General features: G+C 42.2%; 31 protein-coding genes, 1 long non-coding RNA gene and 3 pseudogenes across 82 annotated transcripts; 19 read left to right on the top strand and 16 right to left on the bottom strand.

The window, feature by feature from the left end:
• Nucleotides 1-771: 771 nt before the first annotated feature.
• Nucleotides 772-82,973, bottom strand: znf618 (zinc finger protein 618). 5 transcript variants are annotated; one of them, XM_061801302.1, is made up of 14 exons: nt 82,571-82,973; nt 59,111-59,459; nt 48,104-48,181; nt 44,026-44,067; nt 33,184-33,273; nt 30,031-30,111; nt 29,355-29,444; nt 25,426-25,515; nt 17,931-18,008; nt 17,681-17,725; nt 15,093-15,170; nt 14,337-14,498; nt 11,476-12,569; nt 772-6,253 (listed from the first exon to the last, which is right to left on the bottom strand). In XM_061801302.1, the coding sequence occupies exons 2-14, from the start codon at nt 59,430-59,432 to the stop codon at nt 5,720-5,722; spliced, it is 2,784 nt and encodes a 927-aa protein (XP_061657286.1). In that variant the 5' UTR covers nt 59,433-59,459; nt 82,571-82,973; the 3' UTR covers nt 772-5,719. The 5 variants fall into 5 exon arrangements, with proteins under 5 accessions (XP_061657286.1, XP_061657288.1, XP_061657289.1 ...); XM_061801304.1 differs by having other exon boundaries at nt 59,165-59,459; XM_061801305.1 differs by lacking the exon at nt 15,093-15,170.
• Nucleotides 82,974-115,170: 32,197 nt separating this feature from the next.
• rgs3a (regulator of G protein signaling 3a) lies at nt 115,171-262,841 on the bottom strand. Of its 19 annotated transcripts, XM_061847519.1 has the most exons (26): nt 262,192-262,281; nt 261,584-261,625; nt 254,203-254,289; nt 253,517-253,567; nt 251,801-251,859; nt 251,010-251,064; nt 250,831-250,899; nt 248,860-248,920; nt 246,575-246,665; nt 236,123-236,190; nt 228,581-228,820; nt 223,083-223,164; nt 220,798-220,903; nt 219,081-219,519; nt 218,140-218,179; nt 217,464-217,783; nt 217,306-217,383; nt 216,200-216,311; nt 212,605-212,648; nt 199,171-199,305; nt 159,026-159,976; nt 136,917-136,987; nt 120,507-120,608; nt 119,119-119,180; nt 117,052-117,218; nt 115,171-116,971 (listed from the first exon to the last, which is right to left on the bottom strand). In XM_061847519.1, the coding sequence occupies exons 8-26, from the start codon at nt 248,917-248,919 to the stop codon at nt 116,771-116,773; spliced, it is 3,369 nt and encodes a 1,122-aa protein (XP_061703503.1). In that variant the 5' UTR covers nt 248,920; nt 250,831-250,899; nt 251,010-251,064; nt 251,801-251,859; nt 253,517-253,567; nt 254,203-254,289; nt 261,584-261,625; nt 262,192-262,281; the 3' UTR covers nt 115,171-116,770. The 19 variants fall into 19 exon arrangements, with proteins under 19 accessions (XP_061703503.1, XP_061703507.1, XP_061703500.1 ...); XM_061847523.1 differs by lacking the exons at nt 254,203-254,289; nt 261,584-261,625 and adding an exon at nt 261,713-261,761 and having other exon boundaries at nt 250,970-251,064; nt 262,192-262,307; XM_061847516.1 differs by lacking the exons at nt 254,203-254,289; nt 261,584-261,625 and adding an exon at nt 261,713-261,761 and having other exon boundaries at nt 262,192-262,294.
• On the top strand, nt 228,863-253,139 carry LOC133515231 (uncharacterized). The gene is made up of 3 exons (XR_009798984.1): nt 228,863-229,491; nt 236,714-236,834; nt 252,527-253,139. It is a non-coding gene; the product is annotated as an uncharacterized LOC133515231 (long non-coding RNA).
• On the top strand, nt 232,173-232,281 carry LOC133491283 (5S ribosomal RNA; annotated as a pseudogene).
• LOC133491292 (5S ribosomal RNA) lies at nt 237,280-237,398 on the top strand (annotated as a pseudogene).
• On the top strand, nt 261,716-266,666 carry rabepk (Rab9 effector protein with kelch motifs). Of its 13 annotated transcripts, none has more exons than XM_061847546.1 (8): nt 261,716-261,776; nt 262,725-262,779; nt 262,875-263,026; nt 264,215-264,370; nt 264,441-264,605; nt 264,673-264,822; nt 266,182-266,331; nt 266,408-266,666. In XM_061847546.1, the coding sequence occupies exons 2-8, from the start codon at nt 262,727-262,729 to the stop codon at nt 266,629-266,631; spliced, it is 1,050 nt and encodes a 349-aa protein (XP_061703530.1). In that variant the 5' UTR covers nt 261,716-261,776; nt 262,725-262,726; the 3' UTR covers nt 266,632-266,666. The 13 variants fall into 13 exon arrangements, 12 of the variants coding, with proteins under 12 accessions (XP_061703530.1, XP_061703523.1, XP_061703533.1 ...); XM_061847539.1 differs by having other exon boundaries at nt 261,724-261,776; nt 262,703-262,779; XM_061847549.1 differs by lacking the exon at nt 261,716-261,776 and adding an exon at nt 261,839-261,903.
• Nucleotides 266,667-268,465: 1,799 nt separating this feature from the next.
• Nucleotides 268,466-272,145, bottom strand: hspa5 (heat shock protein 5). Of its 2 annotated transcripts, none has more exons than XM_061800554.1 (9): nt 271,987-272,145; nt 271,360-271,519; nt 271,048-271,279; nt 270,714-270,851; nt 270,522-270,634; nt 270,056-270,446; nt 269,747-269,984; nt 269,487-269,654; nt 268,466-269,368 (listed from the first exon to the last, which is right to left on the bottom strand). In XM_061800554.1, the coding sequence occupies exons 2-9, from the start codon at nt 271,473-271,475 to the stop codon at nt 268,800-268,802; spliced, it is 1,965 nt and encodes a 654-aa protein (XP_061656538.1). In that variant the 5' UTR covers nt 271,476-271,519; nt 271,987-272,145; the 3' UTR covers nt 268,466-268,799. The 2 variants fall into 2 exon arrangements, with proteins under 2 accessions (XP_061656538.1, XP_061656539.1); XM_061800555.1 differs by lacking the exon at nt 271,987-272,145 and adding an exon at nt 271,614-271,631.
• Nucleotides 272,146-277,116: 4,971 nt separating this feature from the next.
• Nucleotides 277,117-303,242, top strand: golga2 (golgin A2). 6 transcript variants are annotated; one of them, XM_061801331.1, is made up of 28 exons: nt 277,117-277,264; nt 280,681-280,827; nt 282,467-282,535; nt 282,945-283,088; nt 283,606-283,652; nt 283,870-283,933; nt 284,022-284,081; nt 284,304-284,384; nt 284,769-284,807; nt 284,884-284,946; nt 287,256-287,349; nt 287,430-287,536; nt 287,653-287,711; nt 287,828-287,969; nt 291,277-291,366; nt 291,477-291,584; nt 292,371-292,458; nt 292,836-292,978; nt 293,054-293,272; nt 294,185-294,298; nt 296,369-296,593; nt 296,670-296,769; nt 296,883-296,974; nt 297,864-298,092; nt 298,374-298,535; nt 298,621-298,727; nt 298,790-298,994; nt 301,538-303,242. In XM_061801331.1, the coding sequence occupies exons 1-28, from the start codon at nt 277,166-277,168 to the stop codon at nt 301,801-301,803; spliced, it is 3,363 nt and encodes a 1,120-aa protein (XP_061657315.1). In that variant the 5' UTR covers nt 277,117-277,165; the 3' UTR covers nt 301,804-303,242. The 6 variants fall into 6 exon arrangements, with proteins under 6 accessions (XP_061657315.1, XP_061657316.1, XP_061657313.1 ...); XM_061801332.1 differs by having other exon boundaries at nt 298,371-298,535; nt 298,790-298,979; XM_061801329.1 differs by having other exon boundaries at nt 298,371-298,535.
• Nucleotides 303,243-305,385: 2,143 nt separating this feature from the next.
• dnm1a (dynamin 1a) lies at nt 305,386-363,647 on the bottom strand. Its single transcript, XM_061801197.1, has 23 exons — nt 363,559-363,647; nt 362,971-363,449; nt 356,816-356,889; nt 355,215-355,364; nt 354,929-355,132; nt 351,196-351,294; nt 350,274-350,434; nt 350,061-350,203; nt 348,732-348,867; nt 348,588-348,655; nt 345,571-345,709; nt 341,804-341,890; nt 340,115-340,185; nt 339,983-340,034; nt 339,231-339,242; nt 336,081-336,194; nt 313,695-313,804; nt 311,070-311,181; nt 310,857-310,871; nt 310,032-310,202; nt 309,718-309,959; nt 309,317-309,508; nt 305,386-307,119 (listed from the first exon to the last, which is right to left on the bottom strand). Exons 2-23 carry the CDS (start codon nt 363,129-363,131, stop codon nt 307,089-307,091), a joined length of 2,544 nt encoding a protein of 847 aa, XP_061657181.1. The 5' UTR covers nt 363,132-363,449; nt 363,559-363,647; the 3' UTR covers nt 305,386-307,088.
• On the bottom strand, nt 313,213-313,332 carry LOC133491302 (5S ribosomal RNA; annotated as a pseudogene).
• A 2,239-nt stretch (nt 363,648-365,886) lies between the features above and the next one.
• ciz1a (cdkn1a interacting zinc finger protein 1a) lies at nt 365,887-377,851 on the top strand. Of its 3 annotated transcripts, none has more exons than XM_061800848.1 (16): nt 365,887-366,046; nt 366,425-366,653; nt 367,642-367,772; nt 368,713-368,951; nt 369,023-369,128; nt 369,330-369,417; nt 370,042-370,139; nt 370,250-370,434; nt 370,538-370,668; nt 371,635-371,728; nt 373,188-373,301; nt 374,638-374,745; nt 374,823-374,901; nt 375,545-375,666; nt 375,921-375,967; nt 376,027-377,851. In XM_061800848.1, the coding sequence occupies exons 2-16, from the start codon at nt 366,478-366,480 to the stop codon at nt 376,136-376,138; spliced, it is 1,830 nt and encodes a 609-aa protein (XP_061656832.1). In that variant the 5' UTR covers nt 365,887-366,046; nt 366,425-366,477; the 3' UTR covers nt 376,139-377,851. The 3 variants fall into 3 exon arrangements, with proteins under 3 accessions (XP_061656832.1, XP_061656831.1, XP_061656830.1); XM_061800847.1 differs by having other exon boundaries at nt 365,888-366,046; nt 376,049-377,851; XM_061800846.1 differs by having other exon boundaries at nt 365,888-366,046; nt 376,046-377,851.
• On the bottom strand, nt 376,665-379,462 carry bbln (bublin coiled coil protein). The gene is made up of 2 exons (XM_061800879.1): nt 379,181-379,462; nt 376,665-378,273 (listed from the first exon to the last, which is right to left on the bottom strand). Exons 1-2 carry the CDS (start codon nt 379,257-379,259, stop codon nt 378,044-378,046), a joined length of 309 nt encoding a protein of 102 aa, XP_061656863.1. The 5' UTR covers nt 379,260-379,462; the 3' UTR covers nt 376,665-378,043.
• A 300-nt stretch (nt 379,463-379,762) lies between these two features.
• On the top strand, nt 379,763-386,516 carry surf2 (surfeit 2). The gene is made up of 6 exons (XM_061800863.1): nt 379,763-380,209; nt 380,343-380,494; nt 380,598-380,701; nt 384,322-384,510; nt 384,580-384,713; nt 386,105-386,516. The coding sequence occupies exons 1-6, from the start codon at nt 380,135-380,137 to the stop codon at nt 386,195-386,197; spliced, it is 747 nt and encodes a 248-aa protein (XP_061656847.1). The 5' UTR covers nt 379,763-380,134; the 3' UTR covers nt 386,198-386,516.
• Nucleotides 386,517-386,563: 47 nt separating this feature from the next.
• On the bottom strand, nt 386,564-388,587 carry LOC133490601 (histone H2A-like). The gene has a single exon (XM_061800872.1). It carries the CDS (start codon nt 387,734-387,736, stop codon nt 387,350-387,352), a length of 387 nt encoding a protein of 128 aa, XP_061656856.1. The 5' UTR covers nt 387,737-388,587; the 3' UTR covers nt 386,564-387,349.
• Nucleotides 388,588-388,714: 127 nt separating this feature from the next.
• On the bottom strand, nt 388,715-389,621 carry LOC133490604 (histone H2B). The gene has a single exon (XM_061800876.1). It carries the CDS (start codon nt 389,452-389,454, stop codon nt 389,080-389,082), a length of 375 nt encoding a protein of 124 aa, XP_061656860.1. The 5' UTR covers nt 389,455-389,621; the 3' UTR covers nt 388,715-389,079.
• A 167-nt stretch (nt 389,622-389,788) lies between these two features.
• LOC133490606 (histone H4) lies at nt 389,789-390,961 on the bottom strand. Its single transcript, XM_061800878.1, has one exon. It carries the CDS (start codon nt 390,889-390,891, stop codon nt 390,580-390,582), a length of 312 nt encoding a protein of 103 aa, XP_061656862.1. The 5' UTR covers nt 390,892-390,961; the 3' UTR covers nt 389,789-390,579.
• Nucleotides 390,962-391,897: 936 nt separating this feature from the next.
• LOC133490597 (histone H3) lies at nt 391,898-392,426 on the bottom strand. Its single transcript, XM_061800867.1, has one exon. It carries the CDS (start codon nt 392,422-392,424, stop codon nt 392,014-392,016), a length of 411 nt encoding a protein of 136 aa, XP_061656851.1. The 5' UTR covers nt 392,425-392,426; the 3' UTR covers nt 391,898-392,013.
• A 342-nt stretch (nt 392,427-392,768) lies between these two features.
• LOC133490600 (histone H2A) lies at nt 392,769-394,047 on the top strand. Its single transcript, XM_061800871.1, has one exon. It carries the CDS (start codon nt 392,782-392,784, stop codon nt 393,166-393,168), a length of 387 nt encoding a protein of 128 aa, XP_061656855.1. The 5' UTR covers nt 392,769-392,781; the 3' UTR covers nt 393,169-394,047.
• A 1,955-nt stretch (nt 394,048-396,002) lies between these two features.
• LOC133490605 (histone H4) lies at nt 396,003-397,556 on the top strand. Its single transcript, XM_061800877.1, has one exon. It carries the CDS (start codon nt 396,404-396,406, stop codon nt 396,713-396,715), a length of 312 nt encoding a protein of 103 aa, XP_061656861.1. The 5' UTR covers nt 396,003-396,403; the 3' UTR covers nt 396,716-397,556.
• Nucleotides 397,557-397,693: 137 nt separating this feature from the next.
• LOC133490602 (histone H2B-like) lies at nt 397,694-398,639 on the bottom strand. Its single transcript, XM_061800873.1, has one exon. It carries the CDS (start codon nt 398,490-398,492, stop codon nt 398,118-398,120), a length of 375 nt encoding a protein of 124 aa, XP_061656857.1. The 5' UTR covers nt 398,493-398,639; the 3' UTR covers nt 397,694-398,117.
• A 2,107-nt stretch (nt 398,640-400,746) lies between these two features.
• Nucleotides 400,747-401,804, top strand: LOC133490783 (histone H1-like). The gene has a single exon (XM_061801260.1). It carries the CDS (start codon nt 400,895-400,897, stop codon nt 401,528-401,530), a length of 636 nt encoding a protein of 211 aa, XP_061657244.1. The 5' UTR covers nt 400,747-400,894; the 3' UTR covers nt 401,531-401,804.
• A 1,045-nt stretch (nt 401,805-402,849) lies between these two features.
• LOC133490598 (histone H2A-like) lies at nt 402,850-403,485 on the bottom strand. Its single transcript, XM_061800869.1, has one exon. The coding sequence runs from the start codon at nt 403,343-403,345 to the stop codon at nt 402,959-402,961; it is 387 nt and encodes a 128-aa protein (XP_061656853.1). The 5' UTR covers nt 403,346-403,485; the 3' UTR covers nt 402,850-402,958.
• Nucleotides 403,486-403,570: 85 nt separating this feature from the next.
• LOC133490596 (histone H3) lies at nt 403,571-404,399 on the top strand. Its single transcript, XM_061800866.1, has one exon. The coding sequence runs from the start codon at nt 403,708-403,710 to the stop codon at nt 404,116-404,118; it is 411 nt and encodes a 136-aa protein (XP_061656850.1). The 5' UTR covers nt 403,571-403,707; the 3' UTR covers nt 404,119-404,399.
• A 1,487-nt stretch (nt 404,400-405,886) lies between these two features.
• LOC133490590 (gastrula zinc finger protein XlCGF17.1-like) lies at nt 405,887-417,403 on the top strand. 4 transcript variants are annotated; one of them, XM_061800859.1, is made up of 2 exons: nt 405,887-406,000; nt 415,145-417,402. In XM_061800859.1, the coding sequence occupies exons 1-2, from the start codon at nt 405,994-405,996 to the stop codon at nt 416,311-416,313; spliced, it is 1,176 nt and encodes a 391-aa protein (XP_061656843.1). In that variant the 5' UTR covers nt 405,887-405,993; the 3' UTR covers nt 416,314-417,402. The 4 variants fall into 4 exon arrangements, with proteins under 4 accessions (XP_061656843.1, XP_061656845.1, XP_061656842.1 ...); XM_061800861.1 differs by having other exon boundaries at nt 405,981-406,004; XM_061800858.1 differs by lacking the exon at nt 405,887-406,000 and adding an exon at nt 408,211-408,628 and having other exon boundaries at nt 415,145-417,401.
• Nucleotides 417,404-445,628: 28,225 nt separating this feature from the next.
• Nucleotides 445,629-457,113, bottom strand: LOC133490589 (gastrula zinc finger protein XlCGF57.1-like). 2 transcript variants are annotated; one of them, XM_061800856.1, is made up of 3 exons: nt 456,319-457,113; nt 455,706-455,883; nt 445,629-450,248 (listed from the first exon to the last, which is right to left on the bottom strand). In XM_061800856.1, exon 3 carries the CDS (start codon nt 450,244-450,246, stop codon nt 448,729-448,731), a length of 1,518 nt encoding a protein of 505 aa, XP_061656840.1. In that variant the 5' UTR covers nt 450,247-450,248; nt 455,706-455,883; nt 456,319-457,113; the 3' UTR covers nt 445,629-448,728. The 2 variants fall into 2 exon arrangements, with proteins under 2 accessions (XP_061656840.1, XP_061656839.1); XM_061800855.1 differs by lacking the exon at nt 455,706-455,883.
• A 12,823-nt stretch (nt 457,114-469,936) lies between these two features.
• Nucleotides 469,937-480,886, top strand: LOC133490587 (zinc finger protein 260-like). Of its 2 annotated transcripts, none has more exons than XM_061800849.1 (4): nt 469,937-470,445; nt 471,966-472,048; nt 472,302-472,410; nt 478,854-480,886. In XM_061800849.1, exons 1-4 carry the CDS (start codon nt 470,319-470,321, stop codon nt 480,338-480,340), a joined length of 1,806 nt encoding a protein of 601 aa, XP_061656833.1. In that variant the 5' UTR covers nt 469,937-470,318; the 3' UTR covers nt 480,341-480,886. The 2 variants fall into 2 exon arrangements, 1 of the variants encoding a protein (XP_061656833.1); XR_009792250.1 differs by lacking the exon at nt 478,854-480,886 and adding an exon at nt 472,516-473,025 and having other exon boundaries at nt 469,948-470,445.
• Nucleotides 480,887-485,441: 4,555 nt separating this feature from the next.
• Nucleotides 485,442-497,347, top strand: LOC133490588 (gastrula zinc finger protein XlCGF57.1-like). 4 transcript variants are annotated; one of them, XM_061800852.1, is made up of 3 exons: nt 485,442-485,511; nt 486,021-486,137; nt 495,299-497,347. In XM_061800852.1, the coding sequence occupies exons 1-3, from the start codon at nt 485,505-485,507 to the stop codon at nt 496,735-496,737; spliced, it is 1,563 nt and encodes a 520-aa protein (XP_061656836.1). In that variant the 5' UTR covers nt 485,442-485,504; the 3' UTR covers nt 496,738-497,347. The 4 variants fall into 4 exon arrangements, with proteins under 4 accessions (XP_061656836.1, XP_061656835.1, XP_061656838.1 ...); XM_061800851.1 differs by lacking the exon at nt 485,442-485,511 and having other exon boundaries at nt 485,696-486,137; XM_061800854.1 differs by lacking the exons at nt 485,442-485,511; nt 486,021-486,137 and adding an exon at nt 491,220-492,355.
• A 3,611-nt stretch (nt 497,348-500,958) lies between these two features.
• On the top strand, nt 500,959-511,996 carry LOC133490592 (oocyte zinc finger protein XlCOF6.1-like). The gene is made up of 2 exons (XM_061800862.1): nt 500,959-501,475; nt 510,332-511,996. Exons 1-2 carry the CDS (start codon nt 501,358-501,360, stop codon nt 511,513-511,515), a joined length of 1,302 nt encoding a protein of 433 aa, XP_061656846.1. The 5' UTR covers nt 500,959-501,357; the 3' UTR covers nt 511,516-511,996.
• Nucleotides 511,997-514,291: 2,295 nt separating this feature from the next.
• Nucleotides 514,292-516,767, bottom strand: LOC133490608 (histone H4-like). The gene is given in 2 exon segments (XM_061800880.1): nt 514,292-516,724; nt 516,726-516,767. Coding segments are annotated over 2 exon segments (312 nt in total). The 5' UTR covers nt 516,759-516,767; the 3' UTR covers nt 514,292-516,445.
• A 153-nt stretch (nt 516,768-516,920) lies between these two features.
• LOC133490594 (histone H1-like) lies at nt 516,921-519,210 on the top strand. The gene is made up of 2 exons (XM_061800864.1): nt 516,921-516,993; nt 518,285-519,210. Exon 2 carries the CDS (start codon nt 518,290-518,292, stop codon nt 518,926-518,928), a length of 639 nt encoding a protein of 212 aa, XP_061656848.1. The 5' UTR covers nt 516,921-516,993; nt 518,285-518,289; the 3' UTR covers nt 518,929-519,210.
• Nucleotides 519,211-519,806: 596 nt separating this feature from the next.
• LOC133490599 (histone H2A) lies at nt 519,807-520,530 on the bottom strand. Its single transcript, XM_061800870.1, has one exon. The coding sequence runs from the start codon at nt 520,388-520,390 to the stop codon at nt 520,004-520,006; it is 387 nt and encodes a 128-aa protein (XP_061656854.1). The 5' UTR covers nt 520,391-520,530; the 3' UTR covers nt 519,807-520,003.
• A 63-nt stretch (nt 520,531-520,593) lies between these two features.
• Nucleotides 520,594-522,269, top strand: LOC133490595 (histone H3). Its single transcript, XM_061800865.1, has one exon. The coding sequence runs from the start codon at nt 520,748-520,750 to the stop codon at nt 521,156-521,158; it is 411 nt and encodes a 136-aa protein (XP_061656849.1). The 5' UTR covers nt 520,594-520,747; the 3' UTR covers nt 521,159-522,269.
• LOC133491128 (histone H2A-like) lies at nt 522,267-522,722 on the top strand (the record flags this gene model as incomplete). Its single annotated transcript, XM_061802029.1, has 1 exon — nt 522,267-522,722. A coding segment is annotated over one exon (405 nt), but the record flags the coding sequence as incomplete, so codon positions are not given.
• Nucleotides 522,723-522,900: 178 nt separating this feature from the next.
• Nucleotides 522,901-523,883, bottom strand: LOC133490603 (histone H2B-like). The gene has a single exon (XM_061800874.1). It carries the CDS (start codon nt 523,831-523,833, stop codon nt 523,459-523,461), a length of 375 nt encoding a protein of 124 aa, XP_061656858.1. The 5' UTR covers nt 523,834-523,883; the 3' UTR covers nt 522,901-523,458.
• Nucleotides 523,884-542,712: 18,829 nt separating this feature from the next.
• zgc:92275 (cholesterol 7-desaturase nvd) lies at nt 542,713-552,226 on the top strand. The gene is made up of 7 exons (XM_061802028.1): nt 542,713-543,133; nt 545,406-545,594; nt 545,796-545,974; nt 547,583-547,708; nt 547,984-548,103; nt 548,870-549,046; nt 552,065-552,226. Exons 1-7 carry the CDS (start codon nt 542,713-542,715, stop codon nt 552,224-552,226), a joined length of 1,374 nt encoding a protein of 457 aa, XP_061658012.1.
• The last annotated feature ends 3,202 nt before the right edge of the window (nt 552,227-555,428 follow it).

Below are 555,428 nucleotides of genomic sequence, written 5' to 3'. Positions count from 1 at the left end.
AAATCAAAAGGTGGCATTGCCATCTAGTGGCCGTGTGCAATTGTACAAAAGACCTCTGCTCACTTTCTCGATCAACCAGTATTGAGCAAACACTCGTACATAGTGGATATTAAATAAGAATAATCTCAAGGCAACCACAGAATAATTTAGTGTGGAATCTGTGCCCGTTTAATTGAACAGGAAGCAATTATTGTTGTATGAATGACAACAGGTGGATAGACACCTTCATGTTCCTTCTCTCATCTCAAGGAAGATTTTCTTTTTCCCTGTACACGTCGCTGCCATCGATTGAAGATGATTAATCTGACTAAGATGACATGTCGATTATGAAATCAACTTATTAATATTCAAGTAATTTTATCGGAGAGCCAGCAATGCATATAGCATTGTGCCAAGATGGAGAAAATAACTTCCATGAAAAAAAAAAAAAACGCAGTCATTGTCTGTAATTCAATTGAAATAGTTGCAATGAAAAATGTTGAGAAAAAAATATAGTCAAAAAATATGCAATGTAATTGTAATTGAGAGTAAAAAGAATAAAAAAAACACTCTGCAGAAGAATTACAAGCGACACAATATCATTATTTACATTTTACAATATCTGCTGACTTTTTCCATGCTCAAAATCTTGCAAAATTGCGAGATGCCATCTCTTATGCACAGGCCCCTTTCAGGTCAACCCAGAGGTGTGATTCAGGCCAAACAAAAGGTTGGAGTTGAATTTTTATCTCAACAAACAAGTCTGGTCATGGACAGAAAGAAGACTTTAGACACAGATTTGGAGTTTATTCAAACATCACATACTACAGTGGGTTATGTAGTCCAGAAACAGTTTCGAACAGCGCTGCCATTAAATGACATAAAACAACAACAACAACAACAACAAAAAAAGACACTGAACCCTTACTTTGCCATTATATAAAAATAGTGTTGCTACAAAAGTATAAATTAGGCTTACTAAATAAGACAACTCATGTGGGATTCTACTCAGAAAACGAAAAAAGACAGAAGGATCAACCTTATGTTGTATAACAGTAGAAAAAGAAAAACATCTGTAAAATAGGATTAAAAGCAACATACTGTTATTAACCTGATTTGATAATGCAGACTAGAATCCAAAGAACACACCTTATTGTTAGCATATTTTACAATTGACGTCTGAATAAGTTAAAATTAAACTTAGAGCAGCTGGGCTAACAGTATCTAAGTTGAGTTCTTCGATCATATCAAAAGATTTTTTTTCTCCTTGAAATGCTACTGTAGAAAAAAGAGGTATGTTATCGGCGCTATCTACTTTGTCTCTGAATTGACGGCGCCCCCTCGTGGCATAAAAACAGCAGTTCTCTCGTATTTACATAATACATCCTCGGAAAACGGATGACGTCAACCACGCATTCGCACCAGCCCTATGATCAGCAGTACCTCGGCCACCTGACTTCCACACCCTAGAGGTTCAAATTCAGTCCAACACGGAAAGACGCCCCCTCCCGCCCCCATCTCCCTCAAAAATAAAAAAACTGGCTTCAAACTGTATCATAAAATCTTATTCAAAAGCATGCATAATTAGCTTAGGATAGAATTCTCATTTAAGCAAAACATAACGCGAGTTCTCAGGTTCAATTACGCCAACGCGATCATCGTGACGTCAAATGATGGCATTTTGTCCCAGAGCGTATCCTATTTAAAATACATACTTTAAAAACGCTAATATAAATCCCTTCATTTATTCACGGCGCAGAGAAAAACCACAAACTTCAAACCATGTTTGTTTCTTTGACGGTGAGCAGCAACACTACCTTTTAAATACTGAGGTAAACCATTGAATTGGTCAATTTCAAATCAGTACATTTTTTTCCCCTGTCCTCATTTAATATATATTTGAAATGGCAATCATATAGGGCTCAAGTGATGGATAAGAACTCGGATTGCTGGGCATTCTTTATTGAGGAAAAATGGAACGCACGGTTTGACTGGAACCAGCAGAGACGCCGGTGATGTACTCAACTACGCAAGACCATTGAAGTCAGCTGTGCTGTTTGTTGATGCAAAACATGAAAAATTGTCCTTTTTTTAAATTAGTTGTATGCAAATGTGTCTCTGGTGTTCCTGCTGAGCCATCAAGTGGGAAATTAAACAACTAAGTAAAGCTTGAGCAATTTGCCAATTTCTGGAAATGTTAGCGACCTGTGCTGCTACACAAGAGTGAAACTAATTTGCATAACAACCAACCCGTGACACGAGAGCAAGGCAGGCCAAAGATCCAGAGCCACTTTCAAGCAACGGCCAGAAAATGTTTATGCACTACGCAGTGTACCATCTGAACTGCCCCGATGAGTTAAAAGGATGTTTTTTTTTTTTGTCTATGAGTGCTGGCTTTCTCTCTCTCCCCCCTCCCCCTTCTCCACATTCTTGCCTCAGTTTCCAACAGGACTAGATACCAAATGCTGGCGGCAATGCGCACACTCGCTCGTGAATGAGACAAGTCGTACCATTTACCGCCAAACAGGCTAATTTCAGGAAGACAAGAAATAGAGTTGTAGAATGTTCTGCAATTCTTGGTCCTTGGGATATTGTAACATTAGCATGCCATAAATGCTAATAAGATGGCTTGGGAAATGTTTAAAATTCTGAAAATGTTTTTCCTTTAATGTTTACAACCATTATTAAAAAGCTTATACACAAACTTGAACTTTATTATCCATAAATATTACATTGTGAAGGTAAACGAGTAATTGCCCATTAGTTAAAAGTTGATCAAGAAAATCTTGTTAAATGCCCATCCATAATCCACAGATCTTGGTCGCACAAAATTAGGTTACACTTCCAATGTCTTGCAAAAACAGACATACTGATAAAAGAATATCTCATATCAAATGATCAAAATCAGTGTACACTTTCAATGAACTAAGCTATTGTTTTGTGAAAAAGTCAACAAGAACAGTTTAAAAAAAAAAACAAAATGTGGCATCTATGACAGTTTGTGTGAGTCAAGATAGGGGTTTATATTTTCAGATTGCTCCATTGTTTAAATACTCTAGAATGTACTAATATTTGAAGACACATCCATGCCTTTATCTTAAATAATAAATGTAGAGCACAAAGCCATGGACCTAAACGATCATATTGAGAAGCAAAAAAAACAAAATAAATGTGCTATTTCAGAAGAGGCAATGAATTCGCAACATCAAGGCATTTTTGTTGAAAAAAAAAAGTAAGCAATAAGCCCCAAATGCAGGGTGGAAATAACCCAATAGCAGAGACCATAGACAAAACAACTTCCAATCATCTAAGGCATTTAGGAAAGTCTTAGCACGCACAACAAAAAAAAAAAAGGAAAGAAAAATAGAGTGGAATCTGTGGGCGTTAAGGATGGGAAATAATTAAAATTTAGGGATTCCGATTCCATTATGAACTGCTTATTAATCTCTCTCAATTTAGAGTTCTCATTGGGAAAGGGAATGAAATACAAATGATATCAATGTCAGAATCAAAGATGTTCCTAGTATTCCAAGTATTCCCCCCCCCCCTTGACAAAATGAAAGCTTTGCATGTGTTGCAAGCTCCCAAATATCATCTTTATTTTGTGAACTATAGCTGAACTTTAGAGTGCTTCTGCCTCGATGCCATGTTGCAAAGTTTTGAACCAAGATGCACTTTTTACGTGTGACTTCATGACGCATTTGCAGCGTGAGAGGAATTAATAAGCGGGATCACCAGGACAGTAAACAAATGATTCCTAAGAATTGGTTTTGAATTGCATCCCAAGTGGCTGTGCAACTGCATCTGTCTCATGACACAATGAATTTCTTTCAAATGACACTACAAGCTGTATTTTGGAGGGTGTACGCATGTACCTCAAAAAGGGCAAAGCAAGGCAAAGGAAATGGTAGGCTCATTGTTTCTGTGAGAGAATTTTGGTTTGATTTCCATAAAAAGAGAGTGATTGACAGTGGGAGCAGTGTGTTGGCCAACAGTCTGTTTTAGTAGATAATCATCATGTAGCTTATTGCTCTAAGAAATCAACACATAAGGCCTCACTTAAGGAAAACAACAAAACCTTCCTACAAGCAATGTGTTTACCAGAACGAAGGCTGCTCAAATTACTGCGGTTTGCTTGTAAATAACAGTGGAAAAACAATTATATATTAAAAAAAAAAAAATAAATCAATAGCAGGTCAGCATGTTTCTTGCTCTTCAGCAATTTAGCTAAAACAGCCTTGTGATTTAAATATATTAGTTACAAGCTAGGCTGTACCCAAACTATGATGCTAATTGTTACCGCAATAATCACGAAACTCACAAGAGTCTGATCAGCGTAGTCAAACGTGCCTTCAAGCCTAGCACTGGGGCTAACACATGTAGCAGCATGAGATGAAGGCTGGATTTACACTGCATGATTTAAGTGATATGATTCAATTTTTTTTGTTATGTTTTGTTTTGCTGTCCAGTGCTTCAATGTGGATCTGTGTCATGGAAGTGTAAATGGATTTAAAACAAATAATGCAAGGAATTTAACAACTTAAGATCAAAATCAAGCCTCTTTTGAAATGGGGGTAAAAATCTCAAGATTCGTAAAGGACAATCTATTCTGTGTTCAGTCAAGATACGTTTTAAACCCCCATTGATGTGAGCCTTATGTGACATGTACACCCACAGGTGTCCCAAACAATTTTTGAAATAAAGAAAAATTCCTGTGAATGTAAATTAAAGTGAAAGCCTTGGCCAATAAAATTCGACAAGTATACAACGGTAAAGTGATCCATCATTAATAAGAAAAATTATTGCGGAAGGCTGCCGGTTAAGTTACACTACTTTAATTGTAATATTTAAAAAAATTGTTATTTATACATTGCTTTCTTTCAGGTTGTCACTGCCTGATGTTGATGATGCTAGTTTTGTTATTTACGAGGAATTTGGTCTGTGCAAGAGGGTTGTTTCATGTGTTCCATCACTGTAAACGCAACTATAAAAGCTTTGTGTCACTTGAGATAGAGATGTAATGTAAATGGACATTCAGGGAAAAAAAAAAAGATTTAAGTACTGTATAAGTATTGAATCAGAACTGGCCACTTAAACTTGCCACGTAAATCCAACCAAAGAAAAGAACCATTGTACAGGGTTAGCGTATTGGGAAAGCATAAGACTAATAAATGTTTAATACATTTGACCTTGTTTAAAAGGTGATTGGTTTAACAGCTTTTGGGGAGGGTGAGGTGGTGCTATAATAACAAAAGACACACACACACACACACACACACACACACACACACACACACACACACAATCTCAATCTCTGTGCCATTGCCACAAATTTGGTAGTGAAACTCAAGAGGTGCAAAAGGCAGTGAAAATTCTGAACAGTTTGTGAGAAAATGATCCGCCATCAACTGCCTGAGCTACAGTATTTATGCCACCAATCTCGCTCATACTGACCTCACCTGCCATCCCCTAAGACTAACAGCATGTAGCCACTCAAGAAGTTGAGTTTTCAGGCTAGACTAAAGAAGCTAACCCAAAACTCAAACAGCTATCGTTCCAATCTCAAAGCATTGAACATCTCCATATCATTGTGTCCCCAACAAAGTATGTGATAAACCTTATCGTTCCAAGTGGTTGGAACATAAAAACATCTTTTTTCATCTGTCCATACACATTTAAGGTTTACAGTCGGTCTAACCCTATGTAGTAAGTCTCTGATGAGAGGAGAAAGTTTGGGCTGTTAGCCCATGTTGGAGCGAAGGAAAATGAGTTTGTTCATTTCTTCAGCGGTTACCTGCTGCCTCCTCTTCATGGCCAGGCTCTGCTCGCACACCGTTACGCATTCGCTTCTTATGCCCACCGCGGGAACGGCCAGGAGCCACAGAGCAAGGCGTGCCAGTCTGGGGAACTTCTCGCCCAGAGTCGAGCTCCAATAGTGGAAGAGATCGGTGGTACCTTGGAGAAGAGGCTCCGCCAGGTACTGGAAGATCTCTTGCCTGACATGGCTTTGACTCCCGTCGTTAGCAGACATTGTCACCCTCGAAAGGCCACCGTTGTTTCCGGCCCCCTCAACTCGGGTTATTTTGGGCATGGGTGGGCCGTCATTGTCCCGCTCCTCTCCGCACGATGCCCCTGCACCAGTTATGCCAGCCTCCTTGGTTTCGGCTGCAAGTTCGCACGCTCGGGAGATTATATCCTCGTGCTGGTAAGCCGGTACGGAACGTAGCTTGAGTTGAGGGTCCAATACCATCGCCACCTGGTGGGCTCGCTCAACCTGGGGACAAGAGGGATGTTTATGGTATTATTACCATGGTTTAGCCATCCATCCATCTTCTTTAGCTATGAATCCCAAATATGGTTCCTTGGTACACAAGTGTGCAATGAGAGACAATCAGGAAATCCAGTTTCACTTAGTACTGGGCGATACGGCCTCAGTTTCATACCATGATATTTTTTTCCCTTATGTCGATATTTGATATGAGTCATTATGTGTATTAAAGTTTATAAATGGATCAAATCGGACTATTCCAAATTGATCTAGATTATAAAGTTGTAGGTTTATTCAACAATTATAAACATCGCAAATAAATTCATTTTCCTGGTAGGTATTTCAAAATATAATGAGCTAAAAATAAGAAAAAAAATAAGAGAACTCACTGCAGCTATTTGACCTGACTCTAATCCAGCTTCCTACAATTTAAGGGATTTTAACGTCCTTGTCCAACTGCCTTGCCAGTACGAGGTTCTTGTGCAAACCTGTTCTGCAAACAGGTACTTTTTAGCTCCCAGACTTCAAGGTTTAAGTACGTTGCACTGGGTGTCGTAGGAGGAAAAAAAAAAGATTTTCAGCCGACACACTTGCCATGATGTTCTGACTGTCCTGACTTAGGCAATGCTTCCTGTGCGAAGTATTTTCTACTGGGCAATTTATACCTTGGGATGCAGTGTTTTTATTAGATTGGTGAATCAATGTTTTCCCCACTGTATTATTACGATTCTTGTCCTTGTCTACAGTATATAGCAGTGATTCCCAAACAGTGTGCCGGGGTACATTAGTGTGCCATGATCGCTCTTCAGGTGTACCGTGGGAACTTATCCAATTTCATGTAATTGCAAAAAAAAAAAAAAAAAAAAAAAAAAAAAAAACCCATTTCCAAGAAATAATGTATCTTTATTCATCTATTTATGCCAGTAAGGCACAATGACAGACAGAACAAAAAAAATCCTATTCTATTAGATGGCAGGAAGTACATACAGTAGTTAATCTATCCATTTTTGGTGACATTTACTTTTGTGGGTATGCCGTGGGATTTTTCAATTGTAAAATATGTGCCTTGGCTCTATAAAGGTTGAAAATCACTGGTATATAGAATAGGATTGTTGATGTTATCTCCACACAAGAAGAGCTCCTGCAGAAGACTCACAGATTGGTAGAAAGTACAGCAACACAGAGTATTAATAATATACTGATTCAACTGAGCTTCACCACATATTGGTTGGCACTGCCAATTAATAAAAATTCGCTCGAACAATTTTGTCCAATTTTTTTCTGAATTTCCATATAATTCAAAATTTGGGAAAGAACATTTTTGTGCGACAGTCATTTATAATCAGTAATAAATTATGACTTCAATATTTGTCAATTACATCAACTTTGTTGTGAGAGAAGTCTCAGCAGCCCAATCAGTACATGAGATATTTCATCAAAAATCTGTCTATAGATTAATCCGCCTTTGCCAATTCTGTCTTCTACCCAGGTCACACACACACAAAAAATAGTCTATTCAAGCAGATTAATCGAATCTTAAACATCAAAATTTAAACCGAGCACTCTATTTCACAAACCTAAAAACTGGATTGCAAATAGATTATAGTGGATAGTTTGTGAGACAATAAATTTGAATTCTGTTTTGTGCAATGTACTCCTTTTATGCGTAAAGTACATGTTAGAAGAAGAAACTGAATTACTGTAGGTCTTTTCTATGCTATTTGTATTATTTACAGCAAATTATATTTTCCATCTCTACAATTCCTACATTGTGGGACTACTAATGGCTATCTTATATTACATATATTAATTAATAAGAAAACCACACTTTTAACCTGCAAGTGACACGTGCAGCGGCCCAAAACTTTATTACCGGGTGAGATGAGTCATCCTGTGTGGATGTGCATAATTTTATATTTATATCTCTAAACGCCTTTTAATGGGCCTGTTATTTTGCTGTTCAAAGTGTGTTACTCTCTGCAAAAACGCTGTTCCAGTCAGACCTATGTGACAAGTTGTTTCAATAAATCCCTCATTTCAAAGTTTTGTGACTCCATGACACGATAGCTTATCAATTAGCATGGCTTTCGTCTTCATCTATCCACTTTACATCTTCCCTTTATGACAACTTTGGAAAGAAGCCTGTTAAAAGCTTGGCAGCTGGGGGCAAGGGGAGGGTAGTGATAAAATAGAAAGCACAGTGGCTTGTGTTCCAACTGAATGTGCCTAGAACACTCGATTTTTTTTTTTTGTTGCAATGTCTGGAACAATCAGTGTTTGGGCCCGCAACGAGTCAATGTTCAATGATTTCTGATGACAAAATACAGATGTTCCATAACATTTGGCAGCTCTGTATCACCCACCACTAATTTCACTTAACTGTATGAAGATAATCATTTATTTATTCATCACAAATCTTTATTCATTACATCTTTCATCGTGTTTCAATGCCAGCAACATTTAGTATAGTCCGAGATAGCATTTGAATGCTATTCAATTAGATGTTAGAAGGTACAAGAAATCCTGTGTATCCCCTTTTTGTCATTCATGCAACAGAATAAATCATAGATTTCTTGGAGTATAACAACATTGTATTCCATTAAAAAGGGTCAGATTAACTAGCTCAAAAAATGTTTTGGAGGTTGAACAAACTGGACTGTGAACACTTGACAAGAATAAATTATGTTCAAACTCCCGACGTCCCACTGTAATTTGAGATCTGATCATCATAAATTCAGGATTAATATTTTTGAGAAATTTTAGTTTGGTGATATTTTCTCCAATTGAGAATTGGTGCCATAGTTCAATAAAGATAGGGAAAGACTGAGCTACAGCCCTTGTCCTCATTAGGGTCACAGGTGAGCAGCAAGACAACCAACCAAAATGACCTTGGGCAAGAGACAGACACACCCTGGCCTGGTTTCACTGCACATATAGACAAAAAAGGGTGACACCTATGGATAGTTTAGTCATGGTGATATCCATGTTTTTGTATCGTTGGTACCTGGAGAAGACCAAAGCAAGCAGAGAGAACATGCAAACTCTACATAGGAGGCCTGAGTAAAAGCTGATTTTTTACACTACCATGCTGCCCCCATGGAATTATAGTGCAAATATAGAGTGGTACCTCTACTTACAAACGTCTCTACTCATGAAAAATTTAGGTTAAGAAAAGCCTCCCCAGAAAAATGTTGTCTCGAGTTACGAAGGAAATGGAGGATATGAAAGGTAAAAAAATAGCAAAGGATTCCACCGAACATATATATCCATAAAGTAGTATGATAGAGCTGCTCTGCCATTGGCTACTGACATAGCATATTCATGGCATTACATTGGTTAGGAGCGATGACAACCTTTAGCCATGGTGGACTACCTGTCTCTTGGTTTGTGTGGTGCAATGGAGCTGCTCTACTATTGGCTAGCATGTAGCATTTTCCTGGCATCACAGCCCTCCATTTAGTAGGAGGGACATCAATCTTTACCCATGATCCACATTCTATATCTTGGTTTGTGTGGCGTAATAGAGGTACTCTACCATTGGCTAGCACGTAGCATCTTGTGGGCATCACATCCATCCATGGGCTCGGAGAGACGTCACTCTTTACCCGTGACGCACATCCTTTATCTCCGTCACAAATCCATTGTCATTGGCTTGCGCACACTCGTACTGTACAACTTCTTCAGGGATTTATTGATCTTTTTTCACCATGGTTCACAAGAAATTGATGGCCAGTGCCACTGAGAAGAAGACAAGAGCTGTTTTGGCCATCACAACAAAACAAGAAATCGTAGGGAAATATAAAAAAGGCATGTGTGCGTGTGGCCTAACGCTGCTGCTCCACGGGATTTTGAGCAGATCGAAGGTTGAACCAGAAGTTGAGGAAATTGTTTCACTGGGAAAAGTTGAGGACATCGAGGAGTTGGTTAAGGAGCACTAGAAGATCTTTCAATGTTCAGGAGCACAATGAGGATCATTTGACGGAGGAGCAAAAGGACCTGGAGGCGATGTAAGAGCAGTCTAGTGATGATGGCGAGGAGGGAGCAAGAATTCCGTCAGCCAAAATAAAAGAAGTGTTGATGAAATTCCACGACATTTTTTAATTCATTCAAAATAATCATCCGGAAAACGTGTTAACTAATCGGGCTATGCTCACTTCGACGTTTTCCTTGCATATTTCCGAAAGATAATTTAAAAAAAACGTCAAAGGCAAACGTCCTTTGTTTGGTACTTTACAAAACATTGAAAAATAATGTTACTGTTTGTTTTGAATGCATAGTTCATTGGAAATTATTAATTTTAGTGGAATTAAATTGTATGCATCCCGCCTCCTCCTCCCCCCACGATGCCTTTTTCTTTGTCACGCACCTTTCACTTCACATGGTTGCGCAACGCCAAAGGTAAATTAATATAATTTTTTATTATTCTTTACATTATGTACATTTTGAAGCCTTATTTTTGACAGGGGTGGGGGTCCGAAACAGATTAGAGTCTTTACATGTAAAATGTGTTTCTTTTCTATTCAAGTTACAAAACGACTTCCAGAAGGGATATATGTAGAGGTGCCACCGTGTGTGTGTGTGTGTGTGTGTGTGTGCGTGCATGTGTGTGTATATTATCCATCCATTTTTTGAGCCACTTATCCCCAGGAGGGTCACAGAGTGCTGTAGCCAATTCCAGCTGTCATCGGGCAGAAGGCAGGGTACACCTTGAACTGGTTGCCAACCAATCGCAGGGCACATGGAGACAGACAACCTTAAACCTAACCACTCACACTCATACCTAGCAGCAACTTAGAGTGTCCAATCAATGCATGTATTTGGGATGTGGGAGCAAGCCGGAATGCCCAGAGAAAATCCAAACAAGCAAACTACACGCAGGTCCTCAGAAATGAAGTTAGCTCTATTATTTTTGTTTCTCCTGGGAAACTTCAGTAGGGATTAAATACATTTTAGTCCTAACATTTGCAATGAAAGAGTCACTGATGGTGTAGGGATACACATGCTGGACTTTGGTGCGGGCAGCATGGGATCGATTCCCGCTCAGTGATTAAGTCAATATCTGCCCTGCGACTGACTGGCGACCAGTTCAGGGTGTAGTCCGCCTTTCGCCCGAAGCTTGTTGGGATAAGCTCCAGCTCTCCCGTGACCCTTGTGAGGATAACCAGCTTGGATAATAGATGTATGGATGCAATGATTTAGGAAACATAGCAACTTGTAAGAAGAAATACCTTGAAGTTCTCTTTGAGTGCTTCTAGGAAGTAGTGGCAGAGTTTGCTGGCCATGCCGGTGCCCGCCTCTCCAGCTTTGGAAGTGAAGAACTTCTCCAGGCGCAGGTAGACGGGAAGCACCTGCTGCAGGGTGGGCCTCCTCTGGCTGCTCAGCTCCAGTGCTGCCAAGCGAAGAGGGGCCAGCAGACAAGTCAGCGTGCCTAGCAAATGCTTGTTAAGGCCCTGGAGCAATGGTGCTGTGGACTTGCTGCGTCCATATGTCTCACAAATGCGCTCAAAGTGAGTGTGGACTTGCAGAAGGGCCTCAGCTGTACGGTCCCAGCAGGGTGGTGTGGGGCACTGTGCAGCGCTGCTCTGTGCGCCTTCTTCGGTCGTGCTCAGGGAAGTGTTGGTGTACTGCTCCTCCCTCAGTGCCAGTGTGGTGGAGGCAGAGATGTCTTTGCACGTGGCAAGAAGTTCGGCCAGCTCGTGAAGGCCTCGAGCTTGCAAGCTACGCTTCCCCAGGACGGCCTGGACCACGGCACCAAGCGAACACCCCGCACAGCGCAAGCATATCCTGCCCTTACCGCTGAGTGGGGATGCCCCAAATCCGGCCCCCGACACCCGAGGTTCTGCCAGGTACACAGTGCGAATGTCTGACATAACAAACTCAGACAGCACATTTTGGACCCAGTGGTGAATCTGCTCCGGCCCCTCCCTCAGTTCTGCCTCCCGCACTCCAAGCACATATCGTTTCAGTCTTGAGCCCTCCACTTGGTACGCCGTCAGAACATAGCAAGCATCCGGGCCTGATGTCTGGGAGTGGCACGTAACAGCAATGCCCAAAGAGGCATTAGAGCCAAGGGCACACGTCACCTTGACCTTGACCTGGTTGTACATACGGGGAAGCTGACGCAGAGCCAAGGCACTCATGTTGCCGAGGGCATCGCGGGTGGAGTAGGCCCCGTGACGTGCCCCCGTATCCACAAGCGTTTGCGCAAGCTTGAGAAAGTCCTTACTGTTGAGCACGTTGAGCATGTTCAGATCAGAACACATTACCCGTAAGAGACGCTCAGCCACCTGTAGCCGCTCCTTCTCAGGCAGCCCATTATTCTCTGGACAGAAAGAAATAACATTTAGAAGGAAGAAAATAATGTATAAAATAGATCAGAATGGACCATGATTGAGTTGAATGGGTTCAAAATGTATATTTGGCCACATAAGTCACAGTAACCTCTAAGGTAGAATACCATTTGTTCTCAGATGGTAGTCAAGAGCTCTGACTTTGGATTTTCATGGAAATGTAATGTTGTTGAGGGTTTAGCCCCTGGTGATACATGTTTACAAACCCAATTCCAATGAAGTTGGGACATTATGCAAAAAACATAATTGAATGATTTGAAAATTATGTTAAACCAGTAATCAATTGTATACATTACAAAGACAAAATATTTATTGTTCAAACTGATAAAGTTTATTGTTTTGAGCAAATAATCATTGACTAGGTATTTTATGGCGACAACATGTTCCCAAAAAATACATTTGGGAACTGAGAACAGTAATTCTTGAATCTTAGTAGATGGAATATATTCCCATTCTTGGTTGATGTACAGCTTCAGCTGTTTAACAGTCTCGGGTCTCCATTGTCGTATTTTACACTTCATGATACACCACACATTTTTTTAGGTACAGGTCTGAACTCCAGGCAGGTGAGTCTAGTACCGTCACTATTATACTGTGAAGCCACTCTGTTGCAACGTGCAGAATGTGGTTTGGCATTGTCTTGCTGAAATAAGAACAGGCATCCAAGAAAAAGATGTTGCTTGGATGGCAGCATGTTTCTCCAAAACCTGTATGTACCTTGCAGCAGGAATGCTGCCTTCACAGATGTGTAAGTTACAGATGTGTAAGTTACCATTGACGCTAACACAGCCCCATATATGCACAGATGCTGGCTTTTGAACTTTGCGTCCACAACAGACCGGATGGTTCTTTTCCTCTTTGGCCCGAAAGACATGATGTCCCAACTATTTGGAAATGGGTTGCAGCAATAAAACGGGGCTCAAACTCTGTTTGTTAGCAACAGCCCAGTAACTTGGCTGATCTAGAGAAGTGTGTACAAACCTGGTGAAAAACCTCATGAAATGTTTGACTTCAGTAATTGCAAACAAAGGTTACTGTACTCACCATTAACATTGATTTGTTCAAATACTCATTTGCAGTAGTAACATAGAAATAATTAAAAAAAAAAAAAAAAAAAATCATACATTGTGAATTCTGTGGGTTTTTTTTTTTTTAGATGTCCCTCACAATGGACATGCACCTAAGGCGAATATTTCAAAACCCTCCATAGTTTAAAAGTGGGAGGACATCATTTCCTCACTGTAAGTCAGTTAAATCGGGTTTCCACTTTATAAATATATTTATGACCTTACTAGTGAGTTGGTGTAACAACGGTGCACTGAGACTTGCACAAAAATACATATCACCCCTGTAGGAACGGATTGCACTCATAAACCGAGGACCCTCTGTGCAAAATTGGTTTCAAAGCAGGTGTTCAGAACATTCCACGATTTCCCACAATTACTTATAATGGCAAGTGTGTCAGTGATGTGTCATGTCATATCTTTAGCAATAAAATGCTGCACCATAGATAAAAGTGACAGCATAGCTTCTAGCCAGAGGTCAGGCAGCAAGGTACAAGTGAAAGCAGATAATGTTAATGACTCCTGTGCTGAATTGCTGTAGTCCTGCGTGCAAAATAAATGATGACAGTAAAGACTTTTTACTTTTGAGGCAAATTCATTCAGAAAATGTTGGTCAGTTGAAAGAAATTTGGAGGTACCAACTGTACTGTATGCATGTAATAATTTAAAACATACGGATAAGATTGTGGTTCCTCTGGACGAGACTTTGAGGTTGTATCTGTAGTTTGACTGAGGGGTGGGAGGCCTGAGCTGGAGACATTCTCCACAGTGGCTCCTGAGGACCCGAGGCTGAGGAGGCTTTTGGAGAGTCCCCTTTGGTATGGTTCTCGTTGTCAGCTGAAGGAATGCAGAGATAAAACATCAGATATGATATCTTAGTCTTACAGCAAAGAAAAATTTGGAAATGTATGATCGTGAAGGGACAAAAAAAGAATAAAGCTGAAGGTATAGGCAGAGCATAAGCTAAACAAAGTAACTGGGAGAATGTAAGTTTTTTGAAAATGGTCCAGATTTGAAGGAAAATGTCTCATGAATAATTCAATCAACCAGTTCTCACATGCAGATCTGAAAAATGTCAAATTAATTTGATGAATGAACTTCATGTCAAAACAAAATAGCAGAAAATAAAAATAAAATGGAAGATAATTATAAATGAAAAGTTATTGTAAAGCCCAGATAAGACCTTTGAACACACTTTTCATCCAGACGAAATACTATAATCAAGCCATTGAACAGCTACCTCAAAATACTACTGAAAAAAAAAAAAAATATTTGGAACCAGGTGTCCCAGAACCAGGTCTTCAACAACCGCATGGGAGAAGTTGATGCTTAAAACATGTTTGTATGGACCTCCACATGAACTGCAGCAGTTTAAATTCAGTGTTTGCTTCACTGCTGAGCTTCAACATGCATTTGTGGGAGTTGACTCACCAGCGTGGGACTGCATGTGCTCCAGCAGGTTGTTGTAGAACTGGAACTGGATGCCACAGGCACCACAAGTGTAGGGTTCTAAAAAATCACAAGGCCCAGAAGAGAGTTGACTCTCTCATCGGTGACAATAATGCAAATGTTAATGCATCTGTCCATTCAGCTGCCTCCATTCTAGATCTATGCCACAAGTAGGCCTAGAACATCACCGTCTAAATTACTTTCATCAATTTCCTTCCTGCATCCAAAAGCATTTATGTTGAAGATGCAGCTTGCATGATTTTAAACACATTGGAGAGAAGGTGTGGTTACTGCATGTTGGAGCCAGTTACTATGTAACTTCAGGGCACCTCTATCCAAGCTCAGAACCAGCATATTGGTATAGGAGCATACCAAGTATAAGAAAAATAATTACACACGATAAACGTCTGAGGAGTTTGGAAAAAAAAAAAAAAAAACACTGGCAGAGGTAAATTCAGCTACAAATTAAAAGACTCAATAGAGTTTTTGTTCTTAAGAGTGAGAGATGAGATAGTGGGAAAGCTGAAAATACTAACACCATTTACCAAAATCAGTGAAAGTAATAAATGCAGTAGTAATGAAATCTCTTGGTGTCAGAAATCATTGTGATCCATTCTTTAAGTATAACTTGAAATTCCGGCAGCACTTTGCAATGGGTTTATCTTCTTCTTTTCCTTTCGGCTTGTCCTGTTAGGGGTCACCACAGCATGTTTCCATCATAGCATATCTCCTGCATCTTCCTCTCTAACCCCAACTGCCCTCATGTCCCATGTTTATAACGGATTAAAAATTAGGTTGAGATTATTTGCGGCATGTATTTTACTGAACAGGATTACCCTGTTAATTTTATATTGTATTTTCTCTGTGGGGAGGCTCATTGTGACATACAACTGAAGCCAGAAGTTTACATACATTGTACAAAAACACATTTCATTTTTTGTCTCACTGTCTGAAGTCAAATCAGACTAAACCTCTCTTGTTTCAGGTCAGTCAGGATCACCAAAATTATTTAATTTTGTTAAATCCCACAATAATGAGAGAAATTTACATTATTTTCTTTGAGGTAAAAAGTTTTGGGTAACCTTCCACAAGCTTCTGACAGTACTCTGTTGGAATGTTGGCCTATTCCTGCTGACAACTGGTGCAACTGAGTCAGGTTTTTCGGTTGCCTTGCTCACACAGTTTTTCAGATTTGCCCACAGATTTTCAATGGGATTCAGATCCGGGTTTTGTGATGGCTACTCCAAGACAATGACTTCATTATTCTCAAGCCACTTTTTAATGATTTTGGCAGTGTGCTTCATGTCATTCTCCACCTGGAAGACCCATTTGTGTCCTGGTTTTAGCTCCCTGGCTGATCTCTTGAGATGTTGCCTTATTATCGCCATGTAATGTTCTATCTTCATGAGGCACTCTATTTTATGAAGAGCTCCAGCTCCTTCTGCAGAAAAATAGGCCCACAACATGATGCTGCCACCTCCATGCTTCAGAGTTTGCATGGTATTCTCAGGTTTACAAGCGACCCCCTTTTTCTCCAAGATTTAACGTTGGTTATTATTGCCAAACAGCTCCACTGTCGTTTCATCATACCACATGACATGTTTCCAGAAGTTAAGTTTTTTGTCTTGGTGTCTTTTTGCAAACTGTAATCTGACTTTTTTTGTTTCTTTAGGAGTAATGGCTTCATTTTCAGGAGTGGCCTTTCAGCCAATTTCAATGGAGGACTTGTTTCACTGTAGATTATTACACTTTCTTACCAGCTTCATTCAGCATCTTCACAAGGTTTCTCGCTTTTTTCCTGGGGTTGATTCGCACATTTAGGACCAAAACACATTCACACCAAGCTCATCTACTTCTTGAGCGGTGTGATGACTGGACATTCCGATGTTTATACTTGTGTATAATTCTTTGAATACACAAACATGTCACCTTCAAGCATCTGGAAATTGCATCCCAAGGATGAGCCAGAATTGTGGAGCGCCACAATTTTTTTTTCTGATTTCCTGGCTGATTTCTTTTAATTTTCCCATGATTTCATCCAAGGAAGCAGTGCTTGAGGTATGGCTTCAAATATATCTCCAGGTGTGACGTCAATTAAGTCACATGGTCAGTTAACCCATCAGAAGGTTCCAAAGCCATGACCTCATCATTTGGGCTTCCTCATGTTCTTTAAAGACATATTACTTTTTTTGTATGTAAACTTTTAACTTTGAAGAAAAAGTTCTCAATTTTTTTCTCATTATTGTACCATTTAACAAAATTAAATTATTTTGGTGGTCATGACTGACCTGAAACAGGAGAGGTTTAGTGTGATTTGATTTCAGACACAAAAACACAACATATGCAAATTTCTGTCTTCAACTGTACATCAAAAAGCCTGGCTCTACGCCACCTACAAATGAACAATAAACGTAATATTCATCTCATTGAGCATTGTTTCCTGAGTGATGATGAATGTAGCAAATGTGTAGAGTGGATGCACAATGGCTTGCAGAGAACTAAAAGTGATATGAAATGGAGAACTGCGTGTGCGTAGTATACATTTGCATGGGGGTGGGGCTGGCACTTACTCTGAGGTGTAGGGAAGGAAGTGGCCACAAGAGGGCTCGGAGTTCCTGTTAAGAAGAGGATGAAGGAAGTTGATATGAATCCAGTGTGCGTTTTTTTATTTCGGCATTTTGATTAACTATTAATTAATAGGTGTTTATAATAAACTAGTGACTGTCAATTTAAATGAGTTATAGTGCAAGCACACCTTTAGTATCACTAATATTCAGGGGGAAAAGCCTAAATTTGCAAAAATATGAAAAAATGACTCACCACTTGAATTCTGTGAACTGTTTGTGTCAATCAGACTAGACTGTAATGCATTCTCCAGTTTCCGCCTAAATTGACTGCCTGTGTAAAAACAGAAAATGCAGACACTAATTGGAATGCAGTGAATTGTAAATGTTTCAAAGACTTGATGAACACCACCATTCAAAATGAAGATGAAATTTTAAGTTTAGAGCACAATTATGAATAGAGGTTGTGAATTCAATCAGGCTGAGCATCTCATCAAAAGGTTTGAAATGCTTACCGTTTTTTCCAGATGACAGCGCCAGTTCATAGGTCGCACTCTGTGTAGTGTTTTTTATGTTTTTTTTTCCCAATACAAGAGCACCAACGGATCATGCCATGTGTCAGGAGACCAGGTGGAAAGCCACTAAGACTATAAATTTAGGGAAAGGGTCCAAATTATTTTACCATGGTGCAGATGGGAAGAGAAATTGAGTAGGGGTTGTTTTTAAAAGAAGAGTTGGCTAAGAATGTCTTGGAGGTGAAAGGTATATCATATTGAGTGATGAGGCTGTAGCTTGAAATTGAGTCTGTTACATATGTACAGTCCTATCCAAAAATATTGGAACGGCGAAGCTAATTCCTCTTTGAATTTTCATTTTCATCTTTTTCCATTAATGAAGACATTTGTGTTTCAGATCAAAAGATGAATGTAAAGATATGAAAACAGAGAGCATTCCTTGGCCAGTGCTGGAACTGAGAGTGAGATTCGCCCAATGTGCCTTTCCATCCTCATTGATGAGGCGAGCTTGTGCAATGTTTGAGTGAGTGTTAAATTCCACTAAACCCGGGGCTAGGTCTTTATGTAAGGTTATTTTCAAGCCAGGTTAACAAGTCGTGACTGTCATAATGACTGGGACTTTTTATAAGTTCTGTCATAGTTGTGTTTGCTATGTAGTCCGCAAGTGAATGTTCACTAAGTTAAGATTCATGAATGAAAACAAACTATACCTTATCAAGGTCACATCTACTTCAGAATAATTAGCTTAACTGAATGACAACCAGCTTCTGCTGGCCAATTATACGGCCCTGTGCCAAGCTTTGTCCCAAGAATTTGACGATCCAGAGGACGGAACCGGCTTCCTGCTGGCTCACACTGTTAGGGGAGCGTGGAAATGCCAAAAGCTTATTACTGTTTGCACAAAGCATATTTTGGGTTTCTGAACGAAACAAATATGGAAGAAGACATACATTTCAAAATGCTTTTTGTTAAAAACATGCATCCAAGTAAAACAACATTTGGGTGTGGCAATGTTTCTTTGTACGCTGTCTAGCTCACAGCTGCGGGACCTAGCTGCTTAAGGCTTTGCAAAGCATACAAAGACCAACACAAAGCTAGCAGATCAAAAAAAATCATACTGGAGTTACCAAAATAATGACGCTCACCAAAACTTTGATCACTTTATGGAAAACACTGATCCCTGGTCTTGCTCACTGGAACAAGACAGCCCCAAAGGGCACGTATACACCTCCTCAACCCCACAAGGGGTCACTAGCAAAGAACAGAGTACTGCCGCAAATTATATTCTTGAGATCATCCACAGTTTGGCGAACAAGGTGAAGAAAGACCCACTAAAGCCTGAACCCCTGGTTGGAGGTGACGCCCCTGTGTCCCGCCAGCCTGCTGTGATAGTCTGTTCTGAACCAGACCCACATTCGCTTGACTTTCCAATGGGCAATGCCAAGCACCCTGTCCAACATACAGGGGCAAACACATAACCAATGAGATGATCAGGTACCACTTGTTATGAAAATCAAAATTCACAGGCCAAAACCCAGTTTAACAAATAGACTTCAACAGTCTTTGACCATGACCCGTGACTTGCTGACACTTCAGCCACCTGTGAAACAAAAAGATAAGCAGCCATTTCGGAGTCTTCTCGGTTGGTTCACAGTTAATGACAAACCGGGGAAATTTTCCTAGGCAACCACACTTGAAGATATGTTCCAATATGTTGGACTCATTAAAACTAACAGTGCAGTAATCACGCTCTACTTCGTGCTTCACTTATTGCGGCTTCGGTGCATGTTTTTTTTCACCGCACTTAAACAAAGCCATACGGCATACATTACAGTAATACAGGTAGACGCATAGATACAAGATGGCGTGACATCGACCAATGAAAGAATGTGTAGATTTATCTTATAAGCTGATTGGCTGCGCATCACCCTGTCCCTTGTCCTTCCATTTGCCATTTTCTACGATGTTGACTGTGTGTGCAATAACCTCTCAAGTTCACAATGCCGCCAAACTGCTGTGCGGAAGTTAAAGCTTCCGCCGAAGCACCCAAGTGTAAGAGGAAGATGATTATGATGATTGGTGAAAAAGTACAACTTTTTGATATGATCATAGATGGCGCCATCATGGCTTGAATGAATCAGTGGTGCGCTACATAAAGAAGGATGTGGTTAACATCTGTAAAACTTCTTCGATAACTTTTAATAAGGAATCAAAAAGCAGTGCGTAGAGATCACAGAGTCTCTTTCTTTCACTCTCCTTACAAACCCTTTGGCGCGTCCAACCGTAGCTGCCGCCCCATCAGTGCAGACAGCTGTGCAGTTTTCCCATTTAAGTCCACTTTGTTTAAGATATTCAGAGAAGACCTGAAAAATTTCTTCTCCTGTCATTTTTTGTTGGAATGCCTGGCAATTTTTTTTCCTCAATCCACAAACCAAACATTGGCCAGGAGTTGGCCATGCCCACAATTATCAGCGGACTCATTAAATTGCAAGCTTAAATGGACTTACTTGGACTGTTGGATAGCTTTTCACCACACACCAAGCACAACAGTCATAATCGCAGGATCCCCAGGGAGATATATTCGCTATAGTGCCTCACACCAAGAACTTCCCACAAGCAAACAGTCTTTGGTTTCTTTTGACCTCCACTCAAACATGGGTGTTTATCTGAGTCAGAATTGTGTCCAGAGTTAAATTCTGAGTTAGCATGCTTCTTTTTCAAAAACCTCTCCGTCACTGTCACCATATAGCTTTATCACAATGATTGCTTTTTTCACCATTTGTGTGATACAGCTGTAAAGTAAGTATTTGAACACCTGAGAAAACCAATGTTAAAATTTGGTACAGTAGCCTTTGTTTGCAATTACAGAGGTCAAACGTTTCCTGTAGTTGTTCACCAGGTTCTCACACACTGTAGTAGGGATTTTGGCCCACTCCTCCACACAGATCTTTTCTAGATCAGACAGGTTTCTGGGCTGTCCTGAGAAACACAGAGTTTCAGCTCCCTCCAAAGATTTTCTATTGGGTTTAGGTCTGGAGACTGGCTAGACTTTGACATGCTTCTTACGGAGGCACTCCTTGGTTTTCCTGGCTCTGTGCTTCGGGTCATTGTCATGTTGAAAGACCCAGAAACGACCCATCTTCAATGCTCTGACTGAGGGAAAGAGGTTGTTCTCCAAAATCTCACATTACATGGCCGCGGTCATCCTCTCCTTAATACAGTGCAGTCGTCAAGTCCCATGTGCAGAAAAACACCCACAAAGCAAGATGCTACCACCTCCATGCTTTACAGTAGGGGTGGTGTTCTTGGGATGGAACTCATCATTTGTCTTCCTCCAAACACAGTTTGTGGAATTATGACCATGAAGTTCCATTTTGGTCTCATTTGAACACAAAACTTTCTCCCATGACTGCTCTGTATCATCCAAATGGGAAGATAGGCCGTGACATGTGCTGGTTTAACCTTCAGTGCCATGCATGATTTCAAACCATGATGTCTTAGTGTATTACCAACAGTCACCTTTGAAACGGTGGTCCCAGCTCTTTTCAGGTCATTGACGAAGTCCTGTCGTGTAGTCCTGGGCTGATTCCTCACCTTTCTAAGGATCATCGAGACCCCACGAGGTACGAGGAGATCTTGCATGGGGCTCCACTCTGATTGAGATTGACAGTCATGTTTGGCTTCTTCCATTTACTAATGATTGCTCCAACAGTAGACCTTTTCTCACCAAGCTGCTTGGAAATTTCTCCCTAGCCCATTGCAGCAGTGTGGAGTTGTATAATTTTGTCTCTGGTGTCTTGGGACAGCTCTTTGGTCTTGGCCGTGTTACAAGTTTGAGTCTTACTGATTGTATCGGGTGGACATGTGTCTTTATGCAGCTAACGACCTCACACAGGTGCATCTGATTCAGGATAATACATGGAGTGGAGGATGACCTTTAAAGGCAGACGAACAGGTCTTTGAGGAGCAAAATTCTAGTTCATGGACAGGTGCTCAAATACTTATTTGCAGCTGCAGCACAATTAAATCGTTAAAATAAATCTTATTATCTCTCTCACAGTGGACATCCATCCATGATGAAAATGTCAGACCCATGATTTCTTAGTGGGAGAACTTGCAATATAGCAGGGTGTTCAAGTACTTGTTTCTTAACTGTATATATTTCCTTTACTCCACTTTTTATTAACGCTACATCAGCACATGCACAAAGATTACTATTAATGATTGTTGTACAGACAATTTTTTGAAAAACATTTCAAGTACAAACAATAAAAGTACAAACCTAGCAAAATAGAAATACACATAATTCCCAATATTTTGAGCATATGGGTAGCAGCAAATTGGTGGTGCGCATTGTACATTGGTAGAAGGGTTTTCCCGATTTTATGGGTCAACTTATGAGGTGCGCATTATACTTCAGGACGCATTATAATCAAGAAATTACGGTAATTGTCTTGGGCCTTATTTCTTTCAGGGTTGCTTTTATCATATGAAGCCTCACACAGGGTTCATACTCAGTCTGACCAAAAAAATTTAAGGGCTTTTTAGGGGCATTCTTAGGGGCTGACACGAAAAATTTAGGGCCATCGTGGGAAATCAAGAGTAAGAAAAAAAGACTCACCCAATGGTGCCATCAACCGTTCTTGGTTAATCAAATGTTCCAGTATCTCAGTACCTGTGACAGTGATCACCTGTCGCCCCTTGAGGTAGTTTTCATTGATATGACCATTGTCAACGTCTTCACATAACAGTCTACAGAAAAACAGATTCTAACTACAATTGCAACTATATACACAAATGTCTTCTACTGATGTCTGTCTCAGCACCCCAACTCTAGCTCCTTGAGCCTACCCAGTGCCTCCTCTAATTGTTGCTGCAGAGGTGCCAAAGTGGCTCTCTTGTCCTCTGCTCCGCCTCTGAGTGCATTGGCCTCGGTGATAAACCTCTGGTTCCTCTTTTCTTCTGCCTCCTCACACAGCTTGTCAGCCTTCTCAATAAGCCTTGATATGTCAGTCTCTATTCTGGCTTTGAGGCAGTAGAGATGAAAAGTGGGCAACGATGCAAAATGTAGCCAGGTACGAAGTCTTCCTTTCCCCACAGTGGTAGTTTTTAGCAATGTCACTGTCTGGGAACATGATTGCAAACACTTTTGAATTATTTTCACAAGATTTTTAACTGTAATGGTTGCAGATCACTTTTAAAGTCCACACGATCTCTGCCTTTAACGAGTCCGTCTTCGTGTATTGAACTACGTTCATAAAGCCTGACTTCCGGCTGGTTGAAGTCGATGACTGGACAACTGTAGGTGTGCATGCACTGCTAGTACCACTGCCTGAAGTTGATGCTTCACTAGCTTGATATTTTAGAAACAGATTCATACCAACGGAAGATGAGAGAGTCTTCGCCAAATCAGCATGTCTCCTGTTTTTCCGGTGCGACTCCAGCGCTTTGACGCCCATCTTTTCAAGCTGGTAACTCTGCTTGCACAGATGGCAGTAAAACATGTGCCGATCTTTTGGATCTCGATGAACCCAGCTCCTGAACTCCTTACTTTCAACCCAAGCTTCTTGAAAAATGCACTTCCCCGTGATACGAGTTGGATCGATAAAAGAACTATGCTACGTCGTAACGAACACGTAGTGAAATGCCTACTCACGGAAATAAACAATGGAATATCGACAAGATGGTGACTAGCTGTCAACACGGTCACTTCTGTTGACAATTTCTGGCTGATTTGGATGCCAGACGGATCGCTATTTTTTTTAAATAAAAGATTAATTTGTTTTTTAGGGAGAATTTTGGCGGTAGAGGTCCTCCCTTTGATATTTTTTTAATTTAAGGCCTTTTTAGGGGCTTGACCGGCTTTTGTGGATTTTAAGGACTTTTAGGAGGCCCTAAATGCGTCTTCGAAAATTTAGGGGGTTTTAGGGACTTTTAGGGCCGCGTGCGAACCCTGTCATAAGGCCCAGAGGTCCTTGGGGTAAGAGATTTTAGTCATTCCTAAAGTCAGAACACACACGAGTCAGAAATAGTTTTATGGCCCCTTTGTGGAACAGCCTGCTGGTGCACCTATGCACTGCAGAGAATGTTCATGACAAACACGTTCACTGACATTGACGGCTTTAGATGCCAAAAATCCATGTTAACTGGGAGAGCTAGCAGTGTTTAAGAGTACCTCAGGCTTTAACTTTCATTTTATTGTCTTTGTTTGATCTTGTTTTTATAGTCTTGAGTTTATTTTAAATTTAAATTTAATACTGCATTATTAGGCATTATTATTCCTCTATATTTATGTATTTTCCTTAGAGGGAGCATTTTACATTTGGAGCTGAAATGGGAAGTGGTCATGATCCAGCAACATGGGTTCCTCGATTGCCGTAGGCTCTCCACTCTATCACTGCAGTAGGGCCTCTGTGTCAGTAGCCTGTGATCTGGTCCTGGTATAGATGCCCCCCTGAGATGGTGTTTCTTCAACTCAATCCTCTGTACCCAGGTATACACCATAGGTAAAGTCATGATTTTTTGGTATTGGAAGGCTTTACATTGTTGGCAACTGGTGAAAAATTCCTTTGAGATGGTGGTTCGTCACCTTGATACTGGCATTCACAGAGCAGCTAAATGTTATGGATTGTATTTTGTTATGGAAATTACTCAAAATCAACTCCTTAAATCTGCAATTCTGGTTTCAGATATTGGAAAAAAAATCCAATACCTGACTTTACTGGTGCGTGCACATAGAATAGCTGCTGAGTGCATGCTGTTTTATTACACACCCCCACAACCACCACCTCAGTAAAACTCATCTTTGCATCCAGTGTCAACATATTTTAAGTCACTGATCATCACCTCATTGTTGTGGAACTGAATTATTCTAGTTTAGTTTCTCTTCTTCAAAGGTCAAAGGTGTATTTTTATCTTGTGGGAATGTCTATGCCCATGCAAGTGTGAGTGGTAGGAGATTATTTTAACAATGTGAAGTTCTTTGAGTTGGATTCTCAATGAAATAATGCATCATAAACGGTAAAGTTTATTTAACAGACCGTTCTCCATCTTTCATTTGCATCTTTTTTTTGGACCTTTCTTTTCAACAACAACGTGACAAATTTCATGCAAACAGCTTCAGTTAATTACACTGAGGATGAATATTAAGTATATGACCTACTACTGTACTTGCCTTTGTCCTTTCTACAAATATAAATAAAAATGCAAAACGGGAAAAAAAAATCATATGCTTACTTTTCATCTTATCAGTTTGGCTGTGCCCAAATTTGCTCATGTCCAAGCTCCCACACTCCTGCACACGAGACGCCTTCAAATCAAAGGAGCCTGATGGAACAGCAAGCACAATACATTTTAATTGGTATGAAATAGACATGTTCTTTGAGGAATTAAAATAAACATGATCTTGATCTCGACAGTTTATGCCAATGCCAAGAAGCAATATTTTGGACCATTAATAATGTATATTAAGTTATACAGTATATTGTGCATGTCATATATTTTACAAAGCATATAAAGCAAGATTCTAAATATGAACATTGTTCAGTCCCTCCAGGAATTTGAAATGTAACGATTGACACAAATCAAGCGGATTCAACCAATTCCCCTGAATGATTATTGCAACTTTTTCACAAATTGGACGAATCATTTCAGCCTTCTGTGTGTCAAACGTAACACACTACGCCCGCCTAATTCACTTCTTTGTTTTTAGTATGAAGATACAGCAGAAGCAACGGCTCTCTTTTTCAGCTGAACACCATGCAAAACATTTTCCTCACATATTACAGGAGAGTGACTGTTAACTGTTTGTGGTTGAGCAGAAATGAAATTGTCATGACGAACATTTCTCTGCCAATAAAAATTGATAAAAGAAGATCTTAGAACAAAAAAAAAATCACTTTGACTGAAGCCTTTGAAGTCTAAAATCTTTTGCAAGCACTAAAAGACTGAAGGAGAGTTGAATCAAACAAGCATGGTTTCTAATAACTTTTAATCACCAAGTCGTATGTTCACCTGATCTTGTATATGAGAAAGTGATTTCAATGAGAAATTAACTTTCTAAAATACACAGGCCAGGCACTTATACACAGTGCCTGCTTATTCAAAGGTGCCATTCATTTTGTGAGCAAATGCTTCACTAAATAATATTGTCTGAGATGTACGAGGTACCTTCATACTGTATGCTACCAACATTTACTGCTATTTGTGGGTTTGTTAATATTTTGAAATAACGAGTAAACCCTCACTATATCATGGTTCACCTACTGCGGATTCAGTGCATCACAGATTTTTGTTTTAGTCAAATTCATAGTGTTGATATTATGCCATATGGGTTTTCTTTACATATTCTTTTCACCGTTGTGGTTGAAAAAAGCATTTTCTAGACCCTAATTTGAAAAAAAATTACAGAGGCCGAGAAGTGCAAAACAAATTGTGAAACATATTTCAGAAAATGAATTAATAAAAGACAAAACATTTTTACTACATTTCAGAAAACAAGTATAGCCAAGATTGGGCATGAAGATGACACTCAATAGTTCATCGATCTTTGTCCAGGTTCTCACAGGATCGGAAAGACAAGAAAACCAGACATTTATTGTGGTACTCTGACACAAAATGGATTATGACCAGAACCTCAGAGGAAAGACTGAACAGCAGTGGTGGCATGGTGGCGCTAAATTAATCACGCCCCTCTAAGCATTTCATAATGAGAGGTGTGAGGGCAATAGGGCAATTGTCATTGAGGCTAGTTATATTTCTTTTGGGAGATGGAAATGATGGTCATGGATTTCCAAAAAGTCTGAATGACGGTTTGGGACAGTGAAAGATTGATATCCTGCAGAAGATGCTAGACAGCTGTTGGGCACATGCTCTGACACCTTTCCTAGTACTCTGTCCCGGCCAGAAGGCTTCCTAAGGTTCACGGCCAGAAGGACGAGGAGGACATGATCCTGTACTACTACTAAGTGGAGAGTTACTGAAGCCTGGTGGGGGCGGGGGGAGCACTGGAGTAGCTGAGATTGTTCAAAGTGAGCAAAGAAGCTGTTGAGCTCCTATGCCAATGACTTGCTTGTGCTTCCTGGTGTCACATCACAGACTCTGAAGTTGTGAGGCTCTGTAGACCCTGCCACAACTCCCGAGGTCTTTTGCTAGCGAGAAGGGACTCTGTCATTCTCTTGTACTCCTTTTCCTCACAAACACAGTTTCCATACAGAATTTCATGTAGTCCAGTACAGGCCTCACCTTTGTTGGCGATGCATCAGGCGTTGGTGAGGTACAGGCTGTGAAGAGGTTGTCTGAAAGGTGGTCAGACAGTGTCTTTTTCTTTCACCATAGCCTCTTGGAACCCCTCCCTTGCCTGAGTTTTTGCTTCAGGAACTACCAAAACTGAATTCTGCTTGGCCAACTGTTACCCATCAGCCCAAAAAAGGCCAAAAATATCTGAGAGGACTCCTTCTTCAGCTTGACTGCATCCCTCACTGTTGGGATCTACAAACGAGTTAGGGGATTGGCGCCACAACACGCACAGACCACCTTACGACCACAGCGCCGGTCATTGATAAGACTACAAAGTGGTTAATGAACTGCGACATACGGTGTCCTGATGTAAACTGCATCTGTGGACAACGTGGTGTTTGTTATGGACAATCCATGATGAGCATAGACGAACACTGCTCAGGTTCTGATCAGTGGTGGTTGCTCCGAATCACGCCCTTTCAGCTCTAACTGTCAGTGCCCATGTGACCATTGAAGGCCCCCCAGTCGAACGATGGAGTCTCTATCCGAAGTGCTCTCTAGCACCCCATTAAGGACTTCAAAAAGGGTGGGTCCGCTGAAATGCTGTTTGGTCCATGGGCACAAAACAGCACAGGACAGTTTGGAACCTCTCGTCCTTCAGGGTGGACCCGAACATACTGGCGCCAATCCGGGGGGCAATAAGTATACCCACACTTGCTTGGCGCTTCTTACCATGGCGCAATTTTGGAAATTAGTCCAACATCTCTCAAGAGGACTGGTACCAGGGCCCAAGCGGTGTATGCAGGAGACTCAAAGAATATCTAATGAGTTTTTCTTGACCTCACACACGAGCTCGGGCTTCTTTCCTGCCAGAGAGGTGAAGTTGCACATCTCTAGAGCCACCTTCTGTAGCCAGTGATTGGATCCCCAAGGTCCCTTGCCTTCAGCCACCGCCCAACTTGCACTGCATTCGACCCCTATGACTCTTGCCACAGGTGGTGAGCCCATGGGAAGGGGGATCCACGTTACCCTCTCGGGCTGTGCCCGACGACCAGGCACTCACCTTCGAGTTCCACCTCCAGGGGGGTGCCCAGTGACCCATGTCTGGGCAAGGGAAACTTCATTATAATTAGTCAGCATAGGGGTCCTTACTGCCGTGCTTTGTCTGGTCCCTAGGTGACCCTAGCAGGGGTGTGAAGCGTCCGACAACTTGGGACCTAGGATCACTGGGACACACAAACCCCTCCACCATGATAAGGCGATGGCTTATAGGAGGGGACTGCACTTTTATTCCTTGTGATATGTGGCTAATTTTTTTCAATTGTTTTACACCAGAAATGGCTAATCTTACCACAATTAAAAGAAATCTTGATTACAGGACACTGAAATTATGTATTAATGCAAACTGTTCCTTCCTCTGCTCCTAATATTGCCCTACGGGTATAAATAAAATTTTATGTAACATATTGTGTGACTAAAATCAATAAATAAGGTAGAAGACGGAAAAAACATTTGAAAATATTTCACAACTACAAAAAGCCCCAAAAACTACATCCATCACATTTTTCTGTAATGCTACTGCCAAATCAGGCATTTTAGGTGGCAGCAATCACAAAAAAAAAGAGATCAAAACTCTGGAAGGAGTGGTTGTCTGGTAAAGGGTGTTCTTTTTTTTTTTTTCTTAGATGTGCAGGTTACTCATTGCAGAATACATTTTGTTCATCATTTTCTAAAAATGTAAAGGTGCGAAATACTGGGTTCGTGTGTTTAATTATTGACTACACCATGTTGGTCCACAGGAGAAGATCAATTTCATAAGCCAATCAATGGCATTAAAAGATAAATATTCAAGTTGTTTGATACGTCATTTTAAAAAAAGAACAGAAAATAGTTCCTCATAAGAGCATTAAAAACAAAAAAGGGCTCACTCATGGGTGTGTGAAGGGCAACGTGCTCCTGGTATGGGTTGAAATATTTGTATTGCTTTCCGCAGAACTCACAAACAAAGCTGCCTGTTTCTGCAGAAGAGGAGAAATGCACGCACAGGAAAATGTCAAAAAAGACGGAAAAAGTAAAAGAAAAACATGTACAGTATCACAATCAAACTTGTGTTCATATAATGTCGTTTCTGCAGAAGAAGAGAAATGCACACACAGGAAAAATGTAAAAAAAAAAGACGGGAATGACCATTAAGTAATACTTACAGGCAAGACTGTAGTCTTTATAACGAGAACGTTTGCACAGATAACCTCCCATGTGGGGTCAATAATGTCGTTTAGCATTGTTCCCTATTTCTGTTTGACCATCACTTTCCATTATAAAAATATCCAGGAAACCAGACTTGTGTGTTCAGATCCTTACAGTATAACAATATTAAATTTATTCAAATAGTGGCCATGTCTGTTCAGTGCAAGCACTTTAATAGTGTTAAGGCATTCATTCGAAGACAGACCTTTCTATGTCAAGGAATAACAACATTCAATTACTATTCATAATTGGATTATCAATGAGGTATATTGTGATTATGTATCAAAAAATTGGTCATGGGTCTATCTGTTTTCATTTTGTAAAGATGTACAGGAAATATAACTGTAAAACTCTTACTTGGTCCAATTTTATGATAGGATTCAATCGGCTCCTCCTCTTTAAGGCCATCAATGGGTATCATGACCTGCTCATATGGATCTAAAAAGGAAGAGGCAGAGGACGGATGTTAAATGTTGATCCTTAATAATTCAGTGTCATCATAAATTTCATCTTCATTTGTCAGGGTTGATCTACTGTAATTTCCGCCCAATAAGCCACGGGTTTTTTCACACGCTTTCAACCCTGCGGTTTATGTGGTGATGCGGCTAATTTGTGCATTTTTTCTAACGGCCATAAGGGGGCACTTGAGCGGAAAAGGTAAGAGTGAAACTGGCGAAATATATGTGCCGAGGAAGTGACTTTTACCGGTCTGGACCTGTTAGTACTACGCTAGTGTGTTACTGCCATGTCTCTGTGATTTTTACCAGTATTTTTTTTAACAAGCCCTGTTAGTGCAGCGCTAGCGTTAGAGCAACCATTAGACTCTCAGTGTACTGTCTTTATTTGTAAATATCTATATGCTTCAATGTCAGTTTCAATGTGGGCTTTTGCAGCTTTTACACGGCTGTGGCGTATGTATGTACCAAATGGTATTTCTGTCATGAGCAAGGCTTGGTCACTGTCAAGAGGGGCGTGGCCACACCACTGCTCTGAGCAGTGACACCTGTAACCGCTCACAGCTGTTTCACATTGGGACTGTAATTAGACAGGTATTTAAGTTGGAGTTTTTGTCACTGGCATTTGCCAGTTTGTTGCCTTGCATTAGTGAGTTGCATTCACTGCCTGTGGGATTCCGCTTCTACGCGTAAGTTAGAGTAGCCCTAGTCACAGCGATTCTGTGCCCTTTAGTCTGATCCTGTCCTGTTGAGTTTGTTAGTTTGCCCCAGAGTCATCAGAGCTTGCTGTATCTCTTTTGGATCCCACCTAGCCTAGTGTTTCTGTGGTTCTGCCTTGTCGCACTGCTACACCATGTATGGCCCAGTTTCCGGAATAAACTACATTGAACTTAATGCCTTTACCTTGAAGTCCTGCATTTGGGTCTGCCCCCGTACCGGAGGTTCGGACAATTTCCTTTACAAATGTACTGGGTGAGGCTTACAACCAGGTGCGCTCTGGAGGCTGGGAATTATGGTAATCAACCAAAATTCTTAAAAGCTGGGGGGAAATGATGGATGTTTAATGTTGATCCTAAATAATTCATCGTCATCATGAAATGCAACTTTGTTTCTCAGGGTTGATTGAAGCAACCATTTTTGAAAACTGCAAATACAACTAGACGTGATGGCAATTTGATCGTTGAGATCGGAATCGGCTGATCATGAACATTTAATGCTGGTAGTTTGATTGGCTTTATTCTCATATTTTGCCAATCCAATCAATGACATCGTTGATTTGGCTCCCAAAAGTCATTTACGCCATGTCACCATCGTGTCCAGTATATTTCAATGGAAAAGCAAGTTTTAGTTATTTTTAGCATTCTGTCTTTCAACATAGAACTGGAAATATCTGACAGCCAGTAAAATTAAATCCATCAATACATTTTCTGACCCACTTATCCTCACGAGGGTAGCAGGAGTGCTGGAGCCAATCCCAGCTGTCATCGGGCAGGAGGCAGAGTACACCCTGAAGTGGTTGCCAGCCAATCGCAGGGCACATGGAAACAGACAACAGTCGCACTCAAAACCACACCTAGGGCAATTGAGAGTCTCTAATTAATGCATGTTTTTGGAATGTGAGAAGAAACCGGAGTGTCCAGAAAAAACCCACGCAGGCCCTAAATTCTGAGGCCTGTGCTCTACAGCTGCGGCACTTTGTCGGCCCAATAAAGTTATTTAAAAAAAAACTTCAGCTGCATGGTAGAGATGAGATAGCTGAGAGAAAACACGCAATGCATGGATCAGACTAGAAGACAAAATTGCTCTTTCACGATTGCACTATATACTCCACGAAAATCTTGTATTCCAACACAATAATGTCACAAGATCCCATTTTTTATGATCATTGCGACTGGATACACTCGTTATGGTAGCGACAACAAGTGGATCGCACCAACTATTATAGGAAAATGAGGGAAAAAAATGTGTGTTGGTGGTCACAGTTGCTCAGCAAAGGAGGGGACGTTCAGGTAAGGTTGCTTGAGGTACATTCCCATACATTTAATACAATATGGCTCGCAAGCAGGTAACAGAAACTTAAGTAGCCGAGTAAGTGAGTGCTTGCGCTCGTAGTTGTGCATAAACATGCTACCATTCTGTGGAACACATGATCTGACCAGAATAGAAAATTTCAACTTTTTGGAAACTAGGAACATAATTTCTACAGTTAAAAAAAATCTCACGGCACACCCATCCATCCATTTTATTTGCCGCTTATCCTCATAAGGGTCACGGAGAGTGCTGGAGCCTATCCCAGCTGTAAACGGGCAGGAGGCAGGGTACACACTGAACTGGTTGCAAGCCAATCACAGGGCACATGGAGACAAACAGCCGCACTCACAATCACACCTAAGGGCAATTTAGAGTGTCCAGTGTTAATGTTTTTGGGATGTGGGAGGAAACCGGAGTGCCTGGAGAAAACCCACGCAGGCATGGTGAGAACATGCAAACTCCACACAGGCGGGGCCGGGATCAAAACCGGGTCATCAGAACTGTGAGGCCAAAACTTTACCAGCTGAGTCACGGCACACCAACAAACAAAAATGTCACAAAAAGTAGCTGCATAAATTGCTGTCTGTACTTACTGCCATTTAATAGAATACCATTACTTTGTTCTACCACTCTGCCTCACTGGTATAAATAGATGAACAAACATTCAGTTATTGTAAATGTATATATTTAGGAGAAATTAAGTACTCATGTAAATACAGTAAATGAACAAGTCATTTAAATGCTTATTCCTCAATCTTATCGGTTGTAGTTTTTTTTTAAACTTGCTGATCGGCCCCAAAAATCTTGATCATGTAAAACTTAAATAAAACCATGTGTAACAATAGACCATAGTCGAGATCAACATACTTTTCGACAGTGTGTTGAGTTTACTTCCACTCAAGCGATTGTTAGTAATAATAATCTTTACCCATTAATAGTTTCCTTCAGGATTGTTGTTACGCCCTATTTATTTTTTATTTTAGTTTATTCCAATTTTTCAGCCCAATGCAATTTTCCCTGTTACCATCCACTGCGTGCAGGTCACGGTGTTCCTGGAAGCAGCTGTAATATTTATACTTCTTGCCGCAGATGTCACAGGAGTAACGGAACCCACCTACAGATGAGCAGATACGAGAGAAATTGTTGGTTTCAAGAATTTGTTTATTCAAGGACAGACAAAAACGTACCTGCCTTGGCAGGAACTATTTCGTGGAAGAGTAACTTCAAACTGGTATTAAAAAGTGGTTGGACTCAATCTAGTGTTTTTGTAGTTTTTATTCATTCATTCATTCGTTTCCACTAAGAGGCTCGGCGCGGAGGCTGTTGCTTTAGCAATTTAAATCAATTTTGGTCTCAATTGATAAAACTTCTGAACTTACATTTTGTGAAAAACAAAACTTCAAGGAAGGCTTTATTACACTGGTACTTTTTTTTCTTTTTTGCTTACAAAATCCAATAACAAGGTTATAACTGGGTAAATTCAACCTTTTTTTAAGATGGACATCATCTAGTCTAAAGTCTAGCACTTTCAAGTACATTCCAGAACAGAGGAGACCCGAAACATTTAAAGCTGTCAATAAAATAGCTTCAGCCAAAAGTAAACAAACACTTGACATTACTTTGAAATTTTCTTTATGAACCTTATATCCACATAGCCTAAGCAAAAATCTGTGTTGATATACTAGATTCCTACATATTTGAGTGGATCTCTTCTCTTTTACTCAGTTACTGAGACAAAATAGTATGTTGACATTTTTATCACTCATGGCTGCTCTTTTTTTTCTTTGTTTCTTTAAAGCAAGAATAGCCTCTCAGAAAGTCCACACCTCTATGTGATTGCACCATCACTGCAGCGGGCAGTCTGTCTCACTGATGTTGTGCTCAGCTCAGGAGAGGTTCAGAGGTTACGAAATGTCTCTTCGAAAAAATATTTTCTCTAGGTATGAAGGAAATTCAGGATTCGAAAGAAAAAAATAGGCGCTGGTATTCCAGCCCCCAAATTCCACCCAACATTAAAAATCTGTATCTTGGTTTGTGTGGCGCGATAGAGTAGCTCTTCCATTGCCTATCGCTGTAGCATCTTCCTGGCATCCCATTGGCTTGGACGGACGTCCATCTTTACCCATGATGCACATTCTATATCTTGATTTGTGTGGGCCGATAGAACTCCTCTACCACTGGCTATCCCTGTAGCATCTTTCTGCCATCCCACTGGCGAGGAGGGATGTCAATCTGGTGTGCGTGCGTACATATGTACATTTGTTTTCTCTGAGCTGTCAAACATTTGCCTCCTCCTCCTCCGTCCTCCACCGGCCATGACGTATGGATTAGAGAAGGTGGCACTGAAGAAACAACAAGAAGCAGAATTGGCCAAAGTTGGATGTTTTGGACACAAGGTTAGAGAGAGCAGACTTTTATGGTTTGGACATGTTCAGAGACGAGAGAGTGAGTATATTGGTAGAAGAGTGCAGAGGATGGAGCTGCCAGGCAAAAGACCGAGAGGAAGACCAAAGAAAAGGTTGATGGATGTTGTGAGGGAGGACATGAGGACAGTGGGTGTTAGAGAAGAAGATGCACGAGATAGGCTTAGATGTAAAAAGATGACATCCTGTGGCAACCCCTTACGGGACAAGCCAAAAGGAAAAGAAGAAGGAGGAATGTTTGTTCTTTGTATAGGCTGATTCCTCACCAGAGACCACTGTGGTATGGTCTGGGTGGAGAAAAGCAGGTAACACCGCAGAACACGAGACTTAATCCTTAGTTCCAAGAAACTCAGTCACATCATGAATATGATCTTAGATCACCAGCAAATCAAGAGAAATAATTTTTGTACAAATTAACATTTACTGCTGTATATACAGGTGGCGCAGCTGTAGAATCTTGGCCTCACAGGTCTGAGGACCAGGGTTAAAATCCCAGGTCTGCCCGGGCACTCAAGTTTCCTCCAACATCCCAAAACATGCATTAATTGGAGACTGAAGTGCCTCTAGATGTGATTGTGAGTGCAACTGTTGTCTGTCTCCATGTGCTCTGGAATTGGCTGCCAACCAGCTCAGGGTGTACCCCACCTCCTGCCTAATGATAGCTGGGATAGGCTCAGCATTTCCGCAACCCTTGTGAGGATAAGCGGATCATAAAATGTATATATATATATATAATATATATATATATATATATATATATATATATATATATATATATATATATATATAGACAAATGGTTCAATCCTTGTCGAAATGCCCAGCATTTGTATTTACTTGTCCATGTGCCATTTGCATCTCATATAGCGCTTCAGTAATGGTACCTTACAACACTTTGCCAACACATTACTAACCTCACCCTCACCATGGCAAACTGATTGTTGTTGTGCTGCAATGCAAGTCATCTGACTGATAAGGCCACAATTTTTTTCCGATTGCGGAGAGACCACTCTGTGTCATAGTGTTGCTTGGTGTTTTTAACTGCCATGGTTAAGGTAAAGACTGAAGTTCCAAGTCAGGTCCAAGTTCCCCAGTCTCTAAAAGTAAATACATTACACCAAGAAATCCAAGCAAGAGTGTTCCATCTCCCAACAGACCGTAAGCTGATATTACTATATCTATTTTGTTGAGCATAACTGTTATTGCCAGGAATCAAGACAGTGAGAAAAGTTCTATATCCTTAGACTGCAGAATTTAGATTTGATTATATGTACATTTTTCTGTTTATTTGGTATATAATAAGTAAAATTTAATGGGAATGAAAGAAGGGGATGTTTGATAAGGCACAGTACATTTTTCGTGTACCAAAAACAGACACTAGAAAGGTTAAACATCCTTAAGGCTAAATTGCAAAAGATTGCATTTGAGAGGACATTAAAACTATTCTAAGATATTAAAAAGTGGAAATTTTTCAATGATAGGATTTCTCGATATTTATGCTACGAACTATTTAGGCATGTCGTCATGTGTCTCAGCTAAAAGTATATCAATTTAGTATGCTAATTGAAGAAGGCAATTTAGCCAGGGTGGTAGGTTAAAACAAAAAACTCAAAATCATCTCTGTGGGCCATCTGTTGCATAAACATGACAAACGCAGTTCACTGAAAATCTTATTTGCACAGCTTGGTCTGAGGAAGTTTCACAGCACGAATCCATATGACCATGTGGATTGTGATAACAGAGAAATAATACAAATAATCATATATTATACATTGAAAAGGTGATTTTGAGTGTGTGTGTGCGTGTGTACATGTGTATGCGAGATGGGAATGTCCACACTAACACTATATCAAAATATTTTGTGGTAATCATGTCTTTCTATAAATTACAGATGACGTAACCACGAGCACAGATGACGCAATTCGTCACAGCAGATGCAGCAACATGCGGAAGAAGAAACACTCATAAAGTCAGGCACCTTACTAAAGTGAACCACCAAGTTGACTTGGTGGGACACTAAACAGAGATACAGTGACTTGTGAAAGTATTCAGCCCCGTTGAACTTTTCAACTTTTCGCTGCATTTCAGGCTTCAAACATAAAGATATAAAATTTTATTTTTTTGTCAAGAATCAACAAGTGGGACACAATCGTGAAGTGGACCGAAATTTATTGGATATTTTCAACTTTTTTAACAAATAAAAACCTGAAAAATGGGGTGTGCAATATATTTCTGCCCCCGTGCATTAATACTTTGTAGCACCACCTTTTGCAGCAATTATAGCTGCAAGTCACTTGGGGTGTGTCTCTATGAGTTTTGCACATAGAGAGACTGAAATTCCTGCCCATTCTTCCTTGCAAAACAGCTCCAGCTCAGTGAGGTTGGATGGAGAGCGTTTGTGAACAGCAGTCTTCAGCTCTGGTCACAGATTCTCGATTAGATTCAGGTCTGGACTTGGACTCGGCCATTCTAACACCTGGATACATTTATTTGTGAACCATTCCATTGTAGATGTGGCTTTATGTTTTGAATCATTGTCCTGTTGGAAGATAAATCTCCGTCCCAGTCTCGGGTCTTTTGCAGACTCCAACAGGTTTCTTCCAGAATGGTCCTGTATTTGGCTCCATTCATCTTCCTATCAATTTTAACCATCTTCGCTGTCCTGCTGAAGAAAAGCAGACCCAAACCATGAGGCTGCCACCACGATGTTTGACAGTGAGGATGGTGTGTTCAGGGTGATGAGCTGTGTCGCTTTTACGCCAAACATATCCTTTTGCATTGTGGCCAAAAAGTTTGATTTGGGTTTTATCTGACCAGAGCACATTCTTCCACATGTTTGGTGTGTCTCCCAGGTGGCTTGTGGCGAACTTTAAATGAGACTTTTTATGGATATCTTTGAGAAATGGCTTTTTTCTTGCGACTCTTTCATAAAGGCCAGATATGTGCAATGTACGACTGATTGTTGCCCTATGGACAGACTCTCCCACCTCACCTCAGAGTGATCATGGGCCTCTTGACTGCATCTCTGATCAGTCTTCTCCTTGTTCAAGGTGAAGGTTTAGAGGGATGGCTAGGTCTTGTTAGATTTGCAGTGGTCTGATACTGCTTCCATTTCAGTATGATTGCTTGCACAGTGCTTCTTGAGATGTTTAAAGCTTGGGAACTCTTTTTGTATCCAAATCCGGCTTTAAACCTCTCTACAACAGTATCTCAGACCCTGCCTGGTGTGTTCCTTGGTCTTCATGATGCTCTCTGCAACTGAAACGGAACACTGAGACTATCACAGAGCAGGTTCATTTATACGGAGACTTGATTACACACAGAGGGATTCTATTTATCATCATTAGTCAACATTGGATCATTCAGAGAGCCTCACTGATCTTCTGGAGTGAGTTTGCTCCACTGAAAGTAAAGGGGCCAAATAATATTGCACGCCCCACCTTTCAGTTTTTTATTTGTTAAAAAAGTATAAAATATCCAATAAATTTCATTACACTTCACGATTGTGTCCCACTTGTTGATTCTTGACAAAAAAGGAAACTTTTATCTTTATGTTTGAAGCCTGAAATGAGGCAAAAGGTTGAAAAGTTCAAGGGGGCCGAATACTTTCACAAGGCACTGTATTTGAAACCCACTAACAAAAAGTTGAGGCCACAGAGGCAAATGTAGTGGAGAAACCAACTTTTTGTAGTGTATGTTGTGTGGTCTTGCAAAAATGCACCTGTTTTATTGCATACCATATGGAAAAAATATGCAATGTAGACACACACACACACACGCAAAGTTCCAAAGCACATCGAGTAATGTTTGAAATAATAGGAGTCCAATGTGAGTAAGTAGATTAATCCATGTTTTCAGTGAATTTTTATTATTATATATATTATTATTATTATTATATTATTTTACAAACAAGTTACCAGTAGGTGCAGTAAATCCTCAGCAAACCAACAAGACCAACCATTCTTGACATACACTCTTAAGGCTGTGCAATTGGGCAATTTGTTGAAAGGGGTGAGTTAGAAAAATAGCAGTTGTCCGTTGACCCTGCAAACTCAAAATTATTTTGTGCAAACTTTTGTTTCGAGGATATACGAATCCTTTGAATCGTATAACTAATGTGTAGTTGTTTCACCACATCCATCCATCCATTTTCTGAGACGCTTATCCTCACGATGGTCGCAGAAGTGCCGGAACCAATTGCAGCTGTCATCGGAAGGAGGCGGAGTACAGCCTGAATTGGTTGACAGACAACAACAACAACAGTTGCACTCACATTCAAACCTAGGGGCAATTTTGAGTCTCCAACTAATGCATGTTTTTGGGATGTGGGAGGAAATTGGACGGCCTGGAGAAAACCCATGCAGGCACGGGGAGAACATACAAACTCCACACAGGTGGGTCGGTATTTGAAGACCAGTCCTCAGAACTGTAAGCCTGATGCATTACAGCTGCGTCACCATGCCCCCTTCCTACAGTTTTTATCAATAATTCACATATGTGTGGCAGGAAGTCAACCAACTTGTGGAACCTTTCAGCTGTTCTTCCAATCCAAGATTCCTTAACGACATTCCACAATTCATTTACATTTCTTGGTTTTTCTTCAGAGACAGGGAATTTTTTACATCACCCCACAAGTTCTCGATTGGATTAAGGTCTGGGAATGGAGCTTTCTGACCTGTCAATCATTCGTACAATAATAGCTAATCAGATAGCCGCATTGGGCTTGAAACGCCCCTGCCGCCATGTTGTTCTAAAGCAATACTGGTTGTCAGTAGCGTGCGCTTGGAAAAGTTAATGTTAAGAAGAAAATGGTAATCAGATACGCTTGGGGAACAAGCACTTCTGATGAAAGATATCCTGCTAGATTACAAGCGGTCCTGTTGATTCATTTCCCAAAGCCTAAAACATAGTTGACGGAGTGTCCAAGATGGATTAAGGCTTGCAAAAGACTGCAGGTACAACTCAATGTGAACAATATCAACAAACACAAGGCTATATGTTCGAAGATACAAAACAATTTCAAGGGCATGTCCTCTTCAGCATGAGGCAACATGACCTCTACCCTCAAGTATTTTGACATGCAAACCTATCTATGATTCCTGGTATGCGATAAATAGGCCCAACACCATAGTAGGAGAAACATGCCCCAACGCCATAATAGGACAAATATGCCCATATCATGATGCTTGCACTACCCTGCTTCACTGTGTACGGTGGCCTGAAGCTGGGGGGGTAATCTCACAAACTGTCTACGGTCCCTGGATGTTCCACCATTTCTCTTTAGGCCAGCTGATTTGTTCTTTGGTAAATTCTAGCCTGTTCTGCACACGCCTTTTTTTTTTTTTTTTAAACTTTGCGGAAAATAGATTAGCTTCACACAGACATCTCCTCATGGTCACAGTACTTACAGGTAACTCCAGACTCTTTTTGATGATCCTGGAGCTGATCATTGGCTGAGCCTTTGCCATTCTGGTTATTCTGCGATCCATTTTGATGGTTGTCTTCCGTTTTCTGCCACATCCCTGGTTTCTCTCTCCATTTTAAGGCATTTGAGATTGCTTTAGCTGAATAGCCTAGAATTTTTTGTACCTCTTTATAAACGTTCCCCTCTCCAATCAAACTTTGAATCAAAGTACACTGTTTCTTTGAACAATGTGTTGAACAACCGATTTTCCTCAGGCTTTGAAGGAGAAATGTATGATCAACAGGTGCTGGCTTCATCCTTAAATAGGACCCGCCTGATTCATACCAGTTTATCACAAAATTGATGGCCTCTGGTTGAATGCCACAATGCTATTTTTTTAACACACCCCTTTCAACATACTGCCCAATTGCACAACCTTAAGACAGTTTATATCATAAATGCCGGGTCTTATTGGTTTTCTGAGAATCTACTGCACTGACTGGTAACTTGTTTGACATGAAGCAATAAAAAATATATTGAAAACATGTATTAATCTAGTTAGTAACTTGGGACTGCTATTATTTTGGACACTACTCGAGTTCAGTCCCCATTGCAGAGTTCAGTTCCAAATGTGAAAAAATTGTAAATAGTTCAGTGTTTTATTTGTAAATAAATGTTCATCTAAAAAACTGTGTGTAGTTCATGTTGTGGTAAAGTTAAAACATTTGAGATGTCACAAAAACAAATATTATTGTCAACGTTCTACTTGAAAGGCATCTTTTTGGAAAAAAACAAAAAACAAAACTCATTTTCTCAGTTTTCTTGTCACCAGAGAGGAGTTTTGGTAAAACCTACTTATCTTCTACCCCAACAAAAAAGAGTAGAAACAAACATTTTTTGTTGTTGTTTGAAAGATGAATGTTTAATCTTTCATCTGGTGGGTGCCATGTCTATACAGCCATTGAACACAATATTCCTTGTGCCTTGAAAGATTGGTCAAAATTGCCAAAAGTGACTGGGAGTGAGGGGGATTCTCTTGTGAAAATGGCAGGAATTGAATGTGGACACTTTCATTCTAATATGCCAGCACCACCAAGAGGTTCTGCAAAATGTACACTTTTCGTTCCAATATGAAGGGTGCATGTGACCAGATATACTCTATGTAGAGTTGTGCTGACAATGGTTATCTGAAATACTTAGTTTAATTTGAATTCCATTCAAATATTTTTCTTTTCCTGAGCCCTTTGTGTTTTCTTTCCAGAATTGTATCCATCATACAAATTCTCCAGTATGTTTGTTTTAACCGGCCCTATTAGCACCGTGCTAGTGTGTTGCTATTGTGTTACTGCCACGTCTCAGTGACTTTTTCCCGGTATGTTTGTTTTAACCAGCCCTGTTAGCGCTGTGTTAGTGTGTTGCTGTTGTGTTACTGCCACGTCTCAGTGAATTTTACAGGTATGTTTGTTTTAACCGGCCCTATGGTTTGTTTTCATGTGAAGTCACCCGTTGGGCTGCCTCAAACGGTGGCCATTTTTTATTCCTGAGCTCTGTTACTCATACATACGCAAGGTGGATGACATTATGTTTCTAACTGCATTTATTGAAGATGCGACCAACAGTACATCAAGCCCAGACTGACTACTATGCTACCTGGCATAAACACATCATGGGACTTTTACTCTATGTGACAGAATTCAAGGAGGAGCAGTGGGATCTGAAACTTGTCTGCTCAAGACACTTCGTAAAACGTTCGTTCAGTCTTATTTTTTATAGCTAGGTTGTTGTAGCTAACTAAAATTGCTGCAGTGTGTACTGAGCTTCCGCATTGATATAGCATACAGGTAAGTGCCAATATAAAAAAATGTATATGGAAGTTACCTGTATGCTAACATGGAAAACGAAAGGCGGTGGAATATATATATATATATATATATATATATATATATATATATATAAAATTTTTTTTTTAATATCGAGGCAAACTCCATTTATTCCATTTTTTTTTTTCAAAAAGTAAACCCTCTATATTAGTTCGCCACAAAGAAAGCAAAATGTTTATTATTTGTTTAAAATTTGATGACAATGGCAAAAAGACAAAAGAATAAAATCCAGTATTTCACAAAATTTTCGAAACTTTCAAGTGACTAACAAAAAAGGATCTTAACTGTAATGTTGGCTTTCTGAAAAGAGTATCGATTAAGCTTGTTAGCTCAGCGACACAATCAGCGCGAATGAGGTTGAAGCTGGGCAGCGTTATAGCAGTGTCGGGCAATCGTCCACAAAGCCAAGTCTCCATGAAGCAAAGAGCCGCAGAACGTCGAAAGTCTTTCGTCGGAAGCGTTAGACGATGTCAACGCTTTCGCAGCTGGACTTCTGTCACGAGCCTTTGAAGAGGCTTTGAAGAGCGCACCGACTCGCAACTCTGGAAAAAGTTTCAGCGAATTGGCGAGAGTTGTCAAAAAATAGTCAGAAGAAAAGTCAGAAGGTGGCTCTCTGATGGTTAGCAAGTCATCTCTTCCGTATTTGAGTCCCGAGACACCAGTGAAACACTAAACACAAACAGTAACGGAGAGCATTCCGCAGGTTACAGGGAGATTAAATGGCGGCGCGCAGTGGTATATGGGTAATTCAGCAAAAAATGTGACATCAGTGAAAACAACCCATTAGTGCTGTGTTGCTATTGTGTTATTGCCGGGTCTCAGTGACTTGTCCCGGTATGTTTGGTTCAACCGGCCCTGTTCAGTGGAATTTTACCGGTATGTTTGTTTTAACCAACCATGTTAGCGCTGTGCTAGCGTATTGCTTTTGTGTGACTGACGCATTTCTCTGAATTTCACTGGTATGTTTTTTTAACCAGTGCTGTGAGTGCTGTGTTATTACCGAAATGCTGCTGTGTTACTGTCACGTCACAGGCATTGTTTGGAAAGAAAAGCTAAGGTATATGATTATAACTTTGAAAACTCTTTCAGTCTTTCCTTGTAAATATCTTGTGTTTCAATGTGGGCACATGTGACTTGTATATATGTACAAAAAATTTTTTCTTTAAAAATGTACTCGGTGAACCTTATAAATCAGGTGCACTGTATAGTCCGGAAATTACAGTACTAAATAAAAGTAGGGCTGTGATGTCACAGTGGACCTTGGCCTGCAAAATTGGTCAGAATATCTCCCACCACCTTTGATTTTAATCACAAATTTATGTCTGATCAGACGACAAGAAATTTTTGTCTTTCCCCATGTCAGACGACTGGTATCAAAGTCTTAATGTATATATCTCACGTAAACAGAGGCAAGACTACGCAATATGTATTCCAATACCACCGCATCGCATCTTTTATGATCACTGGCCTTTTTCTTGTCAAATCAAACACTGTCGAGTAGGCAGAACCAGAGAATGTGTCCCCTGTCAATGTGAATGGATACACTAGTTACAATGGCATTATCAACAGGCTTCCATGGCAGTGTATTGTGTGTGGAGGGGAAAAAAAGTGTGGTGGTCATCACTGGTGATCAGGAGAGAAAGTTCATTCAAGGATTGCTTGAGGTATGTTCACGGACTTTTAATATGATAAAGTTCATAAGCAAGCTACTAATCGTTATGTAGCCTAGCAAGCTAGTGCTAGCAGTCACGGTTGGACGTAAAACATGTCGCCGTTCTGTCTAATCATATACCAAAGCTTCAGTAAACATTGGTTTGTGCATCACAATACGCAATCCTGTTGGTCGAGATCTTGGTGAGCCTTTGGAGAGTTGTCATTGATATGTCAAACTACACAGAAAATTTAAAAAAAAAAAAAATCAAACATGCTAGACTTTTTTCATTTTGGTATAATAGTGCTATTGTAGGGCCAAATAATTGGTCATGGATTATGTCAGACAGCAAGAAGTTTTGTTGTTTCTGCCAAAATATTTCAGGCCCAATCGAGGAAATTGGCCGTGACAGCTAAATGGGCCAATATTGGGGTTAAAATCCTGTAGTTTAATCGAGCCCTTAAAAGAAAAAAATGTAAACAAAATATTCAGTGTTTAAGGTATACTCACTGTTGGGTGTTGGTTGTAGATCTGCAACCATGCTCTCAGACTCTGGAATGCAGGGGAAATGAGCCTTAAGCCATTATTCAAATAACCACATTTTTAAAACAATATTTTTAATATACGGTCGGTCATTACAAAATCACATTTCTACACACAGCATATAGATAGCTAGATAGCTTGATAGATAGATAGACTCACTCACTCACTCACAGTGGTGTGTTTAGGTATGTAGAGTGTATAGTAAAAGAAAAATTTAAAAATGGAAATATGAATGAAAAAGAGTTTTTAACCCGTATTTAAAAATATTCATACTTTGGGCTGACATCACTTCTTTTGGCAGCTTATTATATTTGTATGCATCATAATAGCTAAATGCTGCGTGACCATGTTTGCTTTGGACTCTGGAGTCTGTCGATCTAAGACTCCTACTGAGTTTATATTTATATCAATATTTATTACATGTATTCAAGACCTAATCCATTTAGTGATTTACTAACCAGCAGCAGAACTTTAAAATCTATTCTAAAGCTGACTGGGAGCCAATGTAAAGACTTTAGAATTGGATTTATATGCTCTGCCTCAATAATCTCGGTTTTGTTGTGGTTAAAGGTCTAGTGTCACCCCTATAAACATTCTAAAATAGATATTGAAATGAAAAATACATATGAGATTATTCATTTCAATGTATACACGAAAAAATAAATATGAGCGGAGAGCGCGTCTTCCATGCGCACGTCATCGTACCTGTCATTTGGACCCATGAAGCTCTGGTCCTTTGCACCTGCGCAATCCATTTTTCATGACGAACTGGGTCTTTTACAAACTTATGAAGGGTAAATCCATCCTCCCAGGTGATCAAGCAATGTCCAGCAATGGAACAAGCCGGCATTTTGGCTAACAAGAAAGAAGAACGAGCGACCTTCCCAGAAGTAAAACTAATAGAAACAAACGAGTCCACTTGAGGGCGGTCCTGCCATGTACGTCATTTCCTGCTTCTTTTTTTCAGGATTTTCATGGCGGTAGTTACAAAAAGCTGTATACGTCAAAATCATGTTTTGTGGTGAAAAAACGCATGGGTCCATGTCGGCTGCTGTTTTTTCATTAATAACATACTAAAAATCATGCATTTCATGACAGTGGCACGTTAAAGTGGGCCTGTCATGAAATGGATGATTTTTGGCACGTTATTAATGAAAAACCCACAGCCAATATGGTCTAATGTGTTTTTTCACCACAAAACATGATTTTGATGTATACAGCTTTTTGTAACTGCCGCCATGAAAATCCTCTCAGGGATTTGTTTTTGAGAAGAAGCAGGAAGTGACGTAAAGGACAGCACCGCCCCCAAGTGGACTTGTTTGTTTCCATTTTTTTCCAGTTTCCATCCACTTTTACCTCCGGGAAGGTAGCTCGTTGTTCCTTCGTGTTAGCCAAAATGCCGGCCCATTGCATTGCTGGACATTGGTTGAACACTCGGGAGAATGGAATTACCCTTCATAAAGTTGAAAGAGACCCTGTTCGTTGTGGAAAATGGATTGCACGGGTGCAGAGGACGAGAGGTTCGTGGGTTCCAAATAACAGGTAGGTGTGTATACAGCTACTAAAAAAAAATAATAGTTTGGGGCAGACCACGTAATCGGTCTCTCTCATAACCTAACAAAAGATCCGCGTATAAAATGTGTCAATTTGCACGTCGCAAGCCAACGTTTCACTCAGCCTCGACTCGATATTGTTCATCGCGTACTGCGGCGGCTTTGAACATACCCCTAAAAGCAGCATGGCTAGGCTCCACCTCCTCCTTATATGCCAACGGCGCAGAAAATCAGCCACACCGGCATAAAGCGCCCCGGCTTGACTGTGTTGCTCAGTACTGCGGCGTCTGTGAGAAACCCCCTAAAGCAGCACCGCTCGGCTATGTCATAAGTCACACCGGCCGGCTGCGATGAGCCGCGATGGCTCATCTCCGCCGCGGAAGTGGATCGGAGGGGATGCGGTTTGGCCGTGATCGCATATTATCTGAATAAGGCTCTAAACAATAGTGTAATATTGCCCTGAGGGCTCGATACAATAGTGTAATATTGCCCTGGTAACTTCACTCGGTTGTGTGGTGTTGTCCTTTTCAAAAAGAGCTTCGGTGTCAGAAGAGGCGTCGGAAAAATTCAAATATCTCTGTTGTTCAGGTTCCATAATAGCAGGCACTGCGCGTTTTCAATGGCGGAAGTGACGATGACGTCAAGGACAGAGGACACGACTAATATGGCGACCACTTGGATGTCGAGGGACACTCAATTGGGCAACTTTTCGCATGCATGACGGACCATCCGCTCACATATATTTTTTCGTATAGACATTGAAGTGAATACTGTTATATGAATTTTTCATTACAATATCTATTTTAGAATGTTAATAAGGATGACAGTCCCACTTTAAGTTGAAGAAAATTTTGACTCGTCCAGCTATTTATCTGATTGAGAGAGTGACACAATACCTCAAGTGAACTGTATTCATCCGGACACACTGCTTAATATAACTGTTTCATTTGCATAGCTTTGATCGTCAAAATTAAAGTTTGAAAATATTTGACCCAAGGATAGCACATACAGGCTGAACAGGAGGGGTGCAAGAATAGACCCTTGAGGGCCCCCATAGGTCATTTCCATTTGTTGAGCTTGAGCACTTCAAATGGTTACAAGATAGCACATTCCCTCCAGGTAGGACCTGAATCTTTTAAGGACCTTTCCATTTAGTCTACCTACATTTCCAACCTGTTTTGGCAGTTTATTATGATTAACTGTATCAAAAGCCACACTGAGATCCAACAAGACCAAAATTGACATTTTGCACATTGATAAAAGCAGATTCTGTACTGTGAGCTTTTTGAGTTTTTTTCTCAATGCTATTTTCCAATTTTTGTTCTTGTTTGTTTTTATACGAGCAATATATTATTCAACCTCTCAAAACAGTTTTACCGCTTTCCCACAATAGAGATGGGGTCATGGTTCGAGAGTCACTGAATTTCAGAAACTCATTCCTTTCCTTTCTCACTAAAGAATCAAAATTTGAGGCCTTCAATAGCGACGCATTGAAGCTCCATGTTGATGAGGGTCCCAGATTTGATTCAACTTTTAGATTGAGAAAAAATGGTGCATGGTCACTGAAGATGATTGTATTTATTTTAGGAGTAATCCTTTGAGGTACCAAGTTGCTTGAAAGAAAGATATCTATTCTCGAGAAAGATCGGTGGACTGGCAGGGAAAAAATCCATTATCTTTTTGTACTATTTTTTAGCCTCTATATCAATGTGGCCAAAGTCATCCATATACTGATCTAGTAAGTTGGAACATTGTGGCTGATAGCCATTTTTCAGATTTGAGCGCTTTATTAGAGGATTTAGCAGAAGGATAAAATCATCTCTCCAAGTAATTATCGAATCAGTTGATAAGTTTAACAAGTGTAAAACGCTGGATCGTCTGTATTTAAAGCATATAAATTGTGTAAAGGTTGCTAAATACTGTGGCTTTCTGAATGTGTTACTGTTATTTGACTTCATGCCGACTTGATGAGCCTGATCTGATGGGTCGATAATTGGCATTTTTGGGTGATCAGCTGATCATTTTTGAGCTCATTATTCGCCAATCAATGAAATCATTGGTTGGCTCGGAGAAAGATATTTACTCCGCGTCACTGTCGTGCAGAGTATATCTGATTCTTAAAGATAATTTTTTATATAGAAGCATTTATAGATTTTTTTCATTTTTTGTCATAGTTACCATACATATCTGACGACCAATAAAGTTAAAAAAAACTGGCGAAATGGGAGAGACGAGGCAGGTGAGAAACAGCACCGTGTGGATCAGAATACAAGACAAATTTGGTCTCTCACCACCATCATATTCCAATACAACAGCATCCGTTTTTTAACAATCAGTGGGCTATTATCATTACTGCAGCGAGTGAGTGAGAAGATGCAGGAAATAGGCTTAGATGGAAAAAGATGACACGCTGTGGCGACCCTTAATGGGACAAGCCAAAAGGAAACGATGAAAAAGAAGAAATAAAACTAATAAATATTTTGATCGCTTACCTCTGTGTGCCCTGACATGCGTCTGAAAACAGTTGTAATACTTGTACTTCTTCCCACAGACTCCACATACATAGGAACCTACATAAAGAAAGAGATTTTGTCAGTGCATTGAACTGAATTAAGTACAATTACAACTAAACCGTATTTTAGTTTGTATAATTTATTTTACAATTGTATTTCTTTCTTTCTTTCCCATTAGGAGTCGCCACAGCGTGTGATCTCACGATCTTGTTTGGCACACTTTTTACGCCGGAATCCCTTCCTGACACAACCCCTCTGCATTTATCCAGGGAGAGAGCTGGAGCCTATCCCAGCTAACTTTGGGCGAAAGCAGACTACACCCCGAACTGGTCGCCAGGCAGTCGCAGGCCAGATATCGACACCATCACTGAGCAGGAATCAATCCCACCCTGCCTGAAACAAAGGCAGGCATGTGTACCACTACACCATCAGTGACGCCAATATTTCATTGTACAATGTCAAGATGAATTTGAAATAAAATTGATTGCACCAGAATTTCACAGGCATTTGTGATTGCTTCAGCCTAATTGTGATGTTCTTGGGAGGTTTCTGTCTTCCGCTGCCTGCCTGACTCCGTGCCACCACGATGCACCCCATCTCTGATCACTGAGGAACAATTTCGAAAAAAAAAAACATAATACGAGTTACATTTTGTGACTAAATCTAAAATTGGCATGCTAATTCTAATACTGCAATCAGGTTTTTTTTCTAGCACAAGTATTTTTCTCCACAGCTTACTCTCCAGATAAGCAAAATTCCACTGATTAGCTGTAGAAAGACTTGCCAGCTGATAATGATTACACTCATCTAGAGCTATGTGACAACTTGTTTGTGCAGTTACAATTGAGACACTGCAGTGAGAAGTTTTTGAAGCTTCCAATACGTCAGTAGTATCAACATCTGCAAACAGAATGTAGGAATTAGGATTTGTGCTTTTCTCTTAACTTTGTACCCATGGTCAAAACGTAGGTTCTACTGTATTTTGTTTTATGTTTTTTTAAGTTTTCAAAGCTTGTAATGATTCCATCCTAGTGTTTCACATGTGTAGTTACAGTGAAGAAAATAAGTATTTAAACATCTTGGTATAGAGCAAGTTCTCCCACTTAGAAATCATTGAGGGATCTGAAATTTTCATCGTAGGTGCATGTCCACTGTGAGAGAGATGATCTAAAAAGAAAAATCCAGAAATCACAGTGTATGACTTTTTAATGTTTTTTTGTATGATATAGCTGCATATAAGTATTTGAACACCGGAGAAAAAGAATGTTAATATTTGGTACAGTAGCCTTTGTTTGCGATTAGAGGTTAAATGTTTCCTGTAGTTGTTCACCAGGTTTGCACACAATGCAGGAGGGAAAAAACCCTCCTCCACACAGATCTTTTCTAGATCAGACAGTGTGTTATTCAACAGTCACCTTCGAAACAGTGGTCCCACCTCTTTTCACGTCATTGACCAAGTCCTTAAGTGCATTCCTGGGCTGATTCCTCACCTTTCAAAGGATCATTGATACCCCACGAGATGATATCTTGCATGGGGCCCCACTTCGATTGAGATTGACCATTGTGTTTAGCTTCTTCCATTTTCTAATCATTGCTCCAACTGTGGATCTTTTTTCACCAAGCTGCTTAGCAATTTCTCCCTTACCCTTTCCAGCTGTGTGGAGTTGTACAATTTTGCCTCTATTGTCTTTGGACAGCTATTTGGTCTTGGCCATGTTACAAGTTTGACTCTTACTGATTGTATGGGGTGGACAGGTGTCTTTATGCAGCTAACAACCTCACACAGGTGCATCTGATTCAGGATAATACATGGAGTGGAGGTGGACTTTTAAAGGCAGACTAACAGGTCTTTGAGGTTAAGAATTCTAGCTGATAGACAGGTGTTCAAATACTTGTTTGCAGCTGTATCACACAAATCGTTAAAAAAAAAAAAAAGATCATACATTGCGATTTCTGGATTGTTCTTTTCAGATGATCTCTCTCACAGTGGACATCCACCTACAATGAAAATTCCAGACCACTCCATGATTTATAAGTTGGAGAACATGCAATATAGCAGGGTGTGCAAGTACTTATTTCTTAATTGTATATATTCCTTTACTCCACTTTTTTCAAGAACTTAACAGGATCGACAAAAACAGATCAGATTTTGATTCCGTACCCAAAAATTAGTCAAATACAGCTGTGCGATCAAACACAACAAAGTGTTCCCAAATATTGTACATTCAACTTGTGACTACATTTTAGACACACAATACGAACATTCACACAGAAAATTTTAAATTAATGTAACATATAGGTGGGGAAAACATCGACACAAAATACATCAGTAAAACACTATTTACTAATGAATGACTGGCAAACCTGAATATACTGTATAACACTGGCACAAAATCTTTTCAAGTCAATTTCTCATCAGAAGCATACATGCGTAGTTACAACAGCTCATTGGTTAGAGCATTGGTTTGGTAAACCAGGCGTCGTGAGTTCGTTTCTCACTGGGGCCTCCACCCCCCAAGAGGGGTTGCGTCAGCAAGGGCATCCGGCGTAAAAACTGTGCCAAGCAAATATGAGCGTTCATCTGAGATAACACGCTGTGGCGACCCGTAATGGGACAAGCCGAAAGAAAGTCGATATAAAGTTGAGTGTAAACGGGAAATGGCACAGGGGAAAAATATTGAACATATTAAGAAACAGAGGTTTACAAAGGCTTGGACACCCAAGACAACTCTTAAAATCTATCAAACAAGCAATCCAGGCCCTTGTCATTGCAAATGAGTAACAGCTAGTTCAGTCCTAATGGCCTACAAAAAGGTCTCACTGTGAAGTGTGAGTCAAGACAAATCTAATGATGGGTGAGAGGAGAGAGCTGTCTCAAGAGCAGTGCAAACTAATTGTTACAAAACATAACGATGGCATTTGTTAGCTTCTGAACGTTCCACTAAGCATGGTGGGGGCCATAAGGCATAAGTGGAAAAGCAATATGATCATAAATTTGGTTTGATCAGTTGCTCCTGTGAAAATTTCTTAAGAAAGAATAATCAGATTTGTTCAAAAACACCTGGAATTTGCAGGTACAATGCACAAAGGAATGGACACCCAAGACAACTCCTAAAATCTATCAAAGTAACAGAAATCCAGCCCCTTGTCATTGCAAATGAGTAACAGCTGGTTCATTCCTAATTGATGGCCTACAAAAAGGTCTCATTGCCAAGTGTGAGTCAAGACAAATCTAATGATGGATAAGAGTAGAGTTGTCTCAAGACCATTGCATACTAATTGGTACAAAATTACGATTGCATTTGTTACATACGTTTATCTAATTTTCTGAACGTTCCACTGAGAATTGTGGAGGCCATCAAACATAAGTGGAAAAGCAATCATCCAACCATAAATTTGCCTTGATCATGTGCTCCTCTGAAGATTTCTGACAGAGGAGTGGAAAGAACAATCAGAGGATTTGTCCAAGAGCCAAGAACAACCTGTGGAGAGCTTCAAAAACACCTGGAATTAGTAGGTAGGAAAACAGTGATTAATATATTCTGCTGCCATGGCATGCTCACAATGCAAGACCATACTCCACTGCCAAAAAAAAAGCAGGTCAAAACTTATTTGAAGTTTTCTGAACAACATTTGGCGAAGCAAGTTAAATACCGGAAGAAGAGTCTGGTCGGTTGAGAACAAAATTGAACAGTTTGTATGGCATCATGCACACCACGTTTGGAGGAGGAACAGCACTGCATAATGCCATAAAAACACTGTTCCAAGAGTGAGGTTTTTAGCTGGGGACTTGATAGTGTGAGGATGCTTTTCAGTAAAATGGTACTGATAAACTTAACATTATTAAAGAATGAATGTTCAAATGGAACGACATTCTAGACAAAAAATCTGCTGCCATCTACAAGATGATGAAAATGACAAGTGTGGACATTTCTTCAGGGTAATGATCAATAAACTCTATTGGTAGCAAAAGAAAAAATAAATAAATAAATACATAAGCAAGCTGCTAGAATGGCCCAGACAATCATCTAACTTGAAATCAATCGAAAATCTATGGAAGAACAGAAACCCAAGGTCCATAAAAGAAGCCCCAGAGCCTTCAAAGTTAGAGGAATGGGCCAAAATCATCCCAGAGCTTTGCTTGCAAATAGATGGTCAGAGGAGAAAACATTCTTCAGTGCAATGGCTTACAGTCTTTCTTAATCCATATACATCTACAGAAAGGTATATAACAGAGAAAGCTATTCACATCTTTGCTGCCCCATGTTGGTTAAAGTATAAACAAACTGGCCATAATATCGGTGGTAATCTTATGAGCATGTCCAAATAGGTCTCTCTGCTGGTCACTTTTTGATAATACAATTGTGGAACCTCAATATAACGGAACAATAAGGGCAAGGGAGTCGTCTAATCCAGCCAATTGTCAGTTACATTGAAGCACTTTTTTTTGTTTGTTTGAGGCCATATTCACCCATATTACTGGACAGTGCAGAACTGTTTTGCAGGGTTTTATTGAGGCCTAAAACACCAAGTATAGTACAAAGTTATTGCCAATAAATATTTTTAAAAAGCTTAATGTTTTTAAATTTCATAATTTATCCAAACTTCCCTCCCCTTGTGTGTATTCACAGCGACATTGTTGATGTACAATACTCCATTCAGGGAGTCACTTTCATGAGCCGAGTGGAATTAGTGTGCTTCCTAGATCCAAATTTGTTTCCAAAGGCAAACAGCTGTTCCAAAAATTTACTGTACCAGAATCTTGGAAACACCAGAGACTTGTGTTTTTATATTGCTGAGACGTAACACTGCAGCGATGACACACTCTCCCAGTGGTCTCTGCCCAATAGACAGATATAACCATCATCACATGGCTGTCATGTCAAGCAAACCAGAGGCACGGGAGGCACATCTTTTGGAATTGGATCTAGTCATATTGTATATAGGGGGCCCGGAAATACATTACTCCCATTCAGAATCATAAAAAGAAACAGAATCAGCTTTATTGGCCAAGTGTGTAACAACACACAAGGAATTTGTCTCCAGCAGTCGGTGCCGCCCAGGTACGACATTCAGAACAAAGAACAAGCAAAAACAAAGAACAAGAGACATTCAGTTAATTGGAACGATTCCTTACAAGAGTAACAGATTTGCAAGATGAAGAGTCTTATTAATTTAGAACAGTTAAGAGTGAGTCAACAACCCACATTATGTTTAGCTTGTACAGAGGGCCCTTTCCCATTTGTGGTTCCCGTTATAGACCACTCCAATGACAATTCTGCAAAGGATTCTTCGCCAGCATTGTCCCACAGCGTTAGAAAACAACAGTGGGCGATACTGGAACTAACAGACTTTGTCAACGCCATTTTAAGTTGAAAATGTAGACTATTTTTGGACCGTCTTCATGTTCTGTTTTATTTGATATCCATTATATTGGGGTCTGTTTTATCGAGGTTCCAAGGTATAGTAATACAATATACCAACATCGCAGTGAACCCGACGATTTGACTACTGTGCACATGTACATCGCGATTGCTCAAACAATTTATCATGCAGACCTAGTTTGGAGGGTGCTGCACATCATTTGATTACCCGTTATGGCGAATCTGGGAAATAATCACTTCATTATATCCTGCTTCAATTAGCCATTGGCGAGGTGGCAAACAGGCAGCAGGAACACATAAAATGAATAAAATTACAACTAAGACATTAATAAATATAGATACACATGTATGAAATTGTGATGTGTTTCACAATTTCTTTATGACAATCATATATATTTTATGACTATAACGTCGTAACCAAAAGAACAAGATCCCGGATACAAACAGCCGAAATAAGTTTCATACGCTGGGTGTCCGGGCTCTCCCTTAGAGATAGGGTGAAAAGCTCGGTCATGCAGGAAGAGCTCAGACTAAAGTCACTGTTCCTCCACATTGAGAGGAGCCAGATGAAGTGGCTGGGGTATCTGATTCAGATGCCTCTAGATAGATTCCGAGCACGTCCACCTGGAGAAGACCCCAGGGAGAACCCAGGACATGCTGGAGAGACTTGGTCTCTCAACTGACCTGGGAAAGCTTTGGTATCGCCCCGAGATTTATGTTAAGTGGCTGGGGAGAGGGAAGTCTGGGTGTCCCTGTTAAAGCTACTGCCCCCACGACACTATCTCATATAAGCGGTAGAAATTGGATGGATGGATATTGTCAGTGTAGACTCGGGGTCGGGAACCTTTTAGCCTGAGAGACAGAAATGCCAAATATTTTAAAACATAATTACAAAAGAGCCAATATTTTGAAAACCAAATACAAGTGCATTTCCACATTTTATGTGAGACCAACACTCTTGGATTACAATGAGTCTCTGAATTATTTTCAATAACATTATGCTGTTCCTAACCAATGATGACAAAACTTACCATTAATGCGGCTTCTGGTGCTGCATGTTTTTCTTAATGGCTTTGTAGTCTGCTTCAAACATCATTAAACTTCATGTAGCCATTCAGACTTCCATCTTTTATTCGTGAACGTAGGTGGGTTTTTCAAATGTGAGAAAGACTTCTCACATGCATACATAGAACCAAACACTGTCAGTACAGCAATACTCACCTGCCGCAGTATGTGGTATGTGACGGGAAGTGCGTTCTAAGTTTTCATAATCAGCTGGTCTGCAAGTTTTTTTCCCCCCCATTTCTCCTCACTTATATTGGCTCGCCAACAATGATTGGCGACATAGGCATCTGTTTTATTCATTTGATTATCTTGTCTTTATGTGAAAAGTTGTCAAAAGTTTATTGGCAAAATCAAGCATGACCGTTTTAGGAAACTCCCCATCTGTGAATGGTTTCCCGTTTCTCACAATGACCAAAGCACCAGCAAAACTATCTGAATTAAAGTCACTTTGTTGTGTCCAGACATGGAGTCGCTGCTGACTAGCTTGGACTCTGGACAGTGGCTCTTGATATGCTTTCTTCCTGCTGTCCCCCGCACAATATTTTGATGCAAATGCAGTATGCTGTGTGTCAAAATGGCACTTCACATGTCAGCATTTCATCATTGCAATTTTGTCATTACATATCAGACACAAAGGAAACTTCTTTCTGCACAAAGGTGAATTCCTATGTCCATTCTTGCTGAAAACTGCAGTACTCATCGTCGCTTTCTTTTAGACATCTTTGTCAAAAGTGTTTCCACAATTAATTTCTACCCTATCTGCATTCATCCCTTTTGCACCTGTCCACATCCATTTCCATATTGGACAGCAAACTACGGCAACCCCACTAGGACACACTGTCTCTGCCTATTTTGCATTGCCTACACGACAGAAATTAGATGTAAAGTACGTCGTTATGAGGGCTATATGCAATCATCAAAAGAGCCACATATGGCTTGCGAGCCACAGGTTCCCGACCCCTGTTGTAAGCTGTGCCTGTTTTTTTTCCTGTGTCCCACTAAAATTATTTTCATTATGGTGTCTTTAAAAGTCCATTAACATGTTGGATATGTTTTGTGATGCAAAATGAAGAAAGAATATCAAATAACTCAGCTAAGTTGACATAAAAAAAATATAGGTCGATGCAAAATTTCTGCCAAAAAAAAAAAAAAAAAAGGCTCCGCCCAGAACCATGTTTGCACCTGCAATGCCAATGTTTCACAGAGACGTTTACTGCCGACGGACGCAATGTTGGGCCACTGATAAACTTCACCCAAAATGAGAGAGAAGCGTCTGTACACGATTTTTTTAAAACACCGTTAGATGTGCGAAGTACATAGTTTAAAATGATTGAGGACCAGGTGAATGGGAGTTAGTGTTTTTTAACTTCTAATGGTAATCACTAGTGAATTAATGCAACCATTTAACTGTCTCAAATTTTTTACACCATATCTATACCATACACTCAGTACCAACATAAGTGGTTTAAGGGTCGAAGTTAATCACACATAAATGAGAATAGAATGCATGTAAGCAGTACAAAATAAAGAAATACTTACATAATTAATCCTGGGGATAAGGGGTAATTATTTGACCAATGATCAATCAATCGATTCTGAAAATATTTGATTGTGACAGCCCGAGATGTGTTGTTCGTGACTTGGAAGATCTTGTTTTTTCAGCATTTAAGGCACAAATAGTTTGAAGAAATATCTTCAATCCCAGTTAATAATTTTAAAATTAAATTGATCCACCCATTTTCTGAGCCACCAATCCTCATGAGCGTCGCAGGAGTTGTTTTTGAGATGTGGGAGGAAAGCAGAGGGCCTGAAGAAAACCCACGCAAGCACGGGGAGAAAAGGCAAACTCCAAACAGACGGGCCCAGAATTTGAACCCCGGTCCTCAGAACTGTGAGGCAAACTCTCAACAGCTGCGTCACTGTACCGCCAAAATTATTATTACATTAAGTTAAGTACACCCGTAAGCTACTGTATGTTTGGATCTAGAATGGAAGCACAATTTGTAGCAGTTTAAAGGGGTGAGACCTGGTTCTGCCACTTCAGAGGCCACACAGATTTTTAGTATGGATACTATTCGTAACTGCTTCATGTATCACAATTCTTGCAAAAGTCTTGGAGGAAAGAAGGCCTTTTAGGCCACAACAAAAAGAAAAAACTGCAACTGACCATATAGTGGGCACTACTTTTAGTGAAACACAATCTAATGAGCAGTGGTGATTGGTGACCTTTTCTAAGGTGTTACACTCTGCATGGTCCAAACACAATTGACCCCTCCGTAGAAATTGCGTCATCCGCGTCGCTGACCAATCAGCCAGAGGCCAGAGATCTGCATAAACAACGCCCCTTTTTTGCACCAGCCGTTCCCTCAGACAACGTTGCATGGTCCAGTATAGCTTTTGTTAGCATTTTATCGCGTTTTTGGGTTCTTCAACAATAGATATGGTTAAGAGGTGTAGTCACAGACTTTGTAATAGTGACGACAGGTATCCTGAAAGGCTAGTTGGTGGAATTCAATTCGTACCCTTTCCAAAACCGAAGACCCAGTACGAAAAATGTCTGATCTGAGTGCAGAAACGTGTCCCATTGTTCGCGGCTAATTAGCTAAACAAAACCGGACTAGCAGTCCTAAAAGCCTTCCACGTGCACCGAGACACCAAGACTGAAGGAAGGATGTTTGAGGACACTAAAGTAGTTATTGTCGTACCCTTTCCAAAACCGAAGACCCAGTACGAAAAATGTCTTCGATGGATCAAACTTTGTGGAAGACCCCATCATCAACTGAATCCATCTAATATCAACCAGAACAGAAGACAGAGTACGAAAAATGTCTTCGAAGGATCAAACTTTGTGCAAGATCGTATGATCAACTGAATCCATCTAAAATCTACCGGAACAGATATGTTTGCACGAAGGTAAGCCCTAAATTTGATTTTCAATACATGTCTCATATAAATGAATTAGCACTTCTTCGCTTGCATAACATAGCTACGTGTGAATGATTGACACACTTGATCTGTGTTGAGCGATATTTTGCGATGATCTGACTGCACAAACGTGTCTCTTTGTTGCCGGCTACCAAGCTACGGTAAACCGGACTATGTTTGCACGAAGGTATGCCCTATATTTGATTTTCAATACATGTCTCATATAAATGAATTAGCAGTTCTTCGCTTGCATAACATAGCTATGTGTGAATGATTGAAACACTTTATCTGTGTTGAGCGATATTTTGCGATGATCTGACTGCACAAACGTGTCTCCGTTCAACGGCTCCCGAGCTAAGCTAAACCGGACTAGCAAGTCCTAAAAGCCTTCGACGTGCACCGAGACACCAAGACTGATGGAAGGATGTTTGAGGACACTATAAAGTAGTGATTGTCGTACTCAGTCGGGACTTACGTAGGTTCGGCACTAATTCAAGAATAATTATTGAGGGAAGCGCATGACGTTACACAAAGAAAACGAGAGAAACAACTCGGAAATGAAGCCTCGCCTTCTTTTCCTTCATAAGGCGGTTCACAAAGGGCTATACAGATACATATACAGATTCTGCACACAAGTGTGATATGTAACACGAAAATAGGAAACTGTCAATGACGAATTCGTCTTTGGGTTATAATATATAATATTATGTGGCTTCTCGGCGTTCCTCTGACTCCAGAAAGATCTTGCGCTAATATCAATGGTTTCTCCGTCGATATGCATGTAAATACCATTGAAATACCCCTCGCTGAAATACTTGAAGCCCTCCTGTCTGCTTTTCAACGATATTTCACTATTTGCTAAGTTTGCGAGTGAGAAATCAGCTGGTAAATCGGACAATTTTGCTCTAGTCTTTTCTTCCTGCACCGACATTTTTGCTAATTGTTTGTCTGAGGTTAGCACACGTGGGGTGACGTAACTTCAGGAGGCGTGGTTAAATGCCCTGTATGGAGGGGTCAATTACAGGTCTACCTTAGAAAGCCTTCACACCCTTTTAGTTGATGTATGATTTGACATGGTTTGTGCCACACCAAAGACTAATCAAGGGAGTTCCTCACGTAGCAGACAAAACACAAGGGTTGACGAGATATATTGAGAAATAAATAGTTATACTGTTTTATACAATAATCCTTTTTTGCGCAAATTTGCTGTAGGCGGCAGCAAACAAAAAGCCCCCACCCCCCACGGCACAAAAAACTCTCCACAACCCAAGAGCTGATTTGTTTTTTGTTTTTTTGAGGGGAGAGGAAGATCTTATTTTACTGTTATCGATTTTGATGAAAAGTATTAAAAAATGAAGGGTATATTGACCTTCACTTGAATTTTCAACAAAATAGACCAGCCCTCTTTTCATTTAACCTGAAAGCTTCACAGACAAAAATATACCACGATACAAAAAAACAGTCCATTAAAGAACAGAACAGACATGTCACGGAACCAATAATAAATAACCCGTCACCCATTTTAGGTCCTGCCCTGAAGTTTGGAAAACATTGATCTTAATTGAAGGGGATTTTTAATGTGTGTACAATATGGATCCACGTGGTCACACACCTATGCATGAGTCTGTGCTCTTGGTTGGAGGAGGAGTACCAAGGGCGAACATACCCTCGGTCTGGCCTCTGCGAGATCCACCTCCGGTCGTTTTGCCGTCGTTTCCTCCAATGACGACGCAGATCTCCGCCGGATTGGTGTCACCAAATGTGCCATTGCTCGTCTCTGTGGTGCCTGGTTCCTTCTTTATCGTAAGAGGAGACGAGCTAGCGTCCTGGCTGACAGCGGTGTCCTGGCTGACTCCTGCAGAAGTGGAAGGGGGACCGTTGCTCCCACCGCTCACCAGCTCCGTGCTGGGATTGGGTGACTCTTGTGCACTCATGACTCTGCCTTCTCTGACCCTGAACTTCTGTAATATTAATGACAGTGAAGCAGACAAAGTCATATATTAATAAAATGAGGGAAGTATGGAATAACTTAGGTGAGACTAGGAAAGGGCATTGGCAACAAGACACATTAGAATAAATTGTTGAATGAAAAAAAAAATGTTCAGCTTCTGTGCAGATCCAGATACCATTCCTGCCCCTCTTTTGTTAATGAGATATACATTTGAAAAAAAAAATGCCTTTTTCCTCAATATGTCAGTGAATAATTCACGACTCTTTATGGGGAAAATGCACGCACAGACAGGATGTGGTTATCTATAAAGGTACCACTCCAAAATAGAATTGTTTGGCCTTGGTTGATGTTTGCGTTCTACCGAGTGATCCTTTGGTTTCAAGCACGGCTTTTAAAAGCGGCATAATGTAGATTAGTGATTCCCAACCAAGATATAGTATGCAGTGAAAGATCATCAGAGGCGTTACAGGAAATTATTCATTAATTAAAAATGTTTCTTCAACCATTTATCTAAGCCAGTGTCATCTTGTTAAAGGCAGAATAATGAAATGCTTTTCTTTCAGATGGCAAAAAGTAAAACTTGTCTTATCACTAGGGATGTAACAATATCGATACCCCATGGTTTGTTTTTTTCCCCCATGGTACAATAATTATGGTGATATGGAAAATGTTCACGGTACAGGTGAAGCAAAGAGACAAAAATCTGTTTTTGGAGGACAGAGTTGCAGCCTAAATCAAAGTAGGTTTTTGATGTTTCCATCCATCCATCCATCCAATCCATTTTCTATCGCTTTTCCGGGTAGGGTCGTGGGGGAAGTAGCTTCAGCAGGGATACCCAGACTTCCCTTTCCCCAGCTACTTCTTCCAGTTCTTCCGGAGGGATCCCGAGGTGTTCCCAAGCTAGCCGAAAGACAGTCTCTCCAGCGTGTCCTGGGTCGTCCCTGGGGTTTCTTTCCAGTGGGACATGCCCGGAACACCCCACCAGGGAGGAATCCGGGAGGCATCCGAATCTGTCTTTTCTCAATGTGGAGGCGCAGCGGCTCGACCACCTCCCAGATGACCGAGCTTCTCACCCTATCTCTAAGGAAGAGCTCAGACACCCTGCAGAGGAAACTCATTTCGGCCGCTTGTATCCGGGATCTTCTTCTTTCAGTCACGACCCACAGCTCATACTCATTCGTGAGGGTAGGAACGTAGATCGACTGGTAAATTGAGAGCTTCACTTTCGACTTAGCTCCCTCTTTACCACAACGGAGCGATACAAACACCGCATCACTGCAGAAGCTGCATCGATCCGTCTGTTGACCTCCTGCTGCATTCTTCCCTCACTGGTGAACAAGACCCCAAGATACTTGAACTCCTCCAATTGGGGGAGGATCTGATCCCCGACCCGGAGAGGGCACACCAGCCTTTTCTGAGTGATAACCATGGTCTCAGATTTGGAGGTGCTAATTCCCATCCCAGCAGCTTCACACTCTTCTGCAAATCGCTCCAGTGAGAGATGGTGATCACGGCTTGATGAAGCCAACAGAACCACATCATCTGCAAAGAGCAGAGCTGCGATGCTGAGGCCACCAAACTGGACACCCTCTACGCCTCGGCTGCACCGAGAAATTCTGTCCATAAAAACTATGAACAAAATCGGTGACAAAGGGCAGCCTTGGCGGAGTCCAACTCTCACCGGAAAAGGGTCTAACACCTTCTCCAAGTCCACAAAACACATGTAGACTAGTTGGGCGAACTCCCATGCACCCTCGAGGATCCTGCTGAGGATGTAGAGCTGGTCCATTGTTTAATGGCCAGGGCGAAAACCACATTGCTCCTCCTGAATCTGAGATTCGAATTCCAGACAGGCGCTCCTCTCCAGTACCCCTGAATAGACTGTACCAGGGAGGCTGAGTGTGATCCCCTATAGTTGGAACACACCCTCCGGTCATCTTTCTTAAAAAAGGGGACCACCGCCCAAGTCTGCCAATCCAGAGGCACTGTCCCCGATTTCCATGCAATGTTGCAGAGGGGTGTCAACAAGGACTTCCCCACAACATCCAGAACTTTTAGCAATTCCGGGCGAATCTCATCCATCCCCGGGGCCCTGCCACCAAGGACCTCGGTGACCTCAACCCCAGAGATAGAAGAGCTCGCCTCAGAATACCCAGACTCACCTTCTTCATGGGAAGGCGTATTGGTGGAATTGAGGAGATATTCTGACCACAGACTCACAACATCCCGAGTTGAGGTCAGCAGTGCCCCATCCCCACTCTCCACGGGGATGACGGTGCACTGCTTCCCCCTCCTGAGATGGCTAGAATTTTTTTGACGCAGTCCTGAAGTCCTTCTCCATGGCCTCACCGAACTCCTCCCATGCCCAGGTTTTTGCCTCAGTGACCACCAAAGCGGCATTCCGGTTGGCCAGCTGGTACCTATCAGCTGCCTCAGGAGTCCCACAAGCCAAAATTCCCAGATAGGATTCCTTCTTCAGCTTGACAGCATCACTCACTGTTGGTGTCCACCAATGTGTTCACGGGTTTCTGCCATGACAAGCCCGACCACCTTATGGCCACAGCTCTGTTCGGACACAATGTCGCCCGCCTCCTCTGGGACATTAGCAAAGTTCTTCGGGAGGTGGGAATTGAAATTCCTCCTGACAGGGGAATCTGCCAGCCGTTCTCAGCAGACCCTCACAATACGTTTGGGCCTACCACATCAGAACGGCATGTTCCCCCACCATCGGAGCCAACTCACCACCAGGTGGTGATCAGTTGGCAGCTATGCCCCTCTCTTCACCCATGTGTCCAAGACATGCGGTCGCAAGTCCGATGTCATGACCACAAAGTCGATCATCAAACTGCGACCTATTGTGTCCTGGTGCCAGGTGGACATGTGGACAACCTTATGCCTGAATATGGTGATCGTTATGGAAAAAACATAATGAGCACTGAAGTCCAGTAACAGAACATCACTTGGATTCTGATAAGGGTTCTTCCCAATCACACCCTTCCAGGTATCATTGTCATTGCCCATGTGGGGATTTAAGTCCCCCAGCAGAATGATGGAGTCCCCATAGGCAGCGCTCTCAAGCACACCCTCTCAGGACTCCATAGAGAGTGGGTACTCTGAACTGCTATATGTTGAATGAGCACAAACAACAGTCAGAACCCGTCCCCCTACCTGAAGGCGGAGGGAGGCTACCCACTCATCCACCGGGGTAAACCCCAATGTACAGGCCCCGAGCCGGAGGACAATAAGTATACCCACACCTGCTCGACGTCTCTCACTGTGGGCAACTCCAGAGTGGAACAGAATCAAACCTCTCACAAGAGGAGTGGTGCCAGAGCCCAAGTGGTGCGTAGCGGCGCGTCCGACTAAATCTCATTGGAATGTCTCGACCTCACGCTCAGACTCAGGCTCCTTCCCTGCCAAAGATTTGACATTCAATGTCCCTTGAGCTAGTTTCTGTCACCGGGGATCGACTCGCCAATGTCCCCGCCTACGGGCACCGGCCGGCTCACATCGCACCCGAACCCTTTGGCCCCTCTCATAGGTGGTACGGGGGAAGAGGGACCCATGTTACCCTTTCTGTCATGATCCTGCCGCTCCAGCCCGGGCTGTGCAGGTGCCAGTGCGGTTGCGCTGATTGGTAGGCGCACACCTGCGCCTCATGCAGCCTGATTATGCTGTGTATTTATATGACCCCGATGACGAGTGGCCGGCGCCAGTTCGTTGAGCTTCATGTCCCGTTCCAGCACTCTCGAATCCCTGATCGACAACCCGCGTGTACCGACCTTCGCCTGTTCTCCGACCAACCTTGTAAGCCTGACTCCTTTGATACTTCTGCCTGATTTGATCGTTCCCCTGTGTACCGACTCCTGCCTGCCCGCTCACCTGCTCTCTTCGCCCGACGTCCCAACTACCGCTGCTGCACCGGACTGCCTGCTCGATCCCCTACCTCTGCATATAATAAACGTTTCTCCTTGAACTACCTTGCATCTTCCGAGTCCTGCATTTGGCTCCTACTCTCGTTCCGATGGGACGTGACAGAACAAACTGGCCAACACAGGACCCAGCAGGAAAGACCCGGCGTCGCCGGGACTGACGCAAGGTAGACTGTCTGCCGGAGGACCAAGCCTGTCCGATCCCGGTAGGCTCCTTGACGTCCTCCGCTTCAGTGTCTTACGCTCTGCCAGCGAGGTATGAATACGTCCTGAACACGGCCCGTCCGGCTCCTCATATTCTTCTGGACTCTGACTTTTCGGAATATGAGGAGGACCGTGATTTGTATGACCGGCTGCCTGAGTACGACTCCGATGACTTTGATTTTGACTCTCTTTGCCCGGCTTTTCATCCCAGTCAGTTTGCTCCACCTCCCCGGGTTCCCAGCGAACGTCTTCGCCCGGTGGATACAAATACACCAATCCGTTTGAGGGAACCCGCTTGGCCATCTACCCGGGACCCCCGCGTGGCGGCCAGAGGAGACGCCCCGGCCGGGCGCTCCCTGGTGTCTCCCGCTGCGCGGCAAAGAAGACACCGTCCTCCCACTCCTCGCCGGCAACGGTGAGACCAGCAGACCCGCAGGTGGTGGCAAAGCTTCCAGCCCAGAGGGAGGAGGAGCCGCCAAATCGCGATGCGTTCTACCGTGAAATGCGGGTGGAGATAGAGCGGCAGAGCGCCGAATTGGCGGCTCTCACGTCCCAGGTCCGGCATGGATTGGCGAACCAGCCGAGCTATGCAGACGTCGCAACGGCGACGGACTCGCTGCTGACCCAGGTTCACGTGGCAGTTGGAACTGACCCGCTCCCGAGACATGCCCACGTGTCAGTTTCGACTGACTCTCCGCCTACTCAAGTTCACGTTGTCGTGGAAACAGGCCCACCACCTCTACACGTCCACGTCGCAGTTTCAACGGACTTGTTGCGGACTCAGGCTCACACGGCAATTGGAACTGACCCGCTCCCGAGACACGCCCATGTGTCAGTTTCAACGGACTCCCTGCCGTGGAAACCGACCCGCCCCCTCGCCAAGCGCACGCTGCAGTGGGAACGGACTCGCCACCTTGCCAAGTGCACGTCCCAGTGGGAACGGACTCGCCACCTCGCCAAGCGCACGTAGCTGTGGAAACTGACCCGCCTCCTCGCCATTCCCATGTCGAGGTTTTGGCTGTTCCAAGCAGAGCTCACGCGGCAGTTGGAACTGACCCACTCCCGAGACACGCCCATGTGTCAGTTTCGACTGACTCTCTGCCGACTCTCGTTCACGTTGCCCTGGAAACGGATTCGTCACCGCGCCACACCCACGTTGCTGTTTCAACGGATGCACTGCAAGCTCACGTGGCAGTGGGGACCGACCCGATGCCGCCTCACGTTGCTGTCCAGGAGGTGGCGACGTCTCCACAGCCGCTTCTCGTCCGTGCCCTGGAGTACCAGTGGCGACCGGTCCGCAGTCGCTCCCCATTCTTGATCTGTCGGCGACCGGTCCGCGGTTGTCCCCTGTTCCTGCTCAGACGGCGACGGGCACCTCCATATGTTCCCGCCCAGGAGGTGGCGATGGTGCCACCACCTTCTCACGTTGCTGTCCAGGAGGAGGTGGCGAGGGCGATGGTGTCGCCGCCTTCTCCCGTTGCTGTCCAGGAGGTGGTGATGGCGATGGTGTCGCCGCCTTCTCCCGTTGCTGTCCAGTAGGTGGTGGGTGATGGCGATGGTGTCGCCGCCTTCTCCCGTTGCTGTCCAGGAGGAGGAGGAGCTGGGGAGTTCTGTGGAGCCACCCCGGAGCTGGAGAGACTTCGGGATGGCTGTGATGGTAATGGTGGCGGTCATGGCTCTGGTCCTTCTCTCCATCATCCTATTCGCTCCTGATGGCTCCCAGCCGCTTCATGACCTGGTCTCGTTGGTGACCAATCCACGGCTGCCTACTGACCAAGCCTCGGTGGCGAGTCCTGCATTTGGGTCCTACTCTCGTTCCGATGGGACGTGACACTTTCGGGCTGCGTCTGGCCGAGCCCCATGGGTGCAGACCTGTCCACCACATGCTGGGCCCCAAACCCCGCCTCCAGGCCTGGCTCCAGAGGGGGGCCCCTGTGACCTGCGTCCGGGTAAAGAAAACCAAGATCCGATTTTTGTACTCGTCATTGTGGTTTTGTAGTCATACTTTGTCTGGTCCCTCACCTCGGACCTTTTTGCCACGGATGAGCCTACCAGGGGCATGAAGTCCCAGATAACTTAGCTCCTAGGTTTATGCTGTGTTAACGCCATTGAAAATGCAAAGCTGGGTCAAGGCGTGTACTATTGCGGTGCTGCACCTTCACTTGCACCAGATGAAACTTGCGGGGTTCGCCACATCTAACAAGGTTGAAAACGAGTGCTCTAAAGTATTGATGTGTGTGAAGTAATTTAATTAAGAAAAGGTAATTTACCCTTCCTGGAAGCCATCACCTTATTGTGGAGGGGTCTCCATGATCCTAGGAGCTTAATTGTGGACAATGGACAGCTCAAAAGGATAACCTGACTCCCTCTTCCTATGGGCTCACCACCTGTGGCAGTTACCATAGGGGTTAAGTGCAGTGGAGCCGCGTGGTGGCCGAAGGCAGGGACCTCACAATTTGATCCCCGGCTACAGAAGTTGACTCTATGAATGTAATTTCCCCATTCAGCCAATGAAGAGCCCCGAGCTGGTGTGTGAGGTCAAGAAGTTCAGAAAAGATATAGTCGGTCTCACCTCCACACACTGCTTGGGCTCTGGTACCAGTCCCCTTGAGGGTTGGACCAGTCCCCTTGAGGGTTGGACTGGTACCACTGTGGAGTGGCCCATGAGGAGAGGTGCCAATCAGTTGTGGTTATACCTATTGCCCCCCAGAGCAGCGCCTGTACGTTGTGGTTGTACAGCAGTTCAGAGTTTAGAAAGGATGCTGGAGAGCACTCCTGCTGGAAACTCCATAGTTCCACTGGGGGACTTCAAAGCTCATGGGGGTAATGATAGTGAGACCTGGAACAACGTGATTGGGAGGAACAGCCTCCTCAATCAGAACCCGAGCGGTGTTCTGTCATTGGACTTCGTGCTCATCATGGATATTCCATAACGAACACCATGTTCAAGAGTGTCCACACGTACACTTGGCACCAGGACACACTATGTCGCAGTTTGATACTTGACTTTGAGGTTGTGTGACTTGCGGCTGGATATCTTGGACACCCGGGTGAAAAGATGGGCAGAACTGTCAACTCATCACCTGGTGGTGAGCTGGCTCCGATCGTAGGGTAAGATGCTGGTCCGACCTGTTAGGCCCAAACATATTGTGAAAGTCTGCTTGGAGCATCTGGCCGAAACCCCTGTCAGAAGGAGTTTCAACTCCCACCTCCGACAGAACTTTGCTCGTTTTCTGGGAGACACAGGGGACATCGAGTCTAGGAGTCAGATAAGTCTCTCATTTCCATAGCTGAGGTGGGTGACCAGAGCTGTGGACACAATGTGCCTGTTGTGGTGGATTTCGCCAAACACGTTGGTGGACACCAATGGTGAAGGATGCCGTCAAGCCGAAGAAGGAGTTCTAATCGGGCCTTTTTGGGCTGTGGGACTCCTGAGGCAGCTGATGGTTAACGGCTGACCAAACAAGGAACCCTTATCGATAATTGAAGCAAAAATTTGAGCATGGGACAAGTTCGGCGAGGCCATTAAGATTTCCAGACGACTTTGAGGAAATTCTTGTCCACCATCTGGCGTCTCAGGAGGGAGTAACAGTGAACTATTAACACTGTGTGCAGTGAGGATGGGGCACTTCTGACCTCGACTCAGGACATTGTGAGTAGGTGGGAAGAGTACTTAAAAGACCGACTCAATTCCACCGCCTTCCCATGATCAAGCAGAGTCTGGGTTCTTTGAGATGAGGTCGCTTATCTGTGGGGTTGAGGTCACAGAGATGGATAAAAAGCTCCTTGGTGTTCAGGCTCTGGGGTGGATGACTTTCGCCTTAAGTTCCTAAAGGCTCTGGATGATGAGGGTCTGTCCTGGTTGACATGCTTCTGCAACATCGTGTGGACATCGGGAACAGTAATTCTGTATTATCAGACTTGGGTGTCAGTCACTATTTTTAAGAAGAGGGACCAGACGGGTCTGTTCCAATTACAGGGGATCACACACCTCAGCCTCCCCGGTAAGGTGTATTCAGAGTGCTTGAGAGCAGAGTCTGTCGAGAAGTCAAATCTCAGATTCCGGAGGATCGGTTTGGTTTTCGTCATGGCTGTGGAACAGTGGACCAATGTTATACCATCGGCTGGGTTCCGGGGAGTGAATGGGGTTCGCCCATCCGGTCTACATATGTTTTGTGGACTTAAGAGAAAACCTTTGACCGTGTCCCTCAATGAGTCCTGTGGAGAGTGTTTCAGGAGTAAGGGATACTGAATCCCGATACGGGGTTTTCGGTGCCCGTACAACCAGTGTCAGAGTTTGGTCCGCATTAAGTCCGACTCGTTTCCAATTAGGTTTGGACTCCGCCGTCTTTTGTCAGTGATTCGGTTCATAACTTTAATGGACAGAAATACCAGACATAGCAGAGGTACAGAGGATGTCCGTTTTGGTGGCCTCAGGATTCCAGCTCTGCTTTTTGCAGATAATGTGGTTCTGTGGGCTTCATCAAGATGTGATCTCCAACTCTCACTGGAGCAGTTCAGAGCCGAGTATGGAGCAGCTGGGATGAGAATCAGCACTTCCAAATCTGTGACTATGGTCTTCAATCAGAAAAGGGTGGGGTGCCTTCTCCAGGTTTGGGATGAGATCCAGCACCAAGTATTTTGGGGTCTCTTTCATGAGGTAAGAATGGAACAGGAGCACGATAGATGTGTTGGTGCAGCATCTGCAGTGATGCAGACTTTCTATCTGTCTGTTGTGGTAAATGACGACCTAAGCCAAAAGTTGAAGCTCTCAATTTACCAGTCGATCTACATTCCTACCCTCACCAATGGGTTAGGTTTAGGGTTAGGTTAACCTAACCCTAACCCGGTCTCAGAAGGGGCATCAGAAAACTCTGAAAATCTCTGTTGTTCCTCTCCCATAGCAGGTGCCACTACGTGTTTTCAATGGCGAATGTCGCAGTGTGACATCTGCTGATGAAGTAGCAGGCAATATGGCTACCACTTCGATGTCGAGTGAGACTTCTGCAACTTTGCGCATGGATGACACGCTCACCGCTCATATTTTTTTTTCGTCTAGACACTGAAGTGAATCATGTTGTATGTATTTATTTTAGAATGTTTATAGGCATGTCACGGGATTTAATGAATATTTGTTAATTATCTTATGTTAAAAATTATTAAAATTATAATAAACATCAAGTTTACAATTATTTAAAATGTTCATACATTTTTGGGACACCCTGTGTAAATATATTTAAGCAATTAAGTGCACAAGTATCCAGTAATCCTTCTCTACTTCGCAGATCACCTAATGCAGATTCAGTACATTGCAGATTTGACCCCCCCCCCAAAAAAGGCTGGATTGCTACATTCTAATGCGCCATCCCCAGCGTGACGACATGGACTAATGAAGAAAATAAATAAATAAATAAATGGAAATAAAAAAAAAAAAAAAACTCCAGCACACAGTACAGTACTGTAGCGGAAAGCCGCATTGATAGGGTATAATGCGGCATCCGCAGCAAGAAGACATGGACCAATGAAGCAAAAAATAAATAAATAAAATAAAATTTAAAAACATTTTTTAAAATACCAGCATACATTAGTACAGTACTGTAGCAGAAAGTCGCATTGATAGGGTATAATGCGGCATCCCCAGCAAGACAACAAGGACACATGAAGCGAAAAAAAAAGCCCATTCACCCCTACTTCGCGGTTTTACATGTTTCGCAAGTGGGTCTAGTACCAATTAACCACAAAAAAACGAGGGATTAGTGTATATGGTAAATGAACAAGTCATTTGAAATAAGTGTAGTGTTAATGTACAAATAGTGCATAATTTTACAGTTCCTAATCAGAAGAAGAAGCTCCATATAATATGGCTAAGTGAATTCATCCATCCATCATCTAAGCCACTTCTCCTCACAATGGTCACCGAAGTGCTAGAGCCTATCCCAGCTGTGTGGAGTTTGCATGTTCTCCCCGGTCCCTGCATCGTTTTTCTCCGGACATTACAGTTTCCTCCCTTATCCTACAAACAAGCATTAATTGGAGACTTTAAAGTCCCACTGTCATGAAATGCATGATTTTTAATATGTTATTAATGGAAAAAAAGGCAGGCGGAATGGATCCACACGACATGATTTTGACATATATGGCTTTTTGTCACTCCCATTATTAAAATCCTCTCGAGGGATTTGTTTTCAAGAAGAAGCAGGAAGTGACGTATAGGGCAGTAACACACTCAAGTGGTCTCATCTGTTTATAATAGTTTTACCTGCTGGAAGGTAGCCCGTTGTTCCTTCATGTTAGCCAAAATGCCGGCTTGTTGTATTGCTGGATATTGCTCAAACACTTGGGAGGTTCCTTCCCCCCAGCAAATAATAGTTTTTAATCCTCTCAGAATGTAACAAAAGATCCACGCACCTAAGTCAGGGGTGCTAAATGTGCCGATGTACCCATCGTCCGCCGCGATCACGGCTTTGGGAGGGGTGGCTCATTGCGGCGCCGAGCTGGGGTGGCTCACTGTGGCGCCGAGCTAGGGTGGCTCGTTGCGGCGCCAGGCGCGGTGATTTATCTACGCCGCGCTCGTGGGCATCGTTGTTTTTATCACCACCGCGCAGAGGTGAATCGGACGGGGAGGTGGTTTGGCCGCTTGCCCCGGTCACTTCACTTGGTTGGGAGATGTTCTCTTCTTCAAAAAGACCTTCCATGTCAGAATGGGCGTGTTTGTCTCCCAAAGTAGGTGGCACAGCGTGTTTTCAATGGCGAATGTCCCAGTGTGACATCTCCGGACAGAAGATGCAGCCAATATGGCGACCACTTGGATGTCAAATGAACAACTTTCCACATGGATGACCCGCTCTCCACTCCTATTTATTTGTTCGTATAGACATTGAAGTGAATAATCTTCTATATTTTTTTTCAATAAATATCTATTTTAGAATGTTTATAGGGATGACAATTGGGCTTTAAATTGCTCTTAGGTGTTACTGTGAGTGTAACTGTTGTTTGTCTCCATGTGGCCTGCGATAGTCTTGCAATCAGTTCAGGGTGTACCCCGCCTCCTGCCCGATGAGAGCTGGGATTGGCTCCACCTCTCCCGCAACCCTTGTGAGGATAAGCGACTCAGAAAATGGATACAGACACACACACACAAAATGGAAAGTCATGCTCTCCTTGCTGCCCACGAGTTGCTGAGCTCCTCCTTCCAGCCATTTTGAGCTGCCATCTCATAGTTACACGAGACTCGAGGGAAAATGGAAACATGACATTTATATGTCAAATGTAAAAAGATACTACTTTAAATGCCAAATAATTAAGGTTGAATACAAAGGAAAAATAATTGTTACATCATTTTTATACAAGCATACTAACATAAGCATAACTAATTTAAGATCATCTCTCAGTTCTCTTATTTCCATTGCTAGTTCAAAATTTCTCTTTGTAGATTGTGTTTTTTTTCCCAATTCATCAAAAGGGCGTATTCCCTCTTAAATTCATGATAAACTCAGAATGATCACAGTCAAGAGTTCCCAAATTGAGATTTTACTTAGAGTCAGAATGTGGCTGATAGTAAATTAAACTACAAACAAACCAACTAAAAATCCACGATGATACAGCAATAACATGTGTGTTGATTAAAGTGCTGATTTGCATTTCTACAATACTCCTTTTTACAATAATACACTTTCATCTGTTTTTTTTTTCAGGCAGCATGGTGGACAAATGTTTAGAGCACCTGCCTCAAGAGTTCTGTGGACTGGGTTACAAATCCCACCACAGTCTCTGTGGAGTTTATATGTTCTCCCCTTGTTTGCGTGGGAATTCTCCAGGCACTCCGGTTTCCTCCCACAGCCCAAAAACATGCATGGTAGGTTAATTGACAACTCTGAATTGTCCTAGGCGGAAATGTGAGTGTAACCCCTCTTTATGTGTACTCTGAGAATGGCTCGCAACTAGTTCAGGGTGTACCCAGTCTCCTGACCGAAGATAGCTGGGATGGGCTCCAGCACTCCTGCTGAGGATATGCAGCTCAGAAAATTGATGGATGATGGAGATTCGGCAAGTGATGCTATGATGTAGCACTCAAAATGGTAGGATATATAGTTTGTTTTAGATATATTTTAGGATGTCATTGTTAACAGACATGCAAACACCAAAGCCATTAAAAAGGTGACAAAAAATAAGGAAGGTTTTTCTGCATGAAGACAATTTCTTTATTTTGCCTTATTTTACTCATCAGTCTTCCAGATTGTTTAATCTTTGTTAAAATCTAAAAAAAGAAAATTCTCTGCGGGAGGGGAATCCGTCAGACTGCGCTACCATGTTTTTTGGGGGGGTGGGGTCACCATTGTCAAACCTTTGTTGTTTCCATGTTTGAACTTAATGGAGGGTCCAGCCAAATGATGTAGCAGCTTTTTTTCCCTTTTGCTTCCAACAATTTTAATTGCCAGTAAATTTCATGCCATCAAACCAACTATTTATGATGGTGGTATTTTTATTATGTTCACTTTTTACTTCATCCACTATGTATACTCTGAATTGTAGTGAAAATACGGTATTGTTATTTCCAAATAGCTGTACCCAAAATTGCTTTGGAGGAAATGTTTGAAAGAGACGTAAATCCTAATGTCTATTGTCCGCTTACTTATTACACTCAGTCTGATCTTAGCTTCATCTTTGATATGCAAATTTAATTTAACTGAAAACCACAGGGGTTCATCACTTTCACTTAGATTTTTTTGCCTTTCCTTTTTGAGTTAGGTTTGTACATTTAGTTTCTGCCTTGTTTCTATTTTGAGCAAACGTTTTATAGTTTTAAAGAACTGATGGTCAGAGGACAAAGGGTCACCAGTGGTATTATATTGATGATTAAGAAAGTTTAAGAAACTTGAACCGGTAGACTAGGGATTGGAAACCTTTTCAACTGAGAGAGCCATAAATGCCAAATATTCCATCCATGCAATTTCTTTGCCGCTTATCCTCATGAAGGTCGCGGGAAGTGTTGGAGCCTATCCAAGCTGTCAACAGGCAAGAGACAGGGTACACCCTGAACTGGTTGCCAGCAGGGCACACGGAGACAGACAACAGTCACGCTCACAATCACACTTAGGGGAAATTTAGAGTGTCCAATTAATGTAGCATGTTTTTTTTTTTTTTTTTTTTTTTTTTGGGGGGGGGGACCAGAGTACCCAGAGAAAACCCACGTAAGCACGGGGAGAACATGCAAACTCCACACAGGAAGGGCCAGAATTGAACCCGGGTCCTCAGAACTGTGCCCCCATGCCAAATATTTTAAAATGTACTTTCAAAAGAGCCATACAGTTTATTAAATAACTAAATACAGGTGTATTTGCGCATTTATTTAAGACCAACACTTTTAGAGTACAATAAATCTCTGATTTATTTTAAAAAACTTGTTACGCTGTTGCTAACTAATGATGACAAAAGTACTTCTTACGATTAACGTGACTTTTGGTACTGCATAGTTTTTCTGAGTGCTTTATTGTCTGTTTCATACATCGTTAGATGAAGCTTCATGCAGGCGCTGGTTCATCATGAACGTAATTTAATTTGATTTGTCATCATGCTGGTACAATGGTGATCAGTTCTTGCCAACAAAAGCATGTATTTTATTCGTTTAATTATCTTGTCTTTCTACGAAGTTGTCAAAATGTTTATTGGCCACATCAAGTACAAATACTTTGGCACACTCCCCATCTATGAACTTAGACACACAGCAGAAGCCTCTCTCTCTCCACAAAGGCTGTGCATTCTTGTTGAAAACTTTGGTACTCATCTTTTTTTTCTTTGAGCGATCATTGTCAAAAGTGTTTCCATAATTAGCTCTTCCGACTCAATCTGCGTTCAACCCTTCTGCGCCTGTGCACATCAACTCCCACAGCAAACTACAGTAACCCCACTAGGACAAACTGTCTCTGCGTCATTTGCGTTGCCTGCACGCCAGAAATCACATGCACCGTATGTCGTTATGCGGGTTCTGCGAGCCATATGCAACCATGAAATGAGCCAGCTATGGCTTACGAGGCGCAGGTTCCCGACCTCTGAGGTAGACTTAGTTTTTCAATGGCCTGTCTCTCGTTAATTATGAGGCTGTCAGACTGCAGCGGATGCTTGTGTGCAGACCTGTTATCTGGTTTGGGAGACACCAGTCAGGTGAACACAGACTGTTGTTATGTTATTATCTAGTGACGCACCAAAATTTTTATTTTATTTTATTTTATTTTTTTACCGCTGGCAGCTAAAGCCATTCCACACACCTACCATCCATATAGATGTAAATTCTGAATGCTACTCCGCGGCGGACTCATATGCAAGTGCATTCATTGACTGCCCATCTGCTCGGGACCTCCTTTGGATACGTCACAGGACTCCAAGAGACCAGAAAAAAACTTCACTGCTTCTGCTGCTAAGAAGTAATAGTACTTTTACTTTGTTACAATAATCTAAATTTCGCTCTAAACTTTTATTTATCAATGATTGCTTATTTGTCAACTAGTTTGTGCGCAAAACCATAATTTTGTTTTCCACATTGGCACTGTTTGCGCCAATCCGATATAAGCACTAGTGACATTTACAGTAGGTCTAGGTCACTTATCAAATGAGATGGGAAAGTGACATGACCTAATGCAAATTTTTCTATTGGGCTTTCCAGGTTTAGGTATTAACACAAGATAAGACAGACCAGCTGATGGTCATGCCTCTGTGGCGACTATGTTGGGAAGGTCGTCATTAACATGAAGGCTTACTTGAGTACTATATGTGACTACTCTACTGTCCTGTCCTTACGACACATTACTATGTGACAGCCAGCGAACTTATAAAGAAACTAAATACACAAGGCTTTTCTTGCTTTTATGGAGATCTTTTGTGGTAAATGAATTAATAAATGTAACTGATAGATACAGAAAAATGTACATTACACCGTGCAGTGTGTGCCATTGTGCAAAGTACAGGTAGCAAGCTTATTTATATACGATCACTCGTTTAAATCGAGCTTTCAAATAAAATATATTTGTGACCTCAACCTAATGTCTGTAAACATACAATAGATACAAGGACGAAAGTTTCCCAATGTTCAAACGTTTAGAACACATTCAGCGTAGTTATGAGTTGTTCTCAGACTTAACGTTCACTATGCTCATAGCTTCACATTATGTCAAAAATCCTCTATTGAGTACAGAGCACTCACTCCGCATAGAAACTGAATGATCCTCACAAGTCAAGAGGTGTCACTCTGACGCTTTTTCTTTTAAAACATTTTAACACATCACATCATGAAATAAACATATTTTTAACTTTTTAGCTAACTTTTTAACTAACATATTTATCTATCTCATAACTAAATACACTACATCTACTAATTTCTGGAGTGGACGTCTTCTATTTCTACATATATGTTGAACCAACATTTTTGCTCATCCACTGTCATATTTGTTGCGCTAGTCTTTTCGAGTTGAGATGCTGCGGGTCATAGCCCTGGTTGTGGTCCCAGCTGAAGCATATGTAACATCGGTGACTAGAGCTGATCTGATAGTACAGCTTGTATTAATTACCAAACGCCCCTACAAGTATTTAGTTTACAGATGTTAATGTTAAATGTAATAAAGGCCCACTGTCATGAAATGCATGATTTTTAGTATGTTATTAATGAAAAAACGGCAGCCGACATGGACCCATGCGTTTTTTCACCACAAAACATGATTTTGAGGTATATGGCTTTTGTAACTCCCGCCATGAAAATCCTCTCGAAGGATTTGTTTTCGAGAAGAAGCAGGAAGTGACGTACATGGCAGGGCCGCCCTCAAGTGGACTTGTTTGTTTCTATTAGTTTTACCTCCAGGAAGGTAGCTCGTTGTTCCTTCGTATGAGCCAAAATGCCGACTTGTTGCAACGCTGGACATTGCTTGAACACTCAGGAGGATGGATTTACCCTTCATAAGTTTGCAAGAGACCTGGTTCTCGTAAAAATGGATTGCACGGGTGCAAAGGACAAGAGCTTCGTGGGTTCCAAATGACAAGTAGGTGTGTATGCAGCTACTAAAAAAAAAAAAATAGTAGTTTGGGGCGGACCACGTAATCCGTCTCTCATAAAGTAACAAAACATTCACGTACTTATGACAGGGTTTCTAAATGTGTTGATGTGCGTGTTGGACGGCTTCCACGTCAGCTTGCCCGCAAAGGCTGCTACCGCCGGTCACGGCTTCGGCTGGGGTGGCTTATCTTCGGCGCTGAGGTGGCTTATCACGGTGCCAAGCCGGGCCACTTTACAGTGTTATCTTCGCACGTGGCTGAGTGGGCCATTGCCGACAGGGTTGTTCATAGCTGCTGGTGCCGTCCACAATTAACAACACCCCCAATGGCGGCAGTGTTAAACAATTATTTATGGCACACTCAGCCGTGAGCGACGACAACGCCGTAAAGCGGCCCAGCTCGGCGCCATGATAGACCACCTCGGTGGTGAAAATGAGCCACCCCGGTCGACAAGACCAGCGGAACTAGACTTTTAAACGTCAATACCGCAAACAACAACCAACGCAGAAGCCAAAGTCCAAGCAGTCTCAGGCATAAAAAAGTTGAAAAATTAGCAATAATTGATAAATAAAAGTAGCATCGGACATTTAGAATCACTGTAACAGAGTAAAATTGTCGTTACAACTAGTTGCCAGATTTCAAGGAGTACATAAGTAACAGCCCATGACAATGGCAACCCCACTCCATGGAAAAACTCATCGGATCTGTACAAGTCATATAAATGGTGTATTTTGAAAAAACGGTGAATTTCGCAGAAAGGTGACTGATTTCCATGCACGTTACAGCGGCTGTGCGAAGTTGAGGAAAATCTATTATATGGCAACCTTCCGGTGAGTGACATCATTCTACACAATATAACACTGGTCTGTTAAAAGGAGGTTAGGACATTCAGAGTTATACTTATATCTGATTAAAAAAAAAAAAAAAACGTTTTTCTTTCAAAACATGAATCCTTCCTTTTTTCAATAGTCAATCCCAAAAAGTTAGTGAAAGTCCCATCCACAGATCATAACCTACTGTACTCTATATGCACTGTAGCTTTACTGAAAGGAGCTCAGGCATACCAACAACATATTTTCGCATACATTAAGAATCTCGTACTACCACTGCTCTGCTATCTAAAATAATTGTCCTATATTTCGTCAAAGTGCTGCTACATGACTGTAGACAGTAATGAAGGAAATCAATCACTCCTCGGTGCAACAAATTTAAACTAGCAGTAACCAAGGTTGCTGTTCTTCTTTGCCGCCACCCCACCTGCCCCCCCCCCAAAAAAAAAAATCTCTCTTCTTTGCGAGTCAAATAACTGGAAAGGAAAATCCAAATGTGAAATACAAATTTGCTTAAGGGCTCAGGAAAATGTTTGCACTCTCAGGAGGGGGAGCAAAAATAGGAGCGAGTTAAAAATGGAGGATGGATGGGTCACTTCAATCACTGCTTTCACTGCATTGGTTTGTAATATCTCAAGCTGAGACAGGAAAAATAGTCTTTTAGTCTTTCCTTAATCGAATGTACATTTTCGTGTCCTCTAACATGGTGCCTGACCATCATTTAAAGAAAGCAATAAAGCAAAGAAATGCATAAATCCCCCACCTGGAATCTCATCCCAACGTATACACACACACACACACACACACGTGTCTGCAACAAACTGGCGAATAGTAAAATTCAAACAATTTCAGTCCACAACACCCCATAAAAACATTTTCAATCTATATGTTAATGCTTTGAATTAAATTTTAATAACAGGAGATATTGAAAAGGAGACTTGAATCATGCAGAAATAAATCCAGAAAGATCAGAGCCCTAAAATTAGAAATTTAAGACCGCACCCGATCTGCAGCTAAAACCCTTGTAGACTGGTAGATTAAATTTTTGATGGAAATCAAAATTACGCTGCAAACATACAGGGGCGCAGCAAATCTGGCACCATTGTGATTTATGGATTGATTAAACCTGCACCAGTTTCAGCCCTTCCCATTTTTTAACCACTTGCAGAAATTACATTTGCTTTGCTGAATTATTATTTGTATTATCATTTATTCATTTTAGAGAAAAGCAACCCAGATTCTCCCTTCCCAAAATGGTCAGGTGGGGAAAAAAGCATGATTTTGTGTATATAGCCACTGAACGTAAACAAGCCTAATTTTCACTGCTTCAGCAAATGAATGTCCTGATGCATTATTCATCAAACCAATAAGGTTCATTTTTACAAGGGAAGGGAGAGGAAGAAATATGAGCGGAAAGCACACGATTTTATGCGGCGGCCCTAACCCCTGAAAAGCAATTTCCCAGAGACTAATATAAATTAGGCAATTTTCAGACATTTTCAGCACAGCCACTAAGAACACAAGAGAACAGCAGATGCCTGCTATGCTCAAAATGGAATCGAAAGGGCTCATTTTAACCCACATCACTTATCCAGAATAGTACTTAAAAGGACTGGTGAGGAATCAAAGAAAGCAAATATTTCTTCTTTAGAAAATAGAAACTCTGGTACCGAGTTGATATTGACTAAAACAGAAACCCCCTCCCTGTGACTCAATAGACCACTGTCGTTCTTACCCTGACTGGAAATTTCCCACCATCTGTTCTCCAAATATAAACCTACTGGTTTTCTTCTCAATTTTCAGTCTCAAAAGAACTCAAGATGGCAGCAACTCAAAGTAAAATGTCTAAAAAAAAAAAATATTTGATTAGACCTACATTTTCAGGATGGCTCAGCCTATATTGTATAGTTGAAAGATCCGAGCATATTAGTTCAACAAGCACCAAGACCTAACACTGGCAATGAGTTTGTTTACTTTCGATTTTGTACTACAAATGTTCCAAAGTAAGACCAACATTCTCTCATTGCTGTAGTTAAACGTTTGAAGAAAATTGTTGGTAAACCACTCATTCACTTGATTCAGATGAGACCATGTAACTGCATGTCCTACGTTTAAAGCTTCAAGTGATATCACAGCATATTTTACAATTCAGAGGAGATGAAGAGGATTGACGACATGTTTTGCTTTGATTTATGTGCAACACTTATTTCGAAAGAACTACATCGAATAAGATGAATGTGAGAAAAATTATATACCGTATCATTAGTACTGTCAACTGTCCTCAGATGTACAGTTTTGTTTTAACAGTAGATAAAAGTTTGGGCTTTTTGTTTTTACCGATTAATATGTACCCGCATTAATTTCGTTTTATACTTGTTAGCGATGCACAGAAATTAAAATTCTTGCCCAAAACAAAAACAACAAAAAAAAGAAAGAAAACTGACTAACCCGTAAATGTATTGATTGCTGACCCATTTGCAGCCAAATGTTTTCTCCTGCATGCTCTTTTTGTAAGTCCTGCATCCACTGTTGCTGCTCAGATTATGCACATTTCGCCATAGTTGGACTAATCAAGAATAGCTTGTACTAGAAATATTTACTACTTCAATGAACATTTTAAATTACAGGCCTATTTTCTTTAGTGACATAATGTCAGTGATGGAGTAATTCATTTCTGGTTTCCGTTCTCTGGTGTGATTGTCTAGCCAGTATTTTTCTCTATAAACACAATTTGCCTGGTTGACTAATCACCACTATAACGCCTTCCAGACAGTTCCATGTGACAAGTGAACTGTACCACACAATAATAATAGTTGGGGTGTTTTACGACATCAGCTAACGATACCTTAGCAACTAGCAAGGCAACCCGTCTCTGCCAATCTTTCTCCTGACATTCATGATGAGAATGAAACTTTGTCTAAAAATGTTGCTTATTAACACTAATAGTACATTATCCATTGAGGCAATGATTAGCGACGACACTGCACTGACAACAGACACAGGGCAACGGTGAATTTGTATTTACTTCTGCGGCTTGGCAATGTCTTTAGCTGCTTTAGCCATAGCTTGAAGATAGCTGGGGGCAGCACAAAATAGCAAGCAACAAGCATTCTGCCCCTAAACAGTGGAAAGCAATGAAAACACTCCAGTTTAGGTTCGTAGTCACTAGCATGGAGATGACAAAACCTCTCAGTTCCAACAATTCATTGCAACATGCAAATCTGAAATATTGCAGTGGTAAATACTTAAATCGTAAATGTTTATGTGTGTTTATGTTACCACTAGCTCATTGAATTTGTGTGTTGCATGACGGCGCTCTATGTCATTATCAAACAGTGACTATAAGTTGTAAGATGGGCTGTGAAGAAAAAAAAAATATGTCTCAGCTAGGTTTACCACTAAAATAGCGTGATGCAAAAATTTCTGCCTCGAAAAAAATTAGACTAGACATATATTTGCGCCTCCTGGAACCAATTTATTTCACCCAGAACCATTTGACTACTGTCCATATTTACAGCAAAAAATTTGTTGCCGACGGATACACTGTTGCCACAGTGAAAAACATTTCGAAAAATGACAGAGGAGTGTCTGTCAGTGATTTTTAAGACACTATATACATATAACATTCTGTATGAGGGAGCTGAATGGTAATTTTTTTCTACCAAAAATGGTCATCATTAGCATGCTAATAATGATAGAGAATAGAACCATTTAGCAAAGAATATATTTCTTGTCTCAAAGTTTGTAGCGTTTATACCATACACTTAGTAGCAACATGTGCAGTTCAAGGACAGAATGCCAGCATTCATAAATGATGATAAAACATATGGTGGTAGTTAAAGAAAGGGTGGGGGTTCAGCAATTACGATTAAAAGTTTTTGACAAAATATTTATAGAATAATCGGGTAAAAAAAAAATTCAATAGTGACAGCCTGAGTTGTAGGTATTTTAGTTATCGACGAGTCATTTCAACTGGCTAGTCAGTAAATCTCTATGGAGCATGGCTTGTTTATAGTATTTTTTTCTTAAATACTGAATCTACAGCCCATGACAACACTAAAGAGCTAGCGGCAATAAACAAAATGTCATTTTGTCAGTATGATTTTGGTGAAAAGAGTGTGTTTTGGCCAAAAACAAAAATGCACTTTTGGAACCAAATTTTGGTCAGTCACTAATAGTTACCAGTATTAATGCTGAGAATCATCAATCTTGTTTTTTGTTTTAACTTTTTCTTAATGTGATATGCATTTTTTGACTGAATGAAGAAATTTGGCGAATATGCAGGGTCAGAAACTGTAACATGACACCAGGTTTCATCTGGATCCAGTCCACTGTGCGCACTTGGAAGCAATTTAAATTTAACATGAAAGGACCCTTTTCAAACACTTTTTGGAAATCGTACGTGGTTTGAGCACATTTTGTTGTATCCGGGAGAGGATTAGGGGCCGTAACATTAAACCAAGATTTATCTGGATTTGATCCAGACTCCACATGTGGAAGCAATCAAAATTTTACATGGAAAATCTCATTGAACCTGTTTAGACGCTTGGAGCTTAGTCAAATTTCATTACAGTTACTTTTAATTTGTTTGAATCTCATCATATTTTCTTCCTTTCCTCTGAGAAGAAAACCATTTCATTTGAATCAAACTGGAACTATTGTTTATTTCAGATAGTAATATCCTAGATTGGGGTTGCTCAATCATGAGTTATGTACATGGCACATGTTTAAGCTTCAGTGGTTCTATGAAAAAAATAGCATCAATTTCCTTATTTGAGATTAAATTTCAACTCAATAAACAGAGACAGAATTGTCCTGCCAGTTTTATTATAATTTTGCAGCAGCCCTCTGAATTTATTATGAGGACTTGACAAGAAGGTCAGCATTCAAATTACCCCTAGCAAAATGGCAACCAGACTCAAAAAAATAAAAAAGAAAAAGCATGCCAAGCAAAACAGGAATAGCGTCCATAGGATTATTAAAATAGACCGCAGGAGCACTGGTTGTGATTGTTTTTCCTGCCCTCCATTTTTTTTGCTGACATGCTCTTTCTTCTTCCACTGCTTTTCTGTTCATTTCAGACTTCTTTTTTTTGCAGGAAAAATTCCCAATCTCTAAGAATTCCAATTTTATTTAGAAATCATTAATCATGGACCAAGAAGAAGGAAAAGAATATGACATAAAATACAAAATTTATGAACGCAGCAGCAAAATCAAGTGGTAGATAAAGTAGATTATTTTTTGTTAATTGTCTGTGACTTTACAGGCTTTTGTCAATCTTAAACAAAACCATTCAAGGCCAGAGGCTCCTGCAGGGGAAATAACAGGGGAGGAAAAGAGCTGACTTGCACCCTACAGATGGATGCAGATTGTTTTTCTAAAAGGTCATTGTGAAGTTGTAATGTTGAAAATCAACCAAATTTTTCTCATTAAAAAAATATTGTAATTTGAATGTTTTTCAAATTGTATCAAAAAACTAATCAAATTACATTGGCTGTTTAATTTCTCCCAATGTTACCTACAGGTGGCGCCACTCAGTCGCAGATTTAAATTCTTGAAAAAAAAAAAACATCAAGCTTTACTTGTAAATAAGATGCAATTTAAGATGGTTTTTAAGTGAGGACACTAAAGTGGCGATCGTATCCGCCTGCAAAGCGTGTTAAGCGGTCAAAGAAACACCATGAGGCGATCTAAGTCTGGCCTGAGAACCGGAGAGAGAAAGGGGTAACTCCAGAGCCCTGCTCAAATTTGATGGAAAATTCACCAAAAAAAAAAAAAAAAACATGGCTGCAGGAGCTTTTTGTGTGTGATGAGATTGTTCCTCCCCTTCCTCGTCGCCCTTCATTTCGCCACCACAGCTCGCTTCTAGCTTCGATTAGCTGCGTTTCCCTCGCCACACGATTCAAAAGTTACAATTCCTAAATAAAATTCCGCGACAAACGAGCAAAATTGCTTCTCAATGATGGCTGCACCTGGTTTGGAAGGCGAGCTCTGGCTGATTGTAGCTGGCGTTTCCATTAGTCAAGTGGAACAGCCATAAACTTGATGTTAGCTCGCTACTGGAAATTTGCAATTTTATTTTTTTCCCCCACGAAAAAATAAACGATTTGACATACCTCCAAAAGCGTCGTAGCTCATGCGAAAACACTCCTGACGAAAAAGCCTGCCTTCCCCGGCCAGGATTTACTGCAACAACGGGTTCCTCCTCCGGGGAAGGAAAAATGTGAATTAGTTATGAGGAAATTCAAAAATGTGAAAAATTTTCCTTCAAGTCTTGTGTTTTCCCCCCCTCGCCGTCTCGACACGCTACGTTACATTTTTTTTTTCAGAGCAAATAACGTAACGACTCGACAATTACACGACAGTACGGACTGTGCGGGGCTGTCCGCTCAACAGCCCTCGCTCTGGGGGGGAGGTTGAGCCGCTGTTCCTGGGGAGGAATTTTTTCGTCCGCCATTCACAAGGGCAGATTCCAAAATTACAGCGCCGGCCCGCTATAGCCTACGTTAAAAAAGGAAAAAAAATGGTGGGGGGGGGGAGTCTGGGAAGAGGAATGGGGAGAAATAGGTTGGCCGACCATGAAGGTTCAAGGTGCAAGGAACTTATTCTACAAGGGAACTGGCTGAATACTTCCGTTGTTCTGTGTTATAGGACTGATATTTGTTGTATCGGGATCAAATTCAAGTATGTTTATCATTTTTGTCATTATCAAATACCTGAATACACATTTAGATGACACATTCTCAGCGTCTTGGTCGAATATGTCGACAACGATAACGGAACTCGGTATTCGTAGGACTACTAATCACTGTAAAATTTTGGTAGGCCAACATTTTATTTACAAATAATTCTAACTTTTTTTTACTTTCATGAATACTTAAATTCTCGTTTTCTGTGATTGTGTGATTAGCAATGTAATACCATAACTAAATAATCACTTGTGATTCTTTACAAAATGAAAAGAATAGGATTTGTAAGTATTATGTGAATGGGGGGGGGCAGAAAAAAATCTCACAAAAATAAATAACAAATTCGGGTACAACATAATGAGTGCATTAAAAGGTAAGATGAATATAATGCTACTCCTCCATGTTTCATAATTTCTATATCATATTAAGATATTGATCAAAATGGAAAAAGAAAGAAAGGGGATATGGGAGACTGGTGTTTTTATGTTGCATTAATTTATTAAAACCAGCAGAGAGCAGCAACACACTTATGAATAGTCACTTGTTCCAGAACTGTGAGCTAGTGAGCAAAACATTTGCAGTATCTCGTTGCTTCCTTCGGAGAACAAATTCTAAAAATAATAAAATAAGATCAGAGAATCTGGACAAAATCCAATAAAAAAACACTAAAGAAAACAACTAGACATAACTTCATTAATTAATTCATTTCGTTATACTTATTATGCTCTCTCAAAAGGAATTTAAATTTACACTTTACTGTATATTTTGTGTTGACACTGCACAGAGAACCAGATCATAAATATGAAGGTATAGGAAGAGAGGCTCGGAGTGATTTAATCATACTAATTATAAAGAAAAACTTAATACTGTGTTTGGATGGGTTTGGTGTGAAAAAAAAGTAAAATTTGTCACTCATCATACTGGTACTTCGCACCTTACTCCAATACATTGAACGAATCACTCTTCAGTTCCTGAGTTCCTCAGTGCCACAGTTCATTGAACAAATCACCAGTTCACTGAACGAATCGCTCAGTTAACTTAAGTTCATCCGCTGCCTGATGCTGGCTGCTCATTGGTTATTTGCCGAATATTTAGAAGTGAGTGACAGAACGCTCCAACGGTTTTGTTTCCGCTCCCGGGCAACTCACTCACCTCACAGCAGCAAGTGGTGGCCAAGCCAAAAACGAACTGATTCAGTGCAGTTCGTTCACTAAAAAGGTTCGTTGTTAAAGGTCCAGTTACAGCCATACATACATTTTAAAATAAACATTTTTATGAAAACTACATATAATAAACACTTCAATGTCTATACAGAAAAAGAGAGAGCGTGTCATTAATGTGCAAAGTCAACATCCCAGTGGCAGCCATATTGCCTGGAACGTCATTTGCAGATGTCACAATGGGACAGTCGCCATTGAGTAGATGCTTTGCCACTTGCCATGGGAGATGAACAATAGAGATGTTTGGATTTTTCTGACGCCCCTTCTGAGACTGAAACTCATTTCAAAGAAGAGAGCATTTCAGAATCAAGTGACGTGACCGGGGCAATATTACCCCATTGTTTCGAGACATATTTAGATGAAACGTGGATCACTTCTAACTAACAACAGACTCCCCAGCAGATGGACAAAGAACCCGAGGAAATATTAAAAATGACAGGCCTATAATTTTTCGATTTCCCAACACTTTTACAAGTCTTGTGTATGTAGCGTACTCAGGAGGACCCATGCCAGGAGAAGTAACAACTTCAAGGGTGCCCAGACACCGGTGGACAGTGAAGGGGAGAGTTAATTTCTCCTCCCCACACGCGGCCAAACCACCTCCCCGCCCGATCCACCTCCACGTCAGGGCTAACGATAATAGAGCTGGGCCACCGGCGAGTGACAAAAACTCCGAACCGCCGGCGAGTGACAACAACGCCAGGCCACCAGCGAGCATCAACAACACCGGGCCGCCCACATTGACACATTTAGCACCCCTGACTTACGTACTTTATGAAGTTATTATGACGCAAATCTTTTGTTACGTTCTGAGAGAAGGATTATGTCGTCGGACGTGGACGGAGCTTTTTATTATTGCTGCTTTCGGAGAAGTTTTTTGAGTTTGGTAACTATACGTCTAGTTAGCTAGTTAGCTCGTGTTACACACTACTAAACTGTCTTTGGTCTTCAATTTTGTTATTGTTTTGTGTTATATTGTTTGTTGTTGTATTGTATTGTGTGTGATTAAATTGTCTTCAACGCAATGCAAGTGCTCTGTTATATGTTGCCGGTTTGACCAAGGGGATTTATTCTAAATTCACACGTAACATATGCTATAAACTGTGAGACCAATTAGTCCCCCCACAACAATTATTTTTTTAATAGCTCTATACACACCTGCCTGTCATTTAGAATTCACAAAGCTCTTGTCCTTTGCACCTGTGTATCCATTTTTAATGACAAACCGGGTGTTGTGGAAAAGTGTGAAGAGTGAATCCATCCTCCCGAGTGTTTGAACAAAATCCAGCAATACAACGAGCCGGCACTTTGGCTAACACGCAGAAAAAACAGCTACTTTCCTGCCGGTAAAACAGGTATAAACACACAAACTCGGCAGTGTGGGCGTCTGCAAAATCATCACTTCCCGGTTCTTCTCCAACACAAATGCCTCGAGAGGATTTTCATGGCGGGAGATGCAAAAATCCATATACTGTATGACAACATCATGATGTGCTGACTTTTTTATTAAAAATATACTAAAAATTATATTTTACGTGTCAGTGGACCTTTAAGAACCAATTGTTTGGGAACAAAACAACACTACTGGGAGTTTGTGGCTCGGTAGGTCGAGACACTAACCAAAGGGTTGTTGGTTCACCTCCTGGCAACAACTATCTGCATATTCCCTGTTGTTTTATTTTGAAAATAGTTTATTTTCCAAAAGGGGGGCGCTCCCAAAAAAACTTTTGTGAACCAGTGAGTAAGGACGTGGTCTTGGGATGATCTGCTTAGGGAGTACGGGTTATGATAGGATTGAGGGTTTGAGAAAGTTTGGGTGTTATGGTTATGGTAGTGTTTAAGGTTGTGTTAGAGAAAGGTAGGAAATAGGATAATGTGACATATTAGACTATGGATTGGGGATTTAGGAAAGGGCAGGGTGGTTAAAAGGGTATTTGTCTGTGTTAAAACAGGATGAGGGTTCTGGGCTCAAGTAGGTATGGCAAGATTTTGCTTGGCATCGTGCATGAGAATTGTTCAAAGACAAAGATTTGTGCAAATTCAGAGACACACCTTTTCTATTTTTATGGCCCTGAATTCCAAATTGTACAATGTCAGGGCCTAAGCAAGGAGATATTATGTTCTGTTCTGAACAAGCAAGGCACATTCGGGACTGTCTCATGACAAAGTGTGGTGCTCAGTATCAGCAAGACACAATTTTTAGCTGTCATGTTCAGTTCCATCACCTATCTCGCTTTCTGTTTTCAGGAATTTTTGCCTCCCTCCCCTGCTGTCCAAATCGTTCTTTGGTCATTTGGGCGAGAGGTGACTCATCTCGACAGGACTTTTTCTCACCTCCCCAAAAGCTATAAATAGAGTGTTAACCTTTGTAGATAAAAAAAAAAACAGTGAAGTCTCAGTTTGCACAGTTGTGATCATGATGTGTTATTAAAACAGGCACTAAATAAATTGAATGAAATGTTTGTGTAGCTATAACACCAAAGGTTGAGTCTATTTGGGGTTAAATTGAGACAGTATACTGATAAATCTACTCAATTAGGTTACACTTGACCGACAACTACCTTACTGTCATTATTTATCAAAACAAAGCTTGGAAATTCAAGACGGACCACAAAGCATCCCAAGTATGAAGGAAAAACAAAAAAACATCTTTGGCAGATTTTGCAGATAGTCAAGTGAGGCAGAAAACTGAACACTGATGGCTTCGTATCCTGTTAATGATGACTCCAACCCTACAGCTAACAATTCTCTCTTTGGAATGGTAAAGTCATCATATGCAAAATTAACATGTCCTCCAGTTTCTAATTGTAAAAGAGTCTCGCTAACCGTCTAATGGAAGAAATTCAATATGAATAAACATGGTTGTACATAATGTGATGTACAGACAGACCAGCAGGTTTCTAACGGCGAAGAAATTATTGGCTGAAACACTGGTATGCTCGATATGTCAGAAAAGACAAACACATGGGAAATAGTTGTGAATGATTTAGGTTCTTCTATCCTTCAACACATACCTGGCCAAATCGCTGAAAGACACCCGGAGGAACTCAAATGGAAGGATATTATTGCGAGGAATCTTCCATGGAAATCAGAAGATGTTGAGTTCCAGTTCATCTGATCAGGTTAGGGCTAGGCCTATGGTTAGCGTTAAACCTACTGTACAATTAGCCTAAAGTAGTCCATCTTCACCTTGTGACATTTAATCTGGGCTTCAAGTTGTGCTGGTTAGTGAACCGGCATCTTGATTTCCAAAAATAAATCACGTCAGTTATGTAATGCCAGGAATCCAGGACAAGAGGAATCCCTGACATCAATTATCAGATGAATGAATTAGGAGTCTTCTCAATGTGTTTATAACTTTCATTTACCCATTAGCAGTAAGGAAAAAGAGGCTCATCTGCATATTCACGTGGGTTTGCTCGACCTAAACTTTGGCCTCGTATAAATGAACAGTCTATAATGGGCAGCTCATTAAGCAGGCGGATATATAATAAAAAGAGGTGAACGCATGTCAAGGGCAAATTGTGCTGGTGATGTAATGCCCAGTGATGTTTTTTCAACCATCCTCTGAAGACTTCATAGTCTAATTTCATTTTATAAACCTAAACCTAAACCCCTGAAGTTAACTGGTCAAGGCAGATGGCTGCCTAATATCTGGTTCAGCTTATTATTTTCAGTCAGGGAGTTTCCCTCATCATCACGACCAAGTGCTTCCTCATTTATGATTGGTTGTTCGCTTTTAAAACATATTCACAGGCTACTTCATTAGGAACACTTATACATTCATACAAAATACTAATAATTAATTACATCATTGGGCATTTGAAATCCTGACCCAGGAGCCATCCACCATATCAATCCATCCATGAATTTTCTTAGCCACTTATCCTCACAAGGATCACGGCCCGTGCTGGAGCCTATCCCAGTTGTCAACGGACAGGAGGCAGGGTACACCCTGAACAGGTTGTCAGCCAATTGCAGGGCACATCGAGATAAACAGCCGCACTCACAATCACACCTAGGGCCAATTTACTGTGTCCAATCAATGTTGCATGTTTTTGGGATTGGGAGGAAACCGGAATGCCTGGAGAAAACCCAGGCAGGCAGAGGGAAAACATGCAAAATCCACACAGCCGGGGCCAGGATCGAACCCTGGATCTCAGAACTGTGAGGCCTACACTTTACAGCTGCTCCAAAGTGACACCCCCATTTAGCATTGTTTAAATAGTTTTGAACTTAGTATAAAAAAAGTGAAAGTTGTTGGAAAAAATAATTTTTAAAAAAGCTTCTGATGTCAGCAGATTTTATTTTTAGTGCTGTTTTCCACTGTTTGGGGACAGCCGACTGACAGATGCTGTTTAGTTTGCATTATGCAAAATGAAATATGCAACACAAGTGGTACCAAAGTCTTTCCATCCTGGCCTTTGGCATTACTTGTCTTTAAAATGGTCTGATGACTTTTGCATGATTGTCTCATTATTTGACCTGCTATTTTCAGCCTTTCTTTCCTGTTTATGTATTACATTCTTCCGCTGTCTTTGTTCCCCCTCCTTCCTCAATTGAGAATGAAAATGGCAAAGGCTCCGAAGTCGGAGGCCTTCACGCCGCTGGTGTTACCCAATGCTGCAGCATTTGTTATTCACAGCAATGCCCTATTTTAGAAGCACTGATACATGCATAACACTGAGTGGATTGCTTCATTCTATCCATTCATCCATCCATTTTCTGTGTTACTTATCCTAACGAGGGTCACGGGAGTGCTCCAGCCAATCTCCCCTGCTCAGAGGAAGAGAAGCGGAAAACCATTGAGTGTGTCAGCGGAGTGTGAGGTTCAAAATTAGAGAGTCATCCCTGACAGCGACCCGCATTAAATTACTGTATGTGAATGCACACTATCTGAATGAGCACTGTGGACGCTGGTGAGTTTCGAACCTAGAACCTCACGAGTGTAAATTCCTTTAATCTGTGGGACACGCAGTCTCCACCAAGGCGAATGTAAGACAGTTAATTGTACCGCTAGTTTGAGCGAACCCGATTTTCACATGAGCCACTTGGATCCGGGACAAATAATTCTGGTGTTTGCTCTCCTGCTAGAACTTGATCCTTCACACCCGTTCGGTAGTCCAGAGCACAACAACCCAGATATGGTAATATCTTGGGTTGCCTATGCTAAAATGTTAAAAATCCCGTTTTCTCCTTAAAATGTACTAACTCACAATATAAAGTGTGTTTGGAAAAAAAGGTCAAAACATCAGGATATGACTCTGACCACAGATACCTCATTGTGTACATACAGTAAGAAACCAAAGTCAAGAGCATTTTTGCTTGCTTTTACAAAGGGACATAATTTAAGGCAGTAAGTGGCACAATAGGCCTCAATCATAAGACCAGTTTAGAAAATTAGAAACATTAACAACTGCCCAATGCATAGTTTGGGTTTGGACAACTCATCAGCTAACTTCAATTTTAGACATACTGTAGAAGACGGGTCAGCAACCTTTTTGATGCTGAGGGCTACTACGTGAGCACCGATCATTTGAAGGGCTACGTGACCTATTTGCGGGAAATTTCAGACTCACTTCATTACATGTACATAAAATATTTTTGTTTTAATTTATCGTAGAAAATTACATTACAGGTATTTTAAATTTTTAATTCACGTAAGCAAGTCAGATTCAGAATTTAAAGCATAAATATTAGGGCTAGCAATCGGCCTGTGACATTGCCTGAGAGTTCTAGAAGCCCAGACTTCTTTGTTTTTGGGTCTGGTGACCCTCATTTTCCTCTTGATAATAGCCTCAAAGATTTTCAATGGTATTGAGTGAGTTGGGTGTTCAGGTAAGCACTGTGATGGCATGGGGATCAAATTAGATTTTGGTACTTCTGTTAGTATGGGCAGGGACCAGATTCTGGTGGAAGATGAAATCTGCATCGCCATACATGATGATGATGATGTCCTCTTAAACAGTCTGGTGGACTCTTGCGGTGACCTTGGTTATAAGAAAGCAGAGTTCATAAACACTTTCACTAGACATTGCACCCCAAATCATGACTGACTGTGGCTATTTTACACCGGACTTCAAGCAGTTTGGGTTCTGTTCTTCACCGGTATTCCTCCAGAACCTTGGAACTTGATTCACGAATAAAAGGCACACTTTACATTTATTTCAAAAAAGCACTTTGGACCACTGGCTGACAGTCCAGTCCTTTTCCTTAGCCCAGTTGAGATGCTTCATACGTTGGTTTCGGTCAGGTGTTTCCAAACTGTGGGATGCGGCATAATGACAAGTGCAGCGTGGATTTTTTTCAGTCCCCCCCATTCCAAATTTTTTTAACTCCTGATTTTGTGGGTTTTATGAGAAGAGTCCACATTATGTAAAAATGAACAAATGAATACTTGAAATTATTTAAATTGTGGACCCTGAATCTACAATTTACGAAAGTTTAACTCTTTGAATGGTATTTATGAAACAAACATTACCAAGATATTGATTTTTTTTGGAAAAGGTCTGTATATAAATGGGATTATTGATCTGAATTTTAACAACAACCTGGTAAAGCAAACAAGTTTTTCTCACCTTACTTTTCATTCATCATTAGAACAAAAGTTTAAAAAAAGAAATATCGCTATAAGACCGAAAATTTGGACTAAATGTGGGACAAAAAAACTACAAAGGACACAAAGTCACATCATTACATCACAGCATTCTGATAAATAAGACAGAGGAATGTGTTCCAATCTAAAATGACCAAGTACTGTATTTTCTAAATTTACCCAAGGAATTCAAACGGATATGAAAAAAAGGCATGTGCAAGTCTTGTGACATTGCGGCTGACTTGATCAGTTCACAGTTTTGTAGTCTACGCTTCCTTTTCAACGCCCCCCCACACATTCACGTCATTGTATGGAACAGGAAAGAGCTACTCATGTACATGCTCTGTTGGAATATTATACAACTGACCTGCGGGTACAATGGGCTTGGTGACAAGAAGAAAGAGGCTTCTCATTACTACGACGGTTTCCTGTCCTTAAAAGCTTCTTGTATTTCTCATGAAAGGAGCAACGTGTGACTTGTCGCCTCTATGGCTACCTCATTGAAACAAGGGAGTATCAGGGACTCGTGGAATTTGCAGTATTTAAAGGAATGGTTACAATACATAAATACTGCATATATTCAGAGTATTAAGTACTATATTATGGAGGTTACTTTCGGCTTGTCCCTTTCAGGGTCACCACAGCGTGTCATCTCAGATGAACGCACATATGTTTGGCACAATTTTTACGCCGGATGCCCTTCCTGACACAATCCTTCTCAGGGAGTGGAGGCCTTAGTGGCACGCCAACCCACAACCCCTGGTTTACAAAATCAGTGCTCTAACCACTGAGCTACGGGGCCTCCATTAAGTACTATATTGTATGTTGGGGAAAAAATGAAGTTTAAAGATTCAGGGAAAAAAGTTGGGTGAAACACATCCTAATACAAAAACAAGATTGTTTTAGGAATGAAAATTACAAATACTATAATTGTATTCTTATGAAATAGTGAATATTTTCTCCTATCGGTGTTATTTATACTTTATCCCACCATTTATTATCCATCCATTTTCTGTGCCACTTATGCCTACAAGGGCTGCGGGAGTGATGGACCCAATTCCAGCAGGCATCGGGCAGGAGGCAGGGTACACCCTGAACTTATTGCCAGCCAATCGCAGGGCACATCGAGACAGACAACAAACTGCACTCACATTCACACCTATGGGAAATTTAGAGTCTTAAATTAACCTACAATGCATGTTTTGGGATGTTGGAGGAAACTGGAATGCCCGGAGAAAACCCACTCAGGCACAGGGAGAACATGTAAACTCCACAAAGAATTTGAACTCCGGTCAAACAGGTTTTGAACCCTGGTCCTCAGAACTGTGAGGCCGACGCTCTCACCAGTCGTTAACCATGCCGCCATGTGAATTTCTAATTAGTTTTAATTTATTTCCTGCAAATCCTACATTATGGACCTTTCCGACCTGTCCATCACTCATACAATAATAGCCAATCAGATAGCCGCATTGTCTTAACCCCTGTCATGTCCCACAAGCAATGATGGTTATCGGTCGCATGCAATTTGAAAAGTTAATGTTACGAACAAAATGGTTCTCAGATGCGCATGGGGAATGTGCAATTCTGATGAAAGATATTCGGCTACATTACAAGGGGCCCAGTTGATTCATTTTCCAAAGCCTAAAACACAGTTGACGAAGTGACTTTGGTGGATTAAGGCTCACGGAAGATCGCACGTACAACTGTGGACAATATCTACAAACACAAGGCTGTATGCTCGAAGGTAAGTGAGGGAGAAGTAACATCTCTGAGTTTGATCCAATTACTATCAGTGCTTTATACATTGCAGGAGAACAACTTTCACTTTGTTAGTGTATCACTGACCTGCTGAATAAGTAAGTTTCTTTCGGCTTGTCCCTTTCGGGGTCGCCACAGCGTGTCATCTCAGATGAACGCACATATGTTTGGCACAATTTTTACGCCGGATGCCCTTCCTGACGCAACCCTTCTCAGGGAGTGAATGAAGTTTACAAAGTTTTATGCCCAAGAGTCGGGTTAGTGATACATAAATATGCAACGTCATGCAAGAAAAATGTCTATTTGCCTATTTGTTTCACATTGGACTTTTAAGACAGAGCACTGGGTTCCATTACGAGCCAAGTCAAATGAATACACCCACTCACTTCTAAAGACTACAATGACATTACTCGTGATCTTTCCAAGTAAAAAGTACTCACCCTGTTTTTCATACGCAGTATGATTCCACTATTTTATCCTGTTGTATTTTAATATGAAGTTTGTGAGGCGGCAAACGTTTTTGCATCGTTCGCCAACTATTCACAGTAACTCTGACATTGCGTCCTGCTCCGTTCAAAATCTTAATTCCGTGTACATATCCTTGCGTGAAATAGTTGAGACCTCTCTATAGAACCCTATTAGACAAGTCTGGCGCATTTGGCAAAAAACATACAGCAACTTTACCATGAATACGCGATAGAGAATCCACTTCAAACCTGTTCTGTTCAGTCGCCATTCTGCAAGATTGTGGATGGCAACTGTCGCTAAGGGGGCGCATCTGAAGATTGCCAGTCGGAAAGGCCCATTGCAGCTGTGGCCCAATGGCAATTGTCTGCCCCTGTGGGGATCCAATGTTCAAGACCCTGACTGGACCATCCAACAACATCTTATGGCTGTGGTGTCTTTGAGCCCAACACCCATACCACCAAGGGTGCCTCCTGTGTAGCTTCAGCTGCCCCTGCTCCAGTGTGTTCCACAAACAAGTGTGTTCACTATCATCAGTGAAATGCAGAGAATTTTGTGTCCATCCACGTTCATGACAATAAAAGTAACTTTTCCTATACCCTCATATTTCTGTGACTATCTTCTAATGTATTGTCTTTATCCTTTTATTTCTCTTTTATCAATTCTCTCATGTACATTGCCAAATACTACAGACCCAAAAGGAAAAGAACTCTCTGGATCATTGTGATGTAATTCATCCTGTTGTTTTGATACCTTCAGCTAAAAATAGCCATCAAATAACTTTAATGGATTGCTCCCTACGTGACGCTGGCAGTTTACGAATGCAGTATAACACGGATGTGAATGTGCATCATCTGCACTCATAATTCCTTGCTGACATTCCCTGCTTTGAGGATTATGGTAAATCAAACGTGAGCGTTAATCTGGGACCAAGCACCTTTTAACAAATGTTTTTAGTAACAATGTGAATGAGTGGTGACCTAGATATTTCCACCAGCTTCCGGTAATGTTTTAAATAGGCGAATGAAGAGGTAAAACAGATCAGCTTCAATGTTTGGAATGACTGACTACTCCAATTCTAGTATCTGCTCAAATGAATGAATGAATTCAGGTTCTTGTCGGCATGAAGATCTAGACTTCACCCACTCAGTCAGGAGTTACATAACACACATATTTCCCAAAAGATTTGGATTGACTCATTTTCAGGAGATACACATAAGTGCTGATCACTTGACTTTATATGGAATTGGTCAGGGTACGTTTACAAGTTGCTGAATGCTGCTGCTTTCTGGAGGGTTAAAATACTGCATATATCATCTAAAGTAGGGCAAAGTATTTTAACTGACTTTAAAAATGCAAGAAATGCTACAAATGATAAGGGATGAGGGAAAGATTGGAAAGTGGATCCAGCACCAGTCAAAACAAAAGTGACGTCAGAGGAATCGTAGCAAACTGCCTGCTACCGCGGCATGTCACTGAATTGTGTCGCAGAGAAACTACGGATATTGATGGATTTATTCATATATGCCGAGAATTAGGTGCAAAACATGCAGTGATCATCAGAGGAAGTTTAAGTGAGGTGTAAAAGTGTTGTGAATCACATCTTGATGTGAAAGAGATCCACAAAAACGGATCTAGATCAGGTCACAACTCAGTACATGGTACACGTATATGGTGATGTTTATCATCATGGTTTGTTTTGTGCTTTTTTTACATGCAATGAAATGAAATATATAGCTTGTCGTTGCTGCCTATTTACAAACTGTCTTCTTCTTTTCCTTTGGGCTCGTCCCGTTAGGGGTCGCCACAGCGCATCATCTTTTTCCATCTGAGCCTATCTCTTGCATCTTCCTCTCTAACACCCACTGCTCTCATGTCTTCGCTCATTACATCCACCAACCTTCTCTTTGGTCTTCCTCTCGCTCTTTTGCCTGGCAGCTCCATCCTCATGACCAATCTACAAATACCTGGTTACAAATTGTATGGTTAGTAAATATATCCCACTTCAGCGGTTTGGATATTAATTTTTTTAACTTTTATTTCAGTGGATTGTGTCACATTGGGAATAACTATTTAGTGAGGTGCAAATATATGGTAATTAGGGCTTATGCTTATAAAAAGTTTAGTATGGAGACAATATATTGCTGAAACACATTGGGCCACATGAATGCATTTTCCACCCTATGCATCCAGGATTACCAATTAGAGAATGCAATCTACTCTCTCCAAAGAAATTTCCTCCTTTGTGGGTGATGCTTATTCACAATTAAAAACAAGATCATATGATGACATGGGATGTGCAGCATTTTAATTTAGGCACTGGGACGTGATACACTTAATGACTTTGCCGCCTCCAGCAGTGTTTCCGCATCTCTTTCCACACTCCAGTTTAATATTCAGTGTGAGGTCATCCCTGTTGTAGGAGAGGCAGTGAGTGTAATGGATTATTAAAATTACTCAAGTGTAAAAATGGTTACATTTTTATGCTCTGACACAGTTATATATGAGTGATGTGTTACACATCGTTTACGCCACCCATTCAGTATTTGCAAGTGGGAGTGGATTGGAGTAGAAAGAAATGTGGGGGGGGAATAAAAAGTCATCAGATTTCATAATACATCACAAGCAGGATAACGCAAAAAGCGACTAAAAGATTAGCCACTTCCTGATGATGCCTGGGGCAGCTTCTTATGACTTTTTCCCCGCATGTATTAAAAGGACTAACTTCAATGTTAAATTGACATTAAGCCAAATGCTGATTATTAAGATACAAAGGGAGCATGTACAGTCCAGTCCAAAAATAGCAATCCTCCTGATTCCCTGGAAGGGCAGGAGGTGGAAATAAGAACAATTCCAGGCGAATAATCTACTCAACATCCGTAATGGCAGTAACAAAATAACTCCAGCCTCCTGAACACTCAGGGAATCCAGGAAGACTGGCATCTGTGCCAGTGGTTGGGTTGAGTCCAGTCGCTACAGCCCCTCATCCATGGACATGGCTAAATGGTATTTCGTATTTTATTATAATATTTTTTTAACCTTTTTTCAAGGTAGTGCTCAGCAAAGGAGAAGTGAATAAAAAAAAAGTCATTTCACGTAATGTTTCTTTTTTCTATCACACTACACCTTTAAAGGGGAAATCCAGTGCTTTGCATGAATAATGTATCCCACAGGTCATGTTATACGTACTCTATTTTGACAATGTGATGTTAACTCTTCTCTCATTTAATAGTGTTTTGATAAGATTTTTATTGACAATTATGAATTTTCAGGGGCGCAGCCATGTTCGTGAGTCACATGACTTATATGCGCGGATGTGACATGTAAGCACTGGATTTCCCCATTAAGGAAATGAAACAATCGCCATAACCTCAACATTATATTGTATTTAGATGGTGTTTCGAGTGTCCCAACATACTACTGTATATAATTTCAAAGTACCATATGGTGAACAGAGGACCTAATTTGGGTGGTGGCACCTCTGAGCCATGTACCTAAAACAAATATTTATTGTAATTTCTGATTTTTTACAATCATATCTACAGACAATTTAAAGTCTCCAATTAATGCATGTTTTTGGGATGTGGGAGGAAACCCACGCAGGCACAGGTACTACTGCCTTAGAGTAGGTTAGTAATAGATTACAGCACATGTTGGTCAGGTCACTGGCACTGGGGGAAAACTGGCATCTCTGAAATAATCCCTAGACACAAAACGGCATGTTTGTTGAGCCATTACCTTTGCATGGTCAAAGACAGCAACCCATTTTCAAGACTTTATATTGGTCAATCATTTAAAAAAAAATTACATAGATTTGTGGTGACTGACCGAAAGCATCAATGTGAAAAATATAAACCCAAATTTGTACATGCTGGAGAAGTTTTTGGTCCCACACCAGTGAAATTTTGCTGCCAACGAAATTTCATCGTAATCAGAGAAACCTAATTTACGCTTTTCCCTTGTTTTGCCTGAATTACAAGTGTATATATTTTTTTTAATTTCCATTCTGCAATGTTATGTTAAATAATTTTTCCAAACACTGACGTAAACTCCATGGCTCTATTTAGTAATGGGGGGGGGGGTTCCTAGACTGCCTCCAAAGTGATAGAAACCTGGTTGCTAGGAGACTAATGGAAAGTCATGGGCCAAGAGGAAAGGCAGCAGTGAGTCACTGACCATGAGGGAAACTTTGTGAAGTCAAGAGCCCAAATTAAAAAGGGGAAACGATACAAAATCTCAAACGAGACGGTGGAAAATAGCTTCTCGTTTTTGTGGCTGTTCATACATTCTAACATAAGCCTGAATCTATCTTAGATGAGGCCCGTGCAACAATCCTATCAATTGCAGATGCGCAATGAAAACAAAGAAAAAAAATGTGAATAGTTAAAATTCTGGAGACATCTCATTAGGATGAATAAAATATTCCTCCCATTAGAAAAGAATGACACGCTTTTTGTCTTCATCAGTTAAGATAAATTACATTTACTATTCACTTACCAGAGCACTCTTCTCTAGCTTGACTGAACTGCTCCATTTTCCTGTAGGTACACATTGACATTAAGCAGTGTAGTATTAGGTAACACAGCTGTGGGTGAGAGTCGGATGTCTGCTCCTGTGAGGTTTAGCACCATGAGGTGATTCTGCTTTTGACATTTGCATTGAAAGGGATAGGCTGTTTGTGTTCCAAGTGTTTTGCTCTCAAAGCATTGGAGTCACACTTTACTAGTCTAATGATGACGACAATCACTTTTTTTTTTTTTTTTTTTTTGCCCTGCAGTTGAAAGGATGATTATGGAGCATAATTCTAGGACACGGATGTACTGGAAGCGGCAGTGATCTCATGTACCCTGTTCTTATGAAAATTTAGGAGGATTTTACACAAATGTAGATGTTTACTAATTAAACCTATTTTGAGTCTTTGGGTTCAGACTGTGACATCACAAAAGGTGTCATCTTATCAAAGAGACAAAATGTGATGTGGACTATGGAACTGCAAAAAGGTACTAAAGATGACAACTTTTTTTTTTCACTTTTTAAAAGCTGAAGGACAACACACATGATGAGGGAATATTGGCATGTGTGGGCTGACTGCTCAAATTCTAAGAGGGGTATTGGAGAAAACCAACAGAGTAAACCACACACATAATGTCCCCACTGACAATCTTTGCATCTCATATGTAGTGGTACAAAGACTGACCTGTGAGTAGCATAGTGCCACAGGTCAGACATCTGTAAAATGGAAAAAAAGATGAACGTTGTAGTCAAAAAACAAATGGAACTATGCCAATAGTTAAATATTTGGTAACTCCTTGTCTTTTTTACTGTCGTGAATGACTTTTAAGACATAAGACAAAAACTCACAACCATTTGGTCCTCTTTTATGTCTGTCAAAAGCACAAATTTAAGATAATAATCAGAATTTCCATGGCTTGGCCAAACTCAAATTGGGACAAATCATGTGCAACACTTTACACCTCAGAATGATCAGTAATGGTAATCTTTTAGAAACATTTGATCTTTTCATTTTGGATTGTCCTGTTAGAAGTGGCCACAGCATCTGATCCTTTTCCATCTAAGCGTATCTGCTGCATCCTCCTCTCTAACACCTCCTGCCCTCATGTCTTCCTTACCACGTCTATCGTTCTCCTCTTTGGTCTTCTTTTTAATCTTTCGCCTGGCAGCTTGATCCTCAGCTATCAATATACTCACTCTCTCACGTCTGGATGTGTCCAAACTATCAAAGTCTGCTCTCTCTCTTTGTCTCTAAAACATCTGACTTTGGCTGTCCCTCTGATGAGTTAATTTCCAATCCCATCCAACCTGCTCCCTTCTAGCGAGAACTTTAATATCTTTATTTCCAGCACCTCCAGCTCTGCTATCGGTTGTTTCTTCAATGCCACTGTCTCTATTCTGCAAATTATAGCCAGCCTCACCATTGTCTCATAAACCTTGTCCTTCATCTTTGTAGAGACTCTGTTACATAACACACCGGACACCTTCCTGCACCATTTCCAACCTGCTTGAACCAGTTTCTTCACTTCCTTACCACACTCACGATTTCTCGGGACTGCTGACCCCAAGTATTTTCTTTCCTCCCTTGCTATTACTTCTACCTGTTGCCTCATTCTTCCCTCTCCACCTCTCTCATTCATGCGCAAATACTCTATTTTAGTACAGATAATCTTGACTCCTCTCATTTCCATTGAGTGCCACCACCTGCCTAACAGTTCTTCCACCTGCTCCCTGCTTTCACAATGTCTTCTGTAAACATCATGGTCTGAAAGGATTCAGGTCTAACCTCATCTGTCAACCTTTCCATCAGTGATAATCAGGCCTTATCCTTTCCTAACATTGATCGAATTGGGTAAAATGCTCATATTTGGCCTGATTATTGGAATGTCCGTACCCAGCTTTAGTCGAGAATAATGAAAAGTATTGAAATTACACTATGTGTCCACTTATATAATTAAAAAAGAAAAATTCACACATTACAGTTGTCTGTGAATGTCCACACAAACATTCACCTTTTAATAGTATGGAATCATGTTGCAGTAAAAAAGCAGCTGCAGTAAATCCCATGAATTAAGCAGGCAAAATAAAATAATCATTGAAGGAAAGATTTTCCAAGTACTTCTTGTCACCATCTACAAGTATTTAGATTAAGCTGATGTAACCAAAGAGAGTACCGTCCATCAATTTCAGTGCAAAAGGAGCAGCAATCAACCAATGACGCACAATAGGAAGGTAACAAACAACTTTGAAGTGTTGCACACTAATCTTTCTCCAGAGAATCAAAGTTTTTTTGTGGAAAAAAATTCAGGACAAAACGTAACTGAAAACATATGTACAAATACTGTAATAAGCTACACTAAAGATGGAGCTAAGATAGACGGCAAGCCTGCACACCTTGTTATTAGGAGTCAGCAGAGGACCCAATGCACTCTTGTTTTGGGTAACCAAGATTTTCCACATTAGTCTTAAAAATAGTCTGTGAGTTCCAACCTGTACAATCCAAGTAATTTAATTTGATGAATTAAATCAGGCAAGCACTAGCTCATTTGTAAACGTATGTTCTACTGCAACGTTCAAAGAAATATTTCCAAAATAAATGTTCCTAATTCATTTTGGTAAAACAAATTAATGGATCATGGACAGTATTGTACACAGTGTGTCTATTCATGTACAGTACAACTTGATCAAGTTTGTGTCTTATTCTACTCAATTACGTAAGCATACACGATGTCGGAAAATAAATAAACATTAGAATTTAATTGATGCTGATCTGGATATTTCATTCAGGTGTTCTGCTTCATATTTCACAGTGTTTCTTTTGCACACACCCCATTTTTTACATCAAGTTTAACATTTATTTCTACCCTGCTGAACATAAATGTACCATTAAGGAATTAGCTGTGCAGCTGCAATCACAGCTTGTGACCTGATGACAATGGTGAACAGCTGTTGGCATGTCAGCTCCTGATGCTCTACGTTGACCAGTATCCACCCACCCTGTCTGAATGATATGACAAATAGCAAGGCAGGCAACGACTCATTCATATGTTCGACAGTATGCAAATTCATCAATTCCACTGAGGGTGTCTTTGAACAGTTGTGACTGTCTTTTAACTGTAAGGATTTTATACAGAATGATTCATTTTCTATGGATTAAGATCTATTTATGTAGTTTTACTTTTTTTTTTTTTTATCTTGGACACTCCTTCTTAAATTATATAACAGGGGCTAAGAACCAAGAGTGTAAAAGTGTATTTTTCCAAAGTACTGGTGGTCTGATATGTGAATACTCAACCCTGTCCTTTGTCAGTAAAGGGTTGTCAACGAATCCTTCAAAGAAAGAGTTTTCTCAGAAAAGTAGGAGGTTTTAAATTTGAAATGCAAGGTCATTTGCTCACGATCCGCCACCGGAGCTCGCTTGCGGCCCTCTGCTGGAGCTCGTTCATCAGACTTTGCGTCATTCCCATCCGAAGAACCATCCAAATAGTCAACATTATTTACAGCCACAGGTTCAAATCTGTATGGAAGTATTCCTCCGTCTTCCCGATCAACCGATACTGCTATTTCTTCATCAGATGAGGATAAATCTAAGAAATCAGCGCTGGCCATAATTGTGTCCCATCCGTAATAGAGCCTTTGTTTGGACGCCTATTACATCACATCCGCGCACTTGGGTCATGTGACTCGCCAAAATGGCGGCGCCTATAAAACTTCGTACGTGCCAATAAAGATCTTCTCAAAATACCATTTAATGAGAGAGGATCAACATCACCTTTTTGAAGATACAGTCCATATGACATGACCTATTGGATGCATTGTTAATCCAAACAACCAGAATTCCCCTAAGTCTTGTGAGATTTGTAGACTTCTTGAAAAGATTTTTATGACACTAATCAAAGTTTTGTTTTGTTTTTTGCAACTTCTGAACCATTTTTTCCTTTCAAATTCCCCTTACTCTACTATCTATAATACTGTATGTAAGTCCAATTAGATGTGCAAGAAGCCACGTACAGTGGGTGTAAATCACTTCCTCTGTTTTGACGCTCGTACACGGGCAGACATTCTCACATACTCACACAGACTCGCATGATTCACAAATCCTGGAGGAACCCCTGCCACATGTGTTACTCACCGCTATTCAGCACCATCCTTGTGATTAGAAGATCATTTTAACACTGAAGAGGCCGCCGGCCATTATTTTCCGTTTTCTTCACATTGGCAGCTGTACCTCATATAAATTGATTTTGCAAGTTTTGTATATTGGAAATAATAATTTGATTTCCACTCATTGATTGAGAAAGATTTGGAGGTACAAAAATAACCCTGATCACGAGCATCGGCTTTTTATATTGCTGCTCTCGTGACGTCTTAATCTCTGCATCTCTTTTGTTCAGACTTAAGATCCTGTACTTCATACACTCAATAAGGTATGTTATACTGGGCAGTGGAATGATTTGTGACTGACTGTAAAACAAGAGAAATGCCAAGACTGTCTGGTTAGAGTTAAAACGGTTGCATAACGGTAAGACTTTGACAGGGAAACGGAAAAAGATAATCCGTCTAAGGGCAGTGGCGAACACCTACAGATGAAGCCCAGAACACCTAATCCGTCTGTATTGATTAGGGCCAGGGCCTATGTAAAGCTGTGACATGATATGAGTATGCACGCTGTATATATAGGACCCTTAATAACGTGATTCTTATCTGTTCTGCCTCAAAATAATGTACCATTTAAACGAGAATAGCTGAGAAGGGAAATCATTTGCTGCAATATGCCAGGCAGGGCAAGCAAACCTTTTCCAATCAGGGTCTGTTATAAGTTTTTAGTCTGTCCTCTGACAACTATACTCAATCTATGATCTTTTTTTTTGATGAACTTACAAATGTGTATCGTATTCTTATATGTTCTGACTGTGTCGATTAAATATTTTGGGACTTTTTTTTATAAGAGTTCCTCTCCAGGCTTATTAAGGGTTGAGTAAGTGTGAAGGTCCTCTTCTTCCAACGAATGAGAAGACTTTTGGGAGACCCAACATTCTGGTAAAAAAAAAAACAACATTCAGTTGTCCCCTCGTGGATTTGTCTATCATCACAGAACACTTTAAAACATCTCAAGGAATCATGCAATCAATTTGGTTTGATTTCAGTAAATTCCAGGGCTTGTGCCTCAGAGCAACTACCAGGAAATTTATCAGAATATTAAGCCAGGAGACCGATGGACGAAAATAAATGGAATGGGAGTGCAGCATGTCGTTAAAGTTTGATGATCAGCTCGAGGAATTATCATGGAAAAGAGGTTTCAAAGGCCCCTTCATCGCAGATGCAACTTTAATTTGTTTCTAGGATTGCATTTAAGGTCAGATCAAATGCTCCAACTTGACTTCACAATCCCATTCCTAAAAATTACATTATTTTTTTTCTCTCCTCCCACCCGTCTCCTAAATGTAATGTATTCTCAATGTTCATTGAAAATATCAATACATTTTAAAAGACTGTCCTTATTAGGGTAGGAAATAAATTACAGCCTATCCCAAATGACTTAGGGCAAGAGGCGGGGGGCTGCACGCTGGACCTGTGGCCTCATCAAATTCACACCGATGGGCAAATTAGTTTTCAATAAATCTAATATGCATGCTTTCTTAAGGGGAGAGCGTGGGAGCAAGCTGTGATAAAACTCATGCAAGCACAGAGAGAACATGGAAATTCCACACAAGAAGGCTGCAGTTGGGAATTAAACACAGAAACTCAGAACTGTGGTGCAAATGAGCTCTAAACTACATCCCTGCACAGTTTTTAGATACATTTTTACTGGATTGAGGAGATGTTGGGCAGGACGGTGGAGCAATTTGTGAGAGCATTGGCCTCATAGTGATGAGGGCCTGGGTTCAAATCCCAGGCCCGCCTGTGTGGAGTTTGCATGCTCTCCCCTTGCCTGCTTGGGTTTCATCTCACATCCCAAAAACATACAACATTAACATTAATTGGACACTCTAAATTGCCCCTAGGTGTAATTGTGAGTGTGACTGTTTGTCTCGATGTGCCCTGTGATTGGCTGGCAACCAGTTCAGGGTGTACCCCGCCTCCTGCCCGTTAACAGCTGGAATTGGCTCCAGCACTCCTGCAACCCTTGGGAGGATATGTGGCTCAGAAAATGGATAGATAGATGGATGGATGGACATGATCAATGTCTTCACATAAACAAATTGCATTGATTATTAATAAATTTGTTATTTCAGTATTGTGTACCCAACTGGTAGCCCTTCACAAAGGAACTAGGAACCCAAAAGAATGTCTCTGTTTCAAAAAGGTTAATGACCCTTTGTTTTGGGCTATCTGCTGCACCTTCATAAATCTATGCTATGCAATAAAATCTAATCAACCAAAGGTTGAAATATTATTTCACTCAGTCACTCTGTTCCTATTTTTTCTTGACTTGTTTGGTTGGTTTCTTGACTGTTCCTTCTCCACTATATTGCATACTAATATGTGGAAAATGATAAAATAATAAAGTAATCCTATGCCAGTATCCAAAACCTCTTTATAGGAGACGACCCCCAAATGATCTTTTCTTGTGAGTTCAAAGCTTGGCCTGAGCAAAATCCAGGGCTGAATGACCAATTTGACCTCATCAATGTGAGGTGAAGGAACTGCTGCCCATGTTTTTGCTTTGTTTTGCTTTGCCTTCCGGGTCAAATGACAGATGCTGAGTTTCTCTTGAACCACAGGAGAAAGGCCATGTTCTGAGTTACCTGTTTTGTTTGGGGTCAATCCAACAGTAGGAGTGTTTATCCACAGCATGAGGAAGTCCAATTGTACTCTGTCTGAATGTACCTGACAACGGAACCACAGCCAAGACGGACAAGATCGAGCACGTCAGTTTAAGGTGTACAAAGTGAAATATTTAGAAAAAAAAATTTTTCAAAGAAAAAGCATTCGAAAATTAGTTGAGTACAACAGGAGAGCTGAAAAAATGTAGTAAAGTAGGGGTCCTCACTTTATATTCAAAGAGGTGAGGGTGCGAAATGTATAGCATGTGTATGATTCTGAATATTTTCTCTTTAATGACCTAGACTGTTATTTGTGTAATCACACCCTAGGTTAATACTTTATAATTTGTTTCTGAAACTGCTTGACGTTTGTTGCATGCAGTCTACACTTTAGAGTTCCTCTATCTATCTTGGTTCCAACTTAGAAACATTTTTGACCTCACACCACTACAAGTTCTTTATTGATGAAGGTCTGAGGATTTGGCAACAACATATAACTGGAACAAAATCTGGAGCAAACCACAAGCTATTTGAGGAGAATAGGCTAGCAACCAGTTCAGGGTGTAGCCCGTCTACTGTCTGATGATAGCTGGAATGGATGCCAGCACTACCACAACCCTTCTGAGGATAAGCGGCTTAGAAAATGAATGAATGAAGGATCACCTGGTGGTATTTATAGCTGATTGATCAATGAAAATACATGGACACGAAGAAAAATCTCAAGAGCATCATGGCAAGAGCCTATCAGGGCCAAATAAAAAAAGAGTTGCATAGTTGCTGATGTACTTAGCTAGTCAGCGTGGATGTTGCGCAAAATATTGTGTCTTCACAGTCACGAACATGACTGAACTCGCCTGGAGAAAATTGCAAATGTACGGAAGCGTATTACTGCCACACCAAAAAAAAGGTCACTTTTCACATAATTATGTGAATCGTTACACATAATTCTGTGAAACGATTCACATAGTTCTGGGATAAGTTTCATAGAATTATGTGAAACGTTACACATAATTAGGTCTACTGGAATTATTTAAAAAAACAAAAAGGGAAAATCCTCAGGATTCATACGTTCCTGGAAGTTTAATCATTTAGATGGCTGTTGGAAATACAGGGTATTTGTAGTTAGTACCATCAAGGACTTGGCTCAAGCACTCAGTGGAGTGCAGGCTTTTGCCAAGCCTAAACAAACATGCGTGTCCTGTAGATACCTGAGATAACGTGGCCCGGAATTGCAAAACAATATAACAAATTGTAAAACATTTAGATTTCAGGAATACCAATTCATAAAAGCCAAAGCACTTCCATCCATCCATTTTCGGAGCTGCTTATCCTGACAAGGGCTCCAGGAGTGTTGGAGCCAACCCAGCTATCATTGGGGATACCCTGAACATGATTGTTTGATGCCAACAGCTGTCTGTTTACAAGTGTTTTCATATTAATAATGTATCTTTTTTAAATATCAGATTTGCAATTTAGATATTCAGCAGAATTATCCAGAAAGTTCACAAAGTTCCCAGGAAATTAAAGACAAAGTGGAGAAAGACATCACTTCCTTCCATGTCTTGTCCTTTGTCGATATTGAGACGAAATTGGCAAAGTTACAAACAAAACTGGACCTTTTTCATATTTTTTTACATGTTAATAGATGAGACCAGAATAATGAATGCAGACGTTTTTTTGTTTTTTTTAGGTCCACCAATCCAAACTTTTATGGTTTACATATTCCTTGTTCCAGGAAAGTGTTTGGTGGTGGTTTACAAAAGAAAACCTGGATCACATACCTAATATATTACTGGAATTTTGTCATTAATATTCTGCAAAGTTTGTGAAAAACATGGACTTGTGTATTCCTGTTAAACTGATTTGGATGCTTATGCGTGGAAGATGACACATTTATAGCGTTTTGCTTGGAGACTAAGAGGGTATAGAGCTGTAAGCAAGCTTCCACTCACATAAAACAACGTGTGAGCTGCATTTTTTCCATCCCTCCCTGTGCTAAGCTCCACAAAAAAAGATTGTTAAAGGGAAGCTGTGGCTCTTAAAAGTGTCCAGTTTATACGTATCGTGTCAGCACAGCCAAAAAAACAGAAATATCTTGTGTTTTAGCATTGCGCATGCATTAACTCTTGTTTTGCAAACCTTTTTTGTTAAACAGCTGTGCATTCATCTCCACTGGCAATGTAAGAAGAAAAATACTATTATCTGCCACGAGGCAGCCCATGAGTCAAACGTTGTTGTTGTATACATGGAAGGACATCATGCTCTGATATCAAGTGCTTGATTCAATTCCGCTGAAGCCCTCCCCCCCTTGAGATGACACATTATGCCAGTTGATCACACAATCTGATAACGACTCACTGGCGGGAATCCAAGCACGAGACGGAGGAAATAATTAGCCGGTAAAGAAGAAAACCCATGTTAACCCTGTTATACAGTATTTTAATGACTGGAACAAAAAACCTTCACTACTACAGGCCCTGTAGCTCAGTGGTTTAGAGCACTGGTTTGGTAAACCAGGGGTTGTGGGTTCGTATCCCACTGGGGCCTCCATTCCCTGAGAAGGGTTGCGTCAGGAAGGGCATCCGGCGTAAAAATTGTGCCAAACATATATATGCGTTCATCTGAGATGACACGCTGTGGCGACCCCGAAAGGGACAAGCCGAAAGAAACTTGCTTGCTTGCTTACTACAGTGTTATTCATGAAAGAACAGAACTTTTGATAGTATGCATACTATACCGCGTCACAGTTCTGAGGACCCTGGCTCAAATCCAGCCTCGCCTGTGCGGGATTTGCATATTCTCCCCGTGCCTGTGTGGGTTTTCTCCGGGGTCTCCAGTTTCCTACCACATTCCAGAAAAATGGATGGTAGGTTAATTGAAGACTCTTAACTGGCCTTCGGTGCAAATGCTTGCTCTTTTTCTATGTGCCTTGCAATAGCTGGTGACCAGTTCAGGGTGTAACCTGCCTCTTGCCCAGAGTGAGTTGGCCAGCACGTCCACAGACCGAGTGAGGATAAGCGGTATGGAAGAGGAGTGAATGAATGAATTAACTAATTCACCATAAAAGTCTTAATAACATTGTTCACAAAGGGAACCAAGAACTGCTTTTTAGGACAGCAAGTGACAGCATGTATTCTATCACAGAATGTTTTGAGTATCTACTTACACAGATAGCGATTTAAGAGGCAGCAAATGTGTCATGAGCAAGCGGCAAGGGGCTGGACCCAAATGCAGGACTCCGAGGCAGTGACATGATGTCGAAGGTGGTTTTATTCCAGGGTGAGGTCATACACAGGTTGGCTGTCCAACAAATACAAAGTCCAAAAACCTAAAAATAAGGTCGGATAACTACTAGGTAAAAACAGGACTTGAGTTATACTTGGCAAAGGGGGCAATGAGGCAAATACATTACAAAAAGCTCATATACTCTTGGAGACTAATGCAGTCTCAAACAACTAGCCACTAGCAATACAATGCACAAGGCTTAAAGGGCCACTGACACATTAAACATAATTTTTAGTATGTTGTTAATAAAAAATAATTTTAAAAAATCAGCTGGAATGGACCCATCTGTTTGTTCACAGCATGTCAAAATGTTGCCGTGTATGGATTTTTTTTGCATCTCTCGCCATGAAAATCCTCTCGAGGCATTTGTGTTTGATAAGAACCAGGAAATGACGTTTTTGCAGACGCCCACATTGGCAGGTTTGTCTGTTTATACCTGCTTTACCGGCAAGAAATGTATTGTTTTTTTCTGCTTGTTAGTCAAAATGCCAGCTTGTTGTATTGCTGGATTTTCCTCGAACACTCGGGAGGATGAATTCACTCTTCACACATTTCCAAAAGACATGGTTCATCATGAAAAATGGATTGCACGGGTGTAAAGGACGAGAGCGTTGTGTGTTCCAAATGACAGGTAGGTGTGTATATACATCCATCCATTTTCTTTTGACGCTTATCCTTACAAGGGTCGCAGGGAGTGCCGGAGCCTATCCCAGCTGTCAACAGGAAGGAGGCGGGGTACATCCTGAACTGGTTGCCAGCCAATCGCAGGGCACATGGAGACAGACAACAGTCACAGTCACAATCACAGCTAAGGGCAATTGAGAGTGTCTAATTAATGTTGCATGCTTTTGGGATGTGCCCGAAGAAAACCCATGGAGGCACTGGGAGAACATGCAAACTTCACACAGGCGGCGCCGGGATTGAAACCGGGACTTCCGAACTGTGAGGCCAACGCTTTACCAACTGATTCACCCTGCCGCCACTTTACAATCTTATTAACACAAAATAAATGTCTTCACATTAGTTTAGGGCGGCACGGTGGAGCAGCTGTAAAGGGTTGGCCTCACCGTTCTGAGGACCTCAGTTCAATCCCAGCCCCGCCTGTGTGGAATCTGCATGTTCTCCCTGTGCTTGAGTGCCTTTTCTCCAGGCACTCCGGTTTCCTCCCACATCCCAAAGCTATGCATTAATTGCAGACTCAATATTGCCCTTAAGTGTGTGATTGGGAGTGCGACTGTTGTCTGTCTCCCTGTGCCCTGCAATTGGGTGGGAACTAGTTCAGTGTACACCCAGACTACTGTGCCATAACACCTGAGATTGGCTTCAGTATTCCTGTGACCCTTGTAAGGATAAGCAGCTCAGAAAACGGATGGATGGGTCAACAACAGAAAACATTTCTGTAAATGGGGGGCATTGCATCAGTAATGGAACAAAATCCCTAAATATTAATGGACACACTGATTGCAGGGTTGTTTTTTTCCCATTATTGTCAAAAGTCAGATCCTCGTAAAATGGCTTCTTGATTGTGAGGAATTTGGATTATCTGGGGGTGGGGCTTATCAAAATATTAATTTTTTTCAATACTTCTTACTAAAGGCTCCGTCACACCATGACGTTCTGGTCAACGTCCTCTGAACATTTCAATCGATCTATTTTTCAGCGTTCTCAAACGCGAATGAATGTGATTAACGTGTGTCTAACGTGTGTCTAACGCATGACTTAATGTGTGTCTAACACACGAAAAGCGTGTAACAGCGACCAAATAAGACACCACTAAAAACCATTAGCGTGTGCAAACGCGTCATTGGAGCACTCAAGCGATTTGTCAACGTAAGACGAGTGTGTTGAGCGTATGACCAATGGGTGAATAAAGACAGAAAAGCGATTTTTGCTGGCGTGGAATTTTTACAGTGGAACCGGCACTAAAACGTTGGAAAGTTCATAGTCACTTCAGCTGTTGTCGTGAGTTAGAACAGTGAGCATCATGCCGCCGAGAAGAAAAAAAGTTAGGGCGCGGACTTCAGCAACTAGCGCTGCTAGTAAGAAAGCTAAGCCTCTTTCATTACAAGCAATGTGTTTGGAGGAAAAACAACAGCAGGAGGAAGACCACGTCCGCGAAGTCATGCACCATGTGACACCCCCTGGGGACCTTAAACACCTTGCAAACCCCAATGAGGACGGTCCGACAAAGAGACAAAAGAAGCAGAGAAATGATTGCAGGATCCTGGACCGGGCTGTTGAGGATAGTCTGGTGGAGTTTTTCCGCAAAAACAAGCTGCTGCTTTCTGGATCTTCCATAGTAGGTGGTCTCTACTGTAGCTTAATATTAAATGGACCTTGCTTTTACAAAGCATTGGTTTAAATACTCAAATGTATGGAAGTTTGTGAAACGCACGAATGACGCTCAATGGACACCAAACGACGTTCGTTTCACTTTGGTTACATGCTGTGTGCGCTAGGGGATTGTTCAGTGGGCGTTGACAGGTGTCCAGTGAGTCATTCACTGCAAAGCAAACGATTAAGTAACAACCAAGTAAAGCTAGCGTTATGACTGACTAAGAGTAGCCAAACGCGTGCAACGCTCGGTGAACCTTAGTAAAACGTTCCACGAACGTTTTGAACATTCTGAACGTTGTGCAGCGTTTAAAATTAAACATCGATGAACGCTGGTCTTGGTGAGAACTTTTGTGCATGTTCAAAACTTTTTTTCCGGACCAGCCTTCTCCGCCAATTCCCAGCGATCATTGATGTTCACTAGCGTTCAAACAACGCTCTTCTGGAGCTATCCCGGCGACCATGGGTGACTACCAACGTTTCCTCAAACGCTATAGAACGCTGACCAGAACGTCATGGTGTGACGGGGCCATACAACCAAACAACCTTTCTGCTTTTTACTCATAGCTTCAGTAGAATTCAGTAGTGTTCTTAAAGGATTTATCTGCCACACCCAAAATACATCAGTTCACATAATTAGTGTGTAAAAGCAATTAATTATATCAGTTAAACATCAGGATTCCTGACCAAAATGTTTCTTTAGCTCGTTCGGGGCCACAAAAGTAAGCTGATGAAGTCAGTTGATTGCAATCCTATTGGGGGAGTGCGTTATTGAAGCTTAGCACCTACAACATTCATCATTTAAATTGATTAGTTGGGCAGAAAAGTAATCTGGCCTCTTCCCGCTTCTCCCTCTCTATGTCTTTCTGTCTGCGCTAAAAATAGACAGGGTGATTGTAAAAACAGGACGAAGGCCTCTTGTGGACCATTTCCATGTCTCTAGGTTAAATGTTAAAATGCAACATGTTTTTATCTCAAATCCTGCGACCCGGAGCAATGTCAAAGTCAAAGGCTCCCCTTGACACACTCTAACATCCGCACAAGTCTCAGAAGAGCTCCACGCCAGCCATGGAAACTAGTGGATAAATGTTGGCGCTACTTTCTGAGTCGAGTGTGCCAAGTTGAAAATATTCCACAATAAATCTGAGGTCAGTGTTGCTACAGCCCCCTTGGCTCAGTAAAGCCGGGATGAAGTTTTCTCCAATATGCCTGACTGAGGAAATGTGGCAGCATTTTATTCACGAGTTGACAGATGGACGCCTTTACAAGGGTGCGAGAATTAGAAATCTATGTTACCTAAGGCACAGCCTCAAGGGGTTCTGAGATTTACACATCCTTTTGCCAGAATTAGCTGGGTTAGGCTCCAGCATTCCCGCGACCCTTGTGAGGATCAGTGGCATGGAAAATGGATGGTTGGATCATAGATTAGTTTTTGTCATTGTCCTAAAGTGACCAATAATAAATGAATCTGAACAGGCCATTGTCTTCCCTTTCTTATGGTGAGGCCTCAATTTTTGCCGCTGTGCTGTGCCCACATTAGCGGGGATGTTGGGGGGGAGGGGTAGGTTGCCGTCTACAAAGATTACCCCAAGAGAACAATGATTCATCCAGGAGGTCAAAAAGGAACTCAGGACAACTTTTAAAGACAGGTGGACAATATGTGTGTACATGAAACAAAAATAAGGAAATACTGTACAAAAAAGGATCCATGGCAGAGTTCCAAGCTGAATACCACTTGTGTCCAAAAAGATAGAGGCTTTTCTTATTTAAAAAAAAAATAAAAAGAATAATTCCCAAGTCTTTTCAGACAAGATCATATGGAATGATGAGATATAACGCAGCATTCCAGATAAAGAACATCATGCCAACTTTCAAACATGGTGGAGGTAGTGTGATGGTCTTAGGCTGCTTAGTACATTCAGAGCCTGGACAACTTGCCGTAATTGATGCAACAATGAATTCTGCTCTTCAACAGAAAATCCAGAAGGAGAATGTATAGCAATCAGTTTGTGAACTCAAGCCGAAGCACACTTAAAGAATGGGGCCAAATACCACCACAGCGATCTGAATTTCCAGTTATAGAAAAACCTTCATTTCTGTTGATGCTGCTGAGGATGGTGCAACAGTTAATCGGTTTAGGGGGCCATTATTTTTTTCCACACAGGGCCAGGTAACTTTGATTATTTTTTCTCCCTTAATTAATCACACTCCTTGTATTGTTCGGCTTTGGTGGAGATCGATGTCACATTCTTTTATTCTTTTTCACTATTCAAGTCCCTCATGTTTTAATACAACAAAGCATCACACAGATTTAAAAAAAAAAAAATAACTCCAAGGTTCTGTTCAGGGTTGTGGGGAATACAAAGCAGGAAAAAAGAGGATTTCCTCACCGGGTAAACACAGTAACACGTTATGCAATGTTGAAAGCAGCTGTACATAAAGATAGTAAAAGTCAAAGTCATGGCATATAGCAATTGCCATTTTCAGATAAGAGATGGCGGAGGAATCTTGATGCAGCCATATTTGGGAAAAAGACCAAGACAAAAGGAAAAACTCATGACAGCTTTTCCAAAACACTGACAGATACTGTGATAGAGTTTGCACAGACAACGGCAGGAAGGAAATGTGGACAAAGGAATTCTGTCAGAGAATCTTGACACAGGGACTGCCCACGCTCATAAGAGTTACAATTATAAGAAAACTAAAACACAGAGCTGAGAGAGGGTGAGAAGGAAACAAAACAAAAAAGAAACTGTGTCAAAACAGATGGCAACCGCAAAAGGAGATTAGGACCAGCACCAGCACTTCAGACAGATCAACCCCCCATTTTAAGACAAACACACCAACAAACTTGCAATGGAAGCACACAACTCCAACTGTTTCCAGTAATCCCACCCTGACAACACCCCAGCCGCCCTCCTTGGATGGCACATAAAGCGAAATAACATTCAAGAACACATGATACACCTGTTCCAAAACATTTTAAGCCCTGCATCCCTTCATCGTTCCAAAATTGAATTACAGAAATGTTCATGTTCAAAATGTTAAAAAAAGAATTCACACTTTAAAAACAATATCAATGTGTGATTGTTACACTCAGTGGAACTAGTCAGAGTGGGAAAATGGGCTAAACATCCATACGTTTGTGTATTGTACTGTACATGTTGGGGTGAGCTGGATTCCATCACAGCTGGACTTGTTGCCAAAGCAAAAAAAAGACAAAAAAAAAAAACACAACAACCATTCCCAGATAGTCATGTAAGAGTCTTCAATGAACTTAATGTGCATGCTTTTGGAATGTGGGAGAGAGCTGGAACACCTGGAGAAAAGCTATACAACAACAGGTAGAACGTAGGAAAGCCAGAGCAGTGTTAGATGTGTAAATCCACTGCTTTATGAACAATCCATCAACTTTTTATACCATTCATGCTGTTCAGTGTCACAAGTGAGCTGGATCCTATTCAAGCAGACTGGACTACATTCCAGATTGCTTGGACAAAAGTCAATTGATTGTTCCACTAAACCATCACCAATCACCATCTTATAATTGAGACATTTGGTCCAATCCTTTGACACATTTGTTGGTTATGCTTATTTTTTCCCATGGAAATTATTAGATCAAAATTTAGATAATATACAGTACAAAGGTCCATTCATTCTTTTTCCGTACCGCTTATACTCACTTGGGTTGCGGGCGTGCTGGAGACTATCCCAGCTACCTTCTGGCGAGAGGTGGGGTAGCGGTAGCCCTTGAACTGGTCGCCAGCAATCACCACATATTTTCAATGGGAGACAGGCCTTGACTGGCGGCAGGCCAGCCTAGTACCCGCACTCTTTTAATACAACGCCACGCTGTTGTGACACATGCAGAATGTGGTCTGGTATTGTCTTGCTGAAATAAGCAGGGGCATCCATGAAAAAGACATTGCTTGGATGGCAGGATATGTTTCCCCAAAACCGGTATGTACTTTTCAGGATTCACAGATGTATAAATTACCCATGCCATTGACACTAACACAGCCCCGTACCATGACAGATGGTGGCTTTTGAACTTCAACAGTCTGGATGGGTCTTTTCCTCTTTGGCCAGGAGGGACACAACGTCCACAGTTTCTATAAACAATATGAAATGTGGACTTGTCGGATGACAACACTTTTCCACATTTCATCAGACCATCCTAGATTAACTCGGGCCCAGATAAACCAGCGGCGTTCCTGTGTCTTGTTGAGAGATGCCTTTGGCTTTGCATAGTAAGAGTTTTAAGTTGCATTTATGGATGTAGCCAGAACTGTATTTACTGACATTGGTCTTCTGAAGTGCTCCTGATCACATGTGGTGATATTGTTTACACATTGATGTCAGTTTTTGATGCAGTACTGCCTAGGGATTGAAGGTCACAGGCCTTCAATGTTAGGTTTTTGGCCTTGCCCGCGTACATGCAGCGATTTCTCCAAATTCGCTGAACGTTTTGATGATATTATGGACCACAGATGATGGAATCCATGAATTCCTTGCAATCGTACATTGAGGAACAGTCATTTTTCTTCCCGACCTGTCCCAGCTTTTATGGAACATGTTGCAGCCATAAAAGTGAGGCCCTGTAGCTCAGTGGTTAGAGCACTGGTATAGCACTATATAGCTGTGGCAACCCCAAAAGGGATATGCCGAAAGTAACCTCCTTGTTGCAGCCATAAAATTCAAAATTCAAATGTAGAACCTCAAGAATGATCAGAAGAAATGGACAGCTATGAGTCACCCCAAAGGTTCTAAGTAATTATGGCTGTGTGATATTTCACTTTTTCTTTTTTAATAAATCTGCAAAAATGACAATTCAGCTTTTTTTTCTTCAATATGGGATCCTGTCTCTACATGAATGAGGAAAATTTTAACTGAAATTATTTTTAACAAATGGCTGCAATATAAAGAGGATATCCACTTTATATTTTGGTTCTTCATCTTTATACTAACCCGACTTTGGAAGTTACTACTGTTGTTACTACTATTACTGTTGTTTTTGTTGTTGCATGTTTGTGATGTTAGAGGACACTCATCATATTAAGAAAAAAAATAGTCCAGCAAAAACACAGATAATCTTGTTCAGATGATCGTTTTATTTATCATTAGCATTGACACCAGACGCAATGTACTGTTTTCACTTGCTATCACAGGAGATGCATTTTGACTTGTAAACAGTGAAAATGATCAAATGCATTCAGAAAACGCCTAACAAACAGTTATTATGTTTGACCATGAGAGAGACAGAGAGAGAGAGAGAGAGAGAGAGAGGAGAGAGAGAGAGAGAGAGAGAGAGAGAGAGAAGAGATGGAGAAAAGAGCCACAATTGTGCCCTGTTCTTGCTCGTCACCTATTTTGTTATTTGTCAACATTGTCATCTTAATAGTTTTGGAGTCTCTTATATGTACATAAATACAGCTGAATCCCACCTTCACAGCGAGTCGGAACATCCTGTCGCTTCATTTTTTTTTTTCTCATTGTCACATAGTTTTCTTAAAAGAATTATATGCACAACCATAATGTTCCGGCGGCCCGCTGCCGGGGGGCAAACACACAATTAAAACCATTTACCACTTAAAGTCCATGAAACTACTTATAGGTTTGTCGAAAGTTTCACTGTTAAGACAAACTTAGAGCTCTAATTTTCCTTTCCTAACAAAGTTAATTGAGAGCAAAAGACGCTTGTCCGCCCCCTAAAAAAAAAACTAAATAAATGAACAAATCAATAATAATAATAATAATAATAATAATAATACATGAAAATAAAAATATTGCACTTAGATTCAGGACAGCATTGGACCTGTTTGGTGGTTAAGAGGAAAGCTTTGAGCCGAGTGCTTCTAGAGGTGTCCAGCATGTAATCCTTACTCTGAATAAATAGGCAAATGAAGTTTTCCAAGCGACATGTTGTGTATTGCTCAGTATAAGTAAGAGAGTGCATGTTGGGAAGCCTGGAAACAAAAATGGCGGTCGGAAAAACTGAAACCATGTCCTGAGAGATGCTTCCTTGTTTATCAGCTACGTTTATGTATTTGCAGGAAAATGTTGGACTTCTCTCATTGTGAGTCCTTTTGTTCTTGCCGTCAGTACTACTTTTCAAGCCTTAACTAAGTCCATCCAAGTGTATTCTTCGGCCATCTTTGTCACAGTCTTTCAGAAACGGCGCAGATGATCGTGAAACAGAGCGACATTTCTCTTCTACACATCGAAAACTGGCCGCTTTTGTGGCGCCGACAGTTCGGAAGTGGTTTCATCGTGGACGTTGTTGAGGAAACAAGAAGTACATGAAAATAAAAAGAGTGACAAACAGTACCGGACTGTCTTTGTGTCTGAGCTTTTTTTCTTTCTTTTAACGCTGTCCTAATTTTTCAGTTCAACTGGAACAAAGCATTTCTTACAAAGACAGTGATTTGACAAGCACCCAACATCTGCCTTCAATTAGAGGCGTTCTCATTTTATATTTTCAGCAAGCAGTCCATCTGCTCCATGAGTAAACTACATTCCTTTTGCAGTGCTATTAGCTTTCCCATGACCACCCAAAAAAATGAGAAGTTAGAGCAAACAGGACGACGGGCAAAACATAAAAAAAAAAAAAAAAAAAAAAAAAAGGCAAGACCGAAGAAGGAACTTGGCATCCCAAACATGCGCTCTCCTTCGGGGAGAATCATTTAGCCTCTTATGATGAAGAGGACGTCGAAGTGGAGCTGGCCTTTTTTTGGTTGATCAAGTCCAAGTAGAGTTCTGAGCGCAGGAAGCGAGGGTATGAGTCTTTCTCCATTAGCCCGTATATCCGCCTTTGCGCCAGCTCAAAGCAGGAGCGCGTCACATTCTGGAGGTTGTCCTTTGTGTGATCCCGAGTGTACGAGTCCAGGTTCACCTAGATCAGAAGAATCGGGGCGTTAATATAAAGACGATAAAAAACTGAAGGTGGATACAGACTTGATTCTTCTTCCTCACCTCTTTACAAGACTGGATGGCGATGTATTCTGCAAAGATCTTCTTGGCTTTTGAGGCCATCTTGGACTGCGACTTAATCTTTTTGAACTCCTCGCACGCCAGCCAAAATTCCAGATTCTCCTCGCTGAACTCGGTGCGCAAGAATGCTCTGAAGGCTGCCAGACCATCTGAAGGAGAACAGCAGAGGGAGAGACGGACAATGATGATGAGGATAAACAAAGGGGAGCATTGACCGGGCACCATGGCAACGTTCCTTAGAATTGCTGAACCCAAAAATAGATCTCTGCCATTTTGAGTCATGCGGCTGTATTAAAGTGAGAGAGCCAAAGGAAACAAAAAAAGCAGTCTTCCAAACTGCTGACCTATTACTTGGAGGATAGTAAATTTTTTTTTTTTTACACAAAATCCCTAAAACCTGTATATTCTTTAACAGTGTTAGGAAAATATAGTGGGTCTCGCACAACGGTAGAACAACAACTTGATAATTTTGCATTTTTTGGCAAACCCAAAACTGACGTAGCATACATAGGATGCTTGAGCTTATAGACCTGGTACTAGAAAGTTACTACCAATTTGTAATTTTAGAGGTTATTTTGTACGGCAAGAGATGCGCTTCAAAATTATTTGCACATGGCGACCCCTAACGGGACAAGCCGAAAGAAGAAGATCCGCGACGTACACGTTTTTCAGACCCACAAATACATCCGTGATTTATGTGTTTTCCAGATCCACAAATGTATTTGCGATTTCCACAGTTTTCAAATCCACAAACATATGCGTCATTTGAACATTTTTCAACCATTTGTGTGCATTTATCAAAACTCATCATTTGTAAATATTTAATTCTGCTTGTGATTTGCTGAAGGTGGGTTTGTTGATCAGCGGGCATGCGTTTATTTTTGAGACGGAGTCACACAGTTTTCAAGATATTCACACACCCAAACGTTGATATTATTCACATGTTGTTGTCGCTGTTGGTTACGTGACTGCAAGCCAGTTTTATGTAAATGCGGCTGTCTATGGTCCAAGGTGGCTATAATCCCCAGTGAACAAGGTGGGCAAATGACAGCCCAGTCATTAGTAAAAGTAAAATAAAAATAAACTGTCTTCCTCATCTGTAAGCAAGATTTTAAAAAAACATCTTGTGAATACAGTGTTTAAATAATAACTAGCTGGCTCTCATCTATTTTATAGTCAATACTCGCAACAGAGACAGCAACACTGCCACCTCACGGAAGGAGGAAGGCTGTTCCCACATGTGTGAATATTCTCAAATTGTGTGTGTCTTGAAAACTGCTTTACGATACATAAAGTATACCTAAAGAGAGAAAATACGCTGTTCGGACCTGGTACGGGTCTTGCACAGCAATAACTAAAATTCTAACACTTGATGTTTTTGTATTAAAACATCTTACCCGCAAAACAAGCACTGAACTCAACTCTTGTAGACCTTACAGATCTGGCAATAGGTCTTGCAGGACAGTACGCTTGATTTGTGAGTTTTGGACTAATCCCCCTCCCCCCAGCAGTGAGCTATTTGGGTAAAAATCCTGGGTGTTCTTGACCAATGGGACTGGAACCTAAGCAGCTGGTGAATTTTTTGCGGCTCAGTTAATAATTTGAGGAAAACGGCATCTCCAAGAGAGAATGGCAGGAAGCCGAATCTGTCCACACCTCCCTGTCTGCACCTTTCCGTTCCCATGGTTTGAGCGGCAAAGCTGATAAGCGGGATTCACGGCAGCCTGGATTCTCACCTCATTCCGTGGAAGAGCGGAATCTACATGCGGAATGGGGAACAGATGTCGCTTTGGCTTTACGTCAGCTACTCTACTTTGACCGGCAGTGAAGGATGTGGTGGCAGGGGAATATGAATAATTGTCATCGTGTGTTTCTTTGTGATACATCCGGGATTAATTTGCAGGCCAATGACTGTGTCCATGTGTTTGTGTTGATGATGCATGCCCCCCCCAACCCACCCAAGAATGCACTGTATGTCCTCCCACTTGTAACCAATCAAATGCTCGATGAGACAGCAGAGTACAAGAAAAACGAATTCAAGTCACTTACATTTGTGTGCGAGCAGCTTGTCAAGGGAGTCCCCCCACTTGAGCGCATCCTCCGGGGTGGGCCTGCAGATAAAAGCAGAGCGGTTCTTGAGTAAGCCCATCTCTGTCAGGTTTCTCATGGTGTGACCCATTCGCCAGAAGCACTGTGCGACACAACTGAGCCAAAACACTGCTTCCTTCCTTCCTTCCTTCCTTCCTTCTTCCCTTCCTTCCTTGTCCCCCTAGTCTGTGGGTTAATGCTACCGCTCGCTGATTTCAGGCGAAAACAGCTCGAGCCATGTGTCCGTCTGGTCGACTCAGCCAGGGGGAGGCTTTTATAAACCCAGTGAATGTAAGTCTCTGGCGGGATAGGAGGGGCTTCAACAAGCCAATGGATGAATGTTTTGGTTTGTGTAGCCTCCTCCCTCTTGAGAGTCTGACTGCAGCCACCACCACTACACACCACCTTTCTCTTCACTGCGTAAGGAGGCATGCATCTTATCACTGAACTCGGCAGACAGCCCGTCTTATAAAGACGAGTTATTTACACGCTACTTGTGTCTGCAGCAATGTCATAGGTCGCTTCAACTTGAACAACCTTCCTGACAAATTAATGCCTTACTAAAACAGACGGGATTTTGGAACGTTGATGTACAATAAATATGCAAACGAAAATCCTATGGGACATTTTGAAGACTTCTGAACACCAGATTGAAGATAAATGGTTATTTTTAAAGAAAATTAAGACGATTATGAAAAATATACTATGTGACCCTTTTTGTTTGACAGACAGGTTTTTAGACCCCAAGTTCATTGCGCAATATGTAATATGAGGGGACTAAAAGTTCTGATTTGGGATCACATCTATTAAATCACTTATTGAAATTGAAATTGTTAAAATGTTTCTTTTCAGTTGAATATTTCTTGATTTATTAATTTTACTTTTTTTAAGCTACCCATGCAGGACTTCTACATTCATTTTGTTATCAGTCGTGGTCAGCTAATTAATAATATAGACTGACTCAATTGTGCCAATGAACCATTTAAGGTACATTAATTTATTGAGGTTTATTCCTTATAGCAATACAATGAATGGAATCTATTAATCATCTCAAGAGAGGGGATTTATGCAACCAAAATGAAGGAAGTGCATGTTGGGAATTGAACCTGCAACCCTCCAAGTCAAAAAGTACAAACAAGTCAAATGTTTTTTGTTATCCATAAAAATGTGTTCATGAGTTAGTTAAAGTTGAGTTCAACATTAAAACAAAGCCAGAAAGTTAAAAATGGCGTCCATTCAACTCAGCAATTCTGCCTTTCCGAGATGGCCGTCAGGTCATCAGGAGTCAAGTCTAGACCCGGAAAGGTGGTTCACACGCTCACATACATAATCAGGAAGTGGCCACTTACTTGACTGACTTCATGGTTTTGTCCAACTTTCCGGCTGGGTTGCTTCCCGGAGATTCGTTCCTCCGCCGTAGGAAAGCCAAGCGGTTCTTCATGTCTTTGGCCCTGCGAGGGGAAGAAAAGAAAAATCAGAAGATTCCCAAAAACCTTATTCGTAGTATAATCCAATATTCAGGGTTGTAACTCCAGTCCGTGTGAAATGTAAAAGACGCACAGTGGAAAACAATAAAGAAAATCAGGGCATGTATACATTTTAAGTCTTCAGGCAGTTGTGCAGGAATGATAAAACAGGATATTCCGAAAAGGCGTGTTCCCACTTGCTGTTAGTCTCTCATGTCGGTGGTTTATCTAACAAAAAAAAAAAAAAAAAACTCTCTCCTGTAGATGTGCCACTGGCAGGTTCCTCGGCAGGGACTAAGCCAAAGTGTTGAAGTAGGAGGAGAGAGATTCAATCCTCACTCCTCTGGTTTGATCATGCCATTCTTCTGTGTGCCCGGTGGGGATGCTGAGAGGGAGCTGACCACTGGGGCCAAGGCCGAGGTGACCCCACAACCACTCCCCACCTCCTCCCCACTATCTGCTGTATCTCAAAAATTCTTCTTACCACCCACCATACCTGCTCAGGACCCCTTTCGGCTCCCTTTAACGCACACCCATTCCACAGAGAGAGAGACAGAGAGAGAGAGAAAGAGGGAGAGACATGCTCATCACACTCCCAGAGGTCTCTGACGGAAATGTGCACATTCTCCTAATCCCAAGGTGCATGTCCTGGCTTTTCCCAACCTGAAGCACATGCGCTGTAATTGGGATGTGACCTCACTCAACACCCATTTCCTGAGTCCCTGCTTTTGATTTCCACTGTGAGTTGGCAGGCCTGCTAATAGTCCATCCCGGACGCATGGCTGCCAACTGTCCCTCTACCACTGACCGTTCTGAACCCACAGCCACCTCCCTAAGGATGGGGGGGGGGGGGGGGTTACCGACACTGAATTAAAGAACACAATTTCCACTAGTGGATGTTTGCCATTCAGAAATACACGTCTACCTGTACATTGTTATGACAATGAGCCTGAATAATAATCCGGCGTGATAGCATCTTGCATTATCAGCACCGTGTAGGATACATGGAAAATGCAACTGTTTTCCAGCGTGGGCAGGACAAGAAACAGGCCTGTGAACAAGTTACAGATTACAGTTTCTACTTTAGTATACAGGTTCTTTGGTCTACCGTAAATCTTGAGTGTGGTTTCAGTTACAGCGACAAAACGCAAATTTCTACGGCATTTGTAACAATGCTGTCGATCACTTACCTTTGCTAACGCAGTAATGAAGTCAGAATTATCGTAAACATATATCAACATTCATACAGGAGTGCAGGAAAACAAACGCAATTATGCATCCTATGCCAGTAGTTGGCACAATCGCTTTGCATCTTTTCCTAACCCCAACCCTTTTCCTCGATTTCCTTTCCTACAAATATAACGTACACTAATCCAGGAATAAAGTCGTAATTAAAGCAAATATTTTTGAGTAAAACTGTAGGCCATAAATATAAAACAATCAAATGAAAACCAAGAAGCATGGTGGAAACTGAGTATGCCATCTTGAGTCATGTGCCAATGTATTCTTACACCGCACGCTGTTCATAATCTCCAAATGTGATCTGTTGGGAACGACGCTAACCAAAGCCTCACATTCCCATTATGGTCTTATGCGTTTCTTTATATTACATTCATGTAACTTTATTTTTAATTCTGCTGGACAAAAAAAAAGAGAGAGATGCATCAACCTTGTCTGAAATCCAATTTCACAATCAATTCTCTTTCTTGTTCTTCCTATTTCAAAGCGACACCTCAATGTCGATAGGGCAGCAGTGGCACACACACACACAGAGCGATGACTCATCGGTTGATTGAAAAGATTGTCATGGCGCTGAATGAATCAGCCTTAAAGCAGATGTGGAATGCAGGCTGGGGCTCTTTCCTTCATGAGGAAACAATGGGCCACTCTGATTTGAAAAACTCGTACTTGTCAGCCTGAGGCATACACTGTTACCCCAACAATAATTATTAAAAATAACCTCTTGCTGTTAAACCGACTCATAACACAAGAGCTCTATTTTTGGGGTGGGAGGTTTCACTAAAATTACTTAACTCTACCTTGCCTGGAAAATATTGTGCTGGCCTGACAGAAGAGGATTTCTTCTGTGACAAGGGGCCAATGTGGTACTAATATGAGGATGATGTCATGACGTTTGAGGGAAGCAGAGCGGTACCATTGTCCTGCCATCGTGTGGCTGTCAACAGATATTGCACAGTTTAAATTTTATTTCCCACCTCTATTTAACATCTTTGGCAAATCGCTGCTTCACAGATGTAAGAGTAAAGCCTGCCTTTATTCTCTGGCCCCTTCAGTCAGAATCCTAAATGGGAAATTGCTGTGTTTGAAGTGCGCATTGTGGCTTTGGGAATCCACATAATTAGAGGTGTTACCACGTCAATTCTGGAGCATCGTCAACTACTTTTAACACAGAGCACTGTGTCCAAAGGTTCTAAAGTGTTCAACTTCAAATTCACATTCTCTTTGGGAGCCTTACACACCGGTACATATCGGAACTTGGTGTTGACCAATGACCACACACACATGTAATGATTTGTTATTGTAAACATTGAACATGTTTACAGAAAAATTCACTTTTAAAACTTGTCACACTGCAAGTTAATTCATCGCTTGGGATAATCTTTTGCTGACGTCAGAGAATTGGGTGACTGTTATTTGGATCGGAAGGGGGTGAAAAATACTCAGATTAGACGCGATTTATTGACCCTACCTTGAATACGAGTATAAAAGAGGTTCCTTTTCCAAAATAGGCCATTTGCCACAAAGCTGCTGTGCTTCCTTCAATTTTTGTGGACACGGAAGAATTTTAGACAACTGAATGTGATCATTACTAAACTCACGCCTGCAAACATTCTCATTCCTCGTGGCCATTTCATTTTCACGGCCACAACAGTCCAGTTGCGATCTATTCAATGCCAAACTAACAAAAGCGTCAGCGTCAATCAATGAGTACAAAAGCCTTACCCTTTGAACCCGAATGTTGGAAGCAGAATAGAATCAGCAACCTTACATTTTCTTAATAGTTCTGTTAGGAAACAGTTGACCATGATGACACTAAAGTTCTGGAAACTACATTTCAGGGCATACTTGTAATCATTCCTCTCTTGTAAAGCCTTTCCTTAGTTGGACTGCAACTTGCAATGACGCATCCCATAATTAAAAATCACACAGCACAGCTATTGAGTAGTCGTTCAAAAGCTTTTACTGTCTACTCACAATACACAAAGGGCTCTTCCTCTCCCTAGCTTCCCTTAACCTTGCATTCAAGCATTTCAATTTTTCGTCATCTCTCCAGCTGGGTCACCTAAAATAGCTTCATCATCATCTGATTTCAAACTATACCCTTGCAATTAACTTAATCTGCTTTACGAATGGACCATGATCTGATAGCGCTGATCACATTAGCACATCCCGATTCTTCAACCCCCGCTGGCCACCCTGATTGTATTTTCCAAATTCATGTCCGTGTCGTGACACTGGAATGTGGGGTTTAGGATCTGAGCGTGCTTCTGCAATTATCTGACGGCTGGGGCCCTCGGTATTCCCTACTTGCACGACTCACATTAATTGCACTAATGGCAGTGTGCAAAGTAGGCCGCTTTCCCTGGGACAGGCTGCAGGCGTGCTGCAGATGACGGTGTTACACCGGGGTGAGGTCTAAAAAGAGGAATGTCAGCGTGCCTTTGTTGACATGACACTCTTTTGAACTGCAACCAGATTTAAACTTTCCGTCGTTTTGTCCATTTGTTGACATGACAACAGCACCTTTGAAGGAAAGTCTCAAAGAGGAGGTTTTTCAAAGCCACAATGTTGTAGTTTGTGTGTAAATCCTCAGAAACTGAGGACAATAGCCGTGTTCAATGTAGGTATAAATTACAATGAATCTACACAACTGTAGCAGCTTTTTTCTGGTATAGATCACATGTTTGTTTAGGATTTCATGGCAACTTGTAAATGATATGTATTGTCGCAGGAAATGCTTTTCAAAGCTGAGTGGAATGTCCTAAAGTCACATCACTTAGAGGTTAGCAACTTCTTTTGGTAAAATATGCCTCAAAGTCGCAAAAAAAAAAAAAAATCAGGGGTATCAAGGTATTACAGGTTTGGTGACACCAATAAGCATGTTTTGGGCTTAGTTTGGCTTCTTTAGTGATCCTTTCAAAATGTCTGCTAAGAACAGAAGAAAAAAAAAGTCATGCATAGTGACCGACATTGGCAACATAAAAAAACTCCACTATCACATTTACATGTTACCAATTGTGAGAGACTGTATTGTTGTTCTACAGCAGTTCAATTATTTTTAGACTTGTGCGGGGTTTTTAGGTTTCATGACTGAGACATTTGAGTATTTTCAATGTGAACAATTGTTTCAAAAGCAGCAAATTAATTATATTATATTTGACCTTTGAAGTTGCACTTTACGCTTTTGGATAAAGCGGAGTACACGCATTTTGATTTTTAACGTGATTACGAGGAAGAATTAATTGCGTTGTGCTTAGTTTTGTGATGGTGTGTTGTGTACTTGAGAAGACCAACGCAGACGTCACACACAAAGATATCACCACTGACAATTTTGATACGCCTCCCCCAAACTAGATGTCTATCGTAAAACCAAAGGTGACCCTGTGCATGGCAGCATGGTGCCACATGTGCCCAGGTACTGGGAAATATCAAACGTTTAACATTTATGATTGTCATACCACAAATGTTCACTGAGCTGATCATGAAAAAAAATCCACAAATCCTGCTCGATTATCGAAACGTGTGGTACACACCAACTACTGGCCTGGAATTTGTACTACATCATGAACCTGTTTGCACATGGAACTTTCCAAAAACACCAAAGCCAAAACTTTCCAGTTGTTACTAGTTTGTTGTCATGTAAACATGGCCTTTATTTACAGAAGTCTGACACCATGACACCGTAATCGAATCATGTCCATGTTTGTATCTATTCCAGTGTCGTGGCTCAGTGACGCTTTTAATGATCGGAGTTTGCGGTCTGCATCCAAAAGGAGTAGAAAACCACTGCGGAAAGTGTAAATGGAGGCATAGAAATCTAATTATAGTGGAAAGAAGGTCACTGCAATATTCCTAGAAGAATGGTAAAAAGGGGAATTGTCCTTAATTGTATCCATAAATATACCAGCACAGCCACGTGCTGCATGCTTTTCCCTCGATTGACACCTAAAAGGAGAAGTTCTATTTCCTTAGCCTCCTCGACACACACCATGTGCATGCTCTATTCTTAAAATCCAGGATGGTATGGTGATAATAAAAAAAAAAGGTCTCCAGTTAGAAGTCAAAGTGGCTTCCTGCACGGAATAGCTGGGAAGGCACTTGGGCCTCATTGGGGAAGTCTCCCTCTCCCAGGCTGAGATGGTTAAATGAGATCCACAGCAGGGTCACATATCTTCTCACCAAGCTTCGAATTCCTGCAGGATGCCAATGCACACGCACACACACACACACACACACACACACACACACAACACACACACACACACACATAATCCTCATTCTTACCTTTCCAGGTACTTCTCAGAGAAATCGACCATCATGTGAAACATGGGCGCAAATTTGTTTGCCAAGACGGCATATAAGTCTTTGTCTTAAGTGTGTGGTTTTATTTGGCAATGACATTCCTCTCAGCCCCTGGAGGCTCCGACGGGTGCCTTTATAGCACCCGGGGTCTGGAGGAGGCGGACTCTCCCACCACCCAATCGCCTCTGTGTGTTTACAGTCGATGGATTCCTTCCACTGAGCCGGAGTGGCTTTGGTCAGTGGATGTTACTACACTGACAACACATTAGATTTTTTTTTCTTGTAAACAAATCACTACTACTGTCGTAGTCTGCTCGGCAAGTGCACAACAAGGATAAATTATCCTTTGCACTTAAAAGTGATTGACTTGAAAGATAATTTGCCTGAGAGGAGTTTTAAACACCTCTTGATCAGCACTCAGAATATCCTCTGAGGAATGATGTGAGTTGGGGTAATAACAGCGTATTTTTCCAAAGTTTCAATAACAGATGGTAATATTGTCAAAACAGTAAATGGTCTTACAGACTGCAAAAACACCGTAATATGCATGACAGGCTAGTAGTTAGCGGTGTAACTTTGCTAAGAATTTTCTTTGGGAATAAATTTGAACCGTGTACAAAAAGTTGTTGCTTTACAGTGAAGAAAATGAGTATTTGAACACCCTGCTATATTGCAAGTTCTCTCACTTAGAAATCATGGAGGGGTCTGAAATTGTCATCGTAGGTGCATGCCTACTGTGAGAGAGATCATCTAAAAAGAAAAATCCAGAAATCACAATGTATGATTTTTTAACGATTTATTTGTGTGATACAGCTGCAAACAAGTATTTGAACACCTGTGTATCAGCTAGAATTCTGACCCTCAAAGACCTGTTAGTCTGCCTTTAAAGGTCCACCTCCACTCCATGTATTATCCTGAATCAGATGCACCTGTGTGAGGTCGTTAGCTGCATAAAGACACCTGTCCACTCCATACAATCAGTAAGACTCAAACTTGTAACATGGCCAAGACCGAAGAGCTGACCAAAGACACCAGAGACAAAATTGTACAACTCCACACAGCTGGAAAGGGCTACGGAAAAAATTGCCAAGCAGCTGGGTGAAAAAATGTCCACTGTTGGAGCAATCATTAGAAAATGGAAGAAGCTAAACATGACGGTCGGAGTGGAGCCCCATACAAGATATCACCTCGTGGGGTATCAATGATCCTTAGAAAGGTGAGGAATCAGCCCAGGACTACACGACAGGACTTGGTCAATGACCTGAAAAGAGCTGGGACCACCGCTTCCAAGGTGATTCATGGGAAAACGTTTTGTGGTCAGATGAGACCAAAATGGAACTTTTTGGTCATAATTCCACTAACTGTTTGGAGAAAGACAAATGATGAGTTCCATCCCAAGAACACCATCCCTACTGTGAAGCATGGGAATGGTAGCATAATGCTTTGGGGGTGTTTTTCTGCACGTGGCACAGGACAACTGCACTGTATTAAAGAGGATGACTGCAGGCAAGTATTGTGAGATTTTGGGGAACAACCTCTTTCCCTCAGTCAGAGCATTGAAAATGGGTCGTGGCTGGGTCTTTCAACATGACAATGACCCGAATCACACAGCCAGGAAAACCAAGGAGTGGTTCCGTAAGAAGCATATCAAGGTTCCAGCGTGGTCTAGCCAGTCTCCCTAAACCCAATAGAAAATCTTTGGAGGGAGCTGAAACTCTGTGTTTCTCAGCGACAGCCCAGAAACCAGTCTGGTCAAGAAAAGATCTGTGTGGAGGAGTGGGCCAAAATCCCTGCTGCAGTGTGTGTAAACCTGGTGAACAACTACAGGAAACGTTTGACCTCTGTAATTGAAAACAAAGGCTACTGGACCAAATATTAACATTGGTTTTCTCAGGTGTTCAAATATTTATTTGCCGCTGTGTCACACAAATAAATAATTAAAACTCATACATTGTGATTCCTGGATTTTTCTTTTTAGATTATCTCTCTCCCAATGGACATGCACCTACGATGAAAATTTCAGACCCCTCCATGATTTCCAAGTGGGAGAACTTGCATTATAGCAGGGTGTTCAAATACTTATTTTCTTCACTGTATAATGGAAGTCCATTTCTACAGCAGTGCTATGAACCCAAACTAAACAAAGTAGACATACAGTACATGTATTAAGCAATTCTTGTTTTCAAACTATGCACTAGTCTTGTAAATGAATGATCAAACCAACGCTGCTTCTATATGAACAACTCCCAAGTATTTCTAGTTCTTTGCACTTCCAGTTTATTATTGTACTTTGTTGCTACTTACTACAGAAAATAGTTAAAAAAAATAGTTACTACAGAAAATTTTGTGTGCTTGGCTAGCACTGCTCAGGGGTGAACAACACCTGGCCTGAATCAACACAAAAGAAGAGGGAAGGTGGGCTGGGTTATAGCAGAAATATTGGCGATGTTTTTAGGAAAACAGCTGCATTCGGATGCCAAAAAATGAGACAAAACAATTAGATCAATAAGGGCAGGAAATGAGACAGAGGAAGCTGATCGGATTGGCCTTCATAAAATATTACTGTATTTCCATAAATGAGTTGTATCTCACTCAAATTACAACATGAATAATCAAAACTCAAACCACTTAAAACTTTAAAATCACAGAACTTCTTTCTGTTCAACTTTGGGGAGGGCCAGCCATATAGTTGCCAAGCAATTTTGTGGAAATTCTAACTGAAAATGTTTACAGGGGGTTTAAACTGAGTTCAGTTTCTATGGGGGCAACATAACCTGAATTTTTGTATAAGTCAAGTTAGGTCAGTTACTAAAACTACGCTAAAGCAGTAGTAAACAAGAGGCCATATACAGTCTTTAAAACAAACTAATGTAAAGCATCAAGTGTGTTACCAACTGAGCGTGCCTTCTTGTGCCAGATATTCTTATGGCACTACGCAAACTAGTTCATTGCGTGCTTTTCATAAGCTCTAAATGTATGTCGGTACCACTGTATACCGAGTAGTGTGGTGCTCAAAAACCTCACTAATATGATGCACAAGACTTGCCTGAGAGCAGAACTCACCAAGAACAAGATAAGATCAAGGCTTTTGTGAGTAGAGATGGTGATAACACAGAGACCATAAAAATAAATACATAAAAAACCAAACAAGGTTGAACAAGTGAAGGTGATAAAATTTTTACTTTGGCGTTTCATTCCTATACATTTTAAGCAAAGTTTCTGCAACTCTTTTAAAGCACAGCAGGCAATAATCTCAAATCTTTACAATTTCTTTTGCACAGTTGGGACTCACAATAATGGCAATTTAAGGTGGAATTAAAACCTCTTTCTCGAAATAGTCACCTGAGAAAAATAAAATTAGATGCGCTGGTGTCACAGTACTTTTCCTCAAGGCTCCTTTATAATCTCGCACTCACACGGTCAACAACGTCCGCCTTGCATCATATGACCCATCATTGTGCTGCGCGCAGAATGCCACGGAAGTCATCTCTCAGGATTGGTCCGTTAGACGTACTCGGCTTTTTCCTTGGTTCCACATACAGCCATTCCGCCTTCTTGATCGATATTATCTGGTTTTCTAGGTCCAATTGTTCCAGCAGACTCTGTTCCATTCACCAGTTATTTCTTTCTTCCTTGTTACGGAAAGTAAAAACAGCTACCGGAAATGGCCATAAAATGCAGAGGAAACCCCAGCTTGTGTCATCGTAGCTAATAATGGCTGTAGCGGCACCCCGACTCTAGAACTGCAATACATTTACAAAACGGCACATGTGGGTTGCGTTAGAGCAGGGGTGCTCAGACATTTTTTACCCCAAGATCTACTTCCCAAGCTTCCAGTCTCTAACAATTGAGAGGGGGGGGGAACTGTATTTTTTTTTTTTTAAATGACCAGGTCACAAAGATACATGAAACAATATTACACAAAATAATTAACTAAACATTTTTTGTAACTATCTGAGTTCTCGTTGATGATGACTAAACCCCACATGAATGAAAATGCAAACCTGAGCTGTGTCACTCACATCAGAGGATTCGTCCAACTGCGGAACTGAACCCGGAAACAATGCTTCTGTGGGCCCTTTCGCTGTTGAACTTTATTGTGTGAAAACTGACTGCTGTGCGGCCATTTGGGATTTTAGTTTGTTCACTTTTCTTATTCTCAGCTTGCTTTTCGGCGGAATGACACTGTCGTATTTTCCATAAACAGTTTGAAAATGCCGCGACACATTTCACTCCATTGGCAGATGAGGCAAACGCGTTTCGAAAATGACATCGTTAAAACATTGTCCGCCTCCCATTCCATAAGAAAGTGATATGTTTTTGTCTTGTTCTTTGCTCCAGCATCCTTACTCATGTTTGATAAGGTTTCTTTAGCGAGAGCTTAAAATATGGAGGAACGCATTGACAGCGTGTTTTCCTGTACTGTCGTTGTTTGCACATGGGGGGTCAGCTAAAGTTAAATATTTTTTTTTTCTCGGTACGCCGTCGCGATCAACCGAAACTGCTGTTCGATCGCGATCAACGCATTGAACACCCCTGCGTTAGCAAAAGTTAAACTGCGTGCGGGATAGCTGCAGTGATGTCAGAAGCCCGTGGTCGCAACACCGTGAATGTTGGTTATTTGTCTTTATTTTCACGCTAAATAAGTTGAAGAATACCAAATCAGTACTGGCCCGTCAGTCAAAGCCAGAGATAAGACCAAGATGTTCAAAATGTGATCTTGAGAAGGCCAGTCTAGAGTGTTACATCACTCATATAGAGGACCAGCACGCTTCTTACTACAGAATGCAAATGGTACAGTTTTATATATGGCCACAGTATGCACAATATATATGACATAATGTAATGCAGTACTGTAGATTAATGCAACTTCATTAAATTTACTGCCATCTTCTGACTGTATAGTGGCACTGGCTTGATAGCTTGACAATAACATTTCGGAAACTATCCTGACTATTGTTCAGTCTCATGTCACAGTCATGGATTCTGTGGCTGAGACCAACTGTGTTCCTAGCACACAAAGGCATTTGCGATTATAAAAACTGAACAGATTTTGCAATTGTAAATATTGAACTGTTTTGTGATTGTAAATACTGAAAAGATTTTGCAATTGAAAATATTGAACAGGTTTTGTTTTTGTAAATATTGAACAGGCTTTGTGTTTGTAAATATTGAATGGGTTTTGCAATTGTAAATATAGAATACATTTTAATATTGAAATGCAGACCCTTCTCTGGGAGGTTTGGGGGAAAAGATCAATGTTAGCATAAATCACACCATAGAATCATGACTTGGGATAATTTTTTAGAGAGAGACGATAATCGGGCCTCCTCTGATGGAACAAAGGAAAAATTAAATTGGGTACAATTATTGGTATGTGTGTACCACACTTTAAACCCTTCAACGAGCGTCTGGTGCAATGTGCAAAATATCTGTCCGACAGTGCTGATTGTTTTTAAAACAACAGAGTAGGAGAAGTGAACAAAGGGTGTTAAACCTCACACCCCCGTCCCAGTATTGCAGAAGGCCCATGGGCTGGATTCACATTGCCTCCCTTGCCTAGATTCAACTGAGACTGACTTAGATGGGTTCAAGTGACACGATTACATTTTGTTTGCTGCCTAGTAGCACAATTTGGATATGTGTAACGGCAACGTGAATAGAAAAAAACACAGATGAAAGCAGATATCAAAAGATTAGAATCAGACCTCTTCCGAATCTGGATAACAATTTCTCGATGTGTAAACATGCAGATGGGACATATCCTGTCAATGTGAGCTGGACATCATTAAAATTATGTACAGTGATTGGTGACACAAACACACACCCAATCAACAACAACAACAAAAAACTTTAAACCTAGACCACAGCGAAAGCATTGACAAAGAACTATAACCTAAATATGACACATTGGAGCGTTTTCCATCATTAAATAAGCAGAAAAAATGGCCAGGTTGACTTTTGCAGACAGTGATTACATTTTCAGTCAGGCACTCACTCCAAATTATTTAATTGACATTTCTAGTTCACATCGCGCAGACAAACAAAATGTGTTTCATGCAGTCTTCTTCCACCAGCAATGATAACGTTATCAGGATCATTAGCTTTGCCTTTATTAGCAGATGAGAAGCACGTGATAGCCTAACCACATCAACAAAGTCTGTTAAATTGGAACAAATGGAGACAAGTGTCATCCAAACATGTTTGTCTTAAAATACATTGGATCAAAGCCCTTTACAATAGAAGGCTTCTCATTGAAATTAAAGCAAGCGTGTTGGATGACATACACAAGCACCCACCGGGGGGTGTCCAGGTTATAATTACCATCACTATGTCACATATAATTGGCCCCTCAAAGCCACAAACGACGCAGACAAGCACCCATCCAAGTACACGTGCCTCAGCACCAATCCACTTCCTGCTTCTATTTCTGCACATGATGTGTATTCCACACATCTGGAGGATTTAATTTCCTCTGGGCTTTGGGTTTGTGAGATATGTCTATATATAGCTGCAACATACAGTGCTTCTAGCCAAACATTTATTGCTTACCTCAAGCTTGGGTTTGTAGAAAAAAGATGAAAAGGGCACAAAAAGCATAAAGATGGGGATTCAGATGGAAACAAGCAAAGCACTGTGCAGCATAAAACGTAATTTATTTTAGAATTAATGACACGAGATGGTTCTGCTCAATGACGCAAATTCTCTTAATAATATTAGGTAGCATGCCAAAGTGGTGCAAGGAAATGGTCAACTGTGGCAAGGAATTGTTTTACACATTTAGAAACCAAAAATGCTATTTGCAATAGTACAAAACATTGGAGTGTGACTTGAAGGGTGGGCAAACCTTTGTGCTGAAGTGCCACATTAGATTCTTAAGATTGATTTTTTTGGGGGGGCCTAGATATTCGTAGATGAGACAAAATTAAAAAAATATATAAAAACATGAGAATGTCTTAGTTTTACATATAATTAACGCAGCACAGTGGTGCACCTGTAGAGCGTTGGCCTCACAGTTCTGAGGACCAGGGTTCAAATCCCGGCTCCACTTGTATGGAGTTTGCATGTTCTCCCCATGCCTGTGTGGGTTTTCCCCGACCACTCTGGTAACCTCCCACATACCAAAAATGTGCAACATTAATTGGACACTCTAAATTGCCCCTAGGTGTGATTGTGAGTGTGGCTGTTTGTCTCAATGTGCCCTGCGATTGGCTGGCAACTTGTTCAGGGTGTAACCCGCTTCCTACCCGATGATAGGTGGGATAGGCTCCAGCACTCCCGCGAACCTTGTGAGGATTAGCAGCTCAGAAAATGGATGGATGGACGTTTGAAGTGGTGAAACGTGGAAAAACTGAGAACTATACAGTAGGGAATTGTTGAAAATGAGATAGCTTAAAACGCTTAGGCAGGGCTATAAACTAGCCCTGTGAAGAAAGCAGGCTTGGGTCCAAACTTTCTGGAATGAGTTCCCTCCCCCACTATATAAACACCAGGCCTCCTGATTCCATACAATGGGCGTTCAAAGGAAATGCCACTTCCTTATTCATAATAATTTGCCCCACTTCTAACTGTAAAGTATACAGCTAGTATTTAAACTATGCTCACAAAAATGAAAAAAAAAATCCACCCTCCCTGAATAGTAAAGGTTTCTTTATACTTGCGTAGCCAGTGACTGCGCTAGCCTCACTGTGGCTATCTCTCGCATGCTTTGCCTTTATACTGAAGCGCAACAAATACCTGCTGTTTTGTACCGCAGTTCACCTTCAAGTCGAGAGTGTCGCTATGGCTGGTATTAGCTGAGACACCACAAGGTGGAGTTTCTACTGTATTTTATGGCTTTTTCTGGTAGCTTTTTACTTTCCTTTCCATATCAATGACCAAAGCAACAAGAGAGGTGATGGTCTGGTAGAACAGATGAACAATGATGACCAGATGATCTGTTTAGTTATAGCGCAAAATCAATCAAAAAGGAAGGGGTGAAGGTGGTTCGTGGAACTAGAGGGAAAGCTGAATACGTCATCATGCATGTGACTAAAACGGACCAATCACAAGAGATAATCTCCCCGGCATTCTGCGCACAGAAACCATTTGTGATATGTGCAAGTGAAGTGATGCATAGGGGCTGCGTATGACTATATGTCGATCACATGACGCAATGCAGGGGCTGTCTGCTGCACGAGTGCGGGAGAATAATGAGGCCTTTTGGTGTCTACATGGGCCAGTTTAGGAGCCAGGAAAGAAGGCACGTATTTGTTTGACAGGTGAAAGTTCCGGTGAGTCGGAATTTTAGAAGCATTCAGCGACATGCTCACAGCGTCTGGAAGCTGGACGACGCTCAAAAAAGGGAGGATACTAGAGTACATGAGGAAATAAAAACAAAACAAAACGTGCAAGCACCACAAAAACGTGCAAGCATGCATGGGAAATTTGAGGTGGGGAATATTTGCTAACCACTAGCCTATTGTCTTGTGGTTTTCATAGGAATTAAGTTTTACTATTGGGTTAAGTTTTGTCTATACAGTTCAGGTGTGTGTCCTGTGAGTGGCTGGGGACTAGTCCAGGGTTTAACTAGCCTCTTACCATTTTACACAAAACCCTAATGAGCGCTACAGAAAATTGAATTGAATTGTGTGGCTGAAGTTTTATTATTATTAAAAGTTAGTTGTATAACTCATTCTTGCATTTTTTTGACACAGGTACGTTTGCTTGACTTTTGTTCCGGCAGGACTGGTTGAGTCCCTGCTCAGTCCCACTTGGTTATAATATCCTGAACTCATAAATACGGTAGAAATATAAACCACATGGCCCACAGGAAACTTTTGCTACCTGCAACAAAATGAGTTTTCAAATGATACAATTAGAAAACGTAAATAGATAATTATTAATAAATACAACATTCAAAAGACAAAAACTGAAAGGAAGTTGTGGAACCTTAATCACTTAATCTTCTTGGTTAACTAAACAAAGCTTGTGGACAAGAAGGAGAGAGCACGGAGCTGCAAAGCTGCCACTGAGTGGCTTTTATTGTCCTGCCAGAGCGTAAATGTGCTTTGGTCTTGATGAAGTGGGGTGTGAAAAGGCTCATTCAACAGCTGATGAATCACTGAGACACACACACGCACACACAATTTCTCACAGGATTGAAAATGTGAGAGGCACGTATATGGCAACACGCAGTCGTCTCACACCATTTACTTCTTAATTAAGTCCATGATGAGATTGTCCTTGTCCTAAAATGTGCTTTGCTTCCTTTATTTTGAGCAAAAGTAGAAATACACGTATCTGAAGAATGACCAAATTAGTCAAAATGGAGCCATCCAAGCATCTAAGTGTTCATCCTGTCACCCAGTTGCAATATGAGGAATTGCACAATCCCACAGAGCTTGAAATTAAACTAAAAACATTGTCATATGCATACCAGGCCAATAGCTGGCATTGTCATGTTTGTCACTATCACTGTGACATACTTAAGCATACTCCGACAAAACACTAAACCCACAAACTCGACGTTTTCAAGTGTTTCATTGTCAGACTTGGAAAAAAAAAAAAACAAAACACAAATGTCACGAAAACGTAAATTACATCATTTCCTATGTAAATTTTCTCTGATTGAGTCGCCAATGGCTGCCATGCAGTAGGCCATTCATGTACAGTGCATGTGTAGAGTTGAACACAAAAATGTCAACTATTTTGATCATAATACTACAGAGTATGCTTAAGTATGTCACAGTGATAGTGATAGTGATACTACTGTCATTACAATTACCTCCAACAAAGGTGTTTGCATTGTAATATTTTATCTAGTAGGGACTATCATTCTAATACAGTATCTGTTGGGAAATGGAGTAAACTATTGAATTTCGTTTCATATCCTGATGAAGGTGTCTGAGCCACTGGCGATGTAGTGGTTCAGACTTCGTAATATTCATTATGAAGAGGCAGGAGATTAAAGAAACGATTCAGTTTGGCTTCAGCTCTTGATAAAATGATCCATAATTTCTTATTATATACTTACTATAGTATTATTATAATTGATAATGCTTCATAAACTATGCAGTGGTTCACATTACTGACCAACTAAATTTGTGAAGAGGTGGGGCATAGACGAAACAAGAGTCCAACTTCAGTGTGGTTGTTGAGAACAGTCAGAATATAGGATTTCTTTGACATTAGCCATTGGTAGAATAGTGGTTCACATAGCTGTCTTTCTTATCTCATTTGAAGTAGTGGAGCGTGGAAAAACTGTTCAATTCAGTATTCTGATAAAGGTGTACATCCAGGATTTATTTTTCACTTGAGTTGCTATGGACTGCAGTGGTTCACTTAACTGACATGAATAGCTCTGTAGTGTTGTGGGACAAGGAATAAACTTTAATTCTTCATCAATTTCTATTGCAGATCTTACTATATGTGTGGAGTAGTTGATTTAGGCCCTTGGTAGTGTTATGGTCCATGTAGCTGACAATTACCGCTATGTCCCATTAACAATTGCTGCGCAATTGATGCAGATCAATTCAAGTTGTAGTCTGCCAAATTCCCTGATCCCAGCATAAATGGTCCAATCCCCCCGACACTGACCCCTAATGAGGAAATTCAGGCGTTAGTTGTAGTTGGATATCTATAAAGGTGTTGAACAAAGTTACTATTTCTGGGTCTTTGAGGGGTTTGGCACGCTTGCAAACGATGAATTAAATGTCAGCAAAAGACAGAACTGTAAATGCAACAACACGAAGCCACGGGATTACTTACAGGTTCTTGGACTTTTTCTTCTTGATGCCGTCGGGGCCAACCTCGCAGCTGCAGGAGGATCCGGAGCTGAGCTGGGGGGAGAGGAAGGAGAGCACACACTGCATCATCCGAGAACCTCCGCACAGGAAGAAAGAGGGCCCTGGTTAAGGTGGACTCAGTGCGCCTGGACCAGTAACACGCTGTTGAAATAAACGTTCATTTCGTCCATGCAATCCCTTGGTGAATATCCCACAGTGAGAAAAGCGTTTGTAAGGTCTGCATGTGGCAGCTGGTGTTTGCAAACAGTACAAGTCAAGACTGCGACAATTTGTGTGTGAGAGTGGGCTGTTGATTCTGTTGCACCCCTCCCCTACTGTGCCCAAGGTTTGAATTGCTGAGCCAAGAACCCCCCAAAATGGCAAAATCTCCTGGTTTCACGTTACACTCCATGCCTGGTCTCTGTTTCGATTGGTTTGGAAGGGAAGGGGAAGTTGCTTCAGGGTGGGGAAGGGGTCAGTCCCTGCTAATCTGGTGGTCTGAAACTGCCCCATTGTATGTGAGTGTGGGGTGGCCTTGACATAATGAGCCATTGTATTACAGGAACCTGAATGTGAGCCACTGGACACAGCTGGTGGAACGTATTGTGTGCACTATTGTGCCTCTACTTTTGCACTGTTTCGGGAATCTCCCCTCTTTGTATATTTTAGGAAATAGTCCAAAATTATGTTTGAAAGCGGACCCTCCTGCATGCTCACGTATTGAGTCACTTGAGTTCAATGGAAGATGACAGGATTGAGACCCAAAAAGCGCTCATCTTGGGAACTCTATATGTATTGAAGAATTTGACTGATTCCCATTGGTGGTATGGTGGTTCACGTGAGTTTATTGTAAAGTAGTGTGAGAAGTTGTGGGGCTTGGAATAAAGTTTCCAATTAGGTAATTTCAGATCCTGGTAAAGGTTTGGATTCCGGATTTCTTTTTCACTTTTGTTGAAAAAAAACCCCCAATTGTAGTACATGACTGAATTCCTCATATTATTTGTGATGTGATGGCCACCGATGACCAAATATCATCATCAATTATGTTTCAAATCCTGATCAAGGTGTGGATGCAAGATATCTTCTTTATGATAGTTAATTTGGGCTATTGGAAGAAAAGCTGTTGACAATACTGTATCTGACTTTCTAATAGTTTTTGTGAAGTGGTAGAAAAAGATTATGAGAGCTAATAAGGCATAACTTTAAACATCCCTTTTATTTGGTCCCCCAGTGTTTGGACATTTCCCAGGACTCCCCACTAAACACATGGCTGTGCGTGCTTCACAGCTGCAGCTCGACTCCATGCTGACAACAGCTGTTGTTCTCCATTAGCAGGGAAGCTACTAACTTTTTACAGTTGCCTTTCAAGTCTACATGCCAACTGATGGCCCAGCCAGATCAAGACCCTCACAAAGAATTCAAATGTAAGTCTTTGTTTCTATGTGCCCTACGATTGGCTGGCGATCAATTCAGGGTGTACCCCGCCTCACGCACGAAGATAGCTGGGATCGACGCCAGCGCGCACGCAACCCAAGTGCAGATAAGCGATACAGAAAATCAATGGTTGGTGTAATGTTATATAAGTGTATTGTATTTACATTAGTGTTGTCTTTGAGGCCCCTGTAATTCAATAATGACATTTTCACGCTCTGAAACACCACAATGCAATCCAATGCCCAATATAACGTTCTGATATGGTTATCAATGGAAAACATTACAGTGAAAATAGTTGATTCGTGAGGTTAAGTAACGGATGCATGGCTAGACAGTGTGTCGGGGCAAACGAGGGAGGGTGTCTTGACTGAAACGAAAAACATTTTCAGACTCAAGTCACAGTTGACTGTGAGAATGGAAGTTGAGGAATCCGCCTAAAAATAAGGGCAAATATTGACGCAGCATAATTTTAGCTTGCTACAACTGACTACTGAGCATTTTTCTCCTTTATATGGTGAAAATAAATCAAATACAAATTAATTTTAACAACATTGCATCGAATGCTGCAGCCTATCCCAGCTGTCAACGGGCAGGAGGCGGGGAACACCCTGAACTGGTTGCCAGCCAATCGTAGGGCACATTGAGACAAACAGACGCACTCACAATCACACCTATGGGCAATTTAGAGTGTCCAATTAATGTTGCATGTTTTTGGAATGTGGGAGGAAACCAGAGTGCCAGAGGAAACCCCAGCAGGCACGGGGAGAACATGCAAACACCACACAGGTGGGTCCGGGATTGAACCCGGGACCTCAGAACTGTGAGACCAATGCTTTACCAGCTGACCCACTGTGCCACCCAGTATAATACAGTGATATAGGTGTGTGTGTTTCTTTCGGCTTGTCCCTTTCGGGGTCACCACAGCGTGTCATCTCAGATGAACGCATATCCATGTTTGGCACAATTTTTACGCCGGATGCCCTTCCTGACGCAACCCTTCTCAGGGAGTGGAGGCCCCAGTGGGATACAAACCCACAACCCCTGGTTTACCAAACCAGTGCTCTAACCACTGAGCAACAGGGCCTCTAATACAGTGATATAGGTATATGGTCAAAATTCATCAAGAAGTTGAAGTAATATTAATTGTTCTTTGCAGAGGACAAATATCTCCCTGTGAGGATTGTTATACTATCTGTCTACATGTGTTGTTCCACCATTTGTACAACCTGTATATGTTGTTTTCCATTTTGTGTTAGCATTAACCTAGGAGACATCTAGCCAAAGTTATGCGGGTGTTTTAAATACACAATGCCACTTGTGAAATAAATTGGGCTGAGCTCAATGCCATGAAGTAGTATTCATATGTCAAATTTCCGCTTGCAAGTCAAAGCAAAAAACAAAAAACAAGCAAACCCCCACGCACTCAAAAAACAAAAAAAAAAATTGCGGGTTGTATAAAAAAAAAAAAACAAACAACAATTGTTACTCAAATGACTCATATTATATCATCTAGGCACCACTGTACAAGTGGCATCCCCTCACCATTCCAGTCCTACAAGGTCGCTGTTTATTACATTATTCCTATGCACGCCCGAGGAGAAGAAGTAGCTCATCCATTTAATACCGAGACAGCTTCGAATGGGTATCAGGAGAGCAAAGTATGGGCTACACAACAAGAGAGGAAGGGGGTCCAGTCCAGTCAGTTCAGGGTGTGTTCCACTGGCTCCCTGCAAGTAAGGACGGAAAGCTCTTTTGACACCGTACCGCAATGTTCCAGCTGGATGAGATCCAATGTGGATAAAAGCACACAAGGTATGTCTCAGCAGTGATGACCTTATTCTCTCCCTCTCTTTCATATGTAATAACACACAACATTGTGTTTTGATATTGTCCCGCTTTGCAACTTCACGATGAGTCTATCTACAAGTCAGGCGGCTGACCTCCACCAAGGGAACTACTATTTTTCATCACTGCCTGGTGACAAACAGACATGCCCAATTATGAAACCAGAGGCAATAATTGAAATAAGAGATATTGCTGGCTGGGTTCAACCTGTCACAATCATTAACACTGTAGTACATTTAATTTACTACCTGAAAGCAGCATCTTGTCTAACCCAAAAGCTAACCAAAGTGTTATCAGTGTTAGCTTTTGATAAGAAATATATACTCCAAAGTTCGGTGAAGTTAGGGATATTCGGGCAGTATATGTGCAAATTGCCATATGCAGACCCACTGCATGAATTGCTCAAGTTTGATTTTGAAGTTTGGTGGTGAGTGAAAATACACTTTGATCATCTTTACCAGCACACCATTTCCTCTCCGGGCTCTGGTGTTCTTGAGCACAAGTACCTACGGTACTTGCATCATCACAAACCCAACAAGAGCCAAACTTAGTGTTGGCCCTGGAGTAGAGGGGATGGGATGAGTGTTTTTTTTTTTTTCTTTCTGCCATCAATTATCAGCAAATGTTCACAATTTACTGTCCCAGTCCCTATCCCTCACAAATAGTGGGGATCAGCTCCATATCTATAAATACAGTAAAACTTAAATATGCATAACCCATACCCTGAAAGCTAATTTAGCCAACCACTGGACAACTAATCAGACTCAGTTCTGTGAACATAGGGCCCTGGTTAATCATCCAACGGTTGTGCCACTGTGGTCATTTACCTGCGCCGAACTGACAGTCCATTTACTGTATTTAATTCTCAAAACAACCACAAAGTTTACAGTGATTTGCTAATTTCATGATGACAATCGTAACAATACTTGTTGACCAAGCAAAAACGTCCTACTATCTTATTCCTATTAGCAACTGCGATAGAATGGTAATGTGACAAGTACCACCTTAACAGATGCGTCCATTTAACCTTTAAACACCAATGGCTTTCTTTGGGCTCACAGTTTAACAGCAAAAAAAAAAAAAAAAAAACATTATCATGTTTTTCTTTGCATCTACAACGAACAAGCACAGTTTGGTCAGTGTTCAGCGAAACAACTGGTGCCATCACCTTTATGTTTACTTAACACCACAAAATCCAAACACTCAGCCGCAGACTGAAGCCGTGAAAGGGCGACACACAACAGACTTTACTCCCCCCGTGCAATCTGAACATGTGTCCTCATGCTTAATGTTCTCGAACGTCTAAGTTATAATTATACACACTACTGGCCTCTTCATTAAGTACACCTACAAAAGCTCCAATACAAGAAGATGTGGTTTTGATGTCCCAGCCTATTTAACTATGTACTCAGTAGATGTTTGTTATTGTTAGATTGCGCAAAGAGCTACTACAGCATTGGTGCAGCTGAGACAACTCCTGTATTGCGACATACAGAAATCTTGAATAAGCCAGAGTTAAACATTGCCCTATGAAGCGCATGTAAATAAAAGTTAAAACAAATACAAGCAGGTTATAAGAATAAAAAATACTGTATATTTAAAAAAAAACAATTAATTGTTAAAGCAAATTCTACAATTAATTTCAGTCCCAATACATGCATGTGTTGCCCTAACAAGTGCAGCATATACTGTGCGGTGATGCCCCGTATATCTGAGTTTTACTAGGGACAAATTCACCTTTTGTTTTGTTCTACGGAACCGATCCCCAGCTATTTGCTGCAAAACTCACCCATTCACATTGAACTCATGGAGACACACAACAGTCGTACTCATAATCACACTCAAGGACAATTTAGAGTCTCCAATTAATGCATGTTTTTGGGACGCGGGAGGAATCCGGAGTTCCCGGAGAAACCCCACAAAACAACGGGGGGAGATCTGCAAACTCCATACTGGCAGGGCCTGGATTGAACCCTGGACCTCAGAACTGTGAGGCCAACACTTTACAAATGTCGTCAATACACTCCAAAGACAAGATGTTTAATGTTCAAAATCATTTACATTCTTGTATTAAGCAAAAATCATGAACATGGAGCTTTATGGGTGCAACATGTTACAAAAAAATCTGGGACAGGTGGTAAAAAAAAGACTGAGAAAGTTGAGTAGTGCCCATCAAACACTTGTTTGGAACATCCCACAGGTGAAAAGGCTAATTGGGAACAAGTGGGTGCCATGACTGGGTATAAAAGGGCCTTCCCTGAATTGCTCAGTCATTCACAAGCAAAGCCGGGCCGAGGTGTAAACTATTAATATAGGCAATTCTAAACATTTTTCAGGGCTACCAACTAATTTTTACAATTTGTGACAGTGCCCATTAATGCCATAAAACATAATTTAAAGGAATAAATAAGCAAACTATTTTTTTCAATTTATTCTTATTTTTTTTCATTTTTTTTTTTACATCCCACTCGGCGCCCAGTGCAAAACAGACCTATTGCACAAACACTTGATACAGATACAACACTTGGACTCTTGGCAATGACCAGTGAAGCATATTTAAGTGTAAGTCTTTCCTTAAAATAGCCAGCGTGTGTTTGTGTGCATACATGCTGATTTGTACAGTCCCTTTCACACGCTTTTTTTGGAGAGCGTCACAAAAGTCAGAACCTGCCAAAGCTCACGTGGCAGCTCAAAGCCCCCACCACCACCCGCAAGGCGCTCTGTGCAGATGTTGACACGACGTGAGGTGTTGCGGAATAGCGCTGCAGATAATACCTTGAACACATGCGTACGCACACCTGGCTGTGAAAAGAGTCCGAAACGTGTCCATGCAGCCCGACACTTGTTTGGACAAACGCAGAACGCCGCACGTGTGAAGGCAAGCACGTTTTGTCAATTTGGGTTGGCTCGTCACTGAAAGCAATTGTGCAGTTAAATTAAATCACACTCTGTAATTAAATAAGGGCAGTTCATCACGTTTTTGTTGAATAGCAATGTTGACATCACTATTTATCATTCCAAACAGCATTTGGTCGATGAGTGAACGGGTTTTACGCTACAAACACAAAAACATTACTGCCATTATTATTATTATTTTTTTTTTTATCCCACCCATCTGTGGGCGAGAGGTGGGGCACACTCTGAACTGGTCACCAGCCAATTGAAGAGGACATAAACGAACAACCATTTGTACTCACTTTCACACCTATGGGCAATTTAAAGTCTTTAACCAAACTATCGTGCATGTTTTTGGAATGTGGGAGGAAACCAGAGTACTGGTACTTGGGAAAATCCAACATAGGCATGGAGAGAACATGCAAACTCCACACAGGCAAGGCCCGGTTTGAACTCTGGTCCTCAGAACTGTTAGGCAGATGCGCTAACCGGTCGGATACCGTGACGCCTGGAGAGATTCAATAACAAAATATCTCAAGGTACATTTCTTCTGTTCTGGTCAGTTACACTATATAACACTAGTTTGAAGTCCTGAATATTTTTGGAGGTACAAGAGGCAAAATAAACAAACTGCCCCATTGGGGGTAATGAAGATATATTGAATAGTAAACATTATTATTCTCCAGTTATGATGCTACATATGCCGTTATTGCTACTTTCAAAAGTGCAAAAGTGTACCTTTGATGACAATACAGATGAACTTTTACAGAACATCTAAATAATGCTGATACGACCGATTGTTGTTGCTAGTGGCCACACCGCTGGCAGTGCCTAAGTGCTAATGCTACTTATATTGGCAACAGAGGCTGTACTGACTGATTGCATTATTTTGTTGTTGTTGTTGTTGCTCATATAATCACTTGCGTGGAACTTCTTCAAATGAATAAAGTCAGTGTTGTCCATTTTTGAGGGCGCTGACATTGGCTCGCATTGGCTAGTTATGATAGCATTGCCCCACATCACTTTGGAGACCCCTCCACACAAATGTCCCGCCCCTGGCGACCGAAGCGAGAATGATCTGAGAATTACTCAGTTGGTGTCTTGATCTCAATACAGGTAGATCCAGCCAAGGAGGCAGAGCTTCTTTTTACTCCCGCTACTTGCAAACAGAAGTAAAGCAAGAAAAGGACCTCTCTGATTGGCTGCTGTCACACACATTCCTGTCATGTTAGACTGAACAAATACGCACAAATACTGTTATTAGGAATCCCACGCACCTTCCTACCATGACACACCCTGCTCCAGTATTACGGGCTCCAGGGCACATGCCGTTCCACTATGATCGGCACGTGTACTTTTGTCTAAGTGGATACAAACATTCACTTCCCATGTGGCAAGTAACACTTTGAGATTCACTTGCCAAACACATAATTAAGTCACATTTACCGCCTGCCGTATGATAATTTCAAACCCTGCTTGCAGTGCTTCAATGACAAGCTAAAGCCTCTTTCACACTGGTTATCAAAGTTGGAATTTCCCAGTTTTTTTCCTGGTTCCCTGTCCTGTGTGTAAAGTACCGATGTGTAAGCAGGTTGTTTAAGTTGGAACGGGAACCTATCAATTATCAATTATATTTAACGCCGCAATTGCGCTTCAGCGTAAAAACTGACAGACCCATCTGCACCAAGTTGGGCGTGTCGGCAAGACGACGATGTGCCCTTGGAGATGCGCTTGGCTGAGTGAGATTTGGATTGCATGGATCGCTGCATCCTCTTTCGCATATAAAGACGTCTCCAAGACTATTGACAGACTTTTAAAGGGAATGAGAGAAGCTGCTTTGATTGGACTGGATTGAAGTCGACTGTAATGACATCCACACCAACGTAGACGTCCCACCTTGAAATGAGCTGGGGGTACACCAGTCCACGAAACTACCATGACCAGGTTGAGCATGTCTCGTCACAGTGTTACAACAGTTATCCAGACTACGCAAAATCAGCACGTGGCCTGAATAACAATAAAAGTGTTTTCCCTCAAGGAGGCAGTAATTCAATTGCTACATTACTGCGTATATATGGCGTAAACACAATTCTCAATAATATGTCCCTTTTAAGTCTTTGATGTACAATTTGCAGACAACCTTGCCCATAAACCCTCGGTCCCGTGAGCTTAACAGTGTGAGATATAAGATATAAGTTAAAATTAAGGGTCCGTGAGGTTTGCCTAACAAAACTCACCCAAATTATATCTGGCACACCAAAATGTCAGCATTCTTCCTTTGTTACCTGGAATAACAAAGCCAATCAAAGAACAATATTTTAAATGCCGTTAAGGAAAACATTCTTGACCCAGTTGAGCCAAAACAACCCAAAAGAGTCAAGATGTGAAGGAATGGTTGTCAGTCTTCCCAACTACCATGTCATCACACTTCCTCTTCCTTCCTCTGCATTCAGTCTTCTAACGTCTGACTAAAAAAAGTTGGCGATAAACAATCCAAACAAATCATCTTGCTCCATATATTTTGGACACTGTGTGGCGTTATGACCGAGACTGGCGCAACACAACATAGTGCATACCATGTTCATTCACCAAGGCTCAGTGAATATTTGTGACAATCAAATGATAAACAATTTCCAAAGGGATTTACAAAAAAACAAACAAAAAAATGCTGCACTTGTTTTCCAACAGCTCATTCCACAGACGCTTACTGCGTAGTAAAAAGATAAAATAAAAATAAAATAAATGAAAAAAATGAAGCAGAGTTAAAGCAGTCATTGACTAAAAAAAGGTGTATGTAAGGTATATAAAATGTAGATATAAAAACTGCAGTTTAGTACTGATTATAGTTGATCTGTTTTCACTTATTTTTTAATAAAAGCCTACAAAATTCTACACACACTCCAACAGATGCTGTACTGTATCATTACAGTGCATTCCAAAATGTAAATTAAGCTGAATCCTAAAAAATTATAAACATGCTCCCCACTGTATTTTTAAATACAAAGAAAAAAACCCAATAGTAGTTTCCTATGACTTAAAAGTAGTTTTAGCATACAGCGTTATCCTTAGTAAAAATATTACAGCATGTTACCACACCAACATTTTCCCATAATTTCAAAGCATTCTATTGATTTTAAAACTTTCATTAATAGTGTTTTTAAAATATTATAATTATTTTCTTTTATATTTTTACAGTTTTCTAAAAATACAAAGCTTTTGTTTTGTTTGAAATTCTACAAAATCATTGATTCTCTCTATTTTTTTTCTTTTCCAGGCCAGAAGTGGCACAAATGTTGTTGTTGATGTTGCCTCAAAGAAAGTGCTGTAATATTAGTACCTGCCGGAGAGTAGAGACAATTATTCTATGATTAGCTCTTTATAATTACACTCTAATTGGTGGTAGTCATATGCAACATTTACTACAGAACACCAAAATTCATGTTAGCGCGTGTTCACCCAAAAGAATGAAACTGTGCATTTATTTAATATGTTTATAAGTTGGACTATTTCAGTCTGTTAATGTGGTCAACAGACCGTCCTGGGAAAAAGGTATTTTTAAAATAAACACATCGATAATGGAAACTACACAAATATTATTTTCCTCATATGCTCTGAGGTTTTGAAACTCTATAGTGTCCCTGTTGAATAACGGGCACACAGATCACAAATCTAAACAAATGAACGCAGCTAGCGTATTTGGATGATCATGGCGGCCTTGAAAAGCTCTTCCTGGTGGATCTTGGCTTGAGGTAGGGAAAAAGTATCTCTCTGTGAGGCCTTTTCTTTTCTTCTTTTTTTTTAACAAGACTCAGAAAATACAAACTAAAAGTCATTATGTAAACAAGAAGACACACCAGGGCCCATCATCCAAAAATACCGACCTCCACCTTGAATGCTTTCAGCCTTGAGAGAGCACTCCTGGTGTGTTTGATTGCATAATCGCCTTTCATTTTCTTTGCCGCGGGAAATGTTTGCACAACTATTCCAGATAAAGGGGAAATTGGATGTAGAATAAACTGTTGAAGCCCAGCACGTCTATGGACGCGCAAATACACACACACATGCACTATCAGAGGCAATATCAAAACATTCATTTATAACTAAGAATAAACCTCATGACCCATAGACAGGATACTGACTCACAGCATCCCCCAGTCACATAATGAACCCACAAACTAAAGGTGCATTGTCTGCAAATTTGAGTACAGTTAGCGTGTGTGTTTGTGTTGCGTGTGTCTCCTGTTATTTAGGCCTGCTCAGGAGATGGCTGCTTCCTGCGTGTCACAAGATGTAAAATGCCTGTGCGTCACTTCTCTGAGGAACTCAAACAAGTGATCAAGTTACCCGGCCCAGTCCCGGAACTGACTCTTGCCATCCACGGGAAATATTGCAGGCCATTTTCAGGACTTACAGTGACCTTTTGTGGGAATTTGAAGATATGTTAATGGCGTCGTGGTGTCATTCCATTCATCCATCCATCCATCCATCCAACTACTCACCCAAACATTTTATCCACTTGTCCTCATTACGTTTGCGCAAGAGCTGGAGCCTACCGTAGCTCTCTTTGGACGAGATGCCCAATCCACCCTGGTGGACTGGTCACCAGACAGTCGCGAAGGACATATACTGTAGATAAAAACCCAATCATTCACACTAACACCTATGAACAGTTTAGAGTCTTCAACGAACCCAATAAGTGAATGGGAATGCTTGTTTGTCTATGTCTAGGTGTGCCCTAGTGATCAGTCCAGCATTTACCTCACCTCTTACCAAAAGTCTCCTGAGATAGGCAATGGATGGCTAGTGACTCCAATAAAACACTATACATTGAATCTTATTTCAAAATAGAGGTACTACGTGCACAGTTACGTCATCTGTGGCATTAATAAAGCGTCAAGAAGGCTGTGAGGATGTGTTTGGTGACTTCCGAATAAACACTCGACACAAATAAGATGCTGGAGTCTTGGAAAAAGCAACACTCTTCTGGGAAAGCCAGCCGGGATCAGACGTAAGGCATTAAACGGGGAATTTTGAGAACTCCAGTCGTGCTGGTGATGCACCTGCTCGCGTAAACATTGAGGTTCGACTGGATATAAAGAACACATAGAGGTCAGTGAACATCAAACTGTTTTGGTGTAGGTTCAGAGTTGAAGTCTCGCAAAATCTATCATGTAATTTAAACCGGTGGAAGGTTGCACAAGTGTTTAGCACAACTGCCTCACAGTTCTGAGGTTACGGGTTGGAATCTGGGCTCTGGCCTTCTTTATGGAGTTTACATGTACTCCGTGTGCTTGCACAGGTTGGTCTTGATAGTCCGCCTTCATTCTTTCTAAAAACATGCTAAAAGATGAACCGAAGACTCTAAATTGTTCCTAGGTGGAAATGTGCCTGAATATTTTAAGACAAAAATCTTGTGTTCGGACAATTTTCCACAAACTCTTGCATTGTACAATTCCAGACAAAATTCTTGTGCACGTTTGATTTCTAATGAATTATTGTGTTGTAGAATTTCAGATTGAATTCTTGGGTTTCTATGAATTCAGAAGGCAGCGTTCCAACGCCAGTGAATCAGAGTGTCACGGAATATTTCAGCAAATTCTGACATACGATTTTACATGGAGTTATCTCCAATCTGAATAATGAACCACACTCAAACTGCGGCTAAACGGCGAGAAAGCACCCCATGGGTCCGATCACACGTCAAGCGGTAATGTATGACATGATCTTTTGTGTACCTTTGGGACTAACTGATCCCTTGACCACGCAGGTTCCTGTGAGGACGCCATGTGACGCCAGCTGAAAAGTCCTGTAGCGGTAAAGTACGGTAATGACTAGAAGCTTCATTGCGCAGTGTAGTTTGATTTAACGGCAGTCGTGACAAAATGTATTCTTTCACTTATGTATCCAAGTTTAATGACGCCATAAGTGCTTTACTGTCAGCAACAAGACCGATTAAACCATATTACAGTGATGCCATGGCAACCGGCGATGTAATCACAACCACTCAAAGGCACGTGACGCAGCAGTGAAGCATGACACCGTCTGGATTGTCTCCTCCCGAAGGTAAACATCGTCAAGAGAAGTCTTCGTTATACCAGCGACTACATAAACTTGATGAAACTTAGTTTCTTGGACAATGTCCAGCGAATAAACAGCAACACATCAAGCCTTGAGGCCTTCCAAAAAAAAGAGAATTAATTGTAACCGGATCTTGAACATAAGTCTGATGCAATGTCAAATCTTGCAAAAACATGACATTGCAGTCAACATCAACTTAGTGACAGGGATCTTTACTAGATTGTTGATCTACTGTGGTATACAATTAAAAAAACATACACATTTACATTAATATTTTAAAAATATTGTAGTTGGTCAGAACAAGCACATACACCCTCAATGACTTGACACCAGCATTTTTTCCACCCAATCAAGAGAAATCTCAAATATAGTGAATTAAGAATGTAAATACAATTCAAAACAGTTCCAGAGTTTCTTAACAGAGGTCTTTACATGCTTTGGTCAAGATGACAAAAGAATAAAATGATTGTAGCATGCTTAACATCCACTTCCTGGTTGCAATCTCTTTGTTTTTCTGTTTTTTTTTTTTTGGGGGGGGGGGGGGCAGGGGGGGGTATGAATTTGAAGGGGTCAGTTCTGTATCATGCAAATGAGCCAATGGTCACCCCGACCCCTCAACTCCAACTACGATCAGCGCTTGCTACTGTCAGTTCCAAGTGTAAAAACCTTTTAACTTCTCTTTGGATTGCCTCATTTTACCAGTTCCCTCCAAAATAAAAGGCAAAAAAAACCACCATGTGGAATATTAACTGCAGTTGTCCAGTTTTAGCTTCCAGTCCCATAAAGTAAAAATGGGGAAGCTCCAATACCAGAGTGAGAGAGAAGACTTACGGTGTTTATTAGAAAAGACAGTTGGTGGTTCAATTTATTGCTGTCCGCGCAGTCAAACACCATAAATGGCAAAGCACTGCAATTGAGTTTGCTCCAGTTTTTACCAATAGACTCGGCTCACGGGACATCATGTTGACTGTCCGTGCAGTTACTTGGTGTCTGTAAATATTTACCCGTGCGCATTTAGTATTTTTGTGCTGTCCCACATTGATTTGAACTTTTGTCCCATGCTGGGCTTCTATAAGTAAACAAAAGGCGATGCTTGTGATTCAAACAATCGACTGTCCCAGAACGTGCCGTCACTGAAAATTCACCTTCTAGACCACACAACATCCTCACCATCAGATATTTCCTCATTATTTTTCCATAATCTCTATTTTTAGCTATGCTCACGCGCAACAGCGTGACGTGCGGGGGTAAACGGTGGGCTGCGTTAGTTGCTTAACCCCCAAAAGTGCACTTGTTTGGTGATAATTGTGTTCACGAGCCCTAAAATGTTTCTGGTAATTGCTAATCGCATGGCAGAAGAAGAAGCTATTACTGTATGCAGTTTTGGGAAATTGGGGAAGAAACTACAGCTATAAATGGGTTCAAAGTTCTGGACCCCTTTGCAACATGTGTGTGCGTGAAGAATTTTACTGTGAAAATGTCTTCATTTAAGGAAATGTATACTTCTGATTGCTATTTAAGGGTACACATTATTGTATTGTATAAGGAGTAATAACACTCATTATAACATCTTAGAAGTACTTGTGCGGTCTGCATTTGAGTGATGAAATACTTCTCTCCACTGTGTGTTTCATACATTGTTATTATTAATAGTTTTGACTGAAAGCTTTTGAAAAATATCATCAAATGTACTGCATCAGCAGGAAGTATTCTTACTATATTCATATCTGCTTAGTACCACACTCATCCTGTGTCAAACCCACACTATACGTAACAGCAAATGTTAACTTACAGTATGCCCACTTTTGTTCCGCCCACTTGCGTGGACCCGTGACGCGACAGACGGGAATGTCAGTCGCCTTGACAACCTCACCGCTAAAAACGCAGTAACTGTTTCCACCGCACGTCTGACAAGACGGACGGTATTTACATGCGTTTCAAACAAACATTTTACGAGCCATAAACAAAATGCTTACAGGCCGCATTAAGATGTGTTCATCCCAACGTCTGAGTGGCTGCAGCGTCTTCATAAACAGGACGGAAAATGGTAGTGTTGGGTCGAATTGTGGTTGGTGATTTGGTGGTTTTTGCCCTCATGACGCCTGGTGAAAATTTGCAATACTGCTACAAATTTCAGGTTTGTTGCTGTACGAGGAAAACACATTTTCTTTTTTAGAACGCTCCCCAAGGGAGCAGTCAAGCATCAGAGTTATTCACTGATGTCATTTTGACATGGAAGATTTTTTCCAAACAGCAACGGAATGATCTCATCTGCAACAGATCTAAAATGATCTCCTGTGGAAATCAAAGCAACACTTTTCCCGCTGACCTGTTCTATGTCAGCCTCTGCTTCTGCTGGCAAAAATGTCAAAAGAAGCGAGAAGAAGATTACGGCACATTATTTTACATTACTATACGATTTATAACTATGATATCACATGATTGCATGTGCAGTCATAAAATTGCTTGTAACTGGTAAACTATATCAATAAAATTACTGGAATTACTGTCAATTTTGATTTCAATATCTATTTTAGAATGTTTATAGAGATGATCCTTGACCTTTAATAACTACCTTAATTAATATTACTTTAAGAATTCTTCACTTTCATTATTGATTTATCAATTGATTGAATGTCAGTTTAACTGTTATTACATTGCTATTCTTTTATTTTCTTTATTACTTTAACTGTGACAATTATAAAGTTCATTATGAATTTAACACTTCAATTATTTCTTTACCCATTTATTATATTCCCATTATCTGAATTATTATTTTAACTACTACTTTGATATGATTTGAATTATTATTTTTTATCAATTGTGTTATTTTAATTTTCACAAATCCATTCAATTATTGCAATTACTGTAATCAATTCATTTACATTGATCATTTTGACTATAACTTCAATAATTACTCAAACTGGCAACACGGTGACCGGCGGTTTCCCACATCTGCCTCACACTTCTGAGAACCTGTGTTCAAATCCTACTTTGAACCCCATCTTATTTCCACCATAAGACCAAGAACAACAACAACTACCACCATAACTTAGAAAAGAATATCCTTGAACGTTTAGCATAGTGATGTCATTTGTGGCTACCCATATACTGTACATGCGTCTGTACATGGGGACTGCTGCTGTTATTCTTCAAACCGAAGGCAACTAGCTCGAGTACTTGGATTACATGGATACACATAAATATTGTGCACACATATTTCCTCTGTGTCACAAGATGAATGCATGCGAGAGTGGCAGGCGACATGAAATAGTGGAAACAGAACTCCTCAAAGGGGCTGTGGCCATGACGCCAATAGGGGTGGTCCAGCCGGCCTCGACCCAGCCAAGACCAAATTGACCCCTCCGTGGATGTTGCGCAATCCGCATCACTGACCAATCAGAGGCCAGAGATCTGCAGATTCTCTGACCCAAATCTCAGACAACGCTGGCTGGATGGTCCAGTATAGCTTCTGTTGGCGTTTTATCGCGTATTTGGGTACCTTAACAATAGATATGGTTAAGAGGTGTAGTCACGGACTTTATAATAGTGACGACAGGTATCCTGAAAGGCTAGTTGGTGGAGTTCAATTCGTACCCTTTCCAAAACCGAAGACCCAGTACGAAAAATGTCTGATCTGACTGCAGAAACGTGTCCCATTGTTCGCGGCTAATTAGCTAAACAAAACCGAACTAGCAGCCCTAAAAGCCTTCGACGTGCACCGAGACACCAAGACTGAAGGAAGGATGTTTGAGGACACTAAAGTAGTGATTGTCGTACTCGGTCGGGACTTGCGTAGGTTCGGCACTAATTCATGAATAATTATTGAAGGGAGCGCGTGACGTTACACAAAGAAAACGAGAGAAACAACTTGTAAATCAAGCCTCGCCTTCTTTTCCTTCATGCGGCGGTTCACAAACGGCTATACAGATACATATACAGATTCTGCACACAAGTGTGATATGTAACACGAAAATAGGAAACTGTCAATGACGAATTCGTCTTTGGGTTATAATATATTATATTATGTGGCTTCTCGGTCTTCCTCTGACTCTGGAAAGATCTCGCGCTAATATCAATGGTTTCTCCGTCGATATGCATGTAAATACCATTGAAATACTCCTCGCTGAAATACTTGAAGCCCTGCTGTCTGCTTTTCAACGATATTTCACTGTTAGCTAAGAATGCGAGTGAGAAATCAGCCGGTAAATCGGACAGTTTCGCTCTATTCTTTTCTTGCTGCGCCGATATTTTTCCCAATTGTTTGTCTGACCTCAGCGCACGTGGCGTGACGTCACTTCAGGAGGCGTGGTTAAGTGCCCTGTACGGAGGGGTCAATTGTCTTGGGCCGTGTGGGAGACACCGCTGTTTGCTCCCTCTGTCTTTCTCGCCCTGCCACCCCTCGCACACACACACACACACACACACACACACACACACACACACACACCACACACACACACACACACTCTCAATGCCATTTAAGGCTGCCGAATGTGCTGACAAGCCAACTGCAGGAGTGGTTAGATGAGGAGGAGTCCAAAAGTGATAGAGGGGCCTTCACATGACCAACAGCACTTGCATGCGCGACTGACACGTTTAAATTAATACAGACACACACACACACACACACACACACAAAACAATAGTAAAGACAGAATTAAAACACAGATACAAGCTCACGTCTCAAACGTGTTGCTGATTTAAAATTCAGGGACGACTCAATATGCATAATAAAAAGTGTTTTTTATGTTTTTTTTTTAGCTAAACTATGGGTGAAAGCTTGCTGGAAGTTATCTGCATGTAAATTATAATATGTAAACCATGTAAACATTTTAACTGACCCCGGAAAAGCTTTGTCATCTGACCTTGAATAGAATGTGACGAATGCTGGCCTCTGGTGGACAAATGGTGAAACTGCTCTCGTACTGCAGTACTTGTGGGAAAGAAACCACCTCAGAAGTACAGTACTCAATGCAGACGAAAGGTAGTCCTCTGTTTACGACTGGGCCTTATTCCTATGGTGCTGACGAAACCATTCATAATTCCAGAAAACATCTATATGAAAATCACTTTAGAAATCAATTGAAAGAAATAGCAGTCAGTACTAGAGTAACTGAGGATACATTTTTTCTTGCCACGTGACGACGTATTCGTATGCCACTGTGGAAACAAGTTTAAAAAGAAAAACTACAAGTGTGGACGGTTGTAAATACATAAAGTAAATTTCAATTTCCGCAAGTTTCCACGTACAGACAACTGAACCCAAATTCTGACTTAAACTAGATTTTTAATTGTCATGAATATCTATAAATGCCGAGAACATGTTGTCATACAGTGAAATAAATACAATGAAATAAATTCCCATTCGGTCTTTCCCATAACGTGCACTTGCTCCTACTTAGCACTAGATGTCACTATTTTCATACAATCTAGAGAAGTCCAACGTAGCGCAGATTCTGTACACAGCGTCAAGTACAACTGATTGGGAAATTATTAACCTCTTTGACATTTTCAGTCAAAACTGAGCATCGAATGTTGGATAGCATCAGCGTACCTAATTAAGTGCTAATCCAGTATTGAATACTTAGCAGTGTGTTTTAAGTGATTCTGTCCATTTAGATTGTGATTCACATTTAAGGTTAGTTTGAGGTCAGCGTGACTATGCGCCTGTGCTTTGGCTTGGGAAGGCATTATGTCAAAGAGTGCAGGAGCACCAGCATATGTGTGTAAATTTGTGTGTGAGAGAGAGATAGTGAATGAGAGACAAAGGGAGCTAAAGAGAGAATTAAACTCAAGACTCCTTGGTGCTTCAGATATGAAAGGCTCAGGAATGTGTTTGGTAGGAAAACAGCTATAGGAAGATAAATGGTTTATTTCTGTGTCTGTGAGAGATAGATAGATAGATAGAGAGAGAGAGAGAGAGAGAGAGAGAGAGAGAGAAAGAGAGAGTGAGAGAGAGAGACGTGTGTATGTGTGTCTCCATTAGATAAGGTGTGTGTGGACCTCTGATTAAACTCCTGACTGTTTGGTACTCCATTGTTAAGGGCTCAGAAATGTGTTTTGTCAATGACACATCCCCACACCCATCAGAAAAAAAAAAAAAAAAAATATATATATATATATATATATATATATATATTATACACACACACACACTTTTTTTCACTCAAAATGTCATGATCCATGGCCCCATTCATTCTTTTCGTCCTGGTCATGTTGCAGAAAAACAGCCCTAAAGCATGATGTTTCCACCCGTATGCTTCACAGCAGGTACAGTGTTCTTTGGATGCAACTCTTGTCCTCCAAACATGCTAAATTGAGTTTTCACCACAAAGTCCTATTTCATCTTCTCCCATTCCTCTTTTCGATCATCCAAATGCCCTCTAGGAAACTTCAAACAAGCCAAGACATGTACTGGCTTGGAGGGGGGGGGGGGGGGGGTGGACGTCTAGCAATGCAGAATATGAGTCCCTGGAGGTCCCAACTCTTTGCAGGTCATTCACTAGGTCCCCCCACACCCATGTGGTTCTGGGCTACAAGCTTAACATTATGTGAGGCGTTGACACACTCAACTGTTCTAAATGAAGAAGACTTGCACATCTTGCACTGAATGTCTCTTGTTTTTTGTTCTTATTAGTTTGTTTGTTCTTTGTTCTGAATGTTGTACCAGGGTGGAACCGACTGCCGGAGACAAATTCTGTGTGTGTTGTTACACACTTGGTCAATAAAGATGATTCTTATTCTGATGACTAAATAATCTTTTGCACCCCTGTATGTATGTGTGTGTCTGAAGAAAAAACCCAAACAAATTACAGTGCAAAGTATTAATGCACGGGGCCAAATAATATTACACACCCCACTTTTCAGGTTTTTATTTGTGAAAAAAGTTTAAAATATCCAATAAATTTCATTCACTTCACGATTGTGTCCCACTTGTTGATTCTTGACAAAAAAATAAAATTGTATATCTTTATGTTTGATCCCTGAAATGTGGCGAAAGGTTAAAAAGGGGGGGCGTATACTTTCACAAGGCACTGTATATATGTGTATATATATATATATATATATATATATATATATATATGGTAGCCTGTGCCTGCAAAGCACGTTCTAAAATTACGACAGGCCACAACTTATTTGTGCTTTAAATTTTGAATCTGACTTGTTTACTTTAATTAAACTTTTAAAATACATGTAAAAAGTAAGTTTCTTTCGGCGTCGCCACAGCGTGTCATCTCAGATGCACATGTATGTTTGGCACAATTTTTTTTTTTTACACTGGATGCCCTTCCTGACGCAACCCTTCTCAGGGAGTGGAGGCCCCAGTGGGATACAAACCCGGTTTACCAAACCAGTGCTCTAACCACTGAGCTACGGGGCCTCTAAACTTTTAAAATACATGTAATGTCATATAATTAAAAAAAAAAAATAGTTTATGTACGTATAATGAACTCTGAAGTTTATGTGTGCGTACACATTTTGCGTGTTTATGATATTAGACTTGGATTTAAAATTAATCTTAGATTAAAGTCAAGAGCATACTTGATTCTACAGATGCCAAGGACTAAGGAATGTCTTTTGTCAACAAGGGGTGTGTCACAAGAGTTCCAGGACTGGTGTTAGGAAAAGATACATTTCAAACCCAAACTAGAGACTACAAGTTATTCCGTCTGAAGTAATCCATCTGGAGTCTATCGCATGTTTCCAGCCTTCTTCGCCAGGCCTTCAAGCCCTTCTGGGATCTGGCCGGGTCAGTAGGGAGGCTGCTCTGGCAGGGAATTGTCAGGTGATGAAGACATTGCGTTTAAAGGGGAAATCCACTGGTTTGCATTAACAATGTATCCAATAAGTCATGTAATATGTACTCTATTTTGACAACGTGATGTTAAATCCTCTCTCATTTAATAGTGTTTTGAGAAGATTTTTATCGACAATTGGGAATTTTCAGGGCACTGCCATTTTTGCAAGTCACAAGACCTATGTACGCGGATGTGACGTGTATCATGCTGCAACAAAGGCTCGATTACATGGAACACTATTTATGCCCAGTGCTGATTTCTTGGATTTATCCTCATGTGATGAATAGCAGTATCAGTTGATCGGGATGACGGCTCCACGGTGAGTGAGCTCCAGGGCTCAGGGAAGGAACTCACGGCTCGGCCGCAGGGTTGATCGGGAAGATGGAGGAATACAGTGCTCACGGTTGTGTATGGAAGTATTCCTCCGTCTTCCTGATCAACCGATACTACTATTTCTTCATCAGATGAGGATAAAACTGAGAAATCAGCACTGAGCATAAATGGTGTCCCATGAAATCGAGCCTTTGTTGCGGCTCGGTACATGTCACATCTGCCCATGTAGGTCATGTGACTCGCGAAAATGGCAACCCCCCTGAAAATTCGTAATTGTCGATAAAAATCTTCTCAAAACCCTATTAAATGAGAGCGGATTTAACATCACATTGTCAAAATAGAGTACATATTACATGACCTATTGGATACGTTGTTAATGCAAACCAGTGGATTTCCCCTTTAAGCACATTACGATGGTTCACCAAGACAGCCACAAGTTGTCCCGCCACAACTTTTGCCACTTCTTGTGGACTGAACCAAGCAAATATCGTAAGAGCGACATAAATGTGTTGGTTGGTCATCTGGGTGTGAAGCAAGAACTCACAACGAAGAATGGGAACAATACAACTTTGAACTTCAACTGTCTCGCTTGCTTTGGAATTGGCGACGATGGACTCTCCACTGTAGGCTCTGGAGTTTGGTCTCTGAGTCATATGGGAAGATTCATGACTTGTCAAACAAAAAGTGAGTGTCCAGGATCAAAGACAAAGTCAAGTATCTGCTTTGCGTGCCTTCCGTGAAAGGCAAAGGGGGGTTGTGAAGTCATCACTTTCTTTGGCTGGACAACCATAACCCATCCCCAATACTCGCCCGATCTGGCACCATCAGATTATCACCTTTTTGGACCTTTAAAAGAAGGAGTTAGGGGTCAGCACTTCTCTGATGACAAATAAGTGAAGCAAGTTGTAAAAAAAAAAAAAAAAAAGAAAAGAAAAAAAACCACAGCCTACTGAATATGACAAGGCTCTTATGCTTGCCCCTATTAATGGAAAATGGGCTTTTACGTATACAGAATTTTTCTACCATCACAGTACTTAAAACGCTGACCTGATCCCCACATGGTGTCTGGTCTTGGAAGCTAAGTAGGGTTCATTCCTGGTTAGTACTTGGATGGGAGACCTCCTAGGAATACCAGGTGCTGGAGTTGGGCAGTGGGGCAACCACCTGCTCCCAAAAAAGAACTACAGATTGCTGAAACCGCACTCGTGGCCTAATGTGCCTCATGACATTGAGAGATCTAGCTAACTGAACTAATTCACTAAGGTACTCAAAGCACTCAAAGACTGTCTCTCTCCGTCTACTGACTACACAGCGTAAGGTGCAACTTGGTGTTCAGTATCTTGCTCAAAGACAACTGACGTGGTCACTGCGGGTCAAACCCACAACCTTGGGGTAGGCAGATGACCACTCTAACATCTGTGCCATGCCATCCTATTAATGTTCATCAATGGACACTTGGTGTTGAGGGGGAAAAAAAGATTATATTGCAAAGTAACAATGACATCCCTAATTATTGAGCTTTTCAGAGGAAAACAGGGCTTATTACTTTTTGACTGCCCCTTGTCAAATTTTGTATTTTGTGACACGAGTCCTGGAACCTATGCCACCATTTTTATGCATCCCCAAAACTATAGAAAAACAAGGATATGTGAGTGTGTGTGCAGCAATGTATAAACTCGTTAGAGTAAAGTGTGGATATGCTTACCTTTCTCCCAGAAAAGAGCATGCAGAGCTGGTGCACGGAGCCCCCATTCTTGGTCAGCTCTTTCTTCAGGGTCTTGGGCGAGGGCAGCGTCCAGCCACTCTTGTGGCGCGTGCCGCCTGGCTCTAGGCAGTTGATGGCATTGTCTGAGGTGAAGCAGGGCGTGCGCGGGTCCTGCAGCAGGCTGCCCTCGCTGTGGGTGCGCCGGCGCAGGGAGTTCTGCACACTGAGGCCGCCCCCGCCGTGCTTCTCGCAGGTGGCGCCCTCCACCATAGAGCGTCGCTTGCTGTCACTTCGCTGCAGGTAGGCATCGTCGCTGTCGTCCTCTTCGGAATCTTCGTCCTCGTCCTCCTCCTCCTCTTCCTCGTCATATTCTTCTTCATCGGTGTTGGGCGAAGACAGGGCGTCCGCGCTGAATGAGCGGTCCAGGCGCAGCTCAGGGATGACGAATGAGGAGGAGGAGGACGAAGGGGGGGCGTTGGTGTCGGGCGGCTCGGAGGCATTGTCCTCGTCTGCGTTAGATACCAGCAGGTGGAGGTGAACTTCCTCTTCCTCTCGCTCTACTCCCTCCTCCAATTCGCTCTTTCTGCTCGCCCCATCCTCTTCCTCATACACTTCCTCTCTCTGGTTGCCCTCTCTCCAGATCTCCATCTCGTGTCCATCCATGCTCCTCCAGTCCTCGCCCTCGGTGGAAGGCGGAGGGGTGGGGGGCACCTTGTGGCGCTCCTCAGACCCGCCCAGGCTACCGAGGGGAAGGTAGACCTCATTCAGAGGGCTGAGGGGCTCAGAGGGGTGAGGGCTGCTCAGGGTCAAAGGTTCAGAGGGGCTGGATGGATACAGACTGCTCTCCTCCCCTTCAGAACTGCGAGGTGGTAGGTGGAGGCACACGCCACCTCGATCCCCCCCGACTACGCCCAGCTCGCAAGAGGGCACGTCCAACTTTGGCTCCAACATCTGTACAGACACAGAACACGAAATGACTTTGAAATTGCAAATCAAAATTTGTGTTTGGTGATGTGTCCGCTGCATGCGTCATAGTAAAATGACCAGCAGTTTGGTAATCAAGTGCTGCCTGAATAATTAAACATACTGTAGAATGGATGATGCCCATTTTTCTACTTGGTACCACAACATGCTTTGGTTTATCTTTCTTTATTTCATTCATTCACTAAAAGTAATATCTGAGTCAAGACAGTATGGTGTGATGTACATGTAGTTGTACACAACTGCACACGATGACCAGAATACTAAGCACTGTTCATCACATTTGCATTTTAAATACCTTAGAAAGTGCATTTTTATGTTGTTTCAAGGATGAATCATATGCAATATTCAGCATTATGAACTAAAAAAAAAAAAAGCAAACAACTCACAGTCTTCCCGAGCATCACAATGTTATCAATAAAAGACAAGCCTCTTGCAAAGTTATGACAGCAATATATGGTCAAAGTCAGACACCATCCATCTTTTGTCTGTGTTTGAGTGGCTGGAGTATCGCAGTCCCTCAACACAAACGCAGCCAACAGTGCAACACAAACCCACAATAATCCATCCTTCTAGCTTTACTCACTATATGTGCCTTTAACCTCTCCCGCGGCCCACAGAGCCATGAGCGGTTGCATCTTTGAGTGGGCCAACAATGGGCCAAACCCACATAGCGAGCCAACATGACTTCCAAGATGATACATTTCTAATGAAGATGAATACTTAATGTTCAACACTGTTGTGGTAGGGAAAAAAAAACAACTGCTGATGCAATGACACCACGTGGTGATTTTAAGTACCTCGAGTCATTATCGTTCCAGGAAATGAGATACCAAACAGGGCATTTTTGTTTTTTAACATTAAGGCATTATTGCTTACTTGCTCATAATGTGCATGGTGATTAAACTTAAGCTGTGGAAGACGATTAAAACACTGAGGAGTCCTTTCAATCTTATGTATGGCCATTAAAACAAGTACAAAATCCTGAGGCGCTCGACATCAATAATCACAAAGCTTCCATATTAGTTTGAACATTATTTGATTTGGTTTTATGAGTATGAATATCAAAAGTGAGTTGACAGCAGGTTGGCCACTGTTCAGAAAGCAGCTGCAACTCCTACAAAGTGAGCAGAACTTTAAAGGCATTAAAATACAGTACATAAAAAAGTGATGTGCAGCGTGGGCTGAGAATGTTTGCTTGCAAATCAAAAAACGAAGGAGTAAGACTTTGTGGGCTGCTTTAAAGTGGAAATACTTCAAAAATGTAACTTTCAGTGGCTCACAAACAAACAGGTGTGATAAAAGTGAATTTTAACAACCAATTTAATATTTCGTTATTTGTCAGGTCTGTGAGTGAACTGTTCTGGACTCTTGCCGCACTTCTGCAAAATTGGGATTAAATAATCACATCAGGTTTTTGAACAGGAAATATATACCTTTGTAAATAAAACTCAAAGATGGAATAATTACATGATTTGAAAAAAAAAAGTGGACAGCCAAGCACAAATCTTACTCCTCACTATTCCTGATAGAAACAGTAAGGAGTCAATTTTTAGTTAGGTGTTATTGCATTTTTATAGCATATTTTATATATAATGTAAAGGTGTGCATTGTACATTGTTATAACATTAAGCAGCCTTTGAACATACCGTTTGTGCACGACTTTAAAAAGCCAACAGAGGCAAATACAGTCAAAGAGAAATATGGCCGTGAGCTGCACCAGCATCCATTAAGACACACTTGTTATTTACTGGACTCATGAGTGGATGTATGAATTAATAAGTCTTCCACTGGGTAGAGCAAATCAATTCTGTCTTCTCAGAGCCTCGTGAAGGGGGCTCATTGTGTCAGTCAGGCCGACCCGTGATGACGTGGCGCAGTCACAAGATGCTCGGCTCAAATTGCCAAGAAGGATCTCCTCTCATGAGACTACACGGGCTGTTTAAAGTGGTTCAGATGAGTTGCCCTCAAATTGCCGTCTCGGACACGCTGCCATTTAAGCCTTTTACCTTTACCCTTCATGCGGTGATTAACTATATGACATTACGTTAAAGTATGCTTGAGAACAACTACTATGTTTTAAAAGACTTTCAATACATTTCAAGGGTTGACAATTTAGCCACTTTAGGCTAATTCTCCAGTTAGAGTTCATCAAAGTAAATGTTCTGGAATTGATCCAAAATGGACATGAGTCCATGAGACTCTTTTGTGACTCCTGATAATGAGCAACAAGGAAAAAAAAAAAAATAGAATCACCGTTAAACCTTAGCAAAATGTTCCACGTTAAATAGCATGAGGAAAGAATACCATGGGGGTGGGGGCGGAAGCTTTGTAGTTTACCATTGCTCATATGTCTAGGACACCAGCTCTAGGATAATTAGATTAATTTGGTCAAATTCACTACTAGGAGATCAATGTGTGAGAATATACTGAGTTTTCAGATGTCGGCACAGAAAAGTGCGAGTCATTTTTCAGAAAAATATTTATTTTAGCGACGATTTCGTATCCCTGTTGTCCAGGCAGTTTAAAAATATAATTCAAAAAATATACAATATTATAAAATAATAAATATTTTAGATAGTAAAATACATTATTTAAAAAATATACATATAATTAAAAAATAGATACAAAAATAAAATAGATGTTCAAAAGTACTGAAATGTACTACAATAATTTTCTGTAGATTAAATGTTGAATTTGACTAATTCACTGAGCTCACTTCAAGGCAAGGGTGGGCAACCTATGGTCAGTGGGCTATCTATTGTGATTGACAACAACCAAAATATTTTGAAGAACACAAAAATGAAAACTCTGAATTATTCCAAAGCGGTTCCATTTTTATCATGGACAATTATTGGATACGCTGATTTTGTTTTTATTCCTCTACATCCCCTTTTCGGGAGCCTCAATATGCCTGAAAACTCACCAATTCTAAAAACTGACTGTATCCTGGTAAGAAAACAAACAGAAAAAGTGTTCATTCAGGGGACCTAAACACAAACCCCCAAAACTCACACAGCAGCGCCTCTTGGAAAATTTGAAAGAATTATCTCACCCCATACCACAGTTTCATCTTGACACAAACTGTGGAGAACACATCTATTATAAAAAGTGCACATTCCTGAAAAGGAACTTGCCCATTTTTATTGTGAGTAGTCATTTCAGGCATTTTCCAGGGCTCTTAATTTGGTGAAAACGAGGGATTTGGTCTAAATCAGAAGTGTGTAACATAGACAGATGGGAGAAGCTAAATTAATAAGTTTTTTCACTAATGTGAATGGAGCACTGTGCCAAATTTTAATGATAGGAAAAGTTAGTTTTCATTTCTGCTCAAAACTTTAAGATTACTTTTATTCTTTTGTTGCACAATAAAAATGCAAAACAAAAAAATGTTATTTTGAAAAGGCACCCTAGACATGTACATGTTGCTCACTAAGATTATTCATGGAGTGTATTATTAGGTAGTATGCTAACATTTCCAGTACTACATTATAGTTTTTGGCTGTTTTTCCTTGTTACATTTAATCTTTTTAATGTTCCAACATCATAAGTTTACACGAACTCTTTATTTATTACAAGTTCGGACTGGTTCTCAGTCTGATGTTTGCACAGCACTGCGGTCGACTCACGTTGTTTTAATACACGCTCGTGTAAATCAATTTGATGCTGCGTCCTGCCAGCACACCTCATAAATAACACAACACCCAGTCGCCACGATCATGCCCTAAAATGTTCATTTGTTCTCACGACAATGGCTGTGATTTTCCAGATAGGAAGGAGTGCTTGGATTTCGAAGCAAGTGGAAATGCGGAGTAAAATGGGTTTGTTTCAAGGGGGGAAGCCTTAACAAGTCTGAGCGTTTGTCTGCTTGTGAGGTCATGCAATGAATTTATGTAATAAAAACCAAATGATGATTGTACGCATTGCTGACATGCCTCCCAATATTACTAAAATAAAGAAATAAATACAAGCACAAGCAGACCTTTGTTCCTGCTTCCTGTCTTGCCAAAAGGTAATCCAGATCTTTCTTACTCCTGTCTTCAATTCCCCCGCCCGACCGCCTGCAACATGAACGCTCTTAAAGGCTCCATAGTGATGCATGGAGACGTATATTAACAATGAAGTGCACTTGCTGAGAAGAACAAGCGGTTCCTCTGGGGGGAAATCGAGCACGCCAAACGTTCCATTCCGCTCTCTCGTCCTTCTTATGACTTTTTCTTCCGGGAGTTGAGATATGGTTGTTGGAGACAGTCACAATGTATCCCTTGCTCTTTTTTTTTTTCATACTGTATACAAAACATAAAAGCTGTCCAAAAATGTTTTTTTGTCACACTATTTGAAAATAACTGACCTAGTGTGCTAAAACAGTGACAAACTGATGACTAGGAAGCAACACAATAAATTGATCTTTCACTGACGTGCTATTTACATTTTCCGCTTCCACCTCACTAACCTTCACCTTTTGTCATGTCTTCATTAAAGAGGCTGTTACTGTTAAAGTTATGACACAATGGAGCCACCTGTCAGGAACACTAGTACCCTCTCGCGCACTCTCAACGTTGGAGTCACACGAAACACACAACAAAGTCACGTACGCAATGGGAACAGCTCCTTTTTAAAAGACATGTACATTTCACATTTTGTTGAAAATCAATGGAACCCCCAATGAGCAGTGTTATATCAGTCAGCGAAAGTGACACACACAGGGGATGAGATTGGATAATTTAACCTTTACTGACTTTGATCAGAACGGCGGGGACTTGAGAAAGCTAATAGACACAATTGCGTATTCTACTAGGTACTAGTGATTAAAGTGAAGAAAAACTGTGCTTGGAGAGCCAAAAGAGGAGTGGCATACTCAACAGTGAGGTCAATGAGAAGGTTAGAAAACTTCAAAGGGTTGCACTTTTATGTTGATGGACTATTAAGAGGATGAAGGTCTTCCTATAAACTCAAACACTCAGCCCTTAGGTGAGACCATCTGGAATCTCGGGACAGGATGAGTCCATTAGGAAATGATGACGTTTATCATCATTAATCTTTCACAGTGCTCAATGAGCTAGGGCGGTGGTATTCAAACTTTTCGGGCAGTGCCCCCTTTTATGGAGATTGACTTTTTCTGCACCTCCCTCCCCGAACAAGAAAAGAAAAATGAAAGTGTGGTGTGGGTGATAGTGCTGAAAATTGTAAACAGATATTGAGAAAAAGTTGTAAATCTGCTATTGAAAAATTGTCAAGTGGATGGGGGTGAGGGTGGGTGGAGTGGGGGTCAGTAACAATCCGTACCCCCACCTGACATGATGCCTGTGGGTTTTTTCCCCACACGGTTAACAGCTATTATTTGGCCCTAGTAAAGTACAGTAAATAGTGACAATATACCACTGCATAAAGGTGTAGTGTAAGAAAATTTCTGGTAAGTACTTTAGCCTTTTGGGGATTGTATTATGATCAAGAAGCTAATAAACTATACAAGACAGATATGAGACAAATATTTTAATACTACGCAAAATAGTTTTTACTATTGTTCTTCAGACAAATGATTCACCTTTATTGCGGCCTGAAAATGCAAATAACTCATTTCAATGTATTCATCTATTGCTAGTGTGTGTCTCCCGGTGAAAATGTATGAATTTGAATGGTTCCAAACATGACCAACTGAGACTCACTCTAGTCACTAGTTTCACTGATTAACACAAACATTGGTGGACATATTTATCATAGCAGGGTCCTGGGAACCACGCTCACAAATTGAATAGATTGTTTGGTTTGATGGAGCCATTTTAGGCTAATTCCAAAGCTCATACTCATATATTACAGCTCTTCAAGTAACGAATTCACGCAAATGATGATCACTCAGAACCAGGTATTTTAGTCAGATAGTCGACAATACATTGTGAGATTTTTGGCCAATGTGTGCAGAGAATGGGATCAAAGTTTGATGATTATCTAGACGATTGTCCCGCATGAAAAACAGTGTGCAGCTTCCATCATAGCTTGAAACATTCCAACTAAACTCATCTTCAGTCATCCACCCATTTTCTGTACTGCTTATCCTCACTAGGGAGCCTATCCCAGCTGACTCTAGGCGAGAGGCGAGGTACACCCTGAACTGGCCGCCAGCCAATTGCAGTGCACATACAGTATAAACAACCATTTACAACTCACATTCACACCTATGGGCAATTTAGTCTTCAATCAAACTACCAGGCATGCTTTTGGAACGTGGAAGGAAACCGGAGTATGTGAATAAAATACCCACACAGGCACAGGTAGAACATCCATACTCCACACGGACAGGGCCAGATTTGAACAGAACTATGAGGCAGATGTGCTAACCAGTGGTCCACCCCATCTCCTAAACTATTATTATTATAGTCAATGTTAACATGGTAACCCTATTAGTGTACAATGGCAATATGCAAGCAGTATTCCTTGTGATTTTTTGAAGGTCAAACACTTGTTACAAAAATAGAACTGTAGGGTGGACACACAAACACACACACACACACACACACACACACACACACACAAACTCACAGAGAGAGTCACGGACAGTCACCCAGGGACAATTGTGTGACCTCTGTCCTAGTTACCATGACAATGAGAGACCTATCCCAGGGGAGCAGCTGTGCTCCAATGCGGCGCCTCCAAATGTTCCAGCTCCACCTCTGAACTTGTCATCCCACTTCTTTCCCCTCACTTTATCATGAGGCACCTCCAGTGCTGCCATTAATTTCCTGCGGTTGTTTTTGAGTAAAGTACAACATAAAGGTGCATCAGCATCAGTTCTCCTCCTTTCACTTTCGCTAGAGCAACGTTCAAGCTTTAATGTATCCCCATGCCAAATCTGCACACGGTCTCAATAAATCCGAACCAATTCAATTAGCAAAGCAGTCAGAAATACAGTCAGATGCCAACCATGCATTCTCTTTCCGCTTTCTCTTCGCCATCGCAGCCACCTCCGAGCAGTTCTTCCCTCTCACCCTCCCCTTCCACCCCCGCGATTCGCAGCTGGATTTGCACAACACCGAGTTGCCTGTCAAGATGTTTACATCCAGTTCCAACAACACAATCTGCATGTAAAGTCGTTTGTCAAAAGAGCATGGAAGGTCAGCAATATCTTTTTCGACATTCCAGTGGACAGACAAGGTAAACAGGACAAAATTTGTGTTTCTTTCAGCGGGCTCAAACTCATTTTTGTCACGGGCCACCTTGTAGACATTGCTTCCCTCGGAGTGTCGTTATTGACTGTGAACCCATATAAATTCTTGTCTTATAACACGACCCATACACAATAAATTGATGGATAACTACTTTTGAAATCAGAAGCCAATAAAAAAATGTTTGTTCAACTATTATCACATGTACAGTGAAGAAAATAAGGATTTGAACACCCTGCTAAATCATGGAGGGGTCTAAAATTTCCATCGCAGGTGCACGTCCACTGTGAGAGAGATAATCTAAAAATAAAAATCCAGAAATCACGATGAATGATTTTTTTTTAACAATTTATTTGTGTGATACAGCTGCAAATAAGTATTTCAACACCTGAGAAAACCAATTTTAATATTTGGTCCAGTAGCCTTTGTTTGCAATTACAGAGGTCAAACATTTCCTGTAGTTGTCCACCAGGTTTGGACACACTGCATGAGGGATTTTGGCCCACTCCTGCACACAGATCTTCTCTAGATCAGAGAAGTTTCTGGGCTGTCGCTGAGAAACATGGAGTTTCAGCTCCCTCCAAAGATTTTCTATTGTGTTTATGTCTGGAGACTGGCTAGGCCACGCCAGAACCTTGATATGCTTCTTACTGAGCCACTCCTTGGGTTTCCTGGCCGTGTGCTTCGGGTCATTGTCATGTTGATTGACCCAGCCACGACCCATCTTCAATGCTCTGACTGAGGGAAAGAGGTTGTTCCCCAAAATCTCACAATACATGGCCGCAGTCATTCTCTCCTTTATACAGTAAAGTCGTCCAGTCCCATGGCTAGAAAAACACCCCCAAAGCATGATGCTACCACCGCCATGCTTCACAGTAGGAATGGTGTTCTTGGGATGGAACTCATCATTTGTCTTCCTCCAAACCTGGTTAGTGGAATCCTGACCAAAAAGTTCAATTTTGGTCTCATCTGACCACAAAACCTTCTCCCATGACTCCTCTGCATCATCCAAATGGTCATTGGAAAACTTAAGATTGGCCTTGACATGTGCTGGTTGAAGCAGGGGAACCTTCCGTGCCATGCATGATTTCAAAGCACGACGTCTTAGTGTATTACGTCTTAGTGTATTACTAACAGTCACCTTGGAAACGGTGGTCCCAGCTCTGTTCAGGTCATTGACCAAGTCCTGCCATGTCCTCCTGGGCAGATTCCTCACCTTTCTAAGGATCATTGAGAGCGGTGATATCTCTGATTGAGATTGACCGTCATGTTTAGCTTCTTCCATTTTCTAATGATTGCTCCAACAGTGGACATTTTGTCACCAAGCTGCTTGGCAATTTCTTCATAGCCCTTTCCAGCCATGTGGAGTTGTACAATTTTGTCTCTGGTGCCTTTGGACACCTCTTTGGTCTTGGCCATGTTACAAGTTTGAGCATACTGATTGTATGGAGGAACAAGTGTCTTTATGCAGCTCACGACTTCACACACGTGCATGGAGTGGAGTTGGACTTTAAAAGGCGGACTAACGGTTCTTTGAGGGTCAGAATTGTAGCTGATAGACATGTGTTCAAATACTTATTTGCAGCTCTATGACACAAATAAATCATTATAAAAGCATACACTGCGATTTCTGGATTTTTCCTTTTAGATTATCTCTCTCAAAGTGGACATGCACCTACGATGAAAATTTCAGACCTCTCCATGATTTCTAACTGGGAGAACTTGCAATAAGGCACGGTGTTCAAATACTTATTTTCTTAACTGTATTTCAAAAGAAGGATCGTAACATAAGATGCTCAACATTACACAAGTAGAGACAGCAATTTGGATTATTTTCTCAAGAAACAGGAACTGGACACACATGGTTTGATTTCACGGACCACATAAGATGATGTTGCAAGACTGATCTGGCCTCCAGGCCACCATTTTGACACCTAGAGTTAAGATAAATGCTGTCAGAATTGGAATGGCTGGGACAGGTGACCCTGTAGCGGGTTGGGGTGTGTGTGTGTGTGAAGCACTCTGGTATTTGGAATGATGCACCTTCATATGCAATCTGGCGTTCATGTCAAAGAGTCTGTTTTTCTGGTCTGTGTGCAGGTTTTTCGACCCAACAGACATTGGTTAAAATCCTGAATGATCGGTCCACTTGTGAGAACGTTTTAGGGTCAGAAGTGCAACTGTTGGCCCAATAGGCAAGGGTTGAAGGCGTTACCTTGAAGTCTGACAAATAGTAGGATCGCAAAGCAGGAGACGGTACGTGATATGCCCAGGTGGAAGGACCCTTACCCCGGTATTGACCATTTTCAAGGTCTCAACGCAACAGAGAAGGCTTCAAATTCAGCCTTCAAGTGCTCCTTCATTTAGTTCTGAAAAATGGTGTCAGAAGGAGGATCTCTACCAGTGAGTCCATCTAATGATATACCTAAATCAATTACCCACACAACAGTGGAACCCAGTCAGACCCTAAAGATGGGTGAGGCACTTGTATAATTTGACCAGAGAACTGACAGTAGGCAAAGATGATTCATCTCAATATACCTTGGTCGTAAACCAGGTTGAGAATGATACTTCAAGTGTTCTGTGCAAAATGTTGTCAAAAGTAGGATGAGTAACTCTGAAAGCATCAGCGTTCTAATGTGAGTGAGAGAAGGGACCCACTGAAGAGGCGACACCCCAGCAATGGGTTAGAGTGAGTGTACAGACACAATTCAATTGACGCTGGCTGAGGATTTTCTTCGGCAGTGTTTTGTGACAAATGGCATTAGAAGTGGGATCTCTCAGCTCGAGACATACAAGTATACTTAGATCAAGTGGCAACAGACAAGGCACAAGGATGGGTGAGACACCCGAATAATTGGAATAAAACCCCTGTGTACGACAGCTGGTCGAGGGTGCTACTTCTCAAGAGTTCCATGGCAAACTGCAGTGTGCCCAAACAAGTATAGCATAACCTACAATACGGGTCAAAAGGATTCACTGGAATTAGAATGGGATATCACAGATACCCCAACGTCCCCACTCTCTTCTATACGAGTACATGTACAGTGGAAATAAATTGCCCCAGTCATTTAAAAATGAATTAGCAGATTCCTCTCATCAGAAACCATGAAATAATACCATGCAGCATATACTTATATAAATATAAAACTGGGTGTGTTGACACGGATGGTTCACTGTATGTCAACAAGAGTCTGCACTTTGGGGATTTGAGTTCCATTACCGCTGTATGTAATAGCGATTAGGAGCTGTATAGATGATCCGTATAGAGGATCCATCTCGGAATGGATTTATTATATGCACAGCAATGCGCCGGGCTCTTTCGCTCCTCGATTTTCACGGGCGCAAGAGCGATGAAGCGATCACCGTCATTTATCCATCACGGGCGTCCATTTGGATCGTGCTTGGATGAGGGGCAACGGAACGAGTGTGCTACAGAACAAGTGGTGGTGGTGGTGGTGGGGGTCGTTGGATCAATGAAAACAAGGAAGTGCGATCATTATTGAAGACTGGCTTCATGCTTCATAGGAGACATATTTCAAAAACATCACACGTTATTCGGAGATTTTTCCATCATAGTGAAAGTTTATTTAATAATAACGTCTAATGGTGGTGGGATGCGGTCTAAATGTGCGAAGGCATAATTGATTGACAATGTTCACTGTGAGAATGTCATTGACGTACAGTAACTTGGCTTTTGCTGTGTAATGCCAAGCAGCTGAGGACAATGTGACCACTGAGCGTCACAGGAAAAGGCGTTCGAAGAAAGAAAGAACCGCCTGTACACTATATTTTGTACTGTATGCGTGTGTACGCTTTCAGTGAAGTAGGCTTTTGACTCTCTTGCATTGATTTCCAGTGTGACATCAAACACAGAGTGGTCTTCTAAAGCATCTTGTTCTTGCTTTTTCACTCCCGTTAGAATGTTGTTGGGTTTTGCAGGTTGTATAGTTGACCATATATGGAAAAGTCATGTCGCCTAGACATGATTTTGTCCTCAATGGCAGAAGCATCATCAAGCGTAGATTATTTGCCCACCATTTTGACTTCCTAGACTTTTTTTTTTACCGAGTCACAGATTTCCATAATTTTCACAATAACATTCATTTATTGTCAAGCAGGGAGACAATTTCTCACCCAAAGGATGTTTTGTTTATTGTCGTGAATTCACATTTGCTGCAGTCTTTATTTTAAATGTATGCATATATGACAATGTGATTGCAAAGCGTTATATACAGTATATTCTAGTAGGTTTGGTCCTTAGGGTTTGATTTTTCAGGTTTTTAAATGCTCCATGGGACCCTAATTAACATTTTATCATACGATCATAATTAACATTTGTCGTTGTTGACACTTGAACCTTTTGTGGGCAAAACCAAAGGTGAAAAATGAGCCTTAATTCAGGATCATCTTTGAACAGGGGAAAAAACAAATTAAGTCTATTCTATAGTACAGCTAAATGTTATTTGGGGTTAATCGGAGGCACTTTCAGTGATAGCAAATGTGTTGTGACTCCCACATTGGTTTCAATGTGGTTTGTTATTTCAGAACACTGTGACATCCCAGTTCGAAGTGAGTGCGCACACTTCTGCCAACCGCGTTGTTTATTTTTACTTTCCCCACTTGAAAAAGATAAAAAGAATATTCCACTGACTTGTAGAGGTTATAGGTCACATTAATGGTGGAACAACTTTTGAAATGCTTTATCTCGGTCTCTGAAGTTTTTATAGCAACTCTATCCGCCACTCTCTTGGTTCTGGGGTAAAAAGTTGCGACAAAATCAAATCCACCACGCCGGGAAGTGTTGCTTGCAGGCATTTTCCCTTAAAAAAAGAAAAAAAAAAATCAACTGACTAAAATGGGTCAAACTGAGACAAGGGGGGACCAACAGGAGGCTGTGAGGCACTTTGTTTTACCACGGTTAGCACGTAACAAACAGCTCATTTGTTCAAGCGAGCGAGCTACAGCTAATAAATCACACTGTGTGTGTTTGCGTGCGCGTGTACGACCGACGGTGTGCTTTCTATCGATCAAGGACGAGTAGAACATGGAGGGGCCGAAGGGGAGCACACCACTCAGATGCAAACATCGCATGTAAAACTCATCTTTTGCAGTTTTCCGTCCAGTCCGTTAGTCGGCTAAACACACAACAAACAGCAAACATATTCCTTGCATGCTGGCCGTGCCTCCTCAAATAAGAGAATAATCTTCCTAATTCCCCTGGTGAAGATACCAGAAAGGCAATTACACCCAAGTATGCTTCCTCTCGTTCTTCCCCCTCCGCTCTCTTTTGCTCTCTCTCTCTCTCTCTCTCTCTCTCTCTCTCTCTCTCTCTCACTCATATTTCTATCACCCTGTAACATGCTTTGAGTGTTTTTAATGGCTATCTCCTTAACATGTCCATTCTCCTGGGCAGTGTTGAGTGGGCTCATCCTGAGTCAGGATGTAAAAACCTTTTTTATCCCAAAATGAAGAAATATTTATGTTATGTCAAGAAAAAAAAAGTACAGATGAAGAAGAAGACCAGAGGACAAGCAGATGACACCCAGCCCCCAACAACTGTCATAAAAGACTCCCATGGAGAAATAAGCCTTTATTGCTTTTTTCTCCCCCTATCTTTCCTGCACATCTGTGTGGTCATATGAGCAAACCACTCCCTGCCCGGCAGGGACAAAACAACACTTTTTTCTTTTCCCCGGACCCCCCCAAAAAAGTAATTTATTCAAAGAACACCCTTCCTACCTGGTGAGTGGAAGTCATCCCAAGTTCACGGTCCGCTAAAAGGTAACGAAAAGTGCTCGGCACATCCCCATTCAAGTGGCCTACTTCCTTTTCAGTCAAAGTGAGCGTCGGGGGAGGCTCGGCTGTGGCTGTGTGCGATTGTGTCAGTGTGGGCTCAGCCAACAAGAGAGAGAATAGAAAAGAGAAGGATGGAGAGAAGAGGATGGGAGGGGGGCAAGGAATTAGAGGGAGGGGAGAGCAAATGCCCGCCAGGCGAAGAAGGTGGACTCATGAGTCTTTGTAACGGGAAGAGACAGTTAAACACCTAGAGGAAAAAGTGTATATGTGTTTTATGTTATGATGCCAACTGGTCCAGAATGAACTCAGTTGGACGTATTCCCAAGCGGATACAGTATCGGTCTATCTATTGGAGGCTTTTTTTCTATCACCACTATTTATAAGATTTACATTAACAGCACTGGTAATTACCACCATCATTTTTTTATGTTGATGTAATAGTCATGACACCACTATGTAGAAGTGAAATAACTCAAATAATAATAATACTGAAATACTGTATCATTATATTTGTTGTTCAGCTAAAATTTGTGCGGAAATAGATGAATTCAGTTTGAAATATCTGCTTTACTCTAAAAAATGTCAAGACCTCGTTGAAATGAAAAGTCCATGTTAAAAAAAAAAGTCAATGTTAGGTGAATTCAATGTCATTTGTTCACAAAAAAAAAGGAATACTATAGTAATACAGTCAGAAGAGGCACGACTGGTTGCACTGTTGGCCTCACAGTTCTAAGGAGGCAGATTGAATCCCGGTCCCGCCTGTGTGGAGTTTGCATGTTCTCCCCGTGCCTGTGTGGGTTTTCTCCGGGCACTCGGGTTTCCTCCTACATCTCAAAAACATGCAACATTCATTGGAGACTTTAAATTGCCCCTAGGTTTGATTGTGAGTGCGGCTGATTGATCGTTTCTATGTGCCCTGCGATTGGCTGGTAACCAGTTCAAGGTGTACCTGGCTCCTGGCCGAAGACAGCTGGGATAGACTCCAGCACTCCCGTGACCCTTGTGAGAATAAGCGGCTCAGGTAATGGATGGATGGATTGATAGATAATAAAGTCAAAGGGCTCATTTTTCAGACGGGACATTTGCAGTGGAGCCTAAATCCTGGTGTATCCTGATTTTCGTGCAAACACAAGACTTGCATTGGCAGAGCAGTCTACACCAACCTGGGCTTTCAAACACAATGAGGGTGTGACCCTTGATATGCGACCCATGGGGCGGGGGCACACGAACGATCAGGGGTGGGGATAAATACTGTAAATGAGGTCCAGGGACATATCTAAGTTGCAAGTGGTTATTTCCATATTTAACATGAGTAATCACTCAGATTGTCTGTTGCCACAGCGGCCAAACCAGCGACAATGCTGCAGTCGCACATGGATCGCTGCAATTATACAGTGTCCTCTTTGGTACAGAGATGTCGCCATGTGAGATTCACTGCACCGAATGAGAGGGGCCGCTTTGGTTGGCAGTCAATGAAATCGGCTGTAGACAAACCCACAGTGGCGCCAACTCTCAGTGGTATTGTATAATAAATTTGCTTCACACTGTATGTACATGCAAGCAGGCTTTCTGCAGCAAAGTGTATTTCAAACTTTTACCTAGGGGAAACCAAGCTCAATATTTAGCATGAATACATTACAAAGCAGTATTAGGACCACACTGAAAAGAAAAAGAATGATCATATTGCCATATGACTACGAATAAAAACCGAAAACAGATGCGTATGATTATAATGCTGCAAATTGCTGTTCTGTTGCATAACAGCACGTTATAATACAACCTGCTGCAGTAAACGCCTCATTATTTCTCTGGTTGTCGTCTGGGCCAGGGTACTTATACTGCACAGTATATTGAGCGACTATATATAAATATAGCCGCTCAATATATACATCGAGAGAGAGAGAGAGAGGAGAGAGAGAGAGGAGAGAGAGAGAGAGAGAGAGAGAGAGAGAGAGAGAGAGAGAGATATCTTTGCACAGTATAATTGCACTGAGTCATAGGTTGCCAGAATGTTCTTGACATGAATGGCCTATTCTGGTCTAGTGTAAACAAAGCATCAGTGAAGGCCATCGCAGCACTTTCAAGCGCTGCGCCTTGTCACTTCAGTATAGTTTGGTATGCTAATTTTATGCATCAAGTTGTGAATGGTACCGAAACTCAACTTTCGACCATTCCTTCTTTGAGGTACCAACTACAGATGGGGCACCAGATCATTTGATCTCCCCGAGGTGACAAGCCGCTGATAAGCTGTCAGCCTCGGAGGAACCTTCAAGAAGATGGAACACTGCGATATTTGTCATGGTTACATTCATGCAATGCGGCTTTGAGAGAATCAGAGCAGACAATAATAATATATTACAGCAAAACTGACTTCTTTGCACTAACAACCCTCTGCAGTGATGCAATGCAACATTTATGAGAATAACTGCAGATGCCCAACAATGCATTTGGATCACCAACAAAACACTATTTACAGTAAAGAAAACAAGTATTTGAACACCCTCCTATATTCCATGTTCTCCCACTTAGAAATAATGGAGGGTTCTGAAATTTTCATCGTAGGTGCATGTCCACTGTGAGAGAGATAATCTAAAAATAAAAATCCAGAAATCCCAATGTCTGACTTTTTAACGATTTATTTGTGTGATACACCCGCAAATAGGTATTGGAACACCTGGAGAAAACCACTATTAAGATTTGGTACAGTAGCCTTTGTTTGCAATTACAGAGGTCAAACGTTTCCTGTAGTTGGTTTGGTTTTGCATACACTGCAGGAGGGATTTTGGCCCACTCCTCCACGCAGATCTTCTCTAGATGAGACATGTTTCTGGGCTATCACTGAGAAATACGGAGTTTCAGCTCCCTCCAAAGATTTTTGATTGGGTTTAGGTCTGGAGACTGGCTAGGCCACGGCAGAACCTTTATATGCTTCTTACGGATCCACTCCTTGGTTTTCCTGGCCGTGCGCGACCACTCATTGTCATGTTGAAAAACCCAGCCACGACCCATCTTCAATGGTCTGACTGAGGGAAAGAGGTTGTTCCCCAAAATCTCACAATACATGGCCGCAGTCATTCTCTCCTTAATACAGTAAAGACATCGTGTTCCATGTGCAGAAAAACACCCAAAGCATGATGCTACCATCCCCATGCTTCACAGTAGGGATGGTGTTCTTGGGATGGAACTCATCGTCCGTCTTCCTCCAAACACGGTGAGAGGAATTATGACCAAAAAGTTCAATTTTGGTCTCATCTGACCACAAAACATTCTCCCATGACTCCCCTGTATCATCCAAATGGTCAATGGCAAACTTAAGATGGGCCTTGACATGTGCTGGTTTAAGCAGGGAACCTTCTGTGCCATGCATGATTTCAAACCATGACGTTTTAGTGTATTACCAACAGTCACCTTGAAAATGGTGGTCCCAGCTCTTTTCACGTCATTGACCAAGTCCTGTCCTCCATTCCTTGGTTGATTCTTCACCTTTCAACGGATCATTGAGATCCCACGAGGTGATATCTTGCATGGGGCTCCACTCTGATTGAGATTGACCGTCATGTTAAGCTTCTTCCATTTTCTAATTATTGCTCCAACGGTGGATCTTTTTTCACCAAGCGGCTTTGCAATTTCTCCGTAGCCCTTTCCAGCCCTGTGGAGTTGTACAATTTTGTCTCTGGTGTCTTTGGACAGCTCTTTGTTCTTGGGCATGTTACAAGCTTGAGTCTTACTGATTGTATGGGGTGGTCAGGTGTTTTATGCAGTTAACGACCTCACACAGGTGCATCTGATTCAGGATAATACATGGAGTGGAGGTGGACTTTTAAAGGCAGACTAACAGGTCTTTGAGGGTCAGAATTCGAGCTGATAGGTTTTGAAACACTTTTTTTGCAGCTTTATCACACAAATAAATCGTTACAAAAACCATACATTGTGATTTCTGGATTTTTCTTTTTAAATTATCTCTCTCACAGTGGACATGCACCTACGATGAAAATTTCAGACCCCTCCATGATTTCTAAGTGGGAGAACTTGCAATATAGCAAGGTGTTCAAATTCTTATTTTCTTCACTGTAATTGATACTTAGTGAAGCACTACAATTACAATGGCCCTCTTTCAAATGGAAAAAAAAGTAAATATTTATCACTGATCAAGAACGCCACCAAAATTATAGTTTCATTAATGCTCCCTTAGACTCGTAAGAGTGAGCTTTGTGACCCACTACACTATAAATGGGCTATATTCATATTCTAGATACAAGAAAATCCCAGACCCACACAGCAAGCACTTTACATAGGATAAAAGAAAGTTAGCTAATTGAACCACTGTACTACTAAAGGCCCAAATCAACAAAGGTGAAAAATAAATCCAAGAGTTGGAACCTATCTGGATCCACAACAAAATAGTTTCTTCTGTGACCCACTCCTTTGCAAAGGATATTAAAGAGTCAGCTACTCTAAGCAAATCATTACACTACTTATAGCCCACAGCAAGAAAGGTGGTTGAATAAATCCCAGATTCACACATTAATCAAGATCCACGCTTAAGAGTTTTTGTTATAAGCTGTTACCTTACAATGAATTTTAGAAAGTCAGCTGGAAGAATAACTATGACAGAGAACCCGCGATTGGGTGGCAAACAGTTCAGGGTGTACTCTGCGTCCTGCATGATGGCAGCTGGGATAGGCTCCAACACCAGGACTGTCGTGAGGCAAAGCGGCTCAGAAAACTGATGGATGGATGGATGGATATCACCATGACCATATGGCAAGACCATATGGCTAATGAATCCTGGATTCACACTTTTTCTAAGTTTTACGTCAAAACACAGGTTTCTTCTTTGTCATGCGATATTTGACGAAAGTGGTTCTAGAGTCAGCTACATCGACCACGGCACTACCAATGGCGATGTTCCCTGCATACGCCACAATTTTGTGATTTTTTTTTTCCCCCCGTCACAACCTATTCAGTCAGATATTAAAGCAAAATATGGAATAGTCACACACACACAAAAAAACACTTTTGGTCACATTTTGTTAAAACTGACAGTAGTGGACAAGTGAAAATATCCGGGCAAAGCTCAGTTCAGCAAGCTCTTGAATCGCCAGATAATGGGTCAGTTATGAGTCCGCAAGTCCAAAGAATGATTGACACCCCATCAGTAAGTCTCTGATTGGATGTTTTGGCGTGGTTTCTTGCAAATCAAATTAGAGGCACAAGATGGTGCCATAGAGGGCTGTTTTTTTTCCCCCCACAATAGTTTTATTCACATACTACTGTCAGTTCATGCAGACAGTTTTAACAAATATGAAAAAAGTCTAACATTGCTTTAAAGGAAATCCTGCAACAAATGAAAAAGTGAAATCCAGTTTTCTAATATTTAAATTTTTTCACACAAAGTACAACTAAACTCACAAGAACACATTCTCAATGGTGTCCAGTGACGCTCCACGTGTGATTTCTGCTGCCAATTATTTATCAGGGAACCTGACAAGTGATAAGACATTTCCTGCACAAATTGATTGCGCAATTTGTAAAAAATATAAAAAATAAAATAAAAATCCTCTATGAAAAAGACAGCCAAGGTGCAGTGTGCCATGCAGTTCCAGTTATAGCTTCAACAGACATTATAGTCCAACATGCCCGCATTTCCACACAATAACATTGTCATTGTAACAGCACCACAAAAGGTAAGACATTACCTTAGACACGGGCATCTGGATACACAGCTGGCTGGCATGCAAAGAAGACACACAGACACACAAATACATATACACACTGATGTGCAGCTAATCCAACGCCTCTGTTGTGTGCTTCCCTTCTCTGATGTGCTTCTGGGCTTCTTGTCGGCTTGTCGCCGGCTCAGCCGTGGGGATCGTACCAATGTGTGCACAAGCGATAGTGAGAGAGAGAGAGAGAAGAGAGAGAGAGAGAGAGTGTGCAGTAAAGCCAAATGGAGATTGGAGGGTGGGATGCGATGGGGCATTTGGTGAAGGACAGAGCAGACGGAATGAATAAAAAGAAGAGCAGATGACGCTGAGGTGAGCGGGGATGCTTAACCGTGTTGTAAACACAAGAGCGAAGGTTATTAAAAGATCAAAAAGCTCAAAGTAACTCTGGTGAGCAAAGCATCCAAGTGTCCTTCCTTCTGTCTCTCTGCCTCCTTCTCGGCGAGCTATTTTTAGAAGTTATAAATCAAAGCCGTGAATCAAAATCCACGGAAGAGCATGATGTTACGGCGGCCGCTGCATCTTTAACACCCCACGAGACGCACGTGTGTGTGACCCTGACCTGAGAGTTTGGTGCACATGCTCTCCATCAGACCTTATCTAATCGCATCATGCGCTGGTATACAACGGGCTATTTTAAATATAGTCACTTACACAGTGACCGCCATGTCAGACTGAAACCATCTGCAACGTTGACATTGAAAAATAAAAATGGGAAAAAAGTAGAGTCAACTATTTCTTTTGCTTGCACTTTGCATTTACTCTTAATTAATGCCAACATGTTCTTGATTTCAGTGGAACCCCTAATGTCTATCCATAATCCGTTCTGAGACACTAGCCGTGTTATAGTTTGCGACAGGTTGGACCAAAGCACCAAAAGGAGGCAGGCAAGGCAGAACTTAATACAAGCCTGAATAACTGGACAAGACTGAAGGGACTGTAGTGAACTGATTGGTTGACATAAGGTTGAGGGTTGATGAGAACCCAACCAGAAGGCAAGACACAGGAAAACATGACAAAGAGACAACTCAACACCATCAAAACCACATCGACCAGTTGGTTATTTCAAAACCATTTTCCCCAAAATGGGAAAATGGAAACTATTCATTTCAACATCAAACTATTGCCAAGACCTTCGTCAACTGTTATTAAATCGAGGGCACTTATAAAGCACTTTAACTACACTATCATAGTGCCCAATGCACTTTAAAGATGCTCACACATTCACTCATTAAAATTAGAAGGTTTCTAATGCGTGTATAAGTACGATGAAAGGGTGTATATTATACATGAATAAGTTTGTAGAAGTGATAATTTGAAAATGTAGACACAAGCAGGAATTTGTATAAATGAAGCATCTCATATTGATTTTTGTCCATTTTCTAATTACAGTCAGAAATCATTAACATGGTCAGTGTCTTCATATACAGTAAGTACATCTCATTCACTGGCAGGCCTCCATGTCAACATGGATATTTAAAGGTCAAGTGTCATGAAATGGATGATTTTTAGTATGTTATTAATGAAAAACAGCAGCCGGTATGGACCCATCCGGATTTTCACCACAAACATTTTGACGTATATGGCTTTTTGTAACTCCCGGCATGAAAATCCTCTCGAGGGATTTGTTTTTGAGAAGCAAAAAGTGACGTAAATGGCAGGACCGCCCTTAAGTGGACTCGTTTGTTTCTATTAGTTTTACCTCCGCGAAGGTACCTCGTTGTTCCTTCGTGTTAGCCAAAATGCCGGCTCGTTGCAATGCTGGACATTGCTTGAACACTCGGGAGGATGGATTTACCCTTCATAAGTTTGCAAGAGACCCCGTTTGTCGTAAAAAATAGATTGCATGGGTGCAAAGGACGAGAGGTTCGTGGGTTCCAAATGACAGGTAGGTGCGCATACAGCTACTAAAAAAAAAAAATAATAGGTTGGGGCGGACCACATAATCAGTCTCTCGTGTAACAAAAGATCCGCGTACGTATGACAGGCGCGCTAAATGTGTCAAAGTGCGTATCGGGCTCGCCCACGAAGGCTACGGTGTCGGCTCGCACACGAAGGCTGCTGTGACAGCTCGCCAGCGAAGTCTGCCACATCGTGCCTTGCGGATCAGTACGGCATTGGGCAGGCTGGCTCATACATACTCCCTGGGAGTCTGTCGCCGCTGCTACAGTATGTATGAGCCAGCCTGGCGGAAGCCATGCTCGTCCAAGAGGCACGACGCGGCACCCTTCGCCGACCAAACCGCCTCCCTTTTCGATCCACTTCCGCGGTGGGGATGAGCCATCGCGGCCCGGCGCCATGATAAGGCACCCCGGCCGACAAGGCAAGGGCCAGCAGCCGGCTCAGCCTTGCTGACAAGGTCGGTGGGCGGCTCGGCCTTCCGCCAGGCTAGCTCATCAAAAGGGAGGCGGTTTGGCCGTGATCGCACATCATCTTAATATGGCTCGAAACAATAGTGTACTATTGCTCTGGTAACTTCTCTCGGTTGTGTGATGTTCTCTTCTTTGAAAAGAGCTTCCTTGTCAGAAAGCGTGTGTTCGTTTCCCATAGTAGGGTCCACAGTGCGTTTTCAATGGCGAATATCCGGGGTGACGTCACGGACAGGAGATGCAGCCAATATGGCGACCACTTGCATGTCGTCGAATGACACTTCCGCAACTTTAAAATTTAAAAATTTATTTTTTCGTGTAGACATTGAAGCGAAAAATTTTATATGTATTTTTCATTACAATATCTATTTTAGAAAGTTTATAGGGATGACACTTGACCTTTAACTAAAAATTGTACTGGTAAGTAAATGATTGAAAACAAAAATTTCTTATGTACTCAATGCAAATGTATTCAACTTCAAAGTTAAATACAAATGAACTTGTACTTTTACTTAAATATAGTGTCGTGTTGAACAAAAATTTAGGTTAAAATTTGTATACTTCATATTTTTAATTCAATGATTCCCTTGAGGAGCGCAAGAGGGAGCCCGCGGACCATGAGCGATACTTGCACTACACTTTGTGTATCGCTGCTTTCAATAAACATTTCTACTCACATTCACACCTAAGGGTCTTCGGTGTACCTAACTTGCACGTTTGTTTGTATTTCATTTGATAATTTCATACATGAAACTTTAAATTTTGGAGAAATATATACAGTATATACTGTATTTTGGGAGTTTTCAAGATTTTCATATCTGGTCATTTAAAGCAGTTCACTGGCCATTATGCTTTGTTGACGTCATACTTAGTATCTAAATAAATCAATACATTTGTTTAACAATAATGACTCACATGTTTAATGAGTCATGTGTGCGGAAATTCCTATGTTACAATATGCTCCACTTCCTGTTCTATGGTTGCTGTCACACTTTTCCTGGAAATCTTCTATCACAAAATTAACCAAAGAAAAAGAAGTGAAGTCTCAAGAGATTTGTTTAAGTCCCACATGACATGCTGAGCATTTTATGCAACGTGTAAATGCCGCGTTGCACTGATCTAGCTCAAATTCGATTATTCGCGCTCAATAGCATGCTTGGCGTGGCTTCGTGGTTTTTTTTTTTTTTCAGGGTGAAGAATACATGCACTTGAAATTGAAAGTAGATGTATCTTGTGCTCGACAACACCCTCTCGAGGTGGAGTCGGCGTGGCTGCCGCCCGAGTCCACCCCGCTCTGTTACACAACACACTTATGAATAGTTAAAGTCGAGCTAAAATAAAGCTAAACGCCAGCCCGCCGAGGGGAGGCTATTAAAGTTTAAAGATGGCCGGGGGGGAATTAATGCACTGCAGGCTGGTGGGTAACAACATTGCTGTGCAGTTTTGGTGTGTGCGTGTGAGCATTTTTAGGAAAAGCTAAACAGGACGAGAGCATACTGTAAGTGGGCCAAATGAGCAGAGAGATGTTCCAGGAGATAACGGATGTGCTTCGAACGCTGCGAGGCAAACGAGAGACAAAACATTAACCGGGATGGCCATTTTTTTCAATAACCAAATATGCTTGCACCTTATGTAACCCATGACATGTTCTCACTCATGTGTCATGTTGCGCTGAACCTACTTTGCTCTCACTTACTAGCTACATCCATGACAATAAGAGGTTGAGGTTAACCTTCCTTAATTCGTTTTCATTTTTGTAGCTGTAATGTTTGTTGTTTTCATTTGTGTGCATTTTTATCAGGTAATACGAAATTAAATGTTCTGTTTTCTTGTCGAATACGAACTGCTATTGGTCTGTTTGCTTTGACTTGCGGCCACGAACTTGCGATACGAGTGGCAGTAGACTCAGTTTTACGCATTTCACAATAAGGAGCAGTTTGGCAAATATTGTAGGATTCATCCCAAAAAAAAAAAAAAAGGCTTCAAATGTTTAATGGTACTCCCATTCCTAATTTGCTGTCTCACTAAATATAAAGCAAGGTTAGCATCGATCAATGAGGGTTTAAAGCAATGTATTTTTTAACACAATAGCCACAAGCATATATTCTTAATCCTGTACAAAAAGGGACTAATTTTACAGTATGAGTCATTTTTAGAAGTACAAGAAGTTGATCCTTTGTTTTGGTCTGCATGTCTGTATTATACTCCCTCCTGGTGGCCAATGCGGGTACATCAGATGGAGCAGCACAATTAATTGGATTGTTAAATTTATGATACACAAACTATTTAATTTTTTATATTCTACCTACTGACATTATTACTATATATGTATTCTTTTTAATAAATTAAAATGTGGTAATTTTTCCTGATTGAAAAACAACATTGTTTTTTGGGTGGGGGGGTATTTAGAGATAAATGGCATTTCCATTCATTTCATATGAGATACGCACAATCACAGAATAGTTTAAACTCAAATCTCAAGGCATCACTGTAATTTTCTTTTTGTATGAGGGTTATGTATGCTTTTTTACTATACTTTTTCTATGTTTAATTTTCATCTACTATATTTTGTATTTTTTTGTGTAATGTTATGTATTTTTCATCAATTCCTCTACTTTTTCTAATATTGTAGATTTTTATTTGTTCGGTATTTTTCTTGTATTTTTTTCCATCAAATATTATTTGTGAATTTCTGTACGATCGTGAAGGTGAATATTTTTGTCTGAAATGTTTTTTTCTAATATTTGTGAAGTTTTCCTCTCGGATATTTTGTATTTCTGTGTATTATTTTAGTATCTGTATTAAGAAACTGAAGATGAACACTGCATGTACAAAATTTCTTATCTTGGCACTGATCTTTTTTTTTAGTGACTATCCAATATTTGTATTTTATTTTAGGAAACAAGACCTGCAGACACAACTGTAACAGTTTCAATCGGCTGAATTATGTGATAAATGTTTTTCCACATTGCACCCAAAATGGTTGCTCCCTACCCACCAGCTGAAAATCACTGCGTTAAAGCAAATCATGTACTGCAGGTTTCTTCCTAAAATATTTACAATTATTGCAAATTGTCTTGTACTTTTAATAATGTTGAGATATTGCAAGAAGTTCTTTTGTCACAGAAGTCTTTAAAAAAAATTTTTGTTTTAGCTGTTTTCGAAACTGGCTATCCATGAAATTGTTGTGTACAGTTGAACCACACTATTTGCAAGGGAAATGGACATGGCCTGACCACAATTAGAGGAAATATGTCAATAATTGACATTAATTGCTATGGGTGGAAAAATGCAGACAAGCAGAGGATCGGGTTAAAAACAAAACGGGGGGAAATGCGGGCAATAGGGAAAAAAATACCACCAGTATGCACCGTATACAGGCATGCAATAATAAGATTAGGCATTTGTACATTTATATGGTCTCATAGTTATCATGGCCCTCAAGGCGACAAGATTGAGTTTGACACCACTTACATACACTACATGCCGACGACTAATGTATTTTCGTGGTGGATTAGCGGCTAATGCTGACCAGATGACAAAGTATTATTAAAATATGCACATGGATGCTTCACAAATGTCAGGATGGCAAGTGTTAAGTTGCATCGAGAACTACTTCTCCATCCAGCATAACACTACTCACTACTGATGTCCATGTCATAAGACTACGATGGCTCCTCTTGTCATGATCCTGCCGCTCCAGCCCGGGCTGTGCGGGTGCCAGCGCGGTTGCGCTGATTGGGAGGCACACACCTGCGCCTAATGCGGGCTGATTATCCAGCGTATTTATATGACCCCCGATGGCAACTGGTCCGGGCCAGTGCGTTGAGCTTCATGTCCTGTTCGAGTGCTCCGGTATCCCTGATCGACAACCCGTGTGTACCGACCTCCGTCCGTTCTCCGACCAACCTTGTAAGCCTGACTCCTTTGATACTTCTGCCTGCTTTGATCGTTCTCCTGTGTACCGACTCCTGCCTGCCCGCTCACCTGCTCTCTTCGTCCGACGTCCTGACTACCGCTGCTGCACCCGACTGTCTGCCCGATCCCCGACCTCAGAATAATAAACGTTTCTCCCCGGACTACCTTGCATCGTCCGAGTCCTGCATTTGGGTCCTACTCCCGTTCCAATGGGACGTGACACCTCTAGTTATTCATAATTACTAACTTGCACAATAGAAAAATAAACAAAATCAAGAAACAAAAAGCTCATGGCCAGCTTTTATACGCAAGGGCTCATGCTCAAGCGCAAAATGCATGACATGTTTTACGTGAGCAATCATGTCCAATCAAAGTGGCTCCTCTCATTCCCTTTAAATGTGGTACAATGATAGCCTCTTATAGGAACATCGCCATGCAGAAGAGATGAGTAATCGCCATGATCCATGGGTGACTAGACCATTTTCACTGCTCTTGGCCTGTGTGGCATCAGTCAATGTTAGAATGTTTTTCCCTTATTAAACACAGAATGATCTGGTGAAAACATGCACCACGTTTGCGGACTTCAGAATCCACCAGCCTGCGTCCTTATCAAATCCACCAAAATTGCATTAGATTGGGGGTTTATTTACAGTGCCGGACTTAGACTTGGTCCCAGGTAGAATAAATTTAGACTTTATGCCACCTGATTGTCACTTTGCCGGCTGCAACACCAAGGGTACACCTTCACTGTGCCGAAACGGAGCTTGTCACAGACCCGTCTGCCAAATTGGTATAAATATGCAGTGAACCTTGGGCTTGCATGAAAATCAAGAGAGACAAGCTCAAAAACCAGAGATATTCAACAGAACAAAAAAAAAAAAAAACGTCCACACTAATCACCGGCACAAGGACACTATCAAGGTGATTGTGACTGCTCCTCTTACCAGACATTACTAACGTGTCAACTTGCAAAATAGAAATACATATATAATGATGAGGAAAAACTTAGTCAATAGAAAATTAGTAGTCCATGGTACACTCGGTCACATACTGTACATGTGCAATGTACACACACCGACTATCGTGATGGCTCTTCTTACCAGTTATTGATGACAACAGACAGGTTCCACAATAGAAATATATATATATATATATATGTGTGTGTGTGTGTGTGTGTGTGTGTGTGTGTGTGTGTGTGTGTGTGTGTGTGTGTGCATTATATTATTCATAGCATGCTCTGTTACACGACAATATGAGTGCAATTTATGTGTTACATGCTTCTATGATCATACCTCTCACCAGTTACTTATGATAACGGTCACTGTGCATCAAACAAATGAACAACAGAGCAAAGAAAATAGTCCAACCTCACTCACAAACAAGTATATGTATGAAATGCAAACTTCCAGAGGAAACCCAACACAATGCTGTGAAATAACGCAGTTCATGGTATGGTCGGTAACACACATTCCATATGATAATGTGATAATTAATGACAGCCGCTTAGAAATCAACATAATGATGGGCAAAAACTCACATTTTGGAATCAACTGTACATTGGGTTCTGGTCTATTTATTAAGTACATCCATACATCACAATATGGTGAGCAAAAAAAAAAAAAGTAGGTAGGTGGACAGTAACAACAAAAACAACACACTGGATGACCCCACGAAGCGGAAACAGATTAGATTTGTTCTCCTCCTGATTTAGCATGTAATTATGCAGCTCTGAAGTTGACTGAACACCAAAGTATTTGCCTCCGAGGTAGTGCACACAAAGGCAATCAAAAGTGAACTAATTTGTCGAGAACTAACAGTTCCTTGCCCTCGGGACAACACACATTTAGATCGAATGAGATTGTTCCTGGAAAAAAAAATGGAGGCGGGAATAGTGAAAGTGAATGATGGTCTACAGTAGTGGGCATAAGAATTGTACCAAGAAATGTAATAAATCATCATGGTTAAATGTAGACTGCTCAGACTATTTAAGACACGGACAGCAAGTCATTTCACTTTCTAATAAATCCTCAGAGGGCCACTTTAGAAAGAAAAATAACGAGCAACAATTGAGCCCTCCGTAGAAATTGCGCAATCCGCGTCACTGACCAATCAGAGGCCAGAGATCTGCATAAACCATGCCCTTTTTGGACCTGCTGTTTTCTAAGACATCGCTGCATGGTCCAGTATAGCTTCTGTTGGCGTTTTATCGCGTATTTGGGTTCTTTAACAATAGATATGGTTAAGAGATGTAGTCACGGACTTTATAATAATGACGACAGGTATCCTGAAAGGCTAGTTGGTGGAGTTCAATTCGTACCCTTTCCAAAACCGAAGACCCAGTACGAAAAATGTCTTTGATGGATCAAACTTTGTGGAAGACCACATCATCAACTGAATCCATCTAAAATCAACCGGAACAGAAGACCGAGTACGAAAAATGTCTTTGATGGATAAAACTTTGTGGAAGACCGCATGATCAACTGAATCCATCAACCGGAACAGATATGTTTGCACGAAGGTAAGTCCGATATTTGATTTTCAATACGTCTCATATAAATGAATTAGCAGTTCTTCGCTTGCATAATATAGCTACATGTGAATGATTGACACACTTGATCTATATATATATATATATATATATATATATATATATATAAACATTGGTATGATTGTCAGTGTGACTGTTGTCTGTCTCCATGTGCCCTGCCATTGGCTGGCAACCAGTTCAGGCTGTACCTCGCCTCCTGCCCAAAACCAGCAGGGATAGGCTCCAGCACCCCGGCAACCCTCATGAGGATAAGCGGCTCAGAAAATGGATGGATACACAGGTTCCAAAGTTGTTTTTTTTTTTTTTACTATATCTCCTAGTGGGAACTTCCCACTAAATCCAAGAAAAATGACCACATGGGCCATTTTTAAAGGAAGGCTTTGTCAAAACTAACTAACATTAAAAGTTAGTAAATGAGGGTTCAGTGTTTCTTTTAATGCCAGAGTTATCCGCAGATTTCACCGAGAAACATCTCTAAATTGGAAAGGTATTATCGAAATGGGCCCGGCTGGAAAACTGACAGCCCTTCAGCTTTTGCCAACTCTGTAGTGCTGCTTCCTGTTCTGACTCCACATTGCTCGCTGATACGTTTCACCAAACACAGAATGTCCACTATCTGGCATTTTGTGGACGATTTTTGTGAAAAATAATTACAAACAATGTTCAAGCCTCTGCGCATGAGCCCGAATACACACATCCCAGCACTTGACGTGTTATTGTCACGACCCATCGATAAGGAGGGAGGACCCAAATGCAGGACTCGGGAGACGCAGAGGTAATTCGGGAAAAACGTTTATTGTTCCAAGTTCGGGGATCGGGCAGACAGTCGGGTGCAGCAGCGGTAGTCAGGACGTCGGGTGTAGAGAGCAGGTCCGCGGGCAGGCAGGAGTCTGTACACGGGAGATCGATCAAAGAAGGCAGAAGTGTCAAAGGAATCAGGCTTACGGGGTCGGTCGGAGAACAGGCGGAGGTCGGTACACACGGGTTCTCGATCAGAGATACGGGAGTGGAGGAACGGGGCATGAGTTGCAACGATCTGGCCAAGGACCAGTTGTTCCCAGGGTCCTATATATACTGGGTGTCATTAGAGTTCATGAGGCGCAGGTTTGTGTCTACTGATTGGCTGGCCACGCCCAGCCCGGGCTGGAAGCCAGAAGCATGACAGTTTTAGAGGGGGCGTGGCACTAACGACGAACAATAACAGTCCCATTATATGGACCGCGGAGATTTGATGCTTTTCTGAGTTGGTTTCAATGTAGAGATTAGCAACAGCAAGTGTTGCCTGAGTTTTTTTTTTTTTTTTTTTACCCCAAGCAGCAAGCCTTCTCAACGACTGGCAGCAGCGGCGGTGGGGGTTCGAGGGCATGCGCGGATCACTGTAAATAGTAACCGGGGAGTGTTGTGTTCTGAGAGCTAGCAAAGCGTGTTGATGCTTCGTGTTATTACTATAACGACCATTGAGCAAACAAAATAAAAATATCAATGTACAATGTTCAAGCGCTTGAGCCAGAACACACACAAGGGGAATTTGATGTGTTGGGAGGGACGTGGCGCTGACGAGGAACAACAACAGTCCCATGAAATGGACCGCACAGATTTGATCCTTTTCTGAGAAGTTGGTTTAGATGTAGAGAATATAGAGCAGGTGGCCAGACTTTTTTTTTTTTAACTCAGAGTTGTACTTTTCAAGCAGCAAAGCTTCTTGCGATCCACTGGCGGCGGAAGGCTGTTGCACGAGCGGATCGCCGTAAATAGTAACCGGGAAGTGTTTCACGTATATATCCATCCATCCATTTTCTTGGCCGTACGATGGTCGAAGGTGTGCTGTAGCCTGTCCCAGCTGTCAACGGGCAGGAGGCAAGTTTACACACACGCAGACACTGGGAGAACATGCAAACTCCACACATGGAAGTCCGGGATTGAACAGCTGCGCCACCCTCAAAAAGTATGTTGTTGCTTTACCGTACCAGCACGAGAGGCTATAACATAGCGGCTAATAACCAGTAATGATTAAATGCATGCAAATTTCCCCGCTGATGAATGAGCTTCAACTGTGACAGCCACAGCTTTATCCTGTCAGGTTGACCCTACGGGAGGTTAAAGGAGGACAAATTTGGGTGCATTTTCTCAGTTTAGGTGAAGAACAAGTCGGCATCATGGCTCAGGTAGAACGAAGGGGCTGCAATGCTAAGCATCGGCGACATCAGGGGTGCAGTCGACGATGTTTCTTCTGCGTATGGCTCTGAAAGCTGGCACATTTCCAGATTTTGCTTAGATTTCAAATATGTTCTTTGTTTTTAATTTTTATTTTCAATTAATGTCCAAACTATATGTAATAATATTACTTCACATTTGAGGGTTTATTGTACATATGAATTTTGGGGAGTCTTCCTTTAAGCTCCATTGTTCTGACAATTTTTTTCAATGTAATTTCTGATTTCTCAATTTTTAACTCAACTTACTCTCTTGCACTCTACACTTGTCTCTGTGCAGTCAGTTTCCATTTCCATTTTCCAAGCCGCTTATACTCACAAGGGTCGTGGGAGTGCTAGAGTCAGTGATTTCAGTACCTACTGTCTGCAATGCAGATTTGACTGGCTGAATACACTCACATGTGATCGGTGGACGTAGTTCATCAATCCCGTAAAGCTTGAAATATGCTGTTTTAAACCATCATTTTTTGGCTATGGGGTGGGTCCATTTGGGTACGGACCGCGAGTTAGTGATCTCTGATTTAAACGATATCAGAACAATTGAGCAATTGAGTCAACTGTTTAGCTCCGTAGCACAGCAGCTAGTTTGCTCGTGGGCTAGCAAATATACTCTTCCTAAAATGTCCCAGTTGTTTGCATCTACTGAGCCAAAGCTGGTCCGCTAGCGGCTCGCTGTGTTGGAGAAAATCTATGGAGTCCGGAAAACAAAGTCTCCATTCTCATGATGGAACGATTACTCGCCCTACATTTCTTCTGATTGGCTGGCACAAAGACGGGACTCATACTTGATTCCCTGAAGCACTTCAGCAATACATACACACACACACACACACGCACGCACACATGCATAAGGTTTGTTTGAGCAACTTTTGCTCATCATTTTTTAATTTGAGCAGAAACTTTCTAATTTTGAGGAGAAATTGTTTTTTTCCATTTTGAACCAAAGGAACCCAAAACAAGGATTTTCTGAAGCAATAAAAATGTAGGGCTGCAGCTACTAGATATTTTAGTCATCGATCAATCAATTATTTGGATAAATTATATTTTTGCTTGTCTCAAGAGCTATTTTAGCACAAAAGAGAAAATAAAATTTCATTTAATAATGTACAGCTAATTGGCTCTCTTTTTTATACAACCATTTCTTTTTCTTCCTCTTTCATTTCTTGATTTCACAGTCTGCTTCAAAGACAAGGGATAATTATGAAGCTTTTAAAGCATTAACAACCTTTGAGCATCTTCACATAAAATAGCTAACAGCAAACATTTTAGCATTTTGTGATATATGAATAAGTTGCGTTCATGGCCACGCATTTACGATCTTGGACCAACTTTTGAAAGTGTTCAATTTGTGCAACCTAAAATTAGGAAAAATCAAGAGAGAAAAATATTTCCTTCAACAAAACCCTCCTCTGTTTAGATACGTGATGATGATAGATTTCATTCTTTTTTCTTCCTGGCTACATTTACTGTGTTTTTTTCACTTAGATGACTCAATGTAAAGCTCATCCGATGGGTCATATGTTGCACGGTGACTATACTAAGCAAAAAGTATGTTCAGTTAAGGCCTTTTTACACTGAACTTGGCAATGCGATTTACGCCCACAACTTTTCTATTCATTGCATATGTACTGAGGGGACGTTTAGTCGTCTCACGGAGCAGGGCGACAATGTCGAGGGCGTCTGATGCTCAGCGACAGGAACCTCGAATAGAAACAAGCTCTATTTCGAGAGCGAGTTCACGGTTCCGTCAGAATGGTCCTCCAATGGGAGAAGGGGTGGAAGAGCGATTTCCGTGTGCTGTGGAGTGGCGGATTTGGACTTGGTTTATAAACCTCGAAGGCGTCTTGGTGAAATCATAGCTCACGGTCAAACCTAAACTCGCCGAGTTCCCGATAGGAGATTATTTTGAGTGCAAATTTTTTTTTGTGTGTGCTGCTTATCTCGTCCTCCTTCTCAAATTGAGCATCACAAGCTTTCTTTTGCAGAACAGAACAGATACAAGTGGCAGAAGTTGTCGAGGTGCGGCCTACAGCTTCAGCAGGAAAACTTTCCTCTCACCTCCTTTTTATCATCTACGTCAGCACTTCCAAATTTGGGCGTGGTGCACAGGTCATTATGGTCCTTTTACATTGAGCAAGTGCAGTGTGAAAAGGCCTTTACAACAAATGGGCAACACAAACTCAATGCGAGACTTCATTTGAGCCCTGCACGCATAATGTGTGTCAGTGCACAGTGATTCACCGTCCTTTCAAGAAGTTCATGCAAGAAAACCCTACAATATGGTGGAGTTGAAAGAATTCTGCAAAGGAGAGTGGGACAAATTAAAGACTCATTGTAATTATCGCAAAAGCTTGATTTCAGTTATTGCTGTCATGGGAGGGACAACCCATTATTAGGTTCAGGGGGCAATTACTTTTTCACAGAGGATCAGAAAGGTTTGAATCCTTTTTTGTCCCTTAATAAATTGAATCGTCATTTGAAAACTTCATTTTAATGCAGCCCTATGGGGGCACAAACCAGTGCAATCTGTAGGCCGGTCCCAAGCCCGGATAAATGCAGAGGGTTGCGTCAGGAAGGGCATCCGGCGTAAAAACTGTGCCAAACAAATATGAGCGTTCATCTAAAGAATCCCATACCGGATCGGTCGTGGCCCGGGTTAACAACGCCCGCCCCCGGCACTGCTAACCTACAGGGCGTCGGTGGAAATTCAGCTACTGTGGGTCGAAGACAAAGAAGAGGAGGAAACCGGATCCAGCGTCAGAAGAAAAAGAGGAATGCACAGAGCCTACAACTGAGTGTAGGGACTTTGAATGTTGGGACTATGACAGGAAAAGCACAGGAGTTGGTTGACATGATGATTAGGAGAAAGGTTGATATTCTGTGCATCCAAGAGAGCAGGTGGAAAGGTAGTAAGGCTAGAAGTTTGGGAACAGGGTTTAAATTATTCTACCACGGAGTAGATGGGAAGAGAAATGGAGTAGGGGTTATTTTAAAGGAAGAGCTGGCTAAGAATGTCTTGGAGGTAAAAAGAGTATCAGATCGAGTGATGAGACTAAAATTTGAAATTGAGGGTGTTATGTATAATGTGGTTAGCGGCTATGCACCACAGGTAGGATGTGACCTAGAGTTGAAAGAGAAATTCTGGAAGGAACTAGATGAAGTAGTTCTGAGCATCCCAGACAGCGAGAGAGTTGTGATTGGTGCAGATTGTAATGGACATATTGGTAAAGGAAACAGGGGCGATGAAGAAGTGATGGGTAAGTACGGCATCCAGGAAAGGAACTTTGAAGGGCAGATGGTGGTGGACTTTGCAAAAAGGATGGAGATGGCTGTAGTGAACACTTATTTCCAGAAGAGGGAGGAACATATAGTGACCTACAAGAGCGGAGGTAGAACCACGCAGGTAGATTATATTTTGTGCAGACGATGTAATCTGAAGGAGGTTACTGACTGTAAAGTAGTGGTAGGGGAGAGTGTAGCTCGACAGCATAGGATGGTAGTATGTAGGATGATTCTGGTGGTGGGTAGGAAGATTAAGAAGACAAAGGTAGAGCAGAGAACCATGTGGTGGAAGCTGAGAAAGGAAGAATGTCGTGCGGCCTTCCGGAAAGAGGTGAGACAGGCTCTCGATGGACAACCGAAGCTCCCGGAAGACTGGACGACGACAGCCAAGGTGATCAGAGAGACAGGCAGGAGAGTACTTGGTGTGTCATCTGGTAGGAAAGGGGAGAAGGAGACTTGGTGGTGGAACCCCAAAATACAGGGAGTCATACAAGGAAAGAGATTAGCGAAGAAGAAGTGGGATACTGAGAGGACTGAGGAGAGGCGAAAGGAGTACATCGAGATGCGACGTAGGGCAAAGGTAGAGGTGGCAAAGGCTAAACAAGAGGCATATGAAGACATGTACACCAGGTTGGACACGAAAGAAGGAGAAAAGGATCTCTACAGGTTGGCCAGACAGAGGGATAGAGATAGGAAGGATGTGCAGCAGGTAAGGGTGATTAAGGATAGAGATGGAAATGTGTTGACTGGTGCCGGTAGTGTACTAAATAGATGGAAAGAATACTTTGAGAAGTTGATGAATGAAGAAAATGAGAGAGAAGGAAGAGTTGAAGAGGCAAGAGTGAAGGACCAGGAAGTGGAAATGATTACTAAGGGGGAAGTCAGAAAGGCACTACAAAGGATGAAAAATGGAAAGGCAGTTGGTCCTGATGACATACCGGAGAGGTATGGAAGCAATTTGGAGAGATGGCTGTGGAGTTTTTGACCAACTTATTCAACAGAATACTAGCGGGCGAAAAGATGCCTGAAGAATGGAGGAAAAGTGTTCTAGTTCCCATTTTTAAGAACAAAGGGGATGTTCAGAGGTGTGGGAACTATAGAGGAATAAAGTTGATGAGCCACACAATGAAGTTATGGGAAAGAGTAGTGGAGGCTAGACTCAGGACAGAAGTAAGTATCTGCGAGCAACAGTATGGTTTCATGCCTAGAAAGAGTACCACAGATGCATTATTTGCCTTGAGGATGCTCGTGGAAAAGTACAGAGAAGGTCAGAAGGAGCTACATTGTGTCTTTGTGGATCTAGAGAAAGCCTATGACAGAGTACCAAGAGAGGAACTGTGGTACTGCATGCGTAAGTCTGGTGTGGCAGAGAAGTATGTTAAAATAGTACAGGACATGTATGATGGCAGCAGAACAATGGTGAGGTGTGCCTTAGGTGTGACAGAGGAATTTAAGGTGGAGGTGGGACTGCATCAGGGATCAGCTCTGAGCCCCTTCCTGTTTGCAGTGGTAATGGATAGGCTGACAGATGAGGTTAGACTGGAATCCCCTTGGACCATGATGTTCGCAGATGATATTGTCATATGCAGTGAAAGCAGGGAGCACGCAGAGGAACAATTGGAAAGATGGAGACATGCACTGGAAAGGAGAGGAATGAAGATTAGCCGAAGTAAAACAGAATATATGTGCGTGAATGAGAAAAGTAGAGGGGGAAGAGTGAGGCTACAGGGAGAAGAGATAGCGAGGGTGGACGACTTCAAATACTTGGGGTCAACAATACAGAGCAATGGAGAGTGTGGTCAGGAAGTGAAGAAACGGGTCCAAGCAGGTTGGAACAGCTGGCGAAAGGTGTCTGGTGTGTTATGTGACAGAAGAGTGTCTGCTAGGATGAAGGGCAAAGTTTACAAAACAGTGGTGAGGCCGGCCATGATGTACGGATTAGAGACGGTGGCACTGAAGAAACAACAGGAAGCTGAACTGGAGGTGGCAGAAATGAAGATGTTGAGGTTCTCGCTCGGAGTGACCAGGTTGGATAGGATTAGAAATGAGCTCATTAGAGGGACAGCCAAAGCTGGATGTTTTGGAGACAAGATTCGAGAGAGCAGACTTCGATGGTTTGGACATGTTCAGAGGCGAGAGAGTGAGTATATTGGTAGAAGGATGCTGAGGATGGAGCTCCCAGGCAAAAGGGCGAGAGGAAGACCAAAGAGAAGGTTTATGGATGTGGTGAGGGAAGACATGAGGGCAGTTGGGGTTCGAGAGGAAGATGCAGGAGATAGGCTAAGATGGCAAAAGATGACACGCTGTGGCGACCCCTAACGGGACAAGCCGAAAGGAAAAGAAGAAGATTTGAAAACTTCATTTTGTATTTCCATGGATTGTCTCTGAGTGACATTAAAATTAGTTTGATGATTTGAACACGTGTTGGGAAAAAAACTGAAATCAGGAAGGGGGCAAGTACTTTTTCACGGCACTGTATGTGAGAAATGTGATCTGTGGAAGAAAAAAAATAATCTGGCATCTGTGACCCCATCTTGTACCTGTCATCTGATATACTAGAAACCGCTGCCCCGAGGAGAAAAAAAACAAAGCAAAAAATAATAAGGGCCATAAGGCATGACTTACAAGGTCTCAATCATTTGTCACACTCACGGGCAAACCCTCGCATCCTTGCATAAAATAAAGGTTTAAACCAATAACAGTTAGTGTTATAGTCACACTCGGCTATGAATAAAATGCTATTTTGGTGGATTAACAAGATACCAGATCAGTGTTAGTCTACACCACAAAAGAAGAAAAAGACAGATAACAGCCCTAGACACTCTCTGGACTGAAGTTCTCCTAACTCAGATGTGGTCAGTGTGTCCACTTCGATCAAGTATGATAATACAGAGTGGCTTTATACTTTTTCAATACTCTATCTAATCAGTTCGCTGTGATTAATGATCCACTTGTGTTAAAAAGGATTGTCGTGATTGAGCCAACGGGCAAAACATGTTAATGGGTCCGAAAATCCAAATGCCCTTTCTTTATCTGTTTACAGGAGCACATTCCCACTGATTTGTAATTTTACTTTGACATTAAAAGTAGATTGATATATAGACAGACAGATATAATGTAAATCGATCCATTCGTACATGCAGTAAACATATTATTGACTTTTCAAATTTAAAGTGCAAGCCACAACATAATAGGAGGCTTCAAATGATAAACAAGTGATGCACTTTGCTGTGCATACATGTACAGTTGGCTTGTATCATAGTACTTGCAAACACTGATGGTGTTTTTTCCTCATAGCTTGGTTTTGTGAACATTTTTTTCCACACCAACGCGCTGGGCCAACAACGTGTGATACAAACAAGTTCAAAGGAGGGGAGCACGTCTAATATCGGGGGAGCAGATATCTGAAAACGTATGCGCACGGATGCACGTCGTCTACACGTATGAGATGGCGCCAAATGGATGTAGTGTATATTTTGCCCCTGAGAAATCCCTGGTGATGTGAATAAAAATTGAAAAAGCAAATCAGTGGATATTGTCTACTAACTACGTGCGGAAAAACGGACTGTTTCAATAGGCCAGTGATTCCCAATCAGGCACCCTGGCATGATTATCAGGTAATGTGGGACGTGTTGGTTGGACAGTGGTGGTGCGGGAAATTCTGCAAATTCACTCAATTTGAATGGTCATCATTATTTCAGACGTGATCTTTTTATTTTGGGTTTTTATAATGACTTCTACTTTTTGCTTTGCTTTGTCGTAACCCATCAAATTTTCCTCATGTAAAATGGGCGTGTTGGCTCAGTAAAGGTTGGGAAACACTGCAATCGGCTGCCTGCCGATGTGGTATCGATTTACACTTCTTGACGTTTTTACGGCTGCCAAGTTCGCACGGTAGGGTGTTTTGTGTTTGTGGATTGCAGCTTGTTGGACTTAAATGAGTCTCTTCTTGGTAAAATAGAACATGAAAACAACAACTATGACTGCTCCTACCACCAGCAGCACCTCTGTGAATTATAATCATAATAATAGTGAATGGCAGCACGGTGAACGATTGGTTAGCACATTTGCCTGACAATTCGGAAGACTTGGGTTTAAATCCTGTGTGCAGTATGCATGTTCTCACTGTGGCTGCGTGGGTTTTCTCCAGGAACTCCAGTTTCCTCCCACATCCCAAAAACATGCATGGTAGTTTGCCAGAACGACTCAAAATTGCCCGTAGGTGTGAATATGAATATGAGTGCAAGTGGCTGTTTGTGTGCACTGCGATTGGTTGGCGACCAGTTCAGGGAGTGCCCTCTTCCCCGGAGATAACCGGGATAGGCTCCAGCATGCCGGCAACCCTAGTGAGGATAACCGGTATGGAAGATGAATGAATGAATGAATATTACTATGGATTCACAAGAACCTTTCTGAAAAGTATGTGGGGAGGATAATGATGTTTATAGGAGTTCAAAGATGACAAGATGACATGTTTTGAGATGAAGTGTACCCCTATTGTATCTGCTGATGAAAACAATCATTGGTGAAAGGCAGCATTAGCAGAACCGGGAATGCAAATAGATTATCAGTGAGCAAAATGGTGCTGCTCTTTACCAAGTAAACCAAAACAAATTTTGAGACAATGGAACAGCTTGTGCACACACACAATATGCGTAAAGATGTCACAGCTTGTTTATATGCAAGAAGTCATCAGCTGTTACACTTTTAGCCAATTTAGTTGAAAGATAAATTTGAATATGACTTGAAGGAAAGCAGGAACTGCAAATCACAACACTTTGGAGTACAAAAGAGTAATTCAATGACAAGTAAGCTTTTCATTTGCTGAAAGCAGAAATCTTGTTCCAGTTCTAGACAACGCCTTCAAGTCCAGGCAAAACATGCACTGAAATTCATAGTAATATGATAGTAGTCAAATAATAATAGAATAGATGGAATAAATAGTTTTATTCCATTATGTTTTACACAAAACTTTTATGAGCACAATACCCACCAAATCTTATCCAGTTTCAAGTCAAATAGTTTTTTTTTTTTTTTAATATAACTTTCAAGAGGGCCCTACTGAGTGAATTTTCAGGGGTTGTGTATGGAACACTTAGAACACACATTTTAAACACACTATTAAAAAATGAAAATTTGAGGGTTTAAAAAAAAAACGATTCCTTGGGGTGCAAGGGTGCAGTCGCAGGGTGTGTTAACTGTTTAAATGAGTTTACATGACTAAATTTTTTTAATAATGTAAAAATTAAAATGAAATTTAAACATATGTAATACTTATATATGCATATTTGGGCCTCGAGATGGGTCATTGATTGACAGCAATATTGAGTTAACATATTTATAGAATGCCAACAAAGCTCTACATTTTGGGTGTGATGTTCTAATGAAAAATCTATGGAAAATTGTGAAGGCTTTCAATTTCTTTGGTTGCTAGGACAAATCTTTTTTTTCTGTGCAGCTTTACCATTGGTAATGTAAGAAACAAAGACATCTGACAAATTTCACCCACATTCACTAAATACAGCCAAAATATTTTCAAGATAAAATGCGTTATCCTGACATAATATTTAAATAAATCTAGCAATCTCAGATTTTTTTATCTCACTGCTTTTCTGCCTCATGCACACCCACTTTCTCCACTTGCAAAGCTGCTCTGTATATGATTTGTTGAGAAATTACAAAGCAAATAATTGGTTAGTGCTTTTCCACCATGCATGTACCATATTTACAACCACAGGTTACATTGCAGGCATCGGTCAAAATGATCTAATAATACCTATGAACCCGAATCAAAAGGTGTCTGGGTCCCGATTGGCACTGCAGTCCACCCATTGAGGACTTTTGGCCTCTAGAGTAAACCCAATAAGCACACCTTGGGTCACCGCAGAGTATTTATAGTCCTTAAGAACCCGAAAAACAAAAGAAGCCATAAAAAAGGCAATTCATATAAGCAGATAAAATAATAATGGAGGAACCAAAGAGGAAAAAGCAGGACATGTTGCTCATTGAGATAACATGTGAATGAGAGGCTGCATGCAAATATATGCACAGACAAATGTTCATGTCTTGACCGCATCTTGTTCAAGGCCTGAAATGAGCGAGGAGAACGCTCACTGGATGTGCCCGCGAGTGTCCAGTAGTGCCCATACCTGGTCAAAATGCTGAACGGCAGGCTCCCTCCTCTGAATCTGGAGCTGCTTGTCGATGTTGTCCTTGAGGCACTGGCACACGCGATGCTTCTGCTCAGACGAGTACGCTTCCAGGCTAAGCAGGCAGTCGCAATTCTGAGGGTGGAGAGACAGAGAGAGACGATGGAGAGAGGTGAGCACAAAGACGGGAAGAGGATTAACACGGCATGCAGTTTAGAAACAACCAATATGAGGAATTCATTAAACTCGAGCGTTAAGTCTAAATGGACTCCGGTTGTGTTCTGTAGCTGCTTTCCAAAAACATGAAAAAAAAAAACCACAAGTCAATACAAGCTGGGTTTCGTTAGAGTTGGTTGGTGGGGTTAATAGCATTTGTAGGCTTCGGGTAAGGTTCTGCACTTGAACATAAATGATAAACTAATTTGTTATTATGCCCATATCGTGAAAATGCTAAATCAGTAGAAAAGCAACGCACAAAAATACAGTGAAACCTCTGTAAACAATCCCCCTGCGGTGGTACAATTCTGAGTTCTAATAGAGTAAAACTTTTGAAGCTGCATCTGACATTGTGCAATTTCGTCAAGTGAGACCTCAATTCAATTCTATATACAGTGCGCAATGTCCACTGTTATCGTGGGGTGTTGGAAAATAGCCCAGGTCGAATGTTATATGGTGCAGCAATTCATACCCCCTTGTGTCTATTTGGGCTTGGTTTTTATGATGCAGCAGCCTGGGCAGAAGCTCTGGCTAGTCAAAATGTGCGAGCATTAGTGAAATTAGATTATGGCCGCAGCGCATTTGAGACAGAAATTGATATGTGGACCAACAAATCAATAAAGCCCTGCTGGGAAAATGCATGAAAATTCATATTTGACAATCAGTGGTCAAGACAGGGCAGCTGGTGGTCTGAGAGCTTTTCATCCGCAAGGATTCAATACTCCTGTGGTTGGCATCATGAATTAAGTATTTGTTTTTCTGAAACGTTTTATGATGTCATCGCTCCATTTGCTTCCCTAACGCCACCAAAAGTGGCAGTCAGCTTCAATTTGCAACACATTGGAAACAGCTTCCAGGCAGCAGCACCTCTCCTTAAGAAAAGAGGCGTGATGGGAATAAAGTCAAATACACAGACCGTTAAGAAGTTGTTTCTGTGTGGACGTGGCCCCTCAGTGTCCCGCTTGAAGCGAAAACATTTGAGTCCTGATATTTTTGGACATAAGTCAGGATATAAATAGCATAGATTTTTGTTGTTCCAATTTGTGCAAGCCCTCTCGAGATCAAATTCCGGGTTATGTCTCCACGCTCACTGGGCCGCATAGTCAAGAATCACGATGCTGCTGCTTATTTTCATGTTCCCCCGACAACATGCGATTCATCACATCCTGCCTGGTTACTCCCTGTCCTATTCAATCAAACTCAATGTCTCATCTAAAAGGAGATTCGCAAAGTGGAACAAGCAGCAAGCAATATACACCAAAAGAATCCAACTGTATGAGAACAAAAGGGTCTTTGCTGGAGGTCAAATGTGTTGAAACAGACAAAGCAATGCAACAAAACATTTATGACATCACAGCAAGATGATGAATCCTCGACATTGGCAAAGCAGACAGAGATCAGTGTCAATGTTCTTTGAAATCCATCACTTAGAGCATGTTTAAGACTGTCACAGCGCACAAGAGGCCATTGAATGTGGATCACATACACATGGATACAGTGTATACACACTCACGCATGGCTTCTTGGATTATGAGATGCTAATAAAACCTCAATATGCTACATTATGATGGTTACATCAAAACGCAGCATTTGACATTGAGGGAAAGGATTTGCAGGCATATTGCCGTTACCTTACGTTATTGTCCTTTCTGCACTTGTAGAACGGTCAGACCTGTCGACCCACAGGCTACAACATGAGCATGATTTCATTCATAAACCCATCTTGGGTCTGATTCCTTTATACCTGCAGAGCTACATTTGCTGGAAAAATGCTGGTAGTTACGCTACTTGATCCCAGGCCCTCGTGCTTTTAATAGGACCTAAGATCGCTGTGGAAACATTCGTTTAAATATGCACCTTCTTCCCCCTGGACAAATCTATACCAATATTTGAAACAGAAGAGATGGTCTCAAACTGCTTGTTGAGATTGTTTTAATGTGTTTGGCTTGTGCTGTCAACCTTGTTTTGGAGCCGGTCCAGTCTGTACGAGCTGCTAGTAAAATATAAAAAAATTATCTTTTGAAAATTCATTCATTCATTCATTTACTCATTCATTCTTTTATGCTGAGAATGTGATTTTTAATGATTACTTTACAAATGGGCATGGTGCAATGAGAATAGCCAATCAGATGCTGTGAGGGCAGCAGGCATGACCGAAGGGTGCTGTCAACAACTGACACACAACACGCATACGCCAGAGCCTCGCAGACATGCCATAGTCTCGGGCAGGCTTGTTTTCGTGGTTAGATTAGAGACAGTACTTAGCCCCCCTTTCAAAGAATGAATTAGAAAACCTTGGGGAATCAAAAGGGTAAAGGGTAGCATGGGCTTTGAACACACTATAAAGAGCTCCCAGTGGCCTCTCTTTCAGGAGAATTGGGACATTTCTTCTTGAAAAAGGTGAGTTTATATTAAAAAAAAAAAGTTATCAGAATTAAGAACTACAACTAACAGAACTAAAACGGTGAAAATGGCCACATAAAAATGAATGCTAGTTTTTCTGAGTAGCTGAAAAAGGAGAAAAGATACAGTTAATTGCATTGTGAGACAAATGGATTTGAGTTTCAAAAGTCAAATTCTTAACTCGCATACGGGGACGTAAGGTATCCGAAAAGGTTCTTGAGATTAGGAAGCTGGTCTTCCTGCATATTACTGTATATAAACAATTACTGGACTGGCATAAATACAGATTTTTTTTATAGACATTTTCACAGGTCTATATGAATGGGGATTATTTTGACAATAGCTGTTTTTGGAGGCGACCTAGTCGTCCCACCTATTATCCACCTTAAATTTCCTCTGACTGTGAGTGCCCCATTCCAAACAGTTTCCATCATTTAATTACAGCAACATCTCATACTGTACATGAATTCAATGCTAGAATGGTAGATGTACTCCAGCTCCATGTTTGCAATCCCAGCATCTGTCCTGGAGCACCCCATGAGAAGCTAATGGGGTAAAAATCCAATGAAAGGCCACTGGTGTGGAGGGGCTAAAAATAAAGGAAGCATAATCAGATTGATGATAGTGCTCCCTGGTTGAGGGCCTTCTCCCGAGCCATCTGGTGGATGAATTTTCAGCATGTCGCTGCCGTTCATCTACCATGCGTCAGTGCTGATTAGCATGCTTTCACTGTCCTGTTCACATTCAGGTCACAAATGAGCCAGTTGTACAGTTGTTTGATCTCACGTTTGTGGTGTGCCTTCAAGGAACGCTCCGTAAATGCCCTTCTTTGCTTTTTTGACAACGGCCAGACGAGCCGATCGATACCAATTTCAGTCTCGGTGGTAAACATGCTGAGCTGGAGCCAAAAGCTGATACACTTCAAATCTAAACAATTTTCAGCCCAATTTTTTTTTTTTTTTTTTTGGCCTGAACAGTGCCTGGTTTTTTGAATGTCTTTAAATAAGGAGAAATTGTCAGTGTGAGATAATTCAACAAGAGATGAAAATTGGTTAAGGAGGCCATAAAGACGTCACAAAAGATCCACCAACGTGTGACAGGCGTGCTAAATGTGTCGATGTGCGCGTCGGACGGCTTCCACGTGGGGCTCGCAGACGTTGGTGGCTATGAACAACGCTACCCGCAACGGCGCACAAAGCCGCGTCCGACGCCAACACCGTAAAGCGGCCCGGCTCGGCACCGTGATAAATCACCTCGGCGGGGAAAATGAGCCACCGGCCTTGGCGACAAGGCTGAGCCGGCCACCGGCCTTGTAGGCCGGGGTGGCTTGTTGCGGTGCCAGGCCGCAATGGCTCATCCCCGCCGCGGAAGTGGATCGGATGGGGAGGCGCTTTGGCTGTGATCGCATATCATCTGAATATGGCTCGAAACAGTAGGGTAATATTGCCCCGGTAACTTCACTCGGTTGTGTGATGTTCTCTTCTTCAAAAAAGAGCTTTCGTGTCAGAAGGGGCGTGTTCGTCTCCCATAGTAGGGTCCACAGCGAATGTCTGGGGTGACGTCACGGACAGGAGATGCAGCCAGTATGGCGACCACTTGGATGGCGTTGAATGACACTTCCGGAACTTTGCGCATGGATGATGCACTCTCCGCTCATATTTATTTTTTCATATAGACATTGAAGTGAACAATGTTATATGTATTTTTCATTACAATATCTATTTAAGAATGTTTATGGAGATGACACTTGACCTTTAAAGAAGCAAACGTTTCTGGCAAGTTCTGGCTATGTCCTCCTCTATTTGATAACTTATCTGTCACTAAATAACTTAGTTTGCTTTTTTTGACATAAAGATCCAATGACTTCCTGATGCGGTTTCTGATTTAGCTTTCATTGTGACACTCAATCCATCAGAAGTAGAAACCTCCAAAATGGTTTAGGAGAAGAACATGAGAAGAAGCATATCGTGCCGTAAAAAAGTATGAAAATGATGTACCTTGGTTGAAAAAAGGTTGGGAAACACTGAATTACATGAGGACGACGAAACATTAAATGAGCTGCAGGAATTTCTGCAAAGTACTGGCTGTAATAGACATATCCTGTGTGGTTGTGTTTTTTTTTTCTTTTTTTTCCTCGACAAGGCTTCAAAGGAGGTCTTAAACTAACAAACACTGCAAATGCTTGGCGAAAAAACAACACATGGTCACACGAAGAGGCGCCATTGCCAATTAGTCACAGCATCATTACTTGTCACTCCGTCACAATCGGGTTAGTTACAGCACACTGCCATCCCAAAGCCTCATAGTTACACAGCAAAGACCACTTGGCGTCGCGCACCATGTAAATAAAAACATAATACGCTCTTCGGCTGCTTGCAGAGAGACACAGCAGGGTATTTAATGTGTCTTGGAACCATGCCACTCAACGGGTTTAAGCAGCTTCGACTGAAGTGTCGTGTTAACAAGAGCTAATGATCCGAAAGCAGCCAGTGGGCTCTTGAAGCCCTCACTAATGTGACCAGATGTTGACACTTGCTCTCGAGTAAGGATCATCCACTCACACATCAAGTTCTGCATTGTGAAAGCAAGATCTCTTTTGACTTTGAATCATACGCAACCTGGCAGGAAAAAGTATCTCAGATAAATATTTATGGTCGCAAAATGCCCCCCAAAAAGTCACAATGAATGAAATCAATAAATGAATCAATCGCAAATGGAACCGTTCAGTTGTGATTGATTCAATAGTCCCTCATCCCTTACTTCACTTGTTGATGTTTTACAACTTTCATAATACCGTATTTAAATTTCATCAAGGGATATTTTTCTTCATCAAAGACAGAATGGCCAGTAGAGGGGAGATCAAAGGACAAAAGCTCAAGAAATTTTTTTTGTCATCTCTATTATATCAATCACTTTTCAAATGGCCTTGCTCTATCTTACATTTACTATTGTTTAATATTGAAGCGTGAACTAAAAATCGATTTTAAAAGATACCAGAACCGAAAAGGCCACGGATTATAGGCTATATGGGTCTATGTCACCCTTCTACCAATCATCTTTTTACTACTGATTTTCCTCAAACTAATTCATATTTATTTTCTCATAATTAGTTAATTAAGAATATCACGTTTGCGAATCACTGATGGTGTAGTGGTACACACGCCTGACTTCGGTGAAGGCAGCGTGGGGTTGATTCCCGCTCACTGATCGAGTCAATATCTGCCATGCGACTGACTGGCGACCAGTCCAGGGTGTCGGCCGCCTTTTGCCTGAAGCAAGCTGGGATAGGCTCCAGCACTCCTGTAACCCCTGTGAGGATAAGTGGCTTGGATAATGGATAGATGGATAGATGGATAATGTCACAATTGTGTAGGCAAGAGCGCTCCAATCCCAAATCAGAAAACTGATCAATCCCTCAGTACTGCAAATGATCACTGTCAATTTTCATTCTTGCTCAGGATGTGAGCCTAATTTCAAGGGACAAGCCGAAAGATAAACAACAACTGCCTGATAAAAGATTACAGAGGTAGCAGAAGGCAAAGAAGCCTCTACCTATTGATTTTGCACAATAGACATAAGTTAGTGGAGGTCTATTGCAGTGATTCCCAAACAGTGTGCTAAGGGACATTAGTGTGCTGTGAGCGCTCTTCAGGTGTGCCGTGGGAAGTTATCCGATTTTATGTAATTGCTAAAAAAAAAATATATATATATATATATATTTCCAAGAAATAATGTACCATCTATTTATGCCAGTGAGGCACAATGACAGACAGAACAAAAAAATCCTCTTCTATTAGATGGCAGGAATTACATACAGTAGTTGATCTATCCATTTTTGGTGACATTTACTTTTGTTGGTGTGCTGTGGGGTTTTTCGATTGTAAAATATGTGCCTTGGCTCTATAAAGGTTGGAAATCACTGGTCTATTGCAAGACCTGTACAATGATTAATTTCCAACCAGTCTTCCTTCCAACCATGACGGTTTCACATTAAGGCTAAATTCTTTCTAAATGAGAAACTAGTGGATCAAGACACTTTGGAGTAAATTTCCAGAAACTGTATCCTTGCTGAGCGCTGAGTGAGCAAAACAAAACATTTTTCCCCAAACAATGTCCATGGTAAAGCAGAGAATTGAAATTGACTTAATGTCTTTCCCACACTCTTTCATCTATTTTGAGTTTGTTTGTCCTCCTTTCCACTTCACGGCTGTTCTGTGGTTGGCCTAAAAATGGAGCAAAGGAGCATGTAAACTGGAATGTTTGGCCTTGGGCCCTTCCTATAGACGTCATCGAGGATGATTAGCGCATGATTGGCCCCACGGGGAGTCTGCTAGTTCAGTTTTTGCCTCTGATCAATGGTATTATTCTTCTCTGCTACTCATTTTCGGAATCATTCATTGAGTTCACACGAGATTGTTTCCATTTTATTGCACAAGAATGAATGCACTTTTTTTTTAATCCAAACAAACATATTCTTTCTTAAAATGATTATCAGTAAATTTGTTCACATGGATATTGACAAAAACTCTCAGCATAGATTCCAGACAACATATGCCAGATATAGTAAATCAGCTCCAAACCACGACCAAGGGAATGGGGACCCCCAATTTTGTGTGTAGTTAGATATAGCATGTTTGGTTTTAATGACTTTTTTGTAGTTAGTTACCTTGTTGCTTAGTTTGTAGGATTACACATGATTTAACAAGGGATAGTCTCAAATCTTTGTGCAGGGTGGGCCAAGGAAGAAAGTATTTCACATTTATTTATTTATTTTAGGTTTGAGGAATTCATTTTCACCTTTTGCCAACATGGGCCACCTGCATTTGGGTGAAGTAAGGCAGCGAGCCATTTTCCTCAGACAGGGATTATACTTCTCACAAAAGTATTACATGACTTAACTTTCCATATGATGCACTACTAGTATGGGTTTTACCTAACTTGCTTTTTAGGGCATAATTTGACACATGTAATATTAATAATATAATACTAGTCAATTGTGTTAAAATGCTACAAATCGACCAATAAAGAAGCTTTAAAAATCCAATGACATCCATGTACTTATCTATGTACTAATCTGCATGGTTAAAAGTAGATCATTTATCAGTTCCTTGTCCATTAGCAAATCTACATGACCCCTTATACAATAATGATCAAAAATTTCCAGGAATACAACTTCACAGAATTCTTACCAACTCGCACACAATGACTTCCGACATAAATATATCACATTAATTTGCATTGTTCACAGGGGTTTTTCATATGACACATTGTCAAAAGCACACTGTGATCCAAACATCCTTTGACCAATACAAGTTCCACTTACATCTGTAGTGTCAGAAAGCAGGTGTTGCTCCAGAGAGTTGCCTTCCCTCAATAACCACTTCTTGGGGACAGCGCGCTCAGCCAGGTTTCCCATGATCACTTGCTCTCACAAGCCAGCAATGAACCAGCGTTTAAGACGTAGATCTCAAACGCAGTGGACGCCTTAGCTCACTGTTTTCACCTCGACTTACCTATATGGCCTCTATCTCTGCTTCCTCTCCTCCTGCGTCACTGACACTCTTACACATACTTGACTTTCCAGAGACCACCCCACTCTCTTCCCGTACACACACACATTTTTCTTTCACATGTAAAATCTGGGTTAGATCTGTTCCGTTTTGAGCGACTGCTAAAATAGGATGACCTCCAGCCTAGCAGGAGCGCACAAAAGAAAAAGAAGGACCAAATTCAGGAGGGGGGCGTTTCTGTTCCTGTCCTGTTTTATTGGCCAGGTAACACAATTTAAACAAGAACAAGGTTACTGGGAACTCATTGTGCAATAATAGTGGAAAAATGCATCTTCCCTTTTCACGTTGCAGTACCTGCACGTGTGCGTGCGTGACCTCTGCAGGTCAGAAAGTGCAAGTGAGGACTCGCATTCAAAACATCACTCGCATTGGTGGAAACACAAACACGGAGGTGAGGGTCACGGCCGCATGAGCGCTTGAAACTTTTCGTCTTCCTCCCCGTGGAATTGCTCAGCAGGCTGTCTATTTAAGGACCCCTCATGCAGCTTTTCTTCGCACACCATCTGTCAGCACCGCTCAGAAAGGTTCTGTCATCGCTTGGCGATTAACAAGCACTACCGATTAACAAGCATTTACCTTGACAGTCAAACAACAGACGTTACTGCTGAGGCAAAGCGTTTTAAAGCAATGTTACATAACTGTATCATTTTCAAAAATGTGGAGTCATATACAATGTATTCCGTCAGACATGGTACAATGATGTGATACATGATGTGCTGTGCACCCAAGTAACTCTTATCTAAAGACACAAATAATAGAAGCTATCGCAAGGCTTCGCTCGAGCAGAGCCTTTTAAGGCAAAATTATGTAACAATCTGAACAGCTTCAAAGAGACTTGGATCAAGAATGGCTTGTAACTAAGAGATCCACAGTCGGAGACGGCAAGAAAGCATCCTAGCGGACAGTCAGGAATACATGTATTTGTAGTACACGTATGTTACAATCACTCACATTTGAAAAATGTACGGGTGTGGTCAGTCGTGCCCACAGATATAAAGTTACAAGTGTGGTCGACCAGTCATGCCCGCAGATATAAAGTTGCGGGTGTGTGTTCTGTTTGTAATTCTGAGTGTACCCCTTTAAGAGCGGAGGGGGGGCTGTGTCAGGTAAACTAGGAAGTAGAAGTAGGCTGCGCAGCAGCTTTTGTTATTCACCGTGTGCTTCCCCGTTAAAAAAAAAAAAAAGACGTCAGGCCATGTGTCACTGTGCTGGATCGGTTTTCATGTGCATGTGCGACAAGTGCACAATTGCGCAGCTTAGAGGTAACATTGTCAAGACTACACAAGATAAGTGATGTCTGTCAATAATGTATTTCTACTTGTTACGAATTTTATGCGCGTGATTTTTCATGCTCAACTGTGGAGATTTGCCAGTGCAACAGCGCGCGGGCGTATACGTACCTGTCAAATCACAGTGACTGATATTAGATGTATTTAAATTTGACCTAAATGTACAAATAATAGATAGGGTCAAGCACAGCATTTTGAAGCAAAAATATGTAACAATTACCTTAAAATAACAGTTTCAAGTCATTTTGATGGTACATTAGCCTGTAACTGTAAAATTAGTGATCACAGATGATGGCAACATATCTTATTTTATGTTCTAATGGGTGCCAGTTATGTAGTTAATAAGCCATCAAATTCTAATTTTGTTTTGCTTATTTAGTAGCTCAGACCATTCATTCTATTTTCTTAACATGCTCGTATTTTGTAAAATTGATAGGTTGAACTTGAAACACATGATGTCCATTTGTTAAAAAAAAAGACACTAAAGCTTTGGTTTTTGTCAACAAAAAGTGGACTACAACCATCACGTAGGGAAATAACTCAAATGTGACTACAACTATTAAGCATATTCATCCAAAATAATAAAACTAACAATAAAACCAAGATGTCTGCCAAATACAAGACAGGTTTCAAGTACGTAAGTAACATAAATATTCATCGCAAATCTCAACTCTAGCACAGCATTTTAGAGCTCAAGTGTCGTCAAACGGATGATTTTTGGTTTTTCATTAATAAAAAACCCACAGCCAATATGGTCCCATGTGTTTTTTCACCACAAAACAGGATTTTGACGTATACAGCTTTTTGTAACTCCCGCCATGAAAATCCTCCCAGGAATTTGTTGTCCAGAGGAAGCAGGAAGTGACGTAAAGGACAGTGGCGCCCCCTCGTGGACTCGTTTGTTTCCATTAGTTTTACCTCTCCAAAGGTAGCTTGTTGTTCCTTCGTGTTAGCCAAAATGCCGGCTCATTGCATTGTTGGGCATTGCTTGAACACTCGGGAGAATGGAATTACCGTTCATAAGTTTGAAAGAGACCCTGTTCGTTGTGAAAAATGGATTTCACGGATGCAAAGGACGAGAGCTTCGTGGGTTCCAAATAACAGGTAGGTGTGTATACAGCAACTAAAAAAAAAATAGTTTGGGGCGGACCACGTAATCGGTCTCTCTCATAACGTAACGAAAGATCCGCGTATGAAATGTGTCGATGTGCGCATCGCCCATCCAACAATGTCTCACTCAACCTGAGACATAGCTCGGTTCCACCCCCTCCTTATATAGCACGGTGGGCCGAAACTCAGCCACACCATCTGAAAATGGCTCAAAACAATAGTGTAATATTGTCCTGAGGCCTCGAAACAATAGTGTAATATTGCCCCTGTAACTTCACTCGGTTGTGTGGTGTTGTCCTTTTCGAAAAGAGCTTCCGTGTCAGAAGGGGCGTTGGAAAAATCTGAATATATCTGTTGTTCGGCTTCCGTAGTAGCAGGCACTGCGCGTTTTCAACGGCGGAAGTGACGATGACGTCAAGGACAGAAGACGCGACTAATATGGCCACCACTTGGATGTCGAGGAACACTCAATTGCGCAACTTTGTGCATGGATGACGCGCTCTCCGCTCACTATTTTTTTTGTATAGACATTGAAGTGAATACTGTTATATGTATTTTTCATTACAATATCTAATTTAGAATGTTTATAGGGATGTCACCCGCACTTTAAAGTCATTCTATCCAACAAGTGGACCACGTACAGGTACTCTATAGTACATTAATTTAATAAATCATGTATTTGTGATAATCTTGTTTTCCTTTCGGCTTGTCCCGTTAGGGGTCGCCACAGCGTGTCATCTTTTGCCATCTTAGCCTATCTCCTGCATCTTCCTCTCTAACCCCAACTGCCCTCATGTCTTCCCTCACCACATCCATAAACCTTGTCTTTGGTCTTCCTCTCGCTCTTTTGCCTGGGAGCTCCATCCTCAGCATCCTTCTACCAATATACTCACTCTCTCGCCTCTGAACATGTCCAAACCATCGAAGTCTGCTCTCTCGAATCTTGTCTCCAAAACATCCAGCTTTGGCTGTCCCTCGCCATCCATGGTAGTTGTTGACAGGTTGTTACATGAAGCATTAGCAACATTCAAGCTAATGCAGCATTTTTTTGTTTTTTTTAAAATCATCATTATTTCCAGTTGTGCTAGCGTTTAAGTGGGCTTTCCAGAGGCAACATTCCAATCCCGCACTGTTACGTGAACACGCCTAATCAAATCTTGCCATTGGCCCGCTCCAACTCTCCTTCTCTCCCTTGTAAAACATTTCTATTTATATGCTTTCCTAATTGGACGGAGTGAAAGCTATGTAGCCACTTCCTTCCTCTTTTTCCAGCCAGTGGGACAGACAGCAATGCTCCTCTTATTCTGTCTGGAATTTCAGGAACAAAAGGGAGGGGTGAGGCTTTAAAACATTCAGAAGCTACTAATGAGAGTTGGAAGATTTACTGCAATACAGATGTAAGGCATTAAGCACTTTTCTGAGATATTTTCCATTCAGGAAGCTCAATTTGAATCAAGTTGGAAACGAAACATGCACAAAATAGTAGCACCCAGTTAGCTACATCCAACTAGTAAGATGTCATACAAGTACATTTTCCACTCAAATATACTGGAGGCAGCATGGCTCGAGATTTTTTCTTTTTGTAGTTGTTAATCAAAGTCAAGTCATAGGATACTCGTCAATGATGATGATGATGTTAATTGTAATTGACAACTGTTGTCATCATACCACGTCTATGATAAATAAAGTTTTTGGTGTTGATATATGCCACGCAAGTTGTTTTTGGCTTGCGCAATTATATGTCCTGCCAAGGGATTGTCATTTTCAAGTGATTAATACATAATGCTTTCCTGTGGCCTGTTTCAACCCCAAACCAGCAGGAAAAGCCACCAGGTGATTTGCTGTTGGGTCACTACACAGCCAGGGCCAAATATGGGCCGCTGTCCTGTTTTCTACTCCATGCGGATGCCGTGAAGTGTGCAAGTGCCTCAAATTGGCCAATCACAAGAGAGCTCTTCAAAAACACGTGATTAGCAAATAACTAAATAAATACTAGATGTCAGCACTGCATCGTCACCAAACAACAAAATAAAAAGGTGTTAGATAGAAGTGCTCTACAAAGTATGTGATTTCTTGAAATGAAAACTAATACTTCTTTTTATTTTTTCAAATTTAAGCCTACAAAATGTCCGCATCGCATGCCCGCCACCCCCTGGACAGCCCACCCAATGCTTGCCACCGGTTGAAGCCGAAAGCTTAGGCAAAAGCCCTTCAACGGACCACATGATTGGTCGCCATTAAAACTGCTGCTACTCTGGCTTCTGCTTCTCTTTTTACAATCTTTCAATAGTGTGCAATCATTTTTTATCCATCCAATGGAAGACCAAGATCTTAGATCTTAGACTCACTTTTTTTTTTTCCATCCTTCCATTAGGATTTCTGGTAGCATTATCCCTCTTTTGCAATTTCTCGCTTCCAAGAAATGTCCATCTCTGGGTGTCTGCCTCCGTTGCATCGTCCTATCACCCAGTTAATCCTCAATTCAGGAGGCCTGTTTACTTATGTTTTAACATTTTCATTCCCTGATCGCACCCCAAGCTAAATCACCAGTTAAGGAAAACTGACAAATGGAAGGTACGAAACTTACTACAGATCAGCATTTTTTTTTTAAATTAAGACTACAACTCCTTCTCTTAACTTTTAACATGTGTGACTTGACTTCTGTTTGATACAGCTCAAATATTGTGGACGTGACAGCTACGGAAGAGGAAAAGACATTTTCATTTGAGCACTCTGCTAATCCATATGTCTCACCAATAATGTGATTATTGGCCGACTCGATTGGTCTGGCGTCGGCACAATGAATCACAGACACACACACACATGCCAGTAAATGAGGGTCTTACTTGGGTCATGTGAATAAGGTAGAATCGGAGTTCTTCGGCGTAATCTGCAAGACAAAGAAACATAAAACCTTCATATCGCTATTTCTTCTTATTATGATAATCATGTACACCTCAAATAGGAACCTCCCTTTTCTCCTTAGAAAAAAAGACGGGCAGGTAGCGGCAGTAACCTTTTGAATTGTTTTCAACAAGCCGTAGAGTAGAAAGAAAACATAAAAACCTCTTCTCCAATGAAAACAATCAGAATGGAATTGAGTAAATACCTAAAGGAAGCTCAACTCTTACACAATCGGTTGAGTAAAAAAGATTTAAGCCTTTTCTCAAATAAATGAATTAAAATAACCCCCAGGTTGTCACTGAAGATGAGTAAGTGAATAACCCCAGACCAAAGTTGAGGAAATGAAATAGAAAAAGACACTATTAAATAAGCATTTCAGAAAAAAATAAAGGCCTCCTCTGAAATAAATGAGGTCAATTATGTATCCAAAACTCACCGCAGATGAGAAAATACACACCCAGATCCTCCATACGAAGATTATTTTTTAATTCTGCTTCACACTCACAAAAGAATGTCAGCAAAAATAAAATAAAATGAAAAAAATGCTAAAATAAACATTAAATAGATGAATGGTACTGTCACCAATTGCATAAATACAAATGGCATAGTTTGTATATAGATAAATAAATAAATAAATAAAGTAGCCCTACTCTTACACAAGGATTTTCAGAAGAAAAAAAAAATCCAATAAATGCATTTGAAGAAGTACCTAGTGCCGTGGGGCAGAAATACACCCCCCCCCCCCACGCCTCCCAAGCTCCTTCGTATAAAGTGTAGAAAGAAACTCAATTCTAATGAAAACCAGCAGAGGACACTATTGGATATATTTCCACAGCGGTTTAACGGCTCATGAGATCAGTTTCAAATAGTTTTATTGCCTTTTATTGGTCTTCAGGAGAGGGTCAAAACATTAGAGACGCCGCAACAATTTCAATATAATATGAATATTCATCTGATAAGCAATTGTCATGGCCACACAGATAATTTCACTGACAGATGATCATATCTGCTTGCGTGATGTGTTCAATCTGCATTGTTTCCCACGCTACTTGACGTTAGTGTCGTGTAGACGGGAACACGGGACAGCTGTTGTATTGAACTGGTCCCGGTCTGGATCTTTTTTTTTTCCGCGTGCAGACACATACACTCACTTGAAACAAACACAATCCCCCACTGGCGCCTCTTTCCTGACTGAGGCTGCCGAAGTGAAAAAACAATGACAGGCAGGCAACAGGGTGGAGATCTGTGTACTCTGTAACTGTGTTCGTTTATGACAACACGCACACACGAACACACAGACAGAGAGCCAAACATGAATGTGACCCCTGAGGACCTCAGATTATGGTACCACAATTGACAGTGGTGACCTCAGATTATTATACATATTGTATTTGCTTCACCCGCAAACAACATGACTACATTTTTTTTTTCATCCAGCAAAACAATTAAATTTTAGTACAAGTCTCCAAGCAACACAAATTACATCATCACTCATTTTAGGTGCACTGACCCAAAACCTTCATTTTCAATAAATATTAATAATTGCTTTCCTTTGAATATATTTAAAAAAATTAATCATTTGTGGATTTAACTTAATGCCATTTTTTACATATCTAATTTTTTTATTCATCTGCAATCAACATGAACGAGTTCCGTTTTATTTTCATCCAACAAATAATTGTTTTGTAATTACATTTACTTAGCGTTAGGGTTTATTTCCATTTTACATATGATAAATTATTACATTTAGTTTTATCTGTACCAACACAGATGTACTGTATTTTCCACCAATTTAAATATTTTTGTTTCATTTTAACATTACAAAAATACAACAATTTTAATGTATATTTTTGCTTAATTAAAATTTTTTTATCTGAACTCAACATTAATAAACCAACCCAACAAATAAAATACAATTGTATCAGCAATCAACATAAATAATTATATTAATTCAATTTAAAATACATAAAAAATAATTCTGTGGATTTATTTTTCATATGCCTTTATCATAAATTATGATGTCATGCATTTTTTTGCATTTTCAACATGACGTCATTTTCTTTTAATTTATTTTGTTTTATGTTATAGAACATTTGAATGTGATCCAAAGAAGTGTGTGTGTGTGTGTGTGTGTGTGTGTGTGTGTCCCGCCTGTGATCCTGCTACATCAATTAAGATGCTATGGTGCCATTTAGTCCAATGGAATATCATGCACCACAGATTTTGAACAGTACTTACACACATAAAAAGGATTTGTGACGAGTCAAAACAATAGAGCACAAAGTAGCACAATAGAGTACAGTATTATTCATAATTGAAACAATGTGCTGCATGCGAGGAGAAAAAAAAAAAAAAAAATCACAGAGGAGCTACAAGTACATTATTGTCCGCCCTGCGTGTATTTTACTCAAGACAAATATTTAGATGATGTGAGGCTGTCATTGGCCGCAGCCAAGTTATGGAGAGCACTGGCATAGGAGATGAGTGTTTACTGCGGACTAGAATGAAAAAGACAAAGCAGCAGGAACTCAGCGGGGATGTTGCTCCGTAAATAACTGCAGGTCAAACCGGGGTTTCTCGCTGAATGTAACAATTCGCTATTGCCATCACACGTCCCCCAAACACTCTTCAACAAATAATCAAAACAATCTCATGAGAGCCAATACAAGACTTATTGTGTCTTTAACAGAATGAAAAATTCTTGCTTTTGACTGAAATTTTCAAAAAAGCATGAACCTCTCATTTGGAATCTGACAAACTTTCAGTTGGAAATGTAACCTTTTTTTCTAACCAGGAAAATTCTGACTTTTTTTAGGGGTGGGGGCTGGAAAAAGTACAGTCATACCTTTAACAGGATAAAAAAAAAAGGTGAATGAGGGAAAAATTGAAAATTCTCTTACTAATAAACTCATCACATTATGTCACTCTGAGGCATCCTAATTTATCCCCCCCATTTTTAAATTCAAGGCTTTATTCTCACAAAATGACGATTTTGATGGTTCACAAAATTCCCAATTCTTTTCTTGGTGAAAACAAAAACTTCCTCCCAAACTTCAGATTTTTTTTTAAAGATAACCAAATTGGCACAAAATTTGTTTAATGGGCTTAATTTCTGATCATATTTTAACAACATTTTGACAATTTTCGTGACAATATTATGACTTTACTATCACTAAATTACTGCTTTCCTGAATTAAATACAAACTTTATTCTCACTAATCTATATCTTTTTTTTTTTAAATTACAACTTCAGTAATATAAAAATTGAAAATGTTTCTGGATAAAATTCAACTTAATATGCTAAATATTAGTTTTGCTACACTGATTACATGTTAAAATAAGCACTTCCATTCCCATGTAGTGGGATATGTGGTGTCAATTTTGAATTTTAGTTTTTACAGGTTACATGCCTCTACGTTTTACTTAACAACGTTATTATTATTATTATTATTATTATTATAGTATAAAGTGGCGTACAACGTCCCAGTCCTAAAGTAATGTGTCCCAGCATGCACTTTATGACTCAGCCAAACATACCGTCCTGTAGTCGCAGGTGTCGCAGGTACAAAGGACTCTGGAGGACATTACACTTGCCGGGCTCATCTTCTCTCGTGAACAACATCAAGTCTGTGTAGATGAACACAGTAACCTGCAATCAAAGAACCATCAGGAGGTCAATATATATATATATATATTACACAGTACATTCAGAAATGTGGATCTGTCAATAAATAGGAAGGGAGAAAATAACAGCCTTCGTTCCTGGTAAAACCACGATCAAAATTGAAAATTTTTAGTTACATAAAGTTGGAGCCTTCATCATTTCATCATTTAAAAAAAATAAATAAAACTCACAACGTCTCTTTATTCTGTAATTATTCTTTTTATTTTTATCCATAGAAAAAACACTATATTGTTACTATTACTATTAATTATAATTATAATAATAATAATTTTGTTCATGATTGGCTGGCAACAAGTTCAGGGTGTACCTTGCCTCCTGCCCATTGAAAGCTGGGATAGGCTTCAGCACTCCCATGACCCTTGTGAGGATAAGCGGTTAAGAAAATTGATGGGTGGATGGATAATTTTGTTAATTTTTTTGACTCATTGTAATCTGTCTTTTCAATATTTAAAAGAAATTTTTTGAAATTACAGTAATACAACTTACTACAGTAATAAGTCATAAAAATATGACATTATTAGCCTTTTAACATTAATTATTCTAGCAAAATTATTAATTTTCTAAAGTGTTTTTTTTATGTATTCTTGTAAAATTTTAAAAAATGTATGTTAATATTAACGTTATCCTCACAGAATTTGTTTCTTTGTGGTATAAAAGTATGACTTTATTCTTGAAAAATTATGAATTTATTTCCACTGTAAAAAAACAAAACAAATTCCTGGTAAAAGAAAATTCAAATATATTTATGAAAAAAATACAACTGTTTCACCCTGTTATTTCTGGTCTTGATTTTTAAAAAATTACAACTTTTTTCCTAGCTAAATTGACATCTCAATTTTGCTAAAATTCTAACTTTTCGTCCAGGTGAAATCACAACTTCATTCCCCAAAAATGAAAGCATTTGTATATTGTTTTGTCACAAAATCCCACATTACACTGAGTGTTGGGTTTGACTGACCTTGAGGGAGTGATGTTTGCTCTCATGTAAAATCAGCTCCTCTGTTATGATGAGAGCTCGACTGCACACATCCAGAGGCTGCTTATATAGGTTAGATATATTTGAATTATGGTATTGGGGGCGGAGGGGCAGGGGGTGTTGGCATCAAACAGACTCACCTGTACAAAAATGGGGAAGATGAGGATCTTGGGCGCCACAGAGATGTATCCATAGTTTCCATGAGGAACGTGGGAACGGACGATGGTGCAGTTCTGGTAGTTGGCAAAGTTGGCGCTTTGCTGGGGGTAGTTGGGCACGGCGGTACCGGTCGGGGTGTTTTTTGCCGTCTTCCCATTGTTGGAGCGACGCAGAAAGCCAGTGCGGCTGGAGAAGGGACCGCCTCCACTTGAACCAGCCGAAAAGGTTCCGACACTCCCACCAGTGCTGGCTGTCTGGTTCTGGGCACCAGAGGCCTGCCGCGTGGGATACAAACGACTCGCTAAAAGACAACATAGTAAATATTAGAATTCATTTGTACTGGGAAATACATATTTCATGACACTATTCACTCTTCACACGATTAGATGAGGTGCACTGCTTTATCTTACTCTTGTGTGTAGTGCATGTACTTCTAAGAACATTTTTCTTATTTTCCATGCCAACTACTTCGATGAACCTTAATATAAACAATGAAATTGGTATGTAATGTTATTAAGCTATGACAGAGGTTTCAAAGTCATGTTTTATTTTATAAATTATTCATCTATTCATCCAGTTAATATGAATGAGTTACTACGACAAGCACTTTAAACCTATATCATGGTTTGTATGTTTTTATATGCTGAGAGGTCTTACCAAGCGTTGCCTGATTGTCTTGATAAACTGGCCTCAAGATCTGAAAGCAGAAAAATTGGTACATTTAGCTCATTTTACACAATCAGTAAGGTAGGACTTAGTCATCACAACAAGGCGTGTATATGCTGTCATGTCATCACTTTACAAAGCGATAACATGATAGCATTGTGTTGGGCTTTTTCAGCAGTCATTTTAAGGTAAATTTAGCTTCACATGGAGACAATGGTAGACATTGTGAATTCAACCTTTTTTTTTGCACCGTAATTGTGATTCATTTTTATTGGCTGAATCATCTCCTCTTTCCCTTGAATTCAAATATGTAATCGCACACACACGTTTTTACACAATCTACTGAAGCTCAATGAAACACAAGGGCGTGTTTTGATGGTATCGGCAAGCTACCAATTCTTTATGTATAACAAGAGAAATAAAGGTTAGACCTGTTAGTCAGTTGTTCTCATAAAATGTGTTAGTAATGTGTATTTACATTGTTATTAACTAAGGAACTCATTTCAGTCTTTGCTTTGAAAACAAGTTTGCTTTATTGATGCAACCACTAGAGGCAACCATCAGTACATAGTGTACAAAGTTCTGAAAAATCCTCATGTGATCCATGAACTGATGCATTAAACATAGTAAAAATCAATAGGATACCTGTGAGATAAATGATGCAATTAAAACACATGCTTTGTTTAACAGATGTCTTTGTATGGCCACGCATAGGGATGGCAGACTAAGTGCTTTATTGTCATCTGAATGCACTTCCTGTGTTCACAATAAAGGGAACTTTGAAGGAAGCCTTGTGTCAAGTCAGTCTATCAATTAGCACCGGGGATGAAGGGTAAGGAGACATATCTAGCATGAGCCATCATGTGGCCATGGTGAGGATGAGGAGGACGGAGGAGATGATGAAGATGCAGCCCACCACCAGTCTGCGGTACCTGGCTTCCGGGGTTGAAGGGGGCCAGGATGATGTAGTTGTCCCCGTTGCTCGCCTTTACCCTGGTTCCTTTCAGCGTGGCGGTGTGAGGGTGCTGGAGGTGCCGTGGATTGCCGTCCAGCTCCTCGGCCGAGCCGCTCTGGGCCCCCCACCTCAGGGTGTCCACCCCTAAACCCGCGCTGCCACCTGCGATGCTATCGCAGCCATTGACCAGCAGCCTGCGGGCGCCTGTGGTGCGGTGGTGAGCCGGGAGCGGCGGCACGGCCGGCGGAGTTCGACCGATGCCCAAATCTGGGGCGCGCTGGCGGGCAGGTGGTGAGGGTGTCTCATAGTTGGAGGTGGACGGCTTGTAGGATGGTCGGTGGATGAGACCCTCGAAGTTGGGCTTGGCTGAGGGGCCGCTACGCCACACCACGACTGTGATCTCATTTGCGCTGTTTCTGGACACATAACAAGAGTGCATCGTCATTTTTGAAGCAAGCATATTCCTTTTGAAAAATATTCAGATCCTCAATATCAGGGATTCTTGGCTCAGTGACCATAGAGTCAGTGATTCGAAACCCAACCCCGACGTTTATGTGCCCTTAAGCAAGACACTTAACTTGCAACTAGGTCAGCATTGTGAATTAGAAACTTTTCTCAACTGCTTGACCTGGTTAAAGAAAATAACCTAACATATTACGAATCCTAATTTTGAATGTTGACAAGTGCATATGATCGATTTTGATGGCACAAGCTCACATTAAAAGGTGAACAAGGGTTCTCTTAGGACTATCTTGGGTGCAATTCTTCTCTGCTCCAGATCAGGTCAATTTATGTTTTTAACTTGGTAAAATTTTCTATCAACCCTCTCAGACATTGGTTCTTAAGGTTAACATTCTTATTAATTTAGAAAGATTACACCTTAATGTGGTTCACTATCAGTTGGGTTCTTAGCAGACTGATATATTGGTTCTGGCTCATAATCACAATCAAGGGATTCACAGTTGGAACCTAGGCCTAGCCTTCTTTTGTGGAGTTTGCATATTTTTCAATGTCTCTGCGTGAGTTTTCTGTAGGTACTCCCACATAATATATGTTACGTTCATTGAAGACTGAATTGTCCGAAAGCATGAATGTGTGGTAATTTGTCAAGATGTTCTCTGCGATTGTCTGGCAATCAGTTTAGGGTCTACCCTGCCTCCTGCGCAAAGTCAGCTAGGATAGGATCTAGCTCACCCATGACCACAATGAGGATGAGTTTGAGAAAATTGATAGATGCATCTATTCATTCACTCAAGATGAATTATTCCACATTTTTACAAATCTTTTAGGTTCTTGCTCTTGACTGTTATCTCAAGCTCAAGCTCACAAGCTCAAATATTGTTTAGGTCTAGTAATTTCCTTTTTATTTTTTTACCAGTGTTTTGTTTTTGTACCAAAGACTTTCAGCAATTAAGAATTAACCACTGAGTCATTTATCAAATCCAGCCATTCAACCATTTCTCCCATAGCACTTGTTATCTTGCAGTAGTACAGGGTATTGAGGTCAAAGGAGTAAATGTTCATTCTTGGCCTAATTTCAAAGATTCAGATATCACAGATTACTTTTCCCTGTAAGAGAAAAAAACGTGGTCCCAAAGGTAGTTGAGGTTCAAGTACAATTTCTCCACCAATGCTATCATGGGCTTAATTCTTTATGTCAAGAGCAAGAACCCCAAAGTGCTGAGGTGTCTTACCTGATGGCATGGGCTAAGTCGGCACATTTCCACTGCTCCACAGGCTGACCATCGAGTTGTAGAAGTGTATCCAACTGCTGCAGGCCAGCTTGGTCCGCAGGGCCTCCTGACACAGAAAACAACAAAGACACATCAATCAATGCATGATTTCAGTGCGGTTTTTTTTCTTCAAGCTTGTTTATTTGATACACAAAAAAAATTCATGCAAGTTCCCCCTATTAGCGGTGATACCCTGCTGTGGAGCTTGATCCTCACAGTAATCCTCAAAGCGGAGAGATGAAAAACAGAAGGACCACAGGTGACATTAAACTTTTATGATGGGATGAATAATTCATGAGGCATCAAGAATGGATCTATGATTGGGAAAAGGAAGCAATTGGGTGGAAAAGAGGCCGTTTAAATGTAGTTCAGTTACTAAAAAGACCAGTAAAAGAAAATAGTAAGCACATTAGTTATTGGCTATGCTAATGTGTGATTATAAAGTAAGCCACAGAGAGTAAAGTAAATTTCCACTATTGGTACAGTTTAGTGCTAAGTGCCAAAGGTGTTATGGGTAATATAATCAGATCTTTATGGTGTCATCTTTTGGTACCAAAAGTGTATCTGTGAATTAGGAGACCTAAAGGTATGGCACCTATGGGGAGGTTTTCTTTTCTTTTCTGCTGTGCAATACAACAGGACATTCCTAGTCTTCATACCACATCCAAAAAGAAGATACATAATAGTTGATGTCCTCCTCTGTAATTTTCCTCTTCTTTATTTCATTTGTTTAAAGGCAAAGAAAATCATGGCTTACTACTCCAAACTGTACCACAGCGAGCCAAACTGAACAAAACCACAAGACACCCCTTCCTTTTTTGCCATTTGCAGAGAAATCACAAAATTCTGGATGTCCTCCAAAGTCCTTTACTGCTTTCCTCTTCTTTGTTCTATTGTTCGACTGCAGCTCAACGCACCCAGCTGTCAATCTTCTGAAGTTTACAGATGACACCACAGTCATCGGCCTCATCAAAGACAGTGACGAGCCTGTGTATCGACAGGAAGGGAATTGTAGGGAGTTTTTGTGCGGCTGGCAAGACAAGGGGCTGAACACGCTCAACACTGTACAGATGATCGTGAACTTCAGGAAGTATCCTTTGTCAGACCTGCCCCTCACATTGTCCAACTGCCCTGTGTCAATCTTCGAGACCTTCAAGTTCCTGGGAATTACAGTTTTTCAGGACCTGAAGTGGCAACATCAACTCCATCCTCAAATAGGCTCAGTGGAATATCCTTCCTGTTCCTTCTAATGAAGCATGGCCTGCTGCGGGAGCTTTTGAGGCAGTCCTACACATCAGTCATTGAGTCGGTTCTCTCTTCATTCATCTGGTTTAGTGCTGCTACAGAAAAGGACAAACTCCAACTGCAATGAACAGTCAGGGCTGCTGAAAAAAATCCTCAGTACACCCCAACCCACCCTCAAGGTCTTGGACGCTGCCAGTACTAAGACAAGACCATGCAAAATCCCTTGGACGCTACACATCCTGGTCGACACCTCTTCCAGCGCTTTCCCTCATGTAGGCGGTGTCAAACAATGCAAACCAAACTGGCAGACTTCCCAAGACCTTGTTCCCTGTTTCCATGAACCACTTGAACAGGTGACTAACAACACTAATACATTATCTGTGCACTCACTGTCATAGTCTTGTCACTCTAAACTATTTGCATATGTTGTTGACCAATGCTGGTTACTCGTGCTTGAGAACTATCTGCACCATTTGTAAAACTGTTATTGTTCCAGATTATCGCACAACTAGTCACTTCAAACTGCTCTAAATTGCTTGAGGACTGCATTCATTTCACATTTGTTTTTGTATGAGCATTACTACAGGAATGGTAACCATTTATTGCTCAGTGTCACTCCAAAATAACTCCAAAAGTCAGTCACTCCAATTACCGGAGAAAAAGTCTGTGTTTTTAAAACACTTGGGAAAAATAGATAATTCTCTTTAGGATTTAATAGTCAGTTACAAAGTGAAATAGCCAAATCAGGTTATATTGTTCTACAGTATATCACAGCAGACTTGTGTGAACTCTATCACAGGCACCACTTGTCTGTAAAAACAAAATGGGCAATTCTGGGTGTCCACTATTCCAGTTCACTGAAATTGTTTTGGTTCTGTTCATTTGGACACCTAAGCCAAATTGGGGTTGTTCTAAACAATACTATGAAATTAACGATACTACTTGGTGGAAACGTGGCTTGGCTATATTGTTTTGGATCCTTTTTAAAAGAACATTCTTGCCTGGATCAACAGCCTGCACTCTCACAGGCGAATCAGAGCAGATGGTGAATCCGTATCCATCCTTTCCTCGAAGGATGGTCACCTGGAACACAAAGAGACAAGTAGATCATCCCTTTGACATTGGCCAGCCTTAATTACTCTACAACCAACGGTAGGTTGAGAAAGTAGAAGGCTTGAAGGAAAATCAGATCCCTACCAACATTAAGCAGAGGTTTTTTTTTTGGCATCTGCTTCCTATGAGAACTGTCTTGACGGCAGTTTTCCTGAGGAAGCCAATTAGCTGAGCTGGTGAGAAAAACAACTCCCAGAGACGGAAGACTGACTTTCTTTGTTCATGGGTGGCAGAGGAATGCTTTGTGAGGCATTCCCAGGTAACCCAGTTCACATTTATATGACAAATGCATGGCTCTCAGAAAAGAAGGATGTGAAAAATATTCCTTGACTGAAAACTCTGTACAAACACCATGGTCAAAATATGAGTTTGAAAAATATGCTAAAGCTGGTCAGACACGGTACGATTTTCAAATTATAACTTGTCAGTTTGCGTCACTGCTGTTCCATGTAAGCCGTGTAATTGTCAGTTGCCCATGGTTCAGGTTTCAATCATCTAGTCACATTTCTGACAGGCTACAATTCATTCAATCACCTCACACCCATTTCAAAATGTAAAAAGTAAGTCAACCAACCTGGAATTAAATTCAAAATGGGCAAAAAGATTGCTATACGCACGCCAGGTTACAGGTTGTGTCATAGGGTTGTGAAGAAACATGCATTTCTGAAAGTATTTTGTCCTTCATTGTATGTATAGTTGCACAGTTTCTGGGTTGAACTTAATGTAAAGCCAATGGACACATTACAGGTAAATTGCTGGAGAAAATTGAAAAGCCAAACTTTACAATAACACAGTGGCCCACCATTGTTGTTTTGGTTAAATACGCACATTGAACACCATTTTTTGGAGAGGAACAATAATGGTGTGACGCTCAAAAGAAGAATTTTTCCAGATGCTATTCCAAATGTTACCGTTTTAAGGTTCCAAAAGACAGTCGTCATGTAAACTATGGTAATAGCAAAACAACTATTTTTAAAGAATGTTCATGAGGATCAAAACTTCCAAACATCTACAGTAGCCTAAAAGTCAACACTCCTAATGTGAAGGGAAGATAGATTGCGTGAGTTGTTTGCTGTCTGAGGCTGCTGCGTCTTTACTTCAATTTTAAACTTGTGATTTATCCGTTGATCACATGCTACGCTTTAAGGCTTAAGGCGGCTTCCCTTCTTGTCCACAATGTGTTGTTTGAACTGACTGGAGATTTTGTGACAGATTTACCCTTGGGTTGAGAGAGGGAATGAAACTCACAGAGAACTCACCAATTTCCATGGGGAAAAAAATTGATTTTTACACAGTAGTGAACAAAAAAGACCCGAAATAGTAGAAATTTGTCTATGTCCGATTCCGAATCATTCCACCAAATTCTGCCAAAATCCTTTTTTTTTCTCAACCGTATTTATAATGAGTTAGTGTCAGGGTTGAATGAAATTGTTTTGTCAAGGAGGAGATGAGCAGAAACAAAGAGCTAAATTTTACACATCTGCTGTAAAATTGAGTCTCAATGGAGAAATTCAGTCGAACGATGCAACTAATCAGGGCCCCTGAAGCTTGCAATGACCCTAAAATGTCAGACACCATTGCAAATTCATGAGAGACGGCGAAAACGCGGGTGAGTAACAGGCCAAATCATCATGACGCTGCAATGACGAAGAACTCCTACCTGACTGACAGAAGCAGGTCATTTTCACACGTCTCAAACAAGACTTTGTACCACTATATATGCGGATACTGAATATGATTAAGGTAATATAATAAGTTAAGCACGCCCCAAAAGTAATTGAGATGATGAGAGAAAGAAAATGACGACATTAGGAAGTATTAAGAAGTAATAGTGGTCGGATAAAGTCGACATAAAGGATATCAATGGTACTCTGGGAAAACAGAAATGCAGGAAAAAAAGGATAGGCGGAAAGTAAAAACCAAAAAATTACTTTGTGCTCCATCTAATTTACTACGTTTGCCACTTATTTATTAAAAGGACTTTGCAGTCTCTTTTTGCTGAAAGAATATTCCATTCTTCTTGATTGGGTGCCCCAGTTGATGATGTACAGTGCAGAATTCAACAAAATATTTCTGGAAAACTTTAGCTACTCCCATAAACTCCAAGTGTGAGTATTTTTTAAAAAATGTTTTTTAATTCACATTATGGTTTAATTTGCTTCTTTTTTAACATCTAGATTGATGGGCAAAGTTTGATCCTGAGATATTACATTCGTTGTTTTCGGTGAAAAGTACTATAGAATGTATATTCTAAACAAAAATAAAACAGACGTTCCACTGTATTTCTAAACACAGTTCAACTAATTTCTATATTCAGGTAAATGCCTCACAATGTTAATTAAAAATAATAATAATTATAATATTGCAAGTTGAAAGTAAATGATGGATGAGTGAAAAGGTTTTTCGCAGTGTTCATTTAAAATGTATTAGAGCGGTGCGATTAATAATTCAGCAAAAAGGACATAGAGGACATTAATGGATCCAAACTGTGGGTTTTAACTCATCCAGTACACAAGAGAGACAGGCACATGTGTGCTCAAGTATGTGCTCATGGATGAGCTTCGGAGAGTTCCACTTTTTAGCCTTCAGACCTCAGTGCGCTGCCTCTCACTAAGGGGAACAACGGATGGAGACAAGACATTGCTAATTTCACTATGCCACTTGTCTTAATCGTTGCAGCTTTACTTGCGGACTGTTTGCGAGTGCGTGTCGCTGTGGGTTGTACATAGACATGCATACACACATCCCCTGGTCAAGTAGCTATTTTCCTTTTCCTCTTGGTGGAACAATGTAATCTGGGTCAGTCTGTTCAGTGACTGGAATTACACAGACACACACGCACACCAACATTTCAGACACATACACACAAAACTAATGTCATTCTGCATTTTGGTCATTTTTCTTAGGAGGGCAATAGAGGCATTACGAGACTAGTCAACAACCATTATGTCTGATTATATTCTTTTCAAAGATGTAAATCATAAAATGCATCTGAAAGAGCATCACATTAGGAGCAGTGGAACGATCAAATCGGATCCAATACAAGAATTGCGTGGGGAAAATAATTTGACAATTTTTGTTATTGTGGTTGACAGGTTACTCATGTGCCTGAGAAGTATCTGCACCATTTGCACAGTTGACATTCAAAGTGTTCAAAATTGCTAGAAACTCGATTATTTGCCATATTGTCAAAAAAATATGTATCAGTATTCCGCATTACTGGTAACCTTTTATTGCTCAGTGGCTGCGTTTTTATATCTCAGCAGTTTTCACTTTTAATTGACTGTTGTTGTACTAGTGCAGCTCCAACTACTTGAAACAAATTCCTTGTTTTTGACATAATTGGCGAACAGATTCTGATTCTGACAGTGTTATAAAACTGCTGAGAGACTTTTCTAATAGTTGGACTCATGTGGCTTAAAAGAAAGTATACACACAAACACACACCAATTTGTAAACATCTTAATTGATACACAACAAGGCGTGTGTGGTGTTCTCGAGATTACCTTGAAACTTGCGGATCTCAGAAGGGTGTCACAGGGCATACAAAGAAAGACCAGTTGTACAAGAAGAAACAGAGCAAGCTAGTCTAAGTGTAAAATCCCCATCTCCTTAGTTGCCAACTCAGTGTTTATTTATTTTGGTGATATCGGTTACATCTTCTGTAATGTTACAATACTTTGTATTTTGTTTATATGAATTACACAGAACTTTGGTCAGGTTTTTTTATTTTTAAATGTTCTCTAGAGATAAAGTGGGGTTTGATCACATTGAAACTGTTGTTTTTATTGTGTTGAATGATTAGTTATCTCCACTATTTGTGTCCAGCAAACTAATAGTGACAATTGGTGAGAGAAACATTGGCTTGTTTGAAATTGGGGTTGACCACACACAACTTTGAGTTCATAAAACTTGAACAGGCCTACGATGTACGATCGTTGGACCAGATCTTTTTTTTTTTTTTTTTTTTAGCAGTTTAGTGAGAAACGTTCATGAGAAATTTACGCTTAACACATTGGACATGAATGGAACATCAGCAAGACAACAGAGGATTGGTCTTTTACAGATTTGGAGGGCAAAGAAGGATTTTTTTTTTTTAATCTCTGATGTCCTTTTATCAGGTTTATAAAATAATCTGAAAAAAATCTAATAAATGACCAAAACACCTTTTTTCAAACTATTCCCTTTGGTCTTTTACGGCATATTTGACATGCATATAAGCTTTGCTATATCATGATATCACGGCCTCCTATGGCCTGTGACCGCTGGCCCACTAATAGGAATGTGACTTAAAAAGGGCATGAGGGGGCACATAAGATGAGTAAAATATTTTGAGGGACTGGTCCTGCACTCCCATTCTCTTAAACATAACTGGTGTGCAATGTTTATCGTTTGTGAACATTTTAGTGAAAATGACTGGAAGATTCACCATTTCAAATTGTAAAATACTACACATGTATATTTTAGACTGTATATTTGTATAGTTTGGCGGCTGAGACGCGATCAGGTGTTGCCATTCAGATGAGTTGAGCGGGTGGGTGCCAATATGAATCAACAAGATTATGTTACAGACACAGAAATGCGATCTGGTCATTTTGCAACAATTACTTGTTTATTACCTTTTGCATTCAATTGACAAACCACACACTATGTCATAGACTCATTTTGACCAATGTCATGCATAAAACGGCATTTTTTGGGGGCGGGGCCTTAAAATTACGTACGCGTACCACACTTAAATGAAGTCATTAGAATATTAGAACTCTCAGTGCATTGAATGATAAATCAATGCAAACCACTGTGATAGTCCATCACTCCATACATTTTTTCAATTGATTATCCTCATTATGGGGTGACTGTAACACTGTAATAACTTGGACTTTGGAACTGAAAGTTCACGGTTGTAAAATTGGCAACTTGTTGGAGAAAAGCTAGTCTGCTTTTTGGCTACAATCGAAGTGCCTTTGAGCACTTGAACAAGATGCTGGCTGCCCCGACTCCCCCAACTCAAGGGGCGCTTTTATTGGCATCTCTCCTTCTATGCCTGTATGTGTGTGAATCACTTCAGTGTGTACTGAACAGCACAAAATATACAGACAGAAAACTGTCAATTAAATTTTGGAATGTGGGAGGCACAGTACTGTAGAGTACCTTCCACAAGAATGATAAAAATTTTAAAAATTTAAGACAATGCAGGCGCAGGGAGAGGATGTGAACTACCAGAACTGTGATGCAAACCTGCTAACCAATTATTCACTGTGCTGCCCTTGCGTAACAATCACATGGTTCAATAGTTGGCTTTTGGATGCAGGTCTTGTCTTGGATCTGTACCCTGAGACGCTGTTCTGACCACTTTGACACCTGACACACTAACACACGCACACACCTGTGGAAGCCTACATCCGATGCAGAGGTGACACAGCCCGTGAATGGTGTGCATCACGCCCCCTCCTCCTCCTCTTCCTCCTGTCGTCCCGTTCAAGTCTGCTGAGAGTACGCACACACTGCGGCGCTGAGTCTCGGGCCGCCTGATGCCCCTGCAGCCCGAGTACCTCCACAATCGCCTCTGCGCTGCCGAGGGCGTGCGAATGGGACTTTGCACCTCGTCTTCCTCCTCTTCCTCCTCCTGGGGAGATTTAAGCGTATTGTGGATCATCTCAATCTTCCCTCAGTTCTAATTCTTTTTGTATGGAAAATGTCAAATCCCCAAGTTTGTCGCGCCACGTCTTGAACTCTGTCCCATTTAATGGTCGGTGGTAAAGATGTCATCAAGGTTGCAACTTCTTCAGTGGCTTCGTTTTCCAGATTGTTGCTCTTTGGCCTCCTGAGCTCCACTTGCATGGACCGCAAGCGATGCGGAGGCGAGACTGCCGCTCAGGCCACTGTCTCGCTGCTGGCAGGGGCGCTCATGGGAACTCTTCAGCAGCAGAAGAATAGGAGGAAGTTCCTCCCACCACCAGCAGCCCGAAACCCCCCATACACACACACACACACACCACACACACACACACACACACACGCACGCACGCACAGAATCACACATACATCCACGCATACCTCACCAACCTCCACGGCCAGCATAGGTTTGAGTGTCTGCCCGCGATAAGGGTCGTTTGCTTCCTGAGTCCACACTGAACTTCACATAGGTGCTACAGATCACTTTTACAGATACACACACACTTGTGATGAAAGTCTGAGCGACAAGTGTGTGAATGAGATGGAATTACAGTTTTTTTTTTTTTTATTTTAACGCAGCCGAAAAATGCAAGCGAACACCGCTTCCGGACTGTGACGCAAGTGAGTACACACTTCCCTCAACCTCTACCCAGACTTGTTTGTTATGTTTTCGCCTTCCATATTTCCTCTCCTTTTCCTTTCAAGCCCCCACCTCCTCCCCTGCCGACCACATTGTACGGAAAGTCACAGCTCTGCGAATCTCTGACAATCGCTCCTCCTCTTCCAGTTATCCAAACAGCACTTGTATTTTTGTTTTTAATATTACCACCCATGGGAAAATGGTGCTAATCTGATTTGAAAAAATACATTAATTAGAATGCCAATTTGGAGAGAAATTACCTGCGCCAAGACCCAAAAATGATTTGTTAGTATTTTGAAACTACATTTCTGAAAATTAAATGATAGAAGCAAAAGAAAAATATTTTCAAGGGTCCAAGTGTCGTCATTCTAAAACCTTCTTTAGTTTAATAGGGCACAGTTCGCTTATCAACATATGTAACCATACAAGTGTAAAAAAATAATTAAACCATGTTTAAAAATACATTATTAGAAACAACTTCACTTGAATGACAAAAGGCAGTGGTTCCAATTACTGTTTAATTTTTTACAGGTCTGACTAAATTCCTACCCTTCTAAAAGAAGTTGTGTTTGACTTTAGAGGTTTTCATTAAATTGTGTAAAATGTATTTGTCTGTTTACTGAATTTTTCAAATGTTATTTTATTCAATAATTTCATCATTTAATTTAGTTTAAATTTCTTTCTGCTCCTATGTTAGCAACCTAAATCCTCATTCCCAAAAGATGACACAAATGAATGCAGGGTCCCATTTTGAGGTGAATCTTGGTGAACTATCATTCACACCGCAGTGGCTCAAACAGACAAAAGTGAAAACAAATTTCACAATCCACATTTTTAGATGAATATGCGCCAAAGTTACTGGTATTTGGCCTATGCATGACCCTTCCCTAAAAGTTCGACATAGATGCCTCACCCAATTTGCACACGCACAAGAAAGCGACTAGTGCAAGCAAGCGCAAACCCCATTAATTAACGGTTTGTATCTTTTCATGTCTATCGCTGGCATTAGCAGTCTCACGGAATGAAACACTGACAGAGAAGGCACAGAAAGAGAGAGAGAGCACTGTCAGTCTGTAAAGCACTAATAAAGTGCCCGCAGAGATCCCCTTCTAGCGGCGGTAATGGCAAGCTTTTCCCTGTTTGCCTTTTTGAAAAGGGTCTAGGGTTACCACGTCAAGCGCACAAAAAACACTTTTGTCTTGCTTTCACACGGCGCTGTTCACCTCTAAATGGGCAGAAGGACGGATTAGAAGGCGAGAAGAAAAGCATTTCTCGGGGAGAGGACATTGAAATCCTTGTCTGCTGGCCAGATGAGGCCAATCTGCTCTTTAGTGGTGTGGGTTCGCGCTCTCCCGGATGTTAAAAAAAAAAAAACAGCTATCAAAGGAGGAGGCGCCCTGACATGTATTCAAACCGACACGGCAGTTCCAACATTTTGAAGGTCACATTGTTCAGAAAGTGAGGGAAACTGTCCAAGTTACATGTATTGCCCAAGAACATTATAAAAACAGTTATGGGATGAAAATGTTAAATATAAACCAAACAAAAAATTAAGATAGGCAGCATAATAGAGAAGTGGTTAGGACCTCTTCCTCACAGTTGTGAATTTGGGCTTGAAATCCCTGTGTGAAGTTTGTTCTCCCTGCGCTTGTGTGGGTTTTCTGCAGGCACTCCGGCTGTATTCATTGAAGACTAAACTGTCTTTAGGTGTGAATGTCACACCAAATTTTGTCAATATGTGCCTTGGGATTTGTTGGCGACCATTCCAGGGTGTACCCTCTTGGCCAAATACGAACTCCATCTTACTCGCAATCCTAATGGGAGCGGGTGTTATAGAAATTAGAGGAAATATATTGAACTGGAAGCCTGTACATTCGGGTCAACTGCTTAGTAGCATTAATCACTTCACAACCACGTACGGTTAAGAACTACATACTTTGGCCATTATCACATTATTAAAAGGGAGAGCAACTGGCAGACATCATTCACGTCTTATAACCATCAAGTGATGAAAATGTTCTGTTATATTCACTGCATATTTACAGACGTTCCATTATATTTCAATTCTTGTTTCAGGGGTGTCAAACTAATTTTTGTCATGGCTAACATTGCAGTCATGACTTCCCTCACAGAAATGAATTATCGCCTCATATATGTATACATAAAAGAGTCACTGATGGTGTAGTGGTACACACGCTTGACTTTAATGCAGGCAGTGTGGGATCAAGTTCAGCTTAGTGATGGTGTCGATATCTGCCCTGCGACTGACTGGCAACCAGTTCAGGGTGTAGTCCGTCTTTTGCATAAAGCTAGCTGGCATAGGCTCCAGCTCTCCCGTGACCTTTGTGAAGATAAGCAGTTTGGAAAATGGATGGATACGAAATCAGAAGCCTACATGAAAAATTTTCAACTATTATATTTCTTTTAAAGGGGTGATTGGGAACAAAAAATGCTTTCAATATCTCAACAATATTAGAAGTGAAGAATACACAATGTTGATATTTTCGCCAGAAACATGAAGTCACTGCACATCATCTGCTTTATTGGCCACATAAAATGACATGATCAGCCAGATTTGGCCTGCGGGCCACAGGTTTGACACTTATGGTTTAATTGTTTGAAAATCTTATTAATATTACAGTATTTAGAGGTACAATAAAAGGCTTATGGCCATGCTACCCTGAGAATGCCCGATCTCGGAAGTTAAGGAGGTTTGGGCCTGGTTAGTACTTGGATGGGAGACCGCCTGGGAATACCAGGTGCCGTAAGCTTCTCTCCCCGGCTAAATGCAGAGGGGTTGCGTCAGGAAGGACACCCTGCATTAAACTGTGCCAAACAAATGTGTGTGCACCTAAGATGGGACAAGCCGAAAGGAAAAGATCTGTACATTAAAATAATCATCATACAGTATATAACAGTAACATACTCATTCATCCATTAATTTTATGACCTGCTCATCCTCACAAGGGCCAGGCCCAAATAATACTGGAAACATTACCTCAGCAGTTAAATAAATATCTTATCACGCTGACAGAGTGGCACAGTATTTCTGGCACATACAGCAGCAGGTGATCCGTCACACGAAATCAATTACAAATGAGCTGTAGATAACTGGACATTTGATTGAATTTGTCTGCTTCTGGTTACGACACGCAAATGCACATTCATGGCTGGATCACCTGCATTGTGATTTAAATGCTTTGTCAAGGACAGGAAATAACAGGTCAAATCTATTATTAAAGGGCGACCCCACTCTTCCAACTGTGCCATGGTTCTTTAAGGGGAACGAGACAGGCAGCATTTGCGTGCATTTGAAAATGGTGCAGGGTTATAAGAATAATCCATGAAATGTATCAGAGTTGTGTACCGATAACAGTCTTTGTTGTTCGGGGATATCCAAACTCCTGTTTGGCAGCTTTACTCGCCCTTCGCGCCAATACTTGGCCAGCAGACAAATGTGTCAGAGACATTATCACAGTGACAAATCGAGAGTTAATACCAGCAGACAACAAAAGTGATGCAGAGGGATGCAGCAACTGGTGTGCAACGACAGATAATACAAAGCCTCTGCTGCTTTTGTGAATGAGGAGGATCATTTTGCAGAGTCTTTAAAAAGTCCATAAAAAATACATACATAAATGTGGGCATAATGCTACGTATTTGAAAATTATTAATACGGATCAATTGGTGCAACCAAAGCTGGATCTAAAATTCAGAATCACAGATGTATAATGCACTTTTATTGAAATCAAATCAGTTTGTATTTATTGTATTATTGTAATTATGATTTCAAACTACATCTTTCTTGTTAGTGTTACATATGTAATATGGATATTTTTTTATTTTAAAAAAAGTATTTTATATAATATTTTCAAGGCTTGACTCAAGTATATCAAATGATTTCATTTCATTAAAATAATGCATACATTGTGGAGATTAAAATTTTTGGGGACTTTAATTGTGTGAGACTCAAGGTTCCATTTGATGGTTTGTTGGTTAGTTAGAAAGATAGTCAGTTAGTTAAAACTCAGGGTTAGTCAGGTTGTAAGATGGTCCAAAGAATTTCAGCACAGACCCGGTAAAAGTGCTGGTCAGGGACTTTATGTGGCAGTGTGTACCAGTTGGCCAATGTAAATATCCATTACTGGAGCCCACAAAAGAAGACGCTAACAATAAAAAAAAAATTACATTGATTGAATGCAGGCGGCACTGGTAAAACGTTGGCCTCACAGTTCTGGGGACCCGGGTTCAATCCCAGTCCCGCCTGTGTGGAGTTTGCATGTTCTCCCCGTGCCTGTGTGGGTTTTCTCCAGGTACTCCAGTTTCCTCCCATATCCCAAAAACATGCAACATTAATTGGACATTCTAAATTGCCCCTGTTTGTCTCTATGTGCCACGAGATTGGCTGGCAACTAGTTCAGGGTGTACCCCGCCTCCTGCCCATTGACAGCTCTGATAGGCACCAGCACTCCCCGCGACCCTGGTGAGGATGAGCGGCAAAGAAAATGGATGGATGGATAACTGAATGCACATAAAAAACATCCCAAAAAGAAACACAACAGAATAGTAGCTGTGGCGTTCATTGCATAACCTTGTGATTTTATAGAGCACATCAAGTGTTATCAACAGCAACATCTCAAGTGGCAACAGCCCACAACGAGCCTTGGGTAAATCCCTGAAAAACACATGCATCATCAATATAAACGGAGACCACAGCAGCACATCGCAGAATTCGGAGCTGCGGCCGTAAGGCAGCCTGGGAGGGTGATGAGAAGAGGAGAACCAAGGATAAAGTGATAGAGGGAAAAAACAGAATAAAGTCTAGAAAGCTGTTCCATTTCTCCTTTGATTTAGCGCCTGAATCAAAGTTTGCCCCTCCCTCCACTCTCCCGTGAGACCGTCCCAACACGAATGCCACAATCATCTGTTGCTCTGATCCATGGTGAGATAAAAGAGGGCAAACGAGCAAAGCCTGGCGAAGGAAGGCAGCCTCCACACACAAATCTCGAGGCCAGTTGATACCAGGAACATCAGATATAATGAAAAATAAATCAATGATGTACTTTTGGATTTCCATAAAACTTGATGACGACTGATTGATAAGTATGTTTGATTTAAAAAAAAAAAAAAACAGCCAAACAAATCTACACCACTAATGGTCTAACATTTGTTAGCTGCAGCGTGATTAATTGGAATGAGCAAACATCAATACAGCTTAACCTGTGCAATAGCCTCTCTAATAGCAGCCAGAGTGGAAAGCATACCACTCAATCAGCCACATACACTCACATGGTCTCTTTGGACTACGGGGGAAAACTCGGGAGTGAATCCACAAAAGCATTAGGAGATTAAGCATCAGGTCATCCAAGCCAAAACCCAGTTAACATATGAAATGTTTCTAATGAAGTTTAAAAGCGGATGGTCTCAGCAGCTACAGTATTAAAAACAGCTGACGGGCTCTTCTTGTCAACCTCCATGACTCTTATAAGTTAGCATTGGTTCGTGATAACTTTGGCGCCTTCCGACATTTGTACAAAATCTGTTTACAGTCTGATCAGAACATTGTAAACTGAGGACCCTACATATACATCACTGAAGATTATTCAAAGGACAATTGTGGATCAGAGCCAAGGGGACAAGTGCTAGATAGAGCACATGTGCATTGCGTTCATCACATCATGATGCCATGTGCCGAGTCAGGTCGTTTTGGAGAACGCCTCCCGTTCGGCATTCAATCATTTGTATTCATTTTCTGCTGGACCCTTGACAAGCGACTGTTGTCTGCAGTGGTGCCCAACTGCACTGCATTATACAGTGAACTCTTTTAGTTTAGTTTTGCTCTTTGAGTTACATAACTACAGCGGCGATGTAGTTTGGACATGAACCAGAACACAGTATATTAGTAACCTATGCTAAGAAAGTAGTACAGTCTTAACTGCATTCAATATTTACATGAGAAATACCCTCTATGCCATCAATATAACACAACCAATTGAAAACATTAACTACAGCAGTAAGTGAGTCTTGTGTCGTGTGACCACTTCTTCTTACGCGACTGCGTAAACTAGTCAGTTGTCGTAACAATTAGCGAAAGAGAGGATCACCTTTACTGGCCTGGCATCCACATTACAGCGTTTACAGCGAGAATTGTTGTCTGTACAAGAACTTTTTCAAACATCCAAAGCAAACGCGCTCGTTTTCATGTAAACAACTTAGCGTCTCTCATAACAAGCCATCATTCCGCTTCGCAAATGAGTCACATGCAAACAGGAGCTTTGATATAAATCTTCAGTCAAGCACACGGGACTTTTTTCCCCCAATTTCTTTTCCCACGTTCTTTTTGCCACTCAATTCTCAATGACCAAATTCGATTAGTTGCCATGGGGGCTGAGAATGTATGACACAGAACAGCCGATAAGGACGTGAGGGCGTGTCTATGTATGATGAGTTTGCTGAACACAGAGCCTTGTCAGGGGTCATATGTCTCAGCATCCGTGACTACACACATACAAAAACCAGGGGGAAAAAAAACCCAGGAAATATAAAAAGAAAAACTAGATGGATGTAGCTTGTTCATAAATGAAGAAAAGTAATGAAAGGTGCCCTACTCACCGTTAAGCATTGCATATTCTCAGGTCGGTGTGTCTCAGGGGCAACACCATGGTTCGACAGCACGGCCTCTGAAATGTAGACAAAGGAATCACGGGCTGACACTGTGCCTTTGGAGCACATTTCTGCTGCCACAAATTCACCTTCTGGTTGCAAAAGACCCCAAAAAAGTTCTGAGAGTCCATAAAAAAAGTGTCGCAGATAAGGGGAGGGTAATTAAGGCGAGCACTGCCCAGCAGGGCTGGGATTAAAACTTTTCAGCGCAAACTTGGAAAAAAAAAAAAAAAGACAAAACAGAGTTTGGTAAAATCCCACAAGATGCGAGGATCTCACAAAAGTGCCCAAGAGGGGAGGAGTGCGAGGGAGAACAAGTGAGAGGGAGGGAAGAGGAGGGAGGGATAAAGAAGAGAAAAGGAACTCCTCTCTCACTCTATTATCCGTCCGTCACAGGGCTCCTGGGAGGGTTGCCATGGCTACAGGAGACTCCCGCCTCATGTGTCCCTTTTAACTAATGCTCATAAAGGCTGCATTCAGCACACGGGTCACAATGTGGATTTTCGCCTCACTGCCTATTCCGTCTTTCTGTGTTTACAGCTCGTTCATCCGCCTCTTCTCGCAAAGTTTCGAGTTGACTTCCTAAAGAAGAGGCAAATCCCCTCAAACCATCTTCCCAAGAATGCCACGCCCTTCTCTGTCACATCTCCATCAACTGACTGTAAGATACAGTAGGATCCCACCTCCTAACCTGGCACTTTATTCAGTACACATGGATTACTTTTTCATCTGCCAAATGTATTTTTTGTGGCCTATAATACACAGAAAATGTATAATTTTAATTTAACCAGCCGGCACACTGACCAACTGGTTAGCACATCTCTCACCAGTTCTGAGGACGTGGGTTTAAATCCTGAATTCACACTTCCTGTGTGGAGTTAGCACCTTCTCCCAAAGCCTATGTGGGTTTTCTATGGGCACACCTGTTTTCTCCAAGAATGAAAAAGGTGTGAATAGTAGAGTGAATGGTTGTTTGTTTATATGTGACCTGCAACTGGCTGGCGACTAATTCTGGGTGACATCCTCTCACCTAAAATTGGCTAGCTAAGCAGTTAAGAGAATCGATGGATGATTCATTGTTTGAACAAATACTAAGCTAGTATAAGGGTTACGGCCATGCTACGCTGAGAACGCCCGATCTCGTCAGAGCTCGGAAGCTAACCGGGCTTGGCCCTGCTGAGTACTTGGATGGGAGATTACCTGGGAATACCAGGTGCTGTAAGCTTCTTTCCCTGGCTAAAATGCAGAGGGGTTGCGTCAGGAAGGGCATCCTGCGTAAAACTGTGCCAAACAAATTTGCGTTCATCTGAGATGACACGCTGTGCCGACTCCTAGGGGGACAAGCCGAAAGGAAAAGAAGAAGAAGACGACTAAGCTAGTATAAATTGACTTTCATTATATTTAAGCCTTAGTCAAATGTTTAACTGTTATTCATGCAATTTATCAAGACTATTTATTATTTCAGATTATTTTCCGTTTTGTATTCATTGCATAGTACATATATACATTACACTGCAATACAGTAAATTATTTAATTCTGATAAAATATTTGTATTGTTATATTTTGTCATTATTTTTATACCTGTATACTGTATGTAATGTTGACACACAATTAACCTTACAGTTAGTGACTAAATTCAGCTACCAGCTTCAATTCAGCTATTGTATTTTTCCAATCCAAACATATTTACAGCAAGCTATATTTTAACATGGACGAGATGTTTTTAATTGTTTCACCATAGTTTTTTAAAATTAAGTGCATCTGGAAAGCTATACTTCAATACACAACATACAGTAATCAAGCTAAATCAAACTAAACCTCTATTGAATTTGATGTTTCATATTTCCTAAATCATTAGACTACTTTCAGCCACTGCCAAGATGCGTAATCAAGTTATTTACAACTACCACATTTAATTTTTCCAATATTTTAAAACCAGTCATTTAAGGTACAAGTCTTACACACCCAGCACAGAGGACTGTAGTCTACAGTAGTGTGCAACTCCACTGCATTATGAAAAGAGCTCTTTTTAATATCGTTTCATGGATATCATTTTAGTTCTTTAAAAATGATAATACAAACAAAAGTAGGGCGCAAAATGTTACGTTATGAATACTAAATAATATAGTACTTGTAAAGTTCAGATGTAGCCAAAACACTGTGTACACTGACAAAAGAAAATTACACATATCACTTTTAGACATGTTTTGGGCTAACCCACAGCAAAATGTCCAGTTTCCAGGCTGCGGTCACCATGGAAATGTAGAAGATTAAACAGCAACAAAAAAAAAAAAGAAAAGAAGATTCCGTCTGAAATGGAAGACTTCAGGGGTCCGACAAGGAAAGAGAGTGGGGGCAACCTGGCTGGCGTCAGGCCCAGGAGTGAAGCCTTTTGTCTGCTTAAGACATCGGGCATGATGGCGTGGAAGCAGCTGGAAGCATGAATGACATCAAAACAGAGGGAGGGTCGGAGCGACAATAAACGGTGGAGGCAGTGGCCAGTGGGAAAAGTATACATGCAAGGCAATAAGTGGGGTGGGGGTGGGGGGGATTAGAGAAAGAAAAACAAAGAAAAGAAATAAAGGTGTTGGCAGTCTTCCAGCGTGAACAAATCGACTCTACTCTTGTCAAGATCACTCATCCACTTGACACTTGCTCACACTTTTCACCTTCCAACAACTACAAACAAAACACTCTTGATGGAAAATGTGGAGACTTGTAACAATACATGGTTTCTACATCAATTAAAGAGAACTGTGCAAAGGCATCAATTAAACTGTGGATTTAAAAACAATGGATTAGAGGATGACATCAGAAACAGAGACATCTTCTGCTTTTATCAATTTGTTACAGTTGAAAATGAATAATGCAATATCTAAGTATTTAAATTCCCTCCAAAATACCACTAAAAAGTTCAGCACAAGAAAAATAACTCACTTGTATTATTTAACAATTCCACACATCCAAATATGTTGCACAAGGGACAGTAAAAAAAACAGAGCACATGCATAATGGAATATAAAAGTCTAGAATGCTTAGGTTCTCCACATATGACTGGCCAAAACACCAAGAACATATCAAACAGGACAGAGATCTGTAAAAACAATACATATTAAATTCTATCGGCTGCATTTTGGCTTTGGACTGTGAATAACTAAAGCGCCCACGAACCAACTGACTCATTTATCACATGACCGTGCTACATTAAAAGACTGCCGTGACTCTTGGGCATGCCGCTTGTAGCCGGCCCACGCTTGACACATTTTACTTCCAGTGCCGATACAGCCGGGAAGGATCATGGCAGCCATGTCACGATGGGTTTTGTAAAAGAAATGGGGGGGGGGGGGGGTAAAAAGATGCTAACGCTCAGGCTGAAAGGACCTGAGGGTAGTCAATGGTACAAGAGTAGAGATATGTCAAAGTAGAAATTAAAATAGCACTCAGTGGAGCTCAGTTTTCTGCTATGCAGCAAATAAATATATGTACAGATTTGTGTGGTCCAAAGAAGAATATTAAAAAGAAGTTTTAACTATATAGTGTCGTCCGTGCTCTGAAGCATTTGAGCCAAAAGAGGATGCTGGATTACATGAAAATAAGAGTTCACAACAATTCATATTGATTCTCCAAAGATAGTTTAATCGATTAATTCACAGGTGTCAAACTCAAGGCCCAGGGGCCAGATCTGGCTCGCCCCATGATTTTTATGTGGACCCCGAAGCTAAATCTTGCATATTAATTTCTGTGATTTTTGTTCAAATCTGCACCAAAATTTCAAATTGTCAAATCATAAATGATAACACTGTGGAATTGTAAGCATTTTTGTGTTCACAAACAATTATTTTTGTTTGGGAACATGAAATTGCTTACAATTCCAATAGTTGAAAAACACATTCCCCTTGATGTCTGATTCCAAAAGTAGTTTAGAAATTCCATGTGGAAATATGATGAGGCGATCAAAGATTTTTCCGGTTTCAATCATAACAGCCCAATGAGGGAAACTGGAACTCCAATGTGGCCTACGACAAAAAACAGTTTGACAACCCCGGAATAATTGGTCAGCAACTTGCTCCACGGTCAATTAAGGAAATGTATTTTATTTGAATCCAGGAGGAGGGCGTTACAAATAGATTGAAAAAACATTGCCGCTCACGCTTCTGTTCAGGGAGAGGTAACTGTTCCCGGAGTCGATCATTATCTATGCTATGTTTTTTTGTATTTTCATTGCAGAAAAGAACAAAATCACAATTAAAATTGGAGTTGCTCAATTACATGTTCATCAATCCATCCATCCCCTTGGTGTTTGACATCTGTTGTAAAGCGCTCGTTCACGCGTGATTATGGAGCCTCTCCCAGGTGACTTTGGGCAAGAGGGGGTGTAAACCCTGGAGTGGTCATCAACTATTTGAAGTGGACTTATAGACAAACAACCATTCACATTCCCACTAATGGAAAATTTAGAGTCTTGAATTAGTATTTTTGGAAGGTGAGAGGAAACTGGACCACTCGGGGAGAAAAACAACATTTGAACACCAACCCACAACTGGGCCACTGTTCTACTGGTTTCTCGTTCATTATCATTCTTTGACAAAAAAAAAAAAAGTCATACATTTGTCAAAAATCACAATACATGGATTGTTTTTGGTCCATTTTGAGATCTCAAGTATTGTAGTAAAAACACAAAATATGACTATTGTCACTTTCCAACAAATTAACCAACGACTAATTAAATAAATGGTATCATTGAAGAAATAAATGTGACTTTTTGTTGGCTGAGACAATATGTTCCAAATAAAATAAAATCTAAAAAACAAGAGCACATTTTGGATCAGATGCTATGCTTGTGGATTAGAATAAACAGGAAAGACAAGCAATCGTAATAAAAACAAGGAATAAACTAATGAATTCCAGGTGGGCACACAAATAAGTGTGGGGGGGTGAGGGTGGAGAGAACAATGACACAAAGTCCAAATACCAAACAGGGCCAAAATTGTAACACAAAACAGAAAGACCTCCACAAACAGTATTAGACTAAAAACAGATAATCAAGCTGTTTTCCCTGGCCCAGAATTCCATTTGTCCATGTGTATAAATACATCAAGTTTTCCATTTTAATAACTGAAACAGGCCTTTTTAATATATGCCTCGACAGGGGGGAAAGATCTTGCTCTCACAGCAGCATGGACGGGTGAATAGTCTTAATAAGCTCTCATGCTAAACCGGTGAGGAACGTGTTCGAAGGGAGCATCTCATTCATTCATTATTTACAATACAAGGAGCGCTTCACTGATTTATGTGTCACTTTAGTGAAGTACACGCAATTCATTACTTGTATGCATCACTTCAAAACTCAGACTTGATTTGAATGTTACATTCACCAATAAGTTGGATACCATCTGTTGGGTTAGCATTTGCTTGTACAAAAAAAAAAAATTGCCATGTCATTTTTCTGCATTTGAGGAATGTTTGGCTGCCACTCACTGACACAAATTTGAGGGTTCCGCCACTTGACACACGCTCAAAAGGACTTAAGGAAGCAGGGCTTTTATTGGACTCAACAGTGTAATTAACTGTCATCGTCTGGGAGATAAGGAAGCACGCAGACAGACTGACAATTTGACTGGGACAAAGAGCCCCCCCAAAATGCTGTTTTTGTTTGGACTGAAAAAGTCATTAAATTTTTTGCAAAAATGGTAAGAAAACAGATTTCCTGAGGAATACTTGACAGATCACCTCTGAGCCACACAAGTGGTCCAATCGCTGTCCATCTCTTCCTCGCCATCTCACGATAACCCCCGTCATACACACACACACACACACACACACACACACACACACGCACACACCTACATATATACATATGCACACACAGCTCATCATAATCAATCGTGATCATTTTGAATCATATTGGAATTTCAAAAGTTCTAAATATTTTTTTATTTATACTGTGTATTATTAGCAGAGATGAAAGTGGACTTTCCTGAAAATACAAATGTGAGGACCGAAGGTGCGAAGTCCTGCTTGGGGGTCCGGGGCATTCCCCCCTGTAAATTTTTTTTAAAAACGGATGGCTGTGGTGCATTCTGGCGATATCTGTGAACAAAATTCAGACAAAAACTGAAAGTAAAATTTCTAAATCCTGACCCAAAAAAAAAAATTGGGCAGAAGTTCACCAAGGACTAAGCCCAGATTTCTTTGCCCCCCATCCCACTATCCCTGGATAACACAAAAACGCCTTCGTCATTAAAATATGCCAGTTTATCTCAAGACAAATAAATTAAGTGAACTATTCAGTCAAAAAACATCTAAAATTGTCCTTTTCCCCACATTATACATATTATAGTTTAGACAGAATACACACAAAAATAGATCCTAGAAATGTTAAAGTTTATCTGTAGTACTTATTACTCACATTTAAATCTCAAACTTGTTACGTCGCGTTGTACTGATACACTCGACCAGATTGCGCACTATCTTAGATATACATCTAGTAATACTAATGGGGTTAGGGTTGTATATTTATATATATATATATATATATATACATACATATATATATATATATATATATATGATTTTAACTGACTTACCAGGTTTGTCGACCTTTCTAATGTAGTCAAACAAAAAATCTCTGTTCAAGTCCTCTTACTCAAGCCATGACCACTTGAATGTGTTCCTAACACTCGCGTTTATTGCACGTATGTCATCTTGCCCGTCTACCTGTTTGAACATTGCGCTGGGGCCGTACCTGGCCGATCACGCATGAATTAGTTTACACAAAACGCTATTCAAGTACTCAACATTCACAGATTAATCTGCCTTTTGTGTGCACACGTGCACCCTTTGTGGCTTTCGTTCTCGCCGAAATTTCTAAATTTCTCCAAGATATGGCGAGGTCATGAGAATGCGAGGGGAAGGGCATTACCGTTACTATTGTTAATGCCTCAACATGGCTACGCTCGTGAAAGCAAAACAACAAACTCAAATGTGTGTTCGTTCAATGTTGTCAACTAATATCCGGATTAATTTTAGGCAATTTTTCCTCAATTTTCCAAAGGAATTTTCATGAAAATTTGAAAATCCGTAATTCCGGATTAATACCAATACCAACATTGATTATATTCCTCCATCCATTTTCTGTACCGCTTAGGGTCGTAAATGTGCTGTAGCCGAGCCGCGCTATCTTCACATTCTGAACTGGTCGCCAGACCAACCGCAGGGCATAGAAACACCCATTAGCATTCACATTTCCACCTGGGTGCAATTCAGAGAATTTAATTAACCCGCCTTGCATGTTTTTGCAACGAGGGCAGAAACCAGAGGACCCAAAGAAATTGTATGCAGCCACGGGGAAAACATGAAAACTCCACACAACGCGGGTCCTCAGAACTGTGAGGCATATGTACTAACCAGTTGGCCTGCATAGTTTTTATTCCTTCCATATTGATATATTATATTCAGACTAAACTAAAACCACAACATTATCTTTTCACATGCAGATTTTATGATGGAGCTCTTATTTGGTGGCCTGGTGAGTGCATACACTGCACCGGCCCACCATAGTCTGGAATTTATCACGCCTGATAAAATGTTTGGACTGCAAATCATCATTGAAATAAACAGGGAGGGGAACTGCTAGCTTTTCTCTAAACATTGTGACAATAACGCAACAGACTGAAGAGTAACTGGAAAATTTATCCCAAAGATGGACCAGGAGAACAAGCAAAACCAGGCACATACAGTTATATAGTACTAAACGTGAATTTGATCATTTGCATGTTTGTGAATGTCATTGTGCAGCAGTTCCATGGCCTACATTCTGCCAGCTGGCCTGCCAACATTCAAGCGCATGAGTATGCACCCCCCCCCCACTAGAGAGAGAGAGAGAGAGAGAGAGAGAGAGAGAGAGAGAGAGAGAGAGAGAGAAAACCCACTGGCACATGAATCTGATGAGACAGTTGTGGGGCAAGTATTACCACTGCATGAGATGATCACAGTCTCAAGCCAGATGTGCTCGTTTTCCCACTGAAATTAACTTCTTCCACTGCTTTACCCCTACCTGCATTATTGAATGTGTTACCACGTAGAAGTTCAACTATGTAACTAAAGCCTTGCTATGGTTTGCTGCTGCACTCGTCCTATCCCACACATGCGGTTTTAAAATTGCATGAAATAGAGAGCAGCATAGTTCAGCCAAGCGCAGCTGAGCAGCATCAAAAACAGAAAAGGTGCACGGGTATGATAAAGTCATGAAAAAATAAAGTGAGTAAATCATGAAACAAACTCACTAGACACTTTATCGGGTGCGTCTGCGCCATGTGATTAAATCTAATAGTATAATTGCTTTTATAGAAGACAATGATGGCCCATTTTGATTGACAGTGCCTCAAAGTTGTTCAATGTATCCCATGAGACATTGGAACTTTCATGGTAAGACTACACGGGGATATTCTATTTGTAATTAGTACCATTTGTTCAGTGGCAACACATTTCTACGCAAGTCATAATTTTGCAGTGGTAAAGAGTTCTGGTGAATATTTGGATGGAATACACTTCTAGGCCATACATTTAAACAATGAAATAAAAAATGGGGCCATACGACAACGTAATCGTACCCTATGTTTAACATTTGTAAACCAAGGCCCTCCCATATAAACAAGCAGGGGATACCTGGGTAGCTTCAGTGACATGAGTCAAAATATCAGAAATATTCAAAATAATAAATGTTGTATAGTGCTGTTTTTTTTTTTTTAAAAAGCGCTTGTGTTGGATATCATTTTTGTGTGCAAGCAATTGTTTGAGGTATTGTAGGTGAACTAAGGCCCTTGAAAAGGGACAGAGGGTGGTGGTGGTCTGGTCCAAGGTCTTAAAGGGGAGGGGGGGACAACTGGGAGCAAAAGAAAAGGAGAGGGGAGCAAGCTAGGCCTGATTAAAAGGAATAAAGGATCCACAATGGTGGAGGATGGGGGGAGTGATGAACAAGATGAGAAGAAGGATATGCGTGATCTCAAAAGAGTTTGCAACTTTACTTCTGTTGTGTAAAGAAGGTAACACAAACATAGTACTCACCTAGAGTAGGCTGCCGTCACTGAGGACCTCACAGACACACACACATGAAAGTGTAAGGAGTGAAAGGGAGATCCACAACAGCAGCAGGAGAGGAGCAGCACGGGAGTAAGCGCCGTGTCGCTCTTTGGCGAGTGTGACGCGGTGCTGGGCTTCGGTCCAGAAAGACCTCCCTCCCCACCCTACCCGCTCTCTCTCTCTCGTCACTCCCCCAAACCCTCGTTTTTTTCCCCCAGTTTAATCCCTCGCCAAAACACCTTCCGCCCTAAGAAGCCGCAAGCCAGTCACACATACAAGCACAGCTGGATTTGTACAGTATGACGTGTTTGGCAAATATTTATCCCTCGAATGTGCCCTTGACAAGAGAATTTTAAAAACATAACATAGCAAAACAATTCATTCTTTTATCTTTTGGCGAAATTCAAAAAAGTTTGCTTGGGATGGTCCTCATGTCTCATGCAAATGCTCACCTAGGTAGGAACCCCACCACCCACACCCAAAAACGACTACGAAGCTGACTCTGGCTTTCATTACCCGGAATAATCTGGGCAGGGTAACTTGTTGAACCCTGTTACTACAAAGTAAAAATGGATATTAAAGAGAAAAAAAAACAACAAAACTTTGTATTTTCACTCAAGCTAGCAGCACATCACTACCAAGTCAAATTACATGTAAGTACTGTAATGCATCTCTATGTGTGGCACATAGAGGGGACATGTAGTCAAACACAAATATTAAATTTTTATGAGCATTTGGACAATACCGGATTTTTTTCCCCATCCACCCCTGCTTCATAGGGCAAGGAACAATGTTTGGGAACTTAAAATAGATGGCAAAATGTAGTCCACAAAGTCAGAGAAAGCATTGGAACAATTTGATTTGCCACAACTCCTCATAAAATGGAAACAATATACTGCATGTACATGTCATCACACAGCACAGATACAAATACTTTCCTGAAACGATCATTTGCTGCTGAATTAGCATAGGTTATCATATTCAAACTTACAAATTCCTCACTGCCATTGGACCAGATCATAAACAGATAACCCTGTCTCCAATAAACTCTGACGGAAAGCTTTCTGGTTTTCATGTTGATTACACCTATAACTAGTATGACTGGACTGCATAGTTTTTCAGCGATATTCGAGGGATTTTTTAAATGCCTTGTAATAACTTCTGTGATTCCAAAGATTAAATTTCAATTCTTAAAGTAAATGATTGAAATTAAGGGTAAAAATTATTTGAGAGTACTTTTCCTGTGAAGGGCACATTGCGGGAGAAGGCATTTTTGCATTGCACTTAATAGATCGGTCCTGTGTATGAGCAATTCTTACCGGTGTCATGTGAGTTGTGTTGTGCCGGCACCCTAAGATGCTTCCTCACGCCCACATCCTCCCCAAGCAGGTAGTACCATCCTTGGACCTCCTTGGAGCACCAAATGTTGACAATGGCAGTGTCAGTGTCAGGAGGTTAGTATTTAAAGCATCAACTATGGACATAAACATACACACAGAAAAAGAATTTAACCCATTATGTTCCTCCAGAGCTGACACAGTCACTGGTTACTGTCCTTTATCTTATTCCAGCAACTGATGACCCCTCTACACCCCCCCCCCCCACCGCCTTCTGCACTCCTGCCTTGTGAGCCAGATGGTGTATGCGTGTATGTGCGCACGTGTGTTACATAAAGCTATGACGGGCCGTGGCGGCAGGCGTCTGATTTGTAATGTGAATGATGTGGACACACTCATGCAAAAACAAGGACATTGCTGTCACAAGAGCATACGTCATTTGACACACACACACACACAAAATTTTATACACATACAAACCAGTGCGGGCCTCGTCTTATTGTATTAAATAATGCCATGTTGTGAACGGTAACAATCTCTGCTTTAAAAGCATCTTATCTGAGTGGACAGATTTCTGCAGGCAGTGGGACACAGCAAAGGTGGGGGGGAGGGGATGATGGTACAGTATCCACAGACATTCAAGGAGGAATTTATAGTATTCTACAATATTTCTTGCAAAAAGAATGTTTTGTTAAAAAACAAAAAATGCTCAGAAATTAAAAAAAAGGCTAAACACCAAGGAGAAAATAAAGAAATACATGAGTTTAGTGTTACTTATTCTATTAAAAAGGTGTTATGACCATACACTCCCTGATTAAAACGTTTTTCTATGTAGCTGTTAGCCTCTGCTGAAGCTAGTTTGGTGAACTCGCTCTGACCAGTCACCTTTTCGGACCAACTTGGCAACTTTGTGATTGATTTAAAAAAAAAAAAAAGGTTTAAAAAGAAAACAAGTCAGTACCATTTCAACTCCATTCACTGCAAACTGGAAATCTAACAGGCAACAAGGGTCTTAAATATCAATAAATTTCGAGTGCAGGTAGCAATTTCACTAATTGGAATGTTTTGAAAATAAATAGCATATGCTCACAGAAAAAAACAAAACATAGAATTACAATTATATCATTTTGATCCTACTTTTGAATGTAAAATAAATCAATAAATTACCATTATATAAGCTAATCACGTTTAATGAATCAGAGAAGGCCACCAATATGTACCAGGAAAAAGTTCTCAAAGGCATAAATATGGGACAAGGTAACAGGACCTTGTGAGTCAATGCTGATGTGCCCTCATTAGCATATGAGGGCAGATAAATATTAATGAGAGCAAATATTAAAGAAGTCCTGCCATTTAAAACAAGAACTTTTTGTTTGTACAGTGGTGCCTGGAGATGTGAGATTAATTTGCTTGTACCTGAAAACATATTCCAAATTTTAGTTCTCCATTGATATGAATGAAATTAATCTCTTCCAGCCTCCTATAAAGACCCAACAAATATTTGAACGTATCTAAATCAGAAAAATAACACTCTATAATGTTGCACTTTATAAAACCATACTGTAATGACAATTAAACAGATGTAAAGAAACAGTTTGCTTCACCTGTGTTGTGGTTGTCAGTTGCAGGGCACACATAGAGACCAATAACCATTTGCACTCATATTCACACCGTCACTGAGTGGGAACCCACCACTACACCATATCAGTGACGCAGGTTTAAAAGTCAATAATACTAATTTAAGAATACCTTGTTTTCTATTGTTTTTGCATTTCCCCCTTTCTTCTGATCAGTGATGCGAGAACTTTTCTAGTCATGTATTTTTTCCCCCCTCAGGAATTTAGAATTTTAACAAAATGATAATTTGCCATTCTATTGAAAAATACTGCATCAACGTGCACAATAACTTACATCCCAATATGAGATGCTATCATTCTCTAGGTGAGAGTGAAATATGTGTACAGGAGTTTGGTGTCCGTGTGTGAAGTACGTGCGTGCATGTGCCCTGTCCTCCATGCTATCTCAGTGGGCTCTGATACCGGGAACCCCAAAGTGTTTGGTCTCTACCATTAAGGCCGCTGTCATTCATTCACACTGCAATAAAATGTTACATTCACGCTCTGTTTGAGGCACGCACACTCAGACTTTCACTCTCTTTCTCTCAAATACATACCCACACTCACACACACATAAATATAGACACACAATGACAAATATTCACAATCTAAATTGAATCTTTATCTTCTACCTGTACCAGGTGAACTCACCTTGTGCAGTTGTACGAGGGAGCGCACACCAAAGCTCATGCAGCCAAGCAGGCCACTCATCCTGTTCAAACAAAAACACATTGATCAATGAAGTAACTATGATGTGGTCTGGCTAAAAGGGTTCATCTTTTCATTAACTCGAGGTTCTGCTCTGCTTTTAAGCCTTTTACATCACATGCAGAGCATTATGATTATGTGAATAAAAGAGTCTTGTCCTTTTCCTTGAATTACTTCATCAGACAAGATGCTGTTGTGTTCAATCAAAAGAGGGTTTGAACATGCATTTGGCGGCCAAATACAAGAAAACAAAGATGAATATTTTTGTATGTAGCTTTTCAGTACGTGTAGTCCTTGGATACAGTAATTACACTTATACCATGTTTTTTTTAGCTCTTACAATTCAGTGAGACAAAAGGAAAATGTGAAAGTTCATTTTCTCTGCAAACTACTTCAAAGTTCACTCCATGATTCGAAATTTGGAACTAAATTCCCCATTCCCAAGATAAACAAGTTCGTAGTTCTTTTTTTCCCCCAATTTGTTGCTGACAGGCTATTACCCTCAAGAAACTGGCATTTTATTTCATCATTCTTTACACCTATTAAGTCCATACGAGTAGCCAGCAGCAGCTTTTACCCAACAATTTCAAAAACATGAGGAAAAACTTGTTGCTTGAATAGTGTTTTATAAAACAACAACAGGACTTTTGTCCTTAATGTGCAAACAAAAACATGCAAAACAGTATGACGGCACGTATGGGGTTCATCGGTGAAATATGAAAGCTCGTATTTAGTGTGTCCAGATGGGTTTTTCCAGGAATTCCCTAACAAAACCTGGCACCTGAACTCAAAAACCTTTATTTGACGCCAGATTGACTGCATTCTCAGTTACCTACATCAGGAAACAATGAATTAAGTTCAATTCAGGTTCACCAGAAATATGAACTACTTCATGAGATTTCGTTCATTGAACTCAATCAGGTTCAACAGAGCAGTAGACATGTTCCCTTCTTCAGGGGACGAGCAATCAAAATTATCGTCATCATGTGAATCACATGTATGCATCAGTCTTCATTATGCACCAGCACACAAATCGTTAAAAAAAAAATTAGTAAGAGTAGCACTTTACATTGATTGTACCCTTGCTGTATGGAAAATGTGCACCATTTATAAATAAACTATATATCAGTCAAATATATTACAAACTTGTAGGCTCATATTAAGTTAATGCTTCAGCTTTGGCATTAACCCTTAGACAGGGGTCCCCAGACTTATTTACCCCAAGATTTACTTTTCAAGCAGCCACCCTCTCGTGATCTACCACAGAGGCACAGGGAGAACATGCAAACACTACACAGGCGGGGCGCAGATTTGAACCCCCTTCCTCAGAACATTGAGGCCAACGCTCTAACCAGTTACACCATCATCCCGCCCCATTATTTCCAGTAACCCAAAAATATGTAGACATTTTGTGCAAAATTCTAGCGAATTCTTCTCATGAGAACACACTTGTGCTCTTACTGAATCCTCTTTGTTGGAATGCAGTCACTCTAACAGGTCTTAGAAGATACTGTGGATCGTACTTGTGTCTTCTCATAAATACCAGCAGACGTTTGGTGTGAATAAAGCTTAATTGCTTCCCAAAGATGAGTAAATCGCTCTTAATCTGTGTCCCAGAAACGCTCCAAAACAGCTCTTTATGGCAGTCTGTCGCTCTATAAAGTAAATCTCTATGGTGTACATTCTGTCTAATACATGTGCTTTTGGTAAAACGTAAAAAGGAAAAAATCCTCAGAATTGACCCGTTCTATTCTGTTGAGGCAGAGTGGCAAGGGTAACACGGCCTTCCCAGAGGAAAAAGGCAACATTAATTATATTTTTTAAAAAAGGACATTTTGCTGCACTGGTGAGCAAAAAACTGCATTTTTTTTTTTAAGTTTACCCTAACCTGAGCAGTGATGTCAGATACTGTACCTGGAGGTGCCGTCAGAGTTCCATACTGTGAAGAGTACTCGCTTGTGAAGGTCCTTCTCGTATATCACACTGTCATAACAAATAAACGCATGTTAGCATGGTCAAGAGTTCTATAAGAGTAAATTGTGAGAGGGCTTACAAATAAAAGGTGTGAAGAAAAACAGGATTTTTACACTGACGGACTGTTGCTGTCTTCCGTCGATGTCTGGGGTCACTGGCTGGAAAAATGCCAACCTGACAAAACAAATACTACTCAAAATAGGTTGCTTTACAAAAATTGGCAAAGTGCCGTAAATTTCGTGTTTAATGCCCTAAAATTGATACATTAAAATACAATTACTCAGTCAGCTTTTATACTGCTTGTCCGCATTATGGTCCTTGGTCACCAGCCTTTCCAGGTCACATCAAGACAATTAACAATTCACACTCACATTCATACTCATGGACAATTTCGTCTCCAATTCACCTCACTATTATTTGGGAATGTGAGAAGCTGGAATAGCCAGAGATGTTTTTAAAGAAAATTAAATTACATTAGACAACGCTATAAGATGAAATCTGAACATTATAATTTATTTCATAGATTTTATATACAGTTCTTTTGATACATCAATTGGATTACACAAGGGGAACAAACAACTTGTAGGTGATGATAATGTCGCCTCAAGAGCATTTGATCTGACCCACCATTCAATTCTAAAAATAAAATACAATCCACAGTGGAATTGTCATGAAAGCAAGTAAATTACAGCATAGGCCCTTAAATCTAATTCTGACGCCAATGTGGTGTTGGGATTCAAAACATGTTCCCCACATGTGATGAGACATCCTTCTGCAGCATTCCAGAACTCTAAAGGACCAGCTGTTGTACCGTTTAAATAAAATTAGTAATGAGTTGCATGCAGTCCCAGGATAGTTTTTTTGAAATAACAGTTACAAAAGAGACAACAAAAAGAGATGCATATGATACCTTTACATAGGAGTCGCATGAACCTTGGTGTTCGTGTAAAATACCCCGTGCCTCCAAAACTGCCAACAGAAATTATTGCAGATCATTTTTTTAAATTAAATCTTTAGATGTGGAGAAAAACTGGGGGAAAAAAAGCTAAGAAAAGAAAAAAATATTGGTCCCCTGAAGAAAACATCATAAAATAAATAGATACCCTAACTTTTCATCTAAAATGCACATGCCCCCCCACAAAAAATGTAACAAGTCTAGTGCACATTATACATAGGTATAGGCAAAAAAATGGGGGGGACCTTTCATTTCAGTATGACAGGGGTACATATAACTGCATATACCCTATGTCCACTTGTGCTCATGAGTTTACGTAAACTGGCAGAATTTGAGAAATATTTTTTTCCAACACGAATGATGACTGAACAACCTCTATCATTAATGTCTTTATGGTTATGTTTTGTTTAATTATAATGCTTTTGTGAAATGCTTAACAGTTAACAGACGCCATTTTCAGCATTTCACATTTAGGAGACATCTTACAGAAAAATATTAAATCCCGAATCCTACCAAAAAAAAAAAAAAGTTAGTTATTTTTCAAACAAGACCTGACAAAATTATTTTTACACTTGACGATCGTTAACAAGATTGGTGTGCATGCAATACCCCTTGTCATTAAAATAGGCATGTATGCTGTGATCCTGCCAGGTTGCTGTACACATTTTTTTTTTTTTGCAGTCGATGTTTTATGGATTGGCAGAGCCTCATGCGTGCACCAGTTCCGCATTGCAATCAGCTCTTAAATGCAGGAGAACAGAGGACATACGCTTGACTACTACAGCCTCGCCACCAGTTGCCGGATTCTTATTTCTCATCAGGTTCTAGTGATAATATCCGGGTACTTCCTTTCCCCATGTTATGGGAGTACTATTTGTGTTAGTTCATTCTTGTTTTTCGTAACAGTTAAGTTCCTTTCATATTTTAGCTTGTTGCAATTTTGTTGTCTATTTAGAGTTTCGTTAGTTCGGTTTATTTTACTTTTGAGCGTCTACCTCCAGTTTCACTCCAGCATTTGTTTGTCTGTAAATCATTGGGTTTTCCACATCAATATTTGATGTTTTTAATTCCTTCCTTGTTGTTTATGCTCAGTGTTTAGCTCTTTATGTGGTTAAACAAGTCTTGTTATATCATCTATTCTTGGTTATTAGCTTTGGGGCTCTCAATTTGATAATGTTCGCATGAACACACAATGCATTGTAGAGTGCCCTGAGTGTGAAAGAGAAAATGAAGGCATTAAAGCATTTTAATTTGTGGAGGTACCCATTTTCGTTTTTATACTACAAGGTGTGTATGCAGCATATGGATGCATCCCCAAATGCTACCATTTAAAGTTAAGAGACTTTTTTTTTGTTTTTATTATTATTCATAACGGGACAAGCCGAAATGCAAAGAAGAAGAGGTACAATTGTATGACAATAATATTAATTAAAATATTGCATGTGCAGTTAAGGCTATATGTGGGTTTTATGAAGGGTATTATATGCAGAAAAACTCTTTTAGAAGAAAGGCTTATGTTGGACAATAGAGGCTGCACTATATTTTGCACCAGTCATAGAGCTATGTAAAAAAGCAGTGTGAAATAATGAACTTTTTTTACATTTGTATTCAGCTGTTTCTTCCTAAGGTTGTGGCCAGCATGACATGGTCTTTTTAGTCATCAGAACTCACCGCTTACAGCAAGAACTTCCTGTTCCTGGATGATTGACAGCTTCAGTTGACCTGTAGAAAAAGAGTGTGAAAACTGCTCTCTAAAAATAAATGTGCGTGTGTGTGTATGAATGTCAATCATTTGTCTTGTCCTCACAGTCAGTCACACATCTCAGCCTCCTTCGACTGGTCACTCAGTGCTGTAAACAAGCTTGTGAAATGTTGTTGACCATGTCGACATGGCCCAACACTAACATTGGCTGGGTGCCGCTCATCTAAATTTATCCCGCTCCGAAGAGTGCGGGCACTCGCTGATAACGTTGCCGCCATCTCGGGCCCCCGCTCGCACGGTGGGTACGGGGGATGTTTGTCGTTCCCACACTGAGCTTGGCATGGAAGAACAAAGTGAGGACGCCGTTTCAAATGTCTTCCTGGTACATCTGAACTCGTGCCACACAAAAGGCTGCTGTAAAGCTGCCTAAAAGAATGTTAGCGGCGGCATGTTTAAGCGGCCAAGCAAAATAGCTAAGTGGCAAAGTAGACTCATTCTCATTAATTGACGGCAAGTTTAAAGGGAGACGAAGGCTGACTAATTTCGTGGAAACGGGCTGCATAAAAAATGATTGCATCTTAACCAATTTGGGGGTTTTAAATGTGAAAGACTGAAGACATGACAAAGGGGGTTAAAAACAAAAAAAAACACGCACTTTCTTCACGGTCTTGGAGTATGTGGTGTGATCAAGATGACAAACACAGACATCATACACATATCTCCATTGACAATTACATTTCTCCTAAAACAAACAAGATGTCGATTAAAAAAAAAATTTGATCAGGTCCCAAACCCTGATAACACAAAAACAGTATATATCAAGAAAATCTGGATTTAAAAAAAAAAAAAAAAAGTAGGGCGTTATTGTCTACCTTTTGCCATTTGAGTTGCATTAGTGACATGCACCCCTGCCCCCCAATGCAAAGGTTTCTGTCAGGCATGGTAGAACTTGTGTACTAACAGGACACAGTGTTCTGGAGGCACTTCCAATAAAAATGGCAACCATGCTCAGAAATTAGATACACATCATTTTAAAGAGCTGCTCCATGTAATTATGAAACTGATAACTAATATATGCTAAGACAGTCACCACCCAGTATGTGTGTGCATATATATTACATTGAGTTTGGGGTGGATCCACGCAACTCTGAGATAAACCCTCCAAAGTTATTTCTTGTCAAACTTGGTGGTATTGTAATGTGGGCCAAAGAAGGAAACAAAATGCAAAATATATGTTGTACATTGTGTTTGGTGTATGCTATCCAAATGTTGTAAAAACTATCAAGCAACTTCTGTGGACTTTAGTGGGAGGAGACCTTTATATTTTGAGAATCATTCATTAAACTTTTTTCCAAGTTGCGAGCAGCAGGATTGTGCAAAAACTACACAGCTGTGTTCTGCCGTGTTTGTAATGTGGTACAAGGGAGAGGAAAAAAAAAAATACATTTTGGGCATGAACCATTATTTTTTTCAAAATAAGTACTTTTCTTACCTCGTATTTTGGTGGAACAACAAGAACAACAAAAATTCCAGAAATTTTTTTACCCAACTTGACAGACATTTGTATTGTGGCCAATGAAACGAAACACATACATTAAGAGGATCATGTTAACCATTTCAAAATGGGGTTTTTTTTGTTTGTACCACAAATGAAAATGTTGAGGTTCTCGCTTGGAGTGACCAGGTTGGATAGGATTAGAAATGAGCTCATTAGAGGTACAAGCAAAGTTGGATGTTTTGGAGACAAGGTTAGAGAGAGCAGACTTTGATGGTTTGAACATGCCCAGAGGCGAGAGAGTTAGTATATTGGTAGAAGGGTGCTGAAGATGGAGCTGCCAAGCAAAAGCACGAGAGGAAAACTAAAGAAAAGGTTGATGGATGTTGTGAGGGAGGACATGAAGATTGTAGGGGTTAGAGGAATATGCACGAGATAGGCTTAGATGGAAAAAGATGACATGCTGTGGCGACCCCTAATCGGGACAAACCGAAAGGAAAATAAGAAGAAGACTACTGCAATAAAATCTTGTATTCCGATTCCACCGGATCCCATGGAGTGGATCGGGCAGACTGAAAATGGGGTAAAACGTGTGTTGCTGTTCACCGCTGCTCAGTACAGGTGAGGACTTTCATTCAAGGCTTCCTTGAGCTATATTCACATACATTTACTATGATACAGCTCGAAAGAAGGCAAAAAAACATTACATGGCCTAGCAAGCTAGTGCTAACACTTGTGGTTGTGTGTAAACATGCTGCCGTTTGATTGGACACATGACATTGACCAGAGCAGCGAAATTCAAACTTTTGGGAGCCAAGGCACATACTTTACAGTTGAAAAATCTCAAGGCACACCAACAAATAAAAACTTCCCTAAAAGTAGATACATTAATTGTTGTACGTACTGACTGCCATCTAATAGAACGCCATTATTTTTTTCTCTCTCTCACTATGCCTCACTGACATAAACAGATGGACAAAGATTCATTATATGTTGTAAATACATATTTTTGAGCAATTAAGTACACACGTATTTATACTAAATGAACATGTCCTTTAAATAGACTTGTTGCTCCATCTTTTAATCGGCTCGGTGGTCGGTTATCATTTTATTAAACTCGCTGATTGTTGATCAGCTACAAAAATCCTGATTTTGTAAAGGCTAATATAAAGTAAACCAATTCCACCTAGTGAGCATCACCCTTCAACCTAACCATGAATCATATCATGTTGCCATAAAAATAATTGTGTATTTCAAAATGCCACTTTAAAGACCATTAAATAAAGCAAATACAAATGACCCCTGTTCATAACTTAAAGGATAAGCAGGTCATGTCGTCATAGTGCCCCGTGGTTCCATACAAAGAACTTGTTGGAAATGGGGTGAACAATTTCCATCAAAAAAGACAGAGGACTGCCTTTTCCCCTCCTTCTCCACCTTGGCTTTTAATTTGGCTTCGCTGCTTATTTGTCACATTTACATTTGAAAGCAAAGCACCCCACCAGCACCCAATAAGGCCAAGCTTAAGGGACACTGACAGCCTTTATGTGATAACAAAAAATGCCTGTTTCAGCAGAAAGAAGCATGAAGGGAGGAGCAGATTCCATCTGTGTTTTCTGTGAGAACCAAAGTAATTTGTCCACACTTTGGACAAGTGTGGTGTATAGGATTCCACACAATTCAGTGCGCTACATCCCAATGGAAGCAAAATGGAGGTTCTAAGTGGATTTAATTTTTCCTACATGAGTAATAATAATTAGAATTCCTCCTTATGGTCTTATGGTCTCCTTACCACAGATGCACTATTTGACTTGAGGATGCTCGTGGAAAAGCATAGAGAAGGTCAGAAGGAGCTACATTGTACCTTTGTAGACCAAGAGAAAGCCTATGACAGAGTACCAAGAGAGGAACTATGGTACTGCATGCGCAAGTCTGGTGTGGTATGTTAGAATAGTACAGTACATGCATGAGGGTAGCAGGGCACCGGTGAGATGTGCTGTTGGTGTGTCAGAAGAATTTGAGGTAGAGGTGGGATTGCATCAGGGTTCAGCGCTGTGCCCCTTTCTGTATGCGACAATGGATAGGCTGACAGACGGGGTTAGACTGGATTCCCATTGGACCATGATGTTCCCAGATGATATTGCGATCTAAAGTGAAAACAGGGAACAGTTAGAAAGGCACGCACTGGAAAGGAGAGGAATGAAGATTAGCCATAGTAAAACAGAATATATGTGCGTGAATGAGAGGGGCAGAGGAGGAAGAGTGAAACTCCAGGGAGAAGAGATAGCGAAGGTGGACAACTTCAAATACTTGGGTTCAACAATACAGACCAATGGAAAGTGTGGTAAGGAAGTGAACCAACGGGTCCAAGCGGGGTGGAACAGTTGGCAGAAGGTGTCTGGTGTTCTATGTGACAGAAGAGAATCCGCCAGGATGAAGGGCAAAATTTATAAAACAGTGGTGAGGCCGGCCATGATTTACGGATTAGAGACGGTGGCCCTAAAGAAACAACAGGAAGCAGAATTTGAGGTAGCAGAAATGAAGATGATGAGGTTCTCACTTGGTATGAACAGGTTGGATAGGATTAGAAATTAGCTCATTAGTGGAAGAGCCAAAGTCGGATGTTTTGGAGACAAGGTGAGAGAGCAGACTTCAATGATCAGAGGCGAGAGAGTGAGTATGTTGGCAGAAGGGTGCTGAGGATGGAGTTGCCAGGCAAAAGAGCGAGAGGAAGACCAAAGAAAAGGTTGATGGATGTTGTGAGGGAGGACATGAGGACAGTGGGTGTTAGAGAGGAGGATGCACGAGATAGGCTTAAATGGAAAAAGATGACACGCTGTGGCGACCCCTCACGGGACCAGCCGAAAGAAAAACAATTCCTCCTTACGACTGGATCAAGCGTCAGATGTCAAAAGATGTCGACAAGCATGCAAGCATTAAGGAAAAGAGAAATATAAAAAGACCACAAAGGTGGTACAGTGAGCCCTTGTCCATTCGCGGCCCTACATATCCACAGATTTTTCTCTCCAAGTTTTTTTTTTAAATTTACATGGCCTAAATTACATTGGCCACCACACTGCCTATGTAGGCAGGTCATTACTGATAACGTTGGTCACACTCACGGTGTCGAAACTAAAATTATCACACCACAGCAAAAAGAATAGCACAACTACAAAGTAAAACAAATAAAATAATGACTCACGAAATAATTGCCACAAAACATGGACTTGAAATGCTATTTACATGCTCCCAGCATGCTAGGCAGCACTATGGAGGTCCTTAGTGCTGCACCAGCATAAAGCATGCATAATTTGTCTGCATGACTATATTATACTGACACCTCAAAACCAAGTCATACACATCCGATGCATTGACAAGCCATAATGTCACCAGTGTGTAATTAGAGCGCCAAATTTACCACCCCGGACTGACTGCGCATGCCCATTTATGCCGAAAGCAGTTGCTGCTGACATTCCCTCACATGTAATATTAATGTGAAAACCCGCAGCAACTGAGTGGACACAAAATGTTCCGCTTTGATGAGACCTGTAGAAAAAAGGCACAGGCAAATAAATCTCAGCTCTACTGTTTGCACCAATATACCCTTGAAAGGAGCAAAAATAAACTCAGAGTTTGCTGGGTTTCTTCCATCCATCCATTTTCTATTGTGCTTGTCCTCATTACAGTTGCTGGAGGGCTGGAACCAGGCCCATCTTAAAATGGCAGGGAAAACTCTGGATAGGTCAGCAATCAATTGCAGGGCGTATGGACGACACAATCTTTCACACACTAAGAGCAATGTAGTCTTCAATGAACCTTAACATCCTACCCCTGTTAAAAGAAAAAAAGCTCCCACACTGCCTTCTTACACTGAAAAACAATTTACTTGGGTTTGAAAACCAGTGGCTACAAACTGGAGAGCGTGGTGTCATAGTGTTTAGCATTTCAGGAGGAGCTTGTTCCAATGTCTGTTCAACATGTCCTCCCAATGCTTTTGTGCATTTTATCCAGGTCCTCCAGCTTGCTCCCACATTCTAAAACCATGCATGTTGGATTCAGTGAAGTCTCTAAATTGTGTGAATGCAAGAGAAAAAAGCTGCATTTTCCTCTGATGTTTTTTTTTTAATCCTCTCAAACACAGAGCCCTTTAAAGCCTTCCTAAAAAAAAATATGAAAAGCATGGTCACGCCCCTTTAAGACCCCATTCTTATTGATTAATGGCAATAGGTAAATACTGGATAATGGAGGAGGCTTTACTCTTTGGGTATACAGTGCAGGTGTGGATAATACTCTCCATAAATGATGCAAGGGGCTGCCTCATTAGCACACTGAAGGATGTGCTCGGTGAATGGGCCGTGACGCTGCTCTTGCAAGCTTCCACTAGTGCTATCAATGAAGATGATAACACTATTGATACTAAAAAATAAACTAAAACACACACTAGGCCTCACCATAAGTTGTCAGCAGGAATGACGGCGGCCTGGAGAACGTTCCAGACGGTTTCCGCAAGTAAACTCTAAGAGACATCACAGCAAATGAGACGCTAAAGAAATGTGATGCTGACTGACTGCCGGCGCATGCGTACATGCATGTGAAATGCAACCTACTGAAGAGCTATCACACACTACTGATCAAGAATCCAATGGATTTTGAATGATAGTGAACTTAATCTGAGGTTACTGAGATCAAATCAGTAAAATCAGCCAAAAAAATCCTCAAGATTTCCATATGGAGTTATCCCCAGACCATAAATCTACCGATTTTGCTCGATATCAACATGATCCAGGGCTGCACGATTAATTCAGTTTCAATTGTGATTTTGGCTCCCATGATTAAATTAACCTTATCGTCAGCGATTTTTACATTTAAAATGTGGGCAGTGCTGCACATGAAAAGTGCTTCATTTGCAGCATTGCTTGCAACTTAGTCAACCAGCCACCAGGGGGCAAACCTAACCTTAAGGTCTACATGGTGTGCAGTTAAAAAAAAAAAAGTGAATAGTACCTAGGTACAGTAAATATTACTGTAGGCCAATGTAACATTTTACACATTTTAAGCAATAGTACTGCTCTTCGAAGTAGACAAGATCTGATGCCGCAACTTAAAAACTTGATGATGCAAACCAAAAGCAATAACTCTCAGAAACGCAGCTTCTCTGGGCCAAAACTCATCTAAAATGGAATGAAAATGAAGTCCAAATCTATCTACCAAGTGATGGTTGGAGAAAAGTAGCGGAGGGGTTTTCCCCAGCCTATGCGAGCAGGCACTCTGAAGACAATTATTGCTATAAAAACCTACTTAAAAGCAAATTTTTCAGTCCTTCTTTTTAAACACCATGAAAAACAAAGAAAAGACAGTACTAGCAACACGGATTAGAAGATGGAAAAATGTTATTATAAAGGCCCAGATTGGGTCATCAACATGTTCTCTTGTGTCTGTCACGGAGCTAAAATGGTGATAAGGTTGTCTGACTGTAATCCTGATTAATCCACAGCATGATTTACCACACCTCTGGGTTCAAATGTGACTCAACAGACTGCGCGTCCATGTATTATTTTGACATGCCCCCCGGCAACAGTGTACAAGTAACCCATGGATGAACTTGTATTTAAAGCCAGGTTGCTAATCCACCAACCCCCTTCAAAATTAAAACAACATTAGGGATGGTGCTATTCTTGCTGACACAACTCATATCTGCACTTGTCTCATCTTTTCCCCTCTAGTCTAGTGCTTTCCTTTGAATCATTAAAATATAATGATCTTCCTTTTTCCGCCACAAAAATCCCCCTTGGTCAATCAGGTCCTTATCAGTTGGAATGAAGGGCAAACAAAAGGAGAATTATCCTGCGCTTCCTTAAAAGGAAACAGGTCATGGTCCGTTTAAAGGCCTTCTCGTGTATCGTTTATCAAAAAAAACACACATAAAGCATGTAAGCAAAAGAGATACACTGCACACTCAGAGTGAAATATTTCTTTTTTTTTTTTTAAAGCGGAATTCCGGTGGTTTACATTAAAATGTATCCAATAGGTCAGGTAATATGAACTCTATCTTGAAAATGTGATGTTAAATCCTCTATCAATTAATAGTCTTTTGAGAAGATTTTTACTCGACAATTACAAATTTTCAGGGGCGCTGCCATTTTCGCGAGTCACATGACGTACGTGGGTGGATGTGACGTGTTACGTGCCGTTCCAAACGCTCGATTACATGGGACAACGTTATGCACAGCGCTGATTTCTCGGATTTATCCTCATCTGATGAAGAAATAGCAGTATCGGTTGATCGGGAAGACAGAGGAACTATTGGATACACTGTTAATGCAAACCACCGGAAAACCCCTTTAAATATAGCTATAGTTCATAGCAAACGAAAAACCAAAATCCATCATTTCTATAAAGTAGCACATGACACAATAAACATATAGAAAATATGGAAATTATTAATGTGGAAATTAGGCAGGAATTTTATCAATGAAAAGTAAATGAGTAGTGAAATAATTTTTATACCAGATTCCTTTTTTTTTTTTTTTTTAAGATGTACCTGTAGTAGGGTCAAGGTTGACCAGGAAAACAGGAAGCGATACTGAAAATGGGGATTTCAACGGTGGAAAGAGAAATGGATTTTCTTCAATTAAAAAGTAGGTAGTGAAAAGGCAATGGTACCACCTACCGAATAAATAAGGAAGTGCAACCTGCGTTCGGATACGGCACAGTGCATGCTGTGTAGAAACGACGTAAGCGTTAATTATTTAAAAGTGCAAATTTGGAAATACGAACACTAGGATTTATAATTTAATTGCTTCACTAATAAACAAAACCTTGCAGTAGGCATGGTCTCCGTAAAGGCATAATCCCCTTCACGTACGTATCGTTAAACGTCACATAAGTGAAAGAACTCCGCAAATATATTCTAGCGGTAGTATTACTATTCTCCGAAACTGGCAATGTAATGTAACGTCACACATGCTTGCGACGTATTCGACCTTTGGCACCCAGCAAACATTTAAATATAAAATGTGAATTAGTGGCAGGTAAATGATGTTTTCCACCCTCAACAGGTGTGCGTTACCGAGGCTTTAAAAAGTAGCACGACATTTTAAACTTAGCTTTTATGCGTGTTACATGCATGAAGACTCGAAGTTTCTTAACCCGATCATATTTCGCGGAGTGAATTCCGTGTTCTTCGGGGAATTTTTGGAATTCCGATCTCCCGCTCCAGAACTTGAAGGCCCCGGAAGTATTTCGAGGAAGTACTGCTAAAACGAGGAAGAGGTATCAGAGATGTTCTATGAGAAAGATGTCGCAAGCGGTAAAAGTGCCTCGCTTATGAGAATGCACGCTATATAATGTTTAACAATAACAATTTTGTCCTCGTTGACTATATTTTAACAATAGCGTACTGTCGACGATTTTTAAAGTGATACTGTGAAGTCCCAACAGAAGCGGTGCGATTGGTTCTCAAAGACTACAAGTGAAGAATCTTTCTCGATTCAAAACTAGGCAGTTAGCTCATAGCAACAAGATGCTGACGCGTGTCACAACATTGGTGAATTTTTGTCTGGATTAGTGAGTGGTTGTCAAAGGTTATTTACAACCAGTGTCGTTTTCATCTGTGAAGAAATATGATTGTATGATATAAGTTTTTTTTAATTGTCCCAAGTTCTGTCTCCCGACTACCACAGCCATGCAAATTCTCCCAAAGCTTGAAGCTCATGAGAAGCCCAAACAAGGAATATGGTAAGAAAATGAGAATCGCGGTGTTTATGGCCAACCTTTTTTTTTTTTTTTCTTGCTGTTCTTCCCTCCATCAAATAGATATGTTGGCTTCTCAGGTATTCCTTGGTACCCAGCGGGAGGTCCCCGAGTGTGAGCGTGGGACACACGTGCACCTACTGGCCTGATGAAGGAGGTCATGGAAGGATCTTTATAGTTGGGGGTGCAAATCCTGGAGGCAGCTTCTCGCATACGCACGCCATAAATCTGGGTAATGTACTACTCACCAACTGTTTTAATTTCATGTCCAAAAATCCCCGTAACTCTCCAATTGTGTTGTGTTGGTGTGTTTGTTATGTTTTTATGTTTTCTGATCATATATTCCTAAAATGAGATACAAATTAGGAATTTTTCAAATGGTCACAATACTTTTTTTGTTTTCTCTTTGTCTTCACAATTATTCTGTTTTGGGCTTGATAATCAAAATAACAGAACAAAAAAAAATAATGAAAAGACCAATAAATTGCATTCATCTTTTTTTTTTTTTTTTTTTTTTTTTTTTTTTTTTTTTTCAGAAAAAAAGAATGTAGTATTGTTTTTTACCCTTAAGTAAATCCGTTATATTGGGAAAAGATGAGTTTTACAATTTTCTTCACAGTGTTGTGATTGCACAGCTTTGCCAGAGGACCAGAACACATTCGAAGTTTCCAAGAAGGTTGCACTGATATTTTCCTCTTTAATGTCCACTAAGAATGTGTCGATTCCAATGAAAAGTCCAAAGAGGAAATACTATTCCTCTCCTACAAAAAATAATAAAATAAATACTTCCTCTCCAAAATCAGTTTTTATTTTGCAAAATGAAAAGTTGTATTTATCAATTCATCCATTTTCCATGCCACTTATCCTCACTCGGGTTGCGAGTGTGCCAGAGCCCGCCCATCCCAGCTGTCCTTGGGTGAGATGCAGGGTACACCCTGAACCGCTGACCTGGCAATCGCACGGCACAGATAAACAACCCATTACCAGTCACATTCCCACCCACACGCAATTTACAGTTTTCACTTTACCGACCATGCATGTTTTGGGAATGTGGAGGTAAACTGGAATAGCAGGGGGAAAGAAAACATGCAGGCACAGAAAGAAAAATGTATTATTATGATTTTCTTAAATGTTGAAAAAAAAATGAGATTTTTTTTTTCATTAACGTCACTTACTCTGATTCTTAATGGGGAAATGTGCAATAATGAAATTCAAGTGATCAACTAAAATATGATGATTATGTAGCTGATTAGCTTATTAACTGATTATGTGGCGCTGCCAAATGATCTTGGCATATACTAAAAATCTAATTAGATTGCTTCGTATTCTTCAATGTGTTTTTCTTTTTAAGTATACTGTATGTCATTGCGTTGTGCTATTTGTAAGATGTTGCAATTTCTAGCCTCTCTGACACTTTCAGAGTATCTAAAGTGGGACACTTTGCCTTGGGAGGGTCTGAAGGCCCGATATGAGCACTGCACATTGGTGCCCGGGAGCCCACCACAGAGTTTATGGGTATTTGGAGGCGCGGAACAGAGCGGCAACCACAACTGCATCCAGAAAATAAATGTAGCAGGTATTAAAAAAATGTGCGTACTTGATCTTTGGTAGCATGATACAAGTGTGCCTACTGTTGCCATCTCCAGAAAGCAAGGCCCACTGGGAGAACGTCACGGTATCAGGGGAGCCCCCAAGTCCGAGGACGTATCACACCAACTCGGCTTGTGTGGGGAGCTCATTATACGTGTTTTCTGGAGGGGAAGTAGGAGCATCACCTGTGTCTGACCAAAAGCTATACATCTTCGATACCGGTAAGTGATTTATGCATATTTCCACAAAAAAAGTTGCTTATATGTCAGGATTTTGTGGTGTTTGCAGTGTCTTCTACCTGGGCGCAGCCAGAAACACAAGGCACACTGCCGCCAGTCCGACACGGACACGTTATAGTGGCTGCAGGCTTGAAGATCTACATCCATGGCGGCATGGCAAACGACGCGTTCTTGGATGATATGTACTCTCTTGATCTAAGTAAGGCTGTCAGGTTTATGTCAGAGTAAACAGTGAAAATGAGTCTTTGTCCTTTCCAACCTGTTGTTGCAGACTGATACCACACATTATAGGGATTGACCAATTATCCATCCATTTTCTTTGCCGCTTATCCTCACAAGGGTCGTGGGGAGTGCTGGAGCCCAGCTGTCAACGAGCAGGAGGCGGGGTACACCCTGAACTGGTTGCCAGCCAATCGCAGGGCACATTGAGACAAACAGACACACTCACAATCACACCGAGGGGCAATTTAGAGTGTCGAATTAATGTTGCATGTTTTTCGAATGTGGGAGGAAACTGGAGTGCCCGGAGAAAACCCACGCAGGCATGGGGAGAACATGCAAACTCCACACAGGCGGGTCCAGGATTGAAACTGGGACCTCAGAACTGTGAGGCCAACGCTTTACCAAATGAGCCACCATGCCGCCCATTGACCAATTATCAACGGCAATATTCGGCTTTTTGAAATACTATATTCTGGTGTCAGCCATTTTTTAAAATCCAAATATGGATAGAGGATTAATTTGAAAAAGGATACATCTCAGAAAACTATGAACATGATCATAGGCATTTAAATGAAGTTTTGTGTCGGAGTTTGTGTTGTTCAAAATTTAGACACCAATAGTTTCCCTTTTCCAGCAAATGACTATTGTCTCCAAATACAGTATATGTTATCAGCCTCCTTGACTATTAATAATTTGTATTGGCCCTGAAACACACACACACGTGCATTGTGATTCATCTTTAGGTTGATTGAATGGATTTGGAGTGTTGTCTTTTGTACATGTTTTGCAAGCTACTGTTATTTGTTGCATGTCATATTGCATGTAACCAAACCCATTTCCAAATGACTGAGGTTACATGCCTTTTTTTGGGGGGGAACTCTTTCTGACTCACTTGCATCTTTCCTTTCCCCAATGTTGGTGTTTTACAAGAGCCAGAGTGGCAAGAATGGAGTCTCCATCCATTTGTCTCCATGCAGCACGCGTTACCGCGGGAGTCTCCCAGAACAACCACATCTCACAGAGTAGATCACGTGATCAAGATGTTTATTTGCCATGTTGTTGGGTGAAATTGGAAGGCTTCTCCATTCAAACCCTCAATAAGATCTGGAACCAAACAATGTGTCAACCTCCAACTTCGCGGTGTGTGACGTTCATGCCCACTATCGATCACGTTAACGGTTCAAAAGGTTTTTAAATGATCTATCTTGGTCTTCTTTTTTTTACATCACAAAGACAAAATGCCGTTTGTACAATGGTGTGTAGAGTTTTATATCCATTGTATACTTCCAGAAACATGCAGCAGAATGAATTAATATTATCAATGTGTATCATAAAGGTAATATGACATGGGAGTTGGTGCAGCCCGAAGGAGTCGTTCCACCTGGCGTGGCAGCTCACTCGGCCATGGCGCTAGGCAATAACATCTACATCCTCGGTGGGCTGACTGCAGATGGAGCCAGCAATGACATGTACACATTTAACATAGGTACAATTCCTTAGGACTATGTACTATTCTAACCAGGAACAGCATATTTAAGTCCAGACCTGCACCCTGTTTGCAGAAAAAAAGTCATGGACCCAAATGAAGTTTGAGGGGGATTTGCCCCCAAACCGTCTGGACCACTCCATGTGCTTGCTACCGTGGAAGATGGAGGCTGTGGGAGATGACAATGGGCCGCATAAAGCCACTCCAGCTCCAGAGACAATACACTTGGCTTTTGTGTTCGGTGGGATGGACGCACAGGGCGTCATACACAACGACTGCATTGTAACGGTGGTGACATGATGCACCACAAATAAAAAGTGAAAGCAATGTAGTTTTATATTTTGACAGAGGAACTTGTGATGTTGCTTCCATCCATTTTCTGACCCGTTTATCCTCACGAGGGTTGCGGGAGTGCTGGAGCCAATCTCAGGTTTCATCAGGCAGAAGCCAGGGTACATCCTGAACTGGTTGCCTGCCAATTGCAGGGCACATGGAGACAGACAAAAGACGCACTTACAATCATCTCTACAGACAATTTAAAGTCTCCAATTAATGCATGTTTTTGGGATGTGGGAGGAAACCCACGCAGGCACAGGAAGAACATGCAAACTCCACCCAGGCAGGGCCGTGATTTGAACCCCAGTCCTCAGAACTGTGAGGCCAACGCTCTACAGCTGCCCCACTGTGCTGCCTCTATTCGTCATATTCATCCATCCATTTTCTTACCGCTTATCCTCACAAGAGCCGCGGGGAGTGCTGGAGCCTATCCCAGCTGTTAACAGGCAGGAGGCGGGGTAAACCCTGAACTGTTTGCCAGACAATTGAGACAAACAGCCGCACTCAAAATCACACGTTGGGGCAATTTAATGTCCAATTGATGTCGCATATTTTTAAGATGTTGGAGGAAACCGGAGTGCCTGTAGAAAACCCACACTGGCACGGGGAGAGCATGCAAACTCCACACGAGTGGGTCCGGGATTGAACCCGGGACCTCAGAACTGTGAGGCTGCTTTCCAGCTGAACTACCATGGCACTCTCTATTATTGATCTCAATTGACTGTTCAGTGGCAAAGTCAGACCTATTTTGTAGAAAAAAAAAAAGTCCTGTGATAGAACAGCACACACTATAGCAATGACAAAAAAGTGAACCTTTGGAAAATGATACAAGGAATCAGCAAGATATGACTTCATTTCAACTTCCATGCATTGGCAATGAAGGGAAGGTCAACCTTTCCAACATGACTACCTTGGATGCACATCAGTTGCCGTAAGGCATATCGTCTTCATATCAATGGTCAGAAGTGCTCTCCGTGTTATTTTTTATTTCTTAGTAGTGAGGCAAATCCTATTTTGGAACAGTCACCAAATGATCTAAAAAGTTAACATTTCAGAAATTTACTTGACCTCGACTTGCCTCTCCTGATCTGTACCAAAAGTATCAAAGTTTTGATCCGACATTTTTAGCACTTAAATATCTTGTATCAGAGGTGTTAACTTCAGTGTCCACCAAATATTAAAAGAAACAAATTGGAATTACAAAGAGTAACCTCATTCTAGTCTTCTTTGAGAAGCACTTCAACAAAGTTTTAAAAATGTGACAACCCTCAATATGCACAACACTGCTGTTCACTAAAATAACTGCAAACCTAGATACTCCTGGTTGCAGCATTATACTTTGGACCGGTTTTGATTCAGCTGGAAGTGGGTCCTTAGTGGAGAGACTTTTGAACAGCTCCAAAAACCACGGTCAGCACAAAACCTAATTAGGCTGGAAATTAAAATAATCGGAAAAATTCACTGGAGTAGCACCATTTTATTTTAGGTTAATCAGAGGCTCCTAAAAGATGACCAAGTAATGACAACTCTCATATTTGACATGAATCTGGTTAATTCGGAACACTGCCTAAACCCTAGTCATAACATTTGTTGAACCACAGTTTTTTTTCCTTCTTGCTTTACTTTTTTTTTTTTTTTTTTTGGGGGGGGGGGGAACTTGGAGAGGTCATAGGTTTAAGTTCACATTCACATTAGTGCCAAGATTTTTGCACTCTTCAAAACATGAAAATTGAGCACACGTGTTGACTTGATATCCACTACATCACCATGAAAACAGACCGTAAAGGACAAAGGCATCTAATTTTCTATAAACTTTTATTTCAATGTCTTTCCAGAAATACAATAACCAAATTCAATAAATAATTTTAAGCTTTGCAGAGCCAACAGACAGGCTACCATTGAACACCAACCAACCAACCCCCCACCCACTATTACATGATCCCGATCAGGACTGCCTGAGAACAGCAGCAGTGAGCCTTGAGAATCCAGGCTGACAAATCTCCGCCCAACAGCGAAGAGAACACCTAACGAGCTGAAACTCGTTTTAAAGTCTTTCGGAAGATTCAGTATTGCTGGCCCTCCTTTTCTCACATTGAGTCCCATCAGTCCAATATGTACATTTTTATTTTTGCTTACAACTCATCTCTCCCTTCACCGCCTTCACCCTCGCCCTCTGGTGGCGGGCCGCCTGCACTGCCGTAGAGCTTGCTGATGATTGGCTGCACCACCTCCTCTAGCTCCTTCTTCTTTGCCTGGAAGTCCTCCAGATCAGCCTCCTGGTGAGACTCCATCCACTCAATCTTCTCTTCCACGGCCTTCTCAATGGTCTCCTTGTCTTCATCAGACAGCTTGCCGCCAAGCTTCTCCTTGTCACCAATTTGGTTCTTCAGAGAGTAGGCGTAGCTCTCCAGTTCGTTGCGGGCATCGATACGCTCCTTCAGCTTCTTGTCCTCGTCAGCGAAGCGCTCAGCATCGTTCACCATCCGCTCAATGTCCTCTGGCGTCAGACGGTTTTGGTCGTTGGTGATGGTGATCTTGTTCTTGTTGCCTGTGCCTTTGTCCTCAGCCGTGACGCGAAGAATGCCGTTGACATCAATCTCAAAGGTGACCTCGATCTGCGGCACCCCGCGTGGGGCAGGGGGGATGCCCGTCAAGTCGAAAGTGCCCAGCAGGTGGTTGTCCTTAGTTAGGGGACGCTCACCTGAAACAGAAGAGCAGTACAATTAAGCTCACGTTGCTAAGATGGCTTTTTCAGCTCTCTACCAAGAAGAAAAAAAAAAAAAAAAAAAAAAAGTTAAGACATGGGATGAGACGCTTACCTTCATACACCTTGATGGTAACAGTAGGCTGGTTGTCAGAGGCTGTGGAGAAGATCTGAGACTTCTTTGTGGGCACAACAGTGTTTCTAGGGATCAGCTTAGTCATGACTCCTCCCACAGTCTCAATACCAAGAGTGAGAGGACACACGTCCAGAAGAACAACATCACCTGAAAGAGGAAAGGAAACAATTCTGTTAACTTTAAAAGACTACTACGCCGTTTGCAAAATCGGTTTCAGTAAATTAGAGACAACTGCTCACCAGTGTCCTCCTCTCCTGAGAGCACACCAGCCTGCACAGCGGCACCATAAGCAACGGCCTCGTCAGGGTTGATGCCTCTGGATGGCTCTTTGCCATTGAAGAACTCCTTAACCAATTGCTGGATTTTGGGGATACGGGTTGAGCCGCCAACCAGGACGATCTCATCAATGTCTGACTTCTTCAGGTCAGAGTCTTCCAGCACCTTCTGCACGGGCTTCATGGTGGATCGGAACAAATCCTGGACAATGCAGAAACATTAAATAACCTTGTCAGATCTTAGTAACCACTAGATAGCTTAAGGGAACTTACCATGTTGAGCTCCTCAAACTTGGCACGGGTCAAGGTCTCAGAAAAGTCTTCACCCTCAAAGAAGGACTCAATCTCGATGCGGGCTTGGTGCTGGGCAGACAGGGCACGCTTGGCCTTCTCCACTTCACGACGCAGCTTCTGCACAGCTCGGTTGTCCTTGCGTACATCTTTGCCAGTCTTCTTCTTGTACAGCTTGATGAAGTGCTCCATAACACGCTGATCGAAGTCCTCGCCTCCCAAGTGGGTGTCGCCATTGGTGGCCACCACCTCAAACACTCCATTGTCGATTGTCAGCAGAGAGACATCGAAAGTGCCACCGCCCAGGTCGAAGACCAAGATGTTCTTCTCGCCATCCTTCTTGTCCAGGCCATAGGCAATGGCAGCAGCAGTTCTGCATGAAGGATGACAAAGTTAAGGACAAAGCCGCAGAAAAAGGTAAAATCATTTTTTTCAGCTAAATGCTTACGGCTCATTGATGATTCTCATCACATTGAGCCCAGCAATGGTGCCAGCATCTTTAGTGGCTTGGCGCTGGGCGTCATTGAAGTAGGCAGGAACAGTGACCACAGCATGAGTGACCTAAGGTAATACATTCATTATAACACGGTCTCTCAAAATAGCAATGTGATGTAATTCACATATGTCAGTTTTTAGTTACCTTCTTGCCAAGATAAGCCTCAGCGGTCTCCTTCATCTTGGTCAGAACCATAGCAGAGATCTCCTCAGGGGCAAACGTCTTCATCTGACCACCGCCAATGTCAACCTGGATGTGAGGCTTGCTCTTCTTGTCATTCACCTGAAGAAAAAAAATGTTAGTTGTATCTAAATGAAAATGTATGCATCTGCCTCATTAGTATATTTTTATGGTATTAACATTTACTGTATTTTTTTTCATGTGCATACATTGTGTAATAAGACCATGTGCATAAATTTCCACTTTTTGAATGTACATCTTATCTGGTGATATTCCTGTATACTGATCATCATAATACCTTGAAGGGCAGGTACTTGATGTCTTGCTGGACAGAGGAGTCAGCCCAGGTACGACCAATCAACCGCTTGGCGTCAAACACAGTGTTCTCGGGGTTGGAGGTGAGTTGGTTCTTGGCGGCATCACCAATCAGACGCTCTCCCTCACTGGTAAACGCCACATAGGACGGAGTGATGCGGTTGCCCTGGTCATTGGCGATGATCTCCACACGGCCATTCTTGAAGACACCGACACTGAAATGCGGGAAGTTGCCAATTAGTATTTACGTGTGTAGATTTGTGATCCATCAATAATTTTAGAGCATCCACTTTACCATGAGTAGGTGGTTCCCAGGTCAATACCAATGACAGTGCCCACGTTCTCCCGCTTGTCATCATCATCAGCATACACTGCGCTGGCCACCAACACCAACAGCCATAGAAGCTTCATTTTGGATAGTCTTTTATTCAAGTCCCTTGTGAAAATGAATAAATCTGCAAAGGGGGAACAAAAAAAATAAAATCGACATTGTAATGACGATGGCTGCTGTTGGCTAACTTGTTCAAGTAAGGTAGACGATAACCGCACCTAGATTACATGTTCTGAAAATGGACTTTAAACGCCCCCTTCACGTTTAGTGTGTGGTTCGAAACGTTTTCGCTAAAAAAAAAAGAAAACCTTTTGATCATTTACTACTAGTTACCATGCTAGGCCGGTAGTGAGCTAATCTGGTTAGCATGTCCGCGAGAAAATAAAATTGTTAAAATTGTGTCTGATTTTAAACCAATGTAAAAATAAATTTACTCTCAAAATGAATTGAAACAGCTACAGGAGACGTAAGACGACAAAACACTTCTATAAGACGTTACAATACACGTGCAAAGTTGCATTTTTAAACATTTAAAATAAATCAAACGTAAGTACTTTCCCGAAACACCGCCAAATAAAATGTCTTACATACCTAGGTGGTGATATTGAATTAACTTGGAATGTAGTCACTGGAAATAACGCGCACTATTTAAGATATTGTCAGTAATCTTGTCCAGTAGATGTGATATTGAATGAATTCAGCGCTGCCCCTATATAAACCGTCATCGCTTCCCAATCGTGGAGGCCAGCGATTGGGTGAGCGGCTGCGTGTTGGAACGCACCGATTGGTTCCTGCTCGCATGCTGGCCGCCGTTGATTTGCGCATATTATGGTTTTGTGACAACACGTCTAACTCGTCGCTGATTGGCTGTGCCAGCAACGTGGTTTGTTCAGTGACACGTCACTCATGATGACTGGTAAAGGCGTGTTTCTTTCTTTTTCCTTTTTTTTTTACATAAACTAAATGTTGCGATTCCATTTTTTAAGTCAAAGGTGACTCATGCATTGACTAGTGTGTAAAGCTTGCAGTGTTAACGTGTCAGTTTGCTACTACAGATTTGACTGCGTTTTGTTTCATCAGATGATTTGTATTACTGAGTACTTACATCAGAAATACATTACAGCATGACTAAACGGATTGATTCATAATTACAGTAAATTAAAAATCAAAACAGACAGCAGGACACAACAAAACTGCATAGATATTAGTTTATTCCAAGTAAAACTGAGTCAAGGTGGATGTCTATGGCAACTGATGCTCATACTTTTCAATGGTAAAAATGTCAGTAAACATGAATATTATGACTTAACCCCATACATTGTTCAAATAATGTGCCAAAAGCTGCAATGGTGTACAGTGAATTGAATGCAGTAATACACTTTAATTCAGTCTCTAAATAACTGCACATCATAAGGGTTTAATTGGGGGTTTTACAGTTTATATGCATATTTCAAATTAACCTGTAGTGAGAGTGGGAAGCCCATGTAAAGATATAAAACTGTTTAAAAAAAAAAAAAAACAGGCCACATGTAGACAGCCCAGTACATCGGCCTCACACTTAAGAGGTTGTGGGTTAAGATCTAGACTCTCACCTTCCCGTGTGGAGTTTAAATTTTCTCCCCATGCCTTGCTGATATGGATTTTCTATGGGTGCGTCTGATTCCTCTCCTTTTGCCAAAAAAAACATGCATGGTGAGTTAACTGAAGAAAATAAATGTCTCTAGGCGGGAGTTTGAATGTTTGTTTGTCTTTATGTGGCCTGTGATTGTCTGGTGACCAAGCGTCTTCCCCAGAGTCAGCTGGGATGGGCTCCAACTCACCCGTGACCCTAGTAAGCATAAGCTATATACGGTGCCTTGTGAAAGTATTCGGCCCTCTTGAACTTTTCAACCTTTCGTCACATTACAGGCTTCAAACAAAGACATCAAATCATTTTTTGTTGTTGTCAAGAATCAACAGGTGGGACACAATCGTGCAGTGGAATGAAATTTATTGGATATTTTAAACTTTTTTTAACAAATAAAAAACTGAAAAGCGGCCCCCTTGCATTAATATTTTGTAGCGCCACCTTTTGCTGCAATTACAGCTGGTAGTCTCTTGGGGTATGTCTCTATCAGTTTTGCACATCGAGAGACTGAAATTCTTGCCCATTCTTCCTTGCAAAAGAGCTCGAGCTCAGTGGGGTTGGATGGAGAGCGTTTGTGAACAGCAGTCTTCAGCTCTGCCTACAGATTCTTGATTGGATTCAGGTCTGGACTTTGACTTCGCCATTCTAACACCTGGATACGTTTATTTGTGAACCGTTCCATTGTAGATTTGGCTCTATGTTTTGGCTCATTGTCCTGTTGTTAGATAAATCTCTGTCCCTGTCTCAGGTCTTTAGCAGACTCCAACAAGTTTTCTTCCAGAATGGTCCTGTATATATGTCCATTCATCTTCCCATCAATTTTAACCATCTTCCCTGTCCTGACTGAAGAAAAGCAGGCCCAAACCATGAGGCTGCCACCACCAAGTTTGACAGTGGGTATGGTGTGTTCAGAGTGTTGAGCTGTGTTGGTTTTACGCCAAACATATCGTTTTGTATTGTGGCCAAAAAGTTTGATTTTGGTTTCATCTGACCAGAGCAACTTCCACATATTTGGTGTGTCTCCCAAACTTGTAGCAAACTTTAAATGAGACTTTTTATGGATATCTTTGAGAAAAGGCTTTCTTCTTGTCACTCTCCCATAAAGGCCAGATTTGTGCAGTGTACGACTGATTGTTGTCCTATGGACATACTCTCCCACCTTAGCTGTTGATCTCTGCAGTTCATCCAGAATGGTCATGGACCTCTTGGCTGCATCTCTGATCAGTCTTCTCCTTGTTCCAGGTGAAAATTTAGAGGGATGGCCGGGTCTTGGTAGATTTGCAGTGGTCTGATACTCCTTCCATTTCAATATGATTGCTTGCACAGTGCTCCTTAAGATGTTTAAAGCTTGGGAAATATTTTTGTATCCAAATCCGGCTTTAAACTTCTCTACAACAGTATCTCGGACCATGCCTGGTGTGTTCCTTGGTCTTCATGATTCTCTCTGCACTTGAAACGGAACCCTGATACTGTCACAGAGCAGGTGCATTTATACGGAGACTTGATTACATATAGGTGGATTCTATTTATCATCATTAGTCAACATTAGAACAGAGATCCTTGTTGAACTTCTGGAGTGAGTTTGCTGCAATGAAAGTAAAGGGGCCGAATAATATTGAACCCCCCACTTTTCAGTTTTTTATTTGTTAAAAAAGTATAAAATATCCAATAAATTTCGTTTCACTTCACAATTGTGTCCCACTTGTTGATTCTTGTCAAAAAAATGAAAATTTTATAAATTTATGTTTGAAGCGTGAAATGTGGCAAAAGGTTGAAAAGTTCAAGGGGGGCCAATACTTTCACAAGGCACTGTAAAAACTGGATAGATGGATCATTTTAACAGCTAGTTATGTTGTTGCCACATTTGAATGCCATGTGGTATGACCTCAAAACACAACAAAACAAAAAAGTTATTTGTACAAACATGTATTTTATCAGAACTTTTATCTTAACCTTTAAAGGGGAGCTAGCCTTTTTTAATTTAATGATTAATCCTAGGCAGGAAGGTGATGCAACTGGTTAGAGCGTTGCCCTCATAGTTCTGAGGACCAGAGTTCAATCCCAACCCCCCATGTGTGGAGTTTGCATGTTCTCCCCTAGCCTGCGTGGGTTTTCTCCAGGCCCTCTGGTTTCTTCCCACAGCATGCATTATTAATTGGACACTCTAAATTGCCCTTAGGTGTGATTGTGAGTGCGACTGTTGTCTGTCCCTATGTGCCCTGCGATTGGTTGGCAACCATTTCGGGTGTACCCTGCCTCCTGCCGTTGACAGCTGGGATAGGCTCCAACGCACCCGCGACCCTTGTGAGGATAAGCAGCTAAGAAAATGGATGGATGGATTTATATACTGGAAGAAAAAAAACAGAGCATGTCATTTCCCTTTTAGGAAAAGAGAAGTGCTCATCACAGACAGTGTCAAAATTGTACAACTCCACACGGCTGGAAAGGGCTACGAAGAAATTGCCAAGCAGCTTGGTTAAAAAAAAAAAAGGTCCACTGTTGGAGCAATCATTAGAAAATGGAAGAAGCTAAACATGAAGGTCAATCTCAATCGGAGTGGAGCCCCATTCAAGATATCACCTCGTGGGGTCTCACTGATCCTTAGAAAGGTGAGGAATCAGCCCAGGACTGCACGATAGGACTTGGTCAATGACCTGAAAAGAGCTGGGACCACCATTTCCAAGGTGACTGTTGGTAATACACTAAGACGTCATGGTTTAAAATCTTGCCTTGCACGCAAGGTTCCCCCGCTTAAACAAGCACATATCAAGGTCCGTCTTAATTTTGCCAAGATGTGTCGTCGCTGGGTCTTTCAATATGACCCGAAGCACACAGCCAGGAAAACCAGGTACTGGCGTGGCCTAGCCAGTCTCCAGACCTAAACCCGATAGAAAATCTTTGGAGGGAGCTGAAACTCTGTGTTTCTCAGCGACAGCCCAGAAACCTGTCTGATCTAGAGAAGATCTGGGTGGAGGAGTGAGCCAAAATCCCTCCTGCAGTGTATGCAAACCTGATGAACATCTACAGGAAATGTTTGACGTCTGTAATTTTAACCAAAGCCTACAGTACCAAATATTAACATTGGTTTTCTTAGGTGTTCAAATACTTACTTGCAGCTGTGTCACACAAATAAATCATTAAAAAACATGCACCTAAGATGAAAATGTCAGACCCCCTCCATTATTTCCAAGTGGGAGAACTTGCAATGTAGCAGGGTATTCAAATACTTATTTTGTTCACTGTATGTGCCCTGCGATTGGCTGGCAACCAGTCTAAAGTGTACTCAGCCTCCTTAGCTGGCATAGAATCGAACACTTTCTGAGCCATTTATCCTCAGAAGGGACGCAGGAGTGAGGGAGCCTATCACAGCATTGCCCAAGTCTGGCACTCAACAACAAAAAAGGCGATACACACTAATTGATAGCATCAGTTATTTTGGGGTGAATTTCATCTGACTCTTCTAATTGACAAAGAAGCCCTTAGTTACATTATCAGTCAAAAAAGAAAACAAAAACATCAAATGTGTGCCAACAAAAGGAGATGGGAAAAAACATTTGTTGGTTACCGGATGCCAGAGCAGCGCACGCCTTGGAAGAAGGTGCTATACCAAATAATTTGAGTCCATTTTGTGGGCTGCATTTCGTGTGGGGGAAAAAATGACAGGAGAATAAAGAAAAGGATATAATATATATGTATGAGCAATATCAAGAGGAGCTGCTTAGTTGTGGTATGCATTGCCACGATCTGCTTCGCAGAAGTAACAATTTATGTTTGTGCAATTTCTGTACTGTTACTGTGAAATAATGTTCTGTTTTTTTCGATAAAGAGAAAAAGTCCGATCCATTGATTAAACTCGGCAAAAAAATGATACATTAATTGATTATTAGAATAATTATTAGCTACAAACTTGGATCATTTATAGATAGATAGATAGATAGATAGATAGATAGATAGATAGATAGATAGATAGATAGATAGATAGATAGATAGATAGATAGATAGATAGATAGATAGATAGATAGATAGATAGATAGATAGATCTTTAGTTGGCCTTTAAATTAATTCGGGTCTGTATGTGTGAACAACTGCGAAAGGCATAAGTGCGCCCCCTAGAGACGTGGACCCCATCGGAGGAGCAAACTGATGACGTGGTTCGTCCGGCCCGTTGCCTACCACAGCAGCAGCAGTAGCAGGATGGCGGACCAGAGCAGGCAAATAAAACTCGCCGCAGCCAAAAAAAAGGTAAAATGAATATAATTCCACTCGGCGGGGTATCGTGAAAGCGACTCTTGTTTGCCTATATTGAATGCTGTTTTGTTACAATTGTGTTAACGCGGTTATGGTTGTGCCATTACACGTTGTCCAACCTCTTTCCCCGACGCTTGACCGGCCTCTGTCGGTCGTCTCGCGCAGGAAAGCCCAGGGTTTTATTGAGGCCTGTACTTTTAAAATCAACTTTCTCGAAATGTGGAAACCGTGTTTATTTATTAGTGACATTTTATCACCGACACTTTGAAAAGTCACCGATTTTGTTGTCCAAGGCGTTCGAGTTGTTTTTTTAGCTGACAAACTAGAATATGTATTCAATGGAAGCAGGACGTGCTAACTTTGCTAGGTAGATGTTAGCCAAAAGACTAATGAATAGGGAACCGTGTACGAGTGCAAGCGTGCCATAGTTTTGTTTTTGGTGTCGCTTATTGTTACTTAGTTGGTCGCAAGTTCTAGTCAGCCGGATAGAATGACGGGGACTGTTTTGACAGCTGACAGGCCACTTCCCCGTCCTGTGGTGTGTGCTTGCTTGGCTTAAGGCTTGTTTTCTCGTTATAATACGGCCTTTAAAACATGCGAAGTTACCTTTTAGGAAATACTTTGTCCCACTTTTGTTCAGCACAGCTACTGTGATATTTATTATCTGTCTTGAGGTTACATTTCTCCCCTATATAGTGTTGTAAAATTTCACTTTTTCAAAGCAGTTTCCCAGAATTCCATGGGGCCACTGCTGCGACGTGGACCCATTATGACAAACGTAAAGACTTGGAGAGTTCACTTTGGGAACTTTTATCTTAATCGCCACATCGTCAAAAGACTGACTGACAAACCAGCTGTTGGGCTGAGAGTTGCTTCGGCCTAGCTTCCTTTGACACATGATATGTTGAGCGTGATTAACATTGTTTGAGACAGGGCTGGTAACATTCTTGCTTGCATAGCGCTATCCTAGAGCTTCCAATCTCATCAGATCCTTCACTATACAGGAAAGGATAGAATGAACTTTATTATGTCAATGGGAAATTTGTTTTTATAATATCGCTGCACTAACTTTTCTTTCTCACAACTGGGAATGACTGCAAATCCTAGACCACAACAAACACAGAAAACAAAAATCACAGGCAAAATTAAATTATAATTATTAATTATAATTAAAAGCTATTATTTAGGGTCTCAATTTGTTTAACGTTGCTGAACGTCGGGGTGACAGAGAGCAAAAGCACACTTGTCTTTTTGCTCTGGCAATAGCTCTTATTCTGAGAGGAAACATTCAAATGATCCTCTGAATACTTTGTGAGCCAGGTTGCCTTTGGTCTGATCAAATATTGACAGTAGAGAGAGATAGTGTTTCCTACCAATCACCTTCATAGCAGAATTAACTCTTTGCGATCATTAATTTACATTGTACTGTAAATTTTACTGAGCCGATCCATACTGCCATCACATATCTGATGTCTCTCCATAACAGTATTATACAAAAATTGTTGTGATCTTGTTACTCACAGCAACCTGCATAGTGCCAAGGAAGTGCAATCGAGCCAATTTTGCACAGACTAGATCAACACGAGAATTCCATTGTAGAGATTTATCGATCTGAACGACCAGCAATTCACAGATTACACTCTACTGTTTTTGTATGCATGAAGTCTTTGTTGCCTACTGCAGTTCATTATCAGTTTGAGAAGCTTTGTTGCAGTCAGTGATACAACACAACAATTAATTTAGAGTATGCATGGCAAGTTTCTTAAAACAAGATCTGTTGATGACCCACACAGCAAAAGGCCAGCTACTATTACCGCAGAAGAAAACACTGTACTTCTACAGCAGGCAATCACACAAAGCCAGGAAAAGTCTATCTGGAGGGCTGCAGTGGCACTCTGCATACACAAATGCTGGAGTCAGCAGATGCATCTGCTAATGATGAAGCTTAACCCACACTGATTTCAGATTGGTAAACATCTTAATCTTCCACTTGAAGCCTTTGAGTAACATGACATTAGTACCGGTAAACTTGATCACTTCCAAAAACATCTGCTGAAATGAGCCTTTGTTGATGCAGAGTTTAAGTAGTGGCCATAAAGATTGTCAAACTGGTGCTGAACTGTTGTCGGGGACAGAAACCTTTTTCCCAAGGAGCAATTTTCCAACATAGCTACAAAATCAATTGCCGAACTTTGGGCAAGAAAATAATTTGCTTCCCAAAACTGCGTTGCACTGCAAAACTGCATGCTAATAAGTTATCGTCTGTCTGAACAATACTGGAAATGAAATACAAAACAAAAAGTTCACAGTGACATGTGAGACGCTGTGTATTTATAAGAGTTGATCTACTTAATTTGACTTGCAAATGACTATTAAGTGAATCCTATCTCACTGGTTCGGAGTCAAAGATAATTTCCTTGGTTTTGGTGGTATGAATACAGAGATATTTCAATGAATTAGACAGAGGAGCATGTCACCGCAATAAATTTGTAAAATAAAAATGTAATCAGAGAATTTGGTATAATGCCTGACTGCTTCTCAACTCATTAGTATGCAGTGTGAATAAGATAGGAAAGTTCAAATCACTGAGGAGCCCACTTAAAACCTCTTAATAGTGGATCGCATTCCATTGACATTTACTTGCTGTGAAATGTCAGTCAAAGGCGAATAGAACCATTTTGTAGTGACAGGATCTACATAATGGCCTGAAAGCATCTGAACAAACAGATGAAGAAAAACTGTGTCAAGGGCAAAATTAACATCTGTAAACAAAACTTCTGCATAGGATTTGGGGTCTTGTACAAGTTTTCACATTGACAGATACACAATGATGTTGTCCTCTTTCTTCTGATCCTTTCATAAGTAAATTGCAGAGCAAGAGAAGCTGATATTACGATTATGATTGCGATGATCATGTCAAGGATTGGTTTCAGCATACTTCATAAAACATATTAATGTCACTGGTTGGAGAAACATATTTTTTGCTGGAGCTTGACACGTTTGCTGACTGGAATGTTAGAACTTTACCACAATATAGGAACAGTATGACCCTTTTTCGCTAATTTTGATGGAGCACCAAGCACCAGTTAGTTCAGAGAAACAGTTTTTTCATAAACATGCAGCAAATCATCAGGTCTGCTAGATCTCTGACTACCAACTCTTTAAAAAAAATGGTTGGGCCCCACTATTGGGCCACTTTTAACATTTTGTCATGGTTAATCGAAATGAGGGTTCATGCTTGCCTCAGACATAGGTGTTGAAGAGTTAATTCAAATTAAAAAACAAATCATTTTGTTTGATTTTATCAAAATAATTTCTGCAGACAAGCTTTTTTTATTTTTTATTTCCGCAGGCTCCATATTGTTGTTGTTGTTTCCCCATTGATTCTGTTTATTCTGTGTGCGACTCAGCTGAAGGAGTTCCAGCAGAAGAGCTCTCCAACCAGTGTTGCAGGAGAAAGAGGAGTTTTAGGTGACGCGGGAGCCAAGAAGAAGAGGAAAGTGAAGGGACCCAACCAGTATGATCCACCCTCAATTGACAGAAACTCTCCAGACAATGTACGCCTGGTCAAGCAATCTCTCTTCAGTTCTTAAGCATTAACTACTTTACATTTGTTAAAAATGTCCTCTGGTCAGGTCACATGGTGAAAATGAAGGGTCTATATTTCTGAATTTGAATCCTCCTAGTACCACATTTGTGTGAAAAATATGCCTCTAAAGTCACAGAAGAGTTCTAACCATCAACACACACAGGACTAAATCACACTGTGGGTTTTGCTTTTTTTTGCTTTTTCTTTCTTTTCCGACAATGATTCACAAAGTTGGCGCAGCCTCTTTGCGTATTGTTAAGATAAAATTAATATATACTTAAGCATGTATTAAGGTATGGAGAGTAAAATTTTAGTGCATGTGAAATCTTAATATTGGGCCGAGGAGTCTTTCAGATGTGTACATGGACATAAACTCCCTGAGAAGGGTTGCGTCAGGAAGGGCATCCGGCGTAAAAATTGTGCCAAAACATATACGTGCGTTCATCTGAGATGACACGCTGTGGCGACCCCGAAAGGGACAAGCCGAAAGAAACATGGACATAAATATGGATGTACTGGAATTAAATTCGGCTGCCGTTTTTGGATATAAAGCAATGTAACGCGTCCCAGGCAGTTAGGTGATATCCTCTTTCCTCAAGGAGGAATTTCTTTAAACAAAAAGCCTTTCAATATGTTTTACAGTCTCATTTTTCACTCATTATTGTGTTAAAGAAAAATCCAGACTTTCATTATTGGCAATAATTACATCGCATAATACATAGACTTTCAAAGAGGCCCTGGACTCGGCTCTTGCTCAAATTGCAAAATCTGTCTGAGAATCAAATATTTCTTCAGAAAACGTTTTTCTGCAGACATAATTTTAAAGTCCAGACCTGTAGAATAAGTGGCAAGGTTGTCAGCATTAATTAAGTCCTTTAAGAATGTTAAAATGAGAAATGTGAGTTTTATCATTACACCTTTGTCATCTGAGTTAAGATTTGACATGCCTGAATATTAAAGTATTCAAAAAATTACATAAACTATTGCCTGAATAATTAATGAATTAACTTATACCATGACAACAGCTTGACGGACCCAAGTATGTCTTGTCAGATAATTTCAAATTGTTTAAATTATTAAACATTATTATTCAAATTAAATTAATAATATAAATAAATAATAAAAGTAACATTAATTATTAAAATTATTCTTATTTGGAGGTTTCGTCCTCTTCTGAAACAATGTGTGGTCTCCAAAAGATTTAGAAAAAGCCTGCCCGAGCTGTTTTGTTTTTTATGGCTCTTAGGTTTCTAAAATATGAGGCAGATGAGCCGTATGACCCTGGCTACAAACAGCAGTCACAGATTTGACAACACTTGTGACCTTAAGGCCATTTCCTACCTAATTATTCTCAAACCAAGTTCACATGTCTGTTTGTTTCCACTGTTACTCTCAGTGTACCTTGTTGAAGTCAATTGTATGAGATTACTTTGTAGTTGCTGACAGTAACATTTTATGTACCAACCTTTGAGGGACAGGCATCCCATTTTTACCCATTGTATTCAGATGACATCCTGTGGGGAATCCTTAAAATGCTTTGCTCTTGTTTTTCACTCTCTTCTAAAGATTTCCTTCTCTTTCCTTCCATGTTTCTCTCATATCTATAGTTTGACAATATTCTCAAAGCAATTAGTCAAAGCAATGGAGTAATCCCGCCTACGTATAGCAAAAGTCAGGTGAGCGCTATCTTTCCTTGTCTGCACTTTTCATGCTTTCCCAACATCCATGTCCTCCTCTTAATCCCACACTTTCTCCTCATGTTATTTATGATTGATATCCTGAGTTCCTTATTTAATGAAGGGTCTTTAAGTTTGTAACAAGAGGAATGGTGCATGTGCCCATCTTAAAGTGTTGAGAAAAGTGTGTGTACATTTTTTCTTCCCCCTTGCGACCACTGTTTTATTCAGTGTGCTTGCTGTAAATGTTAGTTTGGATAGGTAGCGCAAATGTAGGCTGCTAAAGTGCTACTTGTCTTATTGTTGTTCATTTTCCGATGACCGTGTTGTTAGTGCAGATAAATGCATGTAAAGGCATTTTTTTGTCATAACTGTCCTAAACGTGTGTATTCTCTTCATGCCACCTCAGACTGTAACAGACATGGAGACCATCGGCTCTTCTGGTCCCCTGCCAATGGGCGATCTTGGCCGACACTCACCTCTGACTAACACTACTAGCACTAACACCACTACTAACGTCCAGAGTATCGGCCACCACACTGACATGCTGCAGGTGTGTCTCACACCAACTCTATTCCTCGCTTGTCTCTGCTATGCCATTTAGAATATGGAATTTGATAGCTTGCATTGATTTACTTTCGGTAAGATTATTTATTAGTTGCTGTTCGTATGTTTGTTTTTGCCACAAGTTTGTTTGAATCAGTTTGGTTAGTTGGATTTATTGTCTAATCTTCTCATTTGTGGGAAATGCGGGGGGGGGGGGGGTGTATTCTTAAGAGAAGCCTGACACAAAGACATGCAGCAGTGCTCGACAGTAGGTCCTTTTGTTCACTGATAGTCAAACTTTTTCATTTTCCTTCAGGAGTGTACTGTAGAGTTGGATAACAGGTACATAGCTAGAATTCTTAAGAGATGATGACAACCAGAAAGTTTGGCTGGTTGAGATGATATATGGAAGAACTTCAGTAAAGCGTTTGCATAGCGTGTTGTTCAATTCCTGTAATTTTTTTCATTGTTAATGTTTCTGTTTGATCGTACTTCCCATTTTCTGGTCATTTGATGCCCTGCAGGACTACCCCGACACCAATGGCAGTGAGAGTTTAACAGAGGATAATAGGTAGGTTGGCTTATTTCAATCAACCTTACACTCCAAAATGTCACACATCATCATTGATGCTGTTTTCTCAAGCTGAAGTACTAAAACAGTAAAGGCAGAAGCTGTAAATAACAGTAATAGCAGTGAATGGAGTTTTCCTTTAGCCATTTTGAGCAGTATATGTAGAACAAACGTGCATATCTTTGTAATCATGTGCATAATGTGTGTTATCCTATAGACCGCTGTCTTCCACAGAGAGCCTGCGACAGCTCTCTCAGCAACTGAATGGCCTGGTCTCTGAAGTACGTTGCCGCAACCTCTGGCGATTACAAATCTTACTTAATGCATGAGAATTTTAAAAAATGTGCTTATTACATTTTCTGTTTCCAGTCTTCAGCTGCGCATGTGAATGGTGACTGTGCCCCATCAGTCGGCGAGAGAGAGTTGGACGTATGATGAAATGCTCATGAATTTCCACGCACTCCACGTGTCACTTTAATTTTTTTTTTTTAACCACACATGATTATGCTGTTTGCCCTTGTTTTAGTCATGACATGTCATAGAAATGTTTCTCCTTCCCTATCGTAACCTTTTTCTTTGTCTTATTCCACAAAAACGTTATTATTCTCTGCCAATTTTTCCCCCTTTCCTGGATGCATGTGTACATGGTAGAGTCGGAACCAGGAGCTGTCTGCTGCCCTGGAGTCCAGCACCTTAACAAACTCTCAGCTCAATACCAAGCTTGACCAGCTGGTAAGAAGCTGTGTGTGTGTGAGTCTGAATGCCACAGTGCACGAACCGTGTTGCATGTCACCTTTATGGCACGCCATGTTAAGTATTCTCACTAAAATGATTACTCATGCATGTAAGTCATTCAATTTCCCCCCCAAGATTCTATTAACATGTACTGAACGTATTTCTGCAATTTGTAACAAAATTGTGCAAAGCTATTTGAAGTGCCCGATCAGAGAAGAAACTGCATCCCAAGCACTAGGTGTAAAATTGTATGTTTAGTTCTCTAGATATGACCAAATACTTGATACTCTGACAGTGAAGTTAATCTTTTTAAACCACTATGCAGAGGTGGAATTGTTCCACGATGCAGCGGTGATAACTTGTGTTCTTTTGCTTTGTCAGGCACAACAATCTCGGGAGCTCACAGATCAGCTGCAGAAGGTATTTTTTACTCTTCATATTCCCTCCTTATGCTTATCTCCCTTCTGGACATTCATTTGAATTTCTGTTTATTTAGGAGCGAAAGGAATTTGAGCAAAAGTTTTCCAAAGAGCAGGGAGCCATGCGGGAGCAGCTACAGGTACTCTTGACACAAATTGAACCTTTGTGCGAAGTACCATGAAATACTACATGTGTATGGCAAAAAAAATATATGGCCAGGTAATGGTAATTTATTTCAGTCATTTGTTTCAAAAAGTGAAACTGTAAATTAGTTAACTGCCCACAAAGTGAAATATTTCAAGCCTTTGTTTGTTTCAATTTTGGTTATGGCAAACAATGATCAAATCCAGTATTTCACACATTTTAACCACGTGACCAACAGCAAAGTATATTAATCAGAAATGTTGGCCTTCTGAAGTGTATCAAAGTAATATAACTTTGTTGGACCTTCTTTTGTAATAATTGTAATAAAACAGGTGTGGCATGGAGGTGATAAGCCATTGGCACAGTTCAGGTGTTACCGTAGCCTATGTTGCTTTGATATTTTGATTGTCTGCATTTTGGGGTTACTGTTCCCTTGTTTTAGTCTTGACCATACCCCATACATTTCCAATGGCATTTAAATCAGGTGTATTTGCTGGCCAATAAAGTACTGTTATTCCATTGCTATTAAACCAGGTATTGGTAATTTTGGCTTTATGGCCGGGTACCAAAGCCTGCTGGAAAATAAAATCTTCATGCTTCCCACTGATGAGACTTTTTGGAGATAAAGTGCGCTGAAATTTCCTGTTAGATAGCTGCATTGACTGAGGAGTTTATAAAAAAAAAAAAAAACAGTGAACCCACACCAGCAAATTACATGGCTCCCCATAACCATTACTGACTGTGGAAACTGCACTCTGGATCGAGCAGCTTGACGTTTGCTGCGGCAGTTTCCCTCCAGACATATAAAATCCAAAATTTGCTCTCATCTGAAAAGAGAAATTTGGAGTCCCTGGCCAACAGACCTGTACTTTTTCTCCTCACCCCAGCACAGATCCTTCTGTTGTTGTTTGTTCAGAAGTGACTTGACACATGGAATTCTACAACTGTATCCCATGTCATACAAACATCTGTATATGGTGGTTATTGATGCACTGACACCATTCTCAGGCAATTCCTTACGAAGCGCCCACAGATTTCTGAGTCACCTTTACTTGACAATCCTCTCAAGGCTGCGGTCATCCTTCTGGACCTTTTCTGGCTACATTTTCCTCTTCCTCTTAACATTTTGTTACTGTACTTTGATACAGCGCTCTGTGAGCATCCAGCTTCTTTTGTAATTTCTTTTTGAGGTTTTTTCTCTTAATGGATGGTGTCAATGATATTTTTCCACACAACCGTCAAGTCGGCAGTCTTCCCCACGTTTCTGAATCCAACTGAACCACACTGAGACCATTTAAGGCTGAGGAAAAACTTCTCCAGTTTTTTTGCTTTAATTAGCTGACGAGAGGCGGCACGGTGGTCAACTGGTAAAGTGTTGGCCTCACAGTTCTGAGGACCCGGGTTCGATCTCAGCCCCACGTGTGTGGGGTTTGCAGCTGTTCTCCCCGTGCCTGCGTCGCTTTTCTCCGGGCATTCCGGTTTCCTCCCACATCCCCAAAACATGGAACATTAATTGGACACTCTAAATTGCCCCTAGGTGTGATTGTAAGTGTTGCTGTGTGCCGCTATGTGCCCTGCGATTGGCTGGCAACCAGTTCAGGGTGTTCCATCCCTCCTGCCTGTTGACAGCTGGGATAGGCTCTAGCACTCCCCGCGACCCTCTTAAGGATAAGCGGCAAAAAAATGGATGGATGGATAGCTGACAAGATTGGGACACAGAGCCTACAGTTTTGGCACATGCTTGTATGTGACTTATTTAGAAGTAGTTGTCCACGCGCTAGAAGACCCTTATGAGCCATCCACTTAAACACTAGGTCAAATAAATGCCTCGGGCAATGTTTATTGCTGTTGGGTGGTTGTCATTGCCTTTAAAATTACTGATATTAACAGTATTATCATGTTTCATTGTAGACTTCATTCCAATTGCACACACTGCCTGCAGAGTGGACAAGGCATCTCAGTAAAGCTGAGGTTTGCAATTCATCTTAAAGAAAAAGCATTCTTGACCAAAAGTTTGAAAAAGTTCATCATTCACCTAAAAATATTTAATGATTTGGATTTTTAAAAAAATAAACAGTTTTATTATTGCTATTAGATACCTGATATTCTCTGCAGTTAAATGAATAAACCGGCGGACACAAGGAATTGCAGAGATTATCTTTGCTATAACTACACAGATAAGCATTAATTGACTATAAATTAATTGGCCTGGGTAGATTCAAGTGTAATTGCTCTACAAAAACAGTGATTGCATCAGGCAGAATCAGACAAAACGCTGTAGTGTATTTTATTTCGTCTCCCAAGGTTCACATTCAAACTATTGGCATATTGGTGTCGGAGAAATCGGAGCTACAGACCGCACTACAGTACACACAACAGGCTGCACGGCAGAAAGCAGGTATGTGTGTTTCAACATTGTATGATCATAAAAACAATCCTGAGTCACAAATTCTCCTTGATACTTTTTTGTGTTTCTAGTGGAGGCAGAGGAGCTGAATAGTCGACTGCAGTCAACAAAGCAGAGGGTGTCTGAGTTGGAGAGAACGCTTTCATCCGTATCGACGCAACAGAAACAATTTGAAAAGGTGTGTAAACACAGAAAGAGCTTGAAGCAGATACTGTGGAGCAGCATAAAAAAAAGATACGTTTTACTTCACAGAAACCTTTGTGACTTATTTTTCTCCTCTGTTTTTGTCTCCAGCACAACAAAGAGTTAGAAAAAGAGAGAGATGCCCTTAGGCTCGAGTTATTTAGGCAAAAGTAAGTCACATTGTGTTTGTCTTTTCAGCATATCACATTTTTTTGTCTATTCATCATAAAAGACCACCAGTAGAAATGAAAGCTGCACAAAAATTTTTTTTTGCATTTGTTTGCAGCAATTTGAGCGACGAGTCAAAACAGCAGAGCTCGGAGCTGTCAGAGCAGCTGAGGCAAAGAGTGCAAGAGGCGGGAGCATTGCGGCTGGAGGTGGAGGACCTACGCAAAAGGCTCGAGATCTCAGACCTCATGTTGCAGCAGGTCCGTTTACGTGCAGTGGGTACTGAAAGTATTCTGACCCCCTTCATTTTTTCACTCTGTTATATTGTAGCCATTTGCTAAAATAATTTAAGTAAAAATTTCCCTCAATGTTTACACAGTTAACCAGATTCAGATACAGAATTGTTGACATTTTTAAAGAAAAAAAAGATGCAATATCACATATTCATAACTATACAGACCCCTTGTGTAATATTTAGTAGAAGCTCCCTTTTGAGCTAATACAGCCATGAGTCTTTTTGGGAATGATCCAACGAGATTTTTTTTTTTTACACTTGCAGAGATGCTCAGTTGGGTTTAAATCAGGGTTCTGGCTGCACCATTCAAAAACAGAGTTCCTCTGAAGCCAATCCTTTGTTGTTTGTCCTTTATCCTTTGGCTCAGTCTGAGGTCCTGAGCATTTTGAAGGTTTTCGTCAAGGATGTACTTGTACTTGGCTTCATACCTTTTTCTTTCGATTGCAACCAGTCGTCCTATATATACAGCTGGAAATACAGCCCCACAGTGTGACGCTGCCACCACGCTTCACTCTTGGGACTGTATTGGACCAGTGATGAGCATAGCCTGGTTTTCTTCACACATACCGCTTAGAATTAAGGCCAAAACCTTTATCTTGATCTCATCAGATGAGATAATCTTATTTCTCACCATCTTTTAGTCCTTCAGGTGTTTTGTTTTGTGCAACCTCCTTGCAGACTTTCATGTCTTTCACTGAGGAAAGGCTTCCCTTGGGACACTCTGTCACAAAACCCCAACTGGTGGAGGGCTGCAATGATGGTTGACTTTGTAGAATTTTCTCCCATTTTCTTACTGCATCTCTGGAGTTCAGCCATAGTGATCCTTGGGGTCTTCCTTACCACTTTCACCAAAGTTCTTCTCACCTGATTGCTTAGTCTGGCCGTATAGTCAGCTCTACGTAGGATTCTGCTCGTCCCAAACGTCTCCCATTTAAGTAATATAGAGGGCACTTAATGTGTTGACTGGTGCCGGTAGTGTGCTAAATAGATGGAAAGAATACTTTGAGAAGTTGATGAGATGACATGAGGGCAGTTGGGGTTAGAGAGGAAGATGCAGAAGATAGGCTAAGATGCCAAAAGATGACACGCTGTGGCGACGCCTAACGGGACAAGCGAAAAGGAAAAGAAGAAGAAGAGGGCACTCTACTCTTAGAACCTTAAGTGAAGCAGATTTTTTTTGGTAACTTTGGCCAGACCTGTGCATTGCCAAAATTCTGTCTCTGAGCTCTTCAGGCACTTCCTTTGACCTCATGATTCTCATTTACTTTATTTGACAAGCACTGTGAGCTGGAAGATCAGTTGTATGGCTTTCCTAATCAAGTGCAGTCAGTACAATCAAGCATAGTTGGACTCCAATGAAGGTGTAGGACCATCTCAAGGATGAGTAGAAGAAGTGGACAGGGCCTGAGTTCAGTCAGTGTGTCACAGCAAAAGGTCTGAATACTTATGTCTGAAATATTTCAGGTTTTCTTTTTTAATAAATATGCAAAAATCATTTTTTATGTCAATAAGGAGTGCCATTAGTACATTGAGGGAAAAAAATTAACTAAAATGATTTTCGCAAATGGTTGCAATGTAAAAATTTACGGGGTATGAATACTTTCAGTACCCACTGTGTATACGTTATACATATTGTGAAAGTATTTGCTGACCTGCCTTGACTCATGTAGATATGAATTTGAGTGAAATCCCATTCTTAATCCATATGGTTTAGTATGAGATTGCTCAACCCCCTACAATTATATCATTTTAAACCATTCTGGAAAGGCTTTCCAAAAGGTTTAGGATTGTTTATGGGAGTTTTTGACCATTTTTCCAGAAGTGCATTTGTGATGTTGCATGCTAATGTTTGACTCGAAGACCTTGCTCTCAGTCTCTGCTCTAATTCATCTAAATGTGTTTTTTAGTGTAAAGGTCAGGATTGTGCAGGCCAGTCAAGTTTATCCACATCAAAGTCTCTCTTCTATGTTTTTATAAAGCTTAAGAGGTCGTCCGATATGGGATTTTCAGGACTAATACTAATTATTAGTAGGTAAGAAGGCTGAGAACTGATATTCATTTGCACTAAAAGTAAAAAATTGGCTTGTACAAAGACTTTGTTTAAATGTCATGAGCATTTGGGTTATTAAACCAAACAAAATACAAATAAAGAAGTGCATGGAGTTCCTAGACATGCAAGACTGGACTCCCAAACATCTCTTACAACGTTAAATAACTCCCTGAATTCTTTTCCACTGTAAAGAAAGCAAAATTCACATATAGCTGAAATCACTTTGTTTTAAGTTCAAACACAACACAAAGTTTAGAGAGTTAACAAGCGCAGCAGCACCACTTGTAAAGTAAAATCAAACTTCTATAATAATTCCCTGAATTGGGTTGGTTATCAGTAACTATAATCATAACACGCGCTCCTGCATTGCTAATGTTACACTAAAACTAACATTTGCAAAAAATGTTATGCCCCTTACTCGTATTACGGCTGCTTAACCAATGAGATGGCGCCGTGGGTGGAACAATGCTGGAGACAAATGGCAGAAGAGAGCCGTGGCTGCATCTGAGCTGAAATAACCCAAGTTTTAATTGATATCTTGAATTCCATGTCAAATTAAAAAAAAAATACCAGTTAAGATTTATATAAATTCCAAATATCAGTGCCAATAATGAGGCCTAAGCAGTCGATCACTAAACTGTTTGCACAAAGTTGGAAATATCCAAAATATTATCCCCTGAGCTCTAGTGAAACAAACTCTTAACATGTCAGTGTAGCAGGACAATTTGGACAAGTCTGGGTTTTACGTCTTCCAGTTCCAACATGCCTGTGCCCCAGTGTACTAAGCAAGTTCAACAAGGACATGGACGACAGATTTTGGTATGAATCATCTTGACAGCCCTGTACAGCGTCTAAACCTCATCCTGATAAATCACCTTTGGGTGTGATTTTTGAGTGGACAAGGAGCCTGACCTTCTTGTCCAACATCAGTGTGTGACCTCATAAATATGCTTCTGGAGTATTGGGCAACAATTCACACAAATTCAACCCTAAAACTTGTTAAAAGCCTTCCCCCAAGAGTTTAAGCTGTTATATATAAATATGTCATATTAAACCATTTTAATTTGGAACGGGACATCACTTAACATCATAGACAAGTCAAGCCAGATGAGTAACTACTTTTAACATGGATTGCTCGATTGATTGACCTGGATTGGAGCTTTGTTCCTGCGTGTTACTAAATAACACATCTCCATTGCTGTGTTTTTCTTTGTTTGGTCAGTGCTCCACCCAGTCAGACCCAAGTAGTGCCAACCAACAGATCCAGTTACTTCTGGAAGAAAAGCAACAGATAGAAGTGCACAATCAACAGGTGCTGCCTGATTATTTGTTGTTGACTTTTACAAAATGTTTTATAGAAATTGCTGCTTTTCCTTTGCAACAAATTTTACTTTTAATGCCATGCTGTCATTTATCCTGTAGCTGATGGAGTCTGTTGCCCAGCTGAAGACAGAGAGGGACTGCTATGCAGAGCAGATTCAGGAGGGGGGCCGCATTTGGAAGGACAAAACAGAGCAGCTGCTCACACAAGTAAATCATGCAGATTTAAAGGCAAAGTGAATTTTTCAAAACCAAAATCAACAAAGGTTTCCTGTTGTGTCATAGTGATTGGCATGGCAGTTCTTTTGAGTGGACTGAATCACAAGAAACAATTCATTCAAAAGATTCCTTCACTGAATCATTCAGTTCTTTTTCACAGAATCATTCTAGTGCTTCCTTATTTAAGTCGATTCACAGACAACTGTATAGAGTTGTCAAGTTACTCAACCCAAACAAACCACCTTTACATTAGGTGTGTCTTAGCTCACATTTAAGTCTAAATAACACACTGGCACAAGCTAACATGAGATTACAAATGTGCAAAAATGTATGCATACAAGCATTTTACATGAATGGTTTCAAGTCATTAAACTGAGTTTTGTCATTTACATTCCATAATAAATGTTAGGGAATACAAGCAAATTGTAACAGCAAAGAAGACCACACTGGCTGATTTTAGTAACTGCATCGGGTATTAGGTAGGAACATTCCTTCATTTTAATGTGCAATAAAGGACTGCCAACAAAACTGGACATCCTAATTGCAGAGGAAAAAAATTAACGAAAAACCTAACGACAAAGATTATGCCACATACTGGGAGACCAATAATTGGATTGGATTGGATTGTCCTCTGGACAAGTGAATAGTCAAGATTTCCAGTGAATAGTTGGAAGTTCCAAATAAAATCAGTAATTATCTGAATTTGTAAATTCCTAATACGCGGGGTTAACTGCACAAATGCCTGGGTATGACAAATGTTATGTGCCCATCTTGAAGGTGTCACTGGTTGCAGAAGAGAGGGACAGAAATATTCAACGAGTCCAAGAACTTGAAGCTACAATCGCTGAGCTAAAAAATGCTGCAGGTAGACAAATACTTTTTTGTATTATTTTTTGATTTTGTGTATCATGATATTAAACTATAGTTGGCCCTCAGTTTACTCCATAGTTCTGTTTCTATGGCATCAATGTGACCCAAATGTGTACGCAAGTCTGAATGTGCTGTAGTAAATCACGAAACTAGGGTCACGCAATTGTCAAGTAATTACAATTATAGTAAATAGGGCATAACTGATAAAACAATCAAATAAAAGGTCTTATTCTTACACACATACCTTTTTTTTTTCCATTTTGAAACGTTATATGTCATCAAGGACCACTGTGTGGATTCTAATCAGACACCTACAGCTTCCGTGTATGTTCTTTGATCCAAGTCAAAGTCTTTCTACTCCATCTCTTCCAGCGCTACTTTCCAAAGAGAGAGAAGACCAGAGTGCTGCAGAACCTCAGTCCTCAGGTACTTCAGAGAGTGAATTAGCTCTACAGGAGGCACTCAACTCTTTGCAACAGGAAAAGGATTCTCTCGATGCGCAGTACCAGTCACAGGTGTGTACCAATATGTTGTAAGTTGTCTCCCTGAAATGTTTTGAATGGTCTTAAGACTCAGGTTTCGCCTTATAGCTGCGTGACAATGAGCAGCTGAGTCGCCTATGCTCAGAGCAAGAAGCGCGTCTGTTGAATCTGGAGGAGCAGGCTGAGAGACAGGCCCAGGAGGCCGACACCCGTCGCCGCATGCTGGAAGAAGTTCATTCAGACAAGGCGACCATCAGCCGTGCTCTCACGCAGAACCGAACACTAAAGGACCAGCTTGCTGAGCTGCAGAATGGTTTTGTACAATTGGTGATTTTTTTTTTTTTTTCTTAAGTCATACATCCATCCATTTTCTCAAGCACTTGTCCTCATTTAAGTTTGCATTTGAAATAAAAATCTGTCCCTGCTGATTTTAGGGAACAGGCATCATACATCCAGGATTTCTATTAAATCCTACTTTTAGAAGAAGTATAATTTCTGTCAACCCAGAGACTGGAATTCTGGATTACAACAGCAGAGCAGTCTTTTCAGTGTGAAGTGTTTTAAGTCAGGCACAGTGTTGGGCAGCTAAGGGTTGCACTGGGAAATGTGTGGAGTTTGTCCGCAAAAAATTAGATCAAATTAAAATTAAAGCCGTCTGCGTTTGTGATGAAACTATCAGACAAAAATATCCCTAGCAGTTCAATGCAGACAGTGAATCAGTCCCTATTACCACATTTGTGCATCTGTTGTTTCTTGTATGAATAATCAGGCTCCTTGTTTTGCAGCTAAGGGGTCCTTCGAAAACGTGTTCCCTTTCATTTGTGGCAAGGATAGTTTTTGTTTACACAGAAAATATTGTATGATTATTTTCTTCAATAGAAATACAAAATAAATAAGATGGTGAACTTTTCACAAGCATGAGATAAGGGACAGCCCATCACTAGGTTAAAGCCGTCCTTTCAACAATGTCATTTTTGGTGCGTCACTAAGGGGGCCAGCGTGGGAATGTCGGTTGACACAAAATATGAAAGATCAAATACTGTACTAAAAAATACAAAGTTGTTAGAGTAGCTGACAGGCTTAATCAGAATCTATACACTAGTAGGGGTTTGGGTGAAGATGACTTAAAGATAAAGTATTCAACTTTGTTTTGTTAAGAAAAGAGAAATAAAGCATTAGTTTTAAAATGGTTAGATTGCTACCTTTTAATGTAAAATGTTTATTTCTTAATGTGTGCAGACAAATGAGAACATGGAGCTGACCACCGCCATTCAGTCTGAGCAACATATTAAGAAAGAGCTTGCGCGCAGGATGGGTGAGCTTCAAGAGCAGCTGCACAACGTCAAGGAGCAGGTTCGGTCTTCTATGTCAGTGTTTCTCAACCTTTAGTCAGCCAAGCTACACATGTTTCATCTGAAAAATTTCACAGCATACAACTGAACAAAATGTCACAAAACATACTATCTCACAAGATTAGGTACACATTTTTAAAAATGGTTTTTTTTTTTAGGGGGCAACACTAAATAATTGACACCTTTCAGCAATGTTAAGTTGTCAGTGTACAGCTTCTATTACTATCCACTGTCACAGGTATATACCACTAGCAAAAAAAAAAAATTGCACCCCGAAGTGAGAATTTCCAAACTGGATACGATAAACTACAGTATTTTGCATCTCCTTCGCCATGTGATACATTCATGTTGTAAGGTTGCAGGTCTGAAATTGTTCAATTTGGTGTTATCACGCTTACACTCTCGTGGTGTCTCATGTCAAAAGAAAAAAAGGGAATCTGGAAAAAAATAGTTGCCTTTGATAAAGATGGGCAAGATTCTCCACAGCCCGACACCAGCAGACCGGTATGGGGTTACTGACCATTTAATATGGAGCCGTATAGAGCGACTGATCCAAAAATATTTTATTGATTGCCAGAGTCTTCAAAAGTTTTATTTTGACAATAATCTCTATCCGCCACTGCCTCTGTCATATCTCTCGGTCACATGATTTGGAGAAAAAGTAAGCCCGCAAGCAAGAAATGAATTTAAAATAATGTTTTCAAAGCTTCAAAAAGTTGAAAAGGCTAAATGATAAGGCTGAAGATCTTAGCACTATCAGGAAAAGGTGTATTCAAGAGACTCTATGCCTCCCTATGGTTCACATTTTTTTGCCAACTCGCACACGTTACCCACTGTGCGATAGTTCGCAACAGGCTAGGAAATTATGCAATGCAGCAATGAAAGCTGGTTTGGGATGTTTATTTTCCCTTTGGGGTGCACTCACTTTTTGGACAGTTATAAAAACTGTACAGTAACTACTTCACATCAGTGTAGCCCTAAGAAATTATGAATACACCATGTTTTTTAAAATATCAGAGATGGATTCACTTTTGTGAGACACTAGACCAAAATGTCCCCCCCCCCACCCCCCACCCCACATTACATTGTACCTTCTGCCACCGAGTGGAGGAGCATTTAATTACTCTGCCTAGTGTTATACTTGGTTGGCACAGATAGATCTTCTTTTCCTTTTGGCTGAACAAAGAAATTTTCTTCGCTGCTTATCCTCACATGGGTCACAGGGAGTGCTAGAGCCTATCCCAGCTGTCAATGGGCAGGAGGTGGGGTACACCCTGTACTGGTTGCCAGCCAATCGCAGGGCACATCGAGACAAACAGCCACACTCACAATCACACCTAGGGGCTATTTAGAGTGTCGAATTAATGTTGCAAGTTTTTGGAATGTGGGAGGAAACCGGAGTGCCCGGAGAAAACCCGCGGAGGCACAGGAGAACATGCAAACTACACACAGGTAGGTCCGGTATCGATCCCGAGTCCTCAGAACTGCGAGGCCAACGCTTTACCAGCTGAACCACCACGCCCACAACAAAGAAAATATTTCTGGCAAATACAAAATTATAAAATGAATTAAGTGAGCAGTATGGTAGAGCGTTGGCCTCACAGTTCTGAGGACCAGGGTTCACATCCTGGCCCCTCTGTGTGGAGTTTACATGCTCTCCCCGTATCTGCATAGATTTTTTTCCAGGCACTCTTGATTTCTTCCCACATCCCTAAAAACATGCATTCATTGAGACTCTAAAATTGCCCCTAGGTGTAATTGTGAGTGTGACTGTTGTCTTGTCACTTTGTGCCCTGAGATTGGCTGGAAATCCAGTACAGACTGTACCCAAAGTGTATAGACTCTAGCTCTCCCTTGACCCTTGTGAGGATATTGTAAGTCGCTCAAAATATGGATGGATGAATTAAGTGAAACTAGATACCGTGATCTGTCACTACACATTAATGTGCTGTGGAACAGATGTTGGGAAATACTGCCCTACATTGTTTTTTTTTTTTTTTTTTTTTACCAATTTTCATACCAAACATGTATTGCATGGGATTGTGCAAATTTCTGTTTCTCTTGCCACCAGCTGGAGGAGAAATATAAGGAAGCTCAAGGTCTGGCCGAGCAGAGGGACCAGGTGGCGGCCCACCTCCAGCAGTACAGCGCCGCCTACCAGGCGCTGGTCACCGAGAGGGAGCAGATAAACCAGCAGTATTTCACGCAGAGCCAGATCATGGACCGGCTGCAGCATGATGAGTCCATGGGGCGCGCTCAGCTGGAAGTCAGCCAGAATGAACTTAAGCGAGCACAGGTATGTAAGGATGCAACTTGCTTATCTTCTGTGGAGAAATCATGAAAAAAAATGTGTCCCTTATATTGCCATTCAGGAGCATTTGGATCATTTGGTGAAAGATAACGAACATTTGAAGGCTGAGGTGAGGGAGCTCCTCAACAGCTCAGCTCTTGCCTTGGCACCCAGAGATGAAGGTTTGTCTCATACTTCTGACTCCCATTTCAAATTGCCTGCCGGATGTATTGTTAATATCAGAGATCTGAACAAAGATATATCAACATCTTCAATATGTCATCATATTGCTCAGGTGACGGCGTGGAAAGCCAGTTACCTCAGGAGAGCGTTACAGAATCATCCTCCATTATCATCCCGCAAGACTTCGAGAACCAGAAAGAAATGGTGAGAACAATGTTTTCCTCCAACTCCTCCTGTGTTAGTTGTTTGAATTTGGCAGCAAAATGTGGTGTTCCGAGCCTGAGGACTCCTTCACTGTGTGTGACCACTCACTTATTAGGACAAATAGTTAATGAATTTGCACATTGATTGTGTATCTACCCCCAGCCTCCACCCCCCCCCCCCACACACACACACACTTGCATTTTCGTGATATAGATTTCTATAGTTCACTTAGTCACTCCCACCGCATTTCAATTGTATAGCCAGCTTCACGACCCTTTCCCTACATGCTTCTTCTCCTGTTCTTGTTCTGTGCTATCGTCTCCTGTCCTTCCCTCACAGGGTGTACCCCAGCCTCATGCACTATCTTTGTTTCTTTGTTTTAGATATATAATAACTTACTTCTTTTCATCCTGTTTACAATTAGCACTTTGTCTTTGTCTCTCTCCCCCCTCTAGAAACTCTTCTGTTTGATTGATTGTCTCTGATTCTCAAACTTCAATTAGAATACTACGAAACCAATTTATAATACTAAGAAACCACAAAAGAACCTTAGAAACACCACCATGTCACAATAAAACTTTTCTGGCATAAAATGGATGCAGACTCTTCATTCTGCTTGACCTAACAGCCCCAACAGGAAAAAAAGAGTTGATTAAATATAGGGTTCTCTGTTCACGAAATTAACACGTTCTGAGATCCTTTCTTCTGGTTCTTATGACGAGTCACAGAATTAATCTATTCCAGCCTCAAAACCAATTTATGTTTACCTTGTTTTTATTGGTGTGTAGGTGAAGTTCTTCATGCCTTGCCATGACAAAGATCATTCAGATTGAATTTAATATCAGTTTGCTTACATTTGACTGGGTAACCAATTCTACCCCCTCCACAGGAAGAGTTCATCCGTGGTGCGTTGGCTGGGTTGGAGGCACAACGAGACGAGGCAAGGAGGCAGCTGAAGGAAGAGCACCGACTCCACATGGCCGCAAAGCACCAAGCTGCTGTGGCTCTCAGCCTCGAGCAGCACAGCCACCGTGGGCAACATGATCACGATCGCCATCATGATCATCTGCACACTCAGGACCAAAATATTCACTGTGAACACAGTCTCCAACTTTCAGGTGAGAAAAGGGGCATTTGTGTTGTATGATTATTTATTGTAAGAAGGTCAATTGCATAAAAGGAACTTCAGGGAATTTCACAGTATTATCGTGGTAACGCAAAATTGTTCTTGTCCCTGGCTCATACCCCGCAGTAGATGGGCAGAGCATGAACAGTCGAGACTGGACCCCATCCCCAAAAATGTTTGCCAGGGCTTTTGAAACCTGTTTTAATGTGTAAAAATAGCCTACTATATCTTAAAGTGTGCTAATTGTGGAGAATGAACCACTGTGCCCAGAAGGAGGAGGAGTACCAGTGGAAGTTTATCAAGCATTACAGACTGCAATGGAAAAACTCCAGCGGCGGTTCACCTCACTCATGCAGGAGAAGGCTGATCTGAAGGAGCGCGTGGAGGAGTTGGAGCACCGCTGCATCCAGCTGTCCGGCGAGACGGACACCATCGGTGAGGAGGGAGGAATTTTTTTCTGCTGTGATCGTGTGTCTCAAGATGATGATGATGATGAAACTTTCTCAACGTTGAATTTGAGGCGAGTACATCGCCCTGTACCAGAGCCAGAGGGCCATCATGAAGCAGAAGCACCAGGAAAAGGAGCAGTACATCAGCATGCTGGCTCAGGACAAAGAGGAGATGAAGGTATGGAGGAGAATGTCTCTTTGAGAATGACCACACATCCTAAATAACTTCCTGTCCACCAGGCGAAGCTGGCAGAGCTGCAGGACCTGGTCATGAGGCTGGTGGCCGAGCGGAATGACTGGTACAGCAGATATGCCGGTGCCATGGGTGGCGTGGCCTCTGCCAACCCCGACCTCCTTCCTGTTGGCAAGGACCACCGTCACCCCAATGAACGAGCAGACAGCGATGACCTCAATGCTGATATCGAAGCAGGTCAGCATGGAGAAGGTAATGTCTGGTTGGTAACAAGAAAGTAACCTTTTATACAGATCACAGCGAAACAAGAAAAAGGCACAATCAGACAATTGCATATACAAATGCAGTCATTTACAAAATTTTGGTGGGGACAATTACAAAATTTCAACTGCCCAGTAATCAACAATCATTTAAAAAGAAAAAAAATTGTATATAACTGGTCAACAATGGACTTTATTTTTTAGCTGGCCTTTTTGAACTATGGCCATGTTTTTGTTTACATGTACAGTTATTTGGCAACCCGCTTCCAAATTTTTCTTTAGAGGTCAAGTGTCATGAAATGGATGATTTTTGGTATATTATTAATGAAAAACCCACAGCTAATATGGTCCCATGTGTTTTTTTTTTCACCACAAAACATGATTTTGACGTCTACAGCTTTTTGTAACTCCCGCCATGAAAATCCTCTTGGATTTGTTTTCGAGAAGAAGCAGGAAGTGACTTACAGGACAGAGGTGCCCCCTTGTGGACTCGTTTGTTTCCATTAGTTTTACCTCCGGGAAGGTAGCTCGTTGTTCCTTCGTGTTAGCCAAAATGCCGGCTCATTGCAATCCCTGACATTGCTTGAACATTCGGGAGAATGGATTTACCCTTCATAAGTTTGCAAGAGACCCGGTTCGTTGTGAAAAATGGATTGCACGGGTGCAGAGGACGAGAGCTACGCGGGTTCCAATTAACACGTAGGCAGTAATGCGCTCCGGCTCGACGGTGTTCAACAAGTACTGTGGCGGCTTTGAACATAACCCTAAAAGCAGCATGGCTCGGCTCCACCTCCTCCTTATATGCCACCACAGCTTGTATAAAATCAGCCACACCGGCTGAGGCGCTGCGTTCGACGGTCACTGCTTCTGCGAAGGCTGCACGTCGCCGCGATGGCTCATCTCCACCGTGGAAGTGGATCGGACGGGGATGAGGTTTGGCCGTGATCGCATATCATCTGAATATGGCTCGAAACAATAGTGTAATATTGCCCCGGTAACATCACTCGGTTGTGTGGTGTTCTCCTTTTCGAAAAGAGCTTCCGTGTCAGACGGGACGCGTTTGTCTCCCATAGTTAGGGTGCACCGCGTGTTTTCATTTGCGAATGTCCGGGTGATGTCACGGACGGAGGACGTAGCCAATATGGCGACCACTTGGATATCACAGAATGACACTTCTGCAACTTTGCGCATCAATGACGCACTTTCCGTTCACATTTATTTTTTTCCGTATAGACATTGAAGTGAATAATATTATGTGTTTTTTTTCACTACAATATCTATTCTAGAATGTTTATAAGGATGACAGCCAGGCTTTAATTCACAATGATATCCCTGTCTTTTTTTTCTTGGTGTAAAACTGAATTATTGCTTGCACAATATCTTTTGCAGTGCATGGTGAGAGCTGAAAGATGCTCCCAAACAGTTTTATGGTGAACGTTATTTTGATCCGTATATTTAAAATACTGTCTGTGTTTTCATCCTTGATGAAGATGTGCCAAGCTGGAAGTTAAACATTACACACCATCTCATCCCGCACTATTTGAATTAAAAAAATTCAGCTTTCTGGTATACTCGGGTACTTTCCCCATGCGATTGTGAATTTGTTGAACTGACAGCAGAGTTGCACTTCTGTTGATAGCAGAATATTGTCCATCAGAATTTTATTTGCTCTGGATTTTAATTTGTTTACCAGTTTCATTTTCCTTGTATCTCTGCCTTTGGCACTCTCCCCCAACAAATCCAACAGAATCCAGTCTTACATCTGTGTACGATTCTAACTGCTTTCAAATTACTTGTGCTGAATGTGACACTTGAGGTAGTCCAGCTTCCATTATGTCGACATGTTCCCTTCCAAAAAGTCCCTTTCTCTCCCTTTTTCAGACTAGACCTTTCTCTCTTGGAAAAAGAAAATGTCATCCAGTTTCACCACCTTTTCTTTTATATTAGTACATACTCCGGCAGTGATTGCATCTTAAAATAACAGCATTTCCTATTTTACTTTTGCCATTATTATCGAGGGTAGACATAAGCAGCTTTCCTAGCTCGTCTTCGCTCTACATTGCCCAGACCTCTTTGCTAAATAAGCAGCAATGGTGGGCAACACTTCAGGTCGCTATGATTGTAAACATTGACAGGCTTCGTAAGTACGTATGTGAAATGTGCCATTGGATGTCGCAGCCAGTCACCCCTCACTCATTGAGTCACATTGCAAAATGGCACAAACCGAATATTTGTTGTACTTTCAATTCAGGTCGAGAAAATTTCAAGAAGAGGCACAGAAAACGTTAACCTCCCAAAAGGGGGGCCCACTTTGAAAACCACTGCTGTAGCTTTAGCACAAAAACTTTTTTTCATCAAAGTATTGAGATTAGGTTGGCCAAAAAAAATCTGCGGAATTGTGAGTCGCAAACGCAGGGAACACTTTACCGCTGAAGGTGGAATATTAACTTGTTGTACATAGTATCTGGTGATTGTTGTTAGCTTCACCATTCCAAGGGACTTAGACACATGACTCTGATGCACTCTGTGTCATAGAAGCCATGGAGATCATCCCTCTTTCCGAGCCCACCGCCGACCATGAAGCCCCCTCGCCTGACATCCCGCCCCCATCCAAGCCCAAGCTGCCGCCTCTGGTGGCCCCCAAGGAGGACGGCACGGCCCGCCAGATCATGCAGCTGCTGCAGGAGATCCAGAACCCCCAGGGGCCACCGCGGCTACCCCCTTTCATGGGCGAGAACCCCTGCATTCCCTTCTTCTACCGTCCCGACGAGCAGGACGAGGTGAAGATCCTGGTAGTGTGAGACCGCAACGCTGCTCATCCATATAGCTAACGACATACCAAGTGAACGCTGACCGCTTTTCCCTACGCTCAAGCGCAATAACAGGCCCTCACGTCTCCTTACTTGTGACACATCACGTTTGAATGTACTACTTATCAAAAACTGGAGTTTGTGGGTGTGTGTGTGCGTGCGAGGTGGAGTCAGATGCGTAATTTTATATTGTTGAGATAATAGAAGTTAATTGCACTAAAAGAGTTTGTACAAAGCGTCACGATAATGTATCCTATGAAGCTTCTACAGCTGAGGGTGGCACTTTGAAGGTAATAAGGATGATAGATGGAGCTGTTATAGTTACTAGACCTTTTCACCAAATTTTCCAAAATTGTATGTAATCCACCACCAACTGTATTGCTCCAATTGTACTGGGCAGCAATCTCCTTTCCCAAGTCAAACAAAGTAGCATTTACTGTATTGCTTTGAACTTGCATTACTTCCCTGGGTGTCATCCTTTCATTGGTTCATTCTGTTACTGTCCTTCCAAATACGATACCCATTGATGTCTGAGGTCTTTGGGAGTGAGCCAACAAACTATATCAGGGGTGTCCAAACGACAGAACGGAGTGCTTTGGAACTCACCGTCCAATTATTATAATTTTTTTTTTTTTGTTCTTACATTTTTTTTTTCTCGGTATACCGTATGGGTGGCAGTGTGAAAAGTGTGGGTGTCAAAAAGTGATCTGCAACACCCACATCCTCCATGGGTTGTGGTGCCCTTGACAACTACAAGGACTACTAACTACTACTTCTAATAATAATAATTTTCCATAGAGATTTTCTGTATATGCTAAGTGGTAACATTTGTTCATATCGATGAATCGTTAATTCTTGGAGAAGCAATTAAATGTTTTGCTTCCCAATTGGTCAGCTAACTACAAATTGTGCCTGTTTTGGTTCTGAATGTGGAGATCTGCTGAGTGCAGCTATATATATATATATATATATATAATAAAACTATATCATTATGTGATTGATTTTTAGCTTGTCTAATAAATCCAAAGGAGTTGAAGAATTTCAAGGTGGCTATTGTATCCTTCAATTTTTCTGTATGTGGCCTCAAACTAAAAGGTTTGGACACCCCGATATAAAAAAGGGTTGTATCGCTACACTGTTACGTTTGTGATTGAAAGCGAGGAGGAGAGGGAGACGAGTGATCATGCAAGGTGGGTGTATATATTGTAAGTCTGTATCATATTGTATATTTGTGGCCAGCTGCGTATGTGCAGAGGTGATAGTGACTTGACGGACTAAAAGAGATGTATATTATTTATTATTTGGGATGATTTAGTGACTCAACTAATCAGTTTTGGATGTGAAAGAAGTCTTGCAAAAGGAAGTGAATGGATTTGTTGGCTTAGATTTTTTTTCTCCGCCCTCTACTGAATAAAACTGATTGAGCAACATTATTTGTCTGCATTTTATTTTCTATTTCAAAACAATACTTATATTTGTTTGTGGTCCTTTCCTCATTGGTTGTCCTGCCTCATGGCCCCGAACCACAAGAGCCAATCCTCTTAATCACTCACTTAGCACATACTCCACTCACTGCACGTATATATTTTTGTCACAGGTCACATCTGGGCACATATACATATTCAGTCCTGGGGGGACTGTTATGGGGTCAGGAAAGTGGGTCTTGGACTGGGTTTCAACGTGTCTCTGCTGTTTTCTGGTATGGGTGCCCTGCCTGACCCCCTGGATTTTAATGGATCACACACAATCTGCCCCATGTTTTAATACGCCAAAAACACTCATATTTGAAGAGTGGGGTGTGGATTTGGCTGTTAGCAGATGTCCTATCCTCACAGCCTCCCATGTAACAATTAATGCTTTGTCTTCTATCTTTATTTCTCCCCTCTAGAAATGTTGTTCTCTCTGACTGATCAATTCTGATTCTCAATAAGCATCGATTATAATACCAAGAAACCCCAGCAGCAGTTTAAAAACTGACACAGTTAAACTGTTCCGTCATGAAAGGGATACAGATCGTTCTTCTTAACAGAGTAACAGGATGAAAAAAAGGAAATACTAATTAAAAACCTTTATGAGGAATCATGTAAATAGATTATCCTAACCTGAACATATACACATATGAACACACAGACATAACTGTTGAGTTTTTATGGGGTCAGTGGGGTACAACACAAAAACCACTTTACTCATCGTTATGTATAGTTGTCATTAACTATCCTGCTCATCTAAAAGTAAAATTCAACATGTACTGACATCACAAATATTTTATTACATTTTATTGTTCTGACCCTTTGTGAGCTGGTAAAGCGTTGGCCTCACAGTTCTGAGGTCCTGGGTTCAATCCCGGACCCGCCTGTGTGGAGTTTGCATGTTCTCCCCGTGCCTGTGTGGGTGTCCTCCGGGTACCCCGGTTTCCTCCCACATCCCAAAAACATGCAACATTAATTGGACACTCTAAATTGCCCCAAGGTGTGATTGTGAGTGCGGCTATTGTCTGTCTCCATATTCCCTGTGATTGGCTGGCAACCAGTTCAGGGTGTAACCCACCTTCTGCCCGTTGACAGCTGGGATAGGCTCCAGCACTCCCTGCGACCTTTGTGAGGATAAGCGGTGAAAAAGATGGTTAGATGAATGGATGGATAATCCCTACTGCCCGAATTGCTCATCCACCACTGTTGGTGTGTATTCTATTAATCGAAGAACATATTGACAATAAAGAAAGAACACAAATCTCTCGTTAATACACTGCAGTTTATTTCTCGATGTGATCAATGTCACAGCAGCCCTGCAGGGTGCGGTCATGGTTGCATCCACAGTAACATTACAGTTCCCTGTCCTGGAGGGCGGGAGGGGATAAAACAAAATCTCTCTGCTACGCCACAGTATATCAAACATTCCGCTGACAACCATATACATATATCACTGCAATACAATATGCCTTTAAGTTAAATACACAAACTTCATACATTGCATGGCTTCTTAAATCAGGGTTGCCCAAACTGAGGGTCCCAGGCCAAAATGGCAACCGGGTCACAAATATTTGGGGGTGGGGGGCCTGCTTAAGAACCTTACTTAAAAAGTAAAGTGCACAACACATATATACAGAAGAACAGTAAAGATATGTTTCGTCACAAACTATCTGTCAATCACAAATAAGGGTGGAAGCTTTTGCAGGTGCGAAGATGCACAGGACTTGGTCGTGGGGTAAGCAGGGTGGATTTTCTTTTTATTGATTTTATGACAACATCGCCGGTTTGAAGGGCTCCAAATACACAACACAGCACAATTGAGAACAGAGCAAACAGAAGGAGAAGCGTGTACATTGAACGCATTCCTTTCACTCACCCCCGTGACCACTGACAACGAAAAAAAGCAGAAAAAGATGGAGCAGATCATCAATTTTAATGATAAAAACTAAAATAGATAAATCAGTTCAGGAGGGATTTTTTGGGACGTGGGGTGGGGGTGCACAGAAAGCACAGAAACATGCTACAATATTGCACTTTTTATTCACATCCCGCCTTGATAAGGTAACAGTTTCTTTTGCCCGAGGATCAAAAATAGTGCTTTAAAGTTTGAGGGAGGGAGAGAGGGAAGGGGCATTCCTGCATTGCATAGCTTTGGTGTAAGATATGCAGAGTGAGTGAGTGATGGTGGATGGATGAAGTGATGAAAAAAGAAGGGGGTGGTGTCTCCTCGGCCCCTTTTCAGCCTGCTGTTCAGAAAGAGTGCGTGAGACGACCGTATATGGTAAGAGCAGGATGATGTCACACTAAAGGTCATCGATTCACTCGCAACGGAGTTCAAGCCCACGTCACGTCTTTTGCTTTTTCTTTGGCATTTGTGTGTGTGTTGTGTTACCAGTGACGAGCCAGAGAAAAAGTGCGATGATAACCATAGAACCACAAACAGTGCTTAGAACGACTGAGGGAAGGGGTTTATATCTGCAGTACAATGAATTAAGTCAAATTTAAGATTTTTATACACAAATGCACTTTGTACCAAGCAGACGCTAATGTAAATATAGTGGTACCTCGACTTACGAACGTCTCCAGTAACCAAAACTTGAGGTTACGAAACGCCTCCAGGTGAAAATAGGCGCTGGATTCGCACCCCCCAAATCCCACCAAACGTAAACATCCTGTATCTTGGTTTGTGTGGCGCGATAGAGCTGCTCTCCCATTGGCTATCGCCGTAGCATTTTGCTGGCATGCCATTGGATAGGGGGAGACATCAATCTCTATCCATAATGCTTTTCGTTTCCCATGGACACTTGACGTTAGTGCTTTCACATGCTGTCACAAGCTAGCATACATTGGTAAAGTACAACTTTTTTCATGAGTTTTTTTTACATTTAAAAAGTGGTACTACTTATGAAAAAAATCCCCTTACGAAACGACTTCCAGAACGAATTAATTTAGTAAGTAGAGGTACCGCTGTAGCACGTAGCCACAGAATGGACATGGCTAGCATAAAAGTGACAGAAGATGCTAACTGGGCTGAAAATGTATTTTCCCTCTCTTTTCAAACAAATCAATTTGAACTCTTTTATAGACACATTAACTTTGTACAAAGCTGATGCTAACGTAATTGGCATGTAGCTGCAGAATGGTAATTTCACTTTAATTTAGTGTGATGACGCAGTGGTTAACTTTAAAACGTGTAAGACAACTGGTTTGATTAAAAATGTCACCTGGGTCATACACAGAGTTCCTTTTAATAGAGTCGGCGTTTTAGTAGGTCATGCATCAGGTATGCGTGTATCTGATATTAGCTATGTCAAGGGAGTTGTTGCTTTATTTTCATTTTATGATAAAGTGGTTCCCTGTCAAAAATTTTCTATAGAACATTTCTAAAGAATTTCTAAAGGACTATAGCACTTTAGGATCCAAGTCCTATAGAATTTCTATAGAAATTCTATTGTTCTGTAGAAATTCTATCGAAAATCACAGCCAAAGTTCTATAGATTTCTATAGAATTTTTTTTTAGCAGGGGTTAACTTTTCTTCACACATGACAATATTAAAAATGCAACCGAGTCATACACAGCTTTTATTAGACTCACAGTTTATTTTACCTGAGTCTGTGTGTTTTAGGGGGCCATGCAACATGTATGTGGAGCTGTTGTGCATCTGTTTGGTCAACAAATCACGGAATTTGAGGGTTGGAGGAAGGAGCAGGAGGATGGAGCCACTGCCGCAGAAGACGGGAAGATGGCGCAGTTGGCCCGAAGAGGAAGGAAGCAAGAAGGGGAGGAAGGAGGAGGAGCATGGAGGTCTAGTGGGTCGGAGAAGGTGGGGGTCTCCGACTGTCGGGGGACACACAAAGAGGGTGGGGGGGGGGGGCACACACATGGGGGTTAACTTTTGTTTATATGGAGTGGTTAGAGCGCCATTTTGGATTGAAAACATATAGCAAAGGCTCTAAAACATCTGAGGGAGGAACTGTAGCTTTTCATTCAAGAACATAACACAACAACCATCATTGGTAAACCTAGCTGCCAGCAATGGCTCTTAATGGCAGCAGCTAATTACCATAGCTTAGCTCATTTTAGCTTGAGGTATAAGGAAACCACTGGCCAAAATATAACGTACAGTCTGAAATCGTACTGTATTACATTATGATTCGAATATGCTGTTGTACAAACTAGCGCAAAAGTGCTGACACTTAATATAGTTAGCATAGCATAGATTAGCTTGAAAGCTCTTTAATGAAGGAAACCACTTCTAAATTACATCTTGTACTGTATACTGTACCTATACTATACTTAATGCTGGTAGTATCCTATAGCTAATTGGTAATGTTGAGCTTAGTTTATAAGGTTATAAATAAAGGAAACAGCTGGTCAGAGTTTACATCCAATAAATATACATCACAATTTTTCTACAAGCTAGCATGTAAATCCTGTCAGTTTAGCGAGAAAGCTTAGCTAAGTTTATCTTACATTAGCTTGAAATGCCTTTAATGAGCAAAAACGTGTCCACATTTAATATGGCTTCTTGTAAGACCTCACAACATAACATTGATTTGAAAAAAATCAGTCGACACATTTTTAGTTTGTTCGTTAGCCCTGACCACTACACTAACCTAAGCAACAACAATTACTTTTCATAATTATGTCTTCCATCATTCCTCATGAGGTGTTTGTAACACTTCACCAATACAGGGATCCGCAGACCACACATTTTATTCAACAATTTGCAAAGAAGCTTAGCCTGCAACGACTAACCTAGCTAACTAATATTGACTGACCACCTTATGTCTGCATTATGTAAGGGAGTTCTTTTTTGTTGTTGTTGACATTTCTGAAATGGTTGTGAAAGAGGGCTTATAGGACAGATGACAATGCCAACAAAATGGAGGATAACAATTAACTTGAGTTCCTTCAGTAGTTAACACCGAAAATTCACGCAACACACATTTCAATTGTGTGTGTGTGTGTGTGTGTGTGGGTGGGTGTGGGTGTTCCCATGCAGCATTCTGAAAAGAGAACAAAAAACTGAGTAAAGAAAAAAAAATGAAGTGAAAGGGAGAGGAGTAAGAAGAAGAAGGAAGGCGACCGTGTGGTCGATGCTGACGATACAAATGGTGGACAGCGCCCACATACCAGAAAGGATAGTCCTCATTGGTCAGTGATAGTGATTCTGTAGAAAGAAGCATGATCGTGTGGTGGTAGGGAAGTGGTGGTGAAGAAAGAAAGAAGAAGAAAGAAAGAAAGAAAGGATGAAGACAGAAACAGGAAGTTACATAGCGGGACATTAACTCGGTCGCTTGCATACACACGGGACATAGTTAGGGGAAAAACTGAAAGACTTCATGTTATTCCTCATCCATCATTCCAGTCATGTGTCAGTATTCAAACAACTTTTAACAAGAGGGCACAGGTGAGGTGCTTGTGAGCGTGACAACAGTCTAAAGACAGAAGTGCTCTACGAGCTCTATTTGTTCTATTCGTCAACTTCTACTCTTCTTTTCTTTTGTTTTTTACCTCCTGTACGCCCTCATCCAGATGTCTTCACATCCCCCTTAGCAACACAGAGGATCCACACCATTTTTTAAATAAATGTCAGAACAATGCTTTGGATGTTCTCACAAGAATTTAGTAAGAAATCGTACAAGAATGAGCAATGAAGACATTTTAATTTTAATCAGAGTTGGGATGGGAAATCCCAACGATGCATTACAATATCGATATTTGGTCCCCAATATAAAACATAATTGAATTGACCAAATCAAACCAAATAAATTAACTTATCCAATGATGGATACCTGTTTTGGAATTGTTTGTCCCTTTTCTATTCCCAGTACAAGGATTCAAAAAGTATTGTCATTGGGCTTGATTTATGGGACACAAGTGAGTGAGTTTTTGATTATTTTTGACAATGAATCGTATGTTTTGTTTAGTACATTACTGGTACTTTACTTGCTTACGTTTTTTTGTGTATGAAATCCAACTAAATTCTCGAGAAGACAGAGCAACAGAACGACTTGAGTTTTCAACTCACCTGGGCACACTGGGGGGTGCGCGGTTCGGCCGAGAGGGCACAGTGGGCGGCATCCCACTGTAAGGGTCTGGAGAAGCCCCCGGCCGCGATGGTATTGGGGGTCCCCCGGCAGCAGGAGGCCCGCGAGAACCGGGCCGAGCTGGGGGGCCCGGAGGTGCCCTGCGGTTCGGAGTCGGACTAGTGGCGGGGGACCTAGACCAAGGAGAGGAAGTGAAGACCATCCATTATTTTCCACAACTTATCCTGTTTAGGGTTAAGATGGGTTTATACCAGTTAACTACACCCTGGAATGCCAATAAAATGGCTCATCAAATGTGGATGTAGCATTTACTGAGAACCCAACTCTGTGAACCACTAAACTACCAAGTCAGTCTTCTGCTAACTTCCTGATCATCCCTCACCTTCCTCCAGATCCGCCCCGCTGGACCTGCAGCCACGAGTCGTCGACAGGCGGCGGCATGGCCGTAGAGACGGTGGTTGTGCTGATGTCGCCGATGATGTGGAGCGCCTCTCGAAGGGCGTGGTACATCCGCAGCATTTCGTCGCGGTGCTGCGCCTGCTCCTGAGATTCTTCCATTAGCGTGTTCTGGTCGCCGCACGAGTACAACTGGGCCAGGAGCTCGGCATTTATGAAGTCTTTACACTGGATAGCGCAATGCAACGTTATGGTGGGCTTCAAAAATGATCGCCCAACTCTCCGAAAATGAGAACTCACGTTATTAATCATGAGGTGCATGATGGTTTTGGGCATCAGATCACGGACTGTCTTGTTGACGATGGCCATGTAGGAGTCAACCAGGTTGCGGATGGTCTCCACCTGACGCTCCAGCTGGGGGTCCATGCTGTTCATGAAACCGTCAGAGCCGTTTTCATCACCTGTGTCGCTCTGTCCATGTACAGTCGAAACAAGACACTTCAGTTTAGTTTCAGCGACACTGAGATGAAATAGGGAGGAGGTGAGGAGGAACATAATCTTTCACAACTTCAAGTAACGGAAATTCCTTTATTAACATAACCCCATATTCATTTAGAACGGATGGGGTACTGATTGGCATTTGTCAGTTTCTTTTGCGTTTCAATTTTTTCACAATAGACTCATTTTGTTGTTGTGGTTGTATCCCACCACGATACATTGAATTGATAATTGAATTTCACAGACTGAATCGCTACAGTTGCTCGGACAAAAACCCATCCAAGCATGGGGAGACCAGAGCTGAGATTTGAAACCTGAACCTCAGAACTGTGAGGAAGACTCACTAACCCTTATACTGTATGTATACTGTGCTGCATCTACTTTTTGTATTCATATATGTTGTTTTATTGTTTTGGTTCCCTGATAGAGCTTACATTGTTGTATACAGTATTTCTTAAAGGATTAGGATGTCATTGCTGATTGACAGCATAATGAAAGTCAAGTAACAGCACATTTTACTAAGTAGCAAAACCACATACAATGACTATGAAGTGATGCTGCAAACTGAACAAAAAAAAACCCCCAGAAAAACAGTGAAGGATGAAGACGTTAAGCAGAAGGACGTACCTTTCCTTCCTTGTCCTACAAGGTCAAACAGCGATGAAGAAAACCAACATGAAAGAAGACAAAAAAAAGTCATATGAGAGATGTAAAAGTATTGACAAACAAGACTCCATCGATCTTCTTCTGCTTATCCAGCGACAAACAAGATTCCAAACAGATGCACTAACATCGCATCATTCACTTGTGCTTATGGTGAATGGTGTGACAGTGTGTTACCGTGACGCGTTCAGGGTACACGCCGGCTCGCAGGAAGGAGGCCTTCCATGCGTCGACATCCTCCTGACTCTCGCAGGCCAACTCCAGCTGACGGTAGTCCTTGTAAACATTTCTGCATTGTACATATGGAATAAGCATGACAACTTATACACACCGGACACTTCATTAGTGTGCAATTTAATGAGATCCAGTACAAGAGCCAGAACCACAATCTTACATTTTCTCAAGGTTCATATTATGCATGCGGATCAAAGCATGCAACTATTGCATTTCCATTGGACCTGGGAGTGCTTATTTACATCTGTAATGTATCTATTTTGAGGTCAGTCCATCAAAATTGCTTATTCTTTTTATGTATAGGCTGCTCTCTGGTTTTCACGTTGATTACACCTCCACCTGCAAATTTCATCTTCACATGAAAAAACCTGATTTGAAACTTGCTGTAAACATTCAATGCTATTTATTGTTTGAACAATCTATGTAATATTAATTGATTTAAAAATGGTGCTATGAAAAAAAATCTCACATCCCAATGTAAATACAGTGAAGAAAATAAGTATTTGAACACCCTGCTATATTGCAAGTTCTCCCACTTAGAAATCATGGAGGGTCTCAAATTTTCATCATAGGTGCATGTCCACTGTGAGAGAGATAATGTAAAAAGAAAAATCCAGAAATCATAATGTATGATTTTTTTAGCGATTTATTTGTGTGATACAGCTGCAAATAAGTATTTGAACACCTGTCTATCAGCTAGAATTCTGACCTCTCAAAGATCTGTTAGTCCGCCTTTAAAAGTCCACCTCCACTTCATGTATTATCCTGAATCAGAGGCACCTATGTGAGGTCGTAAGATGCATAAAGACACCTGTCCACCTCATACAATCAGTAAGACTCAAACTTGTAACATGATCAAGACCAAAGAGCTCTCCAAAGACACCAGAGACAAATTGTACAACTCCACACGCCTGGAAAGGGCTACAGAAGAAATGGCCAAGCACCTTGGTGAAAAAAGGTCCACTGTTGGAGCAATAATTAGAAAATGGAAGAAGCTAAACATGATGGTCAATCTCCATCTGAGTGAAGCCCCATGCAAGATATCACCTCGTGGAGTCTCAATGATCCTTAGAAAGGTGAGGAATCAGCCCAGGACTACACAGCAGGACTTGGTCAATGACCTGAAAAGAGCTGGCTGACTGTTGGTAATACACTAGTTTGAAACCATGCATGGCACGGAAGGTTCCCCTGCTTAAAGCAGCACATGTCAAGGGCCGTCTTACGTTTTCCAATAACCATTTGGATGATATAGAGGAGTCATTAGAGAAGGTTTTGTGGTCAGATGAGACCAAAATTGAACTTTTTGGTCATAATTCCACTAACCGTGTTTGGAGGAAGACGAATGATGAGTTCCATCCCAAGAACACCATCCCTACTGTGAACCATAGGGGCAGTAGCATCATGCTTTGGGGGTGTTTTTCTGCACATAGGGCAGGATGACTGCACTGTATTAAGGAGAGGACTACCGCGGCCATGTATTGTGAGATTTTGGGGAACAACCTCTTTCCCTGAGTCAGAGCATTGAAGATGGGTCGTGGCTGGGTCTTTCAACATGACAATGACCCAAATTACACAGCCAGGAAACCCAGGAGTGGCTCCGTAAGAAGCATATCAAGGTTCTGGCGTGGCCTAGACAGTTTCCAGACCTAAACCCAATAGAAAATCTTTGGAGGGAGTTGAAACTCCATGTTTCTCAGCGAAAGCCCAGAAACCTATCTGACCTAGAGAAGATCTGTGTGGGCAAGTGGGCCAAAATCCCTTCTGCAGTGTGTGCAAACCTGGTGAACAACGACAGGAAACGTTTGACCTCTGTAATTGCAAACAAAGGCTACTGTACCAAATATTAACATTGGTTTTCTCAGATGTTCAAATACTTATTACTGTATTACACAAATAAATTGTTAGAAAAATCATACATTTTGATTTCTGGATTTTTGTTTTTACATTCTCTCTCTCACAGAGGACATGCACCTTCTTCTTCTTTTCTTTTCGGCTTGTCCCGTTAGGGGTCGCCACAGCGTGTCATCTTAGATGAACGCATATTTGTCTGGCACAGTTTTACGCTCTGCATCTAGCCGGGGAGAGAAGCTTACAGCACCTGGTATGCCCAGGCAGTCTCCCTTCAAAGTACTAATCAGGGCCAAACCCCACTTAGCTTCCGAGATCTGATGAGATCGGGCGTTCTCAGGGTAGCATGGCCATAAGCACAGTGGACATGCACCTTCGATGAAAATTTCAGACCTCTCCATGATTTCTAAGTGGGAGAACTTGCAATATAGCAGGGTGTTCAAATACTTATTTTCTTCACTGTAACTGAAAATAAAAGCTGAAATGTTGATGGCTTTGGTGTCATATTAATTACTGACTCCATCATTCATTGAAAGGAAGGAGTCAGAAAACAAACAACATCAACTTTACAGATAACATGTCTGGTTAAAAATGTATACAACTCTTCAATAAACAATTTGGAAAAAAAACCCTCTGGCACTATCAGTAGCATTAATATACTTGTACAGGGCGATGTTTGGATTCAGTTCTCGTATTCGATCTCATTAGATTCAAACGAACCTTTGCTCGGTGTTGAAAAGGGCAAAAATGTGCTTGCTGGACATAAAGCCTTTCTCAACATCTCGCAGCCTCAAGTTGTCCACCTGCAGCATGTATTTCTTCTCCTTCTCCTGCAGAGGAAGACAAACAGAGACACATTCTTGGACATGGTGGCTCATTTTGATCTACAGTACAATCTGTACACTACACTAGATGATTGTCCTTCACATGAAATCACATAATATATAACCGAGCATTTAAGTACAGTATAGGCACTGAAGGAAATGATGAACCTTGCACAGGACTGAGAGTTAAAAGCTGACATGAAATTCAACAACACATAAAAAAAAGAGAGGGGAAAAAAAAAACAAGACGGATGGGGAAAGTTGTGCACTCAGGTCTGTGGTTTTGATTACAGCTGAAGGGAGTAAAACGAAGGCGAGTGACAAATGAGAAACACATATACACACACCCACACACATGCACACACGCACACACACACACACACACACACACACTGGAATAACGTGTCCTGAATATGCACAAGGCATAGGACACGCATGCACCCAATTGAACCAAATGAAAGTTTTCATTTCCTCTGTTACATCCACACTCAACCGAATGCAATCTCAGCTATGCACGTGTATGTGTTCACGTCTTTTTAACGGTTAATAACATAAAATGAACAAAGCAAGTCTAAAAATAAGTCTGGGTTGAGCAGGTTTCTATAAACACACGCACACACACACACATACGTTGGTAGTCTGTAACTAAGCTTAAAGCCATCTGGCCAGCTAACCGCAGCCTGCCCTGCCCAACTCGTGTGTGTCTTCAAGGAAATGTGTGTATGTGTGTCCTTCATCAAAGCATTTATGACCTGTGCAGCTGAATGCATGTAACATACAGACACACAACACAACATACCCACCAGGTGTCGGTATCAAAAGATAAGAAAAACAACGGGAAAAAAACAAATAATCGCCCTTGACCTAAGAACGCTGACTTAAATCACATGTAGACTTGAGAATTTCTCGTTTTGTCTTGTTCCTCTGGTTTCTCCCTCTCTGGGAGTGATTCATACATTTTCCTCTCCTGTGGCTATTAAACACAGACGGCAGCAGTGCAACGGGAGGTGAGCGGAGCCCCCTTTTCATGTGAGTATGAATGAGTCCAACTGGAACAAAGAGAGTGTATACCAAACTCACATGCTAACTGCAGAGAAAACATTTTTTTTTTTTGTTGTTGTTGTGAAAATATTGTGGGGCTCAATAAAATACTGCTGTGTCGGCCAAAGAAAAAAATGGTGGTCTAAGACACTACAATATATGTGTTGTTTGAATGACACATGATTATTATTATTTTTCATTGATGTTGTATTTTATCAAGCTTCTTTCTGCACTTGTGTGACAATGGATAATATCATTGTCAATACATATGTCGCGACATAGGCGTTGCATCCGAGACATGAGTTTTACGCTTTGAATAGTGTGGTAATTCTCAAAGTGTGGCCCGAGTACCGCTAGTGGTATGAAGCCACCCTCAGTGGTGTGCAAAAGAATGCCTTCCTGAGGACAGTTCTGCATGTAATATTTAAGGACTGGTTGCTTTCAAACAGTACCATTTTTAATTTAACACTTATGTGCAATACATTTTAACTGGATCATAATTTAGCTCATTTTTTATTTTTTTTTTCACATTAAAGCATTGTGGTAATGTTCAAACTACGTATAATGTTACAGTGGCTTAACATAAGATTAAATACCTTCTTAGGAATGAAACCTTTGTCTGGTTTATGATGAATATTTGGGATTGCTACGCTATTGTATTTTCATGCTGGTTATGAGGGTAGTACACGGAGTGCTAAGTATAGGTAGTACTTGGTGCAAAAAGTTCGAGAAGTTCATTTCCAATTTAGTAATGACAATGGCCGTCCCAGTCTGCTGTTTATGCAAAGAAATGAAGCCAACTATTTCTGTTGGTGAGTGCTGACAGAAGATCATGAATGCATATGTCTTGACTTTAAGCTCTGTAACCGCAAAAGATGCAATAACATTTGCGAGTATTTGTGTAACCTCTCAAAAACAAATTGTGTGTGAATCCTCAAAGTGAGTGTTTTGCCATATGCTCCCATAAAGTACAGCCAGGACGTGCTGGCTTTACTGCATGGAAGGCTTTTAGAGTATCAAGCATTGTTCGATTTCCTGAAATACATATTACTTCTTGTGTGAAAACACTCAATGCATGTGCGTGTATAGTACAAGAATGCAGGTTGGAGAGGATGCCAGACATAAATTGAAGGGTTTCGGCAGCAGCAGTATTTATTTGACAAGGGTGCAAAAATCCTTTTCTTCTGACTCATTTCACATGGCCAAATCCCACCTTCAAGCCATTGAGGCCAACAAGAGATTCGTGTTTGAGTGCTTTGAGATCACTTTTTTTTTTCTAGCAATGCTTCTGTCTGAGGCAGCCATCTGGAGGCACATGAGCCTCACGTTGAGCTTTTTAGCTGGATCCCCCGTAATCACCTCTTGTATATTCTTTTGGGGCTGAGCGGTTGAGATGATTTGCGCTCGTCAGCTTCCATCTTTGGTGAAGACACCTGAGCTACAAAAGTGGGAGGAGGACTAGTAGGAGGTGAAAGACGAAACTGATGGGACTCTGGGGTGCGACAAGTCTGGCAATCATCTCAGCCACCTAGAAAGTTTCCTGTCTCCGGATTAGCAAAGGCCCCATCAGGTTCCGCAAGGTTTTGCTGAGTACTTTACACTTGTCGGGGCAATCCTTGGAAAAAGGGTCCTTTTCCTGAGTCACATTGGTCCCCGCATACCTGCCTCAGTGGCTCTGCAGTGAGGTCCATCCTGCTTCAGGTGTTAGTGACTGTCACTCGGGGGGTATTTATTACTTTTCTTTAACATCTCATGCAGTGGCACTTGAGTTGTAGCAGAATAATAATGGATTTATATGTAACTGTAGGGATATAATATGAAAATAAATACGTGTAAATAACCTAGTGCTGTTTTGGCAAAACGTTCCTTAGTTTTTGTCTTTTCCTGCTAACTCTCCCTGTCTGTCTGGAAAAACTAACAATGTAGCCCAAGACGTCAAAGAAACAACAGTGATTGGGTCTGGTATCCATTATTTCTCGAGTCCATTCTGATATATTGCCAAAGTCCAATGAAAATTATGTCTCACTGCATTTTGTTACTTACAGTTTTAGTTTCTTTCATCTAAAAAAACAAAACATACAATAAAAAAGACATAACTTGGAAGTAAACGTTTTCATTGTGCTCCCAGGTCCAATAGAATTCAAAATATGTGCTAGAAATGCATTTGAAATTATATATTGTTTCCTTGGCAACCACCAACAGTTACACACTAAAATATTTCCAAACCACGTCGGACTGCCATTTATAGTAAGACATATACCATAAATGCAACTCTTATTACTTCCATACATCAATTTTCTTAGCCACTTATCCTCACAAGGGTTGCGGCGTGTGTTGGACCATATCCCAGCTGTCAACGGGCAGGAGGCAGGGTAAACCCTGAATTGGTTGCCAGCCAATCGCAGGGCAATTCGAGACAAACAGCCACACTCACATTCTCACCTACGGGCAATTTAAAGCCGTCAGTCAACTTAGCATGCATGTTTTTGGGATGTGGGAGGAAACCGGAGTGCCCGTAGAAAACCCACGCAGGCACGGGGAGAACATGCAAACTCCACACAGGCGGATCCGGAATTGAACCTGAGACCACAGAACTGTGAGGCCAACGCTTTCCAGCTGAGCCATGGTGCCGCCCTCTTATTACTTTTTAAATTTAATATTTTGTTGTGTGAGAGTCACTGATGGTGTAGCGGTACACGCCTGCCTTTGGTGTGGGCAGCGTGGGATCGATTCCTGCTCAGTGATGGTGTCGATATTGGCCCTGTGACTGACTGGTGACCAGTTCAGGGTCGGCCTTTTGCCCGGAGATAACTGGGATACGCTCCAGGTATCCTGCAACCCTTGTGAGCATAAGCGGCTTGGACAATGATATGACGTTTTGTTGTGTGTTTTTTTTTTTTTTAACTACAGTGGTCAACCTCTTTGAATACTTTGGTGTCCTGCCTCATTGCACATTTGGGTGCCACATTTCCATATGACATTACAAAACATTCTTATCCTCCAAAAAGCACAAATAGTATCCATGTTTTAAAATTGTAAAAATGTTTAATGCTATTTTAATATTTTATAATAAATAAAACATAAATATATAAAAATATTTACATGACCCATTCTGAAGCCCTTATCATGGTGGAGGGGTTTGTGTGTCCCAATGATCCTAGGAGCTAAGTTGTCTGGGGCTTCATGCCCCTGGTAGGGTCACCTATTGCAAAAAGCTCCTAGTTGAGGGACGAGACAAAGCCTTTGTCTGTCAGCCAAAACCCCACAATGACAAGTACAAAATTGGATCTTGGTTTCCCTTGCCCGGACGTGGGTCACCGGGTCCCCGAACTGGAGCCAGGCCTGAAGGTGGGGCTCGAAGGCAAGAGCCTGATGGCCAGGTCTGCATCCATGGGGCTTGGCCGGGCACGGCCCAAAAGGGTAACATGGGTCCTCCTTCCCATGGGCTCACCACCTGTGAGAGGGGCCAAAGGGGTCGGGTGAGATGTGAGCTGGGGGGTGGCCAAAGGCGGGGATCTTGGCGATCCGATCACCGGTTTTAGAAACTAGCTCTAGGGACATGGAACATCCCCTCTTTGGCAGGGAAGGAGCCTGAGTTGGTGCGTGAGGTCGAGAAGTTCCGAGCAGATCTAGTCGGACTCACCTCTATGCACCGCTCACCGCCTGGGCTCTGGCACCACTCCTCTTGAGGGGGGTTGGACTCTGTTCCAGTCTGTAGTTGCCCACGGTGAGAGACGCTGAGCAGGTGTGGGTACAGTCTTGCCCCCCGGCTCGGGGCCTGTACGTTGGGGTTTACTCCGGTGGATGAGAGTGTTCAAGGTGGGGGACGGGTCCTGACTGTTGTTTGTGCTTATGCACCAAACAGTTGAGAGTGCCCACCCTTTTTGAAGTCCTTAGAGGGAGTGCGGGAGAGGGCCCCCTTTGGGGACTACATTATTCTGCTGGGGGACTTCAATGCCCATGTGGGCAAAGACAGTGAGACCTGGAAGAGCACACCCTTGGGAAGAACGGCCACCCTGATCAGAACCCGAGTGGTGTTCTGTTACTGGACTTCTGTGCTCATCGTGGATTGTCCATAACGATCACCATGTTTAAGCATAATGGTGTCCACATCTCCACCTCACACCAGGACACAACTTAGGTCGCAGTTCCATGATTGATTTTGTGGTCGTGTCATTGGACTTGCGACTGCATCGCTTGGTCGCTCGGGTGAAGAGAGGGGACAAAGCTGTCAACTGATCACCACCTGGTGGTGAGTTGGCTCCGATGTTGAGGGAAAATGCTGGTCCGATGTGGCAGGCCCAAACGTATTGTGAGGGTCTGCTGGGAACGGCTGGCAGATTCCCCTGTCAGAAGGAATTTCAACTCCCACCTCCGAAAGAACATTGTTCACGTCCCAGAGGAGGCGGGGGACATTGAGTCCGAGTGGACGATGTTCCGCACCTCCATTGTCGAGGCGGCCGACTGCAGCTGTGGCCGTAAGGTGGTCGGTGCCTGTTGTGGTGGCAACCCATGAACATGTTGGTGGACACCAACAGTGAGGGATGATGTCAAGCTGAAGAAGGAGTCCTATTGACCATTTTTGGCCTGTGTGACTCCCAAGGCAGCTGATAGGTACCAGCTGACCAAGCGGAATGCAGCTTTGGTGGTCACTGAGGCTAAAACCCGGGCATGGGAGGAGTTCGGTGAGGCCATGGAGAACGCCTTCAAAATGGCTTTGAGGAAATTCTGGTCCATTGTCCGGCGTCCCAGGAAGGGGAAGCGGTGCACCGTCAACACTGTGTATAGTGGGGATGGGGCACTGCTGACCTCAACTCGTGATGTGGTGAGATGGTGGGCAGAATACTGCAAAAACCTCCTTAATTCCACCAACATGCTTTCCCATGAGGAAGCTGAGTCTGGGTGCTCTGGGGCTGGCTCTTCAATCTCTGGGGTTGAGGTCACCGAGGTGGTTAAAAATTTCCTTGGTGGCAGGGCCCCGGGGGTGGATGAGATTCGCCCGGAGTTCTTAAAGGCTCTGGATGTTGTGGGGCTGTCCTGGTTGACACGCCTCTACAATATCGCATGGACATCGGGGACAGTACCTCTGGATTGGCAGACTGGGGTGGTGGTCCACCTTTTTAAGAAGGGTGACCGCAGGGTGTGTTCCAACTATAGGGGGGTCACACTCCTCAGCCGCCCTGGTAAGGTCTATTCAGGGGTACTGGAGAGAAGGGTTCATCGGGAAGTCGAATCTCAAATTCAGAAGGAGCAATGGGGTTTGCGTCCTGGCTGTGGATCAGTGGACCAGCTCTACACCCTCGGCAGAAACCTTGAGGGTGCACGGGAGTTCGCAAACCATTTACATGTGTTTTGTAGACTTGGAGAAGACGTTGGACTGTGTCCCTCTGGGAGCCCTGTCGTGGGTTCTCCGGGAGTATGAGTACCGAACCCCCTGATACAAGCTGTTCGGTCCCTATACGACCATTGTCAGAGTTTGGTCCACATTGCCGGCAATAAGTTGGACTCGTTTCCGGTGAAAGTTGTACTCTGCCAAGGCTGCCGTTTGTCACCAATTTTGTTCATAACTTTTTACGAACAGAATCTCTAGATGCAGCCAAGGCATAGAGTGTGTCGGGTTTGGTGGCCTCAGCATCGCGTCTCTGCTTTTTGCAGATAATGCGGTCCTGTTGGCGTCATCAAGCCGTGATCTCCAATGCTCACTGGAGTGGTTCGCAGCCGAGTGTGAAGCGGCTCAGATGAGAATCAGCACCTCCAAATCGGAGATCATTGTTCTCAGTCGAAAATTAGTGTCCTCTCCAGGTCAGGGATGAGATCCTTCCCCAAGTGAAGGAGTTCAAGTATCTTGGGGTCCTGTCCATGAGTGTGGGAAGAATGGAACGGGAGATCGACAGGGGGATCAGTGCAGCGTCTGCAGTGATGCTGGACTCCGGCTGAAATGAGTTTCCTCCGCAGTGTGTCCGGGCTCTCCCTTAAAGATAGGGTGAGAAGCTCGTTTATCTCGAAGGGGCTCAGTGTCGAGCCGTTGCTCCGCATTGAGAGGAGCCAGATGAGGTGGCTGCGGCATCTTATTCAGATGCCTCCCGGACGCCTCCCTGGAGAGGTGTTCAGGGTATGTCCCACCGGAAAGAGACCCGGGGACGACCCAGGACACGCTGGAGAAACTGTCTCTCGGTTGGCCTCGGAACGCCTCGAGATTCCTCCGGAAGTTCTGGAAGAAGTAGCTAGAGAAAGGGAAGTCTGTGTATTCCTGCTGAAGCTACTTCCCCTGCGACCTGATGCGGAAAAGTGGTAGAAAATGGATTAATGTATATTTACATTAAGAGTCATATGCTTAACTTTAACCATTTCTAAAGGTTCCTCATAAATAATTACTACTGGTAACCAACTAGTTTCAAAACGAAGATAACATTTTTGAGGTAGGGATTTTTTGTTAGCAATGATCCCGTAAAATAGGGCAAAAGGACCTACAAACAAGTGGAATGGTGCTGTTGCGATCTTTTGTGAGTAAGGTTCCTTCCCAGTCAAAGGTGGCATCAGTCAACACCTTTCATTCACCTTTCTTTCGACGCTTATTTGAGTCACACTCAGGCGGTCCGTCACACATGAAGTAGTAAAAAAAAAAAACGCCGCCTGCGGTGTTTGGGGCCGTTGCGTGAGTGCAAAGTACTTTCCATGCTTTTGTTTGGTTAGTGAGTAATAGTGGGCTCATTATGAAACGCCAGAGGAAGTTCACCATTCTGAATAAAAGTAAAAAAAAAAATTGAAAGGTTGGACGCACACAGTCTTAAACACGTGAGTACGATTCTGTATGGTTTCATGGGAGGAGGCCTAAAAGAAGCTCGATTATGGCATTTTGTCTAACATGGATGCGAGTGAGACAGAAGTCCTAGTGACTTGAGCCGGCCATCAAAGGGGTGATGGAGAAGCCGCACAGCATCTGGGAGCAATAACACTGCTTCAAACCCGTCATTAGCACAAAGACTGGGCCCTGGGTGGCAGCCAGCGGCAATTTTCACAAGCCTCCTCTTCACCTCCCCTCCCCTCCCCTCCCTCCAGTCCCTTCGCTCCTCCGCCATTGCAATATTGAGTTCTGCCTGTACAAATGGAGCAGAAGCTTCACATGTCCCCACGTGGTGAGAGGAAGGAGCGCCGTGTGAGACAAGTTGACGCTTATGACAAGCAGATTTGGAGCAAAGTCAAACAAAGGCCTTGTTCTTTTTCGACATTCGAATGTAACGCCACCGAGTCAAAAAGCCACCATAACTAAGGACGCACCAAAACATCATTTGCAGTCATCATCTCGGATTTATTTAAAGTAAAACCGCACGTTGACATTTTTAATTGGTGAGGGCGAGTGATATACGACCGGGATGAGTCTGACTGGGCCTCCCCTGGGTGGCGGGGGAGGGGGGGGTGCAGATGGACGGTGTGTTAAAAATACACAGCCGTTATCTTAGTGACAAGGGTGGCAGCCTTTCTAGCACATCGTTTATAATTGAGTAACACCTGATAACGATGTGGATGAGAAAGAACCTGCTGGTCTTGGTTAAAAACCCTATCGAAACGGTCCACCATGAAAAAAAAGTCCTTCTTTGAGTGAACCAGCAGAAAATCTGCAGTCACGTTTCTTCTTTTAGAATTAAATGAAGTCAGATGGGCCGCACGGTGGATCAGCTGGAAAGCGTTGGCCTCACAGTTCTGAGGTCCCAGGTTCAATCCTGGACCCGTATGTGTGGAGTTCATATGTTCTGCCTGTGCCTGCGTGAGTTTCCTCCGGGCACTCCCGTCGCTAAATTGTCCCTAGGTGTGGTTGTGAGTGCAGTTGTTTGTCTCTATGTGCCCTGGGATTGGCTGGCAACCAGTTCATGTTGTACCCCGCCTCCCACCCGTTGACAGCTGAGGAAGTCATATTAATACATGGCAATATATTTGATTGTCATTCGTGACACACATCGTAGTCTGACATGACTGGCATCTACCACTTGAAACCCTAAACATGCCTTGAAACCTTATTTTGAAACCTCCTTGGAACACTAACAGTATCTTAAAGCCTCGATTTGAAATCCCAACCCTGTTTTGAAAACTAATTTGAATGATCACAACAGAGTAGAAATTTTCCAATCGAACCACATTTTTCTTTGTATTAGATAAAGCGTGATGACGACCAAATAATGAAATGGGATTCCTAGTTTACGCTTTCGGGCTTCGCCGGGGCATAATGTATTTTACGGCCATGATTTTGCCATGTAGTTGCAGTTAATAGAAATCATTCGTATTCTGGCCATTAAAATGTTAATGTCAGCATAGTCTGATAGTGGTTAGCGCGGGCTCAAAGTCAAGAGATTCAGGGTCATTTGAGGCTCCGTGTGGAGTCTGCGTGTTCTTCCCCCCCGCTTGCGTGGGTTTTCTGCAGGCCTCCTGGCTTCCTCCCACATTCGCAAAAGCCATTCATTTTAGGCTCATTGAAGCCTCCAAATGTTTGTTTATCAACATGTGCACTGTAGTTGACTGATCACTAGTGCAGCGTGTACTTTGCCGCTCGCCCAGTCATTTGGGATAGGCTCACGTTACCCACGACCCCAATAAAGATGGGTGGCGTAGCGGATGGATAGCTGGAGTCACTATTGTCCACTGGCACAGGTGAGCCCCACAAATTCTGCCTAGCAACAAGTAGCTATGACCCGGTAAAAGATTGAGATAAACTTTGATGATGTTTAAATGTGTGTTTTGGTCGTGAAGTTTTTCAATAAATCCAAATTTTCTGTTAAAAGACAAATGTGACTTTTTTCCCTCTCTTTTGAACACAAAAACACCAAGGAAACAGTATTTTGTTTTTTGCCTGATGCCAAATAAAACTCCCACAAATATGGAGTTACATATTTTACTTGTGTGAAAACACCAGCGATTAAGTGACAATGATGCTTTCATTCATCGAATTCAGGCTGGCAGCTAGGTGATGACTTCCTGTTGAGCAGATAATTGCAAATCACTTAATGACTCACGCTGCGTTTACTTCTGCAGAAGGTCGGCACAGCAACCTTGGGGCTACTTTCGTTTGTAAAAGCGGGGACGGGGGGCTGGGGCGTGTCCCAAAATGACACACATGGATGCCGGATGTGGCCTTTACTTATATACAAAGCGAGATAGCAAGCAAAAGACATCACACGGTAGAATCGCAAAAAAAAAGTTGTGTCTGGAATGTGTGTAGTAAATGCCTCATGTAACCACCTACAGAATGATGTGTTCAAGTGACAAGGTTTACATATGCAAACCAAACATGGCTGTGGTTACCGTCACTCTACTGACACATGAAATTTCACTATTTTGGTCTCTGAAAGGTCTTTATTTAGATCTTTATTTAGGCCGTCAGTATTCCAGATGCCTCTTCCTAATCCCGAAACATTCTTTCACACTCATCCATATGCAAGGCAAAAGCGTTTCTGAGAGAATTTTCCAGTGCTGCTTGCACTACAAAAATCAGAATGAGAGCTTACAGGAAACAAAGTAAATTTAGTCTGCGCATAAAAGACATAATTAAGAGTAGAATCGAATTACGTGGTTTCTTCTCCGTTCAAGTTGGCTCTGTTTTCATTCAAGTCTGCCAGCCTTTGTTTCTATGAACCCTTTGTATGACCAAAAAAAAAAAAAATGCTCTGGATTGGCCTCATAATTTACACAAGGAAGAATATTCAACAGTTATGTGACTCATCAATCTGATAAAACCACACTTTTCCCCAAACCTCATGAGAGACGAGCCTGCTCTAACAATCATTTAGTAAGATATCATAAATAAAGTATTGCAATGCATCAAAATGTGCTTCAGGGTGGCTTGTGCTGCTTGAAAATGTACATTACCTCGTGCTCAACTTTTACAATTTCACAATGCTGAGATGTGTATGAGAAATACTCACTACAAATATTTGTGACAAAATCACTTTTAGCCTAATTTAGCTGCTTGACACTATCTTTTTTTTCTTCATTCAAGGCAGGATTGCAAGGGGCCTGCAATATTCAGAAGATGCTTTTCCTTCCATACACTTAGTTAAACACTTAAACACTTAAAGCGATGAGATTCACATGCACATAAAATGCTGCATTTTGACACGAGCCAAACATCAGAACTATTAAACTCATAGCGTCCTAGCTATAAATAAATATATAAATATAAACCAGCATTGTGTTTGTGGATCATTTGACAATAAATACTGTCACACCAGTGGCTTTTAAGATAGCCAGTGGTGAGATTTTATTCAGTAACGTATGAAATGTCATTTTCTAATGGAACAAGGAAATTTTACTAGGATAACTACTGGGTATACACTTGTTTACTGTTTTTAAGTGTGTCTTCATTTATACCGATTTTCCCCAATTTTGCTACTAGTAACGCCACTTGGAGTTTTCCTGGTTAAAGGTTAGTCATTTCCACTTTTTTTTCCTTTTGGGATTAATGGCATTTTTCAAATGAATTACAGCTACAACTATACAATTGCAACTTTATATGAATAGAGAAGTTTCATAACAGCAACAGGCTGAGGAAGTGCACACTAATCACCACTTGTGGACGCAATGAGGCATCAGAGTAACATGCTATCTGGTTGGTGTTTATGCGCAAGTTTAATTTTTATACACACTCTTAGCTTGAAATCACTTCAACCTGTAGTTTTTTTTTTTGCAGCACATTCTGTTCAGCCATTTGTCGTCCTGTCTTCCTTTCTCTCATTCCACATCCCTCCTTCCCTGGCTGTACTGCTGACTGGCCCCTCCTGGGAGCGTGCCGGCTTTGATTTGGAGCTCAGGTCCGAGCTCAGAAACCAAAGCTAAAACAAACACACGTACTTGGCCAGCGCCTGGCTGCACACGGACACGGCGCACACACGCAGCCAGGGACAAACACCTGGAAACATGAGCATTGATTACTGCCAGTGCCTGCAGTTCGAAATCAAACTTAGGTGATGTGTATTTGTGAAAGAAGCACGGCAAGTTTGAACTTTTCATTCCTTACTGTAATTGTGTGTACTTTTTAGATAAATCGATTCTTTGGACAAATGAAATGATACTCTGGCTGTAACAGAATGACAAGGGAAAAAAAAACAACAACACGTGCTCATGCATACCATATTATGTGTGAAACACAATGGTGTTTATCGAAGATGTGGCTGCGGAGAGAGGTAACAATAATAAATTAAAGCTGCAAGCAATGAAAAAATTAAAATGGTACCCCCAAACCCTACTGTGGGGAGGCAGTGAACTCAAGGTAGGATCCAGAGTTCAGGCATGTATATACTGTACGTACACAAATGATGACATTTGACCATATGTTTGATTAGTATAAGTGATGGAAATTTGATAGAAATCAGACAAAATATTTACAAATGATTTGTTTTTGAAGGACTCGTGGAATTGTCCACAGTGGCTGCTGAGAACCAAATTGGCAGACTTCCTGTGTCTTTTTCAAATTAGTACCTTTTCGTGGATCTACTCAAAAGAGACATGCCCAACAAAATATTAGCCAGCAGGAACTGAATTTGAATCGGTTGTTTGAATTTGAATCTCAAAACTTCAGTTCAATTTCAAATTTTACTACTCAGGTTCACTTTTAAATGGAAAGATCCAAAAAATTAAATAATTCAAAATCAAATTATGTGATTCAAATTCATTTTATAAAAATACAATTGTTAAATTTTACTTATTCAAATGAAAATAAAAATGACTCAAATTCAGTCTTTGCTGGCACATATTTCAGCCCATACGAAATTTCATGTGGTTAAATAAAACTGATTTTGTTGATGGTGTGGATTTCTACCCAAAATGAAGTCGTACATACTGAAATTTGCACCAGGATGAGTGCAGAATTATTTGGGAAGTGAGTATGGGAAAGCCCTCCAAATATATTTGGTCTAGCAATAGTCACCATTACGAAAGATGCCATTTGTATAGCATGCTCAAGCCCTCACTGGGCTTTGTACAGTACTACAGTATTTTCACTGCCCATGTTCCACCAAATGCTACAAGATTCAGAGTGTCAATACATATTTGATAATGAGCTGAAACATATTAGGAAAGCGACTCAAGACTTTTGTGAAGAAAATAATGTAATTTCTGGCCTACAAGCTGCGACTTTTGTCACACGCTTTCAACCCTGCAGTTTATGGGGGGATGTGGCGCCAGCGTTAGCGCACCTGGTTAAAAGCCTCGGTACACAGAAAGAGTTTAACGCCAGCCCCGCTAGCGCTGCGCTAGTGTTAAAACAGGGCTCAGCAACCTTTTTGAGGCTGAGGGCTACTTCGTGAGCACCAATCGTATGAAGGGTTAGGTGACCTGTTTTCGGGAAATTTCAGACTCAGTTCATTACACGTACATAAAACATATTTGTTTTAAGTTATTGTAGTAAATGACATTACAGGTATTTTAAAATTTTAATTCACGTAAGCAAGTCAGATTCAGAATTTAAAGCATAAATAATAGTAACGATTTGTGGCCCATGGTATTTTTCGAACATACCTTGCGGGCAAAGTATATGGTCCTCGCGGGTCACCATTCGCCTTCGGGCACCGCGTTGGTGACCCCTGTGTTAAACTCTTTCTGTGTACCGAGGCTTATAACCAGGTGTGCTCTGTAGACCGGGAATTATGGTACATAGAACCTACTTCACCAGTTAAGTCAGTGTCCTGATCCCAACCCAATAGAGTATGCTTTTCACTTGCTGAAGACCAAAGCGCAGGCATACAAGCAACAAACGAACGAACGCCTGGCAAATCATCTCCAGGGATAAAACGAAAGCAGTCGTTGGCCACAAACAAAATATTTCTTATATAACATGCTCCTGAATATTAAACACACATTCCCAAAATCACACTTTCGAAGTTGAGTTTTCCTTCCACGCACACTAGAATTTCTGGGATCCACGCTAAAAAGTATTATCTGCATAGTAACTTGAATTTTATAGCTAAGAAGTATTAGCTGGGAAATTTGTTATTTTCGCTGACTTAAAAGGCAGACTGATATTGATAATTTTTCTTCTGCCGATGTATAATAATATATACTACACATCCTTGGTTTTTAATGAAATTTGTATTTTTTTTAAAACTACATATTGTACACGAGAATTTATGGCACAAACGATTGTCACTTTGTCATGTGAAAATGAAGCTCACTACATAAAATATCAAATTCCAAAATGCCAAATGCCATATTTTTGTGAACCCTCCAAAATTAAAACAGAAACATCTCGAAAGTTTTAATTCAAATCCATTGTGCGGTGTGCACAAAGGCATGTCAGGACCTAACTGAACATGATCATTATCGCATTGCTAAAAGAAAAAAAAAAAATCAAAGACTTGCAGAGTACTGTATATGTACATTCATTTGTTCTGGTTCTGATTTAGCCTCTATATATCACCCCCCCTAGCCCCCCTTCTCCATGCACATGTGTGTAGCGAGAGTCCGCATAAAGGCTTCTTTATTCAGCCCTGACAGCGAGAGGAAATCAGCTTTAGAAGCAAAAACAGAGGGAGCGAGCGCGCGATGGAGACCACAGGGCCGCACATCTGGAGTTATTACAAGGTCTCCTCCTCCTGCTCGCCAACAAAACGCAGACATTCCTGCCCCGGCCTCTGCTCTCTTCCACGCCTCCTCCTCCCTTCATCCCTTCAGCATGCAAATCATCATCGATCATGCACCGATAGCGTAGACTGGATGGAGAGACGCTGTGAGATGTTCTCAAAAACTTACAGCAAAATGAACGGCGCTCACTTCCTGTTCACCTTTGAACTTCCACTTTCTCCGTGGAAGCCGGCGAGGGCCCGTGGGGAGGTGGTGATGGGAGAAAGGTTTGGGGTTGGGGATGGGGGGTGGTGGTGGGGGGGGGGGGGGGGTTGAGACAAATCCGAAGGAGGGTGCAGGGGAAGTAGAAACAGACAGAGAATTGGAGGGGGGTGGTGGTGGAAGGGGAGCTCCTCCTCTTTCTCTCTCCCTATCTCCTCTCTCTCTCTCTCTCTCGCTCTCCTGCTCACCCATTTTCCTCCTTCTGTCTCTTGGAGGGGAAACTTGTTGGTGGTCAGTCCTTTGCCACGTCAAGCCTCCAGCAAGGTGGTCGCAGAGGACTGCCTTTTCCTTTTTCCATTTTTTTCTTTTTTTTAACTTTGGGAAGGCAAACAACAGGGAAAGTTTTCTATTCCAGTCAGTGTGGAAGATGAGGAGCCCCCCCCCGCCCCCCACGCACACACTCCCTGCCCCCTGGCACCCAAAAAAAAGAAGAAAAAATAATGGAAAAGATGATGTGAAGAAGAGATGGTCCAACTACAGGTAATCTCATTTATGATTTAGAAGAGGGAATTTTCGGATCAGAACCCATCACTCATATGTTTGCGGTGTGATTTTTAAAACTTCTTCATTACTAACTTTTTTGTGACCTTCGTGTTTCCTCTCGACAGATGCGCCTTACAGCGGGATGCTGGGAGGCAACTTTGTGGAATCTGCCAATCAGTGGCCATCACCTCTGTCTCACCTCTCCTCCTCTTTCTCCTCCCCTCATCGTCCAATGGAGCCCTCGCGGGGTCCGGTGAGTAAAAGCATGCGCTACAATTTCTTTTTCGCAGGAAAGAGCGTCCAAATACATAAATCCAGCATGACTCAAGCCCGGCCCGCCCGCCCAGTGTTCAGACTACCTGTTCAGGAAGTAGTGGTTGTACAGTAGTCTGCACATTGGTTAGGTTGGCCCGGGGAAGCACGCGACCAGAATCACCACTTGACTTAGGAAGCGGAAGAATCAATTTGAGTGGTTCTGAATGGACCCCAAACAGCTTTAAGAAAGTGAGCCAGAGATGTTGTGGTGGATGTCATCGACAAAGTACTGTACAAAAAAACCCCAAAGTTGTTTGCGATGGTACCAAATTAAAGAACATGATCGACTTGTAAAAAGTGTTCCAGAAAAGATGAAATAAAGACGCTTCCAATTCCTAACTGTTATTTGATTTCTTGAAGGAGCTTGTGAGTCCAAACATTCTCAGCACATTACAGATTTATATTTATTTTAAATTTCCATTTTGAATAGTTAATTGCTCACGTTTTCAAATTTACGTGATTTGTAAAATACACTAAAAATAACAAAAACCTTTAAATTTGTATGATTAAAAAATGCATTTGAAAATATCAAATGTTGCCCAACTCTGACTTTTTAAATACAATTCTCCAAAAACAAAACATCTGAGGTGAATTTTTAAAATAGAATTTACAATCAAATTTGTCACAACTTTGACTTTTAAAATATGTAGAAAATATCTGACTTTTTTATTTAATTTTTACATTTATTACCTTTAAACTAGTTCAGATTGATGTTTTTTTTAATGTGCTGCCCGATAAATGAAACATGTTAATACAAGACATAAAAATACCTGTGAAATATATGTAACTTTTTTGGTTGGATGTAAAATGATTCATACAAAATTCCCTCATTTTGTATTCTAGCGTTATTACAATGACACAAGGATTATACACACATAATGATTATATATATATATATATATATATATATATATATATATATATATATACATACATACATACATACATACATACATACATACATACATACACACACACACACACACACACACACAAATACATACTGATGATAGATAGATAGATAGATAGATAGATAGATAGATAGATAGATAGATAGATAGATAGATAGATAGATAGATAGATAGATAGATAGATAGAGATAGATAGATAGATAGATAGATAGATAGATAGATAGATAGATAAAGAGACCTCCATGACACGTTGCATATATTATTGTTTATGTTTTCCATTTTTTTTTACAATTCTGCTGAAATTCCATGTGAGACATTCAAGGTCCAAGAAAGTTTCCAAAAGGGTTGGTTAAAAAAAAAATGAAAAAAAAAACATGAAAGACATTCAAATTTAGGTGAGGATGGAAGCCAAGAATGGCTCACCCATGCAGAATATGAATAGACAACCAAAAGCCACCAACACGTACAATTATGTCTCCACCTCAAATGACCACGTTATGTCCAGAGAGCACACAAAAATGCTCTCACCCATTCTGTCATTGTCTCATTGGCTATATTTCTATTTTTACTAGTCTTTGAATAGACACCGCCCCCCCCCCCAAAAAAAAAAAAGAAGAGGAAAAAATATTACTGGTCGTTTGTGGGTGATGTCATATTTAGCCCAACTCCCCCCTTGCCTCGTCTGTCACCGTGTTTACCCCAAAAGGCTGCGGGGGGAGTTGCAGTCGGCCTTCACACAGCGTCTTTAGTTCCCTCTCAAAGACACAAAAACAATGCAAACACGGCGTCCCGCCTCGGAGCAGCAACAAAAACCCCAAACCAGCAGGCCTGTTTCCATTTAAAGCCCTGGCACACACGCTCATACTCACACACACGCACAAACCCGCACACACTCACACACACGCTTCACAAAAGGCATGTGAGTGTGATGTAAGCTCCCCCCCCCAAGATGTTTACTGCTGGGATCACTTGGTAAGTCTGACTTTTTGGTGGCTTTACAGCTGGATCAGGGAACCCCAGTCCTGCACACATACACATACATCCCCACTAAGTCTAATATGGGTAAAGACGTGTCTCTGCAAAGAAAAATGTCACCACGATGAAAAGTGACATGTGATGCGATGTGCCCCGCAAAGGCAGAAAAATAACAGCAGAATTTAGAAAGATTTCTCACTAAAATGCCATAAAGGAATTAGTACACAACTGACAAAACATGCTGTGAAAAACAAATTATATATGTTTAAATAAACGCGCGCGCACACACACACACACACACACACCACACACACACACACACACACACGCACACACCACTGAATACCGTTGCTGAGAAATGTTGTTTGTTTGTTTAAAGACAAGCACTGTTTTTTAAAACAACAATAATATTTAGACTGGGCATGGCACAGCAGGAGAGCATTGGCCTCACAGTTCAGAGAACCAGGGCCGCCCCCGCCTGTGTGGAGTTTGCATGCATTTTCGGCTCCTCCAGTTTCCTCCCACATCCCGAAAACATGCAACATTAATTGGACACTCTAAATTACCCCTAGGTGTGACTGAGAGTGTGGCTGTTTTTCTCAATGTGCCCTGCGATTAGCTGGCAACCAGTTCAGGGAGTACCCCGCCTCCTGCCCAATGATAGTTGGAATAGGCTCCAGAACTACCGCGACTCTTGTGAGGAAAAGTGTCTAAGAAAATGGATCGATACTCCATAAATTACAAGGTAAATAAAAACAAATAAAATGTGCAAGACCTCAAACATTTGTACAATCAAGTATATTACAATATGCAGAGACAAACTAGAGTTTAAAACAAAATAAAATGTTTCTTTTTGAAGGGCAAAAAAAAAAAAAAAATCCATCGTGAGCCATCTCCTTATCGTGGCGGATGTGTTTGTGTGTCCCGGTGGTCCTTGGAGCAAAGCTGCTGGGTGCTTTCAGCCCCTGGGAGGGTCAACCACAGCGAACAGGTCCTAGGTAAGGGGCCAGACACAGAAGCCTCTACGCATAATCTAAACCAGGGGTCACCAACGCGGTGCCCGCGGGCGAATGGTAGCCCGCAAGGACCAAAAAGGCGGCCGCGAGGTATGTTCTAAAAATACCATAGGCCACAAGTTGTTACTCGTATTTGTCCTTTCAATTCTGAATCTGACTTGCTTACGTGAATTCAAATTTTAAAATAACCGTCATGTCATTTACAAAAATATTTTATGTACGTGTAATGAAGTGAGTCTGAAGTTTGCCACAGACAAGTCACGTAGCCCTTCATACAATCGGGGCTCATGAAATAGCCCTCAGCCTCAAAAAGGTTGTTGAGCCCTGATCTAAACTAAACTTTAATACTGCGTATCATCATCCACAGAAATTCTTTGAGGAAACGGTTTATGTGTTTCAGTAAGTAGTGCTGTTTTGGTTAGCAAGACAATTCCACAGGGTTCCTCAGTATGAGGGGAAATAGGAAGCAACAGGGAGTCACCGTGTTCGGCAATATCCCCCTCTGCTATCAAATGAAAATAATGTCACAATGACCCGAGCACGTTGTGTCAGTCATAAGCGGACGTTTACGTGTCCAAATCCGGAAAACTGTTTGATGGACATCCCATGTTCCCATGTTGCAAGAACGAAAATAAATAAGGGCTGATAACCCTTATGAACGTGGCACAGGAGGCATATCCATTTGCGATGAGCCACTAATTTGTTTCATGTGGACAACTCACTAGGCCATTCATTGAGATCTGGTGTCTATTAGAGTAGAAACTTTTGAGGGTTGCACTAACCCATGTAAAATTCATCTAGATTCTTGTGTTCGCGTACACTAAGAAGACCAAAAGTCCTTCCGCATCAGGACTATGGAGTTTTCCACTCATTTATGCCCATGTGAGACAGTGTAAACGAATGTGTTAATGCGAACAAATGAATACCACTTGTGCTGGAAGTCTATAAAATCACAGTCATGTGGCTCTTCAATGCAATTTCTTTTTCATTTTCTACTCTTTTCTTTTTCTCACATCTACGCTGGGACGTCTGATTCAAAGAATCGGCATGTCCTGTGGTAATACGGACCAGGAGGCTTTGAATCACTGACAGACACACTCACTCACACACTCTCACACACACGCGCACACACGCACATAGTAATAACAACATCCAAGCCAATAAGCAGTGCCAGGATGTTTTGGTTAGTGTGCGCTGCCATCCTAGACTGCAGCAAGGGTTTTCCCCATGACAAAAGGCCAACCAATAAAAGTCCTTGTTTTCTTTTTTTCCCTGAAAAATATGTGTTTATTTTTTGTGTGTGCATGTGCGTGCGTGTGCATGTGTGTGTGTGTGTGTGTGTGTGTGTGGCGCACAAAAAGATGTATTTTAACTCTCTATCCCAGAAACAGTAACGCATATCCGTCCGTCATGGATCTAAATGTAAAGGCTGCGTATTGTAGCAAGCGCCACACAAGCCTAAGGTGTGCAACCAGCAGCCCCTGGGTCATTTACTGTATGACCCGGAAGAGCATTTGAAATGAAATGAAATTCTACTAACAAAGTAAAATTGGGACCAGCAAAGAGTGGCCTTTCACATTCCCATGAAATTTGGGAGGTGCACCAGACAGAGGACTCAGCAGATGTACGGTGGTGCCTTCACTTATGAGTTTAATTTGTTCCATGTCTGTGCTTGTAATTCAGAACACTTGCATTTTATGTCATCTTTCCCAATGGAACTGAACGGAAATGTAATTAATCCATTCAAGCCACGTGTTGTGCTCCTTTTGCCGCGTGTGTTTTGTCCACCAGGGTGCAGTATAATGCAAGTAAAAAAGGACAAACAAAGAAGAGTTTCACAAGTACAGTAAGTGATGCAGTGATATTTTTTGCAGAAGATAAAGATTACTGTAAATGCCTGGGAGTAATGTTGTACAGTCCATCTACATGTGTTGCTACCGTTTGTGTTCAAACATCCATTGCTTAAAAGATTATAACACTGCTAGACTAATATTATTCATCAGCCCTACTATTGCCTCTTGCATTGTGACAGTCCGTTTTTTTCCATAAATTGTGTATGATAATCTTTATAAAAACTAAAATGGCCTACCTGCACCCTCCACATTTATATAAATTCGTTCAACAAGTGAAGGGATGTGCAATATGCAAGGAAATGTGTGGAGGAAAAAGAGGGGAAAAGATAACATTTCTGCATCAATTTTTCACCCCTCTCCCCTTACATTTCACAAGGCCCTAGTTACATATGCCGCTATACCTGGTTATAAAAAAGACAGAAACCCCCACCTTTGCGTGTCCTGCTCAACTAGCTCGCTTGCCCAGTACACCCTCTTTGAAATGTAGTATGCTAATTACAACCAGGTTAGGTGTCCATGTGTGTGCGTGCGTTTGTGTGTAATTGGGAGCGGGGCAGGGCAAGGGTTTTTTTTGGGTGGGGGTAGGGGGGGGCTTTGGTATGCACATGTGGGTGCCAGCTTTTAGTGTCTGACATGTTGGGGGGTCCTGACTTTTAGAAATGTTTCTCTCTCTCACTCTTTCTCCAACACACACACGCTCACGCATGCACACACACACACACACACACACCCACACCCACACATACAGTACACACATATGTGAACAGAGCGGCTGTGGCTACATCCTGGAGACAGTGAGACTGCATGGCTCGCTCCTAAGACTTCAACAAGGCATCATGGGACCTTTTTTCGACCAATGCACTCGGTAACAGAAAGTATTGGCTCAAACGTACTCAAAAACCGCTGAAGTTGACTTTAAATAAAAAGCCCCTGAGAGGAGGAACTTTTGGACGACAATATGGAAAAAAGTATTGTTGGTGGAAGAAATTAATGTAACAAAAATGTTCCTCCTGGCTCAAGTTTGGGTGAAAACTCATCTTAAAAGCGCTGCACAATTCTTTAATTTCCTTAACTGGGTGAGTAATTTGTCTACCTATCTACCTCCCTACCTACATCCATCTATCTATCTAACATAATAATTACAAAGACCTTGTATTATTTTACAGTAATTACAAAAGGGTCCGAGCACCACTTAAAATGATTCGGAAATGATCACGAAAATAACAGTATCGTACGCCTTTGAAATGTACAGATTTTATATACACCATGTGACCAGTAGAGGGTAATAATGAATATTTTGCAAGTTTCCTGCATGGTATGGTTGCAGCTTTGAATAAAATGAAATAAAATAAAATTAAATAAATCACAATTACATTCTCAAAACATCACAGACAACAACGGACATCCACTTCAAAATCAAGTGGTGTAATACTTTATAAATAGGGTTATTTTTGTTCCATAATAAGTGTAGATTTCTAGCTTGTTTGCTACAGCAACTGAGGTTTTTTTTTTTTTTTAAAAAAACCTTATTTTAAAAGAACAACCCCAAAATGGGAATAAATGTGAATAAAAAGTCACATTATGACCAACTATAGTTAAGTATATGCATATACTTAAGCTAAATGTAAAAATACACATGGTTTAAAGTCAGAAAATAAAACACATGCATGTTATTAAATGTGATACTAATTTTAGAAAACAGTTAATTTTGAATACAACATACTACCTAATGAATAGTAATAAATTAATAAATAATGGCAAACTTATTCAGTTCTAATTTTTAACTGTTCATCTTTGTGCAAATACAGTATTGTTTCAAAACTTGTTCCATCGAAGTTTGCGGGCGAGTGAAACACGTCACCTCGTCATCCTTGTACCAGGACAGGGATTCGGCGGTGAGGACAAACCAGTACTCCTTGGATCCGCCCTTCATGATTCCGATGTTGTTGATGGTCAACCATCCCTTTCGGATCACCTGGCCAATCAACGGACAGACAGGACGAGAAACAGGATTATTAGTGATACACAAGAGGTAAGGACACATTTTATACTCATCGGGCACCTCACTAGGTACACCAGCAAGACCTATATCAAAAATTCTGACTTTGTGAAGATAATTATGCCCAGAATTCGATTTCTTTCTCAGAAAACTGAGAAGTAGCACTTCTCAGTGCAGCACTTTTGATGCTTTTCTTGTGTACCTAATGAAGTGGCTCACAAGGGGAAATACACATACCGCTACATCTGTGGTACAACAGCGTCTGCCTCTATTGAAACACACGCAGTAAGTGATGTGCGATTTCATTTACCTTGAACCGATCGTTAATTCCTCTCTCCGGCTGGATGAGAATGTGGAGAGAATGTTACATCTCAAAGCCGATGAGAGCTCTTTGTAAAAGAGGCCAAGTACAAATAAACAGCATACTACAGGTAGATGTGCATGGCTGGCCAAAAGCCTACATATCAAACATAGCAGGCCGCTGGGACAGCGAGCATTAGCGGGGTTGGGGGATACTTGTCCAAGTGCCCTTTTCAGACCATGCAGTCAGATGCAGGAGTATGTTTCATATGCAGAAAAAAAAAGATGAACATATAACCCCAAAATTTCAATATCAGCCAAACAATCCATGTAAATTATGCAGTCAACCCTGCCATTTTCACAGATCGGTATTCTTCATTTTTCCCCCACTTCTTATCACTTCTTCATTATTGGTATGAAGTTTTTGGGGAGGATGTGCAGTGCCATTTCTCCTCCATCTTTGGTGTGCATTGTGGCATCATAACAGTTAAATTTTGCTCTCATCAGACCAGAACATATTTTCCCAATATTTAACTGGTTGTCAAAATGTCGTTCAGCAAAAAATCAAAGTGCTTTGACGTGTTTCCCCCCCCCGGAATCGGGCCTGGTGTAATGAACGTGCATCCAGGCCATGGCGACGGAGTTCATCACTTACTGTTTTCCTTCAGATAACAGTGACTTCTAATTTCTTTTTTGTTTCTTTAAAAGCTTTGGACAAGTGGTCCTCTGCTCTTGGACAACTCTTTTGATTATTCTTTCCACTTTCTGTAACCAATGCCATTGTTATGTTTTGCAATATTTAGTTTGCGATGGTCTCGAGACAGCTCTTTGCGCTTACCCACCACAAAATGTGTCTTGACTTACACCTTGGCAATGACACCATTGTCCAGGCCACAGGTGTCAAACTCAAGGCCCGGGGGCCAGATCCGGCCCGGCACATGAATTTATGTGGCCCGCGTGTCAATTTCCATGATTCTTGTAAAAATTGGGACCAAAATTTCAAATTATTGTGTATCATAAATGGTAAAGTTGATATATTCAAGCATTTTTGTGTTACCAAACATGAATAGTTGAAAAAAAAAAAAACCTTACCCTTAATTTCTGATTCCAAAACTTGTTGATGAATTGATGATGTAAATATGATGAGACGATTCAATATTTTTGTTTCACAGTTGTAACAGCCCTCTGAGGGAAAACAGAACTACAATGTGGCCAGCGAGAAAAATGAGTTTGACACCCCTGGTCTAGGCCATTTAATTAGGACTTAACCACCTGATAATCATTTGCACTCAAAAGTGGCTACAATGGCTGTTTGATTATTGATAGATTTTAGGTGCTGTCTTGGCTTTCCATTAATTTTTGCACTTCCTTTTCATTATGTGTTCAGTGCATTTTCTGTCATTTCACATTTTTACCCACAAATTCATTTCTGATCTTATTTTTTGTACTTTCTCTGTATGTTTGGATTACAGTACTTGGGTTGTTTCCGACATCTGGGGAAATTTTCAAGTCAGTAGCACCTTTGGAAGTACATTTAGTGAGATAAACGGCGATTGTTAAGTACTTATTTCAGCCTCTGTACGAAATTGTCCCACCACCGAAGACATCGAGTGTCACACATCAATGGGTGAATTTTAATTGCTTGTTTTGTATTTTATTGAGTTATTTGCTACACTCATTCTTTAATAAAACAGCAATCAAGGCATGTAAAGTGATAAAAAGAATGTTAGATGGAAAAAGAAACGGACTCACATTCACCCATGGACATCAGAGTTCAAGTGCAGTGCTTTGCTGTTACTTTTTAAGATGGTTAACTTCTTTTTACAAATGCATGGGAATTTTCAACCATCAAATGAGAAAGATCTTCCCAACCCTTTATACAATTTAATCTTTAGTTTTCACATTTTTATAACAACTGTGGTTAATATATTTATTCACTTATATGACTAGAAATGTTAAAATGTGAAATCTTAAAATGTTGCCAGTGGAGTTTTGGGTTTCATGTTGGTAATAGTGTGACCCTGAAACAAATGACTTCTGTTTCCATGGAAAATCAATGAAATAGCCTTAGATTTTCCACTGCGGTTTTGAAAAATGCACATATCTGACTGTGAGACACTTTAACATGTTTATGTACGCAAGGCCACTTTTAATGAGGCCAAAAGACAAATCCCATGTAGTAAACACTCATAATGGGGATGGAGGGGCTCCATTAAAAAGTCAACCTAAGATGGAGAACAGAAGCAGTTGGGGGTCTTTGAGGGCCAACTACAGCCACATGTAAACAGGAAGTGCACTGTTTACAGCACCTTTAACCTTTGCCCCGCCTGCCCCAACCTGCAAGGTTGCTATGACAACTGTCAAACACTGAAGAGATGAATGAGCCACTGGTATTGATAGGGGTGAGTGAGGGTTGGGAGGTGGTCCTAATAATAGGGAGGCAAGAGGAGCTAGGTTTTATTTGGACTGTACTAGCAGGTTTGAGCTTACTGATCGTCCTGTGATGCAAAGGTTGAGTACGCAAAATAATACGCACGTATAAATAATAAGGGATGAGGAATCAGCCGAGGATTTTTCACCATAGCCACCAGCCAAACTACTGGTATAGGAAGCATACTTTGCACACAATGCTGCAATGTAGCACATTTACAAAGACACACTTTAAATTGATTTCGATTTGAATTCATTCAGGCATGCGCAGTCACTACTCACCATGATCTCATCCTGAAGCAGCACACAAGCCACATATAGAAGAGGAGAGGCCACACACAAAGGGAAATCACACGAAAGCCGATACATGACCGGTGGAGAGATCAGAAGAGCAGAAGAAACAAAATAGTGAAAGAATCCACAAAGACGCTATCATTGAAAAATGCTTCAAGAGCTCCAAAGTAGGATGCAAGTCATGCAAAAGCAGAATCATGAATGTATCACCATGATGTGTGGTCACCCTATTTGCTTGTCGCGGGTTAACGCATATTTGTGTTTTGTTTCAAAACCTTTAAAAGAAGCGAGTATTTACATTTGTGTAAACAATATACTCAATAATCTAGTGCAAATTTTTACAAAAAGTTGTTAATTACCCTGTGCAGTATGAAAAGACAGTAGCACACTCACACCCCCAACATGTGGCATTATACTTTGCTAAATACCTGACCTGAGTTTGCCTAAACATAGAGTAAGGCTGAGGTAGTTACAGCATATGTACTGTATTAAATATAATGATGATAAAGCCATACAAACAATGTCTGTTTTCCACAAATTGCTGGGCATTAAAGACAAACCGACTTTGGTAAAGACCTGCTAAGTAGTACTGTACAATTTTGTGGTAATGTGCAGCCTCCAAAGTTTACATCTTGGGATTCAACTAAAATGTACAAGTATTGTACAAAAGGCTTCACTGCATTGTAAAGACGCAGCATGCATACGCTTACATATAAAAAGAACATGGTGAACATTATCACCTGATTTCCCGCAGCCTTCTTCTTGTTCATCTGGTTGATCCTCTGCTGGGCACTGCACGGAACACACAAGAACAAACATGGGGGCACGACAACAAAGAGGGGGCTTCTTGCTCGAAAGGAGAACTGCCTCACTTGGCGAAGCCAATGAAGTCCTCGTGGTTGGTGTTCATGTAGGACAACTCGATGTCAATCAGCAGGAGCACCTGAGAAACCAGGACAACATTTAGAGTCGCTCAACTTACCATCACAAAGTTAAAATAAATGCAGCACAATACAACTTTGGCAGAATATCAAATATATTTATGCAATATGATTGCTTATCAATTATGATAGGTTATAAATTTACAACATTAAATGTTTGGGCGCAACTAATTTAATAATACTTTCTCGATATTCTATCTGATGTTCGATATGTCTATTTTGTGACAAAATGGCCCTAAAACAGACGACTGATTGTTTTTGTCCTAAATTATTTGACCTAAACAAAAATAATGATACAAAATAGGAATCAGAATTAAATACATAAAGAAAATTGAATACGTGTACAATAAAATGAAATACATATTGGAATATAATCTAAAATAGAACAATAATGTGACTTAAAAAAATCAAATCAAATGGTAAAAATTAAAAATACAAAACGACAATATTCTTCCTCTTTTCCTTACCACAATATAAACACTAGAAAAATTTCATCTTAAGGTTTTCTTGTTAAATTGATAAATTAAGGTTCAATACATACACTACTAACCAGGAAACAGGATAATATAAATTCACAAGGTGTGGAGTAACACCTATAAGCGCACAGTACAACCAGTAAAAATCTCTCTCTCTCTCTCATAGAGAGAGAGAGAGAGAGAGAGAGAGAGAGAGAGAGATTCTTAAATCAGCCTATATATATATATATATATATATATATATATATATAGGCTGATTTAAGAAAGCAGAGTTTACAAGAGTTTACAAACACCTACACTGGACATTTCACCCTAAATTATGACCAACTGTGGATAATTCACACTGGACCTCAAGCAGCTTGGGTTCTGTTCTTCACCCGACTACCTCCAAACCCTTGGACCCTGATTCCCCAATGAAAGGCACACTTTACTTTTATGGAAAAAGAGGACCTTGGACCACTGGCCAGTCCTTCTTCTCCTTGGCCTATGTTAACTCAAGCTCAGAAATTACATGACCCGAGGAACTCGACAGTTGTAGCCCACCTCCCGGATGCGGCGGAATGTCGTGGTTTTTTTCAAGTTGTGACTCCCGCCACATTCCACTCTTTCTGGATCTCTGCTAGATTCCTGAACCTGATTTGAGAGCATCAATGATGGTTTTCTGGCTGTAGTCTTTCCCATATTGAACCAATGTGAGACAATTGAACCAAACTGGAGCAATTTAATCACACCTGGGGAAACCTCTGCGGGTGCTTTGAGTTTAGTAGATGATTGGTGTGTGACGCTCAGTTGAAAACATTGATGGCCTGCAAAATTTGGCTTGATTTCTTCAAAGTAGGCTAATTTTTTTCAATCCCTGATTTTGTGAGTTTTATGAGCTGAAAGCCCAAATGATGTAAAAATAAGCAAATAAATTTATAATCTATGAAGTTTAACTTTTTGAACTGAATTATTGAAATAAGTAAACTTTTCCAGGATATATATATATATATATATATATATATATATATATATATATATATATATATATATATATATATATTTTAAAGGGTCTGTACGGACTGTATACATTTGTGGTCTGGTTACAGTAAGTTAACTAAATGTCACAAACTTAGTTAATTATAACTTCCTGTTGTCATGTTACCTGGCCTTTAGTGCGGCTCTCTCGGTCTCTGATGTGCTGAGTGACGATTCTTTCCATCTCTTCTCTCAGCATCGGGTATTGGGCCAGCTGCAAGCACACAGCACAGTGGGTCGGATGCACGTGCCAGCACGCATGAAGCGCTACATTACTCCTCTCAATGAACCACAACACACAGTTCCACTGCCAGTGCGATAACAAAATGCACAAAGTTGTGTTCTGGGTTGAAAGAGAAAGGTTTATCACAGACTAAGTGCCAGTCGTGTCAAATTTTTAGGTGATTTTATGTGTTAAAAAAAAATTGAGAAATAGTGCAAAGTCTGTGATACTGCCACACAAATGCAAGATCAACAATGTTCCTGGCAGAGGATTTGTCTCTTTCCCAGCACACTGAGGGGCTTTTTCCATGAGCTCATTGCAAAGCCACAACGATGCACACACACACACACACACACACACACACACACACAGACTCACACACATGCCAGTGTAAGCCTCCATTGTGACACAGACACTTAATGAAAAGGGGAAAAAGATTCTTTTTTTTAATTACATGTTGCAATGATGCATCTTCAGAGAGACAAATGGGAATGATCAGTCCTCTTTTTTTTTTTACCTCCCAAGTCATGGCCTACTTTTTTTGCCATTCACAAAAGAACACACTCATAGTTAAATGAGATTTTATTAAAGTAATTAATGCACTGTAAGGAGATAGTTTTCAGTAACTAGAAAAAGGTTAGTTACTCATCTAAAAGAAATGACAAAGTTTGCAAACTGCAAACAGTAAATGAAAACCCAAGCAGGTCTGTTTTCCTGCTTTTGTCTATATTTTTTGTTTTCTTCATATATTCCTTAATTTCTGAGTGAATAATGTATACAGTATGTCTTACTAATTATATAAAGGCACATATAAGAAATGGATACAATTTCGTGCTGAGCTAATTTAGGACTTTGTTTTAGTAGGCCTTGGTACAGGTTTTAGACCAAATGAATGCCATTTTAGTAATTTGTAATTATGAAAAAAAGAGAGTTAACACAATGGATTTTAAATTAAAGACGTATATATATATATATATATAAAAGCAAGATGTCAGCTCACGAAGCGTTTACTTTACACATGCATATTTTTTAGTTAGGAAGTCAACTTGGAGAGTAAAAAGTGTTTTATGATTGTCAATTTTTCCTGCTAGAAATACAGCAAGACACATTGCAACATGCAGATAGGCAAAGTGCACTTAAACTGCACTGATTTTTTTTTTTTTACCACGTGCAAGGCTTCATGCAAAGGTGCAAAATGTACAACGCAAAAGGAGCAAAGAGGAGGGGACTGAGGGCAGGGATGATGAGGACGACTTTAAACTGACCCCTTTGTGGATTTTCCCAAGCACTGTATATCATAATACAGTCTATCTAAAAACAGTAAGTCTCTGTAAGTGGAAATCAAGATACTGTGACAGCGTGACAGAGAGGACAAATCCAAAGGAGGTCACGCTCTTATTTGGGCAAGGGGATGACAGGATGGAAGACAAATGAAAGCAGGTAGAAACAAACAAACAAAATATAGATGGTGGAAAGGCATTAGTTAGTCATTGAGTGGAACTACACAATCAGTCAAACCACATTAAGTTAACAAACAATACGGACAGAGACAGGGTGGGTCGAATGAAGAGATCTGTAGGCATGGTAAGGTCAAATATGAATTAAAAAGAGTTAACATGCAGATTAAGTTGAAATAAGGGTATTGAACTATTAAAAGAAGGCCAACAACTGCGCATAAAACAAACTGAAAGACAAAACAAGTGTGTATTAAATGGTCACATCGGTAAAGCCTTGAGTAAGGGGAGACCGATTACAGCTGGCAGTTAGGCGTAAATGTAATTAAGAATAGCAAAACTGCAAGGGGTCATCATACATTAAATGAGTGCACCAAACTTCATTAGCTGCCAGAGTTTCAAGCCATTGATTGGTTGATTTTTTATTTTTGGGTTACGAGACAGAATTCGGGATACAACTGAGCTTCAGATTGGCTGTAGCGAAATGGCGGCAGCTGATGCCACAACATCTGCGCTGCATCACCCTCCTCACTCACAATCCGAAATAGACGGAATGTCACATGACTAACGAGGAAGACGGAATGACTGACTTCCTGTGAATGCTTTGCTAATGACCATAACTAGCATTGTTCATTTGATTGTTTGAAGCCGAATTTGCTAAAAAAAAAATCTTCTCTCTGGTTGATGTCTTCAGATGAGATTAAATACACATACTGTATATAATTTATTCATACAAAAACGATATGATTCTTGTCAACATGAACAAACCCGAAACAGTCATGGGGGACTTTGAACTGGTACTTTTCTCCCTTCACCCGAGTGATGCGGAAGTGCTTCTACCTGATTTCTCGAATATGGAAGTAGTTTGCGTATATACCGAATTTGAGATACATATACCGTACATATGATACAGTACTGGAGTGAATTGAATCACAACCTCAGTAGCGGAACAAAGTAAACTCAAAAGTTAAAGTATCACGATTTTATTAATTAGAAATGGAAAATCAAATGCTAAAGGCTATGATTTTGACTGGCTAAGAGTTAAACTTGCTTAGTGTGTTTGCCATGAATGTCCAAATCCGCATTGTAAAACACACTTTTTAAGCGAAATTGAAGGTAGGTGGGCATACTCAATGAAGAAAAAAAAACAAAACATAAAAAATAAGAATTTTCACTGGTCATCAATCAGCCTCGCTAGTGTCTTAGCTTGTTCCTTCAAGGGGAAGTCCACTCATTCAAAATAACAATGTATTAGATAGGTCATGTCATTGGTACTGTGACTTCAAAATAAAGATTTTCATCAGATATAATTTATGGTTGTATTGAAGATATTTATATCGGCAATTTTGAATGTTCCCAGTCGCTGACATTTTGGGAGTCACATGACCTACGTGCGCGGATGTGACTTGTCATGACTCAACCTGAGGCTCGGTTACGTTCCAACACAGTTATGGCCATTGCTGATTTATCTTCATCCGATGAAGAAATAAGAAGAAGTATAGAAGGCCGCAAGCGAGCTCTCAGGGTGAGCCGCGAGTGAGCTCTGGCAGCCGGCCATGAGCGAGCATAGGTCATGTGACTTGCCAAAGTGTCAACGACCGGGAACATTCAAAATTGCCGATACAAATATCCTCAACACAACCTTAAATGATATCTGATGAAAATCTTTATTTTAAAGTTAGAATACCAATGACATGACCTATCTGATACATTATTTTCAACGAGTGGACTTCCCATTTAATGTAAAAAATGAAGGTAAGAATACAAAAAAAAACCATACAAAATTAGTATTCTACTTAAAATGAACTTAAGAATTTATAAACAGATTTAGGTCAAAGTTTAAACATTTCTTGACAACAAGAGAGATTTCAAACTTTTACAATTAGAACCCTATTTGGGGGGGGGGGTTTGGCTTGTGAAAAGGGTGTTTTAATTACTTGAACTGCACATGAACTTTTTTTTTTGCATTATTTATTCATTTTAGTAACTGTCCTTATTAATTTTAGTTGGATTTTTTTAGGCATCATTTTTGGTTAATAGACTACTATATCCTCATGTTTCAGTAATGACACATTTAAAATAATAATAAAAAATGTTTTAAAGTCAATAATTAGAGCAAATACGGTCATAGCCCAGCCATCGGTCTGCCCCTACCTGCACACTTTAGGAAGGTATAACAAAAAGCGTTTATTTTCTTTTCCTTTCTTTATTTTTTACCTTTTGGCTACACTTTTGTATGGTGAAGGTGAGCTCGCTCACAACCATGTCTATACACTTCAGTGTGGGCTCCTTCAGTTTTTGGATCTGCTTTTTCACTATTGTCTCAAAGGCCAGGTCAGGAGTGAACAGACCCGTCCTGTAGGAATAGGCAGGTAGCAGGGGAGACAACATTGAAATAAAAATAAATTAAAAAAGAGGTGGGAAATGACGTGGAGAAGCAAAAGAAAGAAGAACGAAGATAGAAGAAAGAGGATGGATTTGAGGCAACGTATTCTGAATGAAAAGGACAAGGAGAGATGAGCGGGAAGATAAAATAACACAGAAGGAAGAAAATGTGAGATATTTTTTTTTTTTGCTGCTCGGGACGAGACGGGAAAAAGAGTGAAACCGCAGATGTGCACACAACTTGTTCTTGACACCTCCCTTTTCCACAGGCTGGATCCCAAAAATAACAGAGCATCCCAGTAGAGCCAGGCTTCTGTCAAGGTGGACTTGGCATTTGGCCCACAAAAAATGTAAAAATTTTTTAAACGACCATCATGGCTCTTTTATGCTGCAGGTGCATGGCTGCGGTCTCACGCGCACACACACACACACACACACACACACACACATACACACACACACACACACACACACACACACACACACACCTACGCGCATAAGCCTGGAGGCTGAGGTCATCCAATATGGTTGCCAAGTAAAATCAGGAGTGGACATTTTGTCATCAACTGTGCCACAATATATAAAAATATAATGATCAGTTCTTATTTGCACATTGGTTTTGTTAACGTGGGAGCAATATGGTTGGGCTACAAATTAATTATGCTTTAATTGAATTTCATCTCCATGTACCAAAAGAACAAATTCAAATTCAACAGGATAACTCGAGGAAATAAACATTAACTGAAATGGTGAGCTGTCAGAGCATTCACCCTTTGTACAATGGCACATTACGTACTAAATAATAATCCTTCCATTTTCTGAGCCGCTTAAGCTCACAAGGGTTGCGGGAGTGTTGTGTGGAGTTTGCATGTTCTCCCTGTGCCTTTGGGTTTTTGCTCCGGGTGGTCCGGTTTCCTCCCACATTCCAAAAATATGGATGGGAGGTTAATTGCAGATCCTAAATTGCCCGAGGGTGTGAATTTGAGTGTGAGTGGTTGTTTGTTTGTGTGTGCCCTGCGATTGGATGGCAACCAAGTTCAAGGTGTACCCTGGCTGCTGCCTGATGGCAGCTGGGATCGACTCCAGCACTCCCGCGACCCTCGTGAGGATAAGTGGCTCAGAAAATGGATGACTTTGAGGTTCCACTGTAATAATAATACAAAAAAGTCCAGAGACATAATGAATTCACTCGTCTTTCCGTGGCAGCCATACATTCACAACAACTCAGCCTCCACACTTTTCTTTTTAAATCCCCATCAGCAGAACGGTCTAATACGGGACAGCCTGTCCAGCAAAATGCAACCCCAGAAGAAAAGGCAGGTGTATTGCAGCCCACCCCAGGCCCCTTGCTGTCCAAGAACAACCAAAGGAGGCTGGAGCAAGCCGCAAGGTCTCGGGAAAATATGGGGAGTGAGTGAGAGCGGCGGGTGTCTGCGGACGAGGGATTTGAAAACAAACAAAATGACAACTTGCTAGCCATTTTTTAATTCATTTGTTTTACCTTTTTGGTACACTGTCTAACCGTATTGACTAGCTCAGACATGACCATATCCACACATTTGGTGCAAGGCTCTTTTATCTTCCCAATCTGCCTTTTCACAATGGTCTCAAAGGCCATGTCCGGGGTGAAGAGACCAGTTCTGCTCATCAGAACCAGCCACGCAGACAAGAAAAAGTTGGATGAAAGAGAAAAGGTGTTAGTTCTGAGGAAAGTGCTCCTTCTCCTATTACTCAACAAAAGATAAACAACTATAAAGGACAAGGAATGACTCACTGCATTCTTCTCACGTACTGTAGACAAAATGTGATTACGCTTAGTGATGGTCAAGTTCAATATATTTTGTACACATGAAAGACAAACAAGACAAAAAGAGCACAGGTTCACGAATTGAACTCACACTCCCTGACAATGGATGGATGGCTTTTGTATTTATACACAGCAGTTTTTGCTCTAGGTTATTGTTCAAATAGCCAAGTGGGGCATGGCATATGACAATATTTTTTGATTGGCTAATAGAAGGGGTGGGAGGGGCGCATTGAGTTCACACAGGTAGGAACTGAAATGCTATGTTTACACTATGTTCCTGGCAGTAAGTAAGTAAAAGTGGATGGATGTGAGACAATACAAGGGAATGAGATGGGAAACCATGAAAGGCTGTATTTGCCCTTGATGCCTGGCCAGATTTTTTTCCTCTTAAATTTCCACAGCTGTCACAGTGTGGATGTGTATCCTAGCTGGCCATAGTAAAACGAGGAGAACCAAACAAAATGGGAACATATTTATATGTTTATATTCATGTGCATATCGGAGGCAGTCCAGAGTGGGAGGGGAAGCATATGTATTTCCCCGGCACCTCACTTTCATCCCGTAGAAAGTCTTGAGAGAATGTGAAAAGTCTGTCAGACGATCGGAAAGTGAGACATGTGAGGGACTCCATCAGAACATGATGTGGGCGGGGAGGAAACGTATGGACAATCGAGGTAGACTGCCGGTCCGAAATGTACAAAACCTTTCAACCTCCAGGAGTCAGCAGTCACTTCACCCTGTGGGCCTTCACAAATACAAGCTGCATCAAGATTTACAGTATGGTTCAAAACGGTACTTTGGAGAACTGAAGTGAACCACTTGATACCGTAGTAATATAGTCTATTTAATTGGTAAGTGCCTCTGCTAATTAGGTTTCTTATAAAGACGCCACTTAATCGCTACACCCTTAGTTAGCGGTTGGTTTCATGACGCTAGATTGATAAAACAGAGGTGACTGAGCTAAAAGTGTCGAGCAAAAGATGGAAGGAGATGGTGAGTGTGGTGCTCTATGACATAGAGGTGAATGGAAGGACGAACGTGCCTGATGCCATGGATGTTCTTGATGGCGTAGCTGATCTCTTTGCGGAGCTCCTTCTCGTCAAACTCCATCTGAGAAGGACGCCGCGCTGTGTCATCCTAGTTGGGATTTTTGACGTGGTCGCAAATTTTAAAAAATCTGACAAACCTTGACCAGCTCAAAGGGGAACCGTTCATGGAAGATGCGGTTGATCTTAGCACCGCCGGAGAGCTCGGCTGTGTCGATCTGGTCCCCGGAGCCCTCGATACACTTCTCAAAGTCAACAGAGAACTGCTGCACCATCCTGCATTCACACATTTCAGTCTTGTCAGAAAACTAGGATCAGACATTGCTGCTAATTTCCCAGTCAGAAGAAAATGTGGACTTAGAAATTATTCTGAAACAATGAACCAATCACCACACAAGAGAATAAAAATAGTAGAGCCCCAAAATAGTAGAGCCCCTCTATGCTCAAGCTTTATGTCATTCCATGTACCAGATTGCAAACAAACCAAATCAAAACATTATTCAAAAGTATATATTTTCTTTTTGCCGTACGAATCACAATAGGGCGGCACGGTGGTGCAAATCCTTAGCACATATGCCTCACAATCTAAGGACCGGGGTTCAAATATCAGCCCTGCCTGTGTGGAGTTTGCACATTCTCCCTGCATGGGTTTCCTCCGGGTATTCCGGTTTCCTCCCACAACCCCAAAACGTGCATGGTAAGTTAATTCAATCATCCATTTTGTACCACTTTTCCGGGTCGGGTCACGGGGGAAGTAGCTTCAGCAGTGATACCGAGACTTACCTTTCCCCAGCCACTTCTTCCAGCTCTTCCGAAGGGATCCCTAGGCGTTCCCAAGCCAGCCGAGAGACGTAGTCTCTCTAGCGTGTCCTGGGTCGTCCCCAGGGTGTCTTTCCGTTGTGACATGCCCGGAACACCTAACCAGGGAGGCGTCCGGGAGTCATCCGACTCAGATGCCCCAGCCACATCATCTGCCTCCTCTCAATGCGGAGGAGCAGCGGCTCGACACAGAGCCCCTCCAGGACGACCGAGCTTCTCACCCTATCTCTAAGGGGAGAGCCCGGACAACCTGCAGAGGAAACTCATTTCGGCCGCTTGCATCCAAGATCTTGTTCGTTCGGTCACGACCCACAGCTCGTGCCCATAGGTGAGGGTAGAAACGTAGATCGATTGGTAAATTGAGAGTTTTGTCTTTCAACTTAGCTCCCACTTTACCTCAACGGACCGATACAAAGTCCGAATCACTGCAGATGCTGCACCGATGCGTCTGTCAATCTCCCGCTCCATTCTTCCCTCGCTCGTGAACAACACCCCAAGATACTTGAACTCCTGCACTTGGGGCAAGATCCCATCCCTGACCCGGAGAGGGCACGCCACCCTTTTCTGAATGACTGGCTGCCTGGATGCATGGAGTCACAATGGACTGAATTGACTTGAATCGGAAGTGTGATTTGGGGTAAAATACTTACTGGAGTAGAGCTTTGGTCTTGCGGGATGGATCATCAGGCCTGAAGTTCTTGTACTCCTCCACCTCCTTTTCGATTGAAAGAAGCTGACTCTGCAGTTTGGCGCGCAGAGCCGGCAGCGTGTCCCGGATGTGGTTGGTGAGTTGCTGCACAGTTTAAAAGTCAGGATCAGAAGCCACCTTGAAATAGCATCAGGCCATCTGCTTCTTGACTGACCTGGTTCAGAATTTTCTGCAGGTATGCTGTGCCCATGCGGTCAGCCAGATGCCTGTAAGCAGGGTGAGAGAGAAAGAACTTCCTCTCGGCGCTCAGGGCAGCGGTGATGTCTTTCTTTCCATCAATGTCCTTTTGGCTACGGTTGACCACACCAATGTAGCCTGGACACAATAGAAAATAATTCTGTCGAGAATACTTTAGTCTGCTGAGGTGAAGGCCAGACGTTGTTTGAATTTATTTCTTATATGTTCAGGCTTTAAAAAATGTGTCCGTAAACTTTATTGTAACATGCGATGAAAGAATGTAAATCATGGATAACTGGTGTGTGTGTGTGTGTGGGGGGGGGGGGGGGGGTCCTTTCAATGTAAATAGAAAAGAAAAGACAACCATACACATGTGGACGTCTTTGTGTGGCTGCCAAATACTTGAAGGAAAAGAAAAGAGCAACAGCAGCCAGAGGTGAGTTCAGGTCAAGCAGATCCTATTTCACCTTTCCTTGATTTTCCTCCTGCATCTCTCTAATAAAAGTGGCTACATGCTTTGTTGCTTATGCAGCCTTGTAAACACAACTAGCTACACAGTGTGAAGGGGGTTGGAGGTTGAGGGGAAGGTGGGGGGGGGTAGACATAGAAATAACACAGGCTATGGAAAATATTAAATGTGTGGGTTCAAACCAAAGTGCAAGCGGAAAAGAAAAGTACAACCTCAGCATACTTCAAGACCACTGTTTTATTATGTTCCCGCTTTCATTTTTTCCTTTTTTAAAAATCAAATTTCTTTTTATTGCTGCTGCAGATGTTTAAAGATTTGTGTTGAACTGCTTTGCCACCACAAGAGGGAAACAGTGGATCATAGGTCTTGAAATCATCTACACGTGTGCATGTATGCTTGTATCTGTCTTTCTGTGTGTGTGATTATATACCTCTTCTGAGTGGAAGCAGCTTATTCTCCAGGATGTCCTTTGCATCTGTCCCCTCGTCCATGAGGTCAAGTTTGGTGATCACGCCGATGGTCCGCATACCTAGCCACACATACATATACTGTACTATATACATTATGATTTGAGAATCACTGAGGCTAATTGTTACAAAGTAACAGAGATCGTTACTGAAGAGGTTTTCTGCACAAATCCTGTAACAAACGAGTCGGGTCCAAATCTGAATCTAAAACATTTATACAAGTTTTCAATCAGGTACTTTTCTCTCTGAGTTCTGCCTCAGGTCTAGAGATGGGTCACTAAAACAATGAGTAATCGATATGTATCATTAAAAAGAGCTGCTTGCTTTTATAGTTTTTTTGTTACCTCAGTTGCTATAACATAGGCTTAAAATAACGACTCCAAGAGTGTGTTAATTCAATTAAATTAAAATAATGCCCCACGGTAGCCTAGTCCCGGTCACCATGTTAACCTTACATTTCTGAGGTTCATGCCTCACAATCATAGTCACCTCTGAGAGGCTCCAGGGCAACTGTGAAACTTATTCATCCATATGTTGTCTGTAACGCTTATCCTCACTAGGTTCGCGGGTGTGCTGGTGTTAACCCTCTACTGGTCGCCAGCCAATCGCAGGGTACAGACAAACAAACAATGACTCACACTCACATGCACACCTTCCAGCAATTTAGGATCTTCAATTAACCTCCCATACATATTTTCGGAATGTGGGAGGAAACCACAGATGACTGTTGAGAAAAAAACCAATATTCCAGACAACATCTCCAGACTATCATGATCTCTGTGGCGGAAGGAGCGAAAGCAAAACCGAGGATGTTGATCGCGCTTGGCTGCCACGATAATAAAACAACCTCACAAACCACCACTACCAAGCATCTTACTGACCAATGCGAGAGCCATCATCGACAAAATGGATGCTTTGGAGTTGCAACTCGCCACAAAAAGCTTTGTCTGGCACTGCAGAACAGTTTTCATCGCGGGGTTGTAGCTACATCCACGAATACCAGATGCTGCAGTGTCGCTACCAGGTCGCAGGCTAAACCGGCCTGACAGAACCAAGTCTCTGGTAAGAGCAGAGGAGGAGTCCTTGTGTTTCTGTGTACAACGACTGGTGTGACAGCAGGATCTTCCACACTCAGTGCTTTCCTGATTTCAAGTTTCTTGCAGTCTCGTGCAGACCTTTTTATCTAGAGAGGGGACCAACAGTAGTGATTGTGATAGGTGTTTATATTGTGCCCAATGGCAATGTTAGCACAGCACTTCGCTGTCTCCTCATGACTGTAAACAAACAGCAGCTCGGCCACCACAACAGAGTATTTGTTGTTGCTGGTAACATCAATCAATCGTGTTTAAAGACTGTTCTTCAAAATTCATTCAGTATGTGAATTGTCCCACCAAAGGAGCTAAAACTCTGGATCACGTCTTCTTCAACATTAAATATGCATTCAGGGTCACACACCCCCCTCCCCCATCTTGCTGGATCCAACTATGTTTGCACGTCCCTCACCCCACATACATCCCGCTACTAATGCAAACAAGGCCACAAAAACAATTACAACACGGGCTGAGAATGCTTTCTCTTAGCTGTAGGACCGTTTTTCACTCACTGGAAATTATTTGAACACCAGAACCTTGAGGAATACACAGACACTGTTCTTTCCTCTATCTAAAACTGCATAGACACTGTAAATGTCAATAGACGATACCGGGTTTATCCCAATCGAAAACCCTGGATTACCTGGAAGACTCAGGTACTCTTGAGATGCTGTAACGCCACCTTCAGGTGAGGAGACAAGGCACACTACAGTGCTCCCAAAGCTGACTAGAAGAGATGCATTAAAGAGGCCAAGGCGGCCTACAAAAGGAACAATAAGGGGTACTTCACAGAAAATAACCCGAGAAAGTTATAAGAGGAGTACAACACATCACAAACTACAACAATAATAGCCGTGTCTGACAAAATGGATGCCTCGCTGGCAGAGGAACTAAACTGTTTCTTTGCGTTTCTTCTTTGAGACTGAAGCTCAGTCTCACCACATCCACCCCCGTCAGCAGCAACCTGATGCTTCAGGAACACGAAGTGAGACATGTGCTCAAGACTGTAAACACCAGGAGGGCTGCCGGCTCTGATGGAGAGCCTGGGAAGGTATTGAAAGTCTGTGCAAATCAAATGACTCGTGTTTTCCCCAAAATATTCAACTGTTCCCTGAAACAAACAATTAAATCCCTGAAATTGGCAACAATTATGCCGTTTCCCAAAAAGCTAGCCAGGAAACCATCGCAATAGCTTTTCACATTGCACTGAGCCACCTGGAAAACTAAGGAAATTATGTGAGGATGCTCTTCATAGACTTTAGCTTAGCCTTTGATACCATCATCCAAGGTATTTTGGTTGACAAACTCTCTGTCCTTGGACTATCTCCTTCCATTTGCTGTTGAATTAAGGACTTTCTCACAAACAGTCCACAATCTGGCAGATTTAGCCAATACCTCTCTTCCCTAATCATCCTCAGCACCGGCTTCCCCTCAAGGTTGTGTACGGAGTCTAAAATTGTCTGTAAACACATGACAGTAGGCCAACCCTCATTAAGTTTGCTCATGATACCACTGTGGTCTTGCTCATCTCAGATGAGTCTGCCTACAGAGATGGGGTTGAAAAACAAAGTGTCAAACTCAAGTCAAAGTGGTGTTTGGTAAATAACAGCACATAAATACCACAAAGACAAAGTAAATCAACCTGGACTTCTGGAAATGCGGCATGGACCTTGTCCCACTATTCATCAATGGGAAGTGTGTGGAGAGGGTTTACGCTTTCAAATTTCTGGGAGTCCACATCACAGACAACCTCACCTGGACTGTTCATACCATGGCAATGGTAAAAAAGACCGAACAGTTACTCCACTGCCTGAGAATACTCAGGAAGCAAAGCAAAGCAGAGCTCTCGCTACCTCAGCACAGCTACTAACATTGCTAAGGACTCTTCCCAACCTGGTCACCACCTGTTTATCCTATTGCCCTCTGGCAGATGTTCACAGGACGGGTCCATCTGGGAGGTCGCAGCGCCCTAGGGGCCTGGCAGACATCCAATGTATAGTGTGAATGTGCAATAGTTTTTCTTTTTTTTCCTTCCCTTTCTGTACTTTTTTTTGCGTTTGCAGCATTTTGGTTTTACAGTTCTTTTTGTTTTTGTTTGTTTTCCTTTTGAATTGTTTTGTGTGCTGTTTGTTTTTTGTTTTGTTTTGTGTCATTCCTACATTTGCAGCATATGTTTGGTTCACTGAAGACTCTAAATTTTCCATACACTGTAGGTGTGACCCAGAGTCTTAATAGCAGCCCAGGGCGTCCACAATTTGCTGGGCACAGGCAAAAGTAAAATCAACGAATAATCGATGCCCATTGTGTTTTCATGGGGGAAAATCCCCAAATAAATATCAATGTTGTTCTTTTTTTTAAACTGTTAATAAGTGGACAAATGAATAGGTCCAACCCCCCCAAAACAGAAATGTGTGTGTGAATAATACCCATAATACTTTTCTTTGCATAGTTTAAATATGGGGATCCCAAACCACAAATATGCAGGTATCCACTGTACTCTGCCTCTCACTAAAATCACCTGGAATAGGCTCCATTTACCCACAAACATAATGAGGACAAATTAATTGATGCAAGCAGATGCATGTGTGTGTGGGCGTGCACTCACCCTGAGGGTCAACCTCTTTGGCAATCTTTAAAGCATCCGAGTTGGCCAGATCCGAGTTGGCTGGCGAAACAGCAAGCATCAGGCAGTTGTCCTTGGTGACAAACTGCAGCAGCATGTCCCGAATCTGAGTCTCGATGTCAGCTGGCTGGTCACCCACAGGTACTTTGGTCATGCCAGGGAGGTCCACCAGCGTCAGGTTTAGCACTGCCGGAAAATAATACGACATTATTTCAACAAATTATTCCATTAGTATGCAGAAATTCTTGTAGACAATTGAGGACCCCACCATGAGGTGAGTACACTCTCAGATTGATAGGAACAGGCGAGATGCCCTTGTTGGCACCCGTCATGCGGTCAGTCTCAGCCTCAATCTCCTGACGGACCTCATCAAAGTCTGTAAACTTCTTTCCCTTACAGTGGAGGAACTCAGCATACTCTGAAAGACACAAAAAGGAACAAGTGAAAAGAATAACAATTACATCCCATTTGATTTATTATTCCAATTTTAGTACAATAGGATAATTTAGACAACAAGTCTGTCTAGGCCTGAAAATGTTACTGTGACTTACTACTAACAAATTATACAGTGAAGAAAATAAGTATGTGAACACCGTGTTATATTGCAAGTTCTCCCACTTAGAAATCATGGAGGGGTCTGAAATTTTCATCGTAGGTGCATGTCCTCTGTGAGAGAGATTATCTAAAAAGAAAAATCCAGAAATCACAACATATGATTTTTTAACAATTTTTTTTTACACGAACGGACGATACAGAGGAGTCATGGGAGAATGTTTTGTGGTCAGATGAGACCAAAATGGAACCTTTGGTCGTAATTCCACTAACCGTGTTTAGAGGAAGACGAATGATGAGTTCCATCCCAAGAGCACCATCCCTACTGTGAAGCATGGGACAGGATGACTGTACTGTATTAGGGAGAGAATGACCGCTGCCATGTATTGTGAGATTTTGGGGAACAAGCTCTTTCCCTCAGTCAGAGCATTGAAGATGGGTCATGGGTGGGGTTTTCAACATGACAATGAGCGGTAGCGCACAGCCAGGAAAACCAAGGAGTGTATCCGTAAAAAGCATATAAAGGTTCTGGCATGGCCTAACCAGTCTCCAGACCTAAACCTAATAGAACATCTTTGGAGGGAGCTGAAGCTCCATGTTTCTCAGCGACAGCCCAGAAACCTGTCTGATCGAGAGAAGATCTTTGTGGAGGAGTGGGCTAAAATCCCTCCTGCAGTATGTGCAAACCAGGTGAACAACTCCAGGAAACGTTTGACTTCTGTAATTGCAAACAAAGGCTACTGTACCACATATTAACATTGGTTTTCTCATGTGTTCAAATACTTATTTGTAGCTGTATCACACACATAAATCATTAAATAATTATACATCGTGATTTCTTGATTTTTCACTCTCACAGTGGACATGCACCCATGATGAACATTTCAGACCCCTCCATGATTTCTAAGTGGGAGTACTTACAATAGAGCAGGGTGTTCAAATTCTCATTTTCTTTACTGTATTTATCTTGGCACGTAACTGTAATAGGGATGAGTGTGATGAATCCATTTATAAATCATCTATGCTCATATTGTGTGTGTGTGTGTGTGTGTGTGCTTGCGTCTTGAAATAATGGGTTATGACAACCAGTAGAGGGGCATCATTATTTCAGGTTCTGCGAGTTAACTCCCTACGTAGGCTGCAGCACCAAAACAAAAACAGGATGAGAGTTTATGTCCTGCTGTAACTATCAAGTTAATTTTCAGTATTACAATACTGTAAAAATCCACAACACCAACTGGTGGAAGATGTTTATGGTTCCCCGGCTGCCAGTCACTCAACAGCCAAAACAAATCGTAAATGGAGGTATATTCTCACCTGTGGGTGCGTTCATCAGCTGCAGAACCAAAGGACGACGGGTCACGATACCAGAACCACGTGGAAGGAAATCCCTAGAATAAAAACATGTGACATCTTGAGCTAACATTTGAAAGTGGTTATTTTTTTATACATTTTCACTCGAGTTAATCTTGAAAAATATTCAAAATGTCAACAACACATTAATTTTGTTGCTATGAATGAACCTGAATGCAGATTGCGATCATTAAATTCGCTGCAGTAATTAGATGTCGTGGTGGCAAAAAGCTTGTAAGTGTGTCTCCAGTGGTGCTGGTAAATTTGATATTAGTGCCAACATGTCTTTATGTGCTGCAGTCTTCCTGCAGGGTTTCATCCATTATGTAACATCAACACAAACTCGGTGTGTGAGCTGACACGAAAATTCAAATTCAGCGATGTGCAGCATCTTCACGTGTGTTGGATTTCCTTTCCTACAAACATAAATATACTGATCGTATTGGGGCTCATGAATTGTGCAGGTGTTTCTAATGTTGTGGCCAGGGTGTGCATACTGGCTACAGATGTGACTGTTCCAGGAGCCATGAAGTAAACACATTTAAGTACATTTTGTTAGTACTCCTCCCTGTTGGAAGGGTTTTAGAGATCACAGATGGCCTTCCTTGTCACTCCTTCGCGTTCTCTCCCTTGAACGATAGTAAAACTTTGTACACCTTGTTTCTTCTTCTTCTTCTTCTTCAAAAAAGAAGGTTTCTGGCCACTTATTGAAATCCTCAAGGACGTAATGCAGTGCAAGTTGGGATAGCATAAAAGTCAAATCACTGCGCACTGTAAGTCATTGCCAAAAGTGAGCAGAGGAAGAGCTAAGGTATTAAAGCCCTCCTATAGACAATTAACTGAGCAAGCATTTAACAATCATAACCTACATGAAAGTGTATCCTTTGTGTTTCATGGATCTATCAGACTTAAGTGCTATAATGCCAACCAGCAAAAGAACCAACCATGCACTTTTTATAGCACTTGTCCTCAATTTAGGGTTGTGAGTGACTTGCAGTGTAATGTACCAGCCAGGTCTAAGAAAGAGGAGGCAAACACCATTGAAAGAGTCAATCGAAAGGGCACGTAGACACAACAACCAGTCAAATTAACATTCACAATTTAGGACTTTCAATGTACCTAAAACGTATGTGAGGAAGCCAAAGTATCTGTAGAAGGTCCACGTGAGCACAGGAGAGCTCCACATAGGAATGCTTTATCTGTAATTTTGGTGCCAAACTTCAAAAGTGTAACACCGATGAGCAAACCACTAGATTACCACTACCAAAAATTCAAACATCAACATCAGAAATAATTATTTCTAAAAAAAACTTATAAGGTGCAGTATAGTAAGTAACCCAATTTTCAATGAAACTTCTCTTCATTCTGTGGCACTATTCCACACCTTTCCTACTAGGAATAATGGAAATGGAAAAAAAATGTTTTAGGGTCAAAGTTGTGGCCCTCCTTAAACTTGTAATTAACTGTAAACATTAGCCAATCTATTAACCAACCTCGTTAAAAAAAAAAAAAACATAAAAACCTTACTTTCATGACAAAGCTGATGTTATATCGTGTCATTAAAGTCATTCTTAAATCGATAAGAAGTCAAAGATGTTAAAAACAAAAAAACACAATGTTAATCATGACTTAAGTGACAGAGAAGCCATATAAGTTAAAACGTGTATCATCTTATTTCACATATCTTCCTGTATATATTCTCTTATCTTCTCATTGCACTATTCCGTAAGACCTCCACAAAGCCAAAGAAAAAGATGCAATTAAGCCTTCGATAGTTGCCTAATTCCATCATCATCAGGGGTTCCACTCTTTGACAAACACTATTCGGTTTGATGCAGTGTCATTTTACACCACAACAACCGTAGTGATACACATTGTTGAATTAGTGCCTTTTCTGACACAGTCAATCACAACTGAAAATTGTTGTTCCCCCAATGGGCAGAATTTCATTTTTGATTAGATAAAATATTGCACAGGTGTACCCCAGTGCTGTGTAGCATTTATGTGCCTTGTGCATCACAAGCACAGCAAAGCATCTGAAGTCCTACATGTGGAGCCAATGAAAAGACAGCATGCTCTGCAATGGATGCACAGATTAACGCTGAGCCAATGTGGTAAAATAGAGAGCGAGATTAGCGTTAATCCTCTGTAGCTCTCCACCTCTGTCCCACGCTCTGCATACTCTCTTCTTACCTTTTTATATTCTACCATTTAAGACAGCCACACATATATGAAAATGTTGATACAAGAGCTTTATTCGGTCATCTATCTACCAATGAAGAGCCTGAGTTTTTAAATTAAATGCACTCTATCCTTCTCTACAGTATATCATTGTCTGCCGATATATTTTTTTTTGAGCAGAACAAAACGAGTGAAGAATGAGCGAAGCTGCTCCAATTTGTCACAATGCCTCAGGCCGTCACTGGCTATGTTACATAATATGTAAACGCTAAGGCTACGGCCCATCGATGTAATCTCCACAAGGGGGGATGGAATAGTTATGGTGCCCAAAGTCATTAATGTGAGTTACTAAGTGAGATAAATAATGGGATACGGAAGTCATGAAACAGACTCGATTGGCTTCGTCCATTGTTTAAATTGTCTGCTGTTTGGGATCTTTGTCATCCAGAGGACATTTATAAGGGATTCAATTTTTTAAAATGGGCCATTTGTGTTACATCATGGACCGACCGTTGCTAAATAATTAGAGCCAATGCAAGAGATTAAAAATAAGTACACTTCCATTGATCAGTATCAATGAAATACCTGTAAACTGGTTGGAGTATACACTTGTTTCCAATATGTTGGTAAATTTGAGGCGGCAATGGTGCACCTGTAAAGCGTTGGCCTCACAGTTCTGAGGACCTGGGTTCCATCCAGGTGTGACAGTCTGAGCGCTGGCCCGTGCTGAAAAGTCTCCTTGTGATGAATGCGCATGTGTTCCGAACAGAGAACTCTGGGGACGTAGCAAACGCTTACTGGGAAATCCCCTGGTCTCATAGTTCCCCTTCTTTTTCAAAGAGGGAGCTAACATATGTTATAACCTAACCTAACCTTAAAACAAAAATTAATAAAAAGATATACACATATATGTACGTTTGCTGTGTTCGTCTTTCTGAGACATAAACATGAACACTCGGCGACAAATTATCAAATTGCACATGTTGAAGCATGGATGGGGGATGTCTCAGACTGGCCGGAAGTTTACAAAATATACGCGCATGAGCATTAATCACAAGGAGACTTTTCAGCACCGGAAGCGCTCAGACCGTCACACCGGCCCAGCCTGTGTGGAGTTTGCATGTACGCCACGTGCCTGCGTTGGTTTTCTCCGGGCTCTCTGGTTACCTCCCACATCCCAAAAACATGCAACATTAATTGGACCCTCTAAATTGCCCCTAGGTGTGATTCTGAGTGCGGCTGTTAGTCTCTATGTGACCTGCGGTTGGCTGCAACCAGTTCACCGTGCACCCCGCCTCCTCCACGTTGACAATTGGGATAGGCACCAGCACTCCCGCGATCCTTGTGAGGATAAGCGGCAAAGAAAATGGATGGACAGATAGTTAATTTGAATACATAATACCAGTACTTTCAAGAAAAACAATGCAGTTTTAAATAAGGAAGGGGACATTCTGACTACATATTTCTTGATATAGGGAAAATGTAAAACAATTGTTAAAACAATTGTTTTACATTTTACATTTGAACCTTAATTTCTAAAAGACAACGAAAACAAACATTCCCATTTTTCTTTGTTTTGCCTTCTTATTATGACAAAACATTCATTGTTAGGCAATAAATAACAGTTTCTTCAGATCACGAAGCACAAACTACTACTGCATTTGCAAAACATCAATCAAGAATGTTTGATTAATCAACCACTCAATTGTTACGCCCATTTAAAACCACTGAAAACTACAATCACAATAATAAAGAATTTGTTAAATTAAAACCCTCTGACATCTGTCATCCATCAAACCGAGCATTATTATTTTTATAAAAGCAGACATTTATGATCCAACTCTTGGATTGGTTATGGATAAAGTTGAGGTACATATATCCAATATTTTATATCATCCATGAATACAATTGTCTCGCTCCTATCATGTGCATTATCCCCACACGCTTCCCTCATCGATTGTGCTGACTGGAAGCTGCAGTGTGGAGGCCGAGGCCTTTTTTCCGGACTGGATCGAAAATAAAACAAACAAACGGAGTGTCCCATTACTGCTAAAATGCCTCACAATGTGGTTCTAACTAAGAAGAATAAAAAGGCTTTGTGATAAAACATTGAGGCAGCAACCGTGTTTTAAACTGATAACATAAATCTACTGTACCACCAATGAGCGAGCGGGGAGGAGGGGTGGTGTGTCAAGCTGGAAGGATGAAAGGACACACAATGTCACTAACTGCACTTTAGGACGCACACACTGCAGAGCAAAAATGCTTGTGTTGGCCTTGTAGGCTCAATGCAGGGTTGAAATTTTTGCATGCTCGTGTCATAGTGCTTCACATTTTTCTTTTTCAAGTCTCCGCATGATCGTAGCTCCCTCGGGTAAAGGCGCTGTAATTAGGCAGAAGCTGTTACCATGACAACAGAGGAGAGCGAGAGTGCTGCACAATGATGAGACGCACACAACAATCATACCGTACGGTCAAGTCCAGGAGTGATTTTTGTGTGTGTGTCTTTTATACGCCAGCACAATGGGTTTGAAATAGAACAATCAGAATGTGACTGAAATTTGTATCTTTATCCATCTATTGTCTTCATGACAGTCACGTCTAAGATGGAGCCTATTCAAGCTGACTTCGGGCATGAGGCTTGGTCCACCCTGGACTGGACACAAGTCAATTGCAGGGCACGTAGCAGTCTAGTCTATACAATATAGGACCTTTAATTAACCTAAAATCCATGTTTGGGGAATGTGGGAGGAAGCTGATGTACCCACACAAATTTGAAAGTCTACACTTCAATCAAACCTGAGATATATGCCAAGTATTTTAGAATTTAACTTTCCATCTGTTTTTTCATTTTTTTTTTTGCACACCATTTACAATAAACAGAACTTTCCACAAGGTAGCATTATGACATGTAAACAGTTTCGCCGATTGTACCTGCTAAATTGAGGATCAGCGCTTGTGGCCACGTGTTTGTTCACAGTGGTAATCTGCTCCCAAACAAATGCGCAGTGAGGCAACATAGAGGTCACGTTTGTGCCTAATGAGATATTAAATCTTGCTATAAATCAATTAAAATATCAACTCTGCTCCAGGGGGTGGATTTACGTCTGTTAAATTGGATTAATTTTGAATAGCGTGCCGCTGCAGTGGCTTCAAAAAAAAAAAAAAAAAAAAAAAAAAAACAATGCACACACAGCCTGACCTTGCTTTCAGCAGGGAACAGAGTCACTTCTGCGCGTTAGATACACCATACATGTACACATGACCTTAAATTAAGGTTCTGTTGCTGTTGTTGCCTGAGTGCTGCTGGTTAAGCTTCAGTCATAAGTAGACCAGATGGAGGGGCTGAGCCAGAATGGCTCAAAGCTCAGGTGGACTCTCTCTTCCTCTTTGTTTTCCTCTCTTCATTCCATTCTCTGGCTACAAGGTCATCATACAGCATATCATATCAACATTAGCTACTCTGCAAATGTTTTGCATCATTTTTATCAATTTGAAACAAACCTGGACGCAGAATTGAGGCGTACAAGTCCACTTAGTCAGAATTAAAATGCCATGAAGAGAACAAAATGGTAGCCTTAAAGGCACAAAATTTGCATTTAAACTGCGAATTGTGAGTGACTGTGACCAGATGGAACGGTCTGGTTTGTAATATACAGTCCATGGACTGTCGGTGGCCCACCAGAGGTCTGGAGACAGTTTAGACGGCGTCTATAAGGCTCTAATTTTGTGTGAAGGCGCCATGCAGCAGGTAACAGATTACGTTTACAAATTACATAAAAATAAATACAATAAAATCCACTTAATATATGGACAGGTAATGAGTTTGTTAAATGGTGCAGTATTATAAATGGAGGAGGGAGGAGGAAGAGGAGGATGAGGGGGATGGGGACAGTGTACGGTGCGTTAAATGGAATAAATGCTTTAAATCTACTTACTTGCCCACGAAGTTCTCCAGCACCGAGCTTTTCCCCGCACTCTGTCCGCCCACCACGGCGATTTGAGGCAGATCCAGGTTGGCATTCTGACCGATGGCGGAGAAGGCATCCTGCATGCGGTTCACCAGGGGGATCAGATCCTCCATGCCCCGGTTCCCCATCGTGGCCGAGAGGACGGTCCTCGACGGATGTATTTAGCAACGGTTTAATTCTACTCTGAGGTTCGACCGAGCCCCGCGCTGCGTTCACGTCCCTGGTGCGCTTGGATCGCCGCAGCCACACCGAGCACCGCAAGTGGGTGGGAGGTGAGGATGAGGATGAGCTCTCCTTGTGTTTCCCCAGGAAAACTCACTGCATGCAGTTCTCAACACTCGCCGCTTGGTGTACACACCGCCCCGCTACAGCTTTTGAACGTGACGAATGACTGTAGCAATGACTCCACCTCACGTGTCGAATGGCTTGATTGCATCAACAGCTCACTTTTGTTGACAAAAAATAGAGTATGTTTGGATTTTAAACACAGGGTGGGCTATAAATAGCTGCGTACTTTGATATTTTAAAAATTTACAGGTACTGTGTAAACCTCACCTTGTCTTACCTTCGCCGCGTATCCTCACAAGGGTTGCGGGACTGTTGGAGCCTATTCCAGCTACCTTTGGTCAGGAGGTACACCCTGAACTGGTTGCCAGCCAATCACAGGGCCCGCAGAAACAAACACCCAGTCACAGTGACAATCACACTTAAGGGCAATTAGGACTCCAATAAATGTACCGTGTAAACCATCCATCCATTTTCTTGGACGCTTATCCTCACAAGTGTCGCAGGGCGTGCTGGAGCCTATCCCAGCTGTCAACGGGTAGGAGGCGGGGTGCACCCTGAACTGGTTGCCAGCCAATCGCAGGGCACATAGAGACAAACAGCCACACTCACAATCACACCTAGGGGCAATTTAGAGTGCCCAATTAATGTTGTATGTTTTTGGGATATGGGAGTGCCCGGAGAAAACTTATGCAGGCATGGGAGAACATGCAAAATCCACATAGGCGGGGCCGGGATCGAGCCCGGGTCCTCAGAACAGTGAGGCCAACGCTTCACCAGCTGATGCGCCGTTCCGCCGCACTGTGTAATATAGTAAATCAAATCATTCAAGATCAAAGTGGATTCTAAAGCAATAGTTGCAAGGAAGGAAGGAAGGAAGGAAGGAAGGAAGGAAGGAAAATAGGCTGGGGGAAAAGCAGAATTAAGGGGAAGGAAGTGAAAAGAGGTAATAAAAGACAGCAAGAAATTAGGAACATAAGGAAAGTGGTTTCAAGTTGTTGTTTTTTAAGAAAAGAAAGGATTGAAGTAAGTACAGTGCCAGTCTCAAGCCTGCAAGGGGAAGACGGTTGAGCGTATATTCAGCAACTCAACCCCATAATAAAACCGACAGCACCTCAAAAGCCAACAATCAATTTGGATCCTATAGGAGAGAATGCTTTTCCAGCTAGAGTTTATGGCACCACGTAAAGAAAGTCAGTCTCTGGAGCTTACCTGGGCGATAATTGTAATATATACCAGGACCACTACACTTATAGATTGGAATAGAGGAAATATGTTTGAAGTTAAACACATTTACATTGATATAAAGTAGTATAAATTGACTATTTTAGACAGTGACACACTGGACAGGAGTTGAACCAATGATGTTTTGCTCCAACAAGTATGATGACAATGAAGAAAAGGAGGATTTTCATCAGAACCTCTATGCAACTTTCCAGAAATTACCACCATAAAAAAATATTGCCTATCTATTGAAAGCAGTCCATCAACCAAAGAAGAAATACAGAGGAGAGCTATCGCATAGTTGAAGGCAGGTAACTCTGCCAGACCAGATGGTATTCGAAGCTGAGGTTCAAAAGGCAAATATCCCAGTCAGCGTGGAATTGTTGTACCTCCCAGAAGACTTAAGAGGAGGGTGACCTTCAATACATGCAGGGACTCCAGCAGGATGACACAGCTCTTTATTCGGGAGAAAGTTTTCAAATGTCATCTGCATCAACGGAATGAAAGATGTTGCAGACACACAACTATGTGATAAAGGCAAGATCTACAAAGGCCAAATAAAAACACATCAGTACAGAACAGTTACTTGAAGTGAACGCTGCATTATACATTACTTTTGTTGACTATATCAAGGCTTTTCATAGCATTGATAGAATTTTATGAGATACAATCACAAATATATTGTTGTGCCAAGTTGTTAATGGACAACAGCTGACTGTTGCCTATTTCCCAAAAGGGATGTAAAAATACTGAAGGAAGGAAGGTGGTCTTGAAGAAAAGCAAAAAAATAATAATAAAAAAAGCAGGACTGTGGTGGAATGAATGGGCATAGAAAGAACGGCATGAGGAAAATAAGAAGGAAGGAAGAAGGTGAGAAGGAATGGGTTAAGGAAATATTATGGGAGGGAGGGAAGAAAGGAAGGAAGGAAGGAAATGTAACCAAAGTAAGTAAAGCTGAAAAGTAGCTCTCAGCAGAAGACGGATGGAAGTAATGGTTTAAGAATTAAAAAAAAAAAAAAAAAAACAAGGCAGGAGGTCAGGGAGGAATTTTTTTTAATGCAGTAAAATAAACATTTTGAAAATACTGTACCTAATTTTTGCCCACTCTTGTCTAACATCTAATAATAATAACCTGCAAGTTGCAATGACTATAGATACAGATCTGTCCATGGTACTGAAATTTTATCTGCCATGGGCATGACTACTTTGTAATACTGTATTATAATTTGAAAACAAACATATTATGTCAGTGCAGATAGCATCTTATATAGTTCATTACAGACAGGGAGCTGGCCGCGTGAAAAGACCTCATGAGGACCAATTGGAAAAATACGGTATGTCCCAAATGTAGAGGAAGCAGGAAATTCCAGTTTTGGAGGCGATCGCTAGAGGGTACTAAAGTTTCGTCATCGCGGAGCCGGAGAAGATCATTGTAGTTCAGTGGGTAGCAATCCATTTGAGGACGCATTTACAGTGCGATTGTCTCTTAAAGAAATAATTAACAATCACCGTCGTCTTGCTTCTCTTTTGAGAGGTAAGTGGCGACAACGAATGGTATTGGTCTGACATAAAGTAGCAAAAGCGTGTATTTAGCCCATTTTATGCAAGGCTAAGCTAACTGAGCGGTGTCGAACGTTAGCTTGTCTTTTGGCGGCGCTATTCTAATTCGTTCCCTCCATTGTCGCCATTTCAGGCCATTTTTTAAGGGATCGTATGACTCTTTCTGTACCAGTCATTTCGTTACATCGACTAATTCAGCAAAGGAAAGTCAATCCAAGTTAGCTCTTTGTTTTAGCTCGCTAGTTAACATTAGCAAGTTGTCATCGCGACCTATGAAAGCGACCTGTTGTGTCCTCGAGGTGGCCGTCATTGAAAGTTGCCCAGTTGGCATTTAGCTTCTTTTCCCTTTCAGAAACTCTGACAAGCACAACTTTTGAGCTAAAAGGAGGACAACGAGAGCTCCCAATGTTCAACCCGCACACCCACCAACAGCAGCAGCACCAGCAGCAGCAGTTCCACCAGCACCTGCGGCAGTTACAACAACTTTTCCACCAGCAGCCCCCGCCGCCACCGCCGCCTCCACCGCCGCCACAGTCCGCTCCAGCTCGCCATGTCGCCCATCACCGTCATCAGGCACCACGGTGAGCCCTTCTAACGAGAACGCGGGGCTTTGCGTGAGGCCTTCGGGTAAACTGACCAAGCAGCTCTTGCATTTCCATTTGTAGTACATTGCACTTTATACTATTGTATTGCATTGTTCAGTTCTCTTAATATTCATTTCAGAATATGTTACGGATAAACTGTTTATACTAAAAGAAAAACGTCACAGAATTGCGAGAAGTCAAAACATTCAGAGATAAATGTGTAATCTGTGGCAGAAAGAGTAGTAATTTATAGTCACTTTACGACATAAAATAGCATGGGAATAATGTTCAAACCCTGCCTTAAAACATTATTGGCATTCAACAGAAGACTTGAGCCCTTGTTATCTAGTCTTTTTTAACGTTACAATTAAACATTTACAAAACCAAATCAAACTTGTCTTAAGATTTGTCTTTTTTTCCCCCATTTATGTCCAACATTTTGTTTCCACTGTTTTTTTTAAGTGTTCCATGACTAAAACTTAGCTGATTTGAAGTATTTTGAGTGTTTAATAATCCTACAATAAAAAGTTTTGAAAAAGTCCTGATCTAAAGGAAGTTATAATTTTGTGAGTGTTCCATATTCAAATAAAGAAAAAAAGCTTTTTATTATATGTATTGAAAGCATACAATCATGGAAATAATGTTGAAATATTATGAGAATAAGTTAGAAAAGTTGTAATTAGTGAGTGTAATCATACCAAATGCAATACAAAACATCATGGTAAGAAATAGTAACTACTCAGAATTTGATGAGTAACTTATGTAAACATTTTGAAGTTGTAGTTTCACTTGAATAGATAGAAATGTTATGAGGATGATATAAGGACTGTTGAGTTTTTTTTTTTAATATATTTTTTTTCATTTTTCTTTCCAATCCCAATATTCATGTATATGTATGCGAATCTAATAATCTGTTGCCATTTAACATTTAGCCTGAATGAAACTCATCCTATTTCCCTGTCTTTGATTTTCTCGTTGTTGCCAGACCCATCTCTGTGCCTCCACATACAACACCGACTCCACCCAGAATGGTCAACCTATGCCAGGCAACCCAAACCTCCATTATTAGCCCCAATCCGATGCTGCAGGGAGCCTTAATGATGCAGCAGATGCAAGGTGAAGCTTTAAAAAAAAAAAAAAAAAAAATGCTGAGTCAGGTCTGTAAATATTGAGACACTGACATAATTCTCATCTGTTTTGCTTGAAACACTAGCACAGTGGATTTGAACTGAAATGAAAAAAATATCCTTTAACTGCAGACTCAGTTAGAATTTGAAGTAGTTGCATCCAAATTAGGTGAACAATAAAGGAATCACAACAGTTTGTACTTAACCATTTAAGGCACCAAATGCAATGGGACAAATAAAGAACCATAAATGAAACATTCACTTTTTAGTGCTAGGTTGCAGAACTTTTGCACTCAATTACAATTTGACATTTGGGATGCAGACATAGCATGCTGGATTTCATCTGTCCGTCTGATATGTTTAGTTTTTTGGTCTGATAATTGCTTGCCTCTCTGATAGTGACTTTGAATAGTGATAGTGATCTAAAATTCTGAGTTTAAAGCAAAAAAAACATGCAAATGTAAATAGCACACTTGAAACCATTAGTATTGGTCCTTAAAGAAGTGGGAGGGACAAACTGGGTACGGAAAGTATTCAGAGGCTCTTTGTTTTACTGTGCCATTTTCTAAAATCGTTTACGTTCATTTTTTTCCCTCTTTGTCCACACACCACTATACTGACAGGGGAAAAAAATGATTGTTGAAATTTTAGCAGATTAAAAAAGAAAACTATTTAATGAGTGAAAAATTTTAGGGCATCTGAATTCTTATGTACCCACTGTATACAAACTTTTAAATCTGACACACTTCACGATGTCTGAATGTTAATAGCATCAAATTTAAGATGGAAGTCTCCATTTGAACCACGTTTCATTTCAAATCCATTTTGGTAGTATTTAGAGCCAAACAGATGAGAATTGTGTTAATATCCCCAAATTTATGGACCTGAGTGTATACATGCATTTTATGTCTCATGTTCTGTTTCCTTAGGTAACATGCGGGGCTTTGGAATGGGCGGACAACAGTTCCGTCAGTTCTTCGCGGCTACAAACAGGTCTCTGCTGGGTCCGGTTCCAATTGGCATGGCAATGAAGTCCCCCCTCATGGGTTTCCCCCCTCCTGCTCGCCCCTTCCACCCTCACCCTCGCTTCTACAACAATGCCTCCCTTACCACCAGCGCGGCCGCCACAAGCACGGCCACCACCTCCTCTGTTACCGCCACCAGCACGGTAATAACAGCAGCAACATTAAAAATATTTATCAATGCTGAAATACAAGTGTCTGAACAATCTCTGTGTAGGATGCCGTTGTTCCCCAGTCGGACAAGAAAAGTGACAGCGAGGTGATGGCGGATGGGCCTACAGCTGACATTCCAGCAGCTAGCAAGGCCAGCACAACTGAAACAGGTTGATGTGTAAATTCAGGAAGTGCTTGTTTTGGAAAAAACATGTTGATCATAAATTGCCAGTGTTGTGCATTAACAACAATCACGATGATAATAATTATTAAATGGTTACTGCTCCCTTTGAACAGAGTATTCTTTCAAAGGCAAAGGCTTGGACAGTTCTTTCAGTCGGTGTCTATATATGCTTGGCTGTAATCCACAGATGGTGTGGTGGAATGGGTTGATGGATCTGCACAGAGTTTTGAGGAACAGCTTGAAGAACCTGCAGTGAAGAGGCAGAGGATGGAAGGGTGTGGCAAAGATTTGAATTGCAACATCTTACAATTTTGACCCAGAGACTGCTCATAAACATTTTGACACTACCCCTTATAATCAGTTTTTTTTTTTTGTAATCACAGAATGGGGAGATGAAGTTAACTGTCAATTTTCCATCTTCGCAAGTAGTTTGAGAGTCGTAACTTGGGGGTGGGGCGGGGGACTTGTGCCTAAAGGAAAACCACAATGTCAAAATTTAACAACAGATCTAAACAATTAGCATATTACTAAAAAAAAAAACTAAATTTTACAAGAATAATTTCATGTTATATCAAAATAAATTGTAATTTCACAAGATTCTTTCCATTCTTCATATTACAATAAAGTCATAATTCTCTGAAAAAAGTCAGTTTAATGAGAAAAGTCAAGCACATACAATTTTGGGAGCATAAAATTCACGTCATTGGAAAAAAAAAAAATCATAGATTAAAAAATGTAAACATTGCCACTACTATTGTCACACTCTACAAGGTGCTGTCACTTGAAAGGACACAGTTGCAGCAAAATTGATTAATTTTACATGCTCTGTTTAAAAGCTGTGTTCTATGTATCATTTCTTCAATATAGCAGTTTTTTCCCCTTCATTTATGCTCTACCAGGTCTGAGGAGCCTAAAGAGGATGCTGTTGTCAACACTGCAAATTCAGATGGTGAAGATCTTGTTTCAGAATGTAAAATAGAAGGCACCCAGCTTGATGGTGAGTTAAACATGACCATTCACTGGAACGATGTTAACTAATTGAAGTACCTTTTTAAAGTCACTTTTATTTGTGGACTGAGTTGCAATATTCCATCTTTATGGTCCTAGATTGCCTTCTAGAGGACAGAGGCCTGACACCGGGTTCAGAACCTGTTGAGGGAATGGAGGAGTGCCATGCCTCCATCGTGGGTGATGATGAGCCATCAGACAAACCGGAAGCGGAGGGGGGTGGTGCAGAGGGTGTCAACAAGTTTTATTGCTACCTCTGCACCATTACCTGCCACAGTCAGGAAGTAGGTCATACATCAGTTCATCTTCAATCAGCTGTTAGGCTTTCTTGAACTCTCGCTTTGTGTCTGTGTGGTTTTGTTTTTGTTTTTTTTTTTTTTCTCCAAGAACTTTCGGAGTCATATGAACAGCGTTTCCCACCAGCAGAGGATGATGGAGATTCAGCATATGAGCAACGCTTGCCTGGTCACACTCCTGCCACGACTGCACGAGACTCTACAGGGGACCAGTAAAGATGGGTATGTTTAGGTCATGTGCACTATATTGCAAAAAGTATTCTATCACCTGGCTTGATTCAGATATGAATTTATGTGACATTCCGTTCATTATCTGTTTGGTTTAATATGACATCGATCCACCCTCTGCAAATCTTACATCTTAAAACTTTTCTGGAAAGGCTTTCCACAAGGTTTGGGAGTGTATTTATGGTACTCTGACCATTTTTTCCAGAAGCGCATTTGTGTGGTTTACAGGCTGATTTTGGATGAGGCCTGGCTCTCAGTCTCTGTTCTCATTCATCCAGAAGTGTTCTATAGGGTAGGCCAGTCAAGTTCATCCACATAAAACTCTCAACATCCTTGTCGATGACCCTTGATTTCTGCAGTTCTGCAGAGTCATGTTGGACCAAAAAGTGGCCATCACCAAACTGGACTCAGAAAGTTGTAAATGTCCAAAATGTTATCCCCTGAGCTCCACTGAAAAGTACTCTGAATGCTTCATCTTGGCAAGCGATTTTGGACAGTCAAACAGTTTGGGGATTACCCCTTCCTGTTCCATAATGTATGTACACCAGTCCACAAATCAAGATCCAGAGACATTGGTTAAAGACTATAGTATCGATCAACTTAACTGGGCTGAACAAACTCCTCCCATCAACCTGGTAGAACACCTTTGGGTTGTTTTAGTGTGGACAGTGAGCCAGACTTTCTTGTCCAACATGAGTGTATGACCTCATATATAGAATGGGCAAAAATTGCCTTCAACTCACTCTTAAACCTTGTTGAAAAACGTCCCACAAGAGTTGAAGCTGTTTTAGCTGCAAAGGGTAGAACAGAATCATAAACTGCATAGATTTAGAATGGTAATCAATTAATATAATATGTAATTCAAGGCAGATGAGCAAATACTTTTTGAAATATAATGTACGTCTATGGAGTCTTCCATTCTCTAATTATGGTTTTGGGGTTTTTTTTTTTCCCTAAAAGAGAGAAAAAAGCTGACATGCAGGGTTGGTGTGCCACCTGTTGTGTTCACTACTCCAGCAGTTTCTCAGACCATCGGCGCACAGAGGAGCACAAAGTAAGTTTTATTGTTGCTTTTCAAAATGAACCTAGGAAAGGCCTTGCAAAAAACAGTAGGCAGCGTTAAAATTTAGCAACCCTGTACTGGCCTTGTGGAATTCTCTTAGGTGCTGTGCAAACTCTGGTGTGGCTCTCTTAGTACCTCAGAATCCGGAAAATGTGTGGGTGGAGACTAACATGCAATTCTGTACAATTATTACAGACCAGTGAAATGGGGTAAAAGTATTTTTTGACAGGCAGTGTGAACGGGGGGCAAAGGGATAAGGAATAAGTCCTACTGCAAATAATAAATAAAGGCAGTTGATGCCTCCCCACTATTGCTGGGCGGTAAGCTATATCGAAAAGCTCAATCGATATTTTATTATTGCTCAATATGGTAAACAGGAATCATGGATTTTATTAATATTTTGCTAGTTCGCAAGATTTCTTCACCCCATGGAGTTTCGTATAAACAAGATGGAAGACATCCTAGCATCTAACGAGCAAGAAATAGTCTCAAAAAGGGGATGCAATGCCCATCATTTGGAAACAACCATAGCCTGTGTAACGTAAAATGGGACTTTCTTTGGGAAATACTGTTTGGCATCTCTGGAGCCGATTTCATCCCAAAAAACACCTGGTAGGACACATTTTTTCTTTATTTCCATCTTCTTCCTTATTTGTCAGCCAGAGAAGTTTTTCATCGGCTACATTCTGTGCTATGTCACAATACATGGAGTCATGACTTAGGAGTACTCAGCGTCAGCCACACACAAAAAGATTTTCATTTTTTTATATATTTATATATCTTATATAAGTTTACTATTTAAGATTGTTGGCCTCGACCTGTTTCATATCCTTCTATTAGGACCAATTCACACTAACTACACCTCAGACCACAGGATAATCTGAGAGTCAACCCTAACCCCCTTTGGTTAGGAAAAGGAAAAGTTATGACAAAAACAGCCCAGTAGTATTTGTGTGTAAAGGGCCTTAGCTGAACCAAAATGTTTCTTTGGGCCTTACAAAACCGCACAAAAGTATGGCGGTGATACTCAACAGTATTTCTATTACCTTTGTTGGCCAATGACACATTTTAACCAAGAGAAGCATTTACAGGACAGTTTTGTATACTATATAGATTTCTGTCTGTTATTAGAGAATCAGTGATTAATAGCTATGCCATAGACTACTTTTGCAGTGCTGAAACTGGCAATAGTTGAATTTACAAAGGCAAGTTATTACATTATTTAGGAAGCATGTTCGTTGGAGCTTAATTCTAACCTCTGCTTGTTATTTTAAAACACCGCAACACATTGTTTTCCATATTGTCCAATTTACACAGAAAATTCTCAACTTTTAAAATTCGATCAATGTGCCCTCGCCTCATTCATGAAAAAAAATTCAAATGGTAATTTACTAAATACGGCAAACAAATATATGTACCTGTAAAGAGTTTCCTGTCCTCCTGTCTTCAGATTGCAAGCAGAGCAGCTGTGTCGTCCTGCGGCATTTGTAAGAAAAATTTCCGGAGCTCGAAGCTATTCGTAGCACACTTACAGTCCCAGGAGCACCGACAGAGATTAGAGAAGGTATCCGAGGGCATTCCCTAAATAAGAGTCAGACAATGGTTGGGTGATTAATCAATGAAATCGTTGAATCATTTTTTGGGGTCACCATCCATCCAAACATCCACCAATCCATTTTTCTTCCGCTTATCTGAGGTCAGGTCGCAGGGGAGTAGCTTTAGCAGGGACTTCCCTTTCCCCAGCCACTTCATCCAGGTCTTCCCGGGGAATCCCAAGGTGTTCCCAGCATGTCCTGGGTCATCCCCGGAACACCTCACCAGCAAGGAATCAAGGAGGGATCCCAAGCAGGTACCCCAGTCACCTCATCTGGCTCCTCTCATTGCGGAGGAGCAGCGGCTCTACTCTGAGCCCCTTCCAGATAACTATCTTAGGGAGAGCCCGGACACCCTGCAGAGGAAACTCAATTCGTTCTCTTGTAACTGGGATTTTCTGATTTCTGTCACAACCCAGATCTTGTTACCATTAGTGAATGTAGGCACTTAGATCAACCAACCAACCTTTCGGCTTTCGTCTTACTTCACCGAGACGGACCGCCGATACAAAGTTCACATGACTGCAGCTGCTGCACAGATCCGCTTGTCGACCTCGTGTTCCATTCTTCCCTCACTCATGAAGAAGACTCCAAGATACTTAAGCTCTTCCACTTAGGGCAAGACCTCATCCTCAATCCGATAAGGGCACTCAACTGTTTTCTGACTCAGGGCCATGTTCTCAGATTTGGAAGTAATAATTCTCAGTCCCGTCCCCTTCACACTCTGCTGCGAACCGCTCCATTGAGGGTTGGAGATCATGGCTAGATGAACCGAACAGAACCAGACCTTCTGCAAAAAGCAAAGATTCCCAAACTGAGGCCACAAAATTGGACCCCCTCTACACCTCAGCTGCACCGAGAAATTCTGTCCAAAAAAGAGCAGAATTGGTGACAAAGGACGCATTGGCTGAGTCCAACCCTCACCAGAAACGAGTCGGACTAACAGCAATGTGGACCAGACTGCCAGTGATCATACGGGACAGAACAGCCCGTATCAGGGGGTTTGGCAACCCATACTCCAGAAGCATCCCCCACAGTCCGAGTCGAATGCGTTCTATAGTTTTGTTACTTACTAATCCCAATGGTAATATTTTACTTTTATTGTTAAATTGTCAAACATTTCATTTTTTTTTCAAATGCAGTAAGTGTAACCCTTTTAAAAGGACCCCTTTTGCCGAGTTTAGAATAATTTCATATAATAATATTGTTATAATTATAAAAATGGCTTTTATTTTGAGCCCTTATCGCTCAACCTTAGGTCAAAACCCCTTCATGTCTGTCATTGACCACTGATGTGCGTGTTGACAGGAGAGCTCTGTCACTTCATCCAAGTTGCTGGACAAAGACGGTTTTGACTTGGAGGAAGAGAAGGATGAGGAGCGCGACCTGGATGAAGAATACTGCCCTGAGACCCAGGTACTGTTTTGTCGCTTTTCATGGTCAGTTTTTTTAAGAAAACCAAATGTAAACACGCCATTGACTTTCTATGGCAGGATGGATACAACTCAAGTCGAGAGGTTACTCTGAAAGACATGGCGAGTGATGCGCATTATGACCCTGACACCATCTACGGTAAGGCACGAGTCATTTCAGCATGCAATTTGATCTTGTGACAAAATGGCATGACAAATAAAAAGTCAGACTGTGGATGGCTCAAATTTTTCTTAATTGCAATATTACCCACTCCTGCGAAACCCAGTGTTTTTATTAGGCTGTTATATTAAGAGCGCCAAAGTTTTCCTAGATGCACATCGAGAATCGAGCATTCAGGAGCTTCCACGGGCTATCTAATATTGAAAGATCAGCAATCTGTCCTTGACCAAAGTCCTATAGCTCCTCCATGTTGATATATGCAAATTTCATCCCAGTATAAACATCACGCATTATGTGGACATGAACTTTGATGGTAATAATTCACACACAAAGAGGAATGATAGGTGACACCTGTTATTTGTAGTTGACGTCTTCATAAAATGGTATCATCAAGGAACGATCGTTTCTTCTGAAAAGTGTCTTTTCCCTCCTGCTCCCTTGCTCCTTTATCAATCTTCTCGTTTTCTCGTTGTAATTTCTGGTGGGAGGTACTAGCATGTAAAAATTGGAGCAGGAGCCCAGGAAGTTCTAAATAAATGAAATTGGCCCTATGAGCAGTGACCCCTTGGACAAAGTGCAAAATATGTCTTTGACTTTATGGTTTTTATTTTTCTTTCCACAGATTCCAGCTTCTTTGTGCCGGTGGCCGGTTTCATTTGCCGACTCTGCAACAAGTTCTACCATTTTGACTCGTCTGCATTACACACTCACTGCAAATCCCTGAAGCACTTTGACAACCTCAAGGTAAGATAGCAGTCATTTAATTTTTATCCCATTTAGTTCACGAGATCACACTCTTTAATGGGTCGTGACAATGTACGCAGATGGATATTTTCTCAACGACTTGTAATAAATTGATAATTTAGCAGGCTATAATCAGCCACCAAATAGCCAAGAACACTTTAAAAGGAACATTTTGAGGAAAATTATTGATTTGTATGTATTGTCTGCTCCGCTAAAGCTAAAAATTATATGCTTGCTTGTTCTGTCGTCCTCAGAGACATAAAGAATCGCTTGGCAAAAACACCAACAGCGACAAGAACAGGTATTTAACGGGAACTACCACAGATTCTCCAGAAGGTGATCGCACCTCCTCTAACGCAGAATCGGTATCAAAACTCAGCAGTACAGAAAACCAGCGCCAGGACAGTGCAGAGGAGCCCGGCACTTGTCAAGCGTCAAAAGCTCCAGCAAAGGTTCCTGCCGTCATCACTGATCTGCCTGCCTCCACTGACAACACCAAGCGAGAAGAAGACAATGAAAATGCTTTGCCGAAGCCAAACACCAGGCGCAGGTCCGGTAGGGCAGCAAGCAGGCGCTGAAGGACGGGTGATGGCCGGACTTGACACCCCCTCAAAAAACCATCTCTCCATTTCATCTTAAATGTGACGGTGGAGGACGTCCCCGAAAAATGATGGGATTAACAAATTGAGAAAGTGAGAAAAATTGCATTGTGGATTCAAATGGCAAAAATTAAAACATCCTCTATATTTTTTTTACATTTATTTGTGAGAAAGGGTTACTTAAATTGCTAATTCACTTGTGATAACTAAAGGACAATTTTTAGTACTTTTGAAAACTCAAATGTCAACTTCCCCAAAAGCTGTACAATTCAGATTTCAACCATAATGTTCTGGAAAAACAAAACTTAAGTGTTCAAACCCGAAACGCTCAAGATTTAGGCACAGTGAATTTATGAAAATAATTTATTCCACAAGTGTTGTTTTTTTGTGGATTACCCCCCCCCCCCCCCCCCCGTGATACTACCAAAAATCTAGAAATGGCTGCAGTTGGCAAAGCTTCAGATGGCTCAATACAAAGGAACAATTGATCATCAACTGCATGATTAATCCTACAATCTGAATCAAGCAAAAAAGTGTAAAAAAAAAAAAGACTAACTCATGAGCAACCATTTTTGAGTTCTCACCAATGCCTGTAAGATACCACTGGGGTACACTGAACCGTTTTGTTTCCCCTCCATTGTGTCTGTCAGGCGAGTAGTTTTATGTTATATGTTTATATTTTTATTGCATATTAGGAAAGTTAAAGCATTTTACTGTTAAAGGTTTTCTTAGGGCTAAATTTTGAGAATCATTCATTCCTGTTCCATAATTTTCTCTTGGGAAAATTGTTAAATGAATACAACTTGAAATAAATGCCCCCCAATTGTGTTCCATTTTGGAGGTTCCACTTTTTATTTTTAAAGAATAAAAACCTTTTCTTAAAAAAAAAAAAAAAAAATGAGGGCGTTCTTTGGGTCAGTTGGGCAACAGACATTGCAGCAAAGACCTTGCAACCAACCTCTCGCAAATAAAGACAACTGTAATGTTTACTGTACAGCTTTATTTGAAAGCTTGTCCATCATGGCCTGTTTATGCTGCTCACAAGACTGCTCTTATGTCATCGTGTGTTTTAAATCATGTCGGACCATCAGTGTTTGCTTCTGGCATTTTGGTGTCATGTTCTGTTTTTTTTTTTTAAAGTGAAGTTTTGATATCTGATGAAAGAGTAGAGGCTTGACACATCTTCTAAAACTAAACGCTTAATTTTTGCTTCATTTTTTGGACCATTCTATTATAAGAGGTTCACTAATTCATCACTCCTTTTTTCTTAACTGTTCCAGGAACATTTCATCCTCAGTTGTAGTTATTTAGAGCCAAAGTCTTGCTCATATGTAGCAAAGCTTGACATCACCATTGGTGACCAGGCACATGATTAGCACAAGCTTCCACCACCCCTCACTGTTTTTGTTTGTAGGATTCTATATATTGGAGCTCTGAATGATGTGATTTCAAAACAAATCTTTGTTTCTTATGACTATTTTTTATTCAGTGACAGATGAAACTGAAATCAAGATGTTTTCTAAACTGCTGGAAGTAATGTATTTTCTTGGTCATTTTAATTTATATTAAAATGTCTCTATTCCCAACACTGGTGTAAACTTTTTTTCCCTTTACTACACAGCACGAACAGAGAAAATGAACATTACAGCATGATTTTGCCATATGCATTACAGGCAAGGAATCACATTTAGGGGAGTATTAAGAACCAGAGATTTCATCTACATGTAAAATGATCTTGCTTAAGGAATGATTCTTCACATTGTAAATGGTGTCACTGTTCAGTTGCGAGCCTCCCTCGTGTCTTCATCGTGGTCCTCCTGAAAGCCTGGCAAAGAGGAGCGATCGTCCCCGACCCGGCGGTCCTCTACCTGGGCTCTGAACTCCTGCCGGGCTTGCCGATTGGACTCAAGGAGTTCGTGCATTTTGCTGTTGAGCGCGTCATTTCGCTCCTCCAAGGTGTCCAGGTACGAGTTGATTTGGTCCAGCATGGAGTTAACGGCTGCAAACTCTGCAAAAACAATATTGCATAACATTAGCTATTCATGAGTGGTGGGCACAGTTTTTTCATGAAATTGATTTTTTTGCATGACCAAATTTATGAAATATGACCAACATACCAAACCCACGTGACATGAAATGAGTTGTTTGCTATTGTATTTCACAGTCTAAAGTAATTATACAACTAGTTCATTTTAACAATGGATGGGCAAATGTGCTGTTTAAAAAAAGTAGGTCAATTGGACATTCGATTAAATTTGACAAAATTTTTTTCATTACAATATTTACATTAGTGCATGGATAAGAAAGTTGACCATATTCCCCTCTCTCTTTCCATTATATTCTCCCCTTGCTGTGAGAGAAAGCAATATTTCTGTTAGTGGATGGGGGTTGCCAGTTGGATGAGACAAATACTTATTAACATTATTATATAGTAAATATGTGAAGAAGAATCACCTGTGAGCACGCACATGACATCGTTAGCTCAGGTCTTTGCTAGTGTAGATAAACTTGAGAAATTCAAATGACCTGATTTCAGGCCTCTCAGCAGATGAAAACGTCTATAACTCGGGAACGTGGGAATTATTTTGATGTATACACCCCGAACTGGTTGCCAGCCAATCGGAGGCCACAAACAACAGTCGCACTCACAATCACACCTTAGTGCAATTTTGAGTCTCCAATGAATGCATGTTTTTGGGATGTGGGAGGAAATCGGAGTTCCCGGAGAAAAACCCACACAGGAACGGGAAGAACATGCAAGCCCCACACAGGCTGGGCTGGGATTTGAACCCCAGTCCTCGGAACTGTGGCCAATGCTCAAACCGGTTCCACCAAATCATCATTTTTACGGATCTAATTTTACGTCACTTTACGTGACTTATAAGGGAGGGAAAAATTGGAAATGTTTGCATTACCTTCGTCATTAAATTCGTCTCCGTCCTCGATGAGGCCATCGTCAATGTTCATGTCAGGATCTCCATTTGGTCCGGACATTGTAATAATACTGCCGTTATCTTAGTTTACAATGGACGTAGACGCCGAAGGACCAATCATAATACAAAAACTCAGAAACACACAAATTAAAGTGCTGGGCAGTAGTTAAGATAAACTCTTTTATCTCTCGATGAGACCTAACTACATACAGTCTTGTACTGTACTGTATTATTTGCGGAACGAGCGGGATTATGGGAAGATTATGGGCGGGATTTACTTTGCCCGCAAAGATTGTACAATACGAAGAAGCATAACTCCACACATGAAAGACAACGAAATTGGTCACCACAGTAACTTTAATTCTATGTATATTAAAAAAATATAGTTGCTTTGTGCTGTAATAGTTTGTTTACTTTATGTGGAATGATCGCTGCTTTCGTAGTGCTTTTGAAAAAATAAACAAAAAAGTATCTCTGAAATTTACCATCTTTGGTATTAATCACCTGACTGAAGATGCGAAAAGGATCTGAGGTTCGTTTATTTATTTATTTTTTATTATAAACGTTGACAAGGACGAAGTGCTCACACTCATGTTTATAAGTAAAAAATAGCGATCACCTCGGAATGAAATATGAATTTATTTTCATTTTTTTGTAAAGGCTCGCGCCGTGTTCTTTCGAGTACATAGTGTACATAAAATAACAGGTCGTATCATCCCCATACTTTTTTTAAATAAAAAAAAAGATTAATCAACGAGATGTTTCTCTAAATTGACCATATTCGTTGCCTGAATGTAAATGCAATTACTCAATGTCGCTCTTTTATTACGTCGGATGCGACGCGGCGAAACACGTGTAGCTTGATCTCCTTTTACAGACTTACCCCCTCCAAATCAAATTATCCGATTTATTGCAGTTTTTGATTCTTTTCCACCCATGGATGACATACCTGCGGACGTGAAGGCTTTCCTACTCACCCACCCTTTTTTCGAGTTGACTGATAACAAAAAGGTTAGCAAGTAGGACACACCGAAAAGATGAATGTGAAGCTAGCACACCACAAGTGTACCTGTCGTCACAGCCGACGATTGAATGCGTGGATTTAAAATGAACTGTCAGTTTATTAACCTTAAAAATGTTTCAGGTAAAGTGCACACTCAACGGCCATGAACTCCCGTTCAAACTAGAGGAGCTGCAGAACTTCACTAAAGCGAAAACGTATCAGAAACTGAGCTCCCAAGCTGAGTTTAACTACAGCCAGTATGAACCGCACATTGTGCCAAGCTCAAAACAACCGTAAGACACCACAACATACTGATGGTTAGCATGGAAATGACACAAGTACTTAGTCAAGATAATCTGAAAATACTGTGCATGTTGTTTTGTGCTGTTTATGCAGTAATCAGCTCTTCTGTAAGTTGACTCTCAGACACCTCAACAGGCAGCCGCACCATGTACTGAAACATGTCAACGGGAAGCGCTTCAAGAAGGCCCTCATCAAATGTGAGCTGGGGGTATACCATTCCACTGGTTTCTATTCACATGTGGTTTCCACTTCTTATGTGTGTTTTTTTTTTTTTTTTTTTTAATGAGTTATGCTGAACGTTTTACGAACTCCTCTCAGCGGGTTATACTTGAAATGCCTTGAAAAAGTATGCATACCTCTTTGAACTTATTCACATTTGTGACCTTAAAGATCACAAGCTTTAGTCTATTGTATGATTTGATGTGATAGACAAAGTATCACATAATGTGATTTAGGATGAAAATTACTGACGGCGTTTAACATTTTAAGCAAATATAAAGCTGGAAAGGGTGATGTGGATTTCTATCCAGTACGCTGTTCTCCGAAACCCCTAAAGGCAATCTAGTGCAATCAAAACGTGGAAGAAGTTGAATTTAGGTTTTTGGATTTCTTTTATTCAAGCAAAATATTTTATTCCAGTGAAGATGAATCTCTTACCTTGCTTTCATTGTCAGGGCACTGAAGCAATGATGCTCAGAGGCAGCTGGCATCAGTTCCTGCAACAAGGCAACTGTTGAATGAACTGATCAAGCCTGCTCGGGTGAGAGGCCAAACATCCTTTAAGACAAACAGATCAAGCCAGTTGCGATTGATTCACTGCGCTCAAAAATCCCCCCAAAAAACTTTAAAAGAGGAAGACAAGATAAACGTTGTGATAGACTAAGGCCCCTGAGAAATCCCAAAACCTTTTAAAAGAGGAAGACGAAAACATTCTAGAGCGAAGTGTTTTTTGGGGGGCGGGGCCTGAATGGAGAGCATTATTTTAAAGAGTGTGAGTCCAGGTACAGTGTTCATGCAGGGTGCAGGGTTTATGTTTCTTACACCCCTGCGTATAATCAAAATCTGCGAATAATGGATGCAGTACTCATTTACCTATGTATATGTGCCATATTTTGGAATCATAAGATGAACTCAAAAGTCTTAGCGTCTCCAAAATGGACAGCATGCTTTAGAGACTGATTACACTGTTATTATGTATGCTAGCACATGTTTTAGTGTGTACATAAGATACTATTTGATGGTACTCACAAGGTAAGGATAAACAATTGATTTAGTGCATCTGTAAACAGAAGAAGCTTACATTGCTCATTACAGGTGAGGTACACGGTGTCACATTGAAACTAAAATGATCACACTTATAGCAAGCGCAATAGCATAACTTGCAAATAATAAAACAAAAGAATGACTGAAGAAATAATTGACAAAAAAACATGTATTTTAAACACTATTTACATCCTGCTAGCATGCTTTGAGTGGCGAATATGGTATCTTACGTACATGCCAAAACACGTGCTAGCATACATGCTAACAATGTAACCAGTGTGTTTAAGTGTACTCTTTGCGGACAAGTCGCACAACATTTGCACATGTTGGAACTCAGTGTGGACATAACGTGCACCTTGTAAGGAGCGGTGTATAATGTGCCTCATTTGTTTAGAAGACCGCTGATTGTGAATATACGGTAAAGCAAAATCTGCAAATATGTGGGGCAACACACTTCTTTACTGTTAAAAACAATTATTTTGGTTTAAATTCATCCGGTTGTATATTTAATTTAGACAGTGACAACACCTGCATTGTTTATAAATGTATACATAAAAATACCAGTATTGCAGTAAAAAAAAAAAAGCAAGGGTTCCACCAACAAGCCTCTTTTAGGTTGAGCTTTTCACTGACATCTTGTAATATTCAATGTCTTAAAGTGTTGGAACAGGAGGTATTTATTTTCTGAGAACTGTAGTGTGAAGGTGGCACACCATTTTATATTATCCTCCTAAAAGTTGTCATTTGACTTTCACAAGTGCGTCAGTCATTTAAGTGTCGCCCTCCAGTGGATGTAATGTGGAACAACAGTTACTTTTATTGACCGTATGATGTAGTATTCCGCCTGAAATGACAGATACTCCCAAGATCTTTTTATCGCAGTGGCTGAGAAAGGTGCATCATCGCCAAGGCTTTTTAGTGCAGTATTCGAGTTTGTGCCAATTTATGCTAAGCAAAGCTATACAGCAAAGCTCCTGTACAAGAGTGGCACCCAGGTTTCATCTGAGATGATACGCTGTGGCGACCTCGAAAGGGACAAACCGAAAGAAACACACAATGCTCAGTTATAGACAAATGGGTCCCAAATCCTTCCAAGTTTTGCTTTTTTTCTTCCATAGATATATTTTTTCTTTCAAGATAATGGAAAAATTAGTGCAGCTTCCTCAAGAAGAAGTGTCCTTTTCAAAACGAGTATGTCAACACAATAATTCAAAAATATAAATTTTAAATGTTCAACACGTTAACATTTGGATCAGCTGATGCATAAGGAACTATTTGATGGAACACCCCTAGCAACCTTCTCACTATTTTCATATGTAGAGTTTCACAGATGGTAGCAAGGTGACTTTGGCAAAATAATTAACCCCTCCGTGGATATTGCGCAATCCGCGTCACTGACCAATCAGAGGCCAGAGATCTGCATAAACCAAAGCCCATTTTTGCTCCCGCCATTTTCTCAGACAACATTGCATGGTCCAGTATAGGTTTTGTTAGTGTTTTATCGCGTATTTCGGTTATTTAACAAAAAATATGGTCAAGAGGTGTAGTCACGGACTTTGTAATAGTGACGACAGGTATCCTGAAAGGCTAGTTGGTGGAGTTCGATTCGTACCCTTTCCAAAACTGAAGACCCAGTACGAAAAATGCCTTTGAAAGATCAAACTTTGTGGAAGACCGCATCATCAACTAAATCCATCTAATATCAACCGGAACAGATATGTTTGCACAAAGGTATGCCCTATATTTGATTTTCAATACATGTCTCGTATAAATGAACTCGAAGTTCTTCGCTAGCATAACACTGCTGCGTGTGAACGATTGACAAACTTATTCTTTGTTGAGCGATATTTAGCGATGATCGGACTGCACAAACGTGTCGCTTTCTTGCTGGCTCGCGGCTGAAGCTTAACCGGACTGTGTTTGCACAAAGATATGCCCTAAATTTGATTTTTAATACACGTCTCGTATAAATGAATGAGACGTTCTTCGCTAGCATAACATTGCTACGTGTGAATGATTGAAATCAGAAGCATGGCGTCTCTCTCAGTTCAGAATGTATTGTATTTAGAATCTATAATATATCGTTGATTTGAATGAATTCAGAAGCATGGCGTCTGTCTCAGTTAACAATGTATTGTATTTGCCATTTTTTACGAATTGTTTGTCTTACGTCAGCGCACGTGGCGTGACGTCACTTCGGAAGGTGTGGTTAAGTGCCCTGTATGGAGGGGTCAATTGTGGCTTGCCTCAGGTCAAAAGTTTTTCACTGCTGCTTCAATGTATACATGGGCAATTCGGTGCTGTGTTTGTTCATGATCAGGGTGATTACCTCTAGAACTGCTTTCACAGGGGCTCTTTCCTTGTTCTACGCAACAATACAGTATATGATTCCACTCATGTCTTTTTCATGGTGGGAGTTTTGGTCAGAACCTCGGTCCTCAGAACTGTGAGGCCAACGCTCTTGTGCTGCGGCAACGTGCCGCCTCTACTCAAGTCATAATTACTTTGAATCATTGATTTGGTGTCACTGACTTGTTTATTTTTGCTGCCTCAGATGAAGAATGTCTGAAGCAGGGAGTTGAGTTCATTCCAATAAGACTCCAGCAAAAACGGCCAAAAGAGACGAGCGCTGAAGTCCCCCGCGGCAGGAAGTCCAAACATGGCAATGGTACATGGGAGCCAACCTCTAGCGACAATGAAGACCGCAGCGACTCAGAAGACAGCTTGAGTGACCTCTACCCCTGTCAGCTCCTAGCATGTTGTGACTATTTACTTTAAAATGTTCAACTATTAACACCGTTTTCCGCCACAGCATCCATTTTCACTTTGAAGGGATCTGCCGAGAAGGACATGGAGTCGGAACAGTACAAAGATGACGATGACTTCCAAACAGATGAGGAGGATGATATGGAGGTGGACACGATAGCAGTACAGAAACGTAAAAAGGTTTGTAGAATTTATGACTGTTGAAAAAAACATCTCCATAAAATATAGTGCAGCACCGTCACTGCGCCCCATCAAATAACGTCTGCTATCATCAACGGCTTGAACTGCAAGAAACCGTGCAAAACAACGGTGTTGGTGGCCCTTGACCTATCCAAGGTGTTCGATGATGTTAGCATTGACCAACTCACCAACGACTTTCTCAGCACCACACTACCAGACCATATCAAGCGATGGTTGTCATCATACCTAAGCGAACGGTCATCTTCCGTGGAATTCGATGTCACTCTCAAGTCGTATGGTGACGACATCTCGGTCTACGCGTCTGACGGCAACATCAATGCAGCCTGTGAGCGTTAAATCAAAATCCACCCGGTGAAGCAACACAACGAACTACTTGCCCGCCAGTATCTGCTACGCTGCCAGAAACCCGCGCACCTGTGCCATCAGGTGTCAAACGAACCACCTCAACCGCGCTTACTTCGCCATGACGTCCTTAAATTCTGTCAAGACATCGACAAAGACATCCCCACTGACACGGTGTTCGACGAACAAGCCTACCGAGACGGGCTACGTAGGCTCCATCGGCGGTTGAAGACGTGGTGGCTGGCTACAAACCGGTAGTCATCCTTGGTGGCTACCCTACCCCCTTGGTGGACAAAACCGAAATCGATCTTCCGCAGGCCACAAGATCCAAACTATTGCAACTCTGCTCCGGACGAAGCCGCATGCTCAATGACGATTTGGCTCATGTCCACAATACTATCGTCAGCCCTGCCTGAAATGCGGACAGGACCCTCACGACACGCAGCACATCTTCAACTGCACAGCGGTTCCCACTACCCTGACTGTAATGGACCTGTGGAAACGCCTGAAGGAAGTGGCTGCCTTCCTGGAACTAGATTTCGACTGAATAATGCGATTGCCTGGCTACAAAAACAACATAAAATATACCTTAATGACAAAGTAAAAACATATTTTCAGATATTTTTCTAAATGTATCAATAAATGCAAACAAGCTCATAGATACATACTCAAGTAGACCTGAGGCATGCTACGATTGCTGTCACAGGGGCTTCAACAAAATATTAAGCTAAGGGTGTTAATACTTATGTACTTCTTTTCCTTTGGGCTTGTCCCATTTTGTTTAAATGTTGAGCTTTTCAGTAAATTTACACGTGTTTGGGCATGTTTTTACTTTGTCACCCTGTGATATTTCATTAAATTGTCTTTTTTTTTTAAGACAACTGCTCAAGTCAGCTTTTGAATATGCCGTGAAGTCCTTAATGCACATGAACTGTAGAGACGCGACTGTTTGTATACAAAACTAATATGTCCCCTTTAATAATAACATCTGTTATTCAATATGACATATATGTATTTCTGTCTTCCAGGGCCAGGGTGGTGGTGGCGGCCCTCAGAAGAAATTAAAAAACAACAGGAAAGGCCGTAACAAGAAATCTGTGAAAGTGTGGAATCGAAAGTAAATCATAAATAAATATATTTTCATTCCTCATCCTTTATTGGGTGCAGTAGATAAAGTTTTGACACAATAACACATCCCTAACATAGTTAATGTATTCATGTGAAAGACAGTCTCTTCCGAGTTATGATTGTTCCACAGATTTTTTTACACATGAAAATGTTTCTGGTTTTCAGTCAAAAGGACTATCGAAATAGTCCATGAAATGTTGCTAGCAAATATACTGCAATGTAAATGTATGTTTTCAAGACAAAACTACACTATATCAGGGTTTAGAGTTGTCTATCTGTATTAAATGTGTATATAATAAAGATGGAAAATTATCAGACCCTCTTCATTTCTTCACCTGTTATATATTGATGCCATTTTTCAAAATAATTTACATTCATTTTTCCACGTCGCACCCTGTATTCACAGGGGGAAAAAAAGTTAAGTGAAGTTTTTGCAGATTTATTAAAAAAAAAACTGAAATTACTGCCTTCAGACCCTTTGCTGTGACATATTTAACCCAGGTGAGCTCTGTTTTATTCTACTCACTGAACTTGGTTACAGTAGTTAAAAAATAGGTGCAGGATACAGACCGAATCAACCCTAATTTCACAGTGAATTATACAATAGTATTTAAGTTAAAGCATGTTGGAATGTTTTAAGTTTTTTCTTACAACCAGTGCTAACATTCCTGATGAATGTCCATCAAAAATATTTCCTATGAGGCAGGTCTCACTTGGGATGTATATTATTTCATGGCTTCCACTTTTGTTGATGCATCCCAAAGCTGCCAGTCTATATTTACATACCAAGTAATCAAATGAAAACTGTTGTGCCTTTTTCCTCTATGCAGTTTATAACAAAATGTTAACAACTGGAACCCTTGCTCAGCCTGCCATACTAAACTGAGGACCCCCCCATGGAGTGTTTTGACTTACATTCTGGGACCTTCTCAAAATGGCTCTCCAGCCTACCAATTTGAAATCATTTCAATTGTACTTTTCTTGGAGATGGGGGGAAGCTGGAACCTCTAAACGTGATACATTTACGGAATCAGCCATAACACCATGAATAGACATTTTAAACAAGGGTGTACTGCTCTCCAAAAGAAAAGTGTGTGGCTCTTAAAAGAGCCGTTTTGGGGCAAATGGTGGTCTAGTTAATCGACTTATTTGGATTTGGCTGCCTTCTCGGTCTTCTTAGGCAGAAGCACGGCCTGGATGTTTGGCAACACGCCGCCCTGAGCGATGGTCACTCCGCCCAGGAGTTTGTTGAGCTCCTCGTCGTTGCGGACCGCCAGCTGCAAGTGGCGAGGGATGATTCTGGTCTTCTTGTTGTCGCGGGCTGCGTTACCAGCTAATTCCAGGATCTCAGCGGTCAAGTACTCGAGCACAGCCGCTAAGTACACGGGGGCGCCGGCACCGACACGCTCACCATAATTGCCTTTTCGCAAGAGTCTGTGAACACGACCGACCGGAAACTGCAGTCCGGCACGAGAGGAACGAGTCTTGGCCTTCGCTCTCGCTTTGCCGCCGGTTTTGCCTCTGCCGCTCATCTTGATTCTCTTTCAGTAGCGCTATCACAAAAGAAATGTTGCAGCCGGCGGTTGGAAGTCCTGCTTTAATAGCCACAGAACGCGCGGGACGCTCAAGTCAGACCAACCAGGAAACGGGCTTGCAACGGGGGCGGGGTCTTTGCATCAGCGAGCCTTGTGGCGGGAGGTCACTCTTCCAGGCGGGGCTGAGCAAGGCCCGCGCACCAATCAGGAGACGCTGGTCAGGGGGGCGTTGCGCAGAAATCAGATGCTATTGGCCGAGCCAAGCAGACCAAAACAGCCCGAATGTCTTGCCCATTACATTTCGTCACCTTCTTTGAACTGGCTCCTTACTTCACGTTGTTACCTACGTACGTTGGAATATTGTTTATACTGTATCGACAACGAAATGTTGTTTTCTCCTCGCTTTATAATTTGTGTAGTCCAATTCAATTAATTTTTATTTGATTTAATAATCAGTTTGTGTTACCAATTTCTTCCTCCAAAATCTCAATTTAATATAAATCCAGGTAATAATTTTTAGTTTGAATAGTTTTCTTTTCTGTCACTTTCTTCAGATGTCTTCAGACTTTGATTCTAAACTTAACTGTCGCATCACCGGCATACGCGATGGCTACAACTCAGCTACTACTTAGAATGATTACGAATCGTAAAATTTATAACCAAAATGTACGCGGCACGTACATTTTCGCCCTCTTGCAGATACATTTACAATAATTTGTTAGTAGATCACAAAATTATAGCTTCAGTTATGTGATATGGTATTTATGCCTATTGATACTGTTTATTGATTGGCTAGTTGAAGCGGGGAAACGGTTGTCCAATCAGGATAGAGTACAACAGTGTTGAACTTTCCTTATGCTTTTCTGTATTTCAATATAAACTATTTTCAATCCGTCAAGTAGTAACATTTTAACATGAGAATTATTTTGGTATTCTAACGAATATTTTTTCATTTTTTAAAATAATTGCCCGATTTGTCAAAAATACTTATTCACGAGGGTTGAGTGAGCGCTGGAGCTTATCTCAGCTATCATCTGCAGTAGGCAGAGTACACCCTGAACATTTTGCCAATAACAGAATTGCTCTCATAATTACACTAAAGGGCAACTTAAGTTTTCAATGAATAATGTACATTTTGGTGGATGTGAGAAGTAATCTAGAGTCCCCGGAGAAAACCCACGCAGGCACGTGGAGAACATAAAAACTCCACAGGCGGGCCAAGAAATGAACCCAGGTTGTCATAAAAGACTAACCAGTGTATATGCACTAAGTGAATAATTCTCTCCAAATGAGGTTTGTGGCTCTTAAAAGAGCCGTTTTTGTGTTTTGATTGAAGCGGTCTACTTGGAGCTGGTGTACTTGGTGACGGCCTTGGTGCCCTCGGACACGGCGTGCTTGGCCAGCTCACCGGGCAACAAGAGACGCACGGCGGTCTGGATCTCCCTGGACGTGATGGTGGAGCGCTTGTTGTAGTGAGCCAGACGAGACGCCTCAGCCGCAATGCGTTCGAAGATGTCGTTGACGAACGAGTTCATGATGCTCATGGCCTTGGACGAGATGCCGGTGTCGGGGTGCACTTGCTTGAGCACCTTGTACACGTAGATGGCGTAGCTCTCCTTCCTGCTCCTCTTTCTTTTTTTGCCGGACTTGCTGACGCTCTTGGCGACGGCTTTCTTGGAGCCCTTCTTGGGCGCGCTCTTGGCTGGCTCGGGCATAGCTACTGAGTGATAACTGTGTGGAGCTGTGAAAGCCTGGTTGTTATAAGGAGGGCCCACGCAACGAGCGCTGTGCCAGTGCCTCTCTCTGATTGGCTGACATCTTTCGCTTGTCTAAGCTCCTGGCGAGCCTTTATTTGCGAACCTGAATAGTGACGTAATATGGCGGTTAGCCTTTCATTTCGCAGTCCCACAAAATAAATGAACTTAGCGGAATTTTTTTTCTCCAAATTTATAACCACATTATTTCAATTGATCAAACAGCTGGTATTGCTGCACAGGATCAGATCCCATTTTAATTTAGGGAAAAAATGTAAATATTTGCGAGGTCGCTTCCTCTCAATCCCAGTCCTTTAGAATCATATCTAAAGTCCACAACCGTTAGAGGACAATTGATTCAATCAGAATCAGCTTTGTGCCAAGTATGTAAACAACACTGAATTTCTCTCTGATAGAACAGGCATAATATTTTTAAAGACACAGAAAAAGACAGGGTTACCAGTATGTGGTAATGCCTATACAATGTATTTAGACAATCATGACGCAACGTGGAAAAAGATGGAGTTACATCATGTTGCAGACGCAGCTTGAAACGAAAAGATCAAGTGGCACCGAGACTGAGAAATGTAAGCAGTCAATTTAAAGTGACAATGTGATGATCCAGGATTACGTCAATTCTGCAAATACTACTCGGGCCTATGTGTAACCAGACAGTGGTGGTTAATGTCCCAAGACTACAGTGAGTGCACAAGTCATGTACAAAAACGTGAAATTCAAGACCAAAAAAAAAAAAAAAAAAATGGCAGCGTCCATCCATCTTCTACGGTTTGACAGAGGTCCGATAGCTTTTGCAGGGATGCCCACACTTCCCCGACAACGCCATCCAGCCGAGACACGTCGTCTCTCCGCACTGTCGTGCCCTCCGACGGATCTGCAACAGTATCTTGAACTGAGTGGAATTGGCAAACTGATTATTGTAAAATAGGATTGAACATCCGGTAACCACAAAGGTTATGACTCCCTGCACGTAACTCGTCATAAGCGACCCAGATGACGGATTAAGAGCTCTAAGAATAAGTGCTTGGCCCTTAAAAGGGCCTTTGGTTAGTTAAGCAACTCCTGTATTTATCCACCAAAACCGTACAAGGTACGGCCCTGTCTTTTAAGAGCGTAGACTACATCCATCGCGGTAACAGTTTTCCGCTTTGCGTGTTCGGTGTAGGTGACGGCGTCTCGAATGACATTCTCCAGGAACACTTTGAGAACACCGCGAGTTTCTTCATAGATGAGGCCAGATATACGCTTGACTCCGCCGCGACGAGCCAGACGGCGAATGGCCGGTTTAGTAATGCCCTGGATGTTGTCGCGGAGGACCTTGCGGTGACGCTTGGCCCCACCTTTTCCCAAGCCTTTGCCACCTTTGCCTCTTCCAGACATTCTACAATTAACCGTAACTGAACCATTTAATGAATGACTGCAGCGTGAGGTCAGCCAAATTTATTAGGAAACTACGGACCTGAAAGAGGACAGTAGTAGTAACGTGGGAGGGGCAATGTCACTCAGCAGGCTCCTCCCCCACGCGTGGACCATTCAGTACTACGAATGTGGCCTGCTTTGCTTCTCGTTATCGAGATGCCTTCCTTCTGTTGTATGCTATATTTTAATACATTTTATGTATCCACTATTGTTGCTGAACTACTGCAAATTTCCCCATCATGGAGTTATTCAAGTTTATCTTATTTTAAACAGCCTGAAGCCTCTTTTTTGAAGAATGGACAGGTTTCCAATTACGTCTTGTGTGTCATAGAGGTCAGAGAGAACACAGGCGATAGGTGAAGCGTGAAGTTTTTTCCCGTCGTTAATTTATCCGATTGATCTACGGATTGTGGTGACGTCATTTGAAACCTAGTCATTCTTTATTCCAGCCAAACTTGCGGTCAAGTGAGCTGACTTCACGTATCTCGAAGTTTTGCTCTCATTACAAACCAAAAATAAATGAATAAATAAGTCTTCCAAACCACAGCTTATATCCTGAAAAACTCACAATGTCTAACCTTTGTATCGCAAGGAACCTCTTTGCTCACCTTCCCCAGGTTATCCTCACACGCCACTGATTTTGAAGGTTGCCTTTCATCACTGTTTAACTATTTTGGTTTGATAATCTTTATCATTTGATCTGGTTTGCGTGATCATTTAGTTTGAAAATGTCCTCTTTCCGAACCGTTCTAAATGGTCCCATGGCTACTCACGGCATCATGCGATATTTGAAAGTGGATTCTCATATTTGAAATACAGCAAGTTCCTTGCTCAGGAGCAGTAACTCTACTCGTCACAAGCAAAATCGCTCTGCTTTGTGTAATATCTTTCAAAAAGTTACCCATTTTATGTGCTTTTAATCCTTTCTGTATTTACTTCAGGAGCTGGTACAATATCTGCAACCTACTCTTAAGAGCAATATTTAATATTCAGCAGAGCCTTGAATCTAAAACAGAACCTTGTTATTTAGATCAAAGTGAGCTGGCTCTTAAAAGAGCCGTTGTGGTGCGAAAGAAAAAGAGCTTATGCTCTCTCTCCTCGGATGCGACGTGCCAGCTGGATGTCTTTTGGCATGATTGTGACCCTCTTGGCGTGGATGGCGCACAGGTTGGTGTCCTCAAACAGGCCGACCAAGTAAGCCTCACTGGCTTCCTGCAGAGCCATAACGGCCGAACTCTGGAAACGCAGATCGGTCTTGAAATCTTGCGCAATCTCCCTCACCAGCCGCTGGAAGGGCAGCTTGCGGATGAGCAGCTCGGTAGACTTCTGGTAACGGCGGATCTCACGGAGAGCCACGGTACCGGGCCTGTATCGGTGAGGCTTCTTGACACCGCCGGTGGCCGGGGCGCTCTTGCGGGCTGCCTTGGTGGCAAGTTGCTTCCTTGGAGCTTTACCTCCAGTGGATTTACGGGCGGTCTGCTTAGTTCTAGCCATCTTTGCGCGGCAAAGGAAACAGGATACACGAAACAGACCCCCGGCTGCTTTTAACCGCTTGGTTAGGCCACGCACGAGTGACGCCCCCACTGACCGGCGATTCCTGATTGGTGCGCGGCCTTTGACGGAGGTCAGCCCCGCCCAGATTACTGACCTCCCGCCACAAGGCTCACTGCCGATTGGGGGACATTGGGTTCAAACAGACCCCCAAAGTGCAAAGACCCCATCGGCGTTTAAAGCCTCTTTCCTGGTTGGTCTGAGTTGAGCGTCCCGCGCATTCTGCGGCTATTAAAGCAGGACTTTGAGCGCCGAGGGCTACACTTCCTTCGAGGCAGCACTCCAGAAAGAGGAATCAAGATGAGCGGCAGAGGCAAGACCGGTGGCAAAGCGAGAGCGAAGGCTAAGACTCGTTCCTCTCGTGCCGGACTGCAGTTCCCGGTAGGCCGTGTCCACAGGCTGCTGCGTAAAGGCAACTACGCTCAGCGTGTCGGTGCTGGTGCCCCCGTGTACTTGGCGGCCGTGCTCGAGTACTTGACCGCTGAGATCCTGGAATTGGCTGGAAACGCAGCCCGCGACAACAAGAAGACCAGAATCATCCCTCGCCACTTGCAGCTGGCGGTCCGCAACGACGAGGAGCTCAACAAACTCCTGGGCGGAGTGACCATCGCTCAGGGCGGCGTGTTGCCAAACATCCAGGCTGTGCTTCTGCCCAAAAAGACTGAGAAGGCAGCAAAATCCAAGTAAAAGTCAAATCCTAGGCCACAACAACGGCTCTTTTAAGAGCCACTTACAATTTTAGTATTAAGAGCTGTGTTTCCTCAATGTTGCTTTAAATCTTTACAGATATTGTTGGTCTTTTACAAAGCTACTGGGTCGGCTATGAAATAATTTTGCAAAATGATTTTGGAGAGGGTGCACGTAGAGCAGCTTGTAAATTGGTTGAATCCCAACCCCGTCTGTGTGGAGTTTGCGTGTTCTCCCGTGCCTGCGTGGGTTTTCTCCGGGCACTCTGGTTTTCTCCCTCATCCCCAGAATATGCAACATTAAGATTGCCATCGGAAAGGTCCAATGTAACTGGTTGAATTTCAAACAACTAGTTGATATAACATTTGAAAAGTTACACTGAAGTACAATTATTGAAAATGTGGTTTCAATAATTTCAAATTAAAATCCTATGTGTGGCATTTGAAATTCCGGTGGCACATGGTTACTTCCATAGATTCACTGATAGCTGTTTTCAAACCAAGTACAATGCGTGGAGATTTAAATCTTTGATTGCAGGTATACCAATACTACCATGCAATTTTGATACTTTTTTTTTAAATATATTTTTTAAATACATTGTGAAAAACAAGTTAGCATGTCAACTTCTTTGCATGTGGAATTTCACTTTAAAATTATGCAGCTGAACCTGCTGTTTTTTTTTTTTTTTTTTTTTTTTTTTTTCCTGGAAAAAAAGTGCACGGTAAACTTATTTTCTGCCCTTATACACAATCCTGTTCCGTTTTCCTGTTTGCCTTGGAGATATGTGCTGCTGGGTTATGTCTGCCTTAATGTCCAAAGGAGCAGTGTGGTGCATGCATGTTGATAAAGAATTAAAAATACCCCAAGAAAAGAACTGAACTGCAGGATGTATTTGACCATTCTTTGTCAAGGTTTACAATGCTTCGGTCTGTCAATGGCATTTAGCATTATCTTTGTGTTAGGATTAAGATAGCAGAAGCAAAGCTAAAACTGTGGCAGTCTGAAATCACTCCCTAAACACTTTATAGTGTTACGTAATTTTGTCGCTGTGTCCCAATACTTAGTAATCCGATTCATTGCAGTTGGGTTATAGAGCCCTGAGCTGATGATGTATTTGGATGAGATGGTTTTCCTCAGCCTCACCTGCTGTTTCCTCCCTGCCAGGAAATTGTAAAACCACTGAAATATGGCAGGTGCAACGCTGAGCTGGGGGAGCTTGGACGAGGTGAGTTTAGGAGAGCAGAAGTCCATAAACGGGATCCTCATGTAGGAACTTGTGCCATCAAGGTGTTCCACGGTGATGTGCACTTCCATGCTGGCTGTGTCAGAGTAGGACACCTGCAGGGGGTCCAGTAACACTATTAAAGTGGCTCAGGACAAGGTGCTCAAAGGACTTCATGGTCACAGATGTCAGTGCAACAGGCCGCTAGTCCTTTGTAAATTGTGGGTTTCTTAGGGACTGGGATTTCACACATTTCCAAAGACTTATTGAAAATTGGAGTGAAAAGTGGAGGTGGCTGGTCTGTGGAAGCTTGCGACCGGGAGGGGGTACACGTGGTCTGGGACCGAAGCCATGTTGTTTTGTTGCTTTAAGAGCTGTCTCACCTTGATAGTTTAAGGCAGAAGGGCAGATTTAGTGGTGTGATGGAGGTTCCTGGAGTTTGGGGTGGGGTGGGAGGGTACTACTGGAGAAGACAATGGATGCCCGCTCCTTTGAATGGTGACTATGCTGTGACTAGCTGGAATTACAACACACCCCACAGACTGTCAGTGTGTTTGATAGATCTAATGGTTAAAAAAAGTGATTCATATTTTTGTTATATTGGTTGTGACAACTTATCTTAAGGACATGTTCCCGATCTGACCAATTTAATAAACAAGTGGGACACGTGATGCTTGTTAGGAGTGTGCTGGCTCTTAAAAGAGCCTTTTGTGGAGAGAAGCATTGAATCACTTTTTCTTCGGTGCTGCTTTTTTGACACTTTTGGGCTTGGTCACCCTCCTTGCAGGACTCTTCTTGATAGCAGCAGAAGCCTTCTTGGAGTCGGGGGGGCTTTTTTTGGACGTCACGGCCTTCGTGGGGCTCCTGGTGGGCTTCTTGGCTGTTTTCCTCGGCGTCGCATCCTTGACTGGCTTCTTTCTGGACTTCTTGGTGCCTGTCTTGGCTGCAGCTGTTTTGGGCTTCTTGCTCGCTGTTGCCTTTTCGACGGCGGCCTTCTTAGAAAACCCACATAGGCACGTGGAGAACATGCAAACTGCACACAGGAAGGGCCCGTTTTTTAACAGAGGTCCTCAAACTGAGCCTGATGTGTGAACCAGTCATTCTTCAGTATAGTACAAATATGATTAAAGTCTCTGTTAATAATAATAATAAATGGTCGATTTTTTTTTAGCACTTTTTATTTAACTTTGAGGTAGCCAAATTTATTTTATTAGTGGACAAAAATATTAGATTCAGATATACCAGATTACAGGAAAGTACAGTACACACGCACACACTGAACATGGGGAAAAATATGACAAAATTATAATCAGAATATACATTACCAAATATCATTTACAATAGAAGAATAGATCACAATTGGGATCAGCAGTTGTCTGGTCAATACAGGAACCTTTAATTGCAATATCTTATTTTATGTAATACTTTTTTTTTTACGTGTATTTGAGTCCAAACGCCCAAACTCATTAGGGCCCCTGATGTTTTACAACTGACTATGACATCTGTTTGAATTTCACTCCTGGATCCAAAATAATGACTATTATTCCATTTCATTCTGCTGTGCTTATTTATTTACCTTAAAAAATAATATAACATTGGAAATAAAAACAAATATAATGCAACTAATTTTTAAAAAGTTGCGCATGTGTATTTTGTGGCTTTAGTCATCTGTATCTGTTTATATATGATGGGGAATCGAAATACTACCATGGACAGAGAATACTTGTAACGAGTAAAAATGCAGTCAACGGTGGCCTCTTTCAATAACGCAAAACAAAACCCTTATGGGAAATATTAACGACTTGGGTCAATACAAGTGGGTATTCATAAGAGAGAACGTAGAACCGGAGGCATGGTTCGTGTGGGGCGACGTGGATGTTGACTGGCGTTGCCCTTCACGCCCACGGGCATTGCGTCACCTCCAGTCCTCGTTCAGGTCCGCAATCTTCCAATAATACGAGCTGCCGGTGAACAGCGGCTCAGATTTGACTGTTAAACTAATAATCTGAAGACATGTCTGGGAGAGGTAAGGGTGGTAAAGGCTTGGGGAAAGGAGGCGCCAAGCGTCATCGCAAGGTTCTGCGTGATAATATCCAAGGTATCACCAAGCCCGCTATTCGTCGTTTGGCTCGCCGCGGCGGAGTCAAGCGGATCTCCGGCCTCATCTATGAAGAGACTCGTGGGGTTCTCAAAGTCTTCTTGGAGAATGTCATCCGCGATGCCGTCACCTACACTGAGCACGCGAAGAGGAAGACTGTGACTGCCATGGATGTGGTCTACGCTCTCAAGAGGCAAGGACGTACGCTGTATGGTTTTGGTGGTTAAAACCTTCACAAACAGAAGCAAAGGCCCTTTTAAGGGCCACGCACTCCTCTCGAGAGTTACCGTTCTTAACTATTTATTGGATCTGTATTTCCGAAAAACGAGACCTTTGCAAATAAATAGTCGTGCGACGACTCGAGACAATTTGCTTGTATGGTACATGAGCCACTAAGGTAATTCATTACCACGTCCTTCTCCCGGTCCATTTATTCTGATTTACATCTATTCTGATTTACATCGGGAAAAAGTTGGACTACACACCAAACGGTTTTCTAGTCATGTACAGGACATATCGACGCCATCATAGTTTTCAAAGATAAATGGGGTAAAAGTGGTTTCAGTATTAACTTCCAAACAAGACGTTTAAATACGGTACTTATAATTTCATTAATTTAAGTAGTTTTAAAGATTCAAGATCTCTATTTTAGTAATTATAACATTTAAGACCATGTTTGCTGAAACGACGTGTGACGTTTTTAATGTTGCTGTAAAAACCTTGTAAAGTACGAAAGCAGATAAATTCATAGTAGGCCTACGCTGTGTAATTGTATTCTGACTCGTGTATACTTCGTACTTGTGACGAGTAGATTTTTTTTGTGCAAGTGTAACGGAAGAGTTGGTTTTATATATATATAATTTCACCAAAATCCCTCGCTATATTTTGGATTATCTCTCTATTATAATTTAGTTTCCAATCTGACATTTATTTTGGCATTATACTTTGTATTTTCTTTATGTGGAAAGTCATCGCTTTTATTTTGAAAATCGGTGGAAATGATCCAGTCAATAATAAATCAGATCCGTCTCTAGCCAGTCGGCCATGAATCATAATGAATCGCCTTTTGGATGGCAAGAAGCTTACACTCTTGATTTCATATGATCCAGGTATAAAACACCAGACAGCAACCTTTGTGTCCAGTCTATATGCACCAGAACACAACGCAGTATAGCCAGGGTGTGTGGACTGGCTCGGCTACACACTCATGGGGAAACATTTGCAAACTACGGTCAACATTTGTGGGGAAAGTGTTTAAATGAAACGGGTGAAGTTGAGTAAGCCTGCGCTATTCTGCGGGGGAATAGTGACCCAAGCGGGCCTCCGTGACATTGCCCTCAGTGAAACAGCTTCAACCATAAATACAAACTACGCTTCCAAAATAACGAATATCCACTCCTGGGCGTTTACTAGTTTTACCTTACCCTTGAAAAAATAGTGACACGCCAAAATCTAAAACATTGTAAAAGCAAAATTGAATGATTCAACTGCAGTATTAAACACATTCAGCTGGTACCAGACCAACGCCAAACAACCATGAGCAGAAATGGAGACATTAAGTTGTGTTTTCTCTTAAGATAAATGAAGTGGCTCTTAAAAGAGCCGTTGTTGTGTTTTGATTGAAGCGGTCTACTTGGAGCTGGTGTACTTTGTGACGGCCTTGGTGCCCTCGGACACGGCGTGCTTGGCCAGCTCACCGGGCAACAAGAGACGCACGGCGGTCTGGATCTCCCTGGACGTGATGGTGGAGCGCTTGTTGTAGTGAGCCAGACGAGACGCCTCAGCCGCAATGCGTTCGAAGATGTCGTTGACGAACGAGTTCATGATGCTCATGGCCTTGGATGAGATGCCGGTGTCGGGGTGCACTTGCTTGAGCACCTTGTACACGTAAATGGCGTAGCTTTCCTTTCTGCCCCTCTTTCTCTTTTTACCGGACTTGCTAACGCTCTTGGCGACGGCTTTCTTGGAGCCCTTCTTGGGCGCGTTCTTGGCTGGCTCGGGCATTTCTACAGCAGTCAATTGAATCCGCAAAAGACGATGAAGAGTAAGTTGCAGATATTCACAAGGTTCTTATAAGGTGATCGTACAACAAGAGCTGTGCCAGTGCCACTCTTTGATTGGTTGACAATATCGCTCCCAAAGTCTCTCCCGGCGAGCCTTTGTTGGCCTCCTTGCGGACCTGAAAGAGGACGTGTGACGTAAAGCCCCCGCGAGGAATAGCAGAAGGAAAACCTTCGTTCTTAATTTGGGACCGCATTTGATTGAGTTGACTCATTATAACATAAAATTAGACTCCATTTTAGTATCTTTACCATATTACTATTTGCTTCATTGTAAATAAATGTTTCTATCACTCTTTGTCTGAATTGCACTTGCTTAGAATTACATATAAGGCTCCCAAACAAATTACAGGAAACGTTAAATGAAATTCCTTCACAAAATTCGTTACCCGCCAGTATGATAAATGCTGCCTTGGTGCTGGCATGGCTGGATATTAACTGGCTGCCAAGCTCAAAATGAATGAGGACAAGACAGATTCGTTTACAAAAAGAACTTTTTTCAGAACTTTTTTTCATTTTTATTTTGACTGTCGTGTATTACAAATCACGCTACAATAAAGCCATCTATTGTATGCAAACAGTATCCGTGCATGCACAATGTTTCAGCGGTAATATCCCAATTTCAAGTTTACACTAATTATAGATAAGACAAAACATAATTATAATAATTACGTTTGGAATTAAAAACATCAGCATGTCATGGAATAAAGAAACCGTGATGTCAAAATGACCTATCTGTCGTTCTTAAACCGCTACACCAGGTACTTAACTCTCTAAGTACTACAATAATGACTATTAAATTACAGTGACACATTGTTCATAAAAATTGAGGCAGAAGTTTTGTTCATATAACTATCTTCAGTGCCTATAATATTATAAATGAAGGAATATCTACAATGAAAAATGTAAGTTTTTTTTTAAAATCAAAAGACTCGTTTAAAATTCCGTGTTAAAACATAATTAATCCTGAAGTTCATTTAACTTCCTTTCACCCACATTCGTGTCATGCCAGCACCAGGATTTACAAAAGAATTGTAATAAATTTGTGTTTTTTCGTGCACTTAAGCAGTTGAGTGTTGTCCTTGCTTGGTTTTGAATTGAATTGAAACAGTATTTGTTTCAATATTCCTGAGAACTGAAACTTGCAGCGGAAAACTGTATCGTTAAGTCCATTGCAGTGAATCACAACACTTGAGCCACATTAGACACAATAAAAAAAAAAAAAGCAAATATTTTGTCTGATAAATAACAGTGGATAGCGTAGATGTGAAACCAAGTGTATGCACTTCCCCCTTCTGGCCCACTCTAACTCCCTCCCTGACTCCTCTCCTGATCATTTTTGTCAGTATCATTATTTGTATTACTCTGAATCGTTTACGAGCCCCTCTTGGGCAAACATTTGAAATGCTGAATATTAACATGTCGATTTATCTGACGTCTTTGCAAAGACAATAAATGATACAAGTTACCTTGTTATCTATTATGTGTTTCAGGTATTCTCCATCAGAACAAGTACCTCCCCCCTCACAACAAATACTACTTTATTTCAGAATTGAACAATGTGCAACATCGGATTTCAACATATAGTATTCAATTACTTATTGTAAATAATCTTGGCTCAATCGAACTTCAATAATTGGTTGCTATTTGGCCATACACAAATTTTGCACCTGTTTCTCTTTCAAGTGTAATCATATATGTATTTAACGGTTTGTGTATACAGGGTTTATAAATAAGCTCTATGTGTAGATTTTTCACAGCGGGACAAATATATTCTATGTCTTGGAAATATTATTACTGCAGTTAAAAGACGTGAGGAATGTTATTAGAAGCCAACAGACGTCTCAGTCATCGTGTGTGTTTGCTGCCCTCAGAAAATGATGTTTTGTTCCAAAATCATCCCCGATACACGTTTGTTTAAACTTTGGATCCCCGGATGAACGTGTTATTTCATCTGTGAAGGGATTTTTGTCACATCGGGAGGTTTTAAAAATCATTTTATTGAAGAAATAAGTGAGGAAATTCGCTGAGTATCGCTGCTCACGACAGCGAAGAGGTGACGATTGGAAGCTCTGCAAAGAAAATAAGAGTAGTATAGGACATTCAAATAACCTTAATCTGGGGAGGCACAAGTATAATACGAGTTAAAATCATTTCCGAATATTTTATTCGTCTTTATTGTGATTTCTTACCATTTGAAGTGTGCGGAGAAAACACAAGTGTGGAGAGTTTGTCAACGCGCCGTGGAGCAACCTGCCTGATTGACTCTCCACGGTTCTCATGATGCGTTTAAATACAGCCTCTTGCTAAGGAAATGCAACCATCGATTGTTCGTTTGGAATCATAATGGCAGAAGTAGCACCAGCTCCGGCTCCATCCACCCCGGCTAAAGCCGCCAAGAAGAAGGCTTCAAAGAGCGCAAAGAAGAGGGCCGGACCCAGCCTCGGCGAGCTCATCGTCAAGGCTGTGGCCGCGTCCAAGGAGCGCAATGGTGTCTCTTTGGCCGCCCTCAAGAAGTCTTTGGTGGCCTCTGGTTACGACGTGGACAAGAACAAGTCCCGCGTCAGAACCGCAGTTGTGGGCTTGGTCACCAAGGGCACTCTCGTCCAGACCAAGGGCACCGGCGCTTCTGGCTCCTTCAAGATGAACAAGAAGGCCGAGGGGAAAGCGAAAGCGCCCGCCAGGGCTGCAGCCAAGAAGACTCCCAGCAAGGCCAAGAAGCCCGTCGTCAAAAAGGTGGCAGCGAGCAAGAAGCCCAAAACAGCCGCGGCTAAGAAGACGAGCGCCAAGAAAGCCAGTAAGAAACCCGTCAAAGCCGCGATGCCCAAGAAGGCAGCCAAGAAGACAGCCAAGAGCCCCAAGAAGGCGGCGGCACCCAAAAAAGCGCCCGCGGCTAAGAAGGCTTCTGCTGCCAAGAAGGGTCCGGCAAAGAGAGTGGCCAAGCCCAAAAGTGTCAAAAAGGCAGCACCGAAGAAGAAGTGATTCATTGCTTCTCTCCACAAAAGGCTCTTTTAAGAGCCACCACATTCTTCAAGAAGAGCAGTTTTCGTCATATATCGCTCGCAACATGAAGTCATGTTTACAATGACAAATTTATAACAGCAAATTTAAAAATAAAGATCTATTGTTCTGACATTAATCCTGAAATGTGTAGGCGGCAGTCTGCACTGCATGAGACATTTATGGTCCATTATGGTGGCACCTTCACACAAAATATCAGGCCATTGCCTCGCCACCTGAGCTCACTCTTAAGGGGTGCACTTCAAATTCACGGTGGTCAATTATTACCCTCAAACTACTTTGTTAATATTTGTGATGATCCCATTATGCATACTACGCACTAGTGATGCGCACGGAGTTCTTTTGCATTATGAATCACTCGAATCAGTACCTTCAATTGAATCGACCACTGAATCGTTTAAGCTCTTTTTCATAAAATTCATTTAAGTCACAGCGGTCAAACTCAAGCCACATGGCTCAGATCTGGTCCGCCACATGATTTTGTGGCCCGCGAAGGATAACATTGATATATTGCAAGAATTAGTGTTCAACTGCACATTGACGATAGTAGAAAAATTAAGTCGATCTCTGATTCCAAAGCTAATTCATAAATTTCACGTGTAAATATGGTGTGGCGATTAAAAATTTGTTATGGTTTCACGGTCATAACGGCCCTCTGAAGGATAGTGTAACTACAATGTGGCTCATTTATTAGTTTAGTTTTACATTAAGTGCATCCTCATTCCGTTAATGAGCCATCCCTGAGGTTCATATTCACTCAACACGTTCACGGAAGCACTATTTGCGTTGTTTTGTCGTGTATTAAGTAGAAAAATCGCGGAGATTAAAAAAAAGTAAAAAAAATCGATAACAGGTGGTATATAGTCTTCCGATTAGTGGACTGTTTAAGTGAGAAATGCAATGAAAGTTTGATCTTGATCTATTACTAAAAAAATAATAAAAATAAAAAGAAATAAATAAAAGATCAGGTCAATGGTTCAAAACCCAGCACCCCCTATGTGGAGTTTACATGTTGTCCCCAAAACATGCATTGATTGAAGACTAAATTGTCCCGAGGAGTGATTGTGAGTGCAATTGTCCGTTCCATGTGTCCAACTGGCCACCATTTCAGGGTTTGTCTGCCTTTCATTTTAAATTGATCTGGCTAGGTTCCGCCACTCAAGCGAACCCTTGTGAGCATAAGCAATTTGGAAAAGGGATAAAATTTGGAAAACTTCCTCCCATAATAGCTCAGGGTGGGTATATACATATATAATTGGTTATTCGTGTTTGTTATTATGGTTTTATTTCCATTGTATATTCTTCAAATCACTGCAAATGAAACAAAGCTCGTAAAGAACATGTTGGGGCTCTTAAAAGAGCCGTTTAAGAGTTTATCACATCCTCAATTTATTTAGACTTAGTTGTCTTCTCGGTCTTCTTGGGGAGAAGCACGGCTTGGATGTTGGGCAACACGCCACCCTGAGCGATGGTCACACCGCCCAGGAGCTTGTTGAGCTCCTCGTCGTTGCGGACCGCCAGCTGCAAGTGGCGAGGGATGATTCTGGTCTTCTTGTTGTCGCGGGCTGCGTTTCCAGCCAATTCCAGGATCTCAGCGGTCAAGTACTCGAGCACGGCCGCCAAGTACACGGGGGCACCAGCACCGACACGCTGGGCGTAGTTGCCTTTACGCAGCAGCCTGTGGACACGGCCTACCGGGAACTGCAGTCCGGCACGAGAGGAACGAGTCTTAGCCTTCGCTCTCGCTTTGCCACCGGTCTTGCCTCTGCCGCTCATCTTGATTCCTCTTTCTGGAGTGCTGCCTCGAAGGAAGTGTAGCCCTCGGCGCTCAAAGTCCTGCTTTAATAGCCGCAGAATGCGCGGGACGCTCAACTCAGACCAACCAGGAAAGAGGCTTTAAACGCCGATGGGGTCTTTGCACTTTGGGGGTCTGTTTGAACCCAATGTCCCCCAATCGGCAGTGAGCCTTGTGGCGGGAGGTCAGTAATCTGGGCGGGGCTGACCTCCGTCAAAGGCCGCGCACCAATCAGGAATCGCCGGTCAGAGGGGGCGTCGCTCGAGCGGAACCGAACCAAGCGTTTAAAAAAGCCGGAGAACGCTATCCACTCACGTTCCTTTCGTCTCGAACGAAGTTAAAGATGGCAAGAACCAAACAGACCGCCCGCAAGTCCACCGGAGGTAAAGCTCCAAGGAAGCAACTTGCCACCAAGGCAGCCCGCAAGAGCGCCCCGGCCACCGGCGGTGTCAAGAAGCCTCACCGATACAGGCCCGGTACCGTGGCTCTCCGTGAGATCCGCCGTTACCAGAAGTCTACCGAGCTGCTCATCCGCAAGCTGCCCTTCCAGCGGCTGGTGAGGGAGATTGCGCAAGATTTCAAGACCGATCTGCGTTTCCAGAGTTCGGCCGTTATGGCTCTGCAGGAAGCCAGTGAGGCTTACTTGGTCGGCCTGTTTGAGGACACCAACCTGTGCGCCATCCACGCCAAGAGGGTCACAATCATGCCAAAAGACATCCAGCTGGCACGTCGCATCCGAGGAGAGAGAGCATAAGCTCTTTTTCTTTCGCACCACAACGGCTCTTTTAAGAGCCAGCTCACTTTGATCTAAATGGCGGTCCCACATAAAAATAGTATATATGTGAACTTGATTATCATGCAGTTATGCAGAAGGGAGATAACTGCAGTTATCTTTGGTCCACGTAATGGTATTTGGAAGAAACTAGAATTAGAACTATAAGTGAGGATTTCTTTCCAAGATTGCTCCTCAAAAGATCAAAGTGGTTATACAAAGCAGAGCAATGAAATGGTAAAATCAAGTTTAATCTACTTTGAAGGTACTCTGATCTTTATATATATGTGTGTGTGTATATGTGTATATGTATGTATATATATATATATATATACACACATACACAAAATATTCTAAATGAAAATTAACTGGAAAATAGTCATGCATGTAATGTCTTGTAAGGCAATACAATACTTTTCTGTTTACCACAAAAATCTTGATTAAACTAAGAAGTTGGTGTATATTGTGATAACCTAAATGTTTCGGGATCACTGTTGATATAGTTAATGCCTCACAATTGACCCCTCCGTACAGGGCATTTAACCACACCTCCTGAAGTTACATCACCCCACTTGTGCTAACCTTAGACAATTATCAAAAATGGCGGCGCAGCAAGAAAAGACTAGAGCGAAACTGTCCGATTTACCAGCTGATTTCTCACTCGCATTCTTAGCTAACAGTGAAATATCGTTGAAAAGCAGACAGCAGGGTTCATGTATTTCAGCGAGGGGTATTTACATGCATATCGACGGAGAAACCATTGATATTAGCGCGAGATCTTTCCGGAGTCAGAGGAAGACCGAGAAGCCACATAATATATTATAACCCAAAGTTGAATTCGTCATTGACAGTTTCCTATTTTCGTGTTACATATCACACTTGTGTGCAGAATCTGTATATGTATCTGTATAGCCGTTTGTGAACCGCCGTATGAAGGAAAATAAGGCGAGGCTTGATTTACGAGTTGTTTCTCTCGTTTTCTTTGTGTAACGTCACGCGGTCCCCTCAATAATTATTCTTGAATTAGTGCCGAACCTACGCAAGTCCCGACCGAGTACGACAATCACTACTTTAGTGTCCTCAAACATCCTTCCTTCAGTCTTGGTGTCTCGGTGCATGTCACTTTTAGGGCTGCTAGTCCGGTTTAGGTTAGCTCACCGCCAACAAAGAGACACGTTTGTGCAGTCAGATCATCGCAAAGTATCGCTCAACAAAGATCAAGTGTGTCAATCATTCACACTTAGCTATGTTATGCAGGCGAAGAACTGCTAATTCATTTATATGAGACATGTATTTAAAATCTAAATCTAGGGCTTACCTTCATGCAAACATATCTGTTCCGGTTGATGGATTCAGTTGATGATGCGGTCTTCCACAAAGTTTTATCCATCAAAGACATTTTTCGTACTCGGTCTTCTGTTCCGGTTGATTTTAGATGGATTCAGTTGATGATGCGGTCTTCCACAAAGTTTGATCCATCGAAGGCATTTTTCGTACTGGGTCTTCGGTTTTGGAAAGGGTACGAATCGAACTCCACCAACTAGCCTTTCAGGATACCTGTCGTCACTATTACAAAGTCCGTGACTACACTTCTTAACCATATTTTTTGTTAAATAACCCAAATACGCGATAAAACGCTAACAAAAGCTATACTGGACCATGCAACGTTGTCTGAGGGAACGGTGGGTGGGAAAAGGGGGCGTGGTTTATGCAGATCTCTGGCCTCTGATTGGTCAGCGACGCGGATGACGCAATTTCTACAGAGGGGTCAATTCTGAGGACCTGGATTTAAATCCAGTAGCTTCACTTGTATGGCTTTTTTGCAGGTAACTCAGTTTTCTCCAAAATCTCCAGAACATGCATGGTAGGTGAGCAGTACTCTAAATTGCCCTTAGGTGTGAATATCAGGTGAATTATGTATCTGTGCCCCGCCTCTCACCCAAAGGTAAATTGGGTTAGCCTCCAGTATGCCCACGATCTTAGTGAGGATAAGTGGTGCAGAAAATTAATGAAAGTTCTAACTTTCCAAGAATAAAAGTTATTGCTCAACTCAAACAGAAAACAGATTAAGTGAGCAGCAGAAATGGAAATCTTGTACTTCTAACTAGACAAACTGAAATCTTCACAGAAGTGCTGATAGAATGTTTGAAGTCTCAGCTGTACCAGTAACTATATCCAAAAAGCAAATAACTACCTTATCAGTTTCAAATTTTACAGACAAAATTCAATCGTTTAATCAGTCTGGAGCCCCGAGATGTTTAATGATAAAAAAGAGAGGCATGCAAACAATGATGCAATATGTGAATATCTTTGGATAATCTCCAGACTGTGATAAGTGTCCTGTAAACTCAAGTTGTTGTAGCTTGTGAAAATCACAGCATTAATTATTGGCTAATGACGTGCATGCAAGTTTATCTTTTGTAAAGCTCAAGGGTTTTTTATTCACGACACAGCCTGACTGAAATTCACTGAACAGTACCACCCGCTGGACTGGCTTTACCTAATGAGTATCTGAATCGTGTGGCGAAGGACCCATGTGCAAATCTCCAAACTAGCAGAGATGTTGGAAAGGATAATAGTAAAGAGTTTCAGTATCAACTGTAACAGGTCAAATCAAGATATGGAGAAATTCACTTCACAGTTGAGAGGGTCAGACTTTGAAGACAGTGAATGCGAGTGAGCTGTCACTCATATCATATATCATCATATATTTCTTTTTCTTAAAGAAAGACTGGGTATTTATTGCACTTCCAGTTGATGTTTTAATGGCAAAATGGACATACTTGCTTATTTACTGTTGTGCTCAAAAAATTATAGAATTTAAAATACAAAAATCTATCATGAAAAAAAGTTGCTTATGTGTATCTTGTGGGGTATTAAGTTTTATCTGTTGACATGTGATAGTCTGTTCAGAGACTTTGATTGACAATGGCGAATACTGTGTTACTTTTGTGACTATTATTTCTCACTGGCAAAACAGTTGACATTCTCTTTTTAATTAAAGCTTAACAACCATCCATCTACTATTGCTCTTCTGGGTTGGGTTCTTCCCAGTCATGCCCTTCCAGGTCTCACTTTTCCACTGTCCGCCAGTAGAATGATCTAGTCCCCAGAGGGAGCGCTGACCAGCACTCCAAAAAGCGTGGGTACTCTAAAACTTTGGTGCAACAGTCGGGAACTGTCCCCCTACCCGAAGGTGGAGGGCTAGCTACCCTCTCATCCACCAGGGTAATGATTATAATAATTATAATACCCTTCCTCTTCTCACATTTGTTTGGGGCTCTGAAATTTAACTGTAAAGAAGTACAATTCGGCGAAAGTAAAATAGCAATTATTGATATTTGAAACTATACGATTAAGAATTCTGATCATGTGACATGTTGCCATATCTGAAGTATAAAATAAGGAGCAAACATTTAGAACAAACAAGCTTCCGTTAAGTCGTTAAAATGGATGGTGGTGAAAACACCAACTGTCCTCTTTCAGGTTCGAAAGGGTGGCGGGGGCTGAGGCGCTGTCCTCTTTCAGGTCCGAAATAGGACAGCTCCAGGCCTCGCCAGCTCAACGATGCTATCGCCCAATCAGAAGGTGGCGTTGGTACAGTACTCGGGAAGTTCGGTGACCCAGAAGTTCATATTCTTCTTTTAGTTTACTGGCGGTTAATGTCACTTTGGTGCATACCGCCATCTACTGCACAGTAGTGCAAATAGCGGGGTGGGGGAATTTACGATGTGTGTGAGTGTGTGTGTGTGTGTGTGTGTGTGTGTGTGTGTGTGTTTCTTTCGGCTTGTCCCTTTCGGCGTCGCCACAGCGTATCATCTCAGATTTCTTTTAATTAAACCTATATCTTGGACAAAACACAATTTCCGATCTCTTCCCTCTGCATCACTCATTCCCTTGGGATATCACCTTCCACACAATGTGCTTGACTTTGTACAGTTCGTTCGGTGTTTTCTTTTGTCTATTCTAATTAGGCAATTGAGACGTAACATCAATGGCAGTGCAAGGATAAAATAACCATTATTTTAAATTCTACAATTTTACCACGTGAGTTAAGATTCTATCCAAAACCCCGACCCGGAAGTTGTTCTATCGATCACAATATGATCGCGCGTCATCAAGGTAATCACGGAATATCAGTTGAAAAAAATAAATAAACATCAGTTCGTTTGATAACGTGCCCAGGTCTCGAAGCAGGACGCCTATTGATGTTTTACTAAAACATCATCCGTGAAATCTTCGTGTCAGGTTAAAGTCGACGTGTCAGTGCAAGTCGAAGCTTCTCGGCCTCGTTTAGCTTAGCTTAGTTTAGCACGCTAACAAAGACTCGTTTGTGATCCACACATAGCTAAGTGGAGATCAAGTGTGAGCGTAAAGTGTTGCGTTCCTCGTGCGAAAATGCGTGCAAGAAGGGCAGCAGAGTACGGCGGGGAACTTTGTGGAGCAAAAGACGACAACAAGCAACAACGTCGAGTTGGATTACACACAGCAGGTCTGGTATAACTTGACATGCTCACTTTATTTGAAAAAAAAGCAGTTATTTTGATTATAGTCCGATCATTATTTACGAACATTGCATGACGTTACATTTAGGATATTATTAACATTTAATAATTTGTACTATGTGACTGTGATGGGTTGGCTCTTGTTTTGGTGCACTTGTGTCGTCTGCCTGAGGGCAGCATTTGAAACAAGTGTGTTGGTAGGGTGTCAAGTCTTGTGATCTTTTGTTGGCTCTGGTATATTCTTTACTTTGCCATTTGCTCTCAAGAATATAATGGACTGGCAGTGATTTTCTGATCTGTATAGACTGTTTTCGACCACTTGACTACATCCGGGGCACCTGGCGTGTTGGATGGGTTCACTCGAATGCTTTTGCATATAGGCCGGAGTTACACAAATGTTTGCACGACTGTTAAAAGGGACGAATGATGGCTAAAAAGACTTTGGAACGTTATCGGTGCTCATTAGATGTTGTTTCAAGAATTCGTTACGACAAGAAGTGTGCTTTGGTCGACAATATCGACCCATATGCCTTGGAGAAACACAAATGGAGCACACAACTGTGGGCGTCGGTAACCTATCCAGACATCGTCCACTATCTCCTCTTTTCGACAAGCGCCTATACCGTGGACCAACTAAAGAATTCCAAAGGTATGGAGGCCTCCAACCAATTCATCAATGGCTATGTTCGTCATGCGGCGGTATACATTGTAAGCAACCTGTCTCTCCACACTGCTAAGGTTAGTTTACCGCACAATGCAATTTAAATATGTACCGCATGATTATAGTCACCGATGTGTTAAATTATGTTGATTATACCAACGAAAGAGGTGTAGATTATTATTTTCATTTTTGTTACCGAGAGCGAGAGAGAAAGAGAGGTTCGACCGGGACGAGTCCCAAGTGCAGCTCGCACCTTTTTCTCCACTCCCACGGCTACATTTTTAACTCAACTCACGAAACAGCTAACGGGGTGGTAACTCGTTTTTGCAAACTTATTATAATGAAACAGAAAAGACAGATTTTGGAGACATGCATTTCATTCACACACGAGTATTGTGCTTGGCTGCTAGATCGGCTCTGTTAACAGACTAGAAAAGCGAGATAAATATCACCCATGTTAAAAAGTACTGCTGGACTCACGTCTACGTTATTCAATAACACGACAGCAAGATCATAACATGGTGTCAGAGTGACGGTAGTATAACTATGGACTCACGAAAAAAAAAAAAAAACTCAGGGAGAAAAGACAATGAGAAGGTGTTCGGTGTTCCAACTCATCCAATGGACCTTTCCGACCTGTCAATCACTCGCACAATAATAGCCAATCAGATAGCCGCATTGTCTTAACCCCTGGCTCGACCCTCCCTCTTGTCGTCATGTCCCACAAGCAATACTGGTTGTCAATAGCGTGCGCTTGGAAAAGTTGTTACAAAGAAAAAGGTCCTCAGATGCGATTGGAGAACGTGCAATTCTAATGAAAGATATCCTGCTAGGTTACAAGGGGCCCGGTTTATTCATTTTCCAAAGCCTAAAACACAATTGACGAAGTGGCTACGGTGGATTAAGGCTGGCGGAAGACCGCATGTACAACTAAATGTGGACAATATTAACAAACACAAGGCTGTATGTTCGAAGGTAAGTGAGGGAGAAGTATCTTCTCTGAGTTTGATTGAATTATTATCAGTGCTTTATATGTTGCAGGAGAACAACTTTCACTTTGTTAGTGTATCACTGACCTGCTGAATGAAGTGTGTAATGTTTTATGTCGAAGAGTCGGGTTCATAATACGTAAATGCGTGATGTCGTGCAAAAACAGCACTAGGTTCCATTACGAGACAAGTCAAATGAATACCCCCACTCACTTATAAAGACTACAATATAACTCGTGATCTTTCCAAGTAAAAAGTACTCACCCTGCTTTACATGCGCAGTACGATTCCACAGTTTTATCCTGTTGGATTTCAATATGAAGTTTGTGAGCCATCAAACATTTTTGCATCGATCGCCAACGTTTCGCTGTAACTCTGACATTGGGTCCTGCTCCGTCCAAAATCTTAATTCCGTGTCGATATCCTTGCGTGAAATAGTTGAGATCTCTCTGTAGAACTCTCTTGGAGAAGTCTAACACATTTGGCAAAAAACATACCCCAATATTATTTGGAATACGCAATAGAGAATCCAGTTCAAACCTGTTATGTTCAGTTGCCATTTTGGAAGATTGTGGGGCATGGCAACTTTAGCTAAGGGAGGCAAAGTTGAAGATCACCAGTCGGAAAGGTACATTGGCTGGCAACCAGTTCAGGGTGTACCCTGGCTCCTCCCCGATGATACCTGGGATTGGCCCCAGCACTCCCACGACCCTCGTGAGGATAAGTGGCTCAGAAAAGGGATGGATAGATGTTTCACAGCTGCAGTGCAATGATGCAGATCTTCATTTCTACATGTGCAGTACTGTGAGATGTTGGCGATTCTGGTGTCAGTCTGCATTAAAATAGCTTTGAATCTTCAGTGATATTTTTTATCTTTTTTTCCCAAATTCAGTTAGTTTTCATTGTTTTTTCGAGTAGGTTTGTTAGATTTTATTGGTTTTTATTTTTTTCAATGTTCTTTTAGGTTTTTTTGTTTCAATTTTAGTTTTGTTCCAAATAGTATCGTTAAAAACAGTGATTAAAACCAATAAAATAAAGTGTCAAAAGACTTAACTTACTAGCAGATGAACAACATCCACAAATCAAATGCAAGTGCACCTGTATATCAGCAGTACAAAGTAGCAATGTTAAATGCAGTACATAATACTGCTTCCAAGGTTAGAGAAGATGAAAGTGTACAGTAAAACCATTCATTATAAAAATGTTTTGTTTACCTTACATATCCTTTAGTCCATTATTATTTTTTAAAGTCCTTGTTTACATGTGTTCCTTCCTTTGCTGCTAAATTCCCAACAAATCCAGGGAACGTTCAGATTTGTCTATTTCCTTTGAGAGATGTCACTCGATTCCACAAGCCACTTGCTTTCATTTGTATCATTCATAGTCAAATTACACAAAATTGCTTTTCCCTCCTGCATCTCCAGTGAAAGTGCAGCCAGTGGTTTTTTTGTTGTTGTTGAATCCCTGATTATTGTGAAAAAGCTTTTGAAGTGTTTCTGCCATTGCTGCACTAGTCATGTGAAAATCTCCTTTTGTCATAGCAGTAGTTCAGTCACCACTGTCAGCAAGACAAACTCCTCATCTGCTTTCAGATTCCCGCAGCATCTTGAGACTCTAGACAGTTGTCAATTTCTCGTACTTATTTTTCCCAAAAGACGACACGTGCAGATTCCGTGCAGGCAACTAGATAGTTGGTGGCTTTCTTAGCTGCCAATGTTAGCTCACAAGGGTTAGCTTTGTAGCAAAATTTTTATATTATTTATATTATATTTTATATATTTTAATATTGGCTTGGGGACCAGCAGCCAGTATGTTGATGCCCCCCCCCCCCCCAATGTTGTCACGTCTGGGTGACACACTGTAAGTAAACTACAACTCCCAAAGAACTTTGACCTTCCTTATTTTTGTTTTATTTGGCTGTATCAAAATATTTTTAAAATTACCGCTGTGAGTGCATGGATGAAACTGACAGAAAAGGACAAAATGGAAATTTTTCTCTATAGTAATAGTTTTGTTCATGTAATATGTGGGTCCATGTACTAATGCTGTATTTTTGGGAAATAAAGGCATTCTCTAAACAATTTCTAGCAAATCTGACTGAATATTCTCGTTCATCCGGGCCATTTACTTCTGAGGGCACAGAACTGATTTTAATTGACCCCTCCGTGGATATTGCGCAATCCGCGTCACTGACCAATCAGAGGCCAGAGATCTGCATAGACCAAAGCCCGTTTTTGCTCCCGCCATTTTCTCTGGCATCATTGCATGGTCCAGTATAGGGTTAGTTAGCGTTTTATCGCGTATTTGGGTTATTTAACAAAAAATATGGTTAAGAAGTGTATTCACGGACTTTGTAATAGTGACGACAGGTATCCTGAAAGGCTAGTTGGTGGAGTTCGATTCGTACCCTTTCCAAAACCGAAGACCCAGTACGAAAAATGCCTTTGATGGATCAAACTTTGTGGAAGACCGCATCATCAACTAAATCCATCTAATATCAACCGGAACAGATATGTTTGCACGAAGGTATGCCCTATATTTGATTTTCAAGAGATGTCTCGTATAAATGAATTTGAAGTTCTTCGCTAGCATAACACTGCTGCGTGTGAAGGATTGACACACTTATTCTTTGTTGAGCGATATTTAGCGATGATCGGACTCCACAAATGTATTGATTTCTTGCTGGCTCGCGGCCGAAGCTTAACCGGACTGTGTTTGCACGAAGATATGCCCTAAATTTGATTTTTAATACACGTCTCGTATAAATGAATGAGACGTTCTTTGCTAGCATAACATTGCTACGTGTGAATGATTGCATGAAATCAGAAGCATGGCGTCTCTCTCAGTTAAAAATGTATTTAGAATCTATAATATATCGGTGATTTGAATGAAATCAAAAGCATGGAGTCTGTCTCAGTTCAGAATGTATTGTTTTGTATTTGCCATTTTTACTGTTTGTCTTACATCAGCGCACGTGGCATGACGTCACTTCAGGAGGCGTGGTTAAGTGCCCTGTACGGAGGGGTCAATTGGACTCTTTTGGTTATTTTAAAAGACGGTACGCTCATCATCCATGTAGGCTTAGTTTGAACTGAACTGACATGGCTTTACTTTGAATGAAATAATTAGGCCTGCTCGGATGATGGGTTAGCCGTCGTCTGAAGCCCGCCATGCACTCCATGAGGCGGTTGAAGCCAGTCATAGATTAATAGTTAAAAGAGAGGCAAGTCAGTCAAGAGCGAGGACATGGGCGAGACTGAATGTAGCGGTCATGTATATTTTGGACACAAGCTTCACTTTTTCATCCACAGGTTTATTACAAACGACAGATGTAATTATTTTTGTAAAACACAATACTGTATAAGCATACTTCACTTCTTGTTTATCCTTTCGGCTTGTCCCGTTAGGGGTCGCCAAAGCGTGTCATCTTTTTCCATCTAAGCCTATCTCGTGCATCCTCCTCTTGAACACCCACTGTCCTCATGACCTCCCTCACAACAACCATCAGCCTTTTCTTTCGTCGTCTTCTCGCTCTTTTGCCTGGCAGCTCCATCTTCAGCACCCAAACCATCAAAGTCTGCTCTCTTTAACATCGTCTCTAAAACATCCAACTTTGACTGTCCCTCTAATGACCTCATTTCTAATCCTATCTGACCTGTTCACACCAAGCGAGAACCTCAGAATCTTCATTTCTGCTCCCTCTAGTTCTGCTTCTTGTTATTTCATCAGAGCCACCGTTTCTAATCCGTACATCATGGCTGGCCTCACCACCATTTTATAAGCTTTGCCCTTCATCTTGGTGGATACTCTTCTGTCACATAGAATACCAGACACCTTCCACCAACTGTTCCACCCCGCTTGGACCCGTTTCTTTACTTCCTTACCACACTCACCATTGCTCTGTATTGTTTACCCCAAGTATTTGAAGCTGTTCACCTTCGCTATCTCTTTTCCCTGGAGCTTCACTCTTCCTCCTCCGCCCCTCTCATACATGGACATATATTCTGTTTTACTTCGGCTAATCTTCATTCCTCTCCTTTCCAATGTGTACCTCCATCTTTCTAACTGTTCCCTGCTTTCACTGCAGATCACAATATCATCTGCGAACATCATGGTCCAAGGGGAATCCAGTCTAACCTCGTCTGTCAGCCATACATTACTACAGCAAACAGGAAGGGGTTCAGTGCGGAACCCTGATGCAGTCCCACCTCCACCTTAAATTCTTCTGACACACCCTGATGCAGTCCCACCTCCACCTTAAATTCTTCTGACACACCAACGGCACATCTCACCGCTGTCCTGCTGCCCTCATACATGTCCTGTACCGTTCCAATATATTTCTCCACCACACTAGACTTGCACATGCAGTACCACAGTTCCTCTCTTGGTACTCTGTCATAGGCTTTCTCAAGGTCTACAAAGATAAAATGTAGCTCCTTCTGACCTTCTCTGTACTTTTCCACGAGCATCCTCAAGGCAAATACTGCATCTGTGGTACTTTTTCTAGGCATGAAACCATACTGTTGCTCACAGATACTTACTTCTGTCCTGAGTCTAGCCTCCACTACACTTTCCCACAACTTCACATATTGTATTTTTAGGGATGGTAGCGATACTGCAGCTATTCTGTGTCTCACTCGCTTAAATGCAGAAATGTATTTATGCTGATTATGCTACATTGCACAACTGTGATGTAAAATTCAAATCTCCACAAAAATAATAGCTGACTGATCGGCTACTTGTGAAAACAGTTCTGTATTCCGCACACTGCGTGAGAGTTGAGTTGGTTTCGGTTGAGTGTCTTGTTCTACAGAAGCCTTTTCCAAACAGAGTGTCTATCTTGTCTCTTGCAGACATCACTGATGATCATCGTCCTGAGCAGCAAAAGGCAGCGCTTACTCACATTAAAAAAGAGGTGGAGCCACAGCTCCCTTACATCAAAGAGGACGAGGAAGACCACCTGCACATTAAAGAGGAAGAAGATGATGATATCATCAAGTTGTCATCAACAGGTATCCTTTTGAAGAGCGAGGATGACGGCCAAAGTGAGGAATATAGCGAGGCAGAGCCTCCAAACAGCAGCTCAAGTCGGCGCATTACAACGGGAGGTGATGGTGACCACTGTGGAGGATCACAAACAGATGGCCTCTTAGCGCCACTATCAGATAGTGAGGACTCAGCTTCACATTCTCCTGACACTGATGATGATGTTTATGACCAGTATGAAGGTCTTAAAAGAGGTCACACGATCAACAAACGCTGGAAATGTTCTGAATGTGGGAAAACCTTTGCTTATAAGTGGGGTTTGAAACAACACATGAGAATACACACCGGAGAAAAGCCTTTTGCCTGCTTGGATTGTGGTAAAATATTCACACAGAAGGGATACTTAAAAATACACCGAAGAACTCACACTGGTGAAAAACCCTTTGTTTGCTCAATTTGTGGCCAGAGATATTCTCAAAAAACAAATTTGATAACACACACAAGAACCCACACTGGAGAAAAACCGTTTGTCTGCTCAGTTTGCGGTCAAAGATTCTCTGAGAATGGAAGCTTAAAAACCCATGCAAGAACACACACCGGTGAGAAGCCTTTTTCCTGCTCTGTTTGTAGTCAAAGATTCTCAGATAAGGCAAACTTAACAACACACACTAGAACACACACCGGTGAGAAACCTTTTGCATGCTTGGCTTGTGAACAAAGATTCACCACAAAAATCCAGTTAACAAATCACACAAGAACTCACACAGGAGAGAAACCGTTTGCCTGCTCAGCTTGCCACCAAAGATTCTCTCAGAAGGGAAACTTAAAAACACACATGAGAACGCACACTGGGGAGAAACCTTTTGCCTGCTCAATTTGTGGTCAAAGATTCTCTGAGAACGGAAGCTTAAGAAGACACACAAGAAAACACACCGGGGAGAAACCTTTTAGCTGCATAGCTTGTGGCCAAAACTTCTCTCACAAGGATCGGGTAAAGAGACACAAGTGTGTCCGTGAGAATAGTAGTCATGAGTGAAGCCTGAAAGATCCCCTTCATGCCTATTTTCCAAGTTAATTTTGATAATCTGCAATTGTCAATTTATCTTTTTTTCATGATTAAAAAAATATCAGTTTTCAAGTTAATCCAATAGATATTTTCAGCCTGGCATTTGAGGCGGTTGGATTTTTCACATTTTACGTGAAGTCAATGAGCTTTACTCAGATTGAATCACTCATCTTCCCCAATTTAAATATGATAAACAACAATGAAGACAAATGGGAGTCTGACAAAATAATCTTTTTAATCAGCTGTACCGTTAAAAATTTTAACTAATAAAAACAGCAAATTTCAGTATATAGTCCACTATGTAGTGCAACACTACTTGGGGAGTAGGGACCATACTGAACTGAATGGAACGATTTCAGACACCGCCTCGCAGAGCTGCCTGAGCTGCATTATTTGGACTGACATATAGTTTGCAGACAGGACACATCCTACTGTGACACGATTGGACCCTGCGATTCAGGAAGGGCAAGACACTCTGATCTAACGATAGGACCATCCTAAACATGTATCATGTTTATAGAAAAAAGTACATTTAAAAAGTTGTATTGGTAAGGTTTAGAGCAAGGTTTTCAGCCAATCATAGTACGGTGGCGCGTGTCCTGGAGCCAGTAACATTGCAGCAGAACGTGTCCCACCTAGAAACTATGTTGGAATCTTAATACTGCACTGAGTTCGTTCCCAAGGATGGCCGCCCGATGGCGCATGCGCAACACAGATTCCACAGTCACTGCACATCATACAGATGTACATACGAGGGGGACCCTTGGCTGGATGAGGTTATGCAGAATTACAGTCGGAGAAAATAAATGCTTACCAACTTTGTCATGTTATTACTGTTTATTTATGATATGTTTATTGAACGAAGAGAAAAAGATTAATTTATGTATTTATTTTTTTAAGTTTGCTTATAATTTATGTCTATTGTGATATGGCCACACTCCCTTGGCAGTTTTGGTATGATGTTTGAAGATGTGGTCGTGTTTCTATTTTCTACATTATGACATAAAAGTAAAAAAAAAATAAAAAATTGCAGACCAAGACCCCATCTTGAACACCATTCATGATCGTTTTTTCCATTAACTTTATATTGTTTGCTGTGATGTGACGACATCTGGTACTGGCCACCACCGGCGACATACCACATGTGTGAAATCTACATTGCACTCACAAACACGTCTTCACAATTGACCCCTCCATACAGAGCACTTAACCACGTTTCCTGAAGTCACGTCACTCCACTGTTTGTAACCTCAGACAAACAGACAAAATGGTGTTGCAGGAAGAAAAGTCGAGAGCGAAATCGTCCGATTTACCGGCTGATTTCTCACTCGCATTCTTAGCTAACAGTGAAATATCGTTGAAAAGCAGACAGCAGGGCTTCAAGTATTTCAGCGAGGAGTATTTCAATGGTATTTACATGCATATCGACGGAGAAACCATTGATATTAGCGCAAGATCTTTCCGGAGTCAGAGGAAGACCGAGAAGCCACATAATATATTATAACCCAAAGACGAATTCGTCATTGACAGTTTCCTATTTTCGTGTTACCTGTCACACTTGTGTGCATAATCTGCATGTGTATCTGTATAGCCGTTTGTGAACCGCCGTATGAAGGAAAAGAAGAAGCCGAGGCTTGATTTACGAGTTGTTTCCCTTGTTTTCTTTGTGTAACGTCACGCACTCCCCTCAATAATTATTCTTGAATTAGTGCCGAACCTACGTAAGTCCCGACCGAGTACGACAATCACTACTTTAGTGTCCTCAAACATCCTTCCTTCAGTCTTGGTGTCTCAGTGTACGTCGAAGGCTTTTAGGACTCGCTAGTCCGGTTTAGCTTAGCTCACTAGCCGCCAACAAAGAGACACGTTTGTGCAGTCAGGTCCTCGCAAAGTATCGCTCAACACAGATCAAGTGTGTCAATCATTCACAGGTAGCTATGTAATGCAAGCGAAGAACTGCTAATTCATTTATATGAGACATGTATTGAAAATCAAATATAGGGCTTACCTTCATGTAAACATATCTGTTCCGGTTGATGGATTCAGTCCACAAAGTTTGATCCATCGAAGAAATTTTTTTCGTCCACTATAGACAGCCCCACAGTGTTCCCTTGTGAGGGTGGTAGGCCGGTGACAAAGTCCAGTGATATGTGCGACCACGGCCGGGACGGGATGGACAGAGGCCGCAACTCTCCAACCGGCCGTAGGCGAGACGTCTTATTGGCTGCACACACCGGGCAGGCGTTGATGAATTCCCTCACGTCCTTGCTATGGTTGGGCCACCAGAATCTCTGTTCGACTACCGAACGAGTCTTTGCCATGCCCGGATGGCAGAGCGTCTTGTTGGTATGGGCCCAGGTGATGACGTCCCGCTGCAGCGACGGAGCCACGAAGAGGCGGTCAGATGGACAACCCGCGGGAGGCGGTGTCTCCCTCAGGGCCTCCTTCACCCGCAACCCGACCGCCCAGGTGAAGCCGGACACGAAGCACGCCTCTGGTAGGATGGAGGCGGCTGCCGATTCCACGCGCTCCCCCTCGTAGATCCGTGAGAGGGCGTCCGGCTTGCTGTTCTTGGAGCCTGGGCGGAAGGACAGAGTAAAATGGAAGCGGATGAAGAATAAGGCCCACCTGGCCTGGCGGGCGTTCAGCCGCTTCGCGGTCTTCAGGTACTCGAGGTACGGATGAGGCTGGCGGCCAGCGACTCCTCCACGTATTCCCTCATGGCCTGGTGCTCTGGTCCTGTTAAGGAAAATAATTTCAGGAGGAGTTCAATGGCACAGTCATACAGAGATTTCGCTTTAGTCACTGAAAACACCTCCTTTAGGTCGTGATAGCAGGCGGGCACCGCGGTTAGCTCCAAAGCGGTACTCGATTCCTCAAGTCGTAGTGGCGCGACTTGAACCCTCCCGTCTTCCTGAACAGCAAAACGTTTACAACAGCCCTCGCCCCATGCCTTGATCTGACCCGTGGCCCAATCTATTTGTGGATTGTGCTCCTTGAGCCACGGTCTCCCAAAGATAACATCGCTGCTATGTGAGTCGAAAACATGGAAGCTAATGCGCTCCGCACGAGCGTCCGGAAAGACCATACGAAAAGTCTGAGTACGGTGCGTTACACAGCAGAGGAACTTGCCGTTAGCGGCGTAGGCGTTACGAAGCCGCTGGGTAGGGAAGGTCGCTGCACCCAACGCCTGGACCACGCGTGGATTTATCAGGTTAGCATCCGACCCGGAGTCGATGAACACAGTCACAGTGCATGAAACGAGAGTCCGTTTCCAGGGTGAGGTACAGAAGCGGCCGTCCTGACTCTGCCGCGGTATACTGCACACTCACCGGAGTGGAGATCTTGATGTCGGAGCGCTTTGGTCGAACCGGGTGCGATCAAGTGTCCCAGACGACCGCAATAGAAACAGTGCCCCTCCCGTCAACGGCGCAGGCGCTCCTCCACTGGTCCGCCGAGAACCTCCACCTGCATGGGTTCGACCGTGGAAGGCGGCGTGGACGCCCGGGCAGCAACTGGACTGGACACCTCCGTCTCTCCCTCGGGTATAGCGTCTATTTGCATCTCACCAATTCTTTATGAATTCGTACTGAACGTCATCGACGCTGCACACACCACACCGCTGCTTCACTGGACACTATACGTTGAATCTTCGTCATCAGTTAAACTCGTCTCGGTGCACCTTGGAAGCTCTCGGCCTACTTTAGCTTAGTTTAGCTTGATAGCCGCTATAACAAAACAAACAAAAGAGACGCGTTCGTGATCGGCATGTCGAAATCAAGTGCGAGCGCAAAGTGGTGTGAATGTGGTGTGAAGATGTTTTCAAGGGGGACAGCAGAGTACGAGGAGGAACTTTGTGAAGCAAAACAGGAGAACGAGCCACAACATCATCTCCTGGGGGCTGTTTGCAAGATGAAGTTTCAAGGTAGGGTGACCCAGAGCAGGTTTGTTCACTTCTCACCTGTTGAAGTCATCCATTCTAATTATAATGGTGTTCCAGTGTTTATTTACATCCAATGTGTGACTTTGCTTATAAGATGCCCATGAAAACTGTAGGTCTTTGAAAATTGTTGTTGAAATGCCATTTTCTATAAAGATTTGGAAAAGTCGTGGAAATATGATGTGGATAATTGGGATGTGTAAAAAAAAAAGTGCAATTAAAAATGAAATTAACATGCAAGAAGTGCAGCTTTTGCCACTTAGCTGGCCACAGGGTTAGGGTTGAACAAGCAGCAAGTGTACGCGCAACAGTGATCGAAAATATGGCTTAAATTTAGGAAACGTAATGATCAGTGGCAGCACGGTGGAGCAACTGGTTAGAGCGCTACCCTCACAGTTCTGAGGACCGGGGGTTTAAATCCCGGCCCCGCCTGTGTGGAGTTTGCATGTTCTCCCCGTGCCTGCCCGAGTTTTCTCTGGGCACTCCGTTTTCCTCTCACATCCCCAAAACATGCGACATTAATTGGACACTCTAAATGGGACCAGGTCTTATTGTGAGTGTGACTGTTGCCCCGTGTGCCCTGTGATTGGCTGGCAACTAGTTCAGGGTGTACCCTGCCTCCTGCCCAATGACAGCTGGGATTGGCTCCAGGACTCCCACGACCCTCGTGAGGATAGGTGGCTCAGAAAATGGATGGATGGATAAATGACGAGTCGGCTCATTGGAACACATCGAATAGGATTACAGATAGCATAGGATTAGGATCTGTTCTGACCACAACTAGCGACAACTTCTAAATAATTGACATGCATTATAATTGCCCCGGAAAAGAAAAGTTTTTTTGTTTTTTTTTAAACCTAAACTATTCTTCCTAAGTGGGGGTATACCATGAAAAGTGTTTTCATGGTTCGTCCCCCCCTAAAAAAAAATAGAAAAAAAATCTTTAAATACTTATATAATAATAATAGTAAGGGCGTGAGGGAATTCATCAATGCCTGCCCGGTGTGTGTAGCCAATAAGACGTCTCGCCTACAGCCGGTTGGAGAGTTGCGGCCTCTGTCCATCCCGTCCCGCCCGTGGTCGCACATAGCACTGGACTTCATCACCGGCCTACTACCCTCACAAGGGAACACTGTGGTGCTGTCTCTAGTGGAACGGTTCTCTATGATGGTCCACTTCGGGCCGGTCCCTAAGATCCCTTCGTCCAAGCAGACAGCCCAACTGTTATTAGACGAGGTGGTTCGCTACCACGGGCTCCCCCCAGATATCGTCTCGGACAGCGGTCCACAATTCGTCACCCGTTTTTGGAAGGAATTCTGCACCCTCATCGGCGCCTCGGCAAGTCTAACATCAGGCCATCACCCGGAGTCCAACGGCCAGACGGAGAGGGTCAATCAAGACTTGAAAACCGGACTTCGATGCTTGCCATCCAGGAACCAGAGAACGTGGAGCCAGCACTTCAAATGGGTAGAGTACGCCCACAATTCTCTACCCTCCGCTTTGAGAGGTATGGCTCCACTCTACGTCGTACACGCATACCCTCCCTCTCTGTTCCCTTCATTGGCCACGGACTCCACGGTGCCGTCGGCCCTGGCGTTGGTACGACGCTGCAAATGGACCTGGGAGGCACCTCGGAGGACGCTGCTGCGCATGGGCAGTGTCTACAAGTCCGCAGTGGACCACAAGAGGAGAGTTGCACCAGAACTCAAGGTGGGACACCGGGTTTGGCTCTCCACCAAGGACCTGCCGCTGCGGATAGAATCGCGCAAACTCGCTGCCAGGTTCGTTGCCCCGTTTCCGATCACCAAGATTGTTAACCCTGTTGGCGTGTCGCTCAAATTACCTAGGTCGATGATGGTGCACCTGACTTTCCACATCAGCAGACTGAGTCCGACCCGTCCATTTCCACTGGTTCCTCCGGCCATTTAACAATGTAAAATTTCCAGCATTAAGTACCTCAATATCATCCATTTTAGCGACAATAAACAAAAGAAAAAGTCACTACACATTTACAATCACAAACACTTACAGTTAAGAATATATATATATATATATTTTTTTTTTTTTTAGGACAGATATCCACAATAAGAGACCAGTGACATACTTACTTGTATTGTTCCAAGAAAACACAGATGGCATCGCAGTCTTCTTGAGTAGCTTCAAATGCCTGTGCTTGGAGAGATGGAAGTCCTCTTCTCTGAAGTGTTCAGAAAAAACAACATCATATCTTGACGGCACCCATTGCGTCTTCGTCACTGCATCAATGTGTCATGATCCTGCCGCTTCAGCATGAGCTGTGCAGGTGCCCGCGCGGCTGCGCTGATAGGGAGGCGCACACCTGCTCCTCATGCGGGCTGATCATCCCCTGTATAGATAGGACCCGGTGACGACTGGTCCTCTGCCAGTTCGTTGAGCTTTACGTCCCGTTCCAGCACTCTCGTACTCCTGACTGAACCTGTGTGTACCGACCTCCGTCCGTTCTCTGACCAACCTTGTAAGCCTGACTCCTTGACACTTCTGCCTGCATTGTTTCCCCGTGCACCGGACTGCCTGCTTGTTCCCCGAACTCTGCATACAATAAACGTGTCTCTTCTTGAACTACCTTACATCTTCCGAGTTCCTGCATTTGGGTCCTACCTCTCGTTCCGATGGGACGTGACAGAACGAACTGGCCAATACAGGACCCAGCAGGAAAGACCCGGCGTCGCCGGGACCGACGCAAGGTAGACCATCTGCCGGAGGACCAAGCCTGCCCAATTCGGGTAGGCTCCCTGATGTCCTCCACTTCCGTGTCTTACGCTCCGCCAGCGAGGTATGAATACGTCCCGTACACGACCCGTCCGGCTCCTCATATTCTTCTGGACTCTGACTTTTCGGAATATGAGGAGGACCACGATTTGTTTGACCGGCTGCCTGAGTACGACTCCGACGACTATGATTTTGAGTCTCTTTGCCCGGCTTTTGATCCCAGTCTGTTTGCCCCGCCTTCCCGCGTTTCCAGCACCCGAGCGACTTCGCCCGGTAGATCCAAGTGCACCTATCGGTACGAGGGAACCCGCTTGGCCATCTACCCGGGACCTCCGCGTGGCGGCCAGAGGAGACGCCCCGGCCGGGCGCTTCCTGGTGTCTCTCGCTGCGCGGCAACGAAGACACCGTCCTCCCACTCCACGCCGGCAACGGTGAGACCGGCAGACCCGCAGCTGGTGGCGAAGCTTCCAGCCCAGAGGGAGGAGGAGCCGTCAAACCACGAGGCGTTCTGTCACGAAATGCGGGCGCAGTTAGAGAGGCAGAGCGCGGAATTGGCGGCTCTCACGGCCCAGGTCCGGCAAGGATTAGCGAACCAGCCGAGCTACGCTGACGTCGCAACGGCGACGGACTCACTGCTGACTCAGGTTCACGTTGCCGTGGAAACCGACCCGCCCCCTTGCCAAGTGCACGCCACAGTGGGAACAGACTCGCCACCTCGCCAAGTGCACGTAGCTGTGGAGACTGACCCGCCTCCTCGCCATTCCCACGTCGAGGTTTTGGCGGTTCCGAGCAGAGCTCACGTGGCAGTTGGAACTGACCCGCTCCTGAGACACGCCCACGTGTCAGTTTCGACTGACTCCCCGCCTACTCAGGTTCACGTTGCCCTGGAAACGGATTCGCCACCGCGCCACGCCCACGTTGCTGTTTCTACGGATGCACTGCAAGCTCACGTGGCAGTGGGGACCGACCCGATGCCGCCTCACGTTGCTGTCCAGGAGGGGGCGGTACTGGCGCCGCCTTCTCAAGTTGCTGTCCAGGAGGGGGCGGTACTGGCGCACCTTTTCAAGTTGCTGTCCAGGAGGGGGCGGTACTGGCGCCGCCTTCTCAAGTTGCTGTCCAGGAGGGGGCGGTACTGGCGCCGCCTTCTCAAGTTGCTGTCCAGGAGGGGGCGGTACTGGCGCCGCCTTCTCAAGTTGCTGTCCAGGAGGGGGCGGTACTGGCGCCGCCTTCTCACGTTGCTGTCCAGGAGGGGGCGGTACTGGCGCCGCCTTCTCAAGTTGCTGTCCAGGAGGGGGCGGTACTGGGGCCGCCTTCTCAAGTTGCTGTCCAGGAGGGGGCGGCACTGGCGCCGCCTTCTCACGTTGCTGTCCAGGAGGGGGCGGCGATGGCGCCGCCTTCTCACGTCCCTGTCCAGCAGGCGCTGGAGCCACCCAGGAGCTGGAGAGACTTCGGGGTGGTAGTCATGGCTCTGGTCCTGCTCTCCATCATCTTCGCTCCTGAGTTCGCCCAGCCGCTTCAGGACCTGGCCTCGTTGGCGACCAATCCCTGGTCGTCTTGCAACGACGGCGTGGGAGGTTTTCGTCCGGAGCAGTGGCCTCCCTCGTTCTGGTTCCTGCCTCGCCGTTTGGTTCTGTCACGTCCCATCGGAACGAGAGGTAGGACCCAAATGCAGGAACTCGGAAGACGCAAGGTAGTTCAAGAAGAGACACGTTTATTGTATGCAGAGTTCGGGGTTCGAGCAGGCAGTCCGGTGCACGGGGAAACAATCAACGCAGGCAGGAGTGTCAAGGAGTCAGGCTTACAAGGTTGGTCAGAGAACGGACGGAGGTCGGTACACACAGGTTCAGTCAGGAATACGAGAGTGCTGGAACGGGACATAAAGCTCAACGAACTGGCGGAGGACCAGTCGTCACCGGGTCCTATCTATACAGGGGATGATCAGCCCGCATGAGGAGCAGGTGTGCGCCTCCCAATCAGCGCAGCCGCGCGGGCACCTGCACAGCTCATGCTGAAGCGGCAGGATCATGACACAATGCGGTTGATGGCATGCACCCATAATTGCCTACGATGCTTATCTAATGGTATTCTGGAGTAATATAAAAAGTTTCCAGGATATCATTTCTGTAGCAATGTTGCATACATCAATCTATTAGCCTTTTCCAATAACTGTTATTACTTAGACTGGGCCTAAAAAATAAAGATGGGGCTAATAATAAAAAGTAGTCATCCATAAATTTCAGAATAAGTAATATTACCTAAACTTCAAGCATACGGCCTAATGAAGGTTAAAGTGAAACACACTTACCAGTGAAAAGTTACTTCCTTGCGACCACCTGCATGGTTTTGACAGTCAACAGCGCAACATGAATTAACCATATTGAAACCAAAAAGCTAAACCTAATGTATTCCAACTAAATTTGATGTTATTATGTTTCATAATGTACAATTGTAAGGATGTTAAAGAATGTCAACTCTTTCGTGAAATCGTACCCAAAGCAATGTTTTGCCCTGACAAGAAGTTGAAGCCGAATTACCATCCATCCATTTTCTGAGCCGCTTATTCTCACAAGGGTCGCAGGAGTGCTGGAACCTAACTCAGTTACCATCGGGTAGGTGGCTGGGTACACACTGAACTGGTTGCCAGCCTATCGCAGACCACATGGAGACAGCTAGCAATCACACTTAGAATCATACCGAGGGGCAATTGAGAGTGTACAATTAATGTTGCATGTTTTTGGGATGAGGGAGGAAACTGGAGTGCCCAGAAAAAAAAACCCACTCAGGCACGGAGAGAACATGCAAACTCCACACATGCGTGGCTGGGATTTGAACCCTGGTCCTCAGAACTGTGAGGCCAATGCTCTAACCAGTTGCATCACCGTGTCACCACTCCCAAACTTAATATAATTTATTATTTTTTTTAAATTTAATAAAAGAAGCATGGAATAAAAATACATTTCTTCATCAAGCTTTGTCCAACTGCGAAGCATGGAACTTTCTGGTGAGCACAGTGATCAAACTTGTGGCTACTGCCTAGGCTACAATTGTTAGTTCAGTTATGCAAGGAAAGGAAGAAACATGGGTTTTAAATTGTTAAAAAAAAATCATACATTGTGATTTCTGGATTTTTCTTATTAGATAATCTCTCTCACAGTGGACACCCACCTATGATGAAAATATCAGACCCCTCCAAGATTTCTAAGTGGGAGAACTTGCAATGTAGCAGGGTGTTCAAATACTTATTTTCTTCACTGTATATATATAAATATATTGAATATGATTAGATGTTGGTGTTTTTTTTTTTCATCGCATCTTTTGATGAGATTTCATTTTAGGTTGTTGATAAGGACTAGTCACTGTTTATTTGGGTTAATCAGTGTTTTTTTTTTCTACTATGTACAATGGGAATCTTATTTTTTCATGATGTAAATAATGAACTAGACTGATATTTACAACCCTTATTCAAATGAAGTTGGGACATTATGTTAAATAAAAACAATACAATGGTTTTCAAATCACGTTAAATCTATATTTAATTGAATACACAACAAATACAAGATATTTAATGTTCAAATGGACAAACCTTATTTTTAGCAAATCATGAAGTTGGAATTTTATGGCTGCAACATGTTCCAAAAATAGCTGGACCAGGTGACAAAAATGACAGCTGAGGAATGCTCATCAAACATGTGTTTGGAGCATCCCACAGGTAAACAGACTAATTGGGAACAGGTGGATGCCACGATTGGGTAAAAAAGGAGCTTCCCTGAATTGACCCCTCCATAGAAATTGCGTAATCCGCGTCGCTGACCAATCAGAGGCCAGAGATCTGCATTAACCACGCCCCTTGTTGGCGTCCGCCATTACCTCAGACAAAGTCGCATGGTCCAGTATAACTTTTGTTAGCGTTTTATCACATATTTGGGTTCCTTAACAATAGAAATGGTTAAGAGGTGTAGTCACGGACTTTGTAATAGTGACGACAAGTATCCTGATAGGCTAGTTGGTGGAGTTCAATTTGTACCCTTTCCAAAACCGAAGACCGAGCACGAAAAATGTCTTCGATGGATCAAACTTTGTGGAAGACCGCAGGATCAACTGAATCCATCTAAAATCAACGGGAACAGATATGTTTGCACAAAGTTAAGCCCTATATTTGATTTTCAATACATGTCTCATATAAATGAATTAGCAGTTCTTCGCTTGCATAACATAGCTACGTGTGAATGATTGACACACTTGATCTGTGTTGAGCGATACTTTGCGAGGACCTGACTGCACAAACGTGTCTCTTTGTTGGCGGCTAGCGAGCTAAGCTAAACCGGACTAGGGAGTCCTAAAAGCCTTCGACGTGCACCGAGACACCAAGACTGAAGGAAGGATGTTTGAGGACACTATAAAGTAGTGATTGTCGTACTCGGTCGGGACTTACGTATGTCCGGCACTAATTCAAGAATCATTATTGAGGGGAGCGTGTGACGTTACACAAAGAAAACGAGAGAAACAACTGGTAAATCAAGCCTCGCCTTCTTTTCCTTCATACGGCGGTTCACAAACGGCTATACAGATACAGATTCTGCACACAAGTGTGATATGTAACACGAAAATAGGAAACTGTCAATGACAAATTCGACTTTGGGTTATAATATATTATGTGGCTTCTCGGTCTTCCTCTGAGTCCAGAAAAATGTTGCGCTAATAATATCAATGGTTTCTCCGTCGATATGCATGTAAATACATTGAAATACCCCTCGCTGAAATACTTGAAGCCCTGCTGTCTGCTCTTCAACGATATTTCACTATTCGGTAAGAATGCGAGTGAAAAATCAGCTGGTAAATCGGACAATTTCGCTCTCGTCTTTTCTTTCTGCGACGCCATTTTGTCAAATGTTTGTCTGAGGTAAGCAACAGTGGGGTGACGTAACTTCAGGAGGCATGGTTAAGTGCCCTGTACGGAGGGGTCAATTACTCGGTCCGTCGTTGTCATGATCCTGCCGCTCCAGCCCGGGCTGTGCGGGTGTCCGCGGTTGCTCTGACTGGGAGGTGCACACCTGTGCCTCTTGCAGCCTGATTATGCTGTGTATTTATATGACCCCGATGACGACTGGCCGGCCCCAGTTCGGTGAGCTTCATGTCCCGTTCCAGCACTCTCGTATCCCTGATCAACAACCTGTGTGTACCGACCTTCGCCCATTCTCCTACCAACCTTGTAAGCCTGACTCCTTTGATACTTCTGCCTGCCTTGATCGTTCTCCTGTGTACCGACTCCTGCCTGCCCGCTCACCTGCTCTCTTCGCCCGATGTCCGAACTACCGTTGCTTCACCGGACTGCCTGCTCGATCCCCGACCTCTGCATATAATAAACGTTTCTCCTTGAACTACCTTGCATCGTCCGAGTCCTGCATTTGGGTCCTACCCCCGTTCTGATGGGACGTGACAGAACCAACTGGCCAGCACAGGACCCAGCAGGAAAGACTTGGCGTCGCCGGGACCGACGCAAGGTAGACCGTCTGCCGGAGGACCAAGCCTGTCCGATCCAGGTAGGCTCCCTGACGTCCTCGCTACTGACGCAGGTTCACTTGGCAGTTGGAACTGACCCGCTCCCGAGACACGCCCACGTGTCAGTTTCGACTGACTCTCTGCCTACTCTCGTTCACGTTGCCGTGGAAACTGACCCGCCCCCTCGCCAAGCGCACGTTGCTGTGGAAACTGACCCGCCTCCTCGCCATTCCCATGTCGAGGTTTTGGCTGTTCCGAGCAGAGCTCACGCGGCAGTTGGAACTGACCCACTCCCGAGACACGCCCACGTGTCAGTTTCGACTGACTCTCTGCCGACTCTCGTTCACGTTGCCATGGAAACTGATTCGCCACCGCGCCACGCCCACGTTGCTGTTTCAATGGATGCACTGCAAGCTCACGTGGCAGTGGGGACCGAACCGATGCCGCCTCACGTTGCTGTCCAGGAGGTGGCAACGTCTCCACAGCCGCTTCTCATCCGTGCCCTGGAGTACCAGTGGCGACCGGTCCACGGTCGCTCCCCGTTCTTGCTTTGTCGGCGACCGGTCCGCGGTCATCCCCTGTTCCTGCTCTGTCGGCGACCGGTCCGCGGTCGTCCCCTGTTCCTGCTCCAACGGCGACGGGCATGTCCATATGTTCCCGTCCAGGAGGTGGCGATGGTGCCACCACCTTCTCACGTTGCTGTCCAGGAGGAGGTGGGGATGGCGATGGTGTCGCCGCCTTCTCACGTTGCTGTCCAGGTGGAGGTGGGGATGGCGATGGTGTCGCCGCCTTCTCATGTTGCCGTCCAGGAGGGGGCGATGGCACCGCGGCCTCCTCACGTTCCCGTCCAGGAGGATGTGGAGTTGGTGATGCTGCCTCCGCATTCTCATGTTCCTGTCCAGGAGGTGGCAACGGTTCCCCAGCCGCCTCACGTTGCCGCCCAGGAGGGGGCAATGGCACCGCGGCCTCCTCACGACTCTGGTGGTGGGTAGGAAGATTAAGAAGACAAAGGTAGAGCAGAGAACCATGTGGTGGAAGCTGAGAAAGGAAGAATGTTGTGCGGCCTTTCGGAAAGACGTGAGACAGGCTCTCGATGGACAGGGGAAGCTCCCGGAAGACTGGACTTTGACAGCCAAGGTAATCAGAGAGACAGGCAGGAGAGGACTTGGTGTGTCTTTTGGTAGGAAAGGGGAGAAGGAGACTTGGTGGTGGAACCCCAAAATACACGGAGTCATACAAGGAAAGAGATTAGCGAAGAAGAAGTGGGATACTGAGAGGACTGAGGAAAGGCGAAACGAGTACATCGAGATGCGACGTAGGGCAAAGGTAGAGGTGGCAAAGGCTAAACAAGAGGCATATGAAGACATGTACACCAGGTTGGACACAAAAGAAGGAGAAAAGGATCTCTACAGGTTGGCCAGACAGAGGGATAGAGATGGGAAGGATGTGCAGCAGGTAAGGGTGATTAAGGATAGAGACGGAAATGTGTTGACTGGTGCCAGTAGTGTGCTAAATAGATGGAAAGAATACTTTGAGAAGTTGATGAATGAAGAAAATGAGAGACAAGGAAGAGTTGAAGAGGCAAGTGTGAAGGACCAGGAAGTGGCAATGATTAGTAAGGGGGAAGTCAGAAAGGCAGTACAAAGGATGAAAAATGGAAAGGCAGTTGGTCCCGATGACATACCGATGGATGTATGGAAGCAATTTGGAGAGATGGCTGTGGAGTTTTTGACCAACTTATTCAACAGAATACTCGCGGGCGAAAAGATCCCTGAAGAATGGAGGAAAAGTGTTCTAGTTCCCATTTTTAAGAACAAAGGCGATGTTCAGACCTGAGCTACATTGTGTCTTTGTGGATCTAGAGAAAGCCCATGACAGAGTACCAAGAGAGGAACTGTGGTACTGCATGTGTAAGTCTGGTGTGGCAGAGAACTATGTTAAAATCGTATGGATAGACTGTAAAGTGGAAAAGTTTTCTGTGGTCCGACGGGTTCACATTTCAAATTGCTTGAGAAAACTGTGGACATCGAAGTTTAAAATAACCATTTTTACTGTTATGGACGCAAAGTTAAAGTTTTGTGAAAAAGACATCTTGAAATTCTATACAGTACAACGACACACCATGATCACCTTCCATCAAGTATTTACATTTGTATACTAACCTCTAAAAAGCTGTTATTACTGCAGCTATAGAGATTGTGCATGTGACATCACCGTTTTCGTGGCACCATTATTTTACATATTTGTTTGGCACAATTTCTATGCCAGATGCCCTTCCTGACGCAACCCTCTGGATTTATTCGGGCTTGGGACTGGCCTACAGATTGCACTGGTTTGTGCCCCCATAGGGCTGCATCCATGCCTCGAAAGAGTACCACAGATGCACTATTTGCCTATAGGATGCTAGTGGAAAAGTACACAAAAGGTCAGAAGGAGCTACATCGTGAGTTTGTGGATCCAGAGCAGTGTTTTTCAACCTTTTTTGAGCCACGGCACATTTTTTACATTGGAAAAATTTTGTGGGACACCACTAACCAAAAATGTTTCAAAATGACACTCTGTATAGTATATTTAATTACAATATAATTTCTCAATTTATTTATACTCAGTCAGTGTGAAACCCGGGCCTGTTTAGATGAACACAAAGCCGATATCCTGGCAGGAATAGAAGACACACACGAAGCTCTTTTTCAACAGCTCTCAGTCTCTCTCTGTTTTTAGTTTTTATAGGAGTTAGCCTTGAAAAGCTCAGCTCACACAGATCTGTTGTGGAAAATGGGAGCAATGTCAGAACAGCTTTGTTGGCCAGAATGGGGAACTCCTTGGCAGCAGTCAACCAAAAACTGTCCAAAGGAGGATCAGCAAATCTTAGTTTTAAACCACGATCCTGTTTCTTTTCAGTTAGTTCCTCCTGCTCTTGTAAAGTCATGTCCTTTCCAACAACTGATGCCGAGCTGTATGGGTCCCTAACCCAGTCAAAGCATTCAGTGGAGGCTGAAGAGAAATAAAATGACAACTTATCCTCAAGACTTTTCAAATGTTTACGTATTACCTCAGACAGTGCAGCAGTGTTGCTTTGCCGTTTGTCTGTGAGTGGGAACATCTCCAGGTTGGCACGTTGCACATGTTGTTGCCAGAGGTGCACCTTTAAACGGAATCCATTTATTTTATCTGTGCTTGTAAGAAGGTTTTCATTTCGGCCTTGCATCCTTATGTTCAGTTCATTAAGATGATGAAATATATCAGCCAGGTATGCCAGCTTTGCGCAGCACTCCTCACTTGCAAACAGATTTGAGTAATCAGACCTCTCATTTGTCAGAAACATTTTAAGTTCCTCTCGCAGATCATACACACTGGTCAGCACCTTACCGCGCGACAACCATCGGACCTCCGTATGGAGCAATAAGGCTTTATGCTCCGCTCCCATTTCCTCACACAGAGATGCGAATATACGGCTTTTCAGAGGTTGTGTCTTTACAAAGTTCACTATGCGCACCACATCGTCCAACACAGGAACCAGTTCTGCTGGTAAAGTCTTAGCAACGAGGGCCTCACGGTGCAAAAAACAGTGCGAAACAATCAGATCTAGGTTTTTTTCCTTCACTCTACTCACGAAGCCTTTGATGCGCCCGACCATGGCTGCAGCTCCATCAGTGCACACACTTGTGCAGTTTTCCCACGTAAGTCCTCCCTGGTCAAGATATTCTGATGTGACCCGAAAAATTTCCTCTCCAGTTGTTTTTTCTGGCAGTGCCTTGCAAAATAGGAAGTTTTCTCTAATGGCATCTCCATCCACAAAACGCACATTGGCCAAGAGCTGAGTATGTCCACTAATATCCGTAGACTCGTCAACTTGCAACCCAAATTTCCTACTGATGCGTATCTTTTCCAAAACATGGCTTTCGATGTCTGTAGACATGTCATCAATACGCCTGGCAATTGTGTTATCAGAGAGCGGGACTTTAGCAATGTCTTTAACCGCATCAGGGCCGAGCATCTCGTTGACAATGGCTTTACAGGCAGGTAGTATTAAAGTCTCTGCCACAGTGTGCGGCTTTTTTGATTTAGCAACAGGTTCGGCGAGTAGGTAACTAGCTTTGAGCGCTTTCTCATTTACCTTCGTGGTTTTTCTCATAAACGTTGCCTGTTTCTCTGTGTTTACACGCAGGTGAACAAAATAGTCTATCGGCTTGTTTTGAAGCGACGGGTGTGTCGTTTGGAGATGGCCTTTAAGCTTGTTTGGCACCATGGCGCTGTTGGATAGCTTCTCGCCACACACCAGGCATAACGGAATAGGTGTCGTCTCATCCCCGGTCAAAGTAAATCCAAACGAAAGATAGCTTTCACTATATTGCCATGAGCTCACCGTCTTGGCTTTCTTTTTCCCACCACTCATACGAGGGCCTTCATCCGGGTCAGAATCTTGTCCAGGGCCCAGTTCGGAGTTTGCAGGTGTCCTTTTTAAAAACTTCTCCATGACTGTCACCAAAGCCTCTCAGGTGCATCACTAATTCTCTTGGAGGAATGAGGCAATCAGCTACGTGTTGCCACACGGACAAATATTACATTACTCTGCCAGCCTTTGCAGCACGAACACTGGACAATGACATAATATTTGCAGAAAATTATTAATAAATGTTAATTAAAAAAAAAAGTGATATTGGATAATTTCTCACGGCGCACCTGATGATCTCTCACGGCACACTAGTGTGTCGCGGCACAGTGGTTGAAAATCACTGATCTAGAGAAAGCCTATGACAGAGTACCAAGAGAGGAACTGTGGTACTGCATGCGTAAGTCTGTTGTGGCAGAGAAGTATGTTAAAATAGTACAGGACATGTATGATGGCAGCAGAACAATGGTGAGGTGTGCCTTAGGTGTGACAGAGGAATTTAAGGTGGAGGTGGGACTGCATCAGGGATCAGCTCTGAGCCCCTTCCTGTTTGGAGTGGTAATGGATAGGCTGACAGATGAGGTTAGATTGGAATCCCCTTGGACGATGATGTTCGCAGATGATATTGTGATATGCAGTGAAAGCAGGGAGCATGCAGAGGAACAATTAGAAAGATGGAGACATGCACTGGAAAGGAGAGGAATGAAGATTAGCTGAAGTAAAACGGAATATATGTGCGTAAATGAGAAAGGTGGAGGGGGAAGAGTGAGGCTACACTGAGAAGAGATAGCGAGGGTGGACGACTTCAAATTTCGGGGTCAACAATACAGAGCAATGGTGAGTGTGGTAAGGAAGTGTAGAAACGGGTCCAAACAAGTTAGAACAGCTGGCGGAAGGTGTCTGGTGTGTTATGTGACAGAAGAGTCTCTGCTAGGATGAGGGGCAAAGTTTACAAAACAGTGGTGAGGCTGGCCATGATGTACGGATTAGAAACGGTGGCACCGAAGAAACAACAGGAAGCAGAACTAGAGGTAGCAGAAATGAAGATGCTGAGTTTCTCACTTGGAGTGAACAGGTTGGATAGGATTAGAAATGACCTCAATAGAGGGAAAGCCAAAGTTGAGCTCAATAGAGGAAAACCCAAAGTTGGATGTTTTGGAGACAAGGTGAGAGAGAGCAGACTTCGATGGTTTGGACATGTTCAGAGGCAAGAGAGTGAGTATATTGGTAGAAGGGTGCTGAGGAAGGAGGTGCCAGGCAATAGAGTGAGAGGAAGACCAAAGAAAAGGTTGATGGATGTTGTGATGTAGGACATGAGGATAGCGGGTGTTAGAGAGTAGGATACACGAGATAGGCTTGGATGGAAAAAGATGACATGCTGTGCTGACCCCTAAGGGGACAAGCCAAAAGGAAAAGAAGATGCAAGTTTGGGCCAGCTGATGCAAAGCAAAGAGCAGTATCCTTACATACAATAATACTCATTGGCCAAAAGTGTCCCAAATCCATCCAACTGGCCTGAATGAGGGGATGTATTTCATCAACAACTTTTAATTTAGGCCTGCATGTTTTTATTTTTTAAATGTAATGAAAGTTAAAGAGCGGCACGGTGGAGCAGCTGATTAGAGGGACAGCCAAAGTTGGATGTTTTGGAGACAAGGTTCGAGAGAGCAGACTTCGATGGTTTGGACATGTTCAGAGGCGAGAGAGTGAGTATATTGGTAGAACGGTGCTGAGGATGGAGCTCCCAGGCAAAGGAGCGAGAGGAAGACCAAAGAGAAGGTTTATGGATGTGGTGAGGGAAGACATGAGGGCAGTTGGGGTTAGAGAGGAAGATGCAGGAGATGGGCTAAGATGGAAAAAGATGACATGCTGTGGCGACCCCTAACGGGACAAGCCAAAAGGAAAAGAAGAAGAGGACGGGAGTCGTTCAAACGGAGAAGATTTTTCACAATGCCAGAGACCTATTGTGCTGTTGGTTGTCACAATAGATGAGAAAGTTCTTCAAATAGATCATCCTATGAAATACCAGCTCAAAAGACGAGAAAAGATCGATAGATTCCGGCAATTAAACGTGATGGAAGGTGTACATGCCTGTGTAGCTGTCATTTCATCATGTAGGAATTGTTCTTTTCAATCTCAAATAACCAAGAAGTATTTACAATGCCAAGTTGACTCATTTGAGAACAGTGCGTATTTAAAAAAAAAAAAAAAAAAAAAACATCTGTTGTAGAGAAGTTTAACAGAGGTTAATGTGTGGCAGCAATACGCTACGTACTACCGGTAATTGGAAAGTTTGCTATATGCTTCCGCGTATGGAGGACACTACTCTCTGTCCTATTTTTTTTTCCAATCATAGTTAATGAATGTGAGTGGGTCCATCACTATGTGGGATTTATTCCTGATTGAGAACAGATCCAGCAAGAAAGTATTTGTGTGCGTCCAGACGTGTATACCCTTTTTAACTTTTCAGTGTAAATCTCCACAACTTACTCACCAGATACATGTGTATATCCAGTTGTCCAAGACAACCGCAAGCGGGTTAACAGTCCAATTTCTTATCGGCGAAAACATCGATTCTGTCACGTCCCATCGGAGCGAGAGGTAGGACCCAAATGCAGGAACTCGGAAGACGCAAGGTAGTTCAAGAAGAGACACGTTTATTGTATGCAGGGGTCGGGGATCGAGCAGGCAGTCCGGTGCAGCAGCGGTAGTTGTGACGTCGGGCGAAGAGAACAGATGAGCGGACAGGCAGGAGTCGGTACACGGGGAAACAATCAGCGCAGGCAGAAGTATCGAAGGAGTCAGGCTTACGGGGTTGGTCGGAGAACGGACGAAGGTCGGTACACACAGGTTCAATCAGGGAAACGAGAGTGCTGGAACGGGGCATGAAGCTCAACGAACTGGCGGAGGACCAGTCGTCATCGGGGTGATATAAATACACAGACTAATCAACCCACATGAGACACAGGTGTGCACCCCAATCAGCGCACCCGCGCAGGCACCTGCACAGCTCATGCTGGAGTGGCAGGATCATGACAGTACCCCCCCCCCTCAAAGGCACGGCTCCCAGACGTGCCTAAACGAAAAAACAGACAATAACACCAGCAAGGGTGGGCGGAAGGGGGTCCAGAGGAGGGCACGCCCCCCCCCTGAACCCCAGACTGGTGGCAATCCAGGCCACCAAACACGAGGCGTCCGGGCGGACAGGTCTGGAGGACGACCCGGACGCCAAGCACCAGGGTCCCCACGGGGCGATTCGGGCGGACGACCTCTGTGAGGAACCCAACGGCGAAGCAGGAACCAGAACGAGGCAGGCAACTGCTCTGGATGAGAACCTCCCATGCCGTGGTTGCGAGAAAACTAGGGACTGGTCGCCACCGAGGCTTGGTCAGGAAGCGGCTGGGAGCCATCTGGAGCGAATAGGATGATGGAGAGAAGGACCAGAGCAATGACCACCACCCTCCCGTAGTCTCTCCAGCTCCAGGGTGGCTCCACAGAACTCCCCAGCTCCTCCTGGACAGGAACGTGAGAAGGCGGCGGCGCCAGTACCGCCGCCTCCTGGACAGGAACGAGAGAAGGCGGCGCCAGTACCGCCCCCTCCTGGACAGCAACGTGAGAAGGCGGCGCCAGTACCGCCCCCTCCTGGACAGCAACATGAGAAGGCGGCGCCAGTACCACCCCCTCCTGGACAGCAACTTGAGAAGGCGGCGCCAGTACCGCCCCCTCCTGGACAGCAACTTGAGAAGGCGGCGCCAATACCGCCCCCTCCTGGACAGCAACTTGAGAAGGCGGTGCCAGTACCGCCCCCTCCTGGACAGCAACTTGAGAAGGCGGCGCCAGTACCGCCCCCTCCTGGACAGCAACTTGAGAAGGCGGCGCCAGTACCGCCCCCTCCTGGACAGCAACTTGAGAAGGCGGCGCCAGTACCGCCCCCTCCTGGACAGCAACTTGAGAAGACAGCGACCCCGTCGCCGCCTCCTCCTGGACAGAAACATGAGAAGGCAGCGACCCCGTCGCCACCACCTCCTGGACAGGAACGAGAGAAGGCAGCGACCCCGCCGCCACCGCCTCCTGGACAAGAGCGAGAGAAGGCAGCGACCCCGCCGCCTCCTGGACAGGAACGAGAGAAGGCGTCGCCAGTACCGCCCCCTCCGCCTCCTGGACAGGAATGAGAGAAGGCGGCGCCAGTACCGCCCCCTCCGCCTCCTGGACAGGAACGAGAGAAGGCGGCGCCAGTACCGCCCCCTCCTGGACAGCAACTTGAGAAGGCGGCGCCAGTACCGCCCCCTCCTGGACAGCAACTTGAGAAGGCTGCACCAGTACCGCTCCCTCCTGGACAGCAACTTGAGAAGGCGGCGCCAGTACCGCCCCCTCCTGGACAGCAACTTGAGAAGACAGCGACCCTGTCGCCGCCTCCTCCTGGACAGGAACGTGAGAAGGCAGCGACCCCGCCCCCTCCGCCTCCTGGACAGGAATGAGAGAAGGCGGCGCCAGTACCGCCCCCTCCGCCTCCTGGACAGGAACGAGAGAAGGCGGCGCCAGTACCGCCACCTCCTGGACAGCAACTTGAGAAGGCGGCGCCAGTACCGCCCCCTCCTGGACAGCAACTTGAGAAGGCGGCGCCAGTACCGCCTCCTCCTGGACAGCAACTTGAGAAGGCGGCGCCAGTACCGCCCCCTCCTGGACAGCAACTTGAGAAGGCGGCCCCGTCGCCGCCACCTCCTGGACAGCAACTTGAGAAGGCGACCCCGTCGCCGCCGCCTCCTGGACAGCAACGTGAGAAGGCAGCGACCCCGTCGCCGCCGCCTCCTGGACAGGAACGAGAGAAGGCAGCGACCCCGTCGCCGCCGCCTCCCGGACAGGAACGAGAGAAGGCAGCGACCCCGTCGCCGCCGCCTCCCGGACAGGAACGAGAGAAGGCAGCGACCCCGTCGCCGCCTCCTCCTGGACAGGAACGAAAGAAGGCAGCGACCCCGTCGCCACCGCCTCCTGGACAGGAACGAGAGAAGGCAGCGACCCCGTCGCCGCCGCCTCCTGGACAGGAACGAGAGAAGGCGGCGCCAGTACCGCCCCCTCCTGGACAGCAACGTGAGAAGGCGGCGCCAGTACCGCCCCCTCCTGGACAGCAACGTGAGAAGGCGCGCCAGTACCACCGCCCCTCCTGGACAGCAACGTGAGAAGGCGGCGCCAGTACCGCCCCCTCCTGGACAGCAACTTGAGAAGGCGGCGCCAGTACCGCCCCCTCCTGGACAGCAACTTGAGAAGGCGGCGCCAGTACCGCCCCCTCCTGGACAGCAACTTGAGAAGGCGGCGCCAGTACCGCCCCCTCCTGGATAGCAACTTGAGAAGGCGGCCCCGTCGCCGCCACCTCCTGGACAGCAACTTGAGAAGGCGACCCCGTCGCCGCCGCCTCCTGGACAGGAATGAGAGAAGACGGCGCCAGTACCGCCCCCTCCACCTCCTGGACAGGAACGAGAGAAGGCGGCGCCAGTACCGCCCCCTCCTGGACAGCAACTTGAGAAGGCGGCGCCAGTACCGCCCCCTCCTGGACAGCAACTTGAGAAGGCGGCATCAGTACCGCCCCCTCCTGGACAGCAACTTGAGAAGGCGGCCCCGTCGCCGCCACCTCCTGGACAGCAACTTGAGAAGGCGACCCCGTCGCCGCCCCCTCCTGGACCGCAACTTGAGAAGGCAGCGCCAGTACCGCCCCCTCCTGGACCGCAACGTGATAAGGCGGCGCCAGTACCGCCCCCTCCTGGACAGCAACTTGAGAAGGCGGCGCCAGTACCAGTACCGCCCCTCCTGGACAGCAACTTGAGAAGGCGGCGCCAATACCGCCCCCTCCTGGACAGCAACTTGAGAAGGCGGTGCCAGTACCGCCCCCTCCTGGACAGCAACTTGAGAAGGCGGCGCCAGTACCGCCCCCTCCTGGACAGCAACTTGAGAAGACAGCGACCCCGTCGCCGCCTCCTCCTGGACAGAAACATGAGAAGGCAGCGACCCCGTCGCCACCGCCTCCTGGACAGGAACGAGAGAAAGCAGCGACCCCGCCGCCACCGCCTCCTGGACAGGAGCGAGAGAAGGCAGCGACCCCTCCGCCTCCTGGACAGGAACGAGAGAAGGCGGCGCCAGTACCGCCCCCTCCTGGACAGCAACTTGAGAAGGTGGCGCCAGTACCGCCCCCTCCTGGACAGCAACTTGAGAAGGCTGCGCCAGTACCGCCCCCTCCTGGACAGCAACTTGAGAAGGCGGCGCCAGTACCGCCCCCTCCTGGACAGCAACTTGAGAAGACAGCGACCCCGTCGCCGCCTCCTCCTGGACAGAAACATGAGAAGGCAGCGACCCCGTCGCCACCGCCTCCTGGACAGGAACGAGAGAAAGCAGCGACCCCGCCGCCACCGCCTCCTGGACAGGAGCGAGAGAAGGCAGCGACCCCTCCGCCTCCTGGACAGGAACGAGAGAAGGCGGCGCCAGTACCGCCCCCTCCTGGACAGCAACGTGAGAAGGCGGCGCCAGTACCGTCCCCTCCTGGACAGCAACATGAGAAGGCGGCGCCAGTACCACCCCCTCCTGGACAGCAACTTGAGAAGGCGGCGCCAGTACCGCCCCCTCCTGGACAGCAACTTGAGAAGGCGGCGCCAATACCGCCCCCTCCTGGACAGCAACTTGAGAAGGCGGTGCCAGTACCGCCCCCTCCTGGACAGCAACTTGAGAAGGCGGCGCCAGTACCGCCCCCTCCTGGACAGCAACTTGAGAAGGCGGCGCCAGTACCGCCCCCTCCTGGACAGCAACTTGAGAAGGCGGCGCCAGTACCGCCCCCTCCTGGACAGCAACTTGAGAAGGCGCGCGCCAGTACCGCCCCCTCCTGGACAGCAACTTGAGAAGGCGGCGCCAGTACCGCCCCCTCCTGGACAGCAACTTGAGAAGGCGGGCGCCAGTACCGCCCCCTCCTGGACAGCAACTTGAGAAGACAGCGACCCCGTCGCCGCCTCCTCCTGGACAGAAACATGAGAGGCAGCGACCCCGTCGCCACCACCTCCTGGACAGGAACGAGAGAAGGCAGCGACCCCGCCGCCACCGCCTCCTGGACAAGAGCAGAGAACGAGAGAAGGCAGCGACCCCCCCCGCCGCCTCCTGGACAGGAACGAGAAGAAGGCGTCGCCAGTACCGCCCCCTCCGCCTCCTGGACAGGAATGAGAGAAGGCGGCGCCAGTACCGCCCCCTCCGCCTCCTGGACAGGAACGAGAGAAGGCGGCGCCAGTACCGCCCCCTCCTGGACAGCAACTTGAGAAGGCGGCGCCAGTACCGCCCCCTCCTGGACAGCAACTTGAGAAGGCTGCGCCAGTACCGCTCCTCCTGGACAGCAACTTGAGAAGGCGGCGCCAGTACCGCCCCCTCCTGGACAGCAACTTGAGAAGACAGCGACCCTGTCGCCGCCTCCTCCTGGACAGGAACGTGAGAAGGCAGCGACCCCGCCCCCTCCGCCTCCTGAGACAGGAATGAGAGAAGGCGGCGCCAGTACCGCCCCCTCCGCCTCCTGGACAGGAACGAGAGAAGGCGGCGCCAGTACCGCCACCTCCTGGACAGCAACTTGAGAAGGCGGCGCCAGTACGCCCCCTCCTGGACAGCAACTTGAGAAGGCGGCGCCAGTACCGCCTCCTCCTGGACAGCAACTTGAGAAGGCGGCGCCAGTACCGCCCCCTCCTGGACAGCAACTTGAGAAGGCGGCCCCGTCGCCGCCACCTCCTGGACAGCAACTTGAGAAGGCGAACCCCGTCGCCGCCGCCTCCTGGACAGCAACGTGAGAAGGCAGCGACCCCGTCGCCGCCGCCTCCTGGACAGGAACGAGAGAAGCAGCGACCCCGTCGCCGCCGCCTCCCGGACAGGAACGAAGAAGGCAGAGGACCCCGTCGCCGCCGCGCCTCCCGGACAGAACGAGAGAAGGCAGCGACCCCGTCGCCGCCTCCTCCTGGACAGGAACGAAAGAAGGCAGCGACCCCGTCGCCACCGCCTCCTGGACAGGAACGAGGAGAAGGCAGCGACCCCGTCGCCGCCGCCTCCTGACAGGCAGGAACGAGAGAAGGCGGCGCAGTACCGCCCCCTCCTGGACAGCAACGTGAGAAGGCGGCGCCAGTTACCGCCCCCTCCTGGAGAGCAACGTGAGGAAGGCGGCGCCAGTACCGCCCCCTCCTGGACAGCAACGTGAGAAGGCGACGCCAGTACCGCCCCCTCCTGGACAGCAACTTGAGAAGGCGGCGCCAGTACCGCCCCCTCCTGGACAGCAACTTGAGAAGGCGGCGCCAGTACCGCCCCCTCCTGGACAGCAACTTGAGAAGGCGGCGCCAGTACCGCCCCCTCCTGGATAGCAACTTGAGAAGGCGGCCCCGTCGCCGCCACCTCCTGGACAGCAACTTGAGAAGGCGACCCCGTTGCCACCGCCTCCTGGACAGGAACGAGAGAAGGCGGCACCAGTACCGCCCCCTCCGCCTCCTGGACAGGAATGAGAGAAGGCGGCGCCAGTACGCCCCCCCCACCTCCTGGACAGAACGAGAGAAGGCGGCGCCAGTACCGCCCCCTCCTGGACAGCAACTTGAGAAGGCGGCGCCAGTACCGCCCCCTCCTGGACAGCAACTTGAGAAGCGGGCATCAGTACCGCCCCCTCCTGGACAGCAACTTGAGAAGGCGGCCCCGTCGCCGCCAGCTCCTGGACAGCAACTGAGAAGGCGACCCCGTCGCCGCCCCCTCCTGGACCGCAACTTGAGAAGGCAGCGCCAGTACCGCCCCCTCCTGGACCGCAACGTGAGAAGGCGGCGCCAGTACCGCCCCCTCCTGGAAAGCAACTTGAGAAGGCGGCGCCAGTACCGCCCCCTCCTGGACAGCAACTTGAGAAGGCGGCGCCAATACCGCCCCCTCCTGGACAGCAACTTGAGAAGGCGGTGCCAGTACCGCCCCCTCCTGGACAGCAACTTGAGAAGGCGGCGCCAGTACCGCCCCCTCCTGGACAGCAACTTGAGAAGACAGCGACCCCGTCGCCGCCTCCTCCTGGACAGAAACATGAGAAGGCAGCGACCCCGTCGCCACCGCCTCCTGGACAGGAACGAGAGAAAGCAGCGACCCCCCGCCGCCACCGCCTCCTGGACAGGAGCGAGAGAAGGCAGCGACCCCTCCGCCTCCTGGACAGGAACGAGAGAAGGAGGCGCGCCAGTACAGCCCCTCCTGGACAGCAACTTGAGAAGGCGGCGCCAGTACCGCCCCCTCCTGGACAGCAACTTGAGAAGGCTGCGCCAGTACCGCCCCCTCCTGGACAGCAACTTGAGAAGGCGGCGCCAGTACCGCCCCCTCCTGGACAGCAACTTGAGAAGACAGCGCGACCCCGTCGCCGCCTCCTCCTGGACAGGAACGTGAGAAGGCAGCGACCCGGCCCCTTCGCCTCCTGGACAGGAATGAGAGAAGGCGGCGCCAGTACCGCCCCCTCCGCCTCCTGGACAGGAATGAGAGAAGGCGGCGCCAGTTCTGTCCCCTGGACAGGAACGAGAGAAGGCGGCGCCAGTACCGCCACCTCCTGGACAGCAACTTGAGAAGGCGGCGCCAGTACCGCCCCCTCCTGGACAGCAACTTGAGAAGGCGGCGCCAGACAGCCCCCTCCTGGACAGCAACTTGAGAAGGCGGCCCCGTCGCCGCCACCTCCTGGACAGCAACTTGAGAAGGCGACCCCGTTGCCGCCGCCTCCTGGACAGCAACGTGAGAAGGCAGCGACCCCGTCGTCGCCGCCTCCTGGACAGGAACGAGAGAAGGAGCGACCCCGTCCCGCCACCTCCTCCTGGACAGGAACGAGAGAAGGCAGCGACCCCGTCGCCGCCTCCTCCTGGACAGGAACGAGAGAAGTCAGCGACCCCGTCGCCACCGCCTCCTGGACAGGAACGAGAGAAGGCAGCGACCCCGTCGCCGCCGCCTCCTGGACAGGAACGAGAGAAGGCGGCGCCAGTACCGCCCCCTCCTGGACAGCAACGTGAGAAGGCGGCGCCAGTACCGCCCCCTCCTGGACAGCAACATGAGAAGGCGGCGCCAGTACCGCCCCCTCCTGGACAGCAACGTGAGAAGGCGGCACCAGTACCGCCCCCTCCTGGACAGCAACTTGAGAAGGCGGCGCCAGTACCGCCCCCTCCTGGACAGCAACTTGAGAAGGCGGCGCCAGTACCGCCCCCTCCTGGACAGCAACTTGAGAAGGCGGCGCCAGTACCGCCCCCTCCTGGATAGCAACTTGAGAAGGCGGCCCCGTCGCCGCCACCTCCTGGACAGCAACTTGAGAAGGCGACCCCGTCGCCGCCGCCTCCTGGACAGGAACGAGAGAAGGCGGCAGCAGCATCACCAATTACACCTCCTCCTGGACGGGAGCGTGAGGCGGCTGGGGACCTGTCGCCACCTCCTGGACAGGAACGTGAGGGCGTGCCCGTCGCCGACAGAGCAGGAACGGGGAGCGGCTGCGGGCCGGTCGCCACTGCCACTCCAGAGCACGGACGAGAAGCGGCTGTGGAGACGTCGCCACCTCCTGGACAGCAACGTGAGGCGGCATCGGGTTGGTCCCCACTGCCACGTGAGTTTGCAGTGCATCCGTTGAAACAGCAACGTGGGCGTGGCGCGGTGGCGAATCCGTTTCCAGGGCAACGTGAACCTGAGTAGGCGGAGAGTCAGTCGAAACTGACACGTGGGCGTGTCTCGGGAGCGCGTCAGTTCCAACTGCCGCGTGAGCTCTGCTCGGAACCGCCAAAACCTCGACGTGGGAATGGCGAGGAGGCGGGTCAGTCTCCACAGCTACGTGCACTTGGCGAGGTGGCGAGTCTGTTCCCACTGTGGCGTGCACTTGGCGAGGGGGCGAGTCGGTTTCCACGGCAACGTGAACCTGAGTCAGCAGTGAGTCCGTCACCGTTGCGACGTTAGCGTAGCTCGGCTGGTTCGCCAATCCTTGCCGGACCTGGGCCGTGAGAGCCGCCAATTCCGCGCTCTGCCTCTCTAACTGCGCCCGCATTTCGCGCCAGAATGCCTCGTGATTTGGCGGCACCTCCTCCCTCTGGGCTGGAAGCCTCACCACCAGCTGCGGGTCTGCCGGTCTCACCGTTACCGGCGAGGAGTGGGAGGACGGTGTCTTCGTTGCTGCGCAGCGAGAGACACCAGGGAGCGCCCGGCTGGGGCGTCTCCTCTGGCCGCCACGCGGAGGTCCCGGGTAGATTGCCAAGCGGGTTCCCTCGTACCGATAGGTGCACTTGGATCTACCGGGCGAAGTCGCTCGGGTGCTGGAAACGCGGGAAGACGGGGCAAACTGACTGGGATCAAAAGCCGGGCAAAGAGACTCAAAATCAAAGTCGTCGGAGTCGTACTCAGGCAGCCGGTCAAACAAATCGTGGTCCTCCTCATATTCCGAAAAGTCAGAGTCCAGAAGAATATGAGGAGCCGGACGGGTCGTGTTCGGGACGTATTCATACCTCGCTGGCGGAGCGTAAGACACGGGAGCAGAGGACATCAGAGAGCCTACCCGGATCGGACAGGCTTGGTCCTCCGGCAGACGGTCTACCTTACGTCGTTCCCGGCGACGCCAGGTCTTTCCTGCTGGGTCCTGTGATGGCCAGTTCGTTCTGTCACGTCCCATCGGAGCGAGAGGTAGGACCCAAATGAAGGAACTCGGAAGACGCAAGGTAGTTCAAGAAGAGACACATTTATTGTATGCAGGGGTCGGGGATCGAGCAGGCAGTCCGGTGCAGCAGCGGTAGTTGTGACGTCGGGCGAAGAGAACAGATGAGCGGACAGGCAGGAGTCGGTACACGGGGAAACAATCAGCGCAGGCAGAAGTATCGAAGGAGTCAGGCTTACGGGGTTGGTCGGAGAACAGATGAAGGTCGGTACACACAGGTTCAATCAGGGAAACGAGAGTGCTGGAACGGGGCATGAAGCTCAACGAACTGGCAGAGGACCAGTTGTCATCGGGGTGATATAAATACACAGACTAATCAACCCGCATGAGACGCAGGTGTGCACCCCAATCAGCGCGCCCGCGCAGGCACCTGCACAGCTCATGCTGGAGTGGCAGGATCATGACAGATTCCAGCATTAAATATGGATCCTCTATGCAAAGTGTCTCTAATTTTTCCACATGCCTTTGTTTATTAGCACCTTCTAAATGTTGAACGGTATCGGACAAAACTCTGGATGTCGTGCTACAAGACTTATTTTCATTTCGTCTCAACGGAATTAACTTTCAAAAATGCTTTGTTTGTCTTGCAATATGGCGGTGTAAACAAAAATCACACGATTTTATGACGTAGGTGCACAAGCTCTATAATCCTGCGATGGTCACATTAACAAAACTGTCATTTGAGAAATTGTCTATTCACTAATTTGGCTAAGAAAGCACTTTTTTTTCAAAGCAGCATGCAAGTTTGGGCCACCTGAAACTAAGCAAAGTTTTTAATCGGTAACTTTTAGTTTAGGATACACAAAAGATTTAGTGAAAGTCCATAAGTCTATTGGCACATAAGAAGCTTTAATCATTCAATTGTTTATTTGGAAAATTTGACAGAACATGATGTAACGTGATTTGCATATTATAACGGTCAAAAATATTTTTTATATTAGGCCTATATAACAGGTAAACTATCACCAAAAGTAAGAAAGAAATGAAGTGTTTGAGCGTGAGATTAACTTTTCACCAGTTTTCTCCCACCTACATGGGTTGTCTGTTTCCTCTTGATCCCACTGACATTAAGGCATAATTAAATCCAAAATGATATGCCAGCAACATCAAATAAATGTTTGATGTAACGTTATGGTAGATAATATAATATGCTCTGTGATTGGCTGGTGACTAGTTGAGGGTGGCCAGAGTCGGCTGGGATATATTCCAGGATGTTTGTGACCCTTAAAAAGTAGGTGGCGGCTGGTCCGAGGAGTGCTGGAGCCACTCCCAACTATTTTCGGGCAGGAGGGCGAATTTCACATTTAGTACACTTTTAGTAACATAGATATCAAGAAAAATGCATCCGAACTAATCAGGGGACACGTCATCATGCAACAAGACAATGAATCAAAACACAATTCCAACGCAACAAGTGATTTAATCAGAATGAGTGGATGGTCTAAAACAAGAGTGGGCACATGAATCACCAGACCTTAACCCAATAGAGCATGCATTTTACCTCCTGACGAGGAGACTGAAGACGGCAACCCCGAGAAAGAAAAGAACTGAGAAAGAGGCTGCAGTAAAGGTCTGGAAAAGCATTTTAAATGAAGATTGCAACAGTCTGTTGAAGGTCACAGGGTCAATGCAATTTTTGCAAGTCGAGATTATCGCAGCAAATGTTAAATGCTATTCACTTTTAAGTCAATTTAATCATTTCTATTCTGATTATCAGGTGAAAATTGGGTGGCGGAATGGTGGACGTGTTTGTCTCACAGTTCTGAAGACCGGGGTTGAAATCCTGGCCCCGCCTGTATGGAGTTTGTATGTTCTCCCCATCCCTGTGTGGGTTTTCTCCGGGCACTCTGGTTTCAACCCACATTCCAAAAACGTGTTGGAGACTCAAAATTTCCCTTAGGTGTGATTATGACTGCAAATGGTTGTTTGTTTCTATGTGCCCTGTGGTTGGCTGGCAACCAGTTCAGGGTGTACCCTGCCTCCTGCCCGATGATAGCTGGGATAGGCTCCAGCACTCCTGTGACCCTTGTGAGGATAGGCAGCTCAGAAAATGGATTGATGGAATTTAAGTTGTGTTTAAACCTGAATCATGTACAGTGTATACTTTTCTATCATCCCACCATGAGCCCAAATTCATTGACAGTCTATTTAATAAATTATTCGCTAAATTTATATGCACATCACAAAAGCATTTGACAAAGCAGATCCATTGCTTTAACTGCTTCACCCCGAGCACGCGAATTCTAAACTTTCACAGTACTTGTGCACAGGAAGCTTTAGAGAAGGTACATAGATTACAAGAAGACATGCAAAGTACAACTGTGGAGATAAGATACAAGATTGTTCAAAATCAGGGTCACAGTCATTAGTTTTATGAGTCAACATTTATGGCTATGAATATTCTCATTCATTGGATCGATTTTAACGAAACTGTTAGGGTTGTCTTCGAAGACATTGCACATGAACATATGCAAGATAAGACAGCTGAAGTCCAAGGGTAAAGGTAAACGAATTAAGCCTGTCAAGAGGCAAAAACTTCTCTAGAACAGTCAAGTAGTGATCTATTTAACAGCCTGAGACTGAAACAATTTCATCTAAAGTTTTATTGAACATTGCTTTTTACAAAAGCCCACGTGTCGCTCTACACATAAAACACTAAGACGAATCGTTAAGAGCAAATCCTTGCCAAACCTTTATTCCTTCTTGCTGCACATTTAATGTGAGGTTGTTTGTAGAAGGGAGAGAGAGAAGCAATGTTGTAGTCTCCATTGACCAGGTGAAAACTTTTTGTACCATTTATGTCCTTGTGTGTATTCCTTAGTTTGGCTAGAGAGTCTTTGACCACAAAGTCAGCAAGCAAGGGTGTTTTTTCACTGTGGATCTTAGAGTCCACTGCCAATGGACCTTTCCGACCTGTCAATCTCTCGTACAATAATAGCCAATCAGATAGCCGCATTGCCTTAACCGCTGGCTTGACACGTGCCTGCTGCCATATTGTCCAACAAGTAACACTGGTTGTCAGTAGTGTGCGCTTGGAAAAGTTAATGTTACAAAGAAAATGGTCCTCTGATGCACTTGGGCAACGTGCAATTCTGATGAAAGATATCCTTCTAGGTTACAAGGGTTGATTCATTTTCTAAGGCCTAAAACATAGTTAAAAAAGTGTCTATGATGAATTAAGGCTCCCGGAAGAGTGCATGTACAACTAAACGTGGACAATATCAAGAAACACGAGGCTGTATGTTCGAAGGTAAGTGAGGGAGAAGTACCTACTCCGAGTTTGATTTCATTATTATCAGTGCTTTATACATTGCAGGAGAACAACTTTCACTTTGTTAGTGTATCACTCACCTGCTGAATGAAGCGTGTAATGTTTTATGCCGAAGTGTCGGGTTAGCGATACCTAAATGCGCGATGTCATGCAAGAGAAATGTCTATTTGCCCATTTGTATCACATCAGTCTTTTAAGACAGAGCACTGAGTTCGATTACAAGCTAAGTCAAACTTTTTCATCTGGTGAGTACAGTACTGACTGAGTTAATCATTGTTTAAATGCACTTGTAGAAAATTGAGCCTAACTCACTTATAAAGACTAGAATGATATTACTTAGGATCTTTCCAAGTAAAAAGTACTCACCCTACTTTGCATGTGCAATACGATTCCACTATTTTATTGTTACATTTCAATATGAAGTTTGTGAGGTGTCAACGATTTTTGCATCGATCGCCGACATTTCGCTGTAACTCTGATATTACTTCCTGCTCCATTCAAAATCTTAATTCCGTTAACATATGCGTGTAATAGTTGAGACCTCTCTGTAGAACTCTTTTGGACAAGTCTGACGCATTTGGCAAAAAACATACCGCAATATTATATGAATACACGATAGAAAATCAACTTCAAACCTCTTCTGTTCAGTTGCCATTTTGGAAGCTTGTGGGACATGGCAACTGTAGCTAAGGTGGCGGAGCTAAAGCTCACCAGTCGGAAAGGTCCATTGAGTTCTATGAAAAGAATATTTGAATGCAAATTGAGCAGGCAAACTGTTTACATTCCAGTGTGTGTATTGGGTTTCCACTCTGACAGAATCTTTGACCCCAAACTGATCGGGCAAATTGTTAATCTCCAGTGTGAGTTCTTGTGTGTGTTTTTAAGCGTCCCTTCACAGAGAATCTTTGACCACAATCTAAGCAGGCAAAAGGTTTCTCTCCAGTGTGTGCTCTTGTATGTATTTTTAACTCCTCTTTTCTCGCAAATTGTTTGCTACAATCTGAGCATGAAAAAGGTTTCTCTCCGGTATGCGTTCTTGTGTGTTTATTTAAATCTCCTTTCCTGCAAAATCTTTGGCCACAATCGGTGCAGGCAAATGGTTTCTCTCCAGTGTGTGTTCTAGAGTGTATTTTTAAATCGCCTTTTCTCAGGAATCTCTGACCACAATCGGAGCAAGCAAAAGGTTTGTCTCCAGTGTGTGTTCTTGTATGTTTCATTAAATATCCCTTCAGAGAGAATTTTTGGCCGCATATTGAACAGGGAAAAGGTTTCTCTCCAGTGTGTATTCTGGTGTGTATTGTTAAATCTCCTTTTCTACAGAATCGTTGACCACAATCTGTGCAAGCAAAAGGCTTCTCTCCACTGTGTGCTCGTGTGTGTGTTGTCAAATGTGTTTTAAAAGAGAATTTTTGACCACAAACTGAGCAGATAAAAGGTTTCCCACCATTATGTGTTTTTGTATGTGTTTTTAAAATTCGTTTTGTAAAAAATCTATCACCACAATCTGAGCAGCCATAAGATTTCTCTCCAGTGTGCGCTCTTGTGTGTTTTTTTAAAATACCCTTTCTAGAGAATCTTTTACCACAATATGTGCAGGCAAAAGGTTTTTCTCCTGTGTGCGCTCTTGTGTGTGTTGTCAGAGAACTTTTACAAGTGAATCTATTACCACAAACTGAGCAGGCAAAAGGTTTCTGTCCAGTGTGTGCGCCTATGTGTACTGTCAAATGACTTTTACAAGAGAATCTTTGGCCGCAAAATGAGCAGTGAAAAGGTTTCTCTCCAGTGTGTACTCTCATGTGACGTATCAAACGGCTCTTTAAGGCAAATGTTTTTCCACACTGAGAACATTTGCAGGCTTTGTTGTCCGTGTTACAAGTCGTATAACCTTGAGTGTGTTCATCATCATCATAGTCATCAGTGTGAGGAGAGTGTGATGATCTGTCTTCATTATCTGAGAGTGGTGGTATGACACCATATGCTTGTGACCCTACACACTTGTGTCCTTGACCTTCACTTTTCATGTGTTGGTTTGAGCTGCTGCTCACTGGAGGTTCTGTCCCTTTGTTCTCCTTGCTTTCAGGGAAACAAGTCGTGCATAACTTTGTGACATCTGCCTCCTTTTCCTCTTTCATGGGGTGCTCATCTTCCTCTCTTTTGATGAGAGGGCGCTCTTCACCTGCCTCCTGTTTTATGTGTGTGTGCGCTGACACCTCTCTCTTTTTAATCTGGGAGGGGTCTTCTTCGTCTTTCATGTAAGGGGGCTCCAGCTCCTCTTCCTCTTGATTGTGGGGAGGCTTTTCATCCTCCACATCCTCTTTAATTTTGGGGGATCCTGGCTCCTTCGGCCCAGGACCGAGATCACTCATTTCTTCAAGACACAAGAAAACAACACACATTGATCAATAAAGTCAATTCTCATGTTGTGACTTTAATCTCATTTTATTTTTCATATTTACTTTTAAAAGAGGTATGCATCATAATATGAGAATGCCCAAAGGGCAGGCATTTTGCTTTTCTACCTATAATGCTTCAAGAAGAGCTGAGTGGTTGGATGAGTTTGAACTAAAGGCTTGTTTATACTCGCACGTGAGGCAACCGTGCTGATGTCACTGCGGCTCTTCTGTGCATAGTTTGCCTTTATACTCAAGCGCAACCCTCGCTCACTTTTGAAAATCAACTGCAGTTCTCCAAGTCAGAGGTGTCGCTACGGCTTGTAATGGGTAGAACGACACAGCACAATTTGGTCATTTCCAGTTGCTGTTTTTAACTTTCCTTTCCATAAGCAGGAAGAAAGCAACATAATTTAAAACTTATAATTGGAAATGACCTGTTTCATTTTTTTGTGCAAAAAATACATAAAATCAACTTGTATGCTAAATATGGACCATTAAAAATAGAAAACCCTTGGATTTTTACTGATGCTGCAATGCCTAAAGCAGGGGTACCCGGACTTTTTTACCCCAAGATCTACTTTTCTAGCAGCCAGCCTCTCGCGAGCTACCGATAATGGGGTGGGTGGGAGTTGGGGTAGCTGATGATCCTCCCAATGTTATGTTATGTAATATAGTATACTATATATACTGTAAATATATATGTATAGTTAAAATACAGAATGAGGTTTTTGTGCACTGTATTGTCTGTGCTTTCACCCTGGATCAGGCTTTGCCAAGGTGGAATTTTAACATTACACGCCATCTCATCCTGCACTTTCTACTTTGGTTTCAGACCAGACCTTTCCCACTCAAAAAGAGAAAATCTTGTCCAGTTTAACCACTTTTTCTTCAGTTATTCACATACTCAGACGGTCATTCCATCTTAAAACAACAGCATTTCTTTATTAACTTTCTCCATTAATATTGAAAGTAAACATAAGTAGCATGTCTAGCTCGTCTTTGCAGTATGTTGCCCAGTCTGTGTTGCGAACTAAAGCAGCGGAGGTGGACGCTGCCATTATAAAACACATTGATGGGCTGCGTGAGTACTGTAACATTTCTAATTATGAGTGTACGACTTTAAGAGTGGGGATGGCCGTCGGGTGTAGGCTAAACCAGGAAAAAGAAAGTGTGGCGGAGCAGCGGTCGTTGTTAGAGAATGTTCCGTGTGCTACCAAAAAAAAAAAAACCAGTGGCTTCTTTTCATTTTTTTGCAGTACGTATGTGAATTGTGCGATTGGTTGTAACAACCAGTCATCCCTCACTCATTGAAGTACATTACAAAATGCCACAAACTGAATAGCTGTATGTCATGCTTTCAATTTGCATTGGGTTTTTTTTTTCTTTGCGCGCAACGCAGAATATCTGCGAAGAGACTGCATCAGTGGTGCACAACTGTGCACGCGCGCAGTTTAGAGGGAACATTGGTTGACTTTTTTTTTTTTTTTTTTTTTTTTGGCACGCCGTCCCCCAGTTGATCGCAATCGAAGCATTGAGTACCCCTAGCCTTAAAGGCTAGCCCAAAAACTCTGTGGATTAAAATCAACAACTCAATTCCCTCAAATTAGCCACCTTTTGTAAATGAAGCAATTTTTCCCAAATTAGTTGTACACAGATGTAACACACATTAAGTGCTTCACTGATTGTATAACAGGAACATCAGAATGTGGTCGCACACAAAAATCCTTAGTTTGTAAAAGCACAGGTTCATACAAGGTTTTGTCAAGACCACCTTGTGTGATGTTGAAAATAGCATAGGCAAGTAGATTATTTTTCATAAAATAATGGCGAAACAGGCAACATGCCTCCCTCCTATTTCTTCCGGAGTCCATATTCAATTGGGCTTGTGCAAAACTGCTATTGACAGAGATTGCCGCTGACAGGTACCAACTACCTTACGGCCACACCTCTGGTCGGCTGCTTCAGCAATGGAGGGATGGAACATGGTCCAGTTGGACTGAGTGGAGCGGATCCACATTATCTTTTCGGGCTGTCCCTGACCGGACTCCATAAGTGCAGGCCCAGCCACCAGGTGCTCGTCATCGAGCCGCGGTTCCAGATGGCAGCCCAGGTAACCCACGTCTGGGCAAGGGAAAACTGTGCTTTGTGTGGTCCCTCACCTGGGACCTGTTTGCCATGGGTGACCACAGCCTCACACAACATATAGCTCCCAGGATCATTGAGACACAAAAACTCCTTCACCATGATAAGGTGACAGCTCAATGGGGGAGAAATGTATGCAATTTCTTAAATTGCCCACAACCACACTGAAAAAAAAATGAGACAAAAAAACACTTTGAAAGCAAGTTACATTGTCAGACTATTGCACACATCCACATTGTGATCACCGTACTCAACCTACATAATATGCAGACCTTTGTTGAAGCTTACGACACAACCCAAGTCCCACATACAGTGCCGTCCTTTTGTCTATTCAGAGACTCAACATTTACGCATCCAGCTCTTTTGACTGTGAGGCAGCTCCACAACATTTTGGAAATGAATGGCATATTAATCATGGACTTTCCACCAAACAACTGACAGTGGCCTCTCTGCAAGGCATTTTAACAACTGCTGTTTTGCATTAAAAAAGAATGATACCATTTGAGTTTGCGGAATGGTTCCATCTTGAAGCATAAAGAGTTGAGTTTCCACACTCAAAATTATAGACTTGTTTTGGAGTGTTCAAGCCTGTTTGCATCAAAGGTGAAACATAATCTCGGACAACCAGAATGGTTCAGTTATGATCCATTCAACGCGCTCACCTTGGCAGTTATAACATGTGTTAGTTATTCACGGATTTCACAATTTGTGGTCGAGCACGATCCCTATCTCACATAGTTGGGGGTTCCACCGTTTACTAATGCAGTTTAATCCCAGATGTGGGTTGTAACATTCTGCATTTACACTGTTAAATTCACTTGAGTTACATTTTGGATGAATTCTACTTGTCAGAGTAGGTTTTACGCACCATACTTTTTAATTATACTTGAGTGTTTCTGTGAAGAATACTTTCCCTCCATTGCAATGACCGACATCCTGCTCGCTATTTTTATACATCCTAATTGCGTGCGTAATCAGTTTTTTGACTATCTTTGACTTCCACATACGGCATCTTTGTGCCAATCCAATGTGATTAGTGTCATGCGACTCCAGTTTACCAATCAGATAGCACAAGGCAGTCACGTGATGATGATGATTGAAGAGGGTGGGGTGGAGGGGGGGGTCCACGCATGATTATTTTAAAGACTCCAAAAAAACAATAGTTTTGTTATATTTCAGCCCACTTCTAACTTGTGAAAACACCTTGTGGTACGTTGCAGAGGTTTTTACTGTTGTTTTCAATGTGCTTATGGCCAAATTAATCAGAATCAGTATCAGCTTTAATGGCCAAGTATGTAAAAACAAAGAAGGAATTTGTCTCCGGAAGTCGGTGCCGCCCTGCTACAATATTCATGCTGAGTACGGAGAAGAAGAAGATACAAACGATCGACAACAAAGAACAATAGCCATTCAATTAATATCATGTGATATGGCCCGCGAAAGCAAATCAAGTATGTCGACTTCATGTTTCTTGAGAAAATACCAAAATTGTAAATTATTTTTCGCGGCACAGTGAAGCACTGGTTAGAGTTATAGTTCTGAGGGCCCAGGTTCAATCAGGGCCCCCCCCTGTGTGGAGTTTAAATGTTTTCCCTGTGCCTGGGTGGGTTTTCTCCAGGCACTTCGGTTTCCTCCCACATCCCCAAAACATCCATTCATTGGAGACTCTAAATTGCCTCTCGGTGCGATGGTGCGTGTGACTGTCGTTTGTCTCTATGTGCTCTGCGATTGGCTGGCAACCAGTTCAGGGTAAATGCCCCCAAATGAAAGCTTCCGTGATACTTGTGTTTCAAAAAAATGGATGGATGGATGGATAAAAAAGTGACTTAAGCAGCACAAAATGCTGATTATTTTGAAGAAAAGCAGTGTGGCCAGATCATATACTTTAGTCACTTCTTTTTTCAAGAAATATTTGTTATGGGGGATTTTAGGGGTTTTTGAAGTGCTCATTGCATGTTTTATTTTATTTTATTTTTTTTTTGAAAACTCCTCAAATATGACAGCCCCTTGTCACACTACTAATAAATAGATAACACTAACCCTAGATGTGACAATAACATAGGCTATAGCCAACCTAATAGCCTGGTAGCCAACCACTATACACCAAATATATTGGTGTAGACACAATTCATACTTTATCCAGGCTTCAAAGTTTAGCTATTGACCAAGTACACTTGCTAGGAAATCTCAGACAATATTTCCGAAAATGAACAGTTGACAAACGACACAAAAATCAAATGGTTATAAGAACGATGAAACCCCTATCAAATCCTCTCTCCCTGTGGTTGTCCCGCTGGATGGACTCAGCCTGCAGCAGCCACACCTCACTAAATGTTTTTCCCCTTATTATATCCAGGAACACACAGGGTTTCTTGAGGGGCACAAAAAAAAACAACAACAATTATCTATGTCCAGCTGCACCAAGGTTTACACACATGGAGCCAGTAGAACAACATAATGATAAAGCATTTAGGGACAAGTGCTCCGAACAGCATAACTGAGAAAGCTCCAAGCCATAACAAAATAAAGCTTGTGAAAGTTGAAGGTAGAACGAATAGAACTAATATTGGATAAATATGTAAAACATAAAATTTCCAACACATTGGTTCCCAGCCAATCCAGGGCACAAAAAAAAAAAAAATAAAAAAATAAAAAAATAAATCACACTCACCTTCATACCTGCGGACATTTTAGAGCAGGGATGTCAAACTCATTTCACATTGTGGGCCAGATACGGCCTTTGTAGATGTCAACTGGGCCGGACCATTAATATTATACCATACGCTGCTATAAATAACCAAAATATCATGTCTTTCCTTTGTTTTGGTGTAAAGAAGCACAACAATGTCAGGAAAATGTTGAGATTGAATGAACATTCCTTTTACAAAATATTTCATGAAACACCTCAAATTTACTTTTATCATTCACATATATGCATTGCAACTGATCCCACTGATTGTACAAAGGCACAAAACTTTTAACAATTGGTACTGAAAAATATAGTAATGCACTGTAAGATTAAACGAGATTTATAAAGAAAGGAATTTTTAAACCATTTACACGTGCATATAAAATCTAAATTTAATCGCTGCCTACACCTTACAAATTAAGGAGAGTGCTATTAAACGTATAAAGAAGAAAGTATTCACATGTCCTGTAAATGTGTAAACTTCATAGATTAAAACAATACATACTGAAAATTCATGGAGTTGCATGAACAGTGGAATTCCCCCATACTTTTTTGTAGTGAACTTGCTGACTGACATGAAATTTTACATTTTCATCATTACCTCAGTAAGGATTCATCTTCCCAGAGCTGTATTTTTTCAATGCAGACAGTATCTAAGGCAGCATTTTGAAGGCGGCGTTAGTCCCGTCTGTACTTGTTTTTGTTCCTGATACTTGACATTTTTTGGCCCATACAAGAGCATGCTGTTGTCTTCCTCTCCGATCAAAACAGCGTGCACCCTATCAGATAATCCACGAATAACATCTTATTAAAAATATTTATTCCGTGTCTTTGATGCATTTTTTCATTTTTGAATTATCCTGCGGGCCCCATTGAGCCTCCTTGAGGTCCGGTTCCGGCCCACGGGCTGTATGTTTGACACCCCGATTTAGTGTCTTCAATCAACCTAACATGCATGTTTTTGGGATGAAACCAGAGTACCTCTAGAAAAGCACGCAAGTACGGGCAGAAAAATTTAAACTCCACAAAGGCGAGGATGGATTTGAACCAGGTTCTTAGAACTGTGAGGCAGACGTGATAAACAGTCACTGTGTCGCTGAATCTAATCGTTCCGCCGACGCTATCGTAATGGACTGACGGGTGAGTGTTGCAGGAAAAAAAATAAACAGAGGGACACTGGTGGAAAGTATTTCGTAAACAAGAAGTGAACAAACCTGCTATGTTTAATCCAATTCGAGGTTTCGTTGAAAGATCGTTCCGCAGGTGACGTTGTGGCTGGCTCTCATCGTTTGTTATACAAATTTCTTCCTCGAACTATTCTGTTCTTCTTGTACACATTTTCACCACCACAATCACAAAACCTTACGCTCACACTTTGGGATGCTGTTCACAAATCTGTCTCTTTGTTAACGAGCTAAGCTAAACCAAGCCGAAAAGCTTCAACGTACACCGCGACGTGTTTAACCGAACACGAAGATTGAACGCATATTTTCGTCCAGTAAAGTGCTGATGGACGCACTCCGTCGAGACACTGTTGAAATATTTTTTGAAATGTGTGTGGTAGTTTGTTAAAACGAAAGCGGGTGTGGCGTTGGGGTCATAGATAATAATAGGTACGTACATGGAAATATGTAAATTCTGTACACCCCTTTTGAGCTGTGTGTTTACGGTGACTTTAAGCTAGTAAGGTCATAGCCATCAGTGCGTTCCATGTGTTTGGACGGCGATAAAAATAAAAATTAAAGACACTGATGTCTGTATATTCACCTAAAGATATACATTGTGTTGGGTTTCGGACAACGTTGTAAAATTATGACACGGGGAAAGGGAGTCACCTTCCTCAGGTTAAACTAAATTTGAGTATTTATTTTCAAACCCGGTTTTGTTTTTACACGGTTTGGTACTAACAAAAAAATAAAGTAGATAAATATCGCCCAACAAATTAGCACGTAACGGCTTAATTTTAATGTGTATGATTAGCCTTTAATCGGAAAGTCAACCTTCCCAACATGGCCACCATGTTAGCACGTAATAAGTGTACATATTTTCTGTGACTGAAGTACGGTAACGCTAAGTCAACGACTTTTAACAAACGGAAAAGACGATATATAAAATACAATCCAAATAAAACTTTGAAAACTTTAACGTGTTCACATGCTTTTAAACTTGCATTATACAATACAATTTGGAATTATAATAACATTTCAATTTACGCGTTTGTGAAACAAACTTTGTTCATGTGGAGCTTCCGTCCGCAGTCCCCGGCACCTCTTGCTCCCTGAAGATCTAGCATACGCACTTTACTAAATATTTCTTCTAGAATTAGTCGACCTAACGAATTTGCGTAAGTCCCGACACAGTACTACTTTACTCGACTAAAAGATAATTCATTAAATCTTCGTGTCCAGTTGAAGTCATTTAGTCACCTATAGTTTCTTTTAGCTTACCTCCAGAGACGCGTTTGAGTGACACTTGGCGAAGTGGAGCTTAAGTTTTGTGAGTGTCGTGTGAAAACGTGTGCAAGAAAGACACCAGAGTACGAGGAGCATTTTTCTGGTCCGAAAGACGAGAACGAGCCACAACGTCACCTATTGAACTCTTTTTTTTTTCCACGAAGCATCGAGTTGGATTAAGCAGAGCAGGTTTGTTCAATTCTTGTTTATGAAATATTCGTCAGTGTCCCAGTGACGAAAATGGGTGGATAAGAACATTAGTCATTTGCTTTTACATGAAAGAATAAATTAATATTATAGTAGTCTTGAAAGTGTATGGGCCAAGTTAATTTTGATTATATTTGTCATACTCTCGCCACTTTCTAATCACTACCCTCCTAAATAACGTTTTAACAAGTCTTATTTGATGCGCCTTGACTGAAATGTTTCAGAGTTCACACCTGTATTCAGTTGCATATAATTGACCCCTCCGTGGATATTGCGCAATTCGAGTCACTGACCAATCAGAGGCCAGAGATCTGCATAAACCAAAGCCTGTTTTTGCTCCCGCCATTTTCTCAGACAACATTGCATGGTCCAGTATAGGTTTTGTTAGCGTTTTATCGCATATTTGGGTTATTTAACAAAAAATATGGTTAAGGGGTGTAGTCACGGACTTTGTAATAGTGACGACAGGTATCCTGAAAGGCTAGTTGGTGGAGTTCGATTCGTACCCTTTCCAAAACCGAAGACCCAGTACGAAAAATGCCTTCGATGGATCAAACTTTGTGGAAGACCGCATCATCAACTAAATCCATCTAATATCAACCGGAACACATATGTTTGCACGAAGGTATGCTCTATATTTGATTTTCAATACATGTCTCGTATAAATGAATTCGAAGTTCTTCGCTAGCATAACACTGATGCGTGTGAACGATTGACACACTTATTCTTTGTTGAGCGATATTTAGCGATGATCGGACTGCACAAACATATTGATTTCTTGCTGGCTCGCGGCCGAAGCTTAACCAGACTGTGTTTGCACGGAGATATGCCCTAAATTTGATTTTTAATACACGTCTCGTATAAATGAATGAGACGTTCTCCGCTAGCATAACACCGCTACATGTGAACGATTGACACACTTATTCTTTGTTGAGCAATATTTAGCGATGATCGGACTGCACAAACGTATCGATTTCTTGCTGGCTGGCGACCGAAGCTTAACCAGACTGTGTTTGCACGAAGATATGCCCTAAATTTGATTTTTAATACACGTCTCGTATAAATGAATGAGACGTTCTCCGCTAGCATAACAGGGAAGGGAATTCACAGTCAAATTTCTTATTGGCAAATGCGTTCTTGTTATATTGTAGGACAAATAGATGAGGCGTATTTCAACGCATTCAATCTTTACTTCCACTTTGTAGAACACGTACTGGAACTCCACAGCTTTTTGTTGTTGATTAATTTTCAATTCGGCCATGGGATCCCTTTCTGCTTGTCCAATCTGTCACCAAGCGGCGGAAAAGCGAAGCAGAGGATGGCAACAGATTGTACCAGCAGAAAAGGATCCCGTGCCCGAATTGGAAATTATCCAACAACAAAAAGCTGTGGAATTTCGGTAACTTACCTCACGTACGAACTTGGATAAGTTAAGTGCACCTAGCACCATCCAGCTGACTGGTAATCTTGCAGATAACTGGAAGTGTTTCAAACAAAGACTTAATATATACTTGGTAGCAAGTGGAGCAGGTGAAGTAACCAGAGAGCGGTTTGCTGCCACGTGTTCTACAATGTTGAAGTAAAGATTGAATGGTTTGAAATATGTCTTGTCTATTTGTTATATGACAAGACAACACAGTGAAAACATCGACTTCGGCATGAAAAATCGATCCTCTATGCCAAGTGTCTCTAATTTTTCCACGTACCTTCCTTTATTATCACCTTCTAAATGTTTAACTGTATTGGGCAAAACTCTGGGTGTCATACTATCAGGCATATTCTCGTTTTGTCTCTACGGAATTAACTTGCAACAATGCTTTGTTTGACAATATGACAGAGAATATGGTGGCATCAAGAAAAATCACGTGACTTAATGATGTAGGCACGTAATTTCCATAAAGTCACAACAGAAGAACTGGCATAACAAAACTGTCATGTTGTGTCTTGCAGAAATCAATGCGCTTCGTCCTGAATGTCAGGAGCCAGTGTCACCTCACATGAAAGAGGAAGAGGAGGATGAAGAAGTACATCACATTAAAGAGGAAAAGGAATTGCATGCCCTTCAGATTAAAAAAACAGAGCCAGAAGAGTACCCCTACATCAAAGAGAAAGAGGTGGCGGAAGACGTTCCTAAGTTGCTATTCGCTGGTGTCCCTTTGAAGAATGAGGAAGAGGATGAAGGTCAAAGTGAGAGAGTAGTAGAGGCTCCGAGCAGCTGTTCCAGTCAACACATGACAACAGAAGGTGATGGAGACCACTGTGGATCACAAGCAGACACCCTCTTAGCTCCACTATCAGATAGTGACGACATGGCTTCACTCTCTCCTCATCACGACGATAATGAAGATGTTAATGATGATGATGATGATGATGATGAACAGTGTGAAGGTCGTCAGACAAGTCACATTGACAAAAAATGCTGGAAATGTTCTCTGTGTGGGAAAACATTGGCTTCTCAGAATGGATGGATACTACATATGAGAATGCACACAGGAGAGAAACCTTTTACCTGTTTAGTGTGCTGCAAAAGATTCATTCAGAAGGGAGACCTAATATATCACACAAAAACACATGGGGGGGGGGACCTTTTGCCTGCTTATATTGTGCACAAAGATTCTATAAAAAAGGATACTTAAAAATACACACGCGAACACACACTGGAGAAAAACCATTTGCATGCTCAACATGTGGTCAAAGATTCTCTGAAAAAGGAAACTTAAATAGACAAAAGAACACACACCCGTGAGAAACCCTTTGCCTGTTCAGATTGTGGCCAAAGATTTTCTGAAAAAGGAGGATTAAAAAACACACGAGAACACACACTGGGGAAAGACCTTTTGCCTGCCCAATGTGTGGTCAAAGATTCTCTGAAAAAGGAAGCTTAAGAAAACACACAAAAACACACACTGGAGAGAAACCGTTTGCCTGCTTAGTACGTGATCAAAGATTTACTCAAAAAGGACACTTAACATTACACACAAGAACACATACTGGTGAGAAAACCTTTTCGTGCTCAGTTTGTGACCTAGCTAGCCTTCTCTAGAAAGGGAAGCTTAAGAAAACACTCAAGAACACACACTGGAGAAAAACCTTTTGTGTGTTTAGTGTGTGGTCAAAGATTTGCACGAAGAACTAATTTGACAACACACGAGAACTCACACTGGAGAGAAACCTTTTTTATGCTCTGTTTGTGGTCAAAGATTCTCTAGAAAGGAAAGTCAAAAACGACACGCACGAACACACACTAGAGAAAAAACATTTTCCTGATGAGTTTGTTGTAAATGATTGTCACAGAAGTATAAGTTTCAGAGTCATGAGTGTGATCATTACTGTTGCAGTTTATCAATGAAGGTTTCATCTCCCATCCCAGCGGGCTTCATCATAAATGCAGAAATTTTTCCGAGATTTACACCTGCTCCAGCGGGAATCGTATGAGATGGGAGTACATTTCACTATTTGATCAGGCAGCAACGGGAGCAAAAGTCACTAAGAGCAGGCCAAGCCTGAACTACGACAATGAAGTCAACAGGACCGCGACCATACAGTCAACTCTCAGTAATTTTCAAAATTGTAATATCTCGACATCAAGGATATAAAAATTAAGATTTCCCTGACTAGCAACTTTATGTACAGCTCATTTTTATCCTTGCCTTTAAATGGGACACTAAGGCCGGCCAATCACAAATCTTATTTCATTTGGGCAGCATTATGACAGCTAAAATCAGCCAGTGATTAAAGCTTAAAATGCGTTCAGACAAATATTTTCTACATCCATTATTTCCAGTCCTGAGGAACTATTTTACACTCACAATTAAGAGTTAACAGTTGTTAAACTGACGGTGACAGTTCATAATGTTGCTTTAATGGAAAATTCTTTGCATGGATACAACATTCATACAAACAAATTTACTGCATATTGTGGAAAAAGGAATGTACTAAGAGTAATGTACTAGAAGTTGGCAAGTTATTCATATTTTATATATTGTTGCTGCTGGGTGGAATCTCCCCACCCCACCTCCCAAAGGACATGTTTTCAGGAGAAAAAAACATTTGCTTCCTTGAATTCCCAAACACGCTTTATTTAAGGCTGGTATTATGCCTTTTATTGATGCATATGTGTGTATCATTGCACTCTCTATAGGCACCAGCTTGTTAAACAAAACAAAAAAATGGAGCCTGAAAGACTCCAAGGTGGTGAGAAATAAGCTTCTCCGGTCTAATGAGACCAAGATACCTCTATTTACCCTTAATTCTAAGCAGAATGTGTGGAGAAAATCAGGCACTGCTCATCACCTGTCCAGTATAGTCCCAACAGTTGAAGCGTGATGGTGGCAGCATCACGTTGCGTTTTTTTTTTTTTTTTTTTTTTTTTAAGCTGTATGGAGAGGACAACTGATTATAATCAAAGGAAAGACAAGTGCGCCGAGGTACAGGGCTATCCTGGATCAAAACCTTCTCCAGAGTGTTCAGGACCTCAGATGGCCAGGGCTTCACCTTCCAACAAGACAATGACCCAAAGCACACAGCTAAAATGACGAATAACAACTCTGTGACTGTTCTTGAACGGCCCAGCCAGAGCCCTGACTTAAACCCAACTGAGCATCCCTGGAGAGAGAAAAATGAATGAAAATGGCTGTCCCCAAACATTCACCATCCAACTGACCGAAGTGGAGAGGATCTTGCAATGAGGATTGTCAGAGGATCCTCCAATCAAAGTGTGAAAAACTTGTTGCATTATTCCCCAAAAGACTCATTTGCATATTAGCTCAATAAGATGCTTTTACCGAATACTGAGCAAAAGGTCACAATATTTATGGCTAGGTGATATTTCAGTTCTTCTTTTGAATGAATCTGCCAAAAAAATCCAACAATTCATTTTTTTCTGTCAATATGGGGTGCTGTGGGAAGAAATGATTTGAGCAAAACCATGCAATACAACAAGGATACGCATTTAAGCGGTATAATAATACATTAAAGTACTGTGTCCACGTTAAAGCTAACCTCCTTGTTGCACTCTCTCTTGGATAAAAAAAAAAAAAAATACCAGACTCCTCAATTTCCTGAGGGAAGTCCTGGAGAAACCTCATGATGTTTAATTGCTTGAGGTGTTAGGCAGAAGCACCTCTGGTGAAGACCAGGCAGGTCCTCTCCAAAAGGGAAGCTGTATTAACCTTTAAAGGTCAAGTGTCATGAAATGGAAGATTTTTGGTATATTATTAATGAAAAACCCACAGCCAGTATGGTCCCATGTGTTTTTTCACCACACAACATGATTTTGACGTATACAGCTTTTTGTAACTCCCGCCATGAAAATCCTCGAGGGATGTTTTCAAGAAGAAGCAGGAAGTGACGTACAGGACAGAGGCGCCCCCTAGTGGACTCATTTTTTCCGTTAGTTTTACCTCTGGGAAGGTAGCTCGTTGTTCCTTCGTGTTAGCCAAAATGCCGGCTCATTGCATTGTTGGACATTGCTTGAACATTCGGGACAATGGATTTAGCCTTCATAAATTTGCAAGAGACCTGGTTTGTTGTGAAAAATGGATTGCACGGGTGCAGAGGACGAGAGCTTCGTGGGTTCCAAATAACACGTAGGCAGTAATGCGCCGCGGCTCGACGGAGTTCAACAAGTACTGCGGTGGCTTTGAACATACCCTTAAAAGCAGCATGGCTCGCCTCCACCTCCTCCTTATATGCCACCAAGGCTGCAGAAAATCAGCCACACCGCTGAGGCGCCGCGCTGTCACTGCTTCTGCAAAGGCTGCGCGTCGGCGCAATGGCTCATCTCCGCCGCGGAAGTGGATCGGACGCGGATGAGGTTTGGCCGTGATCGCATATCATCTGAATATGGCTCGAAACAATAGTGTAATATTGCCCCGGTAACCTCACTTGGTTGTGTGGTGTTCTCCATTTCGAAAAGAGCTTCCGTGTCAGACGGGGCGCGTTTGTCTCCCATAGTTAGGGTGCACCATGTGTTTTCCTTTGCAAATGTCCGGGTGATGTCGTAGCCAATATGGCGACCACTTGGATATCGTAGAATGACACTTCTGCAACTTTGCGCATGGATGATGCGCTCTCCGCTCACATTTATTTTTTTCGTATAGACATTGAAGTGAATAATGCTATATGTATTTTTCATTACAATATCTATTTTAGAATGTTTATAGGGATGACACCCGGGCTTTAAGAAGGAAATCCATCTCAGTCAACATCAACATTGCAATTCTTGCAAAAAGAAATCATCAAAGGCGACCTAAAACATGAGAATTTACTTAATCTTTCCCTGGTACAATGAATAGTAGACTGAGGTCTTGATCAGTCTTCAGAATTTTTGATAGGTCATACAGCTGTAGGCCTTTTCTGAGGTGGCCGAGCATCGGGATGAGATGGTGGAATGAAGTACAACCAATGACGTAAAATTAAAAACTAGACTGCGCACTCTGCACCCATTATGGACGCTGCCATGGTCAATCGGCTCTGACTTCCGGTCAGGGCAAAAAGCATGGTAAACTTACATACACACGTTATTATGGAAAAAGATGCGATAAATGTAAGTACTTGGGATGTTTTTGATCCCAAGAGACATGAATATATTCTAAACATTTGCAGGATGCCCAGGAAGGTTGAGAAGATACATAAGTAATAGGAGATACAGACCTTAATAATATTCCCCATGCCAAACATCGACTGCCATGCGCAACTCTCGTCTTAGTGCAGCAGGCATTTCAATTGATATATTCCACAAATTACAAGGAATTTTTTTGGACAGTTTTTGTACAAGAGGATGAACAATCTCGATAATTTTATCAATAAATTCCACACACATATGCACACTGTTAACTGTTCCTACTCCGATCGCCTGACCGCGGTTGGGAAACGTAGGGGAGACTTCTCCTGGGCCGAGGTTGTCCTCCTCAGGGTTAACTCCCTTCTCGTGTCGCACCTCCGAAGCTCAATGCCGGGAGTTGTAATAACACGGAGCAGCGATTCGTTGTTACAGTGGCTTTATTGGCTCTTAGCACGCAACACGCATTCGCAGTGCGTCTCACCTACACATCAATATACACGCCCACCTGGACCGAGCCCGCCGTCACAACACCCGCAACAACACATATTCAGTTGATACCCTTTAATTGAGATTATTCTTTATGAATTTGAAATGTAACCATTATTGTACACTTCCACTCATTTATACACATATTGAGATACGTTTGTAACATGATTTTTTTACATATACAACCTGCAATACATTATAATAATAGTGATAAACTGTGATTCTGAAATATATATCAGTGACTTTGATATACAAGAATTGTGATTGGGCTCTGATATATGCCTGTGATATTGAAATATCAGTTAATTGTGATACAAAATAATTGTGATGAAGCTATGATATTTGCCTGTGATACTGAAACACATTATCAGTGATAGAAGCCTCTTATACACCGAGATCTAATACTCCAAACACATTAATCTGCACTGTAATGGCATATTTTCCACATTTTCCACGTGGATTCGTGTCCACAGCAAAAATTCATAGTTGTAGAAATTAAAGTTGTGTTCACAAGGCTTGGCACTTGCACCTTTTCGAGTCATACATAAAAAAGGTCTAACTCAAAAAGTTCGATTCGCTCTCACATAGAGTTCTAACCTCCAATGTTCTGTTTCATACGCACTTAAAAAAAAGTTCTAACTGTTCCACTTCTGACTAATGATTCATGTGCACATTATAAGAATACCTCTTCTTTTCATTTCTGCTTTTCCAATTAGCGGTATATAAATTTTTAAAATCACACATACAGCTTTTTGACAGCTACTCTATCTTACTCCATACTGCAAGACAGTTTTAGCTTTGAGCACTTTATTTCCTGGTAAGACAAGTTTAATTTTGTTTCACACCTCAGTAGTATAATATTAGATGTCAAATTGTTCTTATTTAATCTTTAATTATTCATATGAGGCACAATAGCAATGATGAATGATTAAGGTCACATTAGCTGATAACTTGCATCTCACTCTTAAATACTTGATGCCCAGGTTATTTTAAGTAAGTTTTAACTTTTATAGTGGGCCTACTATCATATGCAAATCACAAATGAGATGAGCCGAACGTTAAAGTGTTAAATAAATCATGCAAATACGCATAACGGTTCATTGTGTGAACATTTTCCAGTTAATAGCTGAATGATGAAAAAAAATTTCAAGAAACTTGTAAGGTTTCATTGAATCTTTCGTGCAAGCATGTTAATCAACCCAGGTGCATGTATTTAGCTCCCAGTTGTCCATAACTGCAAAGTTGTCACACAAAACGTGGTTGCCACTGTTGTACAGAAGCAATGTTGGATATCACAAACTTGCATACTGTGCTAAAAAGCAACAAAAACTATGTGGTAATTCGTATTTTCAAGCGACTGATTTTACTAAGATGAGATTTCACTTGGCATGACAAATGTTTGGCAAACCTGCTCTGCGTATTGTAGAGGGTTCAGAAACCGCCTCTAATCAAACGTTTATAATAAACAGACCACCCCCCATTTTTAAAAGTTTAAAAAATTTTTTTAACAACTTTCTGACAGTGAATGACACTTCATTGTGATTTTAGTTACTTGGCTAAGTAGTCAGTAGATGGCACTGCCGCGCCGCTCCCTAAGTGTGAAAAGTGAATCCCGAAATTACTTTGTTACAGTTGCTTTGCACCAGAAATGACTTTCATTCACTGGCCATCATGCCGGAAATCCTAGGGAGGTTTTATTCCCGGGAAAATGTTTGACCTCTGAGTGAACGAAATTCTCCGCAAAATTCTGCAAGTTGCAGGGTGAATTCAAATAAAGGAAACACTGTTTTGTATTGCATTTGTCAGCAAGAGAAAGCTCCTGAGAGGGAAATGGTAGCATGTGATAATGAAAACTGTGTAAATCAATGGTTTCATTTGGACTGTCTGAAACTAAAGAATTCAAGACTTCCCAGGGGCAAGTGGCTCCACGCAGACTGTAGAAAGACTAACAGTTGTAGATGCATCACTAAGTGTGATTAACTGGCGCGAATGAAACAGTAAATAATTGCTTTGCTGATGCTATTGTTCTGCATGACGTGTGACATTTAATTGTGAATTTGTATATTAACAAGTCCAGGAAAACAATAAAGATGTAAATAAAAGAACTTTTGAGTTATGCAGGTATTCAGTGTGTAGAAGAATCGTGACGCCCAAAATGTTATGTCATTCATGAATACATGTATCTTGGCTGGGAATCGAGTAGATTCAGTTGTGAGAGAGACAAAACTGTGGTCATATAACTGAAACACTCGCTTTTTTAGATACAGGGGGACAAGGTCATGTGGCCAAAAAATGTCCTCTCCCTGTTAGCACACATGCTGGTCATGTTTCAATCCAGCCAGTGGTCAATGGTTCTCTCCAGATTCTCAACGCTAGAAGTCTGATCAGCTGTCATGTAAGCATGATAATTGAATGATTCTCGACTATGGCTCAGGAAGATAAAACTATACTTAGAACACAACGCAACGCCCCAATCGATCACACACTGAAAGACTCACTTTTTAGATCGGCTAAACTGATACGAGACAGCCACAGCTGTCGTTATTTGGTTGATAACTGCTCAGTTTTCTCGCACTGGTTCTTGATCACAGCTGGAAGTCGAAAGAGGCTTAGCAACGGCCACTTTACCGATAACCGATAACATAGCAGTGCACACCCATTCATACGCCTTTCTGAAGTGATTTCTGCATAGTTACGTTTTTTTCACTCAGATTCACCCATCCAAAATGGCGACCGTTTCCTAAACCGGAACTTGTGTGACGTCAGACAAAAAGAGGCTACTTCCCGAATAGAGCGTCCGGTAGTTGACTTTGTAGCCTGTTCTCGTCTTTTGCTCCACAAAACTCCCCCTCGTACTCCACCGTCCTTTTTGCACATATCCGCATACGACAACAAAAATACTATGTTCACACTTTATCGCTGCTGTTTGTTGATCGCAAATGAGTCCCTTTGAGCTAAGCGAATCTAAGCTAGTCCGAGAAGCTTCAACGTCCACCGACGAGTTTAACCACACGCAAAGAACGGACAAGTGACGCTTTAGCTCAGTAAAGTGGAGACTCGAGTATTTTCAGGATTTAGGAAGAATAATATAGTGAAGCTCGAGTAGATGTTTCGCCCCCCCCCCAAAAAAAAAAAAAAAAAAAAGTCCAGGTACAGGTGCAGCGAACAACGTATAGCAACATCCCCTTTTTCTTTTTTATATAGACTGTTTTCGACCGACGTCACACACCTTCCGGTTTAGGAAGCGGTAGCCATTTTGGATGGGTGAGTTCGAGTAAACTAACTGTAGTAAAGCAGAAATCATTTCAGAAAGGCGTATGAATGGGGGTGCACTGCTATGTTATCGGTTGCTCAAACGAAAGCGGCCGTTGTAAAGCGTCTTTCTTTCGACTGCCAGCTGTGATCAAGAACCACTGCGAGGAAACTGAGCAGTTATCAACCAAACGGTGACAATTGTGGGTGGCTGTCTCGTATCAGCAGAGCCGATGTAACAGCGAAATCATTCCCTTACGGAGCATTTGTTCTTGGTAGGTATTGGATAGAATTTCACACCTACATAGCAATAACTAAGTTCTGTGGAGGAGAAGTATTCTTTAAGCCCAAGGGCCTACATAATAGTCGTGTGTGAATGCAATGCATATCTCTCAAAATCTGTATTTTCTGTCAGCCCACGAAAGAAACTAAAACTGAACTGAATCCCCCCCCCAGTACTCTATAATGAATCCATCTTAATCTTTATTTCATCGTTTCACATACTGTTTGCACTTGCTTTTATCATCCCTCCACAGTGATCGTTTTGTGCATGTTTGCAAAAACAAAATAATAACAATCTACACCTCTTTCAACAACGCTGACTGTAATTACGCAAATTAATACTTTTGACAGCATTCACTCATAAATTAAGTAGCCTCAGCCTACATATTTAAATTGCATTGTGTGGTACACTAACCTTAGCAGTGTGGAGGTCACGCGGTCGAAAACCTGTTTTAACCGCGGTTTCCAAACTGCATTACTGCCACCAATCTGTATCACCAGTGAATTTCTTGCTTTATAATATTATGACATCTCTTCTCTTTGTAATATACCTTTTAAAAAATTAAATTCCTTACCTCAGTATGATCAGCAAAGATGGAAACACCAGGTTCAAATCAAATTCTAATGAAATTATTGACAAAACACACAAAAACCTTTCAATCAGTGGCTGCAGTGTGGGGTGCACAGTAGAGCAACTGGTTACAGCGTCTGCCTAACAGTTCTGAGGACTAGGGTTCAAATCCGGGTGTCTGAGGGGAGTTTCCATGTTCTTCCTGTGCCTGTGTGGGTTTTCTCTGGCCACTAACTTTTCCTCCCACATCCCAAAAACATACATGGTAGGTTCATTGACGACTCAAAATTGCCTATCGGTGTGAATATGAGCATGAATGATTGTTTATGTGAAGAGTTCAGATGCAAAAGCAGATATATCCATTTTTGTTGTTTCTGTAGATTATTTGATTTCTATAATATATATAATGATATTACATTTCTATAATATATATATAAATATTTATATAATATATAAATCAAAGAATCTACAGAAGCAACAAAAATAGATATATTTGCTTCTGCGCCTGAACTCTTCATGTGTACCCTGCGTTTGTCTGGCAGCCAGCTCAGTGTGTACCCCGCCTCCTGCCCGAAGATAGCTGTGAACAGCTTTAGCATTTGTGCTACCCTTGTGAGGATAAGCGGTTCAGAAAATGGATTGATGGATGAATAGGTTGCAGTTTCCCTGAAAGAAGAAATTCTGCGAACTAAAGTCAAGGGACTATTGTGCCTGCAACACGGTGCTTTATGTCTTGAGGTAAACAAAAAATACTTCAAACGATATGAAAAAAATACTTTTTAGTTTTATTTAGAAGAAAAAAAATTGCTGTGTAAAAAAAATTTGTAATATTGACCTTGTATTATAATTATATTGTATTGTAATTAATAATATAAAGAGTATTGTGAATGATAAAGTTCCTTACCGATCATGAAACTTGCTCAGGACTAACTTTGCTAAAGGTGACATCGCGGTACTTTTCCTGGACAATTTTTAAAATTTAGACGACATATCCTTCAAGTACTTCCGGTTCATCCTGCTCAGGTGCGGCACTTGAGTAAAGTTCCTAAGTAAAAACGAGAATACGAAACGGGGCGTAGTTCTTTTTTTCGTGCGTTGCACATGCGCTTTGATCACGTAACAGCCATGTTTGCCTGGACACGCTTCATTAAATCTTTCTGAATTAGCAACTAACGGACAGTGTCCTCGACGCAATGCGTCCATCACTATTTCCCAAACTAAAGCACAATTAATTCAATATTCGTATCCGGTTAAGTTCTTCTCGGTGGACTTTGAAGGTTTGCGGCCTGCCGTAGCCTAGCCTAGCCTAGCCTGCTAACAAAGAGCCACCTTTGCGATCACTATTTTGCTGAGTAGAGCTCATGTTTGAGCGGAAAGTGTTGTGGTTGTCTTGAGAAAATGTGTGCAAGAAGGACAGCAGAGTACGAGGAGGATTTTTGTGGACCAACAGATGAGAACGGTCCACAACGTCACCAACTGGACGCTGGTTGCGGGCTTCAGCCACCAGTCGAGTTACACAGTGCAGGTTTGGTCAATTCTCTCTCACATTTTTTGTGTTTCTTTACGGTCACCGTATTACATTACGTTTAATTATCACGTATTATGCGGTATTGAGATCGTGTGATAAAATCACGTGATTTTTGTTTACGTCGCCTTATTGCTGGTGTGACGATCTGAACGGTCCCCCGTGCTGAAAAATCTTGTGATTAATGCGCATTCGTTACTAACAGAGCAGTTCTTGGGACTTAAAAGACGCGTGCTGGGAAATCCCTCTGTCTCATAGTTCCCCTTCTTCTACATAGTTAGCTGACGTATGTTATATCATTCTTTATGCGAGTGTAGCAGGAACCCTAACCTTAATATATGCGCATGTGCGTTCATCACAAGAAGATTTTTCAGCACGGGGATCGTTCAGGCCGTCACACGGGTTAAACAAAGCATTATTGAAAGTTAATTCCATTTAGACGAAACAAAACTTTGTCTTATAGCACGACGCCCAGAGTTTTGTCCGATATCGTTAAACATTTAGAAGATGATAATAAACGAAGGTACGTGGAAAAATGAGTGACACTTGGCATCGAGGATTCATACTTAATCCCGAAGTTGATGTTCTCGCCTATAAGAAATTAGACTGTTAATTCGCTTCACTATCTTGGACAATTGGATTTACACATGTATCTGGTGAAAAGTCGTTGATTTGCACAGAAGAGTTTGAAAGCGTATAAACGTCTGGACGCATACAAATACTTAGTTGCTGGATCTGTTCTCAATCACGAATAAATCCTACATAGTGTTGGATCTACTCAGATTTTTTTCAATATAATTACCAATATTTAAATAATTGACCCCTGGTTTTACACAAACTCCCAATCATTAACTATAATTGTTAAAAAAAAAAAAAATTAGGACAAGGAGTCGTCGCCTCCATACATAGCTAAGTTTCCAATTACTGGTAGTACCCGTCATGACTTGCAACGGCCGCCATCTTCTGTGTCATAGAGGTTAGCGAACATGGGTGAAAGGTGAAATGTGAAGTTTTTTTTCTATCCTTAATTAATCCGATTGGTGCAAGAGTTATGATGTCGTGCAAAGCAAATGCAAACACAGTGGACAAAAACACATGATGCTTTAAGCAGAGCCAGTTACTTGGAGAAATTGAAGGACTTTGGGGACAAAGATCCATATGAATTTCAGGCAAGTGACTGGAGTGACGATGTGGAAGGCTACCCTGACAATACATATCACGATATCTTTAATTATCTCATGAATTCTGTGAGGGCATATACCCTTGATGAACTAACGGCTTACAGGTCTCTACAAGCCTGCAATTACTTTATAAGTGGCTGGGTTCAACATGTACGGCAGCGTGTGATCGGTGATAAGTGTGTAATGGCAGCTCGAGTAAGACATTCTCAGAGGTCTACTGATCCACTACTACATCCCTGGATCATATCCCAAAAAATGGCTGCATTATCTACGGTCATTCTACCTGTGTGGCTGGTCTTGGAGAAGTGTGTTCACACGTGGCTGACCTTCTTTTTGCAGTTGAGGCTTCAGTAAAATTATGGGATAGCAAGACAGTTACAGAAGAGAAGTCTTACTGGTTACTGCCCTCTTCAGTTAAAAATGTAAGTCGATTTTTTTTTTTTTTTTTCTTCCCCTCTTGAAGAATTCTGTCATACCTTTGCATAGAATACATAATTTATTCATTCCTTGTTGTTTCAAGTATTTAATTGAAAACAGCTTACTTTTGACAAGGTACCAAAAATACTTTTTAAAAAGTTACACACAGCTGTAGGATTAACATCTTGTGGATGATTTATTCTGATTTTAAAATATTCACGTTATTATATTTCTTATATCTGCATGTATTTTTAACAGGTACAATATAAAATGGTTCAAGACATTGACTTCACCTCTGCAAAGATGACAAAGAAGAAACTGGACAAGGCACTTTTGACAGGCGAAACCCCTTCTCCCACAAAACGACGTAAGCTACCGAATGTGGAAGAACCATCCGATGCTGAAATTTCATCTTTTTTCAAGAATCTTAAATCTGGAGGAACCAAACCAGTATTGCTATCCCTTGTACCAGAGTATGCCAAAGACTACAGACCAACAGGCCTGGATAAACGTTATCCTAAAGGATCCGGACGAAAAGGGCTTGCTTTGCTGACAAATGCTTCACTTGGTTCTGACACACAAGATAGCGGACAAGGGAATCCTGGTACTGTGGCAACCTCATCGGAAATCTATGTATTCTCGAAACAAATGAGTTTTTCTTCGGCGTGACTACGAAAGGCTCCAGGCTAATGCTAGTCCCGCAACAGGATCCTTTAGTGACGTCAGAGGTCAGCCACACGACAGGAGGGTTTTTTAAGACACGGAAAACTTGGTCACAGTTCGCGGACTTCAATTTATAAACACATTTTTCGGTAAAAACATTAAAAAGGTTATGCATTTTATGGTACAGTTGAACATATATTTTAGATTTAGATAAGATATTTTGCGTTAGAAATTCCACATTCCATACACATTAAACAGTGTTAATTTATGACTGTAATATGTGTTCATAACAGTATTAATAAAATGTTTTGGCATTGTTGACCATTTATTTGAGTTGGTTGAGGGATTCTGTTCTGACAATTGCAGGGACCAGGAGAAGCATGTCTGTGGCCTGTCCCAAGATATACTGTATCTTACCGCTGCATCAGTACATGTAATAATTGTTGTACAGACGTTTTTTTTTTATAAAACAATACAAATACAAACAATGAAAGTACAAAACTAGAAAAAATAGAAATACAGATAATTCCCAATATTTTGAGCTCATGGATAGCAGCAAATTGGTGGTGTGCATTGTACATTGGTAGAAGGGTTTTCTTTCTTTTTTTTTTTTTTTTTCTTTAGGTCAACTTTGGGGGTGCGCATTATACTTCAGGACTCATTATGTGCAAGAAATTATGGTATGTTTTGCCAGAGGAAGTGTAAAACACAACTGAGTCACTATTAATAATTTCTTTTGTCCAACCTTGATAATTACCTTAATTTCTAAAAACTATAATAGACACAGTGGCACAATTGGATAGAGTGCTGGTCTCAGTTCTGAGGACCGCCTGTGTGGAGTTCGTATGTTCTCTCCGTGCCTGCCTTTTCTCCGGACACTCCGGTTTCCTCCCACATCCCAAAACATGCGTTAATTGGACAATCTAAATTGCCCCTAGGTTTGATTGGGAGTGCAAATGTGTCTATGTGCTGGCAAACCAGTTCAGGGTGTAATCCGCCTCCCACCCGATGATAACTAGGATAGGCTACGGCACTCCCGCGACCCTTGTGTGGATAAGTGGGTCAGAAAATGGATAGATGAATGAAACTATAATGTTTTTTGATTATATAGGAAAACACATCATGGATAAAGTGGCGGAGGGACATATGTACTTATTTCTCTAATGTTTTGACCTCTAACAGGGTTTGATCTTTGGTTTCATTCTAGAATAGGGTATTTTTTTATGTATGAATGTTTGAACTTTGAGTGTTTAACCAATACAACGATAAAGAATATGAACAAACATAGATACATCTGAGAAAATGTTAAAACCTGTCTGAGAAGTTTATAAAGTGTGTGGTTAGGGCTTTAACAGCCTTAAAACATTTAAGAAATGGGAATACACTTCATTCTGCTTTTCTCCACGCAATCTGTTAGAATTAAAGCTGAAAAGTTCTCTCTCTCTCTCATCAAACCAGTCTTACAGTGAAGAAAATAAGTATTTGAACACCCTGCTAGATTGCAAGTTCTCCCACTTAGAAATGGAGAGGCCTGAAATTTTCATCGTAGGTGCATGTCCGCTATGAGAGAGAGAATAAAAAAGAAAAATCCATAAAACACAATGTATGATTTTTTTAAAATATTTATGCAGCTGCAAATAAGTATTTGAACACCTGTCTATCAGCTAGAATTCTGACCCTCAAAGACCTGTTAGTCCGCCTTTAAAAGTCCACCTCCACTCCATGTATTATCCTGAATCAGATGCACCTGTGTGAGGTAGTTGCATAAAGACACCTGTCCACCCCATATAATCAATAAGACTCAAACTTGTAACATAGGAAAGACCAAAGAGCTGTCCAAAGACACCAGAGACAAATTTGTACAACTCCACGCGGCCGGTAAGGGCTACTGAGAAATTGCCAAGCAGCTTGGTGAAAAAAGGTCCACTGTTGGCGCAATCATTAGAAAATGGAAGTCAATCTCAATCGGAGTGGAGCCCCATGGAAGATGTCACCTCGTGGGGTCTCAATGATCCTTCGAAAGGTGAGGAATCAGCCCAGGACTACGAAACAGGACTTGGTCAATGACCTCAAAAGAGCTGGGACCACCGTCTCCAAGGGGACTGTTGGTAATACACTTAGACGTCATGGTTTGAAATCATGCATGGCACGGAACGTTCCTGTGCTTAAATCAGCATATGTCAAGGCCTGACCATTTGGATGATACAGAGGAGTCATTGGAGAAAGTTTTGTGAGATCAAAATGGAACTTTTTAGTCATAATTCCACTAACCATGTTTGGAGGAAGATGAATGATGAGTTCCATCCCAAGAACACCATCCCTACTGTGAATCATGGGGGTGGTAGCATCACGCTTTTGGGCCATTTTTCTGCACATAGGACAGGACGACTGCACTGTATTAAGGAGAGGATGACCACGGTCATGTATTGTGAGATTTTGGGGAACAACCTCTTTCTCTCAGGCAGAGCATTGAAGATGGGTCGTGGCTAGGTCATTCAACATGACAATGACCTGAAGCACACGGCCAGGAAAACCAAGGAGTGGCTCTGTAAGAAGCATATCGAGGTTCTGGCGTGGCCGAGCCAGTCTCCAGACGTAAACCCAATAGAAAATCTTTGGAGAGAGCTGAAACTCTGTGTTTCTCAGCCACAGCCCAGAAACCTGTCTGATCTAGAGAAGATCTGTGTAGAGTAGTGGGCCAAATTGCCTCTTGCAGTGTGTGCAAACTTGGTGAACAACTACAGGAAATGTTTGACATCTGTAATTGCAAACAAAGGCTACTGTACCAAGTATTAACATTGTTTTACACAGGTGTTCAAATACTTATTTGCAGCTGTATCACACATTTTTTTAAAAAAATCATACATTGTGATTTCTGGATTTGTCTTTATTATCTCCGTCACAGTGGACATGCACCTACGATGAAAATTTCAGACCCCTCCATGATTTCTAAGTGGGAGAACTTGCAATATAACAGGGTGTTCAAATACTTATTTTTTTCACTGTATGTTGGTTTCCAACCACACCATCTGTCTACTAACATGGACTGTGCTGACACTTTGCCCCCATCGGGGAGCACGTGGTTCAAAGGGGAGCGTCTTATCTAGTGTCAATGCACTTGACTTCCGTTTTTCCCAGCACTTTTACAGCATGCCAGCACTAACTTTTAAGATTTTAAAGGTGACATGACAAAAAATGTACTCATTGTCAGGTATTTCATAAAAGGACAATCATTCTTCTTCTGCATGAGCACAACTATACATATCACCAGTCATACATATTTGTTCAGTTCTCTGTTGCTAATGGTAAATGCTAAAATGTTTTGTGATTTGACTGATTTATTGATTACAAGCAGATGTAGCTGAAATGACCAGGCAGGGTAGTTAAATGGCCTTACACAATCAGGATTTTGGGACCAATCAGCCACTTTAAAAACCAATAACTGATCCCCAATCTGATCACAAGATAGAGCAAGGGATCCATTTAAATGGCCTGTTCATTTACTGTATATGCTTGTGGAGTTAATTCTCAACATATATATTTACAATAAAAATGTATCTTTGTTCATCTATTTATGCCAATGAGGCATAGCGACAGACAAATGAATGTTCTTCTATTAGATGGCAGTGAGTATATACACCAACTAATGTATCTCATTTTTGTGACATTTCTGTTTGTTGGTGTGCCGGGAGATTTTTCAATTGTAAAGTATTTGGCTTGGCTCCACAAAAGTTGGAAATCACTGCTCTGGTTAGATAATGTATTCAGCAGAATGGGAGCATCTTTACACACAACCATTGGCGTTAGCACTGGCTTGCTAGGCTACGTTACATTTTGTCCTTTCCTGAGAACCAGTTACCACCAACACACCGCTCCATTTTTTTGGTTATAATACAGTCGTCGTGATCCACTTCAATTGTCATCCCCCAGTAACGAGTGTATCCGGTCGCATTTGAGTTGACAAGATAAAGCCCACAGATTGTAAAAAAACGGGATACGTAAACTGTGGTTAAATGTATATTACTTTAAATAGAAAATAAATGATCTTCTGGACTTTTAAAAAAAGGAGAAATCCCCCATTTACTATTTGTCTGTCTGTCTATGCATTCTATAACAATAAACAGACACATAATTATGTATATTCCTGGAAAAAAAAAGTTGTTGTTTTTAATACATTGTCAAGGTATTTGATTGAGATTTGGACATCATTTGGGACAATCTGGTGCCTACAGGCACTACAGTGGGAACTCTTGGTCTTGAGCCCTGCCAGTCTATTTTGGGGAAATTTTTTTGCGGACATCTTTTGTAAGACCAGAACTATGGAACAAGTGTCAATGTTCACAGTGTTGGTCCTTCCTTTAAACAAACCATGGTAGCTAGAGAAGACATGCACACTCATGAATTTCCTTTGAGTCCACATGAAATATAAAGCATAAAGTGCACATGATGGGATAGAAAGGATTCCGACATCGAGACGATAATTTTTGATGCGGGTCAATGATGTGACATTGTTTAATTGCTGTCTCAATTTTGAGTGGTGACTGTCATAATTTGTACTGGCCCCTTATATTAATAAGATGTTAAGTTTTAGTGATTGAGTTGCATTTAGCATTTTTATTCTGTCTTATTTAAGCCCCCTTTAAGAAATTATTTGTACATTTGCATTCACGGCAATGACAGCGTACGAACCTCACTAGAATGACTGGGTTGCACGTGATGTCACACTTGTTCATCCGGGTACTTGACCGCCATTGTTACAAACAGTCAGCTGTCCATGCTCATCATGCCAGATTTTTGTCGCGTCTATGGATGTGGAAATTGCGGAAAGAGACATTGGAAAGCGATTTTTTTTCGTGTTCCAAAGATTAGATTCCAGGAAGGAGAAGATACAATGGAGTTATGGAAAAAACGCCAAGAAAAGTGGCTTGCAAATATACGACGTAGAGAGCTGAAGAAAACTCAAGTACACAAGGCAAGTGGTTATTTGAAAGACTCTTCTGATCATTTTTTAAGCGGTAAGCATGTGTATTTCTAGTGTCCAGATATTCTACTTCAGGGAGGTCTTTCAGATCCTTTGAAAGTACATCGTTGTGGAGAGTATACGGATCGATATCTTCACAGAGTTTGATCTTCTGCACATATCTTCCACATATCTCGCTTTGGTGACATCATTGAGTGAATTAAAGTAGGCAGAAAACTTCCACCGCTCACTGCTTACACATGGGTCCGTGGACGTTGCCATGGTGATGTCATCTGCAATGCCTAGCTTGTCTGTAGAAATGGCAGCGATTATCACATGATTGCAACCCAAGGATATATTACTGTGGAAACTGAGTTCAAACTACTCAGGCGTCATACAAATTGGAATTTGTCCCAAAAAAATCATTGTAAAAAAATGCCTTGGTGTTTGACTCAATTCTCTGATTCTCTACACCCAAGCAAAGATGAACTCATGTTGAACCCGTAGCCGAGCGATGACGAACGCACACCACACAGGGCGGTACCGAGCCAATCACTGCCCACTTCGAGTTAGTCAGGCTGTCATTGTGGGAGCACGCAGAACCACGATTGCTTCTCAAGATGTTTTTTTTTCCTGTATATTCTTTGCTATGGCCACAAACAAAGACAGTGGTGCTACCAGCACAAAGGAAGAAGGAAAGTTGTGCATTTAAGGAAGGAGATAGTCGCTAAGTATGAAAATGGGGTGCACGTTTTTGACAACTCTTGCTTACTAGCATCTAATGACGAAGTCAACTATTTCATCCGTCCTAAAGAGTAACAATGTAATAAATGCCTGGACTGTTTGCCAGATAATTGCCAACACTAAAAATGTACTTTTAGGCCATTTGCAGCCGGCAAAAATTTTCTGTGACATAGAAATTTGGACTGTCGTGAGCGGGCCAGTGTCTGTGCATAATTGGTGGCCCAACACAGCACCGTAGTGACCCCTGGCCACCTTTAAAAGCTAACGCCCAATAAAATTACTTTGGGTGCCAACGTCTCATTTTTCAAAACATTTTCCCCACCTTGTGCATTGTTCTGTGATTCTCATTTTTTCCTTAATGAGATCTCTGGTGGGCCAGAGGAGGTTGCAGAATTAACAAATGACATTTGGCCCATATGTGTTTGTCTCTTTGTTCCTTGCAGACATCAATGAAGATCTTCTGGAGCAACAGGAGCCAGAGTCTTCTCACATTCAAGACTATGAAGAATTGGAGCCTCCCCACATCAAAGAAGAGGAAGAATTCCCTCACATTCAAGAGGATAAAAAATTGCAACCTCCCCACATCAAAGAAGAGGAGGAAGAATTCCCTCACATTCAAGAGGATGAAGAACTACAGCCTCCCCACATCAAAGAAGAGGAAGAATTCCCTCACATTCAAGAGGATAAAAAATTGCAACCTCCCCACATCAAAGAAGAGGAGGAAGAATTCCCTCACAATCAAAACGACGGAGAACTAGAGCCTCCCTTCATCAAAGAAGAGGAAGAATTCCCCCACATTGAAGAGGATAAAGAATTGGAGCCTCCTCACATCAAGGAGGAGGAGGAAGAATTTCCTCACAATCAAGAAGAGCAAGAATTCCCTCACATTCAAGAGGATAAAGAATTGGAGCCTCGTCACATCAAAGAAGAGGAGGAAGAATTCCCTCACATTCAAGAGGATGACGAACTGGATCCTCCCCACGTCAAAGAAGAGGAGAAAGAATTCCTGCACATGGAAGAGGAAGATATCACAGTTCTAGTGGCAAGTGTCCCTGTGATTAGTGAAGATCAAGCTATAGGTGAAAGTGAGGAGAACAGAGGGGTGGAGGCTTCGGGCAGCAGCCAGGAGGAGGATGATGAACAGTCTGAATGTCATAAGAGAAGTCACAATGACAACAAACAATGGAAATGCTCTCAGTGTGGAAAAACCTTTGACTATAAGAGTCGTTTGAAAAGTCATATGATTAGCCACACTGGGGAGAAGCCTTTTGCATGTTCAGTTTGTGGTCAAAGATTCTCTGAAAAGGGAAACCTGGGGAGACACACAAGAACACACACTGGAGAAAAACCATTTTCCTGCTCAACTTGCGGTAAGAGATTCACTCAAAAGGGACCGTTAATATTTCACACAAGAACACACACTGGAGAGAAACCTTATGTCTGCTCATTTTGTGGACGAAAATTCTCCCATAGGGATTACTTAATTCGTCACTCGAGAACCCACACTGGGGAGAAACCTTTTGTGTGCTCAGTATGTGGGCAAAGATTCTCTGATAATGGAACTCTGACTAAACACACAATAATGCACACTGGAGAGAAACCCTTTGCCTGCTCAGTTTGCGGTCAAAGATTCTCTCTTAAAATGAACTTGAGAAGTCACATGGGAACCCACACTGGTGAGAAACCCTTTGTCTGCATAGTGTGCGGACAAAGATTCTCTCGCAAATACGCTTTGACTACTCACACAAGACGACACACTGGAGAAAAGCCCTTTGCCTGCTCAGTTTGCAGCCAAGGATTCTCTCGTAGACACATGTTGACAACACACACTAGAACACACACTGGTGAGAAACCTTTTTCGTGCTTGGTTTGTGGTCAGAAATTTGCTCAAAAAGGTAACTTGATAAGTCACACGAGAACCCACACTTGAGAGAAACCTTATGCCTGATTAGATTGTGATGAAAGATTCTATCAGAAGGGTAAGGTTGAGACACAAGTGTGTTGGTGTCAAAAGATGTCTTAAATGAAATCGAGCTATATGAGCTCATTGAATTGATTCCAACTGGGCTATTTTGGTTGTCTTGGAAACAACTACACCTTTCATCGCAGCAGATTTTCATTAGTTCATGAACCTCTTACCTGCGCGGTCTTCATCAGTTCATTCAGAAAGGCAAGATAGGACAGCTGTAACCTTGAATTTCCAACTGTCATTGTCATGTAAGACACTCGGAACAATCCAGTTGTTTAATGCGCTGAGAACGAAATGACTTGGATAAAATGAGAGTATCCACAGCCATAGATATTTAATATTGAAAGAAACAACAGTGACACTTGATTTCGTATTCTAGCACTTTTGTTTTTTTTTAATATATTCTATGTACTTTCTTGAACGTCTCTTGGGGCCAAATGTTTACAGCACTTGTACAGTATGGATAATGTAAAACAATAGAAAGAATGTAAGGAAATAAACGGCTGAAGGTGCAAGATGACTGTGACTCTGACTTGTACATACACCTTAATTAATACTTTAATTACTCAATTTTGTTTAGCACTTCACTTGAGGAAAGTTGTATCTTAACGTTTGCTTCTGGCTTATAAATTTTGGTTCACATTACAAAGTTAAAAATGGATCAAGCGGAGGATAGACTTGATGATGTCCAGAAGTGGGAAAAGTACTGTAGTCACACTCACTGACATAGGACAGACACTGTAAAAAAAAATGAAAAATACAAAGAAAAAAAAAGAATAGGAGCATTTGCCTAACGTCACAGTGATGCAGTTTTGTTTGTGGAAATAACATTGAGTGGCAATAGAGTTCCACTCGGCTTTCATCATCATAAACCTAATTTTCATGTTTTTTTTTTTTTAATCACAGTATGCAAGTTTGGGCCAGGATACGAAAGAGGGAGAAATGGCAAGCGTGAATGACCAGGAAGTGGCAATGATTAGTAAGGGGGAAGTTAGAAAAAGCCCTGAACAGAATGGAAAAATGGAAAGACAGTTCGTCCCAATGACATACCCGTTGAGGTATGGAAACAATTTGGAGAGATGGCTGTGGAGTTTTTGACCAACTTATTCAACAGAATACTAGCGGACGAGAAGATGCCAGAAGAATCGAGGAAAAGTGTGGTAGTCCCCATTTTAAAGAACAAAGGCGATGTTCAGAGCTGTGGAAACTATAGAGGAATAAAGATGATGAGCCACACAATGAAGTTACGGGAAAGAGTAATGGAGGCTAGACTCAGGACAGAAGTAAATATCTGCGAGCAACAGTATGGTTTCATGCCTAGAAAGAGTACCACAGATGCATTATTTGCCTTGAGGATGCTAGTGGAAAAGTACAGAGAAGGTCAGAAGGAGCTACATTGTGTCTTTGTGGATCTAGAGAAAGCCTATGACAGAGTACCAAGAGAGGAACTGTGGTACTGCATGCCCAAGTCTGGTGTGGTGGAGAAATATGTTAGAATAGTACAGGACATGTATGAGGGCAGCAGAACAGCGGTGAGATGTGCTGTTGGTATGTCGGAAGAATTTAAGGTGGTGTGACTGCATCAGGGTTCCGCGCTGAGTCCCTTCCTGTTTGCGGTAGTAATAGGCTGGCAAATGAGGTTACACTGGATTCCCCTTGGATCAAGGTGTTTGCAGATGATATTGTGATCTGCACTGAAAGCAGGGAACAGGCAGAGGAACAGTTAGAAAGATGGAGGTATACATTGGAAAGGAGAGGAATGAAGATTAGCCGAAGTTAAACAGAATATATGTGCATGAATGTGAGGGTCGGAGGAGGAGGAGAGATAGCAAGGGTGGATGACTTCAAATACTTGGGGTCAACAATACAGAGCAATGCAGAGTGTGGTAAGGAAGTGAAAAAACGGGTCCAAGCAGGTTGGAAGAGCTGGGGGAAGGTGTCTGGTGTGTTATGTGACAGAAGAGTCTCTGCTAGGATGAAGGGCAAAGTTTACAAAACAGTAGTGAGGCTGGCCATGATGTACGGATTAGAGATAGTGGCATTGAAGAAACAACAGGAAGCAGAACTAGAGGTAGCAGAAATGAAGATGCTGAGGTTCTCACTTGGAGTGAACAGGTTGGATAGGATTAGATATGAGCTCAATAGAGGGAAAGCCAAAGTTGGATGTAGGGTGCTGAGGATGGAGCTGCCAGGCAAAAGGGCAAGAGGAAGACCAAAGAGAAGGTTGATGGATGTTGTGATGTAGGACATGAGGATAGTGGGTGTTAGAGAGTAGGATACACGAATAGGCTTGGATGGAAAAAGATGACACGCTGTGCTGACCCCTAAGGGGACAAGCCAAAAGGAAAAGAAGATGCAAGTTTGGGCCAGCTGATGCAAAGCAAAGAGCAGTATCCTTACATACAATAATACTCATTGGCCAAAAGTGTCCCAAATCCATTCAACTGGCCTGAATGAGTGGATATATTTCATCAACAACTTTTAATTTAGGCCTGCATGTTTTTATTTTATAAATGTAATGAAAGTTAAAGAGCGGCACGGTGGAGCAGCTGAAAAGCGTTGCCCTCACAGTTCTGAGGACCCGGGTTCAATCCCGGCCCTCCCTGTGTGGAGTTTGCATGTTCTCCTGGTGCCTGCGTGGGTTTTCTCCGTGCACTCTAGTTTCCTCCCACATCCCAAAAATACGTAACATTAATTGGAGACTCTAAATTGCCCCTAGGTGTGATTGTGAGTGCAGCTGTTTGTCTCGATGTGCCCTGCAATTGGTTGTTAACCAGTTCAGGTTGTATTCTCCTTCCTGCCCGTTGACATCTGGGATAGGGTCCAGCACTCTTGTCACCCATGTTAGGATAAGCAGCTAAGAAAATCGATGGATGAAAGTTAAGTCTCATGATGAATACATCTAAATGTTAATCATTCAGTTGGTTGGAAAATGTTCAGCCAGTGAAAAGTCTCCATACGCAATGTATACTTACAAGAAAGTTGCCGAAGAAACAATTTCTTCTTTATGTCAAAGGCAGATGTAGAAAACTCATCCATTTTGGGTGCAAACTGTCTGTCTTTTTTTCCACATCTCATTGACATCTAGGATTGACATTTTGAGGAGATCTCTACTGAATTCAAATCTGGTGAAAAAGTGGTGTGTGGATGTCCTCTCAACATCTTATATGGGCCAAATTTAAATGTCATTCTTATTTTTACAAATTGATGCCCAAATTAATGGTCATGTAAATTGAAATTTTTCATACAACATTTAAAATAATGTAATGTTAATCATTTGCTTCAACACGTAGATTACAATATGCCCTTGAGATCATGCTTCTATGAGAAAACTAAATATAGAGATCATGCACATGACGTCACTGTTTATGACACCATATTGCTGATCAAACAAAGCTGCTCAGCAGTGCGGGAGTCGCTGAACTGGAGCAGATTTTTCACAATGTCTGACAATGTTGTGCTGTTGGTTGTCACAATAGACAAGACAGTTCTTCAAAGATATCATTCTATAGAATACCAGCTGAAAAGACCAGAAAAGATCAATGGATTTCGGCATTTAAACGGGATGGATGGTGCCCAATGAAATATCATATATATATTATTTCAGGTAGGAAGTATTCTTCACAATCTCAAATTATCACAAACTATTTATAATGCCGAGTTGACTCATTTGAGGAAACTCCATATTTAAAAAAAAAAAAAAGTTTTATTTTCCAATCATATTAAATCATATCAAATTGCTCCTAGGTGGGATTGTGAGTGCGAATGTTGTCTCTATGTGCCCTGCGATTGGGTGGCAACCAGCTCAGGGTGTACTGCCCCTCCTGCCTGTTAACAGCTGGGATAGGCTGCAGCACTCTCCGTGACCCTCGTGAGGATAAGCGGCAAAGAAAATGGATGGATGGATGGATGGATAAAAGTTTCCCTTTGTATTTTATGACTATAAAATAATAAAAGTGAAAGAAATTCATAAGTTATGAAGAAAAGGCTAAGAGCTGTAACGTTTTGTCGGCCCATTTGGATAAACAAAAGTAACCTAAATGCTTCAGATGATTGATTTATAAACCCAAGCGCAATACTGTGGAATTTATTTATAACATTTCCAAGATTGTTCACCCTCTTGTACAAAAACTCTCTGAAAAATTCCTTGTAATTTGTGGAATATATCAAATGAAATGCCTGCTACAGTGGAGCACGCATGTGGTTTAAGCAGACTGACATGAAAGGTTGGATGGACCCCCATCGATCTCTGGAGTTTCAAAGGGTCGGGAACCTTTTCGACTGAGATAGCCATAAACGGCAAATATTTTACAACGTAATTTTAAAAGAGCCATGCAATATTTAAAAAAAAAGAAACACAGGTGTATTTGCGTGTTTATGTAGAACCAACACTTTTAGAGTACAATAAAGTCTGAATTATTTTGATTACATTATGATGTTGCGAACCAATATTGACAAAAGTACTTCTTACCATTAACGCGACTTCAGGCGCTTCCTGGTTTTGCTAATGGTTTCATAGTCCATTTCACACATTGTCAGATGAAGCTTTACGCAGGCGTTGAGATTTCAATCCGTTAATGTGAACGTAAGACCAAAGAAAAGTTTGATGGATGTTGTGAGGGAGGACATGAGGACAGTGGGTGTTGGAGAGGAGGGTGCACGATACAGGCTTAGATGGAAAAAAGATGACACGCTGTGGCGACCCCTAACGGGACAAGCCGAAAGAAAAAGAAGAAGAATCGTGAACGTAATTCAATTTGATTTTCCATCATGCTGGTAAGATTGTGAACAGTTCTTGGCGACAAAGGCATGTCACGCCCACCTCTCGTCTTAGTGTAGCAGCTACAAGAAGACGAGAGGTGGGCGTGACAGTTGACATGTTTGGGTTGGAGAATATTATTAAGGTCTGGTCTTCTATAACATATGTATGTGTCAATGTATCTTCTAAATCTTCCTGGCCATGCTGCAAATGTTAAGATTATATTCATTTCTCTAGGGATCCAAAACATCCCAAGTACTTAGATTTATCCCATCGTGTTCCTGGGTAACAATGTGTGTATGTTGACAATGTTTTTTGTCCTGACCGGAAGTCAGAGTCTGCTGACCATGGCGGAATCAACGATGGATGCAGAGTGCGCAGTCTAGTTTTTAATTCAACGTCATTGGGATTTACTATTCTAAAGGTGGTTTCGCAGTACTTTCCATTAACATTTTTTATTCAAACGACACATCTATCAAGTACTTCCGGTTCATCCTGCCCCGATGCGGACCATAAGAAAAGTTCCTAAGTAAAAACAAGAATCCGAAACGGGTCGTAATTTTTTTTTTTTTTTTACGTTGCACATGTTCTTTGTTTACGTAACGGCCACATTTGCCTCGCCGTGCTTCACTAAATCTTTCTGAATTAGCACCGAACGTACCGAGTCCTTGACGCAGTGCGTCAATCACTATTTCCCTGGACTAAAGCATAATTGATTCAATCTTCGTTCCCGGTTAAACTCTTCTCGGTGCACTTTGAAGCTTCGCGGCCTGCCCTAGCCTAGCATGCTAACAAAGAACCACTTTCGTGATCACTACTGTGCTTAGTAAAGGTCAGGTTTGAGCGGAAAATCTTGTGGTTGCCTTGATAAAATGTGTGCAGGAAGGACAGCAGAGTACGAAGAAGAATTCTGTGGATCAAAAGATGAGAACGGGCCACAACGTCAACTACTGGACGCTGTTTGCGAGCTTCAGCCAACAGTCGAGTTACACAATGCAGGTTTGGTCAATTCTCACTCTCTTTTTGGGGAAACGTATTCTAATTTCCATAATATTGACGTGTTTCTTTACGGTGACCATATTACATTACGTTTAATATATTACGTACTATGCGGTAAATGCGCAAACTACTTCCGCATTGGGCAAACCCTGGTAAAAGTACTTCCGCATTACTCGTCGTCTTTTTACGTTCGCGAACGATTTATTGAAATTTTATTTTAGTGAACGAACAGACCCGAATCAATTTTTGAAATTATTCGAGCAAGTCGCTTGGGAGCGGAATAGATTGTTTTCACGTGACGTTATGAATTTCATGACTTTTGTTTACGACGCCTCCTGGACGGTAAAACTACAATACAACTCGCGTTTTTTTAGTGATCTTTTTTAGTGACTATTGGCTTCCTTATACGCGTCTTACGGACTTTTCATCATGGTATTTCATTGTGTGACTTATGGTTGTAAGAACCGACAGAAAAAGGTGTCTTACGCATCAGGCATTGTTTACCTTTAGCTGGGCATTCAGCTAATTTACTGTTTTATCCTCCACATTACATATCTTTAAGGAGGTCTTTGGGCTATCAATATGCCTACGAGTACCCACACTGAAACTTTGCTTTCCATGTTTGCGGTGGATAACGTGAACCTCGTGGCTGTCACTGTCCATAGCCTTTAGCTGCACTTTTGCTAACTCGTGGGAGCGGGCTATGCCGATCGCTTTTTTTTGGCTGTGTAACTTTTCGCGCACACTGGGTGAGTTGGTAGCGAAAACTATGGGGTCTCTAACAATCTCATCGCTGTTTGTGTAGTTAGTCTTTAAGCAACAGTTTGAGTTCTGTCAGAGTGCTCCCATGACTCACAGTTACCTTGCGCCTTCTCGTGAAACTTATATCTAGCAAATATGGGGTTTGTTTTCGGAGTGAGGTAATCAGAGAATTTTACGTAATTTTTAGCAAGTTATCTTCGTCTCTGATCATTATCCACGTACTGCAGGCATCCCGACCTTTTTCACGGATCCACAGCAGGAGGAAACTGCACTTTTCCTCCTAAGCTCTGGTTTTAAGTAGTCCCGTGAAGATGAGTTCGGTCTGTTGGTTGAATCTCTGCCACACATCTGGTTAATTAGATGAGTTGGATCACGAAACACATCCTCGTCGTCTTTGTTCGTTTTTTTTCCCCCTGAGTTTTTTTTCCATGAGTCCATAGTTATACTAACGTCACTCTGACACCATGTTATGATCTTGCTGTCGTGTTATTGAATAATGTAGACATGGGTCCTACTATACTTTTTAACCTGGATGATATTTATTTATTTCCCCCCACCGCCAACCTCTCTTCCTCACTTCCTTATCGTCCAGTCTCTGGAGCCTATCTCAGCTGTCAATGGGCAGGAGGGTGGGTACACCTATGGAGACACGGGGAGAACATGCAAACTCCACACAGGGTGGTCCGTGATTGAACCCGGGTACTCATAACTGTGAGGCCAACTCTTTACAGCTGTGCACCGTGCCTCTTCATAAAGTATGTTGTTGCTTATACAGCACCTGCACGAGAGGCTATAGCTTGCAGGCTAAAAACCAGTAATGGTTAGATGCATGCAAATTTCCCCGGCTGATGAACAACCCTCAACTGTGACAGCCACAGCTTTATTCTGTCAGGTTGACCCCATGCGAGGTTAAAGAACGACGAATTGGGGTGCATTTTCTCAGTTTTGTTGCAGTTTGGTGCACAACAAGTCGACATCTTGGCCTAGCTAGAATGAATGGTTTGTTATACTAAGTCAGTCACTCACATTTGAAAAATGTACAGGTGTGGTCAGTCATGCGGGCAGATATATGGTTACGGATGTGTTCCACCAGTCATCCCCGCAGATAAAAAGTTGGGTGTGTGTTCTGTTAGTAATTGTGAGTGTCTATACCTGTTGTACCACTGAGATTTTTTTTCCCCCTGCGTGTTTGGCAAAATGGTGTCTCGTTGCATTGCTGGATTTTGCTCAAACACTCGGAAGGATGGATTCACTCTTGACATGTTTCCAAAAGACCTGATTCGTCATGAAAAATGGATTGCACAGGTGCAAAGGACAAGAGCTTTGTGTGTTCCAAATGACAGGTAGGCGTGTATAGAGCTATTAAAAAATATAGATGGGGGGGGACTAATTTATGTCTTGGTTTATAGCATATGTTGCGTGTGGATTTAGAACAAATCCCCTTGGTCAAACTAGCAAAATAAAACAAAGCACTTGTTTAATGGGTTTAAGACAATTTAATCACACACAATACAATACAAGATAAAACAATAACAAAATGGAAGTACAAAAACAATTTTGTAGCGTGTTGCACGAGTTAATTAGCCAAGCGACGTATAGTTTCTCTCAAGGAATTAAGGCCAGAAAGTTCTACCTTTCTCTCATCAGACCAGTCTTACCTCTCACCATCTTGGAGTACTTTTTCTTCTTCTTTTCCTTTCGGCTTGCCCCATTAGGGGACGCCACAGCGTGTCATCTTAGATGAACACATATTTGTTTGGCACATTTTTACGCCGGATGCCTTTCCTGACACAACCCCTCTGCATTTTATCCGGGGAGAGAAGCTTACAGCACATGGTATTCCCATGCATTCTCCCATCCAAGTACTAACCAGGCCGAAACCCGCTTAGCTTCCGAGATCTGACGAGATTGAGCATTCTCAGGGTAGCATGGCAGTAACCCTATCTTGGAGTACTTTTTTTTTTTTTTTTTTTTTTTTTTTTTTTTTTTTTTTAAAGCACAAACCATGCAGGTGGAGGGCTGCAGTGATTGACTTCTTCGAACTTTCTCCCAAATCTCTGGAGTTCATTCACAGTGATCCTTTGATTCTTCTTTACCTCTTCCCCAAAACTATTCTCTCCTGATTGCTCAGTTTGGCCGGCTCTATGAAATGTTCTAGTTATCCCAAAGGTCTTCAATTGACCCCTCCGTACTGGGCACTTAACCACGCCTCCTGAAGTTACGTCACCCCACGTGCGCTAACCTCAGACAAACAATTAGCAAAAATGGTGGCGCAGCAAGAAAAGACTAGAGCGAAACTGTCCGATTTACCAGCTGATTCTCACTCACATTCTTAGCTAACAGTGAAATATCGTTGAAAAGCAGACAGCAGGGCTTCAAGTATTTCAGCGAGGGGTATTTCAATGGTATTTACATGCATATTGACGGAGAAACCATTGATATTAGCGCGAGATCTTTCCGGAGTCAGAGGAAGACCGAGAAGCCACATAATATAATATATTATAACCCAAAGACGAATTCGTCATTGACAGTTTCCTATTTTCGTGTTACATATCACACTTGTGTGCAGAATCTGTATGTGTATCTGTATAGCCGTTTGTGAACCGCCGTATGAAGGAAAATAAGGCGAGGCTTGATTTATGAGTTGTTTCTCTCGTTTTCTTTGTGTAACGTCACGCGTTCCCCTCAATAATTATTCTTGAATTAGTGCCGAACCTACGTAAGTCCCGACCGAGTACGACAATCACTACTTTATAGTGTCCTCAAACATCCTTCCTTCAGTCTTGGTGTCTCGGTGCACGTCGAAGGCTGTTAGGACTCGCTAGTCTGGTTTAGCTTAGCTCGGGAGCCGTCGAACAGAGACACGTTTGTGCAGTCAGATCATTGCAAAATATCGCTCAACACAGATCAAGTGTGTCAATCATTCACACGTAGCTATGTTATGCAAGCGATGAACTGCTAATTAATTTATATGATATCATTTATATATATATATATATATATATATATAAAATCAAATATAAGGCTTACCTTCGTGCAAACATATCTGTTCCGATTGATTTTAGATGGATTCAGTTGATCATACGATCTTCCACAAAGTTTGATCCATTGAAGACATTTTTCGTACTCGGTCTTCTGTTCCGGTTGATATTAGATGGATTCAGTTGATGATGCGGTCTTCCACAAAATTTGATCCATGGAAGACATTTTTCGTACTGGGTCTTCGGTTTTGGAAAGGGTACGAATTGAACTCCACCAACTAGCCTTTCAGGATACCTGTCGTCACTACTATAAAGTCCGTGACTACACCTCTTAACCATATCTATTGTTAAAGAACCCAAATACGTGATAAAACGCTAACAAAAGCTATACTGGACCATGCAACGTTGTCTGAGGGAACAGTGGGTGCAAAAAAGGGGCGTGGTTTATGCAGATCTCTGGCCTCTGATTGGTCAGCGACGTGGATGACGCAATTTCTACGGAGGTGTCAATTTCAGGATAATGGAGGCAAATGTGCTCTTTGGAACTTTTTGGTTTTTTTGCGTAACCATGGCTGAATCTACGCCTTGCAACAATTCTGTCTCAGAGCTCTTCAGGCAGTTCTTTTTAATCTCATTATTCTTATTTGCTCTTACTCACACGCAATGAGCTCTACAGTCTTTAATAGACAGGTGTGTGACTTTCTAATGAATCAATAATCAACCACGGCTGGACTCCAATCAAGATCTTGACCCATCTTAAGGATGGTCAGAAGAAATGAGTTAAATATGAGTGTCACAGTAAAGGGTCTGAATAGTTATGGCTGTGTGATCCATCCATCCATTTTCTTACCCGCTTATCCTCACGAGTGTCACGGGAGTGCTGGAGCCTATCCCAGCGGGAAAGGAGGTGGGGTAGTGCCGGCTGACAGCCACACTGCCTTCCATTTTGTGTTGTTGATTTTTCGACTTTGGTGACTATACGTCGTTTGGCTAGTTAGCTCGTGTAACATGCAACTAAACTGTCTGTGTACTTCTATTTTGTTATTGTTTTGTCTTGTATTGTGTGTGATTTAAATTGTCTTAAAATCAATGCAAGTACTTTGTTATATTTTTCTGGTTTGTCCAAGGGGATTTATTCTAAATTCACACGTAACATATGCTATAAACTGTGAGACAAATTAGTCCCCCGCCCAACTTTTATTTTTTTTTAACAGCTCTATACAGACCTACCTGTCATTTGGAACACACAAAGCTCTTGTCCTTTGCACTGTGCAATCCATTTTTCACAACAAACTGAGTCTTTTGGAAACATGTGAAGAGTGAAACCATCCACCCAAGTGTTCAAGCAAAATCCAGCAATATGTAGAAAAAAAAGCTAATTTCTAGCCGGTAAAACAGATATAGAGCACGTGAATGTGACGTCACAATTTTCACGGCACAATATCGCCAGTCAAAGAGAGCTACTCGACATTGTGGGACATATTGAAGCGGAGGAGAATATTTACAATACCAGAGACCTGTTGTGCTGTTGGTTGTCACAACAGACGAGACAGATTTTCAAAGAGATCATTCTATAGGATGCCAACTGAAAGACCAGAAAGGATCGATGGATTTCGGCAATTAAACATGATGGCTGGTGCCCAACCAAATAAACACGCCTGTGTAGCGATCACTTAATTTCAGATAGGAATTATTATTAATCTCAAATTACGAAGTATTTATAATGTCAAGTTTACTCATTTGAGAACAATGTGTATTTTTTTAAAAAACGTTTGTCGCAAAGAGGTTTAGAGAGGTGTGCGTGCGATCTACGCACACGCGTGGCCGCAATACGTTTTCGTGTAAGGAGGAGCCAACTCCCTGTCCTCTTTTTCTTCTTCCAATCGTAGTTAATGAATGCAGTTCGTGTAAAACCAGGAGTCATTTACTTAAATATTGGTATTTGTATAGAATACTAGATGAAAAGTTTGAAGGATTCTGGCAAAGGTTAACGTGTAGCCCAATACGCTTCTGCGTTCACAAGCCGTCAATCCGTCGTCTTTTTTTTCAATCATAGTTAAAGTGCAACTGTCATGAAATGCATAATTTTTAGTATGTTATTAATGAAAAAACGGCAGCCGACATAGACCCATGAGTTTTTTCACTACAAAAGGTGATTTTGACGTATAGCGCCTTTTGTAACTCCTGCCATGAAAATCCTCTCGATGGATTTGTTTTTCAGAAGAGGCAGGAAGTGACATAAACGACAGACCCGCCCTCAAGTGGACTCATTTGTTTCCATTAGTTTTACCTCCAGGATGGTAGCTCGTTGTTCCTTCGTGTTAGCCAAAATGCTGGCTCGTTGCATTGCTGGAAATTGCTTGAACACTCGGGAGATTGATTTACCCTTCATAAGTTTGCAAGAGACCCGTTTCCTCATGAAAAATTGATTGCACGGGTGCAGAGGATGAGAGCTTCGTGGGTTCCAAATGACAGGTAGGTGTGTATACAGCAACAAAAAATAATAATAGTTTGGGGTGGACCACGTTGGTCTCTCATAACGTAACAAAAGATCCGCGTACGAAATATGTCGATGTGCGGGTCAGACGGTGTCGGGCTTCTGCGTCACTTCCCCAGCGAAGGCTGGCTTCGGGCTCGTGGACGGTGGCAGCTCTGAAGAACGCTGCAACAATGCAGCACTCAGCCGCATGCAACCCAGTAAAGCGCCCCGGCTCAACGGTGTTGTTCATCTCGTACTACGGCAGCTATGAACAACCCCCGAAAGCAGCCCGGCTCGGCTCCATTATAAGCCACCACGGCGCCAAAATGAGCCACAGCGGCCGGCTGTGATGAGCCGTGATGGCTCATCTCCGCTGTGGAAGTGGATCGGACGGGAGGCGGTTTGGCCGTGATCGCATATCATCTGAATATGGCTCAAAACAATAGTGTAGCATTGCCCTGGTAATTTCACTCGGTCGTGTGGTGTTCTCCTTTTTGAAAAGAGCTTCTGTGTCAGAAGGGGCGTGTTCCTCTCCCATAGTTAGGGTGCACTGTGTGTTTTCATTGGCGAATGTCCGGATGACGTCACGGACAGAGGATGCAGCCAATATGGCGACCACATGGATGTCATAGAATGACACTTCTGCAACTTTGCGCATGGATGACGCGCTCTCCGCTCACATTTATTTTTTCATATAGACATTGAAGTGAATAATGTTAAATGTATTTTTCATTACAATATCTGTTTTAGAATGTTTATAGGGATGATACTTGACCTTTAGTGAATGCGAGTTTGTGTAAAACCAGTGGTCATTAATTTAAATATTGATATTTGTATTGAATAACATTTGAAAAAATCGATGGATTTCAGCAAAGGTTAATGCGTAGCCGAGTGCGCTTCCGTGTTCACGTGCTGACTCCCCATTGAGAACAGATCCAGCAACAAAGTATTAGTATGGGTCCAGACTTTTATACGCTTTCAAACTCTGCTTAACAGTCCACTTTCTTATCTGCGAAAACATCGACTTCAGCATTAAATATGGGTCCTCTATGCCAAGTGTCTCTAATTTTTCCACGTACCTTCGTTTATTATCACCTTCTAAATGTTTAACGGTATCGGACAAAACTCTGGGCGTCGTGGTATAAGACATATTTTTATTTCGTCTCAATGGATTTAGCATTGAACAATGCATTGTTTGGCCAGCAATATGACTAGTCACATGATTTTGGTGACGCAGGTGCATGAACTCTACAAACACACGAACCTGCCACTGTCACCATCTGCAAAAGCGTGTCACTTCCTGGTTCTTCACCAACACAAATGCCTCAAGAGAATGTTCATGGTGGGAGATGAAAAAAATCCATATACGACAATATTCTGATGTGATCTGAACAAACGGATGGGTCAATTCTGGCTGATTTTTAAAAAAAATTTTCATTTATTTATTTATTTTTTTGGTTAACAACATACTAAAGTATTAGGTGTCAGAGGGCCTTTAATGTATCTATTTTTTCTTGTGACGTTTTTGTTTGTTGATGTGCCATGACATTTTTCAATTGTCAAGTATTTGGCTTGGTGCCATAAAGGTTGGAAATGACTTCTCTGGTTAGATAACGTATTCAGCAGAACAGGAGCATATTTACACACAACCATTAGTGCTACCACTAGCTTGCTAGGCTATGTAACATTTTGTTCTTTCCCGAGAACCAGTAACCACCAACACACGTACCGTGCTCCAATTTTTTTTACAGACATCTTTTGTAAGAACAGAACTATGGAAAAATGTCATTGTTCACAAGGTTTGCGTGGTCCTTTTAAATAAACCACAGCAGATTGATTAGACATCCACATTCATGAATTCCCTTTGAGTCCACATGAAACATAAACCATAAAATGGACATGATGTGATATAATGTATTCCGATATCGAGACGATTATTTTGTGATGCAGGTCAGTAATGTGACATTATTTTTAATTGCTGTCTAAACGAAATGACCAACGTTCAGGCATTTTGAATGGCGGTTCTGTCAGAATTTTTACTGGCCCCTTATATTAATGATAAGATGTTAAGTGTTTGTGATTGAGTTGTATTTAGGATTGTTATTCTGTTTTATTTAACCCCCCCTTAAGAAATTATTAGTACATTTGCATTCACGGAAATGACGTCATACAAACCTCACTAAAATATATTACATTGGAAACTGAGTTCAAACTACTCTTGTACAAGGGGTCATACAAATCGGACTTTGACCTTAAAAGAACAAAATCACTGTAAAAAATTCCTCAGTGTTCGGCCCAATTCTCTTATTTTAAACACCCGAGCGATGCCGAATGCACATGGGTCAGAACTGAGACAAGCCAGTGCCCACTTCGGATTAGTAGGGCCATCATAGTTTGTGCATGATTATTCATGAGTGCTTCTCAAGATTTTTTTCCAATAGTTTCTTTGGCATGGGCACAAACAAAGACAGGGGTGCTACGAGCACCAAAGGAAAAAGGAAAGTTCTGCGAATCACACTGTATTTAAGGATGGCGATAGTCGCTAGGTATGAAAACGGGATGCATGTTTTTTTTACGGTTCTTGGTGACTTGTATCGTTTCACTATGTCAACTATTTCAACTGTCCTAAAGAATAAAAATGTAATAAGTGTCGAAACTGGTCACCAGATACTTGCCAACACTGAAAATGTAGTTTTGGGCCATTTGCCGCTGGCAAAAAATTTCAGTGACTTAGAAATGTGTACTGTCGTGAGCGCCCAGTGTCTGGACATAATTGATGGCCCTACACAACACCGTAGTAACCCCTGGCCACCTGTAAAATCTAACAGCCAATAAAGTTATTTTGGGTCCCTCAATGGGAACTCTGGTGGGCCAGAGGAGCGAGCAAAATTAACAAATGAGATCTGGCCCATATGTGTTTGTCTTCTTGTTCCTTGCAGACATCAGTGAAGATCTTCTGGAGCAACAGGAGTCAGAGTCTCCTCACATCAAAGAAGAGGAAGAAGAATTCTTGCACATTAAAGAGGAAGAAGAAGATATTATCACAGTTCTAGTGACTAGTGTCCCTGTGTTTGGTGAGGACCAAGCTGAAGGTGAAAGTGAGGAGAACAGAGGGGTGGAGCCTTCCAGCAGCAGCCACTCAAATCAACACATGACAACAGACGTTTACAGAGACCACTGTGGACGATCACAAGAAGATGGCCTCATCGCTCCACTATCAGATGGTGATGACACGTTACATTCTCCTGACACTGATGATGCTGATGATGGTGGTAGTGGTGGTGATTATGATGATGATGAGGAGGAAGAGGATGATGATGAACAGTCTGACTGTCATAAGAGAGGTCACATTGACAACAAACGATGGAAATGTTCCCAGTGTGGAAAAACCTTTGGCTATAAGAGTCGTTTGAAAAGTCATATGATTAGCCACACTGGGGAGAAGCCTTTTGCATGTTCAGTTTGTGGTCAAAGATTCTCTGAAAAGGGAAACCTGAGGAGACACACAAGAACACACACTGGAGAAAAACCGTTTGCCTGCTCAATTTGCGGTAAGAGATTCACTCAAAAGGGTCCGTTAATATTTCACACAAGAACACACACTGGAGAGAAACCTTATGTCTGCTCATTTTGTGGACAAACATTCTCTCATAAGGATTACTTAATTCGTCACTCGAGAACACACACTGGGGAGAAACCTTTTGTCTGCTCAGTATGTGGGCAAAGATTCTCTGATAATGGTACTTTAACTAAACACACAAAAACGCACACTGGAGAGAAACCCTTTGCCTGCTCAGTTTGCGGTCAAAGATTCTCTCATAAAGGGAACTTGAGAAGTCACACAGGAACCCACACTGGAGAGAAACCCTTTGTTTGCTCAGTATGCGGACAAAGATTCTCTCGGAAACACGCTTTGACAACTCACACTAGAACACACACTGGAGAAAAGCCCTTTGCGTGCTCAGTTTGCAGCCAAAGATTCTCTCGTAGACACATGTTAACAACACACACTAGAACACACACTGGTGAGAAGCCATTTGTCTGCTCAGTTTGTGGTCAATGTTTCTCTAAAAAGGCATCTTTAAGAACTCACACAAGAACACATACCGGGGAAAAACCTTTTGCCTGCATATTTTGTGGGCAAAGGTTCTCTCAGAAGGGAACCTTAACAAGCCACACTAGAACACACACTGGTGAGAAGCCTTTTTCCTGTATGGTTTGTGGTCAGAAATTTGCTCAAAAAGGTACCTTGACAAGTCACACGAGAACCCACACTGGAGAGAAACCTTATGCCTGTTTAGATTGTGGTGAAAGATTCTATCAGAAGGGTAAGGTTAAGAGACACAAGTGTGTTGGTGTCAAAAGAAGTCGTAAATGAAATGGAGCTCTGTCAGCGCATTGAATTGATTCCAACTGGGCTGATATGGTTGTCTCGGTTCGGCTTTCATTCCAGCAGATTTCATTAGTTCATGCACCTCTTACCCGAGTGGGCTTCATCCGTTCATTGAGAAACGCAAGATAGGACAGCTGTAACCTTGAATTTTGAACTGTCAATGTCACGTAAGAGATTCGGAACAATCCAGTTGCGAATGATTTAATGTGCTGAGAAGGACATGACTTAGATGAACTTAGAGTATCCACAGGCATAGATATTTCATGTTGAAACAAACAACTGTGACACTTGATTTCGTATTCTATCACTTTTGTTTTTTTTTTTTTTTAAATATATTCTATGTATTTTCTTGAAGGCCTCTTGGGGCCAAATGTTGACAGCACTTTTGTTGAAAGAGTGAGATCTGTATCTTTTTCCAAAGTTTTTGTCATGTCCATATCAATCTTGTGAATATTGACTGAAATCCAATGTGAACAATCTATAACTGCTAGGGGTAAGATGGTAATGTATGCGATGTATGAAGAAAATGGAATATAGTTGTACAGTATGTGTAATATACAACAATAGAAAGAATGTACGGAAATAAAAGGCTGAAGGTGCAAAATAACTGACTCTGACCTGTCCATATACCTTAATTAATACATAAATTACTCCATTTTATTTATCACTGAACTTGCGGAAAGGTGTATCTAAAGTTTGCTTGTAACTTAGAAATTTTGGTTCACATTACAAAGTTAAAAATGGACCAAGTGGAGGATACACTCGATGATTTTCAGAAGTGGGAAAAGTACTGTAGTCACACTCACATAGGAGGACAGACGCTGTTAATAAAAAATAATAAAAAGAATAGGAGCCTTCACCTAGCGTCACAGTGATGTAGTTTTGTGCATGCGAATTACATTGAGTGGCATATGTCTTTTTATCACATTATCCAAGTTTGGGCCAGCTGATGCAAACAACAGCATCCTTTCATACAATATTACTCATTGGACAAAAGTGTCCCAAATAATGTCCACCTGGCCTGAATGAGGTGATGTATTTTATCAACAACTTTTAATCCAGACCTACATATTTTTATTTTTTAGATTTAATTCACGTTAAGTCTTGTGACACATACATCTAAATGTTAATCATTCAGGTGTTTGTTGGAAAATGTTCAGACAGCGAAATGTGATGTGTACTGACATGGCAAGTTGCCGTAGAAACTATGTCCTTTCTATGTCAAGGGCAGATGTAGAAAACTGACACATTTTGAGTACAAACTGGCTGATGTCTTTTTCCCCACATCTCATTGACATCTAGGAACGACATTTAGAGGATATCACTACGAAGTTCAAATGTGGGGAAAAAGTGGTACGCGTGGACGTCCTCTCAACATCTTATATGGGCCAAATTTAAACATCATTTACATTTTTACAATTTTTAAAATGTTGCCCAAATTAGTGGTCAAAGCAATACAAATTTTTCATACGACATTCAGAATAATGTTATCCCAATCATTTGCTTCAACACCTACACTACAATATGCACTTGAGATAATGCTTCTATGAGAACACAAAATACAAACATTGATCCATTTTCTGAGCTGCTTATCCTCACAAGTGTCCCGGGAATGCTGAGCCAATCCCAGCTGTCATCGGGCAGGAGGCGGGGTACACTCTGAACTGTTTGCCAGCCAATCACAGGGCAAATGAAGAGACACAACCATTGCGCGAACATTTACACCCAGACTCTCCAATGAATGCATGTTTTTGTCATGTGGGAGAAAACCAGAGAGAGCGAGAAAACCCACCCAGGCACGGTTAGAACATGCGAACTCCACACAGACAGGGCCCAAAAGAATTCATTCACCACCAATCAATCTTCATGCTTCATTAACAAGTTGACTTGATGTATTTTTGACACTGGCAGTTCAAGTAATATCAATATTGTACATTCTAGACCAAATGGGAAACAATTAACTGCATGTGGAAAGCCCCCTTTTCATTACCAAAATGGACACACCACCTCTGTCCTGCTTTTACGTCGATACGCGAAGTGGAGACCAAATTTGCTCTGTGAACAGATAATGGTGACAAGTTTTCCGGAAAGCACGGGATTCCTCCAGCCTGCTCGTATTCTGTTACAAGCTGGTCAGTGGAAAAATGGGCAAATCGGTGATTCTGAGTTATTTGAAAATAAATAAATATGTGCCCCAACATCAGCCCCCACCCCAGGCCTATTCATCCCTGCACGATGAACACTTCATGTTCAGGTACACAATTATCTGGAATTCCAGCCTCTGACATTTATATCTCTGATGAATCCACATACTTATTGCATTTGCACTTTTGCACACATAACTGCAAATATCTACAGTGAAGAAAATAAGTATTTGAAGACCCTGTGATAGTGCAAGTTCTCCCACTTAGAAATCATGGAGGGGTCTGAAATTTTCATCGTAAGTGCATGTCCACTGTGAGAAAGATAATCTAAAAAGAATAATCCAGAAATCACAATCTATGATTTTTTAACGATTTGTTTGTGTGATACAGCTGCAAATAAGTAAAACAAAACTTTCTCCCATGACTCCTCTGTATCATCCAAATGGTCATTGGCAAACTTAAAGGGGAAATCCAGTGCTTTGCAAGAACAGTGTATCCAATAGGTCATGTAATATGTACCCTATTTTGACAATGTGACATTAAATCCGCTCTCATTTAATAGTGTTGTGAGAAGATTTTTATCAACAATTACGAATTTTCAGGGGCGCTGCCATTTTCGCGAGTCACATCTACGTGCCCGGATGTGACGTGTACTGTGCCGCAACAAAGGCTCGATTACATGGGACACCATTTATGCCCAGTGCTGATTTCTCAGATTTATCCTCATCTGATGAAGAAATAGCAGTATTGGTTGATCGGGAAGACAGAGGAATAATTCCATACAGATTAGAACCTGTGGCTGTAAATGTTGAATATTCGGCTGGTTCTTCGGGCGGAATGACGCGGAGTCTGACTACTCGTAGGCCTACGCGCGGCACTTAAGTGCCTAAACAAAGGCCCCTGGAGCTCCGGCCCAGAGACACAGAGTCTGACGACCGAGCTCCGGTGGGGGGCCGCGAGCAGAGCTTCCATGCGGCAGAGGCCGTTAGCCGTGGACGCCGAAGCTAGGCTAAAAGCCTCCGCCGCCACCGAAGCTCGGTGAAAGGCCTCCACCGCTGCCGAAGTTGGGCTTACGGCCTCCCCGGTCGTCAAAGCTCGGCTCGTGGCCCGCGGCCCGCCGCCCGAGCTCACAGGCCGACCAACCAATATCAACACTCGACCCCGCAACAGCAAAAAATGTCACTTCCTGGTTCTTCTCCAACACAAATGCTTCGAGAGGATTTTCATGGCAGGAGATGCAACAATCCATATACACCAACATCCTGACGTGAGGTGAAAAAACGGATGGGTCCATTCCAGCTGCCTTTTTTTTAAATAATTAAAAACATACTAAAAGTCATGCCTTACGTGTCAGTAGCCCTTTAAGAGTACAATAAGTCTTTAAATTCATTTAAATAACATTATGATGTGATTATGATGCACACTTCTTGTCGCAACCGTTTTTTAAGCCCCGATAACTTTCCAAAGTGTTTTTAGTAATTATGTGTTACTTTTAACAGTTGTACGAACAGTTGTGTAACTCCGGTCTGTATGCAAAAGCGATAGTGAACGTCAGGTCAGTAGTGAACCCACCCAACATGGTCACGTGCCCAGATGAGGTCACGTGGTCGAAAGCTATCTATAGTTTTACGTAAAAAAAATGTAAGGCTCAGAGAGCTAGTATCACGCGATGTAATATCCGTGTCACGTGATAAGGAATTGGAAATTTGAGCCGTGAGTGTGAATCTTTGTTTTTGTGTGTTCCCTGCGATTGGCTGGCCACCATTTCGGGTGTACTGCCTCCTGCCCGATGACAGCCGGCATAGGCTCCAACAGGAGAAGCAGCGAAGAAAATGGATGGTTCACTATCATCACTTCAAAATCAATAGAATAATCTTATTGCTCTTATTTTGAAACACAGCATAGCAGGGAAGTAAAGGTGATACACGTTAACTTGATGAAATAACAATTAAAATACAAATAAATACAAAAATCACAAAACACGGATAGCCCGATGAGTGTTTGTGAATATTTTTGGATAATCTACATTGCGCACTGTCTGTAGCTAGTCATTACTACACTTAACAAGACCATTTTTTTCCTGGTGCAGTATGATCCTTCTCCAGGTCAGCTCGACTCGTCATGCCCAGTTGTTGCTGTCATAGTGGGTCTTTTTGTGACTATTTTTCACCGCTGATCTATTTCCGCATCCGCTGACGTTCTTGTAATGATTGCAACAACCGCGTCACGAAATCTTCCAGAATTTATACGGGATCAATTTACTAAGTACAATACGACGTAGTGCGCCCATCGCTATTTCACTGGAATAAAACGTCACTTCTTACATATTCGTGTCCGTGCAGTTTGAAGCTTCTCGGCTTAAATTAGCTTAGCTTAGCTTTCCAGCTGCTAACAAAGAGATCAACACAGCGCGAAGGAGAGGTCAAGTGTGAGCTCAAATTGTTGTAGTTTTTGCGTGAAAATGTGTGCAAGAAGGACAGCTGAGTACCAGGAGGAACTTTGTGAAACAATTGAGGCCGAAAGACAACGACAGGCACTGGACGCCGTTTGCAAGAAGCTTCCAATTGGTTTACGCACAGGTTCGTTCACGCTCACTTTTTCGGGAAAAATACTTTTTTCATATCGACAACAATCGGATGTTGGGACGTTGCATTTAATAAAACACGAAGATAGAAGAAGGTGTGCTTTGTGGCTCTGTGGCGTTCCACTCGTGATTTGGTTCCAAGAGCGTAGGCCGCATTTCACAAGTTAAATTAAAGGCTTGTGGTCAATACTGTACTATATTATTTCACTCACTAAACATGGCTTGTTCGGAAAAAATGTGAGCAGGTTTTATGCTTGTTTTGCCTCTTGTTGGCTGGTTTGTGCAAAAAAGTCATGTTAAATCAGTCTAGTCACAACAATGTGTGTGGGAAGAGGGAAAAGGTGTGCACATTATTCTTCCATGTTGCTGAAGCTGTAGTTTTTATTTTTGTTGTAAAAACTATTTTTAAAAAAGTCATTTTTAACAAAGCATTTACTAAGAGAGGTTACAATGCTGATTAAGCCCATCATTTACTTCATCATCTTATGCATGTTTCTGGGATGTGGCAGGAAACTGAAGTGCCTGTAGAAAACTCACACAGGGAGAACATGCAAACTCCACACAGGGGGGGCCTAGATTTGAACCTGGGTCCTCAGAACTCAGAGGGCCAACGCTCTACATATCCCATTGCCCCACTGTGCCGCGGGAAAATGTATGTCATTCTTTTAAAAAAAACGGAACATCGTGACAGGGTTAGCTGTACAACTACGGAAAATTTAGTCTTATGCTAACCACCATGCATCTTTTTCGGATGTGAAAGGAAATCGGAGTACCCAGAGACAATCCATGTAGGAACGGGGAGATCATGCAAAGACCACACAGGCTCCTCCGAGTCCTTAGAACTGTGATGCAGGCATGCTAACCAATAAGTAATCACTCTTGTTCTGTATTTAAATACAAGACACACATTGTTTTCGAAATCACCAACGTAATGCTATCAGTCAATAGAAAACTGACGGGCTTGCTGATATTAGCAATTGGTCAAGAAAGGGACTTAACTTCAAATAAATATTCACATACAAACATTGTAGCAACACATTGAGACATGTAATATAACAATACTTCTTCTTCTTTTCCTTTCGGCTTGTCCCGTTAGGGGTCGCCACAGCGTGTCATCTTTTGCCATCTTAGCCTATTTCCTGCATCTTCCTCTCTAACCCCAACTGCCCTCATGTCTTCCCTCACCACATCCATAAACCTTCTCTTTGGTCTTCCTCTCGCCCTTTTGCCTGGTAGCTCCATCCTCAGCACCCTTCCACCAATATAATCACTCTCTCGCCTCTGAACATGTCCAAACCATCGAATTCTGCTCTCTCGAATCTTGTCTCCAAAACATCCAACTTTGGCTGTCCCTCAAATGAGCTCATTTCTAATCCTATCCAACCTGGTCACTGCGAGCGAGAACCTCAACATCTTCATTTCTGCCACCTCCAGTTCAGCTTCCTGTTGTTTCTTCAGTGCCACCGTCTCTAATCCGTACATCATGGCCGGCCTCACCACTGTTTTGTAAACTTTGCCCTTCATCCTAGCAGAGACTCTTCTGTCACATAACACACCAGACACCTTTCGCCAGCTGTTCCAACCTGCTTGGACCCGTTTCTTCACTTCCTACCACACTCTCCATTGCTCTGGATTGTTGACCAAGTATTTGAAGTCGTCCACCTCGCTATCTCTTCTCCCTGTAACTTCACTCTTCCTCCTCCGGCCCTCTCATTCACGCATATATATTTTTTACTGTATTTCGGCTAATCTTCATTCCTCTCCTTTCCAGTGCATGTCTCCATCTTTCCAATTGTTCCTCTGCATGCTCCCTGCTTTCACTGCATATGACAATATCATCTGCGAACATCATGGTCCAAGGGGATTCCAGTCTAACCTCATCTGTCAGCCTATCCATTACCACTGCAAACAGGAAGGGGCTCAGAGCTGATCCCTGATGCAGTCCCACCTCCACCTTAAATTCCTCTGTCACACCTAAGGCACACCTCACCATTGTTCTGCTGCCATCATACATGTCCTGTACTATTTTAACATACTTCTCTGCCACACCAGACTTACGCATGCAGTACCACAGTTCCTCTCTTGGTACTCTGTCATAGGCTTTCTCTAGATCCACAAAGACACAATGTAGCTCCTTCTGACCTTCTCTGTACTTTTCCACCAGCATCCTCAAGGCAAATAATGCATCTGTGGTACTCTTTCTAGGCATGAAACCATACTGTTGCTCGCAGATACTTACTTCTGTCCTGAGTCTAGCCTCCACTACTCTTTCCCATAACTTCATTGTGTGGCTCATCAACTTTATTCCTCTATAGTTCCCACAGCTCTGAACATCCCCTTTGTTCTTAAAAATGGGAACTAGAACACTTTTCCTCCATTCTTCAGGCATCTTTTCGCCCGCTAGTATTCTGTTGAATAAGTTGGTCAAAAACTCCACAGCCATCTCTCCAAATTGCTTCCATACCTCTACCGGTATGTCATCAGGACCAACTGCCTTTCCATTTTTCATCCTTTGTAATGCCTTTCTGACTTCCCCCTTAGTAATCATTTCCACTTCCTGGTCCTTCACTCTTGCCTCTTCAACTCTTCCTTCTCTCTCATTTTCTTCATTCATCAACTTCTCAAAGTATTCTTTCCATCTATTTAGCACACTACCGGCACCAGTCAACACATTTCCATCTCTATCCTTAATCACCCTAACCTTCTGCACATCCTTCCCATCTCTATCCCTCTGTCTGGCCAACCTGTAGAGATCCTTTTCTCCTTCTTTCGTGTCCAACCTGGTGTACATGTCTTCATATGCCTCTTGTTTAGCCTTTGCCCTACGTCGCATCTCGATGTACTCCTTTCGCCTCTCCTCAGTCCTCTCAGTATCCCACTTCTTCTTCGCTAATCTCTTTCCTTGTATGACTCCCTGTATTTTGGGGTTCCACCACCAAGTCTCCTTCTCCCCTTTCCTACCAGATGACACACCAAGTACTCTCCTGCCTGTCTCTCTGATCACCTTGGCTGTCGTCGTCCAGTCTTCCGGGAGCTTCGGTTGTCCATCGAGAGCCTGTCTCACCTCTTTCCGGAAGGCCGCACAACATTCTTCCTTTCTCAGCTTCCACCACATGGTTCTCTGCTCTACCTTTGTCTTCTTAATCTTCCTACCCACCACCAGAATCATCCTACATACTACCATCCTATGCTGTCGAGCTACACTCTCCCCTACCACTACTTTACAGTCAGTAACCTCCTTCAGATTACATCGTCTGCACAAAATATAATCTACCTGCGTGGTTCTACCTCCGCTCTTGTAGGTCACTATATGCTCCTCCCTCTTCTGGAAATAAGTGTTCACTACAGCCATCTCCATCCTTTTTGCAAAGTCCACCACCATCTGCCCTTCAAAGTTCCTTTCCTGGATGCCGTACTTACCCATCACTTCTTCATCGCCCCTGTTTCCTTTACCAATATGTCCATTACAATCTCCACCAATCACAACTCTCTCGCTGTCTGGGATGCTCAGAACTACTTCATCTAGTTCCTTCCAGAATTTCTCTTTCAACTCTGGTCACATCCTACCTGTGGTGCATAGCCGCTAACCACATTATACATAACACCCTCAATTTCAAATTTTAGTCTCATCACTCGTTCTGATACTCTTTTCACCTCCAAGACATTCTTAGCCAGCTCTTCCTTTAAAATAACCCCTACTCCATTTCTCTTCCCATCTACTCCGTGGTAGAATAATTTAAATCCTGCTCCCAAACTTCTAGCCTTACTACCTTTCCACCTGCTCTCTTGGATGCACAGAATATCAACCTTTCTCCTAATCATCATGTCAACCAACTCCTGAGCTTTTCCTGTCATAGTCCCAACATTCAAAGTCCCTACACTCAGTTGTAGGCTCTGTGCATTCCTCTTTTTCTTCTGACGCTGGATCCGGTTTCCTCCTCTTCTTTGTCTTCGACCCACAGTAGCTGAATTTCCACCGACGCCCTGCAGGTTAGCAGTGCCGGGGGCGGGCGTTGTTAACCCGGGCCACGACCGATCCGGTATGGGATTCTTTACGCTCATATTTGTTTGGCACAGTTTTTACGCCGGATGCCCTTCCTGACGCAACCCTCTGCATTTATCCGGGCTTGGGACCGGCCTACAGATTGCACTGGTTTGTGCCCCCAATAGGGCTGCATTTGTAATATAACTATACTCATGGGCATATATTCATAATCTGTGCAAAATAAGTTTATTAACATTATATTGCAACTTGATTCTACTCTGTTGACCTTACATTCAACAAGTAGCTCAAAAAAAGCATCGAAACACACTGGCGCAAAGAGGCCAAGGGGCACAAAGCAGGAACAGCAGATAGTCTATAAGGATACAAAAACATGCTTTTTTCCCCTTGCATGTGACATGAAAGCAGACTAAATAAACCTTTCCTGTTTTAGATAATTTAGCATTACTAAAAACATTTCTATTTGCCAAATGACAAACAATACCCATTTTTTTTAGGCAACTGTAATAGAAAAAGACAATACAGTCATTGCTAAAGCATTAGCGAGTTTTGGGCCATGAATGTATGTATTTTTGTTTTTCATTTCTTCGTCATATTTATTTTTATTTATGTTAATATTGTTTTCCTTGTTACATATTTATTTTCTGGTGCTTCTTCCAAGATATATTGAAAGGTGAGTTTTAGTAGGGCAGTGCATCTGGTTAGAGCGTCTGCCTCAGAGTTCTGAGGACTGGGGTTCAAATCCTTGCCTGTGTTGGGTGTGCATGTTCTCCAGTCACTCTGGTTTCCCCCCCACATCCCTTAAACTTTCCTGGTAGGTTAACTGAAGACTAAATTGACAGTTGGTGTGAATGTGAGTGCAACTAGTTGTTTGTCTCTATGTGCCCTGCGGTTGGCTGGCAACCAGTTCAGGGTGTACCCCGCCTCCTGCCCGAGGATAGCTTGGATAGACTCCAGCACTCCCGTGCCCCTTGAGAGGATAAGCGGCTCAGGAAATAGATGAATGGATACTGGCTCCGTGGTGCCTCAGCAAGCGTGAAATATGAATTAAAATCGTCCTTGCATTCTTTACCTCCAGATGTTTTTCTTCCTTTAGGCCAGAAATGAGGTCATTTGAAATTTCCCAAAGTTATCCATCTACATTTCCAGCAAAATGTTCTGCCTTGAGCTCGCTCTGTCAACGTAACAAATGTGCTCTCACAAGTGGCTCTTTTACATGGAGGCAGCCTGATAGTGACTCTCGTGTGACAAAACCAAGTCTATATTTGAGATATACTGTATAAATTATATTTGTTTGTATTGTTCCATAGCCTCTTCAAGATATTTGTCTGATTAATCAAGAAAAACAATCTGCTGGTTTACTGATTATTGGAATAATGGATGGATCCGTGTGAATGATTGACAGCTCCCTTTTGACCAATCAGTGAGCGTCATTTTCTGAACTGCGCCCATGCTGCCTCCAGCCGCAATCATTTACCCACAAACAAAGAAAGGGCATGGTTACTTTAAGCCTCTGAATTGCAAGTGTATAGTCCTCGTAATATCCGATTCGGAAATATGGTGCTTCGATGTGGCTGGGGAACGTGTAATGGAGAGGAGCGCTATGCGAAGAGTTTACTGGGAGGATATCTCGTGCGCTTTCCCACCCCAAAGCGTAATTTGCATAAATGCAAGTGGTGGATTAAGGCTCGTGGCCGACCTCACGACCAGCTGAACGTATCGTACATAATCAGCACAAAGCTGTCTCTTCCGAGGTAAGTTATTCAATTAGTCAGTGTAACATCAAAAAGGAAGGACGAAGCTCTACCTGAGCCGGGCGAAACTCAAAGCTTCCAGCCGCACCTCGGCTCTGCTCTCAAGCGTTCTTACCCATGATTAAACACATCACGTGAGTACAAATATTTTGGCCCTACATTTATGTGTACAGTACGTACGTTCAGACAAATAGAGGAGACGCATACTACCATAATTTATGTGAATTATCCATTATGAACGTAGATATAATTTCGAATCGACATGTTTATGTAGCGTAAAAATGCAAACTTACCCTCCTTTGCATGAACAATAGGGATCAGAAATCTTATCGAATTCAATGTCCAACATTAGTTCATGAGGTGGTTGATTCTTTCGCATGGACGTACGGCCAACACATTGCAGAAACTTTAACTGGCTTTCCCGTTTGGGAAACCTTGACATTATGAATATATCCCTGTTTAAAGTAATTCAGGCCTTTCTGTACACTCTTTGTCGATATTTCCGATACAATGCGCAGACAGGAAACAGAAATAATATCGGGAATTCGCTCTAATGAATCGCTCATAGCATGCTTCGGCCGCACTGCGTCCGCTATTTTAATCGGTAGCTTGGTGTGCATAACAACTCTAAGTAGCCATGGCTTAAGCGCCCTGCGCGTATCTATCCATTGTTAGTTACACCTCCAGTATAATACCAAATTGAAATGTGTTATTTTAGTAACTCAAACAAGATAACTTTTTACAAAATGTATGAATTATTTTTTTCATTACTTAAAAAGTAGCCATTTTGCAGATGGGTGGGTTCCTCTCAACAGTGATGGTATGGAGTTTGTCATTGCTGAATATTTACTTATGGGATGTAGTTTTAAATGAAGCTCCATTTTGAGCCAGAACTGGCACACAAATGAATCTTAAAAAAAATCTTACATTGTGATTTCTGGATTTTTCTTTTTATATTATCTGTCTCACAGTGGACATGCACCTACGATGAAAATTTCAGACCCCTCCATGATTTCTAAGTTGAAGAATTTCCAATATAGCGGGGTGTTCAAATATTTATTTTCTTAACTGCAGGTGGGATAGGTTCTGGTACAGCCACGAGGATAAGCAGCATTATTGGAGGGACAAACCTGGTGGACTCAACAATGTGTTTTGATTAAACAAATTTTATGTATTTAGAAACAACATTGATTACAAAATAACATTTCCTCCAGATAAGACCTGAACAGTTTAAGGAGTCCCATTTAGTCCTAACTACATTTCCAACTTGTTCCGCATTATACTGTTGATGGTTGTGTCAGTGTACTTCCTGTCATGTGTCCTGTCATCCACGGTATAAAAACCAAGCACCTTTTCAATTTTCTCATTTATAACGGACCCAGTTCTACCACTATATCATACAGTTAACCCACACTGCCATAACGGGAAAGGGCTGTCAGCCATTCATGTCGCGGGGGAAGGCAGGGGCGGGGTGGAATGGGAGAAACCATCTGGCTCTGTCTACAGAGAGCACTGCATTCACCAAGAATGAGCCTTCTCCTTGGGTTCCCATGGGAACATGGGTTGAGTTTGCTGTTTTACTTAAATTTACTAATTCCACATGAAACAAGGCAAAAGAGTGGACGTATTGTTATGGAAATTATTTAGACTCCTAGATAATTGATTTGTGACATGTCAATGACATGACATTATCATTAATTGACCCCTCCGTGGATATTGCGCAATCCGCGTCACTGACCAATCAGAGGGCAGAGATCTGCATAAACCAAAGCCCATTTTTGCTCCCGCCATTTTCTTAGACAACATTGCAAGGTCTAGGATAGGTTTAGTTAGCGTTTTATTGCGTGTTTGGGTTATTTAACAAAAAATATGGTTAAGAGGTGTAGTCACAGACTTTGTAATAGTGACGACAGGTATCCTGAAAGGCTAGTTGGTGGAGTTCGATTCGTACCCTTCCCAAAACCGAAGACCCAGTACGAAAAATGCCTTCGATGGATCAAACTTTGTGGAAGACCGCATCATCTACTAAATCCATCTAATATCAACCTGAACACATATGTTTGCACGAAGGTATGCCCTATATTTGATTTTCAATACATGTCTCGTATAAATGAATTTGAAGTTCTTCGCTAGCATAACACTGCTGCGTGTGAACGATTGACACACTTATTCTTTGTTGAGCGATAGAGATGAGCGGACTGCACAAACGTGTCGCTTTCTTGCTGGGTCGCGGGCGAAGCTTAACCAGACTGTGTTTGCACGAAGATATGCCCTAAATTTGATTTTTAATACACGTCTCGTATAAATGAATGAGACGTTCTCCGCTAGCATAACACCACTACGTGTGAACGATTGACACACTTATTCTTTGTTGACCGATATTTAGCGATGATCGGACTGCACAAACATTGATTTCTTGCTGTCTCGCTGCCGAAAGTTAACCAGACTGTGTTTGCACGAAGATATGCCCTAAATTTGATTTTTAATACATGTCTCGTATAAATGAATGAGACGTTCTCCGCTAGCATAACACCACTACGTGTGAACGATTGACACACTTATTCTTTGTTGAGCGATATTTAGCGATGATCGGACTGCACAAACGTATCGATTTCTTGCTGGCTCGCGGCCGAAGCTTAACCAGACTGTGTTTGCACGAAGATATGCCCTAAATTTGATTTTTAATACACGTCTCGTATAAATGAATGAGACGTTCTCCGCTAGCATAACATTGCTACGTGTGAATGATTGAATGAAATCAGAAGCATGGCGTCTCTCTCACTTAAGAATGTATTGTATTTAGAATCTATAATATATCGTTGATTTGAATGAAATCAGAAGCATGGAGTCTGTCTCAGTTCAGAATGTATTGTATTGTATTTGCCATTTTTACTGTTTGTCTTACGTTAGCACACGTGGGGTGACGTAACTTCAGGAGGCGTGGTTAAGTGCCCTGTACGGAGGGGTCAGTCGGCTGCGAGGCCATGAAATGTTGATGGAATCTGTTGGAAGGTGCTAAGATGCAAGCAGGATGGACGATGGAGGTTATAAATAAAATGTGTCCCATGTCTATTTGTTTGCCTATGCCTTGCAGATATCAGTGGAGCTCTTTGTCCTAAATGGGTGGAGCCACAGTCCCCTCACGTTAAAGAAGAAGAGGAGCAGTTGCCTTGCTCAATCAAAAAGGAGGAAGAAGAGTTCCTGCATGTTAAAGAGGAAGAACAGTTTATCATCAAGGTTCCATTGACTGGTATTAATTTTAAAGGTGAAAATGAAGGTAAAGGTCAAACTGTGGCAAACATAGGGGCAGAGCTTCCAAGCAGTAGCTCAAGTCACCACATGACAACAGAAGGTGAAGGAGTACAATGTGAAGAATCATCAGCAGATGGCCTCATAGCGCCACTATCAGATAGTGAAAGCACAATTTCACATTCTCTTCACAATGATGATGATGATGAACAGCCTGAGGGTCATAGGACAGGTCACACTGACAAAAAATGCTGGAAATGTTCACTATGTGGTAAAAACTTTGGGTATAAAAGCCGTTTGAAAAGTCACATGATAAGCCACACTGGAGAGAAACCATTTGCATGCTCACTCTGCAACAAAACGTTCTCTGATAAAGGAAAATTAACAAGTCACACAAGAACACACACAGGAGAGAAACCTTTTACCTGCCTAGTTTGTGGTAAAAAATTCTCCTGGGAGGGAAATTTGAGAAAACATACGAGAACACACACTGGTGAAAGACCCTTTCCATGTTCAGTTTGTGGTCTTAGCTTCACTGATAAGGGAAAATTGATTATACACATGAGAACACACACTGGAGAGAGACCTTTTGCTTGCTTACTGTGTGGGCAAAGATTCAGTGATAAGATATACTTGAAAAGTCACACAAGAACACACACCGGTGAGAAACCTTTTTCCTGCACAGTTTGTGGTCAAAGTTTCTCTGAAAGGGGAACACTAAGAAGACACAAAAGAACACACACTGGTGAAAAACCATTTGCGTGCTCAGTTTGTGATAAAAGTTTCTCTGAAAGGGGAACATTAAAAAGACACACAAGAAAACACACTGGAGAGAAACCTTTTGCCTGCTCAATCTGTGGTAAAAGAGTCAAACGCAGACACACTTTAACAGCACATATAAAAAGGCACACTGGAGAGAAACTTCTAACCTGCTCAGTATGTGGTCAAAGATTTGCTTATGAAAATCTGTATAAGAATCATAACTGTACTGGTGAATTTACAGATGATCAACTAAAGATAGGTGTTTAAAATTAGGGCATCCACTCGGTGACAAGTGAAATCTTCTGGTTTTCTCAGATGATGTTTCTCCTGTCATCCAGGGCTGCATGAGGTTATCCACAAAGGCTAGCTAGGATGGCTCTTATCTCAGGGGTGAGCTATCCAAGATAGCCCATGTCCATGTAAAATATATTCCAGAACAGTCCAATTGTGATTAATTCAAGACCCTGATAATAAAAGATGGATACCAATATTAAAAGCCATGTTAAATCTTGAAATCTCGATGGTGATAACGATTTTTAAACAGTCTACATTTATGTATTCTGTTGACTTGTTTTATATGTCTTGTATTCTGTGTACCCTCTTAAAACCACGTGTTCAAGTGTTGAGAAGTAGCACTTGTGTTGAACCCTTTAAAGCAAAGTATCTGCATTGCGCAATGTTTTTTGTCATGTGCACACCAAATAAAAATAAATGTTTGGCTAAACTGGACTGAGGAAACAGACTGTTTGTGATAAGATGGAAAATATATATGTGACTAATTAAATACTGTACGATTACCAACTTGTACATCCACCAGTTCCAATGAAGTTGGGAAGTTATTTTAAAGGAGAAATCCAGTGCTTTGCATGAACAATGTATCCAATAGGTCATGTAATAGTACCCTATTTTGACAACGTGATGTTAAATCCTCTCTCATTTAATTGTGTTTTGAGAAGATTTTTTATCGACAATTATGAATTTTCAGGGTTGTTGCCATTTTTGTGAGTCACATGATCTATGTGGGCATATATGAAGTGTACCGTACCGTTCCAAACGCTGGATTACATGGGACGCCATTATGCCCAGCACTGATTTCTCGGATTTATCCTCATCTGGTGATGAAATAGCGGTATCGGTTTATCGATAAGACAGAGAAATACTTCCATACAGATTTGAACCTGTGACTGTAATCAATGTGCGTAAACAAACGCTCCCGGGAGCTACGGGCCGGCAGGCGCGGATGGTTCTTCGGACGGGAATGACGCGGAGCCTGACGAGCGAGCTCCGGCAGCGGGCCGCGAGCTGAGCTTTCAGGCGGCGGAGGCCTTTAGCCGAGCTTCAGTGGTGGCGGAGGCTTTTAGCCTAGCTTCGGTGTCCGGGGCTAATGGCCTCCGCCGCCTGGAAGCTCGGCGCGCGGCCCGCCACCGGATCTCGTGGCCCGCCACTAATTCAAGAATAATTATTGAGGGGAGCGCGTGACGTTACACAAAGAAAACGAGAAACAACTCGTAAATCAAGCCTCACCTTCTTTTCCTTCATACGGCGGTTCACAAACGGCTATACAGATTCTGCACACAAGTGTGAAGAAATTCATGCTGAAAGGTACATACAGGTTTTGGAGAAACATAATGCTGCCATCCAACAGAAGTCTTTCGCGCGTTGCATTCAGATAATGCCAAACGTCATTTTGCATATGTTACAACAGCGCGACTTCGATACTGCATATTGCTTGCTGACCAATAAAGTTGTTTTTGTTCAAAATCAGTCAATCAGCAAAGTCTTCTTCAGTATCAACAGTCAACCCTTCTCCTTTCTTGCCTTGGAGAAGAGGGGGCCTCATTCATCCACCACAAATTGGACTGGGCAAACTTCCATTTACCGTGATTTAATTTTAGTTGGATTTAGGATACCCCCTTGAGATGTACCACATCGTTTGAGGGGTTCTCGGGACGACCACTTGCACGGAGGCAGCTGGGATAGGTGGCTTTCCTTTCAAATTGACAAGTTATGTTTCTATCCTATGAACCATTCCCAAAAAATGTGAACCATTGCAAATGTCATTATACACACAAACGTAAAATTGCCAAAGTGAGTACACAAAAATCAGACAAAAAGCACATGAAATTCACCAAAAATATATATATATATATCTATATATATATATATATATATATCTGCAAATTGTTTATGAAGCTTAAGATTTCATGTTTTTCATGCTTCTCAAACTTTCTACACAAAGTTCCACTACAAAAACACCTCACTCCCCTGGCACCACCACGATGACCACCTGCTACAACATTCATCAAAACGTAGCTCAGGTTTTAATCCTAAAATATATACAGTATTAAATAAGGACAGACACCACAAGATGTGGTTGTAACACAGTGCTTAAACATTAGGGGAGGGGAAAAAAAAGATAACACGAAATGTATGGCACTTGATTTATTTTTTTTAACTGACTGTTTACACAAAAATTAAGACTAAATGCATAAAGGTTAACTACAACTAAACTTTAAAGAACACTATACTTAAACAGTCCTGGAAGACGGAGGCACCTGAGACAGCAGTTCTCACAGCTGTGTATGGAAGTATTCCTGTCTTCTCGATCAACCAAGCCAATCACGGCTGTGTATGGAGGCATTCCTGCGTCTTCCCGATCAACCGATACTGCTATTTCTTCATCAGATGAGGTATAAATCAGAGAAATCAGCGCTGGGCATAAATTGTGTCCCATGTAATCGAGCCTTTGTTGCGGCACGGTACACGTCACATCCACGCACGTATGTCATGTGACACGTCACATCCGCACACGTAGGTCATGTGACTCGCAAAAATGGCAGCGCCCCTGAAAATTTGTAATTGTCGATAAAAATCTTCTCAAAACACCATCACATTGTCAAAATCAGGGATGAGAATGACTAATTTGGAAAAGCACTGAAAATGTCTGCCTTCGGTAACGCATGCATGGAAAGGTTTCAAAGGGGAGCGCACCCCACTTTGGCCACGGATTTTTCTTTTTTATAAGACACACTGTTAAATCGTGACCTCTGGTTACTTTAACAGTGAATACAGGGCAATCATGACATTTTTAAAACTTAAAATATGAGTCCAAACAACCAAAATAATTTTGCCAAACTTCAGACAAAAATGTAGACAATGAAATTTATATAAAACAGGCTACAAGTTATACTTCAGAAATAAGTACACAATTTGTTGATCTATATAGCTTTGTGTTTCCTAGTTTGGATATGCTCCTGGATGATTTTCACTCCTACCGGAACACAGAGTGCACAGCTCTTTGCCGTGAATGTCCACCTTGTGTGTGTGCTCGGTTAGACATTGATACAGTTTTCGTTCCTATCTGCACGGTTACACTTTTTTCAAGCCATGCTCATCTGAAACAGGTTTTTGTACCCCGCGGTTTTTAATCAATTTCCCTGGCACAATCTTCATCTTTTCGTTCCTAGACTTTCGCCATACTGGCAAACGTGCAGACCGCTTAATAACATATGCGTACGTATGTCTGTAATTTATTGCTATGCCGTAGTAAACAGAATGTTTCTCTAAGAAATGTTAACATCAGAGTGGAAAATACCAATGAAATACTGCTGGAAATTGGAATGTTGTGATTATTGTAAACACCAAATTTAATACAAACAGATAGCAATGCTGTAAACTGCTAGCAATGCTGTTTTCCACTATCACAGCTGTGACTAATTTCACGAGTGTTGCCGGTAGATGCTGGCGGCTGGTCTTGATCACATCCTCGCCTCAAGCCGTACCCACCCCAAACCCCAAATGTTCTCAACAGAATGACACGTTTCACAAAAATGACAATTTCAGCTGAAAAAAACCCTCAGAATTCCGCAAATCCGCGGAAAATTCTCATCCCTGCAAAATAGAGTACATATTACATGACCTATTGGGTACATTGTTAATGCAAACCATTGGATTTCCTCTTTAAGTAAAAAAACAGCAAATTGAGCATTACCACGGTACTTTATTAAATAGAGACGAAAGTGGACTTGTGAAAATTCCTGAAAATACAAATGTGAGCACTAGAGGGGCCCAGGGTCTTGTTTACTTAACGTTTATTAAATAAACACGTAAATTAATCTCAAGACCACACAAAATAAGCGACGTCTTGAGAATGCGAAGGGAGAAACGTTACTGTTACTAGTGTTAGTGCCTCAACATGGCTCAGGACTATTTTACTTTTATTGCACTTTTCATTGCTTGCTTAAATATGACCTTATACAATTAAACAACAGATAAAGTGTTGTCCATTTGCTAATCAGACAAGGATGTCTTGTGGAGCCGGTGGTTGTCCTTGATCTTTGTACGCAGACTACCGGCTGGTGACATCCTCCTCTCCAAGGTGTTGCCGTGGAGATGAATGACACCAGATAAGGAGCGGAAAGTTACCATCCCCGCCCAGGACCAGACTGCGGGGGGGGGGGGGGGGGGGGGGCAGGAACCTTTACCATGGACCCATACATATAAAAACCTTGTGTTACCGGGCAGCTCTTGTCTTCTTCTTTGGCTATCCTGCCAGAAGACACACGTCTCGTGTGCGGCAGATACCTAGATAAGACCGGGACGTCTGTATTGCACATTCCGTTGTAATAAATCCATTTGCTGTTAACTTTTTCAGATCATTGGTCATATCTTCCTCGATTACGGAACACAAGTAGGGTCCAAACTCGCAAATCCCTCCACTACGCTCGTGAAAGCAAAACAACGAACTCAAACGCACGTTTGTTCAATGTTAACTAATATCCGGAATTATTTTCGGCAAATTTTCAATTTTCCGGAAAATTTAAAAATCTGGAGGACTTTCAGCAGTGAATTAAATAGAGTATTTACTATATCCATTTTCTGAGCGACTCATTCTCACAAGGTTTTCAAGAGTACTGGAGCCCTCCCCAGCTATCTTCAGACATGAAGCAGTCACACCCAGAACTCGTATTAAGTCGTACATCTTATAGTGATTATAAGTGTACCACTACTTGGCAGAGGCTGGACTCATCTCAAGTAGACTTGTTTTATGATACTCAATGAATGATCATGCAACAATATCACGTGAACGTGACAAATGGTGCGCAGTCGATATGGTTACGGACTAGTAACTCTCATGGAATCAGTGAGTGGCCCTTAAAAGGGCCTTTTATTCTGATGTTAATGGGTCAAAGTTAGTTTAGCCGCCGAATCCGTACAACGTACGTCCTTGCCTCTTGAGAGCGTAGACTACATCCATCGCAGTGACGGTTTTTCGCTTGGCGTGCTCGGTGTAGGTGACGGCGTCGCGGATGACATTCTCGAGAAAGACCTTGAGGACCCCGCGAGTTTCTTCATAGATGAGACCCGAGATTCTCTTAACTCCGCCGCGGCGAGCCAGGCGACGAATTGCAGGCTTTGTGATACCCTGGATGTTATCACGGAGTACTTTACGGTGTCGCTTCGCACCGCCTTTTCCCCAAACCTTTGCCTCCTTTGCCTCTTCCGGACATCACGTCAACGGTTAAGCTGTGGAAAAATGGTCAACAGCATCCTGGACGGCCATTCTTATATCAAAATTGCGGACCTGAACGAGGAGGGTTGACCGGCGCGTGTGTACGCATGTGCGCGGGTGTCTGTGCTTGAGCATATGGAAGAGGTGGGTTGGGTTGGGACGGAACGTCACCCAGTATCCTCCGCCCCCACATGAACCAGGCCAACGGTCCCCCTCAGCTCATCTGCTTTGTTGTAAGCCTGATACTGACTGTTTTTACCATTTCAAATACTGTTGGAGTTTTGGTCGTTTAGTTTATTCAAACAAGAGAACGTAGAATCCATTTTTCTAGTTAAGTGCAAATGGTAGAGGTACAGTATAGGTTTCTTGACTGACCATCACACATCAACACAGGAGTGCACATACAAATTTTGTTCAATGGAGCGCCATCCCCCCCCCCATTTTTTTTTCCCAACCACTGACCTCACTGGCACGGGTGAATGCGATTCTAGGATGTATTACTAATTATTAGAGTGCTGCTTTATTAATAAATGTAGGCTACAATAATAATAATCTTGATAATTTTTTCTTTATAGATATTCATATTGTCCAACTTACTATATGCCTAACCTAAATAAATAGGTCGAGCACAATAAATATGATCTGAAAAAGGTTTGTGGTCCGACCATACTTGTACAGAACGAAAAGTACAATAATTGGAATTTTCCAAAACCTCCATGATATTCAGATTGTTCACACACGCACGCACAGGCTTTGATATCCATGGTAATATTTACTTGTTTTTTATGCGAAAACTTGACATCTGACAATGTTAAGAAGAGCAATTTACAAATATTATACCCAAAATTAATTAAAGCCTAGTTGGACATGTACTATGTTATTTATCCGTACTGTATTTATACATCAGCTATATGTGTAAATTCTTTATAATGATAGAAATTTCATGACTCCGAAATGCAGGTACTATTATTATTGCAGTCTAAAGACATGGGGAGTGTTGTCAGATCCCGACTGACACACGTCAAAGTTCTCAATCATGACATGTGTTTGCTGCCCTCAGAAAACGTTGCCTTGTTCCAAAATGATCCCCAATACAACATTTTTTAGACATGACGTTCATTGATGAACATGTTATTTCACATGTGAAACAGGTTTCGTCAAATATTTAGTAATTCTAAACCTTTTTATTCCAAAGATGAGTGAGAATATTCGCAGAGTAGCGTTGTTCACGGCGGTGAAGAGGTGACGTTTGGAACCTCTGCTAAGAAACGGAAGTTCTATAAGTCGTTTCAACAGCCTCAATGTGGAGAGACACAAGTGTCCAATCTACTGAAATAGTTTTCGTTTATTTAAATTTATGTCATTGTTATTTTTCACCACTTGAAGTGTGCGTAGAAAACACAAATGAGGAGTTTGCCAGCGCGCCGTCGTGCAACCTGCCTGATTGACTCTCCACGGTTCTCATGGTGCGTTTAAGTCCAGCCTCTTGCTTAGGAAACGCAATGGTCAATCGATCGTTTGCAGGCATTATGGCAGAAGTAGCTCCAGCTCCGGCTCCAGCCTCTCCGGCTAAAGCAACCAAGAAGAAGGCTTCAAAGACCGCGAAGAAGAAGAAGACCGGACCCAGCCTCGGCGAGCTCATCGTCAAGGCTGTGGCCGCGTCCAAGGAGCGCAATGGTGTCTCTTTGGCGGCCCTCAAGAAGTCTTTGGTGGCCTTTGGTTACGACGTGGACAAGAACAAGTCCCGCGTCAGAACCGCAGTTGTGGGCTTGGTCACCAAGGGCACTCTCGTCCAGACCAAGGGCACCGGCGCTTCTGGCTCCTTCAAGATGAACAAGAAGGCTGAGGGGAAAGCGAAAGCGCCCGCCAAGGCTGCAGCCAAGAAGACTCCCAGCAAGGCCAAGAAGCCCGTCGTCAAAAAGGTGGCAGCGAGCAAGAAGCCCAAAAGAGCCGCGGCCAAGAAGACGAGCGCCAAAAAGGCCAGCAAGAAACCCGCCAAGGCTGCGACGCCTAAGAAAGCAGTCAAGAAGGCCACCAAGAGCCCCAAAAAGGCAGCGATGGCCAAAAAAGTGCCCGAGGCCAAGAAGACTTCTACTGCCAAGAAGAGTCCAGCAAAGAGGGTGGCCAAGCCCAAAAGTGTCAAAAAGGCAGCACCGAAGAAGAAGTGATTCATTACTTCTCTCTACAAAAGGCTCTTTTTAGAGCCACCACACTCTTCCCCAAAACAGCAGTTAATCCGTCGTAAATTTCATTTCAATCAGTCCCATGAACATGCGTTAAATATGCCATAAGAAACTTCTAACACTGCGTTCCAAACTTCCATAAGTATTGTCAGGTGTGTTTTAATCATTTTACCCTAAAATTGCAAGCCTCACATATAATCTATCTTTACCCAATTGGCGGTGTGTAAATTCCAGTCTTATGTTGCTCCAGGTCTGACTAGTTTGTAAATTTGGGATCACGTCGTTTTGGATTTAAAAAAAAAAATTCTGTTTATATTTGTGTGGTAGTGAAATTGTGTGGGTTTTTTTTTAAAGCTCCTTACACTCAGTTAAATACGTTTTACTGTATATTTTGATTTTTATAGTTTACAGCAAAAAAAAAAAACTCAAATTCACCATCTCTTGAAACTGGATTTCCATAAGAAAATATGGAAATTTGCCAGTAATCTACCTTTGGAGAAAGATTTTCCCAAAGTTTCATGAATTTATGTAATGTATGAATATTGACAAACGAACAAACCATGTTATTTGAGTTGTATATATATATACGGCCACACCTCTAGAACGTATGGCTCGATACTGAGTTTGCATTCGCAATTTAGACTTTTTAATTTTCTTATATTGTAAAGTATGGTACTTAAAAAAAAAAAAAAAATACCGTCACCACAAATTGCGATGGTTGTATAGTACAGGTTCATTGTATCACTGGCCCGGTATTGACCTGGTACCGAATCACTAAGAAAAACGGGCAGTATTGCACACCAGTTTTTGAATACAATAAAAGGACATTCAGACGTTTTATTTTCAGTATCAAAGATGACTTTTTGCTAGCATGTGCCTTTATTAACTTGCCCGAACGGTGGCGTGCATTTGGGCATGTTTATTAATTACACAAATTGCTGTGAAAATGTCATTATTCAATCTACTAATATGGACAATTCTGGGAATTAAATGCTCTAACGGGAAAGTGCGTGGCTCTTAAAAGAGCCGTTTTGGGGCAAATGGTGGTCTAGTAGTCGACTTATTTGGATTTGGCTGCCTTCTCGGTCTTCTTAGGCAGAAGCACGGCCTGGATGTTTGGCAACACGCCGCCCTGAGCGATGGTCACTCCGCCCAGGAGTTTGTTGAGCTCCTCGTCGTTGCGGACCGCCAGCTGCAAGTGGCGAGGGATGATTCTGGTCTTCTTGTTGTCGCGGGCTGCGTTTCCAGCCAATTCCAGGATCTCAGCGGTCAAGTACTCGAGCACGGCCGCCAAGTACACGGGGGCACCAGCACCGACACGCTGGGCGTAGTTGCCTTTACGCAGCAGCCTGTGGACACGGCCTACCGGGAACTGCAGTCCGGCACGAGAGGAACGAGTCTTAGCCTTCGCTCTCGCTTTGCCACCGGTCTTGCCTCTGCCGCTCATCTTGATTCCTCTTTCTGGAGTGCTGCCTCGAAGGAAGTGTAGCCCTCGGCGCTCAAAGTCCTGCTTTAATAGCCGCAGAATGCGCGGGACGCTCAACTCAGACCAACCAGGAAAGAGGCTTTAAACGCCGATGGGGTCTTTGCACTTTGGGGGTCTGTTTGAACCCAATGTCCCCCAATCGGCAGTGAGCCTTGTGGCGGGAGGTCAGTAATCTGGGCGGGGCTGACCTCCGTCAAAGGCCGCGCACCAATCAGGAATCGCCGGTCAGTGGGGGCGTCACTCGTGCGTGGCCTAACCAAGCGGTTAAAAGCAGCCGGGGGTCTGTTTCGTGTATCCTGTTTCCTTTGCCGCGCAAAGATGGCTAGAACTAAGCAGACCGCCCGTAAATCCACTGGAGGTAAAGCTCCTAGGAAGCAACTTGCCACCAAGGCAGCCCGCAAGAGCGCCCCGGCCACCGGCGGTGTCAAGAAGCCTCACCGATACAGGCCCGGTACCGTGGCTCTCCGTGAGATCCGCCGTTACCAGAAGTCTACCGAGCTGCTCATCCGCAAGCTGCCCTTCCAGCGGCTGGTGAGGGAGATTGCGCAAGATTTCAAGACCGATCTGCGTTTCCAGAGTTCGGCCGTTATGGCTCTGCAGGAAGCCAGTGAGGCTTACTTGGTCGGCCTGTTTGAGGACACCAACCTGTGCGCCATCCACGCCAAGAGGGTCACAATCATGCCAAAAGACATCCAGCTGGCACGTCGCATCCGAGGAGAGAGAGCATAAGCTCTTTTTCTTTCGCACCACAACGGCTCTTTTAAGAGCCAGCTCACTTTGATCTAAATGATGTCTTCCATCATGACCTAAAATGTATCATACGTTTATTTAGAGAAGGGGCCATATATTTTAGCATACCCAAACAGACTGGGATTACAAGTGAAACTAGTTTGCTCTCTTAATCGCCTATAAAATTGTGTGCCTATCAGGAATAGTTTCCTATAAACTGTCTACTGCAGGTTTCAAACATGCGGCCCGCGATATATTTTGCGCCCCAGCCTCCTTAATATGAAAGTATAATGGTAGCGCGGCGCTTGTTTTTTTTTTTTATTTTTTTTTTTTTTATTTTTTTTTTATTAAATGGATGGCACTTTTACAATGGTGTGTGTGTGTGTGTGTGTGTTGAGCAGACCAATCAAGTTGGGGTAGATTTCTATCGGGCGTGTGACAGCGACCGGGCTTGATACAAGCAGAGACTTTTTGATGAATGCTTTTTTAGAAGTTTTATAAACACCAGCGCCCTTAATTTTATGTGTTTAAAAAAGATGTTTGAGAAGATAGGATTGCTTTTAATTTCTAATTTTAAATCCACATAAATCCATGCGGGCTGAGGCTGCAGCCCCAAGTTAGTTTGATTCCCTCTCGTCTACTGGTTCTTTGTTCTTCGCAGTACTCAAAATCAATGTCGTAGTAGCGCTGCACCGACTGCCGGAGATAAGTTCCTTATTACATACTTTGCCATTAAATTCTGAGTCTGAAAAGAATTGTAATTAAAGACTGAGCCATTGAGAGGACCATGCTTAGACCTTTGGGGCGGAAATAATATCGCAATATATTTTTCATCTCTCTCTCTCTCTCTCTCTCTCTCTCTCTCTCTCTCTCTCTCATTTTAGCGGTCAATGATCCACAACATATAGCCGGTACTCTTAAATAATAAATACAAGACTATCATCGCTTGATAGGATAATGTGGGATATATTTTTTTTTTTTTTTCAAGGCTAGTGATCGGATCATCGTCTTGATTGGACAACCGTTTCTCCGCTTCAGCTAGCCAATCAATGACTCGAAGCTGTAAAGGTAAATACCCTACCTCAACGGCTTGGGCTAAAAATCTATACTACAAAGTCGTGCCATAAAGTCTGGAAGAGGTAAGACTGGCGGCAAAGCCAGAGCAAAGGCCAAGACTCGCTCCTCCCGTGCCGGACTGCAGTTCCCAGTCGGCCGCGTCCACAGAGTCCTGCGGAAGGGCAATTACAGCGAGCGTGTTGGAGCCGGTGCCCCCGTCTACTTGGCGGCCGTGCTCGAATATCTGACCGCTGAGATCCTGGAATTGGCTGGAAACGCAGCCCGCGACAACAAGAAGACCAGAATCATCCCTCGTCACTTGCAGCTGGCGGTCCGCAACGACGAGGAGCTCAACAAACTCCTGGGCGGAGTGACCATCGCCCAGGGCGGCGTGTTGCCCAACATCCAAGCTGTACTTCTTCCGAAGAAGACAGAGAAGGCAGTTAAATCCAAATAAATGTTGGCTAATTGATCGCAGTAACCCTACAACGGCTCTTTTAAGAGCCACGCATTCATTTCATAAAGAGTTTCCGATAGAAGGTATATCTCATTGTTTATTTGCAGCTTTGTGATCAGTTTGTTTATTTTTTGGACGGCACTGTTCAAAATCAGCAGAGTGTTGCTCTCAAATCTGTAGACCGGTGTTCGAATCCCGGTCCCGTCTGTGTGAGGTTTGCATGTTCACGGGGACGTTCATGCGTGGGGTTTCTTTCCTCCTACATCCCAAAAACAATGGATTCACTCGAGACTAATTTGCCCTCAGGTTTATTGGGAGTTTCCATGATATAATACTGCGGGTATATGATACTGCGATTAGGTGGCACCCAGTTCAGGGTGTACCCTGCCTCCTGTCCGTTGACAGCTGGGATAGGCTCCGGTATTCCCGCGACCCAACTCTCGTGAGGAAAAGCAGGCGAGAATAGGGTTAGGTGGATGATTTCATTCAAAACACTAGAAAGTGTGTAAATGAATATATGCAGAAGACGCACCCTATCGAAGTTACATCTATCGTAACCAATTACGTTTTGTGCTATGCTAAATGTGTTTTTTCCATTTTCTAAAATTTAATTGGGAGGCTAGCATTTTTCAAGACGTTTTGTTTACTAAGTGACTGCTAATTCGGGAGAATACAATCTTAAACCGGGGCTTGTAGTAATTTATCTTTGAAATCAGACGTCAAGTGCTCTTCTGAGAATTTCGTGTGGCTCTTAAAAGAGCCGTTTTTGTGTTTTGATTGAAGAGGTCTACTTGGAGCTGGTGTACTTGGTGACGGCTTTGGTGCCCTCGGACACGGCGTGCTTGGCCAGCTCACCGGGCAACAAGAGACGCACGGCGGTCTGGATCTCCCTGGACGTGATGGTGGAGCGCTTGTTGTAGTGAGCCAGACGAGACGCCTCAACCGCAATGCGTTCGAAGATGTCGTTGACGAACGAGTTCATGATGCTCATGGCCTTGGACGAGATGCCGGTGTCGGGGTGCACTTGCTTGAGCACCTTGTACACGTAGATGGCGTAGCTCTCCTTCCTGCTCCTCTTTCTTTTTTTGCCTGACTTGCTAGCACTCTTGGCGACAGCTTTCTTGGCGCCCTTCTTGGGCGCGCTCTTGGCGGGTTCAGGCATAATAACCAGCTGCAGGTGTCTGGATAGTGTATGCTATTCGGAGATCAAAACCAAGGTCCTTATAGGGGGCTCTTGCTGCAAAGGCTGCGCTAGCGCTGCTTTCTGATTGGGTGACAACACCTCATGCTCCAGGAGGCTCATAAATCTCCTGTCAAAACTTCTGGCGAGGCTCAATCGGACCTGAAAGAGCACAGTTAGTGTATTCTGGCCAACTCCACTTTGGCAGCTGTCTTATTATTCTTACCGTGAGATGAGTGAAAATGGAGGAGCTGACTCACTGTCCTGTCCCCCCCCCCCCCAATCATCATAGTTAATGAGTGAGAGTTTGAGTAAAACCAGGGTTCATTTATTTAAATATTGGTATTTGTACTGAAAAAAATCAGAGTGGCTCCATCACTATGTGGGATTTATTCCTGATTGAGAACAATTTCAGCAACGAATATTTGTATGCGTCCAGACTTTTCTACGCTTTCAAACTCTTCTGTGTAAATCTCGACGATTTACTCACCAGATACATGTGTATATGCAGTTTTCCAAGACAAGCGGGAGCGGGTTAACAGTCCAATTTCTTATCGGCAAAAACATTGACTTCGGCATTAAATATGGGTCCTCTATGCCAAGTGTCTCTCATTTTTCCATGTACCTTCATTTATTATCACCTTCTAAATGTTTAACGGTATCAGACAAAACGCTGGGTGTTGTGCTATAAGATGTATTTTCGTGCCATCTCCAACCGACTTAGCATTGAAGAATGCTTTGCTAGACCATCAATATGGCCAGTCACGTGACTTTGGCTCTATTGCTGCCACTCGCTTTCCCCTTAAATCTCTCTGTGACAGACAGTTTATTAGTTTTTTTTTTTTTAATACGCATTGTTCTCAAATGAGCAGCACGGTGGAGCAGCTGGTAAAGAGTTGGCCTCACAGTTCTGAGAACCTGGTTTGATCCTGGCCCCACCAGTGTGGGGTTTACCTGTTCTCCCCGTGCCTCCGTGGGGTTTCTCCGAGCACTCCGGTTTCCACCCACATCCCAAAAAATGCAACTTTAATTGGACAGTCCAAATTTCCCCTCGGTGTGATTGAGAGTGCGACTGTTGTCAGTCTACATGTGCCCTGTGATTGACTGGCAACGAGTTCAGGCTATATCCCCCCTCCTGCCCGTTGACAGCTGGGATAGGCTCCAGCACTCCCCGCGACCCTCGTGAGGATAAGCGGTAAAGAAAATAGATGTTCTCAAATAAATTGACTTTGCATTATAAATACTTATTGATAATTTGAGATTGAGAAAAATAATTCCTACCTGAAGTGAAGTGCTTGCTGCACAGGCGTGTGTATTTGGTTGGGCACCATCCATCACGTTTAATTGCTAAAATCCATCGATTTTCTCATCTTTTCGGCTGGTATTCTATAGAATGATCTATTTGAAGAGCCGTCTTGTCTATTGTGACAACCAACAGTACAATAGGTCTCGGAAATTGTGAAATATCTGCTCCAGTCCAATGACTTCCTATAGACTGTTTTCAACCACGTGACCTCATCTGATGGATGTTGGATGGATTCCCTATCACTTTTGCATACAAACCTGAGTTACATAAATGTTTGTACGACTGTTATAAGTGAGGCATGATGGCTAAAAAGACTGGAAATTTATCCGGGCTCATTAGATGTTGTTTCAAGAAACCGTTTGGACAAGAAGTGTGCTTTGATCGACAATATCAACCCATATGCGTTGGAGAAACACAAAACACAAGAATTTCATTATTTCTCTTTTCTCAGGCCATGTTATGTGACGTCGGACGAAAACAGTTCATTGCAGAGTAGCTTTTTTTGACCGACGATAGTATGGCGCCGTGAACGGTGACGTCACATGCACGATCTCTATACAACGGGGGTGATCAATGTGTCCATCGTGATCGACCAGTCAATCGCGAGGCAGTTTTGATCGATCCCGTGAAAAAAACCGTCAGCCTGACGTCTTTTTTTTATTTTTTTTTATAAACATTTTGGCAGCACACGGAACCTTCTCTAACGACGACCCACTGCACGGCCACACACACTTCTTCCTAGTTTACCTTGCACTGTTCTTAAACGGGTACACTGATAATTACAAATTTTACAGTCCTTATGAAGCCTATCAATGTGGTTTATAATGAAAGCGTGCTTATGCACCACCCACCACCTTTTTTTTTTTAACATAAAGATGCCTCTGACGGCAATCATTGTTGGCGAGCTCACATAAGTGGGGAGAAATGAAAAAAAAAAAATAAACCTGCAGACAAGCTGATTGTGAAAACATGGAACTCACTTCCCTTCACATACCACACACTGCGGCATGTGAGTATTGCTGTACTGACAATGTTTGGTTCTACCTATGCATGTGAAAAGTCTTTCTCACATTAAAAAAAAACCAAAAAAACATTAAGACCAACCTACGTTCATGATGGACTCTCAAAGGTTGCATGAAGTTTAATTCAATGACGTACACTATGAAACAAACGACAAAGCCATCAGCAAAAAAGTCACATTAATGGTAAGAAGTACTTTTGTCATCATTGGTTAGCAACAGCATAATTTTATTTAAATGAATTTAGACACTTATTGAACTCTTAAAGTGTTGGTCTTAAATAAAATGCAAAAATACACTTGTATTTAGTTTTAAAAATATTGTATGGCTCTTTTGGAATTACATTTTAAAATATTTGTCGTTTATGGATCTCTCAGCCTAAAAGGTTCCCGACCCCAGTATGTAAAGTTTACATACATGGCTAAGATTCACTCTGAATTTCACTTTCTTACAATGATATGGAAAACTCGCAACAGTAGTGAGCCAGAGAGTGTAGGAAATTATTCATAGCATGGATTTCCCAAACATTTTTTGGCATGTCCCCCTTCTGTAGATGAAATATTCAGGCCACCCCCCCAGCCTTCCTCCCTCACGTTTCCAACGAACTGAACCAAGGACCAAGGTTTTGAAAACCTTTTCAAAGGGACTGAAGGGAATGAAAAAGAATGGACGGTCCGGGATCTTTGACGGAGAGTGGGTGACACTCACTGGCGTTTAAGAGTCACTGCAATCTTTTGTCAGTTCTGTTTTTTTTTTTATTTTTACCGTGGTCAGTGTCTGTTTTGATATTTTATGAATTTTGGACGAATGTTCTAAGTGTATCTCATGATACCGATGTTACTAATAACTGTCTTTCAGATCTGTTGCATTATATTAACCAAATAAGTTGTGTTTATGTAAAATAAAAAAAAAAACATGGAAATGCTACATAATAAACAAGTGTTCCTAGCCACCAAAGAAAGTGGAAACAGTAATTTCATACAATAACCATGGCGTGTGTGTGACAATGCAAAAAATGGAATTCATTTATTTCCACTAATTTTAGACTAGAAATTATTCTATGGTTAAATTCAATGAGAGATGGCACGGTAGAGCAGCTGGAAAGCATTGGCCTCACAGTTCTGAGTTCCTGGGTTCAATCCTGGCCCCACCTGTGGGGAGTTTGCATGTTCCCCCTGTGTCTGTGTGGGTCTCCTCCGGGCACTCTGGTTTCCTCCCACATCCCAAAAACATGCAACATTAATTGGACTCTCCAAATTGCCCCTTGGTGTGATGGTGAGTGGGGCTGTTTGCCTCATTGTCCCCTGTGATTGGTTGCCAATCAGTTCAGGGTATACCCTGCCTCCTGCCCGTTGATAGCTGGGATAGGCACCAGCAACCCTTGTGAGGATAAGCAGCAAAGAAAATGGATGAATTCAATGACAGGCGTATTCTTTCTTCCTGTTTTCCTGAAGAGTGACTCGTAGCTAGACCCCCCCCCCGCCACCCCCAACTGTCCACCATGAGGTGCGGTACCTTATTGGTTGGGTACACTTTGCTGATTAGCAAGCACAAATAGATGCATAATTGGGAAATACTGTACTAACAGTCAGAAATTCCCCACCCATCGCTCCCTTCACATCCTCATTTCACCCTTAGATCCACAGTTCAGCCTTCTATACGAATGTTTATCTGTACGTATTTGTAATAAACTCCATCTTCATTGTTCTCTGTAGTTCAATCAAATTTTCTATAGAGTTCCACTTGCTCTTAGTTCCTTTGTGATTTGGAGTGAAATAGTAAAACCACTGTAACTGAAAACTTTTGTTTTCATCCATAGCAGCCTTCTAGATAACAGGTTGATCAGCTTTTTTGTCACTTTTTCCAATATTGACCAATATAAAAAGAGACATGATGTATTATAAAAGACTAAGATAGTTTGATTTTAATGTTAAATGTACGTCGAATTACAATAAAAGTAAATGCAGGGGTTCACTTTCCGAGTATTTATTTCCAAAATCCACGACATTTATTCAAAACCAAGATGTTCAACATTGTTTCACCAAACCCGCAACTACGGTGAGAGTAAACGCAAGAGAATAGTTGAATGGAGGAATAGATGCACGGATGGATTGATTTTCTCTGTGCAGATCTATATTGTGATCCATTCAAGACGATTACAACCTACCTGCCTCATATTATCCACCACCTTTTATCTCAAATTAGTGTCCACATCAATGCATATACCATTACACCACCTGGGCTGCCTGTGTGATGCTTGCTTATTCTCTCTGTTCTTGCGGAACCTCTTCCCAGGTACTCCAGGTAACATGAAAGACTAAATTGCCCGTAGATGTGAACGTGAGTGCAAAATATTTGTTTATATGTGCCCTGTGATTGGTTTGTGATCAGTTCAGGATGAGTACTTTTACCACCTCTGGCTCCACAAGGGTGGTTCTGTTCTCCTGAGATTAATCAGGCAGTTCTATGTTGACTGTCAAGTTGGATCTGTCTATTGACACCTACAATGCCTATGCAGTTTTTGTTATAGGAAAGAACAGTATGTTTATTCCTGGAGGTTCTGGTGTCCCAAAAATTCCCAAACAGTGCATGAAAAAGAGTCCTGTAGCTGAGTGAGTGCATTCTCAGGCCATGTTGTAATTGTCTTTGTTTGTGGCCATGTTTGTTTTAGTAGGGGGGTGTATGTGGGGGTAAGGGAAACGCAAACATGATCCGATCCAGAAAGATGGGGGGGAGGGGGCTGGCCCTGTATGTTGAATGTTAGACTAGACATGGTCCAGGGTGTAATCTCCTCTGGTGGGACACTTCATATACTGGATAAATTTGGGGAGAACAGTACATACAGAACAGAACCTTTGATGGAAATCACCAGCAACAATAAATACTCCGTCGGGGTGGGCGAGTTGCTGTTTGTTTACAGTCACGAGCAGATGGCTAACTGCTGTGCTAACGTTAGCACCTGGTGGGATATAGAAAACTACAACAATGACTACCATTAGCGCCCCTCTGTAGATAAGAGGGTCTGCACAAGACTGCAAGAACCTCTAAATCAGGAGAGCAGTGGGTGTCGATTATCCTGCTGTTCGAACACCAGTGGTTGTGCACATAGATGCAAAGCCCCCCTCCTCTTTGAGTGTTTTACGTTTAACAATAGCCTCTGTAATCTAGCACCTGTACTGTATTTTGTAACTGTAGTAACTTTCACATTATGAGATTGAGAAGAGACTTGCCGCCACTTTCTCAATTTTATACATATAAAAAGAGACAAGGCCCCCTTTTGAGACAAAATTAGTCTAACATTAAACATATATCGGATTGCTTGAACACAGATGTTCATCTTTGACAAATGAATTTCTGTGCTAAATTGTATTGGTTTGGTAAACAAGGGGTAGTGAGTTCGTATCCTACTGGGGGCTCCACTCCCCGTGTGGGGTTGCGTCACAAAGGGCATCCGGCGTAAAAAACTGTGCCAAACAAATATGAGCGTTCATCTGAGATGTCACGCTGTGGCGACCTCTAATGAGACAAGCTGAAAGAAACGTACTCATTTTAGCCAACATCAATATAAGATAACCCCGTATGTGATGCAGTCATTGTGTCGACGAACAGGAAGCAGTGAAGCCACTGAGAGTAAAGTAGGGGAGAAGCAGTAACGAGAGTTGGCCCACTCAACCAGTTTATTCTTCCAAACATGTGGAAAGATTGGATTGAGACACAACGCAAAGCCAAAGCAGTGGTAAGAAAAAACAGAGAAAATTAAAATTAATATTGTAAACACAAAACTATGGTGAGTGAGCAAAGCCAAAGATGGTGAGTATGAGTCGATCACATCATGAATGACAATGTAACAGCACATTTTTACCTTTCTACCATATCTTCTCCACGCCCCCAACCCCACCCACCAAAACTGTGCGTAAGATCGTCTAAAGGAGAAGCGGGGCAGGGGGCATTGTTAAGACAGGATACATCATAACACAGCATAAAATCTTGATTAATACATCTGAGGCCAAAGCACTAAAGGCACAAACAAAAACTTATTCTTCTGGGCACTCAAGTATTTGTAATTTGGACAGAAACTAATATATTTAACTTGTGCCAAATATGTGCAAATTGGATTCAAAATAGTCAAGAACTGAGACCCCTCTCTTAGCTTGCAGATGCTGGGTGTGTCGCTGAGAGCTATAAAAATCATACCTCTTCTCAATGAAATTCACGTACCACCTACTTTATCTCACAGCTCCATTCCAGCCACTGAATTATTAAACTTTTCAATGGGATGAATAGAAACAGGCTCTGAGCCGACATAATGACTCTACACTGCAGGACAAGTTTCCCCCCTTTCAAATTCAGTGGACAACGCACATCTGTAGCCACAGGATGGTGCACCATCAGCAGCCAAAGCAGCACCACGCTCTCTGCTCCTACTTAGTGATTTTTAAAGGAGGGAAGCCGGTTATGAAAATAACGGCACTGCACTGTTTGCTGGATCTTTCTAGCCTCTGGCAATGGGCCGTGGGGCATTGGATGCTGTCGGTTTTACCTTTGCCGTGCAACACAACGTGCTTGAGTGCCAGACGGCAGGACACAGTGCCCAAATAAAACAAAAGACACTACGTTTCAGTATATTGGTTGTACTGGGGGAAGTTGTTCATGAACAACAAAGTCCAATTCCACCGAATGGCACTGCTTAGAATAAAGGAGAATTATTGTTATTGGTGTTAATGTTATGAAAGATATTGTGATTTTTCTGTGTAAAACATGTCCATATAGGTGTATACTTTCAATGGGGTCTTTCACACAGCGATACAGTACATCCGGGAAGTATTGTATTTAGTACATATTTTACAGCCATGGAAAGGTTATAAGATGTGAACTTGGATTACATTAATGAGTCACATGGGATGTGTTTTGGCAGATTGTGGCTTGAGGGAGATGAATAGATTCCTTTTATATGCCTATAAAATTACCAAACTATTTGAAAATTATGCCAAAATAAAGGGAAGCTGCAGGAGTATAATATATTGTGCTTGCTTATAAGCAATCACACTCATGTTATTGTAATGTTTTTACTGTAGTACTTTGAAGGACAGAGATTGGAAGACTTTGCAAAAAAGGATGGAAATAGCTATAGTAAACAGTTTTTAAGTGTCGCTAGCTACCTGTAATTAAACTTGTCAATTTGTCAAGTGTGTGGGAAACTGTGGCAGGTGTAGGTATTACGGTCATTCTCAGGCAGCAAGTCAACATCATGGATGATGATGCAGCTCCAGTCTTCCTGTCGGAGATCCTCCTGCACGCCAACATTCAGAAGCTTAGCTCGGTTAAAATGACCATTCACCCACTGCAAGACATGATAAACGTAGGATATTTTCAGCATACGACTGATGGACAAAGGTGGAAGCAACACAGTGTGCACGAAAATCTGTGGCGCTGTAGAATCCTGCAAAGCAGACACTTCAACTGTTTCATCACTCATATTACATGTCTATCTTTCTGTATTTTTCGACATACACATTGTTGAATGGATTTAGCATGTCACAACACCACCAACAATGGAACACTTCAGAGTAATACATATAATTACAGTGTTGAACTGGATCTACCAGATGCTATAGTTATATATCTATATCTTATGTAAATGCTGCAAGAAAATAAGCAAGCAAGGTGCGTTCTCAAATACAGGTAGCCATTGTTATGTCAGTTCAAAGTTGCACAAAATAACATTCAATATACAGTTCAGTACTATATGGCAGTTTGGTCTACCCAAATGAGGAGGGATGATAAAACGATTTTAATTTGACTTTTTGCATCAATGAATTATTCGCCACACCTGCTGAACTATGTAAATGCCATAGTTGATCTGTTGCCGCTGGAGGAATGGATGGAGGTGATAGAGGAGAGCAAGAAGGTGTGTCTCCTGGTTCCGGTATGGTATCACAATGGAAGTGCGAAGGTGAGCGTCAAATTCTGGTGGACGGTAGCACCACTAATGCATTCCTCTTTATGATCTCTTTTATTGTCAGAGGTGAGGATAGATGGACAAACACCGGCCCAACTGTGGGCAAAATAAATGTTCCCAAATGTCACACTATCCTTCCAACTATGATGATTAACAATTTTACCTTTATTTGCTTCCTCACCCAGCAGTGGGGACACAATCTGGCACTCACACAGTTTTGGTTCCTTTCCAGGAATTTCACTACTAAAGTTATGAGGTGGTGCTCTAATATGACTGAGGTTGGTGTAGACGTCTTGGGGCCTTAAGTAATCAATCTTTTGCTCTGTGGTTAGAACCAGGACAGACAGCAAGCCTCTGAAGACCAAGAGGTAGAATGGGAGCACAATGGCGACCTGGAAACCCACCAGCAAGGCCAGTGTGCACCGGGGGTTCAGAGAGCACCTGTAGCATGCCTCAGCAACGTGTGGAGATTCAACACATAATAGCAGGATACAGTAGGTGTATGTTCTGGGAGTTGGAGTCGAGCAAGGAGAGGAAGAGGAGGGAGGAGGTTAAGGCGTAGCTCTGGCGGAAGGGTCATATGTCCCCCAGGATGCTGAACACAGAGATAGATGGTTGTCTTGATGAAGCTCATCTTGACTGCCGTGACTTCCAGGACTCACTAAAACAAACATAAGAAACCACGCATCACTACCCACCTCTGGCTGACAGTATCCATTGTACACGCTGGAGTGGTCGCTAGTTAGTTACAGGCCACAGTGTAGAGTAAACAAACAACCATTCACAGTCACATTCATACCTAGTGAATGGACAACTTAAGCGTGGGCGGGGCTGTCGATTGGCTGGGGTTATGGCCCCGTCACACCATGACGTTCTGGCCAGCGTCCTATAGCGTTTGAAGAAACGTCCATGGTCGCCGGGATAGCCCCAGAGTGTCATGATCCTGCCGCTTCAGCACAAGCTGTGCGGGTGCCCGCGCGGCTGCGCTAATTGGGAGGCACACACCTGCGCCTCATGCGGGCTGATCATCCCCTGTATATATAGGACCCGGTGACGACTGGTCCTCCGCCAGTTCGTTGTTTATGTCCCGTTCCAGCACTCTCGTATTCCTGATTGATCCTGTGTGTACCGACCTTCGTCCGTTCTCAGACCAACCTTGTAAGCCTGACTCCTTGATACTTCTGCCTGCGTTGATTGTTTCCCCGTGTACCGACTCCTGCCTGTCCGCTCATCTGTTCTCTTCGCCCGACGTCACCACTACCGCTGCTGCACCGGACTGCCTGCTCGATCCCCGACCCCTGCATACAATAAACGTGTCTCTTCTTGAACTACCTTGCGTCTTCCGAGTTCCTGCATTTGGGTCCTACTCTCGTTTCCGATGGGACGTGACAGAACGAACTGGCCAATACAGGACCCAGCAGGAAAGACCTGGCGTCGCCGGGAACGACGTAAGGTAGACCGTCTGCCGGAGGACCAAGCCTGTCCGATCCGGGTAGGCTCTCTGATGTCCTCTGCTCCCGTGTCTTACGCTCCGCCAGCGAGGTATGAATACGTCCCGAACACGACCCGTCCGGCTCCTCATATTCTTCTGGACTCTGACTTTTCGGAATATGAGGAGGACCACGATTTGTTTGACCGGCTGCCTGAGTACGACTCCGACGACTTTGAGTTTGAATCTCTTTGCCCGGCTTTTCATCCCAGTCAGTTTGCTCCGCCTCCCCGCGTTTCCAGCACCCGAGCGACTTCGCCCTGTAGATCAAAGTACACCTATCGGTACGAGGGAACCCGCTTGGCCAACTACCCGGGACCTCCGCGTGGCGGCCAGAGGAGACGCCCCGGCCGGGCGCTCCCTGGTGTCTCTCGCTGCGCGGCAACGAAGACACCGTCCTCCCACTCCTCGCCGGTAACGGTGAGACCGGCAGACCCGCAGCTGGTGGCGAAGCTTCCAGCCCAGAGGGAGGAGGTGCCGCCAAATCACGAGGCGTTCCACCGCGAAATGTGGGCAGAGATAGAGCGGCAGAGCGCCGAATTGGCGGCTCTCACGGCCCAGGTCCGGGAAGGATTGGCGAACCAGCCGAGCTACGCTGACGTCACAACGGCGACGGACTCGCTGCTGATGCAGGCTCACGTGGCAGTTGGAACTGACCCGCTTCCGAGACACGCCCACGTGTCAGTTTCGACTGACTCTCCGCCTGCTCAAGTTCACGTTGCCGTGGAAACCGACCCGCCCCCTTGCCAAGTGCACGCCACAGTGGGAACAGACTCGCCACCTCGCCATTCCCACGTCGAGGTTTTGGCGGTTCCGAGCAGTGCTCACGCGGCAGTTGGAACTGACCCGCTCCCGAGACACGCCCACGTGTCAGTTTCGACTGACTCTCCGCCTACTCAGGTTCACGTTGCCCTGGAAACGGATTCGCCACCGCGCCACGCCCATGTTGCTGTTTCAACGGATGCACTGCAAGCTCACGTGGCAGTGGGGACCGACCCGATGCCGCCTCACGCTGCTGTCCATGAGGTGGCGACGTCTCCACAGCCGCTTCTCGTCCGTGCTCTGGAGTGGCAGTGGCGACCGGCCCGCGGACGCTCCACACTCCTGCTCTGTCGGCGACTGGCCCGCGGACGCTCCCCGTTCCTGCTCTGTCGGCGACCGGCCCGTGGTCGCTCCCCGTTCCTGCTCTGTCGGCGACGGGCACGCCCTCACGTTCCTGTCCCGAGGGGTTCGACAGTTCCCCAGCCGCCTCACGCTCCCGTCCAGGAGGAGGTGGAGTTGGTGATGCTGCTGCCGCCTTCTCAGGTTCCTGTCCAGGAGGCGGCGACGGGGTCGCTGCCTTCTCAGGTTCCTGTCCAGGAGGCGGCGACGGGGTCGCTGCCTTCTCACGTTCCTGTCCACGAGGCGGCGACGGGGTCGCTGCCTTCTCACGTTCTGTCCGGAGGCGGCGACGGGGTCGCTGCCTTCTCACGTTGCTGTCCAGGAGGGGGCGTACTCTGGCGCCGCCTTCTCAAGTTGCTGTCCAGGAGGGGGCGGTACTGGCGCCGCCTTCTCAAGTTGCTGTCCAGGAGGGGGCGGTACTGGCGCCGCCTTCTCAAGTTGCTGTCCAGGAGGGGGCGGTACTGGCGCCGCCTTCTCAAGTTGCTGTCCAGGAGGGGGCGGTACTGGCGCCGCCTTCTCAAGTTGCTGTCCAGGAGGGGGCGGTACTGGCACCGCCTTCTCAAGTTGCTATCCAGGAGGGGGCGGTACTGGCGCCGCCTTCTCAAGTTGCTGTCCAGGAGGGGGGGGGGGGGGTGGGGGGGGGTACTTCGTGCAAGACGTTGCCTGTCCAGTGGGGGGCGGTACGGTGCCGCCGCCTTCTCACGTTGCTGTCCAGGAGGGGGCGGGTACTGGTGCGCCTTCCTCCACGTTGCTGTCCAGGAGGGGGCGTACTGGCGCCGCCTTCTCACGTTGCTGTCCAGGAGGGGGCGGTACTGGCGCCGCCTTCTCAAGTTGCTGTCCAGGAGGGGCGGTACTGGCGCCGCCTTCTCAAGTTGCTGTCCAGGGGGGGCGGTACTGGCGGCCGCCTTCTCAGTTGCTGTCCAGGAGGGGGCGGTACTGGCGCCGCCTTCTCACGTTGCGTCCAGGAGGGGGCGTTACTGGCGCCGCGCCGTTCTCAAGTTCTGTCCAGGAGGGGCGGTACTGGCGCCGCCTTCTCAAGTTGCTGTCCAGGAGGGGGCGGTACTGGCGCCGCCTTCTCAAGTTGCTGTCCAGGGGGGGCGGTACTGGCCGCCGCCTTCTCAAGTTGCTGTCCAGGAGGGGGCGGTACTGGCGCCGCCTTCTCAAGTTGCTGTCCAGGAGGGGGCGGTACTGGCGCCGCCTTCTCACGTTGCTGTCCAGGAGGGGGCGGTACTGGCGCCGCCTTCTCAAGTTGCTGTCCAGGAGGGGGCGGTACTGGCGCCGCCTTCTCAAGTTGCTGTCGCAGGGGGCGGTACTGGCGCCGCCTTCTCAAGTTGCTGTCCAGGAGGGGGCGGTACTGGCGCCGCCTTCTCACGTTGCTGTCCAGGAGGGGGCTGGTACTGGCGCCGCCTTCTCACGTGCTGTCCAGGACGGGGCGGTACTGGCGCCGCCTTCTCAAGTTGCTGTCTAGGAGGGGGCGTTACTGGCGCCGCCTTCTCAAGTTGCTGTCCAGGAGGGGGCGGTTACTGGCGCCGCCTTCTCAAGTTGCTGTCCAGGAGGGGGCGGTACTGGCGCCGCCTTCTCAAGTTGCTGTCCAGGAGGGGGCGGTACTGGCGCCGCCTTCTTACGTTGCTGTCCAGGAGGGGGCGGTACTGGCGCCGCCTTCTCACGTTCCTGTCCAGGAGGAGCTGGGGAGTTCTGTGGAGCCACCCTGGAGCTGGAGAGACTACGGGAGGGTGGTTTGCTCTGGTCCTTCTCTCCATCATCCTATTCGCTCCAGATGGCTCCCAGCCACTTCCTGACCAAACCTCGGTGGCGACCAGTCCCTGGTCGTCTGGCAACCACAACGTGGGAGGTTCTCATCCAGAGCGGTTGCCTGCCTCGTTCTGGTTCCTGCCTCACCGTTTGGTTCCCCACAGAGGTCGTCCGCCCGAATCGCCCCGTGGGGACCCTGGTGCTTGGCGTCCGGGTCGTCCTCCTGACCTGTCCACCCGGACGCCTCGTGTTTGGTGGCCTGGATGGCCACCAGTCTGGGGTTCAGGGGGGGGCGTGCCCTCCTCCGGACCCCCTTCCGCCCACCCCTGCCTGTGTTAATTATTGTCCGTTTTTTCGTTTAGGCACGTCTGGGAGCCGTGCCTTTGGGGGGGGGGGGGGTACTGTCTTGATCCTGCCGCTTCAGCACGAGCTGTGCGGGTGCCCGCGCGGCTGCGCTAACTGGGAGGCACACACCTGCGCCTCATGCGGGCTGATCATCCCCTGTATATATAGGACCCGGTGACGACTGGTCCTCCGCCAGTTCGTTGAGCTTTATGTCCCGTTCCAGCACTCTCGTATTCCTGATTGATCCTGTGTGTACCGACCTTCGTCCGTTCTCAGACCAACCTTGTAAGCCTGACTCCTTGATACTTCTGCCTGCGTTGATTGTTTCCCCGTGTACCGTCTCCTGCCTGTCCGCTCATCTGTTCTCTTCGCCCGACGTCACAACTACCGCTGCTGCACCGGACTGCCTGCTCGATCCCCGACCCCTGCATACAATAAACGTGTCTCTTCTTGAACTACCTTGCGTCTTCCGAGTTCCTGCATTTGGGTCCTACTCTCGTTTCCGATGGGACGTGACACAGAGTAGCGTTATTTCCACGCCAGTGAACGTCAATGATCGCTGGGAGTCGGCGGAAAAAAAGTTTTGAACATGCACAAAAGTTCTGACCAAGACAAGCGTTCATCAACTTTTAATTTTAAACGCTGCAGAACGTTCAAGAACATCCGTGGAACGTTTTACTAAGGTTCGCCGAGTGCTGCACGCGTTTGCCAACCGTTAGTCAGTCGTAACTCTAGCTTTACTTGGTTGTTACTTAATCGTTTGCTTTGCATTGAACGACTCACTGGACACCTGTCAACGCCCACTGAACAATCCCCTAGCGCGCACACCATGTAACCAAAGTGAAACTAACTCGTTTGATGTCCATTGAGCGTCATTTGAGCGTTTCACAAACTTCCATGCATTTGAGTATTTAAACCAATGCTTTGTAAAAGCAAGGTCCATTTAATATTAAGCTACAGTAGAGAGCACTTACTATGGAAGATCCAGAAAGCAGCAGTTCGTTTTCGCGGAAAAACTCCACCAGACTATCCTCAACAGCCCGGTCCAGGATCCTGTAATCCTTTCTCTGCTTCTTTTGTCTTTGTCGGACCTCATTGGGGTTTGCAAGGTGTTTAGGGTTTCCAGGGGGTGTCACATGGTGCATTACTTCGCGGACGTGCTCTTCCTCCTGCTGTTGTTTTTCCTCCAAACACATTGCTCATGATGAAAGAGGCTTAGCTTTCTTACTAGCCGCGCTAGTTGCTGAAGTCCGCGCCCTAACTTTTTTTCTTCTCGGCGGCATGATGCTCACTGTTCTAACTCACGACAACAGCTGAAGTGACTATGAACTTTCCAACGTTTTAGTGCCGGTTCCACTGTAAAAATTCCACGGCAGCAAAACGCTTTTCTGTCATTCACCCATTGGTCATACGCTCAACACACTCGTCTTACGTTGACAAATCGCTCGTCGCGCCCCAATGACACGTTTGCACACGCTAATGGTTTTTAGGCGTATCTTATTTGGTCGCTGTTACACACTTTACGTGTGTTAGACACGCTTTTCTTGTGTTAGAAACACGTTAAGTCATGCGTTAGACACACGTTATTCACACGCCACATGTGTCATCCGTGTTCGAGAACGCTGACAAATAGAACGATTGAAATGTTCAGAGGACGTTGACCAGAACGTCATGGTGTGACAGAGCCTTTAGTGATGGTAGTAGGCACCTGTAGGAGTCTTCACTATGTCAATCGGTTTGTCCACCGTGGCCTTTTCATTGTTTGTCATCTTCTGCCACAGCCGTTTACGCTGCCATGTTGCTCAGAGTCATTACAAGAACCATGGTACCCGTTCCGTCTCTTCTTTCCATTGCCACTTTCACTTCTGCAAAGGAGGGGCAGAAGAGGAAGGATGGTGAGGAGCAAGGGGTGAGGGAAGCGGGGTAGATTTTTTTGTGCATTTTTTTGTTCTCTCTTCCTTAATGCTTTGATTCTTTACCACTTCTTCATTGCCTTCTGCAATGTGTTTGCTTTGAGGCTAAACAATCTGTTACGTCCAGTACTAGAAAATTGAAAAAGTTGAACCCTGCCAACCTAAAATTTCTTTCAACGTTTATCTTATTTTAGCTGTCTTTATCCACTTATCTGCTGCCTGGGATTTCAATAAGCTACTTCTCATTTTCTTTTCCTTTGCTCCTGTCATGATCCTGCCGCTCCAGCCTGGGCTGGGCGGGTGGCCGCGGTTGCGCTGATTGGAAGGTGCACACCTGCGCCTCATGCAGCCTGATTATGCTACGGATTTATTTGACCGCGATGACAACTGGCCGGCGCCAGTTCTTATGATCTTCATGTCCCATTCGTGTGCTCCGGGTATCCCTGATTGAACCTGTGTGTACTGACCTTCGTCCGTTCTCCGACCAACCTTGTAAGCCTGACTCCTTGGCGAAGGCGATGGGGTCGCCGCCTTCTCACGTTGCTGTCCAGGAGGTGGCGATGGGGTCGCCGCCTTCTCACGTTGCTGTCCAGGAGGTGGTGATGGGGTCGCCGCCTTCTCACGTTGCTGTCCAGGAGGTGGCGATGGGGTCGCTGCCTTCTCACGTTGCTGTCCATTAGGTGGCGATGGGGTCGCCGCCTTCTCACGTTGCTGTCCAGGAGGGGGCGATGGGGTCGCCGCCTTCTCACGTTGCTGTCCAGGAGGGGGCGATGGCGTCGCCGCCTTCTCACGTTGCTGTCCAGGAGGGGGCGATGGGGTCGCCGCCTTCTCACGTTGCTGTCCAGGAGGGGGCGATGGCGTCGCCGCCTTCTCACGTTGCTGTCCAGGAGGGGGCGATGGCGTCGCCGCCTTCACACGTTGCTGTCCAGGAGGGGGCGATGGCGTCGCCGCCTTCTCACGTTGCTGTCCGACAAGAGCTGGGGAGTTCTGATGAGCCACCCCGGAGCTGGAGAGACTTCGGGATGGTAATGGTGGCGGTCATGGCTCTGGTCCTTCTCTCCATCATCCTATTCGCTCCAGATGGCTCCCAGCCACTTCATGACTTGGCCTCATTGGTGACCAATCCACGGCTGCCTACTGACCAAGCCTCGGTGGCGACCAATCCCTGGTTGTTTGGCAACTACGGCGTGGGAGGTTCTCGTCCGGAGCAGTGGCCTGCCTCGTTCTGGTGCCTGCTTCTTCGTTTGGTTCCTCACAGAGGTCGTCCGACCGAATCGCCCCGTGGGGACCCTGGTGCTTGGCGTTCGGGTCGTCCTCCTGACCTGTCCACCCGCCTCGTGTTTGGTGGCCTGGATGGCCACCAGTCTGGGGTTCAGGGGGGAGCGTGCCCTCCTCCCGACCCCCTTACGCCCACCACTGCCTGTATTAATAATTATTGTCTGTTTCTTTCATTTAGGCACGTCTGGGAGCCGTGCCTTTGAAGGGGGGGGGGGGGGGGTGTCATGATCCTGCCGCTCCAGCCTGGGCTGGGCGGGTGGCCGCGGTTGCGCTGATTGGAAGGTGCACACCTGCGCCTCATGCAGCCTGATTATGCTATGGAATTTATATGACCGCGATGACAACTGGCCGGCGCCAGTTCTTATGATCTTCATGTCCCATTCGTGTGCTCCGGTATCCCTGATTGAACCTGTGTGTCCCGACTTTCGTCTGTTCTCCGACCAACCTTGTAAGCCTGACTCCTTTGATACTTCTGCCTGCGTTGATTGTTCTCCCGTGTACCGACTCCTGCTGCACCGGACTGCCTGCTCGATCCCCTACCTCTGCATATAATAAACGTGTCTCTTCTTGAACTACCTTGCGTCTTCAGAGTTCCTGCATTTGGGTCCTACTCTCGTTCCGATGGGACGTGACACCTCCAAATTCCAATGCAATGATACATGATCAATATATTTTGTGGGGACTATGATGGCATGTTGTCATTTTTCCATATCCCATTACTAATCTACTGTTTATGTTAGTCTTTAATTGTTTTATCCTATCTGTCCAACTTGTACGATATCTTTTGGTTCTTCACTTTGCATTATTTTTACAGCACTTGTTCTGTCCCGGTTCTGGCTTCCTCTTTAAACGTTTCACTTAAATTTTCATAAGAGATTGAGCTGTGACTCATTGTCAAACAACACTTTTCCCACTTTGATTTGATTGACCATGAAACAAACTTTCCTCATCCATGGCCTTCTTAGTGCTTTAGTTTAAATTTATAATGCAGTTTGTGTGAAACAAGTTCATTCCTGCCTTGATGAAGTCCTGTTCATCTTTTTCCAGGGGGAATTGTCGTTAGGTTTTTTTATAGTGCAAAATGACATCCTTCACCTTGGATTTCATTTTTGTATTAATTTCAGTCTCATATAATTTTATAACAATAATGAAGATGAATCCACCCCCACCCCAAACCAGGTCCATTTTTAATTTTATTTTCCCCCAATTTTTGGTGCCCTCTTGAGGCTGCAGTGCCCAAAGCATTTTCAAAACCCGCCCAATAGGTGGACCAGCACTAATGGCACCTATAAAGGTATGTCCACAGAAAGTCCCAGTATTGCTCAGAAATGTTGTTAAGGCTCAGTTGGATGAACACAAGGAGGATGGTCACGTAATACCTGTGTTTGCACCCAGGAACTGGATCAGCAACAATGTGATTGTCAACAATTAGACAAAAGATTTGCATCAATACCAAATCCCTCAACCAAGGTTTAAGGGGATCCACGCAACATGCCCATACTGGACGATGTGCTGTACAAGATAACTTGCACTCGAAAATGGCTGTTCCATAACACTTTAAAAAGAAAAAGGGGAAAGGCAAGGTGGGCCAGGGAACATCCTGGAGTGCAAGAACACTTGTCCGACTGTCCTTCCCAGCCTGACACTACCCTTCCTCCACCGGTGGGTGTATGATGCATCAAAACCAGAGGACAACCAGGCAGGGAAGATGTGCCAGCACCTGGCCCTGCGTCCGCATCATCATGCCTCCCGCCAGCCCTCCAGCAGATCCTGAATGAGGTCTGAATGTGCCCATTGTGTGAAATATGTACAGTGTGAGTAATTAAAATCTGCAGAGTGGATGAAGTAAGAGGCTCCCAGTGACTCTGCACATGATAATAAATCATCCATCCATGTTCTTAGCCGCTTATCCTCAGAAGGGTCGCAGGAGTGCTGGAGCCTATCCCAGCTGTCATTGGGCAGGAGGCAGCGAACACCCTGAACTGGTTCCCAGGCAACGGCAGAGCACATATAACCAAATAACAATGTGCACTCACATCAGCACCCTGAGCAATTTCTTACATTAACGCTACTAGTCTGATTGTGTCAATCGAAACCAAGCATTTTTAATCAGTCACATTTATAATGAATAATGTACAAGTTCATATAATGTTAATTAGAACTAAAGTAATAATGTTAACTACATCCATTTTCTGAGCCACTTATCCTTGCTAGCGCTTCTCCCAGCTGTCATCGGGCAGGAGGCGGGGTACACCCTGATCTGGTTGCCAGCTAATCGCAGGGCACATAGAGGCAAACACCCACATTCACAATCACACCTAGGGGCAATTTAGAGTGTTTAAGGGTTGTATGTTTTTGGGATATGGGAGGAAACCCACACAGGCATGTATTTATGCGTGTATATATATATATGTATATATATATATATACACTGTACACACACTAGATATATAAACACACACACCCCTGGAGAAGACTCCCCCAACATTCTCCAATAGCTTTCACAGTGGAAATTCATAAGGTGTGTTTCCAGACCGTGGGCGGATTTAAAAAAAAAACAATTTGCATTGCCCCTGCTGCTAGGTACTCACACTTGAAGTGTGTCGTCTGAGAGGATCAGAAGGTAGCCAGCCAGCACCATGAGTCAGAATCATTATATCAAGTGGGTAGCCGCTTTGGCCAGCCTGGCGGTATGTGCCCTTCTCTTTACGCAAATTGGAGAACCCCAGGGCCCACTAGTGGAAACCAACTATTCCACTTGGAGGGATGTGATGTTGCAAGTTGTTCCAGTGCGCGCTGAAGTGTGCATCATAGCATGTTTTTCCCTTTTTCTGTTGGTCTCTGTGTACAAACTGTTATTCATCCCAATGGAGCTGCTTAAGACACCGGAGGATGTGGGATACATCGCGGAGTATGGCAACTCCAAGGCGCGCACTGCCAACAATGTGCGGCGCCGCAGGAAAACCGGAGACCTGCCCCCGGTCTACCCAAATGGCTGGTACCGAGTTCTGGATTCTCACATGTTAGAGAGAGGAGAAGTCAGAGATGTCACCATGGTTGGTACGTAAGCCTGGATTCAAATCCTACCATAATGTTGGTGTAGAAATTTTCCCGATGTCTTGGAGCAGGGGTCACCAACCTTTTTGAGGCTGAGGGCTACTTCGTGACCACCGATCGTATGAATGGCTACGTGACCTGTTTGCAGCAAACTTCCAAAGTACTTCTTATACTTTACAAATATATAATTACTACATTATTTTAAACATTTCATTAATGTAAGCAAGTCAGATTTAAAGTTTAAAATGCAAATAATAATAACAGTTTGTCCCACAACCCTTGTGAGGATAAGCAGCTCCCAAAATGGATGGATGGATGACAATTTACGACCTGCAGTATTTTTAGAACATGCTTCGCAGGAACCTTAAGTGGTACTCGCAAGCAACCTTGTGCCTGCAAGCACCGTGGGGGTAACCCCTGTCTTCGAGCCTGAGATTAGTGTTAAAGAGCTGTGTGATGGAGCCCAAACATTTGACACCAGTTACCACTGACTAGACCGAGAGCAGAAATTTCCATTTTATTTTGCTTTTATTTCACTATTCTGTCATAATGCAAATCAATAGTCAGTTATACTCAAGCCCCAATGTGTTTAGCATGTGTTCAGTACTTAGGAGAATTCCAGTGCTTTGCATGAACAGTGTATCCAATAGGTCATGTAATATGTACCCTATTTTGACAATGTGATGTTAAATCCTCTCTCATTTAATTGTGTTTTGAGAAGATTTTTATCGACAATTACGAATTTTCAGGGGCGCTGCCATTTCCGCAAGTCACATGACCTATACCGGCGGTTTTGACTAGTTTTGTGCCGTTCTAAACACTCAATTACATGGGAAACCGTTATGCCCAGTGCCGATTTCTTGTATTCATCCTCATCTGATGAAGAAATAGCATTATCGGGAAGACGGATGAATACTTCCATAGAGATTTGAACCTGTGGCTGTAAATGTTGAATATTCGGACGGTTATTCGGGCAGAATGATACGGAGTCTGACTACTCGAAGGCATACGCGCAGGACATAAGTGTGCAAACAAAGCCCCCTAGAGCTCCGGACCGGCAGCCGCAATTGGTTCTTCGGACGGGAATGACACGGCGTCAGACGATTGAGTTCCGGCGGCAGGCCGCGAGCCGAGTTTTCAGGCGGCGGAGGCCATTAGCCCCGGACGCCAAAGCTAGGCTAAAGGCCTCTGCCGCCACCGAAGCTCAGCTAAAGGCCTCCGCCAAGGCCAAAGGCAGGCTGCAAGCTCTGGAGCTCCAGCAGCAGGTATTGAGCCGAGCTCCGGAGTCCGGGGCTAACTGCCTCTGCAGCCGGAATTCATGCCCTGCCTTCAGCGTTGGCGGAGGCCTTTAGCCGAGCTTCGGCGGAGACCCTTAGCCGTGCTTTGCCGGAGGCATGTAGCCAAGCTTCGGTGGCAAAGGAGGCTTTTAGCCTAGCTTCCGCGTCCGGGGCAAATGTCCTCTGCAGCTTGGAAGCTCGGCTTGCGGCCCGTTACCAGAGCTCGCTCATCAGACTCCGCGTCATTCCTGTCTGAAGAATCCTCAGCTCCTGCCGGCCCGGAGCTGCAAGGGGACCTTTGTTTACGCACTGATGTTGCGCATGGGTCTCCGAGTAGTCAGACTCCATGTCATTCCGCCAGAAGAACCATCAGAATATTCAACATTAATTACAGCCACAGGTTTAAATCTGTATTGAAGTATTCCTCCATCTCCCCGATCAACCGAGACTGCTATTTCTTCACCAGATAAGGATAAATACGCGAAATTGGCGCTGGGCATAAATGGTGTCCCATGTAATCGAGCCTTTGTTGCGGCACGGTACACGTAGGTCATGTGACTCACGAAAATGGCAAGGCCCCTGAAAATTCGTAATTGTTAAAAAACTAAAATACAATATCCAACCACTGAACTTAAATAGGAGATGGGAGGGAGAGTTCAATACATTGGTGGAATAAATGAGAGCATCAATAAGGAGAAGTCTCACCAGTTTTCTCTGGCCCAAACATGGTGCCTTTTATATCCATTCAGTTCATGCGCCCCAAAAAAATTAGGCTGTGCTCAGTCAACTGCCGACGAGTCGGCTCGGACCTTTGCACACCGGCAGATCATGATATTTATGACACAAGGACCAACTCACACCTTGCACAAACAATAATGTATGAATTGGCCTTGAATTGCCACACTGCCACTTTGGACAAACAACTATTCACACTTAAGTATTTCCAAAGTCCGAGGTGTCCTAAAACTTATCCTTTATTCTCCTATTCCTTCTCTTAGGTGGAAAGCTCGCAGTGTTTCGAGGTGAAGATGACAAGGCCTATGTGTTAGATGCCTACTGTCCACACTTGGGTGCCAACCTGGCTGTGGGAGGACGTGTGGTGGGAAACTGTATTGAGTGCCCATTCCACGGATGGCAGTTTCGAGGAAACGATGGCAAATGTGAGAGGATACCATACGCTGAAAAAGGTATGATACAAATCAGTTGGTTGTGGATAATCACTATTCTAGTTTAAAAAATATATATAAAAAAGATAATGTCACTCAGGCAGTTCTGTGTTCTATGTGATTGAATAAGATACTCAAGTGCCACCATTGGAGAGATGTCCCACAAGTCAGGAAAGTCTTTGGTGTGAAATAGTACTGGGTTTAATCTATGCTGTCTTAAAGTGCCAGAGTTCGCAAAGGTGAATATCTGGCCCAGCTGTGAAGTTAATGGTCAGATCCTGGTTTGGTTTCACTGTGATGGAGAAGATCCTCAGTGGATCGTACCAGAGCAGGATGAGATTACCAGGGGCGAGTGGGTCTATCGTGGAAGAACAGAACATTTTGTCAACGCTCATATTGAGGTATGTGCTTCTGATGTTAAAAAACAACAACAACAACATCATGACATACAGAGTGAGCACACTCGATATCGGAATCAATTTCTTAACTACCAATCTTTTCCCCTCCAAATATGTCACGGACAATGTTGAGATTCACAAAACTGGAATGGGTTTCAAATCCATCCACTACAGGCTTGATGAGAAGGTGACACCCTTATTTGAATTAAGAGAAACCACATGATACTTAATTGCCCTCAATCTAGTGCTCGAGATCTTACCTTGTTGAGTGAGGATGATCACGAAAAATTAAGTAACACAACAGTACCTTAACAGGAAATGATCTGAAGGCAATTGGGACCTCAGTCACCAAGAGGACAGTTAATAGCACACAGCTCCATTACGAATTTAAATCGGACTCAGTAAAGGTTTGCAATAAAATTCTGTGATCAGAAGATGACAGCAAAGACAAGCTCGTTGGCATTAACCCGACCCTCCATGCTTGGAGTATGAAACAATCCTCATCTGACCCAAAGAATACCATAACCAAAGTCATGCTTGGAGTTTGAAACCAGAGATGGGGGGGGGACTCAAGTCAAATACCTTGACTCAAGTTGACAGCTTTATATCTTGCAACTTGCTTCCAAATGCTACTGAAAGAATTGACTGTACTTTAAATTGGTAGTCAAGAGACTTGAACTGATTTTGATTTGAAGTACCGTATTTTCCGCACTATAAGGCACACATAAAAGCCTTTATTTTTCTCAAAAGCCGACGGTGCGACTTATAATCCGGTGCGCCTTATATATGGATCAAGATAGAGCCTTAGGTGCAGCTCCATCTAATGGGTGCATAACGTAACCCCAGCGTCTATTCTATGCGCCTTATAATGCAGTGTGCCTTATAATGCGATGCGTGTTATATATGGAAAAAAAGTTTACAATAGGCCATTCATTGAAGGTGCGCCATATAATGCGGTGCACTTTATAGTGCGTAAAATACGGTACATGAGTTGGAAATCTGCATTTGAATTGGCACAATTTTCCAGCTTTTTCTTTTTAAGTAAAATACTTTTTTGGGGGTGGGGTGGGGTCATTTGTTCCGTGAATCTCTGGCATTCTCCTTCAGCCCATGATACACACGCTGGGTTAGACCATTTCAAAAGTCTGTGTGTGTTTATCCTAGATGATGCCAGTACTTTGGATTCTGAAGGCCTTGAGCAGTGATTATTTATACGGGAACACATAGAAACTGAAATATTATGGTACACAAAAAATATTCTCTTACTACTGCTGCTACTATACCATAAATTAATAAAGTTTGGTCATAGCCCAGCTGTTATGCAGACAAAACTACTCCTCTGTTTAGAGAAGGCTTGAAGGATTTACCTGAATAGATTCTCCTTTCAAGTTAAATTAAAGATATACAGTATTTGAAATTGAAGGGTGGAAGCTGCCTTCAAAGAGTTGACTGACTTCATATTTTACATTTAATACACGTTTTTATCTAACTCTGTGGTTAATGTTAATTTTCTGAGTTAGATCATTTTGCTAAATCAGATTTACATTTTCAGTTTTATTGCACATGTTCACCTACACACTGACAACCCATAATACCGATGCCACTTTGCAGGAGATCCCTGAAAATGCAGCAGACCTGTCTCACCTAACTCACTTGCACACACCAGGCATTGTCAGCGGAGTCGATCTACGCTACACAAACAACAAAACTTGGCAGTTTGTCCGACACGATTGGAAAGTATGTTTATTCTCAGCAAATGCAGGTTTGCATGTTCACAGCTACTGTGTTAGCATTCCCAGCATTCTTATGTGTGTACCTGATTCTGGAGGTGGTTGGGCCATTAAGTTTGGGCCATTACATTTCTTAACTGCATAATGTGAGGTTTATCACAGACATGTTGAGACATCTTTGAACTCTTTTAAAAAAAACCCTGAATAAATTAATTTTTGAAGTATTTATCTACATGTATCTCAGTTATCTCTCTCTCTCTCTCTCTCTCTGTTTAATTCAAGGCTCATTGGGCACCAGAGTCCATTCCCAACACTCATTGTTCTCAAATGCTGGTGAAACATTCCCTTTATGTATTTGGACACCATTGGCCTGTGTTGGATCTACACATTATTGCGAGACAGGTACAAGAAAGTCGAAAGCGTATACAGTCAGTATAGGCTGTAACTCTTCACTAAATCGATGGTTTGAAAATGTGTTTAATTACAATGTCGTTTTGTAATTTTGATGATACAGTTTAAATGGACAGTGGAGTCTGGTATGTATGGTGCCACAATCAGCATGTGGCAGTGTTGAGTTGAGCTTCAGGGAGCTCCAGATATCACATGGCTGATCCCTGTGCATTTGCTCAAAAGAGATCAGCATGAAAAATTTTTTTAAAAAAATAATTAAACTAAACATTCTTTTGTTTGTCTTGCGATCATATTATTGAAAAAAAAAAGACCAAAATCTCTGACAGGCGGCATGGTGGAGCAGCTGGTAAAGCATTGGCCTAAGAGGTCTAAGGACTAGGGTTCAAATCCTGGCCTCACCTCTGTGGAGTTTGAATGTTCTCCCCGTGCCTGCCTGGGTTTGTCCGGCCATCTCCGGTTTCCTCCCACCTCCCAAAAAGATGCAACATTAATTGGAGACTCTCAATTGCCACTAGGTGTGATTGTGAGTGTGGCTGGTTGTTTGGATGTGCCCTGCGATTGGCTGGCAACCAGTTCAGGGTGTACCCCGCCTCCTGCCCGTTGACAGCTGGGATAGGCTCCAGCACTCCCACAACCCTCGTGAGGATAAGCGGCTAAGAAAATGGATGGATGGACCTCTGTACATTTGAATGTAACTATTTAATCTAGTGATGAAAAGGCATGCAACATTAAAAGAAAACTTTTTAATGAGTTGCAGGTAGGACCAGGAGTGGTGTTTCTGAAGTTTGACCACAATTTCTTAGGGAGGGGCGTGATCATGCAATGTGTGACACCAGTGGAACCTCTTTTGCAGTGTGTCTCACATACAATCTTCTATCAGTCAAATATTCCAGCCTTGGTGCCCAAATTCCTCTTGAAAGGAGAATCTATTCAGGTAAAAAAAAAAAAAAGAAAAAAGAAAAAAAACTACTTGCTCAAAACCACAAACTAAATCAATATTTTCCTTGCCATAATTGTTGAACACAAGATACAAGAGTGAACAACACGTAGGCCCTCTTGAATGGATGTAATTTTAATAATTAGTTTAGATTATATATTTTATATTTTCCCTCATGTTGCTGATCACTTTAAGATGTTTATAAAGTATTAAAGTATTTTCAAAGTGTTACACTCTGTTTGCTCTGAAACCTAATATCAGTCATAATGCTTTCTCTGTGCTAGTTGTGTAAATATTAGTCAATGATTCACAATTTGAGGTAGAACGTTACCCCAAAAGACCAAGATTACCGTGGTGCCTTGAGATATGAGTGACCTGATTTACACATTTTTCAGGAAGCAAGCTGTTGTTCAAACAATTTTTTTTTTGTTGCTCAGGCTTGTGTCTGCAAATATGAGATACAGGCCCTTCATACTGACAGTGTCTGAATTAACGTGTACTGTAAATATTCTCAAAAAGCAGGCTTCATGTTGTTGAGTGCCACTTTCAGTTTAAGAATACTGTCAATAAAAGGGAATTACAATCTCCTTATATGAAGCAACCACATAGCATTTACTCCACTAGCTGACGGCGAACGTTAAGATAACAAAACAAGCAATGATTAGGATTTACAGTATGTGGCTCTGGTATTGCGCATTCAGCCACAACCACAGTGAAGAAAATAAGTATTTGAACACCCTGGTATATTGCAAGTTCTCCCACTTAGAAATCATGGAGGGGTCTGAAATTTTCATCGTAGGTGCAAGTCCACTGTGAGAGAGAGAATCTAAAAAGAAAAATCCAGAAATCACAATGTATGATTTTTGAGCAATTTATTGGTGTGATCCAGCTGCAAATAAGTATTTGAACACCTGTCTATCAGCTAGAATTCTGACCTTCAAAGACCGGTTAGTCTGCCTTTAAAAGTCCACCTCCACTCCATGTATTATTCTGAATCAAGTGCACCTGTGTGAGGTCGTTAGCAGCATAAAGGCACCTGTCCACCCCATAAAATCAGTAAGACTCAAACTTGTAACATGCCCAAGAACAAAGAGCTGTCCAAAGACACCAGAGACAAAATTGTACAACTCCACAGGGCTGGAAAGGGCTACTGAGAAATTGCCAAGCAGCTTGGTGAAAAAAAGTTTCACTGATGGAGCAATCATTAGAAAATGGAAGAAGCTAAGCATGAAGGTCAATCTCAATCAGAGTGGAGCCCCATGCAAGATATCAGCTCGTGGGGTCTCGATGATCCTTAGAAAGGTGAGGAATCAGTCCAGGACTACACGACAGGACTTGCTCAATGACCTGAAAAGAGCTGGAACCATCGTTTCCAAGGTGACTGTTGGTAATACACTAAGACATCATGGTTTGAACTCATGCATGGCACGGGAGGTTCCCCTGCTTAAACCAGCACATGTCAAGGCCCGTCTTCAGTTTGCCAATGACCATTTGGATGATACAAAGGAGTCATGGGAGAAAGTTTTGTGGTCAGATGAGACCAACATGGAACTTTTTGGTCATAATTCCACTAAACGTGTTTGGAAGAAGATGAATGATGAGTTCCATCCCAAGAACAGCATCCCTACTTTGAACCATATGGGTGGTAGCATCATGCTTTGGGGGTGTTTTTGTGCACATGGGACAGGATGACTGTACTGTAATAAGGAGAGGATGACCGCAGCCATGTATTGTGAGATTTTGGGGAACAACCTCTTTCCCTCAGTCAGAGCATTGAAGATGCGTTGTGGCTGGGTCTTTCAACATGACAATGACCCAAAGCACACAACCAGAAAACCCAAGGAGTGGCTCTGTAAGAAGCATGTCAAGGTTCTGGCATAGGCTTGCCAGTCTCCAGATCTAAACCCAATAGAAAATATTTGGAGGCAGCTGAAACTCTGTGTTTCTCAGCAACAGCCCAGAAACCTGTTTAACTTAAAGAAGATCTGTGTGGAGGAGTGGGCCAAAATCCATTCCTACAGTGTGTGCAAACCTGATGAACAACTACAGGAAAAGTATGACCTATGTAATTGCAAAAAAATGCTACTGTACCAAATAATAACATTGGTTTTCTCAGGTATTCAAATACTTATTTGCAGCTGTATCACACAATTAAATCATTAAAAAATCATACATTGTGATTTCTGGATTTTTCTTTTTAGATTATCTCTCTCACAGTGAACATGCACCTGCGATGAAAATTTCAGACCCCCTCCATGATTTCTAAGTGGGAAAACTTGGAATATAGCAGGGTGTTCCAATACTTATTTTCTTCACTTTAATTGAACACAAACGGTGGGACAGCAACACGTAGACGAACAATAACAGATTAAGGTGTCTCTAGAGCCATTGTTACCCATCTTTATTTTCATGTCTAAATTTATTTAACAATACTTAAATATTTCTGTCCTGTATGCAGTGTGAAGAGATCCAGGGTTCAGGAGTGTGATGTGGGAGGTAGACATGGGGTTTATTTATTTTTGTTTATTGCTGTCTATATAATGTTTTTGTTAATATTGTTTTAAAATATGTGTGAAGTAAGAAAATTTAAACAAATATTCCTCCCCCATAAAGGAGGGACTGTTGCTGGTCTGTTTTTTTTTTGTTAGAGGGTGGATGCTACAGCAGCCAGAGAGATCATTAAACATAGAAAAATGTTGCCAATTGACAATACTGCAGACCAATGTCATAAAATAAAAGCACTACATTCATTCTTTTTTTTCGTTTTGACTTCATGTTTACCGTATGGGGCGGTCAAAGAATGTGGACGGGCCAGCTGTGCCCCGTGGCCATACTTTGCGCTGGTCTGGCTTGGAATATTGCATCAAGCTTGTGGTGTACATTTTTTGTAAAATAAGACTTTTACAGCTGTCAGGCGGGACCTGGGAGAAAGTATCGTTCATATATTTTGAATGTGCTGTGAACAAACAAGACAGATCTGAGTAATATTGATTCCATTTCTCTGTTTGTGTCCAGTTTGAGCGGGATGTGATGATTTGGAACAATAAAAAGTACATCTCTAAGCCTCTTCTTGTGAAGGAAGACTCAGCCATCCAGAAACACAGACGCTGGTACAATCAGTTTTACAGTGAGAATAGTCCTCGACTCCATTACCAGCGTAACACTTTAGACTTTTGACCTTCCTTTGGTCAATTCATAAACATTTTTCTTTCAAGTTAGCAACCCATCCACTCTAATTACAACTTATCCTCACTAGGGTCGCGGGTGTACTGGAGCCTATCCCGGTGGCAAGGTACGCTCTGAACTGGTCGCCAGCCAATTGCAAGGCACATATAGATAAACAAAAGTCTTTGGGAACCAGGATTGGGACATACAGGTATATACATTTTCATCCATGTGCAACGAACATACAAGTTTTAATTTTTGAATGTAGAATAATTATTGGGATGGCATGGTGGATCAGCTGGTAAAGCTTTGGCCTAACAGTTCTGAGGTCCCGGGTTTGACCCCGGACCTGCCTTAGTGGAGTTTGAATTTTCTCATGCCTGCGTGGGTTTCCTCTGGGTACTCCGGTTTCTTCCCACATCCCAAAAACATGCAACATTAATTGGACACTCAAAATTGCCCCGAGGTGTGACTGTGAGTGCGGCTGTTTGACTCGATGTGTCCTGCGATTGGCTGGCAACCAGTTCAGGGTGTACCCCGCCTACTGTCCCTTGACAGCTGTGATAGGCTCCAGCACACCCCGTGGCCCTCGTGAGGATAAGCAGCAAAGGAAATGGATGGATGGATGGATGGATAATTACTGGGCAATAAAATTAGTTTGGTCTCATACTGTCTCATTTGCTTGATTTTGAATTATTTTCTTTACTTTCTCCTTTGTAATGACAGTTTACCAAACTTTAGAAAACTACAAGATTAAGTAGGTAGCAATCCAAATAGATTATTATAATTGCTTGGATTAATTGTTGTTCACATAGTGTGTCTTTACATTACTATTTTTTTAAATCAATTTTACAAAGTTGTTACACTTTCATGCAGGACACATTGAGGGAGGGAGTTTTAACGTCACTATGGCATGCAGCGTTCTTAATCCTTCAGCAACACCTGCCACATGCACCGCCTCGATCAGAATTGACCCCTCCGTACAGGGCACTTAACCACGCCTCCTGAAGTGACGTCACGCCACGTGCGCTGACGTCAGACAAACAATTGGGAAAAATATCGGCGCAGCAAGAAAGGAATAGAGCGAAACTGTCCGATTTACCGGCTGATTTCTCACTTGCATTTTAGCTAACAATGAAATATCGTTGAAAAGCAGACAGCAGGGTTGAAGTATTTCAGCGAGGGGTATTTCAATGGTATTTACATGCATATCGATGGAGAAACCATTGATATTAGCGCGAGATCTTTCCAGAGTCAGAGGAAGACCGAGAAGGCACATAATATAATATATTATAACCCAAAGACGAATTCGTCATTGACAGTTTCCTATTTTCGTGTTACATATCACACTTGTGTGCAGAATCTGTATATGTATCTGTATAGCCTTTTGTGAACCACCGTATGAAGGAACGAAGTTTGATCCATCGAAGACATTTTTCGTACTCGGTCTTCTGTTCTGGTTGATTTTAGATGGATTCAGTTGATGATGTGGTCTTCCACAAAGTTTGATCCATCAAAGACATTTTTCGTACTGGGTCTTCGGTTTTGGAAAGGGTACGAATTGAACTCCACCAACTAGCCTTTCAGGATACCTGTCGTCACTATTACAAAGTCCGTGACTACACCTCTTAACCATATCTATTGTTAAAGAACCCAAATACGTGATAAAACGCTAACAAAAGCTATACTGGACCATGCAATGTTGTCTGAGGGAACGGCGAGTGCAAAAAAATGGGCGTGGTTTATGCAGATCTCTGGCCTCTGATTGGTCAGCGACGCGGATGATGCAATTTCTACAGAGGGGTCAATTCAGGAGCCACACTTCTATCCTAAATCCCAATAGAATAATTGCATGTCGATCATGCTCCTTATGCTGACTCCATGTAAATTTGGGGGCAGATGGGTCTGCATACAACAGATAAAGGACAGGGAGAGCCAGTAGGAAAGTCAGACTAAGTCATGCCACAAGTACTGCTAATTAAATTACACCAAAAACAAGATGGCAATGCTTGTCTTCGTACATGTGCTATGGTCATATTCCGACATTAAGGTCATTTTGTGGTGGTGTCCAAATGCTGAATGATTGAATTCAGCATGCTATATAGTGCCCTCAAAATTTCCCACAAATCATAGCACGAAGTAGTGGTCAACTGATGTCATGATATATTGTAATGCTTTGCATCTTCATAGAAGAAGAGATACAAGAATGGCAGGACGAGACACCTCGCAGATGGATAGAGGGAAGTTTTCTTATAAATAAAAGAAACTTAAACAAAGCTTCAATTGTAGGCATTTTACAGCATTGTGCAGTTTGTGTGTGTGTTTTTAACACACTGCAGCAGCCTACTTCATTATTGTACGACAGATGTGAAATCATTGATTACAACTTCAGACAAAGCTAAGGATTTTCCAAACGACTCACTATTTTGGAAGTATAGTTTTTTCGGAACTAATATGCTTCTTATTTGCCTGACATGCAAAATTGCCACTAATCTCTACAGAGTGCTTGTTGTTGAAGAAGAGGAAACGCTGTTAGAGTAAAGCAGTCATACTCCAGCATCAGTACAGCTGTCGGGAGAAAGGCAAAGCGGGCAACAAACTGTGACAGATGGGCAGAGCAAAAGACATCTGTTCGGAAACACGAAGACTTGGCCGGCAGGAATTATCCTCACTGTGGTACAGTGTGAGGATTTTGTATTGCCAACACAAACTGACACGAGAGACCCATCTGCAGTGAGCTGTTTGACTGGCACGAAAGCCTCAGCATCACCTTCCTGAGCTGCAACCATGCACTGGGCCAAAAAAACTCGGCTCACTGCAGTGGTCTTTCTACCCACAGACAGCCGCGTTCCCACTGTTGGCCTGTAGGAGGAGTCGCATAGCTACAAGGAACTCGGGCTTCCTGCTTACTCCAGTCAGCTTGTTCCTTCCACTCATCTCGTCTGTGAATATTTATACGCTATTGTCAGGTTATACTATATGTAGTTCTGTTGTATTGCTTATGCTCTTTGTTTCACATTTAGTTTTATTGGGAAAATGGATGGTCAGATTGGACTTAGATCTTTTGCCCATAGTAACTTCCAGCATTTCAGTTTTGAAGATTTTGAATTTCACATGCTCTTGATTCTGCCTGGAGTCACTGCATTTTGGCCTCGACTTCCACACAACGTGAATAGTATCTTTTTTGTCTGTCATGGTGGGGAGGTTGCGCCCA

Source organism: Syngnathoides biaculeatus, chromosome 17, assembly GCF_019802595.1.
Source record: "Syngnathoides biaculeatus isolate LvHL_M chromosome 17, ASM1980259v1, whole genome shotgun sequence".
Classification (NCBI taxonomy): Eukaryota; Metazoa; Chordata; class Actinopteri; order Syngnathiformes; family Syngnathidae; genus Syngnathoides; species Syngnathoides biaculeatus.
Note: the sequence above shows the minus strand (reverse complement) of the source record. Positions and strands in the feature narration are given on the sequence as shown.

Bases quoted from the DNA above. Each gene is read 5' to 3' on its own strand.
- dnm1a (XM_061801197.1), bottom strand. From the start codon at position 363,131: ATGGGGAACCGGGGCATGGAGGATCTGATCCCCCTGGTGAACCGCATG. The intron at 350,435-351,195 runs GTATATAATCAC...TATTGTGTCCAG, and splicing joins GCTGCTTCCACTCAGAAGAG to GCTACATTGGTGTGGTCAAC. The intron at 309,509-309,717 runs GTGAGGGATGAT...TCCTTGGTCTAG, and splicing joins CGGGGCGGATCTGGAGGAAG to GTCCCCCGCCACTAGTCCGA.
- LOC133490783 (XM_061801260.1), top strand. From the start codon at position 400,895: ATGGCAGAAGTAGCACCAGCTCCGGCTCCATCCACCCCGGCTAAAGCC.
- rgs3a (XM_061847530.1), bottom strand. From the start codon at position 248,919: ATGAGTGGCCTGCTTGGCTGCATGAGCTTTGGTGTGCGCTCCCTCGTA. The intron at 216,312-217,305 runs GTCAGTCAAACC...CTTTGATTGCAG, and splicing joins GCAAACATCACTCCCTCAAG to GTTACTGTGTTCATCTACAC. The intron at 120,609-136,916 runs GTAAGTAATCCC...TTCCCCTCGCAG, and splicing joins AAGAAAAAGTCCAAGAACCT to GGCCAAAGACATGAAGAACC.
- LOC133490601 (XM_061800872.1), bottom strand. From the start codon at position 387,736: ATGAGCGGCAGAGGCAAAACCGGCGGCAAAGCGAGAGCGAAGGCCAAG.
- surf2 (XM_061800863.1), top strand. From the start codon at position 380,135: ATGGATGACATACCTGCGGACGTGAAGGCTTTCCTACTCACCCACCCT. The intron at 380,210-380,342 runs GTTAGCAAGTAG...AAAATGTTTCAG, and splicing joins AGTTGACTGATAACAAAAAG to GTAAAGTGCACACTCAACGG. The intron at 380,702-384,321 runs GTGAGCTGGGGG...TTGCTGCCTCAG, and splicing joins CAAGAAGGCCCTCATCAAAT to ATGAAGAATGTCTGAAGCAG.
- LOC133490589 (XM_061800856.1), bottom strand. From the start codon at position 450,246: ATGAGTGATCTCGGTCCTGGGCCGAAGGAGCCAGGATCCCCCAAAATT.
- LOC133490600 (XM_061800871.1), top strand. From the start codon at position 392,782: ATGAGCGGCAGAGGCAAGACCGGTGGCAAAGCGAGAGCGAAGGCTAAG.
- LOC133490595 (XM_061800865.1), top strand. From the start codon at position 520,748: ATGGCTAGAACTAAGCAGACCGCCCGTAAATCCACTGGAGGTAAAGCT.
- LOC133490598 (XM_061800869.1), bottom strand. From the start codon at position 403,345: ATGAGCGGCAGAGGCAAGACCGGTGGCAAAGCGAGAGCGAAGGCTAAG.
- LOC133490605 (XM_061800877.1), top strand. From the start codon at position 396,404: ATGTCTGGGAGAGGTAAGGGTGGTAAAGGCTTGGGGAAAGGAGGCGCC.
- hspa5 (XM_061800554.1), bottom strand. From the start codon at position 271,475: ATGAAGCTTCTATGGCTGTTGGTGTTGGTGGCCAGCGCAGTGTATGCT. The intron at 271,280-271,359 runs GTAAAGTGGATG...CCCGCATTTCAG, and splicing joins CTGGGAACCACCTACTCATG to TGTCGGTGTCTTCAAGAATG. The intron at 270,635-270,713 runs GTAACTAAAAAC...GTATTACCTTAG, and splicing joins AGGCTTATCTTGGCAAGAAG to GTCACTCATGCTGTGGTCAC.
- rabepk (XM_061847536.1), top strand. From the start codon at position 262,565: ATGCTGACGCGTGTCACAACATTG. The intron at 263,027-264,214 runs GTAATGTACTAC...TGACACTTTCAG, and splicing joins TACGCACGCCATAAATCTGG to AGTATCTAAAGTGGGACACT. The intron at 264,371-264,440 runs GTATTAAAAAAA...TGCCATCTCCAG, and splicing joins CCAGAAAATAAATGTAGCAG to AAAGCAAGGCCCACTGGGAG.
- LOC133490587 (XM_061800849.1), top strand. From the start codon at position 470,319: ATGTGTGCAAGAAGGACAGCAGAGTACGAGGAGGATTTTTGTGGACCA. The intron at 472,049-472,301 runs GTAAGTCGATTT...TATTTTTAACAG, and splicing joins TGCCCTCTTCAGTTAAAAAT to GTACAATATAAAATGGTTCA. The intron at 472,411-478,853 runs GTAAGCTACCGA...TGTTCCTTGCAG, and splicing joins CCCTTCTCCCACAAAACGAC to ACATCAATGAAGATCTTCTG.
- LOC133490606 (XM_061800878.1), bottom strand. From the start codon at position 390,891: ATGTCTGGAAGAGGCAAAGGTGGCAAAGGCTTGGGAAAAGGTGGGGCC.
- LOC133490594 (XM_061800864.1), top strand. From the start codon at position 518,290: ATGGCAGAAGTAGCTCCAGCTCCGGCTCCAGCCTCTCCGGCTAAAGCA.
- LOC133490603 (XM_061800874.1), bottom strand. From the start codon at position 523,833: ATGCCTGAACCCGCCAAGAGCGCGCCCAAGAAGGGCGCCAAGAAAGCT.
- LOC133490602 (XM_061800873.1), bottom strand. From the start codon at position 398,492: ATGCCCGAGCCAGCCAAGAACGCGCCCAAGAAGGGCTCCAAGAAAGCC.
- znf618 (XM_061801302.1), bottom strand. From the start codon at position 59,432: ATGAGTGCACAAGAGTCACCCAATCCCAGCACGGAGCTGGTGAGCGGT. The intron at 44,068-48,103 runs GTAAGCGATCAA...CCTGCATTCCAG, and splicing joins GCATGTCAGGGCACACAGAG to AGTCTGAGAGCATGGTTGCA. The intron at 15,171-17,680 runs GTAAGTGCCAGC...GTGATTTTTTAG, and splicing joins TTCCTTCCCTACACCTCAGA to AACCCTACACTTGTGGTGCC.
- zgc:92275 (XM_061802028.1), top strand. From the start codon at position 542,713: ATGAGTCAGAATCATTATATCAAGTGGGTAGCCGCTTTGGCCAGCCTG. The intron at 545,975-547,582 runs GTATGTGCTTCT...GCCACTTTGCAG, and splicing joins TTGTCAACGCTCATATTGAG to GAGATCCCTGAAAATGCAGC. The intron at 549,047-552,064 runs GTAAAAAAAAAA...GTTTGTGTCCAG, and splicing joins TGAAAGGAGAATCTATTCAG to TTTGAGCGGGATGTGATGAT.
- LOC133490590 (XM_061800857.1), top strand. From the start codon at position 409,065: ATGATGGCTAAAAAGACTTTGGAACGTTATCGGTGCTCATTAGATGTT. The intron at 409,291-415,144 runs GTATGGAGGCCT...TGTCTCTTGCAG, and splicing joins CCAACTAAAGAATTCCAAAG to ACATCACTGATGATCATCGT.
- LOC133490599 (XM_061800870.1), bottom strand. From the start codon at position 520,390: ATGAGCGGCAGAGGCAAGACCGGTGGCAAAGCGAGAGCGAAGGCTAAG.
- LOC133490604 (XM_061800876.1), bottom strand. From the start codon at position 389,454: ATGCCCGAGCCAGCCAAGAGCGCGCCCAAGAAGGGCTCCAAGAAAGCC.
- bbln (XM_061800879.1), bottom strand. From the start codon at position 379,259: ATGTCCGGACCAAATGGAGATCCTGACATGAACATTGACGATGGCCTC. The intron at 378,274-379,180 runs GTAATGCAAACA...TTGTTTTTGCAG, and splicing joins AGACGAATTTAATGACGAAG to AGTTTGCAGCCGTTAACTCC.
- golga2 (XM_061801329.1), top strand. From the start codon at position 277,166: ATGACGTGGTTCGTCCGGCCCGTTGCCTACCACAGCAGCAGCAGTAGC. The intron at 292,459-292,835 runs GTAGACAAATAC...CATCTCTTCCAG, and splicing joins TGAGCTAAAAAATGCTGCAG to CGCTACTTTCCAAAGAGAGA. The intron at 298,536-298,620 runs GTGAGGAGGGAG...GTTGAATTTGAG, and splicing joins CGGCGAGACGGACACCATCG to GCGAGTACATCGCCCTGTAC.
- LOC133490596 (XM_061800866.1), top strand. From the start codon at position 403,708: ATGGCAAGAACCAAACAGACCGCCCGCAAGTCCACCGGAGGTAAAGCT.
- LOC133490588 (XM_061800851.1), top strand. From the start codon at position 486,011: ATGTGTGCAGGAAGGACAGCAGAGTACGAAGAAGAATTCTGTGGATCA. The intron at 486,138-495,298 runs GTTTGGTCAATT...TGTTCCTTGCAG, and splicing joins AGTCGAGTTACACAATGCAG to ACATCAGTGAAGATCTTCTG.
- ciz1a (XM_061800846.1), top strand. From the start codon at position 366,478: ATGTTCAACCCGCACACCCACCAACAGCAGCAGCACCAGCAGCAGCAG. The intron at 370,435-370,537 runs GTAGGTCATACA...TTTTTCTCCAAG, and splicing joins TTACCTGCCACAGTCAGGAA to AACTTTCGGAGTCATATGAA. The intron at 374,746-374,822 runs GTACTGTTTTGT...TTTCTATGGCAG, and splicing joins AATACTGCCCTGAGACCCAG to GATGGATACAACTCAAGTCG.
- LOC133490592 (XM_061800862.1), top strand. From the start codon at position 501,358: ATGTGTGCAAGAAGGACAGCTGAGTACCAGGAGGAACTTTGTGAAACA. The intron at 501,476-510,331 runs GTTCGTTCACGC...TATGCCTTGCAG, and splicing joins TCCAATTGGTTTACGCACAG to ATATCAGTGGAGCTCTTTGT.
- LOC133490597 (XM_061800867.1), bottom strand. From the start codon at position 392,424: ATGGCTAGAACTAAGCAGACCGCCCGTAAATCCACTGGAGGTAAAGCT.